This window comes from Anomaloglossus baeobatrachus, chromosome 3 (genome assembly GCF_048569485.1).
Source record: "Anomaloglossus baeobatrachus isolate aAnoBae1 chromosome 3, aAnoBae1.hap1, whole genome shotgun sequence".
Taxonomy (NCBI): domain Eukaryota; kingdom Metazoa; phylum Chordata; class Amphibia; order Anura; family Aromobatidae; genus Anomaloglossus; species Anomaloglossus baeobatrachus.
Genome location: NC_134355.1, coordinates 171896809 through 172422814, shown reverse-complemented (window position 1 = coordinate 172422814; position 526006 = coordinate 171896809). Strand labels below are relative to the sequence as shown.

Here is a 526006-nt window from a genome sequence, read left to right as displayed (position 1 = left end):
CTATCTACCGCCGGACCTCACAGCCAATCAGAAGAAAGCCGGGCTGCCGAGATAAGAGGCGCGCGTTCCTATTGGTGTAGAGCAGGGAGGGGCGCGGCCGGATACAAGACGGGGTGGTGCTCTGTTGGGATAGAACCTTGGTTGTTTTACACGTGACATGAGTATTCATCATCACGGCGACTATGTACAGTGTGACGGGTGCGCCTGTGACACTGACATGTGTATTATGTAGATTATATGTACAATATGTATATTGTGTACACAGTATCTGTGTACAGTATGCAAATTATACATGTACAGTACCATCTATATTGTGTACAGTATGTATAATATATATGTTCAGTATTTATTTTATATATGTTCACTATGTATGTGTACAGTATGTATATTGTGTACAGTATGTGTATTACATATGTACAGTATCTGTGTACAGTATGTATATTGTGTGTACAGTATGTATTTGTGTCCAATATGTATATCCAGTATGTATCAGTGTACAGTATGTATATTATGTATGTACAGTATGTGTGTACAGTATGTATATTGTGTGTACAGTATGTATATTGTGTCCAATATGTGTGTCCAGTATTATCAGTGTATAGTATGTATATTAGTGCACCGTATGTATATTATACATGTACAGTATGTATGTGTACAGTAAGTGTACAATATGTATCAGTGTACAGTACGTATATTATGTGAACAGCATGTATATTGTGTACAATATGTATGTGTATAGTTTATATCAGTGTACAGTATGTATAGCAGTGTTTAGTATGTGTATGTGTACAGTATGTATATATGCACAGTATGAATTTTATATGTATATTGTTCACAGTATGTATGGTATATTGTATACAATATGTATATTTATATGTATATATTGTAAACAGTATGTATATTTATATGTATATATTGTGTACAGTTTGTATAGTGTGTCCAGTCTATAGATGTGTATATGTACAGTATGTATATTTTATGTATATAGTTTCTAAATTATGTATATTATATATCTCTACAGCATGTATATTTGATGCTTGTGTATTGTTTGTACATTATGTATATTACATGTATATATACATATATATATATATATATATATATATATATATATGTGTGTGTGTGTGTGTGTGCGCATGTGTGTGTGTGTACAGTATGTATACATTATGAATATATATTAATGAATATATATGTTATGTTTATTATGGGTATGAATTTATGTATATCACCTGTATATTATAGGTCTATTATGTGTATATATAAAGTCTTCATCCTACTTTATCATAGTTTAGGTGACATGAAAGTCTCATATTATGTATATTATATTGTGAATGTCATATTATATGTATATTATTTAATAAATGTACACCATGTACAGCATGTGTATTTATTATGTATCTTAAACTATATACATATGTATATACATTATGAATAGTCTGACATTAAATCATACATTGTGATGGGCTTTTCACATAATATTCACATAATGTATAGTATGTACTTATGTACATTGTATGTGCATTATGGATAGTATATGTGTATTATATATTTATTACATGTATAATGTATATCATATCTGTGTTGTGTATTATATGTTTATTATGTGCATTATATGGATAGTTCATGTATATTATTTGTGAATTCTATGTATATGTGTATTAGATATACTATATGTATATTGTTTGTGTTCTATATGTTTATATTATCTATATTGTAAGTGTATTAGCTGTACTATGTATATGTGTATTATATGTATATTATGCATAGTATATGTGTATTGTGTGTGTATTATATGTTTATATATGTATAAATGTGTGTGTGTGTGTGTGTGTGTATATATATATATCATGTGTACTATGTGTATGATGCACGTTTTATGTGTATTATATATATGTATATATGGATGTGTGTGTGTCATGTGTACTATGTGTATGATGTATGTTTTATGTTTATTATATGGGTACTACATGGATATCATGTGTATTATATGTATTCTTTATGCATATTAGATGGGTATTATATGTGTATCATATGTACTTACTGCATGTATTATATATATATATATCTATATATATATATATATATATATATATAAAATGTGTGTGCGTGTATTTGTGTACTGTGTGTATCATGTATGCTTTGTGTGTATTATATGGGTATCATGTGTATTATGTGTATATTTTATGTATATTATATGCGCATTATATATATATAATATATATCTATGTGTGTGTGTGTGTGTGTGTTTCATGTGTACTATGTGTATGATGTATCTTTTGTGTAATATTTATGTATTATATGGGTATCATGTGTATTACATGTATATCTTATATATGTTAAATGTGTATCACGTGTTCTATGTATATTCTATGTGTATCTCGCGTGTTATATGTGCATTTTGCGGCTATATCCCGTGCAGCCTTTCTCCCAGGACATTGGCTGTCAGTAATGAGGGGCAGGGTGCACACTGGGTGAGCAGTGAGTACAGCGGTGCCGCACACAGAGGAGCCGCAGTAGTTTTGCCCTCTGGTGACCCCCATTGCCAGCAGTGCTGAGCGGCGGGCACCAGTCTGCCATGCTTTCTGCCGCTGGGTGATTCACGCTGATAGTGGAGAACTACATGTTGCCTCACGAGAGGTGACCTTGATCCCCAGACAGCACTAACCCTCAGACGGCCGCCATTATCCGGGACGTCCCGCTGCAGTCCTATAAAGGAGACAGAGGATGCGCCATGTGTCATGTGCGACTGTTCTTCCCGGAGAGTCAGAGACCCGAGAAGATTGGACTTTCCTGATTAGTAATAATTATACGGGATGGTTCCCGGGTCTGGCTCCTCTCGAGCTCCTGTTCTCCCCGGTACACGGTCTGCCTGGGATCGTCTTATTGTATAGCCGACATTCTGGAGACATTCTTCACAATGAGTAACCGTGCTGATTCACCCCTGTAACAGCAGACGCTATCCTAAGCAAGGACTATGCTAAGAACGCCTTTTCCTTTTTGTGCTATTAGCAGCCATGTCCCTGATATTACCGCCTCAGATTGCTCAGGTCCGGGGAGGAAGACACTTCCATTCCTTATTAGTGGCCTGTGCGAGGGTCGTGACATTGGGAGTATATATCTCACTGATAAGGAAATGTTCAGGGGATCGGTAAGTCTGCCCCATAATGGAGGACAGGGACAGAAGGCATTATATGGTCAGTATATTATTATATTATCATTATATGGTCATTATATTAGTAGTATTATTATCATTAATTATTATATGCTTATTATATTAGTAGTATTTTTATTATTATTATTATTATTTGGTCATTATATTGTATGGTCATTATATTACATTATTCTATGGTCATTATATCAGTAGTATTATCATTATTATTATATTTTCATTATATTAGTAGTATTTATTATTATTATATGCTCATTATATTGTATGGTCATTATATTACATTATATGGTCATTATATTAGTAGTATTATTATCATTATTATTATTATATGGTCATTATATTATATTATTATTTGGTAATTATATTGTATGGTCATTATGTTACATTATTATATGGTCATTATATTATTATTATTATTATTATTATATGCTCATATTAGCAGTAATTATTGTTATTATTATTATATGCTCATTATATTGTATGGTCATTATATTACATTATTATATGGTCATTATATTAGTATTATTATTATCATTATTATTATATGGTCATTATATTACATTATTATATGGTCATTATATTAGTATTATTATTATCATTATTGTTATATGGTCATTATATTACATTATTCTATGGTCATTATATTATTATTATTATTATTATTATTATTTGCTCATTATATTAGTAGTAATTATTATTATTATTATATGCTCATTATATTGTATGGTCATTATATTACATTATTATATGGTCATTATATTAGTATTATATTATTATTATTATTATTATTATTAGATAATCACTAATATTACATTAGAATGATATGATCATTATATTATTTTTATTTTTATATGATCATTGTATTAGTATTACATTATGTTATTATCTTATATGCTTACTTATATGATTATATTATCATTAATTATTATTATTATTATTATTATTATTATTATTATTATATTCTCCCTTAGAGCCCCTTCTTATACTGTTTTTGTAATGTTTTTTCAACTTTATTGAAGATAATTCCTCACATTTTAAGCATGTTTATAAACACTTTTTCTTTTCAAATTTTGTATCATTTCTTTCTGTAGTTTTTTAACTTCTATAGAGAAGCCTATATTAAAAAAAAATCCACACTCCGAGAAAGCAACTTAAAAAAAACCCACATAAGGCTATGTTCACACTGGGTGTTTTTGAAGCATTTTTTTAGCTGCAGATTTTCCTTAGTTTTATACAAATCCATGCTAATAAAACGCTGCTTTTTACAGTCCCAGCAAAGCCTATGAGATTTCTGAAATCTCATGCACACACAAAACACTTGTGGATTTTTCCTGATTGTTTTGCCAAAATTCCTTTTTTTGCAGCATTTTTAAAAGAATGAGCATGTCAATTTTTGACGTTTTTGCAATGATTTTGCATGGAGACTACCCACTTTGTTGAAAAAACGCAAACAAAAAAAGCGCACCAAAACCACAGATGATTCCCAGGAGACATCCTGCCACAAGATCAGGTTTTGGTCAGGAAAAAAACGCTGTAAACATAGCCTAAATAAATAAAAACTCCACCAGCCTCAAAAGCCACAAAAATGCCCCAGATAACAATGTTCGGTGCGCAGACTTCACAGGTATTTCCTATAGACATCGGAAAGGACATCAATGTTTTTGACCTCATAGAAATACAATAAAAACACTAGAAATCAGTGTGGGAATTCACTTTAAGGGCATGTGCGCACGTTGTGTTCTGTACCTTGCAGAAATAAACGCATCCTCTGGCAGAATTTGACAATGTCAAATTTGGTTTTGACCACAAAAACACTTGAAAAACGCATGCATTTTGAGTAAGTTTTCATTGCGTTTTGGGTGCGTTTTGATTGCTTTTCACGTGCGTTTTTCTTGCTTTTTGGTACTTGCGTTTCCAAAACATTGTCATGATAGAATAAAGCTTCCAGAAATGAATAAATAAATAAATAGACATCTACTGATGTCATTTCATGCTACCAAACATTCATTACATTCTGTTGAATAGGTAGAATCTCTTAGAAAATGTCTTTGCAAAATGGAACTGTAGGTTAGTTGAGGATGTGATGTAATTGGAGAAGCCCTTGAGCTCACTACCAGCCAAAAACAGATGCGTTTTTATTGACAAATATACATGCAGATCGCATTAAAAATGCAAGTAAAACGCAATAATTTGAATTTAGGATGCGTTTTGATAATTCTCATTGACTTCAATGTTAGCAAAACGCTGCCAAAACGCTCAAAAGAATTGACATGTTGCTTTTTCAAACGCAGGGATTTTGACAAAATTTAGTCACAAAAAACTCAGCTTTTTTTAACGCATAATGCGCACAAAATATGCCTATTTCCCATAGACTTTGCTTGGAAAACAAAACGCATGCATTTTGGCATTAAAACGCTGCAGTTCAAAACGCTACGGAAATGCATGAAAAAACGCAATGTGCGCACACGGCCTTAAGGTTTTGTTCACACAACAGATCAGCTGCAGAAGTTTCCACATACATCTATAGTAAATGAGATAAGAATGCAGGAACATCTTCTAGAATCCTGCAAGAATAGCGCAAGTAGACGAATGGAGAAAATTGCCAGTCACCAAAATGACAATGAGTCAATGACAATGTCAATGAGTCACAATTAGGCTTTTATCATTATTATTCTTATTATTATTACTATTCTTACTAATGTTATTGTTGCTATTATTATTATTATTATTACTATTGTTATTGTTGTTATTATGATTGTTATTATTATTGTTATTATTATAATAGTATTTTATTTATTATATCTTCACTTGTTTTGTCACATTGTCCCCAAAAAAAATAAAAATCTTCTTTATAATTAATTAATTCATTTTACACCACATATTTTCCCTATATTGAGGACAAAGGATCCATTAATATTGTGATTTTCCAGTGTTTTTGATCTTGTGATCTCTGGCACTGATAGAGGAGTTACTTTTTTTTATATACACAGCGATCAATGAAATACTCACAGAGATCAAGAAAAACAGGAAAGGAAAATGACATCCGGGCACCTTAGATTTCACCACCTTCCTTTCAGACATTGTGTCCTTATATTGCGGCAGAATGAAGCTCCTTAAGGTCGGCTGCAGACGAGCATAGGAAAAATCATCCTAATTGTATCCAAAAAAAATTCAAACGATTTTCATGCAATTTTCATCCATGAGTCCGTTTTTATGTCTGTGTGATCCGTTTTCATACACCTAACATTAAAAATGTACATGATCAAATACAGTTTCCTAGGTTAATAACAGAAATGTATCCATAGTAATCGGATGCCACATGGATGTTCTGTACAGGATCTGATGTTTTACGCTTCCATAGACTTGATAGGGCGAGTCTCATCCTAGATTCATAAGACAATACTGAATGCTGTGATGTTTATCTCATAGATGGTTGGACCGAAATAAAAATCGTTCATCTGAACAGAACTGTAAAATAACATGGGTCAGCGGCACGTGCGCAGATAAAAGTTTGAGAGTTCCATCTGTGCACACATCGACTCCGGTGCCATTATTTGAAGCTGGTCCACGCTGGTCCAGTCAAAAATCAGATGGCACCTGGCCGATTTCTACACTTGTCCGTATGAGCCCTAAGGCTGAACTTCCATAGTCAGTAAGTGGAGCGTTTTATCTGCCATGTATTCTGTGTGCAAAATATTCAGGGTAGTGCAGTTTCAGATAGTGGATGGGATTGATAGAAATCTGATGCTCTCTATACTTTTCTTTACCTCTGCAGAAAGGGACCTGTGGTGCGTCTTCCAAGTTTGCGACATTAATTTCTCTTGCTGTAAATATGCAGCTTTTTTTGTGCAGTTTTTGCCCATAAACTTGAATGAGATGAAGAAAATCTGCAGATGAAAAACACAAAGGTGTTTTTACTGCATTTTTTCATAGGAAGTGCATGGAATATGTACATGATTTTATCAATAAAGCTTCATCTAAATTAAATAATAGAAAGTTTCCAAAACAATGACATTTTAATTTAAATCATGATATAAGGCAAAAACTGTAGCCAAGAAAAAAAACTGCAATAAAAGCTCGTTTAAAAAAAAAAGCCAAACACATCTGATTGGTGCAGAAAATCTTCAGCATCAAAACCTCACCAAATACTCCTCATAGGAACATAGCCCAAAGGTCTTCTCCCCTCAACTTTCTGTACTATATAGTTGAGCCCATGTTAAGAGTAAAGCCTGCTTTACACGGGACGACCGATCGTGCGATTTCACGATTGATCGTACCCGCCCCCGTCGTTTGTGAGTCACGGATAAATCACTGCTTGTGTCGCACAAAGTCGTGAAACCCCCGTCACATGTACTTACCTTCTGAGCGACCTCGCTGTGGGTGGCGAACGTCCACTTCCTGAATTGGTAGGGACATTCGGCTTTTGTTGTTTGTATATTATGCTCAGGTATGTGGAAAAATAAAAAAAAAAGAATAATACTGTCTGTTGGGACTCAACAGCACAAGAGAGCTGCAGAGCCCAGCGATTGACTGCAGCGCTGTGGACTTGGTGTTTCTACTTCAATCCAAAGCAGATACCTACTCTCGTATAAAGCTCCACCTGCTTCTAAGAAAAAAATATGTCTGTTTAGTAGAAAAAAAGTGCCTGTATTTAAAGCTAATAAATCATATATATTATAATACAGACTTACAGGATTCTGTATTCTGTATACAGGGCTCTTACATAGGACTCTATGCAGGATTCACATTTAATGTTTGCATTTTAATGTTTGATTATTTTTTCAAAATCATAAAAAAAATCATAAATAAAATAATCATCACAAAGACTTAAGCTTTTTAGAAGTGTTGGTCCCTTTGAAAAGAAATTGAATGAAATGTCAGCCACATTTTCCCTAGTGTGAACCCAACTACTAAGCAGCAGAGCTGCCATCTATTGTCACCGTCTCGCTCTGTGACATTACAGCCAGCAGCTCTAATAACACTTGTTAGTTTTCCTGGAAAGTGCAGAGTATTTAGTCCTAGTGCATATGCACCATCCTCTTCTGGTTATCTGCAAAATGCTTTCAAAGTTAGCCTTAAAAAGGTGAAATTTACCACTACTGGTGGAAAGTCTGCTAGCTGTGGACTAGGGTTTACACCAAGATGCGTTGGAAAGCACTGCTTGTAAAAAGGAATGGGAGGGCATTAGTGATGAGCGAGCACTCTCATGGTTAGTACTCATAACGAGCCATTAATTCTCGGTTGGACGCAACTCAAGTACCCGAATATAATAAAAGTCAAAGGGGGACTCGAGCATTTTTCTGACCATGGTAGTGCTTTTTCATCACTAGCACCCGAGTATGGTAGTGCTCATTCATCACTAGTACCAAGTATGGTAGTGCTCGCTCATCACTACTACCGAGCACCCGAGCATGGCAGTGCTCATTCATCACTAGTACCAAGTATGGTAGTGCTCGCTCATCACTACTACCGAGCACCAGAGTCTGTTGACTTCTCTGCAGCTAAGAGGAGGATGAATATGGGCTCTGAAAAGCTTATGAATTTTACATGGAGAGTAATTAACATGTGTCAGAAAATCTGATACCCCTGGACACAGAACACGTATTCCTCTCACAGATCTGACCCTCCCCTTTTCATGGGCTGACACCTATACAGCCAAATGCACCCTTTCATTACCCCTCCCAGGGACTACATACTGTAGCCTATAGTTAAATTCTCAAAAAAAACGAAAAAACAATGTAATCAAAGGAAATATAAGTATATAAGTATTGAAAACCAAATAAAAAATCCCCTTAAAAATACACTTACTTAAATACGTATTAAAACAGTATTCCCTTGTACCATCGATATAGTCCTACCAGACTGTGGTCAAGTGAAGGGGGTGTAAGGCACACAAACTTAGGCGCAGGTAAAGGGGTAGTGGTAACAGGGTGACAATAAACCACCAATAAAATCAAAACCAAGGGTTATAAAGGGCTATTGGTCTAGCAATTAGCCCTCACTCTCACCTGCCTACCAGCGGAGTTGCACCATAATTTTTTGGGTACCCCCACTCCTTGTCAACTCTCCCCTACCTTGCCCTAGATAGATAATTGCCAAAAAATGGCCCCCATCACTATTAATACATGTTCAAAATAAACTCTGCACAATAGTCAGATATGAGGTAATAAGTTAGTCCTCCTTAGTTGTTAAAGAACTTAAATCTAACTGCCTAAGTCTGCAAAACCAGACTAATACTCGTAAGGCACAAAAAACAGAATTATGAGGCCTAAAGAGAATATATTGAAAATTCCCAGCAGGGACTTATCTGCCATGATCTCCAAAGAACTTAGCCCCCAACGCGTTTCCCCCCGAATTTCTTGGGGTTCATCAGGGGACCTTCACAGGACAATAGACCATGAACGAAAAGGCCATTCTAATAATATACATTCCAGGAGCAGACCATACAGATGCCTGGATAAAGTCCCAAGATTGAGATTATTTAGTGTCTAAAGTAAGGTGATAGGGCGCTCCAGTGGTCAGATACAGCATATATAATTAAATTCTCATCATATGTATTTGGTTAGTTTTTGATGCTGCAAATTTTCAGAGTGCAAAAAAACAGTGAGTATTCCAGTTCCAGCAAAGTGAGTAGAATTGATAGAAATCCCTTATCCATGGGATATTTTAACACAGAGTAAACTGCCTTGCAGTGTGTCTTTTCCTTTATACTTGAATGAGATGAGGAAAATTTATATATAAAAAATGCATGTGTTTTTAGTGCATTTCTGCAGCGGAAATACTCCAATAGTGCATGTAATCTGCACATGACTTCAATGAAGCTGAGTAATGGGAAGTGTCCAAAAGAAAGCCGTTTTATTTAAAATATGACTTCCTGTATCAAAAGGAGACAAAAACTACAGCAGACAATAATACAATAAAAACGCAATAAAAAAATACAATGAAATAACACAAGTAACTTAATTTAGCTAATAGCTGCAGAGCACGTTGCTCAGTTGTTGGGTGATCGGCTGCCAGGTGAAATGTGTGGTACCTCATCTTGTCCTCTTTTTCCTACATTCACTGCTTAGAAACCTGACAAACATGATAATCTAAAAAAAATTACAAAAAAAGGAACTGCTCACCGTTGTAGGGTTTGCCCGGATAAACCTCCTTGTGAATATCCAGGATCCAATCAGGGACTATGGCAGCCAAACACACAATGTCCGAAGGAGAAAAGAGATGGAGTCCAACTAGAGGTCCTTTGGATATGTATAAAAAATAACTTTTATTTAAGCCACTAAAAGGTCAAAAGTACATAGGCAATTATATACTGGCTGTATAGGTGGCAAGTCACAAAGACCACGCGTTTCGGCGCACTGTCGCCTTCCTCAGGTCTACATAACCGTGGTTACAAAAGAATATAAAAACACATGAAAATTGACATTCCCCAGGTAGCCAATCAAGCAATCAAATATTTAAAATGGGGAGTGAAGAAAAATCCAATATTAAAAAGTCTCAACTAAGAGAAACAAAAATTAACCCGTTAATTACAAATGACTGATGACAACAGGAATAACAATCTACATAGAGCTTGTTGTGTGTCTCATTTTGAGGTAGCTTTATGCACTGGATTGAAAGTGCAATAACACAATGCCATAATAGGTGCAGAAATGCTGCAACATCAAAAACCAAAAGCCCATGGTGGGAACATAGCCTTAAGTGGAATGGCGTTCAGTTGAGCTCCTGCAATGAATATTTGGTGAGTTTTCGATGCTGCAGCATTTCTGTACCTATTTGGTAAATAAGGTTACTTTTATTTTTTTACTTGTGCTTTTTTTGCGTTTTTGAATTTGTTGTTTTCTCTTTTTGTTATGTCACATTTTAAGTAAAGCTGATTTGTTTTTAATACTTCCTAGTATTTGGCTTTGACAAAACTTTATTGAAATAGTCATTTGCAGATTACATGCATTTTAGTGGATTTTGACAGCATGAAAAACGTCGTTTTTACCTGTGAATTTTATGCAGTCTATGGGGAAAATCCGCACATAACACTCAGCGAACTCATAAGGGAAATTGAATTGTTGCGGATCTGAAATATGCAGCGCAGGTCAGTTTACGCTGGGCATTTTGCCTCTCTTTGGTGTGTTATTCTTTAAATAAAGCTGTGTTATTTTTAATACTTTCTGGTATTAGGCATTGACAAAATTATACTGATACAGTCATGTGCAGATTACATGCGTTTTTGGGGCATTTCCACTGTGAAAAAACACTAAAGTTTCTCCCCTGTGGATTTTCTGCATCTAATGATTGTCCACAAAAGAAACAATAACACAGACGTCCTATTTGGATCCGTGTTGTCAGTCAACCTAACATATACAAGTCGATGGTTCAGGGGAAAGATCCCTAACACAGAGATGTCATGTTCATTTACTATTTTATTGGTAGGAGACGCTAAGAAATATTTTTTTCTATTCGAGAAAAATGGATGAAATAGATTGTAAAAATTGACACAGACCAAATATGCATCCAGTAATCTGGAAAAAAAAAAAACTTTTATGTGAGAAAACAAATTCTACAAAGCTTTGAATGCTTCTTATTTTTTACTGTTTCCCAGAAACTACCTTCCTTTTATTCCTGACACTTAGATATCACGTTTGCAATTATTGGTCTGTTATTTATTTTCTCTGTTTTACATATTAAATAACTGTTAGTTTTTTTGGGCACCTAAAATATATTTAGTGTTTATCTCACTTTTTAAACAGTATATTTTTTGTTGTCATTGTCACGTTATTCACATAATATCACATTTAATATATATTCAGAAAACATTAGTTTTTTAATATTGATTATCTTTTCTACTTATAATATTTTTTTTCCTTTTGCCTAATGTATTAAATCACATTTTCAACCATTGATGTTTGTCTCTAACATAAGGCAATTGTCTAGTGACAAAAAATGACATTTTATTTATTATAAAATGTAAAATCTTATTCATTCATTTATTGATAATGTCTGCAGTGATGTCCCCCCTTTACTTTAACTCTCTCGGTCCCATTCCCTGCACTTTTGTGAGGCTGTCAGTGATCTGATGGCATAGGGGGCTGCCGGGCTGGCTCGCTTCGGTGGCCAATCTGCTACCTTTTCTATCCCTGCATTAACCAGTTTGACAAGAGGGTTAACTTAATTTTGGAATTGAGCTAGAGAGCAACCCCGCCTGTGTTTGTACAAATGAGAAGTAAAAAGACTGGCAGCAAAACGAAGACATTGTTACTAATTTGAAGAATAAAGTAAATAAAAAAATCAATGATTTTAGATTTCATAAATTAACAAAAGAAAAATGTATTATACAAGTTCCTTATAAATTAATATTGCAGTTTTGATACTGGCTTCAAGAGCAGGAACAATAGCTTTCCCCTGCTGTTCAGATGATGGGCGACGAGAGCTCTTTTAGGCTGAGTTCCCATGTCCTGTAATCATCTATCAGCACAGATCCAGCAGCAATCCATTACAAAAATTTGTGCAGATACAACCTTTTAGTCCATTTTGAGAAACTTTATTTTTGCAGGATCTGTTTTTTTTAATATTGGAGTCTATAGAAAATGGATCTGTTAATTGATTGCCATTTAGCCATCCGTCTTTAATTTGTAACGGATCAGATTTTTGCTTACTGGATCAATTTCAAACGGGAGCGAAATAGCAATCCGTTAACGGGTCCGTTTCCCATACACACTCATGTTAAAAAAAAGATCCTGCAAAAATCTATATGTTCAAAACGGTCAAAAAAGTTGTGTCTGCACAACTATTCTGCCAGCAGATTGCTGCTGGATCAGCTCTACCAGATGATTACTGCACATGTGAACTTAACCCTATACTGTTGGGACCTTAGGGGGAATTGGTTACACTATGCACACAGATAAGGTTGTGTATGCAGATCTCTTGCCACTCTGTAGTTTATAAACTGTGGTAATCTAGAACATTTTTCTATACCTTTCATTAATTGCATCTTCCATTAACTCTTTAACACTATATAACGTATATCTGTCTTCGCTGTGTGCTGCCGCAGGAACGACAAACAACCTGCGTCCTGCTACAGCAACGATATTTGGGAACTGGACAGCGTGTCAACGAGCAACGATAAGGTGAGTATTTTTGCTCGTTAGCGGTCGCTCGTACGTTTCACATGCAACGACGTCGCTAACGAGGCCGGATGTGCGTCACGAATTCCGTGACCCTAACGACATCACGTTAGCCTTTAGTGCTCTATGCCGGGTATGTACATCATGGTGCACGTATCGGCACTGGCTCTGTACCTGTGTGGTCATCTGCAGGAGCTCGGCTGATATATATTGCTTTGCAGTGTAGTATCTAAGCAATCTAAGTATGACATTTTATGTATCTTTGTGAGACTGAACAATATTGTGAAAAAAAAAATATGAAAATATTTTTATGTGTTTAAAATGTAAAAAAACCAGACAACACCTAAAAAGAAAACAATTTGATATAGTCACATCGTAATGACTCATACAACTAAGCCATCTCCATATTTATCTTGAACGGTGAATGCCATAAAATATAAAGAACTAGAGTTGCTGTTTTTGTTCCGTAAAGCTGCTGCATTTCAGAGAAAACATACTTATATTAATTAGCCAGCCAGGAATTATACATCTCTAGGAATACTCCAAGGTATGTCCCTGGTGACTTCTCCCTGCCCTACTCACCTAGTCTTTTACAGGTCTTTCTCTGTACAAACACACAGGTAGAGACTAATGATGAGCGAACGCTACCATGCTCAGGTGCTCGATACTTGTAATAAGCAGTCGGACGCTCAGACGGACTCAAGCATGGTAGAGCTCTCTGATCACTACTAGAGGCCGGTTAGTCATGGAGACAAGGGTGCCCAGAAGTCATCAGGGACATCTTCAGCCTAGTAATCTAAGATACATAGGTCCGGGCCAACTTCATAGTATATTTCTCTGAAATGATGCAGTCTTTTAGAGTAAAACTTGAATGTCTGTAATAGGCAGCTGGACTATGAGTCATGCTGCTTGTATTTAAAACAGTTGATAGATTCTCTTTAATAAGTTTAATAAGTTATATATACTTAACACTGATGTCACTGACAAATAAAACTAATCCTGCAAAAAAACAAGCAGTCGTGGCTATGTCAAGGAGAAAAACAAAAAGATGGCTCCTGGAATACAATTATGAAACAAAAAAGTTTGATCATTGGTCTTTTGAGTTAAATTAGTGCCTCATCCTTAATGGTGTGTTCTGAAATACAAAGTAATTTTTCTTCTAAATGTCTATTTAAAGTCATAACTTAAACTATTTTCTAATACACTTTAATTAAAAATTACTTCATTTCCCTTACTAATTCTAAATGCTTTTCTTCTTATTTCCTACTTCCTTTTTGATGAGATTTTGTTTGAGTATCCCAAAAATGAAGCGCCATCAGGGATCACTGCTGCAGTTTCTGTCACCTCCCTGAAACTAAGCGTCCCCAGTGACCTTCCTTTCAGGGGCTGGGCTAGTCCATGCGTGATGTGCAAAAAGACAGCACGCTGTCTCAATGTTGGTTTAGATCAGTGGTAATGACTCCAGCAGCAGAGCACACTGTCAGAATGTGGCACCCCAGTGGTCATGGGAGCCACAGTGGCATTGTTCTCTTCACCTGGAGGACAGTGCTATGCCTGGAAACAGCGGGGAAGGTCTCAATGTCAGGTAACATTGCACATAACACTTCCTGACTCAGACTAGAAGGGGGAGCTCAAGTCATGGTTGGGACGAGCCTCCCCTGTGCATTCTGGGATGGGATGGGGTTAGTCAGAGGAACCTCAGAAACCTGGAGGAGAGGAAGGAGACCAGTCGCTGTAAGAGAGTTGTCTACAAGCTTTCCAGGACCGAGCGCATTGTACAGGACAGCAAAGTCCTACATTACTGGGTACTAAAGGCTCAGTAGTAAAACCCGGAGGGCAGGAGATTCCATGTTTCCTGGCCCACCAACAAAGCCCTAAGGCGAAGTAGCAAAATAGAGCCCGGGCCGCAGAGGAACATGCGGGCCCCATATCTGGCTTGTGCTGCCAGTCAGTGAGGGACATAGCACTAAGCAACTAAGAACCGGGGTCCCCAAGTAGCTTCAAGCCACAGGGATCTGACATCCAAAGCGCATAAAGGAAATCAACCAACGTACCTGGCATAGAAACATTCCTCCCTGCTGCCAGGCTGACCGGACCATGATATCCTCGAGACTACAACCTGTTACCAGTAAAGGAAAAAGGAAACTACCAATCTGTGTCGTCTGGTTACTATCGGCGCCCTCAGCCCTGCACCACAACGCACCACTACTATCTCCATCATCTCCCTGGGGCCCGCTCCACCTGTGGGGAGCAGAAACATCCCGGCTGCTACTATCATCTGCCCATGAGGACAGCAGCGGCGGCTATTCCCTGGCCACATACCGCAGGTGGCGTCACGAAATCAAACCTGCATTACTACCCCCTCATTTATTGTACACCTCGATGCTACGAAACCGGGCGAAAGGGCAAACCCGTGACATCCCCAGACCCGACATCACCAGGCCCGGAGAGGAGAAATTTAACCCCTGCCCTTGTGGGTGCAACAAGTACACCTTGTAAGCAGATTACCTGGCGTGCAGAGGCCAGCCTGCTCCCATAACTGATGGAAATAGAGGCAATACACAAAGGAAGTGTTTGCCCCAATATGGCAAACCTAGGGAAGTTATCAAAGGAAAAAAAATTGTTACAGCTTTAAAATAAGTAAAACTATATTTCTCTTCTACGGTATACTAACATCCAACTATGGAAATTAAAATGACACAAGACATTTCCTCTAAGCCTTTGTTTCATCATAGGGTTAAAATGGATGTACTAAAGAAGGATACACTGGTTTGACAAATGGTTATTTGCATGTTTATATTTTGCTGTAAGATAGATAACTTTTGTATCACTAATTTATATCTTATTTGTGTTGCAGGTGAGAATTGACAAGTTATATCTGGCAAAAAGGCTTATGAAATATTCTGTAATTCCATGGATTATAGAACACAATATTTTAGAGATTCCTTCAGATGCTGCCTATTATGCTCCAACTGCTACACACAACGGACACTCATCCACCATCATGGCAGGTGATACAAGTAGGTCCAAACTCAGGTGTGGACGGCCTCTCATCCGCTTGATAACAAGGCCTTCTTCAATAGAAGGTGATTGCAGACCAGCATTGTTCCTTATATTTCCAATAAATGAAATACAGAAGTCTCATCCTCCCTCCAAATACATTGTATGTACCTTAGAGGCTATAGAAAGAATCGTGTCATAATGTGTAGTGTATAGAAGTAATAATGGAAGTTGGAATTGTTTTGCCAGCTTTTAAGTGATATTTTTATGAATTTAATAAAGATGTAGATGCAGACATGATGCTTTTGTGTTTTGCACTTTTAATGATGGGAATTTCCATTTTTTCACACTGTCCTCCTTCATTTCCAAATGAGTGTGTCACTGTGTTTGAGAAGTAATGTCTGCCAAGATGGAGGTTAGTGGCCTAAATAAAGTACACATACGGTACAAAATCTTTTCACAGGTAATAGCATTTGTATACAAACATTCAATTTATAACTATTGAAGGTCTATTACAGTGCATTGCAGTATTTCTGTTATGATTCAGGGACCGAGGAGGATCGAAAAATGCGGAAGGCCAAAAAGTAACCAAAGTGGCTGGAACCTTAACGGACTGCAGGCCTAATCCTAGCACACAACTAGAAGTAGCCATGGGACGAGCCTACGATGACCTAGTTGTCTCGACACAGCCAGAGAACTAAATATTCTTACAGATAGAAATATAAGAAAAGCTAATCTGCCTCGGAGCAATCCCCAAAGATATAGATAGCCCCCCACATGTAAAGACTACGGTGATATAGGAAAACACAATACAAAGCTAGAAAACAGATTCAGAAAAGATGAGGCCCAAACTATCTTTATAGGAAAGGATAGGAAGGAGCACTGTCTGCAGCCGTAAAAACCCTAAAAAATCTCAGCACGCCTGACATGGAAAAACCCTGAGACCACACAGCCTCTCCCCCACTATATCAGTACTCTGATGTTACTGGGATCCAAAAACACTAATATAGATGAGGGACTGAATTTAATACCAAGCATGACAAAATACATTGCAGAATCAAGGAGCTAAATATACAGACACTCCCAGCATGGAATGATCCAATTCCACCAGGAACTCCACACAGGCAAAATAGGAATCAAGCAATAGTATCAAAACAGAAAAAACAACAAGAAAGTGGAAATAATAAGCAGAGGTACAAAGACCAATTTATCTTGAGAGGAGTTCTGGTAGTGAGCAGGGCTGGTTTCAGAATGTCCTAAACACACAGGAAATCAATTGAGCACTGGCAAGTAACAGGAGAAAACTACTCAGTTATATAGTCCCAATCTGAAAGGTCTGATTGCCAGTCCTCTACAGGTGTGTGGCTATCATTCCACAAGTCAACTGCACCACCAGCACTGACCACAAGAGGGAGCGCCACAAATTTGAAAATGAGGGCAGGAGAGTGCGAGGATGCTGGTATGGGCGTGACATTGGTTCTGTGGCTTCTAGTATGCCCTACATTGCTTGTTTGTCTGCTGTCCCACATGGCCAGTTGTCCAAGTCCTCATTATTTTCAATGCCTCAGAGCTTGCTGTGTGAATGCCCTGGGTCCTTGTGTCCATATTGTTCTGCGGCTTTGTGAATCCACCACTCTAGGTGGACCTAACAATACATGCATATGTTATCTATAGGCATATGTTTTTTTTTCCACTGGACAAGAGCTTTGAGAGAGGATATTCTTTATTATTATAGAATTCATAATTGGGAATTTATGTCATAATAGGGTAAAAACAAAACCTCTAGGAATGTTTTTTTCTGTACATAATACTCTGTATGTAATGTCCATTTAAACAAAGTCTGAAAGACATAGTTGACTAGACATATTTGGTAATATTAGTTAGTAAGCAATATTGACATCTTAAAAAGAAAATCTGTCTTCTGACAGAAACTGTGACTAAATAGGAACTAGAAAACGGGTGGTTTCAAGGCGCTATGTGGTAATCACCAGGACTAATTTATTTAAATGGTTGTTCAAATGTATTCAAATTAGTCTACACAACAGATGACACTAACAGTACGTCAGACTCAATGGGTAATATAGTAACATACACAACATGATCATGGGGTTTATAAGGATATTTGTAGAGAAAGAATCTTCTGGGGAAAAAAATCAACTTCCCAGAAAACGATACCATAGCTGTTTTGGGGCAGCGCACATTACTGTTGTATTACAAGTAGCAGAAATAGGGTCTTACAATTCCTGTGGGACACTACAGAAAAAAACTGAAGAGGTGGCCATAAACAGAATGGAGAGAGCTGCATGCATGGTCTGAATCAGGGGCGCACTAAGGTGTTTGGGGCCCACACAGGGAATTAACTCTAGGGGTGCATGCTACAGCTATATGCAAATACCTGTTAGCCATTATCTCTGTTAGGCCTCCTTCACACGTCCATGTGAGGTCCGTATTAACACATACAGGAGACACTGACACATGTAGACCCATTAAAATCAATGGGTCTGCACACACCTGCGTGTTTTCACACGGACCGTGCGTCCGTGTGCTCCACATGTAGACATGTCAGTTTTTCTCTGGCAGCACGGATGTCACACGGACCGCACACTGATGTGATCTGTGTGACATGTACCGGACAAAACCACATGTCTGTGAAATAAAATGCTTTTCTATACTCGCTTGTCTCCCGCATTGCTGTCTTCGGTGCTGCTGTCACTTGCTTCCAACCCCCGCTCACTATGCTCATTGCATATGCACTGCACCAAGGACTGGAAGCAGCAGCAGCGTCAGAGACAGCAGCACCATGGACAGGTGAGTATAGAAGTACATGCTGTCCGTGTGCTATGCAGATGTCACACAGAAAGCACACTGACAGCACATGCTGAACACACACATGGAGACACACTAAAGGTCCAGTCACACTAAGCAACTTACCAGCGATCCCAACAACGATAGGGATCGCTGGTAAGTTGCTAGGAGGTTGCTGGTGAGATGTCACACTGCGACGCTCCAGCGATCCCACCAGCAACCTGACCTGGCAGGGATCGCTGGAGCGTGGCTACACGAGTTGCTGGTGAGCTCCACCAGCAACCAGTGTCCCAGCCCCCAGCCAGCAGCGCCGTGTGGAAGATGCTGCGCTGTGGAAGATGCTGCGCTGTGGAAGATGCTGCGCTGTGGAAGATGCTGCGCTTGGTAATTACTAAGGTAAATATCGGGTAACCAACCCGATATTTACCTTGGTTACCAGCGCACGGAGCTACACGTGCAGAGAACAGGGAGCAGTGCACACTGAGCGCTGGCTCCCTGCTCTCCTAGTTACAGCACACATCGGGTTAATTACCCGATGTGTGCTGCAGCTAAATGTGCACAGAGCAGGGAGCAGCGCACAATGCTTAGCGCTGGCTCCCTGCTCTCCTAGCTACAGCACACATCGGGTTAATTAACCCGATGTGTCCTGCAGCTACATGTGCACAGAGCAGGAGCCGGCACTGACAGTGAGAGCGGCGGAGGCTGGTAACAAAGGTAAATATCGGGTAACCAAGGACAGGGCTTCTTGGTTACCCAATGTTTACTGTGGTTACCAGCGTCCGCAGAAGCCGGCTCCTGCTGCCTGCACATTTAGTTGTTGCTGTCTCGCTGTCACACACAGCGATCTGTGCTTCACAGCGGGACAGCAACAACTAAAAAATGGCCCAGGACATTCAGCAACAACCAACGACCTCACAGCAGGGGCCAGGTTGTTGCTGGATGTCACACACAGCAACATCGCTAGCAACGTCACAAAAGTTGTTCGTTAGCAGCGATGTTGCTAGCGATGTTGCTTAGTGTGACGGGGCCTATACACAGACGCACCTACAGCACAGTCCATGCAAAACGTGTGTGTTTTCCATGGATGTGTGAAAGATGCCTTAAAGGGATTCTTTGGTAAAACAAGTTATCACCAAATCATGAGATTCAAAGGATCGGTGATTGCTTACCAATTGGTGGAATCTGACCATTGTAAACCGCACTGTTTAGAAGAATGTGGAACTTTTATCCCTAACAAGACACTTTTAATCCCATTTTAAAATGCAGTAGCAGGTCAGATGTGTGACCTCAGCTGCATTCATCCTTTCTAGGTTGCCAGATAAAGACAAGTGCTGCACACAACAGTCACTGAGGGAATGAATGGATTAGTGGTTGAGTTGGACACGAGCTCCAGTCTAAGGGGTACTTTGCACGCTGCGACATCGCAAGCCGATGCTGCAATGCCGAGCGCGATAGTCCCCTCCCCCGTCGCAGCTGCGATATCATTGTGATAGCTGCCATAGCGAATATTATCGCTACGGCAGCTTCACATGCACTCACCTGCTGTGCGACGTCGCTCTGGGCGGCGAACCGCCTCCTTATTAAGGGGGCGGGTCGTGTGGCGTCACTGACGTCACACGGCAGGTGGCCCATAGGAGCGGAGGGGCGGAGATGAGCGGGATGTAAACATCCCGCCCACCTCCTTCCTTCCGCATAGCCGACGGGAGCTGCGGTGACGCAGGTAGGAGATGTTCCTCGCTCCTGCGACTTCACACACAACGATGTGTGCTGCCGCAGGAACGAGGAACAACATTGGACCGTCAGCGTAATTATGGAATTCGCCGACGCTACACCGTTGATACGATTACGACGCTTTTGCGCTCGTTAATCGTATCATCTAGGATTTACACACTACGATGTCGAGAGCCACGCAGGAAGTGCATCACTTTCGACATGACCCTACCGACATCGCACCTGCGATGTCGTAGTGTGCAAAGTACCGCTAAGGCTAGAGTCACACTTGCGATTAACTCCCACGAGTGCAATGCGAGAAAATCTCGCATTGCACTCGGACCAATGTTAAGCAATGATGCAGCTCCGATTTGCTATTTTTTTCTCAGTCCAAATAGGATTGAGAAAAAAATCGCAGCATGCTGCGTTTTGTAGAGTTTCTCGTGCGAGTCACTCCAATGCAAGTCTATGGGTGCGTGAAAAAAAATGGATGTCACACGGACGGCACACACACCATCCTAGTGACATGCGTTTTTCTAAATACATTTATCGCATGTTTCAGAAAACACTGGAAATGAGTGAGGTCTGTCGATGTCGGTCAATCTCTATCTCTGTCAGTCGGTCTCTCTCTCTCTGTCTGTCTATCCCTCTCCCTCCCCTCTCATACTCACTGATCACCGATCACCAGCGCAGAGCTGCACAGCTGTCACAAAGCTCCGGCACCTTTTCCTGTTTTGAAAAAGCCGGCCGCTCATTATTCCATCTAGTATTCACTGCTTTACCCGCCCACCGGCGCCTATGATTGGTTGCAGTCAGACACACCCCCACGTTGAGTGCCAGCTGTCTCACTGCAACCAATCACAGCTGCCGGTGGGCGGGTCTATATCGTGCAGTAAATTAAATAAATTAAAAAAAACAGCATGCGGTCCCCCCAATTTTCATACCAGCCAGGGTAAAGCCATACGGCTGGAGGTAATATTGTCAGGATGGTGAGCGCCATGTTATGGGGAGCCCCCCACCCTAAAAATATCAGCCAGCAGCTGCCCGGAATTGCTGCATCCATTAGATGAGACAGTCCCGGGACTGTACCCGGCTCATTTCGAATTGCCCTGGTGGGGTGGCAATCGAGGTAATAAGGAGTTAAAGGCAGCAGCCCATAGCTGCCACTAAGTCCTAGGTTAATCATGGCAGGCGACTCACTGAGATACCTTCCATGATTAACCTGTAAGTTAAAGAAAATAAAGACAAACACCCAAAAATCCTTTATTTGAGATAAATGACAAAAAAAACGCCCTCTTTCATCACTTTATTCAAGTCCCCAAATACCCCTCCAGGTCCAACGTAATCCACAGAGGTCCCACGTCGCGCTATCAGTGATGACGTCACTCAGGTTACCTGCGGCCACAGATCTCAGCTGGAGGACTTCAGCTGTGGCCGCGGGTAACCTCAGTGACGGCACAGCTAATGGCGCAGATCACTTAAGTCACTCAGGGGATTTGCGGTCACCGGTGAGACCTTCACCGGTGACCGAAAATCAGGCCATGACACACAGACAGAGCCGCGGGATGACAATGAAGTCGGGTGACGTTCATCCGACTTCAATCTGATCGTGCAGCTCTGTCTGTGTCTGCTGTCAGCGGCCATATAGCAGAGCTGAATGACAGATGACATAGCTGCTGAGAATAAAAACGAATCCCATACGGATCACACACGGATTGCACATGGACTACAATCATGAGAAAATTCATAGAAACGCATTGCAGTTGCATTGCACACGGATCAACATTCAGAACGAGCTCATGCTACTTTCTAGCATGAGAATCGGCCCGATTTTCCAATCGCAAGTGTGACTCCAGCCTAATGGGGATAAGTTCCCCATGCTGACAATCAGTGTGGCAGCCAACAGTCAGACTCCCATCATTCAATAAGTTATCATTTATCCTGTGGAGAGGTCATTACTTGTTTTCACTGGAGAACCTTTACAAGTGCCTCTCTGCTGCTGTGTAATAGTCACAGGACAGGGAGGGGTAAACTTCCAAATATTTATTCTATAATGGAAATAATCTTCTAATTAATATCAAAGCGAACAAATTACCTCCATACAACACAATCCACTATACCAACTTCAATAATACCACATACAAGGGCCAAATACCGCCACACCATGACCAGACGACATATTACTAACACAGTGACTGAATAGTACTACATACAATAGAGAAATACCACCAAACCATGACAAGACCATATATTACCATCACATAGTGGCCGAAAAACACCACATAAAAGGGACAATTACCCCCACACCATGACCAGATCACAAATTATCACAACATGGTGACTGATTAATATCACATAGAAGGGACAATACCAACACACCTGACCAGAGCACATCATATCACCACATAGTGACCGAATAATACAATACTGACCATGAATGAAAACCACCATAATAATAACATCGTCCTTGTCCCTGTACTCTATGTCCCCTGTCCATCAGCATAGTAATCCTCATACTGCACAGTCCTCTGCTCACCTGCATGTCTGCCCTTATGTTGAAAGGTCCTCTGCACTCCGGCATGTCGATCCTCATGCTGTGTGGTCGTCTCCTCACCCACATGGCCACCCACATATCACGTGGTCCTCTGCGTTGCCGCCCACGTGAAGTGCTATGACTCCCGCGGATGCCCACGTGTGTTGGTTGACAGCTCCCACCTCGACCCCATACTCTAAGCATGGCATGCGGGGTTTTCTGATCTCCATCCTAGGACATGCGCATGCTTACCCCTTTAAGCAGAAATGTGCACACCTTGCAATGGTGTCCCCAGCCTATTGCTGAGAGGCACCAGGTAATAAAGGCTCCCCACCCTGATGGAAGGGGCCAAAGCAAGTCAATATGATTTGATCTGGCCACCTGTCTGTTGGTTTAGCCTGTCTGCTCTGGTCTGGCAATACCCAGCACCACACTTGCATGTAACCAGCTCTGAGTCTGTTGTGTCTTCCCTGTCTGTGTCCATGGACCAGTCATCTCTGTGTCTCTGTGCCCTGGTACCAGCCGGTATCCTGCACCTGTGTCAGTACCCACCTGCACCTGTCTTCTTGTCTGCCTCAGCCATTCCGGCTGCATCTGTGTCCGATGTCCTGTACCCTGATGTCCAATGTCCTGTCCCTGGTTATCCGTGCTTGATGATCTGTGTCCGATGTCCGTACCCGAATTCCGAAACTGATGTATGAAGTTCTTAACCCATTCTCTGATAACTGAAGTTCCTCCTGATGGCCTGTGCCTGTGTCGGATTCCCTGTGTCTGATGACCTCTGCTTGATGTCTTGTACCTGTGCTCCTGGTTCTGCACTATTTGCCTGGCCAGTGCCTGTCCTGCTTGTCCTGTCTGTTACCTGATCCCGGTCCTGCTGTCACCCAGCTTTGCTCAGCTGCCACAGTCCTGGACACTGCCCTGGGAGTGGCACTTGACGTCTGTTTCAGTAGGCACTTTGTCAAGCCCCTCCCACATCAGGATAAGCCCAGGTCCCACCTGTGGTCCAGTGGGGACAAGTACGATTGACAAAATCACATACAGTGGGGAAAAAAGTATTTAGTCAACCACCAATTGTGCAAGTTCTCACACTTAAAAAGATGAGAGGCGCCTGTAATTGACATCATAGGTAGACAACTATGAGAGACAAAATGAGAAAACAAATTTCGAAAATCACCTTGTCTGATTTGGCAAGATTTTTTTTTACAAATTATGGTGGAAAATAAGTATTTGGTCAATAACAAAAGTTCATCTCAATATTTTGTTATATATCCTTTGTTGGTAAAGACAGAGGTCAAACGTTTTCTGTAAGGCTTAAGGTTGGCACACACTGTTGGTGGTATGTTGGGCCATTCCTCCATGCAGATCTCCTCTAGATCAGTAATGTTTTGGGCCTGTCGCTGGGCAACACGGACTTTAAACTCCCTCCAAAGGTTTTCAAGGTGGTTGAGATCTGGAGACTGGCTAGACCACTCAAGGACCTTCAAAAGCTTCTTACGAAGCCACTCCTTCGTTGCCCTGGTGGTGTGCTTGGGTTCATTATCATGCTGAAAGATCCAGCTACATTTCATCTTCAATGCCCTTGCTGATGGAAGGTGATTTGCACCCAAATCTCATGATACATGGCCCCATTCATTCTTTCATGTACACGGATCACTCGTCCTGGTCCTTTTGCAGAGAAACAGCCCCAAAGCATGATGATGCCACCCCCATGCTTCACAGTACGTATGGTGTCCTTTGGATGCAACTCAGAATTCTGTTTCCTGGAGACACGACGGATTGAGTTTCTACCAAACAGTTCTACTTTGGTTTCATCAGACCATATAACATTCTCCCTATGCTCCTCTGGATAAGATCTCAGACCACAAAGAGAGATATATACTCTTTTTCCAGTGGTATATAAACTGTAATACCGACAAAAAAAAGCCCCTATTATTATAAATATATAAATTTAATCAATACACCACATCAAAAAAGTGCAAAATTGAGATTAAAATGCATTAATGCATATATTATAGTTGGTGGGGGGTTATCGGGCTTTTCCCTGTACTCCCCCTTCCTACCCGTGGGGGTCGGCACCCTATGACGTCACGCTAAGGTGCCCCCACTCTGCGTCGACTGGCCCTGTCGAGACCCTGTACTTCACACTAATTTGTGCTGCTATTCTGAATGAGGGGCTCTTTCAGGTTGAAGTGATTCCCATTCATGCCTCAATAATGAGATATTGTTGATCTATCTCTGGTCAACAATAGCTCTAGTTCGTAAATTCCAGTGTTCACAACAATTCTGGAAACAATTCGTTTTTAAACCAGGGTCTGGGACACAGTCCAGGGTTCATGCATCAATTCCACAATATTATCAACAAAATGGATGGATCGACAAAAATAGCCCGTCCTTATCATTGCCCGACGCGTTTCCCCTCCAGGACTTGAAATCAAAGGAGGTTCTTCAGGGGCTTGTCCAGATTGGAATCACACAGATGGTAAACTGTAACAACAATTTGTCTTAAATTAATCAAAAAATCAAAAAACCTATTCATAGTTCCACCAGCCCTATACATGAATAAAACTCCCTAATCAGTCTCTACTTACTAAGTATCCCACTTGTCAAGAAATACATCGATCCTTAAATGAGGAATCCTCTTATTGCTGAAAAAAATATATATAGATATATGTAGACATTTCATTCCAAAGTCCCCTCTAGTTCCAACATTTTTCACCCACAGTAGTACTCACTTGCAGACAGGGTTGCATAGATGAAATAAGATATCTGTCTATGAGCCACCACTGGATAGGCGCTTGTTTGCGCTAATCACCCACAGGGTATATTTTCCCCTCCAATATGGAGTTGTTAGTAACTGCAATATATATATAGGAAAGAGTATTAGTCTTTCCAAAATGACAAAGATGGAATAATTTCCCATATAAAGATATTACTTACTGTTGGGTGAAGCGGCAACAAATATGCTGGATGTTTAGCTGGGAGTGCCAGTAGTGCATGCCTGCTGGATATGGCCACCCATGGGGTTTAAATATCCCTGTCAACAACCTTAAACCAATAATCTGGGGGGTCTTAGAACCAATATACCACAAGAAAAAACCCCACCATAAAATTCAATACTTTATTTCACAAATCAACAAGTACAAACTTAAAAACAGAGTTGGTTTGATACCTTAAAGTCACCAGTTAAAGGGAGGGGCATAGTGGGCCAATTTCCCTATTATGACCCTTCCTAACAGCAGGGGTCGGCACCCTAATTATATAGCCGTTATGGCGCCCCTGCTCCAGCGTGGACTGACCCTTCTCACCCTATCCTAACACTATTATTTGTGCTGCTGATCTCAATGAGAGCTTCCATATGGTATTTGGTGAAGTTCTCATGCATTCACCCAAGCATTCAATTGATGGGAATTTCCAATATGTGTCTATAAATTCCCAGATACAATAGACATCTCAGCAGTGGTTAGTATAGTAGAAGGTACTGTCCATCTTGTATCAAACTTATTATGTCACCAGTCAATAGTGTAGCCCAATCGCCACCGCTTCGCCAATTGGCATAGCTCACTGCCCATCACACATTGTTGTAGCAAATTCGCCTACTATTTCGCCATAAGGTATAGCTCCTTGCCCGACGCGTTTCTCCTCCTCAATCAACAATCGAGCGGAGGTTCATCAGGGGCTATTCAGGGCTCAGTTGCATGGATGTCAGTCTGCAATTATCAATATACCTATATTAGATGATTGATTACCACATTCGGAGTCCACACACTATATCTCTATATGGGGCCATTACTCACATTGCATCAATGCCAAAACAAGTAATGATTCAATCCTTCAATAAGGCAATGTCGTTCCCACTGAAAGCATATACATATATAGGTAAGTCTAAACGACATTCCCATTAAATTGCAAAGACCAGCGGGCCATTTTATAAAGCCCAGTACTCACTCATAATCAGATACTGTCTGGGACTGCCCGTTCCTATTTATGCCACAGATATTCATGTCCTCAGTGAGATATCAGCTGTGAAACAACATAAATCCACTCAACATCCCCTTAACTCCTTCATATTCTCTAAGTCAAATCGACATCATCAGAAGGGTACTTACTCAGGTATCTCATTATCTGGGTTTTGAGGCTGGCCCCACTTCAATGGTGGATGGATATTGGCGCCTAGCGTACTGCCAGGCTCTGACAAGTTTAAATCCCCCTCCATGTCAGCGTCATATTGCCTCATTTCCGGATCGTAATTCAAAACCGGTCATCCAGGGGGGGGGAGGGAGGGAAAGGAGGAGGGATGTGATTCGCGTAGCCACACGTCCATCAGTACTGTCCACCGGCTGACGTACGATGGCACACTCCCCCAGCCCTCATACATTTGGCCTTATCGGCACTGCTATGTATGTGATCATTATAGGGAAAGACAGGAGGGGCGTGGTTTGTGCGGTCTGACATCCGTCAATACCGCCCACACCATGACGCTCCAAGACACTCCTCCCAGCCATCACATGATCGGCAATCACAGCACTCGTCATCCATTGCCGGTCATCTTAGGAGGAACGGGGCGCGGTTTATGCGGTCTGACGTCCGTCAGTACCGCCCATAGCATGACGCACATGAACCACCTCCCGGCCGTCACGAAATCCGCAGTCCAGGCGCTCCCATGTATATACAGCTATGTCGTCATGTAGTGGGAGGGGCGGCGTTACCTCCCACCTCCACTCCCGACCTTAGCCTTCAGTGAGAAATCATCTGGTTACCTCACTTCCTGCACTGGCAAAGATTCCACATACTAGAATCAGGATGCCCTGCTTCCGGCCTTGTAACTATGCACGATATTAGAAACCTTTATTACTATTATGCGGAATCTCGCATATCTAGTATGTTTAAGGTCTATAAGGGCTCAATTACTGTAAAACGTCCCTATTTATCATTATGTTTTCTATATCTCTCTATTCCCTCCTCCTTTCCCTCCCTCCCCCCCCCTGGATGACCGGTTTTGAATTACGATCCGGAAATGAGGCAATATGACGCTGACATGGAGGGGGATTTAAACTTGTCAGAGCCTGGCAGTACGCTAGGCGCCAATATCCATCCACCATTGAAGTGGGGCCAGCCTCAAAACCCAGATAATGAGATACCTGAGTAAGTACCCTTCTGATGATGTCGATTTGACTTAGAGAATATGAAGGAGTTAAGGGGATGTTGAGTGGATTTATGTTGTTTCACAGCTGATATCTCACTGAGGACATGAATATCTGTGGCATAAATAGGAACGGGCAGTCCCAGACAGTATCTGATTATGAGTGAGTACTGGGCTTTATAAAATGGCCCGCTGGTCTTTGCAATTTAATGGGAATGTCGTTTAGACTTACCTATATATGTATATGCTTTCAGTGGGAACGACATTGCCTTATTGAAGGATTGAATCATTACTTGTTTTGGCATTGATGCAATGTGAGTAATGGCCCCATATAGAGATATAGTGTGTGGACTCCGAATGTGGTAATCAATCATCTAATATAGGTATATTGATAATTGCAGACTGACATCCATGCAACTGAGCCCTGAATAGCCCCTGATGAACCTCCGCTCGATTGTTGATTGAGGAGGAGAAACGCGTCGGGCAAGGAGCTATACCTTATGGCGAAATAGTAGGCGAATTTGCTACAACAATGTGTGATGGGCAGTGAGCTATGCCAATTGGCGAAGCGGTGGCGATTGGGCTACACTATTGACTGGTGACATAATAAGTTTGATACAAGATGGACAGTACCTTCTACTATACTAACCACTGCTGAGATGTCTATTGTATCTGGGAATTTATAGACACATATTGGAAATTCCCATCAATTGAATGCTTGGGTGAATGCATGAGAACTTCACCAAATACCATATGGAAGCTCTCATTGAGATCAGCAGCACAAATAATAGTGTTAGGATAGGGTGAGAAGGGTCAGTCCACGCTGGAGCAGGGGCGCCATAACGGCTATATAATTAGGGTGCCGACCCCTGCTGTTAGGAAGGGTCATAATAGGGAAATTGGCCCACTATGCCCCTCCCTTTAACTGGTGACTTTAAGGTATCAAACCAACTCTGTTTTTAAGTTTGTACTTGTTGATTTGTGAAATAAAGTATTGAATTTTATGGTGGGGTTTTTTCTTGTGGTATATTGTTTAAATATCCCTCCAACAACCCATAATTTCCGGTTCCTCTTGTGGGAGTATTGATTGTCACTCCTCCCAGCCTATCGGGTTGTACGATTACCATGCGGTCACATCCGGTTACCATATCCGGTTCTCCGGATTAGATGCGACACGTCACTTCCGTTTTAAACTTTCCATATTGTTTTATATGAAACGGAGTGTAATATTTCTAAGTAACCTATTCTAGCAATTATTCGGGATGTGTAGTACAAGTGACTGTCCGTATTGCTAGTCTCCTCTATATTAGTATATGACGCCGGATAGCGATACGTCACTTCCGGTCCTGATCGTTTCTAATAAAGTTTTTATACACTCATGCGTCGCTTCCTGTTTCTATGGTAACCGCCGTTTTGTGTATGGGGCGGCGTTTTTAGATGATTCCAATGAGCCAAATCAAGCAGGGTCTAATTGTTCTACATAGCATATTCCACCAGTTATTCAGGATGTCGCACATATATGGTTACATATATCGATTATCACCTATACAATTGTATGTGATATCAGGTAGCAATACGTCACTTCCGGTACTAGTGGCTTCTAGTGGAGTTTATACATTAATGTCTCGCTTCCTGTTTATATGGTAACTGCTGTTTATCCATATGTTCTATATGGGGCAGCATATCTATATGGCTGCACAAAGTTACAACAATCAACACTTGATATGTAAAGGTTATTTTAACTGGCAGAAATACCTTTCTATAACTCCCCTCATATAGCAACCGAGTAGAACCCAATTTTGGGACCCGGAACCCAATTCATATATAAATAAGATAAAGGTGATTTGATGTTATTTAGTCAAGAAAACTCAGTAATGGAGTATATGTTAAGATGGGCTTTGGTGGACTCAAAAATGGTTATATGTATAATTTCTAAATTTCACTCCTATTTTATTATTATGGTTTTCTATCTTTAATCCAAATGTACAACTGCTATATAGTCTTTTAGCAGTCCCTATTTTCCGACACTCTCCTTCTCTTGGAAGGTACCTTATGTGTCAGCTAGATTATTGTAGCATTTTGACCTATATAAAGCTCACAAAACTGAGTTGCTCATTCAGCCCCTTTGGATGGGTGGACTGTAGCCAAAAAATCCATCGTGTCTCCCTCTGTAAGATTATCTTATCCCAATCTCCCCTCCTAATCGATTTGGGCACTGTTTCGATAATTCTAAAGGACAGAGATCCTACATCACCCCCATGACAACTGTTAACATGGCGGGCAATGGGGGTATCTCTCTTGTTCCTGACGTCTCCCAAATGCTCACTGATTCTAGTTCTTAGTTGTCTTTTTGTCTTTCCCACATAGTTAAGTGGGCAGGAGCATGTACATAAATAAACTAGCCCTTCAGTTTTACAGTTACCAAAATCTCTATTTTTATAAATTCTACCCGTACTCACACTGACAAACTCCTTTGATGGAACAACAAATTTGCAAAAGGAGCATTTCCCACACCTATACGTCCCAATTCTTCTCTGGTCTAACCAGGTCCCCTTTTTTGGGGGGGTATATAGACTTTGTACCACATGGTCCCCTATCGTGCGTCCCCTCCTATATGTTACTGATGGTGTCTCCATGATGGCATCACTGATATCCGGATCACTCCGGAGTATTCCCCAGTATTTTTTCAAAATCCCCAATACCCTGTTATTCTGGTAATCAAAGGTCCCCATCAACCTTGTTTTTACATCCTTCTCATCCCTCTGTCTAGGGACCAGAAGCTCAGTCCTCTGACTTCTCCATGCGTGTTCTTGGGCCTTTCTTATTGTTTCCCCAGGATATCCTCTCTGGAGAAATCTATTGGTCAGTGATCTCGATTGTTTATCAAAATCACCCACCAAGGAACAGTTCCTGCGTAATCTCAGGAACTGTCCCTTGGGTATACCTCTTTTTAGGGGGGGAGGATGGTAACTTTTCCAATGTAATAAGTTGTTAGTACAATTCGGTTTTCTATATACATCAGTTTTCAATCTCCCATCATCATCTTTTTGTATGAAGATGTCAAGAAACGGGATTTTATCCCCACCTATCTCATATGTTAGTTTTAGGCCCAGGTCATTGATGTTTAGATGCTCTACAAATGAGATGAAGGATTCATTGGACCCATTCCACAGGATGATGACATCGTCAATGTATCTCCCCCAGAACATAATCTGGGGGCTCCATTCAGTCTCTTCCTCACCAAAAACTACAGTATCCTCCCACCAGCCCAGGAACAAGGTTGCGTATGTGGGGGCACAGGGGCTCCCCATCGCTGTGCCCCTGAGCTGGTGGAAAAATTGAGAATTAAAAATAAAGTAGTTTCTGGTGAGGATTATGCATTTTAATCTCAATTTTGCACTTTTTTGATGTGGTGTATTGATTAAATTTATATATTTATAATAATAGGGGCTTCCTCTGGATAAGCCAAATGCTCTCTAGCAAACTTCAGACGGGCCCGGACATGTACTGGCTTACGCAGGCGAACACGTCTAGCACTGCAGGATCTGAGTCCCAGGCAGCATAGCATAGTGTGTTACTGATGCTACCCTTTGTTACGGTGGTCCCAGCTCTATGCAGGTCATTCACTAGGTCCCCCCATGTGGTTATTGGATTTTTGCTCACCCTTCTTGTGATCATTTTGACCCCACAGGGTGAGATCTTGCATGGAGCCCCAGATCGAGGGAGATTATCAGTGGTCTTGTATGTCTTCCATTTTCTTATTATTGCTCCCACAATTGATTTCATCACACCAAGCTGCTTACCTATTGCAGACTCAGTCATCCCAGCCTGGTGCAGGGCTACAATTTTGTTTTTGGTGTCCTTCAACAGCTCTTTGGTCTTCAGCATATTGGAGTCTGGAGTGTGACTGTTTGAAGTTGTGGACAGGTATCTATTATACTGATAACAAGTTCAAAGAGGTGCCATTACTACAGCTAATGAGTTTAGGACAGAGGAGCCTCTTAAAAAAGAATTTACAAGTCTGTGAGAGCCAGAAACCTTGCATGTTTTTAGATGACTGAATACTTACTTTTCACCTTAATTTGCCAAATCAGACAAGGTGATTTTCCAGATTTGTTTTCACATTTTGTCTCTCATAGTTGTGGTCTACCTATGATGTCAGTTACAGGCCTCTCTCATTTTTTTCAAGTGGGAGAACTTGCACAATTGGTAGCTGACTAAATACTTCCCGCACTGTATTACCACCAGATGGTGGACAAATAATATCACAAACAAGGGACAAATGCCATGACACCATGACCAGACCACATCATATCACCACATAGTGACCCAATAATACAATAGATGACCCATGAATACTAACCATGAATAGAAACTACAATAAAAATAAAAACACTAATATTACCACCATTACACACAGGAGCTCTATATAAAGTAAATAGCGAAAAGTAATGATGATGAGAGAGCACGAAAATGCTCAACTACTCAAATTGAGCCAGTCGGACGCTTTGGCAAGCTTGATTCGAGTAACTAGTACAATGGAAGTTAATGGAAAACTTAAGCATTTTTCCTGAAGACCCCTTCCTAGGAGGGTTGGGGGGGGCAGGAAAGTCACTGAAATTGATGGAAACAGTGCTCAAATTGCATGAGAAAAGCATGGGAAGGAGGCCTGGACGCATCTCCCAGGTCGCTGCTGGGAGCAATGTTGACAGAGTATTAGGCTGTGTGCACACGTTGCGTTTTTAGATGCACTTTGGAGTACAAATTTGTCACAAAACATGAAGAGAATCCTGATGCCAGGAAAGTCAATGCTGAATGCGCATGTTGTTTATTTGTGACCTGCAAATTTGGTGCAGAAAATACTCCACTTTTACGTATTGACAATAAAACATGCAAAACAAAGATAAACTGGATTTTACAGGAAAAAAATGTTCGGAAACATTTTTTCTGTATAATGACTTGTATATAAGGCAAAATTTAAAAGAGAAAAAAAAAACAAAACAAAAATGCCCCCTCCATCCCTTAATAGCCAGGCCATCTCTAATCCTATTTCCCTATCACCTATAACTGCAGTAGATGACATAGTAGAGGGGGGAAATAATACTACACCCACCGGTAGTCATCAGTAAATGTAATTTTAACATTTTAATCTGGGCATGTAGTGTGTCTGACATGATTGGACACATCCTGTTTAATTTATGAGGAAGGGACTCTGAAAGTCATAAAGCCTATGTGGACAATATAATTATATATATATATATACAGTTAGGTCCAGAAATATTTGGACAGTGACACAATTTTCGCGAGTTGGGCTCTGCATGCCACCACATTGGATTTAAAATGAAACCTCTACAACAGAATTCAAGTGCAGATTGTAACATTTAATTTGAAGGTTTGAACAAAAATATCTGATAGAAATTGTAGGAATTGTACACATTTCTTTACAAACACTCCACATTTTAGGAGGTCAAAAGTAATTGGACAAATAAACCAAACCCAAACAAAATATTTTTATTTTCAATATTTTGTTGCGAATCCTTTGGAGGCAATCACTGCCTTAAGTCTGGAACCCATGGACATCACCAAACGCTGGGTTTCCTCCTTCTTAATGCTTTGCCAGGCCTTTACAGCCGCAGCCTTCAGGTCTTGCTTGTTTGTGGGTCTTTCCGTCTTAAGTCTGGATTTGAGCAAGTGAAATGCATGCTCAATTGGGTTAAGATCTGGTGATTGACTTGGCCATTGCAGAATGTTCCACTTTTTAGCACTCATGAACTCCTGGGTAGCTTTGGCTGTATGCTTGGGGTCATTGTCCATCTGTACTATGAAGCACCATCCGATCAACTTTGCGGCATTTGGCTGAATCTGGGCTGAAAGTATATCCCGGTACACTTCAGAATTCATCCGGCTACTCTTGTCTGCTGTTATGTCATCAATAAACACAAGTGACCCAGTGCCATTGAAAGCCATGCATGCCCATGCCATCACGTTGCCTCCACCATGTTTTACAGAGGATGTGGTGTGCCTTGGATCATGTGCCGTTCCCTTTCTTCTCCAAACTTTTTTCTTCCCATCATTCTGGTACAGGTTGATCTTTGTCTCATCTGTCAATAGAATACTTTTCCAGAACTGAGCTGGCTTCATGGGGTGTTTTTCAGCAAATTTAACTCTGGCCTGTCTATTTTTGAAATTGATGAATGGTTTGCATCTAGATGTGAACCCTTTGTATTTACTTTCATGGAGTCTTCTCTTTACAGTTGACTTAGAGACAGATACACCTACTTCACTGAGAGTGTTCTGGACTTCAGTTGATGTTGTGAACGGGTTCTTCTTCACCAAAGAAAGTATGCGGCGATCATCCACCACTGTTGTCATCCGTGGACGCCCAGGCCTTTTTGAGTTCCCAAGCTCACCAGTCAATTCCTTTTTTCTCAGAATGTACCCGACTGTTGATTTTGCTACTCCAAGCATGTCTGCTATCTCTCTGATGGATTTTTTCTTTTTTTTCAGCCTCAGGATGTTCTGCTTCACCTCAATTGAGAGTTCCTTAGACCGCATGTTGTCTGGTCACAGCAACAGCTTCCAAATGCAAAACCACACACCTGTAATCAACCCCAGACCTTTTAACTACATTGATTACAGGTTAATGAGGGAGACGCCTTCAGAGTTAATTGCAGCCCTTAGAGTCCATTGTCCAATTACTTTTGGTCCCTTGAAAAAGAGGAGGCTATGCATTACAGAGCTATGATTCCTAAACCCTTTCTCCGATTTGGATGTGAAAACTCTCATATTGCAGCTGGGAGTGTGCACTTTCAGCCCATATTATATATATAATTGTATTTCTGAACATGTTTTTGTAAACAGCTAAAATAACAAAACTTGTGTCACTGTCCAAATATTTGTGGATCTAACTGTATATATATATATATATAAAGCTGAGTGTATGTATGTATGTATGTATGTCCGCTAAAGGAATCCTCACCGTCGCATTTACAATCACGAAATTTTGCAAAGGCACTCCATGTGACTCAGGGAACGTCATAGACTATGATTGGGTGGGACAATTTAACCCCGCACTTTACAGTTACTCTCCAAAAATCCTGCCTCCATTAAACTTAAGAGGTGGGAGCTACAGGCTATTAATAGCAACTGTCAGTGGTTGCTATAGGAACAAAATAAACTGTTAGTATAAGAAGCTTATGTGTGAGGTAATATGATGTCAGTTCGGTGGGGAGACGGATAGAGACAGACAGACAAAGACAGATGGGGAAAGAGACTGATGGGCAAACAGACAGCCGGTGAAAGAGACAGCCCTGGAAAGAGACAGGCCTGGAAAGAGACAGCCCTGGAAAGAGACAGCCCTGGAAAGAGACAGACGGGGAAAGAGACTGATGGGCAAACAGACAGCCCTGGAAAGAGACCGCCCTGGAAAGAGACAGACGGGCAAAGAGACAGACGGGCAAAGAGAGAGGCAGAAAGACACACACAGAGATAGAGAGAGACAGACAGATACATAGATGGAGACAGATAGACTGATACAAATACAGACAGAGACATACACACAGACAGACAGCGACACACAGACAGAGACTGGGAGAGAGAGACAGTTACTACTACAGCTAACATATATATATATGAACTTCCAAAAATTAGAAGGAAGAGGGACTCTTAAAAGGCTAGCGTGCTCTAACCTATTGCTGAGAGGCACTAGATGCTTAAGCCATTATCCCCTTATAGAGGTGCCTGGGCAATGTGGTCTATTGCTAGAGACATGTTACTAGCTGTCAGGTCCCATTCCCGTATCCTGTGTCTATACTTGTATTTGTGCTTGCTAACCCATACCTATATCTAGAACCTGCCATACATACTGCACCCATCTGTACCTGTCATATCATCAGTACATGCTGCACCCGTCAGTGCCTGCATCTGTGACTGTACTTGCATTCCCTATCCCTGGGGTCAGCAGTCAAAGTACCAGTGTCTCCCACAGTAGCATCTGATGGCTACCTTCCAGCACAAGCCTAGCCTCACGATCAGAGGCTATAGTGAAGAAGAGGTAGTCACTTACTTATGCCCCTCAGGTCAAGCCGATGCTGCGGCCCAGCGGGTCCACTCCAGCTCATACCCGTGAGCATAATACAAGAGTTGCCAAAACATAGACGAATAGACTACAATTCAAACTGGATGACTCATAGAGGAGTGCCACAGAAAACTTTTTTTTCTTATTTTTAAGGAGTGGGATGCCTAGACTGGGAAACTGCACTAAGTAGAAGGGCGGCCAAAAATTAGGTGCAGGGACTGCAATACACCCTGGAAGACATGTAGAGGAGGTATTTAGAAAACTTTTTTCCTACTTTGATAGAGTAGGACTCCTAAAATGGGAAATCCTAGACTACCCTGCACATCAGGGCCTGGGTGCTGGGAGGGTCTAATGAAACTGTCCAAAACCTTTGATAGTGTTCCCCTGCCCCTATTAGCCTTGTGTGTGTCTCCCTCATGTCTCCTCCTTTGTTACCCAAGAAACTATAACCTCTGCCACCAGCGATGTCAGATGGGAATTTTTGTTTAACTGGGCCCTTCTGGTATAGCACCATTTTAATAGCCCAGTCTGCCACAGAAGGACAGACGGAAAGTACTCGTAGTATGGATAGAGAAGGGTGAACAACCAGTAATCAGTGTTGCCCAAAATGCGTATAACGCGAGGGCAGAGTCTGATTTTAGTACTCCCCACTGCAATGCAGCCGTCCAATAGAAGCGGAGGGGCGGAGATGAGCGGGACGTAACATCCCGCCCACCTACTTCCTTCCGCATTGCCGGTGGAGGCAGGTAAGGAGATGTTTGTCGCTTCTGCGGTGTCACACACAGCGATATGTGCTGCCGTAGGAAAGACAAACAACCTCGTTACTCACCTGACAATGATATTTGGTGTTTGGACAACCTCTCCAACACCAACGATTTCTACCACTTTTGCGATCGTTGTAGGTTGCTTGTACGTGTTACACGCTGCGATGTCGCGAACGACGCCGGATGTGCGTCACAAACACCGTGACCCCAACGAAATATTGTTAGCGATATTACAGCGTGTAAAGCCCCCTTAACAGTCAGTTTTAACCATGATAATAATAAAAAGGTCTTCCAATAATATTTCATTTATTTGTTTAATCATTTATTAGCGTTAATTGTATTGTCAAATAATCTGGTAGACACTGATATGAGGTCTAAATGGGTCACCTTAATCATCTATACACTAAAGTCCAGCAAAACACCTACGAAAGCTGTTGGCTGAGCTATAATTTGGTCGATCATTTCATTCAGTCTTCTGATAACTCTCCCATACACAGTACTGCTCGCTCTGCCAAGTGCTCCTGTAGCACCCACGAGGCAAGGGGGTTAAATTACCTGTCACCTGGCCTGGTGAGTCGGGTCTGGGGATGTCACAGGGTGGCCCTTTCACCCGGTTTCGTGGCCCCGAGGTATACAATAAAGGAGGGGGTGGTCATGGATGATGGTGGAGGTTGATTTTGTGACGTCACCAGCGGTACGCGGCCAGGGAATTAGCCGCTGCTGCTGTCCTCCGGGGCGGATGGTAGTAGTAGCTGAGGTGTTTCTGCTCCCCACAGGTGGAGCGAGCCCTTGGGAGGATGATGAGGGGAGTAGTAATGGCGGGCAAAGTCTCTGCGGGTTCCAGGTGTTTTACTCAGTTATACCGCTTGCCCAGGAAGTACCTGCTGTGATGGACCCCGTCTAACCCGGATCCTTTAGAGGTCAGGCTGGTGCGATAGTCGATGGGCCCTTCCTCTTTGTGCCATGTAAGATGGATCCCCCGTGGCTTAAAACTACTTGGGGACCCCAGTCCATGTTGAGTGAAAACTCCCTTCCCGTTTGCAGGTGCCGCTGTTCCAATCAAGGCCCCGGATCCTATCCAGCACTGTGCTCAGGGCACTGTGTTGGCCAGAGGGACGTACAATCCCCCTGTCCCTGGCAGATTCTGGAAAACCAACTTGAAGTGTGATCTCCCCTAGGGTTATGCACCCTGTGCTGCACTGATCCCAAGGAAGCAATCAAGTTCACACCTCAGCGACTGTATGAACTCCTGCGTCCCACCAGAGCCACAAGTCAAACCGTCTGCTCCTTTCCTCTTCTGCTGGAGAACTCTCTCTGTCGTGTAGGCTCCTAACTCCCCCTGGTGGCTGCTCCTCCCCAGTCCCTGTCACTAGTGGGTGGCTGCCCCCATGTTTGGTGACTGCCTAAAAACCTGACCGTAGCCCGGTCCCTAGTGGGGAGGACAACCAGGTTGTGTGTACGAGTTGTGTAAGTGTAACCGGTACCGATCTCCTCTGGATCCGAGTTAAGCACTGCACCTTAAGTCAGGTGCAGTACCATGTGGCGACTGAAGCATCAGCGGCTTCACATATACATGTTTGGTATCTATGAACTCATACTTATGTAAGGGATCATACTGACATGTTAGTTTTACCATATAGTGAACTTAGTAAATAAAAGACCTCAATGACATCCTTTTGCAAAATGTTTTTAGGCAATTTCCCCACACTTGGAAGTTTTTTCTCTTTTCTCGTTTTCCAGTACATTATATGGTAAAACTAATAATTTCATTCAAAAGTACAACTCATGCAGCGAAAAATAAGGCTTCACATGGCAAGATTGATGGAAAAATAAAGTTATAGCTCTTGGAAGAAGGGGAGGAAAAATGAAGATGAAAAAGCAAAATCCCTCTGGGGTGAAGGGATTAAATGTCTAGAAACATAGCATGCATAATTATAGGACTAAGGACCAATATCCAGCCAACTGCACAATATTCTGTGCCATATACAGTACCAATACGCCGGTGATCAGTCCAATTACATGGCAGTAATACACAGCAAAGGAAAAATCTGTGGAGTATATGTGCAAGATTCTATATGTTTGAATAATTTATGATGTATCTTTTGAAGTTATATTCATAATAGATGATACCCACATCATTGATTTTTCATTACTAATAGTTTATTATTAAAAGAATCTACTTTTAAATTACAAAAGTCCAGCAGTTATAGTGGTCCAGCTTAAATGTCTGTTCCTCAATATTAACAATTAAAAGAGGATTGTGTCTTTATTATAAAGGTAATTGGATCATTTCCTGCATTTGAGAACAAGGAAACAAAACATTTTCTGAAAGTCATTTCATTTGTTTCTCCTTCACTTGGCTGTTTGTGTCGACATCCGGCAGGATCAGATCATAGTTTGGCACTGACTTTCCTTGGCACATTTTGGTCATCTTCTTTTGGCTGAGGGTAATAAGCCCACTGTGCCTTTGGGTTAGGAATGCCAGCAATAGGGGCTTGGATTGTGTCACGTGGTATGTTAAAAGCGGAAACAACCTTCAGGGCATCATCTTTCACCAACCTGCACAGCTCCAGTAACTGTAAAACAAAATACAATTATAAGCGAGACGTGATAAACTGGTATGGAGTCACAATGAGTCACACAGCTAGAGAAGCTGCTTGTATTCTGAGTAAACACTACAGAAGACAAAGCCTTAAAGTGAGCCAACCACCAGGATTTTACTATATGAAGTAAAGGCAGTGCCATACTTGCACTAGGATGCTCAATCCAGGTGTGCCTTTTGTTGAAAGATCGGATGCTTGATGGCTGAAATATCTTCAATCAAAGTAGGAGAAATGCACTGCACTTTGATTACGTGTGCAATGGGGGGGGCCTTTGTGTGTCGGGTCCTCGGCCAATATATTCTACCTTTTCTATATTTAAATATCGCGTTGCGCCTCCATTGCTGTTGGCAACACGTGCACATTGCCACAGTAATAATGTCTTCATTAAAATGGCGCCGAGTCCGTGCATGCACATACTGGCATCATTTTATTGAAGACAACATGGAGAAGACTATGAACAGCATCAGTGCATGTGCAGATTTTTTTTATTTTTTTTCTACTTCTGCGTATGCATCCCTGCTGCTCATAGTTTTCACCACAGTGTCTTCAATAAAATGACACCGAAGATCGCAGTACGTGCATTCACGGACTCCAGCGCCATTTTAATGAAGAAATAATTACTGTGGCAATGCGTACGCGCCATCAACAGCAGCAATGGCAGCGTGGCTTGATATTTTAATAAAGAAAAGATGGCATGCAATACAAGACGCAGGAGGAGGAATATACGCTGAGGACACAACCTATAAAGGCCCACGACCAATGCACACGTCAAAGTGCAGTGCATTTCAGCAACTTTGATTAATGATATTTCAGCAACCAAGTATCGGATCTTTCAACAAAAGGTATGCTGGGATTCAGCATCCCAATGCCAGTATGACACTGCCTTTACATCATATACCAAAATCCTGGTTTGTTGGTTCCATTTAAAGGGAGCCTGTCACTAGCTTTTTTGGTTTTAATCCCTACCCATCACCTTTAATATCATGTGAATGGGGTTCCTGCAACCTCTTTATATCCTCAGACGTACCCTGCATACCTCAGAAAAAGTTTTATACTTGTCTCGCGCTGTATGTAAATTAAATGGTCCAGTTCGATGGACGTTTCCTAATTGCGATCCCTACTCCCTGCTAACGCTGCCTCTTCCGCCTCTACGTCATTCACACATTGCCCGAAGACTCACGCCTGCGCAGTGGAAGCAAAGAACGGTGCTGGTGTTCAGGAGGGCCATTGGACCAAATACTTAAGTAACCTTGAGACGTAGAGGGTTGTGGGAAATCACTGATGAAACATATTATTTCACCTTACATAATCAGTTCAGATATATCATCATGTAACACACAGTTAAGATGGCTGCCATTTCCTGTTTTCCACACTCTGCTTTGGTATGCAAGGAATGTCCAGATGTAAGAAGAATCACCATATAAGGGAAAAGACCCACAACCTAGAGGGCCACCCCACTGATTACCTCATTGAACAACCCCATTGATGACCTCACAGACCAGCTCACGATGACGCCCACCAATCAGCCCATGGACGAACTCATTGTTCAACCCACCGGCCAATGGGCACATCCGAACATGTCTACTACAGAGATAACCATGTCCTATACCCTAGTTTATATAGGTTGCAGCTTTTAGAAATAAAGCTCACTTTGGGCCAACCTCTGATTGAGGAAAGATTCACATCCGACTGTGTGTGTCTAGTGTTATTCTTTCGTGAATGCACTTGATCTACACTAATAAAGTCAGGAGCAGGCAACTAGTGGACATTTCTAAGTGTTCAACCTAACACAGGCATACCTCACTGTGCCCTATTAAACAGCCAGTGATTCCAATGTGTAGTCGCAAGACGCCGGGCACTGTGTGGCTGATATAAAGACCGAAGTCTCGCAATTGTGCAGTGTAATCAGAGACCTGCGCAGGCACACCTTACTTTGCTGAATTGAACAGCCAGCGATTATACTGCACAGGTGAAACACTTCGGGCACTCTGCTGATGAAAGACTGAAGTCTCACACCGGCACATTGTAATCGGAGACCTGCCCAGACGCACCTCATTGTGCCCTATTGAACAGCCAGTGATTACACTGTGCAGGGGCAAGACTTCAGGCACTGTGTGGATGATGTGGAGACGTCACCAACTTACTTACAATAAGAAGAGGTGGTGTTAGAAGGGAGCAAGGTGGTGCTGATTGCAATTTCGAAACATCTATTGGACTGGACCGCAGAATTTACATACAGTGCGGAACAAGTATAAAACTTTTTCTGAGGTAGGCATGGCACGTCTGAGGATATAAAGAGGTTGCAGGAAACCCATTCAGATGATGGTAAAGATGATGGGCAATTTAATTATTATGGTTACACAAGATTGTTTTGTGCGACCTGATATGCAAGTTACAAGACTAATCATTGAGTTAGGATTCAAGTCATTAACCTCACGGAGTCAGCCTCTCATCAGTGGTGTTACATTCAGTAAATAGAAATACATTAGATTTTATTTTTCATTTTCAGAGAAAAGTTAACTACTTATAGTACGGTAATATCATCTGTTGCATTGTTCCTTAAGTAGTTACAGTGCTGGCCAAAAGTATTGGCACCCCTGCAATTCTGTCAGATAATACTCAGTTTCTTCTTGAAAATGATTGCAATCACAAATTCTTTGGTATTATTATCTTCATTTATTTTGCTTGCAATGAAAAAACACAAAAGAGAATGAAACAAAAATCAAATCATTGATCATTTCCCACAAAACTCCAAAAATGGGCCAGACAAAAGTATTGGCACTTTTAGCCTAATACTTGGTTGCACAACCTTTAGCCAAGATAACTGCGAACAACCGCTTGCGGTAACCATCAATGAGTTTCTTACAATGCTCTCCTGGAATTTTAGACCATTCTTCTTTGGCAAACTGCTCCAGGTCCCTGAGATTTGAAGGGTGCCTTCTCCAAACTGCCATTTTGAGATCTCTCCACAGGTGTTCTATGGGATTCAGGTCTGGACTCATTGCTGGCCACTTTAGTAGTCTCCAGTGCTTTGTAGCAAACCATTTTCTAGTGCTTTTTTAAGTGTGTTTTGGGTCATTGTCCTGCTGGAAGACCCATGACCTCTGAGGGAGACCCAGCTTTCTCACACTGGGCCCTACATTATGCTGCAAAATTTGTTGGTAGTCTTCAGACTTCATAATGCCATGCACACGGTCAAGCAGTCCAGTGCCAGAGGCAGCAAAGCAACCCCAAAACATCAGGGAACCTCATCTATGTTTGACTGTAGGGACCGTGTTCCTTTCTTTGAATGCCTCTTTTTTTTTTCCTGTAAACTCTATGTTGATGGCTTTTCCCAAAAAGCTCTACTTTTGTCTCATCTGACCAGAGAACATTCGTCCAAAACGTATTTGGCTTTCTCAGGTAAGTTTTGGCAAACTACAGCCTGGCTTTTTTATGTCTCGGGGTAAGAAGTGGGGTCTTCTTGGGTATCCTACCAAACAGTCCCTTTTCATTCAGACGCCGACGGATAGTACAGGTTGACACTGTTGTACCCTCGGACTGCAGGGCAGCTTGAACTTGTTTGGATGTTAGTCGAGGTTCTTTATCCACCATCCGCACAAATCTTGCATTGAAATCTCTCGTCAATTTTTCTTTTCCTTCCACATCTAGGGAGGTTAGCCACAGTGCCATGGGCTTTTAACTTCTTGATGACACTGCGCACCCAAGACACAAGAACTTTCAGGTCTTTTGAGATGGACTTGTAGCCTTGAGATTGCTCATGTTTCCTCCCAATTTGGATTCTCAAGTCCTCAGACAGTTCTTTGGTCTTCTTTCTTTTCTCCATGTTCAATGTGGTACACACAAGGACACAGGACAGAGGTTGAGTCAACTTTAATCCATGACAACTGGCTGCAAGTGTGATTTAGTTATTGCCAATACCTGTTAGGTGCCACAGGTAAGTTACAGGTGCTGTTAATTACACAAATTAGAGAAGCATCACATGATTTTTCAAACAGTGCCAATACTTTTGTCCACCCCCTTTTTATGTTTGGTGAGGAATTATATCCAATTTGGCTTTATGACAAATACTTATTTTTTTTTCATTGAAGACAAATTAAATTAAGATAATAATAGCAAAGAATTTGTGATTGCAATCATTTTCAAGAAGAAACTGAGTATTATCTGACAGAATTGCAGGGGTGCCAATACTTTTGGCCAGCACTGTAGGAGCTGTTCGCATTGCCACATTTTAATTTGTATTTAATAAATTAGTAGTACACATGAAAATAAACAACTTTGTAATATATCTTATCAGACAATCTGCTTCTTTCTCTGCCAGAATTGATCAGTCATTATCAAAATTCTCAATTCTCAGGTAAAATCTGTATTCAGTGAAGACTTTCCCATTACGGAGATAGGAGATGGCAGTTGGTGCTGATGAGATTTATGAAATAAAAATTAAAACGATGGTTACACTTTAAGATGTAAAGAATGTGACATACCCATGTACTGCCGGTATATTATTTCTCAGGCAGCTCACTGATTCAGAATTACAATGATCCATTGAGACATCAGTTTTAAAAATTGGTTCTTATCTTTAGTCCTTGAGATTCAGATCACATCCTATTCTCATGTGTGCAACGGTGAAACTAGTGAGACAAACATTGTTCTTCGGACTTCCATCTGAGTTCTATTTTAACTTAGACATAGTTCATAGTTGATGGATAAAAATAAAAGTACAGTCTACCTATACTGAAAAATGAGAGGAGAAAAAACGATGCAACTAGGATGACATCTGAGAATAAACATGGGTTGGCTGTGAATTGCCTCCAGACCAATCTTTCATAACTCCAGGCCTCAAGAGTGCATGTTTTCAGGATTTTCTTGATATTGGCCATGATAATTCCACCTCCTGTGCAATACTAGGGGTATCCAGAAAAATGGTTGGTGGTTCCTGAGGACTAGAGTTGGAGGAGACACTGCTTTAGACAAAGCATGAGATTCACAGGCTGCACAGCTCTTCTTATACCACGGTCTGAGGCTCAGGGACCATCCCCTAGGAGTGCTTCTAGAGGATGTATTTACACATTCAGCTATATGAGCAATTTCTTTGCGATTGTGTATAAGGCAATTTAATTTGCTTAAAATCTGTCTCATTTGCTAGAAAATTCATCTAATTTGCTTATAAAGTGGTTGACGTGTGTCAACAGCATCTGTAAAACACTTGAAAGACAAATTCAATATAGGAAATAGAAAGCTGTTATTTTAGGACAGATAAAAAATACGAGGGTATCTGTTAGTGTGCATGGCTAACCGAAGCTTATTAATCTGTAAGATTGTCTGAAAAGTTAGAAATCTGTGAGAGTAAATCCATCTTTAGTTTTGGTGAAGTTGAATGAAGTCACAGTAAAATTTCAGATTGTTTCATGAACATGTGTAGTGATAAATATCCATTTTAAAAACCTTGCTTAACAGAAGTAGCTTACTGTTAAAAATAGACACATAGACCATATCTCTCATCTGTAGCCCTCATAGGGCAGAAAACATTTTAAAAGGTTGGCCACTACTTTTATATTGATGACCTATTCTTCGGAAAAGTCATCAATGTCTGATTGGCTGGAGTACAACACATGGCCACCCCGCCGATAAGCAGTTCTCTATGCTGCCAGAATGTCACGGGTGTGTTATAGTTGAAAGAGAACCCTGTAGTGTTCGGCTGCACAAACTGCTCCTTGATAGTCCATCCTTTTCTCTATGATGGTGTGCATGGAGTTTTGTGTGTCTTCTTTGTAAGGGTTTACTCTTTCCCCTTTAGGATCCGGCGGAGATCTTTTCCTTTTAGCTACTAATCATTATCATTCACCCTCTGTTTTTTTTTTTTTATATACCTGCAATTCCCTTTGGTATGCTGCTAGTGATAGAGTTAAGTTTCTGTATGGGCCTGATTGCAAGCAATCAGCTTGTAATCATCTGGAGAAACGTTGTTGTATGTTGCTGTTCCTCTATCTATCTTGGAGATAAGTTGTTTATTTGCTTTCCACTGAGGTTTTTTTTAGGACTTAGTGGGGTTGACTAGTGCTCATCCTGACCATTCATAATCTAGGGTGCAATTCAGGGTCAGCTAGGGCCATGTATCCTGCTCGGCACATAGGCGCAGACCCTATCTAGTGAAGTCAAAGGAGCAAGGGGCTAGCGGAAGGTTTTATCAGGGGTCACCATCTCCATCTCCCCTAGTCACAGAGTTTTTCCCCACACCTAGAGTGACACAGAAATGCTCAGGTCTAGAGCTGCAACATCAACGGATAGCGGGCATGGTCAGGTACTGCACATCGGCCTTCCATTCAAATCAATAACTAGGCGGATGTGCAGTACCTGGCTGCTATCAGAAGACGAGGCAGCTCCGGAACTGAGCATTTCTGGGAACCTGCTGCCGGCGCCAAGTCCGGCTGATCAGCATTGGTGCGGGGTGTTCAGACCCTAGCCAATTAGACATTGATCACCTATCCTAAAAATAGGTCATCAATCTAAAAGAAGTGGATAACCGCTTTAATTAGTTTTGTGGTCTATTTTACAACCTATATATAAAGTGCCAGAAAGTGTAACACTTTATGAAACTAATATTTCTTTAGTTTAGAGATGAATGTATTCTCTCACCACAGATCTAAGTGCAAACAAATGTAAATCACCAGTGACTAACTGCCAGCTCATAAAAATCACTCCGAGGGATAGACATAACTTCTCCTGCTCTAAATATTGCAGAGTTTCCTATTGATCATTTATATATGACGCGAAAGTGTAAATCCCTTACAAAACAAAAGCCAGGGAACATATGCCGGTGTACAGTACTGGCGGCACAGTTCATGTCCTTATACACACAAGACCTTTACGGCTAAACATATTTAAAGCCGAGTGTACGTGTGTATGTCCGCTAAAGGAATCTGCACCGTCGCATTTACAATAACTAAATTTTGCAAAGCCACCTCATTTGACTCAGCTAACGTCATAGTCATTTGAGAGAAAATTTTAATCCTGCGCTTTATGGTTATTCACCACACAAAAAAACAACCGCGTACTACCTGTTTGGATGTGTGAGGTAATATATTGGCTGTTTTGACAGTTAGGCTGGACATTTCTCAAGTGGCCTATTGCAACCAATCACAGCTCTGCTTCTATATTGCTACATGTCATTAATAGGAGCTCTGATTGGCTGCTATAGGCAACAAAGGACAATCTTAATATAAGACAGCTTATATGTCAGTTAAAATGAGTTTTCTGGTGAGTGGGAGAAAGGGAAAGATATAGAGAGGGAGAATGGGGAGAGTGGGAGACATACAGAGAGACAGAGAGGGAGAGAGGAAGGGTGGGAGACATACAGAGAGACAGAGAGGGAGAGAGGAAGAGTGGGAGACATACAGAGAGACAGAGAGGGAGTGAGGAAGAGTGGGAGACATACAGAGAGACAGAGAGGGAGACAGGAAGAGTGGGAGAGAGGAAGTGTGAGAAAGAGGAAGAGTGGGAGAGAGGAAGAGTGGGATACTTTGTTACGGTCTCGGACAACCCTGTTTGCTACAGCTAGTGTAGCACCCAGAGAAGGGGGTACTCGGTCCCGGGCAATAAGAAATGGGAATGTCACTCTGGTGGCCGTTGCCCGGTCCCATGCCCTGGGCCCCTTTTGTTAATGGGGGTTTTTACAGGGGAGATAAGAGTTTTTGTCATGTGATGCCACCTGCGGGTTGCAGTTAAGGATGGAGAACCACCGCTGCTGAATGTGGGTACTCCCAGGGCTGATGGTAGTGGCAGCTGTGATTGTAGGCCCTCCGCAGGTAGGGCTTTGCCTGGGAGATGTAACAGGGGCAATAACGGAGACCACACCAGGTTGTCTTTAACAGTCTCTACTTACTGTGGACCCAGGGGTTGCTGGTTCAGGTCCCTTGGAGGACCAGTGCCAATGTAGTGACCCAGTTTGCTCTGTCCCCGGCACTCTTAGTTGATTGGGTCCCCATAACGTGGAGCATTTGGGGGCCCCGACTGTCCCTTTTGGGGTACAGTATCCTTCTCTGCAGTGCGGACCCTGTGGGGAGGTAAGTGTCCGAACCCCGATCCTAGTTTACTGCTGATGCCCCCGGATTATTTGGTTCGGTGAAGTCCATGAAGGTGTCCTCACCGGGCAGGTATTTGCCAAACAGTCTAAAACTTGCGCTTGATCTAGGGCCCTGTGCCCCGTGCGTGCTCCCGTCCCAGCGGTATCTCCATTACCCATCCTGGCGACCTCTCTCCTGTGCCCCTGTGGTCACCGTTACACGGACCCAGCTCATGCATGTCCGCACACCTGTCCTGTGTGCTACTCGACTCTCCCCTCACTACTGATTGACTGACCCCTACCACCAGGCTGGCTATACCCATGGACTCGTTCCCATGGTGACCATCTCCTTACATGGTTAACCCTCTATGCCCAGTGTGGAGTGGTGAACTTGGATTTTGGTCGTGTTTGGATGGAATCGGCACTGGTACTCCAGGTCCCAGGGGGTAGGCCCTGCATCCCCAAGAGGATGCAGTTCCCTGTAGTGCCCTGAGGGTCTCAGGGGCGCTACACTAGTAACTAATAAAAGGAGGTTGAGACAAGAATGAGAACTAGAGGAAAGAGGCATAATGTACAAGTACATAATATCAGGAATAGGTAAGTCATTATTTCATGGTCAGTGTTCTTGGTTTTGGCCAGTTTTTAATTAAAAATATGTTATTACATACTACTAAGCTAGACAGCCTTTATTGAAGGCAGTTCAAGATATTTAGCCAGGTTATTGTTAAAATCAGTTTTCTTCATAAAAAGCGATGACATATTGATAAGATATCTCATCATTTTCTGATCTGTTGAGGACTGACTGCTTGATAAACCCATTAGCTTACTGGTTATTTATTAAAGCTTATATTTTAGCAAATCCTATTTGTGCTCAAATTATAATATTTCCTTTATCGATCTTGTGAGTTATCTTAACTTTTCAGTTGACTGTTTAGCTAATTAGGGTAAAATAGAAAACAGAATAATATCTCTGTTTAAGAATAAATATGATAAAATAAGTAAGTATAAATATAGTAAAATATAATAAAAAGTGATTCATTTTCTCTTTTTTTATACAAATACATTTTTTTGTATTTTCTCTGGGAATGTTCAACTGTCAGAGAGGAATTGATTTTTACAGTGTGACCTTTGTGGATATATTCAGGGCCGCCACTAGGAATCTGAGGGCCCCATACAGTCAAAAGTTTGGAGCCCCCATTAGATTCCACCCCAGCCCTGCCTCCAGCCCTCATACCTTCCACACTCACCGCCATTCTTGGAAAAGGTGTGGGTGTAAATAATATATATATATATATATATATATATATATATATATATATATATATATATATATATATATATATATATATATATATATATATACATACATACACACATGATTCAACACTGCCTGAATCATTCTGAGCATGCTCTCGATCAGATTCAAGCATGTCTCGACCGAAATCTGATCCCAGGTCTCTTCTACACGGTACCAATGTTGGTGCATATTGGTCAACTCACTTAGGTATGTATACAGCTTTTTCTTCAACTCTACCCACAAGTGTTCAATTGGGTTGAGGTCAGGGGACTGTTGGGGCCAATTCAGCACATCTACTTCATTGACATTGAACCATTTATTGGCCCATTTTGACATATGCTTCAGATCATTGTCCTGCTCGTCCTTTTTATACCCATAGTACTTGAGTGTAAAAAGTAAATTATATAGTAAAATACTCACATATAACTCAGCATTGAGACCACCATCAATACTGGTCAAGTATCCAATGCCATTGGCAGTGAAACATCCCGATATCATCAGACTTCCTCTACTGAATTCCTTTCATTTCTCAATCCATTGGCCCATTTTTCCATTGTTTCTTTCAGACCCATTTAAATCCATCAGAGCCTAGTCAACTACAGTGGTACCTGGCTTAACGAGTAACCCACTTAACGAGAATTTTGCTTAACAAGCAAAGCTTTCTGTAAATTTGTAACCCGCTTTACGAGAAAGCTTTGCTGGACGAGCGAAATCCTCACCTCAGACACTTCCGGTTCCATACATCCACTGCGCTCTGACCCGCACTTGCAGTCCACACAAACACAAACACACACAAACACACACGCACACACATACAGTATTATGTTCACCTTACCTTCCGTTTGTTACGGGGGGCTGTCTGATAATAAAACCTAAAGGAATGTCAGACAGTCATGGTCCACCGTGCAAAGTCTCTGCTGAAGACTATGGCAGACGATAAGGGGTATATAAGTGTGCCACTGTAAAAAATAATAGCACAAGTGCAGAGTGCAATACCTCTGTTAAACTCACAGAGGAATATAATTAGAAAATAAAGCAGTTCCTCCCTTACTTGGAGGGTGTGTGGAATGGTCTCTGTTAAAGATCACAGAGACAAAAGCAGTGAGTGTGAAATGGCACCTACCTAGGTCCGTTCCTCTAGTGGTGCCAGGAGACGGACAGCAGCGTAAGCCGCACAAAGCTCCTACCTGCGTTCACTCCACTAGTGTGCGAGGACACGAACCACTAGATATGGCACCTGCCTAGGTCCGCTCTTCTAGTGGTGCAAAAGAGACGGACAGCAGCGTAAGCCGCACAAAGCTCCTACCTGCGTTCGCTCCACTAGTGTGCGAGGACACGAACCACTAGATATGGCACCTGCCTAGGTCCGCTCTCCTAGTGGTGCAAAAGAAACGGACAGCAGCATAAGCGGCACAAAGCTCCTACCTCTGTTCGCTCCCCTAGTGTGCGAGGATACGAACAACTGCCAGACGCAGTATAAGGAACGTTACCCTAGCGGCAACGTCCACCTACGAGTAGAATCACAAGGCCCAGCCGGACCATGAGCCAATCCGCTGCCAGAATGACAGCAATGACGTCACGCTGGCCTATCACCGAGCAAAGCGTCACAAGAACATGACCAGCGACCAATCGGCATAGAAGGTGTCAGAGACATGTGACCACGTGTCACAAGCACATGACCAGTGGCCAATCAGCATAGAAGGTGTCAGAGACATGTGACCTCGTGTCAACGATGATGTCACCCGCACATGTGCAATGGCTCCAAGATAGGACTTAGTCTCCAGCGCTTGCACATGTGCAGTAGCAAGAAATCCGGACATAGTCTCCAGAGCCACAGCAAACGTAACAGTACCTCCCCCTCAAGGGCCCCCCTCCCGGCGACGCAGGTAATCGGCAACTAAGTCGGGAGCATGGACAGACTCCTCAAACTCCCAAGAGCGATGTTCCGGGCCGTAGCCCTCCCAGTCTATCAAGAAGAACCTGCGCCCTCTAACCATCTTAGAACCAACTATGGCTCGTACCTCATAGCTAGAGCGAGAGGAATCAGAGGCAGGAGAGTGCACTTCACGAGCGTGAGGTAAAATAGCCGGCTTTAGCAGTGAAACATGGAATTTGTCATGGATCCTATGATGGACGGGTAAGTTCAATTGGTAGACTACAGGATTTACCTGTCGAAGAACCTCATAAGGACCCAGGAAGCGAGGAGCAAATTTGACAGAGCTCACTCTAAGTTTCACGTGTTTTGCAGAGAGCCACACAAAATCCCCTGGAGAAAAGACAGGAGCCGGGCAACGAAACCGATCGGACACAGTCTTCATACGGTCCTTAGCTGCTTGGATCGACTCTTGAGTCCGATCCCAAACCTCTCTGGCATTAGTTGCCCAGCCGGCTACAAGAGGAGAAGGTGCAGCAGCGGGAAACGGTACCGGTACCCTAGGGTGTTGCCCATTATTGAGTACGAATGGTGTCTGCCCAGTAGCCTCAGCCAGCGAATTGTTAAGTATATATATAGAAAGAAGGGAAAACGGGTTTTAGCCGCGCTAAAAAACCACTGGTGCAGGATTAATAAAGAAGTTTCTTTTTTATTTTAGCATTTCCAACGCGTTTCAGAGACAAGGACCGTCTCCTTCCTCAGGGAAAAAAACAAAAAAAAAACAAAAAGAAATCCTTTATTTTAGCATTTCCAACGCGTTTCAGAGACAAGGACCGTCTCCTTCCTCAGGGAAAAAAGAAACTTCTTTATTAATCCTGCACCAGTGGTTTTTTAGCGCGGCTAAAACCCGTTTTCCCTTCTTTCTATATATATATTTGCCACTCACGGGGCCGCTGCTTTAAACCACGCTGACACTCACATGCGATCTAAGGAGTTGTGACTGGCACAACCATATCAGGTGAGTGTACTTTTTCCTTTTCATCATTCCAAGTTGTATCGGGTAAGACCCTATTTGCGCCTTTTGTCTCCCCACCTCTAGCACCTATAGCGAATTGTTAAGGGCAAATTCTGCCCAGGGTAGGAGGGAGGACCAGTTATCGTGGTTCTCAGCAACAAAGTGTCGAAGGTATATAATCATGGATTGATTGGTACGCTCAACCAAACCATTGGTCTCCGGATGGTATGCCGGAGAGATGCAACTCAATTTGCAGAAGGCTACAAAGATCTCGCCAGAAACGGGAAGCAAATTGCGGGCCTCTATCACAAATGATACGATCTGGCATCCCGTGAAACCTAAAGACATGCTTGAGGAATAGTTTGGCTAGTACCCTGGAAGACGAGATTCTCGATAATGGTACGAGATGAACCATCCGGGAGAAATGGTCCGTAATGACCCACACAAATCTATGTCCCTGTGAACACGGAAGATCACCCACAAAGTCCATGCCTACCACCTCCCATGGTCTATCTGGCACTGGTAAAGGATGCAAGAGCCCAGCCGGTCTCTGCCGTAATGGACGGTTGCGAGCACACGAGTAGCAGGAACCGACATATCTCTTGACGTGGCTGGCTAAGTGTGGCCACCAATACCACCTCTCCAGTAACTCTCGTGTCCGCCTAATACCAAAATGCCCACCCACCTTTGAGGTGTGGGCCCACGACAGTATATCATTCTGTCGATCAGGCGGCACAAAGGTCTTGCCCGGTGGGATTTGGTCTAACGTCACAGGGGAGAGCGTATGAAAAACCCTGGAGGGAAGGATAAGACGAGGTTCGTCAATCTCTTCCTGGGTAGAAACCATAGAGCGAGACAGAGCGTCTGCCTTGTTATTCTTACTCCCAGACAGATAGTTGATGGAGAAGAAGTGAAAGCGGGAGAAAAACAAGGACCAGCGGGCTTGGCGAGGATTTAGACGCTGAGCGGTTTGTAAGTACGTCAGATTCTTATGGTCTTTATAGACCTGGAAAGGATGTTTCGCTCCTTCCAGCAAGTGACGCCACTCCTCCAAGGCTAATCTCAGGGCGAGCAGTTCCCTATCCCCAATGGTATAGTTTCTCTCTGCCGGTGAAAAGGTTTTAGCAAAGAAGAAACACGGCCTTTTTCTACCTGCACCGTTCTTTTGATACAAGACCGCACCAGCACCCACTGAAGAGGCATCAACCTCCAAGAGGAAGGGCTTATTCTCATCGGGTCTTTGAAGAACGGGAGCAGTTGAATAGTGTCTTTTTACTGCCTCAAAAGCCTGGGATGTCTCAGTAGACCAGACTTTTGGATTAGCACCTTTCTTAGTCAAGGCCACCAAAGGGGCCACCAAAGTAGAGAAATGGGGTATGAACTGCCTGTAATAATTTATAAATCCTAAGAAGCGTTGCACCGCCTTCAAGGAATGAGGTTCGGACCATTCCAGGACAGCAGAGAGCTTCGCAGGATCCATAGCCAGACCCTCTTGTGAGATAATGTAGCCCAAAAAAGGCAAGGATGACTGCTCGAATACACATTTTTCGAGTTTAGCAAAGAAAGAGTGCTCCCTTAAAAGGGAAAGGACACGAACGACATCCTGACGATGAGTCTCCAGATCAGGATAAAAAAATCAGGATGTCGTCCAGATACACCACGACGGAGGATAACAGTAAATCCCTGAACACATCGTTTACGAAGTCCTGAAATACTGCGGGTGCATTACATAAACCAAAAGGCATGACAAGGTATTCATAGTGACCGTCACGGGTGTTAAAAGCGGTCTTCCATTCGTCACCCTCTCGAATTCGTACAAAGTTATACGCACCCCGCAGATCCAACTTCGTAAAAACTTGAGCTCCCCTCAGTCTGTCAAAGAGCTCCGAAATTAAAGGTAACGGGTATTTGTTCTTTATTGTGATTGCGTTGAGACCCCTGTAATCTATGCAGGGACGCAAATCACCCTCTTTCTTCCGAACAAAGAAAAACCCAGCTCCCGCGGGAGAGACAGACTTACGAATGAACCCCTTCTCTAAACTCTCTCTTATATAGGTCGACATGGCCTCCGACTCAGGTATCGACAGGGGGTAAACCCTGCCCTTAGGTGGAACCGAACCTGGGATAAGGTCTATGGCACAGTCATACGGCCTATGGGGTGGAAGAACCTCAGCACCCTGTTGGAGAACACGTCAGCGAAATCCAAATAGGGTGTAGGTATGGGAGAGAGATCAGTTGATGCAACTGCAACGACCTTAGGTGGTAAGGGAAGACATCGGGACTGACATTTCGAACCCCAACTAATAATGCTGTCGGACTCCCAGTCAATGTGAGGAGCATGAGTCCGAAGCCATGGGAGACCCAGAAGGACGTCATCTATATCCTCAGGCAAAACAAGAAAAGAAATCTCCTCTATGTGGCCCTGAGGCAGGGAAAGGCGCAAGGGAACTGTCCTCAATGTAATGGAGTCAGACAACATAGTCCCATTAACAACACGGACAGGAATAGGTGCCTCTAACATGATAGAGGGAATATTGTGTCCCTTTACAAATCCTGAGGACACAAAAGTCCCGTCAGCTCCGGAATCCACAAAAGCCATAATAGGCCATGTATTCTCAGAGAATGAGAGCTGACCTGGGATACTACACTTAGGGCGGCTTTGCACGTTGCGATATTGCCCGTGCGATGTCGGTGGGGGTCAAATCGAAAGTGACGCACATCTGGCGTCGCAGTCGATATCGCAACGTGTAAATCCTTTTTGATACGATGAACGAGCGCAAAAGCGTCGTTATCGTATCATCGCTGCAGCCTCCGACATTTCCATAATGCCGGTGCAGCGACAGGTGCGATGTTGTTCGTCGTTCCTGCGGCAGCGCACATCGCTGTGTGTGAAGCCGCAGGAGCGAGGAACATCTTCTTACCTGCCGCCGGCTGCAATGAGAAGGACGGAGGTGGGCGAGATGTTTACATCCTGCTCATCTCCGCCCCTCCACTTCAATTGGCCGCCTGCCGTGTGACGTCACTGTGACGCCGCACGACCCGCCCCCTAAGGAAGGAGGTGGGTCGCCGGCCAGAGGCACGTCGCACGGCAGGTATGTGCGTGTGAAGCTGCCGTAGCGATAATAATCGCTACGGCAGCTTTCACTAGATATTGAACGTGCGACGGGGGCGGGACTATCGCTGCAGCATCGGTAACACATTGTTACCGATGTTGCAACGTGCAAAGCCCGCCTTAGAGGGTGCAGAAGACGTCTCTAGTAACCCCCCTCTAATGGTTACTAGGCCTGGGAGTTTCCCTGATGACTAGAACACTTGTTGGCATAGTGCCCAGCCTGACGACATACGTAACATATAGGAGGACCAGACTTGCGTAGTCTGGAGGACGTATGACCTAACTCCATAGGAGTGGGAGATGTTTCAGATGCTGAGGAAGATGGTTGTGGACCCTCAACAACTGGAATAGCCCGATGCTTAGGGTGTGAGGAAGAGACCTCGAGTCTACGTTCCCTATGGCGTACGTCAATCCTCGTTGCTACTGTGATCAAGTCCTCCAGAGAAGCAGGGACCTCACGAGTAGCAAGGGCATCCTTGACATAGCCTTCCAACCCTCTCCAGAAGATAGGAATCAACACCTTCTCTGGCCAATCTAGTTCTGCCACCAGAGTTCTAAAAGCAATGGCATAAGAACTAGTGGATAACGAACCCTGAGATAGAGCTAAGAGTCTCAGGGCCGCATCATGGGTAACCTGCGGACCCATGAATACCGCTTTAAGAGCATCAAGAAAGTCTTGATGTCTCAGAGTAACCACATCAGAGCGCTCCCATAAGGGAGTCGCCCATTCTAAGGCTTTGTCCTGAAGTAAGGAGATGATAAAGCCTACTCTGGACCTCTTCGTAGAAAAGCAAGAAGATACACCTCTAGGTGTATCTGACACAGACTAATGAAACCACGACATGATCTGGCATCGCCAGAATATCTGTTTGGCAGAGCAAGTTGAGGATCATGTGCAGATGTCATCATGGTCTGAGGTTTATCCTCTATACTCTTGAGCCGCCACTCAAGTACTTGTATGTAACGGTGTAACTGCTGATATTCTGCCATAACTGCCAGACCCTTGGCTCAGTCCTAATGTTACGGGGGGCTGTCTGATAATAAAACCTAAAGGAATGTCAGACAGTCAGGGTCCACCGTGCAAAGACTCTGCTGCAGACTATGGCAGAGGATAAGGGGTATATAAGTGTGCCACTGTAAAAAATAATAGCACAAGTGCAGAGTGCAATACCTCTGTTAAACTCACAGAGGAATATAATTAGAAAATAAAGCAATTCCTCACTTACTTGGAGGGTGTGTGGAATGGTCTCTGTTAAAGATCACAGAGACAAAAGCAGTGAGTGTGAAATGGCACCTACCTAGATCCGTTCCTCTAGTGGTGCCAGGAGACGGACAGCAGCGTAAGCCGCACAAAGCTCCTACCTGCGTTCGCTCCACTAGTGTGCGAGGACACGAACCACTAGATATGGCACCTGCCTAGGTCCGCTCTTCTAGTGGTGCAAAAGAGACGGACAGCAGCATAAGCCGCACAAAACTCCTACCTCTGTTCGCTCCCCTAGTGTGCGAGGATACGAACAACTGCCAGACGCAGTATAAGGAACGTTACCCTAGCGGCAACGTCCACCTACGAGTAGAATCACAAGGCCCAGCCGGACCATGTGCCTCAGGCACCTGCCTATGTCCGCTCCACTAAGAGGTAAAAATACAGACTGCAGCTGAAGCTGTAAGGTATAAGAATGCTACCCTGCCGGTAGCGCTCACCTAACATAGATAGAGAGATGCCTAGAGGGACGTGCACAGGGCGTCTACCCTCATGCATGAACCAAGAGGACTGAGCGCCGGGCGGCGTGCGTCAGGGTCTTATATAGACTCTGTGCCTCATCCAAGATGGAGGACACCAGAGCCAATCCGCTGCCAGAATGACAGCAATGACGTCACGCTGGCCTATCACCGAGCAAAGCGTCACAAGCACATGACCAGCGACCAATCGGCATAGAAGGTGTCAGAGACATGTGACCACGTGTCACAAGCACATGACCAGTGGCCAATCGGCATAGAAGGTGTCAGAGACATGTGACCTCGTGTCAGCGATGATGTCACCCGCACATGTGCAATGGCTCAAAGATAGGACTTAGTCTCCAGCGCTTGCACATGTGCAGTAGCAAGAAATCCGGACATAGTCTCCAGAGCCACAGCAACCGTAACACCGTTCCACCGCCGGTCTCATGGTTCTTGTAGTTCCCGGGTACTTCGCGACGTCCTCGCGGCGAACTACAAGACCCAGGAGGCCGGCGATGGAACGGAAGGTAAGGTGAGCATATAATATAACATAATATAGTGTACCTTCCGTTTCATCGCTGGCCTCCTGGGTGCTGTAGTTCGCCGCTGCGCTCCAGTCCACGCTGTGTATCGGCATCCATAGCGACGAGGGAGGAACTTCCTGTCGCCGCTACTGAAAGGCAGCGCGCTGGCTAATCAGAGGCAAGCGGCTCTGCCTTTGACATCAGCGCTCTGGCCAGGAAGTTCCTCCCTCGTCGTTATGGTAACGCGATACACAGGCCGGCCCCGTACCAGAGAACAGCAAGTCCCAGGATACCGGCGATGGAACGGAAGGTAAGGTGAGCATATAATATGTGCGTGTGCGTGCGTGCATGTGTGTTTGTGTGTGTTTGTTTGAGTTTGTGCGAGTTTGTATGTGTTTTTGCATGTGTGGAATGACAGAATAGGGGACCAGGATGGGAAATTTAACACGTTGTGCAACGAATTGTCTGCATTGCAATGATTTCCTTTGGGAAATCTTGCTTTGCCTAACGAGTAACTTGGTTAACAAGCACAGTCCCAGAACGGATTGTTCTCGTTAAGCAAGGTTCCACTGTAATTGTAGTCTCATCGCTCCAAATCACCTGTTTCCAATCTTCTACTGTCCACTTTTCATACTTTTTTCAAAAATGAGCTGTCACTTTTTACGACAATATTGAAGTCAAGGCTTCTTCACTTTTTTCGGGCCACTATTTCAAACTTGTGTAACGTGCATTGAATGGGGCTTGCATGGATGTCTGATCTCACTACTAAAAAGTATGCAAGCCACCTCCACTGTCGTGTTGGTCACACCAGGACTGGTAGACCTTGTGATGAGCCGAATTGTTGACTCCAATATTTTGCCTAGATGTTGACCTCTTTGCTTTTGAATGGATGGACTTGATTTAATACTTTTATAGCTGTCATAGCACTCACATGATACAGTTTAAAAATTTTCTTGGCTGAGAGACAGCTACCGATGAGCTGGATGATGCAGTTTCTCTTTTTTGGGAAAAGCCTCCTTCATGGCTGCTCCTCGAATTGAACCAGTGACCTTTCGCTTGTGAACCAACCTAATAACACACTGAACTACTAGAGAATGTTAGAACAGGTTGTAATTTGTAGTATAGAGCAGGGGTCTCAAACACGCGGCACGCGGGCCTCATGCGGCCCCTTAGGCTGCTTCGTGCAGCCCCCAGGCCCGTGCCCCGGTTCACTATCGCGGCAGGTGCAGAGGCTGCAGCCACTGTTTGCGCTTTAGGTCAGATGAATATTTTGCCGGCGTGTGCTATCGCGCCGGTAATACAATCATCTGACATAAATCACTGACAGTGGTTACTGCCCCTGCCGCAATAGTGAACAGGGGCACGGGCCTGGGGGCTGCACTAAGCAGAGATGAGGCAGCCGAGGAAACGCAGGACAGGTGAGAAGAATGGTGGGTTTTGTGTGTGTGTGTGTGTATGTGAAGGATGGCACATTAACCCCTTAGCAATCTATGACGTACTGGGTACGTCATGGCTCCCTGGTACTTAAGGACCCATGACATACCCAGTACGTCATGGCGAAATCGCCACCCCGGTGGCTGCGATCGCTTTGCAAATACCTTAGATTCGGGGAGGAGGGGACCTCAGGAGGGGTGGTGTCTCCTCCTCGGACCTACGGAGTCTGTGATTGGCTAACGAACACCGCTCAGCCAATCACAGCCACTGTAATGTTTTAGCCATTGAAAATGGTTAAAACATTGAAATCCAGCCATGGTCAATGCAGCTGTAGCCCTGATCATTGGCTGGAGCTGGGTGACCTCTGTTTCACCCGCCCCCAGCTCTGATTGGAGAGACCGGCCTTGTGATTGATCTGTCCAATCACTGTGGATCTGGGGCCGGAGACCGCTCCCCTCACCTTCACTCCGGAGTCTGTGGAAGGTGAGGGGAGCGATCGGTAAGTTATAGCCACTGCCCCCCCATTACTACAGGATGGAGACAAAGTGCGCACATTACTATGAGATGGGAATAAGGCTGGGGACATTACTATAGGATTGGGACACTACTAGGATGGGCACAATACTATTGGATGGGGACATTATTACTATAGAATGGGGACAAGGCTGGGGACATTACTATAAGATAGAGACAAGGCTGGGGACATTACTATAGGATGAGGACTAGGATGGGCACAGTACTACAGGATAGGGACATTACTACAAGGGGACAAGGATGGGAAACATTACTATAGGATAGGGATAAGGCTGGGCACATTACTATAGGATGGGCATATTACTAAAGAATGGGGACATTACTATAGGATGGGGACAGTACTATAGGATGGGGACATTGCTACAAGGGGAGAAGGATGGGGAACATTACTATAAGATGGGGACAAGGATGGACACATTACTATAGATTGGGGACATTACTATAGGATGGGGACAAGGATGAACACATTAGTACAAGATGGGCACATTACGATAAGATGGGGACAAGGCTGGGGACATTACTATAGGATGGGGATAAGGATGGACACATTACTGTAGGATGGGGAGTAGGATGGGGCACATTACTACAAGGGGACAAGGATGGGGAACATTACTTTAGGATGGGGACAAGGATGAGCACATTACTGTGGGATGGGAACTAGGATGGGGCACAATACCACAAGGGGACAAGGATGGGCACATTACAACAAGATGGGGAACATTACTAAAAGATGTTGGTCAAAATTTCTATATAGTGCTAATTGTAAGACTATATTAGTCACAAGAAAGGAATAAAATGTAAAAAAAAAATATATATATTTTATTTTTTTTTTAAAACAAAGAATGTGCACGTTTGCTATAATAAACAAGTGAAAATGTTCAAAATCAGTGATCCAAAGGTGTGTAAAAAAATAAATTATATTATATATGGTACCAATAAAAATGTCACTTTGTCCTGCAAAGAATGCGGCCCCCCAAATTATTTTTTTTCCCTCTGTGCGGCCCATACACCCAGCCGAGTTTGAGGTCCCTGGTATAGAGGAAGAAAAAGATTTTTCCACCACCAGGAGCAAAACAGTAACAATGCAATTACATGACAAGAATCTGCATAACTAATCATATGATGAATAGTTGTAAGTCAAATTTATGTATGAGATGGCCATTATAATTGTCTATAAATGATGGTAGTCTCACATTTGAAGCTGTAGTGGATTGTGAGATATGGAGTCTGAAAATCAAAAGTTCAAAACATTGTTACTTTCTTGCTTGTCAGTATATCCATCTCCCTATATTTACTGTATCTCTGTCATCTCATATCTGAATTTATCTATAACAATAGATTTTTTTTATTGCTTTCTATCTAATATCTGTAACTAAATATTTCTTATCTGCATTTATCAATCTATTTATCTCATATCTGTTTGTACCTATTTATCAGAAAGCCATGGACCCCATAGGGGGGAGGGGCGACATGACCAGAGGGAAGGGAGGGAGTGAGGGGGTTAATAAAGTAAAATAAGGGGATTATGGGACACTGTAGGGGATTGGTGGAAAAGGGTCCCTATTGGGAGGGGGGGGAGAGTATATAAGCTATAGGGGAGGGGTCTTACCTTCCCTTGTGATTCCGGATGGCGAAGGATTCCCGCCCACCCTCCCTTTGTGTTTTGTGAGTGTTCCGGGCGGCTATGTCGTTTAAAAAAAAAAAAAAAGAATAAATTAAATAAATAAACTGGTATGAAGAAAGTTAAAAAAAAAAAAAAGAAAGCAAAGTTGATGGGGTCATATGTTCTGTCGCAGCAGCGGGGGTAGGTCTGGTCCAGAGGCGGTTGTAAGGGATTGGTGGCTGGACCGAGAGGCACTGTCTTGGTATGGTGTCTCCGGGTTCCGGTAAATTGCAGGCATGGGGTTCTGCAAAGTTTGGGGGGTATTAATCCGTGGGGTGATTAATACCTCATCTCTGGGTTGGAGTGTTGCGGCCAGGGATATTAGTGTAGGAAAAGGTTTCTGGACCGGGCCTACATAGGGTTACTTGTACAGTGTATTATTTATGTGTTACCTATTATTATTTGTTTGGGGTCGCCCGTTGGACGGCGCCCCTTTGTGTTAGAATGTTAATAATAGGTAATAAAGGCTGCTGTGGCCAATTTGTTTAACCAAGTCGCATGCAGTCGGTGTTTTATTTATTAGGTTTAAGTTTGGGGGGGTATAGTAAACCATCACGACCGGAAAATCCTTCCTCGGTGGTCATGTTTCTTATCTATATCTCCATCCATCACTTAATTTTTTTCATTTCTGCTTCTATCCCATGTGCTTGATAAAGTAGAACTAGATGGGGACATCTATTAATGTCCTTCTCTGAATCAATGCAGCGTTTTAGGGTCACACACACCTGGCTGAGATCGTACCGCCACTGCCTGGTACAGGCTGCCCATGGCTTTTGGGTGTCATTTGTCAGGTTCACACATACCTGGCTGAGATCGTACCGCCACTGCCTGGTAAAGGCTGCCCACGGCTCATGGGTATCAGCTGTCAGGATCCCACATACCTGGCTGAGATCGTACTGCCACTGCCTAGTACAGGCTGCCGACGGCTCATGGGTATCAGCTGTCAGGATCCCACATACCTGGCTGAGATCGTACCGCCACTGCCTAGTACAGGCTGCCCACGGCTCATGGGTATCATCTGTCAGGATCCCACATACCTGGCTGAGATTGTATCGCCACTGCCTGGTACAGGCTGCCCACGGCTCATGGGTATCAGCTGTCAGGATCCCACATACCTGGCTGAGATCGTACTGCCACTGCCTAGTACAGGCTGCCCACAGCTCATGGGTATCAGCTGTCAGGATCCCACATACCTGGCTGAGATCGTACCGCCACTGCCTAGTACAGGCTGCCGACGGCTCATGGGTATCAGCTGTCAGGATCCCACATACCTGGCTGAGATCGTACCGCCACTGCCTAGTACAGGCTGCCCACGGCTCATGGGTATCATCTGTCAGGATCCCACATACCTGGCTGAGATTGTACCGCCACTGCCTGGTACAGGCTGCCCACGGCTCATGGGTATCAGCTGTCAGGATCCCTTTAAAGGAGTTGTTTGAAATACATACACTGTAAAGAAAGTGTCTGGCAAAAGGATCTAATAGGGGTTACATTTAGTAAAACTAACAAAATAATTATTAACCCCTGCTGTCACCTCCTGGATCCAGCGCTGCCATCCTGTGGTCTGTGCAGCATTAATTATGTCACCGTTCTGCCAGACACAGGACCGATGTTTGTGATCGGCTGCAGCGGTCAAGTGACGAGCTGTATGCATCACAAGCTGCAGCGGTCCTGTCTCCCATAGACCGGTGACATGATTAATGCTGGCACAGAGCACAGGACAGCCTGCGCTGGATCCAGGAGGGTGACAGCAGGGGTAAATACAATTTATCTTGTTATTTTTACAGAATCTGGCCTTCAGGTAACGACCTTTGTCTGGACAATCCCTTTAATAAACTATAATCCTTATCTTTCTTCCACCTGACAGCTCTAGTGTTCCATTCCCTCATGCTTCTGTTTACAATTGCTGCAGATATCACAGCCCAGGTGCCCCATGTGACCACTGCAGACAATCACTAGTTTGAGACTTGAGCTGTATTCCACTGACAAGCTGCAACACACAGGGTGTCCAGGTTGTGCCATTTCCAGCCAATGTAGCTAGAAGTATTGGAGACAGCACTGAGCTGCAGCAGATAGAAGGGCGGTAGGACTGTTCTGTGTTATATTCAGTTGGTAAATATGGAACTTATTTATTGTTTAGATTTGGTACTTGTGTCCTAAACTAGGAATAAACTGTGCAATCTATATGTTTACATCATTTTGTGATGGTATGAAGGGTGAGGCCCAAAAATATTTCTTGAACAGGGACCCCTTGCAGTCTGTGTCCGCCCCTATATCCTTCAGTTGCTTTGTTTAACATGTGAGGGTTATGTAGGGTCAGCTAGTGAGGGAAAGCCACCGAGGAGTGGGAGCGCTGTTGCGCAGGTTATAGAGTGCCAACACCCATAGATTGGTAGAATACAATCATAGATGTTTTTGATCAGGGTACTCTCTCCATTTTTCATTTCTCTACCATGACTGACTTTTGAATATTTTTTTAGAGATCTTTTCTGCTCGATGTTCCCCCTGATGCTCTCTATTATACCATAATATTAACGTCATTATATCTCTTTCTATCTGAAGAAGATTTTTGCAGGCATCACCAACTGTCATGGCGGCATCAGGATCGGTGGAAACTACAGATTCTGGCACTCTGCTTGCTAACTTTTCTGAAGAATGCGATCAGCACAGGGAGACACAGGTGTCAGCTCACAGGATTCGGAAGGTTAGCAAGAGGTAATCTCTGCTGAGCTACTTGTTAATATCTTTGATCACATGCTGTGGGAGAGCAGGTCCCGTTTGCTCCCCTCCTATATATGCTGGCTAGCCTATTTCATTAACGCCAGCTATTGTGTACCTATACTGGTCTGGTGAGGTGTTGTTATCTAAACTTACTTACTGGTGGTTGTTGTGCATTATTGCTGTGAGCGGTTTTGTTGTCTTTTTGTTGCTACCTTCCTGCTCTTGCTTTTCTCCATAGTCTCTTACTGTTTGTTCCTGTGAGTTTGCATTGGGTCTGAGTTTTGTTTTCCCCTTTCTGTTTTAATCTGTGTTCCCATCACACTCCTGTCCCTTCCTTACCTGGAGGTAACAGTCTGCAGTCACACGGTGACACTTTCATTAACCAAAATTCTTTAAGTTTATCAATTTAGATTTATCTTGGGACTACTCCATACCTTTTTTGCTATTTATTCTATCCCACATGCTGTTTCACATCTCTTGTAATTTCAGTCAATCATATGATTTAAATATAAATAAAATGTTAAGAATATCATGTCTATATTAGTAGCGTCAAGATAGGGGCATTAAAAAAATCTGAAAAATAAATTAAAATGTTTAATTCTCTGTGGTTTTATAAACTGTATACTAAGAAATATACAATGTAATAAAACTTCAGTAGACAATCCAGAGTGACACCTAGGTGACCTTATTTTCTGGCTAGATACGTGTCATCTAAGTCCATGTTTATTTGTTGTATTGAGCCTTAGGCCTTGCTGTGTTCCTTGGGATTTAATGATTAACTACATGTGTCTTGCACTAAAATATCACGAAGCGTACACTATGTTCACACCAATGTTTAGACATTCCATTTGTCTCTTCTACACGTAACTCATGAATATCAAATCAGATGTACCTCATGATAGATAGATAGATAGATAGATAGATAGATAGATAGATAGATAGATAGATACATGGATAGATATATAGATAGATACATGGATAGATAGATAGATAGATAGATAGATAGGCAGGTGCAAGAGCATAATCATAATGAAAAATTTAGCCTAAAACTGATCACTCTTATCCTTAAGATCTTTGACCATATCAAAGGAGAGCTTGGTAATAAATCATCTTAGAATTTTTTTTCACAAAATAAACATTAAGGCTATAAACACTGTTATGAAAATTGTACTATTCTACTACAGGTGATCAATGTCACATCTTCATTTAAACATAAATACTATACTTAATGGTTCCATGGTGTCAACCCTGACTCTTAAGGGTGCTTTACACGCTGTGACATCGCTAACGATATATCGTCGGGGGTCACGGTGTTTGTGACACACTTCCGGCGTAGTTAGCAACATCGCAGCGTGTGACAGCTAGGAGCGACAATCAATGATCGCAAAAACGACAAAAATTGTTGCTTGTTGACACGTCGCTCCTTTTCATAATATCGTTGGTGGTGCATGCCGCTGGTTGTTCGTCGTTCCTGCGGCATCACACATCGTTATGTGTGACACCGCAGGAACGATGAACATCTCCTTACCTGCGTCCACCAGCAATGAGGAAGGAAGGAGGTGGGCGGGATATTCCGCCCACTCATCTCCGCCCCTTCTCTTCTATTGGACGACTGCCGTGTGACGTCGCTGTGACGCCGCACGAACCACCCCCTTAGAAAGGAGGCGGTTCGCCGGCCACAGCAACGTCGCAGGGAAGGTAAGTCCGTGTGACGGGTGTAAGCGATATTGTGCGCCACGGGAAGCGATTTGCCCGTGACGCACAACCGACGGGGGCGGGTACGCTCGCTAGCGATATCGATATCGCAGCGTGTTAAGTGCCCTTTAGGCAGGAGTCAGACGGCCGTAGTATAACTAGGATGAGGATCGCATCCCAATCCTCGGAATGACCACGGCTCTCCTGACTCAAGTGTGACAGCTTCATGTACTTCTATGCAGCTCTCACGCTTGGGTCAGGAGAGCCGCTGGCCAGTCCGGGCAATTTTATGCAATTGTTGCCCATGTTGTACGGCCGGTATCTCTATTGCTGACAGATTGGTTACAATTTTGAACTTTTATCTTTCTAATCGGGATAGGATGAATGCTATAAAAAAAAAAATCAAAAACTCTGCTAGAATTGCTGTTTCTGTCTGTTTATATTGCCTCGCAAATTTTTTATAAAAGATGATAAAAAAAATCATATGTATTGCAAAATGGTACCAATAAGAAATATATATGTTTTATAATATATATATATATATATATATATATATTAAATAAATAAAAAAAAACACACACATATATATATATATACGTATATATATATATATATATATATATATATATATATATATATATATATATATATACATACACACACACACACACACACACACACACACGTACGTTTTGTGTATATATATATATATATATATATATATATATATATACACACACATATATATATATATATATATATATATATATATACAGTACGGACCAAAAGTTTGGACACACCTTCTCATTCAAAGAGATTTCTTTATTTTCAGGACTCTGAAAATTGTAGATTCACATTGAAGGCATCAACACTATGAATTAAAACATCTGGAATGAAATACTTAAAAAAAAGTGTGAAACAACTGAAAATATGTCTTATATTCTAGGTTCTTCAAAGTCGCCACCTTTTGCTTTCATTACCACTTTGCACACTCTTGGTATTCTCTTGATGAGCTTCAAGAGGTAGTCACTGGAAATGGTTTTCCAACAGTCTTGAAGGAGTTCCCAGAGATGCTTAGCACTTGTTGGCCCTTTTGCCTTCACTCTGCAGTCCAGCTCACCCCAAACCATCTCGATTGGGTTCAGGTCTGGTGACTGTGGAGACCAGGTCATCTGGCGTAGCACCCCATCACTCTCCTTCTTAGTCAAATAGCCCTTACACAGCCTGGAGGTGTGTTTAGGGTCATTGTCCTGTTGAAAAATAAATGATGGTCCAACTAAACGCAAACCGGATGGAATAGCATGCCGCTGCAAGGTGCTGTGGTAGCCATGCTGGTTTTGTATGACTTCAAGTTTCAATAAATCCCCGAGAGTGTCACCAGCAAAGCACCCCCACACCATCACACCTCCTCCTTGCTTCACGGTGGGCACCAGCCATGTAGAGTCCATCCGTTCACCTTTTCTACTAAGACACAGTGGTTGAATCCAAAGATCTGAAATTTGGACTCATCAGACCAAAGCACAGATTTCCACTGGTCTAATGTCCATTCCTTGTGTTCTTTAGCCCAAACAAGTATTTTCTGCTTGTTGCCTGTCCTTAGCAGTGGTTTCCTAGCAGCTATTTTACCATGAAGGCCTGCTGCACAGTCTCCTCTTAACAGTTGTTCTAGAGATGAGAAGGTGTGTCCAAACTTTTGGTCTGTACTAATTATATATATATATATATCTATATATATATATCTATATCTATATATATAAATTGGGTATCACCATAATCATATTGATAAGCAAAATTAAGTTAACATGTTAATTATATTGCACAGTGGACTCCATAAAAAAAATACAATTAAAAAAACAATTTCAGATTCATTGTGGGTTTTTTTCATGCCTCATAGCAAAAATAAATAATATTAATTAAAAAGTGATCAAAAAGTCCTTTGCAAACAAAAATGGTTCCAGTAAAAACTACCATGTTTTTCATTTTATAAGACACACCAGATTATAAGACTCATCCCAAATTTGAAGGTGGAAAATAGGAAAAAAATAATTTTTACTGTTAAAATGAGGGTTCGAAGCGGCGGTGGTGGAGCAGCTCAGGAAGGTCACAGAAGGTAGGGTCAGCAATGCTGTGGGCTCGGAGGAAGGGGCGTTGAGGCTCAAGAGAGTCAGTGTGCGGAGGGTTGGTGATACTGCGGGCTCGTGGGGTGTCACGGTGGCGGGCACCATTGATCTGCTAGTGGACTCAGAGGAGGGTGTGTTCTGGCTCAAGAGGGTCAGTGTGTGACAGTGGAGGGTCGGCGATACTGTGGGCTTGTGGGGTGTCGCAGCAGCGAGTGCCATTGATCTCCCGGCGGACTGCAGGCTCCATTGAATCGCAGGCCATTGACGTGATGGGTTTCAAGAAGATGGCCGCGGAGGCGGCGAGTGGGCAGATTGGCCTCCGCGGCCATATTCTTGAAGTCCATGGCATCAACCGCTGGCGATTCAAAGCAGCCCACAGATCAATGGCACCCGCCGCCCTGACACCCCATGAGCCTGCATTACCGCCGACCCTACGCTGCCACACACTGACCCTTCTGAGCTGCAACACCCCCTCCTCCGAGCCCACCGGCATAATAATGGCACCCGCTGCTATGACACCCAACGAGCCCGCAGTATCGCCGAACCTCCGCTGCCGCACACTGACCCTCCTGAGCTGCTCCAGTGCAGTGACACCACCTCCAAATCACCGACCCTGCACCAACACTGCCGCCCCAATAAGCCATAAGTAGTTTGTAAGACACACCCCATTTTCCCCCCAGTATAGAGGGGAAAAAGGGAGTCTTACAAACCGGAAAATACGGTACATATTTTCGGTAAAAAATCAGCTCAAATACCACTGCATCTAAAGTAAAGGTTATGGGTATCAGAATATGGTGAAAAAAATTTTTAAATAATTTTTTTTTTTTTGTTAAAATGTGGCAAAACATAAACCTATATAAATTTACTATTAGTGTGATCGTACTGACTTGTAGAATAAATATAACATAACAATTATACTGAACGGTGAACAGCACACGAAAAGCACAAATTAAAAATGGCATGCACCAAAATATGGCACCAAGAAAAGCTACATTTTACCATGCAAAAAATAATCCCACATACAGCTCCACTGATGGAAAATTGGTCTCTCAGAATATGACAGAACAAAAACAAATCATTTTTTTATAGTATGTATTAATAATACAAAATATGAAAACAAATGAAACTATAGAAATTCGGAATCATTATACTCGTACTAACCTACAGAATGAAGCCAACACTTTATTTGTGCAGCTCAGGGAACAGTGTCAAATTTAAAAAGCGTTACAGAATGGTTTTGTTTACATACTTTCTCATAAATATTTCGTAAAAGTTTATTAATAATTTGTGTACCCTAAAATTATGCCACGGACAAATACAACTCATCACCCAATCATCAACCCCATATATCACAATTGCTAAAAATATTAAAAAAAAAGTTATGGCTCCTGGAACACGACCATAGAAAGCTTAAAAAAGTTCCGGTTTCTCTATATTTTTCAAACTGTACCAATCTATTTCCTAAACTTTATTTTAAGAGTGTCCAAAAGGCAATGACCAAATTTGTTCATGGAAATCTCAAATGACAGATCTGCTATAATGTCCTAACTAGCTCTGGAATCAATGGTGGTGCCACAGTGCCCGGCCTTGAATGCCATTACCAAGGGGTTCTTCTTTCAATGATTAAAGACTGGAAATATAATGAATCTAATAAACAATCGTTTAAGGTTGGTTGGCTTTCATCTTTCACGCTCCTTAGCTCATTGCCCTGGGTTCCTCCCAATTTTAGAATATCAATTTCTTTGACTTTTACCCATTTGAAGTGGATTCTGTCTTATAGACATGGGCTTATAACAAACCTTATTAATAATATGGTCTTTCCTGTCACCATGTAGAGGGAATCCTTCCTGTGATAGTGCTCATCAGACTGAGACAGGTGCTGGCTGACTTTTCTAACTTCCTTCTTGTGCTACTCTGTAGGAGGCCTTCCAGGAGTTGTTTCTATCATGGCTTGAATATATTCAGCAACATATGCTCCTCTGAACAATTCTCCCTCAAGGATCACCTTCCTAAGCCCCAACTACCTTTGAGTCCTTTTTACTGCAAACATCTGCACCTTCTATTTCTAAACTTTTTTAACTTTCTGCCTCATGCCATTTCAGATAGTGTGCCTGGGTACCTCAACCCATGGAAACATGAATTAAAGATCACACTGGCAGAGGTGGACCAACTTAAATCTTTGCTTTGACTCAAAAGATGTCAATAACATGTTTTCCTTAAGAAAAGAACTTTGAAATCTTAACTGGTTGGTACAGATGCCCTGAGTTCCTGGATAGAATTTATCCAATAACTTTCAATCTGTGCTGGAGCAGTGGAGTTGGTGTTGTTGCACCATATCTTGTGGTCTTGCTCTTTCCTGCAACCATTCTGGCATGCAATATTTGACATTTATCATCAATTGACTGGAACCGTTCTTGTCCCATCTCCTTAGATGGCTCTACTTTCACTCCTCCGTAGGTCCATCTCTTAAGCTAAAAGGTTTACTAAGTTTTTTTTCCTCACTGCCAACCAAGCTGTAATCCCTAGACACTGCAAATCGTCCATAGTACCCTAGATAATAAATTATTAAAGTAAGTCATATGGAATGCATGAGATCTTTCATGGTGGAAGATCAGGACAGCTGGGATCAGCATTCTGGAGTCTGGTTCTGGTGGTTATCCTTTAAGAAAGGACCTTTGTTCTCATCTTGGCTTTAAAGGGAACCTGTCAGCAGAAATTTCGCCCAAAACCTAAAAGATTCCCCCTCTGCAGCTCCTGGGCTGCATTCTAGAAAGGTCCCTGTTATTATTGTGCCCCATGTGAGACCAAAATAAAGACTTTATAAAGTGGTACCTTTTTGTATTCAGATACTGTAAATGTGACACGGGGGCGGGCTCTCTGCCGTCCGTTATTCTGCCTCCTGGTCCTGTATGCTGCCCCCATCGCTCCTTTCCATAGCTGATGCACCGCCCACTAATCCAGCCATCCCCGCGCATGCCCAGTGCCAGTCTCACGGGACTGAGCAGTGTGACCGCTGGTGACGTGTGCGCAGGCAAGTGATTATCGTCGGGGCTGTGATTGTTATCAGCAAGTACCCGCCCATAATCTCGTGAGCACGCAAACCTCACCAGCGGTCACACTGTGCTCAGGGTAGTGCTAGACTGTATGGGCTGCTTCCAGGGATGACGTCCCTTTTGTCACGTGATAGGGGCGTGTTCAAAATTAAAAAAAAAATTGTGTATCTTGCACTCAGAAAACGAATGCTACCATTTAATGCCATTTAGCAGTGTATGTGATTCTAACACAATAAAAGACACCTCATAAATGACTGTATGATGCTTATAAGGATCAACCGAAGCATTAAGGTAATGGACTGTGTACTGAAAAGGCAGTGTTGAAGACAAAAGGTGCACATCAATGGATCTGCACACCTGCCACTCAAATTCCTAATGAAGAAGTAGACTGAATATAGTTGGGCTCCTGCTTAGTTAAAAACACTGAATAGCCATTGTTCCAAAGACAGTTTCCCATTAAGGATGATCAATTACATAAATGAGATTAAGCTTCTGCAGCTTTTTCTAATAAAATGCCACAAACATTTCTTTACAGTTAGAATATTAGATCTTTGTTAAAAATGTATTGATGTTCAGTATAAAGCTTTCACTTTCTTTTATAAACATCCAGAGCTGCCATCCTTTGATCTGACCATATCCTCAATTTGATTGCGTAAGAAGATAAAAAGGGACATGTTCCAAATCATAAGAAATGTGAAATTCTTTTATGGTGTATGAAAAAAAATCACTACAAAGAATTGACAATGCCATTGCTTTAAAAGGAAGAAAAAAAACAAAACAACATCCAAAATGAAGTTATAATTTTTCAAGCAAATTTCTGTAACTTCTCAATCCCAATGGCTGTGTGCTGAGTTATTTAGACTAGAGGACACACCAAATTTACACTGTTATATAAGATATATAATGACTACTGTACATTGTATCACAGTGTCATATCTTCAGTGTTGTATCATGAAAAGCTATAATAAAATATTTACAAAAATTGCGAGGGGTGTACTCACTTTATTGACATATTGTATAAACCTGGTTTTATATGCTATTATTTATTGGACACCTTGACATTGACCTCACATAGTTATTATCCCGGGCAACACCAGTTACAACAGCTAGTTGAATATACAGTACAAACCAAAACTTTAGACACACTGTCTCATCTCTAGAACAACTGTTAAGAGGAGACTTTGTGCAGCAGGCCTTCATGGTAAAATAGCTGCTAGGAAACCACTGCTAAGGACAGGCAACAAGCAGAAGAGACTTATTTGGGCTAAAGAACACAAGGAATGGACATTAGACCAGTGGAAATCTGTGCTTTGGTCTGATGAGTCCAAATTTGAGATTTTTGGATCCAACCACTGTGTCTTAGTAGAAAAGGTGAACGGATGGACTCTACATGGCTGGTTCCCACTGTGAAGCATGGAGGAGGAGGTGTGATGGTGTGGGGGTGCTTTGCTGGTGACACTGTTGGAGATTTATTCAAAATTGAAGGCATACAGAACCAGCATTCCTACCACAGCCTCTTTGCAGCGGCATGCTATTCCATCCGGTTTGCGTTTAGTTGGACCATCATTTATTTTTCAACAGGACAATGACCCCAAACACACCTCCAGGCTGTGAAAGGGCTATTTGACTAAGAAGGAGAGTGATGGGGTGCTACGCCAGATGACCTGGTCTCCACAGTCACCAGAGCTGAACCCAATCGAGATGGTTTGGGGTGAGCTGGACCGCAGAGTGAAGGCAAAAGGGCCAACAAGTGCGAAGCATCTCTGGGAACTCCTTCAAGACTGATGGTAAATCGTTTCCGGTGACTACCTCTTGAAGCTCATCAAGAGAATGCCAAGAGTGTGCAAAGCAGTAATCAAAGCAAAAGGTGGCTACTTTGAAGAACCTAGAATATAAGACATATTTTCAGTAGTTTCACACTTTAAGTATTTCATTACACATTATTTAATTCATAGTTTTGATGCCTTCAATGTGAATCTACAAGTCATGAAAATAAAGAAAAGTCTTTGAATGAGGTGTGTCCAAACTTTTGGTCTGTACTGTATGTACTGTTTACTGTATACAGTATACCATTGTACAGTACCGTATATACTATATAGCATGTCTATTGATTTCATTTGTGGATACAGTATTGTACTCTTTCGGCTAACCAGTACAGGACATTGCTTGTACTGTACCTTTCGCACACCAACATTTCTATTGTAAGCTAACGTACAGTTTAATTTGTTTTATATGCTTTTACTGTACTGCAGTGTTTTGTATTAGTGTACTGTAATAATGGTATATGAATACAGGACATTATTTTGTATTACTGTAATAAGTTTGTATAAATACTGTAAATATTTGTGGGTTGTGGAACGAATTGTCTGCATTTCAATTATTTCCTATGGGAAAATTTGCTTTGATATAAGAGTAACTTGGTTAAGAGCACACTCCCGGAACGAATTATGCTCGTAATCCAAGGTTCCACTGTATAGTACTCCAATTTATGGTCACACACAGGTTTATTTATTGTAGGACTTTATTAACTGACTATAAAGGGGGGCTCTGCAGTGATTTTGACAACATGCTTCTGGACAAATTATATTGTTTATGTCTAGTGAATATTGTTATATTTGTATAAATGTTGTTTTTTTTTTATTCAAGAATAAATGTGGATTGTTGTTCATTGGAAAAAAAATAGCCATTCCCTGAAAATAAGCCCTAGCTTATCTTTTGTATGAAAAATAAATATATAAGACCCAGTCTTATTTTCAGAGAAACACAGTACCTTAATAAGCTATTTAATAAAGGGATACAAAGTGTACAAAGCTAATAGGACTCTTTTAAAAAGCATCCTAAATAGATCCGGTGCACATTATATACCTAAGGCTGGACTCACACGAGCGTATGGCATCCGATGCGAGAGCATCGGATGCGATATGCTATTGCCCCCTGGCTCAGGCTCTGCTGCGAGCCTGAGCCGAGTGTCATGCGACTGTAACCCGATTTTGCGATCGGGTCACAGCTGTGAAGCTGTGTGCGGGCGCTGCGGAGGAGAGGTAGGGGTTAATCCCCCCCATCTCCTCCACTGTCAGCCTGTGCGTATATCGCACTGCACTGGGATAACATCCGAGTGCAGTCCGATGTATCTCTCGCATCCATTCACTTGAATGGGTGCGAGAGATATGGCGGTAGCAGCAAAACGCAGCATGCTGCCGCTTTTCTCGCATCCAGAATCTGGATGCGAGAAAAGCTGACCAACAGCTCAACCTCATTGCCTAACATTGGTCAGAGTGCAATGCGAGAATTTCTCGCATTGCACTCGTCCGATTTTCACGCTCGTGTGAGCGTACCCTAATGATGATAAACATGTTAGAAATAAGAGAAAAGAAAACACAGCAGCTAAATAGTGATAAAAGGGGTTTAATAAATGACAAAAAGAAAGTGTTTAGAGACCTAAAGCAAGTGGGTAGTGACAAGGCATTAAAGAAATGTTAGAGAAAAATTGATTCTGTAAATAAATATAGCAAGACAAACAGAGAAAAATTAATTTCTAAAGAAATTAAGAAAAACCCCAAATTAAAAAAATTATAGTGTTGGCCCCCTCAAAAATAATTCTGATGTCATAGAGGAAAAGGAAGAGAGTAAGACCAATCTACTGAACACCTTCTTCTCTACTACGTACACACAAAAATCTCATGACAGATTACATGCTCAGTACCATAAATTCTCCATTGAATGTCACCTACCTCACCCGGAAGGAAATACAGGGATAAATTCTCTGTAGCCTCAAAAATAGAGATGAGCGAACTTGTTTCTCGGTGTTCGTACTCAACACAGACTTTACAAAAAAACAAACAAAAAAACCCCCAAAAAACAGAGTTCGAGTTTCGAGATCGGGTGTATACGTACGCAAACCACTCACTCGAACATCGCTGTAGGTACTCTCAGTTCTCAGCCCTGTGTGAGTCGCTTGCAGTGTTTGATCGGCTCACACTAGGGGTAACAACAGCGTGATCAGCTAGATAATCAAAAAGTCCAGAAGGTATACACCCACAAGGGATGAAAATAATTTTTGTAAATGGATTTCAATACATATTTTGAACAGTTTGGCTTCTTCGTTTTTTCCCCCCTGCACATACAACTTTAATGTAGTTAGAGGTCATTAATCAGTAGAGAGGAGCGTGGAAAAAGACAGAAAATGTTACAAGCGCCCCGTCAGACCATGAAAGCTCTCTAGCTGATAGATTCTCAGGTAAACCGGTTGACCACGTTTTCTTGCTAGTGTAGCTCTGCTTACAAATTGACCAGCACTCATCTCCATGCAATGGCTGCTGGTGGAGGAGAACGTAACCGCATCGGTCATTCAGCCTGATTCCAACATAAACAATAGAAGTTAGGTGGTACAGCACTAAACTGCTAGTTTTTAAATGGTGTGTAAGTGTAACGGTGCGCCAATAACAAGATAACCAACAGTCCTCAATGAATTCCAGAAAATAAGAAGTGGTGGCAACACAAGTCAAAGTTTTTTTTTATTATCTTCAAATTTCCACATTTTTTTTTACCACTAAAATATTAAAAAAAAAAAATATAGGAGAGTTTGGTTTCTCCATAATTGTACTAACCCCAAGCCCCAAAACACGTCAGAATTTATTTATTTATTTTTTTAGCAATTTCACTGCACTTGCCATTTTTTCACATCTTCCATTACATTGCGTGGTACAGAGGATGGCATCATTCAAAATTATAAGTACATCTCAATCTGCAGAAAAAACAAACTTTTGTCTATGTGGATGAAAAATTAATAAAGTCATGTTTTTTGGAAGGGGCGGACAATATAGAAATTACAATTGGCAGAGCTGGGAAGGGATTAAACATCCAAAATTCATTAAAGAAGTTGTACGTTTTAGACAACATTAGGTAGAGTTTGTGTTATAGCGATGGGCTTTGGATTGTGTGTGCTCCATTCAGTGTGCACTCTGTAGCCCTTCAAAGCTAGCAGCCAGGCTGGACACAATTCTGAGCTGTCGCTTCTAGAAAAGGCCCACCCAGAGTCTCTATGTACTAAAATTAAATGAGGAACAATACAATTTATACACAGTACTCGTTTGTAAGTAGCGAACATGAAGCACATCTGATAACTGAAGGGTATTGCCCTTTTAATAATCCTATCATGCCAAGAACTGAAGGAAAGAAGATTTTTGTCTTGGTCTTGTAAAGTCTATAGAAGTTGCTGTTTTTTTATCCCTGTAACCCTAACAAACTTCAGCGGAGAGGACGACATAAATCTGCAGTCACTTATGTTGAACAAAAAGATTTGCAGGACCTTGGTCCAATGGACACATTAATATTCCGTGACCACCAGACCACATTTGCTGTTAGCTTCCTACAAACAGCCAGCATCCCAAACGCAACTTCTGATTAGGTGAAATATCATGCATGCATCATCTCCTAAGAATCAAATCGTGCCAGCCCTACTAATGAGAAATTGTGCCGGGAATAATAGCAGGAAGGTGCAGGGCTCTGGTCTGTGTTTCGGGTCAACAGGAGACGTGGATCCTCCAAGCCCAAAGTCCGGGTGGGAACACAGGCCACAGACGTCCATGCAGCAGGCAGTTAAACAATGTAGGAAACTGGTAGTAGAAGCACTGGAGAAAGCACACAGACAGGAGACCAGGAAGCAGGTAGAAGCATTGGAGGCAGGCAGGCAGGACACAGGAACACTCATAGTCTTAATACCAAGACACATGTACATGTCTTGGTGAGTCTTATACAAACCCAGGCAGATGACCACATAGGAGCACGCCGGGCCACCTGCAAAGCCCAACGTGCAGCACAACAGAATTCAGCAGACCGGGGTGAGGGTAACAAAGGGGACGTGTGTAAAAGTCTGGTGGCCAAAGACTACTGATATGGCTGCTGGACCACAGTCTTTCAAATGTTTTTTGTTCAATTCTATCTCCCACCCATAAAATATGTTTCTTGTATAGAGGGTCACATTGTGACTAGGCCCCAGAGGTGGGATTGAGCTAGTAAGTAACAAACTTATTTTGACCCTATATAGTTTACGGACATTGAATGTTTTAAGAGCTGTCTACTATATAGTGGTCGAGTGGTTTAATTGTCTTAGCCTAGATGGTTGCTCTTACAACGAAGGAGTTCATGATGTCCTGCAGAATATATCAGCATGCTCATATTAAGGTGTAAGGATTATAGGTACACTCAAACTGAGATATAAATGTTTCAACTACACTCATACTGATGTGTCAAGATTTACAATCTTGATTAAGATGAGGAAGAGTTTAACCTATAGACAAGTTAGGGCAAGGTACCGTATTTTGTACTGTACTATATCTGCCAAATGTATTATTACGTACTTAATGTCATCACCTTGTGTGTAAGTCTGAATCCTTACAGAGCTCTAGGAAATGCTGACACTATTGAAATCAACATTAATACATGAGGTGAAGGATTTTCTGTGCTCTTGTTTTTGTAACCAAACAGATCCAAATTATATTAGAATTTACAAGAACATTTTTTAATTTAAATGTAAGTGCTTGTTCACACAGTTAAAACTACAGCATAAAAATACAAGTCTGCCATACTGCTCTGGTTGTGGGTATATTTGTAGTTTTATATGTTTAGTTCTAGGAAACATACCTAGGGGTAGTTGAGAAGAAGGCATGTGTAAGGTGCACACTTATTTTTAATTGTGCATTTTTTCCATTAAAGTCACACCCAATAAAAGCACCATAGACATACAATACATGGTATATTAATAACTAAAAAGCTTCTACATTTTCCTTGTTAAAAGAGGTACATCAGAAAAAGTCAATTCTCAAATCTGTATTTCTTCTGATTCCACTGTGTTGTCATTTGTACTTTTCAGCCCTTGAATACCAAGAATCAATGAAGGCACCAGAAATGTCCTTAACTCTGTGAATTTTATTGTTGTCTGCTTATGATGTAAGGTATTGACAATCAATTATCTCAGTAATAAGAAAAAAAGTCTTTACACTGCCTGCAGAAAGAATGCATCAGTACACAGAATAGTCTCCATATTCTGTGATTTCTCCGGCACCTGACGGGGCTTTTCCACTACTATCTTTACGATCAACCTAAGATTGTTGGGGCCATTTGTCAGACCTCTGTGATCTTGGTGTTTGGACCCTTTAACATTTCAGGATTTTCCATATTTCTACATAAATTTGACTTCTAACTAAATCAGATTGTCACACAAGTCCAAAAATTAGAGAAAGAAAAAAATCAAATAAATGAGTCAAAAATATTATACTGTCATTTGTTAAATGAGGAAAGTTAACCAATATCACATGACTGTGAGTAGCAAAAGTATGTGAACCTTTGCAATATCTGGGGTGACAGTCAGAAATCACAGCCTACCCTAAATGTTCTGGGAATTGTTGCTTAGTCCTGTGCATCCACTTGGACGAATCTTAGCTCATTCCTCCCTACAAAACAGTTTCAACTCTGTTATACCTGTTTTATCTCAAACTGCTCACTTCAGGTCCTTCCACAACATTTCGATACATTTAAAGTCAGGACATGATTTGGACCTTCCAAAAATGTAAAATGTATTCTTCTGTAACCATCATGGACAGATATCCTGACATTTTTCTTTATAATTTGCAGATAAAATGCAGAATTCATTGTGCCATCAAAAGTGGTAAACTGTTATGGCCCAGATCCTACAAAACAGGCCTAAATCTCAATACAACCACCATTGTGTTTCACAGATGATATGAGGATTTTTTTAAATCCTATAATGTATTTGTTTTCATTCTGTAAAACAAAATGAACACATTTAACTCTTTTACGACTAATGGCGTGCTATGTACAGTATGTCATAAGAGTTACATAGTTACATAGTTACTTAGGTTGAAAAAAGACCTAGGTCCATCTAGTTCAACCTTCCTCCACCAGTTCTACATTTAGTCACTAAGTCATTTATAACCAACAATGTTTTGTGTACTGAGGAAATCATCCAGGCCTTTTTTAAAAGCTGTTATAGTAACTGCCTTTACTACCTCTTGTGGTAGTGTATTCCACAGTCTGACCGCTCTAACTGTAAAGAACCCTTTCCTATTTAGGTTTCGGAATCGCTTTTCTTCCACTCGCAGTGAGTGCCCCCTGGTCCTTAGTACTGTCTTTGGAAGGAATAAGTCATGTGCCAGTCCTTTATATTGACCACACATGTATTTATAGATATAAATGAGATCTCCTCTGAGACGTCTTTTTTCTAAGCTAAACATATCTAACTTTTTCAACCTGTCATCATATGGGAGGCCTTCCATTCCTTGTAATAGTCTAGTTGCCCGCCTTTGAACTGACTCTAACTTCTGAATGTCCTTTTTAAAATGTGGAGCCCAAAACTGGATCCCGTATTCCAGATGTGGCCTTACAAGTGATTTATAGAGGGGTAACAATACGTTGGGATCACGGGATCTAATCTCTCTTTTTATACACCCTAAAATCTTGTTTGCTTTAGCAGCTGCTGCTTGACATTGAGTGCTGCTGCTCAGCTTATTTGTAATGAGAATACCCAAGTCCTTCTCCTGTTCTGTAGTCCCGAGTTTACTTCCATTTAATGTATACGCAGCTATAGGATTACTCCGTCCTAGGTGCATTACTTTACATTTATCAACATTAAATCTCATTTGCCAAGTATCTGCCCATTCTGACATCTTATCCAGATCTTTTTGTAATATTGTACTATCCAGGTCAGTTTTTAATATCCTACATAGTTTGGTGTCATCGGCAAAGACTGACACTGTACTATCAATCCCATCCACAAGGTCATTAATAAAGAGAGTAAAAAGAATCTGTCCAAGCACAGATCCCTGCGGCACCCCACTGCTGACTATAGCCCATTTAGAGAATGTACCATTTATGACTACTCTTTGTTTCCTATCTTTTAGCCAATTCCTTACCCAGTTGCATATTGTGTCCCCTAGTCCTTGCTTTTGGAGCTTTAGTATAAGGCTATTATGTGGTACAGTATCAAATGCCTTTGCAAAGTCCAAATAAATCACATCAGCTGCATTACCAATATCCAGGTTTGAACTTACCCCCTCATAGAACCCCAACAGGTTGGTTAGACACGACTTATCTTTCATGAATCCATGCTGTTTGTCAGTTATCATATTATTTTCTGCAATATATTTTTGCATGTCATCCCTTAAAATGCCCTCAAAAACTTTGCATACTACTGATGTCAGGCTTACTGGACGGTAGTTGCCTGGATCTACCCTCTTACCTTTCTTAAATATCGGTACCACATCAGCAATCCTCCAATCCTGAGGCACCAACCCTGTTACAAGTGAGTCTAAAAATATGAGATACAGTGGTCTGTCGATTACGGAGCTCAATTCCCTCAATATTCGTGGATGAATGCCATCTGGCCCTGGGGATTTGTCAATGTTTAATTTACTCAGACGTAGGCGTACTTCATCTTGTGTTAAATTAATTATATTGGGTGGTGGACTTTGATTTTTCACTTGTTGAATGATCCCTGGTACAGTCAGTTCCTTGGTGAATACAGATGAGAAATGCCTATTTAATATCTCAGTCTTTTGTTTGTCCTCTATAACTAACTTGTTATTATATTTTAAGGGGCCGATACTATCCTTTGTTTTCCTTTTGGCATTAATGTATTTATAAAAGATTTTGGGATTTATTTTAATGTCATTGGCGATTTTTGTTTCAGTAGCTAATTTTGCTTGTTTGATTTCTTTTTTACATTTCCTATTGATATCTTTATACTCCTGCAATGCTATTTCTGTATTCTCAGCCTTTAAGATTTTAAATGCCCTTTGTTTTATTATACTTTGTACAGTCTTATTTATCCATAGTGGTTTCTTTTTATTCCTGGACATTTTATTACCAGAGGGTATATGTTTTTTACAGGACTCTAGCAGTATATCCTTAAACTTACCCCATTTATGTTCGGTATCCCCAGTTACCATGACTTTGTCCCAATCTACACATTTAAGCTCTTCCCTTAATTTGTTGAAATCAGCTTTCCTAAAATTCCAGGTTTTAGCATTCCCCCTTTGAAATGTTCTATTGAATATTATGTTGAAGCTTACCATATTATGATCGCTGGTGCCCAAGTGCTCCCGGACCTGTAGATCTGAAATTGTATCCGGTCTATTTGACAGGACCAGATCTAGCAAATTATCTCCCCTGGTCGGTTCACCTACCATCTGAGAGAGGAAATGGTCTTGAATGGTAGATAAGAACTTACAGCTTTTAGCAGAACCAGAAGATTCTATGTCCCACTGAATGTCTGGATAGTTGAAATCCCCCATAATAAGAACCCGATTCTTCCTGCTTTTGATGCGGGCTCGAATGCTGAGCCTGCATCTTTCCCTGTTAAGAAAGACTGAATTATTCAGCCTTCATCTCCCTCTAACAGCCAGGAGTGGAGCAGCGCTCTGACCGTGGCTGTTAACCTGTTAAATGCTGCTCTTAATCTCTGACAGTGGCATTTTCCACATGCTGATAGGGAGCGCGCTCTTCCAAGCCCTCATTGGCACTCTCACAACGTGATCATGAGATGCCAATATATTGTTCTGACAGTTAGGGGTCTGCTGAAGACAGCACTCCTGAAAACACCAGCCTTTGAACGACATTCATAGGAGACTGATCTCTTCCATATACAGCAATGCAGTGGCATTTCTGTATATAGAAAAAATAATCAAAGTATTGCAGGTTCAAATACAGTACAAAGTAGAAAAAAAAGGTTAAAAAATTGAACATTTTTTTATTCATGTATATATATAAATATAATTATTTTTTTTTCAAATCACCCCATTGTTACCACATTAAAAAATAAATATAAAAACAGCAACAAAAAGAGGAATACATATCCTCCAAAAAGATAGAGTACTAGTTTTTGGCCTGGGCGTTGTACAACTGCAGCCCTTCTTTGCTGTAAGTAACACATTAAAAAAATAAATAAAAAATAAATAAAGAATACACATATTTGGTAACGCTGCATTGGTAGAACTACAATCAAAATATAACATAAACTAATCTGATTGGTAAACAGAGTAACGACAAAAGAACAAAAACACCAGAATTGCAGTTTTTTGCCTGCCGCAGAAAAAGAATAAAATGTAATAACAGGCAATTAAGACTCAAAAGAATGTCGGAGCGGGGTGCAAAAACAAAAGCCCTTATACAGCTCCTTATCCCAAAATTTAAAACATTAAAGCTCTTGGAAAGTTGCAACACAAGCAAGATGTTTATTTTTTTTCAGAATTTCTGAATTTTCTACCATTTAAATAAAACAAAAACTATACATATTTGGTATCTACGGAAACTGCCAGGCCATTTTTATGGTAAAACGAACTCTGCAAATAAAAACAAAAAAACACAAATTCAAAATTTCACTTTCCTGCTATTTCACTTACCATTACATCATATGATAAAATGGATGGTGACATTCAAAAGTACAACTCATACTGAAAACATGAAGCCCACACAAGGCTATATTGAACACAGCCTAAATTTGGTGTGCCCTCTAAATAACTCAACACACAGCCATTAATGTCAAAACTGCTGTCAACAAAAGTCAGTACATCCCTAAGTGAAAATGACCAAACTGCTTAAAATGTCAATATTTTCTGTGGCCACCATAACTTTCATGCACTGCATTAACACTATTAAGGCTCCGTCACACACAGAGATAAATCTTTGGCAGATCTTTGGTTGCAGTGAAATCATGGACATATTGTTCCACTTGTACACAGCCACAAACCTGGCACTGATTGTCCACAATTTCATTGCAATCACAGATCTGCTGCAGATTTATCTCTGTGTGTGACAGGGCCTTTAAGCATGGAGTTCACTAGAACTTCACAGGAGCCACTGGGATCCTCTTCCACTCCTCTATGAAGATGTAGGTTTGGTGCAGAAATTTCTGCAACAATTTTTTGCAGCAAATCTGCATCTCCTAGCAGAAAAATGCACCAAAAAACTTTTTTCTGCCAGGAGATGCAGATTTGGTGCAGGAACTTGTTGCTGAAATTTTCTGCAGAAATCCGCACAAAATCTGCATCTCTTGGCAGAAAAATGCAGATTTGGTGCAGAAATCATGTTTTATAGTGCGTTTTTCTGCCAGGAGATGCAAAGACATGACATTCCATGACGATCGCGGCTCTGCCACATCTGAGGTTGCAGTGCACAGTCACAACAGAAAATGTAACCAATCACTGCGGCATCAGGGACACACTGATGGAACCAAAGCTGACAAAGCAGTGATGTCAGTAAGTTCACCTGAGGTAACTACTGGAGGCACCCACGGTACCCCAGCTGTGACCTCAGGTGAACTCAGTGAACTCAATGAACTCATGTCAGATGAACTCTATGAAGTAATTTGAGGTGAACTCAATGAACTCAGGCTTTGTGTGCACGCACAGACCCGACCTCAGAGGAGCTAAATGCTGAGGGGAACAAAGCTGTGCAGGCGGCTTTGTATAGCACTGGCAAAGTTGATACTTTTGTACAGCATGTTATCACACCCACAGGGGTGTGATAACATACCTAGTGGGCCAACTAGTCGGGGGAATCAACGTCCCTGTCACTAGTCAAAGCCTAATTAGCATAGGAAAAATAAACCTTATAAATTATTTTTTTAAACATTGTTTTTTGACAATAGCAGTAGACAATGATGGTTAGGAAGGGAATTGTGGCCCAAATGTGCCTGTCGCTAGGCTACTGTGCATAAGGGACCTGACACGTGCCCTTAAGCTGTTATTGCCAAGCAAAGATGTCTGCACTACATATTTGCTGTGCAACAAAAATGTTGTAATATACATGCTAATCCATAAACTAAGCTCCGGCAGGAGGAGCTTGATATGATGTCAATATGGCCCTGGGTGGAATGCTTGGCTATGGATCAAACGTCATAACTATGGATGCTTTCATTACAATGGGGACACTGCTATGAAAAAAGAGGAATACAGACAGTTTGCAATAGTAACTTCCGCTGTGCCACCTGTTCCTGATCCAGGTGCCATATTAAATCCCCTCACATTAGTAATTCCCATACTGAGGCTGTTTGGCTTCTTCTGTTACTTCTATTCTACAGTTTTTTTTTCATATCACAATCTTTATTTAAAATAAAAAAATAGTAATCTGCAATTTTCACACTAGCCACTGGGATTTTTAAGATTAATATTTCCAATCTTTTAGGAAGAGTTTACGAAAGTTTTCTTATCAGTAGAGGCAGAATTACATTGCCAGGCAGCTCTATACACAGCTGATAACACAAGATGACCATTCACACTAGGGAATGCATACCTGGTCTGCTCCCGCTTCCTTCACAATGAAGGTTCATTAGACACGTAAATAAAAAAGACAGGGTCAGGGTCTGACCATAACGGCTATTGTGGTAGATCCAGTCACTCAGCTGCAGTTTGAGGTAATCACAGGAATGCTTTCCAAATAAATTTCAGCAGGTTTATTAACTTCATAAACCAGCCAGCACAAAACAAAAACAAAACAGCCTTACCGGCATAAAAGAAAGCAAAAGTATATAAACACAGTCCATACACTGCGGGTTCCACTCGTTAAGGTTTGGGGTTCCACTCTGTACACACAGAGCAACTAAGAGGAAAAACTGCTCCATCCAAAACACAGAACAATGTGTGTCCAGAGGCCTGGCTTTTACCTCTTAGACCACACCCCGAGGTGGAGATATGGTGAACAGCCGTCCCACCCATCTCTTTAGCGGTTCACAAAAACCCGGCCCAGTTAAAAGCAATTTAACCCCCTCAGCACCTAGTATGCTGGAGCATTACATCCGGGTTCACATCACTGATTTTAGTAGTCTCAGCAACACATACCTCCCCTCTTGCACTTTACCAGTGACCATATCACACTATATACATGTGTTGTTTCCAGAAATAACAAAGTACTGTATAAGTCTAATGCCTGCTTTACACGAGTCGACCGATCGTGCGATTTCACGATCGATCATACCCGCCCCCGTCGTTGGTGCGTCACGGGCAAATTGCTGCCCGTGTCGCACAAAGTCGTGAAACCCCCGTCACACGTACTTACCTGCTGAGCGACCTCGCTGTGGGTGGCGAACATCCTCTTCCTAAAGGGGTAGCGATGTTCGGCGTCACAGCGACGTCAAACAGCCGCCGGCCAATAGAAGCGCAGGGGCAGAAATGAGCGGGACGTAAACATCCCGCCCACCTCCTTCCTTCCGCATAGCCGCTGGGAGCTGCGGGACGCAGGTAAGCTGTGTTCATCGTTCCCGGGTTGTCACACGGAGCGATGTGTGCTACCTTGGGTACGATGAACAACCAGCGCCATTTTAATTAAACAAATTTTTAAAACTGAGCAACGAGTACACGACTCATGATTTGTGAGCGATACTACGTCGCTCGGAGGTGTCACACGAGACGACGTCGTGAACGATGCCGGATGTGCGTCACGAAAACCGTGACCCCGACGATGCATTGCACGATAGCCTAAAGGGTGCTTTACACAAGACGAGCTATGTGCCCACTGGATCTCCCATCTGCTGATATATCCGCAGGTTTCCCGCAGCAGCTCCTAGGAATCCGCGGCTATCCATAGCTGCGGGATTCCAGTGAAATATCTGCGGAAAACATGCGGACATTCGTACAACTTACCTGCAGAAGTCCCGGCCTCTACCTCCATAGTGGAGAGGTGGAAGTTCCGTAGGTATTTCAGCAGGAATAATTGACATGCAGTTACATGCAGCTGCGGGACATCCACAGCATGTTCCGCACATACCACAGCATGGACACAGCACTCCTCATGTCCCATAGGAGAACATGGGGAATGTCTATACTTGCTAAAACCTGCGGATTTATCCAGATAAATCCGAAGGTTTTCCGAGGCAAAATGTGCGGGTACATAGTCCCGTGGGCACATAGCCTAAAAAAGTCCAGAAGGTAAGTGTGAAAATTGCAAGATTTCTAAATTTTTATTTTTAAAGGTAATCTGTCACCAGTTTTTGATACCTCATCTGAATGCAGCAAAATGTAGGGAAAGAGACCCTAATTCCAGAGACATATCAATTTGTCTACTGGGTGCAGCAGTGAGATAGGTATAGGTCGTTTTGCGACCGGCGCTACAAAAACGACCTATGTGCGATCTCGACAAATCGTATCTGCGATCTGGCGTGTCACATCACGTGTCACATCGCTAGCAATATCGTTGTGTGTAAAGCAGCTTTTAGAGTATTTATAGGTAGCCTGTAGTAAAGCTCAGAAAGCTAAGCACACGCACAATATAGCTTTCTATGTACATTGTCTACTGACAGTGAGTTGCTAATCAGTACTAGGGGCATGGTTGGTCCAGGTTTCACACAGCATCTAGTCTTCTAGTGATAATTAGTGATGAGTACACACTACCATGCTTGGTACTCGAAACAAGCAGTTCGGACACTAAAATGAGCTCAACTCCAGTACTGAGTACAATGCAGTCAATGGGAAACTTGATAATTTTTCCAGAAGATCTTCCTGAAAAGTACTTGCTTTCCCATTGACTTCCATTATGCTTGGTACACGAGTCGAGCCCCTCCGAGCACCTGCCCTGTTCTTTTCGAGTACCGAGCACCCGAGCATGGTAGTACTCGCTCATCACGAGTGATAATTTCTCATTGTATTGAAACAACAACGCACAGTCTAATAAGTGACACATCACTGAAATCAGTGTCTCGGCTGCTACCTCATGCTGTCCTCAGATTACATAGCAAAAATCTGCTGACAGATTTCCTTAATTACAGATTGTGATATGAAAAAATAATATTTAAGACAAAAACCTGATTTAATCAACAGGCGATTTTCAACAGATAGAGTCACTTTACTGATCCTGCTAACACAGGCAGCTGTAAGATCTGCAACCACCATCACAAATCTATTTCCTAGACATCGGTAATTGAGACTTTTGAGAAAGGAGAATGTGATGAACTTTACTCAAATCTATATGCCAGGTATGACTGGAGCTTTGTTTTTGTATGAAATCCTCTAACCTAAGAATGATCAGCACATCATAATATAATATCATATCTCAGTCACAGAAATGAATCATTTTAGTATAGGGCATCATTCAAGTAACGACTGATGATGTACTATACGATGTGGTTGGATATCAAAGCCATTAAAGCTGGCTGCAAAAGATACATTTAGTGATTGTTGTGGAGTCTCAACTTTGAAATAAGTCACAGCAGGTTATTACTACCATATGTTTGGAGGCCAAGCTTTCACGTCTCCTTTTGAAAACCAGCACTGTAAACACTATAGCTTTTACTGTGACTCATGCTCACTTTTTCGTTCCCATACACTAGGAGCCAGCTCTGGCAGGGATATTGACAAATGAAATGAGGGATTTGGGGGAAACAATAGAGAGGGGCCTATGATCAAACTTTAGTTCTAGTGAGAGAATTCACACATAGATGCTTATGCTGCAAGCCGCTTTGTTCTTCTTACTCTCCCAAAAGGTCGGCTCTATTATTAGATGGGCCTTGTAGCTCCCATCTGCACTGGCTTTGCTTATTTGGGCAGACACACCAACACCTCAAGGGACAGGTTAATGAAATCCAATAATCACAATTCAGATCTAAAACATTTATACATCCCAGATGCAATTATACTGCTGCATGCTAAGAGAATAGAAGAACACTTAAATCCCTGAACGAATGGAAGAGGATAAAAGTACGTAATAATCGACGATTTAAACAATGAACAATAGAATTAACTTTGATATTTGGGAAGATGGAAAGAAAGGAAACCAAGCAGCAATTAAAAATCAGTGGTGCTCTAAGCCTTTAGGCTAAGGACACACGGCGAATACAATGGAGCAAGTGGATTGCGATAAAAAAAAAAAAATCGCATTCCACTTGAACCAATGTTACTCTATGGGGTCGCTCCCATGTGTGATTTTTTTTTTCTCAGCCCTAATCGGACCGAGAAAACAATTGCAGCATGCTGCGGTTGGAATCCGATTAGTTTTCACTCGCACAAGCCTATATAGATACAAGTCTATAGGTGCGAGAGAAACATTGCATTGCACTCACATTAAAGAGGAGTGCAGTGCGATATACGCATCAGGTGACAATGGAGGAGATCGGGAGATTAGTCCCTCCCTCCCTCTCCTCCGTAGCTGTGCTCTGATCAAAGGATCGCATCGCAGTGGCATGACACTCCGCTTACACTCACAGCAGAGCAGGAGCCGAGTGTCATACGATGCACGTGCAGTAATGCTCATATCACCTAACTCGTGATATCCACAGACAGAAATTGGGGTCTTGATACTCCAGGTCCCAGAAGTTAGGTGTTGCATATTATAATTGATACTCTAAGTAACATCTTGTACTCATCTAGACTGGTGAAGAGTAATCAGTGCAGTGACCACTAATGAAGAAAAATTGTAATTAACATTAACATTTTTTTAAAAATAAAAATCACAAAAAAGAGGCATAGTGTAGCTCCGTTACTGGCATCACCGCACTATCCTGCCGCCTTCCCATGGCAGGGATGCAGGTACTCTCCCTGCAGCCACCCAGCAGTAGCTTCTGTGTCCCCATTCCCTGTCTCCGGCTCCCAGGGCCTGCCATGCCACGCACGTCTCCTGGGAGTGCTCTCTAGTCTTAAAGGGCCAGCATGCCCTAACCCAGAAGTGTCTCTCAGATTATGGCTTAGAGGCACTAGGTATTTAAGGCATCCTCCTCTTATGGGAGATACCTGGACAACATGGTCTATTCCTAGAGAAGTGTTGCTAGTTGTCAAGTCCCCTCCCATTTACTGAGCCTTACACTGTGTGTGCGAAAACATATCTGTATTTTAGTAGCCGCTGTGCACGCTGTACCTGCTGCACCCACTGTACCTTCTGTGCTTTATGTACCAGTCATGCCTGCTGAACCCACTGTACCCTGCTACCTGTTGTACCAGCTGTACCTGCCGTATCAGCTGAATCATTCATACTTGCCGATCACAGCCATCCACATCTGTATCAGCCGTCCCGGCTGCACTCAACCACATCAGAGACTGTCAGTGTCCCACCCCGACCACTGGGGCCAACTGTTGCAGTACCGGGACACCCTGTAGTAGCATCTGGTGACTACCGGCAGCCAAGCCCAACCTCCCCATCAGAGGCTCTGGTGAATACCTGGTAGTCGTTTAGTTACGCCCCTCAACTACAGGCTCGATTATGTACTAAGCGGCAGCCTTGTTCTCAGACTTATAAGGTGGTTACATTCCCAGCGCACGTGTCACATTGGGAAATTACTGAATGAATGATTGGAGAAAAAGTTCCAGCTAAATGAACATAATATTTTTAGTTTTATTTAAGAAGTTATAAATATATCAGTATATGTAAAAATTGTTCATAAGCGTAAACACCAACGTGTTTCTGGTGCTTCCGGCAACTTAACTTTACCATTAGTAAAGGTGAAGTGAGAAACACAAACAAGTTGGAATTTACACTTATGGACAGTTTTTTGATACACTGATGTATTTATTACTTCTCAAACTAAACTGAAGATTTTATATCCATGGATCTAGATTTTGTTCTCTGAATATGATGGCTAATCTTGTTCCTGTCAGTGATAGTGTTCCACGCTCCGTAGAGTAATATAAATACGGTAAATATGGTGAGCTGGCTTCCGACATTTCTATTATGCAAAATTACTGAATACAGAGAAGAAGTCAGAATCTGTATACATACCAGGAGCATTGACAGACAACTACTTTACAGACCTTTTAATTTGCCACTAAGAATAACGTTAAAAAGTTGTGTTGTCATGTATACAGCGCTAGTTTTTCAGACAAAAGAATAGAGACCATATAGGACCCCAATGGACTCCAGTATAATCCAAAGAGGCCCATTTGCCATCGGTGTCCATAATTTCACAGATCACCTATGCATTGTGGTTTCTGTTTATGATGGAAAACCTACATGGTGGGGACTTCTCTCTATTAGGTTGCAGATTCATAATTTTTCTGGTCTTAAAATGGACATACACTGACATCACTGACCTGCGGCTGGTGAGAAGTCACCAGTTCCCAGACCCCCACTATGCCATGAAAACCCTCAAGAGTAATATCAAGTGCTTGTAAAAGCTGCAAATACAGGTTTCAGGCTGGCAATTCTTTCTATGGATATTTTTAAACAGTCATGTATGCTTTTCATGTTTGTTGAACCCCTTCGCGACATGCCCAATTTTGTTTTTGCGTTTTTATTTTTCCTCCCCTTCTCTAAAGGTGAATAGCTTTTTGTTTTTCTGTCCACATAGACATATGAGGGCTTGTTCTTTGCAAGACGAGATGTGCTTTTGATTGACACCATTCCTTTTACCACATAGCGTACTGTAAAAAGGGAAAAAAAAATCCAAATGTGGAAAAATTGTGAAAAACACAATTTTTGCGTTGTTGAATTATTTTGTCATTCAGAAAAGAAGGAAAAACCAGGCGCAGCTTCCAGCTGGCAATTAGTGCATATTTTCACCTCTCTCGAAAGACGAGACCCGTTCGCTAGTATGGAACTGCCACAAGGGGTGCACCTCACAGAGAAAGCTGAGAAGCAATATAGCAAAAAAGAGGAACAGAGGGCACTCACCGATTGAAAATTAAATACAAGATTTCTGCTTTCAATCGGTGAGTGCCCTCTGTTCCTCATTTTTGCTATGTTGAATTATTTTGTGTTTACTGATCATGTTAATCATTTTTATGTTCTGAAAGACTAGACTAGAAAGTGGTAATATTTTTATTTTTTTTTAAATGCATTTGTATTTATAATGAGTCAAAAGAGGGGTGATTTGAACTTATTTAAAAAAAAAATTGTAAAAATTTTAAAACTTTTTTTTCTCTATAGACTATAGCCTGTGATCGTCTGATGGCTTATGCTATACACATAAATGCCTCAGCACTGCTATATATAGCAGAAATCACTGTCTCTTTTAGGCCTCTTTTACAGTAGAGTGAAAAACTTACATTTTTCACTGATGAGATAAAGGTGCGTATGTCCCTCTATGTGCCATGATTTTGGCACACGTGTGATCTCCGTGTGCTATCCATGATAATAAGACTGGGTTTAAAAAGCTTTTAACTTTAGATGTACGTGATTTCACTACTGTGTGGTCCATGGGACATCGGTGATGCCAGAAAAAAACAGACTTAGGTGAGAAATCATCGATGTATGCGTAGACCCATTGATTTTAATGAATCTGCGCATGTCAGTGATTCTGGAATGTGTAAAAACTGCAACATAAGTACCAGAATCACTGATGTGCAAAGGGGGCCTTGCTCTGACAAAATAAGCGGTGCTTGGATGGGAAGGGGATGGAATAGGGCCCCTCAATTAATCAGGTGTATCTGACTGAAGCACACTCTTTCATGAAGACCGGTGAGAAAAATGCCGGTATTGATTAATTAGACCCAAGGTGTACATTTTTATTTTCTTTATAATAGGCAACATCTGGCAAAAAATGAAGCATTAAAAAAAAAAAAAAAAAAAAGCTGTAAATTTGTACTAGGTTTTAATTCTGTTTGTTGAGCCTAGTGTTCTCAAAGCTGAATTGGCCAGAACAATCACACTGTGATTGTCTACCGTGAGATACTACCCTGAGATACTACCGTAGGGGACTAAAGGCCCCTTTACACACTGCAACATTGCTAGCGACATCGCTGTAACGTCACCGGTTTTGTGACGTAATAGCGACCTCCCCAGCGACATTGCAGTGTGTGAAATGCATCAGCGACCTGGCCCCCACTGAGGTCGCTGATCGCTACAAATCTTTCAGGACCATTTTTTGGTCCTTTGTTTCCCGCTGCACAGCATGTATCGTTGTGTTTGACACCGTTACAACGACTTCGTTAGCGACTTCCCTTTCAAATAACTGCTTTGACACGTCCCCAATGACCAGCTAGGTTGTTTTGCAGGTCCGTAACACTGCTGCATCGTTGGCCAGGTTTGCCTGTTTGACAGCTCACCAGAGACTTTCCAGTAATCCCGTCCAGGTCAGGATCGCTGGTGGGATCGCTAGAAAGTCTCAGTATGTAAAGGGGGCTTAAATGAGCACTGATCAGCTTATTGTTTGTTATCAGTGGTCGATTATTAGCCTGTTTACACATGCTGACCTAACTTTAGATGCGCACTGAATAATCTACAATAAACAGTTTCCCAAAAATAAGACCGGGTCATATTAAATGTATGACTTTAAAAGATATCCGAGAGCTTATTTTCATGGGATGTCTTATTGTTTGTACTGGCGTCAGTGAATTGGTCACCTGTTAATGAAAAATTAATATTCAATCCCTTCCCCTGCCCACCCCTGTGCACCGGCGTCAATGATTGGAAAGTGTGTTAATGGAAATTAATATTCACCCTCTTCACCCACCCACCATTCTGCACCAATGTCAGTGATTGGAAGCCCCTTTCCTTGTCCACATTACCGCCCACCCCTCTGTGAGGGTATCAATGATTTAGACAGACTGCCGTATTACTGCCCGATGATTGCATTGCAATGCTTGGACTGGCCAGTGGCTAATAAAAACAAGTGCTGAAAATAGCTGAAGAAACGATGAAAAAGTGCTCAGAAAACGACCAAAAAACACTAATGTTTCACAAAACTACAGGGAAAAGGAGCAATTCTTGAAGTGGCTTCAGCTTAAAAAAAAATATTTTTGACATCTGGAAAATACACAGTGTACATATCCTTGAACCTTAGATTCCTCAAAGCACCCCTCTTTTACTCTTATGACAGGTTTACACCCCCTCGGCATATTCTCTAGCACCTTCATCAGTTAGGCCGCTCTCACATCAGCGGTATTCTGCCGCAATGCCGGATCCTGCAAAAACGCGTTTCACTTCAATGCATTTCCTATGGACTCGCGGCAAGTTCCGGTCACATGCAGTTGTGTGCGTCATACACAACCGCATGTGAAAGGAACTTGCCGCGAGTCCATAGGAAATGCATTGAAGTGAAACGCATTTATGCCGGATCCGGCAGAATATCGCTGATGTGAAGCCCGCCTTAGTTATCTGGAATGGCTTTCCAACAATTTTGAAGGAGTTCCCAGAGGTGCTTAAGACCTATTGACTGTTTTGTCTTCACTCTGCAGCCCAACTCATTCCACACAAGCTCAATTTGGTGGCGGTCAAGTGATTGTGGTGGCTATGTCATCTGACACAGCACTCCATCCTCTCCCTCTTGGTCACATAGCCCTTGCAGTGCTTGAAGATGTGTTTTGAGCCATTGTTCTGATGCAACAAAAATGACTAAGCACATGGGATGGCATGTCATTGGAGAATTTTTTGGTATCCATGCTGACTAAATGTGCCTTGAGTTTGGAATAAATCGCCAACAGTAAAGCACCCCACAGCATCACACTTCCCCCTCCATTGCTTCACTATGGGCACCGCATATGTAGAAACCATGAGATAACCTTTTCTGAGCCTCACAAAGACACTGAGTTTGGTACCAAAATAAATCAAATTTAGACAGTACAGTTTTCCACAAATCTAATGTCCTGTCATGGTATTGATTGGTCTAAACAAGTTTCCTTGTTTGCAATCTTCAGTAGTGGATTCTTTGCAACAATTTGACCATAAAGGACTGCTTTGAGTAGTCTCCTCTGGACAGTTAACGCTAAGATGTATCTGCTACTTAATGTCTCCATAAATTATGAGGACTGTTATATGACCTGCTTTCAATTTGTGGTTTCTGAGGCCAGTGATTCTGCAAATGAACTCTTGATGAGGCATACCAGACATTCCAGGTAACCACCTGAGGAAGCTGCTTGAGAGAATGTCAAGGGTGTGTAAAGCAGTCAGTAGAATAAAAGTGGGAATTTAAGAGTTAACACATATTCTGTTTCTTTGCTTTCACGTTTTTCTTTACTTTACCGCAACATGCACATTCCAAAAAGAACAAGGAAATCCATTGCATGAACAGGTGTGGCCAAACTTTTGACTGGTCCTGCACATTTTTTAAACCTAAGAAACCCAAATCCACTAAATTAAAAGTATGACTATAAAGAGGTGCAGTAGTTATGGTCACGCCTGAGGTAAGAAATTAGGAGACACAAAAGGGTTTCTGTACTGTAAATGAGAACTGTACTATAAACTACTCATGGCAGGGAAGAGTCCCTGTTATAAATTTTGCAGACGGGCACTAATGCTTTAAGAAATGCAGCGTTTGAATAATTTGAAACACAATGTGCTTTGATAATGAGTAATCTTCAATCCTAGACACATCAACGTGTTCACTAGAGACAATGCACCATTAATGAAACCAGTTTAAGAAATATGGTAAAGTTTAGCAGCTAAAATTACAATTCATGGCTTAAGCTAAAATTCAGGCATGAATCACAGCAAAATCATAGTTTCAATGGGATATCAATTATTCCATGAAAAGGTGATTTAGGATAAAGATATATTTTTATATTGGAATTATTTTTTAATATATCTTTTTTATTTAGTCCCTTTATGGAACACTAACTTTCAGCTGATCCCCGATATAATCCACTGCAGTGCTTGATCACTGCAGTGGATTTTAGGTCACTGCTGCACTTCACATCACACACTATGCATCTGGCATGGTGTGTGAGGCTTTTCGCAGCTCGGTAACCCAGGGTCGTCATGATGATGACCCCGGTTTATTATGGCAGCGATGGGTCCATGTGTTCGCATTACAGGGACCTGATCGCCTGGGAGAGTTAAGCGATCCCTCTCCCTGCCTTCTGAATGCCCCAATCGCATTAATTGCAGTATTTATTGGGTTAATCTGCCGGCAGGCACCACTGCTGGCAGTAAGAGCCAGGTACGGGCTGCAATATCAGCCAGAGACCTGGCGGCAATTGCGGTGGTACAGCGCAGGAACCCCTGCGATTGCCATGATGTAACTGTATGTCATTGGTCGGGAATGGACCTACTTCTATGACGTACAGTTACATCATGGCAATCGCAGGGGTTCCTGCTCTGTACCCCCGGTGCCAATATAAGTCTATGGGGACCAAAATCCGGAGATTAAAAATGTTTGTGGAGGGGATAGGGGCCTAGGACCGCGCGGGGTGTACTCACCCGAGGCTGTGTCATGGCAGCAAACTACTTCCGGGTCACGCATTTTCCTTCTGGAGCCTACAATTCAATGTTCATTGTTTTGCCCGTCCACCGGCGCGTGTAATTGGATGCAGTTAAACGCGCCCCCACCCGACTGTCAGCGTGTCAGCTGACTGCAACCAATTACAGGCGGCAGGACGGCCGGTGGGTGGGGAAAGCAGTGCAAGTGTCTGTGGGTCAGTATGGTGAATGTGCATGTGTTTCAGAAACACATGCACGTTCCTGTCAGAAGAGTGCGTGGCTGTGGCGGTGATACAGCTTTTTTTTTTTTTATTTAAATAAATAATTTAAAAAAAAAAACGACGTGCGGTCCCCCCTAAGTTTGATACCCAGCCAAGATAAAGCCGGTTGGGGGCTGGTATTCTCAGGCTATTAGATGTGACAATCCCGGTGCTTTACCGGCTCTTCCCGTTGGCCTGGAGTGGTGCCAATTGGGGTAATAAGGGGTTAATCGCAGCACACAGCTGCTTCTAAACCCTAGGTTAGTGACAGCATAGACGTCTATGAGATACCTGCATCACACTAACCTGTAAATGAAAGTAAATAAACACAGACACAGAGAAAAATCCTTTATTTGGAATAAAGTACAAAACACACACCCTCCAGTCCTTACCTTCTTTATTAACCCCCAACACCTTGCAGGTCCAGCGTAATCCACACGAGGTCCCACGACACTTCAGCTCTGTTACATAACACAGCCAGCGGCCATAGAGCACGACCGCTGGCTGTGCAAACAATGACTGACCCGCGATGACTGCATGGCAGGCAAATACTGTCACAGGCTGGAGGTGCGTCTGCCTGCAACCAATCACAGACAAGAGGACGGCCGGTGGATGGGGAAAACACAGAAAGCTGTGTATATTCGATGCACAGTGCAGGAAGTGAATGCGCGACCTGGAAGCAGAGTGCGCCATGACACTAAGTCTTAGTAAGTATGAAACGCTGTTTTATTTCCGTTTTTCTTTATTTTTCAATTTTCCCCAGTGCCGGATCTGGGTCGTGCACCCAGAATCCCAGATCCGGGTCCGGCACCTGTGCATCTTTGAAACCTTTTACAGTCCGGATCCGCTCAGCCCTACTAATGGACAGACTGAGAGGATGAACCAAGAGATAGAGCAATATTTGAGGTGTTTTGTTTAATCTAATCAGGAACACTGGGTGGAGTTTTTGCCCCTTGCTGAACTAGCTTTCAATAATTGTACTTCCATGGCTACCGGATCCTCTCCTTTTTTTTGTTATGGGGGTTTTCATCCAGTGTTTAAAGACATTTTCAGGGTTGCAGTGTTCCGTGCCAGAGAAGGAGAAATTTTCTTCCCATATGATAAAAGTCTGGAAGGAGATTGAAAGTGGTCTTTTGGTTGCTAGTGATTGGGTCAAAAAAGGAGCAAACTGCAGACACAGAATGGCTCCTGTCTATAGGGTGGGGGAGTTTGTGTGGTTGTCCTCTAAAAATATAAGGCTAAAAGTGGCCTCTAGGACATTTACTCTAAAATTTGTAGATCCTTAGCGGAATACTGAAGTTTTGAATTTAATAATGGTTAAGCTGCAACTCCACTTAGCTTGGAAAGTTAACAACTAGCTCCAGTCTTCTTTTCTGAAAAGATTTTTGGGGAAGCCTGGTCCTTGCGACATTGTTGAGGAGGATCTGGAGGAGGCCTGGCAGTATAAAATAGAGTTCTGGGTTCCAGGCAGGTTAGATGCCATTTGCTGTATCTGGTTAAGTGGAAAGGTTATGGTACATAAGATAATTCCTGGGTAATTTGGAGGACCTTCATGCTGATCGCCTGATAAGAGATTTCCATCAGCGTTGTTGTAGATTGGGGATTTCTGAGAGTCTTGTAGAGGAAGGGGTACTGTCATTGCTCCACTCCGGGATTCGACTCTCTGGGTTGGACAACAGCCTGTTTTGTGTTGGTCCAAATACTGAAGGATCTCTTCTCTTTCTTTCTTATTCTCTGCCTTTGTATTTCACTTCTATTCAGGTGCATGCACTTTCTCATTTGGTTTGCCCAATCATATATTGGGTGGGGCTATTTATAATCACTACTCACATGCCAAAGTGCTGGCTATATTTCTGAATGGATGGTTGTCTAGAGTCCCAGATGCTCAGTTAAGGTTTTCTTACTGAGACATTGTAATTGCTATTCCCTGCAGTTTGTTTATGGGAATACCTTCCCAGTTATCTCCTACTTTGTCTCATTTAGGTTTGGGAGGGTTTCCACATATTCTGTTATTTTTTTCTGTTTCTTTTATTCCATCATTCCTGTATGACTGTGTTTGCATGTTTCTAGCACTGCGTTTCACCCTCTGCTTGTGGGCACTTTTATATGTTTATATTTTTGTGTTACACTTGATTTATAGCTTAGGGTGCAGTTAAGGACACTCAAGGTCTGCCATCTATGAGTGGGGGTGCCACTACATAATCTTAGGGTGCCAACCTCCGCTGTCAAGCAGGTACACCTTAGGGTCAGGTCTAGGTGCAAGTACAAGCCTGTTTTGGGACCTGACCTGTGGATTTCTAGTTTAACATCTCCACTGGTTTTCCATCCCCATTTTAGTGCTTGGGTTCAGTCGTAACATCCTTGTTTCCATTAAATACATTAATCCCATTAGACAAATTAAGTTATTATGCTGACTAGTACATGAATTAAATAGTATCCTATTTGTTTACTATAAAACAATTACATATATCTCGCAATAGTGAATCATGAGATCAAGCATGTACACTGTGTGCAGAATTAAGAGGCAAATGAGTATTTTGATCACATGATAATTTTTATGCATGTTGTCCTACTCCAAGCTGTATAGGCTTGAGAGCCAACTAGCAATTAAGAAAATCAGGTGATGTGCATCTCTGTAATGAGGAGGGGTGTGGTGTAATGACATCAACACCCTATATAATGTGTGCTTAATTATTAGGCAACTTCCTTTCCTTTGGCAAAATGGGTCAGAAGAGAGATTTGACGGGCTCTGAAAAGTCTAAAATTGTATGATGTCTTGCAGAGGGATGCAGCAGTCTTGAAATTGCCAAACTTTTGAAGCGTGATCACCGAACAATCAAGTGTTTCATGGCAAATAGCCAACAGGGTCACAAGAAATGTGTTGGACAAAAAAAGCGCAAAATAACTGCCCATGAATTGAGGAAAATCAAGCGTGAAGCTGCTAAGATGCCATTTGCCACCAGTTTCGCCATATTTCAGAGCTGCAACGTTACTGGAGTATCAAAAAGCACAAGGTGTGCCATACTCAGGGACATGGCCAAGGTAAGGAAGGCTGAAAAACAACCATCTTTGAACAAGAAACATAAGATAAAATGTCAAGAATGGGCCAAGAAATATCTTAAGACTGATTTCTCAAAGATTTGATGGACTGATGTGAAATGAGAGTGACTCTTAATGGGCCAGATGGATGGGCCAGAGGCTGGATCAGTAAAGTGCAGAGAGCTCCACTCTGACTCAGACGCCAGCAATGTGGAGGTGAGGTACTGGTATGGGCTGGTATCAAAGATGAACTTGTGGGACTTTTCGGGTTGAGGATGGAGTGAAGCTCAATTCCCAGACCTACTGCCAGTTTCTGGAAGACAACGTCTTGAAGCAGTGGTACATGTAGAAGTCAGTATCGTTCAAGAAAAACATGATTTTCATGCAGGACAATGCTCCATCACATGCATCCAACTACTCCACAGCGTGGCTGGCTAGTAAAGGTCTAAAAGATGAAAAAATAATGACATGGCCCTCTTGTTCACCTGATCTGAACCCCATAGAGAACCTGTGGTCCCTCATAAAATGTGAGATCTGCAGGGAGGGTAAACAGTACACCTCTCAGAACAGTGTCTGGGAGGCTGTGGTGGCTGCTGCACGCAATGTGATCGTAAACAGATCAAGCAACTGACAGAATCTATAGATGGTAGGCTGTTGAGTGTCATCATAAAGAAAGGTGGCTATATTGGTCACTAGTTTATTTGGGCTTTGTTTTTGCATGTCAGAAATGTTTATTTCTAAATTTTGTGCAATTATATTGGTTTACTCGGGAAAATAAGCAAGTGAGATGGAAATATATTTGTTTTTTATTAAGTTGCCTAATAATTCTGCACAGTAATAGTTACCTGCACAAACAGATATCCTCCTAAGATAGCCAAATCTAAAAAAACCCACTACAACTTCCAAAAATATTAAGCTTTGATATTTGAGTCTTTTGGGTTGATTGAGGACACAGTTGTTGATCAATAAAAAAAATCCTCTAAAATACAACTTGCCTAATAATTCTGCACACGGTGTATATACTGCAGCTTTAGTCAAGTCATTCAAGGGTTAATTTGACAAGAATAGTAAGCTCAGTATGCAATAATCACACCCTTTCTATTATGTATCCATTAATTCCTTGTTGTCTTTTTTCTCCCATACGCTGATCTTTGCGGTTAGTCCAGGAATCTGAATGTTATTAGCACTCTTCTTCCTCACAATGTCTCCATACACATATAATGCATGTGTTCTATGGAAGAAGTAGAGTTCAATGCTGACATAAACCCCTGACAGCGGCTTTTCTCCCCAAGAATGAAAAAATTGAGCAATTGAATCTATCTGTCCAATCCTTTTCATCCTCAGCTGCCATCAGAGAGAATCAGGACCTCCCATACACATTAGATCTGCTCAGCTTACATATATTTAATGTGTATGGTTAGCCTTTAGACCACCAGGGATGATCACAATAGCCATTTATCTGCCTTGGCCACAAAGATCATTCTGATTACATTAATCTCCTACTGTTAAGACCACAAGGGACCAGTGTCTAGAGAACATTAACTGTTCCCTAGACCACCAAATAGGTTGGCCCCTCCACAACATAGACCACCAAGGAAGCTGGTATGAATCCCTTAACTGCCTTAGACCACTAGGGCTGTTGGTATTAACCCTTTTACTACCATTGACCACTTTAGTAATTAGGTGAATTCTGGAGACAATTGATAACTCATGGATTTTATTTAGGGGAATCAGACTACAGGGGGCTGAATAGAAATACACATCACAATTGTTAGATTTATATTTTAAAAATATTTAGAAAATTGTGTATAATTTCCTGTAAACTTCATAAATATGAACTACTTGGTGTTGGTATATCACATAAAATCACAATAAAATACATGTGCAAAGTGATTATCCTCTATAGGGAACACTTTACAACTATGATATAAGGCAACCAATGGAGCATGCCCTGCATATTATGCTACAGTCAGGCCTTGTGCATTACCATCACATGCAAAATGGGGTCATAAAAATAAGTTTATATTACACAGAGAGAAAGTATTTCAGAAATATAGTTTGTGATTTTTGTTCTGTTACTAGCTCACATTATGAAGCAGATTTCCCAAAAAAAGAGAAACACATCATCTAGCTCTTCGATAGCAGTTTCTTGGACAAGAAAAGTGCCAAACTGCATCATGTGAGTGCCATGACAGTTGTACAAATACGAAATGAAGTCTGACCATCCATTCAAAGGCCAAGAGGTGGACGTCCAAGCAAAATATTGGAGTTAACAAGTTGGCTCATCATAAGGTCCGTTTAGTTCTGGCGCGATAAAACACGGCAGTGGAGGTGGCTCGTATGCCTCGTAATAGTGAGATCACAGAGATCCATGCAAACACCATGCAACAGATGTTACACAAGTCTGGAATGGTGGCCTGAAAAAGGTGAAGAAGCCTCAACATCAATATCATCAAAAGAAGCATCAGCTGGTGTTTGCAAAAAGTAAGAAAAGTGGATAGTAAAAGATTGGAAATGGGAGTAATGAGATAAATAACAATAGACTAGGCTCTGATAGGTTCTAATCGGTTCAGAAGAAACAAGGGAAAAAAGGGGCTAACGGATCGAGAAATTGAAGGAACTGTCAAGTTTGGTGGAGGAAGCCTGATGATATCGGGATGTTTCACAGCCAAGGGCATTGTATACTTGACCAGGATCGATGGTGGTCTCAATGCAGAGCTATATGTCCGTATACTACAAGACAAATAACTTCCTACAATGGAGTACTATGGGTATTAAAAGGATGACATAGTGTTCCAGCAGGATAATGACCCATAGATAGAAAAGGAAGGAGGGGGTAGAGCTCTGTCTCTAACGCCTCCCTTTGCCTCTAGCTCCTCACTTTGCCTCTAACTCCTCCTGTCATCATAGAATCTCATCAGTAACAGCTCTCCTCTCCTATCTCAGTAATGGGAAAGTCTTCACTGAATACAGATTTTACCTCAGAATTGAGAATTTTGATAATGACTGATCAATTCTGGCCGAGAAAGTAGCAGATGGTCTGATAAGAAATATTACAAAGTTACTTATTTTCATGTGCACTATTGATTTATGAAATAAAAATGAAAACAACGATATGCTTCAAAGTAAGCACTGGAGGTAGATTATCATGTAGTTTTCAGCCCATAGATCTTAACAGCTCATGTTCATACAGTATATCACAAACCTGAGTACACCCTAACATTTTTGTAAATAGCTTTTTTTATATTTTCACGTGACTACACTGAAGATATGACACTTTGATACAATGTAGTAAGTGTACGGCCTGTATAACAGTAAATTTCTAAATTTGGTGTGCTCTAAATAACTCAACACACAGCCATTAATGTTTAAATCGCTGTCAAGAAAAGTGAGTACACCTCTAAGTGCTGGGGCTGCATGAGTGCTGCTGACTGTGTGAAGCTACAGTTCACTGAGAGAACCATGAATACTAACATGTACTGTGACATGTGACATACTGAAGAATAGCATGATCCCCTGCCTTTCGAAATCTGGGCAGCAAGACAGTATTCCAACAGTATACTGACTCCAAACACCTCCAAAATAATCACTGCCTTACTAAAGAAACTGAGGGTAAAGATGCTGGACTGGCCAAGTATGTCTCCAGACCTCAAGCCTACTGAGCATCTGTGTGGTATCCTTACATGGAAGGTGGACAAGCGCTAGGACTCTAACATCTACGAGCTCCGTGATGTCATCTTGGAGGAGAGGAAGAGGATTCCACTGGCTCCTGTGAAGCTGCCATAACTCCCAGCCCAAGAGAGTTATGGCAGTGCTTGAAAATAACGGTGGCCACACAAATATTGACACTTTGGGCACTATTTGGTCATAGTCACTTAAGGGTGTACTCACTTTTGTTGCCAGAAGTTTAGACATTAATGACTGTCGAAGTATTTAGAGGGCACACCAAATTTACACTGTTATACAAGATGTACACTGACTACTTTATATTATATCAAAGTGTCATATCTTCAGTGTTGTCCCATGAATAGATATAACAAAACATTTACAGAAATGTGAGGGGTGTACTCACTTTTCTTTGGAATAAGACAAGCGATTGCAGACATCAAGGTGTAATTTTATTCACGTCTTTTACCTACATGCCCATGTAGACTGCTTAGGAGGATTGATCCTACTGAAAGATTCTCTTTAATAGATAATTATAGCATATTCTGTGGTCATTCAGAGGATAGGCCATAAATACCGGAGATGAAAATACCACTTTAATTATTCTTCTTGTTATTATTTACACATTACCATTTCTGCATTTCATAAAGCAATAATACACATGAAAACAAGCGGCTTTGTAATATATCTTATCAGACACATTTGCTTCTTTCTTGGCCAGAATTGATCAGTGATTATCAAAATTGTCAATTTTGAGGTTAAATCTGTATTCAGTGAGGTCTTTCCCATTACTGAGATAGGATATGGCAGCTGTCACTGATCTTTGGTGTCAGATATCATGTTTTGTTCATGCTTCAATAGTTCATCATAGAGATGAACAGATCAGGAAAACTTTGAATTCGCTGTTTGCATGGATTTTTCCAGGGAGATTTGATTCACAGAGAAGTTATTCTCAGCAAATTTTGTGTTCCTTAGTATGCTGTGCGATGTTCAGATCCCAGAGTACAGTAAATAAAATATACAGAAAATAGCAAAACCAATTTTATTCACTGCTCATCTCTGAGTATAAGCAGTACTGTTCTGGGCCTCACCAGTGTTGGAAGCCATGGCTCAGTGTCCGAGACTGAGGAAATTCAGCGCGCATGGTGGGAATCAAAAGATGTGATGAAGTCCGGAAAGGTGATGGTGAGGAGCGAAGGTGAGAGTAAGGTGACTAGAAGGATTTTTTTTACCTTTTGATGACCCTTTATGTTTTAGAAAAATGGCGGCCAAAGGACACTCACATTTTGGCAAATGCGGATTTTTGTAAAATTTGAGTAGAATTGAATTGCACTCCGGTTCAGAGCTGTTTTTCTGGTGAAAGGTGGACATGATAGGCAGGTAATACTATAGGCGACCCTTACCTGGTCTCTAATCTGGTTACTGGTTGCTGCGGTCAGGTATTTATGTTCTAAATACCAGGCTCTTTCATTGTATATCAGCTTTGTTCCATACAGCAGGCAAAACTGAAACACAAAAATAAGTGGGTTAACGTATACATCAGTAAGCGGGGATCACATTCATTCAGTATACTAACATATCATATAACGACAAGAAAATGAAATAGGGTTTTAACTGTGTACAAATGGGAAAATGAGTGAGCGGGATGTGCTCACCACATAGAGATGTGAGAGGCACGACTCCTGAGGAAGCATAAAATTAGCTGCTCCCCAGTATGCAGAGACCAAAAGATAGGAGACAATGGATGTAGTCCGTGCCGCCAGTGATTCAATGGGGTTCAGACCAGGGAGGGAAGAATATGCAGTTTATTGAAGTCCATTACTGATTGTCCTGATGAGGAAACCAGTGGGTTTCGAAACATGTAGATTTCAATAAGCCACATGTTCTTCACTTCCTGGTCTGAACTCCATTGAATCACTGACAACAGAGCCTACATCTATTGTCTCCTATACCTTGATCTCTTCATATAATATTATCGACATCTTATTACAAAAGCTCCATAATGATTTTAACTATCAACTTACAGCTGTGGCCTAAAGGAATTAATTGAGTTGTATGCAATTTTGTGGACTGCGGTAACTGTACAAGTGTCTGCAGCCCAGCCTTAACCCTCATTCACACAAACGTATGAAGTCTCTGGTCAGTGAAATCTACAAATTGTGACCATGACGGTGTCTGTGGGCAGTGCTCGTCTGCATCTAGGAGAGATACATGACTTGTGAGTTAGTGAAAACTAGCACTGTCTCTGCAACAAAGCTGATGAGACCAACCTACATGTTATACACAATAGCCTATTTTGTGTGAAAAAGTGCTCTGTGTGTGCTAGTGCACTGACTAACAATGGTCTGTGTAATGAAGTTGCGTAGTCTATTGAACATAAGGACACAATGACCAAAATATGTTTAGCCTGACACCAAGACAAAATAATCTATCAAAATAAATACACTGTGATATTTATAGTGCACACAAGTGGATATATAGCTATATATTTACAGAATTGTCATATACACATTTTGGGCACTCACAAGAACAGATGGGAAAAAAACAATTTAAAATTTAATAAATATAATTAAATGTAATTAAATGGGTTATGCTCAAAAGGATCACAGGATCAGACAGTGCTTTCTTACTTATCTATATAATAATAATAATAATAATAATAATAATAATAATAATAATAATAATAATAATAATAATAATACAATTTCTAGATGTTTATTTTGTTTTCATTTTTTGGTCACTTTTCTTTTTTTTTCTTATAGATGTCTTTTGGGAATGTTCAGGGCAGCCCAATAGTACATGGTGTTACATAAAAACACCAAAATTTGGACTCACTGCTGGCAAAAATCAGTGGAAGTTACCAATTTAGAGCTATCCCCCAGTACATTTATTTTCACTAGAAGTTATACCGCATTACCATTCCCCTTGTCTTTCAAAGATCAATGCGAACAACAGAAATACTTCACTGTCTTTTATCTGTAAAGTATGCAATATCACGCCATCACACGATGCAGGATTAGAGGAGTGAATCACTTCCTTTTCTTTGTTCCCAGCCTGGCAACAACTAAAAAAGTATCATATTTACACAAAGAAATGGCACTTTACAGGATACCATTTGGATTTGTGTATTTGGGAGAAGGGTTAAGTCAAAGCAGATGTTTAGATATGATTGCTAATATCCTCTGATAACTAATGAATATACTACATATAATCCTAAATAATCCTAAATAATCTATTGAACAAGCAGTCATATATTTTTTTAAGTTGAGAAATACTCTATAAATATATTGTCAAATTAAAGGCCACATCTCACTAAGCGACATCACTAGCAACATCGCTGCTGAGTCACGGTTTTTGTGACGTAGCAGCGATGTTGCTAGCGATGTTGTTGTGTGTGGCATCCAGCAACAACCTGGCCCCTGCTGTGAGGTCGCCGGTTGTTGCTGAATGTCCTGGACCATTTTTTAGTTGTTGTTCTCCCGCTGTGAAGCACACATCGCTGTGTGTGACAGCGAGAGAGCAACGAACTGAATGTACAGGTAAGCAGGGAGGCAGCTTCTGACAGCCTGCGGTAAGCTGTAACCAAGGTAAATATCGAGTAACCAAGCGAAGCGCTTTGCTTGGTTACCCGATATTTACCTTGGTTACTAGCGTCCGCCGCTCTCAGGCTGTCAGTGCCGGCTCCCTGCTCCCTGCACTCGTAGTCAGAGTACACATCGTGTAAATAAGCAAAGCGGTTTGCTTATTAACCCGTTGTGTACTCTGGCTACGAGTGCAGGGAGCCAGCGCTAAGCGGTGTGCGCTGGTAACCAAGGTAAATATCGGGTAACCAAGCGCTTGATTACCCAATATTTACCTTAGTTACCAAGCGCAGCATTGCTTCCACGCGTTGCTGGTGGCTGGTCACTGGTGAGATCTGCCTGTTTGACAGCTCTTCAGCGACCATGTAGAGAGGCTCCAGCGATCCCTGCCAGGTCAGATCGCTGGTGGGATCGCTGGAACTTCGCTTAGTGTGACGGTACCTTAAGTAAACATTTGCTGTTACAGTTGAGCTGTAGCCATATAACTAAGGGTGGACACACCCATAACGCGTAGGTTCTACTGATGATCACAAATCTATGTGTTTTTAATCATGACTGAATAAAGGACTGAACTTTTAACACTAGGTGCTGGAATTTTATTTACTTTTAAGATTTACCACCATTCATTCTTGGCCCAAGAGCTTCTGTGCAGCAGACAGTAAAGGCCCAGTCACACTAAACAACTTACCAGCGATCCCAACAATGATACAACCTGATAGGGATCGCTGGTAAGTTGCTAGGAGGTCGCTGGTGAGATGTCACACTAAGCGACGCTCCAGCGATCCCACCAGCAACCTGACCTGGCAGGGATCGCGGGAGCATCGCTACACGTGGAAGCATGCTGCGCTTGGTAACTAAGGTAAATATCGGGTAACCAACCCAATATTTACCTTGGTTACCAGCGCACACCGCTTAGCGCTGGCTCCCTGCACACCTAGCCACAGTACACATCGGGTTAATTACCCGATGTGTAGTCTCGCTATGTGTGCAGGGAGCAGGGAGCCGGCACTGACAGCGTGAGAGCGGCGGACGCTGGTAACGAAGGTAAATATCGGGTAACCAAGGGAAGGGCTTCTTGGTTACCCGATGTTTACATTGGTTACCAGCGTCCGCAGAAGCCGTCTCCCTGCTCACTGCACATTCAGTTGTTTCTCTCTCGCTGTCACACACAGCGATGTGTGCTTCACAGCGGGAGAGCAACAACTAAAAAATGGTCCAGGACATTCAGCAACAACCAGCGACTTCACAGCAGGAGCCAGGTTGTTGCTGGATGTCACACACAGCAACATCACTAGCAAGTTGTGCCTCAGCAGCGATGTTGCTAGCGATGTTGCTTAGTGTGACGGTACCTTAAGATTATTATTCCAGAACTTCCAACATACAAACTGACACCGGCAAGATGTTCCCCTCTTTTCTTTTATTAAAGGAGTAGTCCTATCTCCAAGATCCTATCCTAATATATAGTAGAAATAATAATAATAATAATAATAATAAAAGCAAATACCTTCAATTTGAAATATAGTATAGTTCTCCTGATATAGCCATGTCTCTGACCTCATGTGCAGGGCATTATAGTAGCTTAGGTATCCATGGTCACGACCCACTCATGTAGTGACAGTTAGGGTATGTGCGCACGTTGCTTTTTACCTGCTTTTTACCTGCTTTTTTGCGGCTTTTTCTTCTGCGCTGTTTAATGCCAAAATGGATGTGTTGTTCTATTCAAGCAAAGTCTATGGGAATTTGGGTTTCTTGTTCACACTATGTTGTTCAAAATGCTGCCTTTTTGTGGCAGAAGTTTGGTCAAAAACTCAGCTTTGCAGTGCAAAACCCAAATGGCAAAAACAATTGACATGTTGCTTCTTTGAAAAGCTGAGTTTTTGACCAAAGTTCTGCCACAAAAAGGCAGCATTTTGAACAACATAGTGTGAACAAGAAACCCAAATTCCCATAGACTTTGCTTGAATAGAAGAACACATCCATTTTGGCATTAAACAGCGCAGAAGAAAAAGCAGCAAAAAAGCAGGTAAAAAGCAGGTAAAAAGCAGGTAAAAAGCAACGTGCGCACATACCCTCAGTCCCTAATTGCTCATGAGGTAAGAGATAAGGCTATTTTTTCCAAACATACCAAGTAGTGCCCTCCATTACTCTGTGAGCGCAATTAGGGTATGTGCGCACGTTGCTTTTTACCTGCTTTTTACCTGCTTTTTTGCTGCTTTTTCTTCTGCGCTGTTTAATGCCAAAATGGATGTGTTCTTCTATTCAAGCAAAGTCTATGGGAATTTGGGTTTCTTGTTCACACTATGTTGTTCAAAATGCTGCCTTTTTGTGGCAGAACTTTGGTCAAAAACTCAGCTTTTCAAAGAAGCAACATGTCAATTGTTTTTGCCATTTGGGTTTTGCACTGCAAAGCTGAGTTTTTGACCAAAGTTCTGCCACAAAAAGGCAGCATTTTGAACAACATAGTGTGAACAAGAAACCCAAATTCCCATAGACTTTGCTTGAATAGAAGAACACATCCATTTTGGCATTAAACAGCGCAGAAGAAAAAGCAGCAAAAAAGCAGGTAAAAAGCAGGTAAAAAGCAACGTGCGCACATACCCTTACTAAGCAATTTGTATCTTTGATGACTAATTTTATTATTGGACAACTACAGTGGTTAATCGAAAAGGTTAATAAACTTAAAAACTGAGTATTTAAGAAAGTAAATGTGAGGTTTTGTCTTTCTTAGGAGAATGAGTGCAGAATTAGTATGGAACTAAATGAAAAATTAAAACTTTCCCATCTTAATTTGTTTATTTCCACCTGTTATTGAGAGCTTTAGACTGCATGCACACAATGCAGATTTGTCATTTTTTATGCCTTTTTCATTGCAGATTTGTCACACAACCTGAATGGTTTCCTGAAGAAAGCAAAGTGAATGAGAGTCCTGAAGTCTCATGCACACATGGAGTATTGTCCCCTTGCAGATTTGGTGCAGATTTAAGTCTGAAGCATGACAATTCAGCAAGTTTGCTGCAGATTTCATTCACACCAATGTATGGAAAAATCTGCATCAAAAACAAGGAAGAATTGCAAGTTTTTTCTGCTGTGTTTTTCCTGCCAAAATATGCAGAATAGTGCAGAAATTTCTGCACCAAATACTTTACATGTGAACATAGCCTTACTGGTTAGCCAGTGGTGACTTCCATGAATGTGATGGAGCATTGCCCTGGAAAAAAAAATCATGAATTTCTGGAAAGATGCAGACGTTTTCCTGTACCAGGATAATGGGTTTCTGGTCACTTCATGCTTGATTCTTCTGAAATCTTTGCCAGTTAATTGGTGTCTTTTTGCAAATATGTTGCCTATGTCCAACAAAACATTTGATAGCTCTGTGATCACATCCCATATCTTAGCAATTTGAAGAGTGCTGCATTCCTCTGTAAAACGTTTCACCAATTTTTACTATTCAGAGTCAGTTAAATCTCTCTTTTAGCCCATTTTACCTGAGAAAAACAAGCTGCCTAGTAAGTCTGCACACATTGATAAAGAATGGCGTATTCTTAGGTCGCACCCTCCATCATTACACAAATACACATCACCTGATATGCTTCATCCAATAAGCTTTCACGGTTATAATGGTCCAGTATTCAATTGGGTAATTATTGTGTACACAGCCACAGTGTAAATAAAAACAAGTAAAAACAAAAAAAAAGACCCCCTGAAAAAACCCTAAAACTATATTATGTAAATGAAAAGTGATACTCCAATATCATAGCCAATATAAAGCTGAAATATGGTATGTGCAGTCTATGTACCGCCCCGTCAAGGGTGTAGTTATACAGGGTGTAAGTAATCTGTTATGTTTTGTGCATTACACACACCTCCCAGCTTTTGAAGTAGAGAAAGAGGGAGACATTATGTGTCGCACTGCGGCAAATTGTCACCACAGCTCTAGATGCACCCCAAGCCACAGCCATTTTGCAGTGAGGGACATTCAGCAGATGTTCACACACTGCTTTTTTTTCCTTGCAGATTTTGTTGCTAAAAACAGAAGCAGCGTGTCAATTGTTTCCACATCTATTTCCTGCGTTTCTTTAGTCCCCTGCAATGCTTTATCACTACAGGGGATTATAGTGTTGCACTTTGCTTCCCACATCATGAATACTCTCCATAGCTCAGTAACCCGGAGTCGTCATGGTGACAACCCAGGGTTACTATGGCAGCGATTGGGTTCCTGCGATCACATTACAGGGACCTGGTCACCAGGGAGAGGTATGCGATTCCTCTCTCTGCCTCCTGAATGCTGTTATTCTACTGATCGCAGGATTTATGGGGTTAAACTGCGCACAGGCACTGTTCCGGGCAGTTAGGCTATGTGCGCACTTTGCAGTTCAATTCTGCAGCGAAAAAGTCACTGCCTGTGCGTCTCAGAATGCAGCTGCGTTCTGAGACGCATTCTGCAGAACGCAAAGTGCGGACATTCCTGGTGAGAATTCATGCGCTCTCGATGCTTTCTCTGCCATAGACAGAGTGGGAAAAGCATCCAGAACGCACATTTTTCACAGTACGCACCCACTCGGCTCTGCAGCATCCCCATAGACTTTCAGCAGAGCCAAGTGGGACCGCACTGTCACGGCTGGCTGCGGGACAGTGCCGTGCAATCAGAATGAACTCGGATGAACTTCACCCGACTTCATTGTGATCGCGCGGCTGTGTGCGTGCGCCGCGGCTTGATTTGCGGTCACACGTGAAGGACTCACCTGTGATCGCAAATCCCCTGAGTGACTGCAGTGAGCCACACGATCAGCTGTGCATTCACTCAGGTTACTCGCTGTCACAGCTGCAGTCCTCCACGTGAGAGCGGTGGCCGCGAGTAATCTCAGTCACAGCTCAAGCTGATCGCGCAACTCTCTTCAGTTGCTGCATGGAGCTCACAAGAGCGGCGGTGTTCTAGTGCCGCTCCTGTCAGCTTCAGATGTGTAGCGCCTGGTCCCACCAGACCCCGTGGGGGGCGCACTCCCTCAAATTTGCTCAGTCCCAGCATGGCTCCCACGTGCACTCCCAGTCCAAGCCCCAGGCAGGGACGGCCTTCCTCTTACCGGTCCCATGGCTCTGCAGGCGCTGCCCCTGGTCCGGGTCCTGCTGTACGTCCTGCTGCAGCCTCTTCCTGTCTCCCGCCCTCACACAGAATCGCAGTAAGTGACTCTAGGCTGCGCGCGAGGCCACGCCCCCTTTCTTAAAGCGGTATGCCGTGTTTTCTGGAAGTGACCTCAGAGGTCACCTGTTACCTAATGGGTATTTAGGTTCACCTCCCCCGGCAGCAGGCGCCCAAGCAACGCTTCCATTAGAGCTTTGCCAGTGTCCAGAGCCTTTTGTGCTGTTACCTGTGCATTTGATACCTGGTTCTAATCCCTTGTCTCACCGTAGTGCCATCCGTACCATTCTGTGGACGTCACCGCTCATACCTACAGTGGACGTCACCATGCCCTACCTGCCGTGGACATTATCTGTGCCGTACCTAATGTGGACGCCACCTGCTGTGAACATCTCCGGTGCCATTCCCGTGTTCTGCCGGCTGCGGACGTCACAACCTTGCTACACCTGGCCTTACAGAGACTCCTACTACCGGTTCCTGGCTGCCGTGCATTTAGGCCTTCTGGGGAGGCGCCGCACAGTCCCTTTATAGGGGTTCGCTGCTGGTCGCCTTCTCAGGGGAGTCCGGTGCACGGACCAGTGGGTCCACCTCCGGACGCTCGCCGCTCCTCGGTGAGCGTAACAAGATGTAGCAGAGCTGGTTGCGTCGTGGGACCTTGCGTGGATTACGTCAGACATGGAGGTATTTTTGAGGGATTAATAAAGTGGTGAAAGAGGGTGTTTTTTTGTCTTTCATTCCAAATAAAGAATTTTTTGGATGTGTGTGTTTATTTACCTTAACTTACAGGTTCATCATGGAAGGTATCTCGGGGAGACACCTGCCATGATTAACCTAGGACTTAGTGGCAGCAATGGGCTGCTGCCATTAACTCCTTATTACCCCGTTTGCCACCGGACCAGGGCAAGTCGGGATAAGCCAGTAAAGTCCCGGAACTTTCGCATCTAATAGATGCGGGAATTCCGGGCGGTTGCTGGCTGATATTGTTAGGCTGGGGAGCTCCCCATAACGTGGAGCTTCCCATCCTGAAAATACCAGCCTCCAGCCGTATGGCTTTACGCTGGCTGGTATCCAAATGGGGGGGGACCACAAGTCGTTTTTTTTTCATTTATTTTTTTAACTGCTCGATATAGCGGCGGATGTGATTGGTTGCAGTGAGACAGCTGTCACTCAGCGTGGGGGCGTGTCTGACTGCAACCAATCATAGGGGAGAGCAGGGAATACGTGATGGATTAATGAGCGGCCGGCTTTTTCAAAAGAGAAGCCGCTACAGTGTGAACGCTGTGCAGCGCCGCGCCGGTGATCGTGGATCGGTGAGTATGAGATAGGAGGGGGGGAGGGAGAGACTGACATGGACAGAGAGAGAGATAGAGACATAGAGAGAGAGACCGACCGACAGACCAACCGACAGAGAGAGAAAGACGAAATACCTGCCTTTATGTTAAAAAAAATGTGGATCGCAATAATAATGCAATGCAAGCGCACTGCTTCACATTTTGGCAGCGATTTTCTACAACTCATTGATTTCAATGGGTGTAGAATGCAGCCAAAATGTCAAAAACAATTGACATGCTGCTTCTTTGAACGCATGGTTTTTGCCATGAAATATGCAAATTAAACTCTGCGTTTGGAAACGCAAAGTGTGGAAAAGAAATCCACATTTTCCATAGACTTTGCTTGAAAATCAAAACGCTGCAGTTCAAAACAGACCTAAAAAGCAGCTGAAAAGCAGGTGGAAACGGAAAGTGCGCACATAGCCTTAGAGCTGGGTCTCGGCTATAACAGACTGGGCTGCGATCACAGAGGTACAGTGCCTCAACCCGCAAGATCATTATGACTAAAAATAGCACAAAGAAACAGGAGAAAGCACATATGAAAAAAAACACACAAACGCAAAAGAAAAATCACATTTTTTCTGCTGCTTTTTTCCTGCCAAAACATGCTTTATGTGCAAAAAAGAAGCATACAAAAAAGCAAAGTGGGCACATAGCCTTATGTAGCTTCACTATATCACATGTTGCTTTTTGTGTCTGTAAGGCCATGTTCACACATCGAACTACACAAAAACACTCTTCACTATTGAACTTCTGCTGCATATTTTATGCCTTTTCCAACTTGCTTGATGTGTTTTTGGTGCAGCTTTGAAGCCACGTTTTTAAGTAGTTTTTACAATACAGAAAAAAAACTTTGATTCTGCACTTAAAGGGTAACTGCGGTTTTTTTTACATGCATTTTCTTTAGGCTCCACATGAATTAAAAAATAAAACAAAAAAAACTTTTTTCTTTTATTATCTCATAGTAGTTTAAGGCCTCGCCTCCAGTTGTGTGTGTGTGTGTGTGTGTGTTTTTTCTTGCCTAGCATATGTATGACATCTGTATGACATGCGTTTTTTTTCCAGCAGCTATTATTCCACAGTCATTTACAAAACTATTTACAGTGTTCTATGCTGCAGAATTGTGGTGTATCAGTAAAAAACGGGCGGCATATGGGTGGTCTGTTTGTCGTCTGTTTTTTTTTTTCTCGCATCCATTGCCTTGTATTGGCGAGTTTCGTCTGCTATACGTAGCCATACCCAGCATGCTACAACTTTTTCCTCAGCCAGATAACAGCTAAGGAAAAACTCGCAGATAAACACTGCCTCACTGAATAACATTCTTGCAAGTACAATGCGAATTTTCATCGGATTGCACTGGTCCCCATTAAACACAAGTGGGAGCAAGGCGTTATAGGAACAAAAAAAAAATCTGTCTTTTTCTTCACCTTTAGAATACAGGGACATGGAGATATATCTGTACATAGCTGTGTTTCTCTATGAACCTGTATTATCGGTTTCCGGGTTCTCAAACTGCACTGAAGGTCAAGATTACCAAATCCTCCTATGTATCACAGTCTGAGCAGTCTGAGGAGTGGCACAATGGTAGTGCAGCTGTCTACGGACAATTTTGAGTCCTGTGGAGACCAAACGAGAGGAGAATTCTTGATTTAATTTATGTACTACAGAGAGCAGCAAGGGAGAAGTGAAAGCAAGTCTGGACAAAAGCCGGGACAGCCGGGACAGCCGGGACAGTGAGACTGAGCAATCATATTGGGACAGTCCTGCTAAATCCAGGATAGTTGTGAGCTACGATTTACAATATTACAACTCTGTATGAAGCCAGTCTACGGTTTCATTCACATGTCCGCATGGCAGGTATGTGTTGAATTCATGTTTTTTTCATGCATACCACAAGTGCCCATTATAATCTATGGCGCTATTCATATGGCCACGTGTCTTTGTAAAAAAAACCGGATACATGTCTATGGATGAAAAGGGCCAATACAAGTCTGTGAAAAACATATACAGCACACGAATGATATTTGCATGCTGTCAGTATTACCATTGAAAAGTAGCATATAAGCTTTGTAATTTACTTAAAGGACCCATCCATAAAAAACACGAATGACACACTAATGGTAAAAACAGGCACACAGAAGATACACTGATGCAAAACGCTAATTGACACCAGCACCATTTTTTCACATGGGGCTTAAGGCTGTATTCACACATTGGGCATTAACCGTTGAACAAGCATTCATAAGTTGCAGATAATTAGGTCATGTAAACATGCTGCTCATCAGCCAAAAAAATCATTGTAACTGGCAGCACATCTGCCCTTGTAACAGGCTATGTTCTGATGACAGATGCATTCTATATAGAGAGAGAAGTATATTAACAATTGTTCTGCTCTTGTCTAGTGTGTATTCGCTTGTGTGAATGGCCCTTTAATTAATCGCCAGACGATTTGTATGTAGCCGATCTATGCTAGTGATGGGTAAAAATCTGTCAATGTAAATGCACGTTAACCAATATAACTAAAACCAAAATAAACCTATGTGATCACAGCATTTTTACTGAAGTAAAAATTTGCTCTTTGCAGTAATAATATTGCACCAAAGCCAGTTTTTTAGCGTTTTAATCATTTTTTTTGCAATGTTTTTGGGTGAGGGTTACACATATAGTACATGTTTAGTAAAGTTAATTTTGATCACCAAGAACGTTTCTAAAACGCTAAGATAACGCTGTGTAATTTCATTTTTACATTGCTTTTAAAAAGTGAAAAAAAAACTACAAAAACATTGAAAAATGGACATGGTGAAAGATTAAAAAAAAAGCTGCCATTCTCAAATAAGTCAAAAAAATAAAATAAGTGTGTGCATGAGATTTCTGAAATCTTAACTTTTTCTGGTACTGTGAAAAGCAGTTTTTAAGTTGCTTACAAAAACTAAAAAATCAAAACCCCGCTACATGCAAACATTAGAGAAAAATCATGGAACAGTACAATTGATTATGGATTATGAGTGAAAACTGGATGAACAACTACCAGTCCCAGTGAAATATTCACAGTGCAGGAGTACTAGCCTAGATGATCAACTGGGTATAGGACAAGATGTCTCCGCAAGGTATAAGAAGGGCAATGCAAGGGCGTAATTTGAGTGCCAAGGTCGCACAAGCTGGAACTAAAACTACAAGTGGTATTCAGGGGACAAAACACAAATGGAGCAGAAAGAATATCTACAGTCCCTGACAGAAGTTCTGTCGCTTATCCATGTTATGTAAATAAAAGCTTAAAGGGAACCTGTCATCAGAAATTTGGCTTTCAACCTAAAAGTTTCCCCCTCTGCAGCTCGTGGGCTGCATTCTAGTAAGGTTTCTATACTTTTTGTGTCCCCTTTTAAACCAAAATAAATACTTTATAAACTTGTACCTTTTGGTTTGAAAATCTTGTAAATCGTCCATGGGGGCGGGCCGTGTGGCGTCCGTTGCTGTCCCTTACGCCGTCCCCCATGTTCCAAATCATCCCTCATAACGCCGCCCACTGCGCCCGAGGTCCCGTGCACGCCGGGACACCTAGTGACATGGTCGCAGGCATGAGAGTATGGGCGGCACTGTGATTGCATCGCAAGTGTGCGCCCATACTCTCGTGCCCGCCCTTTCCCCACTGCCTCCAGTGTTCTGTGCCGGCCCGACGTCACCTCCTTCCCATCGTACCCTGCAGCAGGAAATAGATGGGAGGAGCGGAGCAGGCCACTACAGGAGAAGCGGAGAGGATCTGAGCGACGTACAGAGGGGAGAGCGCGCCCACGAGAGTATGGGCGCGCACTTGCGATGCAATCACAGTGCCGCCCATACTCTCGTGCGTGCGACCACGTCACCAGGTGTCCCGGCATGCACGGGACCTCGGGCGCAGTGGGCGGCGTTATGAGGGATGATTTGGAGCATGGGGGACGGCGTAAGATACAGCAACGGACGCCACACGGCCCGCCCCCATGGACGATTTACAAGATTTTCAAACCGAAAGGTACAAGTTTATAAAGTATTTATTTTGGTTTAAAAGGGGGCACAAAAAGTATAGAAACCTTACTAGAATGCAGCCCAGGAGCTGCAGAGGGGAAACTTTTAGGTTGAAAGCCAAATTTCTGATGACAGGTTCCCTTTAATACCTGACTTTAAATTCATTCATTGGTTTCATAAATTACACTTTTGAAAGCGGAAATCCTCCCAAATTTGGTTTAGGTTATGAAAATAAAGTTTCTGCAGAGCTGAAATATTGATCATTTAATGAACACAGAAAGGTCAGATTTTGGCAACACAAAAGTTTTGTCGCCCACAGAAAGTAATGTGAAGTTTAAACAAATAATTAACTTCTAATACAAAGATATGTTGCATAACATTGGTGAATGAAGTTGTGGTGCTATTAGAGCCATATTTAATATTTTGTGTGACTTCCATGAGCTTGAAGGACTGCATCCATGCGGTTCAACAATGATTCTTACAATTTATTGATTAAGTCATCAGGAATAGCAAATAATGCAGTCTTAAGGTCCAGTCACACTAAGCAACTTACCAGCGATCCCAACAACGATAGGGATCGCTGGTAAGTTGCTAGGAGGTTGCTGGTGAGCTGTCACACTGCGACGCTCCAGCGATCCCACCAGCAACCTGACCTGTTAGGGATCGCTGGAGCGTGGCTACACGAGTTGCTGGTGAGCTCACCAGCAACCAGTGACCAGCCCCCAGTCTCCTAGTTACAGCACACATCAGGTTAATTAACCCGATGTGTGCTGCAGCTAAATGTGCACAGAGCAGGGAGCAGCGCACACTGAGCGCTGGCTCCCTGCTCTCCTAGCTACAGCACACATCGGGTTAATTACCCGATGTGTCCTGCAGCTAAATGTGCACAGAGCAGGGAGCAGCGCACAATGCTTAGCGCTGGCTCCCTGCTCTCCTAGTTACAGCACACATCGGGTTAATTACCTGATGTGTCCTGCAGCTACATGTGCACAGAGCAGGAGCCGGCACTGACAGTGAGAGCGAAGGAGGCTGGTATCAAAGGTAAATATCGGGTAACCAAGGACAGGGCTTCTTGGTTACCCGATGTTTACATTAGTTACCAGCCTCCGCAGAAGCCGGCTCCTGCTGCCTGCACATTTAGTTGTTGCTGTCTCGCTGTCACACACAGCGATCTGTGCTTCACAGCAGGACAGCAACAACTAAAAAATGGCCCAGGACATTCAGCAACAACCAACGACCTCACAGCAGGGGCCAGGTTGTTGCTGGATGTCACACACAGCAACATCGCTAGCAACGTCACAAAAGTTGTTCGTTACCAGCGATGTTGCTAGCGATGTTGCTTAGTGTGACGGGGCCTTTACATGCCTCCCAGAGTTCATCTAGATTCTTTGGTTTTGTCTTCCAAGCTTCCTCTTTCATCCTACCCCAAACATGCTGAATGATGTTCATGTCTGGTGACTGGGCTGGTCCTTGAGCACGTTTTTATTTCTTATTGACTGGGTTGGTGATATCAGGCATCTGATAGACGCGTGACATCACTAACCCCAGGGCTTGATGCCAGGTGACATTACACATCTGGTATCAACCCTATTTATTACCCCGTTTGCCACCGGACAAGGGCAACGGGATGAGTTGGGGCAAAGCGCCAGGATTGGCACGTCTAATGCATGCGCCACTTCTGGGGCGGCTGTGGCCTATTTTTAGGCAGGGGAGTGTCCAATAACGGTGGACCTCCCTAGTCTGAGAATACCAGACCACAGCTGTCCCATTACCTTGACTGGTGATCCAATTTGGGGGGACCCCACGCTTTTTGTTTTAAATTATTTATTTAATGTAAAATAACAGCGTGGGGTGCCCTCTGTTTTGCATTACCAGCCAAGGAAAAGTTGCCAGCTGTGGTCTGAAGGCTGCAGCCGTTTGCTTTACCCTAAGCTGGCTACAAAAGATATGGGGGACCCCACATCGTTTTTTTTTTTACTTTTTTTAATTTATCTATCCATCTTTCTATCTATCCATTATCCATCTATCTGTCTATCCATCTATCTATTTATCTATCTATCAATTATCTATATTGTTTATTGCTGTTAAAGCATTAAAAAACGCAGGGACCAACCTGCAAAAAAACGCACCAAAAATGCGATAAAAACGCATGCGTTTTTCGGTGCGTTATTGGTGCGTTTTTTTAATGCAGGTGCACAAATCCTTCACTATCAAGAAATTTCTTAAGAAATTTCTTAAGAAAAATCCTTTTTCTAGTGCGCACAGAGGCTAATTGTGTTTATTAATTAAAGGAGATGCAAGTGCACCACTGCCCCTTCACTTAGTTTTACCTCTCACTGGGAGTCAGAACCGTTTTATCAACTTGAGATTATCCCTAGAGGACTAGTAAACCTGCTGCCATGTAGTCCTACATATTCATGACTGTTGTATTCACACACCCAATCACTGATTGGCAGCTTTCTGGCTGTGCATAGTGTACACAGAAAACTGTCAGTGGTGTGGGCGAGACTATACAAAGTTTCAGCATTCAGAGAACTGGTAGATCTGCAGCTGAAAAATTAGCGAATTTATCAGAACTGCAAAAAAAAAAAGAGCCCAGTAAGTGATACATCGCTGGCATCAGGTTCTCTGCTCCTACATCTTGCTGTTTTCAAATGGAAAAACCTGGTGACAGATTGCCTTTAACTAAATGCGCAGCTAAAACATTGGTGACCACAGTGGATATAGCAATTCTTTACAAGATGACCCCAATCAGAAACCTAGAAAATGAAGCCAAATAAAATAAAAAGTTTATATTACAAAGTGACTTCTATTTTATTTAATTAGTAAATCACTTAATTTTTAATGAATACAAACCGTTTATAAGCGATAATGGGGTTTTTTTTTTGCAAAAAAAGGTGACTTCCACTTTCACCTGCACTTTCAATATTTATCAAAACAAAAAATAAAAGAACTTCAACGAAGTTCTGTTTTGTATCCTCAGACTGTGCAAACCCATGGTCGAATCATATGTATAAATAGAAACATATGGAAATTCCCCAGTTTCATAATTACACTACTGCATGCTGGAAATCTATATTTTGTCCCAGAAATAATCCTTTTCTAATTCATTATTCAACACTTTTTTTCCTATTTTTTTATTTTCTACCTGCTCCATTGTTGTTGGTAGATCTCTTAAAATCTGTGCACTCTGTCAACAAAGAGCTGTTGCTGGATCTTAGCAGCTTCTCTCTCTAAATTGAAAGAAACATATGTGCAGCAGATTGTGTATCTTTATGGCAAGTCAGCTAATTATGCACATAACTTGCCCTCAGCTACCTTTTACTTGTCCCAATTTTACCCTAAGGCCCAGTGCCCACGCTGCGTATTTTGACGCAGATTTTCAGAAATTTGCAGCAAAATCTGCATGTCCATTGTGAAGCTAGCAAAGTCTATGAAAATTCCGAAGTGCTGTGCCCACGATGAGTATTTTTCCCTTGCGTAGTTGGCGCAGATTTCTTTTTTTTTCTGCACCAAATCTGCACCAAATACGCAAGGGAAAAATACTCAACGTGGACACAGCACTTCTGAATTCTCATAGACTTTCCTGGCTTCACAATGGACATACAGATTTTGCTGCAGATTTCGAAAAATACGCGTCAAAACTACACAGCGTGGGCACTGGGCCTAAACTTCCTACCCTTGTTGATGTGCTGCTCTGTACACTGACCTTAAGGCTATGTGCGCACGTAGCGTTTGTCCCTGCAGAAATTTCTGCAGCGATTTGAACCGCACACGTGCGCTTGAAATCGCTGCAGAAAGAGTCCGTAATGAAAAAAAAAAAGCCGATTTCATGCGGTCTGAGTGCAGCCCCTCCCATAGACAGAGCGGGCGCTGCATGCAGAGCGCACGAAAGAAGTGACATGTCACTTCTTAGAACGCGCGCTTCAGGCAGCAGCCGAAGCGCTGCGCTCTAATACGCCACGTGCGCACGTCTCCTGCATAATCTTCATAGATTGTGCTGGGGACGCAGGACGCATGCAGTTATGCTGCGGTGCAGATCGCAGCGTAACTGCATGCAAATACGCAACGTGCGCACATAGCCTTAGGCCTAAGATAGACGGCATGAAAATCGGAGCAAGTGGAAAGCGATAAAACATCGCATTCCACTCGGACCAATATTAGCCTATGTGCCAGCACCGATGAGCAATTATTTTCTGAGACCTAATCAAAGCGAGAAAATAGTCGCAGCATGCTGCGGGTGCAATGCGAGTCTTGTTTCCCTCGCACCCATTCAAGTCTATGGGGTGAGAGAAAAATCGCACTGCACTCACAGTACACCGGTGTAATGCGAGTGCAGAGTTAGAATGGCAATAGCTGGCAACAGAGGAGAGAGAGAGATAAATCCCTCCCCTCCGCAGCGCTGGCTCTTTCCTCCTCAGCGCCGGCCCGCCCCCCGCAGCTGTGGTCTGATCGCATGATCAGACCTCAGTCGCAATGACACTCGCATGACACTCGGTTCCCGCTGTGCTGCCAGCGAGTGTCATGCGAGGATTGCAGTAGTCCCTGTGTGGCCCCGGCCTAATCCTGGTAATCTTTGGCTCTTCCCTCCTGGTATAATTGTTCCAGTTGATTCATATCCTTTGGTGTGACATTGTCCAAGGTGATTTTTTTTTATACTGGCTGCTAGGCTTCCTTTGTTTGTAATCTTCTACCAAGTTGCTTTAACACCATATTTATTGCTATTATAATTACCGAATCATCGTCATTGTCATTATTATTGTACTGAGACTTAGCATTTATTTTTATGTTTGTCCTTATGGCTGGTGTCAGAAACTTTCCTTGTTGGCTGCACGGTATCTCAAATGGTCTTTTGTATCTATTCTTCTAGCTGGTCTGATGATAGGTAAGCGTGCTTGCCACTGCTTGATATACAATCAAGTATCCCTGGTGATCTGACGCCATTCTGGAGTCCCAGACCTGCATGTTTTAAGGCCCAGTGCCCACGCTGCGTATTTTGACGCAGATTTTCAGAAATTTGCAGCAAAATCTGCATGTCCATTGTAAAGCTAGCAAAGTCTATGAAAATTCTGAAGTGCTGTGCCCACGATGAGTATTTTTCCCTTGCGTAGTTGGCGCAGATTTCTTTTTTTTCTGCACCAAATCTGCACCAAATACGCAAGGGAAAAATACTCAACGTGGACACAGCACTTCTGAATTCTCATAGACTTTCCTGGCTTCACAATGGACATACAGATTTTGCTGCAGATTTCTAAAAATACGCGTCAAAACTACACAGCGTGGGCACTGGGCCTAAGGCTTTTTCTTCAACCACTAAAATGGATTGCCTGCCAAACACAGTAATGCTGTAGCCATGCTCCCTACTGGTCTTACTGTGGTTGGCAGGCCGCAATGCATCACCAGGTCTATGTAAGGCCCGTTTCACACGTCAGTGAAAAACACTGACGTTCTTCACTGACGTGTAAAACACGCCCATGTCCCTCCGTGTGCCGTGATTCACGGCACACGTGGGTTGTCTAAGTGCAATCCGGGCTCCGTTCTCCGTGGCCCATGATTGCATTTAGAAATCAACTAACCTGTGCCCGCTCCTGCTCTCCATGGTGCTAAACGCTCCCGCGGTGCAGCATCAGGCCGGCGCTGACCCCCGCAGCAGCTGCTTCCGGGTCGGCTGTGTCATGCATCATGAATATGCGTGACAGTAATGAGCCGTCTCAGAAGCAGCATGGAGAACAGAGCGTCGCTGGAGCCGGGTGAGTTAAAATGCTTTTTATTTTAGAAGCACGTTTTTTTCTTACCTTAAAAGGTACCGTCACACTAAACAACTTACCAGCGATCCCAACAACAATACAACCTGATAGGGATCGCTGGTAAGTTGCTAGGAGGTTGCTGGTGAGAGGTCACACAGTCAGACGCTTCAGCGATCCCACCAGCAACCTGACCTGGCAGGGATCGCTGGAGCATCGCTACACGGGTTGCTGGTGAGCTGTCACCAGCAACCAGTGACCAGCCCCCAGCCAGCAGCGACGCACTGAAGCGATGCTGCGCTTGGTAACTAAGGTAAATATCGGGTAACCAACCCGATATTTACCTTGGTTATCAGCGCACGCAGCTACACGTGCAGGGAGCAGGGAGCAACACACACTGCTTAGCGCTGGCTCCCTGCTCTCCTAGCTACAGTACACATCGGGTTAATTACCCGATGTGTGCTGTAGCTACACGTGCAGAGAGCAGGGAGCAGCGCACACTGCTTAGCGCTGGCTCCCTGCTCTCCTAGTTACAGCACACATGGGGTTAATTACCCGATGTGTACTCTGCTACACGTGCAAGGAGCAGGAGCCGGCACTGACAGTGAGAGCGGCGGAGGCTGGTAACGAAGGTAAATATCGGGTAACCAAGGACAGGGCTTCTTGGTTACCCGATGTTTACCGTGGTTACCAGTGTCCGCAGAAGCCGACTTCTGCTGCCTGCACATTTAAGTCCCCTTTACACACTGAGACTTTCTAGCGATCATGCTGCACAGCGGGAAACAAAGGACCAAAGAATGGTCCTGAACGATTTGTAGCGATCAGCAACTTCACAGCAGGGGCCAGGTCGCTGATGTGTTTCACACACTGCAATGTCGCTGGGGAGGTCGCTATTACGTCACAAAACCGGTGACGTTACAGCGATGTCGTTTGAAATGTTGCAGTGTGTAAAGCCACCTTTACAGTCTTTGCTGTAGCAACCTAAACCCAAAAGTCCCTTGTTAGGGCCACATGTGTTCTATTCCCTGTTCATACCTCTGCTTGCTGTATTCAGAGAAATGATAGGTGCTGCAGGAGGGATAGGTTAGGATTACAGCTATATAGGCAGCGATTATAGCTTTAGGGCTCATGTGCACGTTGCGTTTTTTTTAGTTTCTGCAGTATTTTAAGCTGCAGCGTCACATTGTCAAAATGCATGCGTTCGGCTTCCCCAGCAAAGTCTATGAGAATCATGCAAAATCCGTGCTCACGATGCTTTTTTAAACACAGCGTTTTGATTGTCAAAAATTTTACAAAATCTCTGCGTTTAAAAAAGCAGCATGTCAATTCTTTTGTTAGTTTTGGCAGCGTTCTACACTCATTGAAATCAATGAGTTGTAGAAAAACGCTACCAAAATGCTAAGCAGTGCATTTTTGTTGCAATCCGCATGTTTTTTTTAACATAACAAACGCAGTTCTTTCGGTCTCTCTCTCCCACCCTCTCTCATACTCACCGGTCCACGATCACCGGCGCGGCGCTGCACGGCGATCACACTGTAGCGGCTTCTCCTCTTTTGAAAATGCTGGCCGCTCATTAATCCACCTCGTATTCACTGCTTCCCCCACCCACTGGCACCTATGATTGGTTGCAGTCAGACACGCCCCCACGCTGAGTGACAGCTGTCTCACTGCAACCAATCACAGCCGCCGGTGGGTGTGTCTATATCGAGCAGTAAAAAAAAATAAATAATTAAAAAAAAAACGACATGCGGTCCCCCCCAATTTGGATACCAGCCAGGGTAAATCCACACGGCTGAAGGCTGGTATTCTCAGGATGGGGAGCTCCACATTATGGGGAGCGCCCCAGCCTAACAATATCAGTCAGCAGCTGCCCGGAGTTGCTGCATCCATTAGATTCGACAGACCCGGGACTCTACCCGGCTCATCCCGAATTGCCCTGGTGCGGTGGCAAATGGGGTAATAAGGAGTTAATTGCAGCAGCCCATAGCAGCCACTAAGTCCTAGGTTAATCATTGCAGGCGCCTCCCCGAGATACCCTCCATGATTAACCTGTAAGTTAAAGAAAATAAATACACACATCCTAAAAATCCTTTATTTGTAATGAAAGCCAAAAAAACCCTCTTTCACCACTTTATTAACCCCTCAAAAACATCTCCAGGTCTGACGTAATCCACGCAAGGATCCACAAAGCTTTCAGCTCTGCTACATCGGAAATTCACAGGAGCGGCAGTAGAACACCGCTGCTCCTGTGAGCTCCATGCAGCAACTGAAGTGAGTCGCGCGATGAGCTGTGCTGTCACTGAGGTTACTTGCGGCCACCACTCTCAGGTGGAGGACTGCAGCTGTGGCCACGAGTAACTTGAGTGAAAGCACAGCTGATTGCGCGGCTCACTGCAGTCACTCAGGGGATTTGCGATCACAGGTGTGTCCTTCACGTGTGACCACAAATCAGGCTGTGACACAGAGAGAGAGAGACCCGCGCGATGTCAGTAAACTCGGGTGAAGCTCTCACGTCACTGCTGCAGACTCCTGTGTCCTGGCACTGACCTCGGAGGTTCATCTGAGTTCATGGCAGCACACAGAGACAAAGCCACGGGATGACAATGAAGTCGGGTGAAGTTCATCCGAGTTCATTCTCATCGCCCGGCTCTGTCTGTGTCTGCTGTCAGCGGGCATGTAGCAGAGCTGAATTGCCGGGGGACCGCACTGACAAAAATGCATCCAAAACGCATGTAAATTGAATGCAAAATGCATCCAAAATATATGCGTTTTGGAAGCATTCTTTTTGTCAACACACAGCGTCAAGTCTGCCAGAGGGTGCATTTATTTCTGCACTGGCCACCACGCAACATGCGCATGCGCCCTTACAGTCCTTGATGCTGCAATTTAAAAAAAAAATAAAAAAAATCCTTTGTCAGGACTATTCTATTCCCTATAAATATCAAAAAGTTTGCAAGCATTTATCAACACCTTTTTAATAAGTGCTAGGCATGTGTTATGGGACAGAGCAGTGGATATGCTGCTGATGGTGCACGCAGAGGCTGAAGCCGTGGGCTAGTTGAAACTGCACCTTCTACAGGAGAACAAGAAAGTCGCTCATCCACGAGACCTATCTTCCACGGATTTTTCATTCACATTTTTGGCAGCCCTTGCACATAGTGCATAGGCTTTACTAGTTGAAGAGTCCCATTCTTTAAATATGTGTTCTTTTTGCAGTCTTTTTTTATTAATTTTATGCAAGTTAAAAGCTGATTTTTATAGCACCAGAAAAAGCTAGGAGATTTCATAAATCTAATGCACTCAACAGTTTTTTTTCTATTAGTGAAATACAGTAGAAAACTGTTGCATTTTTTAGAGAAGCAGCATGTGTTGCAGGAGGGGGTACAGACCATGGCAGGGGGGCTGTACGAGACGCTCGGATCCGGGCGGTTGCTGTGGCTTGAGTGGCAGGCGGACCCGGGCTCGTGCAGCAGTCCACCGCCCACAACTGAATAGAGGGGGTTATTTATAGGGGAGAGTTTGTCAGTGACGCCAACCGGGGTTTTCTCTGATAGTTGGTGACACCGCCGCTGCCTTGGTATGGGGAGCCCGGGGCTGATGGAGCGGGGCAGCAGGATGGTATCCCCTCCACGCAGTCCGCAGGGCTGGACCAGATGCTACCGGTGTACTCACTATTTGAATGAAGTCACACAGAGTCCAGATAGTAAACCAGGTGCCGGATACCGTTAGCCTCCGGAGGGGTGTGCTCGGGTCTCGCACACTGCTAGACAGGATCCTTCCTCCTGCACTCTAGTTTGGTGTCTCGTGAGTTGACTAGTCCGCATGGAACGGGAAAAGTCCACTCCCAGTGTCTTTGCTGTGGGAGCTGTCGCCCGCAAGATCTGACCATTGGGATTTTTGCAGGCAGTAGCAGACGCCCTATCCCCAGCGTTGGGCTTCCGTCTCACTCTACCTGGGCTGCTAGTGGGACAAGACGTGGAATCTTGTCCCCTGCTGGCTAATTGACAAGGGACTTGAAGCTGTCCTCGCCCTAGGGGCCAGGCACCCAGACTGTGCACGGCCTCCGGACCGGACTCCCGCTGTCGGCACCGGCGGGCTATAACCCTGCCCTGGTCCACTTAAGGTCTCCGGCGACCGAATTTCCGTCGTCTGTGGCCCTGCTCTGCTGTCTGCCACCTAGTCAGCTTAGGTAGTCCGGTAGCTACAACCCCGACTACCACTTCACTCCTCCCACTTCCACTGTCCAAGCTTATCTCTGTCTGACTCAGACTGACTTGTTTCCTCCCCAAACACCTCAGAACCCTTAGGTGGGCGTCACCATCTGCCTGGCCCCGCCTACAGGTGTGTCCCTATTGTCCTGGGGGGGTGACTGGGCTTTTGTGGCTGGTGTATGTACCTGTGTGGGGTTGTGTTGGAAGGCCAAGGAGGAGGGAATCCTGCATCTGGAAGATGGATGCAGTCCTCTGTGACAACCTGATTTTGTCAGGGCATCACACATGTCAACTCTTTTAGCGTTTTTGCAGCTTTTTACACAGCATTTTTTCAACATTAAAAGCAACAAGAATGTTCAAGAACGCCGCAAAAACGTTACATGTGAACATAGCCAAAGGGGCGGACGGAGAAGGTGTTTTTTTCCCCCGCTTTTTTATTTTGCCTTATATACAAATCATTATATAGGAAAGAAAGCTTCTTACATTAATTCCTATAACCATTTTATCTTCGGTTTTGTATGTTTTATTGTCAATTGATAAAAGTGGTATAATACTTGTGACAACGATGTTCCCAGCATTGAGATCGTTTGAGTGTCCAACCTGCTCGACTGGAGAATCGAATACTTGAGCATTTTAGTGCTTGCTCATGACCACTGCTAAAATTTTATGTGCTCCTCTGTGTCTATCCTTTGCTGATCTGACAATGTTAGAGGTGATACTCTGTATCTGTCCTTGTTGTTGTATGTGATTTGGGGTATCTATCTTCATGGTAGGGCAATGTTTAAGGTGATCTTCTGTATCAGTTATTCCCTGACTTTGGTTCTCTTTGCATCAATTTTCTCTGATACTCAGACATAAAATCCTATATCTCTTAATGCATGTGTATATGCTTGCAGCGCCAATTCTGTCAGATATTCTCTTGTTTTCCACCTAAGTTTGCATAGATTATTGCTTGTGTATTCATATTATATGCAGGTCTCTCCATGAAACGGAATTAGGTGAAATCTGCAGTTTTGCTTATGAGCAAGTGAATGAGATTTTAACATAGCATTCCTATATTTTATATTATATCTGCCACAATGTGAACCTGGCTCAACCCTTGTACATTCTGACATATTTGCATTTGCAGTTCTTCACTCTGCTTTCTCTTCACTGTTCCTTTGCTCCTTACTTCCTACTAACATTACTTACTTCCTCGGTAGTTTTGTCCTGACATGCCCAGGCATGTCACATACACATAATTAACACTTATGAAGAATTAAATAATACAAATAACAATGAGGTATAATAGACATTGGCGCTACATTATTCCCTGATCTTTTCAGTCACATGTTGCATTTTTATTTTTTGCAGCATTCTTTTATGAAAAATAATAAGCTGCTTCTTAGGCTATTTCACACCGTGCATTTTATCGTGGTGGTTTTTATGCATTTTTGAGTGCATATTTGTAACAAAACTGCAAGCAAGTCCTGCTGCCAGCAAAGTCAATGAGTCCTGACGTTTTATGCCCATGTTGAGTATTTGCTCATTGCAGATTTCGTGCAAATAATAATGTGCGACATTTCAATTCTTTCTGCGTTTTTGGCTGCGCTTTTTCAACCATTGACTTCATCTTGAAAAATGGATGCAAAAAGGCATAAAAACAAAGCAAAAAAACACACTTTTTTTGCTTTGCGTTTTTCCTGCAAAGAGATGAAGAAATGGTGCAGACATTTCTTACAGTACCGGCAAATGCTTTGAGATTTCAGAAATCTTACGAGCACTATTGTTATTTGTTTGCAGACTGAATTGGAAAACTGCTGTTTTTTGTTTTTTTTTTTAAATCTGCTGTATGTCAATTCTTTGAGTGTATTTTCCCCATAGTAAACAATAAGCAAGTGCAAAAATGGGTTTCTGCTTTTTTTTTTTTTAATAAAACAAATTTTATTATTAAATATGTACTGTAGAGAAATGACACACTATTGCCTCATGGGACAACACTAAAGATCTGACACTTTGATACAATGTAAAGTGGTCAGTGTTCATATTGTATAAGGGTATGGACACGCTTGTATATTTTTGGTTTGACTACAAAACTGCACCCAAATTGTTAACTATTTTGTAGCAACGTGCCTAAACTGTGACATGAAACTGCATCTAAATCATGACATCTGACCTTACCCTCAGGGCTCGCACACACGACCGTTTAAATTGGATCAATATTATTCTATAGGACTGTGCACAAGTCCAATTTTTTCTTCTTACAAACGGTCCAACAAAAACAATCGGTGACGTACGAATTTGATCAAAATTCAAAGTGTCAGATCAAAATGGGCAGTACAAGTCATTAGGTCCATGGAAAACATCCTGACTGCACTCGGATAACATCAGAATGAGTGCATGGAGAAACTTTTTTTTTTTTCTCCACCTCCGAGAAAAACGGATCCTACTCTGAGCAAAGTCTGATCAGCATAACCAGCCCATTTTTTCTTGGATGTGGAGAAAACGTTCATGTTTACACACCCTTGCAGGAGTTACCCTTTCTTAAGGGTGCTTTACACGCTGCGACATCGCTAACGATATATCGTCGGGGTCACAGTGTTTGTGACGCACATCCGGCGTCGTTAGCGACATCGCAGCGTGTGACACCAAGGAGAGACGATCAACGAGCGCAAAAACGTGAAAAATCGTTGCTCATTGACACGTCGTTCATTTCCTTAATATCGTTGCTGCTGCAGGTACTATGTTGTTCGTCGTTCCTGCGGCAGCACACATCACTGTGTGTGACACCGCAGGAACAACGAACATCTCCTTACCTGCGTCCACCAGCAATGAGGAAGGAAGGAGGTGGGTGGCATGTTTTGGCCGCTCATCTCCGCCCCGCCTCTGCTATTGGATAGCTGCCGTGTGACGTCGCAGTTTAGGTAAGTCCGTGTGACGGCTGTTAGCGATGTGCGACCCGGGCAGCAATTTGCCCGTGACGCACAACCGACGGGGGCGGGTACGCTCACTAGCTATATCGGTACAGATACCGCAGCGTGTAAAGCACCCTTTAGGGTAATGCACGCTGTGTTCTTGATTTGCCAAAAAAAAATGCACCCTCTAGCAGACTTGACAACTGTAAACACTGCGTTTGACAAAAGAAAACGCATGCGTGTTCGATTTTCAATGCATTTTTTATGCGTTTTTAATAGTGTGTTTTTTAAAGGAGAAATAAAATATGATAGGATAACTGATAGCTAGAATAGATGGATAGAGAGAAAAAAACATAAAGAAAGAATAGATAGAAAGAACATATAGAATAGATAATAAGAAAGAACAGGTAGAAAAGATAGAAATAACAACAAATAATAAATAACAATAAATAACAGAACAGCTTGATAGAGCGATAGCTAGCTTTGACAGCTGGTTTTTTTTTATTTTTTTTAGGTAAAAAAAATTACGTGGGGTCCCCTCCAATTTTCATATCTAGCACAAGAATAGCAGCAGCTGCAGGCTACAATGCTCAGCTGTCTGCTGTACCTTAGCTTGTTATGAAAAATAGAGGGGATCCGACATTATTTATTTTTTTAAATTATTTGATTTATTTTTTTTAACAAAAAATGACGTGGGGTCCCCCCCCCATTTTTCTAAAACCAGCCAAGGTGCAGCAGACAACTGGGGGCTAATATTATTAGGCTGGGAAATCCCATCATTATTTGGCCCTTTCCAGTCTAAGGCGGGCTTTGCACACTACGACATCGCAGGTGCGATGTCGGTGGGGTCAAATTGAAACTGACGCACATCCGGCATCGCATGCGACATCGTAGTGTGTAAAGGCTCGATGATACGATTAACGAGCGCAAAATCGTCGTAATCATATCATCGGTGCAGCGTCGACGTAATCCATAATTACGCTGACGCGACGGTCCGATGTTGTTCCTCGCTCCTGCGGCAGCACACATCGCTGTGTGTCAAGTCGCAGGAGCGAGGAACATCTCCTACCGGCGTCACCGCGGCTTCCGTAGGATATGCGGAAGGAAGGAGGTGGGCGGGATTGTTTACATCCTGCACATCTCCGCCCCTCCGCCGCTATTGTCCGCCTGCCGTGTGACGTCGCTATGACGCTGCATGACCCGCCCCCTTAGGAAGGAGGTGGGTCGCCGGCCAGAGCGACGGTCGCAGGGCAGGTGAGTGCATGTGAAGCTGGCGTAGCGATAATGTTCGCTACGCCAGCTATCACACGATATCGTACCTGCGACGGGGGCGGGGACTATCGCATGCGACATCGCAGCATCGGCTTGCGATGTCGCAACGTGCAAAGCCGCCCTAACAATAGCAGCCCACAGCCACCCCAGAAGTGGTGCATCCATATGATGCGTCAATTCTGGCGCTGGACCTGGCTCTTCCCGTTGGTCTGTTGTGGTGGCAGGGTAATAAAGAGTTAATGGCAGCCCACAGCAGCCACTATGTCCTAGATTAGTGATGGCGGTCGTCTATGAGACCTTGCCCCCATCACTAATCTGTAAGTGAAAGTAAGCAAACACATACACCCCCAAAATCCTTTATTTGGAATAAAATGCAAAAAACATCCTATTTCACCATAGGACATGACTGCCCGCTGACAGCAGACAGACCCACACAATGAGAATGAACTCAGACAGTAGTGTGGGGCCCGCAGTTGTGACATCAGAGGTTCACCCAAATTAATTTTCAGCACGTGGCTCTGTCTCTGTATCGCGGCCTGTTTTGTGCCCACAAAAACGCAGCATGTCAATTATTCCTGTGTTTTTCAGTGCGTTTTTCACCCATTGAGTTTAATGAGATGTTCAAAAACACAATGAAAAACGCAAATTGAAAATATAGCTGCATTTCTAGGATTAAAATGCATCTATAAAAGCAAGGGGTGGGTTGTACAGTCACGTGTACAGGAAGAGGATTGTACTCACCCAGCATTCCTTGCGTTGGAAAACACAGAAGAGTGAATCCTCACGATACCGCCACCCCTGCTTCCACCTCCAGTACGGCGCAATGTCTGCTCACAGTACCACCACCCCCGCTCCGGCTGTCTGCAAACTCCCGGGACACGTCCGATCGCTCCAGTACCTGTCGGTGATCAGCTGATGCGGTCACCTGACTGCATCAGCTGATCATATAAGTCCAGAAGTGAGGCCGGCTTTTTACCGCCCAGCCGGTTTAAACGATCAGCTGATGCTGTCAGTTGACTGTATCAGCTGAATACCGGCGGGTCCTGGAGCGATCAGACAGGAGTCTGCACAGAGGAGTATAGTTTTTTTTTTTTTTCTACTGATGCATCAGCTGATTGTATAAAAGCTGTGTATACAATCAGCGGATGTGTCATGTGATTCAGGTACTTGAACCTGACACATCATCTGATTGCTTTGCCTTTCAGCAAACCGATCAGATGATATTGGATCCAGATTGGACATCGCGGGACCCTCAACCCAGGACTACGGCAGGGGGGGGGGGTTCTTTAGTTCAATAAAGATGGAGTCACTAATTGTGTTGTTTTATTTCTAATAATATTTTTCTGTGTTGTATTTTTTTTTATCTTTACTAGAAATTCATGGTGGCCATGTCTAATATTAGCGTGACACCATGAATTTCGGGCTTAGGGCCAGTTGACAATACACAGCTAGTCCTAACCCCATTATTACCCAGCAAGCCATGTGGGACCAGGGCAACTGTAGGAGCTGGATACAGCACCAGAAGATGGCGCTTCTATGAAAGCACCATTTTCTGGGGCAGCTGCGGACTGCAAATCGCAGCGGAGGTGCCCAGAAAGCTTCGGCACCCTACGTTGTGGATTCCAATCCCCAGCTGCCTAGTTTTACCTGGCTGGACACAAAAATTGGGCGAAGCCCAAATCTTTTTTTCTTTTTTTTAATTATTTCATGAAATGTATTAAATAATTAAAAAAAGGGCTTCCCTATATTTTTTAGTTCCCAGCTAGCCAGCCGGGGGGTGGGGGCAGCCGTACCTGCCAGCTGTACTTGACTAGCATACAAAAATATGGTGAAGTCCATGTCGTGTTTTTTTTTTTTACGTTTTTGGCCAAAAAACTCCTGCATACAGTCCTGGATGGAGGATGCTGAGCCTTGTAGTTCTGCAGCTGCTGTCTGCTCTCCTGCATACACTAGTGGATGGAGTATGCTGAGCCTTGTAGTTCTCCTCCCCCTGCCTCTCCATCCAGCATACAGTCCTAGATAGATCATGCTGACCCTTGTAGTTTTGCAGCTGTCTGCTTTCCTGCATACAATAGTGGAGAATGAAGGAGAACATATTGAAGAAGGAAATTACATCAGATCTTATTTTTCTTCTGCACCAATGTTTAATAGCACTGTTCACTAATAAAAAAATGCATAAAAACGCAGTGAACAAAAACGCAGCAAAACGCAGCCAAAAACGCATCAAATCGTGGTAAAAATATATGCTTTTTTTATGCGTTATGCGTTTTTGTGCGTTTTTAGAGGCCAGAAACGCAGAGTTTTTGATGCCACACACCCTAACTCCTTACTACCACGATTGCCACCGCACTAGGGCAATCAGGATGAGCTGGGTAAAGTCCTGGGACTGTCGCATCAAATGCATGCGGCAATTCCGGGTGGCTGCTGGCTGATATTTTTAGGCTAGGGGGCTCCCAATAACGTGGGTCTCCCCAGCCTGAGAATACCAACCCCCAGCTGTGAGGCTTTATTTTGGCTGGGTATCAAAATTGAGTGGACCGCACACAGTTTTTTTTTTAATTATTTCACTGTACAATATACACCCGCCCACCGGTGGCTGTGATTGGTTGCAGTCAGACAGCTGTCACTCAGCGTGGGGGCGTGTCTGACTGCAATGAATCATAGGCGCCGGTGGGCGGGGGAAACAGTGAATATGAAATGAGCCTAATGAGCAAGTGCAGGGAATATAAAAAGAGCCTAATGAGCGGCCGGCACTTTCAGAACCAGGAGAGGCTGCAGGAGCAGTGTGACAGCCACACCGCACCATGCCGGTGATCGGTGAGTATGAAGCGGAGAAAGACAGAGAGCGAGACAGAGAATGGAGAAAAGTTGGTGACCTGCGTTTTTGTTGACAAAAATGCAAGCAAAACGCAACCAAAACGCAGTGCAAACGCATAGCTAAACATTTTGGTTGCGATTTGAAACACTTAATTAATTTCAATGGGTGACAAAACGTGACCAGAACGCAAAAGGAATAAACATGCAGCTTTTTTTAGGCAACGATTTTGACAAATATTTGTCAAACAAAACGCTGCTTAAAAAAAAAAAAAAAAAAAGCAACGTGCGGATGGAAATATTGACTTCTCAGACTTTGCTGGGGAAGCAAAAGCATGCAGTTGGTCAATGACACAGTGCATTTTAAAACACAAGAAAAAATACATCGTGCGCACATGGCCTTAGGCTAGTTTCACACTTGCGTTGAACGGCATCCGTTGCATTGCGTTGTGTCTCGGATGCAACGGATGCGTTGCATATAGTGGCACAACGGATGCAACGGATGCTGCAAAACAACGCAATTCCTTTTTTTTTTTTTTTTCACAGTTTTACCATCGGCAGACTATTGTGAACGATCAGCTGATCACTCCCAGTAGCCGGCCGCCGGGTGATCAGCCGATCACTCCCAGTAGCCGGCCGCCAGGTGATCAGCCGATCACTCACAGTAGCTGGCCGCCGGGTGATCGGGTGATCAGCTGATCACTCACAGTAGCCGGCCACCGGGTGATCAGCTGATCACTACCAGTAGCCGGCCGCTGGGTGATCAGCCGATCACTCACAGTAGCCGGCCGCCGGGTGATCAGCCGATCACTCACAGTAGCCGGCCGCCAGGTGATCGGGTGATCACTCACAGTAGCCGGCCGCCGGGTGATCGGGTGATCAGCTGATCACTCACAGTAGCCGGCCGCCGGGTGATCAGCTGATCACTACCAGTAGTCGGCCGCCGGGTGATCAGCTGATCACTCACAGTAGCCGGCCGCCGGGTGATCAGCTGATCACTCACAGTAGCCGGCCGCCGGGTGATCAGCTGATCACTACCAGTAGCCGGCCGCCGGGTGATCAGCCGATCGTTCGGTCGCCGACAATGTGTGCGGGGGTCGGGAGCAGGGGGCGGAGTGCGAAGTAGGTGGAGCCGACGAGAAGGGCCATGGCTGAGGACGTCAGTGCCGCGGGGACTGCATCGCTGGGGGATAGGTGAGTGTGTGTGTGTGTGTGTATGTGCGATTGTGTGTGCGATTGTGTGTGCGCGATTGTGTGTGTGTGTATATACATACGGAGTGCGGGAGGGGGCGGAGCCGAGAGGCGAAGTGTCGGGCTCCCGACACACGTAACCAGGGTTCCTTGCTTACCCGATGTGTACCCTGGTTACGGGTGGAGGGAGCCAGAGAGAGCATGCGCAGTGGAATCCAGAGGATTCCGCTGCTCAAAAAAACGTTACATGCTGCGTTCCTTCCGTCCGACGCAGCGCCAAAATAACGACGCTGCGTCGTCCAGCGGATGCAACGCAGACACTTGCGTTACAGTGCGTTGTCCATACAAGTCTATGGAGAATAGCGCAGTGCGTTAACGGACTGCGCTATTCTCCATAGTGACGGACTCCGCTGAACGCAAGTGAGAAATTAGCCTTACAGTGCGTTGTCCATACAAGTCTATGGAGCATAGCGCAGTGCGTTAACGGACTGCGCTATTCTCCATAGTGACGGACTCCGCTGAACGCAAGTGAGAAATTAGCCTTACAGTGCGTTGTCCATACAAGTCTATGGAGCATAGCGCAGTGCGTTAACGGACTGCGCTATTCTCCATAGTGACGGACTCCGCTGAACGCAAGTGTGAAACTAGCCTTACTCTTTTTGTACTGAAAATCTACACACATTTCTAATATGCTTTGTGTTTCAGTACCTCACCATTATCATCTCTAATTTATTCCTATTTGCTTGAAACACTTGTTTCTATCCACAGAATGAAAAGTTATTTACCGAAGAAAAGAATGAAATGACATTAGACAGGATGTAAAAAGATGGATGAAAGAGCATAATTTTCTCTACGTACAGAAGTGATAGGGTTAAATACATAATCCCAAACAAATGCAGCAGTAATGGGACTTCATCTATACCTCCATTAGTAAACTCTGGTCCTGTGGAACAGGACAATTCTCCACAGCCAATGCAAACTGCTCCAAGGTTACTAGAAAACACAAAACAATGTTGGATGAATATATAAGAAATGTTTTTAAAATGTATATGTAAATCGTATATACATACTCCATACTCCAACTTTTTAACCCCTTAAGGGCCAAGCTTTTTTTTTATTTTTTAGCTTTTATTATTTCCTCAAGACCGCAACTTTTTTTTTATTGTTCTGCCAACATAGCTGTATGAGGGCTTGTTTTTTTTAAAGCCTAGTTGCTCTTTTAAATAACTTTAAATTACTATTACTGTGAACAGTTAAGCAAGTTTAAGATTACATGATCTCTAAAAGGCATAAAGTTAAAGATGACACATTTCCTTTGTATTTTAGGCAAAAAAAAATAATCATCTTTTACATTTGTAAAATTACAAAAAGGAAACTAAGCCAATGCAAAAGCTTGGATTTAAAGCAGCTTAAAGATTTGTGTGCTCAGATAAGCTTGAGCAAGGATTCATACCTTAATTAGCTTGTTAGGGATATGGCTTGTTCATTATCATCATTAGGAAAGACCATGTGATGCAAATTTCACAGCTTGATAACAACCTGGCCTCCTCTAACCTTATGCCAAAAAAAAGCAGTCATGGGTTCTTCTAAGCAGCTGCCTAGCACTCTGAAAATGAGAATGGTGGCGGCCCACACAGCAGGAGAAAGCTATAAGAAGATAGCAAACCGTTTTAAAGTTGTCCTTTCCTCAACTGAAAATGTAGTCAAGAAATGGTAGTTAACATGAATAGTGGAGGTCAAGATAGCAAAATTTCTAGGAGAGCTGCTCATAGGAATGCAACAGAATCAAATCAGGACCCCTACTTGACAGAAAAAGACCTCAGTAAGATTTAGCAAACTCTGGAGTTGTGGTACATTGTTCTACTGTTCAGAGACACCTGCACAAATGTGTCCTCCATGGAAGAGTCATGAGAAAAAAAACTTTTCCTTCATCCTCCCCATAATAGTCAGGATCAAAAATGCGTAAAGTAACATCTAAGCAAGCCAGATGCATTGTAAAAACAAGTCCTGTGGACTGATGAAATTAAAATAAAACTCTTTGGCCACAATGATCAAAGGTATGTGTAGAGAAAAAAGGACACAGAATTTCAGGAAAAGAATATATTGCCAAGCATTAAGCATGGGGTTGGATCAATCATGCTTTGGGGTTTTGTTGCAGCCAATGGCACGGGGAACATTTCACTAGTAAAAGGAAGAATGGATTCAATGAAATTTCAACAAATTCTTGATGCAAACATAACACCATCTGTAAAAATGCTGAAGTTGAAAAGAGGATGGCGTTTAGAAATGGATAATTATCCTAAACACACGTCAAAATCCATAATAGACCACCTTAAGAGGCGCAAGCTGGAGGCTTTACAATGGCCGTTACAGTCCCCTGATCTGAACACAATTGAAAATCTAGACCTCAAAAGAGCAGTGCATGTAAGGCTAGTTTCACACGTGCGTTGTTTTCCTTCAGTCGCAATCCGCTGTTTTGGAAAACAGCGGAATCAGTTAACGGATTCCGCTGCTTCCCATAGACTTGTATGGATGACGGATTGTGACAGAAGTACCTGCGTTGCTTCCGCTGGCCGATGCTGCGTTGCGTCCGCCGGGCGGAAGGAACGCAGCATGTAACGTTTTTTGTACAGCGGAATCCTTTGGATTTCGCTGCGCATGCTCTCTCTGGCTCCCTGCACACGTAACCAGGGTACACATTGGGTTACTAAGCAAAGCGCTTTGCTTAGAAACCAGATATTCAACCTGGCTACGTGTGCAAGGAGCCAGCGCAAAGGGGTGTATACTGGTAATCAAGGTAAATATCGGGTAACCAAGCAAAGTGCTTTGCTTAGTTACCCGATATTTACCCTGGCTACGTGTGCAGGGAGCCCGACACTTCTCCGCTCAGATCCGCCCCCTCCCGCACTCCGCATGTACACACACACACTCACACTCACCTGTCACCAGCCTTGCATCCCTTGCTGCACTGACGTCCTCAGCGCCATGGCCCCGCTCGGCTCCACCAACCCCGCACTCCACCCCCCCGCACACATTCACGGCGGCCAAATGATCAGTTGATCACCCGACGACCGGCTGCTGTGAGCGATCAGCTGATCACCCGGCGGCAGACTGCTGTGAGCGATCAGCTGATCACCCGGCGGCAGACTATTGTGAATGATCAGCTGATCACCCGGCAGCCGGGTGATCAGCTGATCGTTCACAATAGTCTGCCGCCGGTAAAACTGTAATGAGGAAAAAAAAAAAAAAAAAAAAACAGATTCCGTTGTTTTGTACAATCCGTTGCATCCGTTGTGCCATTATATGCAACACATCCATTGCATCCGTCACACAACGCAATGCAGGGATGCCGTTCAACGCAAGTGTGAAACTAGCCTAAGACCACCCAGAAATCTCACAGAACTGAAAGACTGGATGAAAATCCCTCAAACAAGAATTGAAAGACCCTTGCATCGCTACAAAAGCATTTACAAGCTGTGATGCTTGCTAAAGGGGGTACTACAAAATACTAATCATGCAGGGTGCCTAAACAATTGCATTTTCCCTTTTTGTTAATTTAAAAATGTAAAAGATACGAATAATAATTTTTTATTTGATTAAAATACAAAGGAAATCTTTAACTTTATGCATTTTAGACGTAACTGGATCTTCAACTAGCTTAACTGTTCACAATAAAAGTAATTTTGACAAGGGAAGCTCAAAACGTTTACATGCCACTGTATAGGGGGTTGTGGGGACATTAAATTGTATATAGTGAGCTGTGGTGACCATTATACTATAAATAGGAAGCTGTGGGAATATACTATATAGAGAGGGGCTGTGGGGCCATCCTAATATATAGGAGCCTATCATACTGTATATAGAGATCTGTGGAGACTTCATACTATAAACAGGGGGATGTGGGGACATCATACAACACTGTGTGAAGAACTACCGTGTTTCCCCGAAAATAAGACGCCCCCCGAAAATAAGGCATAGCAGGAGTTTCCAGGGATGCTTTAATATAAGACATCCCCTGAAAATAAGACATAGCTGCGGTCAATAATGAAGTGTCATGCAGCGGTGAAAGAGTTAAAGACACTGCAGGACACTTCATTATAGGCAGCGGGCACCCCCAGAAGAGAGAAGACAGAAGAAAGAAGACCCCCGATCATACTTACCAGAAGCCGACTGGGAGCAGGTGAGCGCATCAAGGTCCTGCAGCGGCGGAACACACACACACACACACACATCAGATCACACTCACTCTCACACACACATCAGATCACACTCACTCACTCACTCTCACACACACACACACACACACACATCAGATCACACTCACTCACTCACTCTCACACACACACACACACACATCAGATCACACTCACTCTCACACACACCTCACACACACATCAGATCGCATAAACACACTCACAACATCCAGTGATATCGCTTGCTTCTCGGCGGCGATACTGTGCGGTGTAGTGCCCTTCGAGGACCTGCCGGAGGATCACATGACCGGAAGCAAGTGGTATCTCCGGATGTTGGGAGCGCCTATGTGCGATATCGTCAGTGTGTGTGTGAGTGTATGCGATCGGATGTGTGAGTGTGTTCTGATGTGTGTTCTGATGTGTATGTGTGTGTGTGTGTGAGTGTATGCGATCGGATCTGAGTGTCGGCAGAGGAGCATGGCTGCAGCACAGCTGCTGGGACCGCCCACCGGAGGGCACAGGGAGAAGTGGGGTGTGTGTGTATGCGATCAGATGTGTGCGTGTATACTGTCTGATGTGTGAGTGTGTGTGAGTGTATGCGATTGGATCTGTGAGGGTCGGCAGGAGGCAGAGGAGCACGGCAGCTGCTGGGATCGTGGGGTGGGAAGAAGTGAGATGGGTGTGTGTTTGTGTGTGAGTGAGTGAGTGTGATCTGATTTGTGTGTGTGTGAGATCTGATGTCAGCCAGACGCAGGGGAGCACAGCTGCAGGGAGAAGTGTGTGTGTGTGTGTGTGTGTGAGAGAGAGATTTGATGTCAGCCAGATGCAGGGGAGGCGTGCAGCGTACCTGATGGGAGATCACAGAAGGATCTGGGAGCCATACAGACGCCTGGGGCTGGTAAGTATGCCGATCCTGGGATGGGGGGGTCTGCTTTTTGTGGGGGATAAAATTACCCCCAACCATGTCTCCTCGAGAATAAGACACCCCCTAAAAATAAGACATAGTGCTTTTTTCAGGGCAAAAAAAATATAAGACGGTGTCTTATTTTCGTGGAAACAGGGTATTAGGCAAGTTGTATTTTAGAGGATTTTTTTTTATTATTGATCAACAAATATTGTTCTCAATCCACCCAAAAGACTCATAAATATCAAAGCTTAATATATTTGGAAGATAGAGTGTTTTTTTTTTTTAGATTTGGCTATCTTAGGAGGATATCTGTTTTTGCAGGTAACTATTACTGTGCAGAATTATTAGGCAACTTAATAAAAAACAAATATATTCCCATCTCACTTGTTTATTTTCACCAGGTAAACCAATATAACTGCACAGAATTTAGAAATAAACATTTCTGACATGCAAAAACAAAACCCCAAAAAAATTGTGACCAATATAGCCACCTTTCTTTATGATGACATCCAACAGCCTACCATCCATAGATTCTGTCAGTCGCTTGATCTGTTTACAATCTACATTGGGTGCAGCAGCCACCACAGCCTCCCAGACACTGTTCTGAGAGGTGGACTGTTTTCCCTTCCTGTAGATTTTACATTTTATGAGGGACCACAGGTTCTCTATGGGCTTCAGATAAGGTGAACAAGGGGGCCATGTCATGATTTTTTCATCTTTTAGACCTTTACTGGCCAGCCACGCTGTGGAGTAGTTGGATGCATGTGATGGAGCATTATCCTGCATGAAAATCATGTTTTTCTTGAACGATACCAACTTCTTACTGTACCACTGCTTGAAGAAGTTGTCTTCCAGAAACTGGCAGTAGGTCTGGGAGTTGAGCTTCACTCCATCCTCAACACGAAAAGGTCCCACAAGTTCATCTTTGATGATACCAGCCCATACCAGTAACCCACCTCCACATTGCTGGTGTCTGAGTCGGAGTGGAGCTCTCTGCCCGTTACTGATCCAGCCTCTGGCCCATCCATCTGGCCCATCAAGAGTCACTCTCATTTCATCAGTCCATAAAACCTTTGAAAAATCAGTCTTAAGATATTTCTTAGCCCAGTCTTGACGCTTTATCTTATGCTTCTTGTTCAAAGGTGGTTGTTTTTCAGCCTTCCTTACCTTGACCATGTCCCTGAGTATGGCACATCTTGTGCTTTTTGATACTCCAGTAACGTTGCAGCTCTGAAATATGGCCAAACTGGTGGCAAATGGCAGCTTCACGCTTGATTTTCCTCAATTCATGGGCAGTTATTTTGCGCCTTTTTTGCCCAACACGCTTCTTGCGACCCTGTTGGTTATTTGCCATGAAACGCTTGATTGTTCGGTGATCACGCTTCAAAAGTTTGGCAATTTCAAGACTGCTGCATTCCTCTGCAAGACATCTCACAATTTTGGACTTTTCAGAGCCCGTCAAATCTCTCTTCTGACCCACTTTGCCAAAGGAAAGGAAAGTTGCCTAATAATTTAGCACACCTTATATAGGGTGTTTATGTCATTACACCACAACCCTCCTCATTACAGAGATGCACATCACCTGATTTACTTAATTGGTAGCTGGCTCTCAAGCCTATACAGCTTGGAGTAGGACAACATGTCTAAAAATTATCATGTGATCAAAATACTCATTTGCCTAATAATTCTGCACAGTGATTATGTAGAGGAGCTGCAGGGACATCATACTGTACATAAGAGGCTATAGGGGGTTATCATACGATAAATAGGGAGCTGAGAAGACCATTATATTTTACATAGGGAGCTGCAGGGGCATCATACTATATATAGGAGAGAGGGGGAGCCAGCACTGCCTGAGAATGGCATGCAAAAACCCCCCACATTTTTTTAGTGTAAATTCACAATTATTCCAACTGTACTATAATGTATATAGTATAATTTATAGGAGCTGTGTGGACCATCATTGTATATGGGGACCTTATCATGTAGAAAAGTAAAAAGTCAAATGTGTCTATCTTATAAACCTTGCAAAAGAGTCAAGGCTAAAAGAGGCCATCAAGACGGTTTAGACCAAATGGAAAAGACGAACCCAATCAGAAAGAACATCAGCTGTAAGTAACTATATTGTATATACCTAAATCGTAATAACTTATATGTTATCCAGGACTGGTATCTACTGACTTTAGGATAGCAAGGAACCCGGTCTCCTAATCTTTTCCTCAAGCTAGGGGACCCTGTGCTATCTCTACCTCAGGGATACCCCTAATAGTATAGAAGCCGGAGTCTCATCCTGTTCCTGCTCCTGACCTGTTCTGATCTAATCCCACTCTACCTCCCCCTGGGGAGGAATGGGACAGGGGTGTGTTGAAACCACAGATAAAGATGGACAATCGAAAAATACAAAACTCTTGTCATAGAGCACGCACACAGACAGGATAAGACAAGAAGAGATTCAGGAGGAAACAAGAGCAGAAAGGAAATACAGAACAACAGGGGCACATTCCACAACCTGACCAAGCAAAAAGCACAACCAAGCACGACTTTCACTAGAGAGAGTCTGGGACACCACACCTCACAGACCAACATAGAATAAACTATAGCTGGCATGGGTAGAAGGATTCCAACAGTATAAACAGGAGAGGAGCAGATGTGATAAGTCTCCACACAACAGATGCTTAATGGAGCAAGCAGACTAGCAGAGATTAACTCTGCCTATGAATTAGCACACAGCAGGTCGACGCCTGTGTCTGCTTGTGTTGATCCCAGGAACCAGAGAAACCATCAGAGTCCAATACCACCATGACAGTCGGCAAAGTTTGTGCAAAACTCTGTGTGACAGTACCACTATAGGGGTCCTCTTTTAAGTTTTGGTGGGAGGGGGAGCATTGGTTGCACCGGAATACATCTACACTGGATCTCGGACATGTGTTCTTTTAGGAGTCTTACAATGGCCTCGATTGTGGAACAAGATTTACTATAATCTATGTTTTATTGTGTGAAATCATTGCTGATCCTGGGCTAGGAAGTAAATTGGATGGTCTCACTTTATCGCGGACAATGCTCTCTGTATGGACATGAATACAGAGCCACTACATAAGACCACCTACTGAACGCCAAGTCAGATTGAGCAGAGATTTAAATGAATAAATGTTAGACTACAATACTATTCCTCAAGACCAGTGTTTTTCATGCTGGTAAGGAGCAGTCCTAGAGTCAGAAGCTCCAGATTCATTATGAGGCATACACCTCTCATCCATCAATCCGGCATGTCTAAAAAGTGGCATGTGCCTCACTATGAATTTGACAAATTCTAGAGTAAAAGCTTTGATGAATTGGGCCCTTTATAGCAATTTGCTCAGCTCCTACTCCACTATAACATGATGCTAACAGATCATATTGCTTATTAAAATGTGACAGGCTTACTTATAAAGGGCTTGCCACCCTAAAGAGTCTCCAAGATAAAATAAAATAAAAACATATGCTCACTTTTTAGATCATCGCCAATCAAGTAATGTTGGCACTGAGTTATTGATGTCACATGAGTACTGCCACCTATTGACAACCACTTATAGACTGCAGTCCTCAGAATTCTGTCTCATGGAACTGTGAAGGCTGCAGCTGATCAGTGGCCACTGATTGGCTGCAGTGGTCTTGTGAAATAATGTCAGGTGATCCCCAGGAGCACAGATATCCTTGGGACAATATAGGAGGTGAGAAAATGCTTTTTAACTTTTATCTGGGGGGCTTTAGCATTTATGAAAGGGTTGTAGTGTTGTTCCTATTCATATATTAATATGTAACAGTGCTGAGTTCTTCATTACTGTAGTGTACATTTCTTATATAAATGTATTTGCAAACATACATATAAGTCAATACTTGAGCTATTTACACTGTAGGCCTATGGAGTTTTGCTGCTATAAATACTCGTTACCAATACTCTACAAACCACTTTGCTAGGTTCTGATATATACAGTATATTCCATATGATCTTAAAGTTACAGCTAAATTGTGCAGTAGGCATAAGACAATGTGATATTTCACAACATTACATGCATCCCAATGCGTTATGACTGCACAGAGCATAGATCTCATGAAAGGCTGTTTATAGCTGTCACTTTCTTTTCACTAACCTGTCACTTTACAAGACTCGCTGCTTTGTAAACACATAGTGGTGCCATCATGGTCCGTCCATGTTTTCATAACATACAGTAAGGGCCCCGTCACACACAGAGATAAATCTTTGGCAGATCTGTGGTTGCAGAGAAATCATGGATATATTGTTCCATTTGTACACAGCCACAAACCTGGCACTGATTGTCCACAATTTCACTGCAACCACAGATCTGCCGCAGATTTATCTCTTTGTGTGACAGGGCCTTAAGTCATCTTGGTATCAATCCATTTTATTTTACTACTACAATGCAATGGCGTCTAAAAGAGCCTGTCACCAAGATAATGGTGCACATTTATCAATAGTGACACTTTATAGTCAACATGAATGCAGAGTGCAACAAACGCATCCAGATAGCACAACTGGCGTAATCTGACAGAACCAGTTGCACATTATTCCACCTCATGATGAACACAATTATATAAATCTATATTTTTTAATTTATTTTTTTTTAAAGTGAGCCTGTCATGAAGATTTTACACCTCAAACTTTTGGCATCCATGGCCATGGACAAGGCTTTCATGCTGTCTGGTGGCCAGCGTTTAATAGAATTATTATGGGGGATTTCAACTATCCAGACATTCATTGGGACACAGAAACTTCAGGTTGTGCTACAAGCTGCAAGTTCTTATCTACAAATCAAGACAATTACATCTCTCAGGTGGTAGATGAACTAACTAGGGGAGATAATTTGCTGGATTTGATACTGTCAAATAGACCAGATATAATTTCAGATATACAAGGTGGCACAAAATAACCTAAAGGTGTTTGGAGCCGTGTGCAGACTGACCCAGTGAATAAATTTGGCTGAAAATTGGTATGTATGCTATTCAATGCATGGGGAAACAAAAGGCATTGTTAAAATTTTTTATACCAAAACGCCCCACCAGGAGAAAAAGTGTCGCTGTACAGTGAGTGAGCAGCCCAAAAACCGTGTGCCAATAATTGGAGATGTCACAATTGTTCCACAGACTAGCATAACTGTTCAATATTGCCGCAATCATGCATGGTGATCATGTTCATCCTATGCAGAACATGCTCGACGTTTGCATGTAACATGTCTGATGGGATGCAGTGCATTTCCAAAATGATGTGGTCTTTGAGGTCAGCCACAATGTCAACATTTCCCCGATAAACACGCTCTTTCAAGTGATCTCACAACCAGAAATCACAAGGACTGAGATCGGGCGAATGCGGTGGCCATGCGTTAGTGAAGGACCAGCTCAAAATCCTGTCATCGGGAAAATGTGTACACAGAACGTTCTTCACATGATTTGCGATGTGAGGAAGTGCTCCATCATGCATAAAGATGGTCGGCTGAATACACTGCCTCTGTTGGAGTTGCAGAACGACCACTGTTTCCAGCATTGTCTGGTATCTCGCTGCTGTCACGGTAACAACCCCAGTTGGCGTCATGTCTTAAAAGAACGGTCTGAGGATGAAGGAGGTGAAGCCACACCAAACGGTTACCTTTGGCGAATGCAGCGGAACCCCCTCGATCGCATGCGGATTTTTGGTAGCCATTATGCGATAGTTTTGTGTGTTCACTGTATCATTCAGGTAAAAATACGCTTTGTTGCACCACAGAACATTCCAAGCCCAATTCTACTTTTGCCAGAAACAGTAATACAAATGTCATGCGGGTATCATTGTCATAAGCAAGAAGTTGTAGATAATGGCTAATTTTGTATGGGTATGCCCGCAAGACCTTTCCGAGAACTTTCTACACTGTGCTGTACGGGAGCCCCAATTGCCTGGAAACAATACGTGCACTGCTGCACCCGGCTGGGTTGTTTGTGCCTTGTTCCACAACGGCAGTGGCAATGTCCTCCACAACCTCTCTGCTTACCGGTCGTCAGCCGTGCCTTGGCTGAACACTCAATAACTCCGTTGCCTCAAAATGTGTCATATGTCTCAGCGAATTGACAGCCATTCGACTGCTACGTGTGTGAAGGTCTTTCAAATGACGAAAGGCTCTCAGTGCAGCTGTAGCATTCCAGGCATTCTCATAAAACAATCGCACTAACAGCGCATCATCCAGCAAAGAGGCATCTTGCAGACTGAGTTGCAAGGCGCGCTTACTGTACAGCGCCACTTTTTCCCCTGGTGGGTAGTTTTGGTATAAAAAAATTTTTAAGATGCTTTCCGTTTCCTCATGCCTTTAGTAGCATACAGTTAGGTCCAGAAATATTTGGACAGTGACAATTTTCGCGAGTTGGGCTCTGCATGCCACCACATTGGATTTGAAATGAAACCTCTACAACAGAATTCAAGTGCAGATTGTAACGTTTAATTTGAAGGTTTGAACAAAAATATCTGATAGAAATTGTAGGAATTGTACACATTTCTTTACAAACACTCCACATTTTAGGAGGTCAAAAGTAATTGGACAAATAAACCAAACCCAAACAAAATATTTTTATTTTCAATATTTTGTTGCGAATCCTTTGGAGGCAATCACTGCCTTAAGTCTGGTACCCATGGACATCACCAAACGCTGGGTTTCCTCCTTCTTAATGCTTTGCCAGGCCTTTACAGCCGCAGCCTTCAGGTCTTGCTTGTTTGTGGGTCTTTCCGTCTTAAGTCTGGATTTGAGCAAGTGAAATGCATGCTCAATTGGGTTAAGATCTGGTGATTGACTTGACCATTGCAGAATGTTCCACTTTTTTGCACTCATGAACTCCTGGGTAGCTTTGGCTGTATGCTTGGGGTCATTGTCCATCTGTACTATGAAGCGCCGTCCGATCAACTTTGCGGCATTTGGCTGAATCTGGGCTGAAAGTATATCCCTGTACACTTCAGAATTCATCCGGCTACTCTTGTCTGCTGTTATGTCATCAATAAACACAAGTGACCCAGTGCCATTGAAAGCCATGCATGCCCATGCCATCACGTTGCCTCCACCATGTTTTACAGAGGATGTGGTGTGCCTTGGATCATGTGCCGTTCCCTTTCTTCTCCAAACTTTTTTCTTCCCATCATTCTGGCACAGGTTGATCTTGGTCTCATCTGTCCATAGAATACTTTTCCAGAACTGAGCTGGCTTCATGAGGTGTTTTTCAGCAAATTTAACTCTGGCCTGTCTATTTTTGGAATTGATGAATGGTTTGCATCTAGATGTGAACCCTTTGTATTTACTTTCATGGAGTCTTCTCTTTACTGTTGACTTAGAGACAGATACACCTACTTCACTGAGAGTGTTCTGGACTTCAGTTGATGTTGTGAACGGGTTCTTCTTCACCAAAGAAAGTATGCGGCGATCATCCACCACTGTTGTCATCCGTGGACGCCCAGGCCTTTTTGAGTTCCCAAGCTCACCAGTCAATTCCTTTTTTCTCAGAATGTACCCGACTGTTGATTTTGCTACTTCAAGCATGTCTGCTATCTCTCTGATGGATTTTTTCTTTTTTTTTCAGCCTCAGGATGTTCTGCTTCACCTCAATTGAGAGTTCCTTAGACTGCATGTTGTCTGGTCACAGCAACAGCTTCTAAATGCAAAACCACACACCTGTAATCAACCCCAGACCTTTTAACTACTTCATTGATTACAGGTTAACGAGGGAGATGTCTTCAGAGTTAATTGCAGCCCTTAGAGTCCCTTGTCCAATTACTTTTGGTCCCTTGAAAAACAGGAGGCTATGCATTACAGAGCTATGATTCCTAAACTCTTTCTCCGATTTGGATGTGAAAACTCTCATATTGCAGCTGGGAGTGTGCACTTTCAGCCCATATTATATATATAATTGTATTTCTGAACATGTTTTTGTAAACAGCTAAAATAACAAAACTTGTGTCACTGTCCAAATATTTCTGGACCTAACTGTACATACCAATTTTCAGCCAATTCTGTCCGCCGGGTAAGTCTGCACACCGCTCCAAACGCCTTAGGTTATTTTATGGCCAGCTTGTACAAGTCTGGGAGCACTTGGGCAACAGTGACCATAATTTGGTAAGGTTCAAAGGAATATTCAATAGAACATTTTAAAAAGAAAATCCTAAAACCTGGAATTTTAGGAAAGCGGATTTCAACAAATAAGGGAAGAGCTTAATCGTGCAGATTGGGACAATGTCATGGTAACTGGGGATACTGAACATAAATGTGGAAGATTAAGGATATACTACTACAGTCCTGTAAAAAACTTATACTCTCTGGTAATAAAACGTCCAGGAATAAAAAGAAACCACTATGGATAAATAAAACAGTACAAAGTATAATAAAACAAAAACAAAGGCATTCAAAATCTTCAAGGCTGAAAATACAGAAATATCATTTCAGGAGTATAAAATTCTCAATAGGAAATGCAAAAAAAGAAATCAAGGTAGCAAAATTAGCTACTGAAACAAAAATCACCAAAGACATTAAAATAAACCCCACTTTTTTTATAACTACATCAATGCCAAAAGGAAAAAAGGATGGTATCGGTCTCATAAAAGATTATAACAAGATCTTTATGGAGGACAAATAAAAGGCTGAGATATTGAACAGGCACTTTTCATCGTGTTCACCAAGGAAATGACTATCCCAGGGATTATTCAACAAAGCAAAAATCAAATTCCACCCCCCCCCTCGATAAAACTAATTTAATTTAAGAACAAGTACGCCTGCGTCTGAGTAAATTAGCCACTGAAAAATCCCATGGACTAGATGGCATTCATCCACGGATATTGAGGGAATTGAGCTCAGTAATTGACAGACTGCTGTATCTTATGGAGAATGGCTAACGTGGTGCGCATATTAAAGAAAGGTAAAGGTGGATCCCGGCAACTACCGTTCAGTAAGTCTGACATCAGTGGTGTGCAAGGTTTTTGAAAGCATTTTAAGAGATGACATGCAATGATATATTACAGAGAATAATATAACTGATAACCAGCATGGACACATGAAAGATAAGTTGTGTCTAACCAACATTTTGGGTTTCTACAAGAAGACAAGTGTAAATCTGAATAATGGTATTGCAGCAGATAATGTGATTTATTTAGACTTTGCAAAGGCATTTGATACTGTGCCACATAAAAGTCTTGTACAGAAGCAAAGAATAGGGGAAACTATAAGCAGATGGGTAAGAAATTGTCTAAAAGATAGAAAACAAAGAGTAGTCATAAAGGTATCTGTGCTAGGATCGATTCTTTATCTCTTTATTAATGACCTTGTGGATGGGACTGATAGTAAAGTCTCAGTCTTTGCTGACAACACAAAACTATGTAGGATATTAAAAACTGACCTGGATAGTACAATATTACAAAACGATCTGAATAAAATGTCTGAATGGCCAAACACTTAGCAAATGAGATGTAATGTTGATTAACGTAAAGTAATGCACTCAGGACGGAGTAATCCTGTTGCTGCAGTAAATGGCAGTAGACTCCAGACTACAGAACAGGTATTCTGGTTACAAGTAATCTGAGCAGCAGCACTCAATGTCAAGCTGCAGCTGCAAAGCAAACAAAATTTTGGGGTGTATAAAAAAAAAGATTAGATCCTGTAATCCCAATGTATTGTTACCCCAGTATAAATAACTTGTAAGGCCACATCAGGAATATATGATCCAGTTTTGGGCTCTACATTTTAAAAATGATATTAAGAAGTTAGTTAGTTAGTTAGTTAGTGAGTTCAAAGGCGGGCAACTAGCAAGGAATGGAAGGCAGCCCATATAATGAGAGGCTGAAAAAGTTGAATTTGGTTAACTTATAAAAAAAGACGTCTCAGAGGAGATCTCTAAATAAATATATATATATATATATATATATATATATATATATATATATATATATATATATATATATATATGTATTTACTTATGTTTATCAGAGATCTCCTCTGAGACGTCTTTTTTTTTTATAAGTTAAACAAATCCAACTTTTTCAGAGACAGTTACTATCCCGGGCAACGCCCGGGTACTACAGCTAGTTATATATTACACATATTATATATACACAGTATATATATTAACCAGCTGTAGTACACGGGCGTTGCCCAGGATAGTAACTGTCTCTTCCCCATCTGTCTCGTTCCCCGTCTGTCTCTTTCTTTGTCTCTTTATTGGTCTCTTTCTCTTTCCCTGTTTCTTTACTTGTCTGTCTTTATTTGGCTCTGTCTCTTTCCCTGTCTACCGTGTTTTTCCAAAGATAAAGCACTGTCTTCTATTTTTTTTGCCCCCCCCCCTCACCCCAAAAAAAAAGCACTAGAGTTTATTTTTGGAGGAGGTCTTATTCTTGGAGAAACACGGTTGAGGGGTAAGTTTACCTCCCAAAAAAGGAGACCCCCACTGCCCAGGAGACTCATACTTACCAGACCCGGACGTCTGCATGGCTCCCAGGTACTCCTGTGGTCTCAGGTGGGTGCTGCACATCGTCGTCCCCTGCTGCTGGCTGACACAGTGACACACACACACACACATCACATCCAGCGCTTCCGGCCACAGGGAATGATGGGAGGAAGTCACGTGTGTCCGCAGGTCCTGTTGCTGCAGGTCCTTGTGCTCCACCGCATAGCCTCTTAGGATTCTGCCAGCGAGAAGAGATTGGTGTCGCTGGATGTGGTATGTGTGCGATCCGATGTGTGTCTGATGCATTGTTTGTGTGTGTGATTTGATGGTTATGTGTGTGATACGATGATTGTGTGTGTGATCTGATTGTGTGTGCGATACGATGTTTGTGTGTGTGTGTGTGTGTGAGATCTGATGGATGCGATCACTGCAGGTCAGTGTCGAGTGAGTGTGATTACGGGGTGCCCGCTGTGTATAATGAAGTGTCCTGCAGAATCTGTAACTTTTTTAGCTGCATGGACACTTCATTATTGATCCGCGACTAGGGCATATTTTCGGGGGAGGGCTTATATTTAAGACTTGCTCCAAAAATGCTGAAAATCCATGTTAGGGCTTATTTTCGGGGGAGGGCTTATTTTTGGAAAAACACGGTAGTTACTTGTCTCTGTCTCTTTCCTTGTCCCTTTCGTTGTCTCTGTCTCTTTCCTTGTCTCTTTCCCTGTCTGGCAGTCTCTTTCCCTGTTTGTCGGTGTCTGTCTGCCTTTTTGACTGTCTGTCTCTCTCTCTCTCTCTCTGTCTCCCCACTGACATCTTATTACCTCACGCATAAGCTTCTTATACTAACAATGTATTTTGTTCCTATAGCAACCAATTACAGATCCTATTAATAACCTAAAAGCTCACAGCTCCATTAACTTTAATAGAGGCAGGTTTTTTGGAGTGTAACTGTAAAGCGCGGGGTTACATTTTCCCATCCAAACATAGTCTATGATGTTCCCTGAGTTACATGGGGTGCCTGTGCAAAATTTCGTGATTGTAAATGCGACGGTGCAGATTCCTTTAGCAGACATATACACACACACACACACACACACACTCTCAGCTTTATATATTAGATGTTTGGTCAATACAAAGGACTGGCACATGACTTATTCCTTTCAAAGACAATAGTAAAGACTAGAAATAAGCAAACCTAGGTTCAATGTTCGGAGTTCGGGTGCAGAAACCGACTTCCAAAAAAACAAAGTTTTGGTTCGAAGTTCGAGTGAGTTACGAGTGCAAACCACTCAAGTAAGCAGCGCTGTGCTAGGGTATGATTGACTCAGCCCTGTGTGAACCACTTGCAGTGTTTGAACGGCTCACACTTGGAATAAAATCGGCGTGATCAGATGCAGTGTGCACACACACAAAAAATAAATTGATAAATGCCGCCCACCCTCACCTGGAAGTGTTCGGTTTATGGCTGGCAGCAAATGGGTGGAGACACAAAATGTCCATTTACAGACTTTCATTGAGGTTCGGATCAAGTTGGGATCATAAACCAAACTTTTTTAGGGTTCGACTGTACCTGTCGAACCGAACTGCCAAAGGTTTGCTCATCTCTCTACTAAGGACCAAGGGGCACTCACTGCAAGTGCAAAAAAGGTGATTTCGGCAGCTAAACAGTAAAGGGTTCTTTACAGTTAGAGCACTCAGACTGTGGAATGCACTACCTCAAAAGGTAGTAATGGTTGACATTATAACAACTTTTGAAAAGGGGCTGGATGATTTCCTCAGTACACACAACATTGTCTGTTATAGATGATTTAGTGATAGCAATGTATAATTGGTAGAAGAAGGTTGAACTAGATGAACCTAGGTCTTTACTCAACCTATGTGACTATGTAACATGTAAAATGCAAGGATAGAGAAATCTTGAACCAGAGCTGAGTCATAGCACTATCTATATATAATTATCACATCACTCGACTTATAGAGCCAAGCCTACAACTAATAACATATCATAAACAAGAACATTTTAAGTCATTTACCTCTAAAGAAGATCAAACAATGTCCACTTTAAACATCATCTCCTTTTAATAGAATAACAGTTTAGAGTGTTTCATAAGTTTACTGACCTTATATAACCTGCTACCTGAGCTAACCTGATTATTGCGTAGGTTGTTTCTGCTTATCCATGAATCTGTCTCTGTTCAAATGATTGTTTCTCTGTATTGTATAGATGTCATCCCCTTACTAAGCTTACTATGAGACATATGTTTTCATCTAAATGCTTCAATATACTCGTGGTAATTATATCTCATACATTAGAACTACTTAATGGGGTTTTGTAAACTCACAAGACCCCAAATAATGACATTTCTTAAAGAATTTATAAAAAAAAAAAAAAAAAAAAATGACCCCTTCATGTACTTGTGCTTTTCCATTTTGTTTTTGATATGCATTTGCTTTTCCTACTGTTCATCCAAGAGCCATATCTTTTGCCATATGAGGGCTTGTTTTTTGTGGGATGGGTTGTAATTTTGAATGACATTCACTTTATCATATAAAGCACTGTAAACCAGGGGAGGGGGGGATCCAAGTGCGTTAAAATTACAAAAAAATGCAATTCCACAATGTTTTTTTATTTTGTTTTTATTTACCATGTTCACTATATGTGAAACTGAATGGGCAATATGACTTTCCAAGTCAGAACATGTACTCAAGGTACCAAACATGCATACCCCTTAAGGACCAGGTATTTTTTTATTCCTAGAGACATAACTGTTTTATTTTACCGTCGATATAGCCGTGTGGGGGCTTGCTTTTTGTGGGACAAGTTTTACTTTTTAAAGACACCATTTATTTTACCATATTATATAATGGTAAGCATGGAAAAATTAGTAGTGTGCTAAAGCAAAATAAAATGCAATTCTGCTATTGTTTTTTTTAGTTTATATCTATCCATCCATCTATATACTGTATATATATATATATATATATATATATACACACATATATATATATATATATATACACACATACATACATACAGTATATATATATATATATATATATATATATATACACATACATACATACATACATAAATATATACATATATACACACACAGTGCCTTGCGAAAGTATTCGACTCCCTTGAATTTTTCAACCTTTTCTCACATTTCAGGCTTCAAACATAAGTGGGACACAATTGTGAAGTTGAACGAAATTTATTGCTCATTTTAAACTTGTGTAAAAAAAAATAAACTGAAAATTGGGGCGTGCAATATTATTAGTTTCCTTTACTTTCAGTGCAGCAAACTCACTCCAGAAGTTAATCGAGTATCTCTGAATGATCCAATGTTGTCCTAAATGACTGATGATGATAAATATAATCAACCTGTGTGTAATCAAGTCTCCGTATAAATGCACCTGCTCTGTGATAGTCTCAGTGCTCTGTTTAAAGCACAGAGAGAATGAAGACCAAGGAACCCAACAGGCAGGTCCATGATACTGTTGCAGAGAAGTGAAAAGCCGGATTTGGTTACAAAAAGATTTCCACAACTTTAAACATCCCAAGAAGCACTGTGCAAGTGATCATATTGATATGGAAGAAGTATCATACCACTGCAAATCTACCAAGACCCGGCAGTCCCTCAAAACTTTCATCTCAAACAGGGAGAAGACTGATCAGAGATGAAGCCAAGAGGCCCATGATCACTCTGGATGAACTGCAGAGACCTGAATCCAATCGAGAATCTGTGGAAAGAGCTGAAAACTGCTGTTCACAAACGCTCTTCATCCCACCTCACTCAGCTCCAGCTGTTTGCAAAGGAAGAATGGGCAAGAATTTCAACCTCTCAATGTGCAAAACTGATAGAGACATACCCCAAGCAACTTGCAGCTGTAATCACAGCAAAAGGTAGCACTACAAAGTATTAACTAAGGGTCGTTTCACACATCCGGCATTTCGCCGGATTGCCGGATCCATCACACTCCAGTACAGTGTAATACTGTACAATGGCATCGTGACAAGCTCTGGTCACATGCTCCAGTCACATGACAGCATGTGACCGGAGGTTGCCGCGATGCCATTGTACAGTATTACACTGTACTGAACTGTGCCGGATCTGGCAATCTGCCGAAATGCCATAATATTATAATAATAATATTGCACGCCCCAATTTTCAGTTTATTATTTTTCATAAAAGTTTAAAACAAGCAATAAATTTCATTCAAGTTCACAATTGTGTCCCACTTGTTATGGTGAAGAATCAACAACATTAAAAATGTTTATCTTTATGCTTGAAGCCTGAAATGTTGGAAAAGGTTGAAAAATTCAAAGGGGCCGAATACTTTCGCAAGGCACTGTATATATATATATATATATATATATATATATATATATACACACATACACCTGGCAGTATGATTTTCCAGGTCAATGCAATTATGTGAATACCAAACATGTATAGTTTTTGTTTTATTTATTTAAGTGGGGAAAAAAATTCAGAAATTTTGAAAAAAACAAATCTTGCTTGTGCAACAACTTTTCAAGAGCCATAGCATTTTCAATTTTCAATTTTTCGGAACTGGGACTGTGTGGACTTTTTTTGCGGGATGAGTTGTACTGTTGAATTACATCATCCATTTTATCATATAATGTAATGGTAAGGAGGAAAAAAAATCAAAGTATGGCAAGATAGCAAAAAAGTGAAATTCTGCAATTGTGTTTTGGGGTTTTATTTTACAGTTTTCATTTTTCCATAAACCTGTCCTGGTGGTATGATTCTCCAGGTCAGTATGATTATGTATCATAGTAATTTTAGTTTTTGTTTTCATTAAGTGGTGAAAAATATTCAGACATTTTGTAAAGAAGAAATAATCTTGTTTGTGCCACAACTTTCCGAGAGCTGTAACATTTTCAGTTTTTGGATATGGCGCTTTGTGAGGGTTTGTTTTATATTTGTGTCCTGAGCTGATGTTTTTATTGATATTATTTTGCCGTATATACAAGTGCATCTCAATAAATTAGAATACCATCAAAAATTTTATTTATTTCAGTAATTCAATACAAAAAGGGAAACACATATATTATATAGAGTTATTACACACAGCGTGATCTATTTCAAGTGTTTATTTCTGTTAATGTTGATGATTATGGCTTAAAGCCAATTAAAACCCAGAAATCATTATCTCAGAAAATTAGATTATTATATAAGACCAACTGAAAAAATGATTTTAAACTCAGGAGTGTTAGAATACTAAAAAAAGTCTGTACAGTAAATGCACTCAATACTTGGTCGGGGCTCTTTTTGCATGAATTACTGCATCACTGTGGCGTGGCATGGAGGCGATCAGCCTGTGGCACTGCTGCGGTATTATAGAAGCCAAGGTTGCTTTGATAGCAGCCTCCAGCTCATCTGCATTGTTGGGTCTGGTGTCTTTCATCTTCCTCTTGACTATACCCCATAGATTCTCTAGGGGGTTTAGGTCAGGCGAGTTTGCTGGCCAATCAAGCACAGTGATACTGTGGTTATTAAACCAGATATTGGTACTTTTGGCAGTGTGGACAGGTGCCAAGTCCTGCTGGAAAATGAAATTTCCATCTCCAAAAGGTTGTCAGCAGAGGGAAGTATGAAGTCAACCTACATAAGCAGATGACATGGCTCTCCAAACCATCACTGATTGTGGAAACTTCACACTGAACCTCAAGCAACTTGGATTGTGGCCTCTCCACTCTTCCTCCAGACTCTGGGACCGCGATTTCCAAATTAAATGCAAAATTTACTTTCATCTGAAAATAACACATTGGACCACTGAGTAACAGTCCAGTTCTTTTTCTCCTTGGCCCAGGTAAGACGCTTTTTGCATTATCTATTGGTCATGAGTGGCTTGACACAAGGAATGCGACAGTTGTAGCCCATGTCCTGGATACGTCTGTGTGAGGTGGCTCTTGAAGCACTGACTCCAGCAGAAGTCCACTCCTTGTGAATGTCCCCTAAATTTTTGAATGGCCTTTTCTTAACAATCCTATCCAAGGCTGCAGTTCTCCCGGTTGCTTTTGCACCTTTTCCAACCACACTTATTCCATCCACTCAACTTTCCATTAATATGCTTGGATACAGCACTCTGTGAACAGCCGGTGTCTTTAGCAATGGCCTTTTGTGGCTTACCCTCCTTGTGGAGTGTGTCACTGACTGCCTTCTGGACATCTGTCAAGTTAACAGACTAAGGGGCCATTTTAAATGCTTGAAGAAGCCTTTGCAGATGTTTTGTGGTAATTATTCTAATTTTCTGAGATAATGACTTTTGGGTTGTCATTGGCTGTAAGCCATAATCCACATTAACAGAAATAAACACTTGAAATAGATCACTCTGTGTGTAATGACTCTATATAATATATATTTCCCTTTTTGTATTGAATTACTGAAATAAATTAACTTTTTGATGATATTCTAATTTATTGCGATACACTTGTAAAATGTCTTGATTGCCTGTTATTACATTTTATTCTGTTGTTAGAGCGATCGAAAAACTGCAATTCTGACATTTTGATATTTTTTTTTCTCATTACGCGGTTTACCAACAGGATTAATTTATTTTATATTCTCTATGAGAGAGCCATCACCAATAGAAAGACAATATGATCAGCAATCTGAAATCTGACATTTCATATCAACATTTCCTCAATCATATTAGATTGTTGTCCGACATTAGTCTAATGCATATGGGGCGGGTTAAAGGGTATTTCCAATGAACAAAGTTAATTTTAACGTTGATTTTAATCAATAGATCTTGGAATTATTAATAGTTAAAAATGATCCTGTGCTAAGATAATCTTACATATGTGCCCCTGCTATGTACTTTGTAATGGCCATGTCTGAACGTACAGGGACATGGTCTGATCATACCACAGATCCTGTGCCGGGGAAGAATCAAAAGAGTATAAAGACATTACAGCATGGTATCATAGTGTAGCTCAGTCTTTTTTTTTTTTGAGGTGAAGCATTTCTCTGCCTGTTTTTGAAAAATGTTTTACCTCAAAGAAAGAATAATTTGTAATCCTGTGCTGTAATGTCTATACCTTTTTGCGTCCTCACTTACCCAGAAGATGTAGCATGATCAGACCATGCCCCTGCACAGTCAGACACAGCCATTACACAAGACTGTGAGAGAATACAATCTATTTTGTTCTTATAGAAACCATCTTGTTTTATAACTGAATGATGTCATAAGGCTCAGCTAACACTGATGGGCAGGGAAAATTCACGTTTCTACACACACCCCTGCGACTCTTATTGGTGCATAGTTATTTCTTTGTTTTGGATACTATATAAACTGGTCGCATGATGTATATAGTCTGCAGTACACCATATTACCGTGTGTGCTGTATTAATTTCCCCAAGCGCTTGTAAAACAAATTTTATTAATTTGCCGTTCCAATGGCATACAAGAAGTGTATTTTGCTTGCAGTACATAGCAGGGGCATATATATCAGATTATCTCAGCGCAGGAAAATAAAACGTAAACACATCCAATTGTGGAAATTATTATCATAAGAGCTATTGATTAAAATGAACTTTGTTAGTGGGGGAAACTCCTTTAAGTGTTATGGATTCCATTTTTAGATCATTCGGACACATATAATAGACTTATAATGAGGCTTGATCCATTTCTGTTTATTGTGAGAGCAAGAATAGAACTGCAGGCTGTTTCATTCCTTCCTCAAAAAGAAAGGGAGACCTAAAGGTAAGTGACTTTTCTAGACCAGGACCTTACAACTTAGCCAGTGGTTTTGGGAACATCTAAGATGTTCCGAATTAAGCAAGTGTATCAAAATCAGAAATCTACGGCACATATGAGCTGAAATTGATTTCTGCTCTAATTTACACCACTTTCTGAAATACTTTATAGCCAGGAGAATAAATCTACCTTATATATTAGGTAGCACTGAAATATAACAAAATCCTACAAAAGAAAGGGAGTCACTATCACATTTATTGAACACCTAGATGGGAAATGTATTTACTCACCTCTGTGGATATGCGCCAAAGCCAGAGTGACAACATGATGCAAACAAGAATTCCACGCAGAGAAAAACTCCTCCTTATTGGTCATTACCTGAATGTAAAATACAGTATAGGATTAAACGGCTAAACTATGAGAGTTTTGATATTAATCTAAAAATTTCCCCAAAAATATATTACACAATAATGATTATTACAATGTGAAAGAACAAACTATACACTTTATAGGTAGAAGATGGTTATTAAATAATTAGTATTAAAACTAAATAAGAAAAAAAAATGCAAGAAGATTGTTGAGTTTTGTTTGATTTTTTTTTAACAACATTATTGTCATTTGATTAACTGATTGAAAAAAACAACAGGTTTTATATCATGAAGACATGCAATACACTGAAAATAAATTGTAGACACATTCAACATTGGGCTGTTTTCCAAATACCCACAGACTGGTTTCTGCCAAATGCTTTATGGACAGGTCAAATTATCTGTCTGTCAGTGACCACCTTTAAATAAAACTGCAGACTACAAGGGAAACGCAGGGTCTCTTTACACACACCGACCCACGTATGCTGATCAGTAAACATGTAACAATGGTGGTCATTTAACCCCTTTTCCCCTTAGCCTGGTTTTCACCTTCCTGACAACGCCATTTTTTTCCCAATTCTGCCCACTGTTACTTTATGAGGTTATAACTCTGGAACGCTTCAACGGATCCTAGTAATTCTGAGAATGTTATTTCTTGACATATCGTACTTCATATTAATGATAAATTTAGGACATTTTTTGTATTTATTTGTGTAACTATCAGACATTTGGGAAAAAAAATGTAAAAATTAAACTATTTTCAAACTTCATTTTTATGGCCTTAAACAAGAGAGTTACCTTATTTTTCGGACTACAAGACGCACTTTTTTCCCCCAAATGTTGGGGGAAAGTAGGAGGTGCATCTTATAATCTGAATGTAGAGCTGCGGGGAATGAGGGTGCTGCAGTGACCACATGGGCCCAATCATTTCACATGCATGCCCATCCTCCCGCCTATCATCTCTCAGCGCTGAAGCCGGCGCTGACAGGTGGGCGGGATGATGGGCGGGGGATGCGCACATAATTAGCAGCTGGCCAGCGTGATCACCCCTGGCAACTACAGCCTGGAGTGATCATGTGCGGCTGTATTCACTGCCCCCTGCGTATCGCGTTCAGCGCGGGGGGGGGCAGTGAATAAGTACGGTATACTCACCGTTCCCTGCAGCATCGCGATGTCCTCCCGTCTGCCGGCCCGCTGATCTGTGTGAGCGGTGAGCACAGGGATGACGTCATCCCTGTGCACACAGCTCCACACACATCAGCGGGCAGGCAGACAGGAGGATATCGGGATGCTGCAGGGAACAGTGAACGGCTCCACACAGGTCAGCGGCGCTGCTGCTGACACAGACAAAAGGACGAGCGATGCTGCTGTAGTGAATGGAGTATAAACGTTTATTTTTTTCTGTGCCACAGGATGCAGGACATATACCAGGATGGGGGTATATAGCAGGATGCAGGCCATATAGCAGGATGAGGGCATATACGAGGATGGCAGTATATACCAGGATGGGGGTATATAGCAGGATATGGGCATATACCAGGATGGCGCTATGTAGCAGGATGGTGGTATATACCAGGATGGCGGTATATAGCAGGATGAGGGCATATACCAGGATGGCAGTATATAGCAGGATGGGGGTATATAGCAGGATGAGGGCATATACAGTGGTACCTCGCTTAACGAAGCAGGAACTTCCTGGTCACCGCTTGTGAAAGGCAGAGCGCTGGCCAATCAGAGGCAAGCGGCTCTGCCTTTGACGTCAGCGCTCTGGCAGGAAGTTCCACCCTCGTCGTTATGGTTACCTGATACACGGCCCACACCGCAGAACAGCAAGTCCCAGGAGACCGGCGATGGAACGGAAGGTAAGGTGAGCATAATATGTGCGTGTGTGTGCGTGCTTGTGTGTGTTTGTGTGTGTTTGTGTGTGTTTGTGTGAGTTTGTGTTAGTTTGTGTGAGTTTGTACATGTTTGTGTGCGTTTGTGCATGTGTGGAATGATAGAATACCAGGGACCAGGATGGGACATTTAACACATTGTGGAACGAATTGTCAGCATTGCAATGATTTCCTATGGGAAATCTTGCTCTGCTGAACGAGTAACTTGATTAACAAGCACAGTCCCAAAACGGATTGTTCTCGTTAAGCAAGGTACCACTGTACCAGGATGGCGCTATGTAGCAGTATGGTGATATACACCAGGATGGCGGTATATAGCATGATGAGGGCATATACCAGTATGACAGTATATAGCAGGATGGGGGTATATAGCAGGATGAGGGCATATACCAGGATGGTGCTATGTAGCAGGATGGGGGCTATACCAGTTTGAGGGACATATATATACCAGTATGGGGATCATATACAAGGCAGGAGGATCATTACCAAGATGGGGTACCTTAGTAAAGAATTTGGGGACATTACCCCCCTAATAGTGTCAGCAGCAGATCCTCACCCCATAACAGTGTGTGATGACGACATTTTTTGCTTAAAATTTTGTTTTCCTATCTTCATCCTCTAAAACCAGGGTGCGTCTTATGGTCCGGTGCGTTTTATAGTCCGAAAAATACGGTATGTCACACAAAATAGTTAATAAATTACATTTCCAACACGTCCACTTTATATTAGCACTATTTTTTAAACTTATTTTTGTTAATCTTTTAACCTTTTTAACTTATTATCAGCAATTTCTGATTTTTCCCCATAACTATACAAAACATTTTTTTTAGGAACCACATCACATTTGAAGCAACATTGCAAGGCCTATGTAAAAGAAAATACCCAAAAGTGACACCAGTCTAAAAATGTAACCCCTAAAACTGCTGAAAACGACATCCAAGAAGTTTATTAACCTTTCAGGTGCTTCACAGGAACTAAAGCAATGTGGAAAGAAGAAATGAAAATGTTACTTTTTCCCATTAAAATGTTACTTTAACCCCAAATTTTGCATTTTCACAAGGGTAACAGGACAAAATGCAATTTATTATGTAACTTCTCTTAAAGTATACTGAAAATCTGTGTATGGAGGAAAACTACTGTTTGTGTGCACAACAGGACTTGGAAGGGAAGGAGCGCCATTTGTCTTTTGTCTGGAATCTATAGCAGACGACATGTTGCATTTGGAGAGCCCCTGATGTGCCTAATCAGAGGAATCCCCCAACATGTGACCAACCTTATTTTAAAAACTAGACTGCCTCAAGGAATTTATCTAGATGTGTGATGAGCACCTTAAACCCCCACAAGTGACCCAATCTTACAAACTAAACTGCTCAATAAGCTCATCTAGGGGTTCAGTGAGCATATTGTCATATTGACAGTATAAGTATCCCACAGACATTTATAACATTGGGTGATGAAGAAAGAATAATTTCAATTTTTTCACTAAAATGTTGCTTTAGACTAAAGTTTTTAATTTTTAGAACAGCTAATAAAAACAAAATGGACCATAGAGTGTGTTGTGTCCTTTTTCCTGAGTATGCCAATACCCTCTCCATGTAATCAGTAACTACTTTTGAGGTACAGTGCAAAGCTGAGAAGGGAAGCAGTGCCATATCGCAGTTCAGATTTTGTTGGAATGGTTTGCTGGTGCCATGTTATATTGGCAGATCCCCTGAGCTGCCAGAACTGCAGAAATCCACCACAAGTACCTCCATTTTACAAACTGCACCCCTGAATGAATGAATTCATCTAGTGGTGCAGTGAGTATATTGACCTACTGTATATATAAGTGTGTCACAAAATGTTATACTACTGGGCGGTGAAGAAAAAATAATTACATTTTTACCGCTAAACTGTTGCTTTAACCCCAGATTTCCATTTTCACAGGGGGAATAACTAAACAAGGGCCCCATAATGCATTATACAATTTCTCCTGCAATACCCCACTTGTGACTATACAGTACTGTTTAGCCATACAAGAGGGATTGGGCGTGAAGTAGCATCATTTGATTTTTGACGCACAGATTTTCCTAAAATAGTTGTCAGGCTCCATTTGCAATGTCTCTAAGTGCTAGAACAGCAGAAACCCTCTTAAGTGTGTCCCGATCTCACCGCCAGCGGATCCAGGAAGGCGGCGAGCGTCCGGTAGTAGAGTGGACCCACTGGACCACAGGGGGAAACTCAACCCAGTCCTTTAGCATAGGGAGGGGCTTGACTAAACATCTGCCGTGAGGCAGGATGCCAGGTGCCACTCCCAGGGCAGGTGACCGGGACTGTGGCAGCAGAGCATGCCAGCACGACAGCAGAACTGGGGGTACAGAAACTCAGAGCAAAGTCCTGAAGAGGAACAGGCAAAGTACGCACCAGCAGACATCAGGCACAAGATGCCAGCAGTAGGAACTCAGGCATGGGTCCTCAGGCACAGGTCATGGACATCGGGTCAGGCTTCAGACATTTGGCAGAGGTCATCAGACCCTGAACATCGGGTAAGACTCAAGACATCAAGCAGAGATCATCAGACACCAGACATCTGGTACAGCAGGCAAAGACGACAGCGGGGAGGTGTCAGCACAGCAGATACTTCCAGAGTTCAGGTAACTTATAAACACTACTTTATTCACGGGATACAGCAGGAATAAGGGTACATCACACAGCAGGATTTCAGGTAACACAGCAGGACTTCAAGTACATCACAAGACAGGATAACAGGGTACATCACACGGCAGGATGTCAGGGAACATCACATGGCAGCAACACAAATATATACGACACAGCACCAGGCTGGAGTCCAGGGGGATTGACAGTAACTGGATACGCTGGTCCCTGAATACACAGGTACCTGAGCATGATGAAACAATGGTTAACCGGACTACTTGCAGGATACCAGACTCAGACAGGTGACCGGACTCAGGGAGTATACTGGACTCAGGAATAAAAGACACCAATCCTTCAGGAGAAACACATACAAAGACACAAAATGCTCTGCTCCTCCTATCAGGGGGAGAAGCCTTAAAGGGGTTATTTGGCTTATTTTGACTATTTTGCCATTTCACTATTGGGCAGGAAACTAAATAGCAATTACCTACCTGCCCTGCTGTCAGCCCCACTCCCCTGGCTCAGAGCAGTCATGTGACCACTCCTAACGGGATTTTGTTGCTTCCTGTGATGTCCCGTCGATAGGGTCAGGACTTTGTTGATGGGCAACACAGCAGACTTTATGTTACTGGCCTGCTGGGTGGTTACAGTGCATGGAGTCCCCACCCCCCTTCCCCACACCCTCCCACATATCCCGTAGTGCAGTGGTCTCAAAGACTCTGCCCGTAGGCCGCATGCAGCCCCTGATGCTGCTTGCGGCGCACAAGCCCTCAGACCCCTTGCTAATCACTACCTGTGCTGGGGCCGTGCAGTCAGCACTTTATATCAAAGGACAGATTCCCGGGCGCTGCACGGATGCGAGCTTTGTATACGGCTACTGCAATGATCAGCCGCTAGCCAATCAGTGGTCAGCAGCTGATCACTGGAGAAGCTGTATACAGAGCTCGTCCCTGCGCAGCGCCCGGGAATCTGTCCTCTGATATAAAGCATGGTCAGCAGCAGCCCCTACACCAGCTGCATTCAAGAAGCAGGAAACAGGCCACCAAGCGAACGAGGATAGGTGAGAAGAATTTGTCTTCATTGTTTTTTTTGCGTGTGTTAAGAATGGCACAATAGGGGACACTACTACAAGATGGAGCATTGCTACAAGACGAGTACGAGGAAAGGGGACATTACTATAAGAAGAGAACCAGGAAAGGGGACATTACTACAAGATGAGCAGAAGGATGGGACACATTACTATATTATGGGGACAAGGATGGGGCACATAACTACGTTATATGTGCGGTGGATGTGATGTGATTGTGCTGTCACAGACGAGAAGTAGTATCACTGCTCTGTATTTCCAATGCTGGAGTGATCAGTGCTGAGCAGAATACTGATAGCCAATGAGTGTGTAGAGGGTGGGGTTGGACAGTGAGGCCGGGCAGTGCCAGCTCTGACTGTGAGGTTTGGCAACCAAGGAAAGGAAAAATTAAGTTTGCTTGAGCTGCAGGTAAACAAAGTGTCTGCAGAGAATAAAATAATAATTCAAGAGGAACAAAAGTTAGAAAACAAAAAAAAAATAATGTAGGGGTGTTTAAATGACAATACAGCACAGATTAGCTTAAAAACAATTTGGGGCTTATATTGGACAACATATTTAAATAGCTGGTGCCTCCCAGCAATAGGCTGGGGAAATCTTAGCAAGGTGCGCACATCTCCCTACAAGATTAGGAAGTGTGCACCCCTGGAGAGCAGGAAACCCTACACAACATGTGTAGAGCCTGCAGCCTAGGTGGGAGCAGAGCCGAGCATCACATGGGCATTCTCTGGGAACAACAGCCGAGACTGCACTTATACGCAGATGGCAGAGAAGAGAGAAGCAGGTACACTGCACAAGGTGCAGAGGAATGCCGGCATTCCTAGTATGCTAGCGTGACATTTGACCACGTTTTGGAAATTATACCCCCTGAGAGTTCATCTATGGGTGTAGGGATGATTTTATTTTTGGAAAATGCCCATGAAGTTAAATACAGTGAATGTTGCAGAATTAAAAGTTGCAACTAAGCTCTTGTCATATCCAGTATATTGTAGTGCCTGTATATTGTGCCCAGCCCGTGCTACTAGAGACACACACTCTGTGAATTAAGCGGGCTCTCCTCCCTAAAACAATGCTAAACATATACATGTTAACTGTGGTTTAGGCACATTGTGGTGCTCAGAAAGGAGGGGAGCATTTGGATTTGTGAGTGATGACTTTACTGGTTTTCTTTTTGGGGTAGCCATAGCACTTGTCCAGAGAGTTTATGCTGCTAGTAATGTGAAAGCCCCCTATAGTTCTGTTAACAGATGCTATTGGTGGAATTTTGGGGAACAGAACATTTTGGATACTGCCATGCCACAGGTGAGACAGGAGTTCAAAGTGACTCCATCTGCCTTGTTACAGTGAATTTCCTGTTGCGAATTTTTTCTGAATCACATTTTTTCAGCGATTTACAGATAATCTCACATGCAAGCACTCAGCATGTAGCGCAGCAGAAATGTGAGCCACGCCATACTGTGATCTTTGGGAGGCAGAATGAACAAATCAACAGCAGTTTACAAATTGACTTTCTTACTATTTATTATGCCGTCCCCTTGCGGTATAAATGATTAGGCATATTTATTCCTCTGGTCAGTACGATTACAAATTGATATAGTGCAGCACCCTGGGATATGCTACCCCAGTAATCTGCAGGATCCTAAGGCTTTCTGGAACACCCTATGCTGACAACCCACACCTCACACACAGGTAGGGGCACATTCCATGAGACCTGGGCGCAGCATGTAGAGGGTTAACAGTGGTCAGGTGTGAGAACCAATCCCTTAGCTGTTAGCCTGGGAAAGGGGTGTGGCTTGTGGGAAGCAACAGGTGTTGCTAGGCAGAGTTGGCAAAGAGGAAAAACGACAGTTGAAGGAGTGACAGTTGAAAGGAGCCAGTGAGTGAGAGGGGTGTGAGGATTGTGAGGAGACCCCCAAAAGGCGACTAGGAGGTAGTAGCCTGAGGGTAGATAGATCCCAGGCACTACGCACGAGGGGGTACTGGACCCCAGAGTAGACAACAGCTCCAAGCGGTCTGCTGATCCAGCCGTGTGTGGTGACTTCCAGGGTACCACACCACCCATAGGCTCAGAGACACAGCTTCATATATAGGACCCGGGAGAGGGCACAGAGAAGTAGCCTACCCCACAAGGGATCGCGAGGCCTGTCATACTGGGCCCGGAAAGACAAAGGAGCGGAGCGCCGCAGCTCACCGACAGCTTCAGGCAAGGGGACCATCAGCTCTGCATGTGCACGGAGGGCTCAACTGGGACTCACGTCAGCACTGGGACAAAGGAAAGTCAGTTGACCAGCCGTGCCAAACTGCACGTGCAACATCTAATGAGTAAATTACCAGTTAATCTGCAAGAACTGTGTCGTGTTTATTACTGGCGCACCACAAGGCGCAGCACACCTACATGGGACTTAAGCCCCTACTGGCGGAGGGTGCGAACACACTTGCTGCTATACCATCTGTCCCTAAAACCACAGCAGCGGCAGGACATCTTATTACCGCAACCCGCCAGTGGCGTCACAAGTGACATACAAAATAACCCTGTTAACGAGCGCCCCCCCCCCCAGGTAACGGAACCGGGCACGGCCACCTGTGACGGCGATCCCCATTATCCACCACCTGGAACCGAGTATCCCAAGGGCCTGGGGTGTGGCAGCGCTCTACAAATTGGCGTCACGAACAGGATGCAAACTAGGCCCAGCAACCCTGGATGCAGTGTGCCTAAAACTGTTTAAAATTGTATATAGACTTTTGTCGCCATTTTGCCTCAGTAAAAACTACTGCGCCATCCCTCTGGCTGTAAAAGAGCGCAAAGTTTGAAAAAGTGCGCAGGAAAACCTGTCTCCGCCCCCCCACAGAGAATCTGCAGAGAAGCCAAGCACCGAGCAGTAGCCTGACTTCAGGAGCTCCTGAGCCGCTCAGGATCCCCATAGAGAAGGTTGCTGAAATTAACCAAGGTGGCACCGATCATGCCGCTCATGCTACCCTAACCTCCCAGGCGCGACCTGGATGTCCCAGTACAATGGCAAATCGGATACATTAGCCGGGTTTAAAAAGAAAATAACTACTTCAATGGACATGTATCCCTTAACCGGCAAGCAAAGGGCATCCATTATACTGGGTCAGCTTAAAGGGGCAGCAGAGCTAGAAGCAGAAACTTGGTCAGACGCTGAACGCGAGTCAGTAACCACCATCTTTGACAAATTGAAACTTGCATTTGAGACCCGCACTGAGGCGGAACTGCGGATGGAGTTCTACAACTGCAGGCAGAAACCGCAGGATAACATAGGGACTATGCCCTGAGACTCCAAGCAGCAATAAGGACATTAAAACATGTGGATCCTCTCAGTGCCAGGGAGGAAAACCGGATGCTAACGGAGCAGTTCATACAGGGCCTGTTGTCATCAGGGGACCGCAAGCAATTGCGCCTGTGGTCCCTTGAACATGCTGATGCGGACTTTGCAACACTATCAAGGCGTTGCAGCCCCTGGCAACCTCGGACTCTACCCTGACGGTGCTACCTGCCAGAGTCCCTTCCTTGGAAGTGGAACCTGCCTCCTCTACTCCAGCAAAGACCAATGGGCAGGTTGCGACCCCTAGTGCACCAGAGGACCTGCGTTCCCAAGTGCAGCGACTCAGCGAGGACGTAGCAAAGATCCTCAAAGTCATGCAGCTTGGTCTAGAGCCCAAGCCACCAGACAGAATCCTGCTTGCTGACTGCCCTGAGGACGTCCCGTGGATGAGGAACCGGAGGAGTCCCCCACTGCGAGGAAGACCCACCGATCGCTATTGTTCTTCAGGACAACCCATCTTCCGGCATTGCGGTAAAACAGGCCATCTTGCAAGAAGGTGTCCTTTAAATATGCAACCCCTGGGCACAAGGGCCAATCCCCAGGTGTAAGTCGACAAGGCCCAATGGAATGGCGTGACCGGTATGTGGGAGCATGTCCGATTCTGTCCATTACCTTGGATGGGATCCCCACTTCTGCATTGTTGGACACCGGTTCACAGATAACCACCATTCCCTATGAGCTGTACTGCCGATTCTGGTGTGATGAAGAACTCACCCGACCTGATCCAAGCCTCACCATATATGCTGTAAACGGGTTACCGGTAGAGCAGATAGGATATAAAGAAGTAACCATAAAGGGGTCAGGGATTGATTGTTGTTAAAACTGATGCACATGATAGAAATCCCCATGTGATCCTAGGTACCAATGTCATCGAAAATTGTTTGGGAGAAGTATTGTTCTTGCTCCAACAGATCGCCAAGACTGCCGATGCCAGGCAGCAGAGGGTCCTGCAGAAGGAGATTAAACTCCTCTTGCTAAAACAACAGGTAAACCAGTCTGGTGGAGAACTGGGTAGTGTGCGGGTAATGGATTCTAACCCCATTGTATTACCTCCAAGAAGTGAAATGATGGTGTGGTGTCGGGCATCCATAGGTCCTAGAGGGCGAGATTACCAAGCAGTGGTAGAGCCCGTGTACTCACGGGACTGGGGGGGTAGTCAATGAACACAAAGGGAGAGTTACTGTACGTATATTAAATTGTGGGGACGAGGAAGCCAAATTGCCCAGATACGCTACCATTGGTAAATTGTTTACCGTCACTGAAAATGCCATTCAAGCAGCAGAACCACTTGCCCCAACAGACCTGGCAGATGAGCAATTAGCAAATTGGTGCCAGGAACTCCATGTTGGTACCGACGCCACGCCTTCTTACCAGAAACAAGGCGTATACCGGGTTGTGCAGGAATATGAACCAGTCTTCAGTAAGCATCCATTGGATTTCGGGAGAATTAAAGGGGTACAACACCATATCCCCACTGGGAACCATCCTCCCATCAGAGAGCGATACAGACCTGTACCGCCAAAACACTATCAGAGGGCCAAAGAAATGCTACATGACATGAAGGAGGCTGGGGGTTATCTGAGATAGTTGTAGCCCTTGGGCAGCTCCACTAGTCTTAGTGAGAAGAAAAGATGGCACCATGTGGATGTGTGTAGATTACAGGCAGATAAATCGCATTACACATAAGGATGCTTACCCATTACCCCGCATAGAAGAGTCACTAGCTGCACTCAAGACTGCTAACTACTTTTCCACCTTAGATCTTACTAGTGGGTAGTGGCAGGTCTCTGTAGCAGAGGAAGACCGGGAGAAGACTGCGTTTGCCACCCCGATGGGCCTGTGCGAGTTCAACAGTATGCCGTTTGGACTCTGTAACGCACCTGGAACCTTCCAGCGCCTAATGGACTGTTGTCTGGGGCATCTGAACTTTGAAACTGTACTACTTTATTTAGATGACGTCATTGTGTTCTCCAAGTCCTACGAAGACCATCTGGAACATCTGGCAGCGGTGTTTGAAGCACTATCCAAGTACGGCATGAAGCTGAAACCATCCAAGTGCCATCTACTTAAACCCAAAGTTCAGTATCTGGGACACGTAGTCAGTGCTGAGGGAGTCGCGCCAGATCCAGACAAGATAACAGTCATCAAGAGCTGGCCAAGACCAACTACTATCAAAGAGGCACGTCAGTTCCTAGGCCTGGTAGGATACTAGCGAAGATTTATCAAAGGTTACACCAAGATGGCTGCCCCCTTGCAAGACCTCCTGGTTGGTCAACCCAAGAAAGGCAAGAAGTCTGATCCTCCATTCGAATGGGGCGAAAAAGAAGAAAAGTTCCTTTAAACAAATGAAGTGGGCTCTGACGGGGGAAGAAATTCTTGCTTACCCAGACTACAACTTACCCTTTGTGCTGTACACAGACGCCAGCAACGTGGGATTAGGAGCAGTGTTGTCACAGGTCCAGAATGGGAGAGAGCGAGTAATTTCCTATGCTAGCAGGAAACTTCGGCCTACTGAGAGAAATCCGGAAAATTACAGCTCCTTCAAGTTGGAGTTGCTGGCTATGGTCTGGGCTATCACTGAGAGGTTCAAGCACTATCTAGCAGCCACTACGTTTACAGTCTTCACTGACAATAATCCTCTTACCCATCTAGACACAGTAAAGTTGGGCGCATTAGAACAACGCTGGGCAGCTCGATTATCCAACTATGACTTTACCGTCAAGTACAGAGCTGGACGTAAGAACGCAAAAGCAGATGCTCTGTCAAGAATGCCCCATTTGCAAGAAGAGGGGGAAGACATAGATGAGCTAGAAGAGATAGAGTTACCTGCCTTCCATCGCAAGAGAACATGCCAATGTCTACAAACTGGTTCTAGGGCACAAGAGGCAACCTTGAAACCTTTATCACATTTTAGTTGGAAAGAGACACAGGACAGTGATCCCGCTGTCAGCTTAATCAAGAGACTGGTAAGCCAAACTGATTCTCGTCTTGCACCAGAGGCTCCACAAGAAGCCCAACATCTGTGGAAGAATAGGAATAAGTTGTTTATCCACCGGGGAACACTCTGTAGACGATTCATCAATCCAAAAATTCACGAGATGAGGTGGCAAGTGATAATACCAAAAAGAGACGTCCCAATAGTGTTAGAAGCATACCACAATGACGCCGGACACTTCGGTTGGAAAAAACTTGAGATATTACTCCGTGAAAGATTCTACTTGGTTGGATGAGATCTTCTATTGAAAACTGGTGTAGAAATTGTGGTCCATGTGCTTTAAGAAGAAAAGACAGAGATAGTCAAAGTGCACCACTGCAACCTATTGTTACCAAACAACCTCTAGAACTAGTCGCTTTAGACCATGTGAAGTTAACACCGAGTACCAAAGGTTATACTTATGCCCTTACCATTGTAGACCACTATTCAAGATTCCTCTTAGTAGTACCAGTCAAGGACCTAACAGCAGAAACAGCAGCAAAAGCGTTTCAAGCCTACTTTTGCAGACCTCATGGTTATCCAGAGCAAGTAATTGCAGATCAAGGACCAGCGTTTGAAGCAGAAGTTTTTCAAGAGTTCTGTAATATGTATGGTTGTAAAAAGATTCGTACAACATCCTATCGCCCTCAAGGAAATGGAATGTGTGAGAAAATGAATCAGATCGCCATTGATATGCTAAAGACGCTACCACTGGAAGATAGGAGCAAATGGCCAGAAAAATTGCCTGACCTAGTGGATATGTATAACAACATCTCCGTAGGGTCTACAAACTTCGCCCCAGCTTATCTTATGCGAGCAAGACTAGGAAGATTACCCTACGACTTAGACATGGGAGTCCTAAACCCTGAAGACCATCCACAAAGTGATTGGAATACAGCTCGTCAAGCTCAATACAAGAAGGTTCAAGAATGTGTTGAAAGGAATTTAGACCAAAGTAGGGAAAAACAAGAAAGAGATAACAAAAACGCAAAAGCTGTACCATTGACACCTGGAGAAAGGGTACTAAAAAGAAAAAGAAGACTTCACAAACTTGATGATCAATGGGAAGAAGAACCTTACATTGTCCAAACATCTAACTTTGACAACAAAAAAGTCTGTATTATTAGCAAAGATGAAGGAAAAACATCAACAGCTGTTTCTAGAGACCATTTAAAGAAATGCCCAGAACAGTTAGCACCAAAAGAAAATACAGAAAGAATTGTAAATCTACCTCAACCTGAGCCAAAGAAGAAAATAATCCATGCTGTATTAGGAGATTTCCCAGAAGATTGGACGCAATACAATGGAGCCATAGTCATACCTTGTATCACCTTTCCACAAGTACCAGAAGAACCTGTACCAAGACAAGAAGAACGTCTACCAGTACAAGAACCAGAAGAAATCTCAGGGGAAGTTGAACCAGAACGTTCTGCAAACATTGACCTTGTCAATCCTACAGTAAGGGTAAGAACACGTAGATACTTACGAAGTCAACCTACCATACCAAGTGTAGTATAAAACACAGACAACATTGACACACCAGAGTTGCGTAGGTCAAACAGAAGCAACATTGGTCATCCCCCATCCAGACTAGGAGAGTGGGAATACTACTAAAGATGGTCATTAAATACATATTAACTGTATGTAAAATGTAAATAATGTATATTAAGCATGTTGACCCTACAGAGACTGACCTGTATGGACTTTTGGGTCACTAACAACTATTCGTAATATTTAAGAACTGTGCCTCCTTTTGGGAAGAATCCAGGTTTTTCCCCATCCTTTGTTTTTATGGACCTAAGCCACAGGACTGGCGTGGCATAAAAATATTTGTATATAGTTGTACTAACCTGTTACAAATGTATATTTGTTATTTATTGCGGTTTTAAAAATAATATATATTTTGCAGATTTTCTTGTTTTGCAGCCCGCGGACGTGCTGGTCTTAATCAAGGGGGAATGCAGCACCCTGGGATATGCTACCCCAGTGATCTGCAGGATCCTAAGGCTTTCTGGAACACCCTATGCTGACAACCCACACCTCACACACAGGTAGGGGCACATTCCCTGAGACCTGGGCGCAGCATGTAGAGGGTTAACAGTGGTCAGGTGTGAGAACCAATCCCTTAGCTGTTAGCCTGGGAAAGGGGTGTGGCTTGTGGGAAGCAACAGGTGTTGCTAGGCAGAGATGAAAAACGACAGTTGAAGGAGTGATAGTTGAAAGGAGCCAGTGAGTGAGAAGGGTGTGAGGATTGTGAGGAGACCCCCAAAAGGTGACTAGGAGGTAGTAGCCTGAGGGTAGATAGATCCCAGGCACTACGCACGAGGGGGTACTGGACCCCAGAGTAGACAACAGCTCCAAGCGGTCTGCTGATCCAGCCGTGTGTGGTGACTTCCAGGGTACCACACCACCCACAGGCTCAGAGACACAGCTTCATATATAGGACCCGGGAGAGGGCACAGAGAAGTAGCCTACCCCACAAGGGACCACGAGGCCTGTCATACTGGGCCCGGAAAGACAAAGGCGCGGAGCGCCACAGGTCACCGACAGCTTCAGGCAAGGGGACCATCAGCTCTGCATGTGCACGGAGGGCTCAACTGGGACTCACGTCAGCACTGGGACAAAGGAAAGTCAGTTGACCAGCCGTACCAAACTGCACTTGCAACATCTAGTGAGTAAATTACCAGTTAATCTGCAAGAACTGTGTTGTGTCTATTCCTGGTGCACCACAAGGCGCAGCACACCTACATGGGACTTAAGCCCCTACTGGCGGAGGGTGCGAACACACTTGCTGCTATACCATCTGTCCCTAAAACCACAGCAGCGGCGGGACATATTACCGCAACCCGCCAGTGGCGTCACAAGTGACATACAAAATAACCCTGTTAACGAGCGTCCCCCCAGGTAACGGAACCGGGCACGACCACCTGTGACGGCGATCCCCATTATCCATCACCCGGAACAGAGTATCCCAAGGGCCTGGGGTGTGGCAGCGCTCTACAATAGTATTTTTAATTTTTAATTATCACACTAAAAATGCCTTTTTTTTTTTTTTACAAAATAAGGGTTTTTGCATCACTGAATTTTTAAGGCTATAGTTTTTTTTTATATTTCTGCCGATAGTTATATAAGGACTTGTTTTTTGCGGAATGAGTTGGAGTCTTTATTGGTACCATTTTGGCCACAATGTTTTTTGATTGCTTTCTATTCCACTTTTTGTGAAACAGAATTAAAAAGAAACAGCAATTCTGGAAAAAAAATTCTACACCATTCACCATGTTGGAAAATTGATAAGACTGCTTTATTCTTTAGGTATGTTTGATTACAGCGATACCACATTTATATTGGGGTTTTTTTTACGGTTTGCTGCTTTTACACCATAACAACAATTAAGAAAAAAATATTGGGTTTTGCATTGCTGTATTCTGAGAGCTTTAGCTTTTTTATTTCTTCTCTGATGAAGCTGTATGGTAGCTTGGTTTTTGCAGGTCAAGATGATGTTTTAAGATATACCATTTTTATTGACATGTGACTTTTTGATTGAGTTTTATTAAACTTTTTTGGCGATATAATGAAAAAGCATCTTTTTTCGTTATTTTTTATGGGGTTAACTTAAGGGATTAAATAGTGTTATAGATTTTATAGATTGGGTTGTTCTGGATGTGGCAATACCAAATACATAAATAAATGTATTTACATAAATACATAAATATTGTATTTATTGGTATCATATATTTTCACTTTTTCTGGTCTTTATTTTGTGAGGTTTTAAAAATATTTTTACAAATTTATTTTTACTTTTTTACAGTTTTTCCATTCCTTCCATACATTTTACTTGTATGGGGAACAGTTACAATTAGATTTATATTGTGCCACGCCCAATAAAGTGGAGTCTTAGGTGAATGAATACAAAGTAAGTCACCTAAGGATATATTCAGACATTGCTGCTGCAGGGTGATACTTGTCTCAAGGCCATAAATTGGGGAGCAAAAAGCATGTGTACATTTCTTGAACACATCTGCTGTTTTTGAAGACACCTTTATACATCACATAAAGAGATCTCATATCTAGGAGATATTTCCCTGAGTTGGTACAAAGACAAATATCATACTTTGTATATTATTTATCAAAACACAAAGAATGTCTCTCTTTTTTAATTTGATCTGCCTTGTTTAAAACTAGAGATAAAAATAAGATGGTGTTACGGGATCCGGTGCACAAGACTAGTTAATAACAAGCAAGCCAATCATTCTTTTTTTGCTTTGATTGTTATTCCAGTAGCATTTCTTTATGAATCAGTTTTGGAACCTACCAGTCAACAAAGCTTACATACACACAGTGATTCATAAGTTGTTTGCATTAGAACATTTAATTTTGTGTGTTGCAAGTCACTGTATAAAATATTACGTTTTCATGTTGAGAAGTGAAAAAGGTGAAATGGAAATTACTATACACTGTGTGCAGAATTATTAGGCAAATGAGTATTTTGATCACATGATCATTTTTATACATGTTGTCCTACTCCAAGCTGTATAGGCTTGAGAGCCAACTACCAATTAAGTAAATCAGGTGATGTGCATCTCTGTAATGAGGAGGGGTGTAGTATAATGACATCAACACCCTATATAAGGTGTGCTTAATTATTAGGCAACTTCCTTTCCTTTGGCAAAATGGGTCAGAAGAGAGATTTGACGGGCTCTGAAAAGTCCAAAATTGTGAGATGTCCCACAGAGGAATGCAGCAGTCTTGAAATTGCCAAACGTTTGAAGCGTGATCACCGAACAATCAAGCGTTTCATGGAAAATAGCCAAGAGGGTCTCAAGAAGCGTGTTGGGCAAAAAAGGCGCAAAATAACTGCCCATGAATTGAGGAAAATCAAGCGTGAAGCTGCCAAGATGCCATTTGCCACCAGTTTGGCCATATTTCAGAGCTGCAACGTTACTGGAGTATCAAAAAGCACAAGGTGTGCCATACTCAGGGACATGGCCAAGGTAAAGAAGGCTGAAAAACGACCACCTTTGAACAAGAAACATAAGATAAATCGTCAAGACTGGGCCAAGAAATATCTTAAGAATGATTTTTCAAAGATTTTATGGAATGATGAAATGAGAGTGACTCTTGATGGGCCAAATGGATGGGCCAGAGGCTGTATCAGTAAAGGGCAGAGAGCTCCAATCCGACTCAGATGCCAGCAAGGTGGAGGTGGGGTACTGGTATGGGCTGGTATCATCAAAGATGAACTTGTGGGACCTTTTCGGGTTGAGGATGGAGAGAAGCTCAACTCCTAGACCTACTGCCAGTTTCTGGAAGACAACTTCTTCAGGAAGAAGTCGGTATCGTTCAAGAAAAACATAATTTTCATGCAGGACAATGCTCCCTCACATGCATCCAACTGCTCCACAGTGTGGCTGGCCAGTAAAGGTCTAAAAGATGAAAAAATAATGATATGGCCCCCTTGTTCACCTGATCTGAACCCCATAGAGATCCTGTAGCCCCTCATAAAATATAAGATCTACAGGGAGGGAAAACAGTACACCTCTTGGAACAGTGTCTGGGAGGCTGTGGTTGGCTGCTGCACGCAATGTTGATCGTAAACAGATAAAGGAACTGACAGAATCTATGGATGGTAGGCTGTTGAGTGTCAACATAAAGAAAGTGACTATATTGGTCACTAATTTTTGGGGGGTTTGTTTTTGCATGTCAGAAATGTTTAATTCTAAATTTTGTGCAGTTATATTGGTTTACCTAGTGAAAATAAACAAGTGAGATGGGAATATATTTGGTTTTTATTAAGTTGCCTAATAATTCTGCACAGTAATGGTTACCTGCACAAACAGATATCCTCCTAAGATAGCCAAATCTAAAAAGAACCCCACTCAAACTTCCAAAAATATTAAGCTTTGATATTTATGAGTCTTTCGGGTTGATTGAGAACATAGTTGTTGATCAATAATAAAAAAAATCCTCTAAAATACAACTTGCCTAATAATTATGCACACAGTGTATATTGTCCTGTCAATATTGTATATTATTTTGTCAAATTGTGGATCTTTTATAATATGGCATGGAGAGAGAGGTTAGGGTTAACTTATGTGTGATTTCCATCACAAAAGTTGTTTTCTGTAATGTAAATAGGTTAAATACTTGAAACATTATTGCATCAATGTTACCCCAATTAAACTATACACCCCCTGAGACAACAAGTTTGCGACTGAGGTTGAACCATCACAACTCCTTTAAACGGTTCCCTGATATACTATACACCTCAATTCTTGATACGATTATCTCTGATCCTACACCCACCTCTATCACAACAGACCTCAAATCCACACACAGAAGCTGGTGTGTTACTAAACTCAGAGGATTTTAAGCAATTTCTAATGCATGAGTAGGCAAACTACTGGAGTGCCAATTTGAAACATCAAAGGATAACAACAGTTTCTTTTTTAAGAAAAATCTAGAACTATGTGTACAAAAATTCATTGATCTCACATAAAAGATCTCAATATGAAATTCAAGTTATCCAATTTGTGGTAGATCGGCTCACTTAGCTCCTTTATGAGATAGACAGAGGAATTCTTCCATTTAAATCTTCAACTGGTTAATTAGCTCTTCATGAATCAAACCAGAATAAAACAAGAAGCATCGGCCATGTGAGGAGGTATTGGAACTGCAACATTCCATATTGAGGAAACTAACCTTGTCCAAAGTATATGCTGAGATTACATACAAATATGTGTATGGACTTGTGAAGGTTAATCTTAACCCTCTTGGAACTGAAATATAGTCTTAAAAAGTTTTCTTGATGTGGAATTTGCACATTGACTAAACATCAGTCAGAACCTTTATTAAAATCTGAAGAATCTCTATTTTGAATATCATGCCTTATAAAGATTTGGATCCTATGTCTAGAAAGCGGCTGATACAAAAAACTCTTCAGAGATGAGGTCCTTCATGTAATAATTGGGGTACTCATACATTTATATGTTCATTGCCATTTTCTCCTCACATGTTAACTGTGATTTTTTTCAACTATTGGTACTATGACATATTATAAACAGGAGAAATGCGTCGGGTGAAAATTACTAATCCGGTGTCTGTTGTATATCTTAATAATCAATGTCATGTAAATATTATTATAACTTCAGAGACATTTGGTCTGGATGTGTACGTTCTGTGTACTCTTAATTTTGCCATTTTGGATTTATGGAAAGCTTTAAAATATAGACACACCTGGACCAAATCCACTCCAATCACACTGTATATCCCTTTATATTGAAAGTTGATTGGCGTAGTGATATATTTACCCCATATTTTGGGGCATATCACTGGTCTCTCTACTGTATTACCAGCTGGAGTCTTTCATATTGGTTGTATGTCATTGTCTATCTGTATATCCTTAAGTGTCTATATGTATTTTTTTTTTTTTTTTTAAATTGTACAATAAAGACTTAATATTTTAGAAGTGACTTTTTCTGTGAAATATTAACCAGAATAAAACAAACAGCTTTTCTGGCATAAAGAAAACAAATAGCGCTCAACAGTCCATATAACTACGGGGTCCACCCACTCAGGAACAGGATCCAGCTCTTTACAGTGTGAGCACGGCTCTGGAGGTCTGCTCACCTCCAGATACACAGAACACTGAGTGAGTCCAGAGACCTTCATTTTACCTGCTGGATGACACCCTAGGGTGGAGATGTGAACAGCCATACCACCCATCTCTCATTAAGGAATAACGTTTGGAACTCCATTCTATGTCTGAACTGGGTGCAAAAAACCTAAAAAACATCACTATGGGGAGATAAGGTATGCACACCAGTGACTATGGAAGGGGAATACATGGAATAGCAGAAACTGCTGTGTGAATACTGACATGAAAAATTCAATAGCTATTTGTAAGAATGAAATGTGAAAAATGGAACCTGCATTACTGCCATGAATATATGAATAAAGAGAAATTTAGCTACTGAATTGATCAATGCAGAAGAGCCCCAACACTACGCCAAAGTATTTCTCTACGTTGGGGTCCCTAGCTTGTGTGTGTCCTCTCATGCAGTTAAAAAACTTACCGTGTATGGGACGCTGAGACCCAGGCTATATATGCGTATAATGTGGATTGGCAATAGGTGTGTATGGGGAGGGTTCACAAACGAAAAACTACTAACATTAAGGAATAACGTTTGGAACTCCATTCTATGTCTGAACTGGGTGCAAAAAACCTAAAAAACATCACTATGGGGAGATAAGGTATGCACACCAGTGACTATGGAAGGGGAATACATGGAATAGCAGAAACTGCTGTGTGAATACTGACATGAAAAATTCAATAGCTATTTGTAAGAATGAAATGTGAAAAATGGAACCTGCATTACTGCCATGAATATATGAATAAAGAGAAATTTAGCTACTGAATTGATCAATGCAGAAGAGCCCCAACACTACGCCAAAGTATTTCTCTACGTTGGGGTCCCTAGCTTGTGTGTGTCCTCTCATGCAGTTAAAAAACTTACCGTGTATGGGACGCTGAGACCCAGGCTATATATGCGTATAATGTGGATTGGCAATAGGTGTGTATGGGGAGGGTTCACAAACGAAAAACTACTAACATTAAGGAATAACGTTTGGAACTCCATTCTATGTCTGAACTGGGTGCAAAAAACCTAAAAAACATCACTATGGGGAGATAAGGTATGCACACCAGTGACTATGGAAGGGGAATACATGGAATAGCAGAAACTGCTGTGTGAATACTGACATGAAAAATTCAATAGCTATTTGTAAGAATGAAATGTGAAAAATGGAACCTGCATTACTGCCATGAATATATGAATAAAGAGAAATTTAGCTACTGAATTGATCAATGCAGAAGAGCCCCAACACTACGCCAAAGTATTTCTCTACGTTGGGGTCCCTAGCTTGTGTGTGTCCTCTCATGCAGTTAAAAAACTTACCGTGTATGGGACGCTGAGACCCAGGCTATATATGCGTATAATGTGGATTGGCAATAGGTGTGTATGGGGAGGGTTCACAAACGAAAAACTACTAACATTAAGGAATAACGTTTGGAACTCCATTCTATGTCTGAACTGGGTGCAAAAAACCTAAAAAACATCACTATGGGGAGATAAGGTATGCACACCAGTGACTATGGAAGGGGAATACATGGAATAGCAGAAACTGCTGTGTGAATACTGACATGAAAAATTCAATAGCTATTTGTAAGAATGAAATGTGAAAAATGGAACCTGCATTACTGCCATGAATATATGAATAAAGAGAAATTTAGCTACTGAATTGATCAATGCAGAAGAGCCCCAACACTACGCCAAAGTATTTCTCTACGTTGGGGTCCCTAGCTTGTGTGTGTCCTCTCATGCAGTTAAAAAACTTACCGTGTATGGGACGCTGAGACCCAGGCTATATATGCGTATAATGTGGATTGGCAATAGGTGTGTATGGGGAGGGTTCACAAACGAAAAACTACTAACATTAAGGAATAACGTTTGGAACTCCATTCTATGTCTGAACTGGGTGCAAAAAACCTAAAAAACATCACTATGGGGAGATAAGGTATGCACACCAGTGACTATGGAAGGGGAATACATGGAATAGCAGAAACTGCTGTGTGAATACTGACATGAAAAATTCAATAGCTATTTGTAAGAATGAAATGTGAAAAATGGAACCTGCATTACTGCCATGAATATATGAATAAAGAGAAATTTAGCTACTGAATTGATCAATGCAGAAGAGCCCCAACACTACGCCAAAGTATTTCTCTACGTTGGGGTCCCTAGCTTGTGTGTGTCCTCTCATGCAGTTAAAAAACTTACCGTGTATGGGACGCTGAGACCCAGGCTATATATGCGTATAATGTGGATTGGCAATAGGTGTGTATGGGGAGGGTTCACAAACGAAAAACTACTAACATTAAGGAATAACGTTTGGAACTCCATTCTATGTCTGAACTGGGTGCAAAAAACCTAAAAAACATCACTATGGGGAGATAAGGTATGCACACCAGTGACTATGGAAGGGGAATACATGGAATAGCAGAAACTGCTGTGTGAATACTGACATGAAAAATTCAATAGCTATTTGTAAGAATGAAATGTGAAAAATGGAACCTGCATTACTGCCATGAATATATGAATAAAGAGAAATTTAGCTACTGAATTGATCAATGCAGAAGAGCCCCAACACTACGCCAAAGTATTTCTCTACGTTGGGGTCCCTAGCTTGTGTGTGTCCTCTCATGCAGTTAAAAAACTTACCGTGTATGGGACGCTGAGACCCAGGCTATATATGCGTATAATGTGGATTGGCAATAGGTGTGTATGGGGAGGGTTCACAAACGAAAAACTACTAACATTAAGGAATAACGTTTGGAACTCCATTCTATGTCTGAACTGGGTGCAAAAAACCTAAAAAACATCACTATGGGGAGATAAGGTATGCACACCAGTGACTATGGAAGGGGAATACATGGAATAGCAGAAACTGCTGTGTGAATACTGACATGAAAAATTCAATAGCTATTTGTAAGAATGAAATGTGAAAAATGGAACCTGCATTACTGCCATGAATATATGAATAAAGAGAAATTTAGCTACTGAATTGATCAATGCAGAAGAGCCCCAACACTACGCCAAAGTATTTCTCTACGTTGGGGTCCCTAGCTTGTGTGTGTCCTCTCATGCAGTTAAAAAACTTACCGTGTATGGGACGCTGAGACCCAGGCTATATATGCGTATAATGTGGATTGGCAATAGGTGTGTATGGGGAGGGTTCACAAACGAAAAACTACTAACATTAAGGAATAACGTTTGGAACTCCATTCTATGTCTGAACTGGGTGCAAAAAACCTAAAAAACATCACTATGGGGAGATAAGGTATGCACACCAGTGACTATGGAAGGGGAATACATGGAATAGCAGAAACTGCTGTGTGAATACTGACATGAAAAATTCAATAGCTATTTGTAAGAATGAAATGTGAAAAATGGAACCTGCATTACTGCCATGAATATATGAATAAAGAGAAATTTAGCTACTGAATTGATCAATGCAGAAGAGCCCCAACACTACGCCAAAGTATTTCTCTACGTTGGGGTCCCTAGCTTGTGTGTGTCCTCTCATGCAGTTAAAAAACTTACCGTGTATGGGACGCTGAGACCCAGGCTATATATGCGTATAATGTGGATTGGCAATAGGTGTGTATGGGGAGGGTTCACAAACGAAAAACTACTAACATTAAGGAATAACGTTTGGAACTCCATTCTATGTCTGAACTGGGTGCAAAAAACCTAAAAAACATCACTATGGGGAGATAAGGTATGCACACCAGTGACTATGGAAGGGGAATACATGGAATAGCAGAAACTGCTGTGTGAATACTGACATGAAAAATTCAATAGCTATTTGTAAGAATGAAATGTGAAAAATGGAACCTGCATTACTGCCATGAATATATGAATAAAGAGAAATTTAGCTACTGAATTGATCAATGCAGAAGAGCCCCAACACTACGCCAAAGTATTTCTCTACGTTGGGGTCCCTAGCTTGTGTGTGTCCTCTCATGCAGTTAAAAAACTTACCGTGTATGGGACGCTGAGACCCAGGCTATATATGCGTATAATGTGGATTGGCAATAGGTGTGTATGGGGAGGGTTCACAAACGAAAAACTACTAACATTAAGGAATAACGTTTGGAACTCCATTCTATGTCTGAACTGGGTGCAAAAAACCTAAAAAACATCACTATGGGGAGATAAGGTATGCACACCAGTGACTATGGAAGGGGAATACATGGAATAGCAGAAACTGCTGTGTGAATACTGACATGAAAAATTCAATAGCTATTTGTAAGAATGAAATGTGAAAAATGGAACCTGCATTACTGCCATGAATATATGAATAAAGAGAAATTTAGCTACTGAATTGATCAATGCAGAAGAGCCCCAACACTACGCCAAAGTATTTCTCTACGTTGGGGTCCCTAGCTTGTGTGTGTCCTCTCATGCAGTTAAAAAACTTACCGTGTATGGGACGCTGAGACCCAGGCTATATATGCGTATAATGTGGATTGGCAATAGGTGTGTATGGGGAGGGTTCACAAACGAAAAACTACTAACATTAAGGAATAACGTTTGGAACTCCATTCTATGTCTGAACTGGGTGCAAAAAACCTAAAAAACATCACTATGGGGAGATAAGGTATGCACACCAGTGACTATGGAAGGGGAATACATGGAATAGCAGAAACTGCTGTGTGAATACTGACATGAAAAATTCAATAGCTATTTGTAAGAATGAAATGTGAAAAATGGAACCTGCATTACTGCCATGAATATATGAATAAAGAGAAATTTAGCTACTGAATTGATCAATGCAGAAGAGCCCCAACACTACGCCAAAGTATTTCTCTACGTTGGGGTCCCTAGCTTGTGTGTGTCCTCTCATGCAGTTAAAAAACTTACCGTGTATGGGACGCTGAGACCCAGGCTATATATGCGTATAATGTGGATTGGCAATAGGTGTGTATGGGGAGGGTTCACAAACGAAAAACTACTAACATTAAGGAATAACGTTTGGAACTCCATTCTATGTCTGAACTGGGTGCAAAAAACCTAAAACACCACTATGGGGAGATAAGGTATGCACACCAGTGACTATGGAAGGGGAATACATGGAATAGCAGAAACTGCTGTGTGAATACTGACATGAAAAATTCAATAGCTATGGCATTGCAGGTTCCATTTTTCACATTTCATTCTTACAAATAGCTATTGAATTTTTCATGTCAGTATTCACACAGCAGTTTCTGCTATTCCATGTATTCCCCTTCCATAGTCACTGGTGTGCATACCTTATCTCCCCATAGTGATGTTTTTTAGGTTTTTTGCACCCAGTTCAGACATAGAATGGAGTTCCAAACGTTATTCCTTAATGTTAGTAGTTTTTCGTTTGTGAACCCTCCCCATACACACCTATTGCCAATCCACATTATACGCATATATAGCCTGGGTCTCAGCGTCCCATACACGGTAAGTTTTTTAACTGCATGAGAGGACACACACAAGCTAGGGACCCCAACGTAGAGAAATACTTTGGCGTAGTGTTGGGGCTCTTCTGCATTGATCAATTCAGTAGCTAAATTTCTCTTTATTCATATATTCATGGTAGTAATGCAGGTTCCATTTTTCACATTTCATTCTTACAAATAGCTATTGAATTTTTCATGTCAGTATTCACACAGCAGTTTCTGCTATTCCATGTATTCCCCTTCCATAGTCACTGGTGTGCATACCTTATCTCCCCATAGTGATGTTTTTTAGGTTTTTTGCACCCAGTTCAGACATAGAATGGAGTTCCAAACGTTATTCCTTAATGTTAGTAGTTTTTCGTTTGTGAACCCTCCCCATACACACCTATTGCCAATCCACATTATACGCATATATAGCCTGGGTCTCAGCGTCCCATACACGGTAAGTTTTTTAACTGCATGAGAGGACACACACAAGCTAGGGACCCCAACGTAGAGAAATACTTTGGCGTAGTGTTGGGGCTCTTCTGCATTGATCAATTCAGTAGCTAAATTTCTCTTTATTCATATATTCATGGCAGTAATGCAGGTTCCATTTTTCACATTTCATTCTTACAAATAGCTATTGAATTTTTCATGTCAGTATTCACACAGCAGTTTCTGCTATTCCATGTATTCCCCTTCCATAGTCACTGGTGTGCATACCTTATCTCCCCATAGTGATGTTTTTTAGGTTTTTTGCACCCAGTTCAGACATAGAATGGAGTTCCAAACGTTATTCCTTAATGTTAGTAGTTTTTCGTTTGTGAACCCTCCCCATACACACCTATTGCCAATCCACATTATACGCATATATAGCCTGGGTCTCAGCGTCCCATACACGGTAAGTTTTTTAACTGCATGAGAGGACACACACAAGCTAGGGACCCCAACGTAGAGAAATACTTTGGCGTAGTGTTGGGGCTCTTCTGCATTGATCAATTCAGTAGCTAAATTTCTCTTTATTCATATATTCATGGCAGTAATGCAGGTTCCATTTTTCACATTTCATTCTTACAAATAGCTATTGAATTTTTCATGTCAGTATTCACACAGCAGTTTCTGCTATTCCATGTATTCCCCTTCCATAGTCACTGGTGTGCATACCTTATCTCCCCATAGTGATGTTTTTTAGGTTTTTTGCACCCAGTTCAGACATAGAATGGAGTTCCAAACGTTATTCCTTAATGTTAGTAGTTTTTCGTTTGTGAACCCTCCCCATACACACCTATTGCCAATCCACATTATACGCATATATAGCCTGGGTCTCAGCGTCCCATACACGGTAAGTTTTTTAACTGCATGAGAGGACACACACAAGCTAGGGACCCCAACGTAGAGAAATACTTTGGCGTAGTGTTGGGGCTCTTCTGCATTGATCAATTCAGTAGCTAAATTTCTCTTTATTCATATATTCATGGCAGTAATGCAGGTTCCATTTTTCACATTTCATTCTTACAAATAGCTATTGAATTTTTCATGTCAGTATTCACACAGCAGTTTCTGCTATTCCATGTATTCCCCTTCCATAGTCACTGGTGTGCATACCTTATCTCCCCATAGTGATGTTTTTTAGGTTTTTTGCACCCAGTTCAGACATAGAATGGAGTTCCAAACGTTATTCCTTAATGTTAGTAGTTTTTCGTTTGTGAACCCTCCCCATACACACCTATTGCCAATCCACATTATACGCATATATAGCCTGGGTCTCAGCGTCCCATACACGGTAAGTTTTTTAACTGCATGAGAGGACACACACAAGCTAGGGACCCCAACGTAGAGAAATACTTTGGCGTAGTGTTGGGGCTCTTCTGCATTGATCAATTCAGTAGCTAAATTTCTCTTTATTCATATATTCATGGCAGTAATGCAGGTTCCATTTTTCACATTTCATTCTTACAAATAGCTATTGAATTTTTCATGTCAGTATTCACACAGCAGTTTCTGCTATTCCATGTATTCCCCTTCCATAGTCACTGGTGTGCATACCTTATCTCCCCATAGTGATGTTTTTTAGGTTTTTTGCACCCAGTTCAGACATAGAATGGAGTTCCAAACGTTATTCCTTAATGTTAGTAGTTTTTCGTTTGTGAACCCTCCCCATACACACCTATTGCCAATCCACATTATACGCATATATAGCCTGGGTCTCAGCGTCCCATACACGGTAAGTTTTTTAACTGCATGAGAGGACACACACAAGCTAGGGACCCCAACGTAGAGAAATACTTTGGCGTAGTGTTGGGGCTCTTCTGCATTGATCAATTCAGTAGCTAAATTTCTCTTTATTCATATATTCATGGCAGTAATGCAGGTTCCATTTTTCACATTTCATTCTTACAAATAGCTATTGAATTTTTCATGTCAGTATTCACACAGCAGTTTCTGCTATTCCATGTATTCCCCTTCCATAGTCACTGGTGTGCATACCTTATCTCCCCATAGTGATGTTTTTTAGGTTTTTTGCACCCAGTTCAGACATAGAATGGAGTTCCAAACGTTATTCCTTAATGTTAGTAGTTTTTCGTTTGTGAACCCTCCCCATACACACCTATTGCCAATCCACATTATACGCATATATAGCCTGGGTCTCAGCGTCCCATACACGGTAAGTTTTTTAACTGCATGAGAGGACACACACAAGCTAGGGACCCCAACGTAGAGAAATACTTTGGCGTAGTGTTGGGGCTCTTCTGCATTGATCAATTCAGTAGCTAAATTTCTCTTTATTCATATATTCATGGCAGTAATGCAGGTTCCATTTTTCACATTTCATTCTTACAAATAGCTATTGAATTTTTCATGTCAGTATTCACACAGCAGTTTCTGCTATTCCATGTATTCCCCTTCCATAGTCACTGGTGTGCATACCTTATCTCCCCATAGTGATGTTTTTTAGGTTTTTTGCACCCAGTTCAGACATAGAATGGAGTTCCAAACGTTATTCCTTAATGTTAGTAGTTTTTCGTTTGTGAACCCTCCCCATACACACCTATTGCCAATCCACATTATACGCATATATAGCCTGGGTCTCAGCGTCCCATACACGGTAAGTTTTTTAACTGCATGAGAGGACACACACAAGCTAGGGACCCCAACGTAGAGAAATACTTTGGCGTAGTGTTGGGGCTCTTCTGCATTGATCAATTCAGTAGCTAAATTTCTCTTTATTCATATATTCATGGCAGTAATGCAGGTTCCATTTTTCACATTTCATTCTTACAAATAGCTATTGAATTTTTCATGTCAGTATTCACACAGCAGTTTCTGCTATTCCATGTATTCCCCTTCCATAGTCACTGGTGTGCATACCTTATCTCCCCATAGTGATGTTTTTTAGGTTTTTTGCACCCAGTTCAGACATAGAATGGAGTTCCAAACGTTATTCCTTAATGTTAGTAGTTTTTCGTTTGTGAACCCTCCCCATACACACCTATTGCCAATCCACATTATACGCATATATAGCCTGGGTCTCAGCGTCCCATACACGGTAAGTTTTTTAACTGCATGAGAGGACACACACAAGCTAGGGACCCCAACGTAGAGAAATACTTTGGCGTAGTGTTGGGGCTCTTCTGCATTGATCAATTCAGTAGCTAAATTTCTCTTTATTCATATATTCATGGCAGTAATGCAGGTTCCATTTTTCACATTTCATTCTTACAAATAGCTATTGAATTTTTCATGTCAGTATTCACACAGCAGTTTCTGCTATTCCATGTATTCCCCTTCCATAGTCACTGGTGTGCATACCTTATCTCCCCATAGTGATGTTTTTTAGGTTTTTTGCACCCAGTTCAGACATAGAATGGAGTTCCAAACGTTATTCCTTAATGTTAGTAGTTTTTCGTTTGTGAACCCTCCCCATACACACCTATTGCCAATCCACATTATACGCATATATAGCCTGGGTCTCAGCGTCCCATACACGGTAAGTTTTTTAACTGCATGAGAGGACACACACAAGCTAGGGACCCCAACGTAGAGAAATACTTTGGCGTAGTGTTGGGGCTCTTCTGCATTGATCAATTCAGTAGCTAAATTTCTCTTTATTCATATATTCATGGCAGTAATGCAGGTTCCATTTTTCACATTTCATTCTTACAAATAGCTATTGAATTTTTCATGTCAGTATTCACACAGCAGTTTCTGCTATTCCATGTATTCCCCTTCCATAGTCACTGGTGTGCATACCTTATCTCCCCATAGTGATGTTTTTTAGGTTTTTTGCACCCAGTTCAGACATAGAATGGAGTTCCAAACGTTATTCCTTAATGTTAGTAGTTTTTCGTTTGTGAACCCTCCCCATACACACCTATTGCCAATCCACATTATACGCATATATAGCCTGGGTCTCAGCGTCCCATACACGGTAAGTTTTTTAACTGCATGAGAGGACACACACAAGCTAGGGACCCCAACGTAGAGAAATACTTTGGCGTAGTGTTGGGGCTCTTCTGCATTGATCAATTCAGTAGCTAAATTTCTCTTTATTCATATATTCATGGCAGTAATGCAGGTTCCATTTTTCACATTTCATTCTTACAAATAGCTATTGAATTTTTCATGTCAGTATTCACACAGCAGTTTCTGCTATTCCATGTATTCCCCTTCCATAGTCACTGGTGTGCATACCTTATCTCCCCATAGTGATGTTTTTTAGGTTTTTTGCACCCAGTTCAGACATAGAATGGAGTTCCAAACGTTATTCCTTAATGTTAGTAGTTTTTCGTTTGTGAACCCTCCCCATACACACCTATTGCCAATCCACATTATACGCATATATAGCCTGGGTCTCAGCGTCCCATACACGGTAAGTTTTTTAACTGCATGAGAGGACACACACAAGCTAGGGACCCCAACGTAGAGAAATACTTTGGCGTAGTGTTGGGGCTCTTCTGCATTGATCAATTCAGTAGCTAAATTTCTCTTTATTCATATATTCATGGCAGTAATGCAGGTTCCATTTTTCACATTTCATTCTTACAAATAGCTATTGAATTTTTCATGTCAGTATTCACACAGCAGTTTCTGCTATTCCATGTATTCCCCTTCCATAGTCACTGGTGTGCATACCTTATCTCCCCATAGTGATGTTTTTTAGGTTTTTTGCACCCAGTTCAGACATAGAATGGAGTTCCAAACGTTATTCCTTAATGTTAGTAGTTTTTCGTTTGTGAACCCTCCCCATACACACCTATTGCCAATCCACATTATACGCATATATAGCCTGGGTCTCAGCGTCCCATACACGGTAAGTTTTTTAACTGCATGAGAGGACACACACAAGCTAGGGACCCCAACGTAGAGAAATACTTTGGCGTAGTGTTGGGGCTCTTCTGCATTGATCAATTCAGTAGCTAAATTTCTCTTTATTCATATATTCATGGCAGTAATGCAGGTTCCATTTTTCACATTTCATTCTTACAAATAGCTATTGAATTTTTCATGTCAGTATTCACACAGCAGTTTCTGCTATTCCATGTATTCCCCTTCCATAGTCACTGGTGTGCATACCTTATCTCCCCATAGTGATGTTTTTTAGGTTTTTTGCACCCAGTTCAGACATAGAATGGAGTTCCAAACGTTATTCCTTAATGTTAGTAGTTTTTCGTTTGTGAACCCTCCCCATACACACCTATTGCCAATCCACATTATACGCATATATAGCCTGGGTCTCAGCGTCCCATACACGGTAAGTTTTTTAACTGCATGAGAGGACACACACAAGCTAGGGACCCCAACGTAGAGAAATACTTTGGCGTAGTGTTGGGGCTCTTCTGCATTGATCAATTCAGTAGCTAAATTTCTCTTTATTCATATATTCATGGCAGTAATGCAGGTTCCATTTTTCACATTTCATTCTTACAAATAGCTATTGAATTTTTCATGTCAGTATTCACACAGCAGTTTCTGCTATTCCATGTATTCCCCTTCCATAGTCACTGGTGTGCATACCTTATCTCCCCATACCACCCATCTCTGACTGTTTACAAAAAACAGCACTTAATACTCTCCGCACATAAAATGCTGGAGCCTGCATCCAGGATTCACATCACTGAAACTATCAACCTTGGTGAAACATATCTCCCCTCCAGGATTTTACCAGTGACCATTTTACACCTTATAGAAGAACACACCTAACAAATTTAAATTCTTGACATAGATACAAATCAATGTTATCTTGAAATATGACAACTGATTGACATGTAACTCTTATGTAATACACAATTCTGTTAACAATATAGTATTCCTACAGAAAAATAAAAAGCAAAACTGTTGTCTAACCTCAGTAGATGTTTCATATTTCCTTCTTATGTCAGCGCCCAACATGAGGAATGAGAACTTACAGTGTTGAAAAAGTATTCATAGCCTGTGAACTTTTCCATATTTTTTCCCATTACATCCACAAACTTAAAAAAAAAAACACTGACAAGCAAAAGGGTAACAATTTTTTTAACTTTTGAATTTCATGCTCCATATCTCACCATCGCCTACAGCATTAAAGTGATGGTAGTATCGCATTCAAACACAATCATCTTGGCTATCTCATACATACATTTGACTTGCAACTATTTAGCATATGATTAGTTATGCAGATTCTTGTGAGGTCACTGTATTGTCACTGCTTCTAAAACTCTAAATTTTAATTTTTATAATTTGGTTACTATTTTGTAAATCCACCTTTGGTTTTCAACCCTGCCTGAATCCTTTTGGGCATGCTCTCGATCAAACTCAAGCATGTATCAACCAAAATCTGATCCCAGGTCTTTTCTAAACGTTCACAATGTTGGTGCATATTGATCATTTCCAGCTCACTTTTTTGTTTTTATGTAGTCTATTTTATTTAGTACAAATAGGGTGTGGCCTTCCCTCTCAGTGAGCTGGGCATTTTTATTCTGTGCATCCCATGGCTGTGTGTCCTGTTGGAACCCAGTCGCTCTCAGCCCTTATTCACATTGAGGCCTATTTTAGACCCATGATGAGGTTTTAATATTAGAGAGTGTAGGTACTGTTCCGACTGGGTACACTGTGATGTGGTGGGATGGCTTTATGCTTTTTTTTTTATCAAAACCAGTGTTTACTAAGTACCCTATGTTTATATACACTATGCTTTTATTTAGTTACAGCAGGGTATATGTTCATAATTTTTCCCTTGGTTTTTCTTTCCACAAGTGTTCAATTGGCATAAAGTGAACCTGTCAGATGCAATATACACCCAGAACCACAAGCAGTTCTGGGTGCATATTGCCAATTGCTGCCTAGCAGTCTCAGCCTATAGTAGCATAGATAAAGGGATCTTTAGAAAAAGTACTAGTCGTGAGGGCGTTACTTCCCATTACTAGTCGCCCCCCTTAACATGGTAGCATGCCTCTGTGGGTGAGCTACCATGCAAATGAATGCGCAGCGTCAGAGGCCTGGTTCTCGGCTAAGTGTGCATGGTGCACTACATGGGTTTGAAGCCATGACTCGTACACCCAGCGGTTATGCGCCCTATTAACCTGGTTGTACGAGTCCTGGCTTCAAACCCATGTAGTGCACATGCCCGACAGTCCGGGATCATGTGGACTGATAGGAATTCAGGACTCGGACGTGATTACAGCAGAGAGGTGAACACAACCATACTCTGATGCTGCACATTCATTAGCATGTTAGTACACCCACAAGGGCGTGCTAACATGCTATGGGGGTCGACTAGCCAGGGGAAGTAACATTAGCATATCATATAGGATCTTTAGAAATACTAAAGATCCCTTTATCTATGCTACTATAGGCTGAGACTGCTAGTCAGGGATTAGCAATATGCACCCAGAACTGCTTCTTGTTTTAGATGCATATTGCACCTAACAGATTCCCTCTAAGGTTTGGGGACTGCGGGGGACAATCCGGCATCTCTGCTTCATTGTCACTGAACCATTTCTTCGCCAATCTTGATGCTTCGGGTTGTTTTCCAGCTGCTCTGCCTTTTCATACCCATAGTACTTGAAAGTATATGAAGTAACTCATCTTGAAGGATACTCACATACAGCGCATCACTGACACAACCATTGCCCCGGTCAAGCATTCAATGCCTTTGGCTATGAAATAACCCCATATCATCCGGCTTCCTCCACCAAACGTGACAGTTGCTTCTATTTCTTGATACAATAGTGCCTTTTTCCCTTGCTTCCTACAGACCCATTAGCACTTATCAGAGCCTAGTCTATTGACTTTCATCTCAAAACTGCAAATTATCTATTTGCAATCTTCTACTGTCCACTTTTCGTATATTTTTGCAAACTCAAGAAGACACTTGTTATGACGATATTAAAGTAAAGGCTTGTTCACTTTTTTTCGGGCGACCATTCCAGACTTGTGCGTCAAACAATGCTTGCATGAACGTCTGTCATCTCACTACCATGTTTCCTCGAAAATAAGCCCTACCCCAAAAATAAGCCCTAGCAAGATTTTCGGCCTTTTCGGAGTAAAGGGGGCTTTACAAGCTACGATATCGTTAATGTTTTGTCGTCGGGGTCAAGTTGTTAGTGACGCACATCCGGCGTCATTAACGATATCGCAGCGTGTGACACTGACCAGCGACCTAAAGCGACCTCAAAAATGGTGAAAAGCGTTCACCATGGAGAGGTCGTCCCAAACTCAAAAATCGGTAAGGGTTGTTTATGCAGGTGGTTCGTCGCTCCTGCGGCAGTACACATCGCTATGTGTGACACCGCAGGAGCGAGGAACGTCCCCTTACTTGCCGCCGGCCACAATGCGGAAGGAAGGAGGTGGGCAGGATGTTACGTCCTGCTCATCTCCGCCCCTCCGCTTTGATTGGCCGGCCGCTTAGTGACGTTGCGGTGACGTCGCTGTGATGCCGAACGTCCCTCCCCCTTGAAGGAGGGATTGTTCGGCAGTCACAGCGACGACGACGACCAGGTAAGTACGTGTGACGCTGCCGTAGCGATAATGTTCGCTACGGCAGCGATCACAAACAATCGCATGCGCGACGGGGGCGGGTACTTACACGCTCGCTATCGCTACAAATTGCTAGCGATATCGCTACCATGTAAAGCCCCCTTTAGGCTTAAACATAAGTCCTACCCCCAAAATAAGCCCAAGTTGCAGTTCAATAATGAAGTGCCCATGCAGCTAAAAAGTTAAAGAATGCTGAAAGACATTTCATTATAGAAAGCAGACACCCCCAAAAGAGAGAAGAAAGAAAACAGAAGACCCCGCAATCATACTCACCAGACACTGAACGGGAGGACCTGCTGTGGAACTATCGAGGACCTTCGGTGGAACGCACACACATACACATCGGTGATACCTTACTGCTCTGGGGACCTGGGATTCAGAGGAATGCAAGGACTTGCGGTGGAATGCATCGAGGACTTGCGGTGGAACGTAGTGATGCATTCCACCACAGGTCTTCGTGCTCTACTGCACTACGTCCCAAGTCCTCCTGACGACCAGAAGCAAGACGGTATTATTGGATGTTGTGTGTGTGTGTGTGTGTGTGTGTGCGATGTGATGTGTGTGTGCCAGTCAGAAGCAGGGAAGGACCAGTGTGGAGCAAACCTGCTGTTAGCACCCGCTGTAAATCGCAGGAGGACCTGGGAGCGACTCAGATGTCCAGGATCTGGTAAGTAGGATTCTCCAAAAACGGGGGTGGAGGGGTGGGAGGAGGGTCTGCCCTTTCTGGGGGGCAAACTTAACCCAACTCGTGTTTCCCGGAAATAAGGGCTACCCTAAAAATAAGCCCTAGCACATTTTTCGGGGAAAAAAATAATAGAAGACAATGTCTTATTTTCAGGGAAACATGGTATTACGAAGCATAGAAGTCACCTCCACTGCAGTGTTTGTCACACCAGAAAGGATAGACCATGTCATGAGCCGACTTGTGGATGCCAATATTTTGCCTGGGCGTCCACCTCTTGGCTTTTGAATGAATGGATGGACTTCATTTCGTATTCTTACAATTGTCATGGCACGCACATTATGCAATTTGACAGTTCTGTCGTCTGGCCAGATGAGACCAAAGTAGAACTTTTCGGGCCAAATGCGAATGCTATGTGTGGTGAAAAACTAACACTGCACATCACCCTAAAAACACCATAGGTGCGACATTAGAAACGTTAAAACTCAGAGCAAGTTGTAGACTGTAAAACAGTTCTGGAAATACAGTAAGGAATTGAAACTGCAATTCAAGCTCACCACTAGCAAACTTAAAATCATAATATCCATGTGAAAGGTATCCATAAACACTAATGTCTTGCATATTGTTTTCCCATTGGGAAAATATAAAGATAACTATTTGGTACACCAGATAAAGGCTTTAGTAATTTCTTACTGTTACATAGCGATGGATTTGTTCATAAAGCCAACTTATATACTGGCATGAATCCGGTTACTAATAAAATGTCCATAACAAGTAACATAATCAAACATGACATGTGAATATGAATCACATTTGCTTCTAATGTTTGCAATAAAGAGTTAATTTAAGGCATTACCTTGTTGTAAAGCCTGGCAGCCAGCCCACGCTGTAGTACCCTCTCCCGAAAATTGACGGCTTTTAAAAAGAATATCAAGTTGCTGATTTTATCTGAACTGATTGCCAAGATACTGGAGGAGAAAAAAACACCATGGTTAGCTACAATATGAAACTAAATATGAAGGCTAGATAAAAAAAATAATATGTATATAATTAGAAATTTACTACCCCCAGCTGCAGTTCAACACACATTGAATGAAACCATAAGTACAAGTTAACTATTATATTTCTCAATATATAGTTTTCAATTTATGAATATAGTATAATTACACGGAGAACACAACGCACAATTTTTGAGTACTAATCATTAAAGAAGTTGTCCAGTTACCAAAACTGATTTTTTTTTTCTGATAAATCTTGCTAATATGTGCCCCTCAACACATCTATTATGTTTTTTCAGCAAAATTAGGTTTTATTGTGCACTAGCAGCACATGCTCATTGCTGGCTCCAGCTCTGATGGGGTTAATCTCTCCTCTGACTTCCTGTGTTCAGTTCCTACAAGTTCCAGAATTCTTTGTGGCTCTAGGGCGGTGTCTAGCTTATCTAATACACCCCCCTCAGATCTCCACCCAAAGCCTCCTCCCTGCCTCTTCCCTGGGTGGATGAGAGAAATCACAGAGACATCCGAAGCTGCCAGCTCTGCACACAACCAGGGGAAGAAAGTGTGTGTGAGTGTGTGTGTGTTTTTGTGAGTGTTTGTGCGTGAGTGTGAGTGAGTGAGTGAGTGTGTGTGTGTATACACAGAAATTATGATTATTCGCCGGCGCAACATGTGAAAAAAATAATTGTGGAAAAAAAAGTGATGGGGTGATGAGATTGCTTTTTTCCCTCTTGCCTAGTCTGTGTGTCGTCCATATCATCCGCAAACCGCATATGACCGGATCCTGTGGATTAAATGTGCAGCGCATGCAACCGTTATTTTACCGGATCTTTCTGCAGCGGGACACAGAATTTATCGGCCGGCGCTGGAGTCAGCTGACTCCTGATCTCACAGCCCGCACACGCTGCAATGGCTCCAGGTGGGCTCATTCACATGACCGTTCCGTTTGTCCTGGTCAGTTCCTGTTTTTTTGCGGCCCCACAGACAGGACCATCTTTTCAATGTCTTTTGTGTAGGATCGGATGGCACGCGGTAGCACTTCCATGTGCATCCGATCCTACAAAAAAAAAAAACACATCGGATGCCGTATGTCCGCTCCGTTATTATGGAACATGTCCTATTCTGTTCCGTAATAACGAACCGTGACTCAATACAAGTCAATGGGTCCGCAAAATTCCCGGAAGCAACACGGAAGCACTTCCATGTGACTTCCGTTGGGTGCCCGTGCAGTCAGTGTCCCGCTCCAGCCCCAGCCCCGCGGCTGCCCGCTCAGCAGTGTCAGCAGCGGCCCGCACTGCAGTGTCAGCAGCCGCGGGGATGACAAGCACTACCGTCAGGAGGTTAGTAAGTTCATTACATACGGTGATGAAGTCCTGCCCTCCTGACGTCAGCGGTCGTCACTGCCTTCTATGCCCGCCGCTTGTCACATCACCTCTCGCTGTCGACCCGAGACTGTGACTAGTGGTGACGTCACGGGCCGCTCGCGATACTTGGTTTGTGAAGGCGGTGGTCATTGAACTCGGTGACAGCGCTGCTGTCAGGAGTTCAGCGATCATCGCAGGTAATATACCTCGCTAACCTCCTGATAGCAGCACTCGTCATGCCCTGAAGTGACCTGGGCTGACCTATTGATGTTAGCTCAGGTCACTGCACGTCTCTCCCAGCAAATAGGGAACATTCTGTTCTTCATTGACTGGGACATTGACTATGGTATGGATCATCGTGGGACCCCCTTGTATTACACCAGACCTGGATTTGTTTTTCTTTCTAATAAATTGGTGAAAGAGGGAATGTGTTGGGGACTGTTTTTTCAAATAAAAATGTGTTTGTTGTTTATTTTTTTTTTTTTTTATTACTGCCTGGGTTGGTGATGTCGGGTATCTGATACACGCCTGACATCACTAACTCCAGGGCTTGATGCCAAGTGACATTACACATCTGGTATTAACCCCATATATTACCCCGTTTGCCACCGCACCAGGGCAACGGGATGAGCTGGCGCGAAGCACCAGGACTGGCACATCTAATGGATGCGCTACTTCTGGGGCGGCTGCAGCCTGCTATTTTTAGGCTGGGGAGTGTCCAATAACGGAGAACCTCCCTAGTCTGAGAATACCAGACCACAGCTGTCCGCTTTACCTTGGCTGGTGATCCAATTTCGGGGGACCCCGTGTTTTTTGTTTTAAATTATTTAGTTAATTTAAAATAACAGTGTGGGGGGGCCTCTGTTTTGGATTACCAGCCAAGGTGAAGCTGCCAGCTGTGGTTTGCAGGCTGCAGCCGTTTGCTTTACCCTAGCTGGCTACAAAAGATAGGGGGACCGCATGTCATTTTTTTTTTATTTAATTATTTTTTGGCTAAATACAAGACTAAGCACCTTAGTGCCACATGACAGTCACAAAAGGGTGCTAGCTTAGAATATGCAGGGGGGTAGGACATTATATATGTCTTTCTTATCTATCTATCTATCCAGCCCTCTATTCATTCATTCATTCATTCATTCATCCATCCCTCTATACCTCTGTCTCTATATCTATCTATCCATCTCTATATCTACTCATCTATTTATCTTTCTTGCTGCTTCCGTTTTTTTGCGGTCCGCAAAAAAACCCGGAAGGCACGCAGATGTCACACGGATGCCACTAGGATGCATCCGTGAAACAAAAGGACCGTTTTTTGTGGCCCGCAAAAACGTAACGGTCATGTGAATGTAGCCTTAACAGCAGTCGCTGCCTGCTGCCGATCACATGTGACCATGTGCAGGCTGTGTGTGCGGGCTGTGTGTACAGGAGTTCAGCTGAGTTCAGATCAGCTGACTCAAGTGTCGGCCGATCAGGCTGGGGCAACACGGGGATTACTGCGATCCCCTCGCATTACACTCGGCTCACGCTCAGTACAGCAGAGCTGAGTGTCATGCGTGTGTCCCTGCGACTGAGGTCCGACTGTGCGAGCAGACCTCAGCTGCGGGGGGCGGTCCGCCACTCGAGGGGTGGGCCAGCACTGAGGAGGGGTGGGAGGGATTTCTCTCCCTCTCTCCTCCGTAGTCCACCGATGTACCGCAAGTGCAGTGTGATTTTTCTCTCACCACATACACTTGAATGGGTAAAAGAGAGAGTCTTGCATTACAGTTGCAGCATGCTGCGATTGTTTTCTCGGTCCAATTAGGGCGGAGAAAATAATCACTCATGTGCGCTAACACACAGGCTAATATTGGTCCGAGTGGAATGCGATGTTTTATCGCACTCCACTCGCACTGTGTTTCTCGCCGTGTGGCTTAGACCTTACTTGTTCTATGTCCCCCTGCATCCATCGCAGCGTGTGCAGGCTGGAGTTCAGCTGCGTTCAGATCAGCTGACTCCAGTGCTGGAGTGAACTCCACTGACCTCACAGCCCGTACACGCTGCAATGGATGCAGGGGGACACAGAACAAGTAATCGGCCGACACTGGAGTCATCTGATTACTTGGGATGAATTGAGCAGTAAAATGCTTTGGTGCTCGATGGGCAAAGCCCATGTCAATTTTTTTTTAAAAAATTCACTTAAAAAAAACCAAACAAACAAAAAATCACATTGTTTGTGGGCTCCCGCTGCATTTTCTATTGTTAAGGGTAACCCAAGCAGCTACTGGCTGCTAACCCCCGCTGCTTGGTGTTACTTTCACTGGCAATAGAAATCCAGGGAAGCATTTTTTTTTTTATAAAAGGTTTTTGCCTGAAAACTATTTTAAAAAAATGATGTGGGCTTCGCCATATTTTTGTAGGTACAGCAGGCAGCTACGGGCTGCCCCCAACCCCCAGCTGCCTATTTGTACTCGGCTGGAAACCAAAAGTATAGAGAAGCCCTTTATTTTTTTATTTCATGAATTTCATGAAATAATTAAAAAAAAAAAATGACATGGGCTTCGTCGAATTTTTGAGTCCAGCCAGGTACAACTAGGCAGCTGGGGATTGGAATCCGCAGTGAAGGGTGCCCAAACTTTCTGGGCTCCCCTGCTGCGAATTGCAGTCCACAGCCGCCCCAGAAAATGGCGCTTTCATAGAAGCGCCATCTTCTGGCGCTGTATCCAACTCTTCCAGTGGCCCTGGTGGCAGGTGGCACGCTGGGTAATAAGGGGTTAATACCAGCTATGTTTTACCAGCTGGTATAAAGCCCGAGATTCTTAATGTCAGGCCAAGTTTGACCTGGCCATTAAGAATCTCCAATAAAGGGTTTAAAAAAAAAAAAAAAAGACCACACAGAGAAAAATACTTTATTAGAAATAAATACACAGACACAGTAGGGACTCCATGTTTATTACTCCCTCTCACCCCTCCACGATGGAGAGATTTCTGTACTGACCATGCCAGGAGAGAGCGAGGGAAAAGAGAGAGAGTGAGGGGGGGAGGAAAAGAAAGCGAGGGGGGAGGAAAAGAGAGCGGGGGGAGGAAAAGAGAGCGAGGGGGGGAGGAAAAGAGAGCGAGGGGGGGAGGAAAAGAGAGCGAGGGGGGAGGAAAAGAGAGCGAGGGGGGGAGGAAAAGAGCGAGGGGGGAGGAAAAGAGAGCGCGGGGGGAAGGAAAAGAGCGCGGGGGGAAGGGGGGAAGGAAAAGAGAGCAAGGGGGGGGAAGAGAGCGAGGGGGGGAGGAAAAGAGAGCGAGGGGGGGAGGAAAAGAGAGCGAGGGGGGGAGGAAAAGAAAGCGCGGGGGGAGGAAAAGAGAGCGCGGGGGGGAAGGAAAAGAGAGTGCGGGGGGAAAGGAAAAGAGAGCGCGGGGGGAAAGGAAAAGAGAGCGAGTGGGGGAGGAAAAGAGCGAGTGGGGGAGGAAAAGAGAGCGAGGGGCGGAGGAAAAGAGCGAGGGGGGAGGAAAAGAGTGCGGGGGGGAGGAAAAGAGAGCACAGGGGGGAGGAAAAGAGCGAGGGGGGGGAGAGAGCGAGGGGGGGGAAGAGAGCGAGGGAAAAGAGAGGGGAGAGGAGAGAGGGATAAGAGGGGGGCAGAGAAGAGGGGGAAGAGGGGAGGGGGAGAAGAGTGGGGAGAGAGAAGAGAGTGGGGAAAGAACGGGAGGGGCAGAGGTGCTCTGTTACCAACTGTCTCCACTCTGTGACTTGTGGTGCAGGTGACAGAGTGCAGACAGTTGGTCCCATGCAGCAGGACAGATGGCAGAGCACAGCGGTGACATGCCTGTCAGTGTCTTGCTGCGTCCTGCAGTGCTGCTGGGAGGAGCACGTGATCACACTGCCCGACACCGGCCGCTCTCCTGACATCGCAGCAGAGCGGGCGGGTGGACAGTGTGATCACATACTTACGTGCAGGGGGGATTCAGCTGAAGAACCCCCCCCTGTACTGCACACTGGCGCCCCGTGCCTCACCATCTGCAGGACGCCGGCTCCACAGTGACGTCCTCCGGCTCCTCCCCTCGATGCTGGGCTGTGATGTGCGGTAGTTACCGCCCACAGCCCTGTCACTCAATCTGAGTGGTGCCAGCCTCCTCTGACGTACCCGTCCAGTTTGAGAGCCCGGAAATGCCGGGATGTCAGAGGATGCTGGCGGCCACAGCTCCAGGGGGTCATGTGACCGGCACTGAGCGTGCAGGATAGTGCCGCTCAGTGCCAGAACTGGAAACAGAAGCCAAAGGAGAAAACGCCTAGAAAGGTAAGTAGAACTCATACAGAAAATAAAAAAAATGGGTGAACCACCCCTTTAATACAGTATCTAACAAAGGACACATGAAAGCCACAGTCACTGGTTTTAACTCACAAATACTGATAATTCAAAAAAATTATTACAATAGTCATATGTAATTGAGACCTTAAAGGGGTTTGTAGGTTTTTCCAGAAAGTCTGCAGTCACTATGTGACTGTAGACTTGAGAATCCTCATCACGCACAGTGAGGGTTCTCCGATGTCGGCAGAGGGATAGTGGTCACATGACTATAAGCATGCCATATGCATACTTCCGGCCACATTCAGACTAGACGTGTACAGACTTGCTAAATACAAGTTAAAGGGAACCTGTCATCAGAAATTTTGCTTTAAACCTAAAAGTTTCCCCCTCTGCAGCTCCTGGGCTGCATTCTAGCAAGGTTCCTGTACTTTTTGTGGCCCCTTTTAAACCAAATTAAATACTTTATAAACTTGTACCTTTTGCTATGTAAATTTTGTAAATCGTCCATGGGGGCGGGCTCTCTGCTGACCGTTGCAGTTCCTCCAGCAGATTTACGCCGCCCCCCAATGCTGAATTTCATATCTCAGGACGCCGCCCCTGGGCGCCCGTGGTCCCGTGCATGCGCTGTGCGACTGTAGCGGGACTATGCACTGTGTGCACGTGTGACCGCTGGTGACGTTTTGCGAAGGCACGAGGTTATGAGCGGCGTTGTGAGTGTCATCAGCAAGTGCCGTCCATAACCTCGTGACCGCACTTTCCCCTCTTCCTCCAGCGTTCTGCGCAAGCGCTTGCTTGCCAGATGACCGGACGTCACCTCTTTCCCATCTTGCCCTGCTGCAGGGTAAGATGGGAAGAAGATGACGTCGGGGCATTTGGCCGGCGAGCGCTTGCGCAGAACGCTGGAGGCATTGGGGGAAAGCGCGTCCACGAGATTATGGGCGGGCATTTGCGATGCAATCACAGCGCCGCCCATAATCTCGTGCTTGTGACACACGTCACCAGCGATCCTGGCGTGGGCAGCACCTCGGGCGCAGTGGGCGGCGTCCTGATGGATGAAATGGAGCGTGGGGGGACGGCGTCAATGTGCAGGAGGGACAGCAACGGTCAGCAGAGAGCCCGCCCCCATGGACGATTTACAAAATTTACATAGCAAAAGGTACAAGTTTATAAAGAATTTAATTGGGTTTAAAAGGGGCCACAAAAAGTACAGGAACCTCTCCAGAATGCAGCCCAGGAGCTGCAGAGGGGGAAACTTTTAGGTTTCAAGCTAAATTTCTGATGACAGGTTCCCTGATAACACCTCTAATCACAGCTTAGAAAAAAGGATCCGCAAAACACCATAGGTAATATCACAGACGACCCTGCTTCCTTTCCCTTTACAAAGACATTTGCACATGTTCATTAGATTCTTAAATGAAAAAGAAAGATGAGGTCAAAATGTTTTCCTTGCATCCTGCGTACATGTGAATTTACTAAAACAAAAGAAAATTAGAGTCTAAAGAAATGCCGTGGTCAGTATGAAAATTGTAAGATTTCTAATTTTTATTTCAAAGATTGTAATATGGAAAAAAGAACATTGGCAAAAAAAACCTGTTAAATACAAAATTTATTTAAATAACTAGTAATATTTTGATGACATTCCCCATACCAAAAATAAATAAAAATAAAATAAGAAATGTCTACTAATAAACTTGTACATCATTCCATTCAGTAATTTGTTAGTGATTAAAGGGGTTATCTGTCTTATTTTGCCTTTCTTTTGTCATTTCACAATTGGGCTACATTGGGGCAGGTAAGTAGATAGCAACTACCTACCTGCCCTGCATTCAGCCCCTCTCCCCAGCATACAGCGGTCATGTGACTGCTCCCACCGTGATTTTGCTGCTTCCTATGACGTCATGTCAACAGGAAGGTACTGAAGAAAGAATTGTATTGCCGCGCTACCACCAATGCAAAAAAGTGTTGATTAATATTAGTAATTTATTTTACAGGTCGACGCGTTTCTGGGATAAAGTCCCCTTCCTCAGGACCATGGAAATCAACAACAGTCATGTCAACAGGGGCAGGAGCTTGTTTATGGGCATCACAGTCGACAACATGATGCTGCCCTGCTGGGTGGATACCGTGCGTGGATTCCCCGCCCCCCTTTCCCACACCCTACCACACATTCCGTAGTGCAGTGGTGTCAAAGACGCTGCCGGTAAGCTGCGTGTGGCGCCTGAAGCTGCTTGTGGCGCGCAGGCCAACAGACCCCTTGTTGATCGCTGCCTGTGCTGAGGCTGCGTAGTCAGTGCTTTATATCAGAGGACAGATTCCCAAGCACTGCGCAGGACCGAGCTCTGTATACAGCTACTGCAATGATCAGCCGCCAGCCAATCAGATGTCAGCAACTGATCACTGGAGAATCTACATAGAGAGCTCAGCCCTGTTCAGCGCCCGGGAATCTATCCTCTGATATAAAGCGCTGTCAGCTGTGGCCCCTGATGCTGCTTGCAGCGCATAGGCCCATGGCCCCTTTGCTGATCACTGCCTGTGCTGGGGCCACTCAGTCAGTGCTTTATATCAGAAGGCAGATTCCCTGACGCTGCTCAGACGCGAGCTCTGTATACAGCTACTGCAATGATCAGTCGCCAACCAATCAGAGGCCAGCAGCGGATCACTGTAGAATCTGCATAGAGAGCGCGTCCCTGTGCAGCGCCCGGGAATCTGTCCTCTGATATAAAGCGCTGTCAGCTACTGCATTGGCAGTGGTCATCAAAGGGGCTGCAGCCGCAAGAAGCAAACAGGCCACCGAGGGAACGAGGAAAGGTGAGAAGGATTTGTCTTTGTTTTTTTTTTGCGTGTGTGAAGAATGGCACAATATGGGATACTACTACAAGAAGGCCCCATGGGGACATTACTATAGGATGAGCAGAAGGATGGGGCACAATACTATAGGATGGGTGCAATACTATAGGATAGGCACGTTTATTACAAGATGGACGCAAGGATGGGGCACATTATTACATTATATGTGCCCATGTTGTCCTCTCCTAGAGGTCTGTGCTGGGCAGACTACTGACAGCCAATGAGTGTGCAGAGGGCGGGGCTGGACAGTGAGGCTGGGCAGTGCCAGCCCTGACTGTAAAGTTTGGCATAGGAAGATTTTATGTTTGGCTGAGCTGCAGGTAAATAAAGTGTATGCAGAGAATAAGGCCCTGTGCGCACTAGAAAATGGAATTTTCTTAAGAAAATTTCCCACCCTCTGAAAGATTGCCGCACCTGCGGCAAAAAAACGTAGCAAACTGCACCTGAAAACCGCATGCAGTTTTATCGCGGCTTTTTTACCTGTGTTTTTATGCCTTCAATGCAATAAAGCACGTTGAAAAAAAAAAAGTGTTGTCATTTCCTTCTTTTTAGATAGATAGATAGATAAATAGATAAATAATGGATAGATAGATAGATAAACGATAGGTAGATAACACCGGTCTGCGACTAAAAAGCTGTTTGATTATTTTCATCTAATTTCCATGTATTTTGGTGTGCTGAAAATGAAAAAAATATTGAAAAAAATCCTGGACATCAGGATTTGCCACAAAATGCAAAATGCTCTTCAAATTTAGTAATTTTTTTTTCTTTTTTTTTTAGGGTTTTGAAAGTCAAAATTACTATTAATTAATTCACATCAATGCATTGAAGATATATAATGCCAAAAAATATAACTTTCAAAGAAAATAACTTTCAGAGTGAGCTAATGAAACCAGCATCAACATTTTGCAAGCTGAATGAGCGGGCTCTGACATGCCTGGGCTTGTTTCAATTGTTTTATCTTTGTTCTCGCCTGTTCACACTTTTTAATCTCAGTTCATGTTAGCTTTTCATATTCAACCGTGGTTCCCAAAATTAGCATTATGGCTCAGCGGAAGTGTATTAATTCACCTGACAGTTTGTTCCATTTGTGGTGAATATACAGTGTTGAAGCAACAGCTGAATATTACAGACTTTGTGAAAAAAGTATACTTCGCATATTTCGGACTAAAGCTTGGAGATCAAGATAAAGCTTGGGCGCCTCATAAAGAAATTGGTTCAAGGGTAAGAAAAAAACTTTCCGTTATGGGATTACTAATGGGGATTCACTACTAACATTTAAGCAGAGCCTGGACGCCTTTCTTGAAAAATGTAATATTACCAATTATGTATATTAGATTTTATGACAGGGTATTGATCCAGGGAACTAGTCTGATTGCCGGATGTGGAGTCAGGAAGGAAATTTTTTCCCCATTGGAACTTGTTCGCCACATTGGGGTTTTTTTGCCTTCCTCTGGATCAACATGTTAGGCTACAGGTTGAACTAGATGGACTTAGGCGGGCTTTGCACGCTGCGACATCGGTAACAATGTGTTACCGATGCTGCAGCGATAGTCCCCGCCCCCGTCGCATGTGCAATATCTAGTGAAAGCTGCCGTAGCGATTATTATCACTACGGCAGTTTCACACGCACATACCTGCCGTGCAACGTCCCTCTGGCCGGCGACCCGCCTCCTTCCTAAGGGGGTGGGTCGTGCGGCGTCACAGCGACGTCACACGGCCAATTGAAGTGGAGGGGCGGAGATGAGCAGGATGTAAACATCCCGCCCACCTCCGTCCTTCTCATTGCAGCCGGCGGCAGGTAAGGAGATGTTCCTCGCTCCTGCGGCTTCACACACAACGATGTGTGCTGCCACAGGAGCGAGGAACAACATCGCACCTGTCGCTGCACCGGCATTATGGAAATGTCGGAGGCTGCAGCAATGATACGATAACGACGCTTTTGCGCTCGTTCATCGTATCAAAAAGGATTTGCACGCTGCGATATCGACTGCGACGCCGGATGTGCGTCACTTTCGATTTGACCCCATCGACATCGCACGTGCAATGTCGCAACGTGCAAAGCCGCCCTTAGAGTCTCCCTTCAACCTTAAAAACTATCATACTATGATTCCTATGGTATGGCGAGAGCAAAAGAACCATAGTGACGATTGTTACTTTTGTTCATGCGATGTGAAAGGGTATAATTCAAAATGGAAGCATTCCATTTCATACCTCAATATTCACTCAGCAATTCGTCCCATCCCCCATGGCACAGATATACCAGTACCCAAGGCCCCTGCTACCTTGGAAGAGATAACTATGTCCGATGAAGGTGGAGTCATACCTGAACCAGATGAATCAAGTTCTGACTTTGAAGATGATACAAGACCAAAATTGTTTTCCCAGGAGGAGATGAATGATTTGGTAAGAGACTTAAATCTTCCCAAAGATACCGCTGAGTTACTCGGCTCAAGGCTCAAGAGTAAGAATTTATTGTTGCCAGGAGTGTCTTTTTCATGGTTCAGACATCGTGAAGACAAGTTTGTTACTTACTTTGCCCAGGAAGATAAGTTGGTTTATTGCATCGATGTCGAAGGTGTGATGGGTCAATTCAAAATCCAATATGATTCAGCGCAATGGCGTCTATTTATAGATTCATCAAACAGAAGTCTCAAAGCAGTTTTACTCCACAACGGCGGTTTTTATGCTTCCCTCCCTGTAGGTCATTCCGTACACCTCAAGGAAACCTACGAGAACTTGGAATTGGTTCTTCGTAAACTTAAATATGAAGACCACGATTGGCAAGTGTGCGGGGATTTGAAAGTCTTGTGAATGCTGCTCGGGCAACAAGCTGGGTATACCAAATACCTTTGTTTTCTGTGTCTATAGGACAGTCGAGACTGACAAAATCACTGGACCAAGAAGATTTGGCAGCCGAGGGTGCTCACAGTTGTGGAAAAAATGTCCTCCGAGAAACTTTGGTTCCTCCCCATAAAGTTCTTCTAACACACTTCCAACAGATGGAGAATACTTCAAATACTTGGTCGCCAAGTTTCCAGGTCTCACGAAGGCAAAATTGAAGGAAGGTGTGTTCGTCGGACCAGACATTAGAAGGCTTATAGCTGATGAAGAGTTTATCAATACCATGACGCATCCTCAAAAAGAAAGGTGGATCGCATTTAAAGAGGTTGTAGAGAAATTTTTAGGCAATAACAAAGACCCTGACTACAAACAAATCGTTGGACGAATGCTGAAAGCATTTCAAGCTTTAGGTTGCCTGATGAGTTTGAAAGTGTATTTCCTCCATTCCCACCTTGAGAACTTTCCTGAAAATTTGGGAGCTGTGAGTGAAGAGCAAGGTGAACGATTCCACCAGGACATTAAAGAGATGGAAAGAAGATACCAGGGAAGATGGAGCATTACAATGATGGCAGACTACTGTTGGACGCTTCAGAGAGACATTACAGATGCTATTCACAAGCGTAAATGTACCAAGAGAAGCCTCACAGGGAAGAAGAATCAATCAAAATCAAAACGCGAAATACCACGGGAATAATGCAATGAAACGCACATAATTTGCTACCTGCGTTGTTCCCTGCGGTATTTCATAATTACATTACAGTCAATGGGGTAAAATACCGCAGGTACCTGCGGAAAAAAAGTGACAAGCTCATTCTTTTTACTGCAAAAACTCCGCAGCAAAACCTGTTGGTGAAAAAAACGCAGTGTGGGCACAGCATTTTTTGGTTACTATAGGTTTTGCTGGGAAAGGACTGCAGCAAGGTTATGAAGATTTTCTGCAGCAAAACCGTAGAAAAACCGTGGAAAAAAAGCACAGCGTGCGCACAGGGCCGAAAGGGATAATTGAAGAAGAACAAAAGTCAGAAAAATAAAAAATAATGTAGGGGTGTTTTATATGGCAATATAGCACAGATTAGCTTACATTTTTTTTTTTTTTAGAGTTTATGTCGGACAACTCCTTTAAATAGTGACAGAAAACAGATAGAGTAGACAGAGAGTGAGACAGTAAGGGTCAAGGCAGGTTTGGCGGGGGGCAGGAGGAAAGTAGGGAGGGGAGGAGTAAGAAATGTGTTATTACTATTAAATGTCTGCTTGCAAATGCAAAGAAGTCTTGTAAACAAAATTAATAAGTTGAATACTGTTATGTCAACCATGGATTACGATGTGGTGGGTATTACGGAAACCTGGCTGGATGAGAGTCATGACTGGATGATAAATGTAGAGGGTTACACCACATTCAGAAAGGACAGGAAAGACAAAAAAGGTAGAGGGGTGTGTATACTTATCAAATCTAATCTAAGATCTGTGCTCAATGACAACATTGGGGGATCTGCAGCAACGTAGGGTCAGCATGGGTAAACGTACACGGGGAGGGCATTAATGGAAAGCTGCTAATTGGAATTTGCTATAAGCCTCCTAACATAATTGAACAGGTAGAGGATGAAATGATGCAACAAATTGAAAAGGCAGCTAATAATAATAATAATAATAATAATAATAATAATAATAATATTATTCGGGTCCTTATTATGGGGGATTTCAACTATCCAGATATTCAATGGGACATAAAATCATTGGGTTGTGCTAAAAGCTGCAACTTCTTATCTACAATTCAAGATAATTACAACTTTCAGGTGGTAGGTGAACCAACAAGGGGAGATAATTTGCTGGATTTGGTCCTGTCAAATAAACTAGATACGAGGGGCTGCTGATAAGTCTTTGGCTTTACCCAGAAAGAAACAAGATAGGATGATGAAACTTTACATTTATTCCCCATACTCTGCACTGTTGTCAACACACTTCTTACAACTTGGTATTTCAAGTTCTGCAAGTCTAGCAAAATGAAGGATTTCGGTTGTGCCTCAAACCAGGCATCTGTAGCAGACATGGCATCAGAAATAGTGTGAAATTTGGTACCCTTGAGATGTTTCTTCAGGATTGGAAACAGATGATAGTCAGAGGAAGCTAGATCTGGTGAATAAAGTGGGTGGTCAACCAGCTGGAAGCCATGGTCACTTGTGCAGCATGAGTGGAGGCGTGGTCTTGCAGGAACAAGATTACTTTGGATAGCATGCCTTTTGGCCTTTAGAGCTTCCTTCAATTGGTCCAAAAGTTCATACTAATACTTTGCATTGATGCTGGAACCCTTTTGAAGGTAGTCCACTAGCAGCATGCCCGCCTTATCCCAGAACACAAACGCCATCACCTTTGTGACTGATTTTTGCACCCTGAGCTTCTTTGGATGAGGAGAACCACTGTGCCTCCACTCTTTTGGCTGCTTCTTGTTTTCAGGGTCATACAAATAAATCCAGGTCTCAGCCATAGTGTCCAGTCGATCCAAGAAGTTCTTTTCAGTCTGGAAACGCTGACAAATGGACCGGGAAGTTTGCACTCGTATGCTTTTCTGATCTGTTGTCAAACATTTGGGAACCCACTTTGTAGATAGCTTCCTCATGTCTAAATGTTCATGGATAATGACACAAACATGTTCGCAGGAAATCCACATGATGTCTGCTATTGCTTTAGCTGAAATTCTTCGATTCTCCAGTATGAGGTTGTGCACAGCATTGATGATCTCCGGAACAACAACCACTCTTGGTCGTCCAGGACGTTCATCATCATTGGTGCTGAAGTTACACATTTTACATTTGGCAACCCAGTTCTTAACTGTGGAATATGAAGGGCAGTGATCCCCCCCATGTGTGCGACATATCACCATGAATATCCTTCAGAGACTTTCCTTGCAGAAACAAGAATTTTATCACTCCTCTGCTCTCAGTTGCTGTAAATATCGCATTAGACTCTGCCATTTTGTTTTCCTATGTGCGTAGGACACTGTTGCCATAAGCAACAAACACAAAATTTTGAAAACATATATTAGATACATAAGGCTTTCACATGATGTAACATTCTTTACCATAGAAACAAAATAAGATCACAAAGCCAAAGAGTTATCAGCAGCTCCTCATATAATTTCAGATATACAGGTTCAGGAGCACTTGGACAGCAGCGACAATAATATGGTGAGTTTCAATGTAATATTGACTAGAACATTTGAAAGGGCTAATGCTAAAACCTGGAGTTTTAAGAAAGCTGATTTCAACAAATTAAGGGAAGAGCTCAATCGTATAGACTGGGACCATTCCCTGGTAACGGGGATACTGAACATAAATGGGGAATTTTAACGATCTACTACTAGAATTCTGTAAAAAAAAACTTATACCCTCTGGTAATAAAATGTCCATGAATAAAAAGAAACCACTATGGATAAATAAGACAGTATAAAGTATAATAAAACAAAGGGCATTCAAAATCTTGAAGGCTGAGAATAAAGAAATAGCATTTAAGGAGTATAAAATTCTCAATAAGAAATGTAAACAAGAAATCAAGCAAGCAAAATTAGGTACTGAAACAAAAATCGCCAAAGACATTAAAATAAACCCCAAATTTTTTTATAAATACATCAATGCCAAGAAGAAAAAAAAAGGAATGTATTGGCCCCATAAAAGATTATAAAAGGATAATTATAGAGGATATAGAAAAGGCTTTTCATCAAGTAACTGACTGTTCCAGGGGTCATTCAACAAGGCAAAAATCAAAGTCTCCTCCCCCGATACAACTAATTTAATACAAAAAGAAGTACGCCTGCGTCTGAGTAAATTAAACATTGACAAATCCCCCGGGGTAGATGTCATTCATCCACGTATATAGAGGGAAGTGAGCTTAGTAACGGACAGACCGCTGTATCTTATCTATACACTCTCTTTCCTCTCCAGAGGAGTAGCCAACACTAGAGAGGAAAGAGAGTTTATTCAAAATGATCTAGACACACTTGAACAATGGGCCGAAGCAATGGTGTTTAACAGGGACAAATGCAAAGTCCTACATCTGGGTAAAAGAAATGTAAAAAGCATACAGTGGGTACGGAAAGTATTCAGACTCCTTTACATTTTTCACTCTTTGTTTCACTGCAGCTATTTGGTAAATTCAAAAAAGTTCATTTTTTCTAATTAATGTACACTCTGTATCCCATCTTATCAGAAAAAAACAGAAATGTAGAAATGTTTGCAAATTTATTAAACAAGAAAAACTGAAATATTACATGGTAATAAGTATTCGGGCTCTTTGCTCAGAGACTAATATTTAAGTCACATGCTGTCCATTTCCCTGTGATTCTCCTTGAGATGGTTCTACTCTTTTTTACTGGAGTCTAGCTGTGTTTAATTAAACTGATAGGACTTTATTTGGAAAGGCACACACCTCTCTATATAAGACCCCACAGCTCACAGTGCATCTCAGACCAAATGAAAATCATGAGGTCAAAGGAACTGCCCAGGAAGAGAGACAGAATTGTGGCAAGGAACAGATCTGGCCAAGGTTACAAAACAATTTCTGCAGCAAGGTTCCTAAGAGCACAGTGGCCTCCATAATCCTTAAATGGAAGAAATTTGGGACCACCAGAACTCTTCCTACACCTGGCCATCCAGCCAAACTAAGCAATCATGGGAGAAGAGCCTTGGTGAGAGAGGTAAAGAAGAACCCAAAGGTCTGTGGCAGAGATCCAGAGATGCAATAGGGGAATGGGGACAAAGTTCTACAAAGTAAACTATCACTGTAGCCCTCCACCAGTAGGCCTTTTATGGCAGAGTAGCCCGATGGATCCTCTCCTCAGTGCAAGACATAAGAATGCCTGCATAGAGTTTGCAAAAAAACACATGAAGGACCCCCAGACTATGACAAATAAGATTCTCTGGTCTGATGAGATGAAGATAGAACTTTTTGGTGATGATTCTAAGCGGTATGTGTGGAGAAAACCAGGCACTGCTCATCACCTGCCCAATACAATCCCAACAGTGAAACATGGTGGTGGCAGCATCATGCTATGGGGGTATTTTTCAGCTGCACGGACAGGACGACTGGTTGCAATTGAAGGAAAGATGAATGTGGCCAAGTACAAAGATTTCCTAGAAGAAAAACCTCTTCCAGAGTGCTCTGGACCTCAAACTTGGCCGAAGGTTCACCTTCTAACAAGACAATGACCCTAAACACACAGCTAAAATAACAAAGGAGTGGATTCAGAACAACTCTGTGACCATTCTTGACTGGCCCAGCCAGAGCCCTGACCTAAACCCAATTGAACATCTCTGGAGAGACCTGAAAATGGCTGTCCACCAATGTTCACCATCCAACCTGATGGAACTGGAGAGAATCTGCAAGGAAGAATGGCAGCGGATGCCCAAATCCAGGTGTGAAAAAGTTGTTGTATCATTCACAAGAAGACTCACGGTTGTACTAGCTCAAAAGGGTGCTTCTACTCAATACTGAGCAAAGGGTCTGTATACTTATGACCATGTGATATTTCAGTTTTTCTTGTTTAATAAATTAGCAAAAATGTCCACATTTCTTTTTTTATGTCAAGATGGGGTGCAGAGTGTACATTAATGAGGAAAAAATGAACTTTTTTGATTTTACCAAATGGCTGCAATGAAACAAAGTGAAAAATTTAAAAAAGTCTGAATACTTTCCATTCCGACTGTATATAGTATGGGAGGAATAGAACTAGGTGATAGCATTGGGGAAAAGGACTTGGGCATAATAATAGATCCCAGATTCAATATGAGCCAACAGTGTGGTGCTGCAACTAAAAAGGCCAACTAAATTCTGGGATGTATCAAGACAAGCATTAAATCTAGATCAAGCGAGGTAATTATTCCCCTATACTTTGCCCTGGTCAGACCCAACCTGGAATACTGTGTACAGTTCTGGGTGCCCCAATTCAAGAAAAGCATCGATATATTGGAGCAAGCCCACAGAAGAGCAACCAAGATGGTAGAAGGTCTGCAAACCATGTTATATGAAGACCGGCTAAAAGAACTAGGATTATTTAGTTTGTAAAAGAGAAGGCTGAAAGAAAACTTATAGCGGTCTACATATATCTGTCACGCTCCCCGGGTCCTCGGTTCCGCTCCCCGGGTCCTCACCCCCGCTCCCCGGCTCACCTGCCACGCTCCCCGCTCTCCAGCCTCCGGTGCCCGTCCTTCCCAGGCCCCCTGGTCCCCGATCCCGGCGCCCGACGGCTTCCCAGGCCCTGGCCGGCTCCCCTGCGTCCTCCTCGCAGCCTCCTTCCCTGGCTTCTGGCACCCGGGCGGCGCGCATGCGCATTAGGGCGCGCGCGCGGTCACTGACCCTTTCTTAAAGGGCCAGCGTCCATTAACAGGAAATGAGGCTAAACAGGTACAGGGTATAAAGGGGGTTATTGTCCAAGGGGGCGGGGCCTGATCTTCGTGTTTCCTAAGCTAGGAGTCAGGTCTCCTGGTGTTTCTGTGCATGTACTTACCTATCTCTCTCGTAGAGCCGTGCCTGCCTCGCCATCCTGTCCTGCCGTATCCCGAACCCCGAACGCTGTCCATCTGCCATCCTGACAGTCCGCACCATCCCGGATCCCTGCGGTGACTCATCACCTCGCTCCAAAGGTTCCGGACCCCGCCTGACATCATCTCGGCTTCCGAACCAGAGCTGCGTCACCCGGACTACCACCCGTGACTCCGTGGTCCCAGGGACTTCTCCGCTATACTCGTGTGCACGGACTGTTCTGCTGTTTATAGTGCTCCAGCTACCGGACTCTTTACTACCATCTAGGAGTTCGGCCCAGTGGATCCACCTCCTGGGTCTGCCCGTCCACCTGGCCGTGACAGTAAGATCAGGCCATGGATCCCGCTGCAGCACTAGCAGCCGTACAGGAGGAACTCCAACGCCAGCGTGAGACTCAGACCCGCATGCTGCAATTCATGTCTTCTGTGGACGCCCGCCTGAACACGCTACAAGCGGCAGTTACGACTTCAACATCCCGGGCTTCCACTAGTCAAGCCACGGCTCCAGCTCCTGTGGCGACTTCTTCAGATACCACCAGACTTCGGTTGGCTTCACCACCCCGGTACGCCGGAGACCCCAAGACCTGCAGGGGATTCTTAAACCAATGCTCCCTCCATTTCACGCAGCTGCCGCATTTGTTTGCCTCCGACCAAGCCAAGGTCGCCTTCATCATGTCCCATCTAGAGGGTGAGGCACTGGCGTGGATGAACCCCTTGTGGGAGAAGGGGGATCCTGTGACCACGAACATCCAGGACTTCCTGCAGGCATTCCGTGGCACCTTCGATGAGCCCGGACGCGCCTCCGCGTCTGCTTCGTCTCTTCTCCGCTTACGTCAGGGGACTCTGATGGTGGGTCAATACGCGATCCGGTTTCGCACCCTGGCCTCAGAACTAGGGTGGAACAACGAGGCCCTAACCGCCGCCTTCTGGGAAGGACTCTCAGGGCGAATTAAAGACGAGCTGGCGGGTCGTGACGTACCGACCACCCTAGATGCCCTGATTGCCCTAGCGACTCGAGTGGACATTCGCTTTCAGGAGCGATCCAAGGAAGCGTCCCGTGAGAGACGTCCGGTACGGCATTCCCCTCCTCCGCAGAAACCCTCCGTACTTCAGTCATCGACAGCTGGGGCTCCCGTCCACGAGCCCATGCAGATCGACCGAGTGCGTCAGTCTGAACAACGTCGAGCAGAGCGGCTCGCCAAGGGTCTCTGCTTTTACTGCGGTGAGGGCACACACCTGCTACGCTCCTGTCCAGAGAGGCCGGGAAACTCCAAAGCCTAGGGTTGGTAGGAGAGGCCACCCTAGGTGCTGGGACTCTCTCTGACCCGGTTACATGGACAGTGCAAGTGACAACAGGAGAGACGCGGTTCACGGCTGATGCCTACCTCGATTCCGGGGCAGCAGGCAATTTCATCCAGCAGACCACGGTGGACAAGTACCGGGTGCCTGTTATTCCACTCGACAAGCCCCTAGTGATTGCCTCGGTGGATGGGAGACCCCTCTCTGACACCATCTCCTGGATCACCAGGCCGGTCGAACTGCGTATCGGTGCCCTTCACACCGAGAACATCGCTTTCTACGTCCTCCCACACATGTCCCACCAGATCCTGCTGGGACTTCCATGGTTGCGGACACACGAACCATCAGTCAGTTGGGGCACTGGCGAAATCACCCGATGGGGCTCTTCGTGTCATGAGAGGTGCCTAAAGTCCATACAACCCATCCGACGACCTCCGGTTCCAGAGAACCTACCGGGGCTGCCCTCGGCCTATTGGTCCTTTGCAGATGTTTTTGATAAAAAGGAATCCGAGGTACTGCCGCCACATCGTCCATACGATTGTGCCATCGACCTGCTCCCAGGAACAACACCACCACGAGGACGGATATATCCTTTATCTCCAGCCGAAACAAGGACCATGTCTGCTTACATCTCAGAGAGCCTGGCAAGGGGGTTCATTCGGAGATCCTCCTCTCCTGCTGGAGCAGGTTTCTTCTTTGTCAAGAAGAAAGAGGGCGACTTACGCCCATGCATAGACTACCGGGGTTTGAATCAAATCACCGTAAAAAACAAGTACCCACTGCCGCTCATTCCCGAATTGTTTGACCGGCTTAGAGGAGCTCGTGTGTTCACCAAGCTGGATCTTCGGGGTGCTTACAATCTGGTCCGCATCCGCTCTGGTGACGAATGGAAAACCGCGTTCAATACGCGCGATGGACATTATGAATACTGCGTGATGCCCTTCGGCCTGTGTAACGCTCCTGCTGTCTTTCAAGAACTGGTGAACGACGTGTTCCGGGACCTTCTCTACATCTGTGTGGTAGTGTATCTAGATGACATCCTTGTCTTCTCTCCGGACCTCCAAACCCACAGAGAAAACGTACAGCTGGTTCTACAAAGACTGAGAGAGAATCGTCTGTACGCAAAGTATGAGAAGTGTGTCTTTGAGCAGTCTTCTCTCCCCTTCCTGGGGTACATCATCTCTGATACCGGACTGCAGATGGATCCCAAGAAGGTCTCCGCCATTCTCAACTGGCCTCCTCCTTCTGGACTGAAGGCAATCCAACGCTTCCTGGGATTCGCCAACTACTACCGCCAGTTTATACCTCACTTCTCTGCCTTGACTGCTCCTCTCTCCGCCCTGACTAAGAAGGAGGCTAATCCAAAGGACTGGTCACCTGCGGCTGACGCCGCGTTTAGCTCTCTGAAGCGGGCATTTGCCTCCTCTCCTGTACTTCACCGTCCGGAGTTAAACCGCCAGTTCACCTTGGAGGTGGATGCCTCCTCCTCAGGAGCCGGAGCAGTGCTCATGCAAAAGTCCTCCTCCGGGAAGATGGTGACTTGCGGATTCTTCTCCAAGGGCTTCTCAGCGCCTGAACGCAACTACACCATCGGTGACCGAGAGCTCTTGGCAGTCAAACTGGCTTTGGAGGAATGGCGCTACCTCCTGGAAGGGGCAGTGTACCCCGTGATTATTTACACGGACCACAAGAACTTGGAATACCTGCGGTCCGCTCAGCGACTGAACCCACGGCAAGCCAGGTGGTCCCTATTCTTTGCCAGGTTTGATTTCCAGCTTCACTTCCGACCCGCGGACAAGAATGTACGTGCTGATGCCTTGTCCAGGTCTTTCATGCCCATGGAGCAGGAGGAAGAGACTACCCAACCCATCATTTGTCCTAGTAAAATCATTCCGGTGGCCCCTGTCACCCTGGCCCAGATACCGCCTGGGAAGACCTATGTCTCCGAGGTAGACAGGGAAAAAGTGTTACACTGGGGACATGCCTCGAAAACAGCCGGTCATGCTGGTCAGAAAAAGACATGGGGTGCGATTGTACGTCATTACTGGTGGCCATCCCTTCGCACGGACGTCGCTGCTTTTGTATCCGCCTGTACCTCTTGTGCCAGGAACAAGACGCCCAAACACCTCCCATATGGCCGTCTTCTGCCTCTGCCGATACCGTCAGTTCCATGGCAACACATAGCAATGGACTTTATTACGGACTTGCCATTGTCCTCCGGACACACAGTCATATGGGTCGTGGTGGATCGGTTCTCTAAAATGGCCCATTTCGTCCCTATGGCTGGACTGCCCTCTGCTCAGGAACTCGCGGACGCCTATATACAACACATCTTCCGCTTGCATGGCTTTCCATTACACATCGTATCCGACAGAGGAACTCAGTTCACCTCCCGCTTCTGGAGGGCTCTCTGTAAACATCTGGGAGTGACTCTGGACTTTTCATCTGCATACCATCCTCAGTCTAATGGCCAGGTAGAGAGGGTCAATCAAATCTTGACCTCTTTCTTACGTCACTATGTTAACGCCCATCACGACGACTGGTCCGCTCTTCTTCCCTGGGCTGAATTCTCCCACAACCACCACGTCAGTGAGTCCTCCTCCAGCTCTCCCTTCCATGTCGTTTACGGACTTCAGCCTTCCATCCCATTGCCTGTATCTCCTTCTTCGGATGTCCCTGCTGCAGATACAGTAGCCCGTGACTTTGCAACCATTTGGGACTCTGTCAAAGCGTCCCTTGGGCGTGCTTCCCTGCGGATGAAAAGACACGCTGACAAGAAACGTCTGGACCCTCCGTGTTTCTCTCCTGGAGATCTCGTCTGGCTTGCTTCCCAGTACGTCCGCCTGAAGATACCATCATACAAGCTGGGTCCTCGCTACATTGGGCCGTTTAAAGTCCTCAACAAGATCAATGAGGTCTCCTACAAGCTACAGCTCCCGGCCACGATGAGGATACCCAACTCATTCCACGTCTCCCTGCTCAAGCCGGTTGTCCTTGGTCCCTTCTCCGCTGCTGCCAGTCCGGCTCCTCCACCTATTGCCGATGACGACATCTATGCGGTAAGGGATATCGTGGCCATGAAGACCGTACGAGGTCGACAGTTCTTCCTGGTGGACTGGGAAGGGTATGGTCCTGAGGATAGGTCCTGGGAGCCCAGGGAGAACGTGGGCACTCCTCTGATCCGTGCCTTCATGTCCCGGTTGCGGGGAGGGGGGCGTGGGGGGGGGGGTACTGTCACGCTCCCCGGGTCCTCGGTTCCGCTCCCCGGGTCCTCACCCCCGCTCCCCGGCTCACCTGCCACGCTCCCCGCTCTCCAGCCTCCGGTGCCCGTCCTTCCCAGGCCCCCTGGTCCCCGATCCCGGCGCCCGACGGCTTCCCAGGCCCTGGCCGGCTCCCCTGCGTCCTCCTCGCAGCCTCCTTCCCTGGCTTCTGGCACCCGGGCGGCGCGCATGCGCATTAGGGCGCGCGCGCGGTCACTGACCCTTTCTTAAAGGGCCAGCGTCCATTAACAGGAAATGAGGCTAAACAGGTACAGGGTATAAAGGGGGTTATTGTCCAAGGGGGCGGGGCCTGATCTTCGTGTTTCCTAAGCTAGGAGTCAGGTCTCCTGGTGTTTCTGTGCATGTACTTACCTATCTCTCTCGTAGAGCCGTGCCTGCCTCGCCATCCAGTCCTGCCGTATCCCGAACGCTGTCCATCTGCCATCCTGACAGTCCGCACCATCCCGGATCCCTGCGGTGACTCATCACCTCGCTCCAAAGGTTCCGGACCCCGCCTGACATCATCTCGGCTTCCGAACCAGAGCTGCGTCACCCGGACTACCACCCGTGACTCCGTGGTCCCAGGGACTTCTCCGCTATACTCGTGTGCACGGACTGTTCTGCTGTTTATAGTGCTCCAGCTACCGGACTCTTTACTACCATCTAGGAGTTCGGCCCAGTGGATCCACCTCCTGGGTCTGCCCGTCCACCTGGCCGTGACAATATCTGAAAGGAAATCACAGTGCAGAAGGAACTACCCTATTTTCATTAGCAAAATGAAATACATGAAGCAATGGGATGAAACTAAAAGGAAGGAGATTCAGATTAGACATTAGGAAAAACTTTCTGATAGTGAGGGCAACCAGAGAGTAGAACAGGCTACCACGGGAGGTAGTGACCTCTCCATCAATGGAAATCTTCAAGTGGAACCTGGATAAACATATAGCTGGGATAATTTCGGAAAACCTACACTCACAGGGGGTTGGACCCGTGAGGTCCCTTCCAACTCTACCATTCTATGATTCTTGTTTCTATGAGGAGGTAAGTGCAGAAACAGGGACTGAGGGAAACTATAAGCAGATGGGACAGGAAACTGCTAAAAGATAGGAAACAAAGAGTAGTTAATAGTGGTACATCTTCTAATTGGGCTATAGTAAGCAGTGGGGTACCGCAGGTATCTGTGCTAGGAGCTATTCTTTTTAATCTCTATTAATGACCTTGTGGATTGGATTGAGAGTAAAGTGTCAGTCTTTGCTGAAAACATCAAACTATGTAGGATATTAAAAAACGGATCTTGATAGTACAATATTACAAAATGATCTGAATAAGATGCCGGAATATGCAGACATTTGGCAGATGAGATTTAATGTTGATAAATGTAAAGTAATGTACCAAGGACAGAGTAATCCTATCGCTGCAGATAGATTAAATACATTTTTCAACCTTTTCCCACATTTCAGGCTTCAAACATAAAGATAAAAAATTTAAATTTTATGGAGAAGAATCAACAACAAGTGGGACACAATTGTGAAGTTGAACATAATTTATTGCTTATTTTAAACTTTTATAAAAAATAATAAACTGAAAATTGGGGCGTGCAATATTATTCGGCCCCTTTAAGTTAATACTTTGTAGCACCACCTTTTGCTGCGATTACAGCTGGAAGTCGCTTGGTGTATGTCTATATCAGTTTTGCACATCGAGAGCCCATTCTTCCTTTGCAAACAGCTCAAGCTGAGTGAGGTTGGATGGAGAGCATTTGTGAACAGCAGTTTTCAGCTCTTTCCACAGATTCTCGATTGGATTAAGTCTGATTTGACTTGGCCATTCTAACATTTAGATACATTTATTTGTGAACCATTCCATTGTAGATTTTGCTTAATGTTTGGGATTATTGTCTTGTAGGAAGACAAATTTCTGTCCCAGTCTCTGGTCTTTTGCAGACTCCAACAGGTTTTCTTCAAGAATGGTCCTGTATTTGGCTCCATCTATCTTCCCATATATTTTAACCATCTTCCCTGTTCCTGCTGAAGAAAAGCAGGTCAAAACCACGATACTGGCACCACCACGTTTGACAGTGGGGATGGTGTGTTCAGGGTGATGAGCTGTGTTGCTTTTACGCCAAACAGATCGTTTGGCATTGTGCCCAAAAAGTTTGATTTTGGTTTCATCTGACTACAGCACCTTCTTCCACTTTCTTCTTGCTACTCTTCCATAAAGACCAGATTTTTACAGTGTACGACTGACTGTTGTCCTATGGACAGACTCTTCCACCTCATCTGTAGATCTCTGCAGTTCATCCAGAGTGATCATTGGCCTCTTGGCTGCATCTCTGATCAGTCTTCTCCTTGTTTGAGATGAAATGTGTGAGGGACAGCCGGGTCTTGGTAGATTTGCAGTGGTATGATACTCCTTCCATTTCAATATGATAACTTGCATAGTGCTTCTTGGATGTTTAAAGTTGTGGAAATCTTTTTGTAACAAAATCCGGCTTTAAACTTCTCCACAACAGTATCATGGACCTGGCTGTTGTGTTTCTTGGTTTTCATGATGCTCTCTGTGTATTAAACAGAACACTGACACTATTACAGAGCAGGTGCATTTATACAGAGTCTTGATTACACACAGGTGACCTATATTTATCATCAGTCACATCAAGAGGAGGAGGGGAGGAGAGAAGATTCAGCACCGACGTAATAAAAAAAAAAAATTATTTATTCAAAATTCATAAAACAGGTAATTCCAACCAAGTGCAGAATATATTTACGCTTGACGCGTTTTGTTGCTTATGAATAAGGAGTCTACTTTCTCCGAAATGCGTCAAGCGTAAATATATTCTGCACTTGGTTGGAATTACCTTTTTTATGAATTTTGAATAAAGAATTTTTTTATTACGTCGGTGCTGGATCTTCTCTCCTCCCCTCTGATTATTCAGCTGTGGAAGCCAAAATACTTGTTCCGTGCACCGGACCAGAAGTTGGAGATACCTGCTTTGTAGTGGTGAGCTGAACTAAATTCCTTATTTGTGTTTTTTATATTTATCATCATCAGTCATTTAGGAGAACATTGGATCCTTCAGAGATACTCAATGAACTTCTGGAGTAAATTTGCTGCACTGAAAGTAAAGGGGCCGAATAATACTGCACACCCCACTTTTCAGTTTATTCTTTTTTACAAAAGTTTAAAATAAGCAATAAATTTCGTTCAACTTCACATTTGTGTCCCACTTGTTGATTCTTCACCAGAACAGTAAAACTTTTATCTTTATGTTTGAAGCCTGAAATGTGGGAAAAAGTTCAAAAACTAAAGGGGGTCGAATACTTTTGCAAGGCACTGTAAATTCGGGACAACAGAAGAGGATAAAGACTTGGATATTCTGGATACAAGTAAGCTGGGCAGCAGTACTCAATGTCAAGCAGTAGCTGCAAAAGCAAACAAGATTTTACAGTGTATAAAAAGAGATCCTGTGATCCCAACGTATTGTTACCCCTCTATAAATCACTTGTAAAGCCACATCTGGAATATGAGATCCAGTTTTGGGCTCCACATTTAAAAAGGACATTCAGAAGTTAGACTCAGTTCAAAGGTGGGCAACGAGAATATTGAAAGGAATGGAAGGCCTCCCATATGATGACAGGTTGAAAAAGTTGGATTTATTTAGCTTAGAAAAAAGATATCTCAGAAGAGATCTCATTTATATGTATAAATACATGTGTGGTCAATATAAAGGACTGGCACATGACTTATTCCTTTCAAAGACTATCAGGGGGCATTCACAGCGGGTGGAAGAACAGTAGTTCCGGCAGCTAAATAGGAGAGGGTTCTTTACAGTTAGAGCAGGTAATAATGGAAAATACTATGACAACTTTTAAAAAAGGGCTGGATGATTTCCTCAGTACACACAACATTGTTGGTTATAAATGATTTAGTGACAAAATATATAATTGGTGGAGGAAGGCTGAACTAGATGGACCTAGGTCTTTATTCAACCTATGTAACTATGTAATAAAGGTGGTTTTACATGCTACGATATTGCTAAAGCGATCTCGTTGGGGTCACGGAATTTGTGACGCACATCCGGCCACTTTAGCGATGTCGTTGTGTGTGACACCTATGAGCGATTTTGAATCATCGCAAAAACATTCAAAATCGCTCATCGGTGACATGCCCCTCTATTCTCCATTATCATTGCTGGTGCAGTAACGATGTTGTTTGTCGTTCCTGCGGCAGCACACATCGCTATGTGTGACACCGTAGGAACGACAAACATCTCCTTACCTGCGTCCACCGGAAAAGGAGGAAGGAAGGAGGTGGGCGGGATGTTCCGGCCGGTCATCTCCTCCCCTCCTTTTCTATTGGGCGGCGGTTCAGTGACGCTTCTGTGACGTCGCTGTGACGCTGAACGAACCACCCCCTTAGAAAGGAGGCGGTTTGCCGGTCACAGCGACGTCGCAGAGCAGGTATGTGCGTGTGACGCTGCAGTAGCGATAATGTTCGCTACGGCAGCGATCAACACATATCGGCCGTACGACGGGGGCGGGTGCTATCGATGCTCGACATCGCTAGCAAATGCTAGCGATGTCGCAGTGTGTAAAGTACCCCTAACCCTAGAGGCATAGTCGATTTTTTTAATTACCTATTATTATTATTATTATTATTATTTATTATTATAGCGCCATTTATTCCATGGCGCTTTACAAGTGAAAGAGGGTATACGTACAACAATCATTAACAGTACAAGACAGACTGGTATAGGAGGAGAGAGGACCCTGCCCGCGAGGGCTCACAGTCTACAGGGAATGGGTGATGGTACAATAGGTGAGGACAGAGCTGGTTGCGCAGTGGTCTACTGGGCTGAGGGCTATTGTAGGTTGTAGGCTTGTTGGAAGAGGTGGGTCTTGAGGTTCCTCTTGAAGCTTTCCACGGTCGTGGAGAGTCTGATGTGCTGAGGTAGAGCGTTCCAGAGTATGGGGGATGCACGGGAGAAATCTTGTACACGATTGTGGGAAGAGGAGATAAGAGAGGAGCAGAGAAGGAGATCTTGTGAGGATCTAAGGTTGCGTGCAGGTAGGTACTGGGAGACTAGGTCACAGATGTAGGGAGGAGACAGGTTGTGCATGGCTTTGTATGTCATGGTTAATGTTTTGAACTGGAGTCGTTGGGCGAATAAACAACAGAAAGACATTGGTCAAGATAGCATAAAACCTTCTACAAGTATACAGTTCATATGAGGACATGACTGATGATAAATCAGTGCTAGGAAAAAAATAAAAATGTAGATACTGGCCACACACCCACATTCAACTTCCCCTCTTAAAGAGAATCACTTTCTTTCCTCAGGTAGAACTAATGAGGAACATTTCAAACTTTGTTGGAGCATGGCCAATACAAGTGTAGTATTACAATACAACAAATGTCATGCACTTAACACCTCTAATCATTCAGCCAACTGAGCAACAGCTATGCAAGGAGAATCTGAACTCAATTGGGAAATTCATGTATTTCCACGTTCCATATACACAGCAAAAATTCACTGCATTCAGTCAAGTAAACAGTAGCTATGTTTGTCAGATATCACTTCAATTTTGAAATTTGTGTGTATCCACCTATATTTCCAATCATAAGTCCTTACTTAATTATTTTGAGAGTTCATTCTTCCAAATTTTTAAAGGAGTTATCTGCGACTTAATGTTTTATTTCCTGTGGGGCTAAGCACTTAAAAGCAGTAGTTGCTAATTAGCCGTGTGCTCTGCTATGTGACAATTTCTGCTGGATAAGAGCTGTCACAGACCAATCTTGGAGTCGATTCTCCTATTTCTGAAGAAATCTCTTCAACAAACTAGTTCCTTCACTTCCGCTCTGATCTGTTGATGGGGTGTTTATGCCAACGTCATTTTGATTAACAGAAGGCTCTCTGTTGCATAAGACAGAGATGGCTTTCAATTAACATGATGTCGACAGTGAAGCCCCATCAACCGAGCAGACTGGAAGAAAAGGAACTACTCTGTCAACGTATCACCACAGGAAGGAGTATCACCAACAGGAGCAGACTGTGGCTGCTCTGAAACAGGAGATAGTTGCAGAGCAGAAAAGTTAGGTGGTTATCAGCTACTGATGGTGAAATAAGTATTGAACACGTCACCAATTCTCTAAGCAGTTATATTTCTAAAGGCGTTATTGACATAAAATTCTCACCAGATGTCAGTAACAAGCCATTCAATACATACAGACAAAGAAATCAAAACATATTTTTTCCATAAAAAAAATTCTGCATAATCATGAGAAATGACACGGATTGAAGCATTGAACACATGAAGAAAGAGGTGCAAAAAGCCTTAGAAAGTCAAGACACCAGCTAAAATCTATCAGAAATTAGAAAGCAATAATGCCACTAAGGGGAAAATAGTATCAGCTGGTTCTAAACTACCAAAGATCCAATGTGCACTGTTGGGGGCATAATCCAAAGTGGAAAGAACATAATTTCATCACAAACCAGCCACGACCAGGCGCTCCCCGCAAGATTTCAGATGGTGGAGTGAAAATTTTCAGAACCAGCAGGGAAAATTGTTTCAAATTAAACAATAGCAATGCACTCAATAGCTATAGCCAGTATATACGCTCGCCACGCAAAACTCCATTTAACACAAAGCATGTTCAAGCATATCTAAAGTTTGCTCAACATCATTTAGACAAGCATGTGAAATACTGGAAGAATATAATCTGATCAGATGAGACCAAATTTGATTTCTTTGGATGCCACAATACAGAACATGTTTGAAGGCCAATAGGCACTGTCATATCACTGTAAAACACAACACATAACTGTGAAGTTTGGAGGTGAGAACATCATGGTTTGGGGCTGTTTTCACCATACGGCATATGCAAACTTCATATACTTGAAGGATGAATGGATAAATATACTGATACGTCCTTGATAAAAATCTGCTGTCACCTACCAGGATGATGAAAATGAAACGAGGGTGGATATTTCAGCAAGTCAACGATCCGAAACACACAGTGAAGGAAATTCTCAATTGGTTTCAGAGAAAGAAAATAAAGTTACTAGAATGGCTCTGTCAATTACCTGACCTTACTCCTCCATACAGATCTTCTACAGATATTTCAGGTTTCAGGGCTGTCGCTGGGGAACATTGACTTTAAGCTCCCTACAAAGATTTTCTATTGGGTTCAGCTCTGGAGACTGGCTAGGCCATCCCAGGACCTTGAAATGCTTCTTAAAGTGGTGATCCATTACTCAGCATTAGTGGCCACATTGATGCAAAGCTCATAGAGAAGGCTTTTCTCAAATACCTTGTGTAGTAAATTCTGACTCTGAGCATCGCTACTGCAGTCCAATCATCCCCATCCGTGACGCCTCGGCTCCCTAACCTCTGAGATCTGGTGATGCCACATCAACTATCAGTTGACCCGACATCACTGAGGCGAGCCCCAGTCTCCTTGAGTGACTGGGCTGTGGGCAGAGTTTCACCACTTGTCACAGCCCAGCATCTTGCGCGCACTCTCTTCTTCGCTCAGAGTGCCGCAAAAAAGGAGCAATGCTGGGCTGTGACAAGCAGTGAAACTCCGCCAACAGTCCAGTCACTCACCGAAACTCGGGCCCACCCCAGTGATGTCGGGTCAACTGGAAGATGATGTGACATCACCGAATCTCAGAGGTCATGGAGCATGGGGGTCACGTGATGGGGTTGAGCGGACATAGAAGCGCCGTTTACAGTCAGAATTTACTATACAAGGTATTTGAGAAAAGCCTTCTCTATGAGCTTTACATCGATGTGGCCACTAACGCTGAGTAGTGGACCACCACTTTAAGGATCTACTCCTTAGTTGCCCTTATTGTGTGTTTTGTGTCATTGTCATGCTGGAAGACCCAGCCACAACCAATCTTTAATGCTCATACTGAAGGAAGGAGACAGTTGGCCAAAATCTTGCAATACATGACCCAATCCATCTTCCCTTCAATACAATGCAGTCATACTGTCCCCTTTTCACAAAAGCTTCCCAAGAGTATGATGTTTCCACCCCCATGTTTCATGGTTGGAACATTGTTCTTGAGGTTGTACTCATCCTTCTTGCATGACCTTGCATTCCGCGCAGGATTTTAATCAATGACTGCGTAGTGTGTTACAAAAGGTAATCTTTGAGACTGTGGTCCCAGCTCCCTTCAGTTCATTGACCAGATGCTCCCATGTAGTTATGGACTGATTCCTGACCTTTCTCAGAATCATCCTTACCCCACAAGGCAAAATCTTGGATGGAGCCCCAGACAAAGTAAGATTAACAGTCATCTTATGTTTCTTCCATTTACTAATAATCGCGACAACAGTTTTTGCCTTTAGAGATGAGCGAATCTGAGGTTTGCTGTTTGTACCAAACACAGACTTTTCCCATAAAACAGAGTTCAGGTTCGGAGTGGGGTGCTTTTTGTATACAACCACTTGCACAAGTATCGCTGTGCTCTGATATACTAGAGTACCCCGCCCAAGAGCCACCAGAAGTGATCTGTTTATGGCTGGCTGCATGTGGGTGGAAACCTGCAACGCTCTATTAGTGACTTTCATTGGGGTTCAGGTCAAGTTCATGTCCCAAACCAAACTGTCTAAAATCCGGCTACATCCGCCAAAGCGAACTTACACGGGTTTGCTCATCTCTAGTTGCCTTCTCACCAAGCTGCTTACCTATTGTCCTGTAGCCTATCACAACCTTGTGCAGGTCTACAATTGTGTCCCTGGTGTTCATAGATAGCTCTATAGTCTTGGCTATGGTGGAGAGGATGGAGTGTGATTAATTCTGTGGCAGGGGTCTGTTATGCATGGCGAGCATGTTCAGACCAACCAAGATCTGACACAACAAATAACACACCTAAAAAACACCACAGACAAGGGGAGGAACATTGGGGACACAATAACAATGGTGGGCCCTGGCACTAGTTAGAGGGCAGATGGACAACTCCTAACCTCACCTGAGGCAAGTCCATATACAGTCTCTGCAACTGTCGCCAAGTAGCACCCTGGGTCCCTGCAAAAACACTGTAAATGCCCTAATTAGTGAGAGGCAAGTTAGATTAACTAAACCCACCACTGCACTATAGAGACAAGAGGGTAGGAAAGATACAGGGAATAAAGAACCAAAAATGGAGAGGATACGACTTCAGGAATATCCGTAGCAGCTTCCTTCCACCCAAGGCGGCTTTAATACAAATAGTTTGTATAGTCAGCAAAGCTTGCTTGGAGACCTGGCAATTTAAAACCAAGGGGGTGTGCCTACAAAGCAGGTGCAGCTGACCTTAACTGCATCAGAGCTACTGGCAGGAAAACTGACATTAAAAGGCTCCAGTCCTCAAGCTGCTACTAGTTTCCAAAAACAGGGAGATGACCGTGACAGAGTCTTTTATACAGGTAATGAGTTCAAAAAAGTGCAATTAAAACTGGTAATGAGTGGAGAGTAGGAGCTTCTTAAAGTGACCGTCAGGTCCAATATGCACCCAGAACCACAAGCAGTTCTGGGTGCATATTTCTAATCCCTGCCTAACTGTCCCAGCATATACTAGCATACATAAAATAACTTTACAAAAAAAAAAATTTTAAAGATGCTTTATGATATGCTAATGAGTGCAGGGGCTAGTCGGAAGGGTGTTACTTCCCCCGACTAGTCCGCTATCTTAGCATGTTCGCACGCCCACAGCGCATTGTGGAACCTCATGTGGATTACGTTGAACCTGGGTGTTTGGGGTTAATAAAAGAGTGAAAGAGGGTGTTTTTTAAGTACTTTATTTCAAATAAAGGATTTTTTTCAGTGTTTGTGCTTATTTCTTTTCACTCACAGATTAGTAATGGGGTCTCATAGATGCCTACTGTTATTAATATATTGCTTAGTGGCAGCTGTGCTAAATCCCTTATTGCCCGGATTGCTCTGCACCAGGGGAATCAGAATGAACCGGGTAAATTTACAGGATTGTCACATCTAATGGATGCAACAATTCGGAGCAGCTGCAGGCTGGTGTGGGGCCCTATAACCATGGGTCTCCCAAGTCTGAGTGTCACGTCCCCACTGGAGTCCGCTCCTGCGACCTCTGCTTCGGTCACCAGGTGCCACCATATTTTCGCTGCGGAGAGTGCTTGTGACAGGAGAGGAGTTTCTGGCAGTGGTCCTGGTGGGCGTAGGCTCCACCCATCTACTAAGCTGGGTTTCCCTGGGACCTGTAGTACCACTGGCTGACTGTGGTGGCATGTGTCTTCCAGCTGAAGTTTCCACCTTTCAGCTACAGACAACGGGTAGACAGCACACCTTTCTAATTTCTTCTCTTGTCTCCTGGTCATTGCCTGATACATTGCCTTGCGAAAGTATTTGGCCCCCTTGAATTTTTCAATCTTTTCCCACATTTCAGGCTTCAAACATAAAGATAAAAATTTTAATGTTATGGTGAAGAATCAACAACAAGTGGGACACAGTTGTGAAGTTGAACGAAATTTATTGCTTATTTTAAACTTTTGTAAAAAAGAATAAACTGAAAATTGGGGCGTGCAATATTATTCATCCCCTTTACTTGCAGTGCCAAAAACTCACTCCAGAAGTTCATTGAGGATCTCTGAATGTTCCAATGTTGTCCTAAATGACTGATGATGATAAATATAAGCCACCTGTGTGTAATTAAGTCTCCGTATAAATGCACCTGCTCTGTGATAGTCTCATTGTTCTGTTTAAAGCACAGAGAGCATCATGAAGACCAAGAAACACAACAGGCAGGACCGTGATACTGTTGTGGAGAAGTTTAAAGCCGGATATGGTTATAAAAAAAATTCCATAACTTTAAACATCACAAGAAGCACTGTGCAAGCAATCATATTGAAATGGAAAGAGTATCATACCATTGCAAATCTACCAAGACCTAGCCGTCCCTCAAATATTTCATATCAAACAAGAAAAAGACTGATCAGAGATGCAGCCAAGAGGCCCATGATCACTCTGGATGAACTACAGAGATCTACAGCTGAGGTAGGAGAGCCTGTCCATAGGACAACAATCAGTCGTACACTGCACAAATCTGCCTTTATGGAAGAGTGGCAAGAAGAAAGCCATTTCTCAAAAATATCCATAAAAAGTGTTGTTTAAAGTTTGCCACAAGCCACCTAGGAGACAAACCAAAGATGTGGAAGAAGGTGCTCTGGTCAGATGAAACCAAAATTGAACTTTTTGGGCACAATGCCAAACGATATGTTTAGCGTAAAAGCAACATAGCTCATCACCCTGAACACACCATCCTCACTGTCAAACATGGTGGTGGCAGCATCATGGTTTGTACCTGCTTTTCTTCAGCAGGGACAGGGAAAATGGTTAAAATTGATGGGAAGATGGATGGAGCCAAATACAGGACAATTATTGAAGAAAACCTGTTCGAGTCTGCAAAAGACCTGAGACTGGGACGGAGATTTGTCTTTCAAAAAGACAATGATCCCAAACATAAAGCAAAATCTACAATGGAATGGTTCACAAATAAACATATCCAGGTGTTAGAATGGCCAAGTCAAAGTCCAGACCTAAATCCAATCGAGAATCTGTGGAAAGAGCTCTAAACTGCTGTTCACAAATGCTCTCCATCCAACCTCACTCAGCTCGAGCTATTTGCAAAGGAAGAATGGGCAAGAATTTAAGTTTCTCGATGTGCAAAACTGATAGAGACATACCCCAAGCGACTTGCGGCTGTAATCGCAGCAAAAGGTGGCGCTATAAAGTATTAACTTAAAGGGGCCGAATAATATTGTACGCCCCAATTTTCAGTTTATTATTTTTTACAAAAGTTTAAAATAAGCAATAAGTTTTGTTCAACTTCACAATTGTTTCCCACTTGTTGCTGATTCTTCACCATAACATTAAACTTTTTTATCTTTATGCTTGAAGCCTGAAATGTGGACAAAGGTTGAAAAATTCAAGGGAGCCGAATACTTTCGCAAGGCACTGTATAGTTTTGTATTGCTGCTTGTTCCTAGTTCTTGCTCTGTTCTGAATATTGATCCTTGTGTTTTGACCCCTGCCTGCTCTCTGACTACTCTCCTGCCTGAAGTTTTTGTATCTCGCTGCTATCTCCAGTCTTGACCTCAGTCTGATTTCCTGACTATTTGTCTGCCGATTTTGTCCCTTTTCAGTATTACCTGGTTTGACCCTGTCTGACGACTACTCTCCTCTGGTTTCAGCCTTCCACAGGTCGCAATCTCTGGGGCCCTGTAGAAATTCCAAATCCTGTACAGGGGTTATAGGGTTTCGGGGTTCTCGGGATGCTGCTTAGTGGGCGGCATTCCTCTAGCCTGTCCATGACTGCCATTCTGAGACTGTGGTTCCAGGCAGACGTTACATTCAGAATACCAGCCCCCAGCTGTCCGCTCGATCACTGCTGGGTTTCCAAATGAAGGGGGGGTTGGTAATCGCAGGCCGTTTTATTTTTTTAAATTATTTATTTAAATAATTATATAAAAAGACGCATGGGAGCCCTCTTATTTTGATACACACCCAAGATAAACACACGGCTGGTGGCTGTAGTCTGTAGCCGTATGCTTTATGTGCGCTGGGTATCATAATATGGGGGGACCCTACTCCAATTTTTTTATTTAATTTTACACCACGATAGGGACACACAAAGCATCTGTGATTCGTTAATAAAACCGAAACCAACTAAAACCGAAGCAATTATTTCCATAGGAATCGATGTAAATCTAATGAATTCATTTTAAACACTCTAAAATACATAAAAAAAACAAAAAAACAAATTTTATAGGGAATAAAGATAGTGTCTAATACTAAAAACAATAAGAAATGAATATAAAATGAGTATAAAAAATATTGAATGAATATAAAACACTAATGTAAAGAGTAAATACATTTTATCTTACATTTCTTACATATATTTTGAAACTGACAAGCGGGGCTGACACTCACATAATGCCACACAGAGCAGGAGAATGCATGGATCACCCTTTGTTGTGGCAAAAATAGCAGCGTAGTCACGTGGGCATGCAGACAAAAACAGATGAAAACTGAGGCAAATTTTTAGTGGAAAAAATCAACGAAAACCAAAACCAACGATAACCAAGATCAACAAAAACCGAGGTACTATCTTATATAGTGACCTTTTATGTATGCATTTCACAATTTGTTAACACTGTTGCTGTTTCGTGACAAATGTGTGTTGTTATTAAATTGGTTTTATATGAGATTATTTCTATTAAGTTTGGAAATACAAAAGAATTTAGCACGTTCACTACAAGATGAATTAGTAATGAATACGTTTTAATGAATTATAGTTATATATGCCCTTGCCAGGTAAAAGTGATAGTGTGCTGGAGTAAAAAGCAAAGTGTAGCAGGCAGGAGCCAGGTAGTTAATAGTGTTTTTATAGTGCAAATTTCAGACAGGATTTATAAGTGTCCTATGCTTTTCAAGCTACAATGCCTTGTGAAAGTATTTGGCTCCCTTGAATTTTTCAACCTTTTCCCACATTTCAGGCTTCAAACATAAAGATACAAATTTTAAATTTTATGGTGAAGAATAAACAACAAGTGGGACACAATTGTGAAGGTGAACGATATTTATTGATTATTATAAATTTTTGTAAAAAATAAACTGAAAATTGGGGCGTGCAATAATATTCGGCCCCTTTAAGTTAATACTTTGTAGCGCCACCTTTTGCTGCGATTACAGCTGCAAGTCGCTTGGGGTATGTCTCTATCAGTTTTGCAAATCGAGAAACTGAAATTCTTGCCCATTCTTCCTTTGCAAATAGCTCGAGCTGAGTGAGGTGGGATGGAGAGCGTTTGTGAACAGCAGTTTTTCAGCTCTTTCCACAGATTCTCGATTGGATTCAGGTCTGAACTTTGACTTGGCCATTCTAACACCTGGATATGTTTATTTGTGAACCATTCTATTGTAGATTTTGCTTTATGTTTGGGATCATTGTCTTGTTGAAAGACAAATCTCCGTCCCAGTCTCAGGTCTTTTGCAGACTCCAACAGGTTTTCTTCAAGAATGGTCCTGTATTTGGCTCCATCTATCTTCCCATATATTTTAACCATTTTCCCTGTCCCTGCTGAAGCAAAGCAGGCCCAAACCATGATGCTGCCACCACCATGTTTGACAGTGGGGATGGTGTGTTCAGGATGATGAGCTGTGATGCATTTACGCCAAACATATCGTTTGGCATTGTGCCCAAAAAGTTCGATTTTGGTTTCATCTGACCAGAGCACCTTCTGCCACATGTTTGGTGTGTCTCCCAGGTGGCTCGTGGCAAAACTTTAAACAACACTTATTATGGATATCTTTAAGAAATGGCTTTCTTCTTGCCACTCTTCCATAAAGGCAGATTTGTGCAGTGTACGACTGATTGTTGTCCTATGGACAGACTCTCCCACCTCAGCTGTAGATCTCTGCAGTTCATCCAGAGTGATCATGGGCCTCTTGGCTGCATCTCTGATCAGCCTTCTCCTTGTTTGAGATGAAAGTTTAGAGGGACGGCCGGGTCTTGGTATATTTGCAGTGGTATGATACTCCTTCCATTTCAATATGATCGCTTGCACAGTGCTTCGTGGGATGTTTAAAGTTTTGGAAATCTTTTTGTAACCAAATACGGCTTTAAACTTCTCCATAACAGTATCACAGACCTGCCTGTTGTGTTCCTTGGTCTTCATGATGATCTCTGTGCTTTAAACAGAACACTGAGACTATCACAGAGCAGGTATATTTATACAGAGACTAGATTGCACACAGGTGGATTATATTTATCATCATCAGTCATTTAGGACAACATTGGATCATTCAGAGATCCTCAAACTTCTGGAGTGAGTTTGCTGCACTGAAAGAAAAGGGGCCAAATAATATTGCACACCCCACTTTTCTATTTTTTACAAAAATTTAAAATAAGCAATAAATCTCATTCACCTTCACAATTGTGTCCCACTTGTTGATTCTTCACCATAACATTAAAATTTTTATCTTTATGTTTGAAGCCTGAAACGTGGGAAAAGGTTGAAAAATTCAAAGGGGCCGAATACTTTCGCAAAGGAACTGTAGCTTAAATGGAATTACCTCTGTGTAGTGTTGGTAAAAGGCATCATCTTGGTTGGGGGGTTCCCAATAAATTAACTTCTCCTAATCCTAAGACATTCTGATCTTGTAAACAGCAATTATTTGGTTTAGATTCTAAACGTATACAGTAGTAGTCTGAGAATAATACAGAAATTCAATTGATATGGATAGACAGTGGGGTGAGTAGGCAGTACCACAGCAGTGATTGATTACACAGTGAAAGTCTAGCAGTTTTTCATTCACCACCAGCTGATGCCAATGATTATTTTGGCTGTAGCAAAGTGTTCTATACTGTTCTCCTGCTGCCAGTTCCAATGTCCCAATAAAGCTGGGTATCTCCTGCATAAACATCATATTATATCTGTACTGTGCTGCTGCTGCCACTACAGCAAGACATCTCCTTAGCTGTAGCATCATATTCTATAATGTGCGGTTTCTACTACTGCCACTGCTGATAGATATCCACATATGTCTTATCTGTCCACTGTGTTCCATAATTCCACCCTACTTGTGTTGGGGCTGCACTGGTGGTCCTATACAGCCAGACATCATCTTGCCCGTCCCATCAAATTCTATACTGTGTGGTTGATTGTGCTGCCACAGACAACATAATGGCTACACTTCTCCTGCTTGTCCTTTGTGTTTTATAGCTATATTGTACTTCTTGTTGGGTGACTACCCTGGACAGGGTAAATATATCTGAAACGGCTCCCAAAATAAAGGGATAGGTTTGCACAGCTTTTATGCGGTTTTCAGGTCCAGGCTCACTAGGTGTCATGGCGGCGTCAGGCTCTGTTCATACTGCAGAGCCTGACAGGCAACCTGATGTCTCCTAGTTGTTCAGCCAGAGCTGGGTGTCGGCTGTTTAATGTGCTCTGTTCCTCAGTCCTGCAGGAGTTGATTATTGCTGACCTGGGGGACTCTGCTAGGTGCTCAGGTTGCAAATTGCCAAAGTCATCTACTTCCTATATAAGATCCTGGATCTCACTACTCAGTGCCAATTATAGCTTCAGCTTTTGTCTTATTGGTGAACTTGTTGATGGTGATCTTTGTTGTGCATTACTTCATTCCCTTTTTCTTTGCTCCCCTGTACACATATTGTCTCTCCTGGGTGTTTTGAGTGCAGTGTGTACATGTTTCCGTTCTCCCTTATCTGTGACATTTCGTGGGGTTTCGTTATTGGGTTTTACGGCCTATCCCGAGGGTGGGGGAGAGGGGGAGTAAGATCAGCACAGGCCCTCGAGTCTAGAGGGGGCTTTACACGCAACTACATCGCTAACGAGATGTCGTTGAAGTCACGAAATTTGTGACGCACATCCGGGCTCGTTAGCGATGTCGTTGTGTGTGAAATGCAGGAACAATCATTAACGTTCAAAAATACTCACCATATCCTTGATCGTTGACACGTCGTTCTAATCTCACATATCGTTGCTGCTGCAGGCACGATGTTGTTTGTCGTTCCTGTGGCAGCACACATCGCTATGTGTGACACCGCAGGAACGAGGAACAACATCGTACCTGCGGCCACCGACAATGAAGAAGGAAGGAGGTGGGCGGGATGTTACGGCCGCTCATCTCCGCCCCTCTGCTTCTATTGGGTGGCCGCTTAGTGACGCCGCACAAACCGCCCCCTTAGAAAGGAGGCGGTTCGCCGGCCACAGCGACGTCGCTAGGCAGGTATGTGTGACGGGGACTAAGGATGTTGTGCGCCATGGGCAGCGATTTGCCCGTGACGCACAAACGATAGGGGCAGGTGCTTTCACCAGCGAAATCACTAGCGATATCGCTGTGTGTAAAGCAGCCTTTAGGGCCAGCCTATCGGCCTCTGACATGTCAGTACATACTTGGTAATAATAGCTTTTCAAATAGCAAACCTCTTATTGCTTCATAAAAAAAAAAGGTTTTTTTTTTCAATGGCTTGTTAAAAATGTATTTATTCTTCACTTTCAAACAACAAATCTATAGTTACTGCCAACAAAAAGATCATTTTTTGCTCTGCTTATTAAAAAGATGCTGTTTGTTCATTTTAAAACAAAAAAAGGTCTTGAAAATGGTTGAATTCAGTCTTAGGAGACCAATGAGTGTTAGACATATCCTTTCAGGGCAATTGGAAACTTTTCAGCACTTGCGATCCACAGTGAATCAATTGGCTATGAACAGAATTTGGGGAAAATATTGGCAAAGCTAGAAAATTACAATTTCAAAAGCTTCAATTATTTAATTTAATCAAAGCTAAACATCTGTTACTTTCTTTGGTAGAATGAGAATTTGATCAGTTTACTGTAAAATAAAATCTTTAATCATACAAACTTCTATCATGACTTAGAGATTAAGCCCCAAAAGCTTCCATAGCACCATACTCTCTGGGTGAGTGTGATGATGTGATATCGTGGGTTATGTATCATTTTGTGTAGGTTCGTATTTTAGACATGTTGCTCTGTCCATTCTATGTATTATTTGTCCTGTCTCCAGGTTAATAACCCCCTGCAGTGCTTCTGTCCCTAGGTCTAGTGGAGGGGGGCCTGGAATCCACCCAAACTCTGTTTACCTGAGAGATTATTCAGTCTGGCTGGGAAGGATAAAAGATAAGCAGGAAGATTGATCCTCTGGTGGAGAAGCTGCGGCTACAGGCAGCACCTCAGAGAGCCGTTGAGAAACCCCTATTTCCCTGGGAAAGGACTGCTGGATGATTGTGAATCAACCCCTGGACATTTATCCCATTACTGGATTACTTTACCCTCTGTGTGCTGGATTATTTTATGGACCTTTTAACTTGCTTGGAATTAATGTTTTTTGGATTGTTCAATCATCTCTCGCTCTGTTGATTGTGGGATACCGGAGAAGGACCCCATGACAGTGAGATATCAATACTATTTTTTTTTTTTTTTTTTTTTTAACAGGGCCGCCATAAGGAATAAGACTGCAATGCATGATCTACAGAAGAAAAAGCAAAAGCTTATAGAGGAAAAAATGCCCAAGGAAAAAAAACAGTGTATTGGGGGAGCAGCAATGCTCCCTTCATTGTAGCAAAGGCTGAAAATCTCTTTTGTAAATCTTGTACAATTATATCAGGATATGAAATACCATTCAACATAGATGAACTGGTATAGAGTCTGCAAAGTTTATTCTACAATTTTTATTAACTAATTGAGCGAAATACATCTGTATGACTTAATGTCATCTATTAGCCTTTTTTGCGGTTTCAGTTACAGCTGAATGATTTCATTTCTTTTTCTCTTTGCACTGTGATTGCTTGTTTGCTTACATTCAGTCGTATGACTATGAATCATAATGATAGTTTCAGGTATTTTATGCTGGTAATTTCCTCTTTTGAATACAGATGAACAATGTCTATATCTTGATACTATATCTGGATAATGTGCTATATCCGGCAAAGTAGCACACATTTTATTAAGTATATTTTTAAAAAACTGTTACAGTGGATTCATTATTGTATATACCATAGCATCAATAAAAATAATACAAATACATGTCCTGTAAATAGTGCAATCAGTATTACAGGAAATAGGTGGCTGTATGCAAATTTTTGAGAATTGACCAACAATGTTTCCTGGGCATTGGTGAGAAACATTTCATACTGTTTAAAACAATAAAAAAAATCAAATGCTTACAGGGATTGTCCAGGTTTGGCACAAAAGTCTACAGTCACTCTATGTGACTGTTGACTTATGAATCTTCACATGGCACACAGCTCATGTTGTCAGGGTTCTCCGATGCGGCTCCGGACATGGTCAGTTGTGTGACAGCAAATATGAGATATTTATATCACATTACACCACATTACGACTAGAAGTGTGCAGCTTCGCTCAAAACAAGTGAATTGAACAAGGCCGCACACATCTAGTTAAAATGTGGCCGGGAGCATGCATATTGCATACTTGCAGTCACATGACTGCTGGCAACGGAGAATCCTGAGGGGTCTACATGACATAAAATACCCAAAGTGACACAATTTTAAAAACTTCACCCCTGAAAAACTCAAAACCACATTCAAGTTTATTAACCCTTTAAGTGCTTCACATGAATTAAAGCAATGTGGCGGTTAAACATTATCTTTTTCCCACAAAAATCTTACTTTAGCCCCCTATTTTCTTTATTTATTTTCACAAGGCTAACAAAAGAAAATGCACAATAAAATTTGTTGTGCAATTTCTCTTAAATATATGAATAGCCCATATAGGGTGAAAAACTACTGTTAGGGCACATGGCAAGGCTTGGAGAGGAAGGAGCGCTATTTGACTTTTGGGATGCAAAAGTGTCTGAAATAGCTAGCGGATGCCATCATGCATTTGACGATCCCCTGATGTGCCTAAACAGTGGAACCCCCCCGCCCCCCATAAGAGATCCCATTTTGAAAACTAGACCGTCAATGAATTTATTTAGAAGTGTGGTGAGCACCTTGAACCCCCAGGTGCTTCACAAAATTTTATAACATTGAACTGTAAAATTAAACATTCACATTTTTTCTACAAAAACATTGCTTTAACCACAATTTTTTTTAGTTCACAAGGGTAACATGAAAAAAATGCAGAATATAATTTGTTCCGCAAACTCTATTTAGTATGGCGATATGCTATATGTGGAGGAAAACTACTGTTTGGGTGCACATCAGGGTTCAGAAAGAAGTAGCACTATTTTGACTGAAATATATTGCAAATGCAATGTCAGATTTAAAGAGCCCCAAAACATGCCAAAACAGCAGAAATCCCCACAAGTGACCACATTTAGGAAACAACACCTCTCAAGGTGTTCTCGTGAGAATTTTTAACCCTCATGTGATTCACAGAGTTCTATAACATTGGGATGAGTAAATGAAAATTATTTTTTTCCACCAAAATATTGCTTTGCCTCATATTTCTAATCTTCAAAAGGGGTAATGGGAAAAAAAATTTGTTACAAATTGTTGTGCAATTTATCCTTAGTACATCAATCCTCCATATGTGGTCGAAAACGAATTTTAAGGCACCCTACAAAAGTTAATAAAAAAGGAAAACCATGATAGACTTCAGATTTTGTTGGAATGGTTTGACGGTGCCATGTCACATTAGCAGAGCCCCTGAGGTACCATAATCACCCCATAAGTGACCCCATCTTACAAACTACACCCCTCAATGAATTATCTAGGGGTACAGTTATCCTGCAAAAAAAATAATTATATTTTTACCACAAAAATGTTAGGGGGATTGAGTTGAAGCATTCATTGGGCACTTTACATAAAAATGTGAGACCAAATTTGTCCCATAAAAAAGAAAATCAGGATCTGGCTCTAAAATATACAAGGTTTCCTTTATTCTTGTTGAAATACAATGCATTAAAGAGCAAACAAAGCATCTTAGTCATGACTAAATGTGTTAAACGCATTTGAAACTCATTGATCGCACCAGTCATGTGCTTTGTTTGCTGTTTAATGCATTTCAACAAGAATAAAGGAAACCTTGTATTTTTAAGAGCCAGATCCTGATTATTTTTTGGATTGTTTGGAGCCATGGCGAGGCTGGATCCTGGACTCCATAACGAGGAGGGAAGGATGATGTGGTGAACTGGACTTCACTTCATTCATATTTATCCCGTGCTCTACGCTGAGCACTTACATTGGGGTCTCCATGTCGGGATTCAGATGACACCCTCAAGGGATCCATTCCCTATACTGAGGCAGCAGCGTTATCTGGACTCCATCTGGCTTTTGTTCACTGCTGTCCTTTTCAGAAGTGGAATAAAACTGTGGCTGACAGCACTTTTATGCACCACTGAAAAGTCAGACACCGCCGGATTATAGGACAGACTGAGTCCAAGGTGACTATCTGCCTTATTATAGGAAACCTTCCGTCAGGAGTTCCATCTGAATTGCATATTTCAGAGATCAATACATAAACCATGGTGGAAGCGCTCAGTGTAGATTACAGGAAAAATTTGAGCCGAGCCTTAAAGCAATCTTTAGAAAGAAGAATAAATAGATCAACTGCAGATAAAGAATTAATTTTAATTTATCTTTTACGCTTTATTCTTTCTGGTAGGTGCGATTACATAGATACTAAATTTATAATTTTTTTCTTTGTTTGACTACTATCCAACATTGAAAAAAAACCTTTTTTCTTAAAAAAAAAAAAAAGGTTTTGCTCAAAGTCATTTGAAGGCTTTTTTGCGTGATGAGTAGGGCTGATCGAATACGCCAAAGTCCAGGACCGGCGGATTGAACAAAAAATCCGTATCCGCTACGGATTCCGGTGCCCATATAAGTCTGTAGACCAGAATCCGGAGATTAAAAATGTTTCTGGAGGTGATACGGGGATATGAGCGCATGCGGTGTACTCACCTGAGGCTGTGTCATGGCCACAAACTCCTTCCGGGTCACACTTTTGCATTCCGGAGCCGACAATTCAATATTCATTGATTTTCCCACCCACAAGTGGATGTAATTGGTTGCAGCTAGACGCGCCCCCACCTTGAGTGTCAGCGTGTCAGCTGACTGCAACCAATCATAGACGGCAGTACAGCCGGTGGGCGGGGAAAGCAGTGCAAGTGTCTGTATGGTGAACGTGCATGTCTTTCAGAAACACATGCAGACTCCTGTCAGAAGTGTACAGCTGTGCCAGTGATGCGCTGTCAGACTTGTACAAGTGACATCAGACATCAGCCGGCACAGCCTGCGCTCTCTGAGCATGAGCGTGCATGTACACAGAAACACATGCAGGCTCCTGTCAGAAGTGTGCGCAGCTGTTCTGGTGATGCAGCTATTTTTTTTAATTATTATTTTTACTTAAATAAAAAATTAAAAAAAAAAACAAAAAAACGAGCTAAGTGGGAGCTTATTTTTTAAAGGACAGGATGATTTTTTCAGTGATACCATTTTTATTTACATGAAAAAAAAAATTTTATTCCACTTTTATTTCGGCGATACGATGTAAAACCATTGTTTTTTTCACTTTTTTTACAGTGTTCATTGAACGGGGTAAACTTAACAAGTGTGACAGTTTTATACAGCAGGTTGTCCTGAACATTGCAATACTAAATATGTGAACTTTTTTGTTTTTGCATAAATATGTTGTATTTATTGGTATATATTTTTTCATCTTTTTTGTTCTTTATTTTGTGACTAAGATTTTTAAAAATTTTTAAAACTTTTTTGTACTTTTTTTTTAAATTGTCTTAGGATGGGACATCAACCTCCCTGCCCTGATCTCTGATCTAATGCCCTGCAAAGCTTTAGATCAGTGACAGCCACACAGGCAGGTGGTGTGTAAGGTTCTACCCATTTTTCAGCCCGAGGTCACCTTGGAGACCATTGGAACAACGTGATAATATTGTGTTGTGCAATCGGAACAGAAAGGGAGCTCAGTATTGACAGCGGCATCATTGAATTTAAATACCCGCGATCGGTGCTAGCACCAATTGTGTTCAATACAGCAGGGTGTCAGCTATGATAGACAGCTGACACCCACTAATGATCTTTCCAGAAATTTGAACAGCGGTTTGCGGGAATGCACTTCCCGCGGCGCTGTACATTTACGGCAGATATCATGAAAGGTTAAAGAGTTATCCTATAAGCTAAGCACATTTTAATTAATAGATCTTGGAATAAGACTAAAGTTCCAGAATTTGATGTGTTAAAAATGTTCCTGTGCTGAGATAATCTTATTTATGTGCCTCTGCTATGTACTGTGTAATGGCCGTGTCTGACCATACAGGACCATGGTCTGATCATACCATAGCTCCTGGGCCGGGAAGGAAGCAAAAGAGCATACAGACATTGCAGCTGATTCTATCTGAGATGTAATAATTTCCTTGTCTGTATTTTAACAGGCAGGGAAATGTTTTACCTCATAGAAAGCATCATCTATGATCCCATGCTATAATGTCTGTATACTCACCTTCGTTTTCTCCCCCTGCCCAGGAGATGAGGTATGATCAGACCATGTCCCTGTACGGGCATTATGCAGTACAATTCAGACACAGCCATTACACAGTACATAGCAGGGACACATACTATATATAAGATTATCTTAACGCAGGATCATTTTTTCCAGCACATCAAATTGTGGAACTTATTATTCCAAGATCTATTGATTAAAATGAACTTGTTCATGGGACAATCTTTTTAATGACCTCAACCTGTGCTGCATATTATAATATTTGGCTTGAGAACAACTAACAACTAACAAGTCCTGAAAGCTTTAACCTTGTCCATCAACTTTTATTCCTTCCTTTGACAGCATATAAAACTATTGTGCTCTTCCATGATTATAAGATTCTCTGCAGGTTCTATTCTCTAGAAAAGTCAAAGCAGATAGGGTTTTATGGTGTTTGTTTTTGGAGAAAAATAATCCCCAGGGTTAAAATAACAAAATACCGTAGTCTCTTGCCCCTACTCTTAGTAGTAGCAGTCTTACAGGGTGGCAGCGGTTATGTGCTGGAGATGGGCATCACTACTGCAGCCTTGTAAGTAAAGCGGCGTCTGAATGACAAAAGTGTCAACAGGTAAAAGTTGCGTATTTTAAAGCATACCCTACCTGTATTTTTTTTTTTAATAAACACCCCCTTTGAATGGCTTATAAAGCATGTTTTTAAGTGCTCTGTGGCGTTTCATGTGAAATCATAAAACAAAATGCCAAATAAAGCTTTACTGTGACCACAGCCATAGAGAAAACAACATATTGCCCACATTGCCCATCTGATTAAATGGGAACTCTAAGGTTGTGTATCTTACAATGTGGCCACATTGCATTTTTGTTCCGCAATCAACACAAAAATAAATCGCTTTGCAAAGTAAAAAGCCATATTGTGTGAACGCAAAACTACAAAAAGCCAAGTTTGCCATAGCTATTACCCATTACATGAATATCTCTTTTTCTACTACTTTAGTGAAACAAAATAAAAGTATATACATTTTTGTTAAGAGAAAAGGTAGACAAAAAATCTTAACACTTCTGAAATCCCGAAACAAGGCGTTTGTTCACAGGTCTACCAATACCCTTAACATTATGTTATCGATAATACAAAAATATTTTTACATATGTATTACTTTAGGGAACATTTAGGCTATGTGCGCACGTTGCCGAATTTCATGCATTTACGCTGCGTATTGCACCGCAGCGTAAACGCATGCGTCCCCAGCACAATCTATGTAGATTGTGCATAAGACGTGCGCACGTTACGTTTGAGAGCGCAGCGGTTTGGATGCCAAAATTTTGTTCCAAATCGCTGCGCTCTAAAAAGCAACATGTCAATTATTCCGTGAGCTTTGGATGCAGCTCCTGCTTTGTCTATGGGAGAGGCAGCATCCAGAGCGCATGAAATCGGCTTTTTTTCTGCAGAAACACTGCATCCATTATGCAGTGTTTCTGCAGCGATTTGAAGCGCACATCAGCTGTCAAATCCCTGCAGAGACACGATGGAACGAGCGCACATAGCCTAACTCAGTAAGATGCAATGATAAAGATATTTAAAGCCATCATATTTCTCTGTGCACTAAATTGTGTACTCAGATACATAGTAATGCATATAAATAATATGCATTCACTATGGAGGAATCCATATTCTTGATAATTGAGGCGTTAAATGTAGGATTTAGGCACCGCACACAAACGAAAAATACACATAAAATAAACATAAAAACTCAGTAGTATGCTGATCCCAAAGATGCCTTACACCATGTATCGGGAGCGGTGTTTTACTTCCCTGGTCTTAAGTGGTCCCTGCTGGAGTGAGGTGGCATTGCAGTTTCACTTTACATAATCACTTCACGTGTAAATAACATATGACAAATACTGAACTAACATTTGTTGATTTGTACTAAACGATAAATTGTGTTTTTATTGCCGATTCTGGCTTTTCTGCACATACTATAATTAGCTCGTTCTAGTGGGGAAATTACATTCACCATAAATAAATGACTTTTATGCACCTTTATTACTGCACTGTTTGGCCACCTTATGAATTACCAAATTTGTATTTCTCTCATCAATGACATTATCACCAAATCGGTCATCAAAGCTATATTCCTAAACTACAGTAACAAACAGAACCTGAATTAGTACGAAGTGGATCTGACAGTCTGCAAACTGCTCATCTGCGTCTGATACCCTTAGCACCAGCATAATCCATATTATTCAAACGGGGTTAAATAATGCTGTATTGTAAAATATAACGCTCATTGTCATTGATAAGCATTTAAAAATAGAGCTGAAAAAAATGCATGGGTCATAAATGATGGCTTCTAAGCCCCACAACTAAATCTCATTGAGAATTTACAATTTCCATTGAAGGACATGTCATTTCGGTGCAAATTTTGCAAAATATTATTCTTGTGTTCTATTTGTTAATTGCATCACCTTCTTATTGCGTTAAAATTTTAAAAGGGAACCTGTCACCACTTTTTTGGCCTATAAGCTGCGGTCACCACCAGGCTGTTATATACAGCATTCTAACATGCAGTATATAAGAGCCCAGGCCAGGGGTGTAACAAACACTTTATAATACTTGCCTAACGGTCGCTGTGGTGGGCCTTATGGGCGTTGACCGGTACCGCCTCTTTCGGCCATCTTCGCCCTCTTTTTGAAACCTGGGTGCATGATGTGGCTACGTCATACACACTCGCTGGTCCTGCACAGGCGCACTACAATACTTTGATCTGCCCTGCTCAGGGAAGATTAACGTGCACTGCTCAGGACCTGAATGCTGGCCAGTATGTATGACATCGGACCTGTCATGCACTGCAGCTAGAGAAGAAGGAGCACAAAGATGGCCAAAAGAGGCGGCACTGGCACCGGAGAACGGAGACACCCATATAGCCAACCGCGCGACCGTTAGGTAAATATTATAAAGTGTTTTTTATGTTATACCCCCGTCCTGGGCTCTTATATACAGCATGTTAGAATGCTGTATATAAGGGCGCGGTGGTGGTGGCCGCTGCTTATAGGCCAAAGAAGTGGTGACAGGTTCCCTTTAAGAAAGTTTCAATATTACTATATTTAAAGAAATGAATAAATTAAACGTCTAGCTTCTTCATACAATCTTCATGACTCCTGGACGAAGCATTATAGACGTAAAATGCGCTTCAGGTGCGCGGTGATGCTGCAGCTCATCCCTTCTCAGTGAACTTCTGTTATAGGTAATAATTGACTGTATCCATCTTTCTTTGGATTTTCATATGTGCCTTTTGGTTTGACAGATTTATATACATTTCAGTATGTACAGTATTTTTAGCCACACATGTCCTTTGTGAACTGTAATCCTCAGACACAGTTGTGCACCCCTACAGTGGCCACTGGCATTATTTGTTATTATTTAATATTTATATGCCCTGGTCATTCACAAAGATTTGTTATATATTTTTTTCTGCACATTTTGATTGGTTGGATCTATTGTCTTCAGTCCATTATTGTTACTTTTTGCCTTATTTACATAGGGTGTTTGTTATGTGTTCCCAATTTCTACCATCCGCCCCTTGGGCTGCTCCATTTGTGATGCCATTTTATATGTGTTTTTATAGGAATGTGATTTTATTAAAATAAAGGTTCATTTCATATGCGTTTGCATATCCTTTTTGTTTATTTTGTTTCTGCTGTTTTGAGCCCCCCACTTTTTGATTCTGGTATTGTGTTCGTGATATTATTATTAAAGTCATGTACCAAATGAGTGCCAATCAACAATAGAGAAAGTCGATCAGCACTCGTTTCACTCCATTCACATGAATCATGTATGTGATCATATGATGGTAGTGCATCTTATTTCTTATTTATGCTTTATTATTATCAGCAGCACTGCCCTTTTATACAGGGTGACTCTCTGAGAGATGCAATAAAGCTACAAAGAAGCATCTGCTTATCTGTGACTAGCAGACATGTTTACATGGACCAGTAGTCCGGAAAATATGGTCATACAAATGTTTGTTTGTCAGATCATCTGCTCATGTACACAGGCCTAAAAGTATAATAAGACCTTTCGCTTTGATCTAACTGTGCAATACAAATGGAAAGAAGATACAGTGGAACCTTGGATTACGAGCAAAATTCGTTCTAGGAGTATGCTCGTAATCCAAGTTAAGGGTGCTTTACACGCTGCGGCATCACTAGCGATTGCTAGTGATGTCGCGAGCGATAGCACCTGCCCCCGTCGTTGGTGCGATATGTGGTGCTCGCTGCTGTAGCGAACACTATCGCTACGGCAGCGTCACACACACATACCTGTTCTGCGATGTCGCTGTGGACGCCGAACAATCCCTCATTCAAAGGGGAGGTGCATTCGGCGTCACAGCGATGTTACAAAACGGCCGTCCCATAGAAGAGGAGGGGCGGAGATGAGCGGCCGGAACATGCCGCCCACCTCCTTCCTTCCTCATTGCCGGTGGACGGAGGTAAGGAGATGTTCGTCGCTCCTGTGGTGTCACACATAGCGATGTGTGATGCCGCAGGAACGACAAACAACCAGCGGCATGCACCATCACCGATATTATGAAAAGGAGCGACGTGTCAACGACCAACGATTTTTGTCGTTTTTGCGATCGTTGATCGTCACTCATAGGTGTCACACACTGCGATGTCGCTAACGGCGCCGGATGTGCGTCACTAATGACGTGACCCCGACAATATATCGTTAGTGATGTCGCAGCGTGTAAAGCACCCTTTACTCGTATAGCAAGGCAACCTTTCCCATAGGAAACAATTGAAACTCAGACAATTTGTTCCACAACTTCCCTATTGTGCCATCACACACACACACACACACACACACACACTATTCTCACCTATCCTCCGTTCCCTCGGCGGCCTCTTCCCTGGTTCTTGCAGTCTGCAGGCATGTGGATCCAGTAACTATTGCGGCCGATGCAGGAGCTTCCGCTGTCAGTGCTTCAGCAGCAGACGTAATACGCATAAGCCACTTGCCTCTGATTGATCAGCGTGCTGCCTTTGGGAGATGTGCAGAGAGAGCTCAGCGCCAGCAGACATGAAGCACAGACAGCAGCAGTCCCTGCACCGGCTGACACTGTTACCGGATCAATGTGCCTGTGGAACACAAGAAAGAGCCAGAGCGGGTCAGAGCGCGGTGAAAGTACGGAACCGGCAGTGTGTGCGGTGAGTATTTGCATGTACAGCAAAGCATTGCAGAGTTACAAATTTGCAGCAAGTTTTGCTCATATAGCGAAATGCTCACACACCGGGTTACTCGTAATCCGAGGTTGCACTGTATTATTACTCACACAGGTGTCAATACCAATATCAATATGTAAATGGAAAAAATGGAGACTATTACATCTAGGAGGGCTGAGCTGTGGGAATGAAGGGCCTTGAGATTCCAAAATGGTTTTTATTAACCCCTTCACCACCCAGCCTGTTTTCACCTTTCTGACCAGGCCCATTTTTTTCAATTCTGACCAGTGTCAATTTTGAGGTAATAACTCTGGAATGCTTTAACGGTTTCCAGTGATTTGGAGACTGTTTTATCATGACATATTGTACTTCATATTAGTGGTAAAGTTAGGAAGATATTTTTTGCATTTATTTGTGAAAAAATATCGGAAATTTGGTGGAAAATTTTGCAATTTTCACATTTTGAATTTTTATGACCTTAAACCAGAGAGTTATGTCACACAAAATAGTTACTAAATAACATTTCCCACATGTCTACTTTACATCAGTGCAATTTCTGAAATATATATATTTTTTTATAAGTTAGAAGGGTTCAAAATGTATCAGCAATTTCACATATTACCAAAAAAATTTACAAAATTGTTTTTTGAGGGACCACATCACATTTGAAGTGACTGTAAGGGGCCTATATAACACAAAAGTGAGCACTCCTCAACGTGTTCAAATCCACATCCAAAAATGTATTAACCCTTCAGGTGCTTCACAGGAACTAAATGTCATGGTGGTTCTGGAGAAAGTTGGGGACAGGGGTTACTAGACTAGCCCTCTGGCTAGGCGGGCCATAGAAACTCCAGAGAAACCATAGGGTGGAGTGTCAGAATCTGTAGCCAAGCTCTCTATAATATACTCTTTAAGAGCTAGTCTCTCAGGGCCTGACACGTTATACAGTCTGCACTTGAGCAACTTTGCCCCTGGCTTCAACCTAATGGTGCAGTCATAGAGTCTATGTGGCAGCAGCTCTTGACGTCCCATCTCAGAGAAGACAGACCCAAAATCTGAGAGAGGTGCTCCTATGCAGAGTTCCAACCCCTGTACACATTCCACAAAACTACTTAGAGAGAGGTGATGAGTCAATGGCAGAAATCCACCCCGGACTAGATAACTCACCTCTAACCCTGCTGTGCGAGTAAGCCACTCAATAATGTTAGCCCCAGAACCACTATTTAGAAAAAACCCTCAAGTGATTCACGGTATTGTATATTATTGGGCTGCAAAAAGGACTTTTGAGGCACAGTGCAAAGCTCAGAAGGGAAGGAGCACCATATTGGGAGTGCAGATTTAGTTGGAATGGTTTGGGGGTGCCATGTCACATTGGCAGAGCCCCTGACATGTCAGGAAAGCAGAATACCCTAAAAGTGAATTCATTTTATAAACAGCACCCCTCAATAATTGCATTTTTAACACTTAAATACTGTTTTAGCCCCAAATTTAACATTTTCAGATTAAGAATGGGTAAAAAAGGCCCCACAAGTGACTGTGCAGTACAGTTTGGCCACACAGCAGCGCTTGATAGGAAAGAAGCGCAATTTAACGTTTAGAGCTCAGATTTTCGTAAAGTAGCTTGCGGACTCCATTTGCAGAGCCAATAAGTGCCAGAAAAGGAGAAAACTTAACTGACCACATTTTGGAAATTACACCCCACGGTAATTCAGCTACGGGTGTAATGACATTTTGGTCTCTGGAAAACACCAATGGAGTCTAATCCAGTGAATGCTGCAAAATTAAAAATTGCAAATAAGATCTTGTAGTGCCCAGTACATTGTAGTGCCTATACATTGTGCCCAGCTCTTGCTTCTGAAGACACAGCCCTTATATTACGCAGGCCTTCCTAACTACAATAATGTGAATCATGTGGATGTTAATTGTGGTTTAGCCACATTGTGGAGCTCAGAAAGAAAGGAGGCATTTGGGTTTAGGAATGCATGTTTTGCTAGATTTCTTTTTGGGTATGCTTTAGCATTTTTCCAGATCCTTTGTGGCGCTGGTAGTGAGAAAACCCCCTATATATTTCTGTCAACAGATAAGAACTATGAATAAAAAGTGCTCACCTCGTAGGGTTGTGTGACACACAACCAGTATTTAGACACATAATCCAGCTGCTGCAGAGTCCACATGCTCAAAAGCCAGGGATAATGAGGAACCAAAATAAATGTGGAACTTTTCTGTGCTGGTGTAAGAATGACAAAAATCCCAAAGTATTGCAACTCTTAGTATTGCAATACATTATAGCTGTCAGAGCTGCACTGACACAGGCCTCTCAGATCTTGTTCCTGCCATAATCTAAGCCATAGCTGGTGACCCGAAGGTCGTCATGACTTCGGCATAACAACCTCTGGTTGCGCGCTCCCACTTGCAGCTGCTAAATGCTTTGATCACTTTTGATCATAGCATTTAAGGGGCTAAACAGACCGGGGCTATGTAGGCACTGCTCTTGGCTGTGGAAGCTGGTGCTCGGCTGTCATGTAAGACGAGCTCCGGCGGAAATCGCGTGCCCCTTTCCAACCATGATGTACAGATATGTCATAGGTTGTGAATGGGGTAATACCAACACGTTTCTGCTCTTAAGGTATAAAATCCAAGTCAGTTGGTATTTACCGTATTTTTCGGACTATAAGACGCACTGGTCCATAAGACGCACCCAGGTTTTAGAGGAGGAAAATAGGAAAATAATTTTTTTAAGCAAAAAAATGTGGTCATGACACTTATGGGACAAGGATCTGATGCTGACACAGTACGGGGGCAATTTAAAAAAAAAAAAAAAAACCCACAACGTACGATTCCTTCAAATTTTAATAACCAGCCAAGATAAAGTCGCACAGCTGGGGGCTGGTATTCTCAGGCTGGGGAGACTCAGGTTATTGGGAGCCCCCTAAGCCTAAAAATATCAGCCAGCAGCCGCCCAGAATTACCGCATCCATTAGATGCGAAAGTTCTGGGACTTTCTGAGCTCATCCTGATTGCCCTGATGCGGTGGCAATCGAGGTAATAAAGAGTTAATGGCAGCAGCCCATAGCTGACACTAAGTCCTAGCTTAATGATGGCAGGCGTCTATGAGAAACCCCCTCATCAATAAACTGTAGTGAAAGTAAATAAACACAAACACATAAAAATCCTTTATTTGAAATAAAAGACAAAAAAACACCCTCTTTCACCACTTTATTAACCCCTAAAACACCCAGGTCCGACGTAATCCACACAACGTCCCACAACGCATCCAGCTCTGCTACATCTGACAATCACAGAGAGCGGCCATAGAACACGACCGCTCTCAGGCCGCAAGTGAAGTGAGCCGCCGGGATCAGCGGTGACTCCAGCTGTCACCGCACATCACCTGACTGAAGTCACCGCGGATCTAGCGGTCACTTCAGCCGCGGCCTGATATACGGTCACAAGTGTTGGACTCCCGCTGTATACTCATCTTTCCTCACTCCACGCAGCATCGCTCGTCTTCCTGTCTGTGCCAGCAGCGCCGCTGACCTGTGTGGAGCCGTGTGTACAGCAATAACGTCATCGCTATGCTCATTGTTCTACACACACAGCGAGTCGGCACACAGGAGGACACCGCGATGCTGCAGGGAACAGTGACCAGTGAGTATACCGTACTTATTCACTGCCCCCTGCGCTGATGATGATGCGTGGGGGGCAGTGAATATAGTTGCACATGATCACTCCAGGCTGTAGTTACCAGGGGTGATCACGTGGGCCAGCTCTTTAGTATGCGCGCATCCCCCGACCATCACCCCGCCCACCTGTCAGCACCGGCTTCACGGATGAGAGATGCTGGGCGGGATGTTGGGCGTGCATATGAAGTGAGTGGGCCCACGAGGTCAGGGTGCGCTGCTACAGCCTGCTCCTGCCTCTGATGACCCGCTCCACCACCACCGCACCCACCTTCACCCGCTCCACATCAACCGCAGCACAGCCATCAGACTATAAGACGCCCCCCCTTTTTAGGGAAAAAAAGTGCGTCTTATAGTCCGAAAAATATGGTATATTTTGAGAAATATGCCAGTACGGCGTAAAAATGCATTGGTACTAATAAAAAATTTTTTTGAAATTCCAAAGCTCTTCATTCTCGCAGCGCAGCCAGACTAGACATGACAGTCTCCATTTTTACCATTTACATCTGAAAGAACTATTCCCGCCAGCCACAGTGGTGACTTTCTATGCTTTTGTAGGTCTCCCTTTATTTCTATTTCTCCTTTACCGGAAGGTATTGCTGTATTGTGCGTGCACTTTTATCCTTCTCCAGAGCTTCTCAATATGAATTTATAATAACCTATTATATTAATTAAAATAAACCTGCATATACAAACCTGGTTCTAAGCCGATCACCAGTGGAGCTGATCCAGTTTCTGAGAAGACCAAATACAGGGCTTTCCTCATATTGCCTTGTGTACTGTGCAAGGAGTTCTCGAACTACTACCTGGAAAAGAAAGTCTTTCAATAAAGTACTTTGTTTACAAAAAGTTGAGAAAAACAGAAATTCAATTATTGTGCATATTTTAACATTTTTAAGATATAAATATACTAATTATGGTGTCCTTTGATTCCATTTTGCACAGGTTACGGCATACAGTTAGGTCCAGAAATATTTGGACAGTGACACAAGTTTTGTTATTTTAGCTGTTCACAAAAACATGTTCAGAAATACAATTATATATATAATATGGGCTGAAATTGCACACTCCCAGCTACAATATGAGAGTTTTCACATCCAAATCGGAGAAAGGGTTTAGGAATTGTAGCTCTGTAATGCATAGCCTCCTCTTTTTCAAGGGACCAAAAGTAATTGGACAAGGGACTCTAAGGGCTGCAATTAACTCTGAAGGCGTCTCCCTCGTTAACCTGTAATCAATGAAGTAGTTAAAAGGTCTGGGGTTGATTACAGGTGTGTGGTTTTGCATTTGGAAGCTGTTGCTGTGACCAGACAACATGCGGTCTAAGGAACTCTCAATTGAGGTGAAGCAGAACATCCTGAGGCTGAAAAAAAAGAAAAAATCCATCAGAGAGATAGCAGACATGCTTGGAGTAGCAAAATCAACAGTCGGGTACATTCTGAGAAAAAAGGAATTGACTGGTGAGCTTGGGAACTCAAAAAGGCCTGGACGTCCACGGATGACAACAGTGGTGGATGATCGCCGCATACTTTCTTTGGTGAAGAAGAACCCGTTCACAACATCAACTGAAGTCCAGAACACTCTCAGTGAAGTAGGTGTATCTGTCTCTAGGTCAACAGTAAAGAGAAGACTCCATGAAAGTAAATACAAAGGGTTCACATCTAGATGCAAACCATTCATCAATTCCAAAAATAGACAGGCCAGAGTTAAATTTGCTGAAAAACACCTCATGAAGCCAGCTCAGTTCTGGAAAAGTATTCTATGGACAGATGAGACAAAGATCAACCTGTACCAGAATGATGGGAAGAAAAAAGTTTGGAGAAGAAAGGGAACGGCACATGATCCAAGGCACACCACATCCTCTGTAAAACATGGTGGAGGCAACGTGATGGCATGGGCATGCATGGCTTTCAATGGCACTGGGTCACTTGTGTTTATTGATGACATAACAGCAGACAAGAGTAGCCGGATGAATTCTGAAGTGTACCGGGATATACTTTCAGCCCAGATTCAGCCAAATGCCGCAAAGTTGATCGGACGGCGCTTCATAGTACAGATGGACAATGACCCCAAGCATACAGCCAAAGCTACCCAGGAGTTCATGAGTGCAAAAAAGTGGAACATTCTGCAATGGCCAAGTCCATCACCAGATCTTAACCCAATTGAGCATGCATTTCACTTGCTCAAATCCAGACTTAAGACGGAAAGACCCACAAACAAGCAAGACCTGAAGGCTGCGGCTGTAAAGGCCTGGCAAAGCATTAAGAAGGAGGAAACCCAGCGTTTGGTGATGTCCATGGGTTCCAGACTTAAGGCAGTGATTGCCTCCAAATGATTCGCAACAAAATATTGAAAATAAAAATATTTTGTTTGGGTTTGGTTTATTTGTCCAATAACTTTTGACCTCCTAAAATGTGGAGTGTTTGTAAAGAAATGTGTACAATTTCTATCAGATATTTTTGTTCAAACCTTCAAATTAAACGTTACAATCTGCACTTGAATTCTGTTGTAGAGATTTCATTTCAAATCCAATGTGGTGGCATGCAGAGCCCAACTCGCGAAAATTGTGCCACTGTCCAAATATTTCTGGACCTAACTGTATATCGTTATAGGCTGATTTGGTGACAGAAATGTATAAAGTTGCATTGTACACTGCCTTGTGAAAGAATTTTCCCCTTGGCATTTTACCTATTTTGTTACATTACAACCTGCATTTAAATATTTTTATGATCCAATTTGTGTGTGACGCATCAGCACTAAATTTGTCTAAGTTGGGGAAGGGAAGTGAGAAAAATAGATAAAAAATACAGTTTTGGGACAAAATAAATAAAAATTGCCATGTGCATACATATACCCTCCTTTTGCTATGAAACCCCTAAAAATTTCTGCTGCAAGCAATTACCTCCATAAGTGACATGCTTAGTGAAAGGAAGTCCACCTGTGTGCAATTTACGTGTCCCATGGTCAGTCAGTATACACACACCTTTAAGAAAGGCCTCAAAGGCTGCAACACCATTAAGCAAGAGGCACCACTAACCAAACAACGCCATGAAGAGCAAGCTCTTCAAACAAGTCAGAGACAAAGTTGTTGAGAAGTACAAGTCAGGGTTGTGATCTAAAAAATATCCTCCTCTCTGATGATCCCCATAGAGCATCATCAAATCCATTACAAATGGAAGGAACATGGTACCACAACAAACCTGCCAAGAGAGGGCTGCCCACCAAAACACTCAGCCCTGGCAAAGAGGACATAAATCAGAGATATAGCACAGAGACCAAAGGTAGTCCTGAAGGAGCTGCAGAGTTTTCAAGCAAAGACTGAGGTATCTTTCCATACGACCACAATAAGCCTCTAACACTCTATAAAGCTGGCCTTTATGGAAGAGTGACAAGAAAAAGGCATTTACTTACAACCAAAAATTGGAAAGCTCATTTTGATTTTTGCCAAAAGACATGTGGGAGACTCCACAAATGTATGGAAGAAAGGTGATTTCCTTACATGAGGCTAACATTTAACATTTAAGCTATCAAGGAAAATGCCATGTCTGGTACCAAACCAACATAGCTCCTCACCCCAAGAACACCATCCTCACAGTGAAATATGGTGGTGGTAGCATCATGCTGTGGGGATGTTTATCGCCAGCAGGGAAAGGGAACAGGATCCTAGTCAACCTGAAGATGGATGGTGTGAAATATAGGGATATTCTTACCCAAAATCTGTTTCAGTCTGTCAGTGATTTGAGACTGGGATGGAGGTTCACCATCCAACAAAGTGGTACCAGCTACCTTGTGCATAAAAATGTAGTCTTTATTTTCAAGCTTTAAAATCCAAATGTCCAGGACATGGATCCATAGGGTAAAAGCAAATCTGAAATGCAACGTGTTTCAGACGAGGTGTCCTTTGTCGGAGCATATCATATCAGAGGCTATGCTCTGACAAAGGACTCCTCGTTTGAAAAGCTTGAAAATAAAGACTAAATTTTTATGCACATGGAAGCGGATACCCCTTTTTCTCTCTAGTTTTAGCACCAACAACGTTGCTGTCCGTGCTTCCAAGTGGAGAGACGTTCATATACAGGTGAGCTGGTTATCCTTTTCAATCCCAAATTACCTTCCAACAAGACAGTGACTCAAAGCATACTGCTAAAGTGATACTCAAGTGGTTGAAGGAAAAAAACTGTAAATGTATTGGAGTGGACTTGTCAAAGCTCAGACAAGTGTGAGAAATTTTGGGTCTGCCATTGACTGGCAGTGACCTATGGAGCCTTGTTCTCAGAACTTTCTTAGAACAAAGCTACATAGGAATCAATAGGCATCATACCTGTGCTGGTCATCAAAAATAGGGGAATCCCAAAGTAATTAAAAAATAAATAAATAAATAATTATTATTTTGTTTGCAGCAGCAGACAGGCATCTTCCCTATGCCAAAAAGATTGTTGATGGGTTGTATTGCAGCCTTTCAACAAACTTTATTAGCACACAAATAGTACCTTAACTCCAAACTCGGACAAGGACTTTTGTGAACAGTCCGTTTTTGAGTTTGAGTCCCGGACACTAGGTGTCCAGTATGAACTCTGAACTTTACAGTTTGGGTTTGCTTTAATTACAACTGAAGTTTACCTAACTTCTGAAAATAATAGTTACATAGGATGAAAAAAGACCTAGGTTCATCTAGTTAAACCTTCCTCCACCAATTATACTGTAAACAACCCTTTCCTATTTAGCTGCCGGAATTGCCTTTCTTCAGAAAATGCATATAAAATGATAAATTATTTACAGTCATGAGAAAAACTAAGTCCAGCCTGGTAATGACTATGATTTTATACACCAGAACATAATAAAAAATAAATTATCTGGTCCCAAATTCTCTTAAAATTAAAGTAATTTCAAAATTACCACTGCTAAAGTTGGTGCTGCAAGCTATTGATGCATGGGGTGTACTTAATTTTTCAAACACCTCATCTGCAGTTTAGCCTAGTTTTTGTTATATATAAAATGATATGTTATAATTTGTCATGTGTTGTTGTTCATCTGAGATCATATTTATCTAATTTTCAGATCTTCTAAGAAATAGATTTTTTTCTATTATTGTTACGTCACCACCGGAGTCCGCTGCCGCGACTTCTACTCCGATCGCCAGGCGATGCAGTGTTCCTGCCGTGGATAGAGCTGGTGATGGCTGAGGAGTCGATGCCAGCGGCGCCGGAGGGCGCAGGCTCCACTCACCCACTGGGCTGGGTTTCCTTGGGATCTGCAGTACCACTGGCTGACTATAGGTGGCATGTGTCTTCCAGCTGAAGTTACCATCATTCAGCTACAACCAATGGGAAGACACCATACCCTTCTTAATTCCCCTCCTCTCTGCTGATCACTGCCAGAGATAGTTCTGATATTCTGGTTCCTGTTCCGCCCTGTTCTGTTTAGTGATTCTGGTGTTCTGATTTCTGCTTGTTTCCTGACTACCCTTCTGCCTGCTGTTTATGTACCACGCTGCCCGATCCGAATTTGACCTCTGCTACGTTTTCTGATTACGTCCTTGCCTGCTGATTCTGTCCCTGTTCTGCAATTCCTGGTTTGACCCTGCCTGACGACTACTCTACAGACTGCAGCCTTTCACAGGTAGTGATCTCCAGGGCCCTGTGTAATTCCAAATCCCTGTATAGGGGCTAAAGGGTTTCAGGGTTCTGGGGGTCCTGCTTGGTGAGTGGCTTCCCTCTAGCCTGTCCATTACAGCCCATATGAGTTTGTGGATCCAGGCAGGCGTTAAAATTATGTCCTGATTAGCGGATGCGCGGACCTGTGGAAGTTTGGTACCGTGGGTTCTGCCAGACTACAGATAAAGTTCGGTTTGAGATCCGGACTTCACCTGAACCACAATGGAAGTCACTAATTGGGCAGTTCGGGTCTCTGTCCTCATGGAGCCAGGCATAAACAGAGCACTTCCAGGGGCAGGTAAGCTGGGTTTTTCCATTTTATCTTTTCATGGGACAACATAGAAGATTTGATACTTTAATACAATGTAAAGTTGTCAGTGTATAGCTTGTATAACAGTGTAAATTTGATGTGTCCTCTAAATAACTAACTCAACACTTAGTCATTAATGTCTAAACTGCTGGCAACAAAAGTGAGTACACCCCTAAGTGAAAAATGGTTAAAAGGTGCCAAAAGTGTCAATTGTTTTGTGTGGCCACCATTATTTTCAAGCACTGCCTTAACTCTCTTGGGCATGGAGTTAACTAGACCATCCCAGTAGCCACTGCAACCCTCTTCCAATCCTCCATGATGACATCACGGAGCTGTTGGATGTTAGAGACCTTGAGCTCCTCCACCTTCTGTTTGAGGATGCCCCTCAGTTGCTAGATAGGGTTTAGGTCTGGAGACATGCTTGCCTAGTCCAGCACCCTTACCCTCAGCTTATTTAGCAAGGCAGTGGTTGTGGATGTCTTGGAGGTGTGTTTGGGGTTGTTATGTTGGAATACTGTCCTGAGGCTGAGTTTCTGGGGAGGGGGATCACGCTCTGCTTCAGTATGTAACAGTACATGTTAGCATTCATAGTTACCTCAATGAACTGTAACTCCCCACATCCAGCAGCATTCATACAGCCCCAAACCATGACACTCCCACCATCATGATTGACTGTAGGCAAGACACACTTGTCTTTGTACTCCTCAGCTGCTTGCCACCACACACGCTTGACACCATCTGAACTGATTAAGTAATCTTATCATACCCCCGGACATGCTCCCAAAAATCCATGTCCTTAGTCAGCTTGTCTTCATCAAACTGTTTGTGGGGGTTTTTGTGCATCATCTTTAGAAGAGGCTTCCTTCTGGGACAACAGCAGACCAATTTGATGCAGTGTGGCATATGGTCTGAGCACAGACATGCAGACCCCCCCCCCCTTTAACCTTTGTAGCAATGGTAGCAGCACTCATGCATCTATTTTAAAAAGACAACCTCTGGCTATAACGCTGGGCACATGGACTCAACTTCTTTGGTTGACCATGGCAAGGCCTATTCTGAATGGAACCTGTCTTGTTAAATCGCTATATGGTCTTGGTCACAGTGCTGCAGCTCAGTTTCAGGGTGTTGGCAATCTTCTTATAGCCTAGGCCATCTTTATGTACAGCAACAGTTAATTTTTTTCAGATTCCCAGATAATTCTTTGCTCTGATGTGCCATGTTGAACTTCCAGTGACCAGTATGGGAAAGTGTGTAAGCGATAACACAAATGAGTGACAACATACTAGGGAGTAAAAATGGTTAACTGGGCACAATTTGGCCAATTTCACTTAGTGCATAAAGCTGGGTTCACACATAGTGACAACGACGTCGCTGTTACGTCACCATTTTCTTTGTTTCTTTGTTATGATCGCTGCTTAGCTGTCAAACACAGCAGAAGCAGCAGCGATCATAATGACACGCGTCGCTGTGCTACATGTGCAGAGAGCAGGGAGCCGCGCACACTGCTTAGCGCTGGCTCCCTGCACTCCTAGCTACAGTACACATCGGGTTAATTACCCGATGTATACTGCAGCTACATATGCAGAGAGCAGGGAGCCAGAACTGGCAGCAAGGGCGGATGCTTGTAACGAAGGTAAATATCGGGTAACCAGGGAAAGGTCTTCCCTTGGTTACCCGATGTTTACCCTGGTTACAGCTTACCGCAGCTGCCATACGCCGGCTCCTGCTCCCTGCTCGCTTCATTTCGTCACTCTCTCGCTGTCACACACAGCGATGTGTGCGTCTCAGCGGGAGAGCGACGTCCAAAAAATGAAACTGGACATTCAGCAACAACCAGCGACCTCACAGCAGGGGCAAGGTCGTTGCTGGATGTCACACACAGCGACAGCGATGGGACATCGCTGCAACGTCAAAGAAAATGGTGACGTAGCAGCGACTTTGTTGTCGTCGTCGCTGTGTGTGACACCACCCTTAGTCACTTTTATTAACAACGGTTTAGACATTAATGGCTGAGTGTTGAGTTATTTAGGGCACGCCAAATTTACACTGTTATACAAGCTGTACACTGACTACTTTACATTGTATCCAAGTGTCATATCTTCAGTGTTGTCCCATGAAAAAATATAAAATATTAAAAAAAAAAATGTGAGGGGTGTACGTTTGTGATATAATGTATCTTTGGACTCATTAACATAGTTGAACACTTTTGCTGATCAAATTTGACTGATCCAGAGGAAATCAAGAGAAATCCTTGAATACAAGAAGACTGAAAAGATTCCTTCTCGACACACTCTTGTATCAGAATTTGAACATTAATACTATTAAAGAGGTTGTCCACTACTTGGACAACCTCTACTCATTCCACTTGTTCGCCCCTGTAAAAATAAATAAGCCTATACTCAACTCCAGTGCGGCAGTGGTCCAGTGATGTCTAAAGCCACGTTCCCAGGGCCCAAGTGACACTGATATGACACCTGGGCCTCATGACTAGAGATGAGCGAAACGATTTGAAAAATGCTCACCAATCTCAAATTTGGCACAAGCCTTGTCAATTTGGATTCAGAAGCCAGAGCACTTTTCTAAAAAAATCGTCAATGTTTGGCATTATTCGGTAACTGTTCGCGGATGCACTAATGTTTTTATTCTACGGTACTATGACTTTGGCTAGGATAGCGGTGCTGTATGATGAGCAGGGGAGATGTTTGATGAGGGGAGAGGGTGGGGAAAGGTCAAAGGAGCGGCAGACCATTTGGCTTTTGTTTTTTCTTAACTTAATGTGAAGATGTTCCGGTAGCCAATTAGGGTGCAAAAACCATCCACAATGATTAGACACAAAGGCTTGTGTCTTTGGCTACTTAAGCCACATGTCCCTCTGCATATAAGAAGCAGACATGCGGTGTTGGTTCCATTTTGAGACTGCTACAGATTGGAGACGGTACTGCTGCTGAATATAAATGCAGACAAATACAAATTCATAATAATGCTGTGCTCCTGGCTCCAATCGACATTTAAGCATCTAAATCCTGATTGCTAATACAGTGGTCCTGCCAGTGATTTTATTTCAGCATCTAAATTCTGCTAGCTAAATCTCTGGCCCAGCCACAAATTTCGATTTTGTCATCTAAATAGTGTTTGCTACTTCTGTGGTCCAGCCACAAATTTCCATTTTATCATCTAAATAGGGATTTCTACTATTGTGGTCCAGTCACAAATTGCCATTTCATCATCTACATTGTGATTTCTACTTTTGTTGTCCAGCCCAAAATTGCCATTTCATCATTTAAACAGTTATTTCTAATTCTGTGGTACAACACAAAAAAATGCAGTTTCATCATCTAAATAGTGATTGCTAAATCTTTGATCCAGCCACAAATTGCCATTTCATCATCTAAACAGTGATTCCTACTTCTGTGGTCCAGACACAAATTGCCATTTTATCACCTAAATAGTGATTTCTACTTCTGTGGTCCAGCCCAAAAAAAAAAATGCAATTTCATCATCTAAATAGTGATTTCTACATATGTGGCCTTGCCAAAAATTGCAATTTCATCATCTAAATAGTGATTTCTACTTCTCTGGTCCAGCTAAAAAATGCCATCTCAGCAAATAAATATTGATTGTTAATTTAGTGACAGGTGACTGACAGGTGTGGGCCTAGGGTAGTACAGTCCTCACAGGTAGCACCCCAATTACTCGTTTTTCTCAGAGTCACAACTCACCAACCGCGCAACTGACTGTGGGGAATCACAGATGGGTGATTCTACAGAGGTTTCATAAATTCTATTCCATGGGCATCAGTGGTCTGTGCCAAAGATTCCCAGAGTCAAGAGCAAGAATATATCTTGACAGATTGCTAAAATCTATGTCAGTTGGTTCTGGGGTAGGACGAGGTAGGGTCCGAGCAGACTTACAAACCCTCGTCACAGGACGTTAACCTTAAGGGGTGGAGTTTATGATGAGACTCCAATACTTGAGGCGTACCCATACTGTACTGTGTTGTCATGGCAAGAAGAGGAGGAGGGCTGCTGTCAAGTAGAAGAGTGGGACAACAGAGAGGATGACAATGAAGTTCTAGATCCCACTTGGTGTGAACCCAGAGGCATGCAGCTGAGTAGCTCAGAAGAGGAGGAAGATGAGGAGGTTACGTTGCTGCTTCCTGCACAACCACGGAGTGATGCAACCATGCACTGAACAAAAGAGATCTATATTATATTAAATTAATATTAGGTGTAATCAGTTTGCCTTCAAAATAGCTTCAATGTAATTCTTGTAGGTATACTTGCACACAGTTTTAAAAAAAAGCATTGTCAGGAAGGATATTCTAAACATCTTGGATTACTAACCACAGATCATCTGTGGATGTACATGTGTGAACATACATTCAGAGCAGTGTGGGGAGAAGTTTGTTGGGGGAAGCAGCAAACTAGTCTTATCTCTAGATATGAATCCGGGCTGGATCTTCAAACTTTATTTTCTCAGAAACGCCAGAGTGTAAGGCTACTTTCACACATCCGTTTTTTGCCGTCAGGCACAATCCACTTTACGGATCCGTCGAGATTGTGTAAAAACTGATGCGACATATCCAGCAAAAAAACGGATCCAGTTTTTGTGTTTTTTTCATGAGAGAGAGAGAGACCCCATCATCACCGCACACATGCAGGCACTACCGCCCCCATCATCACCGCACACACGCAGGCACTACCACCCCCATCATCACCTCACACACGCAGGTACTACCACCCCCATCATCACCTTACACACGCAGGTACTACCACCCCCATCATCACCGCACACACGCAGGCACTACCACCCCCATCATCACCGCACACACAGAACCATTGTTCTCTCTCAAGACCTTTGCAACTTTATTGTTGCAAAATATACTGATGGTATTGGTTACAGAATACTTTCTAAACTACTGAAAGTTCCAGTGAGCACTGCTGGTGCTATAATCTGGAATGGGAAAGAATATAATTTCACAATAAACTGGCCACGACTAAGTGCTCCCACAAAATTTTACACAGAGGAGTGAAAAGAATTATCAGAAGAATTGACCAAGAGGCAAGAACCACTTATGGAAAGCTACAGAAAGACCTGGAATCGGCAGGTACAATTGTTTCCAAGAAAACAATAAGTTCTGCACTCAACCAACATAGCCTGAATGCACGATCACCACACAAGACTCAATTGCTGAACAAAAAGCAGGTTCAAGCGCATTTAAATTTTGCTCGACAACATTTAGACAAGGCTGTGAAACACTGGGAGAATAAAGATGAGACCAAAAATGTAACTCTTTAGATGACATAATCCACACTATATTTAACGGCAAAAAGGCACTGCCCATCACTTCAAAAACACCATACTAGCAGTGAAGTTTGGAGGTAGGAACTGTCAGCATACGGCACTAGCAAATTTCATTTAATTGAAGGAAGGATGAATGGACAAATGTACTGAGACATTCTTGATAGAAATCTGCTGCCATCTACCAGGATGATGAAGATAAAATGAGGGTGGACATTACAGCAAGACAATGATCCCAAACACACAGCCAGGGAAACTCTCAATTGGTTTTAGAGAAAGAAAGTAAAGCTGCTAGCATGGCCCAGCCAATCACCTAACCTGAATCCAATAGAAAATGTATGAAAGGAACTAAACCTCACAATCCATAGAAGAAGCCCTTGAAACCTTCAGGATTTGTAGAGTTGTTCGTGTGGAAGAATAGGCCAAATCCCACCTGAGAAATAGATGTGACTAGTTTCTCCAGACAATAAGCTTCTTGAAGCTGTCATCATCAACAAAGGCTTTCATACAAAGTATTAAATACATTTTTTTTTTCAGTAAATATTTTTTTTATTGAATTTAAAGGCATAGTAAACAAGATATTGCATATAACTCATGTAAGAGAGTAATAATAATGATGTTGAAACTTATCTAAATATTCGGTTCATTCAGAAAATGCTGTATCAAAAGAATACTTTCACAAGAATGTGACATAGTCTGCTAAGAAAATAAAGCAGACAAGACATACCAACTTAAAGTAGACCTTACTATGGAATGTAATCTTATAGAAACATTATGGATATGAATATTAAATGTAAAGACTAATTGTGAATCAGAAAAAAGAAATAATGAAGGAAAAGATAGAAAATAGTAAGAGAGAGGGGTATGAGAAGAGGAAAGGGTAGATGGGGTGCCCAAAGAGCTCCCTCGCAGAGATAGATGTACTTATTCGCATGTTGCGAACATTAGCTACATATCAGAACCTGTAGTAGGAAAGACCCAGGCAAAACCCCTTATCTGAGCCAAGATGTACAACTCAAGGTCTCTCGGTATTAAATACATTTTAATAAGCTTCTTAAGTACTTTTTCCCTGTGTCGTTTCTCAGTGCTACACATCACATACTGTATTTACTTTGAATATTAGTGATATATTTAAAACTTATTTCACTCGCTATATATGAATCTATGTGTATGTATCTATTACCAGTTATTTTGTATTTGTGCGTGTGTGTATTGCCAGTTATTTTGTATTTGTGTGCATATTACCAGTTATTTTGTGTTTATGTATGTGTGTGTTTGGGTGTGTGTATGTGTGTTACCAGCTATTTTACAAGCACTTTTTCTATGTTGCCAACTTTAGGTTTCATGTTTCTTTAAATTCTATATTTTTTCAGTTCCTTTAGGAACATCCTTTCTTCCAGGTATCAGCTTTCACTTCAGAAACAAACACCTCTGTTCAATTGAGTGCTGTCTAGACAACTGTCTGAATGAGTCACTATGAATCACCCAGCTAATAGTATGGATGCTCACGGTTCTACAGATATAGAATATTTTTGTATAGCTTTATAATACTTATCTTGATAAGTTCAGTGTTGCAACATTGTACCAGTTCACATCTTTACTCATGTTATCCATTTTGCTCACTATAATGCTTAGAAACTGCAATTTTGTGCACTTTTGCTTTGATTGCTGTAGATGCCACACTTACAAGTGAATGTTACATATAAAGTTATTCCTGATTTAAGCTATTTCTTAGGGAAACCAGTTTACAACTATAGCCATTCTGTCACATAATTATGCTGTAAATTTATAGCCCTGATCCTTGAGTGCACACATTGCCCAAAGAGAAGGGCAAACATTTAAGGGCTGATTTGACTTGGTGCTGTGGAATTGTATTACCGATTAACAGCACCATGGTATCATTCTTAGATTGATGACCTTTCTTATAAATAGGCTATTAATAACAAAATCCCAGAAATATCCTTCAAATCTTTTGGGTCAAAAACTGCATGTTTATAACTGTGATCAGATGGGTATAAGGGGTGGTATTTGTGAGAAGTTTGTTCAAATAAAATGGTTTGTTTTGTTTTTTATATTTCTACTGGATTAGCAATGTGTGTGTCTGCTAGCTGCCCACACATTACTAATACCAGGGCTTGATGCCAGCTGGCAATTCACAGCCAGCATCAACCCCATATGTTATTCTGTTTGCCACCACACCAGGGCAATGGGAAGAGCCAAGTACAGCACCAGATTTGGCTCACCTAATAGATGCGCCACTTCTGGGTCAACTCTGGGCTGCTATTCTTAGGCTGGGAAGGGCCAAATAACCATGGCCCTTACCACCCTAAAATTATCAGCCTCCAGTTGTCTGCTGTCCCTTTGCTGGTTTTGAAAAAAATGGGGGGGGACCCTACGCCATTTTTTAAAATGATTTTTTCAAATAATTTTAAAAAATCACCGTGGGATCCCCTCTATTTTTCCATATCAGTAAAGATACAGCTGATTGCTAAGAGTTGGAGCCCGCAGTTGCTGCTATACCTGTGCTGGTTATGGCTATTAGGGGGGAACCGTAAATTATTAACTCAGATAACTTGTACAGCTATTTAGCAATCTACTGTATCTATCATCTCTCTCTTTCTACTGTATCTATCATCTATCTAAATATCATTTATCTATCATTTTTCCGGATTTGCACATGTTTTACACATAAAAAAAATTCATGTCAGTATCATGCGGGTTTTTTTCGGTACCAGTCACATGGATGTCACATGGATGTATCACACGGACATGCGGCTAGTACACGGGTGTCACACGGATGACAATCGAATGACAAACACGGACGGTCATACGGATGTCCAAAATGGACTGTGCAACAAGGGCTTTTTTTAATGGATGTGTGAAAAAGGCCTAACGACATATGTAACGGTAATATGAAAAATTTTCGTGGCAAAAGATAAATTGTATTTTACCATTTTATTAATTTTAATCTCAGCTCTATCTTAGGAGACTAGTGGTTAATATTACTTCAAGACTAAGATATCCTTGAATACATAGTCATAGAGAAGTACAAGCAGCAGACAAGAACATGCAACAGAAGGACAAACTAATCAAGGATACTAGATGCCGTAAAGAGGACCCAAAACAGGGTAATCAGAAGGAAGCTAAAAAAAGGGGAGCAAAACTTCTTTCCTGCATGCTGACCAATGCAAGAAGCCTGACCAATAAGATGGAGGAACTGGAGCTGGTAATGTATGAGGAGAAATACGACATAGTAGGAATAACTGAGACATGGTTAGATGATAGTTATGACTGGGCGGCTAACCTGCAAGGATATGAATTGTTTAGGAGGGATCGTAAAAAAAGGAAAGGGGGTGGAGTCTGTCTATATATAAAGTCCAGTTTAAAGCCCAGACTAAGAGAAGATATTCAAGAGGGAAATGAAGAGGTGGAGTCTCTATGGGTGGAGATACAAGGAGGGAAAACTAATAAAATCCTCATAGGGGTTTGTTATAAGCCACCAAATATAACAGAAACCACTGAAAATGTATTATTGAAACAAATAGACAAAGCAGCAAATCACAATGAGGTTATTATTATGGGGGACTTCAATTACCCCGATATAGACTGGGAAACTGAAACCTGCGTATCTCAGAAAGGAAACCGGTTTCTGTCAGTAACTAAGGATAATTATCTGTCCCAACTTGTGCCGGGCCCAACTAGAGGGACAGCCCTTCTGGACTTAATTTTAAGCAACAGGCCAGATAGAATAACAGACGTACGAGTGGATGGGCACCTAGGGAATAGTGACCACAATATAATACAATTCCACTTGTCCTTCAGTAAGGTGCCTTGGAGGGGGGTTACAAAAACGCTGAATTTCAGGAAAGCAAAGTTTGATCAGCTTAGAGAAGACCTTCGCCAAATTGATTGGGACAATGTCCTCAAAAATGGGAGCACAGAAAATAAGTGGGAAATTTTTAAATCGGTATTAAACACCCACTGCGAGCGAGCCATACCATACGGAAATAAAAGGGCTAGGAACAGGAGAAAACCAATGTGGCTAAATAAGGATGTAAAAGGGGCAATGAATAATAAGAAAAAGGCATTTAAAAAGCTAAAACAAGAAGGCAGCGAGGAAGCATTAAAAATATATAGAGAAAAAAATAAAATGTGTAAAAAACAAATATATTTAGCAAAAGTAGAAACTGAGAGACTCATTGCTAAGGAAAGCAAAGCAAATCCCAAACTATTCTTTAATTATATAAACAGAAAAAAGATTAAAATTGATGGTGTTGGCCCTTTAAAGAATAATGAGGGTAAAATCATAGAAAGCGATATGGGAAAAGCAAATGTTTTAAATACTTTTTTCTCAACTGTGTTCACACAGGAAAAGCATATGCCAGGGGAAATGCAGAGTGATCATGTAAATGCCCCATTAAGTATGACCTGCCTAACCCAGGAAGAAGTGCAGAACTGACTTAGTAACATTAAAATTGACAAATCACCAGGCCCTGATGGCATTCACCCTCGGGTATTAAGGGAGTTAAGTAATGTGATAGACAGGCCTCTATTCCTTTTATTTAAAGACTCTATAGAAACTGGGTCTGTTCCACTGGATTGGCGGCTAGCAAATGTGGTACCAATATTCAAAAAAGGGTGCAAAAGGGAACCTGGAAACTATAGGCCGGTAAGCTTAACATCTGTTGTGGGTAAAATGTTTGAAGGGTTTTTAAGGGATACTATTATGGAATGTCTCAATGTTAATAACTGTTTAACTCCATATCAACATGGATTTATGAAGGATCGCTCCTGTCAAACTAACCTGATCAGCTTCTATGAGGATGTAAGCTCTCACATGGACCGAGGAGAATCATTGGATGTCATTTATCTCGACTTCGGTAAAGCATTTGACACTGTCCCACATAAAAGACTGCTAAGTAAAATGAGAAAGCTTGGGCTCGGGGAAAATGTGTGTAGATGGGTAGGTAGCTGGCTTAGTGGTAGAAAACAAAGAGTGGTTATTAATGGTGCATACTCAGATTGGGCCAGGGTTACTAGTGGGGTGCCACAGGGGTCTGTATTGGGCCCCCTACTATTTAATATATTTATTAATGATCTGGTGGATGGTTTACAGAGTAAAATATCAGTATTTGCAGATGATACAAAACTATGTAAGGTAGTTAACACAAAGGAGGACAGTTTGCAACTACAGATGGATTTGAGTAAATTGGAGAATTGGGCTGAAAAATGGCAAATGAGGTTTAACACAGATAAGTGTAAGGTTATGCACATGGGAAGGAGAAACAGATGCTACGATTACTTACTAAATGGGAAACTGATGGGGAAATCAGACATGGAAAAAGACTTAGGCATCTTAGTGAATAAGAATCTAAATTGGAGTGCCCAGTGTCAGGCAGCAGCCACCAAAGCAAATAGGGTGATGGGATGCATTAGAAGAGGTCTGGGGGCATGAGATGAAAACATCATTCTCCCTCTGTACAAATCACTAGTCAGACCACACTTGGAGTATTGTGTGCAATTTTGGGCGCCGGTGCTGAAGAAAGACATTACTGAACTTGAAAGGGTTCAGAGGCGGGCTACTAAAATAATAAATGGAATGGGTGCATTACAATACACGGAAAGGTTATCAAAATTAGGTCTATTTACTCTAGAAAAGAGAAGACTTAGGGGAGACCTAATAAATATGTACAAATATATCAGAGGGCCATATAGAGATCTCTCCCATGATCTGTTTGTACCAAGGACTATGACAAGAACAAGGGGGCATTCTTTTCGATTGGAGGAAAGAAAATTCCTACATCAGCATAGAAGAGGGTTCTTCACGGTAAGAGCAGTGAGGCTCTGGAACTCTCTTCCTGAGGAAGTGGTGATGGCCAACTCACTGAATGAATTTAAGAGAGGAATGGATGCATTTCTTGTTAGCAAAAGTATAGAAGGTTATAAATAGCATAATCTTACAGGTAGATAGAAGAGCGACCTAGATTATTAGAGGAATGGGGGGGGCTGCAATACCAAGACAGGTTATTAAACTTGGGGTTAGTTAGTTAGGAAAAATAAAAGGCTTAGGGGGATCTAATCACAATGTATAAATATATGAGGGGACAGTACAGAGACCTTTCCAAAGATCTCTTTACACCTAGGCCTGCGACTGGAACACGGGGGCATCCGCTACGTCTTGAGGAAAGAATGTTTAATCATAATCACAGATGAGGATTCTTTACTGTACGAGCAGTGAGACTATGGAGCTCTCTGCCGTATGATGTTGTAATGAGGGATTCACTAGTAAAATTTAAGCAGAGCCTGAACGCATTTCTTGAAAAATATAATATTACCAGTTATGTATATTAGATTTTATGACAGGGTGTTGATCCAGGGAACTAGTCTGATTGCCGTATGTGGAGTCAGGAAGGAATTTTTTTCCCCATTGGCGCTTATTTGACACATTGGGGTATTTTTGCCTTCCTCTGGATCAACATGTTAGGCTACGGGTTGAACTAGATAGACTTAGAGTCTCCCTTCAACCTTAAAAACTATGAAACTATGAAACTATGAAACTACAATGAATTTCTGAATAGGACCACCCACTGGACTCGAAACACAAAAAGAGCAAGGATTTTAATTCATGAAATACAATTTTTCCCTTAGTATTTTCCTAATAAGCCAGACATTTATCAAATTAACTTGTCCTCCTCTATAAGAAACTGAAGATCGGAGAGCACTTTTAACAACACACGTTCCCTTTAAAAACTAAATGGCAAGATGATTATTTCCAAGAAGCTGCTTACCCATTTAGCATCTGCATAAAATAACAAGTATGCAAGAAAGGTATTACATATCTGCATATCCTTTGAGAAGTATAAAGCTAGCCATACATTAAATATTTTATTAGGCCACCTTCACACATCTATGTCCCTGGAACGTCAGACTTCAGTCTTTACACGTACTGGAGACACGGAGACACGGACACACCAAAAAGTCATTAAAATGAAAGGGTCTGCGCAGACGTCCGTGTTTTCATTGACATTTTATTTTATCTTCTTTTTTTTTTTTTTTTTTAAGGGGCGGGAGGGTATACCTACCACTATTGCAGGTTTTTGTTTCAATAAAATGATTGATATAAGGAAATCACCATTGCATGTTTCTACTTAAATGCCCTACTTTCATGATAGTCAAATATTCCGATCTTTTTGTGAGTAGTGTATGAAACATTCCAGTTTTGAGCAGATGGCTGGAAGCCAAGATGCCGGTGCATAAAACGGAGCATCTAATGGAGGCTCGGGCAGTTGGCTTAATACAATTAAATTGGTATATTCCATAAGTTACCATTACTGATAATTTAAAAACATTTTTTCCCATAAAATCCTTTAGTTTTGTTTCTTTTTGCATTTAGATCAATGTATAAATGTCTACTACATTACAGAAAATGAGTTCAGTGAAAACTGTCTCTTCCAAAAAGTGCAATAAATGCTGTATGAAATCTGATCCAATTTTCCTTTCTGCTTTGTCAGGCATTGTTCATTATAATAGGTGTAAATAAACATGAAAAAACATACCTGTAGCATAACAACATTGTCGCCTTCAAATGTGACAAATACATCTGAGTCACATTTCAAGCCAGGAATTCGGTTCTCCATCATAAAACCCTGCAAAGAAAACAATACAACATTATGTTTTTTGTTTTCTTTTAAAAAAAAAAAGCAGCGTTAAACACAATTAGTGCTTTAAAGTGAACCTGACACGAAAGTCATGTTACCTGAACCACAGGCAGTATAAATCAGATATGTCTGCGTTACTGAAGCCATGTATGTTTTACTCAAAAACGCTACAGTTTAAGAAAACATACGCTGAAAAGCCATCCGTGGTTCATGCGCCTTAAGTGATTAGTCCAAGATGCCAGTCTCTCGAGGCTCTCTCCGCCCTGCTCAACTAGACTTACAGATTATTCCCTCTGCACACACATTAAAGGTGCCTGGCAGACAGGGGGAGCTGCATTGGAAAAAGCTGCTGGGAATCGGACTACTTAACTAAGCAACCTTATAGACGGTGTAATAATTTGAGAGATCTGCTGGTGAAAAACAGGGTGACCTGTCAGTCCACATGGCTCGAGAAATGTTCGCCCGTTGGGAATTTTCGCTGCGGTCACTGCAAGTTTTGCGCCTTACATCTCACTGGTACATCTCTTCAAATTGGTTCCTTTTCTCACCAGGTCAGGCAGTTTATTTCCTGCAAGACGAAGTATGTGGTTTATGTGATTGTATGCCCCTGTGGAAGATTCTATATAGGGAAGACAATAAGGTGCATGTACATACGCTTTAGGGAGCACTATAAATCGATCTCCACAGGTAAAGGTTCTCCTAGGCTAATAGAACACATTCGTACAGCACATGAAGGTAATCCCAACATCTTGCGCTTTGCAGGACTAGTCCAGGTTTCCCTGCCTCCACAAGGGGGCGATCTCCATAAGTTATTGCTACGTAAAGAAGCAAGTATGATAATAAAATTTGGAGCGCAGGGAAACCTGGGTTTGAATGACCGTAACGACCTAGCTGTATTCTTATAATACCGGCTTGCATAAAACTGATTTTTTGCAAATTATTTTCGAGTGATGGATTCATTTTGGATCTTTTGATAAATGAGTGGTTATGTCATTAAAAAGAATAATATGAACATAATGAGTTATGTATTGATATGACATTGATAAATGCCTCTGTACCTTTCAGGTGAATTTTTTTCCTGAATTTTTTCCTTTTTTTTTTTCCCTGTTTTCATGTTTGTTTTTGAAATGTGTGTCACATTGATTGTATGACCATGTTTTAAATGGGATGTGTTGTCTGCACTTATGTTAATCACTATCATGTGTGCATTCCTCTGTTTTTAATGTGCGGTGATGTGGCCTGGATGCACTCCCCTTTATAAGGTGCGTGCGGCCATTCCCCGACGTGGACCCGTAGAAGTCTGGCTCACAGACGAAACGGCCGTCGTCCTTTGGAGGGACTCGCATCCTAGTCACCTCCCGCATTTTTATCTGCACCGATGAAAAGAACGCTTGAATAAAAAAGAAATTGTTTGGCATAGCAGCTGTTTGCGGTCGATTTTTCATCTTCCTGTTGTTGGATCTCCTAGCTGCTCAATACCGACCAGCACGCTGCGCCTGCAAACCAGCGCTACATGGCAGTCATCAGCACGTGAGCCACTGAACTTGGAGGTAATCTGAGGGCAGGCGGTGCAGGACTTGTTCACTTGTTGCTACAGTATATTTGGATTATTTTCTGGAGTCTTTTTTGCACGCTGTTGCCGGGCTCAGTACCAAAGTTCGCAAGAGACTGTGTGTTTTATCACATTTGCGGTGGCCACTATGGAACTGATGGACAATGAAAGCGCAAGTTCTGTGGACGTTCCAGGTGTACAGGCGGGGAGGATCGATGCGGCTTCCTTTTTCGAGGAATGCAATCTAAAAAAGGACACTGAGGTACTTGGCATTAAAACACTCGAAAATAAGATATATTCCCTCTCTGACAGAGAGGTGCGTCTATTTTGGACTATAAAGTCGTTACAGTCTTATGTTGATTGCGGCAGGGTCCCTAGGGGCCTCCGAGTGATAAAAACATTGTCCCATTTTCAAGATGATAAAAACTTTACTAAAGAATGGGAGAGCATTCAGCATGATTGTTCCATGAGGCTGCTACAGCTGGTCTTGAAGAAAAATGAGGAGGAATATTCAGCTCTGAACATACAGCTGGACGTTTTGAAAAAAGACACTCGTTCACGTGTCACTGAGGGTGTATGGTTAACATTCATACAGAATTTGGACAAAAAATTGATTGACACTCAGACAGAGATTAAAATTAAAAAAAGAGAAAAGTTCATGAGAGATAAAAAAGATTACGAAATGGGACAAATTTTCTGTTGGACAAAAGATCGCACTAAAAATTATAAAAGAAAACCTTATATAAAAAACAAAAAATTGGGTAACCAGGAAAGAGGGTACTGGACCACTGAATCGGAGTCCAGTGGCTCTGAGGATGTGGTTCCAGGCCCCTCTAGAACGGTGACCCCTCAAGTTGGGCCAAATCCTGCCCCTTTAGGAAACGCATCCGTAGGGGGGGGCAGGAAGAGGCACAAGGGGAAGAGGTCACAAGAGAAAGTTTGTCTCATGGAAGAATTAGAATATTTGTCACCCTCTCTCTCTCCTTCTGCCAATAATGTTGTTAACCTGTCTGAACATGTGTTGACCGATGATATGGTAGCCGTCCTATCTAGAGGTTTAAATTTTTGCGTGCCAGAAGAGTTTGATTTTTCTGAATTCAGAATTGATTTATATAAAGCCACAAGGAAAATGCACTTGCAAAAGTTTTTTCACCAGACGTCGACCACTTCGACTATAGTCCCTGAGGGTCACCAACCTTGCACAACTGAGGGGTGCGATTGGGATATTACGGGGGCTTTTGACTCCACTGTAACCCAGGCCGCTGGTTTGCTGTTGAGTCTGAATGACCCCGAGGGCGAAAAGCCTTTTGACCCAGGTGGTGACACTAATGAATGTGGTAGATTCACTAAGGGGGTGAAATCTAATTTTTTCCCCCCGGTGGCCCATGGGAATTTAATTGATGTGTTTCAGGAAGCAGTTGTCAAGGATGTGGAGGCATTGCTATATCCCAAAATGGATAACAATCTTAATGAGGGGGAAGCGGCAGCGGTAAAAATAATGCGCACGTGGAATGACACAGTATTCCGCCAAGCGGATAAAGGCGGTAATATTGTGTTGTTAACGCGCACCGCTTATATTAAAGAATGCTTAAGGCATCTGCAGGATCGTGATACATACACTCCCTTACAATCTAACCCCATTACTGAGTATAAAAAGCAATTAACACGCTTATTGGGGAGATATGTAACACTCGGTTTTCTCACTAGCACTCAGGTGGAAAAATTAATTCCAGAATTTCCCACAAAACCCCATTGGTATGCTATACCTAAGATACACAAAGATAGTGTCAACCCCCCTGGCCGCCCGATAGTGGCTGGCATCGGTTCGTTAACTGAGCCGTTGTCCCACTATCTTGATTGGTTATTGAGGCCTCTGATGGAAAGAATCCCTTCCTATGTGAAGGATAGTAACGATTTTATATCTTTGTTGAGAGGTTTTGATTGGCAGGAGGGGTTTAATCTTGTGTCCATCGATGTGGAAAGCCTGTATACACGGATACCCCAGAACCTAGGTGTACAGGCAGTGAGGGAGACAGTGGCTCGCAGTGGGAAAACGCAGTTGTATTGCGATTTTGTAGGTGAAGCTTTGAATTTTGTGCTTTCAAAAAACGCATTCATGTTCCTGGATAAATGGTACGTCCAGTGCGGGGGTACTGCAATGGGTACCCCCGTATCGTGCGCTATGGCTAATATTTTTTTGGGTTTTTTTGAGAGCGTATACGTTTTCGTTAGCACAAACCCATTTCTCAAGCACGTGAAGTTGTTCCTCAGATATGTGGACGACATATTCATGGTGTGGGATGGTACAGAGGAGGAGTTTACAGGTTTTGTCACCTACCTTAATAGTACAAACACCATGAATATGTCGTTTACATCATGTTTTGGAGGCAACGTTATAACATTTTTGGATATAGAGGTAGAAGTGAAAGAAGGGTTAATATTGACAAGGATGTATAGGAAACCAACTGCCTCTAACTCGTTACTGCACTTTCAGAGTGCCCACCCCACTCATACTAAAGTAGCTTTACCCTACTCTCAGTTTTTGAGACTAAGAAGGATCAATAATGTAAAAGAGATTTTTGAAGAACAAGCTGGGGATTTAAGATCAAGGTTATTGGCACGGGGTTACCCTAGTACACTAATTGATTCTGCGTATGAGAAGGCGTGTTCTGAGAGTTCTGAAAATCTATGGGTCAGCCAATCTTCTGGTATTGGAAAATTGTCACATAGTCAGGCAAAGGCAAAAAAGGTGAGAAAAACGAACAATGCCGTAAATAGGTTTATGTTCAGTTTTAGGTTCGGCCCCTTAGATGGAGTAATAAAAAAAGCCATAAAAAAGAATTGGCATATCCTTGCCAACGACCCGGATCTAAAGAGTATGACAGATGCAGGACCCCTAGTCTCTTATAGACGGTGTAATAATTTGAGAGATCTGCTGGTGAAAAACAGGGTGACCTGTCAGTCCACATGGCTCGAGAAATGTTCGCCCGTTGGGAATTTTCGCTGCGGTCACTGCAAGTTTTGCGCCTTACATCTCACTGGTACATCTCTTCAAATTGGTTCCTTTTCTCACCAGGTCAGGCAGTTTATTTCCTGCAAGACGAAGTATGTGGTTTATGTGATTGTATGCCCCTGTGGAAGATTCTATATAGGGAAGACAATAAGGTGCATGTACATACGCTTTAGGGAGCACTATAAATCGATCTCCACAGGTAAAGGTTCTCCTAGGCTAATAGAACACATTCGTACAGCACATGAAGGTAATCCCAACATCTTGCGCTTTGCAGGACTAGTCCAGGTTTCCCTGCCTCCACAAGGGGGCGATCTCCATAAGTTATTGCTACGTAAAGAAGCAAGTATGATAATAAAATTTGGAGCGCAGGGAAACCTGGGTTTGAATGACCGTAACGACCTAGCTGTATTCTTATAATACCGGCTTGCATAAAACTGATTTTTTGCAAATTATTTTCGAGTGATGGATTCATTTTGGATCTTTTGATAAATGAGTGGTTATGTCATTAAAAAGAATAATATGAACATAATGAGTTATGTATTGATATGACATTGATAAATGCCTCTGTACCTTTCAGGTGAATTTTTTTCCTGAATTTTTTCCTTTTTTTTTTCCCTGTTTTCATGTTTGTTTTTGAAATGTGTGTCACATTGATTGTATGACCATGTTTTAAATGGGATGTGTTGTCTGCACTTATGTTAATCACTATCATGTGTGCATTCCTCTGTTTTTAATGTGCGGTGATGTGGCCTGGATGCACTCCCCTTTATAAGGTGCGTGCGGCCATTCCCCGACGTGGACCCGTAGAAGTCTGGCTCACAGACGAAACGGCCGTCGTCCTTTGGAGGGACTCGCATCCTAGTCACCTCCCGCATTTTTATCTGCACCGATGAAAAGAACGCTTGAATAAAAAAGAAATTGTTTGGCATAGCAGCTGTTTGCGGTCGATTTTTCATCTTCCTGTTGTTGGATCTCCTAGACACATGGTCCCCAGCCAACTCTTTAAAGAATGCCTTGTCTGAGATGATGCAGAGGAAAACATCTATAGTTATAATAACCCAGCCAGTGTCGGATTCATGCTGCTCAGATTTTAGGCAGCATAAATCTCATGATAGGTTTTCCTTTATATCACTAGATGCGATTGTTAAGGTCTAATGATTTTACTTGTTTGGTTCTTGGTTCTTTATGCAAGCAAGATTTAAAAAGTAAGCTGCTATGCAGTGTTCCACACAAATATGTCTGTAGTCATGATATTAATTGCACCTATTAAAAAAGACATTTGACTAATCACTTCGCTTCGATACAATAAAAAACAGCACACACAGCAAAATGCACACAAGTAAATCATGTTTTTTGCTTAGATATACTGTATAGAAACAATGTTTTGAACTTTTGACTATCTCACCATCCACTACAGTTCTGAGGGTGAGGCTACTTTCATTTTATAGACAATCATCTTGGCTATCTCATGCACCTTGCAGACTGTGAGTCCTCGCGGGCAGGCTCTTCTCTCGGTGGTGCAACTATTTAGCATTATAAATTATGGAGCTTCTTGTCATGTTACGGTTTTCCTCCGGGTGTTTGAAAATTTTTTTTCTCCTGTACACACTACAAATTACAACCAGTTCTCACATATTAGGTTGATTCTCAAACGAAAGTTCACTGTTTTGAATCAAGGAGCAGCCATGAAGAAGATTTACAAAGAAAATAGAAATTGCATCATCCAGCTGATTGATAGCGGTCTCTCGGACAAGAAAAGTGCCAAACTGCATCATGTGAGTGAATATGAAGAGAAGTCTGTTCATCCATTCAAAACCAAGCTGTTGATGTTCAGGCAAAATATCTTAGTCAACAAGTTGGCTCATAACAAGGTCTATCAGTTCTGACGCGACAAACACGGCAGTGGATGTGGCTCGTATGCTTTGTAATAGTGAGATCACACACGTCCATGCAAGCACCATGTGATCCATGTTACATAAGTCTCAAATGGTAGCGCGAAAAAAAAAAAGGTGAAGAAACCTCAACTTCAATATCATCATAAGAAGAGTAGGCTCCAGTTTGCATAGAAGTAAGAAAAGTGGACAGTAGAACATTGGAAATGTGTGATGTGGAGCGATGAGACGAAAGTCAATAGACTAGGGTCTGATGGGTGGAAATAGGTCTGGAAGAAATAAGGGAAAATGTGCTTAACGATCAAGAAATGGCAGAAACTGTCAAATTGAGTGAAGGAAGCCCAATGATCTGAAGTTCTTTCATAGCCAAAGGCGTTGGATACTTGACCAGGAATCGAAGATGGTGTCAATGCTGCGCTAAATGTGAATATCATACAAGATGAGTTACTTTGTACACTCGAGAACTATGGGTTTCAAAATGACGACAGTGTTTCAACAGGACAAGGACCCAAAGCATACGTCAGGATTGGCGAATAAATGGTTCAATGACAATGAAGTAGAGGTGCTGGATTGGCCCTCAGAGTCCCCAGATCTCAAACCAATAGAACGCTTGTGCACAGATTTGAAGAAAAAGCTGTATACATACCCAAGTGAGTCGACCAACATTGGTGAAGTGTTGAAGATTTTGCTTGAAACATGCTTCAATCTGATCGAGAGCATGCTCAAAAGGATTCAAGTAGTGTTCAAAGCCAAAAGGTTGATTTAAAAATAACAAAAGAATACAAATTTAGATTTTTAGGAGCAAAACTGTAACAATGTAATGACAACATCAGAATCTGCATAAGTAATCATACGCTCTATTGTTGAAAGTCAAATTTATTTTTTTTATTATTATTATAGTGCCATTTATTCCATGGAATTTTACATGTGAAAAGGGGTATACATCGCATGGACAAGTGCAATAAGTATAAACAAAACAAAGCACAGACGAGTACAGGAGGAGAAAGGGCCCTGCCCGTGAGGGCTCACAGTATTATAGCACCTTATTCAATTTACATGTCAAAAGGGGTATACATAATAAAAACAAGTACAATAATTATAAACAACACTAGGTACAGACTAGTACAGGAGGAGAGAGGACCCTGCCTGCGAAAGCTCACAGACTACAGGATGTATGAGATAGTCAAGATGATTACATACTGTATAAAATGAAGGTAGTCCCACGCTCCAAGCTGTAGAGGATGGTAAGATGATATGGAGCCTGAAAGTCAAAGGTTTATCATATTTTTACCCTTTTACTTGTCACTGTATATTAAACTCTGGAAAGTAAAAATGAATTGCGTTATTATGGACCTTAAAGGGGTATTGCCAAAATTAGAAATATAGCTCATTGTCCCCTTATATGAAAAATAAAAAAATATTCAAAATAGAATACATTTTCCATAATGGACAGTTTATCTGCCATACCCTATTCCCCCTTTCCCCCTCCAAAATGTTCCATACTTTTCAACTATTTTTTTTTACCTGGTCTCTGCTGAAGAGGTTCTCCAGCAGTTCCAGCTATAAGTAGTTGAGCATAAACAGCTGACACTGCACTATGTTGAGGGCTATCAAGTTTCCCACAAGCTAACAGTGGCCACATGTGCCAGTCAGTGGGAATCGCTTCTTAAACTGACCGGACAACCCCAAGAAGGAAAACATAAAAGATAAACAGCTAGACATATTGTGACTGTTTCTATATGATTTTTAAAGTTGAACGAGTATAATTTTTTTTGTTCGTACTGTCCACTGAATGCTCAATAAGCAGACACTTCTTGTTATATTGAGATCACATCACTTAATCATTATTATCACAAGCAGGATTATAATAATAGGAAATTCCTCTATTATAAAGCTGAAGGTATCCACCACAAACAATTGGTGATGTGAAAGATCATCTCCTTCCCTTCTGTGTGCCACATCACAGAACCCAAATTCTAAAAAGTCCTCTTGAACTGTTGCTTATACTGGCAAGTAAAAGGGTAACAATGTTTTGAATTTTTGACTTTCAAGCTCCATATTTCACCATCCACTACAGCTTTGATTGTGAGACTACCTTCACTTGTACCTATTTGGTATATGATTAGTTATGCAGATTCTTGTCATGCCACTGCATTGTTACGGTTTTGCTCCTAAAATCTAAATTTAAATTTGTATTAACATTTTTTAAATCCACATTTGGCTTTTCAACACTGCTTAAATCCTTCTGGGCACTCTTGATCAAATTCAAGCAAGTCTCAGCCAAAATCTGATCCCAGATCTCTTCTACACAATCCCAAAGTTGGTGCATACTGGTGGATTTGTGAAGCCCACCTGCAGTAGTCGCCCCACCTTCATGGACGCCACAGGGTCTTCTTTTGGGTATATATGGCAACAGGTATGTCCGTTTTGTATATATATGATTCCTGACGCCACCCACGGTTTGCGGTCAGGGGTATGGGTGACCGCCACTGCAGGTTTAATGAGCGTCTGTGGCTGATGGAGTCTGCAGTCGGATGGTGTGGCCTCCCATGAGTGAGGCTGGCCCCAGGGGCTAGGATGTGTAGAACAACAGGTTCCAGAATAACTCAGGCTCAGTCCGGAAAGTCTTTCAACTTGTTTTTACTCACTTTTGCTGTTATCATGAGGTAACCCGGGTGATGCTGAGACGAACCAGGTGGAACCAGGAACTTCTTCAGGCCAATCTAAGGGTAACCATTAACTCGCCTTCCTAGCACTTCTTTGTTCGGATAACCCCTGACTTGAAGTACTGTGGGGTCTATTCAGGGAGTCGCTACTGCCTTTTCTCCCTTTCTGGCCCGTTTGCCGGCAGCGTGGACCAGGTGAGATGGCTTCAAGCTCTGTCTCCTTATGGGTCCCTGCGTTGCTGCTGAGGCTCGGACTCTGTATGGTTGGTGAGGTACCTTTAGTCCCCTCACCGGCAGGTTTAGCAGATCAATAAATGGACGTCTACTCTAGGGACCTGTTCCCCGTGCATGCCTAGTCACCAGCAGTCCCCGTACTCGACTGCCTCTCTTCAGGTGTCTTTATGACTGACTAACTGGTAATCGCTAACTGCTACTTCACGTGCAGGGTCTGACTAGCGTGTGTGCGTGTCTGCGTCTCCTAGCAACAACGCTCACTGCTATCAGACTGGCTCGCTCCACCTCTTTCCTGGCAGCCTCTGCAGCTTAGCTTCCAGCCTCTCCACTACACCCCTTGACAAGAATTGAAGGCTAGTCTCCTCTAGAGGCTACCCAAGGGTCCCATCTAATGGTGTGGGAGACCTGGTTGCTATGTGTCTGTGCGTACACACCTCATTCTGGCCTTTGGAATTACCTGGAAGCACTGTCCCATCATGGGTGCAGTACTCAGTGGTGCCTGACTAGGTCAGGGGCGCCACAGATTCACTGACACTGGGCTCTGAATTGAGACCGAAATTCCTTTGGTAATATTCAGATCTGCTTTGCACACAGTCAAGGCACCCAGTGCCAGAGACAGCAAAACAAAACAACCCAAAAACATCTTTGAAGCTTCACCATATTTGTCTGTAGGTACTGTGATCTTTTTTTTGTAGGCTTCATTTTAATTTCGGTAAATAGTAAAATTAATGTTTTACCAAAAAGCTCTACCTTGGTCTCATCTGTTGACAAGACGCTTTCCCAGAAGAATTTTGGCTTACTCACATACATTTTGGAAAACTGCAGCTTTTTTGTGTTTCTATGTAAGCAGTGAAGGTTTCCTAGGACTCCTGCCATAGCATTTCATTTTATTCATATGTCAACAGATTATGAGAGCTTCAATGTCAGCGCGAACAGCCTGCAAGACAGCTTGAATTTCTTTGGATATTGATTGGGGCTGGTTATCCACCACCCGTACTATCCTGCGTTGGAAACTTTCAGCACTTTTTCTCTCCCCTCTACTTCCAGGGAGATTAACTACAATGCCATGGGTTGTAAACTTCTTATGTTGCGCACCATTGACAAAGCAACACCAAGATCTCTGGAGATGGACTTGTAACCTTGAGATTGTTGATATTTTTCAACAACTTTGGTACTCATGTCCTTGGGCAATTCTCTTCTCCTCTTTCTTAGTGTGGGACACACAGCCACAATGCAAAGATTGAGTTAATTTCTCCCCTTTTTATATGATTTCAGGTGTGATTTTAATATTGCCTACACCGGTTACTTGCCAAAGGTGAGTTTGAATGAGCATCACATGTTTGAAACAAAGTTGTTTACTCAAAATTCTAGAAAGTTGCCAACAATTTTGTCCAGCCAATTCTTGGGTTTTGTGTGAAATTATGTCCAATTTGCCTTTTTTCTTTGTTTTTTTTGTGTAGTTTCAATACACACAAAGAAAATAAACATTTGTATAATGAAACATGTGTAAGGGCTCTTTTCCACGTGCTATTTTCATGTGGAAGTGCAATCCGATAAAAAATTGGATTGCACTCACACCAGTGTTAATCAATGAGGCAGTTTCCTCTTTTCTTTTATTTCTCGACACAAATCGTGCTCTCGGTGCCATCGCCGCACGCTGCGTTTTGCAGCGAGTCTCGGCTCACGCACCCCTATTGAAGCCTATGGGAGTGTGTGAAACATTGCACTGCACTTGAATGTTATGCGACTGCAGTGCGATATACCCAGAGACAGACAGCGGAGGGGATGAAAGAATGTGCTCCCTCCCTCGTCTTCGAGGCTGTGATACTATCACAAGATTGCATCACAGTCACATGACCCTCGGCTGACGCACGCAGCAGACGGTCATTAGCATATTGCTTCAGATGCTCTAGCATCGGAAGCGGTATGCAAGTGGAAAAGAACACGAATTGCAATAATTTTCTGGTAGGAAAACTTACATTTTTTGGAAAGATTTCAAGGGTGCTAACACTTTGGGGTCATGACTGTATAATAAATATATTAACAAAAATTGTGAGCGGCGCCACATGAGCCAAAGATTAAATTCACCTGAAGGTCGTCAGTCGTCCCCATAGGTCCCTGTGGGTCCTTGTTGGCCCCACGTCCTCCCCTTATTCCTAGTACTTTCCCCTATTCTAGACTTTTCTTTCCTCCCCTCTTTCTCCTTTCCATATCTTCTTATTATTTACAGATCACAGAGCATGCCAGGAATGATTTCCTATGCAAGTCAATAAGTTAGACCACAGATTCTCTTGGATAGTGATAAGGATCCAGATGTGATTACATGAAGCTTAGACAAGATTGCTGTCCATCTAACTGTATACAAAGAATTTTTTTAATATATTATAATATACATATATATATATATATATATATATATATATATATATATATATATATATATTGTGAGGCAGTGACAGGGGTAATATTTGAAGACCGCTATGTGTCCCCCAGAATGTGCCTGGAAACCCTCTGAGTTTGCTATAGCTATTACTGGGAGTATAGCACAAAGGGTAACAGGGAGACAGATCCCTCCTCCCAGTCCAGGTTTTGTAGCAATCCTCATGTCCGGCATTTTCATTTAAACTCATGCAGAGCACAGCAGGGTGTGTCTCAGTTGAGAGCCAGGCTTGGTGAAGCTAACACATGCGGTGTGAGCTGGGCTGGCTCTGTGTGGAGTGAACACAGGCCAAGAGTGTCAGCCTAGGAGAACCTTATACAGATCCCTGCGGTTATCGGGGTCCTAAGGTAACAAGACTTTTTGATGCAAAGAATTTGTCTATATGCACCGGCTGTGATGCGGAAGACACTTTGACTGTGGGAAATTGGATCTATTTATGCTGTAACAATAAATAGACTGTTGGTATGAACATGCTGCTGCCTCACTGCCTCACGTTTTTTGCCCAAACAACGCTGCTACCTCACTATATAATATATATATATATATATATATATATATATATATATATATATATATATATACATATATACACACACACACACACACACACACACACACACACACACACACACAATCAGGAAAAAAAACCATAGTTGATAGATTATTTAACATTAGCACATTGCATCACCTGATATCAAATACTCGGTTGATTTTCATGTGCCACAAAGAATTGTGGATACTTCATACATTACCAGGCACTTTCAGAAAATTCACCAACAAAAAGATATTTTCCAGACGTAACGCAGTTTTTTTTTTTTTATTAAAAGATCATAAACACACAGCAGAAAATAATTTCAGAGCTTTAGCCCAACACAGATGTTTTGAAAGAATTTTTTATTAGTTAAAATAAACCACAAAAACAGAAAATGAACACGAAGTGCAGGGAGAGGTGAGGTGTAAGCAGCTGTGTGCGATGTGACGTGCAGTGGAAAATCTGAGGATAAGCAGCGACGTCACGTGACTGTTGCAGATTTTGGCATTTCAAACAAACAATAAAATACAATATGTAAACAGACAGGGACAGGATAAAAGTGAAGCAATTTGCACTGTGTCAATTCCAGGAAACTTCATAATTGGAAAACCATCTTTGAATCGGCAAGATGCTGTGGGTGAATTTCAGTCAATTATGCAGTTTGAAAACTGACTCACTGAAAACAATACAGCAACCTATCGTGCTTTGAAACAGTATTAAATACCCTGTTAACTTTTCCACATTTTTTCATGTTACACCTACAAAATTAAATGTATTTTATTGGGATTTTATTAGATATTTATTAGATATACCAATACAAAAGCAGCAATTATTCGTGAGATGTGCATGGGTTTCTAAATAGTTTAAAAATATAAATGTTGAAATTATGACGTGCATTTGTATGCATCCCACTGGAGTCTGATATCCCTAAAATAAAAAATTCTAAGTAACCAATTGCCTCCAGAAGTCACCTAATGAGTAAATTGACTCCACCTGTGTGCTAGTTAATCTCCGTAAAACTACAGCTGTTTTGTGAAGGCCGCAGAGGTTTGTTTGAGAATATTGGGGTTCAAACAGCATTAGGTCTAGGTTATTTAAAAAAAAAATAGGTCAATCACTGAACATCTCATGGAGCACTATTCAATTCATCATCCAAAAATGGAAGGAGTTTAGTACAACTGCAAACCTACCAAAACATGGTTGTCCAACTAATTTGGCATTTCAAGTAAGGAGAACACTAATGTCATGTCCCCACCGTAGTCTGCTCCTGCGACTTCTGCTCCGATCACCAGGCGACGCAGTGTTCCTGCCATAGATAGTGCTGGTGATGGGAGAGGATTTGGTGCCCGTGGCTCTGCTGAGCGCAGGCTCCGCTCATCCACTAGGCTGGGTTTCCCTAGAACCTGCAGTACCACTGGCTGACTGTAGGTGGCGTGTATCTTCCAGCTCAAGTTGCCATCATTCACCTGCAGCCAATGGGAAGACACCACACCCTTCTTATTCCCTCTCCTGTCATCTGACAACTGCCAGAGATAGTTCTATTCCTTGTTCCTGTGTTATTTGTATAGTGATTCCTGTGTGCTGATCTCTGCTTGTTTCCAGACTACCTCTCCTGCCTGCTGTTTATGTACCTCGCTGCCCGATCCGGATTTGACCACTGCTTGTTCTCTGATTACGTCCTTGCCTGCTGATTCTGTCCCTGTTCTGCAATTCCTGTTTAGACCCTGACTGACGACTACTCTCTCGGACTGCAGCCTTTCACAGGTAGTGATCTCCAGGGCCCTGTGTAATTGTAAATCCCTGTATAGTGGTTAAAGGGTTTCAGGGTTCGGGGGGTCCTGCTTGGTGAGTGGCTTCCCTCTAGCCTGTCCATTACAGCCCGTCTGAGTCTGTGGATCCAGGCAAGCGTTACATTATCTCTGGCAGTGGTCAGATGACAGGAGGGGGAATAAGAAGGGTGCGGTGTCTTCCCATTGGCTGCAGGTGAATAATGACAACTTCAGCTTGAAGACACACGCCACCTACAGTCAGCCAGTGGTACTGCAGGTTTCAGGGAAACCCAGCCTAGTGGATGAGCGGAGCCTGCGCTCAGTAGCGCCACGGCCACAGACTCCTCTCAAGAGCCTGGTGATTGGAGCAGAAGTCACAGGAGCGGACTCCGGTGGGGACATGACAACTAGCATTCAAGAATTCAAGAAGCCCATGGTTACTTTGAAGGCACTGTAGAGATCCACAGTTCAGCTGGGATAATCTATCCACAAGGCAACTATAATGCTAGGGTGACAATGGCGTATACCATGCAATACGAGAGAATTGGATGCTATATGCGAATGACCGCTCTAACTTTGCTGCACGCATGAGCAGAGTGTCATTTTACTGTGATCCAATTCTCTCGCATGCGAGAATTGGATTATAGATGCGGAGAAGATGTTGAACTTAAGTTCTCCATCTTCTCCCTTGTGTGTCTTGGCAGACTTGAATGGGTGCACGTGGATCTCAGAGGCAGTGATTTTTTTTCCTCATGCCAAATAAGTATGAGAAAAAATGCTGATCAGCACTGCGCCAGCATTGGAGTGTGTGCTATCCCATAAAACATCAGATAAACTCATCCATGCTATACGGTGGTGTGAGCGTGCCTTTCTCGTATACTCCCAAAATCTGGCCTTTATAGAAGAGTGGCAAGAAGAAAGCCCTTTTTTAAAGTAAGCCATAAGATGTCCTGTTTGCAGTTTGAAAAAGCTATGTCTGGGATACAGCTTGCATGTGGAAGAAGGTGCTCTGGTCAGGTGAGACCAAAGTAAAACTTTTTGGGCTAAATGCAAAACACTAACTGCACATCACACTGAAAACACTGTCCCCACTGTCAAACATGGTGGTGGCAGCATCATGCTGTGGTGAAGCTTTTCTTCAGCAGGGACAGAGAAGCTGGTTAGAGTTGATGGGAAAATAGATATTGCTAAATAAAGGGCAATCCTGGAGGAAAACCTGTTAGAATTATCTAACATAGAATGGTTTGGATCGAAGCATATTCATGTGAGTGTACGGCTCAATCACCAAAATCACAATGAGAATCTGTGGCAAGACATGAAAGTTGCTGTTCGCAGACGCCTCCATCCGATCACTGAGCTAGAGTCATTTTGAAAAGAAGAATGGGCAAATTTTTCCCCCACTGGATGTGCAAAGCTCGTAATTGCAGTGATAGGTGGTCCTACAAAGTACTGACTCCACGGGGCTGAATACAAATGCACGTCACAATTTTCAGATTTATATTTTTTCAATATTCAAAGAACCACGTACATTTCCTTTCCACTTCACAAATACTGGCTACTAAGTGTTGGTTTGTCACATAAAATCCCAATAAACTAAATATATGTTAGTGTGTGTAACATGAAAAATGTGGAAAAGTGCACGGGACAAATACTTTTTCAAGATACTGTACATTTCCAATTTATTTATTAACATTTTGGACAAAATAAAGCTCTAGTTCTGATAAATTGCAGCTGAACTTAAACATTACTATAGCACTACTTTCAGACAAACATGCTAATTCATGGGCCAAGCTACTAGCTATGTAGCATGTGATCCGAAAGTATTGAGCGCCACCTGGTCCACAAAATAGGCAGAATGAGTGAATGCTGAACTACCACACTGACTTACAATGGTCAAATTACTTTCCATAAACAGTCCATTGTGCACACAGACCAAATTTACGCGTGTAGTCTAAAAAGATGTAAGTAAAAGCCCCCATGACAATACTTCATGTCCCTGACAAATCAATGGATAATCACACTGAGCCTTGTAAAAATGACTTAAATTCAATGTCTGAAAAACATTACATCAGACGTTTGTGTGTAAGGGGTGACGTCTCTCCTTTTGGAGAGTGACATGCATGACATCCTAGTGTAAGAAGACTGATAGCCTTTCAATGCCCATCTGGAAACTTAAATGTGCAAATTACCACTTCAGAGAGGAAGAGGACTTCAACCCTAGTGACACCTACTTGAAGTAATCAATCTTAACTCCTTTAGAACCAAGGACGTAACTGTACGACCTTGGTCGCCTCCCTCCAGTTACTGCGGGCTCCAGTGGCGAGCCTGCGGTATTCCCCGCACATCTCTGCTGATCTGATCAGCAAGGATGTGTGGTTAACAGGTGCAGGTGGATCGGTGAACTACAGACGCTTGTTAACCCCTTAGATCGAACTATCAAATACTGACAGCACAATTTAAATAGCTGCGGTGGGTTTGAATGGATCCATGCAATAGATCCATTTAGTCTCTTTTTGGCTCACAAAGACTTATCACACTTTCAATATACCAAAAGAATGTTAAATAAACATTTTTAATCAATTCTATTTGACTATACTGGGATAATTACTGGGATCATGTAACGCAATATTTTTAGGATTTATTTAATACACTTTTTTTCCAATTGTAAAAAAGTTGCAAGTGATGTTACCTTGTTTCTACATTTACTGTACATTGTTTTGTCATAGTTGCAATGTCACTTCCAAATCTTTACCTCGTGATAAGTGTATTCAGTCTGAAATTGCGCTTTTTTTTGTGTTGCCCTAATCTCAATAGGTACCTTTATTTTGTCCTAATAGGACATAGGACTGGGGTTGTATTTTTAGAGCAGTCCCTTTAAAGAACTGCTAGTTGCCAATATAATATATACATTTAGATATTTTTTCCTTTAGCAACTGGTTTAAACCATATTCTGCAAACAGTTTGATTTCTTCCAGAGGCTAAGGAGGATTAAAAATGACAGAGGCCTGCACTATTCTGTAACTTGAGCACCGTCTCACTGCGTTTCTGGAGCTGTTTGTGTTGGCTGGGTCTTTCACCCAACATCTGTTTATAGCGTGTCCTACTTTTCAAAAAACCCGAACATAATCATATCATCATGTGCAGTACAATATTAACCGTTATCCAATGGACATATATTCTGCTGCTCGCTGATTTAGTAACACCGCTGTATGCCTACTCATTATCATTAAATATGCTTTTGAAGAGCTTGGTAAATAAAAAAGTTGATACGGAATTGTCACTGCTGTCAAAAAATGTTGTCAGTAAATCTAAAAAACAAACAAAAAAACAAAACTACCATATTTTTGGGTTAAGACGCACTGTATTATAAGACGCACCCCGAATTCAGAGCAAAAAAAGGTGGCAAAAAAATGGGGTTCATTTTATAATCCAGTGATGTCTTACTGGAGGGGGCAGCAGTGGTGGTGGAGCGGAGTCACAGGAGGCAGGGGCAGTGTGTGTTCCAGAAACTGTAGGCTGTGCTAGGGCTGCGGAAGAGGCAGGTGCTCGGGCAGCCGTGCTGGTGCTGAGGCAGCAGTGCTGGTGCTGAGGCAGCTCTTCTGGGGCTCAGGCTGCGGCAGCAATGGCTACGGGTGGTGAGGGCTTCAAAGTCAGCACAGATTGAGCTCCTGGCTCAGTGGCAAGCTGAGATCTCATCTGCGCAATTGCCACCTCCTGGCTCCATTTTCCTCAAGTCCGCTGCTGGGAAATCAATGGGCTGGAAACAACATGTGCGCAGATGAGAGCTTCAGCTGAGTGCTCAGTCTGTACACGCGCCGACTCTGGGCGGCATTATTTGAAGTCCTCACCACCTGCCCACCAGCACCAGCCGCCAGAGACCCCGCACAGCTGCCCCAGCCGCCGCAGGGTTTAGCAAAATACCCACAAACCCCCAGTTGGTGTGACTACACACTGGGTGCACAGGGGTCATGATACAAAGAATGCCCCTGGCACTAGGAAGAGGGGAGCGGGGTCACCAACTGCACTCACTTGCGACTGACCCCTGCTCTCCCCAAAGTCTCTATATGGGTTCTTTCAACCCATCGCCGACCACGTTCCTAAGCCCTCACTTGCCCAAAACTCACCCTGGCTAGTGAGCAGGCCGACAAGATTGCTAGTCTTGCCACTACAATACAGATACACAAGGGTAGGAAAACAGAAAGGGGAAATAGACATGAAAAAAAGAGAAAACAATCCAAGGGGTTCAGTGCAGCAAACTCCTTTGCTGCACACATAACAAACTTCTTCCAGAGGAGGATCTTTCCAATGGCATACTTCTATCACAGGCATCAGCTGCTCAGGCACATACTCTTAACTAGTGAAGGGAACTGAAAGAGCTGCACCTGCGATTTAAAACTACAGGCAGCAGTTAGGCCGGAAAGGGTGCTTAACCCTTACAGCCCCAAGAGCAAAAAGATGTTATTCAAGTAACAGCAGTGGATCTGCCAGCAGCGAGGTGTGACCTTCTGATACCGGATTCACCTGAGGTCTCTCCTGGGTGGGACACACTCATGACATTGGGTACACAAATCATCAAGATCTGCTGTTAACAGATCTTTTGACAATTGCCTACCAAGGACATAATAGTTTTGAGGCTGACACAAATTTTGGTTTCCCCAAACTTTGCTACTTCAGTGTTTTTAGACCTTTTAGTCAGATGTTTCTAAGGATACCCAAGTAAAAACCATACTCTAACAGGTATTCTGTTAGTGTAACACTGACAATATAATATATTGCAATACATTTTACCAGTGATTAAAATAATAAAAGGTAAAAAAAATTAAAAAAGTAAAAAAAAAAAATCAGAAAATAAAGAACAAAAAAATGAAAAATATGTTATATGTAAAAAAAAGGCAATAAACTAAAGCACAATATTTGGTATCGCTATGTCCAAAACAACCCGATCTACAAAACTGTCACACTAGTTAACCCTTTCAGTGAATACCGTAAAGAAAAATGAAAAACAAAAAACATACCAAAAATTGTCTTTTCATCATACAGCTACCATGAAAGTGGAAGAAAACGCGATCAAAGTTATAAGTAAATAAAAATGGTATCGCTAAAAACATTACCTTGTACTCCAAAAAGCAAGTCGCCATACAGCTCAGTCAGCAAAACAATAAAAAAAGCTATGGCTCTCTGAACACAGCAATGCAAAAACTATTTTTTTTCAATAAAATTGTATTTATTGTGTAAAAGTGGCAAAACAAAGAAAACAATATAAATGTGGTATCACTGTATTAGTACTGACCCAAATTATTGTTTCTTCTTGTTTCTGCCTCACAAAGAGTGGAAAAGAAGTATGTGCCTTAAATGGAATCAATAAAAATTACAGCTCATTCTGCAAAAAAAAAAAAAAACAAAACAAAAAAAACCAAGCACTCACATGACTGTTGGTAGAAAAACAACAACAACAAAAAACCTGTAGCCTTCAAAATTCGGTGATGCAGCAAACATTTAATTCATAAAAAAAAATATTTTTTAGTGTGATAGTAGCCAAACCTAAAAAAGTAACTAAATGAATCTGGTATCATTGTAATGATACTGACCTGAGTAATATAGCCACCTAATCACGTATCGCACGCAGTGAATGGCATAAAATATAAATAAAAAAATAAAGCCATTTTTTCAACTGCTGTTGATTTGTTTACTCTGCCACCCAAAGATCACAGTAAGGGCGGCTTTGCACACTACGACATCGCAGGTGCGATGTCGGTGGGGTCAAATTGAAAGTGACGCACATCCGGCATCGCATGCGACATCGTAGTGTGTAAAGCCTAGATGATACGATTAACGAGCGCAAAATCGTCGTAATCGTATCATTGGTGCAGCATCGGCGTAATCCATAATTACGCTGACGCGACGGTCCGATGTTGTTCCTCGCTCCTGCGGCAGCACACATCGCTGTGTTTGAAGTCGCAGGAGTGAGGAACATCTCCTACCGGCGTCACCGCGGCTTCCGTAGGATATACGGAAGGAAGGAGGTGGGCGGGATGTTTACATCCCGCTCATCTCCGCCCCTCCGCTCCTATTGGCCGCCTGCCGTGTGACGTCGCAGTGACGCCGCACGACCCGCCCCCTTAATAAGGAGGCGGGTCGCCGGCCAGAGCGACGGTCGCAGGACAGGTGAGTGCATGTGAAGCTGCCGTAGCGATAATGTTCGCTACGGCAGCTATCACAAGGATATCGCTGCTGCGACGGGGGCGGGGACTATCGCGTGCGACATCGCAGCATCGACTTGCGATGTCGCAACGTGCAAAGCCCGCCTAAGGCTAGGATCACATTTATCCTGAGCTCTACGCTGAGTACGTACATTGGGGTTTATGTGTAAATCTCTGAAAAATGTGATTCAGACAAAATTACCAATGGAAAATTCACTGCAATGAGGCAGATGGAGCCACTTTTAACTCCTGTCTGTCCTATGATACAGCAGTATCCATCTCTTTACTTGTCATTTTAGGTCTGCACAAAAGTACGGTCAACAATAGTTTTATGCACCTTTAAAAAGGACGACACCACTGAACAGAGGCCAAATGGAGTCCAGAGTAACACTGCTGCCTTATAATAGTGAATGGCTCCATTGTGATTTTCACTTGAATCACGTATTTCAGGGATATATATAGCACCTACTTTAGTTTTTCAAAGTATAGAGCACAGGATAAATGTGAACAGATCCAAAATGTTCTGCACCCTAAATTGCCATTAATCTCAACCCACAATTCAGGTCTGTCATCTGTTAATGGATTATAGGGGCTTCCATGTGACTGGTACGGTAGTACAAAGGCTATGGAAAAGCGATATGGTCCCCAACAAAAAGAAATCCAGAAAAATTTGCACTCCCAAATCAAAAATGCTGCCTCTCCCTTCTGAGCACCACAATGTGCCTAAACCAGTTAATGTTTTGCATTATTGTAGTGAGGAGAGGCCGCTTAATATACAGGGTGCATGTCTCCAGAAGCACAAGCTGGGCACAATGTACAGGCACTACAATGTACTGCTCACTACAGAGGCTTAGTTTCAGTTTTTAATTCTGCAGCATTCACTGCATTTGACTCCATAGGTGTTTTCCAGAGACAAAATTGTCATTAGGGTATGTGCGCACGTTGCTTTTTACCTACTTTTTACCTGCTTTTTTGCTGCTTTTTCTTCTGCGCTGTTTAATGCCAAAATGGATGTGTTCTTCTATTCAAGCAAAGTCTATGGGAATTTGGGTTTCTTGTTCACACTATGTTGTTCAAAATGCTGCCTTTTTGTGGCAGAACTTTGGTCAAAAACTCAGCTTTGCAGTGCAAAACCCAAATGGCAAAAACAATTGACATGTTGCTTCTTTGAAAAGCTGAGTTTTTGACCAAAGTTCTGCCACAAAAAGGCAGCATTTTGAACAACATAGTGTGAACAAGAAACCCAAATTCCCATAGACTTTGCTTGAATAGAAGAACACATCCATTTTGGCATTAAACAGCGCAGAAGAAAAAGCAGCAAAAAAGCAGGTAAAAAGCAACGTGCGCACATACACCCATCAATGAATTCCCAGAGGGGTGTAATTTCCAAACTGCGGTCACTTGTGGGCTTTTCTGCTTTTCTGGCATTTAAGAGCTCTGCAATTGGAGTTCACAAACTACTGTAGGAAAATCTGTGCTCCAAAAGTCAAAAAGTTATCTTTCCCTCCCGAGTTTGCTCCGGGACAATAGACTCTACATATCATCTTATTGGGTCTGGGAGGAAAATACGATCTGATGGTGTTGAGAGGACTGTAATCTTTTCGGGATAGCCCTCACTGACATATATGTGCCTGCTAAATGAACTGATTATTTGTGCCCATAAGAGGCTATTATTGGTTTTGAATCCTTTAGAGTTTTACAAAAGCAATACAAATTACATGTTTGTACCAAACCGCATCGTGAGCAATACTTAACCCCTTTACCCCCAGGCGATTTTCCGTTTTTCCCTACCCTTCTTCCAAGAGCCGTAACTTTTTATTTTTCCATCAATATAGCAATATGAGGGCTTGTCTTTTGCGGAACGAGTTGTACTTTTGAACAACACCATTCATTCTACCTCATATTGTACTGGAAAATGGGAAAAAAAACAACAAGTGCAATAAAATTGCAAACAAAGTGCAATTGCACGATTGCTTTGTTTGTTTGTTTTTTAACCGTGTTCACCATTTTAAAAACTGACCAGGCCTTATGATTCCCCAGGTCAGTAAGAGTTTTTAAATACCAAACGTGTATAGTTTTACTTTTACCTAAGTGGTGAAAAAAATTCAGAAGTTTGTCAAAAAAAAGAAAAGTGCTTTTGTCACCGTTTTCCGAGACCCGTAGTGTTCTCATTTTTCGTGATTTGGTGCTTAGAGATGGCTTATTTTTTGCATCTTGAGCTGGTATTTTTAATTATACTATTTTTGGGTAGATGAGATGTTTTGATAGTCTGTTATTGCATTTTAATGTAATGTTGCGGCAACCAAATAAACTTAATTTTGGCATTTGTAATTTTTTTCTCACTATGCCATGTACCGATCAAATTAATTGATTTTAAAATTTGATAGATCGGGCATTTCTGAATGCTTCAATATCAAATATGTGGGGGGGGGTGTTTCAATGGGGCAAAAAGGGGGGGAGTTTAACATTTAGATTTTTTTTCAGGTTTTTTAAAACTTTTTTTTTTTTACATTTTTTATTCATTGTATTAGTTCTCCTAGGGGACTTTATTACCACAGTCCAATCGCTCTGATCAGGAGAAATGCTGTGCTACGGGGACTGCTGGTGTTGTGCTAGCATTTACAGGAAACATGTCATAGCAGTGACAGGGGGCATCATCGGACCCCACGCTGCCATGACAACCCACTTGCGCCCAGTGATCGCCGATGGCCAAAGTCATGGCCAAGGACGTACCAGTACGTTCTTGGTCGTGAAGGGGTTATTGCCTACCAGAGAGCATAAATTCCTACAATTGGTGTTTAAATGCAGGCCAGAAGTCCCAAAGAACACAGGTGATTACAGTTTAAAGATTGAATGTCCTGGGTTAGGAGAAGCATGTTAAGCAACTGATCCAGGCCAATCAGCAGCTTCTGCAGCAGGAGCAGCAGGCCCAGCAAAGTCAACAAGCTTCTGATCTAATAGTTACAACAGCAGCATATGGCTTTCTAGGCAGAAACTGTCCGGATCAGCACCTCCTCCCAGCCTAAGTGAGGGTACATAAGTAAGGCGAACAGTAAGGTAGACCTTCAAGATACCAAGGAGTACGACAAGCTGAAAGCGGAGATTATGGCATGGTTGGGTATGTGCTCTCCAGCACAGATGGTGGAGAGAATGATAGTGGACCAATTTATAGAGAACCGTGCAAAACCCAAGAAGAACTGCAGAATGCAGGGGACCTAGTAAGCTTCGTGAAAAGATACATGGATGTGGGACAAATCCATTAGCAATTAAAGGAGCCTGTGGCCACCTTTCTGGGATACGCAAAAGAAGGAACCAAAGACTAGAGATCAGCGAGGTTCGTTTCGCAGGGCACATTCAACCCTTCAATGAGATTCGGTTTGTGACCGTGACTTGAACCGAACCTCATGAAGTCAGTAATTGGGCAGCTTGTGTCTCCGCACACATGCAACCAGCCGTAAGCAAAACACTACTAAGGGTGTGTGGGCAGGGTTTTTCAATTATCTTTTTTTTTGTGTGTGTGCACATTACATCTGATCATGCTTGATTTTAACCCCAATGCGAGATGATCAAAAACTGCACGCGGCTTGCACAGGACTCAGCATCAATCATACCCAAGCACAGCACTGCACGCTTGAGTGGTTTGCACTTGTAACTCACTAGAACTTCGAACCCAAATTTTGGTTTTTTGGAAGTCTGTTTCCGAACCCGAATCTCGAACCTCAGGTTCACTCTCTACCCAGTAGAATGTCTGAGGTCAGAGGGTTCAGAGCTTGGTTTGAAGCACACATCTCACACCGTTGTCTGTTGGAGGTGTCGTGCTCCTGGTCATATAACAGCTCAGTGTCATTTAACTTCTGAGTCAATGAACTGCTCCATAGGCCAACGCTTCTATTTTGCACATCCTGCATGCATTGCCGTACCTCACCCTGGTGAGGGTCGTCAGCTGTGCCAGGTGACTGACTGCACTCCTAGACTCAGGTAGTTTGGTGACCCTGGTAAGGGCCACACTTATGCATATGCTAGTCCCTGGGAAGGGGATGGAGGTAAGGTGTATTCATGGAGACACCAAGAACTACCCCAGGTTCCAGGTCAACATATGCACAGACTATGGCTCAGTCTCCCACAACATGGGAGTGGTCAAAGACTTGTTGCATGCTACTGTTATCTGTCAAGATTTCCCTTTGTTCTGGCACATATCGGCTAAAGCTGTAGTACTTAATAATCCAATGTATCGCCAGGGTCGGCTATTGTAACAAGGTCACGTGATGTACATGAGGAATTATATTTCTTAATGTTTATATTCATATTTTTTTCCATCACAACCTACAATATTAAATTAATACACAGGTGTACGTACTGTATACTACATATACTGTTTCTGCAAAACACAAGATAATATACAAACACTATACAACTGTACTCTGCAATTTATGAATACATGACCTCCACTAGTGCTACACATGTATATAAAACATGAGGTACTTAATATACAGTTTTGATCAAAATTGCATAAGTGCCCTACCAATGACAACGTGACCTCATCTCAGATGGGACCCTGATGTTACAGACTCACTGCTCTCTCTCCCTATAAGCCTCACACGTTTCTAATTAACAAAAAAGTATAACTGGATCATGTTCCAGGTGGGTGGTCTTATGCAAGTTTAGAACAAAACAGTAAACTAAGGCTACTTTCACACATCCGGCTTGAGCCCTGCGGCTCAATCCGGCTGTGCAAGCTATGCAACAGATGCGGTGAGAACACCGCATCCTTTGCATAAGTTTTTCCCATGCGGCCCGCCCGGTTTTTGCCGCTTGCGGCATGCTACTGAGCATGCGCAGTGGCAAAAACCGCGGCGGCGGTATTTGCCGCATCGCGCCGCATCCGGCCGCCATAGGCATGCATTGAGAGATGCGCCGCATCGGCCGAATGCGGCGCGATGCGGGTTTTTTTGCCGCACGAAAAAACGTGCCAGGCAACGTTCCATCCGGCCGCCGCATTGGCTAAATCTGCCGCATGCGGCAAAAACCGGATGGAACGCAAGGCCATGCGGCACAATGCGGCACTAATTAAAGTCTATGCAGGAAAATCGCAACCGGCAGCAAAAAAAACCGGTTGCGATTTTCCTGCAAAGTGCCGGATTGTGCCGCAGAAGAAAAACCGGAGGTGTGAAAGTACCCTAAGCTCTTCAAGTTTTTGTTTTCTGTGTATAACTATAGGGAAAATCATGAATTTATTAATTGCGCACACACACACACACACACACACACACACACACACACACACACACACATACATACATATACATACACACCCTACTTTTACAAAAATAAGCTCTAGCAGGAATTTTCAGCATTTTCTGCATATAGGCCCCACCCTGAAAATAATCCCTAGTTGCAGTTCAATAATGACCATGCAGCTAAAAAAGTTAAAGAATACTGCATGACACGTTATTATAGAACAGAGACACCCACAAAAGAGATATGGAGGACAGAGGATCCCGCAATCATTCTCACCAGATGCCGACTGGGAGGACCTGCAGTGGAACGCACACCCACACATCAGATTGTACTCCCGCACACATCAGATCGCGCATATATCAGATCACACACACACTCACACTCACCACATCCGGCCATACCGATTGCTTCTGGCCGGATGTGGTCATTAATGTTTAAATAGTGGACAGCCTCTTTAAAGGGATTATGTAATATGCTCAGGAATAAAGCTGGGTTTACACACTGCAACATCGCAAAGGACATCGCTGTAACGTCACCGGTTTTGTGACGTAACAGCGACCTCCCTAAGTCTCTGCTGAGTCGCTGGTGAGCTGTCAAACAGGCAAACCTGGCCAACAACGCAACAGCGATCCGGACCTGCAGAGTGACCTAGCTGGTTGTTGGGGACGTTGATAAGCAGCTTTTTGAAAGGGAAGTTGCTAACAAAGTCGCTGCAAAGTCTTTCACACACTGAAACTTGCTAGCGATGCATGCTGCACAGCGGGAAACAAAGGACCTAGGAATGGTCCTGAACGATTTGTAGCGATCAGCAACTTCACAGCAGGGGCCAGGTCGCTGATGTGTTTCACACACTGCAACATCGCAAACGACATCGCTATTGCGTCACAAAACCGGTGACGTTACAGCGATGTCCTTTGTGATGTTGCAGTGTGTAAACCCAGCTTTAGAGACAAACAAGTGAAGAACCTCAATCAGCAGGAATCATGATATAGCTGCAGCCTTTTTCAAATGGTCAACTGAGCCCTAAATCATCTTCAAAAGGTTAGTTGCTATTAACTGGTAATGGACTTGGTAAAGGAAAGATCCATTACTTGATCAGAATCCTCAGGAGACAAAATCCATGGAAAGAGTGGAAAAAGCATCAAGTTTTATCAAACTGTGGATGTGAAGAAGGAGGTCTACTTGCAATTTGAAAAGAATATACACTAAATATTTTTGGGTTGTGGAACAAATTGTCTGCGTTTCAATTATTTCCTATGGAAAAATTCTCTTTGATATAAGAGTAACTTGGTTTAAGAGCACACTCTGGAAGGAATCATGCTTGTAATCCAAAATTTAACTGTATAAAGAAAAATGATATTGTGCATAGAAATGTTAAAAATCCTTCAAATCGTAGGCTGCAGTACGCAAGGAAAATTTATCAGTATCAGTCAAGATTTGCTTGAAAAAATCTTGGTGCTCAGCTACTGATGTTTAAATTGTAACTAATAATTGAAAAGATACAGTGAAGGAAATAATTATTTTATCCCTTGCTGATTTTGTATGTTTGCCCACTGACAAAGACATGAACAGTCTGTAATTTTACGGGTAGGATAATTTTAAAAGTGAGAGATAGAATATCCAATATAAAATCCAGAAAATTATACTGTATAAATTATGTAAATGCATTTGCATTTTGCAGAGCGAAATAAATATTTGATCCCTCGGGCAAACAAGACTTAATCCTTGGTGGCAAAACACTTGTTGACAAGCACAGCAGTCAGACGGTTTTTGTAGTTGATGATGAGGTTTGTGCATATGTCAGGAGGAATTTTGGTCCACTTATCTTTACAGATCATCTCTAAATCAGTAAAAGTTTGAGGCTGTCACTTGGCAACTCTGAGCTTCAGCTGCCTCCATAGGTTTTCTATGAGATTAAGGTCTGGAGACTGGCTAGGCCACTCCCTGACCTTAATAAGCTTATGTTTGAGCCACTCCTTTGTTGCCATGGCTGTATGTTTTGGGTCATTGTCGTGCTGGAATACCAAGCCACAACCCATTTTTAATGTCCTGGCGGAGGGAAGGAGGTTGTCAGTTAGGATTTTACGGTACATGGCTCCATCCATTGGCCCATTGATACGGTGAAGCAGTCCTATACCCTTAGCAGAGAAACACCGCCAAAACATAATGGTTCCACCTCCATGCTTGACAGTGGAGATGGTGTTCTTTGGGTCATATGCAGCATTTCTTTTCCTCCAAACACAGCAAGTTGAGTAAAGGCCAAAGAGCTCAATTTTTGTCTCAACTGACCACAGCACTATCTCCTAATCAGAATCTTCCTGATGTTCATTGGCAAACTGCAGATGGGCCTGTACATGTGTGTTCTTGAACAGTGGGACTTTTTGGGCGCTGCAGGATTATAAGCCATTTCGGCATAATGTGTTATCAATGGTTTTCTTGGTGACAGTGGTTCCAGCTGCCTTGAGATCATTAACAAGTTCCCCACCCCCCATGTAGTTTTAGGCTGCTCTCTTACCTTCCTCATGATCCTGGATACCCCCACAAGGTGAGATTTTGCATGGTGTCTCAGATCAATGTCGATTGGAGCGCATTTTGTATTTCTTCCATTTTATTACTCTTGCACCAACAGTTGTCTCCTTCTAGCCCGTTCCAGCCTTGTGCAGATCTATGATCTTGTCCCTGACATCCGTAGAAAGTTCTTTGGTCTTGCCCATGTTGTACAGGTTAGAGTCTGACTGATAAATTGTCCTGTCCACAGACTCAATTAAAGACAGCTGTCTATAATGCAGGTAACAAGTTGATTAGATGCGTCTAAGTGGTCTGTAGGAGCCAGAACTCTTAGGCTATGTGTCCACGGTAGAATGTACCTGCGGATTTTTCTGCCTGAAAATCCGCGACTTTCGCGGCAAATCCGCACCCGCGGATTTGCCGCGGATTTTGATGCGGATTTTTTTTTTTTTTTTTTCCCCATTCAAAACCAAAAATCCGCACCAAATCTGCACCAAACAATTGACATGCTGCAGATTTTTCCGGATCAAAATCCGCGGCAAATCCGCAGCGGAAAAATCCGCAGCATGGACACAGCATTTCCAAAATGCCATTGAAATGGCTTGGAAGTGCCGCTGCTGCAGATTTTCGGGAAATCCGCGGCAAATCCGCGGCAAAATCCGCGCAAAATCCGCAGCGTGGGCACATAGCCTGAATGGTTGGTCGGAGATCAAATACTTATATCTCTCATAAAAATGTAAATAAATTTATATATTTATACTATGTTATTTTCTGGATTTTATTTTGTATATTCTATTTCTCACTGTTAAAATTAACCTACCCTTAAAATTATAGACTGTTCATGACTTCGTCAGAGGGCAAACTTACAAAATCAGCAAAGAATCAAATAGTTATTTCCTTCACTGTATATATAATATAATTCCTGTCTACGAATGCTTGTACTTGCTATGCCTCCAGCTCTGTGACCAGGTCTCTGACATTGGAGCCCATTACAGCGGTGTTACTTGCTCTAGCATGCCAATTCCACAACTGTAGGTGGTACCTGGCACCTCCATTTTATTGTAGCCCCGTGCTTTGCACTACACTACAATTTTCTTCTGTCACCTGTAATTGCTTTGTCATTGCAGTGCTCAGATCACAGAATCACTGATGAAGTCCTGACACCGGGCACCTGTGCTGTGGTGGTGACTTCCTCTAGTGACGTGTATCGCCTTATTCCTCTATGTTTTAGGCTATGTGCACACGTTGTGTTCTATTACGCAGCGTAAAATAGTCACTGCATGTGCGTCTCAGAACGCAGCCGAAAAGCTGCGTTCTGAGATGCATTCGGCAGAACGCAATGTGCGCACATTCCTGCAGAATTCATGCGTTCTGGATGCTTGCTCTACCATGGGAAAAGCATCCAGAGCGCACATTTTTGACAGTGTGGTCCCACTCGGCTCTGCAGCATCCCCATAGACTTTCAGCGGAGCCGACTCGGACCGGAATGTCAAAAAGAGCACATGGCTGGCTGCGGGAGACAGCCGTGCGATCAGAATGAACTCGGGTGAACTTCACCCGACTTCATTGTGATCGCTGCTCTGTCCGTGTGCCGCAGCTTGATTTGCGGTCACAGGTGAAGGACTCACCTGTGACCGCAAATCTGAGTGACTGCAGTGAGCCACGCGATCACCGGTGCCGTAACCTGAGAGACGTCCATGCACACATCCCGACAACCCCGCACACATCCCAACATTTCCGCCTACATCCCCGCACACATCCTGACATTACCGCCGACATCCCCGCACACATCCTGACATTACCGCCGACATCTCCGCACAGCCTTCAGCCGTGTGACTTTACCCTGGCTGGTATCAGAATTGGGGGGACTACACGTCGTTTTTTTTTTTATTATTTATTTATTTTACTGCATTACATAGACCCACCCACCGGCAGCTGTGATTGGTTGCAGTGAGATAGCTGTCACTCAGCATGGGGGCGTGTCTGACTGCAACCAATCATAGGCGCCGGTGGGCGGGGGAAGCAGGGAATACGAGATTGAATAATGGGCGGCCGGCATTTTCAAAAGCAGGAGAAGCCGCCGGAGCAGTGTGAACGCCGTGCAGCTGATCGGTGAGTATGAGAGAGGGGGGAGAGGGATAGACCGACAGAGAGAGACCGACCGACAGACAGACAAGAGAGAGAGACCGACATTACAACCAATACTCACAAAAGAAGTGACATGTCACTTCTTAGAACGCGCGCTTCGGGCAGCAGCCGAAGCGCTGCGCTCTAATATGCCACGTGTGCACGTCTCCTGCATAATCTTCATAGGTTATGCTGGGGACGCAGGATGCATGCAGTTATGCTGCAGTGCAGATCGCAGCGTAACTGCATGTAAGTACGCAATGTGCGCACATAGCCTTAATGGATACTTTTTTCTTTTTTTTTTAAACATCTTTTTAAAACATAACAAAAAAAATTAAACAGTCAATTGCATGGTCAAATAGTAAACCAGTAAATCAGCATACATGAGACTGATTTGTTTGCAAGGTTTACAGTTGCATTGACAAAGAAAGAAAAAATAAAAAGGTAGTATCACAAACAAAGAATAAGAATGAGTGTGAACCCTTCCACAATTATGTTCTTGCTATGGTGTCGACTACCATCTCCATATGGTAAGCACTGTCTAATGACGGTCCCCCAAGACCCCCCAATGTCCCTTCCAGGTCTTCCAGACAATACCATTTTGTATGGTGGAAAGGGCTAATTATTTTCAGGATTTCCTGAGGGCTATAATGAAAACCAATTAACTTTTTCCACAGCGGAAAAACTTTTCCTGCTGATTTTTCTTTCCTCCTTTCTGCTTCTATCAGTTCTAGTCCCGATAGTTTCATTTGAGATATTATCACTCCCATTGATGGAGTGTTTGATTTAAGCCACTCGCTAAACAAAGGCCGAAGAGCCACCACTAAAAATGTGTGGATGTTTCTAGGAATCTTTACTTTGTGTACCATACTATGAGATTCAGATTCGGGGGAGGGCGTAATTGGTGGAAGAGCAGAGCCTGTGGTGTTTGTGGAAGTTTCGTTAAACAACATGCTTGAACTTGGTCCCTTACTCGCTTCCAATATGTTGTTACTTCTGTGCACTCCCACACCCCATACCACAGATTCGTAAAGGGCACCCCACACTTAGGACATGCTGTAATCCGGCCAGGGCAGCTATGGGAAGGGAAGGTGGGATGTTAAAGCCATACAGCGCTGTGTGCATGAACTTGAAATAAGTCTCGCTCCATCTCTCACACAAGATGGATTTATTTTCTCACCCATTCCCACACTTCTAAAATTTTCTCCGCTATCTCCTCATCTCCTGTCCACATCTCTCATGTTCTGAACATTTTGCTCTGTTTTAATTTAAAAAATGTGTGCCTTATGGTGCTGTGCAATGAGGTGATACTCATCATTTGGGAGCATGGGCCTATATCTAAGGCATGAGAGACAGATTCCTTCTCCAACTGTCTGAGTCTGGACTGACAAAAAGAACAAAGAAGCTGCAGGACCTGTATGAAATTCTTGCCATGTATCTTGAATATGTCCATAATTTCTTGTGGAGACATGCACAGTTTTTCCTCCCGGCACATAATGAACCCTGCTATCTGCAACTGATCACTATTCCGATCAATGACCCTCTTAATTTCAGCTCCCTGGGAGAATTCGGGGTGACCAAATATTGGCATAGAGTGCTGGCCAAAAGTATTGGCACCCCTGCAATTCTGTCAGATAATACTCAGTGTCTTCTTGAAAATGATTGCAATCACAAATTCTTTGGTATTATTATCTTCATTTAATTTGTCTTCAATGAAAAAAAAAATTAAATAGTCAAAGCCAAATTGGATATAATTCCACACCAAACATAAAAAGGGGGTGGACAAAAGTATTGGCACTGTTTGAAAAATCATGTGATGCTTCTTTAATTTGTGTAATTAACAGCACCTGTAACTTACCTGTGGCACCTAACAGGTGTTGGCAATAACTAAATCACACTTGCAGCCAGTTGACATGGATTAAAGTTGACTCAACCTCTGTCCTGTGTCCTTCTGTGTACCACATTGAGCATGGAGAAAAGAAAGAAGACCAAAGAACTGTCTGAGGACTTGAGAGGAAATTGTGAGGAAACATGAGCAATCTCAAGGCTACAAGTCCATCTCCAAAAACCTGAAAGTTCCTGTGTCTACGGTGCACAGTGTCATCAAGAAGTTTAAAGCCCATGGCACTGTGGCCAACCTCCACAACACTGTCAACCCGTACTATTCGTCGGCGTCTGAATGAAAAGGGACTGTATGGTAGGATACCCAGGAAGACCCCACTTCTTACCCCGAGACATAAAAAAGCCAGGCTGAAGTTTGCCAAAATTTACCTGAGAAAGCCTAAAACGTTTTGGAAGAAAGTTCTCTGGTCAGATGAGACAAAAGTAGAGCTTTTTGGGAAAAGCCATCAACATAGAGTTTACAGGGAAAAAAAAGGCATTCAAAGAAAAGAACACGGTCCCTACAGTCAAACATGGCGGAGGTTCCCTGATGTTTTGGAGTTGCTTTGCTGCCTCTGGCACTGGACTGCTTGACCGTGTGCACGGCATTATGAAGTCTGAAGACTACCAACAAATTTTGCAGCATAATGTAGGGCCCAGTGTGAGAAAGCTGGGTCTCCCTCAGAGGTCATGGGTCTTCCAGCAGGATAATGACCCAAAACACACTTTAAAAAGCACTAGAATATGGTTTTAGAGAAAGCACTGGAGACTACTAAAGTGGCCAGCAATGAGTCCAGACCTGAATCCCATAGAACACCTGTGGAGAGATCTCAAAATGGCAGTTTGGAGAAGGCACCCTTCAAATCTTAGGGACCTGGAGTAGTTTACCAAAGAAGAATGGTCTAAAATTCCAGCAGAGCATTGTAAGAAACTCATTGATGGTTACCGCAAGCGGTTGTTCGCAGTTATCTTGGCTAAAGGTTGTGCAACCAAGTATTAGGCTAAGGGTGCCGATACTTTTGTCTGGCCCATTTTTGGAGTTTTGTGTGAAATGATCAATGATTTGATTTTTGTTTCATTCTCTTTTGTGGTTTTTCATTGCAAGCAAAATAAATGAAGATAATATTACCAAAGAATTTGTGATTGCAATCATTTTCAAGAAAAAACTGAGTATTATCTGACAGAATTGTAGGGGTGCCAATACTTATGGCCAGCACTTGACCAAATATTGGCATATGTTTGGAAACCAGAAAGGGAAGCTGAAAGGCCTTCCTCACTACCTTCCAACATATTATATGGATACTTTTAATCATAGCCATTAACTGAATATAATATCACAGTTAAAATATGAAACCCTTATGGCACATTCTTTTGGGGAAAAAAAAAAACAAACAAGAAAAAAAAAACAAATAGCGTGGGATGGAATGGCAATGGGATAGCACAGACAAGGCCAATAATGGTGCCACAAATAGTACGGCATGACCATCTCCCCTTTCGCTAGACACAGGGTTTCCCCTTCCCTTTCGCTTGGTACTTCCCTGTACCTAGCGTGACAGGTACCAAACACATCAGCAGTGTTTAACCTGTTCACCCCACTCCTCCTCCCCTAATCCTCCTAATTAGGCATAAAGATTCTGAAGTTAGAACATTATATTTCTCCTAATTATTTAGAATCCAATCTAGGTTATATCCTGTAAACTCCCAACATAAGGATTCGATTCCATTAATGCCCACACCTCATTCTTATCTATGAATAATTCTGATTCCACTTCTTTTTATGGCCCTGTGGAATCAGCTCCCTTCTTTTCCTCTGCCCCCTCAAACTCTTTTTTTGCTATTAATTTATTTTATATTGAATGACACAGACTTGGAATCTATTATTATTGTCTACATCTGTTCTATTATTAAACATCTACTTCAGTTATCACCTTTTCATCTTCTATTGCAAATGGCTATACGGTTTTCATTGTATTGCAAGTTGTACTTTTCCCATACCATGTCATATACAGTATGTACTACCTTCTAAAATGTATTAAAAAAAAAAGTTACAGTTCAGTGTTTGCCTTTTTTAAAAAAAAAAAAAATTAACGGCTTCTTTTCTTTTTTACATGCTGCGTTTTTGCACGTGATTTTTGCACGTGATTTTTGCAGAGGAAAAAAATGCAGCTTTTTACAGAACCAGCAAAGGTTTTTTTTTTGTTTTCTTTTTTTAAATCTGTAGGATGTGAATTCTTTCAGTGTTTTAACAGTGTTTTTCACTTTATTAAATATATGAGAAAAAATGTATTAAAAAAAGCATCTAAAACACAGGCAAAACGAGGGAAAAATATGCAAATTTTAAGCAACATGTCTTAAAAAAGCTCTGTTTATGGCCGCAGTTAGAATACTTAATGTGTGCACATTTCCTAACGGTTAATTAATTGCATGATTTTGAAACAAATGATTGTCAGCAGCGGTGCAGTTATGTGAAAACCGGAGTTTTCCTGCAATTAAACAACCATTTTAAAAACAGTAAAATTGCATTTCAGCTCTTGTCTTGCCCAAAGAAGCACCACTTCATGAACCCTTATCCTTTGCCATCTCCACAAATATCCTGACGCTTACCATTCCTCCGGTACACTCCCGGCAGTCTTGTAGACATGACAGATTCTCCCACGTGCTGTAAGCTTTTAGACCGGCTACAAGTGCTTGTAAAGGACGATTATTTACCAGGTCTCTATTATGGTAAACATCCTCATCCAGAATTTCCCCAGCATATCTACAAAGAAATTAAAGGATTAATAAATCTCCTGGTATTTTTGCAGGAAGAACAGATATTTTGTCCAAAACATGTTCCTTTTTTATGATTTACATAACATGTTCATGAGTTGAAGATGATCATTTCAGCTTTCTGAGAACTGATCAAGAATGAGGGTTGGGATATCCCTTGATATGGAGAAAAATAAAAAGTGAAAGGTGGGTGAGAAAAGTTTCCACTACTACACAGACTAATTTTCCACGTCTGATGATACAATAATGCCTTGTTACTAATTCCACTAAACAGTGGATAGTGATGAAGAAAAATGCAACTATGCTTCTCATGTAACCCGTAATTCCACAACCAGTGGTCTACATCAGTAAAGTGGAATAGTAAACAGAACTATTATCTCCGGCTCCGATCAGAAGTGATGAGCTGACAACACAGCGCAGTGTCATTGCACATTGCAAGTAAAAAGTGAGCAAAGTCTAGTGCAGCCCCCGCGCTGGCGCTGGTTTCTTACAGCATGCAATGACTGAGTTCTATTCCCAGCTCGTCAATTCTGATCAGAGCAGTGGAGAGATCGTACTGTCAGTGTGCACTGAGAAGAACAGTCCATAGTGACAAGATCTTACTATTTATCTGTCGGAATCAACAACTGATGCATGCTCAGTAAAAGGAGGAACTAGCCCAGCTCCTAAAACGGAGGTCACTGACAGCTCTTAGTTTTAGGGAGGAGGGAGAAGTTGCGGCAGTGACTGCAGCAAATACCCCATGGTAACAATTAATGTGAGTATCCCAGACTGCACAACGACCGCTCCTGCAGTCTCAACGAGAGCTGAGGATGCAAGGGTACGTGCTGATTCCGACGCATCTTAGTGAAGAGTTTGCTTCAATAGTGATAAATTCTAATGAGCAGGTGCTGGAATTAAAGTCTATGATGGCAGCAGGGGGAGGAAGGCCAGACAGGCAGATAGGGGTGGGAATAGATAGAATACCTGACCCCTATATTTCCACCCCTGTTGCACCTGTCAATCAAATAACAGTGCATTTCTGTAACTTTGCTTGCAAATTTTACTGTAATAAAACATACAATATCAAAACTGAAGGTAAGCCTGGATTCAACATCCTAGCGCCAGTATAGCACTGGCGTTACTTTGGACATGAAAATCCTGCTGGTTGTTTCTCTTTAAACATCTTCTGCTAATGGGATATATGTGGAGTCCATCAGTATATTAGCAGATCCCCTAGAGCACTCAGTCTCCATCCTTTATGTAATAAATCTCCTGTTCACAAGATGGTCAAACAGATCTGCCATGCCATCTTTTGACAAGGTTTCAAGGACTGTGGAGAGAAAGGCGCATAGGGTCTTACCAGATAAAAACCAGATAATGATAAATAAGGTACACTCACCTTTAGGGGCTGTTAAACGTCACAACACCCAAATTCGCATAATCACGGATGGAAATATCTGCTGCCCCGCAGGAATTTGAGACAAGTTTTTCAAGGGAAAAACAGGGGTAACCGCTGAGCTCATCACCAATGCAAGTAGGAATTATTAATCCAAGTCGTTTATTGCAGGCACATATACAAATCAACGCATTTCAGGGGTCTCTGCCCCCTTCTTCAGGATTGGTACAATATCCTTGTCACTACTATACTGTCCTGAAGAAGGGGGCAGAGACCACTGAAACGCGTTGATTTCTATATGTGCCTGCAATAAACGACTTGGATTAATAATCCTACTTGCATTGGTGATAAGCGCGGCGGTTACCCCCGTTTTTCCCATGAATAACATGGCATCTTTTGGGCATACAAAGTATTTTTAAAAGCTACATATATTGCCTACAACCTGCCGTAACCCTCAGTCTGATACAGCACCACACGACCAGCTCTACCCTAACCTACTGTATCCTCACCCATCCCTTGTAGACTGTGAGCCCTCGTGGGCAGGGTCCTCTATCCTATTGTACCAGTCTGTGCCTTGTATTGTTTATGATTATTGTACTTGTCCCTATTTTGTATACCCCTTTCACATGTAAAGCGCCATGGAATAAATGGCGCTATAATAAATAATAATAATAACAACAATAATATTGTAAGTATTTGTGCCTTTTTTCACTTTGAGGGTAACATGAGAGCCAGTAAAATTAGTGTTGATTTTTTTTGCCATATACCAGAGTGGTTTTCATATAAGCATGAATAGCTACATTACCTAGAAAAAATAAAAGCAACTATTAACTGCAGTAACACCACGGGTGTATCACCTATCTGCAGTGTCCGGCTTTGTGCTCCTGCAACTACTATAATGTTTCTTAGTGACATTCTTTGGCGCCAGTCAATGTAACCCCATGGTTTATGCTGTGCAGTAACGTTAGGACTTTCATTCGACATATTTTAACTTTAATGCTTCTTTGATGCTAAAAACCGACAACTTTGCAGTACCTGCTTGTAAATGTTATGGCCAGCGCCGTGGCTAGATGTGGCATAAGTCGTAGATGTTGTGTTTGGTGATCAATAATTTTTACTTCATCTTGGTCTTTGGGACCAAACTGTTTTCGGCTGAAAAACAAAAATAAACAAAAAACCAGTAATTAAGCTTTTATGTTTAACATGTAGTACAATATCAGCATTATTTAGTAAGACAAACTGACATTAGTTATGTTGTTTTATAAAACTAATGATAATTTTTACATTATATAGTCACAAAAGCTGGGGAGCACAAACATAATTCATATTTAGCATCTTCAGACATAAGCAATGCAAATATACAAACAGCTAGGAAAGACAAGTGACTGCCATGATTAAGGCTAGTTTCACACTTGCGTTGAACGGTATCCGTTGCATTGCGTTGTGTAACAGATGCAACGGATGTGTTGCATATAGTGGCACAACGGATGCAACGGATGCTGCAAAACAACGCAATTCATTTTGATTTTTTTTTTTATTTTTTTTATTTTTTTTTATAGTTTTACCAGCGGCAGACTATTGTGAACGATCAGCTGATCGCTCCCTGCAGCCGGCCGCCGGATGATCAGCTGATCGCTCCCAGTAGCCGGCCGCCGGATGATCAGCTGATCGCTCCCAGTAGCCGGCCGATCAGCTGATCGCTCCCTGCAGCCGACCGCCGGTGATCAGCTGAGCGCTGTCACTTGCCGGCCGCCGGGTGATCAGCTGATCGCTCCCTGCAGCCGACCGCCGGGTGATCAGCTGAGCGCTGTCACTTGCCGGCGGCCGGGCATGCCAGCGGGCGGGCGCTCAGCTGAGCGCTATGACTTGCCGGCGGCCGGGCATGCCGGCGGGCGGGCGCTCAGCTGAGCGCTGTGACTTTAAAAAAAAAAAAAAAAGAGCATGCGCAGAGAAATCCAGAGGATTCCGCTGCTCAAAACAACGTTACATGCTGCGTTCCTCCCGCTGGGCGGAAGCAACGGAGCGTCGCCCAGCAGAAGCAACGCAGGTCCTTTTGGTACAATCCGTCACCCATACAAGTCTATGGGAAACAGCGGAATCCGTTAACGGATTCCGCTGTTTTCCAAAAGGGCGGATTGTAACGGAAGGAAATAAACGCAAGTGTGAAAGTACCCTATGAGGAACCACAATGTGACTGATAAAAACCAGCACAGGCACTCAGTGCATCCTAAGCACGGCGGAGCAGTTCAGTGCACCCTTCTACCTACTTGTTTTCCCTCTATTTCTGACCTCCTCTACCTTGATTGACAGCTTTGCCTTTACTTTAGCCAGGAAGGGTGGAGATAGATAAAAAAAACAAAGATGGTGAGTAGATGCAGTGAACTACTCAGTCACACTAAGTGTTCACTGAGCGCCTGTGCTCGGTTTGAACTGTCATTTTGTGTGGAAATGCTACCTTTAAGAAACCAATGCCATGCTCCAACACAAATCATCTGTACATGAATACAGAATGCTTTAAGGCAACTAATAGGCATTTTGTTTTCCAATAGTTTTGCCATATAGCAGAAACACTGTAGTATGGCAAGTGTAATGGTTGTTAGCCAGTTACCAACAAATGCTATGTAAACCATGATTAAGAGCTAGACTGTGACATACAATGGAAAACCCCAGAATTGTAGAGACCATTCCTGCAGGTGGTGCTGGGGGACGGAGGAGAGAATTGAAAGTCTTGAATAGCTGTTTAGGGTTGTGAGATAGAGAGGATATGAGGGATGAGAAGTAGGTTTGCTTTGCAGCAGTGAGTGCAGACTTGAAAGTGGAGAGGGACTCTTTGTATGCAACTGCGTTCAGCAATTCTGGAAGCCTGTCTCAGTTCTTTAGTCTGGCTCGTGTGCCAAGGTTGCCAATTCAAGAGCTGCAGAGATTGTAGTGTTATATAAAGCGGCTGCAGCATCTGCGTCATGTCATGTAAGGAAGCAATGTCTGCGAGAGGGAGAAGGGACTGAGAAAGGGAGTGTAAATCAAGGTGATTGAGATTTCTGCGAGGGTGCAAAAGTTTTTGAAGGGGGAGTTGTGTATTTGGAGAAGAGAGGAAAGAGAATGTGAGTAGGTTGTGGTCAGACAAAGGAAGAGGTGAGTTAGAGAGGTTAGATAAGAAACAAAGATGAGTCAAGATCAGGTCCAGCGTGTGGCCATCTTTGTGAGCAGCTGAAGAAGGCCATTGAGTGAGGCCGAAGGATGAAGGGAGTGTTAAAAGTTTAGCGACAGATGAGTGAGAAGTGTCAGTGGGGATGTTGAAATCACCCATGATGAGAGTGAAGATGTCGGTGGAAAGGAAATGTAGTAGCCAAATGGTGAAATGGTTAAAAAAGGCGGTGGCTGGCCCTGGAGGGCGGTAAATGACAGCCAGTTGGAGGTGGAGTAGATGCAGATGGAGTGCACCTCAAAAGAGGGGAGAGTAACAGAGGGTGGCAGTGGAATTGGTGTATAGGAGCAATGGTCGGCCAGAAGCAAACCGACTCCTCCACCATGCTGGTTACTGGGGCGAGGGGTGTGAGACAGATGGAAACCACCATAAGAAAGTGCAACAGGAGAGGCTGTGTCAGAGGGGGTAAGCCAGGTTTCAGTGAGGCCGAGGAAAGAAAGTTTATTAGTAATGAAAAGATCATGGATGTAGGAAAATTTGTTGCAGACGGAGTGAGCATTTCATATGGCTCATGTTAGTGGGACTGGGGGAGCGGGGGCTGGGTGAATTGGTATAAGGTTAGAAAGGTTGCAAAAATGTGTCATAGATCGTGGATGAGGGTTCGAAGTGACAATGTAGATGTGGTGAGGAGGACCAGGATTGGGGGAGATATCTCCAGCAGTGAGGAGAAGCAGAGAGAGTGTTAGTAGTTGGGAGCAGGAGAGGGAGTGATGTGGTCGTATGTGTCTGGAGACACAGGGTGTAATGTGGAGGAACAGATCTGAGGAGGGGGTGAGATGGGTGGGGAGGATGGAGGGAGAGATCACCAGGTCATTACTGGGTTTAAGGATGGGGAAGTAAGTAGAAAGTGAAGTGTTATAGGGGTGAAAGTGAAGAGAAACACAAGCATTGTTTAAAGTGACTATGTATCCAGTTACCTTTCGATCCCTTCCGACCCTAATTCGGCCTAATTCAATGCATCATACTTATATGGTGCAGACATGAAGTCTTGTGCAGACTTCAGAGGCCCCAATATATCCACACACAAACATTCTGGTTTCTGGTTTAATAACTTTTTGGATTGACGGACAGCATTGTAGTTGTTTAATAATAACATTAATCAAAAGTCCAAATTGCCTATTAATTGTGCACAGTATATGGTTCTAGACCAATTTTCACCTTTTCTTACTTACAAATGACATATTTATAAGTTATATGCCAGCTTCCTGACTTTGATACAAGCTTAGGTGGTGGTGGTGAGGCCACATCTTTGCTGGCAGAGTATGGTTGTGATTTTCACCCATCATGTGTCACTAACAGCTGTACATCAAGTGCCCCTCCGCCCGCGGTTGTTAACCTGTTAAATGCTGCTGTCAATATCTGACAGCAGCATTTAGAGCATGCCAGCAGGGGTTAAGCCATGCTATGCACACATCTGTGACCAAATTTCAGGATTCCGATGGATTGTCATAACAGCAGGAGGTCTGTGCTGAAGAACTTAGGCTTGTCATGATGGAACTCCAGAGAATGACAGCTTCTGATTCGAGTCCCTAGGAGACCAAGATTTTTGTTATATGCAACAGTACTGTTATATTGCTGTATATAGTACAAGCGATTGGATAACTAAGAAATACAGTGGAAAAAAAAGTTTGTAAATTAAGAAAAAACTGTTACAAATATAAAGTTTAAATCACCCCTCTTTTCCCCCATTAAAACTAAATAAAATAAATACTCATATGTGGTATCACTACGTCAAATATTAAATTAATTACCCCAATTGGTAAACAGTGTAATGATAGAGAAAAATCCAAACACCAGAATTACAGTTTTGTTTGCAGTGCTGACTCCACATTGATAGCACAGCAGCCAATTTACTCCGGCAGAGCGCTGAGCTAAGTTGTTGGCTGTGCGCTGTCATCATGACATCAGCACTGCATCCAGTAACAGACACTTGCAGCAGACTCCATGCTGGACCCTGGAAACGCGGTGGTGAAAGCAGCACATTTTCTTTTTATAGTTAATAAAAAAAATGGGGTTCTCTGGAAGCAGAAAACACATTTTTAAGGTGACCACTTCAGATGGGATACAGCAGCGGCAAACTGGTGCATGGAGCGCCACTTCGTGCTGCTCGGTGCTTAGTTTGGCAGTTCACGACATACAGTCCCTTGCGTAAATATTCGGCCCCCTTTTATTTTTCAACCTTTTCACACATTTCAGGCTTCAAACAAAGTTAAAAATGTTAATGTTATGGTGAAGAATCAACAAGTTGGACACAATTGTAAAGTTGAACAAAATTGATTGCTTATTTAAAATTTTTGTAAAAAATAAATAACTGCAAAGTGGGGCGTGCAATATTATTCGGCCCCTTTAAGTTAATACTTTGTAGTGCCACCTTTTGCTGCGATCACAGCTGCAAGTCGCTTGGGGTATGTCTCTATCAGTTTTGCACATCGACTGAACTGAAATTCTTGCCCATTCTTCCTTTGCAAACAGCTGGAGCTGAGTGAGGTTGGATGGAGAGCGTTTGTGAACAGCAGTTTCAGCTCTTTCCACAGATTCTCGATTGGATTCCGGTCTGGACTGTGACTTGGCTATTCTAACACCTGGATACGTTTATTTGTGAACCATTCCATTGTAGACTTTGCTTTATGTTTGGGATCATTGTCTTGTTGAAAGACAAATCTCCGTCCCAGTCTCAGGTCTTTTGCAGACTCCAACAGGTTTTCTTCAAAAATGGTCATGTATTTGGCTCCATCCATCTTCCCATCAATTTTAACCATCTTCCCTGTACATGCTGAAGAAAAGCAGGCCCAAACCATGAAGCTGCCACCACTATGTTTGACGGTGGGGATGGTGTGGTCAGGGTGATGAGCTGTGTTGCTTTTACGCCAAACATATTGTTTGGCATTGTGCCCAAAAACCTCGATTTTGGTTTCATGTGACCAGAGCACCTTCTTCCACATGTTTGGTGTGTCTCCCAGGTGGCTTGTGGCAAACTTTAAATAATACTTTTTATGGATATCTTTGAGAAATGGCTTTCTTCTTGCCACTCTTCCATAAAGGCCAGATTTGTGCAGTTTATGACAGATTGTCGTCCTATGGACAGATTCTCCCACCTCAGCTGTAGATCTCTGCATCTCTAATCAGTCTTTTCCTTGTTTGAGATAAAAGTTTTGAGGGACGGCCGGCTCTTGGTAGATTTGCAGTGGTATGATACTCCTTCCATTTCAATATGATCGTTTGCACAGTGTTCCTTGGGATGTTTAAAGTTTTGGAAATCTTTTTGTTACCAAATCCGGCTTTAAACTTCTCCACAACGGTATCCCGGACCTGCCTGTTGTCTTGGTCTTCATAATGCTCGCTGCGCTTTAAACATAACACTGAAACTATCACAGAGCAGATGCATTTATACGGAGACTTTATTACACACAGGTGGATTATATTTATCATCATCAGTCATTTAGGACAACATTGGATCATGCAGAGATCCTCAATGAACTTCTGGAGTGAGTTTGCTGCACTGAAAGCAAAGAGGCCGAATAATATTGCACGTCCTAATTTTCAGTTTTTTATTTTTTTACAAAAATTTAGAATAAGCAATAAATAGCGTTCACATTCACAATTGTGTCCCACTTGTTGTTGATTCTTCACCATAAAATTTACATTTTTTATCTTTATGTTTGAAGCTTGAAATGTGGGAAAATGTTGAAAAATTCAAGAGGGCCAAATACTTTTGCAAGGCACTGTATAAAGATAGTGAGTGTCGCTTTTAGTTTCTTCGGGTTTTTTTTTTTTTTACTGAACTGTCTTTTTTCATGCTGAACCAAGAGAGTGATATTTAAAATCACAAACTCCAGTTGTTAAAATATATGCATTCAGTTAGTGGCTAGATGTTATTGGTCAGGTCACTGGTGGTCGGTGAAATCGTTGCTTCGAGGCCAGTGGAGATCATCAGAACAGCTGCGCCAAAGTAGAAAACGGAGCCTAGAGATGAGTATATCTTCGTTTATTGTTTTAACACCATGTCTCCCTGATGGCAAACTTACCAAATGAGCAAAGAGAGATATTTTAACATAGTAACTTAGATGGTTATTTTCCGATATCAAATTCCCCTTCAGTAATGGTGCTAGGCAGATCTCGAGTTAGAGTCCCGTTACACGTAGCGACGTTCCAGCGATTCCGACAACGATACAACCTGGTCAGGACTGCTGGTATGTCGCTACATGGTCCCTGGTGAGCTGGCAAACAAGCAGATCTAATTAATGACACAGCAACGATACGGCGATCCGTATAACGACCTCGGCGGACGTTGGGACCCTGTCACACAGCAGCTATTCTGAAGACTCAGTCCTCGGTAGAGGCATAGTGTTTCCACTCAGGCGTGCCTTTGCGTTGCCTTTTCCACACCCCTCTGCTCCGATTGGTGGCCACTACTGCTGCGCTGTCATTCTCTGATTGGGCGATCTTGCCATTAGAAGGCAACGCAGTTGCGCTTCCTTCCTGTGCTGCACAATGAGCACAATGCAGAATATGGTTATGATTGCATATAATTGATAGCTGACCTGCACGCGCTCAGGAACAAAGGATGGACGCGCTTCTACGTTGCCTTTATGGCAAGGTCGCCCAATCATAACGCAGTCACAAAAGAGGTCGCTCGTCGTTGTTATGGCATCAAACACCACGATGCATGCTGCCCAGCGGGACACCAACGATCAAAAAAAATGAACAAGGATGTTCAGGTACGATCGGCGATATCGCAACGGGGGCCGGTCTCTGCTATGTGTCACACGTAGCGAGATCGCTAGCGAGGTCGCTGTTGCATCACAAAACCTATGACGTTTCAGTGATCTCGCTAACGACATCGCTATGTGTAATGGGACCTTTACGTTGCTTGACAGTTAAATGCATTCCCTCTTAGGAGAGTAGATTTTATAAACAAAAAATACACTCCTGTAATGAGTGAGGGGTATGTTTTAATGTCAAAAGAGGTTTAGATATTATATTGCAGCTCATCAATGGACCCACATTATGGCCAACTCCTTAAATGAACTTAGTTGTCAGGAATATGGGGAAGATTTTGATTATTTATTGACTGCCTTCTAGATCTGTTCTGTACATAAAATCTCAGCTACATAAATGGTAATTAACAGAATAGTTCACTGTTAAACCTTTGTGCGCTTAGAATTGTTAGTGGAGATTAGAAGACCTGGGGCTATATTTAGAAGGCAGTCTTACAGGATACAGACTGCAGTTTTACACATCTTCCCAATGTATCCTTATTTTCTTATTAATCTTGTTATAATGGCACTACTGAAGAAAAGTTAACTAGTATCTTGACACATACAGTAAACTGTAAGTAGCTGAATAAAAATGTACAAATGACAAGAAATTAGTGAAATTAAAGTGTAAAGCGGGCTTTACAAGCTACGATATAGCTAACGAGATGTCGGCGGGGTCACGTCGTAAGTGATGCAATCCGGCATCGTTCGTGATATCATAGCGTGTGACAGCTACGTGCGACGGTGATTGAGCTGAAATACTCACCTTCAAGTTCATCGTTGACACGTCGCTCATTTTCTAAAAATCGAACGTCTGGTTGTTCATTGTTCCCTAGGCAGCACACATCGCTCCGTGTGACACCCCGGGAACGATGAACACAGCTTACCTGCGTCCCGCCAGCAATGAAGAAGGAAGGAGGTGGGCGGGATGTTTACGTCCCGCTCATCTCTGCCCCCCGCTTCTATTGGGCGGCCGCTGTGTGACGTCGCTGTGACGCCGAACGTCCCTCCCCCTTCAGGAAGTGGATGTTCGCCGCCCACAGCGAGGTCGTTTGGAAGGTAAGTACATGTGATGGGGGTTACAGCATTGTGCGACACGGGCAACAAATTGCCCGTGCCGCACAAACGATGGGGGCGGGTGCGATCGCACGAGAAATTGTAACATGTAAAGCAGCTTTAAGTGTCCTTTTTCATTTCTCTTAGATATTGTATAATCACTACAATAACCCCTCTTCGTACCAGTGGTAGGAATTGGGCAAATAAAAATCTACATGAAATTCAGTGTAGCCGACCAATTACCCTGATCTATTTGTTTCAGCAAATACTTCTACTCATCACCAAACCACACTGGAGGACCTTTTTTTAGAATTCCAAATTGGGCAAAGCCTCCAGTATGGTTACTTTATGGTTATATATAATACAAGTATTTCTTTCACCACTAAAGGGTGCTTTACATGCTGCGACATCGCTAACGATATATCGTCGGGGTCACGTCGTTAGTGACGCACATCCGGCGCCGTTAGCGACAACGCAGTATGTGACACCAAGGAGGGACGATCAACGAGCGCAAAAACGTGAAAAATCGTTGCTCATTGACACGTTGCTCCTTTTCCAAATATCGTTGCTGATACAGGTACGATATTGTTCGTCGTTCCTGCGGCAGCACACGTCGCTATGTGTGACACCGCAGGAACGACGAACATCTCCTTACCTGCGTCCACCGGCAATGAGGAAGGAAGGAGGTGGGCGGCATGTTCCGGCCGCTCATCTCCGCCCCTTCTCTGCTATTGGATGGCTGCCGTGTGATGTCACTGTGACGCCGCACGAACCGCCCCCTTAGAAAGGAGGAGGATCGCCGGCCAGAGCGACGTCGCAGGGAAGGTAAGTCCGTGTGACGGGTGTTAGCAATGTTGTGCACCACGGGCAGCGATTTGCCCGTGACGCACAACCGACGGCTGCCGACGGCAGTGGCTGGACCCAGATAGTTACCCAGAGTTCCCTAAGAACTCCGGGCCCGGGGTCGGTGCTTGGGTTCTTTTGAACCGGCGCATCACTAGAAAAGAAGAAAAATCAGATCAAATGGGACATTGTACTAACTAAATTCTATAATACAGTCTTTCACTGTAGAATGGACTTGTGTGCTCATTATGTAACACAAAATACATTAATGCTATAGTCACATGATGCGTTTTGCTGCATTTGTTCTACAGCCAAAACCTGCTCTCTTGGCAGTAAGGAGCTGATTCCAAAAAGCAGGTTTTGGTGCCTTTTAGATGTGTCACTTCTCTACAGTACATGTTTAATTAACCATAAAAGCAGTACATAGCAGAAAAAATGCATAGGTTGAATCTCATTGCCTTCAATGGTGAAAAAAAGCTGCAAAAATACTAAAACAATTGAAATTGCTTTAAAAAAAAACCAAAAAAAACAACATTTTCCATTTAAGCCAGGAAAAAAGCAATCATGTCCATGAGATTTCTGATATCTCATAGCTTTTGCTGGTACTGTAAAAAACAGCATTCAATTTGCTTTATACTCCTGAAAAAATGCTGCAAAAACTGTAGTAAAAACATGCAGTGTGAACATAGTCTAATAAGATATATTCAGTTTTAATCTGCCTAACATGTAGTAGGGGTCAATTAATAATATAATTTATAACTGATATTTTATAATAAGCAAACAGCAAATTAAAAAAATCAAATAACCAAAAATAATTACAAGGACAGGGGGACAATTAATCAATAAACAATTGTGTCAACAGATCACTGGCCAGGGATCTTGTGTTTTCCTAGTGACCAGTAAACAGTAACAGGTCTTTAGTAGATGACATCACCTTATTCAACCATCACCTTGAGGCCCATTACCTCTGAAGAGCGACACAGTTTGTTTATTGACTGTGTATCATGGTGACAAATGCAAAGGAAAAAAACAAGTCTCAGAAACAAGGAGCCAAAGAAGATTTAGCCTGATCGGTGAGGAAATTTACCGTGTACGAGATACTTTGTATTCCAAATCACCTATTTCAAGTTTATGCATAATGACCTATTCAGAAGTAACAATGGGGTGAAAACTAGTGTTGTAAATACACGCGCCGCTTTAAAAATAACTACAATGGTACTCAACGACACATTTATGAAGTCAGCCAACACTTGCAAAAAGCAGCCATTAATTGTGTTAGTAAAAGGGGGCCGGGCTTCTAAAGCTGCATCGGGCGTCTCCATTTTGTGAAAGATTTGGGCTAATTTTAAGTTTTTAAAAAGGGCAACCATAAAATCTCATGTAATATCTGTTGTTGTTCAGTAACCTACGCCATATTGCTTGATACGCCACATTGCTTGATACGCCACATTGCTTGATGTGCATAGTCCCCTTTTGTTATGGCCTTAGACAAGAATGCCTTGGAGCAATACAAAAGACTTGTTCTCCATGGTACTATACTGTAAAATCTCAGAACAGACCCCAAATAGATAGCTGCATTTATTAACCCCTTAACGACTGCAAGCAGTAAAATTACGTCCTAGCGGCATTGTGTTGCAGGCAGCCGGGGGGGTGAATACGCGCACATGTCAGCTGATTTTTACAGTTGACATGGGTGCCTAGCCGGCACAGGCAGTGTGAGAGCGGCGGAGGCTGGTAACGAAGGTAAAATATCGGGTAACCAAGGTAAGGGCTTCTTGGTTACCCGATGTTTACCGTGGTTACCAGCGTCCGCAGAAGCCGGCTCCTGCTCTCTGCACACGTAGCAGAGTACACATCGGGTAATTAACCCGATGTGTACTGTGGCTAGGTGTGCAGGGAGCCAGCGCTAAGCGGTGTGCGCTGGTAACAAAGGTAAATATCGGGTTGGTTACCCGATATTTACCTTAGTTACCAAGTGCAGCATCGCTTCCACGTGGCGCTGGGGGCTGGTCACTGGTTGCTGGTGAGATCTGCCTGTGTGACAGCTCACCAGCAACCCGTGTAGCGACGCTCCAGCGATCCCTGCCAGGTCAGGTCGCTGGTGAGATGTCACACTAAGCGACGCTCCAGCGATCCCTATCAGGTTGTATCGTTGTTGGGATCGCTGGTAAGTTGTTTAGTGTTACTGGGCCTATAGTGTATAGGGCTGCAAGATTCTAATTTTACTACTGCGATAAGATCATATGGGGAGAGAGATAGACAAGTAGGACAAAACATAAAATTAAACTCTAAAGCTTCTCTAGAGAGGGATGTCACAGCTTCTACTGAAAAGAATTCTACAGCTTCAACTGGAACAACTTAACAACAGTGGTCAGCATAGAAAATCTATAACCGGCATAGGAGGAAAGCTAAGAGTGAGTTTAAATAGAGGAAGGGAGTGGTCAAAGTGCAGCAGCTGAGATTTAAATCAACAAGGATTTTCAGCAGGAAGAGAGACTCTTAACCCCTTCACCACTGAAAGGAAATAATTCCGCTCTACTCATGATAATCACCGAGAAGGCTCTAAAGAGGACTTGTGATCAGCCAAACGCCATGACCTTCTGAGCCCAAAAATTCCAGAGGGCACAGCAGAGTGTGACATACTCGTCACAGTGCCTTTATAGTCCTGGCCTAAATCTAAAATATCTTAAAGTGACCCTCTAAATATAGAAAGCTATTTTCTGTACGGCTGTCACTCCTTAGGACCTGCATAGAAAGTCACATTGAAGAAGTGTCATTGATCCCAAGAACTTTGGGGGTGACAGTCTAACCTGTGTGAAAAAGCTTCACAGACATCAGAAGTTGTGCATAGGCATTTGAAAAAGTACATGGAACGGAAAATCTAAGCAAAAGAAGCAAAAAGAAAAATATAACAGTTTAATATATTACAGATTTTATTTTTCTAGAAAAAGTTCAGTCACACAAATGAAACAAGCTTTTGGCAATGCAAAAAGCAAAAAAACAAACTGGAATATACTCACCTCATCAATAATGATATATAATAGAATAATCATAAAATGAATTGCAGCACAATTGAGGTGGCCACACACTGTCTGCTTTGGCAAGATTTAGCCCACTTTTTATACAACAGTTATGAAATAAGGTGATTTTTACAGCATGATATAAATATATGTCAAGAGAAAGATTTCCCGATGCATGGTATTTTTGTTACACTAGTGGAATATTTTGCACAATACTTTTCAAAAAAAAAAAAAACTTCAAGAACTACGATCTCAGATCTGTGTTTTTCCATATAAGCAGGTGTCCTAGAACTGCTTCTACATTACAATATGTGCTGCCAATCATTTTGAAATCACACCAGAACCGCATGCAGTACAATTAGCAAGTGTGAACTCAAACCAAATTTATCAAAAGAAACACAATCCGTATAATGCACTAAGGCCTAAGACACACATGAAAATCGGAGCGAGTGGAATACGATATCGCAGTCCACTCGGACCAATATTAACCTATGTGCCAGCACCTATGAGCCCTAATCGGACCGAAAAAACAGACGCAGCATGCTGCGGGTGCAATGCGATCCTTGTTTCTCTCGCATCCATTCAAGTCTAAGGGCCGATAGAAAAATTGCACTACACTCGCGGTACACCGGTGTACCGCGAGTGCAGGGCGAGAATGGCAATAGTTAATTTAATGTTAATTTAATGTTGATAAATGTAAAGTAATGCACCTAGGATGGAGTAATCCTATAGCTGCGTATACATTAAATGGAAGTAAACTCGGGACTACAGAACAGGAGAAGGACTTGGGTATTCTCATTACAAATAAGCTGAGCAGCAGCACTCAATGTCAAGCAGCAGCTGCTAAAGCAAACAAGATTTTAGGGTGTATAAAAAGAGAGATTAGATCCCGTGATCCCAACATATTGTTACCCCTCTATAAATCACTTGTAAGGCCACATCTGGAATACGGGATCCAGTTTTGGGCTCCACATTTTAAAAAGGACATTCAGAAGTTAGAGTCAGTTCAAAGGCGGGCAACTAGACTATTACAAGGAATGGAAGGCCTCCCATATGATGACAGGTTGAAAAAGTTAGATATGTTTAGCTTAGAAAAAAGACGTCTCAGAGGAGATCTCATTTATATGTATAAATACATGTGTGGTCAATATAAAGGACTGGCACATGACTTATTTCTTCCAAAGACAGTACTAAGGACCAGGGGGCACTCACTGCGATTGGAAGAAAAGAGATTCGACACCTAAAAAGGAAAGGGTTCTTTACAGTTAGAGCGGTCAGACTGTGGAATACACTACCACAAGAGGTAGTAATGGCAGATACTATAACAGCTTTTAAAAAAGGGCTGGATGATTTCCTCAGTACACAAAACATTGTTGGTTATAAATGACTTAGTGACTAAATGTAGAACTGGTGGAGGAAGGTTGAACTAGATGGACCTAGGCCTTTTTTCAACCTAAGTAACTATGTAACTATGTAATAGCTGGCAACGGAGGCGAGAGAGAGATAAATCCCTCCCTCCCCTCCTCAGAGCCGGCCCGCCCCCCGTAGCTGTGGTCCAATCACAAGATTGGACCTCAGTCGCAGTTACATTTGCATGACACTCTGCTCCCGCTGTGCTGCCAGTGTGAGCAGAGTGTCACGCGAGGATCGCAGTAGTCCCCCGTGTGGCCCCGGCCTAAGTCAAGGTGTAGCAGCCTGATGAAAGATGCATTGACAAGGTGTGAAGATAGTGTGTGTGCATAGAAGACATGGCAGCAAGTTTTCGCAGATGTATTCCCAATGGGTTTTTACTACAATCCATATTATATTACTACTACTTTATAGGAGTGCCCAATCAATTTCCCATCTAAGTTATCATTATCAGCAGTGTGTCGATGGTCATTTCAGGGGTTGCTTGTAATACAACGTGGTGTTCAATAATAACTTGCTACTAGACCCTAAGGCTACGTTCTGTAGCGCCCATCCTCGCCAGACCCCGGGGGGGAGGGCGCCCCTTCTCTCACCTGCCCGGTTCCACCATGGCTCCCACACGTGCTCCCACTCCCAGCCTCCGGTGGTGGCATTCTTCCTCTCACCTGCTCCACAGCTCCTCAGCCTCCTCTCCTCACACTCCTGGGTCGTGTGCTCTGCTTCTGTCTCGGAGTCTGCTGCAACCACCTCTGCTTCCAGGCTACAAGCAGGACTTCAGTAAGGGCTCATAGAGTGCGCATTCGGCCACGAACCCTTTCTTAAAGGGCTAGTGTCCCATTACCTGGAAGTGATCTCAGAGGTCACCTGTTACCTAAAGGGTATTTAAGTCCGCCTCCTTTGACAGGAGGTGCCTGAGCAATATTGCCTATAGTGCATTGCTAGTTCACAGGTCCCGTTTTGTTATTGTGTCTAGTCCCAGTATTAGTCTCTTGTTACTAACCACTGTTTTGTCCTAGAGCCTGCTCACCTCCATTGCCTGTGTGCCGTCACGTCAGAGCCTTTACCGCAGTGCCGTCCGTCTGAGCCATCACCTGACTGTCACTTCATCTGAGCCTTCTCCTCAGTGCAGTCACATTTCAGCCTCCACCTTGGTGCCGCTATATCTTGGATTCCTATACTGGACAGTGTGACTGTATCCGTTCGTAAGGCTATGTGCGCACTTTGCGTTTTTTCATGCGGTTCCGCAGCGTTTTGAACTGCAGCGTTTTAATGCTAAAATGCATGCGTTTTGATTCTCAAGCAAAGTCTATGGGAAATAGGATTTCTTGTGCCCACAATGCAGTTAAAAACGCAGCGTTTTAGTTGCAGAAAATTTGGCAAAAACTCAGCGTTTAAAGAAGCAACATGTCAATTGTTTTTGCGATTTTGGCAGTGTTTTGCTAATATTGAAGTCAACGAGAAGTTGCAAAACGCAATCTACTTAAAAAAAATCTAGCGTTTAACATGCTTTTTTGATGCAGAAAACATGCTTTTTGGACCAATTAAATGCATGCATTTTTGACAAAATATTAATGGCATCATATGTCCCTTTACACACACACACATAGTCCGACAAATAAATTTAAATCAATAAATAAATGTAATTTGATGCATAAATATTACCAGTTATCATTTCAATAAAATAAGCCATTTTATGTATGATTTTTATCTTGATATTTGTTATTTTTTTTTTAAGTATTTGTATATTTAAACTTTATTTAGCATTGTATTTATAGTCAAAACGCATCTAATTTTAAGCAGTGAAAAATCATGTAAAACGCGGTAAAAAAGCAAGCGTATTTATAGCGTTTTTGTGGTGAAAACAAAATTTGACAATGACAATTTCTGCCAGAGGATGCAGTTAGAACTGCAACTACCTCGACGCAAAGTGCGCACATAGCCTAAGAGACTGGTCCCTGGCTGCCATGCATTTAGGCCTTCTGTTGGAAGTGCCGCACAGTCCCTGTATAGGGGATCGCTGCTGCTCACTTCCTCAGGGGAGTCCGGTGCACAGTCCAGTGGGTCCACCCCCGGACGCTTGCCGCCCCTCGGTGAGCGTAACACATTCCCTTAATCAGCTTTTGGTGAGTTTTTGAGGGTGCGTATTTTTGATGCACCAATAACGCAGCATTGTACAGTTCCAGCAAAAAGGATGGGATTTATACAAATCTCATTCCCTCTGATCCTTTTGTACTCAGTGTAAACTGACCTGCGGTATGTGTTTCAATCCCACAGAAAGTCAAATTCTCTTGCGGTACATTGAGTTTTCTCTGCAGATTTTCCCCAAAGGCTTTAATTAGATGTGGGAAATCTGCAGGAAAACACAAGGTTGAAACACATCAAAAGCGCATGTATTCCACACCTAAGTATAATAAAGTTTTGTCAGAGCCAAATACAAGGAGGTATCAAAACAAAGCAGTTTTATTTAAAGCATGATATAACAAAGTGACAAAAACCGCAGTGTCAAAAACATAATAAAAAGGCACGTTAAAAAAACCACACAAAAACATAAGCCAATTTAAATAATACCATAGGTGCAGAAATCTGCAACATCATAAATCACCAAAAGCCCTTTGCGGGAACGTAGCTAATATCCCAGGCCACTTTCACCTAAAACCAGACTTACATCAAGCAGACAATAAGCATCAAAAAGTCATCATTTGTATTCCCATTTTTGCCTTTATATAGGTACATTTAAGATAATAGAAGATAAATGGCTGAAATATCTGCGACCTTATAAGCAAAGTCATGTAAAATTGCATACCCTGTAATCTGGTATAGTTAATTCTGTAACTAGCAGTTCAGTCTCTTACAGGTAAAGGTCAAAAGATGGAATGGATTTGTATGTGTTTAACCAGGCAAAACCTGAAGCGCTGAGAAGGCCCCAAAAACACTGCAGAATCCCTCCAGCAGACGAGACAAGAATAGAGATAAATCTCCTGACAAAACCTTCATTTCCTCTGCAGAAGGTTTACTACACCACAATTTTACTCTTCTAAGCTTAATCTTCAATCTTAACATTCCCCTCGAGCCAGCATAGTGCCGCACAGCTGTGCTGACATCAATAGGGTAACCTTTATAAGGTGTCATAACTAACAAGGCTGGGTTGCATTTCAAAAAGTCAAGTGCCAACGCACATAACATTTGCAAACAGTAACTGCTCACTAAAAAGGTACAGTGTGCGCTTTCCACATTGCTTGAGTGACTTCTTTGCTCGCTTGGCAGTTATCTGTTGAAGCATATTATGTGCAAGAGGTAATTTGAAACATATTTAGGAAAAAAATACATAATTTCTTACGATGACATTTAAAAAAAAAATCAAATTACCAAATGATTAAAGAGGTTGGCCACTACTTTTACATTGATGGCCTATCCTTAGGAGAGGTCATTAATGTCTGATCGGTCGTGGTACGACACCCTGCACCTCGCTGAGTAACTGCTCTTGATGCTGGCAGCAGTCAGTCTGAAATGCTCACTTCCGAAGCTGCTTCTTCTGATAGCGGCTGCAGCCAGGTACTGCACATACACCTCTTATTGATTTGAATGGAAGGCAGATGTGCAGTACCCAGCCCCAGCCGTTATCAGTTTATGAGGCAGACCTACAACTGAGCAATTCCGGCTGACTGCTGCCAGCTTCAGCACCAGCTGACTGGTAGAGGACCGGTCAGACCTCGGTCGATCAGAGATTGATGACCTATCTTAAGGATAGGCCATCATTGTAAAAGTAGTGGAAATTTAAGGCTTTCATCACATGTGCTTTGAGGCTTCATTTTAGAACAATAGTTGCCAGATCTACCATATGGCAGACACTAGCAGAGCTCAAGGGGCCTTATTGATGTCACATTCTGTCAAGGTGTCCACTGTTTTAACTAAAAAGAAATAGAGCAGTATGTATATATAATCTGCAATAAATCTAAGAAAAAAAAGCATCAGACACAGCTGTAAACACCTTACTATAATCTAATTCTAATATTTTAAAAATCTATGACTTATTGGTATTAGTTGCAGTGGAAGATCATACTACAAGAGTCACAAAACTGCAGTAACCAAATGTTTCAAATTTTATTAGCAGTTATAGTCTCCATTTTCTTCTCCATGTATGCCCATACACAAAAAAAGCCCCTGAAACTATTTTTTTTTTTTATTATTATTTTAACTAGATAATTAAAAGTTCTAGAATGTATTTATTACTTCAGTGTATTTATAGCTAAAAGGGATCGGCACGAAGAGTCTTGATTAAAAGGAACCTGTCACCAGATTTGTCCCCTATAAGCTGTAGCCATCATGCGTAAGCTCATTATATATATATATATATATATATACACATACATACATACATATACAGTTAGGTCCAGAAATATTTGGACAGTGACACAAGTTTTGTTATTTTAGCGGTTTACAAAAACATGTTCAGAAATACAATTATATATATATATATAATATGGGCTGAAAGTGCACACTCCCAGCTGCAATATGAGAGTTTTCACATCCAAATCGGAGAAAGGGTTTAGGAATCATAGCTCTGTAATGCATAGCCTCCTCTTTTTAAAGGGACCAAAAGTAATTGGACAAGGGACTCTAAGGGCTGCAATTAACTCTGAAGGCGTCTCCCTCGTTAACCTGTAATCAATGAAGTAGTTAAAAAGGTCTGGGGTTGATTACAGGTGTGTGGTTTTGCATTTGGAAGCTGTTGCTGTGACCAGACAACATGCAGTCTAAGGAACTCTCAATTGAGGTGAAGCAGAACATCCTGAGGCTGAAAAAAAAGAAAAAATCCATCAGAGAGATAGCAGACATGCTTGGAGTAGCAAAATCAACAGTCGGGTACATTCTGAGAAAAAAGAAATTGACTGGTGAGCTTGGGAACTCAAAAAGGCCTGGGCGTCCACAGATGACAACAGTGGTGGATGATCGCCGCATACTTTCTTTGGTGAAGAAGAACCCGTTCACAACATCAACTGAAGTCCAGAACACTCTCAGTGAAGTAGGTGTATCTGTCTCTAAGTCAACAGTAAAGAGAAGACTCCATGAAAGTAAATACAAAGGGTTCACATCTAGATGCAAACCATTCATCAATTCCAAAAATAGACAGGCCAGAGTTAAATTTGCTGAAAAACACCTCATGAAGCCAGCTCAGTTCTGTAAAAGTATTCTATGGACAGATGAGACCAAGATCAACCTGTACCAGAATGATGGGAAGAAAAAAGTTTGGCGAAGAAAGGGAACAGCACATGATCCGAGGCACACCACATCCTCTGTAAAACATGGTGGAGGCAACGTGATGGCATGGGCATGTATGGCTTTCAATGGCACTGGGTCACTTGTGTTTATTGATGACATAACAGCAGACAAGAGTAGCCGGATGAATTCTGAAGTGTACCGGGATATACTTTCAGCCCAGATTCAGCCAAATGCCGCAAAGTTGATCGGACGGCGCTTCATAGTACAGATGGACAATGACCCCAAGCATACAGCCAAAGCTACCCAGTAGTTCAAGAGTGCAAAAAAGTGGAACATTCTGCAATGGCCAAGTCAATCACCAGATCTTAACCCAATTGAGCATGCATTTCACTTGCTCAAATCCAGACTTAAGACGGAAAGATCCACAAACAAGCAAGACCTGAAGGCTGCGGCTGTAAAGGCCTAGCAAAGCATTAAGAAGGAGGAAACCCAGCGTTTGGTGATGTCCATGGGTTCCAGACTTAAGGCAGTGATTGCCTCCAAAGGATTCGCAACAAAATATTGAAAGTAAAAAAATTTTTTTGGGTTTGGTTTATTTGTCCAATTACTTTTGACCTCCTAAAATGTGGAGTGTTTGTAAAGAAATGTGTACAATTCCTACAATTTCTATCAGATATTTTTGTTCAAACCTTCAAATTAAACGTTACAATCTGCACTTGAATTCTGTTGTAGAGGTTTCATTTCAAATCCAATGTGGTGGCATGCAGAGCCCAACTCGCGAAAATTGTGTCACTGTCCAAATATTTCTGGACCTAACTGTATATATATATATTAGTGTTATGCCCTGGCCGGGCCAGGTGGTCACAGATAGGGCCCCGCATTACACCTGTCCCTCATAGGTAACATACAGCCAAACATTTAAACCCTAGTCACCCCCCTCAGGGCTTGATGGACACACCAGGGGGCGGAACCAGGTGGTTGGAAGACGCCCACCGAGGAGTTCAGAGAGCCTGGGGCGGGAAAGTAAAGAGAACAAGTCTAGAGTTCAAGTTGGAGAGGTATATGGGTTGGAGCCGTGTGCAGCTCCAGCAGAGGAGAGAAAACCCAATTTGAACAGGTGCCAGGGTAGGAGCCCTGGTACCTTTGGCTAGGAGGCAGACGGAGGCCTCTGTCTGCAGGAGCCGGGAAGACGGCTCGGTGGAACCGAGGTGGACAGAGACAGGGTTGTAGCCCGCCGGTACCGACCCGGGGAACCGACTCGGAAACCGGAGCACAAAGGAGGGTACTCAGACCCTGAAGCTAGGTCCAGAAGCTACAGGGGGCTAGTTAATTAACTGATTGCGGCCAGGACTAGAGGTCCTGTCCCACCCAAAGTCCCGACTGAAGGCAACAGCTCAACGAGGTGGATAGAAAGCCACCGCCACAGCACAGAGATCCCCCGGGCCAGCGTCTACGGGCAAAGGGCTCCTCAGGCAACCAAAAGCCGGGAGCGGACTCCTGAAGTTGCAAGTGCAGGTAGTCCACTATCACCAACAGGTGCGGGAGAAAGACAGAGACCACCAGCCGAGTGGGGGGACCAGACTAAAGCCGGCTGTGGGCACCGACCACCATCACCTTGGATTACCAGAGACTCGTGTGTTTACTAATAGTGAGTACATCAGTGCCCTCCGGCCGCCCATCTCCCTGCACCGCCAAACACCTCCCCCAACGGGTCCCAGGGCCACCATCCCTGCCCACGGAGGGGTTAACAACTTGCTGTGCAACATCTCCCCCGGGTGCCCCGTAACTACAGCGGTGGGGTCTACCTTCACCACATCCCGTGGGTGGCGTCACGAACTTAACGCGGCTCCGGCCGTACAACTACGTCCCCAAACCACAAACCCCCTTTTGATTGGAGTGACCGCAGGACCCCCGGGTCCGGAGACCCTCGAGCCACCCACTGAAGGTCCGGATCCGAGTGGCTCGGCTGACGAGCACGGGGCGGTACAATAGCTTTCTATGGTTCCTTACCCCAGCATGCTACAGACAAGGGTTGAGTGTAGTAGCTTTCCCTCGTTGAATTGGTACTTCTCAGCCGCAGGCTAGCTCCTTATCATCTGATGCACACTGTGCAGTACTGCGTTCAAAGTCATTAAAGGGAACCTGTCAGGTGCTATATGCAGCCAGACCACGAGCAGTTCTGGGTGCATATATATAGTCCCTGCCTAAAATTGTCCCAGCATCTAGTAGCATACATAAAGAGATCTTTAGAATAAGTATTTCTAAAGAGCCTTTATAATGTTTATGAGTGCAGGAACTAGTGGCAAGGGTGTTAGTTCTCCCAACTAGCCTGCCCTCTTAGCATATTAGCACGCCCCTGTGGGAAGCTTACATGCTATTCAATGCCCAGCATTATCGGCATAGTCCGTTGTCACCGCCTAAAGTGGCCGGGTTTAAAGTCATTACGCATGATCAGAATTCCCGGTACTTCTGGTCATGCGCACTAGACCTCTCTGATGCCGGGACGCATACACCTGGATTCAGAGTGTGCATGACTAGAAGTGTGGTGACTTCTGATCATGACACTGATCCTAAACCCAGCATCTAAGGTGGTGACAACGGACACAGGTATGCGCGTCACCGCTGATGACATCGTACAATGGGCATTGAATAGCATGTTAGCACACAAACACAGGGGCGTGCAAACATTTTAAGAGAGTGGACTAGTCAAAGTAGCGGCCTGCAACTAGTCCCTACACTAATTAGCATATCAGAAAGCATTTTTAGAAATACTTTTTCTAAAGATCTCATTATGTATGCTAACAGAGGGACAGTTAGGTAGAGATTAGAAATATGCACCCAGAACTTCTTGTGACTCTGGATATATATTGGACCTGACAGGTTCCCTTTAAAGGGAACCTGTCAGGTAATTAATGTGTTCTAACCTAGTAGCAGTGTGATGTGTTTGCTAGTAACCTCTTCCTACCCATCCCTGTGTTGTAATATTGTGTAATGTGAATGTATAAAAATATGTTTTATTACTTATGTGTACCCTATGTAAATGAGCAGGGGCTCTAGTCCCATGGGCGTTTGCATGTTTTCCGTGGTATCACGCCCCTGTCGTCGTGATACCATGATTTACATCAGCGATGGGACCATCGCTACTTCAGATTCTGCACATGCGCACTTACCATTCCCGCAGCCTTGTTATCCGGGTGCTTGCTTCTCGTCTTCAGATGCGCTCTGCACATGACCAGAACCGCAGGAGTCTTCTGAGCATGCGCAGAGCGTGTCTGAAGACGAGAAGCAAACAAGGCTGCAGGAATGATAAGTGCATATGCGCAGGATCTGAAGTAGCGATGGTCACGTCGCTGATGTAAACCAATGGTATCACGCCCACAGGGGCGCGATACCATGGAAAACATGCAAACGTCCACAAGGCGATGCAACGCCCATGGGGCTAGAGCCTCTGCTCATTTATATAGGGTACACATATGTAATAAAATACATTTTTATACATGCACATTACAAATTATTACAACACAGGGATGGGTAGGAAGGGGTTACTAGCACACACATCACACTGCTACTATGTTAGAACACAAATTACCTGACACGTTCCCTTTAAGGAAGAGTCCGCAATGATCAAAATCTTCAGCGTCTGAAACGCGTCAATCATAGGAAATTTTTTCCTCACCATGTTTTTTAACTATTGGGAATTAAAGATGATTTTTAATCTCTAACAATTTTGTCTGCATGGACGTTTTGTGCCGGAGCACCTCCTCACTTTGATTGCTCTACAGCCTCCCTTGTTCTACTGAGCACCGTCCAGGAGCTTTCATCCAGCTGAATTTTCAACAAACTGGTGAGCTGAAAACCCTTTTTTTTTTCGTCACTCTAAAGGCCCCATCACACGCAGAGATAAATCTTTGGCAGATCTGTGGTTGCAGTGAAATCATGGACATATTGTTCCATTTGTACACAGCCACAAACCTGGCACTGATTGTCCACAATTTCACTGCAACCACAGATCTGCCGCAGATTTATCTCTGTGTGTGACAGGGACTTTAGGGTCTATTCCCCTGTGCCAGTGACCTTCAGCTGGGCAGCCTCTTTTTCACTCTCTAAAAAGGGTCTGTGTAATAAACTGCTCTGCTACTGTCCACCTTTTCACAAGACCTACTTAGTAGGGAGTCTCCACTATTCCCTCAGTACATCTTCATAGAGCTTAGTCTAGTAACCAATTCCGGTCACCTCTGCTTCCTCCTGCACGTGACTTCTTGCTTAGGCTATTTTCATACATCTGTTTTTTGCAGTCAGGCACAATCCAGTGTGTGCCTGATGCAACGGATCCGGCGCAGAGTGTGTAAAACTGATGTGACGGATCCGGTAAAAAATCGGATCCATTGTAGCAGTTTGTACCGAGAATCCAGCTGTGGCCGCGGGTAACCTGAGTGACGTCATCGCTGACAGCGCAACTCACTTCAGTTGCTCTGTGGAGCTCACAGTGAGCGGCGGTGCTCTACGGACGCTCCTGTCAGCTTCCGATGTAGCAGAGCTGAAAGCGTCGTTGGTGTTTTTTTGTCTTTTATTTCAAATAAAGGATTTTTCAGTGTTTGTGTTTATTTACTTTTACTACAGATTAATCATGGAAGGTGTCTCAGACGCCTGCCATGAGTAACCTAGGACTTAGTGACAGCTATGGGCTGCCATTAACTCCTTATTACCCAGATTGCCACCGCACCAGGGCAATTCGGGATGAGCCGGGTAGAGTCCCGGGACTGTCGCATCTAATGGATGCGGCAATTCCGGGCGGCTGCTGGCTGATATTTTTAGGCTGGGGGGCTCCCCATAACGTGGGGCTCCCCATCCTGAGAATACCAGCCCTCAGCCATGTGGCTTTACCTTGGCTAGTATCAAAATTGGGGGGGGGGGGACCGCATGCCGGTTTTTTAAATTTATTTTACTGCAAGATTTAGACCCGCCCACCGGCAGCTGTGGTTGGTTGCAGTGACACAGCTGTCACTCAGCGTGGGGGCTCGTCTGACTGCAACCAATCATAGGCACCGGTGGAAGCAGTAAATACGAGATGGAATAATGAGCGGCTGGAATTTTCAAAGCAGGAGAAGCTGCGGGAGCTTTGTGACAGCTGTGCATCGCTGCACCGGTGATCGGTGTGTAAGAGAGGGGGTGAGAGGGGGAGACCGACCGGCCGACAGAGAGAAAGAGAGAGAGACAGACATCGACAGACACAGACCGAACGACAGACAGCGAGAGACTGACACCGACAGAGAGACAGACCGAGAGAGAGAGAGATTTTCTAACTAGAAAGGAATTTACAAATCTGAGCATGCTCAGTTAAAAAAAAAAAGTCGATGGAATGCCGCAATATGACGGATCCAGCCCCCATAGGCTTTCATTTTACAACACGCCGTACGGCACTGGATCTGACACGGTGAGGTTTTTTGCCGGTGACAAAAAACGTTCCCTTGTGAGTCCTTTCCGGCAGCCGGACCCATGAAATTTCACCGGATCCGGCGCATGCCGGATGAAACGCAAGGTCATCAGGCCCAATCCGGCGCTAATACAATTCAATGAGGATAAAAATGCATCCGGCGCTGGATCCGTTTTATCCGGTATTTGCCAGATTATGCCTGACGGCAAAAGCCAGATGTGTGAAACCAGCCTTAGCTTCCACTACACTACACACTGCTAAAATTAGGAAATAACCCTTCACTATATTCCCCTTACTCCACCCCACTGTGGGTCGGCTTTCAGTTAACCCTGCCAACACTGTCTCTGTTCCTAAAACCCAATCTTTCCCATACAAAAAGCAAACCGTTGACATCTAGTGGTGGCTGGTAGCACTGCACCCATACACAGGGAATTATCAAGGTTACCACAATTATACGTGTAAATACATATTACACATTACTCATAAAAGAAATGATATCTTCAGGGGGTACGAGACTGTAGGACCGTAGGTCACCCTCCTACAAGCACATAGTAAATAGGGGAGAACTGTAACAGACAATATCAGAGAAACAATGCAAAATCAGATAAAGAAAACACCAAACTTGTGTTGGAGTATGTATTTTATTTAACTATGCACTAATCTGACCTCACACTTTAATGCAGCCCTCACTTCACTTATCTTACAATATTATTTGACCAAAATAAAAATGCAAAGCTCAGGGTGACTTCAAGTAAGTCCATCACATGATTTGGGGCAACTCTTGCCTTACTAATGAATTCTTGTTTCTTATACTGGGGATTGGAGGTTTCTATTACTTATTTGTTTGAAATGAGGCCTTTTCTATGTAGAGTACATGGCCGATACAATAAAGATAAATAATACAGTGGATTTTGTTAGCAATCTTTGGTGCTGACCAAGTGACTGCAATTTAGCAATGTGGGGTGATTTGTGCCCAGTAAAGTAATATAAAAAAAATAATAAAAAAAATCTGTGTTTAATTATTGTGTTTAGCATTTATTTTGTAGGTGGTTTTAATATTGTAGCAGATGAGTATGTGAATATATTATATAATAACATTGTAGTGATTTATAATGATGTTTAACTAGGGCTAGAACTACAAAAAATGCATAATGCTTGAAAAGTGTTTGAAAGGGATATACTTTAGTGTAAAATTTGAAGGTGATATTATTTTAAGTTTTCTCAGTATTGTCTCAAATATAGCTGTTCCCAGTATATAGCATGACGCAAATGTGGCCATTTTCTGCTTCCTGACAGGAAGATATAAATGAGTCAGGGGAAGGATTACATATACAGGTAGCATGGTTCTCAAACCACCATTCTGTACTTCAAATAGGAAGGTTGGTTTTTTTTAGATCGATAAGACATTTCTTTGAGAAATGTTCTGGTTTAGTTAACCCATTATCAATTATAACTATACTAAGCATCTCATACCCTGAAGGATATTAACACGGACTGTCCATGTGTCATGGCAGGGAAATTGAAAGCATACTACTAAAGCTCTTAGTGATCAGCCTTTTCGTCAATTGACACATTTATAAACACACTAGAAGGTGGCCCGATTCTACGCATCGGGTATTCTAGAATTTACGTATTGTGTAGTTAATGTATGATTTTTGTATATATATATATATATATATATATATATATATATATATATATATATATATATATATATATATATATATATATATATATATATATATATATATATATATATATATATATATGTTGTTGTGTGTAGTTACCAAGTGTTTGTGTAGGGCTCTGTACATGTTCTGGGTGTTGTCTGGGTGTGGCGGGGGGTGAGAGCAGTGTTTGTGTGTTGCGTTGTGTGTGTTGCGTTGTTTGTGGAGCGCTGTGTGTCTGTAGCGTTGTGTGTGTGTGTTGCGCAGTTTGTGTGGCTGTGGGGTGCGTGTATGTGTTTTGGGGGAGGTATGTTTTGTGCAATGTGTGTTGTGCAGTATGTGCGTATATTTGTGTGTGCCGCGCTGTTTGTGTGTTGGGTGTTGTGTGTGTGCGGCGTTGTCTGTGTGTGTGGGTGTCTGTGTAGGGCGGTGTTTGTGGTTGCCAGTGTGTGTGTGGTGTGTTGTGCAGTGCGTGTGTGGTTGTGTGTGTGTGTTTTGGGGGGAGGTGTGCACCCCCATCGTGCTCCATCCCCCATGCTGCGCAACCCCCATCGTGCTCCATCCCCCATGCTGCGCACCCCCCATCGTGCTCCATCGCCCATGCTGCGCAATCCCCATCGTGCTCCATCCCCCATGCTGCGCACCCCCTATCGTGCTCCACCCCCCATGCTGCGCAATCCCCATCGTGCTCCATTCCCCATGCTGCGCATTCCCCATTGTGCTCCATCCACCATGCTGCGCACTCCCAAACGTGCTCCATCCCCCATGCTGCGCACTCCCAAACGTGCTCCATCCCCCATGCTGCGCACTCCCAAACTTGCTCCATCACCCATGCTGCGCACTCCCCATCGTGCTACATCCCCCATGCTGCGCACCCCCCATCGTGCTCCATACCCCATGCTGCACACTCCCCATCGTGCGCCATTCCCCATGCTGCGCACCCCCAATCGTGCTCCATCCCCCATGCTGCGCACTCCCAAACGTGCTCCATCCCCCATGCTGCGCACTCCCCATCGTGCTAAATCCCCCATGCTGCGCACTCCCAAACGTGCTCCATCACCCATGCTGCGCACTCCCCATCGTGCTCCATCCTCCATGCTGCGCACTCCCCATCGTGCTCCATCCCCCATGCTGCGCACTCCCAAACTTGCTCCATCACCCATGCTGCGCACTCCCCATCGTGCTACATCCCCCATGCTGCGCACCCCCCATCGTGCTCCATACCCCATGCTGCACACTCCCCATCGTGCGCCATCCCCCATGCTGCGCACCCCCAATCGTGCTCCATCCCCCATGCTGCGCACTCCCAAACGTGCTCCATCCCCCATGCTGCGCACTCCCAAACTTGCTCCATCACCCATGCTGCGCACTCCCCATCGTGCTACATCCCCCATGCTGCGCACCCCCCATCGTGCTCCATACCCCATGCTGCACACTCCCCATCGTGCGCCATCCCCCATGCTGCGCACCCCCAATCGTGCTCCATCCCCCATGCTGCGCACTCCCCATCGTGCTAAATCCCCCATGCTGCGCACTCCCAAACGTGCTCCATCACCCATGCTGCGCACTCCCCATCGTGCTACATCCCCCATGCTGCGCACCCCCCATCGTGCTCCATACCCCATGCTGCACACTCCCCATCGTGCGCCATCCCCCATGCTGCGCACCCCCAATCGTGCTCCATCCCCCATGCTGCGCACTCCCAAACGTGCTCCATCCCCCATGCTGCGCACTCCCAAACTTGCTCCATCACCCATGCTGCGCACTCCCCATCGTGCTACATCCCCCATGCTGCGCACCCCCCATCGTGCTCCATACCCCATGCTGCACACTCCCCATCGTGCGCCATCCCCCATGCTGCGCACCCCCAATCGTGCTCCATCCCCCATGCTGCGCACTCCCAAACGTGCTCCATCCCCCATGCTGCGCACTCCCCATCGTGCTAAATCCCCCATGCTGCGCACTCCCAAACGTGCTCCATCACCCATGCTGCGCACTCCCCATCGTGCTCCATCCTCCATGCTGCGCACTCCCCATCGTGCTCCATCCCCCATGCTGCGCATTCCCCATCGTGCTCCATCCCCCATGCTGTGCACTCCCCATCGTGCTCCATCCCCCATGCTGTGCACCCCCATCGTGCTCCACAGTCACACATCAGACAGTATACACGCACACATCTGATCGCATACACTCACACACACACCCCACTTCTCCCTGTGCCCACCGGTGGGCGGTCCCAGCAGCTGTGCTGCACGCCGTGCTCCTCTGCCGACACTCACAGATCCGATCGCATACACTCACACACACACACTCACACATCAGAACACACTCACACACATCCAATCGCATACACTCACACACACACACTGACGATATCACACATACGCACATACGCGCTCACACAATCACAACATCCGGAGATACCACATGCTTCTGGCCATGTGATCCTCCGGCAGGTCCTGGAAGGTCACTGCACGCACAGTATCGCCGCCGAGAAGCAAGCGATATCACGGGATGTTGTGAGTGTGTGGATGCGATCTGATGTGTGTGTGAGGTGTGTGTGAGAGTGAGTGTGATCTGATGTGTGTGTGTGTGTGTCTGTTCTTATGTGTGTGCGTGTGTGTGTGTTCCGCCGCTGCAGGACCTTGATGCGCTCACCTCGGGGCGAGAGGCCATTCCGTGTGGGGGGCGGAGCCTGGGAGAGCGGCCAATCCGTGAGGCCGAGCGGCCAATCCGTGCGGAGGGGCGGGGCCATGGCGAGTCAAGCGGCAAATCCGCTGTTTGTCACCGTAAGGACATGGCCAATCCGTGCGAAGGGGGGCGGAGCCGAGGTGAGGCGAACGGCCAATCCGTGCGGGGGGGGGAGGAGGCGAGGTGAGCGGCCAATCCATGCGGGGGGGCGGGGCCATTGCGAGCCCAGCGGCCAATCCGCTGTTTGTCACCGTAAGGACACAATTTTGGAGCAAGACAGACAGACAGACAGACAGAATAAGGCAATTATATATATAGATTACAATCTATAGAGCTGTTTACGTAACCGTGTATTCTGTGGACAATGTGTCATGAAATCACCGAGACATATCTGTTTTTGATCTGAGTCATGGATCAAAATTACTAATACAAGTTTATAGATCTGTGAAAATCACGGCGAGCACATGGATGGCATTTGTTTGTACTCCGTGAACTGTCTTTGATTAACACTATAATTAGTGATGGGCAAACCCGAACTGTAAAGTTTGGGGTCCGTACAAAACACCTAGTATCCATGCACGGACCGCGAACACGGACAGAGAAGTCAGTGTTACTGTTTGGGTTCGAACACCCAGATAAAAATAAATAAAAAAGGAAAAAGGAAGCAAAATCGGGATTAAATCAGAACAATTATACTTATTGAGTTTCCGCACTGCTTCCGGGTCTGCTCATTAAAGGGAGCCTGTCACCAGATTTGGTGACTATAAGCTGCGGCCACCACCAGTGGGCTCTTATATACAGCATTCTAACATGCTGCATATAAGAGCCCGGGCCGCTGTGTAGAACATAAAAATCACTTTATAATACTTACCTAACGGTCGGTGCGGTGCAGACTGGTCAGATGGGTGTCTCTGTTCTCCGGTACAGATGCCTCCTCTTTTCCTCCTTCTAAAGCCTGGGTGCATGATGCGTCCTATGTCATCCACACTCGCCAGCATTGAGGTCCTGCGCAGGCGCACTTTGATCTGCTCTAAGCAGGGCAGATCAAAGTATTGTAGTGCCCTTGCGCGTCTTAAGACCTCAATGTGGATTAGCACATCTAATTGATGCCCCAATTCTGGGGAAGGTGTGGGCTGCTATTTTTAAGCTACGAATAGCACAAAAACCATGAGCCTTCAAAGCCTGAAAATATCAGCCCCCAGCTATCATCTTTATCTTAAGCAAGAAGGCCTGCGGAGACACTATCACATGTTTCTCAACGCTGGCAGGAAACTAGTCAGGTCTTTCACCGGGAAGGAACAACCACGGGAAGGGCAGTCTCCAGTCAAGGAGACCACCTATGCCAAACATGGTATCCATCCACAGACAGCCATTTCGGGATACCCCGAAACGGCTGTCTGTGGATGGATACCATGTTTGGCATAGGTGGTCTCCTTGACTGGAGACTGCCCTTCCCGTGGTTGTTCCTTCCCGGTGAAAGACCTGACTAGTTTTCTGCCAGCGTTGAGAAACATGTGATGGTGTCTCCGCAGGCCTTCTTGCTTTGAATATTTCCCAGGGGGCATTGCTCTAGAATCACTGCGTTGAGAAACACGTGGTGGTGTCTCCACAGTGGTGGATGTTGATCTCCCTAAGGTCAACCATCCTTGCTCACATCATCTTTATCTTGGCTGGATATCAAAATTGGGGGGACCCCATGCTGTTTCTTTAAATTATCAATTTAAAAAATTTTAAAAAAAATTCATGGGGTCCCTACCAATTTTGATACACAGCCAAGAGAAAGCACACAGCCTCTATTGTGTATACACCCTGCATCTCTATCCCTATGGTGTATACCAGCGTCGGTCGGGCGTGTCGGGGTAGCGAGGAAACCCCCGGTAGGCCCCGACCTTGTTTTCATACTAAGTTGCCCCAGTCAGCCTGCAGGCCCCCGCCCGGTGTATTAAAATGACCTACGGCCGCGGCTCCTTACACTGTCGGGACGCAGCCGCAGGTCTGTATGTGGCAGTCAGATTAGGATAGCTCCAGCAGCGTAGCTACAGGGGGGAGGGGTGGTCCTGACCTGCATGGGGCGCCCGGAGCTTATGAGCTGCAGCGCGGCAGGGGCAGAGCATGAGAAAGAGTTACATATCAGAGACATAGCTAGGAGTTCAGCTTAGGTGTGGGGCGATAGTTCAAAACATTGGAGTGGGTCACCTAAACAGATAACCATGATTACAACTACAGTCACACATCCTACTCATAAGTATAGAGAAACATCAGTACATGACCATTCTGTAGCTGAAAATAAATCTCTATATACAGATCAACACTGATAATACCACCATGTGGTGACCATACAGTGGTAGATACCAGTCCTGCAGAACATGGATATTACAATACACTTATAGATGGTGTTCTTTTTTAAGTAGTCGTTCACTTTTCCAGTCTTTCCCATCAGACCGTCATGACAACTTCTACCAACCACAACTCATTTGTAGTGTTTGTAACAAAGACACATTTGACTAATAACATGGTAGTTGAGATTGATCTTAGCTGTGTTACCATCGATCCACAGAGCAGCATGACCCAGAGTGACTCAGCAACTCTTATGTCACCAGTCTTCAGTGGCGTCGGGTCACACGCAGCATGGCATGACCCAATGACACCAAAATACAGTAATGTTACTGATGTCACCGCTCTTCAGAGGTGCCGGCTCTCACGCAGCATGACCCCGAATTGCTTGTAAGCAACGTCTATTCAGTGTTAAAACATTGCTCCATAGACTTTGTCGAAATCCTTCCTGGACAACGTCAGAGCAGCTATGATTTTTTTCTTTTGAATTAAGTGGCGAATGAGGGTAAATGCCTTGTTTTGTTTCTCTGTGTTTGGGTTTTTTTTGTTTGTTTTTTTTAGATATCTTTTTTGGACTACGATAGAACGGTAGACTACGGCAGATTCCCTGGATTACAGAGGAGCGCAACGTTTTTATTTTGGGTTTTTTTTTTAAATAAAATTGTAAACAAGGGAAAGTTTTGGGGAGTGTTTATTAAAAAAAAATATATATTTTTTTTCTTAGTGTGTGAGTACCTTTTTTGGGGGAATTACTATGTTAGTATTAGGTGTGTCTGATAGACACCTCTTCATTACTATTCGCCTGGAGCCAAAGCTTAAATCCGTGCGCAAAGGGGAGAATCCGCAGCATAGGATGACTAACAGAAAAGTAATTCAGCTTGCCCCTTCTTATTTTTTCATATCACTATCACCACCAGGGCTTGATGCCATCTGTCAATACACAGATGATATAAACCCCATAAACCATTGCTCCGATAACCCACCGCTCAAGGGGAATTGGGAAGAGCCAAGACGAAGCGCTAGAATTGGCAAATCTAATTTGATGCACCACTTCTGGGGCAGCTGTGGTATGGTATTTTTAGGCTGGAAAGGTCCCAACAACCATGGACCTTCCCAGCCTGATAATACCAGCCCACAGAGGTCTGCTTTACCTTTGCTGGTTATCAAAAGTGGGTGGGACTCTACGTTGTTTTTGTCAATTATTTTTTTATTTATTTAGCTAATAGCTGTAAAATCTGTGTCAAAACAATTATAACACATAAAAAAAACACAGTAATTTTAGTGTCATGCATTCTTTTTCTGGTACGTGTCACAAGAATGGTACATACGTACAGCACATGGATGACACATACATGCAAACGCATGGTCAATACAGAACATGCCACACATGCGTTTTTTTTAAGCGGATGTTATAAGGGGGGCTTAGAATAATATCTATGTGGACACAATTATTGGGCAACTATTAGTGTGCTATATTATTATGCAAGTAAACGAAATACTTACATTTTTCAATTTCAATTGTTTATTTTCATTTGTTAAAGTGAGAATAACAACCAGACAAATCAAAATGTGCAAAATACACTTATGAAGTTTTAAAAAAAAGTATATTAACTCACCAATATAGCAACCTCTCTTTTCAAAAACAGCTACAAGCCTTTCATCAGTTGAGTTTGTCAGTTTTTAATCTCTTAAGCCCGCTTTACACGCTTCAATATATCTCACAATCCGTCGTCAAGTTGTAAGTGACGCACATCCGGCATCGTTAGTGAGGTATCTGCGTGTGACACCTAAGTGCGATCAGGATTGAACGCAAAACAGTTGATCGCAAACACATCGTATCTTTGTCTAGAATTGAACGTTTTGTTGCACGAATCTAGTCAATTGTAACATGTGACATACCTCATACGATTTTGATGTCTGAGGCTATGTGCGCAGGTGTGCGCTCTGCACCGCAGCTTAAAAAAGGTCCGCTTCAGAGCGCAGCTGAAAAGCTGCGTTCTGAAGCGCCTCACAATGTCTGTCATTCACTAATCTCTGTCAGTCGGTCACTATCTCTGTCCCTCTCTCTCTGTCCATGTCAGTCTATCCCTCTTAAAAAATCCTTTATTAGAAATAAAAAACACAAACATATACCCTGGTTCACCACTTTAATAAGCCCGAAAAAGCCCTCCATGTCCGGCGTAATCCAGGATGGTCCAGCGTCGCATCCAGCTCTGCTGCATAGAGGTGACAGGACCTGCAGAAGACACCGCCGCTCCTGTCAGCTCCACGCAGCAACTGAGGTGAGTAGCGCAATCAGCTGAGCTGTCATTGAAGTTACCCGCGGCCACCGCTGTATCCAGTGACAGCGGGGAACCTCAGTGACAGCTCAGCTGATTGTGCTATTCCCTTCGTTAGCTGCGTGGAGGTGGCAGGAGCGGCGGTGTATTCTGCAGCTCCGGTCACATTCATGCAGCAGAGCTGGAAGCGACGCTGGACCATCCTGGATTACGCCGGACATGGAGGGCTTTTTCGGGCTTATTAAAATGGTGAACCAGGGTATATGTTTGTGTTTTTTATTTCTAATAAAGGATTTTTTTGGGTGTGTGTGTTTATTTACTGTCACTTACAGATTAATCATGGAAGGTATCTCGTGGAGACGCCTGAAATGATTAATCTAGGATTTATTGGCAGCTATGGGCTGCAAATGACCAACCTACGTGCAATCTCATAAGATCCCGTATGCAACCTGGGCGTGTCACATCGCAAATGCGATTGTACAACTAATTGCAACGTGTAAAGCTGGCTTTAGTCAACTTTTTGGGCAGTTCAGAGTAGTGGACTGCTTCCAGTCATTATAAAGCCCGCTTTACACGCTGCAATATATCTTACAATGTGTCGGCGGGGTCATGTCGTAAGTGACGCACATCCGGCATTGTAAGTTACATTGTAGTGTGTGACAGGTACGTGCGATTGAACGGTAAAATGTTCATCGCACGCACGTCGTTCATTCCTCATGGATTGAACGTTAGGTTGTTCATCGTACCCGGGGTAGCGCGCATCGCAGTGTGTGCCACCCCGGGAACGATGAACAGCTCTTACCAGTGTCCTGCGGCTCCCGGCCCACAATGCGGAAGGAAGGAGGTGGGCGAGATGTTTACGTCCCGCTCAGCTCCACCCCTCCGCTTCTATTGGCCGGCTGCCGCGTGACGTCGATGTGACGCCGAATGTCCCTCCCACTCCAGGAAGTGGACGTTCGCCGCCCACATCGAGGTCGTATGGACGGGTAAGTACGTGTGATGGGGGTTAATCAACAAATTAAACGTGCCACACATACGATGGGGGCGTTGCAAATCTCATACGATATCGTATGCGAAATTGCAACGTGTAAAGCAGGCTTAAGTCTCTCAATTAAGAAAGGTCCATAAGTTCTTAATCGGGTTTAGATCAGGTGATGAAGGAGACATGTCATTCTTGTTTAATATTTAAGGACTTAACTGGCAGCCAAACAGTGAAGACTTCGATGAATGCAATGGTGAATTGTCCTGCATAATATCATGGTTTTCTTGAAAAATGCAGACTTTTTCCTGTACCACTGCTTGAAGAAAGTGTCTTTTAAAAACTAGCAGTAGGTTGAATTTTGAGTCCATCTTCAAACTGAAAAGGTCCAACTAGTAGTAGTGATGGGTGAACTTGCAGATAATGGAGATCAGCGTGTCTAAACGGTTAAAAAAAAACGGTTCCGGCCTGTAACTTGATCCCAGATATCTGGGCTAACACTGGTCCCCACATAAGTCTATGGTGGATAGAATCCGGGATTAAAAATTGTGGTACAAGGAATAGGGAGATTAGGGCTTGCATTTTATACTTACCAGTCTTTGGCTCGGCTGTAACTGTTTCCAGCCACTCATTCTACTTCCGGGGGTGCACATTATCGCTCATCCATATGCAGTGCTTCCCCGCCCACTGGGAGTCCCAGTGTCTATGACTGGTTGCAGTCAGATGCCCCCCCTGTGTGAAACCGTGTCTGACTGCTTGCAATCACAGACCCTGTCTGTGCATATATAGCATGGTATAAAAGTAAATACATAAAAAGAATTGTCGTAGGGTCCCCCCATATTATAATACCCAGGACAGATAAAGCATATGGCTACAGGTTATAGCTTTTGGGTGACGTTTATGGAAAACAGTTCACTTGACAGTGGTATTCTATCATTGTACATTTAGGTAGAAACATGCAATGGTGATCTCCTAATCTCAAACAATTTATTGAAAAAAAAATGTGATGACTATACGCCCCCAAAAAGTCAATATGTCAATAACTTGTCATGTGGCCTTGAGCATTAATTACAGCTTGACAACGACATCTCATACTTTTCAAAAGTCAAAGTATTGTCTGCTGAGACATGGCATCCCATTCTGAGGTACAGAGTTACGAGCCTCTACACGGTGACAGCTGATCCCATAGGTTTTATATTGGATTCAGGTCTGGAGAAAGTGCAGGCTACTCTTTTTGAAGTACCTAAGTCTCCAGCAGCCGTTCCCTAATGATGTGACCTCGATGAGCTGGAGCAATGATGTCCATAAAGATGAAATTAGGCCTGTGTTATTCATGCAGAGGCACAATGACTGGATTAATTATGTTATTGAAGTAGTAGGGACTTCTCACTGTACCAGTCACAAAGTGTAGGGCAGTCCTGTATTGACACTAACACTATCATCACCAAAGGCTTGGTGAGAACAGTTCCTGATGCATAGCACTGTCCAAGATGTCTCTAACATGGTTGGAAATCATCATTTCGGCTCATCATTAATCAATTTTCATCAGTGAACAGCACTGAGGCCCACTGGTCCCTCATCCAGTGTAGATGCTCCCCGGCCCATGCAAGAGGATGACGCCTGTGCCTGTTGGTATGGTCAGTTACCCTTACAGGTCATCTGACATGCAGACCACACTGATGTAAAAAATTTTGAATGGTCTGACGTGACACTTGGGTGCCACTAACCTCCCAAAAATATGCCTGGAGCTGTGTGGCATTCATCATCTGGTTCCGAACGCCATTGCTCACAATTAAGTGGTCATCATTGTGGGATGTGGCCAATGGATGTCCACTTCTATGCCTTTCTTGTAAATAGAGAGCAAAAGCGCTTGCTCAGAAAGGCACTCACTCCAAGAATAAAAATATAGTCACCAGGTTCTAGTCTACCATTTATCAGATAAGGAATTGCCAGCAAGCTCATTACTCCATGTATAGAAAATTTCTGTTATGGCAATTCCTTATCTGATAAATGGTAGAGGAGAACCTGGTGACACCCATCGCCCCTGATGAAGCTGTAGCAGCGACACACGTCGGGCCAGGTTCCCCTCTTCCAGTTATCAGATAAGGAATTGCCCTAACAGGAATTTCTATACATGGAGTAATGAGCTTGCTGTTTTGACCACTTGGTCACCAGGTTGGCTAGGAATAGAATGATTGTTCCAGCCTGAGTTTTTACAAATAGTTATACATTTTCTTGGTTTCTTTATATCAATTGTTGAAATCCTGTGGCTATTTATGGTAACTTCAATATAACAATTGCCATCTTTAGGAAGAGTCTGACTTGGATTGGGTCTCATATATTGGGGTTTTTTTTGTGTTTTTTAATATGTATGTACTTTATTGTACTCTGTATGTGATTTTTAAATTTTTGATACACGAATAAAATTTAAAACTATATATTTTATATTTTTATACTTGGAGTGAGTGCCTTTCTGGTCAAGCGCTTTTACTCTCTATTTACATGGTTGGTTTTGCTTGACATGTGCACCCCCCCCTTTAAAATTTGATATATAAATCCTGGCTGTGCATTCTAAGCTGTTTCTTACTTCTATGCCTTTCTGTGACTTTTCCAGTCTCTCTGTATCTCTGTTGCAACCTGCTGATGACACTCTGTTAACACTAGAACTACTGAGGTAGTCATTTTGAGTACTTTGCACCATGTATTTCTATATAGGTGTCACGAGTCCAGTAGTTCTAATGTTAAACTCTAATCTCAGTGGCCACTGCCGTCTGAGAACATCCTACTGGCGAGGCACTGTTGATCAATTGTTTTGTGTGGTCTTCGTTCATGATGTCAAAATGTAAAAAGGATGATGAGAAGGACTGATTAAATACCAATTCTAATTGAACTCAAAATTTATTGGAATATACATGGATCAAACACCTGTTGTGAATTTTACCATTTATCTCCTTATTAAAGAACAGCAAGTTGTACAAAAAGTACTGAAACATTGAACAGTTGGACATGTGCATTTAAGAGTTTAGAGAAGGTCACATTACATTCAGAGAAAAGGTTACAGTGCATTTTAGGATAATGTTCAAATTTTACATGAAAGCAAAATATTCCTACCTCTTTGTGGGTAGTGAGTAAGCGTATATGCGTAATAAGTTAAGCAGCATGAACGTTTCCACATTTTTTCCACTTTACACCCACAAACTTAAATGAATTTTATTAGGATGTTATACAATATACCAAAACCAAGTATCAAGTATTTGTGAAATGTAGAGGAAATGATACATGGTTTTAAATATATTTTAAAGATTTAAATCTGAAAATGTGTCCCCTACATGGCATGTGGAAGAAGGTGCTCTGGTTAGATGAGTCCAAACCAGAACTTGTGTCTAAATGCAAAACGCAACACTGCACATCGAACCTGAAGACAGCATCCCAACCGTCAAACATAGTGGTGGCAGAATTATGCTGTGGGGATGGTTTTCTTCAGCGGGGACAAGGAAGCCTGTCAGAGTTGATGGCAAGATGGATGGAGCTAAATACAGGGTAATCCAGGAGGAAAACATGTTAGAGGCTGCAATAGGCTTGAGACTGGTGTGTAGGTTAACCTTCCAGCTGGACAATGACCCTAGATATACTGCCAGAGCTAGGATGGAACAGTTTAGATCAAAGCATATTCCTGTGTTTAAATGGCCCAGTTAAAGACCAAATCTAAATCCCACTAAAAATCTGTGCAAGACTTCAAAATTGCTGTTCTCAGACACTCTCCATTCAATCGAACTGAGCTAGAGCTAGTTTGCAAAGAAAAATGGACAAAAACGTCAGCCTCTAGAAAAGCTGGTAGACAGATCGTAAAAGACTTGCAGCAATAATTTCAATAAAAGGTGATCCTACAAAGTATTCACTAAAGGGGCTGAATACAAATGCATATCACAATTTTCACATTCATGTTTCTAAAACAGTTAGAAACCCATGTATCCTATCTCTACACTTCACAAATGCTACTTAGTGTTGATATATAACATAAAATACACTTAAGTTTGTGGGTACAAGGTAAACAAAATGTGGAAAAGTTCAGGGGGTATGAATACTTCAATTACTGTATATACATATATATTATATATTTTACTAGGTAAATCTTGGTATATTGCTCTCTAAAATGACACCTCATCATTTTATACTCTGGTTACAAACATCCTCAATACGTGGTATTTACCTAGAAAAAAAAAAAAAATCTACCAAGAAAAAAAATTCAATTGCAGACCCTCTTACCACAAGTCTGAAACACCTGCACCTAATGAGTAGCTTTCACAAATATCTGATAAACCACAGCAAAAACTACAGGCAGCTCTTTCATTCAAGATATAGTATTTCAATGTGCATTTCATAGTGTCTTCAGAAACGCTTTTTGACATTAAAAGGCATATGTCCATGCTTGGATCTCGCATACAGAAAAGGAACATATTCAATGTTAGATTCAGGAACTTTATGTCTAAGGCCTTGTGCTCACTAGAAAAAGGATTTTTCTCAAGAAATTTCTTGAGAGTCTGAAAGATTAGCACTTGCGTTCAAAAAAACACACCGAAAACCGCATGCATTTTTACCACGTTTTTGTTAGTTTGTTATGCTTTTTTTGATGCGTTATTTCCAGGTTGGTCCCTGCGTTTTCTTACCATTATCTATGGCAAAAATCACAGGTACCTGCAGAAAAGAAGTGACATGCACATTCTTTTTCTCAAGAAAATCTGCAGAAAGAATGTTCTTGAGAAAAAGTTGTAGTGTGCGCACAGCTAATTTTTTCCCCAATAGGTTTTGCTGGGAAATGTCTGTAGAAAGATTACAACCATTTTCTCAAAAAATTTCTAGAGCAAAAACGCAAAAAAGAAGTGGGTAAAAACGCAGCGTGCGCACAGGGTCTTACATGTGCAGGGGCCCAGCTCACATCTATAAATATGTAAATGTGTCCTTCCTTGCCTTTGCTGAGATAAAAGTGCATCTCAATAAAATAGAATATCATCAAAAAGTTTATTTAGCTCACTAAGTCAATACAAAAAGTTTAAAAGAAAAAAAGTTTTGGTACAGTATTAGCCAGTTGAAAAATGATTGATTGCTCTCAGTGAGAAAAACAAAATTATAATTTTGTAGTTGTGATACCTTTTAATGGCTATTTAAAATAAAACAAAAAGGTGAGACCTGAGAAGTCTCGAAAGCTTGCTTTGTAACATCTTTTTGTTTTATTTTAGTTAGCCATTGTGATGGGGTATGCGAAAAAGCAGTAAGGCTATGTGCGCACTAGTGCGTTTTGCCCGCGGATTTACCCGCGGATTTGCCGCGGAAATTTCTTGAGAAATGTCTGCAATCTTTGTGCAGACATTTCCCATGAAATTCTATGAGAAAAAAAAATTGCTGTGCGCACTGTGCGGATTTTTCTCAAGAAAATTTCTTGAGAAAATTTTCTCGAGAAACTTTCTTGAGAAAATGTGCATGTCCATTAATTTCCGCAGGTACCGGGGGTATTCCGGGGGTATTCCGCACGTAGCAATGATGTGCGGTATACCCCCGGAATAGCCGCGAATTACCTGCGGGAATGCTCATCGCTGCCTGCGGTTTTGCAGGAAGCGATGTCATTATGCCAGGAAGAGGAAGCGGAGCAGACGTCACACTCCCTGGACGCCGCACAGAAGCACTTCCGTGCGACCTCCAGGTGCCCGTGAGTCTGTGTCCCGCTCCAGCCTCGCGGCTGCCTGCACTGCAGGGTGTCAGTGTCTGCCTGTGTCAGTGTCTGCCTGCGCTGCCGGGTGACAAGCTGTCGATACTGCGGGCAGACACTGACACCCTGCAGTGCTGGGAGCCGCGGGGATGACGATCGCTGCTGTCAGGAGGTGAGATCATTACCTGCTGTGACGATCTCCTGCCTCCTGACGTCACCGCGGTCAGCGCTGTTTATGGCCGTCTCGCGGGCGGCCCGAGACTGTCACTATCGGTGACGTCACGGGCTCTCGCGATACTTCTGACAACGTGAGAGTCAGTGACAGCGGTGACGTCAGCAGTACAGGAGATGATCACAGAAGGTAATGATCTCATCTATGCTCCTGATGGCAGCGCTCGTCATCCCCTGCAGTGACCTGAGCTGACCTATTGATGTTAGCTCAGGTCACTGCATTGCTCTCCCAGCCAATGGGGAACATTCTGTTCTTCATTGACTGGGACAGTGACTATGGTATGGATCGCCGTGGGACCCCCCCCCCTTATTGGATTACGCCGGACGTGGATTGATAGTTCTTTTCAATAAATTGGTTAAAGAGGCTATGTGGGGAGTGTTTTTTCAAATAAAACTTTTTTTGTTGTCTATTTTTTATTTCTTACTGACTGGGTTGGTGGTGTCGGGTATCTGATAGACGCCTGACCTCACCAACCCTAGGGCTTGATGCCAGGTGACATTACACATCTGGCATCAACCCCATATATTACCCCGTTTGCCAACGCACCAGGGCGCGGGATGAGCTGGGGCGAAGCACCAGGATTGGCACGTCTAATGGATGCGCCACTTCTGGGGCGGCTGCGGCCTGCTATTCTTAGGCTGGGGAGTGTCCAATAACAGTGGACCTCCCTAGTCTGAGAATATCAGACCCCAGCTGTCCGCTTTACCTTGGCTGGTGATTCAATTTGGGGGGGACCCCACGTTTTTTGTTTTAAATTATTTATATAATTTAAAATAACAGCGTGGGGTGCCCTCTGTTTTGGATTACCAGCCAAGGTAAAGCTGCCAGCGGTGGTCTGCAGGCTGCAGCCGTCTGCTTTACCCTAGCTGGCTACAAAAAATGGGGGGACCCCACGTCGTTTTTTTTAAATTATTTATTTATTTTATGGCTAAATACAAGGCTAAGCACCCTTTAGTGCCACATGAAAGTCACTAAAGGGTGCCAGCTTAGAAAATGCAGGGAGGTGGAATATTATATAGGTTTTTCTCATATATCTATCTATCTATCCCTCTATCTATCTATCTATCTATCTATCTATCTATCCCTCTATCCATCTATCCCTCTATCTATCCATCTAACCCTCTATCTATCTATCCATCTCTCCCTCTATCTATCCATCTATCCCTCTATCCCTCTATCTATCTATCTATCTATCCCTCCATCCCTCTATCTATCCATCTATCCCTCTATCCCTCTATTTATCTATTCATCTATCTATCTATCCCTCTATCTATCTATCTATCTATTCATCTATTCATCTATCCATCTTTCCCTCTATCCATTATCTGTCTATCGATTATCTTTATTATTTATTGCAGGGACAAACCCGCGGTAAATCCGCGGTAAATCCGCGGTAAATCCGCGGCAAATCCGCGGCAAATCCGCATGCGTTTTTGCCGCGGATTTTTCCGCAGGTGCGGAAATCTTTCACTCCCAGAAGTTTCTCAAGAAATTTTCTTGAGAAACTTCACATTTCTAGTGCGCACAGAGCCTAAGGGTGTCACACTGTACTCTAAGATTTACAATAGCAGTACAGCGCAGTAATGTGGGACTGAGAGGATTCCTGAAACTATCTGAGAAGGTAGTTAGCTGGTAAACCACTAGGGGGCGTAAAAGTGGAGGAAACGTATGAGCAGGGAATTCCCTAGCAGAGGTAATACTAGTCAAGCCCACCAGATGGCAGTAGAATCGTCAGAAAGCCGTGTCACAACATGAGGTCTTGTAAGTACACAAGGGCAAAGTCTAAACGTAGTCAGAGGGAAGCAAATAGTCAGTAGCCGGGAAATCAGAGCCTAGAAGCGAGGGGGAGTGGGAAGACAAGACAGAATAAAAGGTAAACAGATAAAGAACAAACAGGGAGACAGCGGGAGAGACACTGATGGAAACAGACAACAGAGGAGGTTAACAGGTCAGGTGAACACGGAGGTCAGGAGGGGGCAGGGAAGACAACAAGTCACTCAAGAGCAGAACACAGCAGAGCCAGATGTATAACTGGCGAAGTCCAAGAGAAACAGTGCCCTAATAAAGCAGCCTGACCTCCAGAATGAGGCAGAAAGGATTAACCCCTAACATAACTTGCATCAGAAGTGAAACTAAAAAAAAGGCTCAGCTCCAGCTGAGCCAGCAGTCAATCATGACAAAAGGGACACCAGGCCGAGGAACAATCCAAAGGGCTTTATTGGTACCACAAAGAAAGCACCAAACATGAATATAATTCCTTAACCCCTTCAGCCCCAAGCCTATTTTGACCCTAAAGACCAGGCCATTTTTTGCAATTTTGACAAGTGTCACTTTATGAGGTTATAACTCTGGAACGTTTCAGCGGATGCCGGTGATTCTGAGATTGTTTTTTCGTGACATATTGGGCTTCATGTTAGTGGTAAATTTAGGCCGATATTTTTTGCATTTCTTTGTGAAAAAAAAGGAAATTTCGCGAAAATTTTGAAAAGTTTGCAATTTTCAAACTTTGAATTTTTATGCTCTAAAACCAACGAGACATATGACACAAAATAATTAATAAATAACATTTCCCACATGTCTACTTTACATCAGAACAATTTTGGGGGAAAAAAAAAAAATTTAAGGAAGTTATAGGGGTTCAAAGTTTATGAGCAATTTCTCATTTTTACAACAAAATTTACATAGCCACTTTTTTTAGGGACCACATCACATTTGAAGCAATTTTGAAATGTCTACATGACACAGAACACCCAAAAGTGACACCATTCCAAAAACGGCACCCCTCAGGCTACTCAAAACCACATTCAAGAAGGGTATTAACCCTTCAGGTGCTTCACAGTAACTAAAGCAATGTGGAAGGAAAAAATGAACATTTTACTTTTTGCAACAAAAATGTTAATTTAGCCTCAAATATTGCATATTCACAAGGGTAGCAGGATTAAATGAACCCCCAAAATTTGTTGGGCAATTTCTACTGAACACGCAGATACCTCATATGTGGCGAAAAACCACTGTTTGGGCGCACGGCAGGACTCGGAAGGGAAGGAGCGTCATTTGACGTTTCAAACGCAAAATTGTCTGGGATAATTAGCTTATTCCATGTTGTGTTTGGAGACCCCCTGAGGTGCCGAAACAGTGGAGCTCCCCCACATGTGACCCCATTTTGGAAACTAGACCCCCCATGGCATAGAAAAAAAAAACAGCGGAAGATGGGGGGGGGGGCGGCAGATGGGGCGGCAGCAGATGGGGGGGCAGCGGCATATAAAGGGAGCATCTGTGATTGTGAGACGGCGGCTGGGATAGGGTGGGGACGGATGGGAGAGGGTGCAGTGGATGCAGGAGCGGCAGAGGATGGGGGGAGAGGGCGGGTGGGGGGGATGGGTGGGAAGGGGAGTGGGAGGTGAGATTGGGGATAGTTACCCTACAGGATGGATCTAGGCAGCTGGATCACAGGAGATGAAGGAGGCAGCAGATCGGGGAGGGTGAGAGGTGGGGGAGGGAGCGCAGCGCAGATCACGGAGGAGACAGGTGAGCAGAGCACAGATCACGGAGGAGACAGGTGAGCAGAGCACAGATCACGGGGGTGAGAGGTGAGGGAGAGCGGACAGCAGATCACGGGGGTGACAGGTGAGGGAGCACAGATCACGGGGTGACAGGTGAGGGAGCACAGATCACGGGGTGACAGGTGAGGGAGCACAGATCACGGGGGTGAGAGGTGAGAGAGCGCAGATCACGGGGAGACAGGTGAGCAGAGCGAAGATCACGGGGGTGAGAGGTGGAGGGAGAGTGGACAGCAGATCACGGGGGTGACAGGGGAGGGAGCACAGATCACGGGGGGTGACAGGGGATGGAGCGCACATCACGGCGGTGACAGGGGAGGGAGCGCACATCACGGCGGTGACAGGGGAGGGAGCGCACATCACGGCGGTGACAGGGGAGGGAGCGCACATCACGGCGGTGACAGGGGAGGGGGCGCACATCACGGCGGTGACCGGGGAGGGGGCGCACATCACGGCGGTGACAGGGGAGGGGGCGCACATCACGGCGGTGACAGGGGAGGGAGCGCACATCACGGCGGTGACAGGGGAGGGAGCGCACATCACGGCGGTGACAGTGGAGGGGGCGGGTAGCGGACCACGGGGGTGAGAGGTGGGGGGAGCGTGCAGCACATCACGTAGGGGAGGGGGCGAGCAGCACATCACGGAGGGGAGGGGGCGAGCAGCACATCACGGAGGGGAGGGGGCGAACAGCACATCACGGAGGGGAGGGGCGAGCAGCACATCACGGAGGGGAGGGGGCGGGCACCGATCACGAGGGGGAGGGGCCGGGCAGCAGATCGGAGGGAGCGGTGGCACTATGACAGATGGAGGAGGACAGGGTGCACGATCCCTGTCCTCCTCCATCTGTCATAGTGCCACCGCTCCCTCCGATCTGCTGCACGGAGGTGAGGGGCCGGGCAACGATCACGAGGGGTGAGGGACGGGCAGCAGATTGGGGGGAGCGGTGGCACTGTGGCAGATGGAGGGCGGCGGCGGCAGCGATCGGGAGGTGTGGGGGTGAGGGTGCGGGCAGGAGATCGGGGAGACAGGTGGCAGATCGCGGAGGGCAGCGGCGGATCGGGACGCTTTTCGTACAGTGCAATGGCAGCGCGGCAACTTCCAGGTCCCATGCTCCGGTCTCAACAGCATGGGACCGGAGCTTGTCGCCCTGCCATTGCACTGTGTACACTCACTGTGCTCAGTGTGCTGGCGTGCTGCAGGGACAAGTGAAGCTGATGGGGGCGGTCACCGGCAACAGGTCCACTGTGATTGGAGAAATCGGTCACAAGGCCGATCTCTCCAATCAGAGCATTGGAGCTGGGGGAGGGTGATCCAGTGAGGTCACCCAGCTCCAGCCAATGGCCAGTGCTACAGCTGCACTGGCCAGGGCTAGATTTCAATGTTTCAGTCATTTTAAATGGCTGGAACATTACAGTGGCTGTGATTGGTTGAGCGGCGTTCGTCAGCCAATCACAGCCTCCGTAGGTCCGGGGAGGAGGCACCACCCCTCCTAAGGTCAGGAACAGGTCCCCTCCTCCCCGAATCTGCGGTTTTTGTTAACATATTGCAGTCACCGGAGGCTCCGGTGCCGCGATTCCGCCATGACGGAAAGATCCGTCCTTGGTCGTTAAGGCCCAGGGCACAAGGACGGATCTTTCCGTCCATGGTCATGAAGGGGTTAAAGTCTGCAAGGACTCCACAACAAAACAACAGATCCGGGGGCGCCTCCCGGTATTCCGAAGCCAGGGAAAATTTGGCAATGGTTCTTATATGAGTTCCTTGAATCCAACAGGGTGAACAACAAAACACAATCCCACATGGCCACTGATCTCCAATCTGTAACAGTCCATACACAGGCACTAGGATCTAGCCTCAGCTATAGATCCTAGTCCTTCTCCAGCTGAGATCCATTAACTGACTAACATGGGTCTCATTGTTCTCTTCTCCTGAGATCAGCCCCTTAGGTGGGCAGAAGGGCCCACCTCCCCCTGGACATTTGATACCTGAAAGGATTTTAGACGTCCTGGCTCTATTCTGTCTACCAAGTTGTGGATTGGATGAGTCCCATGCTCAGAAGAACAAATCTCCCACCAGAAGTAGTACATACAGGACAGAAGGTGTTGAGGATAAGAATTGAGTAACCAAAAATATTTAATTCAGCCATTTCATAGACTTAGGTATGTAGTTTAGTTAATGTAATCTAACAAACACATTTATGAATTCTTTTGTTTCTTACTAACACATTATATATATATATATATATATATATATGTATATATATATATGAAAGAGGTAAGAGTCCCGGTGCACCACCTAATCCGCGTGTTACTACACGTTCAGCTACTTGAGCCCTGCTGAGCCATGGAGGGGATCATGGTGCAGACTTGCGGTGAAGACCAAGATAAATCCAAAGGAGAAAGAAAGTCGCACTCCAGATGATCACCATATCACTCCATCTTTATTGCAGGGGAAACATGAGGGTACAAGCGGTGAGGAGGGTGAGACAAGCCATACAACGCCGGACGATGGCGTACCGTTTCGCTAGAACTTAGCTTCCACGGGTCCAGTGCAAACTGCCATGCAGCACCACCCTTTTAACACAAATGGTGCGGGTACTGCATTAGCAGAGTGATTTAAAATGCAAATGCAAGTATACAATTAGTAGCTGCAAAAAGCAGGTGAAGACTTCAAGGGTATTAACATTTCACAGTCTAATACACATATCTCTCAAAATACAATAATATACAAAAGGCGGACAAAATCACAATCCCTACAAGAACAGAACAAAATTCTGATGTACAGTACAGCGAGCACAAAAACAGTAGAAATTATTTTAAATTAGTGAAAAAAAAATTTTCAGAGACAATATATGCAATTATGTTAAAATGCAAAACAGTAGCTATTAATCAACGCCATGATCAGATAGTGCTAGCAAAACAAGGGTGTCAGTCAGGATGTCATATAGTCGACATGTCAAAAAAAAAAAAAAAGTTTCTTTAAAGAAAAACTGACAAGTCGTTTCTGTCATTCAAACCTAGCGGTCCCATTGCGTTTAGATCCAGAATCAATCTGGATTCTTTTTGTAACAGCGTGCGGTGCGTGTCGCCGCCTCTGCTGCTAGGATTGACTTTAAACAGACCAGCAAAAGAAAGTAGATTGGAATTACTAGTATGGCATTCCTGCATGTGTTTAATAAGTCTTGCTGAACCTATCCCTGATATTAAGGATTTGCAATGTTCCCTAAAACGGACGTAAAGGGGCCGGATAGGTTTTTCCAATGTAATAAAAATTGCAGGGGCAAAATAATGCATACACTATATAAGTGGACTTGCACGATATGAAATCATTAACCCTGAGGTACTCACACCCCACTTTTATTACATCCCCCGTTTTATGGGCCGAACAGAAAGGACAATTCCCACATCTAAAATTACCCTTAATTTTTTTCTTGTCTAACCATGTCTTTTCCTTTGTGGGCACGAATCTATTTTTTACCAAAAGGTCGCCTAAATTATGGCCTCTTCTGTAAGATACCAAGGGACCCTCTTTAACCAGGTCTCTAAGGTCTTTATCGTTTTTCAACAAATGCCAGTGTCTCTATGCTGGATCTCACAATGTCAAACATAGAATTGTATTTGAAATTGAAGGTGCATCTATCCCCGGCGGCATTATGCGGCATTTTTCCCAAAAAATTTTTGCTAGGTCTATCATGATCATTCGTCGCCATCGCAGTCCTGTCTAAAGCAGCTTCTATGATCCTAGAGGGATAACCTCGTTCAAGTAAGCGTGCCTTTAAATCAGAGGCTTGCTCTTCAAATTTGCGAGGATCATTATTAATACGTTTTAAACGCAAGAACTGACTATATGGGAGAGAGGTTCTGGTATGGGAAGGATGAGCGCTATTAAAATGCAGCAAATTATTAACGGCTGTAGGTTTTCTGTGGACCTCCCTAAGGATGGTCCCGTCATTCACTGTCAGTTTAATGTCCAGGAAAACAAGTTCCTGGCCACCAAACTGACTAGTGAATAGCATATTAAAAGCATTAGTGGTATTCAGATAAGTGACAAACCGCTCAAACTCTGATTCTGTACCATCCCATACCAGAAATACATCATCCACATATCTTGCGTACATCTTTATATGTCTAAAGCTGGTGTCACACATAACGACGACGACAACGACGTCGCTGCTACGTCACCATTTTCTGTGACGTTGCAGCGACGTCCCGTCGCTGTCGCTGTGTGTGACATCCAGCAACGACCTGTTCCCTGCTGTGAGGTCGCCGGTCGTTGCTGAATGTCCAGCTTCATTTTTTGGTCGTCACTCTCCCGCTGTGACACACACATCGCTGTGTGTGACAGCGAGAGAGCGACGAAATGAAGCGATCAGGAGCCGGCACTGGCAGCTGCGGTAAGCTGTAACCAGCGTAAACATCGGGTAACCAAGGGAAGACCTTTCCCTGGTTACCCGATGTTTACGCTGGTTACCAGCCTCCGCTCTTGCTGCCAGTGCCGGCTCCTGCACTGTGACATGTGGCTGCAGTACGCATAGGGTAATTAACCCGATGTATACTGTAGCAAGGAGAGCAAGGAGCCAGCGCTAAGCAGTGCGCGCGGCTCCCTGCTCTCTGCACTGTGACATGTAGCTGCAGCACACATCGGGTTAATTAACCCGATGTGTGCTGCAGGAGAGCAAGGAGCCAGCGCTAAGCGCGGCTCCCTGCTCTCTGAACTGTGACATGTAGCTGCAGCACACATCGGGTTAATTAACCCGATGTGTGCTGCAGGAGAGCAAGGAGCCAGCGCTAAGCGCGGCTCCCTGCTCTCTGAACATGTAGCACAGCGACCTTATGATCGCTGCTTCTGCTGTGTTTGACAGCTAAGCAGCGATCATAACAGCGACTTACAAGGTCGCTGTTACGTCACCGAAAATGGTGACGTAACAGCGACGTCGTTGTCGCTGTCGTTTAGTGTGACACCAGCTTAAGGAATGGATTACCAAGACTATATATTAGTTTATCCTCTAAAGCTGCAAGGTAAAGGTTTGCAAAAATGCAAGCTGCGGGGGTACCCATTGCGGTACCCCCGCACTGCAAATACCATTGTTCTCCAAAGGTAAAAGCATTATGACTCAATACGAAGTCAAATGCTTCTGCCACAAATGCCACCAGGGAAGGATCCTGCCCAAATTTTATCAGGACTTCTTTGACAGTCTGCACACCCAAACGTCCGTTTTAGGGAACATTGCAAATCCTTAATATCAGGGATAGGTTCAGCAAGACTTATTAAACACATGCAGGAATGCCATAATAGTAATTCCAATCTACTTTCTTTTGCTGGTCTGTTTAAAGTCAATCCTAGCAGCAGAGGTGGCGACACGCACCGCACGCTGTTACAAGAAGAATCCAGATTGATTCTGGATCTAAACGCAATGGGACCGCTAGGTTTGAATGACAGAAACGACTTGTCAGTTTTTCTTTAAAGAAACTTTTTTTTTTTTTGACATGTCGAGTATATGACATCCTGACTGACACCCTTGTTTTGCTAGCACTATCTGATCATGGCGTTGATTAATAGCTACTGTTTTGCATTTTAACATTATTGCATACATTGTCTCTGAAAATTTTTTTTTCACTAATTTAAAATAATTTCTACTGTTTTTGTGCTCGCTGTACTGTACATCAGAATTTTGTTCTGTTCTTGTAGGGATTGTGATTTTGTCCGCCTTTTGTATATTATTGTATTTTGAGAGATATGTGTATTAGACTGTGATATGTTAATACCCTTGAAGTCTTCACCTGCTTTTCGCAGCTACTAATTGTATACTTGCATTTGCATTTTAAATCACTCTGCTAATGCAGTACCCGCACCATTTGTGTTAAAAGGGTGGTGCTGCATGGCAGTTTGCACTGGACCCGTGGAAACTAAGTTCTAGCGAAACGGCACGCCGTCGTCCGGCGTTGTATGGCTTATCTCACCCTCCCCACCGCTTGTACCCTCATGTTTCCCCTGCAATAAAGATGGAGTGATATGGTGATCATCTGGAGTGCGACTTTCTTTCTTTGGAGATTATATATATATATATATATATATATATATATATATATATATATATATATATATATATATATATATATATATATATACACACACACACACACACACACACACACACACACACACACACACACACACACACACACACACTGCATATTCAGTGATTTTCCTTAATACAATATACCAGCACATGTGTAACTTGAAGATGTCTGCTGCATCCTGTCCAACGCCCAACTAATGAATACCTATGGAAGACAGACGAAGTTTGGACTGACCAATCCAGCGGAGACTATGCAAATTCCTATACGTCCTGAGCCCGACCTGCGATACTTGATTGGACTATACTTTTGTCTACACCCTGACTATAAAGGCTTTGTCTGGAAATAAAGAAGTAGAGCTGTTGGCGCCAGTCATGAGAGAGAGAGTCATAATTGGTCTATTCAATCAACCTCGCGTGCACACACGACATTCTACATAATTTGGACACGGCAGTCAGACCTTAAGAGACCCATTGTAGTCTAATCTCAGCAGAGGAACAGACTATTACACCATGAGCACAGGCGGGGGAGGGACACGCTGTTACAGCCATTAAAAGGTATCACAAGCAACTACAAAATTATAATTTTGTTTCTCTCACTGAGAGCAATCAATACAAAAAGGGAAATGCATATATTATATAGAATCATTACAAATAGAGTGATCTATTTCAAGTATTTCTTTATTTCTGTTAATGTTGATTATGGCTTACAGCCAATGAAAACCCAAAAGTCATTATCTCAGAAAATTAGAATTATTACCACAAAACACCTGCAAAGGCTTCCTAAGCATTTAAAATGGTCCATCAGGCCTCTTTCACGTCAGTATTTTGCATCAGTGTTTCGTCAGTGTTTCATCAGTGTTTGTATGCCAAAACCAGGAGTGGAATTTAGAGAAAAGAACTATAATTGAAAGACTGACACCTGTTCTGTGTTTTGGAGAAACTCCTGGTTTTGGCATCCAAATACTCATGACACACTGATGAAACAATGATGCAAACTTCTGATGTGTGAAAGAGGCCTCAGTCTGGTTCAGTAGGCTACACAATAATGGGGAAGACTGCTGACTTGACAAATGTCCAGAAGGAAATTATTGACACACTCCACAAGGAGGGTAAGCCACAAAAGGTCATTGCTAAAGAATCTGGCTGTTCACAGAGCACGGTTTCCAAGCATATTAATAGAAAGCTGAGTGGAAGAAAAAAATAGTGTGGTAGAAAAAGGTGCACAAGCAACTGGGATAACCACAGCCTTGATAGGATTGTTAAGAAAAGACCATTCAAAAATTTGGGAGAGATTCACAAAGAGTGGACTGCTGCTGGAGTCAATGCTTCAAGAGCCACCACACACAGACGTATCCAGGACATGGGCAACAATTGTAGTATTCCTTATGTCAAGCCACTCATGACTAATATATAATGCCAGAAGCATCTTACCTGGGCCAAGGAGAAAAAGATCTGGACTGTTGCTCAGTGGTCCAAGGTGTTGTTTTCAGATTAAAGTAAATCTTGCATTTCATTTGGAAATCAAGGTCTCAGAGTCTGGAGGAAGAGTGGAGAGGCCACAATCCAAGCTGCTTGAGGACTAGTGTGACGTTTCCACAATCAGTGATGGTTTGGGGAGCCATGTCATCTGCTGGTGTAGCTCCACTGTGTTTTATCAAGACCAAAGTCAGCACAACAGACTACCAGGAAATTTTAGAATAGCTCAAGCTTCCTTCTGCCGACAAGTTTTTTGGAGATGGAAATTTCATTTTCCAGCAGGACTTTGAGTTGGCACCTGTCCACACTGCCAAAACTACCAATACCTCAGTATCACTGTGCTTGATTGGCCAACAAACACGCCTGATCTAAACCCCATAGAGAATCTATGGGGTATTTTCAAGAGGAAGATGAGAGTCACCAGACCCAACAATGCAGATGAGCTGAAGGCTTCCATAACACCTCAGCAGTAACACAGGCTGATCGCCTCCATGAAAAGCAGCATTGATGCATTAATTCATGCAACAAAAAAGAAGAAAAAGAAGCCCCAAACAAGTATTCAGTGCATTAACTGTACAGACTTTTCAGTAGGCGCCAACAACATAAGTTTAAAATCATTTTTTCAGTTAGTCTTACATAATATTCTAATTTTCTGAGATGACTTTTCGGTTTTCATTGGCTGTAAGCCATAATCATCAACATTAACAGAAATAAACACTTGAAATAGATAACTGTGTGTAATAACTCTGTATAATATATGCGTTTTCCATTTTGTAGTGAATTACTGAAATAAATTAACTTTTTGAGGATATTCTAAATTATTGAGATGCACTTGTAATAGCAAGATGAGCACCACTTCTGTATTTTACACCCCCCCAATGGGCCAGACTGAATCTCATTTCATTCATTCAAAAAACCTTTGTACTCTGCTTTGTGCTGCGCTGATTGCCCCTTGAAGGGACATGACCCCCTACCTTCACGGTTTATTAAGTTGCCAACCGGACTTCTTTTCACAAAAAAGCCCATCCTCTTCCCCCTGGTTAATATCGAAAGCACCTTTAGAAACACTAAGTCCTGTCCAAGATCTTAACCTACAAGTCTGGACAAGAAAAAGTGCCACTTCGATTAACGATATCATGAATTGGAATATTATGCTGACTTTCAAACAAATACAGCAAAAAAATATGAACTCCTGCCTATGGAATTTTACAATTATCTCCAAGTCAGAGGCACAATTCGCTCTGCTTTTGAGGCTCCTATTAAAAAGGGAACTTGTCAGTTGCAATATCCCAGAACTGCTTGTGGATCTGGGTGCATATTGGACCTGACAGGTTCACTTTAAATAAATCACAAATTAATTCAAATTCTGTCTAGTTTCAACCCATGCAAAGAGCATCACGGGAAGTCAATAACTGGACATTTAGTCTCTCCATTCACATACAGCCAGCTTTTCATAGAGCATCTCCGGCTGGAGGGAGGGTGTTTTGTTTTGTTTTTTTTTATATATATATTTTCTTAACACTACGTTCGAGGATGATACTAATGAGCAGAATGGAGCACACTCGGTCATCACTAGTTGTAACTAACCGGCACTCTCTTGACACGTGCCCTTTCAGGTAGTTAGCCATTTCTGGAGCTAAGCTAGGGTTAGGCCGGGTACACATATCCGGCTTTTCGCCGGTTTGACCGATGCAGCGCACGCCAGTACAGTGTATACAGTACACTGGCAGAGCAACAAGCACCAGTCACATGCTGTCATGTGACCGGAGCATGTGACCCGGAAGTTGCGGCGCTGCCACTGTACTGTATCATACTGTACTGGCGTGCACCGCATCCGTCAAACCGGCGAAAAGCCGGATATGTGTACCCGGCCTAACATGACATGTGTCAAGTGGAATTTCAGCAATACACTGGATGTAATTGTTTCCCACAGCATTGCATTGTGACTTGTCATATAATGCAGCTGCGACACTGAGTCACAAATGTTTCCAAATGTGTTGCATTTTGTGTTGCTGGCCACAAGCTGCATGCAACACACACGTCATAGACTTCAAAGCAAGTTGCAAGCGACAGGCAACTTGGAAGTCACTTGTCTGCAACTTACCTTTTATAATTTCAGAAAAATCAGAGTTCTCAAATACAGTAGTTGTGGGACAGCAGGTCACAGACAAATTGCTTGACGTTTTTGAATTTTGCTGTTAATTATCAAAAATCCATGTAGAACACATAGATATATGGAGCATCACAGAATGCAGTAGATTACCATATTTTTCCCATTATAATACACACTTTTCCCAAAAATTTGGGAGGAAAATGATTGGTGCATCTTATAATCTGAATGTAGGTTACCTGGGGTGGTGGAGGCAGGGGCAATGTTGCGGGTCACGGGTGCTGTGCTGTGTGCAGTGAGGCAGGGGCCGCAATTCTAAAAATGTTGGCGGTGCTGGCTTTAAATAATGGCACCCGGAGTCGGCACATATGCAGATGGTGCTCTTGGCTCAAGATCCCATCTGCACACACATCGCCTCCAGCCCATTGATCTCCCTGCAGTGGCGCATGCGCAGATGAAATCTTGACTTGTTATTGAGCCAAGCGCTCCATCTGCACACACGCGGACTCCGGGTGCCAATTATTTGAAGCTTGCACTGCCGACAGTTTGTGGATCCTCCTCCTGCCACACAGTGCCCGCAGCAAGCTTCTGGGACACCTGCTGCACCGCCCGCAGCCTTTCCATACCCCAGCACTGCCCCTGCGTCCTGTGACCCCGCTCCAGCATCGCTGACACCCCCTCCGGTAAGACTCCACCGCATTATAAGACGGACGCCATATTTTTTCCCCCTTTTTTTACTCTAATTTTGGGGTGCATCTTATAATCCGGTGTGTCTTATAAAACGAAAAGTACGGTAATCTGTATACAGTTGGTTTATAGGAATACCGATGTTTTACACAATGCCGATGAATGGGAAGCAGGTAAGTTAAAAGTTATTTAAAACAGAACTAAAAAAAAAAGAGCAGAATAAAAAACTAAAAAAAAGCTGCCTATGATAAGTATTATACTAAGGAGGTCAAAGAGGACAAAGTGAACATTCCCTAAAAATAACAACACAATAATGAAACAAAAATTCTTAATAACAGTGATCTTCCTCTTTTTATTCTGTTTCATTATGATTCCCATAACATGTACAAGCTGACAAAGAATTTACGGTTTGTCCCGAACAGTAATTGCCAATGATATTTCACAACAGTTTTTCACATACACAGTCTGTGGTGCAAGCTTTCTCTACACTGAATATCTTAAAACATAGTTATTAGAACATAAAATCATAAAATTGCATTTATTGTATTACATAGGATTATGTCACCTAACAGAGAATAGGACAGGACAAAGCCATGGTCTGCTTCAATAATACTACGGGGCTGAAGGAACTGCGCTTGGCTTTTTCTGGCCGCCCCATAGAGAATGAATGGAGGGGTGATCAGGTGTCTGAGCTCCCACTCCATTTTGTGATGGGGATAAAAGCTCCCTCTCAGGAATAATATTTATCTAATCTGATGATCGGTCATAGCGGTGGGATAACCACTGAGAAAGATACCAGCAGATAGGTAATATCTTGTTTTCACTCGACAACCCCTTTAATGATACTTTTTTTTATATAGAAATATGCCCAATTGATCTGTTCTGCCAATCATATACCTCTTCGTATGTTTGCTCTCAGCATAAAGATTGCACTCATGGAGTAAATCTGGGAACAACCAATGACAAAGAAATCGGAAAATACTGTACATGCACCACACATGCAAAAGTGACAATTGGCCAGAGAGGGGCACAATTGACACCCAAGTTTCTATTTGGTTTTCTCAAATTAAAAGATTTTTAACTTTTTATAACAAAGACAATCAATATTTGCCTTACAATCAGGATTAATAGATATACAATAACCATTAAAAAAAAACAGGAGACACAACAATACAATGGAGGGAAAGGGAGGGAATAAGGAAAGGGGGCACAGAGCTATAGTATCCACTACAGTGAACTGAAATCTCAAAGAGAATCTTTCACCACTTTGACCTTTTTTAACTGTTAATATGGGCATACAGGTTATAGAGTGCTGAAAAATCCATTTCTTTATGTTTCATATCTGATGCCTTGTTGTGGATAGATCATCTTTTATTACTATATGTAAATGAGCTCTTCCAGGCTATGGGGGCATGCTGCCTGGAGGATAACTCCACCTCCAGAGATTCTTTTAAATAAAAGTGGCGTTACCAGTGAGAGACAAGTAACTGACAGAACAGGAGGAAACACATTTTTGCAGCTCCCTGAGATCTGCTTTATTGCAACAATATTGCAACCTCATCTGCCTGTGAGATGGAAAAAGAAGCTGAGACGCACCTGCAGATGTCAGTCATCACACACAGCTCTGCAGTGAGAGCATCACATATCACACTGGTAATGCCTATTTAAATAAAATAATATCTCTAGGTGGAGTTATCTTCCAGGCAGCCTCCACCCCATAGCCTGGAAGAGCTCAATTACATAAAGTGATAAAAGATGATTTATTCACAGCAAGGCATCTAATATGAGACATAGAGATATGGCATTTTTCAACATTCTAAAACCTGTATGGCCATATTAAAAGGTTACATAGGTTAAGTGTGGTGACAGATTCCCTTTAATGCTACAGCACACTTAGACATTTTGGACAACTGTATGTGTTCATTCTTGTGGAAACAGATTGAGGAGGCTATTTTCTGTTCCAGAAATTTTCTGTTCTGTGCCCTACTGTGCCCCAGTGTATAAAGCAAGGTTTATAAACACATGGTTGGGGGAGTTTCTTTTGTTAGACAGAGCCCTGAACCCCAATCCAACACCTGTTGAACTAGACCTGAGAATGCAAACCAGGCCGTCCAAACCACTATCTGTGTCTGACAGCAAAAACGCTTTTCTGGAGGAATTGGGCACAAATTTCCATTAACAAAAGCTTGTACAAAATCTTTCCAGGAGAGTACAAGTTGTTTTAGTTTAAAGAGGGAACCAAGTCCATATTAATGCTTATTGATTTAGAATGGGGTGATACAATAGGTTCTGTAAGTGTAATGTGCAGGTGTTCCAATATTATTTATATAGTATTATAGTATAATATAAAGTATTAATACTATTATAGAGCTGCTACTATAAACCAAGACATGTAGCTAAGGATGCAAAGTTCCTATAGGGACACTTTTTTGTTCATCAAGCCTTGGATTCTAGGGAGTGTTTTTTAAACTCTGATTGGCTAAAAAACACTATACTGGTTTGATAATAGAAATTTTGTCTTAGGTAACATATCCAAGAGTTTCAGGCTGATGTACTCTTAGGCTATGTGCCCACGCTGCGGAAAATGCGCGGAATTTGCCGCGGATTTTTCAAACATCTGCAGCATGGCTACTCCCCAGCCATTTCTATGGCATTTGGGAACTGCTGTGCCCATGCTGCGGAAATAATGTGGATTTCCCTGCGGAAAAATCAGCAGCATGTCAATTATTCCTGCGGATTTCTCCGCAGGGTCCCATATACTTACCTGCCTTGATAGCAGACACCCGAGTCACTTTCTCCATCCAATGTACAGCAGCGCAGTGGATCCAGGTACAGGAAGGAAGAGGTGGGCGGGGCCTGCACGAGCCCCGGTCATGTGACAGCCGGAGCTAGTTCAGGCCCGCCCACCTTCACCTGCAGAGTGCAGCAGACGATGACAGAGTGACACGGCCGCCGGAAAGCGAGGTGCTGCGTGATGGAGGTGAGTATGAACACCCGATCCCTGCAGCACTTGTTTTGCATTGAGGATGCAGTGCCGAAGCCATGGTACTGTATCCTCAATGCAGAATACCGCAGTATATCCGCAGGACATTCCGCAGCATGGATACAGACAAAAGTTGTGGTGCGGTTTCCTGGGAGCTCCTGCGGATATAACCGCAGGACACTGTCCCCGTGGGAACATAGCCTTATTAGCTTTTATTTTTAGGGCAAGTAAGAAAGGTTAGGGGACTCTCATAGTATTATTATAACATTTTTAGCAACTCAAAGAAGTACAGAGGATAATGTACAGATGTAGAGAGAATTAAGCAAAGTGAAAATAATCCTGAAACTATATTGTGTTTCATCACTGCTCAGTCTTATTTCCTGGAAACACTCAGTATTTGATATTTGATATTATTCAGAACTTTCTGAGAAGCTGATTACTTCTTATTATTGCATTTCTGTAAACATTCACCCCAAATCTTTAGTCTGTGTACTGCAGTCCCAGGTAGTCGTAAATGTTGCAATTGACTGGATACATTATGTGACAATGTTTTGATGACAAACACCAAAGTAATTGATTTGCTTGAAACTTTTTTTTTTCCTGGTAATTTTACAAGATTACTCATGTACTCATTGACACCCATGTGATGCAATCATTGGGTGCCGGTGGGCTGCCACGGCAGCCTCTGAACTGATGAAGGCCATCTTGCCTGCCATGAAGCTGCTTCTGTAAAGACCACCCTGCAGCTTGTCTTCATAGGGCACTATGATTTATAGTATATACTACAATACTATGGTATTGTAGTACATAGTTTATGCAATCACATGATAATGAAATAAAAACAATTAAAAAAATAAATAGGTGTGGTATTTCTCTTTTCGTAAAAGTTCAAACTATCAAAATATAAAATTAATCCTATCAATAATCTTGAAAAGATAAAAAAAAAAATCAAAGTGACAATTACTTTTTTTTGCAACAATGAAAAAAAAACCTACAATAATGAATAGAAATGTCATATTTTTAATCCACTATATATTGGTAAAAATTGTCAGCTTGCAAAGTAAAAAACAAGCCCTTAGTGGCTCCTTTGTTGTAAAAATAAAATTGATGACACAAGCAAAGAATTTTCCAAAAAATGTCCACATTTTTTTCAGCACCATAAATTGAACTGAACCAGATTTTCAAGTTACCACATCACTTTGACAGCACAATAAACTACACAACAAAATAAAATAAAAATAAACAATTGTGGAATTGCAGGGTTTTTTCCAAATTCACCACACTTGGATTTTTTTTTACATTTTCCAGTACACTGAATTTTAAAATAAATGGTGTATTTAATAACTACAACTCTTCCCCCCTCCGAAAAAGCTTTCTTACAGTTATGTCAACAGAAACATAAAAACTTATGTCTTTTAGAAGAAGTGGAGGAAAGTACTAAATATTATATACCTGATATTGCTGTAAATCACACTTACCGAGAGTATCATTCTACCTGATCAATTTTATAATACAAACCAATGGCAAAATTGTGCAACTTTTTTCGCCATTTTACCCCACTGGGAATTTTATTCTTGCTCTTCTATAGATTATATGGTAAAAGGAATGAAGTCATTGAAAACTATGACTTGTCCTTCAAAAAAAACAAGCCTTAGGGTATGTGCGCACGTTGCTTTTTACCTGCTTTTTTGCTGCTTTTTCTTCTGCGCTGTTTAATGCCAAAATGGATGTGTTCTTCTATTCAAGCAAAGTCTATGGGAATTTGGGTTTCTTGTTCACACTATGTTGTTCAAAATGCTGCCTTTTTGTGGCAGAACTTTGGTCAAAAACTCAGCTTTGCAGTGCAAAACCCAAATGGCAAAAACAATTGACATGTTGCTTCTTTGAAAAGCTGAGTTTTTGACCAAAGTTCTGCCACAAAAAGGCAGCATTTTGAACAACATAGTGTGAACAAGAAACCCAAATTCCCATAGACTTTGCTTGAATAGAAGAACACATCCATTTTGGCATTAAACAGCGCAGAAGAAAAAGCAGCAAAAAAGCAGGTAAAAAGCAGGTAAAAAGCAACGTGCGCACATACCCTTAAACAGCTATGTCAATTGAGGGCTATAAAAAGGTATGACTCTTCGAAGAGAACAAAAAAAATGGATGGGGAAAAAGGAGGAATTGTCCGGTTATTCTTGGAAAAATATGAAGATGTGCCGCCCTAGCAGCGGATCAAACCGCTCGGATCCGTGGGCAGTGTCCATTCGTGGCTCGAGGGTCTCCGGATCCGGGGGCTTAGGGGCCACATTCTAACGTAAAAGGGGATATTTACAGGGGGATTATAGTTTGTGACGCCACTCTGGGTGTGCGGTAATTGGGAATACTGCCGCTGCCGTTGGGATTACCCGGGGGTGATGGAATGGGGTAGCTAGGTGTCGTTACCCTCCACAGGTAGGGGTATGCCCCGGGGCTCTGGAAGATGATACTGGGTACCGTGACGGGGAGATCACTCATGTACTCACTCAGCCAGTAAGCAGACGCTGACAACCGGGTAAACCAAGTCTCTAGGTGCCGCTGCCTCTCAATGGGAGTTCGTCCAGGTCCCGTCCCCTGCAGTGCTGCCTAATTATCCGTGACCTGCCTTCTGGCATAAAGTTTAGATTCACTGTAGTGGCCCAGTAATCTGGAACTTGCCGGGCCCCGCTCCCCACTGTGGCTAAGTGTGGGAGCCTGCTCTCAGGACTCACGCTTGGGATTTTAGTGGGCTGCTTAAATGGAAGGCCCAATCTCCCTCGTTGCGCTTGTGCCCAGGGTGGGGGGGGGGCAGTCCATAAAGGCTCCGCTCTCCGCAGGTTAATTACTGGGTTGCCTAAAGCTTCTCCCCGACCTAGGGTCCGCGTATCTCGCCATGCCTTCGGTCCCGGATTGGTGATAGCACCAGGCTGCCGACCGTCCATTTTAACAGGTCCAGGTACCTTGCCTCAATCCCCTGCGACCGGGGTCCGACTCCTCTAGGTCAGGACCACCGCCTGCAACCTAGACAGCTACTCTTGTGAACCACTGCTCCCTGCTTCCTCCACTTCACTCCACTCCTTCACTCTCCTTTTCTTCACTGACACTCTACTGACCTTCCCTTCCTGACCCCTAGGTGGGCGACCCTATTCCGCTTAAGCTGCCCACTGGTGTGTCTGGTGGGTGTGGTGCAGGGTGTTCCTAGGATTTGATTTGCTGTTGGAGGCAGCACTGTAAGATGGGGACCCAGAACCATGAGGGATTTGAATATTGCACTAAAGGAAAAGAGCGTGCAGTACCCTGTGACGACCTGATAATCCAGGGGCGTCACAAAGACATTAAGATGCTAAAGGACTATTCACATCTTGTTCTTCCATGTTATTGTGCCCTTGTAAAACACACCTGATTCTCGCAAACACTTTCTGAAGGCAGGTGATTTCCAAATACACTCATAACAAGAATACGGTACATGTTCATCCTGCTTAACAGAGAGTGTAAGTCTAAGTGTAAATCTGTCATAAGAGTAAGGGGAAGACAGTTTGAGAAATCTAAGGATCTGCACAGATTCTCCTTAGTTTCCACACGTGTCACCTTTTATTTTACTGCCTTCAGTCTGCATCTACAGTGTGCACATTCCAATAAGAACAAGAAAAATCATTGCATGAACAGGTATTTCCACACTTTTGAACAGTGCTGTATAGAGCAAAAATAATGAACTCTTTAAAAGAATTATGTAAACAGAACTGTAAATGCTTAATGAAACTTAAAAAAACAAAAGGTTCCCAAAGCATGCACTCAAAAGAGGAACAGGCTCACATTGCTCAGACCAATTGTGAAATCTAGGTTAAGCTTCAAGCTTTTGTTAAATTAAACTGAAAGTTATTAAAGTTCCATCCGGCACATGGACAAGCCAGATTAGTTCAGAGCTTCCCACACAGTAAATGGGACATATAGTACACTGCAAAACTTTTAAGAAGAAAAATGCAAATAAAGATTTTTGTGTTAATAGTTTATGTTTATACCTTTTAACAAAATTCAAAGTGAACAAACAAAATAGAACTCAATATCAAATTAATGAAGAGACAGAAGGATTTATTCAAGCATACATCCACAGAAGATCAGTGGTTAGTTCCCCAAGATGGGTTGATTCCTTTAAAAACAGTGTGCAAGTGTGCCTAGTAGAATTTATGCCAATGCTGTTTTGAAGGAAAAGGCAGATTGCACTAAAATATTGATTTTCTTGTTTGTTCATTTACTTTTATAAATACATTTTTCAAAGCATTCCTACTTTGCAGCAGTTTTCCCACACCTGCCTAAAACGTCTGCTTAGTACTGTATATATCAATCCAAAATAGAGGAACAGTCTGTCGTAAAGAAGAAGCAACGGGTAGGAACAGTCAAAGTCGCAGCACAGACTTAAGCCTCTCATGCAATAAAGAAAAATTGGATTTGGTCATATGTAGTGTTATATAGCCACGCATCAGCTATGCTGAACATCCAGGGTTATGGAGAACGATTATAATCAAAGGAAACGGTAGCAGTGGTGGTCTGGTAAGCAAGTAGACCCGTATGCAATGACTAGCAGGAATTGCATTATACACTTCACCAAGACTATTAACTACAATATCGGTCATGCTAGGTATGGGGAAGTACCTCGCGTACAGCGACAGGGAAAGGAAGAGGAAACCCTGTGCCTAGGGAAGGGGGAGATGATTAACCCTGACCAAAACTTCCTCTGGACCCTGGCTCCCATAGGTTCCGCACCTATGCGCAGTGCAGGATACCTGGCCCTGGCTGAAACTGTGATGGGCCCTAGGTAGGGAATGGATGGGATGAGACCTAAGTCAACCCCACTAAGTTCTAAAGGACACACAGGGAGCACACACAGGGAAAGTATAGGAACAACTTATCTCCAGGATGACAGCAACAAACAAGCGTGTAACTTCACAGTTATAAAAGCTGACTGCTTGCATCCAAAGCTAGTGTAGCAATAAAGCTATCACCAGTAAACAGCAGAGGGTAAAATGAGTGTTTGTTACTTCCTCTGGTGTACTTAATGACTACCAGCTGAAGGGTGAGGATATCCGCAGGGTCCTAAAAGGAAAGGGATTATCCCTAAGCAGAGAAGATACATAGGATACCATTACACCACAGCAGGAAGAGCAAAATGTCAGGGAGCAGTTTGTGTAGCCAAATGCAGAGACCTTCTACAACCAGACACCACAGGCCTGTCTGTCAACCTTGACACACCCATGACAATATCTAAGTGAGAGGAGACAGATTTATGTGGCAGACCAAGCATCTCTTCAAACTTTATTCTTCAACAGTAATTAAGCAGAGAGCCAGCAATAGAGTAGACCCAACAATGAAGACAATACAGGGATAAAAAAAATTCCACTGAAGAAGCAGACCAAGTGATGAAATAAGTTCAAATATTAAATAGAATAAGTGATTAAATAAACAGAGATGAAAAAACCCAACAGTTGGGTGGTCAAATACATTGGTGGATTGGAGAACTGCAGATCACAAAGAGCAGAGCATTGAGCTGGTATTGGTAGACTTTTCAACTTTCATATTAATATATGTTAAGTAGCCATTTCTAAACAAAGAAGCAAATATGATATGAGATGCAAATCTCACACATTCAGGTGCATTGATATTACAAAAGGATCCTGGCCACTTTCATGAGGCTGCCTTGAATTATTTATGTGAGAGCAGAGACAAATGTACAGACACATTTCAGACTGCCACTTGTACATAATATAAAAATGACATATGTTACTAGAAGAGATTCTATTTGCTATACCACATACATTGCACCTGCTACACATCTGCTCTAGATGATACATTGAGATTCAGTTTACTCTGTAAACTTCAAGGTCATACTGAGTTCAGCCTGTAAATGTGGTTTTATAGTATAAAAACCAGCCCAATACCTGGTACTTTAAGACTTGGGTGGGCTACCACACCAATAGATGAGGACCTGGAATGGAGATCCAAAATACACTGCCCAATCTCTTTAGATGCACGCTTCATTCGATTGAACACCTCTATGTTTCACATTAGACCTGTGATTAATAAGTGACATGTAAGGATTAGAGAGAACCTGAACAGTAAAGTTTGATATTCGTACAGAACACGGACTTTACAATAAAAAAAAATAAATAAATAAATCACTGTTCGAGTTCAGAGTTCAGGTGCTTGACGTATGCTGACCACTTGCTTGCTGCGCTCGGGTATGCTCAGTGCTGGTCCCGTGCGAGGCGCTCGCAATCGCTGAATGGCTCTCATTGGAGGTAAAAACAGTGTTATTGGATGTAGAGTGCACAAAAAAAAAAAAAAAGGAAAAAAATCCGCCCTTCCTTCTGGAAGTGATCTGTTGAATGTGGCCAGAGAGCCAAACTGCCCAATTAGTGACTGTCAATGGGGTCAATTCAATTGAGGTCAAGTCCGGATCCCAAACATAACTTCACCTAACGTCCGGCTGAACCAGCAGAACCCGAAATTCCACGGATCCGGTTATCTCTAATAAGGATTCCTATCTCTATCCCCAATAACACTGGATAGGTAAGAAAGAATATATACTGCATAGTAAAAATTAACAATAGAGATTCTTTAACAACAGAACCACTTGGGTAAGAAACTTTGAGAAGCAATGCTTTAGTATCTCAAATTATGTTTATATTGCCTTTTTCTGGATGTTACTATTGTGCTTTGTAGTCTTGGTTTGGTTCCTAAAAAGCTGCAAAAAATGTGAAAAACAAAACAACACAGCATATGTTATGAACATTTACACCGACCCTCCACCCTGGAACTTAAAACTAACTATACATTTCAAACATAAAGTCACTCTATAATTTTATGACACATTTTAGGATATTACCCTCTTTAAATAAGCAATGCCCCTTTCCATTATGTCTGCACCATTTTTAAGCAGGCTAAAAGAAAAAGTGTGGAAAAAAAGTGTCTAAGGCCATGTGCGCACTTGCCGTTTTTTTGCCGCAGATTTCCTGCGGTTTTGCTGCATGTTTCGCTGCATGTTATGTTAATAACATCTCTGCAGTGATTCACCAGCAAAACCTATGGGAAAAAAAAAATGCTGTGCGCACTATGCGGAATTTGACAGCTGCATGTTTTGCTGCGGGTTTCCCGCAGCAAAAAGAATTGCAGGTCACTTCTTTTCCACACGTCGCTGCGGGATTTCACTCCATTGACTGCCATGTAAATGTGAAATCCCGCAGGGAATAACGCAGGCAGCAAATTCAGTGCGGTTTATTGCGTTTTCCTGCGTTATTCCCTGCGGTATTTCGCGGTTTACCTGCAGTAATGTTCATCGTTGCCCTGCGGTTTACAGGGAAGTGATGTCATTATGACAGGAAGAGGAAGCGGAGCAGAGAGTAAATCATACATCACAGACACAGACATAGAACACACACACATCACACTCACACACAGACATATAGAATACACATAGAAAGCAAACGGACATATGGAAAAAAAAAAAAAAAACACGTGGGCTCCGCCGTATTTTTACCGTCCAGCCGAGGTAAGCACAGAGCGGCGGCCCGGTATTCTCAGGCTGGGGAGGGCGAGGGCCAGGGTTAATGCCCCCCCTCCACGCAGCCGAGACTATCAGCCTGCAGCTGCCCCGGGACTGTCGCATCCATAATGCGGCAGTCCCGGAGTGTCCCAAGCTCTTCCTGTTGCCGTGATGCGGTGGAAATCAGGGTAATATAAGGAGTTAATGGCGGCGGATCGTCGCCACTAAGTCCAGGCTTGATCATGGCAGCGTCTATGAGACAGCTGACATGATCAACCCGTAAGTAAAGTGAAAAAACACAAACACCGAAAAATCCTTTATTTTAAATAAAACACAAAAAATCCCCTGGTTCACCCCTTTATTAACCCCCCAAAACACACAGCTCCGGCGTAATCCACGTCCTCCGATGCTTGCATCCAGCCGCGACTTACACACAGCGCTGAATGCAGCCTCGCAACGAGACAGCAGAGGTAACCACAGGGCATTTCCCACGGCCGGTAATGTGAACACAGATTATGCTCGGGAAAAATGCAGCCTGTGCTCACAGGGACTATCTATCTATCCTTCTATCTGTCTTCTATTATTCTATCTATTTATCTGTCTGCTATCTATCTCAGAAGGAAATTATTATTATTTTTTTCAATGTGCTTTATTGCATTGAATGCATTAAAGCACATGTACCAACCCATATGCGGCGAACAATACCGCGGTAAAACGGCAGCAAACCGCATGCGGTTTTCGGGTGCGGTTTGCTGCGTTTTTTTGCCGCGGGTGCGGTAATCTTTCAGACCCTGCAGAATTTTCTTAAGAAAATTCCATTGTCCAGTGCGCACAGGGCCTCAAACATATAATAAATGTGGTCCAAGGCATGTAAGTTTTCATCAATTAAAATTTGCAGGAATTCTGGAGCACTGTTACGTTTAGTAAATTTGCCCCATAGAGTGTTTACACTTTCTCATATAGCGTAACAATCTTAAAATGTTGGACTGGGTTTCTTCCTTACAGTTCGACAGTTTGTTCATACAGACAAGGCTCACGGATGTGAACATGCACCCTATTTGAAAAAATGGTTGGCACAGCCAGTCTCAGTAAAAAATGTTAATACAGTGTTTATTACAGAGTTATACACAGAATAATACATCAAAAAAAAGAGAAAACCGCTAAAGTGGTCGCCTCATGAAGAAAACAACGTCCTCTAAACATTATAACATGTGAGCCCAACTACCAATCAGCGCCGTCTTTGGACATTTGAACAGGATGTGAGCGCTACGCTGACCTCCTCCTCAAATGTCCGAAGCCGGTGTGAAGGGAGCTGGGTGCTGATTGGTCATAATGTCCCGTGAGCCCCAAAAACACGACTTTAGACATCGCTGGAATGATGCCGGAGGCGAGTGTAGGCTTATTTATCTTTCTGGGGCAAACAAGGGGAATGAGAAAAGGTTGTCCAAGTAGTTATTTAACTTTTGGATGCTGCAGACAATAGTGGCCATGGCATTCACGTTATTAAAACAAAAGGAGACACTCTAAGTCTATAAAATATGTTCGCACCTTATATGGTCTCAAATTACACAGTTTCAAGTCACACTTCATTGGCTGTGTAAGAAATTTTTTTTCTAAATGGGGAAAATGCTACCATAACAAAAGGAAATTGAGAATGTAATAATTGCACAACAATGAATATATACTCTATATGGCATTTGGGATTGATAGATGTTGACATTGTTTATGGAAAGTAGAATGTGTGAAAAGAGAAGTAAAATACTACCCTAAAGATGACAAATTATTAACTTATATCACCGAGTCATATTTATTACTTTATATGTCCAGCCACTAGTTGATATTTCTTTATACCGTAAACATATGTAGAAAGAACTGGTGACTGGCAGTTCAGTCTATTTTTTTGTATGTGTGTTAGACAAGAAGTATGCAAATAGCTTTTTCAAAAGGGGAAGAAGACTTGAACTCTAGTGCCATCTATTGGAAGTAGCAATACTAAAAATCAATATCGACCATTTAAAAGGGCCTTGCCACATAACTTAGAGTAAGAAGCCAAATGAGAAAATCCATTTGCAGACACGTGTTTCAGGGTGTTGGTACCTCATCAGTACAAAGCAGGAGAACTCACTTGGCTGGGTGAGAGGTCTCTGAAAAGGGGTAAAAGGGATAAAGTTTCTCGCTTTAAAGAGTGCTAAGTTGGCCTAAGGAGAAAGTAAGCCAATAAATGGCATCTCTGAAGCATATGAAGGGACACTTGGGTTGTCTTAAAAGTATATAGATGTAAAAATTCTAAGGTATTAAGGCCAGCTATCAGGGAGTGATTTTCTAAATAATATACATAGTGATTCAGTCGCTAGCGGCATCCACATTGCCGGAACAATGGTGTCCACATTGCTGGAACAGCACCACTGTTGAAGAGGTTGCATAACCTTGAAATGCGTAGATAATAAACAGCAAAGACCCTATACTCGTGTGTCTTGTCCCTTCTTGTTGGAAGCTCAACGACAGTGCAAAAAACCCACAGGCTTTTCCAATTTAGCTTGTTTCTGGTTATATCACCCGTGGGTCTGCAGCAGCTGATATCCTCTAGGAATCTTAAAATTATTGTTACTCTATTAGGTGAGGAAGCACCCCCCCACCCCCCATGTTCATATATCTATTCTTACCAGGTAAAACCCAATTGTGCCGTCTTTTGCTCTCCAACTCGTTGCCAAAAAAGACGATCTATCGTACTGAAATTTGGACAGTATATACTGTGGTTCATGAGAAACTGATGTTTTAAAGCAGGTGTTGAAAATGTCCAGTGTTCGCATCCAAGCATAACTGCACACATATTGTTGAATGTATTCTGCAGAACGTCTCGGGTCATAGCCTGAATTTCTTACTGTATGTTCTCTTGGAGTGATAAGAGAAGAATACGTTTTCACAATGATAATATGTTCCTCCAAACTGTAACTGTACATTTTTAACAAATGAAGAAGGCATGAAATGCAAGCAACACGCAAAATACCGACACGCAGAAAGGGGTGCAGCAAGTCTATCTTGTATTGGAGACGACTGGCGGGGCGACAAGTTGTCGTGACCACTTGGCTTAAGGATGTTTTTTATTATTTTTTTCACTGGAGAATTCATTGTTGCACCCTTACTTCTCATGAATCAATGTATGTACAGTCCAAATTTCATTACGGTCGAACATCTCTTCTAGAAGTTACAACAACCTTTCAGGGTAGAGAGTGAATCACCCTGTACTATAGGCACTAACAGGCTTATAGGGCACAGTAACTCAACATATTGAATGAAGTCAAACATTTTTGTCCTTTTTTTAGCTTAATTACGGTACTGGGAAATTAATTATGAAACAAGCAACACTGAAGTATTTTTGGTATTTAAGCCTATAATACTAATGAATCTTTATGCATAGTGGCAGACCACCAAAGTTTTTGACCACTTTAAGCTACACATCAAGGACGCTGAGTGCAAAGGCTAAAGCGGGATTTACACGCTGCGATCTCGCTAGCGAGATCACAAGCGATTGTACCCGCCCCCGTCGGTTCTGTGACACTGGCAAATCACTGCCCGTCGCGCACAACCTTGCTTACCCCCGTCACACGGACTTACCTGCTCTGCGACGTTGCTGTTGCTGGCGAACTGACTCCTTTTTAAGGGGGCGGGTCGTGCGGCGTCACATCGACGTTACACGGCAGGCATCCAATAGAAGCGGAGGGGCGGAGATGAGCGGGATGTAAACATCCCGCCCACCTCCTTCCTTCCGCATAGCCGGTGGGGCAGGTAAGGAGATGCTCCTCGCTCCTGCGGTGTCACACATAGCGATGTGTGCTGCCGCAGAAACGACGAACAACATCGCTAATTAAAAGAAAATGATTTTTTGTTTTAGGACAACCTTTCTGCGGCAAACGATTTTTCCCGCTTTTGCGATCGTTTTAAGTCGCACATGACTGTTACACGCTACGATATCGTTGATGATGCCGGATGTGCGTCACAAACAACGTGACCCCGACGATAATTCATTAACGATATCGTAGCGTGTAAAGCCCGCTTAAGAGTTCACCAAAGTTGCCAAAGCTCTGCTGACTTAGTAACTGTTCCAAGCCACTCTGCCATTAACATCATGATTTATGGTATGGGTTGTGTAAAGCAGCGGCATTTAACATCCTCGAATCACCAAGTACAATGCCAAGCGACAGCTGAAGTAGTGTTAATCACACCATCACTAAACTCTAAAGCAGTGGCAATGTGAAGCATACTTCAATACCAGGAGAACGTTACATGCCTCACTGTGCCAACTATACAGAGGGGCAGGATAATGCTGTGCAGTTGGTTATCAGGTGTCGGCCTTCGTGAAGGTAAATCTTAATACTTCACCAAACCAAGACATTTTGTCAAAATGTATGCTTTCAACTTTCGGGAAGGCCCTTTAAATAAATAAATAAGTCATGCCTGGGTGAGGTTGATGGGTAAGAACTTGACTGGCCTGCACAGAACTGTTGCCTCAATCTCATCTTACACCTTTGAGTTGAACTACTCTGTTTCCCTGAAAATAAGACCTATCTCAAAACTAAGGCTATGTGCGCACTTACCGGATTTTGCCGCGGATTTTCCGCGGATTTGCTGCATGTTTCGCTGCAGAAAATGTTCATAACATCTCTGCAGTGAATCACCAGCAAATCCTATGGAGAAAAAAAATCCTGTGCACACTGGGCGGAATTTGACAGCTGCATGTTTTGCTGCGGGAATCCCGCAGCAAAAACAAGTGCATGTCACTTCTTTTCCGCACATCGCTGCGGGATTTCACTCCATTGACTCCAATGTTAATCATGAAATCCCGCAGGGAATGACGCAGGAAGCAAATTCTGTGCGGTTCACTGCGTTTTCCTGCGTTATTCCCTGCGGTATTTCGCGGTTTACCTCCGGTAATGTACATCGCCTGTCTGCGGTTTTGCAGGGAAGTGATGTCATTACAGGAAGAGGAAGCCGTGCAGAGAGTAAACACACACATCACAGACACAGAACACATCACAGACATAGAACACAGACACATAGAACACACATAGAAAGAAAACGGAAATATTGAAAAAAAAGAACGTGGGCTCCGCTGCATATTTACCTTCCAGCCGAGGTAAGCACACAGCGGCGGCCCGGTATTCTCAGGCTGGGGAGGGAGAGGGGCAGGGATAATGTCCCCCGCCTCACTCCCCCTCCCGCAGCCGAGAATATCAGCCGCGGCTGCCCCGGGACTGTCGCATGCATTATGCGGCACTACCGGAGTGTCCTCGGCTCTTCTTTTTTTTTTTTTTTTTTAACTATATTTTTATTCAAATTTTTCAATAACATAACACTGGCATAAGCGAATTCAGCATTGTAAATTCAACATTACATTGTCATATTTGATCATCCCAAATTCCATACCAATTTTTAAAATCAATAACCGTAACATGGCAAGATAAAGCAAAGGAAAGCAGCGACCCCTTAACCCATCATTCTTATCATTCCCCCCATTGAACCCTTGTGAACATGGTAATGACATATAATAAAGAAGTCCCACTCAAATCGGTTATTTCCCCCTCTCCTTTTAGTCAGCTTTCGGCCTTTCCTCCCCCACCTCCAAGCCATCCAATGTATCCTTCAATTTTTCAGTATGATACCAGACTGTGTCTTTGAAAGGTGACATAATCCTGACTATCTCCTCCCGAGTACAATAGGCCAGTATGAATTTCTTCCATTTGTTAAAGTGCTGTCGTATTCTATCCGCCCTCCTTTCTGCATCCAATCCTTCTATTTCAAGAAGATGCATGAGCTGACCCAAGATCTCTTCAATCGCGGGGACCCTAGACTCCAACCAATTTTTTAGTATCGCTCTCTTGGCTGCCAGAAGTATCACATGTATAAGTCTGGGTGGGTTAGTCATCTTCCCTTTGGTATCGTTCCCCTCCTCCCAATGGTGAAAAATAGCGAACCCAGGTGAGAGCCGAACTTCAAGACCCCACACCTTTTGTATACAACTTTTGATCTGTGACCATAATGGACTCAAATGGGGGCAGGACCACAACCCGTGAAGGAGATCAGTTCCACTACTCTTACACTTAGGGCAATACGTAATCCTGTCTGGCTTTGTTGCTGATGGAGGGAGATTAAAACCATAAATTGCCTTGTGCATAATTCTAAATTGGGTTTCTCGCCAATTCTCATTTAAAATTGATTTACGAAGAGCATTCCACCCTCCCCTAATTTTTACCCCCATAGACGGGTCCTCAAATTGTTTCTCCCAAGATTTAAATAAACCTTCCGGGTGCTGTCCTATTAATAGATCACGCATGGCTCCATAAAGAAAAGAGATAGATGATGAAGTTATTGAGTTCTTTACCAGACAATCAAAAGAGTTAAATACTACCTCCTGGGTCACATCATGCAACTGAGTCATAATACTATATCTCACTTGGTCATATTGGATTACTTGGTTAGGCCCCAGGCCATACTGCGCTATAATTTCATCTCTACTCAACCATCTAGGTTCTGAGGTGTGCAAGAGATGAGCAACAGTCCTTATACCCCTCACCTTCCACTCTTCAAACAGCTTATTGCTTGTCCCCTGCACAAACTCTGGATTCCCCCATATAGGCAAGTATTTGGATATTTTATGGGGAAGTTTGTAGTTTTTCCTCAACGCCTTCCACGCTGCAATCGTGTCTTTAAATAAGGAAGAGTGCTTGATTTTCACTGGGAGATTAGCCTGCCTAGTATGAAGCAATGCCACCAGATCCCAAGGTTGTGCATAGTCTCTCTCAAGCTCCAACGCTGAATAATGCCTAGAGCCTTTAATCCAATCCAGTATATATCTAGTCAAACAGGCTATATTGTAACCCCGAATGTTCGGCAAACTCAGACCTCCATGAACCTTAGATGCCATCAACTTCTTAAGCCCTATACGAGGGCGTTTCCCCCTCCAAATGAAGTGTGAAAAAGCTCTATTTAGCTGGACAATATCTTTATGCTTGAGAAGCAGGGGAAGTGTTTGAAGATGATACATTAATTTTGATATCGACATCATCTTAATTAGGTGGACTCTACCAATTATGTTCAATGGAAGGTCGTGCCATCTTTTAAGATCTTGCTCTATTTGGCTCAGAAGGGGTGGATAGTTTAGACTATAAAGGGTTGCCGGAACCTTACCTATTTTAACTCCCAGGTATGTGATATATGACTTAGCCACTGTAATTCCTTCAAAAGGGTTCTGCTCCCGTGTTTGAACATTTGTCCCTCCCAGGTATAGGAGCTCGCACTTTGACGCATTAATCTTGAAGCCTGAATACGCTCCAAACTCTCGCAAAATTTGTAAAATCTCGGGGACCTGCTGAGCTGGATTCGAAAGGAAAAGCAAAATCTCATCTGCAAAAAAAGCTGACTGAATTTGTCTATTATTTACAGAAATACCCTGGAAGGTGCTATGTGTAGATAACAATCGTACCAATGGTTCCAGAGCCAGATTAAAAAGTAATGGGGAAAGGGGGCAACCCTGTCTGGTTCCTTTCAGTAACGGAAAAGGGGCTGACAGATATCCTGGAATGTAAACTTGAGCCTTCGGATTTGTGTAAATTTCTCTAATGTAGGTATAAAATGACCCCGAAAAACGCATTTCATCTAGAACTCTATAAAGCCATGACCACTCAATATTGTCAAAGGCTTTCTCGGCATCTATTGTAAGCAAAGCGGGAGATTCTCCTTTCAGAGGCCGAAGGTTAACCCTATCCAGGACAAGAAGAACTTTTCTAATATTTAGTGTCCCTGATCTTTTCTGAATGAAACCGGCCTGTGCTGGGGAAATCAGTTGGGGAAGAATTATAGCTAGACGATTCGCCATAATCTTTGACATTATCTTCATATCTAGGTTGATAAGTGATATGGGCCTATACGAACCCGGATCCTTCGGGTCCTTCCCCTGTTTAGGGATCAATTTTATATATGCCCGGTTATTATTTTGGAAAGACGCATTACCGTCTAGTATGCTATTATACAGTTCTAGTAATGTAGGTAAGATCTCTTCCTTTACTGTTTTATAGAATTCTCCCGTAAATCCGTCAGGGCCAGGGGCTTTATAATTATGCATGGAGTTGATTGTCCCCAATACTTCTTCCCCCGTAATTTTAGCATTCAGAAAAGTGCGATGCTCTTCTGTGAGTCGAGGTAGTGTCACTTTAGATAAAAGATTATTATCAGGAAATTTGTCTCCCTTTTCCGACGAATAAAGGTTTCTATAATACGTGCCTAAAGTCTCAATTATTGTCTTAGGGTTTTTGTGTATCTCCCCCTTTTGATTTTTTATTTGCATGGGTCCCTGAGTTATAGTCCTATTTTTCGCTAAGTTGGCCAGTATTTTCCCTGCTTTATTTCCAAAGCGATGTAATGTAGCTTCTTGCATTGACCTAGCCATTTGTTCCCGTTTTTCCGCCCACTCATTAAAAGCTCTTTGGGCTATTACCCATCTATCTCTATGGTCCCTATCAGGATGCTTTTGAAAAGAAGTATATGCTTCCCTCAATTTATGGGAGGTTTCAGTAAATTTAAGATGAGCCTTTTTCTTCAAATAGGAAACATGTGCTATCGTTCTGCCCCGTAATACTGCCTTCGCCGTATCCCATAATAACATAGGTGTGTCTTTATGTTGATCATTATGTACCATAAATTCCGTCCACCATCCCTTTAATTTCAAGGAAAAATCTTCGTTATCTTTAAGGAAGGAAGGATATCGCCACAGATAGTCCGTTCCTCTGGGATAGATGTTTGCTAGGTCTAGCACCACCGGGGCATGGTCAGAAATCACCAAATCCTGGATAGTAGCTGAGTGGAGCGCACGTACCAGGTTCCCTGAAATAAGGAAGTAGTCAATGCGAGACCAGGAGCTATTAGCATGTGAATAGTGTGTAAATTCCCTATCCTGAGGGTGCAGTAGTCTCCACGCATCCCATAAGGCCGTGGCATTTAACAGAGGACGCATAACTTTATCATGGCCGCGCGGTACATTTGGGGGGCCTTTAGCATTTTTCCTGTCCTCTAGCACAGATACCACCGAGTTGAAATCCCCCCCAATTATTAGATTAAAATGGGCATGTTCTAAAATTTTGGCCTCAAGTCGTTGAAAGAATGATTTGTTGTTTTCGTTCGGGGCATAAATATTAAAGATTTTATAAATTCCTCCAGGTATCTCCACTGAGACCATCTGAACCCTACCTTCCGTGTCCGCATATGTTTCCAGGACTTGATGTTGTAATCTCCTACTTACTAATGTAATAACCCCTGCTTTCCTTTTAACTGAAGATGACCCATAGACTCCTCCAACCCACAATTTCCCCATCCTCTGCATGTCTGAACCTTCCAGATGAGTTTCCTGAAGGAGCGCAATGTCCGGTTTGAGGCGATTAAGGTGGCGTAATATCTTAATTCTTTTTTGGGGGGAACGTAACCCCTTAACATTCCAGGTGACTATTCTCATAAAGTGCATGTAATAAATGGAAATCCTGCCTTTCGTTTACCATGTTTTTGCTGCCCTCCTTTGCCAAAAAAAAATTCAACCAATTAGACAATTGAACATAGTGCTCACTTGCAATAACGAGAGTAGTAGTAATAATAATAACTCTGTGTAAAATCTCTGCTACTTCACTTGAATCCAAAATCCCCAAACATTTCAAACATCTCCCTCCCCTCCTCCCCCCAACTATACCATAATACTCAGACTTCACTTTTTTCTGATCATCTTCCAAGCTCAGTCAACCTTATACTTGTATAGCATTTCACCAATATAAAGGAGTGTCCCACCTACAAAGAAAGAGAGAAGGAAGAAAAAAAAAAAAAAAAAAAAAAGGTTCTCTTTCCTTTCCTCCGCCTCAGATTTCTTGAACTTTTTCCACTGCGGCTTCTCCAGCCTAAATCAAAAACAGGTGTCCCACCTTGAACTTCATACATCCGACATTTGTCTATTTGTCTCAGGTTCCCTTAAGTTCCTTGTTTTGTTGTCTCTGGTCCTTCGGGGAAGCTGTAGCGAGCTTCACAGAGCTCCCTTTGGTCACTCTCTGGTTCGGTGAGTCGTTGCGCCCTTGTCCTGGAGAATTCCTGAGGTCACGAGGACTGTTGATCCGCTCAATAAAGGCCTCTGCCTCCTTTGGACTTGAGAAAGAATTGTAGGATCCATCCTGATGTCTGATAATCAACGTTGCCGGGTACTTTAACTGGAAGCGTATATTTCTCTTAAATAAGGCAGAGCATATGTATGAGAATGCCCTCCGCTGCCGTGTGACCTCCGCAGAAAAATCCTCGAAGAGCAAGATGCGCGAGCCTTTCACCTCCAAGGGATGTTTCAATTTCTTGTATGCCTGTAATATTTCCTGTTTATCGGAGAAGTCCAAGTATTTCATTATGACTTGTCTTGGGCGTCTGTTATTTTCACTCTCATCACCTCTCCTTGGCGGACCAATGCGGTGCACCCTTTCCACTTTTCTCCTTCCTGCTACTCCCAGGGTTGTAGGAATAGTGGATTCACACAATGTACGTAGCTCACCAACCGGGTATGTTTCAGGCAGGCCGACAATGCGCAAATTGCTTCTTCTGGAGCGGTTCTCCAGATCGTCCACACGGTCCCTCAGGATCAGATTCTCCTTGGCCAGACGCATGACTGTAGTGTGGTCAGAGCTGAAGTCCTCCTCTAACGTCGACATTTTGGTTTCCATAGCCGCAACCTGTTCCACCGTCTCATCAAGTTGGTTCTGTATGGCACTGAGAGCTTTTGCTATTGATGCTTTAATTGTAGCGGAGATGTCAGGTAGCAAACGATTGGCGACTTCATCAGCCAGACGCTTATAATCCATACCCTCCACTGTTTTGAATACATCCGGGGTCCCCGTGGAATCCTCCATCTCCATCTGATGAGTATTCTCAGGTGACCGAGGGACACTTAATTCTGTATGGGCAGTCACAATCTTTTTTTCACACTGTACGCTGGATGTATGAGGATTTTGTGTTTTGGAGCTGCTACGCAGCAGGTATCTTTCCATCAAATAGTGAATGAAGGGACGCAAGTTTTGACACTGATTTAGTGTGGGTTGTCAGACAAATCTTGATTCTGCTCCCCCTTTTGTTTATTCTTACTTTCACCCCTTTCTCCCCCCTGCCAGAGTTATATGAATTCTCACTGTCCTGAAACTTTGCAGGGATGTATGTTTAAACTTCCCTCCTTCAGCTTCTTTCACTTTCTCCAGAGCTTTGCACTGATTCTGTATGCCTAGAGATTCAGCACCTGCTTGTTAAGCACAGGTCTGGACAAGATGGGGGAAGGGCCCAGGGATTCCCGGTGTTTTAACTCTGCTCTTTGCAGAACTTGTGAGTAGCGTTGTTTGCAGCTGATATCTTATCAGGACTCCAGGAGATTTATTATTCTGCTGCCGGTTAACTGTTTAGTGCTGGGGGAGTGAGTGCAAGGTAAGCTGTGTCCTGCTCTCTGTGTACAGATCTGATGTTAGTGCAGGGCAGGCTCCGGCGCCATCTTTATCACGCTGCCAGATCTTGAGAGGGAGGGGGAGAGCGAAGTTCACCGCGCTGTTTCAAGTGATTATCTCCACGGCTCCCCATGAACATCCCTGCATTCAGCAACTTCACTCACCGGTGGTATGGAGCGGGGGAGGCTGGTGGGATGTCCGGTATATATGTCAGAGCTGCAGGGAATGACAGAGCTCAGGCGTCCTGTGTCCTACATGATCAGCGCAGGAGCCGGAAGTCCCTCGGCTCTTCTTGCCACCGTGTAGCATTGGTGGCAAGGTAATACAAGGGGTTAATGGTGGTGGATCACCGCCATTAACTCCAGGCTTGATCATGGCAGCGTCTATGAGACAGCTGACATGATCAACCCGTAAGTAAAGTGAATAAAACACAGACACCGAAAAATCCTTTATTTTAAATAAAACCAACAAGCCTCGTTCACCATTTTATTAACCCCCCCGAAACAAAGCTCCGGCGTAATCCACAGGTCCGACGTCCTGCGCTGCTTCCATCCAGCCGCGACTGTCACAGACACAGCGCTGAATGAATGCAGCAGACAGCAGAGGTAATTACCGGTCATTTCCCACGGCCGGTAATGTGAACTCACTGCTGACCGTGGGAAATGCAGCGATCTGTCCTCTATCTATCCCTCTGTCTGTCTTTCTGTCTGTCTATCTATCCCTCTATCTATTCTTCTGTCTATCTACTATCAGAATTAAATGTATTTTTTTTTTTTTTTCTTCAATGTGCTTTATTGCATTGAATGCAATAAAGCACATCCCAACCCGCACGCGGCAAAACCGCGAATAATACCGCGGTAAAACCGCAGCAAACCGCGGCAAACCGCATGCGGTTTTTGGGTGCGGTTTCCCGCGTTTTTTTACCGCGGGTGCGGTAATCTTTGAGAGGATGCGCACATAGCCTAAGCCCTAGGATGATTTTTCAGGATTTGTATCATATGCTTGAAATAAAGCCCCACTACAAAAATAAGCCCTAGTTATAGTTCTGAAAAAAGTGCACAAGCAGCTACTGCTATACATGTAATTAGAAGACATCAGGACTTTTTTTTTTTTTTTTTTTTACATGTTTCCTTCTAGCTGTCTGGGCATTTTTTGATTTTTGTTCATGAATACTGGTTAATGTAGATTGCTGTACATGGAAACAGGAAATAGGATCTCAAGAAATTCATGGCTGAATCAGGTTTTGGACATTTATGATAAAGTCCGTTGCTTCCCATGCATAGACCACTTATGATTAAGGACTAGTTTTTTTGCTTTTAAATTTATGAAGTCCGAAACGCGTTAAGTTCTATGTTCTATATATTTTTCATCATGGTCTTCAAATAAAATTTTAATCATGTATTAATAAAAGACAACTTATTTTTAATATATTTTTGGAATTGGTGCTGGGTCCAACCTCTTCCTTTTCACTGTTTTCATGTAAGTGTCTGATGCAAGAAATGCTTTTCTGGATGAATGGGGAAAAATTCACACAGACACGCTCCAAAGTCTTGTAGAAAGTCTTCCTAGACAAGTGGAAGCTGTTTTAGCTGCAAAGTGGGGACCATTACCGTATCATTACCTATGGATTTAGAATGGGATGTCCCAAAATCTCCTCGTTCACATATTGTAGTAACACGCAAATAAGCAGAACTATGCTGCAGTTTGCTCCATAGTCCATAGCCTGGAGTGCAGTTGTGCAAAAATAAAAAAAAAATAAAATAAAAAAAAATAGGTCCTCAGCTTTTGATAGCTTGTAAGCTATAATCATAGGTAACTATAATTACACATATCAAATAGGATTATGCCACATTAGGTATAAAAAGTACTGCAGTTATATTGTGTTTTCTAGCTTGACAGTGCTTGTCATCTTGCCAATAGTCTGACCCAAGTATTACCCGTGTGATCTGCCAGAACAGAGGTTTAGTGACGCTGTCACATCAATAGGGTCTAGAATAATATCGACAGCTGGCAACAATCTCGGAACTAAAAAGTGGGGGGTCTGGGGAACACATAATGAGATCTGAAGCTGAAGCGTAGAGTTAATCCTCTACACAACACACAAATAATGCATGTGAGCACTGACAACACCAACTAAATAAGATATAAGACACTGATAGCCTCCTGGTAAACTACCTGGCATGCTGGGCTATGTTGTTCAGTGAGACTCAAGAAGAAAACAGGCGCATGTAGAACACTTACCGTAGATGCATAATGCTATTGATATCTAAGCTTCTACATATCATATTACATAAAAATATGAAAATGGAGTAAGAGAAAAAATTACAGTAACCTTATAACAGACCATATGATATATAGTCAGACGCCTGTTTAATCGTTTCTTAAACTCAAAAACCTATTTTATCATTTCCAAATAAAACATTCTCTTGCAAGCAATTATATCTTTAAAGGGGTATTCCCATCTCCAAGAACCTATCCCAATATATGGTAATAATAATAATAATAATTGTCACAAACCACCGGGGGGGTCACTCAGAAATCCCCCGCGCTGGCTGCCAGTACGTCACAATCGGGGGGTAACAAGTGGGGGTCACCCCTCCTTTATACCTCCCGACCGACAGACAGAGCACGTGACGCGCTCTCTAGCGCCCCTCTTATAGTCAGGCCAATTATGGAATTGCCCGACAATAAGCAAGGAGGCCGCTATACTACTTATGCCGATTATTGAAGGGTCCCCGGTGAGAGTAGGGTATATATTCCCCCGACCTCCGCGGGCGGAATATATAAAACCTCCCCGAATCTCACTGGCCTCCCCACAATAATCCTTGGCACAACTCGCTGCCACCAACCGCTTCACGGTAACTATTAGCCGAACACACAGACGTGGGATTCAAGATCGAGATAACAGAACAGCCCAAGATTAATTATATAATTTAATCAGCCTAAAGCCACACTAGAAACTACAATATATACAATAGGGAATCTACAGAATATACATATGTCAGAGTACAGTTACAGATAAAGCATGGTTTACAAACAGGCATACACAGTTCCCGCAGTTACCTTGTTGCGTCTGGCCACAGGGGGGCGCTGTAGGCCAGGTTTCCAGGAACTCCCACAGATGTTTCCTACACGTGACCCCCAGCGAAAGAACCCTGGAAAATGGCCGAAGTAGGGTTATCAACCTGGGCAAATCCAGGTCCCCTCCTACCTTAGTGACCTCAGAGGGAGCACTGCTCCACCCCTGGCTGGAGTTATGGACAAAATCCACAACATGGAATATGGCCATAACTTGGCCTGGGAGCGTCGTAGGCGGACGCCGACGCTCTCATTGTGACAGCTATGAATTTAGCTACAGAACGAGAGGACTCATGACTCGTCTACTAGTTCCACATTGGCTGATATCACGCCTGGGGTATTTCCCAAGCTCCCGCTCCCATAAAAAGGGTGTGCCAGCATCGTCCGCATGCGGAGACACCATTTTTATGGTTGCCATATTTATCGGAAATATGGCTTGCGAGATATGAACCATTTTTTACTGGAGTCGTTCTGTCTGGATACTTCCAAGCTTGCTAATTAGATAGCAGCTCCTACCACAGGGTCACGGCAGGGAGTCCTCCTGTGTCCATTGTTCCCACATCATCTCATCTCCATATCACAGGAGATGGCCATGGAGGTGTAAGGGGTGCTTCACACACAGCGAGCTCGCTGCCGAGATCGCTGCTGAGTCACGGTTTTTGTGACGCAGCAGTGACCTCATTAGCGATCTCGCTGTGTGTGACACTGAGCAGCGATCTGGCCCCTGCTGCGAGATCGCTGCTCGTTACACACAGCCCTGGTTCGTTTTCTTCAAAGCCGCTCTCCTGCTGTGACACACAGATCGCTGTGTGTGACAGCAAGAGAGCGACAAATGAAGCGAGCAGGGAGCAGGAGCCGGCATCTGACAGCTGAGGTAAGCTGTATCCAAGATAAACATCGGGTAACCAAGGTGGTTACCCGATATTTACCTTAGTTACCAGCATCTGCAGCTCTCACGCTGCCTGTGCTGCCGGCTCCGGCTCTCTGCACATGTAGCTGCTGTACACATCGGGTTAATTAACCCGATGTGTACAGCAGCTAGGAGAGCAAGGAGCCAGCGCTAAGCAGTGTGCGCGGCTCCCTGCTCTCTGCACATGTAGCTGCATTACACATCGGGTTAATTAACCCGATGTGTACTGTAGCTATGGTAGGAGAGCAAGGAGCCAGCGCTCAGTGTGCGCGGCTCCCTGCTCCCTGCACACACAGCTGTGCGCTGGTAACTAATGTAAACATCGGGTAACCATACCCGATGTTTACCTTAGTTACCAGTCTCCGCAGCTTCCAGACGGCAGCTCCGTGCAAGCGCAGCGTCGCTTGCACGTCGCTGCTGGCTGGGGGCTGTTCACTGGTCGCTGGTGAGATCTGCCTGTTTGACAGCTCACCAGCGACCATGTAGCGATGCAGCAGCGATCCTGACCAGGTCAGATCGCTGGTCGGATCGCTGCTGCATCGCTAAGTGTGAAGGTACCCTAACACCTTCACAGATGCTGGACATTGAGAACAAGAAGGGAGGGGGGCACTGCCAGGGAGTGATGAGCGATTATGACTGGAAGTCATAATTCATCTTCATATCCCGGGATTTGCCTCACACCTCCCCCCTTTTGAGGGCGCTAGGGGGCAGCACACTCCGGTGTTCCCCCGTGCGCCCGTCCGCGACCTCTCCTTGTCGGGACAGCCCGTCTGCGTTACCGTGGTCACGGCCCCTTTTGTGGCGAATGGTGAAGTTGTATTGCTGGAGCGCAAGGCTCCATCGCAACAATCGCCCATTCGTCCCAGAGACGGTGTGCAACCAGCTGAGGGGATTGTGGTCCGTCTCCACGATGAAGTGGCGCCCGTATAGATAGGGTTGCAGACGCTGCAGGGCCCACACTATGGCCAGGCACTCCTTCTCCATCGTGGAATAGGCCACTTCCCTTGGTAACAGCTTCCTGCTCAGGTACAAGACTGGGTGCTCTTGGCTCGCAGAGTCCACCTGGCTGAGCACCGCACCGAGGCCGAAGTCACTGGCGTCGGTCTGTACTACAAACGGCCGCGTGAAGTCGGCTGCCTGTAGCACGGGCGGGCTGGACAGGGCGTCCTTTAGGGCCTGGAAGGCTGTCTCGCAGTCCATTGTCCAATCGACTGCAGAGGGCAGCTTCTTCTTGGTGAGGTCCGTCAAGGGCTTTGCCAGGCTACTATAGCGTGGAACAAACCTCCTATAGTACCCGGCGGTCCCCAAGAAGGACATCACCTGCTTCTTGGTCCTGGGGGTGGGCCAGGATGCGATGGCCTCCACTTTCTCAGGCTCGGGCTTCAGTGTTCTCCCACCTACCCGGTGACCGAGGTACTGGACCTCGCTCATGGCCAGCTGACACTTTCCCGGCTTGATGGTCAAACCTGCCTGGTGGATCCGCCTGAGCACCTGTGCTAGATGCTCTAGGTGATCTTCCCAGGTGGGACTGAAGACGGCAATGTCATCCAGGTACGCGGCCGCGTACCCTTCAAGTCCCTTGAGCAGGGTGTTGACCATCCGCTGGAAAGTGGCAGGGGCATTCCTCATCCCGAATGGCATCACCGTGGACTCGTACAGTCCAAATGGGGTAATAAAGGCAGAGCGTTCCCTGGCCTTGCGAGTCAGGGGGATCTGCCAATATCCCCGGCTCAGATCCATGATGGTCAGGTACTGAGCCCCGGCCAACTGATCGAGCAGGTCATCGATGCGTGGCATTGGGTACGCATCGGCGACCGTGACAGCATTGAGCCCCCTGTAGTCCACGCAGAACCGAGTGGTTCGGTCCTTCTTAGGGACGAGGACTACAGGCGAGGCCCAAGCGCTGTTGGATGCCTGGATCACCCCCAGCTTCAGCATCTCGTCAATCTCCTGGCGCATGTGTTGCTGCACCTCCAGGGAGACCCGATATGCTGAACGCCGGATCGGGGGATGATCCCCAGTGTCCACGTGATGGACAGCCAAGTTAGTCCTTCCGGGCTGGTTGGTAAACAACCCCCGGAAGGGGTGTAGGGTGGCCCACAGCTGGGACCGTTGGTCCTCCAAGAGCTGGTGGCCAACCTCCACATCCTCAATGGATCCGCCTGCCCTAACCTGGGCTAGCATATCCAAGAGGGTTTCCGCTTCTCCCTCCTCGGGCAGGTTGCACACGGGGAGCGCACATGCCTCCCGCTCATGATGTGCCTTCATCATGTTCACATGGAAGGGCTTCCGCCTTCCAAGGGCAGGGTCCAGGGTGACCAGGTACGTCACAGGGTTGAGCTGCTGGTACACGAGGTATGGGCCTTCCCAGGCTGCCTGAAGCTTGTCCTGTGGTACGGGGACCAGTACCCACACCTTTTGACCCACTTGGTAGGTCCTCTCACAAGCGTTCTGGTCGTACCAACGCTTCTGATCGGCCTGGGCTTGAGCCATATTGTCGTGTACCAGTTGCGTCAAGGCCTGCATTTTGTCCCGGAAGCGCATGACATACTCGATAACCGACACTCCAGGGGTGGCCAAATCCCCTTCCCAAGCCTCTTTCACCAGAGCCAGGGGGCCCCGCACACGTCGCCCGTACAGGAGCTCAAACGGTGAGAATCCTGTTGAGGCCTGTGGAACCTCCCGGTAAGCAAATAACAGGTGTGGGAGATACCGCTCCCAGTCACGCCCATGGGAGTCGACCAACATCTTAAGCATCTGCTTTAAGGTGCCATTGAACCGCTCGCACAGGCCATTAGTCTGTGGATGGTACGGGCTGGCCACCAGATGTCACACCTGGACTTGCTTACAGAGGGCCTCCATCAGCTGGGACATGAATTGGGTCCCCCGGTCAGTGAGCATTTCCTGGGGAAAACCCACTCGGGAGAAAATCTCCAGCAATGCGGTGGCCACCTTGTCAGCCCGAATGGACGACAAGGCCACTGCTTCTGGGTACCGGGTGGCATAGTCCACTACCGTCAGTATGAAGCGTTTCCCGGAGCTGCTGGGGATGGCCAGCGGGCCGACCAGATCCACAGCCACCCTCCTGAAAGGCTCATCGATGATGGGCAGAGATACCAGTGGGGCTTTGGGGCGTGGCCCCGCCTTCCCCACTCTCTGACAGGTTTCACACGAACGGCAGTAGGCAGCCACATCGGCCCCCATTTTTGGCCAGTAGAAATGCTGGTTTAACCTGGCCTTGGTCTTAGCGATCCCTAGGTGTCCGGCCATCGGAATCTCATGTGCGATCCGCAACAACTCCGTCCGGAACGGATAGGGTACCACCAACTGTCGGTCCCTGGGCCACGCCTCCGGTGAACCCTGCTGGACCGTGGCCCGGTACAGCCGTCCTTGGTCCCAGACCACTCGCTCCGGGTCCGAGTCCGAGGGAGGCTGTGCCGCCTGCTCCTTAAGAGCTTTCAGGCTGTCGTCAGCTTCTAACGCTGCCTGAAACCCCTGACTAGATGTGGCCAGAATCGACGAGACTGTCACATCTTCGGTCAGTACCCCGGGACCTGTGTCCTGGCCTCCACCTGACTCGGCTGCCCCTTGGTCAGAAGGGGAAGAGCTATCGGACCTCCGGGAGGCCCCTTGGCTTCCAGCACTCCCACTGCGGGTGACAGCGGCCACAGCCGCTGCGACCGTGGGTCGTGCCTGCTCCTCCTCCGTTCCTGACCAAGTCGCCGGTTCAGGCAGACCGACCTGGCTTCCTGACACCCCGGTTGTGGGGGAACCATGCACCGAGATCTTACCTGGGAGCACTTCCGCTCCTGGACCGGCCCCAATCTCACCTGCCTGTTCCCCTCCTGCAGCAACAGAACCCCGCTGTGAAATCTCTGGGGACCCCACATTTGCTGTGGTAGCCCCCACCCCACACACTGGTCCTCCCCCTGCAGCACCCTGCTCTCTGCTTATCCCTGCAGAGGGCAGCAGATCCCAGCTCACAAGCTGATTACTTGTAGAGGCATTGTCACACCTTTCTCTGACCCCCTCCCCTGTCACATCTGTCCCAAGTAGCACGTTTGCGGGGATCCGATCAGTTACCCCCACCTCCCTCACCCCTCGCCCTGCGCCCCAGTCCACATAAATGTCAGCAACAGGCAGCGCCGGGTCAATGCCTCCAATCCCGGAGACAGCGAGGGTTTTTCCAGGGATCAAGTCTTGGGGGGACACCATCTCAGGCCGCACCAGAGTCACCTCCGAGGCGCTGTCTCGCAGTCCTATGGTCACAGACCGGCCGACGGTGACAGGTTGGAAGCTGTCCAGGGACCTACCACCACCCCCACCCACACAATACACCTTGGGCGGCCCTTGGGACGGGGACGGAGCCGGGGCCTTGGGACGCTGAGGGCACATGGCCTTGAAGTGTCCAGGTAGGTTGCACTGGTGGCACCGTCTTGGCTCTGCCACGGGCCTGGAGAGGGGAGTTGAGGGGGACACCCCCTGCAGTCTAGGGGCAGGTGGGGCAGTCGCAGAGTTCATCTTACCCCCTCTCCAGGTGCTGCTGGTGGCTGCTCTCCTGGCCTCAGGAGCCCGATTGTTGGTGTAGTCATCGGCCAGGGCAGCAGTAGCCGTGGACCCCTTTGGCTTCTGGTCTCGGATGAACTGGCGGAGATCCTCAGGGCAGTTCCACAAGAGTTGCTCCGTGATGAACAAGTCCAGGATCTCCGGTCCGGTGGAAAGCTGCAGGCCTTGGGTCCAGTGGTCGGCAGCTCGGGCAAGTGCCCGCCGGTGGTCAGCCCAGGAGTCCTTTGGTCCCTTTTGCAGGGTCCGGAACTTCTTGCGGTAGGACTCTGGAGTGAGGTTGTACTGTTGGATCAGGGCCCGCTTGATGGTGTCGTAGCCCTGATCTGCCTCAGCAGGTAAGTCCCCAAGGATATCCAGGGCCTTACCCCTTAGACGGGGGGTCAGGTATTTGGCCCACTGATCCTTGTCCAGATGGTGCTGCAAGCAAGTCCGTTCAAAAGCAGTCAGGAAAGAGTCCAAGTCTCCATCCTTCTCCAGCACTGGGAAGTCCTCAACACGGACCTTTGGAAGTTTGGTGTTTTGAAGGTCACATGTGGCTGAGGGCCGGAGCTGAGCTAGCTGCAGCTGGTAGTCACGGTCTGCCTGTCGCTCTCGCTCTTCACGCGCTGCCTGCCGCTCCGCAGCCTCACGCGCTGCTTGCCGTTCCGCAGCCTCAGCGTCACGCGCTGCTTGCCGCTCCGCAGCCTCAGCGTCACGCGCTGCCTGTCGCCCACGCTCGGCCATGAGTATCTCGTAGGTATCCCGGTCTCCAGCCATAAGCCTGGCCAAGGCAGCTTGAAGGAGGGCCTCTGCACCTCTCAGGCCGGAGGGATTGGCAAGTGGTGATCTGCGGCACGCTGCAGAGCCAGGTGATTCACTGTCCATTGCAGAGCGGAGGGCTGGCATCTGGCTCGTTGAGGACCCTTGGGCGAGCTCCTCCTCATTTTGTCCAGCAGTGCCAGGTTGTGCGATGTCCTCTGCAGAGCGGTTTTCTGGCGTCGAGCTCCTGGAGGACTCGTGGGCAACCTCCTCATTACTGTCCACAGCACCGTCCTCCCTCTCTTCGGCTCCTGCTTTAGCATTGGCCAGTTGCCTAGCTCTGCTCCTGGTGCCATCAGCCATTCTTGCAGACTTTTGGTCACTGACACAGAACTGACACCTGATGCCTCCACACACCTTACAGTATCTGCACTCTGACACTCTAGTGTTGAGCTAGTCTGAAGACCCCAGCAGCCACAGCTGCTGCAGGCAGTCTTTAGTGTCTGGGAGTATGGGTCTCACACTCACACACACTATTATCTCGATCCCACCGCTGCCACCAATATGTCACAAACCACCGGGGGGGTCACTCAGAAATCCCCCGCGCTGGCTGCCAGTACGTCACAATCGGGGGGTAACAAGTGGGGGTCACCCCTCCTTTATACCTCCCGACCGACAGACAGAGCACGTGACGCGCTCTCTAGCGCCCCTCTTATAGTCAGGCCAATTATGGAATTGCCCGACAATAAGCAAGGAGGCCGCTATACTACTTATGCCGATTATTGAAGGGTCCCCGGTGAGAGTAGGGTATATATTCCCCCGACCTCCGCGGGCGGAATATATAAAACCTCCCCGAATCTCACTGGCCTCCCCACAATAATCCTTGGCACAACTCGCTGCCACCAACCGCTTCACGGTAACTATTAGCCGAACACACAGACGTGGGATTCAAGATCGAGATAACAGAACAGCCCAAGATTAATTATATAATTTAATCAGCCTAAAGCCACACTAGAAACTACAATATATACAATAGGGAATCTACAGAATATACATATGTCAGAGTACAGTTACAGATAAAGCATGGTTTACAAACAGGCATACACAGTTCCCGCAGTTACCTTGTGCGTCTGGCCACAGGGGGGCGCTGTAGGCCAGGTTTCCAGGAACTCCCACAGATGTTTCCTACACGTGACCCCCAGCGAAAGAACCCTGGAAAATGGCCGAAGTAGGGTTATCAACCTGGGCAAATCCAGGTCCCCTCCTACCTTAGTGACCTCAGAGGGAGCACTGCTCCACCCCTGGCTGGAGTTATGGACAAAATCCACAACATGGAATATGGCCATAACTTGGCCTGGGAGCGTCGTAGGCGGACGCCGACGCTCTCATTGTGACAGCTATGAATTTAGCTACAGAACGAGAGGACTCATGACTCGTCTACTAGTTCCACATTGGCTGATATCACGCCTGGGGTATTTCCCAAGCTCCCGCTCCCATAAAAAGGGTGTGCCAGCATCGTCCGCATGCGGAGACACCATTTTTATGGTTGCCATATTTATCGGAAATATGGCTTGCGAGATATGAACCATTTTTTACTGGAGTCGTTCTGTCTGGATACTTCCAAGCTTGCTAATTAGATAGCAGCTCCTACCACAGGGTCACGGCAGGGAGTCCTCCTGTGTCCATTGTTCCCACATCATCTCATCTCCATATCACAGGAGATGGCCATGGAGGTGTAACACCTTCACAGATGCTGGACATTGAGAACAAGAAGGGAGGGGGGCACTGCCAGGGAGTGATGAGCGATTATGACTGGAAGTCATAATTCATCTTCATATCCCGGGATTTGCCTCACAATAATAATAATAATAAATAATAGCAAATACCTCTCCTGATATAGCTATATCTCTTACCTCATGTGCAGGGCATTGCAGCTTAGGTATCTATGATTACGACCACTCATATGGTGACAGTTGCTTTTGGTCATAACCTTGGATACCTAAGCTGCAATGCCCTGCACATATATCAGGAGAACTATACTACATTCTTAATTGGATGCATTTGCTTACATTATTAGTAATATTACATGTACTACATATTGGGATAGGATCTTGGAGATGGGAATACCCCTTTAACTTGGATGCACCGATGTGGGAATTAGAGCAGACGCACAATATAAAGCGGCATGTATGCTGACAATCTTCTTTGTTAGCACTCGCAGTTTGTGTCATTTACCAAAAATTGCTATTTTTTACCTATGTGAAAGTTTTATTTTCCTTTCTTTTGAAGTAATGATGACACAACCCTGAGCAATATGTGCTTATTACTGTCATACAGCGAAACCCAAGCATGACAATCGGCACTAGTGTCAGGCCCCAATACAGGTATGAGCATCCTACTACGACAATATTCACATCTTGTAAGCTTGCATGCAAATGACTGATTTTTCTTAGATAATTGTTTTTTGTTCCATTTCTTATTTGTCGGCTTTCATCTGAGAAAACCACCTTGGTAGTCACTTGGTATCCCCAGAATCACCTTTCTTGATAAGATCTCATGTAGGCCCCCGCCACCCACATACTGGGGATAGACTTCCTGATACGTGGGTGTTTCGAAAAAAAAAAAAAAGTACATTTGGTAAACATGTATCATAGCTAAATTGTTATCGAGCTGCCTACGTCTCACTTACAGAAAGAGAAGAAAATAAAGTGGCTCTTCTCTACTCTTAATGTGGAACAATTTCCTGGCAATTTACAGCTTTGCTTTCATTGCATTTATCAGGCTTAACTCAGAACCTTAAAGTCCGCTTCTTCTTTTTCTACCAATGGAAAATAGTAGTTTGTATACATCTATTTCATTGCATATCTTTCCAGTGAAATAACCAACAAGATAAGAGCCAATGTCAGCCATCAGTGGCTGCACAAAGACGATATCTGCTTCTCATTTCTCATAACTAACAACCATTGTTGCAGAAGTGTATTGAGATTGTACAAACAGGAGTACAAGAAATAAAACCTTGAGGATCTCTTTCAGATAAAACACCACCCCATTGTATAAATGTATATATAGCTATAAGTTTACGGTGGTCAACTCGGAATAAATATTATGGGAGTCCACACAAAATCCACGGAGATATTCTATGGCACCCGCAAAAAAAGGACGCCCTCATTTACCACCAACAAAGCTTGGTTACTGGTTGCTAAGATACTGAGGAATGAGGAAGCGTACTTACGGAATTCACTTAAGAGGGTTATTAGGGACTGTTATTATATTTGTCTATGGCTCTCAGAACTAACTATCTTTCCTGTTGGCTCAGAGCTCCAGTCAGCGATTCCGCTAACATCATGTCAATAGAGCAGCGCCTTCTTTTCTGTGTTGAAGGAGTTTCCCTGATGATGTCATGATGATTGACAGCTGGTTCCTAGCTAACTAACTGCAGGTAGTAGGCTGCCAATCAGGCTAGGGCCACAAAAGCGAGAGCATCAGATGTGATATGCTAATGCAGCCGAGCGGGAACCGAGGCTCAAGTGTGAGCCAAGTGTCCTTATACAGTGATCCAATCCTGCAAGGAGAGGGACGGATTAAACTCTCCATCTCCTCCATTGTCAGCTGAAGTGTATATCGTACTGCACTCGGATGTCATCTGAGTGAAGCCCTATGTTTCACTTGCACCCATAGACTTGTATCTAATCGCAGATCGGAACGGCCCCATAGAGTAACATTGGTCCGAGTGGAATGCGATTTATTTTATCGCATTACTCTCGTCCAATTTTAAATTTTATTCGCAGTGTGTCCTAGGCCTCATAGTGACATCTACAGTGATGCTCCGTTGACAGAGTAGACCAGAAGAGAAAGTGCTGCCCTGTTGACAAAAGGTGAAATGAAGCAGGTTAGTTGCCAGCTGAGGTTGCAGAGTTGTGTGTGTATTAATATAGCAGAGCTGGATGTGGGTTGATGTAGCAGTGGTGTGGGTAGGCATCATACTGTGCAAGGCTATGGACACACTGTTTTTGCTGCAGATGTTCTGCAGCAAAACCTGACATCTTGGCAGTAAAAAAAGCTGCATTTTTTGCGGTCTTCTTTTTCTGCGTCATTTGTCTACAGTACATGTGTAAATGAAGTTAGTTTCATTCACCATAAAAGCAGCAAAAAAAAGGCAGCTATGTTTTCTTCACTCTCATTGCTTTCAAGGTGAATAAAGCAGTAAAAACGCTGAAAGAACTGACATGCTGCTTCTTTAAAAAACATAACAGTTTTCCATTTCAATAAGGAAAAAAAAAGTGTCTATGTGTGAGCAGGAGATTTCTGGGATTTCAGACATTTTGCTGGTATTGTGAAAAGCAGCTTTTTGTTTGCATTCATTTGCATAAAATCAATGGAAAAAAAAACATGCAAGAAAACACTCTGTGTGAACATAGCCTAAGGGGCTTTGTGGTTAGGTTTGGGGAGGGCCGTCATACTGTGTGTGGTAGGCATTGTGGGGGATTCTGATACTGTGTATAGGGGAAGGTACTGTGGGGGAATTATATTGTGTGTGGGGGGCACTGTAGGGGACCACTAATGGGCTTCCCTCAGAGCAATATTTCTGTGTGGGCATGTATAAGTACTGGGCAAGGGAAGGGCTCAGATTTAGTGTAAAATAAGGATTTTAAAAACTGCTGCACTGTGTTCCTCTTTCCATTAATTACATCAGGAGGTAAGGCTACAGATGATGTATAAACAAACAAGGTTGTAGTAGGATTCAGTCCCTTTTTTACACAACAGAAATTGACAAAAATGTAAGTCGTACTTGTGAGAAAATATATCACTTGTTACCAGAAGAAAGGTTAATAAAAATACATATTAGGTTGTTAGTCAGGCAGGCTTTTGCCCTTATCCATATATTGTAATAATGTCACGGTGATTGAGGGAGCGCAGGGGCCAGGACTCCTAGACTGGCCCTCAAACTAGGGAGACCTTGGCTATCCCTTATCTCAGGGTTACCTCTGATGGTGAGGATGTCTGAGCCGCCAGTCTGACCCTGCTCACGACCAGCCATGATCTAATAACCCCCCCCTATCCAGGATATCAGAAATTAACTCCTGCAAGTCCAATCACTAATGAGCAAACCGCTGGTCAACGCCCGAGTCTAACTCAGAAGCACCAGAGAAAGCATTGTGAGGAGTGACAGAGTCTGTAGTCTGAACAGCGTCTGATGTTACGATGACACTCCGCGAGTTTAGAGACAAACACTGTGTGACAAATATCCTGCAAAATACTGTGGGATAAGAAGCAGAAATCACACTAAGTACCTGGGTCAGATTATCTGTTATGAGATGCCCTTTTACACATCTGTTCTTCAAGTTATATAATAACCCTATTCTCAGCTACAAAATTCATAAGCCATTGTGTTCGTCTCTTTTTAGCCCTGACTCTATTTCCCAAACTTTAAAATGTAAACGTTTTTTATCTTATTATAGTAGAATTGCAAATTTACAAATCTATGTAATTAATATACTTGATTACTTTATTTTCCTCCCTTCTCTCCCAAACACTACTCTGCAGTGTTACTTCAATGTCTGGTTTATGCTCCTTTAGAATCTCCTTTCAACTGCTGCTATACAATCAGAGTACAGGAATTGCTCATTCTGCGTATGGGGATGGGGAGCAGAGAGGCTTGTGAAGAGCAAATCCCATTCATAGACGGTTTGAATATAGTCTAGGGATCTGTGGAGCAATTAAAAAGAGCTTCAAAATAAAAATGAACTGGACATTGTAACTGCTGCATAGTGTTTGGGGGAGAAGAAAGTAAAAGAAAGTAATACAGTATATTCCAAAAATTCATAACCGTGCAATGCTTAAAGTAATTGTATTCATCCAACTTAGTGCTATCATTGTAACATTTACTTATTATGCATTACACTAAATATAGCTGCCGACATTATTAATTTACCGCAATGGCAATATCTGTGAAAATAAGTGGTGAGCATAAAATGTACAACTAGCTATATACTATACATAGATTGCTAAATATATTGCCAAACTAACAAAAACTAGTAAAATAAAGTATTTTAACAGAACAGTTTATTAAAAAGTTAAGTACAAACCACACCACTTGAGATGAAACCAAAGAAGATGTTTAAGCCAATCTAGCCCAGTGACCACCATATTATTTACTTTCTGTACTGTTGATCAAGATCGCTGGACTTCAGCATGCTTTAGGCCTAAGTCGCACGGCATGAAAATCAGTGCGAGTGGAGTGCGATAAAAAAAAAAAAATTGCATTCCACTCGGACCAATTCTGGCCTGTGTGTCAGCGCACATGAGCGATTATTTTCTCAGCCCTAATCGGACCGAGAAAACAATCGCAGCATGCTACGAGTGTAATGCGAGACTCTCTCTCTCTCTCACCCATTCAAGTGTATGGTGCGAGAGAAAAATCGCACCACTGCACTCGCAGTGCACCAGTGTACCGCGAGTGCAGTGCAAGAATGGCAATAGCTGGCAACGGAGGAGAGAGGGAGAGAAATCCCTCCCTCCCCTCCTCAGTTTCCTCAGTGCCGGCCCTCCCCTTCTCAGTTCCGGCCCGCTCTTCACAGATGAGGTCCGCTCGCACGGTCAGACCTCAGTCACAGGGACACTCGCATGACACTCGGCTCTGCTGTACTGCCAGTGTGAGCCGAGTGTCATGCGAGGGGATCGCAGTAATCCCCGTGTGGCCCCGACCTTACTATGTTTGTCTACAGTGGTTCATGACACTATGAGCACCTGAACTGGAACTGCTTTGGTGAACAGAGCTGTTCAGTCATCTGCACAAATTGATACATTCTAGGTATTACTATCAAAGGGATTATTTATTTATACAGCTGTAATCACTCCTTCTGCATCTTAACTGACTGCCTACATATACTGTATGCTGCGCAGGGGAGTGATCACAGCGTGCTCATTGTGTAGCGAGCAGTGACTGTAACATTTCCATGCACCACCCGATGACAAGAAGTGAACGGGTGCAGGGAGAATATAATTTCTTTTTCTCTCTGTAGCTGATGTTCCAGTTATAATTTCAATCATGATTGGCAGTGTATTTACATCTCAGAGAACACAAGGCTAAACGAGCGCTGCTGTATATCGGAGATTCGGCAGAGATGGCAGACATTGTTGGCTCGACAGCCATCTAATGGGTATGGTGGGCTTTAGCCATTGCACGGCAACATTAGCAATTGATTGAAAACGCTAACAAAGATGGATATATCATTCTATTTAAAGAAAGAAACACTATAAATTGTATATACAAGACTATCTTAGATTAGCAAGAAGTAATCATTTCTTACCTGTGACTGTATCGAACGGCTATAGTCAGTCCAAGCTGTAAAGATTAATAAACCAATGTTACTTTTCAAACAAAACAGGAGATTTTAAGAGATCCTAAAGTTATTACTTACTTTATAGAAAATTATTTCATGGTATTAAATGCTTTTACCCATTATAGTCAATAACATTGGTTATAGGGTATGGAATTATAGTGCTCGAATACTGGCTTAGTTAACATAAGTGATTTGTGCATATTAAAGGGGTCTGGCAGGGACTAAGGGGTACTTTGCACACTACGATTTCGCAGGTGCGATGTCGGTGGGGTCAAATCGAAAATGACGCACATCCGGCGTCGCAGTCGATATTGTAGTGTGTAAATCCTTTAAGATACGATTAACAAGCGCAAAAGCGTCATTATCGTATCATCGGTGTAGTGTCCGACATTTCTATAATTTAGCTGCAGCAACGGTACGACGTTGTTCCACGTTCCTGTGTGAGAAGCCGCAGGAGCGAGGAACGTCTCCTACCTGCGTCACCGCGGCTCACGCCGGCTATGCGGAAGGAAAAAGGTGGGCGGGATGTTTACGTCCCGCTCATCTCCGCCCCTCCGCTTCTATTGGCCGACTGCCGTGTGACGTCGCTGTAACGCCGCACGACCCGTCCCCTTAGGAAGGAGGCGGGTCACCAGCCCTAGCGACATCGCAGGGCAGGTGAGTGCATGTGAAGCTGCCGTAGTGATAATGTTCGCTACGGCAGCGATCACAAGATATTGCTGCTGCGACGGGGACGGGGACTATCACGCTCGGCATCACAAGCATCGGCTTGCGATGTCGTAGTGTGCAAAGTACCCCTTAAGCGGGCTTTAAACGCTACGAGATCGCTACACCGATCTCGTTGGGGTCACGGATTTTGTGACGCACATCCGGCCGCTGTAGCGATCTCGTTGTGTTTGACTCCTAGGAGCAATTTTGGATTGTTGCAAAAACGTCAATCGCTCCTCGTTGACATGGGGGTCCATTCCCAATTATCGCTGCTGTCGCTTGGGCGAAGTTGATTCTCGTCCCTGCGGCAGCACACATCGCTACGTGTGACGCCTCAGGAACGAGGAACCTCTCCTTACCTGCCACACGCCAGCAATGATTAATGAAGAAGGTGGGCGGGATGTTCGTCCCGCTCATCTCCTCCCCTCCGCTTTGATTGGTCGGCCGCTTAGTTACGTAAATGTTACGCCGAATGAACCGCCCCCTTAGAAAGGAGGCGGTTCGTTGGTCACAGCGACGTCGCCAAGCAGGTAGGTACGTGTGATGGTGCCGTAGCGATAATGTTTGCTACGGCAGCAATCTTCACATATCGGCATAACGATAGGGGCGGGTGCTTTCACGCTCGCCATCGCTAGCATCGGCTAGTGATGTCGCAGCGTGTAAAGCCACCCTTACTCTCTATTCCTATTTGAGTACAGATACACACTTGGCCAAGTGTATGAGTAAAGAGGTTGTTAGGAGGAATTGCTACTAGCCAAAACAAATATTCAATTGACAGTAATCTACAGAGCATCATGGTCTATTATGAATTTATCTGTCAATATGCTCCAAGGGAATCTTTTAATATGTTTTTTTCTACTGTGAGATCAGCATGATGTAGGGGCAGAGATCCTGATTCGAACAATGTATCACTTACTTTGCTGATTGCTGTCATTTTGATAAAATCAAGGCTTCATCTGCTTCAGAGCTAGCAGTTCTCTGAATATTGAGCTTTGATAACCGCACCCCATATCACTGATTGGCAGCTTTCTGTGTACACTGAGAATAGGCAGAAAGCTGCTAATTAGTTGTGGAGGTATTATACAGAGCTCATGAATATGGAAGACTACATGGCAGCAGGTTCACTATTGATAATCTCCTGCAGACAAAACCGGAATTTCATTGAAACTACAGCAAGCAGCCGAGTGAAATACACAGAGCTAGAATCAGGGTCTCTGTCTCTACATTATGCTGCTCTCAGATTAGGTGGCAAAAACCTGGTGACAGATTCCCTTTAATTGGCTGGGGAGCTGACAACCACTGTTGTAAGGTAGGCATACAATTGGATTGATTATGTAGCCCTTTGTTTTATGCTAATGGGTCCTTATTCTGAGAGTAAACCTATCAACAACATCTGCAATTTCTTTGATGCACTTTGGCACATACACTGTGCAGAATTATTAAGCAAATGAGGATTTTAACCTCATTATGTTTTATATGTATCTTTTCTAACTCCAAGCTATAGGATTTGAAGTACCCCAGGGGATGTGTATATGTGCAATGTGATGACATCATCACGCCGGGCCTCTGATGTCCTGTGAGTGACCTGGCATGATGACATCACTATGATGGTCTGCCCGCGTCTTGTCGCCCTCTGTGGACTCCCCAAGATCCATGGCTAGGAGAGTATATGATATTTTTATTTTAATAGAACATGTGGGGGGACAGTGTGGGTACTTCTGTACGGGCATCATACAGTGTGGGGGATACTGAGGGGGCTGAAAACTGTGTGGGTATTACTGCTTCCTCGGTGCATAGAAACTATTATTTATCTCGAAAGACTTCTTTCTAGATGTTATAGTATGTGGACTACATTGTGTGCACAATTATTAGGCAAGTGAGTATTTTGACCATATCATTTTTATCTAGATTTTCCAACTCCAAGCTGTATATACATGAATCCTTATTGGATGAAGCATATCAGTTAATGTGTATTTGAGTAATGAGCACTTGTGTGACCTAAGGATACACCCCCATCCTTTATCAATGTGTACAGAATTCTAAGGCCTTGTGCGCACTCTGCATTTTTTACCGCATTTGTGCACGTTTTTTGGGTGCAGTTTTGCTACCTAAACTGCATGCATTTCCTTCCCCAGCAAATTCTATGAGATTTCAGTTTTTCTGTCCACATTGCAGCTTTTGTTGGTTGCATCTTTGTGGTGACCATAAAGATGCAGCATGTCAATTCTTTCTGCGTTTTTGAGCCCTTCCAGTCAATAGATTTGACTTAAAAAACACACTGGGCAAAAACACGATAAAAAACGCAGTAAAACGTGGTAAAAAATGGATGCCGAGGGTGCATTTTGTTGAGACGAAAACGTGCATCTTTGTGGTCACATGCAGCGTGCGCACATAGCCTTAAGGGGGCTTTACACGCTATAGCCTTAAGGGGGCTTTACACGCTACGACATCGCTAATGCGAACTCGTTGGGGTCACGGAATTGGTGACGCACATCCGGCCGCATTAGCGATGCCGTTGCGTATGACACCTATGAGCGATTTTGCATTGTTGCAAAAACGTGCAAAATCGCTCATCGGTGACATGGGGGTCCATTCTCAAAAATCGTTACTGCAGCAGTAACGAGGTTGTTCCTCGTTCCTGCGGCAGCACACATCGCTCTGTGTGACACCGCAGGAACGAGGAAGCTCTCCTTACCTGCCTCCCGGCCGCTATGCGGAGGGAAGGAGGTGGGCGGGATGTTCGTCCCGCTCATCTCCGCTTCTATTGGGCGGCCGCTCAGTGACGTCGCTGTGACGCCGAACGGACCGCCCCCTTAGAAAGGAGGCGGTTCGCCGGTCATAGCGATGTCGCCGGGCAGGTAAGTATGTGTGACGGGTCTGGGCGATGTTGTGCGGCACGGGCAGCGATTTGCCCGTGTCGCACAACAGATGGGGGCGGGTACCCACACTAGCGATATCGGGACCGATATCGCAGTGTATAAAGCCCGCTTAAGTCAGCTTCTCAAAACTGGGCAAAAAAAAGAGATTTTATGGATTCTGAAAAGTCAAACGTTGCTAAGTCTTATAGGAATCCAACAGTCTTGAAATTATAGAGATATTGGGGTGTGATCACAAAAAAATCAAACATTTTGTTGTAAATAGTCAACAAGGTCGAAAAAAACCTGTTAAGAAAAATTGGGCCTGCACACTTGTAGTACTAAATTAATTTGCAGGTGTCCAAATATGCTTTGTGGTGGATACACAGACATACAACATACATGATATGCATCAGCACACTGTGATTAATGAATACATGCAGTCCAATATTGCTGTAACTGTTAGGCCGGCTTCTCACTTGCAATTTTCTCGCAGTAGTGCAATGCAAGAAATTCTCGCATTGCACTCGGACACATGTTAAACAATGAGGCAGCTCCCATATGCTATTTTTTTCTCAGTCCAAATCGGACTGAGAAAAATCGCAGCAGGCTGCGTTTTGGAGAGTTTCTCGCGCGAGTCTCTCCAATGCAACTCTATGGGAGCGTGAAAAAAAAAAAAGCATGTCACACGGACCGGCACTCACACCATCCTAGTGACATTCGTTTTTCTAAATACATTAATCGCATGTTTCTCAAAACACTGGAAATGAGTGAGGTCTCACAATGTCGGTCAATTATAGAGATGGACCGACATTGTGAGACCTCACTCATTTCCAGTGTTTTGAGAAACATGCGATTAATGTCAGTCGGTCTCTCCCTCTCGGTTTCTATTCTCTCTCTCAGTCTGTCTCTCTCTCTCTGTCCATGTCGGTCTATCCCTCTTCCCCCTCTCCGATACTGACTGATCCCTGATCACCGGTGCGGCGCTGCACGACGTTCATACTGCTCCGGCGGCTTCTCCTCTTTTGAAAAATCTGGCCGCTCATTATTCAATCTCGTATTCCCTGCTTTCCCAACCCACCGGCGCCTATGATTGGATGCAGCCAGACACGCCCCCACCGCTGAGTGACAGCTGTCTAACTGCAACCAATCACAGCTGCCGGTGGGCGGGTCTATATAATGCAGTAAAAAAAAAAAATAATAATTTATAAAAAAAAACTGCGTGCGGTTCCCCCCAATTTTAATACCAGCCATGGTAAAGCCACAGGGCTGCAGGCTGGTATTCTCAGGATAGGGAGCCCCACGTTATGGGGAGCCCCCCACCCTAACAATATCTGATCAATATTCTTATCTGGCATCTATCCTGAATCATATTGCAAAGAATTGTTAAAAATCCACTTGTGACTTTTAGGATCGCTACTTCCAATAGGTGGCGCTGCGCTAGAGTTTGTCTCCTTTACTGGAGAGACAATTTGAATATTTCCCAGAGGGGCGTGGGATCTATAAGTCCCCTTACTGGCAGCCAGACTGGCTTGCAAAGTCTCCTTAAGGAGAATAGTGTTCCCCTGTGGTCCCCACATAGCTTTCTCATGAGCCAGAAAATGAAGACATACACCCAAAAATCCTTTATTTGAAATAAATAACAAAAAAAACAACCTCTTTCACCACTTTATTCACGACCCCAAATACCCTTCCATGTCCGACGTAATCCACAGAGGTCCCTTGACGCTGTCAGCTCTGCTACATCGGAAGCTGACAGAGAGCAGTAACAGACCACGACCGCTCTCTGTGAGCTCCCCATAGCGACTGAAGTGAGTCGCGTTATCAGCGATGACACCACTCAGGTTACCCGCGGCCACAGATCTCAGCGGGAGGACTTCAGCTGTGGCCGTGGGTAACCTCAGTGACGGCACCGCTGATAGCGCGGCTCACTGCAGTCACTCAGGGGATTTGCGGTCACCGGTGAGACCTTCACCGGTGACCGAAAATCAGGCCATGCCACACAGACAGAGCCGCGGGATGACAATGAAGTCGGGTGACGTTCATCCGACTTCATTCTGATCGTGCGGCTCTGTCTGTGTCTGCTGTCAGTGGCTATTCAGCTCTGCAACATGGCTCTGTCTGTGGCTGCTGTCAGCGGCCATGTAGCAGAGCTGCATGGCAGATGACAGCTGCTGAGAAAAAAAAGGATCACACACGGATCAGACACACGCATTACACATGATCTGCTAGCCTGGAAACAATTAAAATAAGCATCGCACTTGCATTGCACACTGACCTAACGTGAACTAAAATCGGCCGAGTTTGTTTCATGCAACTCGGACCGATTTTACACGCATAAATGTGTTTCCAGCCTTAAACATGTAAGGTACTTAGAGGGTTTTTTTTTTATTCATCAAAGAGCACAGAAGGCATCACACCAGGTCAAGGTGTACCTAAATTTGGGTGGTCCTGAAACATTAATATCCTACTTCTCCAAGTACCAAAATGAGCCTCATCTGAATGGGGAGTGGAAAGGAAGTCAGGCATAGCTCATATTATTGGAGGTCATGTATTCATTGATGGCAGGGTGCGGACATCTTGTATGTATACATAAGGTGAAATGTCAAGACTGGATTAAGAAATAGCTGAAGACCAATATTTCAAAGGTTTTGTGGACTGATGAGATGAGAGTAAAGGCCCCGTCACACACAGAGATAAATCTTTGGCAGATCTGTGGTTGCAGTGAAATCATGGACATATTGTTCCATTTGTACACAGCCGCAAACCTGGCACTGATTGTCCACAATTTCACTGCAACCACAGATCTACCACAGATCTACCACAGATCTACCACAGATCTACCACAGATCTACCACAGATCTACCACAGATCTACCACAGATCTACCACAGATCTACCACAGATTTATCTCTGTGTGTGACAGGGCCTTTACTGTTGACAGACCACCTGCATGGGCCAGTGGTTGGATCAGTTATGGCACAGACCTTCACTTGGACTGGCTCAGGCATCAGCAAGGTGAAAGTAGGTACTGTACTACTATGGACTGGTATTTTTTTAAAGAAAACCTGTCACCAGTTTTTTGCCCTATAAGCTGCCTCCACCACCATTGGGCTCTTATATACAGCTAACATGCTGTATATAAGAGCCTAGGCCGCTGTGTAGAACATAAAAAACACTTTAGAATACTCACCTAAATCGGTCGCTGCAGTGGATGTGGCTCACATGGGCGTCTTTGTCCTCTGGTGCCGGCGCCTCCTCTTTTGGCCATCTTCGTCCTCCTTCTAAAGCCTGTGTGCATGACACATCTACATCATACACACTCACTGGTCCCGCGCATGCACACAACAATACTTTGATCTGCCCTGCTCAGGGCAGATCAAAGTACGCCTGCTCAGGACCTGAATGCCGGCGAGTGTGTATGACGTCGGACGCGTCATGCACCCCAGCTTCAGAAGAAGGACAACAAAGATGGCCGAAAGAGGAGGCGCCGGCACTGGGGGACGAAGACGCCCATTTTACCCACATCCACCGCAGTGACCGGTTTAGGTGAGTACTAAAAAGTGTTTTTTATGTTCTACACAGCAGTCTAGGCTCTTATATACAGCATACCACCACTGGTGGTGGCTGCAGCTTATAGGGCAAAAGACTGGTGACAGGTTCCTTTTAAAGATGAGCTAAAGGGACATTTTTACGTTGAGAATGGACTCAAATTCAACTCCAAAACCCACTGCCAGTTTTTAGAAGACACGTTTTTCAAGCAGTTCTACAGGAAAAAGTCTGAATATCGATTGATTCATGATTTTTTTGAAAGACATTGCTCCATTCACATGTATCGAAGTCTCCAACACTTGGCTGCCCATAAAGGCTTTAAAAGATCAAAGAATTAAGGGTGCTTTACACGCTGCGACATCGCTAGCGATCTAGTTAGCGATGTGACACGCCAGATCACAGATGCGATCTGCCGAGATCGCACATAGGTCGCTTTTATAGCGCTGGTCACATGTGCGATCTTGGCAGATCGCTAAAGAGATTGCTAGCGATGTCACTGCGTGTAAAGCACCCTTAAGACATGACCCCCTTCATTAACTGACCTAAACCCTACTGAGAACTTGTGGGTCCTTCTTAAAGCAGAGATTTATGGAGAAGGAAAACAGTCAGCCCTCTGATCAGTGTATGTGAGGTTGTGGTTGGTGTTGCTGAAAAACTTGATGGTCAACAGATTACAAAACTGACAGACTTCATGGATAGAATGCTTATGCCTGTTATTGAACAAAAAGGCGTCTATATTTCTTTGAAATGTAAAGGGTGCTTTACACGCTGCGACATCACCAGCGATCTCGTTAGAGATGTAACACGCAAGATCGCATCTGCACCCTTAAGAAATCAATTTAGTAGATTTGAGTTTTTATTGGTTATTATTTTCACTTTAACAAATGAAAATAAAAACATTTGAGATGGAAAAGTTACTCATTTAAATGCATAATATAATTCTACACATTAACAGTTAATAGTTGCCTAATAATTCTGCACACAGATATTCTCTGAAGAAAGACAAAACCTCACGTTTACTTCCTTAAATTTTCAGGTTTCAGGTTTATTAACCTTTTGGATTGACCAACAGCGCTGTAATTGTTCAATAATAAAATGATTCATCAAAAACAACAAATGGTCTATTAATTTGCATAAGGAGAAAACTTGGAGTCTACAGAGATAAGAATAACATTCTATTTTATTTTAAGTACATTTAAAGACATGATTAACAGTGGCACTTTATTTTTACAATTACCTTCATATATACAGTATGTATTCACACACATATGTACACACAGTACTCAGTACTGATTTTAGCCCATGCCTATGGTTTCTTTATGGCCATCCAAAACCACCAATATTACATGTGATCATCTAATGAACTATAATCATGCTTATAATGTATTCCAAATATAAAATGTTATTTGTATATAGCTCTGTGAACTCAAAGTTTATTTCTCATTTGATATGTTAATCGGAATTGTTATGTTACAATGTAATTGTATTATTTAAAAGGGAACCCGTCACCAGGTTTTTCCCTTATAAGCTGCGGCCACCACCAGTGAGCTCTTATATACAGTATTCTGGAATGCTGTGTATAAGTGCCCAGGCCACTCTATGGAACATAAAAAACACCTTTATTATACTCACCTAGAGGGCGGTCCAGTCCGATGGGTGTTGCTGATCTCGGTCCAGTACCTCCTCTCTTCTTGCGAACGCCGTCCTCCTGCCCAGCTCCGTGTGCATGATGCATCCTGCGTCATTCACACAGAGGCCGTCATTGTGATCCTGTGCATGCACACTTTGAGTTGCCCCTCTGAGGGCAGAGCAAAGTACTGTAATGCACAGGCACAAGGAAAGACCCGCGCATGTGCACTACAGTACATTAATCTGCCTAGCTGTGGGCAGATCAAAGTGTGCATGCACAGGATCTCTGTGAATGACGCAGGACACGTCATGCACATGGTGCTGGGCAGGAGGACAGCAATCGCACAAGAGGAGAAGGCACAGGACCAAGACCAGCGACACCCATCGGACCGGACCACCCTCTAGGTGAGTATTATAAAGGTCTTTTTTACATTATATAGCGAGGCCTAGGCTCTTATATACAGTATTCTGGAATGCTGTATATAACAGCTCACTGGTGGTGGCCGCAGTTCATAAGGGAAAAACCTGGTGACAGGTTCCCTTTAATCAATATGCAGATCTGGAATTATATATGAAATACTCTACAATATGTTTTTGTGAACATATACCTTCATAGCTCCTAGAGCCTGAAATGTTAATGCTAATCTTGTTGGTGTGAGAGCAGCAAGCATTGCATTAAACCGGGCACTCTTGTTCTCAATTGGTGAGCTGTATTTGCCATTAGCCGAAACTGAGCCAAATCTAAGGAGAAAATGAAACAAATTTTGCTGAAACAAAATTCACAGTGTCATATTATACTGGCCTATACAAGATATACTTATGGCAAGTTGTGGGTACTATTTGGCCTATTTATCAGTCTCTGGATGTATGCAAAAATGTTAATCACTGTCATGTAGTTAAAATAGTGAGTGAGGAATTTAAACCCAGAGTGATATAAAGTTAAAGAACTGTTCATTATCTAGTGCAGGGGTGGTGAACCTTTTTGCTGTCAGGGGCAATCTGAAATTTTTTACCATCATTTGGGGGCTGCACAACTTGAAAATTACCCTACTATATTTGATCAAATAATGAACTCACTGTGGTGGCTGGAGCTGCTTCTCTTTGGTGCGGTTGTGATATTAGGTGATATTGATCTTTTGCTTCTCACAACTGCTTTACCAGGTTTGTGTCGGCTGGGACTGCTGAGGGCATATACATCACAGGAAACACTGGGGGCACATACATCACAGGAAACACTGGGGGCATATACATCACAGGAGACAATGGGGGAAATATACATCACAAGGGACACTGGGGGCATATACATCACAGAAGATGCTGGGGGCATATACATCACAGAAGATGCTGGGGGCATATACATCACAGGAGACACTGGGGGCATATATGTCACAGGAGACACTGGGGGCATATACGTCACAGGAGACACTGGGGGCATATACGTCACAGGAGACACTGGGGGCATATACGTCACAGGAGACACTGGGGGCATATACGTCACAGAAGATGCTGGGAGCATATACATCACAGGAGAGGGCTAAGAGGAATATACATCACTGGGGAGGCTGGGGTTCGTAGACATCACAGTAGACATTGAAGGCATATACATCACTGGGGAGGGCTGAGAGGAATATACATCACCAGAGAAGCTGGGGGGCATAAACATCACTGGGGGTATATACATCACTAGAGGGCTCCCCAGGCCTGTGTGTGTGCCCTTCTAGCCTCTCCAGGGCTGTGTGTGCCCCTCCTGCCTCCCCCAGGGATGTGTGTGCCCCCCAGCCTCCCCCAGGGCTGTGTGTGCCCCCCCCCAGTGCTGTATATACCACAAGCAATGTTTGTGCCCCCCAACTACTGTATGTCTGTACATAGTTGGGGGCACAAACATTGCTGGTATTACATACAGCACTGTGGGGGGACACACACAGCCCCGGAGGAGGCTGAAGGGGCACACAGCCCTGGAGAGGTTGGAGGGGCACACACAGAGGCCTGGAGGGGCACACACACAGAGGCCTGGGGAGGCTGGAGGGGCACATACAAAGGACTGGGGAGGCTGGAGTGGAACACAGAGGCCAGGGGAGGCAGAAGGGACACGCACAGAGGCCTGAGGAGGCTGCAGGGGCACACACAGAGGCCTGGGGGCACAAACAAACCTTAAGGACGCTGTGGAAGCTGCTCCTTTTCTGTGGGATGAGAGGGAATTGCAGGCTTACCCCGCCTACAAAGTTATCCTCCAGTGTATGCATGGTTGAGCCTAGAATGTATGGGCTCCTGCCAGGTTGGTGGGTGTGCATTGTGCAGAGGGTTTAAAGGGCCAGCAGCCAGCAAGATGCGGCTGCCGCCCGAGCATTGTGGTCCTTGAGAATCTGCCAGGGGGGCGCAAAAAAGGTTATCGTGAACCACATATGGCCCGCAGGCTGGAGGTTCATCACCCCTGATCTGGTGGTTAAAGGGGTTCTCTGAGAAATGTACTAAAATAAATAAATATTACACATTTAAATATTAAACATTTTTCTAAATACCTTTACATACCAAAAAGCTATGCTTTATCTACTAAACTCTGTTAGGATTCCAAGAAGGCAACTGCCAACAATCACACCCAGGACAGAGTTCAAAGGACATGTAGTAGGACAAGCTGCATGAAATATGAAATAGAGGTCAAGTTAGAGCTGCATCCTGTCAGGCATTGTGGATTCACTTTTCCTCTGTTCACTCAACTTGACAGGACAATAATTGTAGTGAAGCAAAGGAGAAGAGAAACAGGTTTCTTTAGCTAACTTAGAATGAACATCCATTGTAGTCAGCCTGACAGTTTTGGTGCATCTGTGTCGTGCTTCACACAGTGCCTCCTACTGTATGTCCTGGCAGCTGCCCATGTTTAAAATCCTTACAGAGTGCAGTAGATAAAGCATACCTTTTTGCTAAATAAAGGTGTGAAGAATATGGCATATTCATACATGCCAATGATCAATATGTCCACACATGCCTGACCTGCATCAACAGGTCACAATATTCAGGATAAAAATGCAATACCAAGATCCCGGAACAAATGGTCAGAGAAAGAAAAAAGTACCTGAGCAGGGCAGACCCTCTGGTGACAAAAGTAATTCAGTTAGGGAAGTTAGTAGGTGATTGTTAGTTTCAGAGAAGCTTCAAAAGAGGACCTCAGACAGCCTGCATCCAGGTAAAAATTACATAAGTGCGATGTGCGTAGCTCGCACAAATATGGCAGGCATATTTCTGTCCTCAGTACCGCTAGACGCACGTAACACATATTTTGCCTTAATTGTGGGATGTGAGTAGCAGCCCATAATTAATAACTAGCTGAGGGAAGACAATAGACAAATCATGTCTCCTAGCTATGTATAGATAAAATTATAAAACATGATGGTAATCTCTTCCACATGGGCCGCTCAAAGGCGGAGATATGAATAAAGCTAACATTTTATAATTTTCTGGAGCCTGAAGACACATCCCATTTAATCCTTGGTTGTTCTTTTATCTTGATCCACGAATCCCATGTCCGTGTGCTCAGTTTTATTAATATATTGGGCCAGAAATCAGCCCACATACCAGATAATTCTGGTATGTGGGCTGATTTCTGGCCCAGAAAATCCAGCTAATGGACTGGGCTTATAGCTAATGAGAAAGTGGTAGCAGACTACCTGGCTGACACAGCCCTGTTTCACTGGGGCTAGTGAAAAGGGTCTGTTGGCCTGTTAGGGTTGTGAGTGAGTGTGGTGTTGCGCAAGAGGTCACTTGGCCCACTCTGTCTCCCTCCCCTTGCCCGCATGGATAGGTGGTGTCAGTGTAACACTGTGCCAAGTTGACTTTTCATACCCCTTGGGATGTGGAATGTCATGTATTGGCGGATGTGACGAGGCCGTATCGCGTGGCCCTGACGTATTAAAGACGTCAGGGTGGGGCTGCAAGATGTAGTGTTGTCACAGCTTGATGAACAGGGGTGGGATCATGGAATGTCTGCGTGACCCACCCCCCCCCCCCCGTTTGTGACAAAAGTAATTTAGAAAAATGTTTAATATTATTATTTATTATAGTGCCATTTAATATTTAAATGTGTATTATTTATTTTATTACATTTCTTTTAGAGCCCCTTTAAGCATAACTTAGATTAAACAATCCATATAAGTAAATAAATATTCTAATGTTTTCTATATTCAAAAATGGTTTCAAATTAAGCTTCTTTCTTCTCACAGAAAAAAAACAAAATAAAAATGAGCATATGAAAATCATAGCAGGTTAATATTTACATAGTTTTAAAGGTTAAGAAAAATATGTTAAATGATGATGAAACAAATGTTTTGAATATTTTTAGCATAAATATGCTCAATTTCTTTTCTTGTTTCATTTTACAGCAAAGTCAAACACTTTATGCTAAGTTTAAAGATTTGTCAGGTACTGTCGGGTCATGCAGATCAGCTCCTATTCTTTTCAATAAGAACTAATGCATTCGGCCACTAAACCATGTATGGATCTACAATATTCCGCTCTATTTAGATGCAGCCACGTCCGGAGATAAAAACACTTGAACGAAGGAGGAGGGTTGCCTGTTGTCGGACCCATAGTGATCGGATGTTGGTGATCCTATCTATGGACGATCAGTAGAAGTGTACTGAAACACATTTGTAAGCACACTGAAAGGTCAAATCTTAAGGCCCCGTCACACTAAGCAACATCGCTAGCAACATCGCTGGTAACGAACAACTTTTGTGACGTTGCTAGCGATGTTGCTGTGTGTGACATCCAGCAACAACCTGGCCCCTGCTGTGAGGTCGTTGGTTGTTGCTGAATGTCCTGGGCCATTTTTTAGTTGTTGCTGTCCTGCTGTGAAGCACAGATCGCTGTGTGTGACAGCGAGACAGCAACAACTAATGTGCAGTGAGCAGGGAGCCAGCTTCTGCAGAGGCTGGTAACTAATGTAAACATCGGGTAACCAAGAAGCCCTGTCCTTGGTTACCCGATATTTACCTTTGATACCAGCCTCCTCCGCTCTCACTGCCTGTGCTGCCGGCTCCTGCTCTGTGCACAGATAGCTGCAGCACACATCAGGCAATTAACCCGATGTGTGCTGTAACTAGGAGAGCAAGGAGCCAGCGCTCAGTGTGCGCTGCTCCCTGCTCTGTGCACATTTAGCTGCAGCACACATCGGGTTAATTAACCTGATGTGTGCTGTAACTAGGAGACTGGGGGCTGGTCACTGGTTGCTGGTGAGCTCACCAGCAACTCGTGTAGCCACGCTCCAGCGATCCCTGCCAGGTCAGGTTGCTGGTGGGATCGCTGGAGCGTCGCAGTGTGACAGCTCACCAGCAACCTCCTAGCAACTTACCAGCGATCCCTATCGTTGTTGAGATCGCTGGTAAGTTGCTTAGTGTGACTGGACCTTTACTCCTTAGATTAATCTCTTTTTCATATCTATAGCAGCAGTAAAAAGCATTTACAAAAATAACTAATAAATCTCAACAACCTATGAGAAATTCACAATTTTTTATTTTACCAATTGTTTAATGAATTATATGTGTATATACTAATTTAATACTTCACTTATTTTGATAGCAAAGTTTCCAGAAGTATAGGCTATTAATATGGAATCCACTATTTGTGGATTAGAAGTAGGTGATCTATTGAAGGCATGTAATTTGGATTGTGGGGCATGTACCCTGGGGCAGAAAGTATTGATATAATTGGGGACACATACAGGTGGCATAGACAACTGCCTCTGCTCAGCTCCCATTTCCCTATATCTAGCTGCTCTCCTGCCCAATGCAGCAGTGTAGTGCCCCACTCTTTTTGGCTCCCTTCTACCCTACTTCACGTCATGGTGCAGTCTCATCTATTTGTGACGACAGCCCGGAGGACCACTGAGGACATATATTCTGGTCACAAACAAGTAAGTCACCAACATTATAGTAACCATCATTTCTTTGTCACTTCGTTGGCGGACAAAGGAACCGAATGGGGAGGAGTCAGTTTTATTCTAAGATGTATCCTGAATGTCAGCCTCTAGGTGGCAGCATATTAACCCATGGTACCTGTGGCCCCCAATGAAGGCTATAAGAAAGATACCAAATAAAAAATGCTAATTAAAGTAGCAATCTCAACATGTTTCACTGCAACATTTGGCTTCATATATTATGCATTATGTGGATAAATTCCTTTAGTGTTTCAAGCATAAAGACAAAGTGTAGCATAATTAGTACAATGTTGGCAGTCTAGTAATTCTAAATTCTAAGCATTACACATACAGTTCCCTGAAATTACTTTTTTTTTTTTTTTAAATATTGTGAACCCCCATTCATAAATTCATATTAGTTTGTTCAGACCACCATGATATGCAATTTACAGCCAAATCTGATTTTTGGATTTTTCTCTAGTGGGAATATTTCTGAGAGTCACACATACTGGATGTGCGGTCTATGTGTATTCAGGGTGCTTAGATCATTAGCTCATATATAAGCATCTTCTGTTCTGCACTTATTTCCTCTTTATGAACTATCCAGCTTTTTTACAGCTGTTTTTTTCAACCCTCCTTGAGAATGTAGCTGCCGTCTCCTCTTTTGTGTTCTGTGCACAATATCCTCCCTGCTAGTAGTGCAATACTTGGACATTAGAATGGGGACTAACATTGAGAAGGGAGAGCAGAGACAGCTTTCAGAACCAGAGGCAGGAACTCTGATGGACTTGTATCAGTTTTGCAATAGTACTCACATTCGGCAGCAGCAAAATGGAAGGAAATTTTAAATAAAAAAACATTTCAAAAGACACTTAATTTTTGCTTTTAGGAAATAAATCAATAATAAAAAATGTGTGGAAGAGTGCACAGCATTTAAATAGGTTTTCCCACAAATAATATTCATTTTACAGTTGATTTTATTCAATAGATCTTATAATAATTTATACAATTGGATATATTTAAAAAAAAAAATGTTCTTGTGCTAAGACAATCTTACATATGTGTCCCTGCTATGTGCTGAGTGATTGCTGTTTCTAACTGCACGGAACATGGTCTGATCATACTCTTGGGTCGGGGAGGAAGTAATAAAGTATACAGACATTACAGCTTGGGATCAGAAATTATTCTATGACATAATTTTTTTTTTTTTTTTTTTTAAATACAGGCAGGGAAATGCTTCACCTCAAAAAGAAAAAAAAAAATCAGATATGATCCCATTGTGTGCTATTTTTATACTTTATTCTGCTTTCTTCCCGGCCCAGGAGTTGTCGTATGATCAGACCATGTCCTTGTCAGGTCAGACACGGCCATTACACAGCACACAGCAGGGGCACATATACAAGATTATCTCAGCACAGGGACATTTTTCTTAAAAAAAAAAAAAAAAAAATCCTATTGTATAAATTATTATTATTATAAGATCTATTGATTAAAATCAACTTTGAAATTAACTTTGTTCGTGGGAAAACCCCTTTAAAGCAACAATACAATATTATTGTTAAAAAAAACAAAAACAGTTATAGTAGTACATGACCATGAAGGAGATAAGAATTTTGAATTACATCAATATCGTTGTAGATTAGTTATCTATAAAAACAGAAGCAAAGAAAAGAAAAGTTGGTCATAGAAACCAATCAGATTGCTTCTTTAAATTTCAGTATGTCTCCTACAACTTAAGACCTGAAGTTGAAATGATTGGCCGAGAACTGGAAAGAGCGCACTTGTTGACTGTACATGCTCAAGTCACTCATAGTGCATAGATGCTCTTATGAGCTCATTGTTGCCAGTTTCATAAAAGGACAAATAGACTACTACATCAGAATCAATTATAACAACAGTTTTAAAATTATATTACTTAGCCAGTAAAATATCAAAACAAAGAGACCAACACCGCTTCCTCCTGGTTCATATTAACTCCGAGTCATTTTGACATGTAAGGGAACTTTTCCTAACCACATGTAACTTGTGCCAAATTGAAATCACTGTTGATGTACTAACTTGTCCAGCAGGTTTTCTCTTGGGATCCGAACTTGATTGAATGTCAGAATACCATTGTCTACCCCATGAAGACCTTTCATCAGAACAAAAGATAAAAAGGTCACTAAGTAAAATACAAAAGCTGTTCACATTGGAAAGGACATGACAAAGTTCAGAAATAACTAAAATTTACCATCATTTAGGAGTTTTTGATGTACATTAGTAACATATTCTGGCTTTAAAAAGTTTTAAACATGGAAAATAAGAAGTTACTAATATAAAGGGATTCTGCACACCCCTTCCTGAACAGAATACATAGATACATAACCACGTAGATAAACAGTACATGGATTGTAAGCTTACCACGCTTGATGATCATATCCCAATTATACAAGGAAGATCATATCCCAATTATACAAGGAAGACCTGCTTACCATTCACATCTGAGACCTTATAACACTAATGAATCACATGACAACGGTGAGGTAAAAGGGCTAATTGGGCACAATTTGGCCATTTTCACTTAGGGGTGTACTCATTTTTGTTGCCAGCGATTTAAACATTTAAGGGGTTTTCCCACAAACAAAGCTACTTTTAAAGTACATTTTATTCAATATATCTTGAAATATTAATAAGATCCACAATTTGATGCGTTTAAAAAAAATAATGTTCCTGTGCTGAGATAATCTTATACATGTGCCCCTGCTATTTACTGAGTAATGTCTGACCATACAGGGATATGGCCTGATCATTCCATGTCTGCTGTTCTGGTGAGGACGCAAAAGAGAGTATACAGACAGTATAGGATGGGATGACAGCTGATTCTTTTTGTGAGGTAAAACATTTCCCTGCCTGATTTTAAATAATGTGTTACCTCAAAGAAAGAATCAGCTGTGATTTCATGCTGTAATGTCTGTGTATTGTTTTACTTCCTACCCTGCCCTGAAGTGGTGGTATGATCACATCATGTCCGTTTACGATCAGACAAGGCCATCACACAGCAGGGACACATGTATAAGATTATCTCTGGACTGTTTTTTTTTTTTTAATTATACCCAATTGTGGAACTTATATTTTAAGATCTTGTTGATTAAAATATATATTAAAATTAACTTTGTTAGAAAAACCCTTTAATCGCTGTGTGTTGAGTTGTTTAGAGGGCACACCAAATTTACAGTTATAATAATATTTATTCATTTATATAGCGCTGTTAATTCCACAGCACTTTACATACATTGGCAACATTATAAAAGCTGACTACTTTACATTGTATCATGTCATATCTTCAGTGCTTCCCCGTGAAAAGAATAAAATATTTACAAAAATTTGAGAGGTGAACTCACTTTTGTGATATACTGTATATATACATATACACATACAATTTATGTTTCCCTTCATTCTAGTGCCATGAAATTATACACTCTCATGGATACTTACCCTAGTGGCACTAATTTAAAGGGAACCTGAAAGGACCAATAACGCTACTATAACTGCAGATATACGGCTAATCTGGAGGTTAATAGCAGTATGAAGGTGCCTGGTCACTCCAGTGTACTGAAAGTGCAGCACCCTGGTAGCCAGCGGCTTTAAGTCATGCAGGTGTGCTCACAGCAATCAGTGTCACCGCTCACAGCGCTGAGAGCAGCAACTGTAAGAACGCCCTGGCACTGACTGACAGCCAGCTGTGCAGTACATCAGTACATCTTCATAACATTATTAACTTGCAGATTAATCCTGTACCTGCAGGTTGATAGCATTATCGGACATGACCGGTTCCTTGTAACTAACTATCTCTATCCCACACATCCATTGTCCAACTGCTTGCATGAAAATGTAAATGACTTTGTTAATCAGAAAACAAATTTTACAACGTCATAATATTCTGAGTCGGCTGAGTAATCCTTTAGTAAGTAAAAGACAGTAATGCAATTTTCCAGATAAGTGGGGGCTCCATGTAGCCTAAGAGTAGCACAAACTACGAACAGGAGATGCAGGTCTCATTGAACTCAATGAGTTCACCTGAGGTGAGGTCACTGAGTTCAATAAGTTTACCTGAGGGGAGTTTACCTGTGGTCACAGGTGGGTTACCATGGGAACCTCTAGCTGTGACTGCAGCTAAACTTAGTGATGTCACTGCCCACAGCTGCAGTTCAGTCAGTGACTGCTTGAAGCCGCAGCGGGTGGTCATGTTATCTAATGTGCCTGTGCGCTGCTACTTCAGGATGTAGCAGAACCAAATTCATCGTTGGACCTTATGTGTATTACATCAGACCTGGGCGTTTGAGGGTTTTAATATATTGGAGTAAGGAGGGCGTTTTTTTGTATTTTATTTCAAATAAAGGATTTTTTCGGTGTTTGTTTTTATTTATTTTTATTTACAGGATTAGAAATGGGGTGGTGGTCTCAGACGCCTACCCATTACTAATCTAGAGTTTAATGGCAGCTGTGAGCTGTCATTTAACCCTGATATTACCCCAATTGCTAACGCACCAGGGCAATTGGGATGAGCCAGGTAACGGGCTGGAATTGTCGCATCTAATGGATGCGACCATTTTGGGCTGACTGTGGCCTGATTTTTCAGCCCAATAACCATGGGCTTCCCCAGCTGGACAATACCAAACCCCAGTTGTCAGCTTTATTATGGCTGGGTATCATAATTGAGGGTGGGCGCACACCGTTTTTTAAAATTACTTATTTAAAAAATTAAAACAAAAGCTGCATATGCTGCCTCTTATTTTGATACAGAGCCAAGATAAGCACAGGGCTGGGGTCTGCGGCCTGTAGCCGTCTGCTTTATCTGCGGTGGGTGTTACAATATGGGGGATTCTACACAATTTTTTTTTTTAAATTTATTAATTTTTACACCACTATAAGGACGCAGACAGCATATGTGATTCCAACCAATCACAAATGCTGTCACACAGGGTGGGGGCATGGTTTACAACCAATCACAGACGCTGGGACTGACAGTGGGCATGGGAAGCAGTGAATATGTATGAGAGTTAATGAGCGGACCCGGAAGCAATGTGACAGCCAACTGGGAGACTCAGTAAGTAAAACTGTCCTGCTTTGCAGCCTCCTTAGCCTTTTCTACCACTATTTTACAGCACAATGTTCGGGTCCCCATATACATTATATGAGGTTCGGCGTCTGGGCAGGTGTTAGGGTTCAAGTCTGGTCCTGAACCAGACTTTTTTTTTTAGTCCTGCCAGACTCGCCGAACCCAAACATTTGCGGGTTTGCCCATCTCTACCCAAGAGTTCTAGGACTACAACAGGGAATGATCAGCTACACTGTCAAAGAGTAGCGAAAATCCACCAGTGCATGTCTTACCATTCCAATCAAGTTATTTTGTTATCCTACTGATAACATATAATGGAGATTTTCTAAGCAAAATTTCACCAAAATTCTGGGTTAATTTAAGCCCCCCAAAAATTTCTCACAGGTCTTTGACCACTTATTCTAATTTGTTTGATTAGAGAATGTCACCTTGTGAAGGGGGAAAAGTGAGAATATGTGGTCAAAAATGCATCGCCATGAACCACATTTGCCAAAATATTATGGTCACAAAGTCAGCCAACTAAGGGTACTTTCACACTTGCGTTGTGCGGTATCCGTTGCAATCCGCCGCCTTGAGAAATTACGGTAACCGTTGCAGGAAGTAGTTTATTCCTCATAGGCTTTAATTAAGGGTGGATTGCAACGGATGGTCTTGCGTTGCATCTGCCAGCGGCGCATCAGTTGTTTTGTCGGTGACCGTCAGGCGGAAGGAACGCTGAATGTAGCGTTTTTTGTTGCCGTAAAAAAAAAGCACTCCGCAGGATTCTGTCGGGATCCGTTAAGAGGCATAATGAATGTCTATGGTGCTGGATTCCGTCGCCATGCATTTGGCGATTGATTCCAGTGCAGGATTCAGTCACGTTCTACGGAGCAGCAGAATGTTCTAAATATTTTAAAATCACTCTTGGTCTCTCCCTCTCTGTCTGTCGGTCGGTCTCTCTCTCTCGGACGGTCGGTTGGTCTGTTGGTCGGTCTCTATCTCGATCTGTCGGTCTCTCCCTCTCACCCCCTCTCTCATACTCACCGATCACCGGCGTGGCGCTGCACGGCTGTCACACTGCTCTGGTGGCTTTTCCTCTTTTGAAAATGCCGTCCACTATTATTCCATCTCATATTCACTGCTTTCCACGCCCACCAGTGGCTATGATTGGTTGCAATCAGACACGCCCCAACGCTGTGTGACAGCTGTCTCACTGCAACCAATCACAGCCGCCGGTGGGCAGGTCTATATCGTGCAGTAAAATAAATATTTAACAAAAAACGACTTGCGGTCCCTCCAATTTTGATACCAGCCAAGGTAAAGCCACACGGCTGAAGGCTGGTATTCTCAGGATGGGGAGCTCCAATTTATGGGGAGCCCCCCAGCCTAACAATATCAGCCAACAGCCGCCCGGAATTGCCTTATTCATTAGATGCGACAGTCCCGGGACTCTACCCGGCTCATCCCGAATTACTCTGGTGCAGTGGCAATTGGGGTAATAAGGAGTTAATGGCAGCCCATAGCTGCCACTAAGTCCTAGGTTAATCGTGGCAGGAGTCCATGAGACACCCCCAATGATTAACCTGTAAGTGAAAGTAAATAAACACATACATCCGAAAAAATACATTATTTGTAATAAAAAAAACACCCTCTTTCACCACTTTATTAATCCCCAAATACTCCTCTAGGTCCGACGTAATCCACACGAGGTCCCACGACGCTTTCAGCTCTGCTACATGAAGCTGACAGGAGCGGCCGTAGAACACCGCCACTCTCTGTCAGCTCCACGCTGCAACTGAAGTGAATCGCGCTGTTAGCAGGGACATCACAGAGGTAGTGCCGATGTGTACGGTGATGATGGGTACGGTAGTGCCGGGGTGTGTGCGGTTATGCTGGGGGCGGTAGTGCCTGCGTGTGTTCGGTGATGATGGGGGCGGTAGTGCCTGCGTGTGTGCGGTGATGATGGGGGCGGTAGTACCGGGGTGTGTGCGGTGATGATGGGTGCGGTAGTACCGGGGTGTGTGTGGTGGTGGTGGTGATGGGGGCGGTAGTGCCTGCGTATGTACAGTGATGGAGGCGGTAGTGCCGGGGTGTGTGCAGTGATGATGGGTGCGGTAGTGCCGATGTGTGCAGTGATGATGGGGGCTCTCTCTCTCGGGTAAAGAAAACTAACGCAACGTGTTATTTCACAGGAATCCGTTGCCTTTATTATCACACTATTTACAACGCATCCATCACATGCGTCACACAAGGCATTGTGACGGATGCCAAACGACACAAGTGTGAAAGTACCCCAAGAGGTATGAACTGAGACTGAAGATACACAAAAGTATCAATCAGCTGGAGACACTGATAATTGTGTGCCATTTTAAGGCCGTCAGGTCTAAAATTCCACAGTCTGAAATTAGGCAGGACTAATAAGTCTTCGACAACAAGTATCATTTATCAAATATCTCTATCAAATAATCAATCACAACTTATCTTTCATTTTTCCAAAGTAGTCTGAGAAATAGAAGCTATATTGTGATTGGATGTATGGGGTAACAAAACACAATATCTAGACAGTTTTGACAAATGAGAACCATTAACATTTTCAAAGTAAACCTGTTTTATCCTCCATTCTTGACAAGTGAAAATCAATAAAAAAAATAAACTATTACAGTGAGTAAATTCACATCTTATCAACTTTGCCAGTGATTTGGGTGGAAAAGCCCTAACGACCAATGGATCCTAGACAACAGATGGTAGTTAGTTGACGTGTCTGGGAGAAAATATCTGTCATGGCAACGTCTCATGAAAATCATGCACGTATGATCAACACAAGTGCCTAATTCATGTGCAAATTGTCTTTGGGACCTAAAGTGATGTAGTCATAAGAGTTGTTAGTATTATTAACACCATCTGGTGGTCCTTGATAGCAAACCTCTTTAGGTCTGGTAAATATTTAAAATACACACAAGCAGCCAGTCTTGACTTATAACTATGCATTCACTATAAAATAATTATATTAGGAAGATTAAAATTAAAAAAAAATAAAAATAACTAAAATAAACTACCCTCCTTTTACTTATTCTATCTGAAATTACTAACCAAAGGGTTCCTGACACGGGGGTGGGTTTCTAAGCTGGCCCTAAGACTGGGGCCCCTACGCTCACACTCTTCCTTGAAGGTACGGAGGCCCAGGTCCCCGACCTGGCCCTGTGTCCTGTTCGAGCCCTGATCTTACTCCTCCCCAACCCTGAGAGCTGGCCAGAAACCCAGTACAAAACCCCACAGGAAAGACATGGACAAGGGAGAACAAAACCTCGTACACACTGCACTTACACACTAAAGAGAAACAATATGTGTACTGGAAAATAAAGAAAAGGGTAGGGAAAAACTCATAACAGGGGAATGTTCACACCATGCAACAAAGCAACTGTTCACAACGAAGTGAAAACCAATGAGACAGAGACTGCTGATGCTATCTTCGGCAGCCTTTTACTCCACTCCCCAGCCTTAAATAGAAAGAGACCAGCTGGAGATGATAATTAGCATCCTGGAAGAGTTGCACACTGCTCCAAAAAGCATTAACTCCTTGCATAGCTGGGAGAAGTGAAACAACTCAGCCGACGCCCAGCTGAGCTAAGTGCTTAAGAGAGACCAGGTTGCATGTCAGACTCTGCAATGTCAAAGAAGAGAAAAAGTTGGTGTGTGAGTAATTTGGGATCACTGATAAATTGTCATCAAACAAGAAACAAGTTTATTAATGATAAATAAAAACAGAAAAACATCACTAGAGCACACATTAAAACATTTAAAAATCACACTCCATAAGGTGAACAATGTCCGGGGCTGCATATAATAAAGCATAAACCCCTTCTTCCCATTCTTCAAAAAGACAAATATGTGCTATATACGGGCAGTCTATGAAAAACAGTCCATAAATGAAGACAAAAACACTGCATAAAGCACAGGGGGATTGAAAAAAGTAATGAATACCAACCCTGTTTATGAAACTGTGTGATCGCAGGGTGAGACAAAGCCCAAAAGGAACAATCATGTGAGGGAAGGAAAGGAGAGATACCACCCCCAGACGTATCGCCATGCACTATGGTGGCTTCCTCAGATGATGGGAACCCTGCAAGGGTCCTCATGTCTTGCAGCTCCCTATACTAAAAAAAGGAATTCAATTTTCAACAAAATAATTACAGAAAATTCACAGCAACAAAAGGGCAACAGAGTTTACCTTCCCAGGCCACAGAATCAAATGCCCTAACAGGCTGCATCCTGTTAGAGCATTTGATTCTGTGGCCTGGGCAGGTAAACTCTGTTAGCCTTTTGTTGCTGTGAATTTTTCTGTAATTTTTTGGGGAAAATTTAATTCCTCTTTTTGTAGTTTAGCTTTTGAATTAAAATATTAGTATGGGGACCTGCAAGACATGATGAGGACCCTTGACGTTGGGTTGCAGGCATCCGTATTCTGGCCAAAATATCATTATATACTAATATATATATATTATATAATTATATACACACATATACACATACCTATATATATACATACATACAGTACAAACCAAAAGCTTGGACACACCTCATTTAAAGAGTTTTCTTTATTTTCAGGACTCTGAAAATTGTAGATTCACATTGAAGGCATCAAAGCTATGAAGTAATCCATGTGGAATGAAATACTTACAAAAAGTGTGAAACAACTGAAAATATGTCTTATATTCTATGTTCTTCAAAGTAGCCACCTTTTGCTTTGATTACTGCTTTGCACACTCTTGGCATTCTCTTGATGAGCTTCAAGAGGTAGTCACCGGAAATGGTTTTCCAACAGTCTTGAAGGAGTTCCCAGAGATGCTTTGCACTTGTTGGCCCTTTTGCCTTCACTCTGCAGTCCAGCTCACCCCAAACCATCTCGATTGGGTTCAAATCTGGTGACTGTGGAGACCAGGTCATTTGGTGTAGCACCCCATCACTCTCCTTTTTAGTCAAATAGCCCCTTACACAGCCTGGAGGTGTGTTTGGGGTCATTGTCCTGTTGAAAAATAAATGGTCCAACTAAAAACGCAAACTGGATGGAATAGCATGCCGCTGCAAGATGCTGTGGTAAGCATGCTGATTCTGTATGCCTTCAATTTTGAATAAATCCCCAACAGTGTCACCAGCAAAGCACCCCCCACACCATCACACCTCCTCCTCCATGCTTCACAGTGGGAATCAGGCATGTAGAGTCAATTCGTTCACCCTTTCTACAAAGACACGGTGGTTGGATCCAAAGATCTCAAATTTGGACTCATCATACCAAAGCACAGATTTCCACTGGTCTAATGTCCATTCCTTGTGTTCTTTAGCCCAAAAAAGTCTCTTCTACTTGTTGCCTGTCCTTAGCAGTGGTTTCCTAGCAGCTATTTTACCATGAAGGCCTGCTGCACAAAGTCTCCGCTTAACAGTTGTACTAGAGATGAGAAGGTGTGTCCAAACTTTTGGTCTGTATGGTATATATATTTTTTTTGCACTTCTTATATATCTTTAAACAGGATACAGCCAGGCCCATTAATGTAGGCCTTGTAAACTAGGGTTTCCATTCCTGTGTGGTGCACTTGTGTAGTGCTGGGCAGCCCGCCTAATCGAATAGTATGGAAGTCATCAATAGGCCATAAGCCAGACACTGTGCACCTACATGTGTGAACCACGCCCTATAAAAGCCATTTGTGTGCAATTTTAATACTAAGCAATCACCATATCCATAGATTGGCAGTGTGTGAGTGGTTGCTCCATCAGTGTTTGGCACCTGTTTCCATCTTTATTAAGGGGTTTTGCTGCATCCTAGTCGTGCATTTGATTTTGCAGTTCTTGGAAATAAATTTAACAGAAAGCCTACAAAATGGGCAGTACAAAATGATTGGCACCTTTATGAATTATGAGTAAACTACTTTGTTTTAAGCATGTGGTGATCGTTCAAACTCACCTGTGGCAGTAACAGGTATCTGCAATATGAAAATCCCACCTGAAACCATATAAAAATTGGAGAAGTTGACTCACTCTTTGCATTCCGTGTCTGTGGGTGGAGAACGGAAAAAAGAACTGTCTGAGGACTTGAGAAACAAGTTTGTTGAAAAATATGAGCAATCCCAAGGTTACAAGTTCATCTCCAGAGATCTTCATGTTCCTTTGTTCATGGTACACAACATAATCAAGATGTTTACAAGCCATGGCACTGTAGCTACTCTACCCGGATGTAGAGAGCAGAGAAAAACTGATGAAAGTTTGCTACGCAGAATAGTCCGGATGGTGGATGAGCAGCTCCAATCAAATTCAAAAGAAATTCATGCTATTCTGCAGGCTCAAGGTGTATCAGTGTCAGTGCGAAATATCCATCGATATGTGAATGAAATCAAATGCTATGGTAAGAGACGCAGGAGGATCCCATTGCTGACAAAAACACATAAAAAAGCTAGACTGTAGCTTGTCAAAATGTACGTGAGTAAGCTAAAATCTTTCAGGAAAAGAGTCTTTTGGAAAAATTAGACCAAGATAGTGCTTTTTAGTAAAGCACATCCTTCTACTGTTTACAGACAACAGAATGAGGCCTATAAAAGAAAAAAACACCACACCTACAGTCACATATAGTGGAGGTTCAAAGATGTTTTGGGGTTGCTTTGCTGCCTCTGAGCAATGGGTGCCTTGACTGTGTGCAAAGTATCATCAGTTCTGAAGATTACCAAATTATTTTGCGTCACAATTTAGCGCCCAGTGTCAGAAAGTTGGGTTTGTGTTCTAAGGTCATGGGTCTTCCAGCAGGACAATGACCTCAAACACTTTGAGAAGCACTCAGATATAGAAGGAAACAAAGCACTGGAAAGTTCTTAAGTGGCAGCAATGAGTCCAGATCTAAATCCCATTGAACATCAGTAGAGAGATCTTAAAATTGTTGTTGAGAGAAGGCGCCCTTCAAACAAAAGAGACCTGGAGCAGTTTGCAACAGAAGAGTGGTCCTAAATTACAACTGAAAGGTTTAAGAAGCGCTTGTTGATGGGTACAGGGAGCAGTTATCTGTTGATTAGTTATATATTCCAAAGCGTGCGCACCCCAATATTAAGTTGAGGGTGCCAATAACTTTGTCTGGCCCATTTTTGGAGGTTTGTGTGAAATTATGTCCAGTTTGTCTTTTCTATTCTCAGTTTTTTTTATGTTGTTCCAGTACAAGCAAAGGAAAAAAAATCATGTGTCTAATAGAACATGTGTATTTGCAATAATTTTCTGGGAGAAATACTTAATTTTCTTGAACAATTTCAAGGGTGCCAACACATTTGGCCATGACTGTATACCAACCTATTATTTTATGCCATTCTATATACAATGCTCAGCATAAATGAGCATACCCCAACAGTTTTCTCAGAAAACTTTTAGTTTCCTTTCAGTATCAACATTTACTATTACAACAAAATACTCGGATTGCAGACAAGATTTGTTATTTTGCACAAATAAAAAAAAATAAAAAAAAAAAAAGAGTAATTTTCATTAATTCATTCAAGCATGTGTTGAAAAATGAATATACCCAATTGAAAGTCTTAAGAGGAAAGCTAAATTTTAGATTACAAGATTCTAATTAACAAAAATGTAACCACAGCTAAGCCTATATTCATTAAATAGGTGTCTAAAGCTGGTGTCACACACAGCGACAACGACGTCGCTGCTACGTCACCATTTTCTGTGATGTTGCAGCGACGTCCCGTCGCTGTCGCTGTGTGTGACATCCAGCAACGACCTGGCCCCTGCTGGGAGGTCGCCGGTCGTTGCTGAATGTCCAGCTTCATTTTTTGGTCGTCACTCTCCCGCTGTGACACACACATCGCTGTGTGTGACAGCGAGAGAGCGACGAAATGAAGCGAGCAGGGAGCAGGAGCCGGCGTCTGGCAGCTGCGGTAAGCTGTAACCACTGTAAACATCGGGTAACCAAGGGAAGACCTTTCCCTGGTTACCCGATATTTACCTTCGTTACCAGCCTCCGCCCTTGCTGCCAGCGCCGGCTCCTGCTCTGTGCACATGTGGCTGCAGTACACAGCGGGTAATTAACCCGATGTATACTGTAGCAAGGAGAGCAAGGAGCCAGCACTAAGCAGTGTGCGCGGCTCCCTGCTCTCTGCACTGTGACATGTAGCTGCAGTACACATCGGGTTAATTAACCCGATGTGTACTGTACCTAGGAGAGCAAGGAGCCAGCGCTAAGCGCGGCTCCCTGCTCTCTGCACATGTAGCACAGCGACGTTATGATCGCTGCTGCGTCGCTGTGTTTGACAGCTAAGCAGCGATCATAACAGCGACTTACATGGTCGCTGTTACGTCACAGAAAATGGTGACGTAACAGCGACGTCGTTGTCGCTGTCGCTTAAGGTACCGTCACACTAAGCAACTTACCAGCGATCCCAACAACGATAGGGATCGCTGGTAAGTTGCTAGGAGGTTGCTGGTGAGATGTCACACTGCGACGCTCCAGCGATCCCACCAGCAACCTGACCTGGCAGGGATCGCTGGAGCGTCGCTACACAAGTTGCTGGTGAGCTCACAGCAACCAGTGACCAGCCCCCAGCGCCGCGTGGAAGATGCTGCGCTTGGTAACTAAGGTAAATATCGGGTAACCAACCCGATATTTACCTTGGTTACCACCGCACGGAGCTACACGTGCAGAGAGCAGGGAGCAGCGCACACTGAGCGCTGGCTCCTTGCTCTCCTAGTTACAGCACACATCGGGTTAATTAACCCGATATGTGCTGCAGCTAAATGTGCACAGAGCAGGGAGCAGCGCACAATACTTAGCGCTGGCTCCTTGCTCTCCTAGTTACAGCACACATCGGGTTAATTAACCTGATGTGTGCTGCAGCTAAATGTGCACAGAGCAGGGAGCAGCGCACAATGCTTAGCGCTGGCTCCCTGCTCTCCTAGTTACAGCACACATCGGGTTAATTAACCTGATGTGTGCTGCAGCTAAATGTGCACAGAGCAGGGAGCAGCGCACAATGCTTAGCGCTGGCTCCTTGCTCTCCTAGTTACAGCACACATCGGGTTAATTAACCCGATGTGTGCTGCAGCTACATGTGCACAGAGCAGGAGCCGGCACTGACAGTGAGAGTGGAGGAGGCTGGTATCGAAGGTAAATATCGGGTAACCAAGGACAGGGCTTCTTGGTTACCCGATGTTTACATTGGTTACCAGCCTCCGCAGAAGCCGGCTCCTGCTGCCTGCACATTTAGTTGTTGCTGTCTCGCTGTCACACACAGCGATCTGTGCTTCACAGCGGGAGAGCAACAACTAAAAAATGGCCCAGGACATTCAGCAACAACCAACGACCTCACAGCAGGGGCCAGGTTGTTGCTGGATGTCACACACAGCAACATCGCTAGCAACGTCACAAAAGTTGTTCGTTAGCAGCGATGTTGCTAGCGATGTTGCTTAGTGTGACGGGGCCTTTAGTGTGAACCCAGCTTTACAGACAGTTGACTATTAAAAAGGATTACTTGACTTCCAGGTTCTGCGCTCCCATGGAAGGCAGCATGTGAGAAGAGCTCCTGCTTCTTTATCAAGACCCCTGCAGTCCCAAGCACACAAACCAGCTGATAAGAGGTGGGAAAGAGGAGATAAGACAGTGTGCATGCCCCTAAAGGCCCCGTCACACTAAGCAACATCGCTAGCAACATCGCTGGTAACGAACAACTTTTGTGACGTTGCTAGCGATGTTGCTGTGTGTGACATCCAGCAACAACCTGGCCCCTGCTGTGAGGTCGTTGGTTGTTGCTGAATGTCCTGGGCCATTTTTTAGTTGTTGCTGTCCTGCTGTGAAGCACAGATCGCTGTGTGTGACAGCGAGACAGCAACAACTAATGTGCAGTGAGCAGGGAGCCAGCTTCTGCTGAGGCTGGTAACTAATGTAAACATCGGGTAACCAAGAAGCCCTGTCCTTGGTTACCCGATATTTACCTTTGATACCAGCCTCCTCCGCTCTCACTGTCAGTGCCGGCTCCTGCTCTGTGCACATGTAGCTGCAGCACACATCAGGTAATTAACCCCATGTGTGCTGTAACTAGGAGAGCAAGGAGCCAGCACTAAGCAGTGTGCGCTGCTCCCTGCTCTGTGCACATTTAGCTGCAGCACACATCAGGCAATTAACCCGATGTGTGCTGTAACTAGGAGAGCAGGGAGCCAGCGCTCAGTGTGCGCTGCTCCCTGCTCTGTGCACATTTAGCTGCAGCACACATCGGGTTAAGTAACCTGATGTGTGCTGTAACTAGGAGACTGGGGGCTGGTCACTGGTTGCTGGTGAGCTCACCAGCAACTCGTGTAGCCACGCTCCAGCGATCCCTGCCAGGTCAGGTTGCTGGTGGGATCGCTGGAGCGTCGCAGTGTGACATCTCACCAGCAACCTCCTAGCAACTTACCAGCGATCCCTATCGTTGTTGGGATCGCTGGTAAGTTGCTTAGTGTGACTGGACCTTTAGGGGTGCTTCACACACAGCGAGCTCGCTGCCGAGATCGCTGCTGAGTCACGCTTTTTGTGACGCAGCAGTGACCTCATTAGCGATCTCGCTGTGTGTGACACTGAGCAGCGATCTGGCCCCTGCTGCGAGATCGCTGCTCGTTACACACAGCCCTGGTTCGTTTTCTTCAAAGCCGCTCTCCTGCTGTGACACACAGATCGCTGTGTGTGACAGCAAGAGAGCGACAAATGAAGCGAGCAGGGAGCAGGAGCCGGCGTCTGACAGCTGAGGTAAGCTGTATCCAAGATAAACATCGGGTAACCAAGGTGGTTACCTGATATTTACCTTAGTTACCAGCATCTGCAGCTCTCACGCTGCCTGTGCTGCCGGCTCCGGCTCTCTGCACATGTAGCTGCTGTACACATCGGGTTAATTAACCCGATGTGTACAGCAGCTAGGAGAGCAAGGAGCCAGCGCTAAGCAGTGTGCGCGGCTCCCTGCTCTCTGCACATGTAGCTGCATTACACATCGGGTTAATTAACCCGATGTGTACTGTAGCTATGGTAGGAGAGCAAGGAGCCAGCGCTCAGTGTGCGCGGCTCCCTGCTCCCTGCACACACAGCTGTGCGCTGGTAACTAATGTAAACATCGGGTAACCATACCCGATGTTTACCTTAGTTACCAGTCTCCGCAGCTTCCAGACGGCAGCTCCGTGCAAGCGCAGCGTCGCTTGCACGTCGCTGCTGGCTGGGGGCTGTTCACTGGTCGCTGGTGAGATCTGCCTGTTTGACAGCTCACCAGCGACCATGTAGCGATGCAGCAGCGATCCTGACCAGGTCAGATCGCTGGTCGGATCGCTGCTGCATCGCTAAGTGTGAAGGTACCCTTAGACATAATGGAGAGGTATGTACACAAGAACGGGACTGTAGGACAGGGATCTTCCCCAGCCCAAAGGAGCAGCTGGGCTAATGCTAAGGCTATGTGTGCACAGTGCGTTTTTCGCGGCGTTTTTGCGCGTTTTTCGGGTGCGTTTTTGGCCTCAAAACTGCAGGACTTTGCTTCCCCAGCAAAGTCTATGAGTTTTCATTTTTGCTGTCCGCACACATCTGTTTTTTTTACCTGCGTTTTTGAGTTAAAAAAAAAAATGGACATGTCAGTTCTTTCCTGCGTTTTCCGCCCATGCAATGCATTTGAAAAACGCAGCAAAACGCAGAGATCAAAAACGCAGCAAAACGCAGCCAAAAACGCACCAAATCGCGGTAAAAACGCATGCGTTTTTTCGACGCAGGTGCGTTTTTGTGCGTTTTTAGCGGCCAAAAACGCAGCGTCAAAAAGACGCAGTGTGCGCACATAGCCTAAAATGGCTCTGGAGGTGACCAAGCCCAGGAAAAGCAATAAACCTGGTAATCACCTTACCCAGCAGGACAGAGGGGGTGAGCAGGAGATAAGCACTGCAGGTCTTGCATTTCTTACAAGTCCCTAGCAGATGAGGTGGTAAAAATGTTAACCCCCAAGCTTCAGGAAATGCTGGAGCAGACAGTGTCTGATGCCCTGAAGCAAATGCAGGAAGCCATCTCACAGCAATTAGAAAGACTGGCTACAGTGGAGAATAGACTCAGCACTGCAGAGGATGAGCTGGGAGAGGTGCAGGCCGAGCTGCAAAAAGTCACCAGGCTGAACCAGCAACTTGCAGATAAAATTGATGATCTCGAGAATCGCTCCAGACGAAACGACTTAAGAATCATCGGGCTCCCAGAAACTATCACCCCTCACCAGCTAATGGGGATATGCATGGAGGACATACCTCACGCTCTGGGGATTGCTGATACACTCAAGGCTGAAAGGGCACACAGAGTGGACCCCCAGCCCAGCACACAGGTGCAAACACACCTCCAAGACCCAGGCCAGTGATTGTCAGATATTTGAACTTTGTGGATAAAACTAACATCTTACAAGCATTTCGGAAGAAGACATCCCCCACGGTGGTAAGAGGACATAAGATTCTGATATTCAGTGACTATTCGGCGGAGGTCACAAAGAAAAGAAGAGCCTTCAATGATGTCTGCACAGAGCTTTTCAAAAAGAAGATAAAATTTGCTTTGCAATTCCCGGCCATCCTTAAAATCTTTGCTCCAGGAGGAGGTACAGAGACATTCACGGCCCCTGATCAGGCAAGAAGCTATGTGGACAAGACTTTTGCAAAAGCGTCGCCTCTGGCGAAGAGTGGGGATGCTACTCCCCAGAGGGGGTGAGGACATAAAATAGCCCATACAGGGGCAAAATTGCTGATGATTAATGTGGAGTATTGATGCTGTTTGTAAAGGAGCGATGGGGGAGGGGGATTTGTATGCGGGTCTGGAGTTCATGATGTGGGCCTGAAAGCGTTAACTCTACCATAACCCAGACACCCACAGTCCCTCTCCATACCCCCGCTTTTCCCTTTCTTTTTCCTCTTCTTTTTCTTTCTTCCTCTGTCCTTCTTTCCCTGTCTTGCCCAACCCCGTTATTATCCCATCAATCAAACGCACCCCCCTCCAACACATAACTGCCTCCCTCTACCCCCATACCCACACTCCCCTCCCACTCCCTCCAACTACACTCCCCCACCCACAAACTACTTTCCACCCCCTACCGCTTACACCCACTTTGCCACCCACAAACAAACCCTCTCCTGCCCCTCCCCCCCCGACTACACACTTTCTCCCACCCACAAACTACCTCCCACCCCACCCGTCCCAATCAACTCCCCCATCCCATCCACACCTCTCCCCATTTACGACCCTTCTCCTTCCCATAACCATCCTCTGGACCCCTCTTCCATTCTTCCCTCCTTTCTTCCTTTTGTTTCCTTTTTCTTTCTTTTCTTTTCCTTCATCTCTCCTGGGAATGAGCCTCTATATACTGGGTCGAGGTTCAACCTACTTTCAGTCCTCAGGGCTTGGGGATACTTGTATATATTTCTGAAGCTATGTTTAGCATGCCTTTAAGTGAAGTGTGTAAGCTCAAAAAAGCGAACATATTTTGAGGAGCGAAAGAGGGATCAGTAGGAGTCCCTACATACATGCGGGAAAAAAGTGAAGTCCGCAACTGTGTTTTCCTACAAAGGATATAGGATAGCGGTGTTATTTTCTTGGTTTAATTGACTTTTTTATTTTTTTTAAATTTTTTTTGCACCACCAGAGAGAGACGCGGTGGACAGGTTTTAAGAAGGTTTTAGTTAAGATAGGATAAGAAGTAAGATTTCAAGTAATATATAAGGATGCGAATTGTGTCATGGAACGTTAAAGGCCTGCAGTCGCCACACAAAAGACGAATGATATTGAGGCACTTAAAGAAGCTTAAAGTAGACATTGCCCTACTTCAGGAGACCCATTTGAAAAATCAGGATTTCACCAGAATGTGCAAAATGTGGGTGGGAGAAGTGATGGGATCCTCAGCCCAAAATAATAAAGCAGGTGTGTTAATACTACTCCATAAGCAGGCAAATTGTAAGGTAATAACACAGGAAAATGATGGAGATGGGAGAATACAAAAAGCTTTGCTTGATACCCCATGTGGACGACTCAAAATCTATAATGTATATGCACCAAATGAGAGTAATAAGATTTTCTTCCAGGAGTTGGAGAGGCAGGTTTTGGAGGACCCTGAGAGGAACATAATAATAGGAGGGGATCTTAATACGGTAATGAACGTCAGAGAAGATAGGTCGGGCACAGGACACAAACTCATGGTAGCCAGGACACATGACAGGGTGCTGAATCTATTCACAGAACATACTAGCGTAATAGATGCTTGGCGAAACTCACACCCGGCAGACCGAGAGTACACTCATTTCTCCCACGTCCATAACACATGGTCTAGAATAGACTATTTTCTACTAACACAGGGTCTACTCAACAAAATGAGGAGGATCGACATACAAGATCTGGTGATATCAGATCACGCCCCATTACTCCTAGACTTAGAAGAAACCTACCCCAAGGGAACAGACATACTGTGGAGATTCCCTTCACACTTAGCCCAAGACGAGAACTTCCAAAAACTGGTGAAAATGTGGTGGCAGGAATATACATGGGATAATAAGGTGCATGAGGAGAACTCCCATTTATACTGGGATGCAGCTAAGGCAGTACTAAGGGGAAGAATAATGGGATATGTGAAAGCATTGCGAAACAAAACAACTAAAGCATACACTGAAGCCAGCAGAAGGACCAGAGAAGCATACACAAACTACATTAATAATCCATCTATTGATTGGTAATAGGAACAAGTGGATAAAAGAGAAAGCAGAATTTGACTTGTGGGTGGACAGGGCAGAGAGGATGAGGGGCCAGAGAATTGCATCACATTATTTTAGATTCGGGAACAAGGCAGGTTCGCTTCTGGCACGAATGGCAAAGGGAATAACTCCTTTAACATCCATAACTCATTTGAGGGACCCATCTGGGGCTAGTCACAATGACCCAAAGAAAGTCAATGAAATATTTGGAGAATTCTACAAAAAACTATATGAACAAGGGCCAGCAAATGACACAGAAGGAGGCATCTTCCTAAACAATCTGTCATTACCCACAATTACGGAATCAGACAGGGAAATGTTAAATGCCCCAATAAACGAGGAGGAAGTGAGAACAGTTGTGAAAAACCTTAAAAATAACAAGGCCCCAGGCCCCGATGGAATGACGGGGGAATTTTATAAAATACTACAGGAAGATGTTATGCCCACTTTAGTAAAAGTTTTCAATTACACTCTCGAAATAAAATTCTACTACAGTCTGGCCATATGGCGTATATAAAAGGTAATACACAAACAAGGAAAAGACCCCTCGGACCCTTCATCATACAGGCCCATATCGCTGATAAATCAAGACATTAAAATAATCTCTAAAATCCTGGCAGACCGGCTAGCATTAATTCTCCCATCGATAGTAGGACCACATCAAGTGGGGTTCATTAAAAATAGGTCAGCAGTATTCAACATTCGCATAGTGTTGGCGGTACTAGATGGAACAAAAAGACCGGGCCTGATAAAGGGGAACCCTGCGTTATTGACCTTAGACGCGGAAAAGGCCTTTGACAATGTAAATTGGCATTGGTTAGGGCTAGTATTAGATAAATTTGGCATAATGGGTACTTTTCGGAACTATATAGAGGCACTTTACGCTACGCCTGAAGCTACAATTTCCACAATGGGCTTTCTGTCAAAATCTTTTCAGCTACAGAAGGGGACTAGGCAGGGGTGCCCCCTGTCCCCTCTTCTGTTTGACTTGGCCCTTGAACCACTAGCCCAATACTTAATAAAATCAGAAGATTTCTCAGGAATCAAGGTGGGGAATAGTGAGATAAAACTAACCTGCTTTGCAGACGATATGCTTTTATTTATGTCAGACCCAGACAACCATCTGAAGAAGGTAATAGACAAACTGGCGTACTTTGGCTCCTTTTCAGACTACAGGATAAATATCAGTAAAAGTCAGATTCTATATTTGACACCCCTGGGAAATAGGCAAGGTGAGGGAATAGAAGTAGCCATAGCCCCCCACTACATCACTTATTTAGGAATTAAAATAGGCAGAGACTCAATGCCATTATATAGACTTAACTATCCACACCTAATTGAAAAAATAACTAAAGAGCTAGACAGGTGAAAAAATCTTTCCCTGTCCCTGTTTGGCAGAGCACATCTGATAAAGATGATCAGCTTCTCCCGCTTGCTCTATCCTCTACAAACTATTCCCTTACTGCTGAAACACACCAATATCAACAAGTTGCAAAAAGCGTTTGTAAAATTTTTATGGCAGGGAAAGAGACCAAGAGTATCCTACTTAAAGCTGTGTCTACAGAAACAAGACGGAGGGGTACAAATGCCCATGATTAGATTGTACAACTTAGCGGCGCTTGCCAGACATATAAAAGACTGGATCAATGGGACAACCTTCTTTTCTAACGTTCAGCTGGAGAGGGAGCTAACAAGCCCTTTTAACTTGGTAGCGGTATTACATATGAAGCTAGATAAAATACCAACGTACGTGAAACAGAGCTGTTTAATAAAGGACACGGTGGGGGCCTGGAGAGCACTGAGAAAACTGTATAGACTCCCTGATTGTCTTTCAAAATTTACCCCATTGTGGGAGAATCCAAATTTTACTCAAGGGTCTCAAAACAAATTATTTCAAGGATGGAAGCAGAGGGGAATACCGAGGTTGGGTGACTTACTGAAAACAGAGGAGGGGAGAGTTATGAGCTGGACGGAGGTATCAGAAAAATTTAACATGGAAAATCACCATTACCTACAATATTTACAAATAACACATTACACATCAGTGGTAAAAGAGGTCGGGAAGGCTGAGAAGAAGGGGAGTTTTGATGTATTGATTGGTCAGGGAGCGGAACATGAATCCCTTTCGATCATATACCAACGATTGAGAGATCAAGTACAGGGCCCCTGGAAAGAGCAAATATTTAAAACCTGGGAGACGGCTCTGGGCGATCCGGTCATCTATGATAAAATTCTAAGGGGGTTGGAATCTGTTAAGAAAGTAATGATAAATGAACAATGGAGGGAGATGCAATTTAAGCTAGTACACAACGCAACATACGCCTTTAACCCCTTAACGACCGCGGGCAGTAAAATTACGTCCTAAATGACATAATGTTACTGCCCGCGGTCCTCCGGCGGCAGCATGCCGTGATCGGCACACATCTCAGCTGATTTTCACAGCTGAGATGTGTGCCTGCTAGGCATGCGCAGAATCGTTATCTGCTCGTGCCGATTAACCCCTTATATGGCGCTGTCAATATGTGACAGCGCCATTATAAGCGCGATCGTGGTAAAGTTATACTTATCGCCCGATACCGGAAGTCACGTGTCGCGATCACGTGACTTCCGATAGTTGTCATGGTAGCACAGGGTCATGTGATGACTCCTGTACTACACCTGACTTGCTTTCACTTTCGCTGTGCCCGGGGCACAGCAAAAGAGAAAGAGAGCGTATCTGCTGTTTACAGCCTTGTAGCTGTGATCAGCAGATACTGCAGAGCGATCGGAATGCTGATCGCAATAGCCCCCTAGGGGGACTAGTAAAATAAAAAAAAAAAAAAGTTAAAAAAAAAGTTTTAAAAAATTAAAAACAAAAGAAACCTAAAAGTTCAAATCACCCCCCATTCGCCCCATTGAAAATTAAAGGGTTAAAAAAATAAAAAATATACACACATTTGGTATCGCCGCGTTCAGAAACGCCCAATCAAAATATAAAATCAATTAATCTGATCAGTATACGGCGTAGCGGCAAAAAAATTCCAAACGCCAAAACGACCTTTTTTTGTCGCCACAACTTTTGCGCAAAATGCAATAAGAGGCGATCAAAACGTAGCATCTGCGCAAAAATGGTACCGTTAAAAACGTCAGCTCAAGACGCAAAAAATAAGCCGTCACTGAGCCATAGATCCCAAAAAATGAGAACGCTACGGGTCACGGAATATGGCGTAAAACGTGCGCCAATTTTTTCGGACAAACTTCCAATTTTTTTTTAACCCCTTATATAAAAGTAAACCTATACATGTTTGGTGTCTACGAACTCGCACTGACCTGAGGCATCACACCCACACATCAGTTTTACCATATAGTGAACACAGTGAATAAAATCTCAAAAACCATAGTGCTATTGCACTTTTTTTGCAATTTTTCTGCATTTGGATTTTTTTTGCCGTTTTCCAGTACACTATATGGTAAAACTGATGGTTTCATTTAAAAGTACAGCTCATTCCGCAAAACATGAGCCCTCACATGACCATATTGACTGAAAAATAAAAAAGTTACGTCTCTCAGAAAAAGGATGGCGAAAAAAAAAAACCGGAAAGCGAAAAATCGGCCGGTCGTGAAGGGGTTAATATACCACATAGCAGCTCACCAGTGCATTTCTTGGACCATTGCCCTAAATGTGGACTCCATAAAGCAAAACTGTTTCACTGCATATGGGAATGCCCACAGGTGAGGGGGGTATGGGAGGAAGCGGCGGCGTACATATTGAGGATTTGGAAAGTAGTTATACCCGTCACCCCTCAGGCCTGTTTGTTTCACTGTATAGAAGCCCCTATGGAAACTGACAGAGCAAGTGCTCACATTCCAGGTGTAATACACATAGTATTGCTTGTAGTCAAGAAATGCCTACTTGGGAATTGGCTGATAACACAGACTCCGAGAAATACAGAAATAGTTGATACCCTAAAAACAATAATGATGTACGACAAACTGGATTCGGAGAAACATAAGGAGAAGTCCACTAAAAGATTCTTCAAAAAGTGGAGAACATTTATTGAGCAAAGCTTCACACAGACGGAAATCACCCAGTTAATTAAAGCATTTGAACACACGTCTTGGTATTGTGTGGAAGACACTGCAGGGACACTAGGGACACTGAAGATGGGGAGCATCCAAAGGACCAACTGAAGGGAACAAATAGGTTAGGTTGTTAAGTTAGAGTAAATTATTGTTAAGATAATTCTATGGAGATGAAATTGTTGTGACAATGAAAAAGAAAATGATGTAACAGAAGCATTGTACGATCCGGAGACATTTTATGGAATGTAACAACATGTTCTCTTGTTGATGATATGTGCTTGCTGACATCAAATAAAATATGTTTAAAAAAAAAAAAAAAGGATTACTTAAAGAAAACCCCTTCCCACTTCATGCAGTCAGCAATGGCACAACATAGAAGAGAAATGTCACGAAACCTGAGAAAGAAAATTTCTTTACATACCAAAGGTGAAGGCTACAAGATCAGAAAAGCTTTACTTATTCAAAATTCTGTGACAAAAGTGGTACAAAACTTTTACAAGGATGAAACTGCAACTATCCCACAGAGACGTGCGGGCCGACCACAGATTTAAACACCTAAACAAGAGTGTCGTCTTATGAGAAGGGTTGAGGAAAATCGACATGCACGTTCACTGTAGTTAGCTATAGAAACAGAATGCCAAACCAGGGTGAGTGCTTCCCTTGACACAATACAGCATATAGTGAACAGGAATGCATGAGTGTCATCCACAAAGGAAGCCTCTCCTAAAGCTCATATTCAAAAAAGGCCACCTCCAATTTGCCAGGGCCAATGCTGAAAAATATTAAGAATACTGAGACTCTATATTCCAGTGATGAGACAAAGATAAATATTTCTAGAGCTGATGGCTTTGAAACTGTATGATGTCGCAAACAGAGAGTAAAATTCAAAATCACGGTGTCTACAGTGGGGCAGTATGAATGCTCCTGTGGTCGGCGAGCTACGTTTCATTGATGGTATAATGAATTCACAAATGTACTGCTCTATATTGAAAGAAAAGATGCTAAATCACTTTGTGCACTTGGTAGATGTGCACTTTCCAACAGGACAATGAGCCAAAACACATCTGTTGCATTTATGAAGAAGATCAGGGTGAGTATACACTTTTATTTTACCTGGGTGAAACATGTGAAATCAAATAGGGTAGTATTTGTAGTGGACATCCCTTTTAATCTCTTAATTTTCAAAGGTGGCGTACTCATTTATGCTAAGTACTGAGTGTGTGTGTGTGTGTGTGTGTGTGTGTGTGTGTGTGTGTGTGTGCATATTTATGTATTGTCATGCACATTTATTGGTTCTAGCAAATCAAAGATACAGACAAGGAAATAAAGCAATCTGTCCTAGCCAGTGATGGCAGCAATAATAATATTTATTTCTATAGCTCCAACATATTCCACAGCGATTTACAATTCAGAGCTTCATATACAAGTAATAGTTCTAAAAAAATACAATACTTAAAGCAACGAAGACAACCCTGCTCGTGAGAGTTTACAATCTACAATGAGGTGGGGGGGATGACAGGGAACAGGTGCTTATTTACAATGACAATCCAGCCATCTCAAAGAAAAACATAGGGGGTAGATAAAGGCTGCCTGAACTAGTCAGCCAATCTTTGAGTTGCTTTTGGGTGCGGTGGAGCTTGACAGAGAGTTATGTTGTGAGAAGTCTTGGAGAGGGGCTATTTAGACTTAGATTAGGAAGTGTGAAAGGCCACCCTAAAAAGATGTGTTTTTAGGGAGCGTCTGAAGCGGAGTATGTTGTGGTTTATCCTGCTTTCTTGGGGCAGAGCATTCCAGAGAATTGGTGCAGCTTGGGAGAAGTCTTTGATCTGGGAGTGGGAAGTTCAGATTAGTGTGGATTTTAGTCAAAAGTCGTTTACAGAGTGTAAAGAACGGGAAGGGTGATAGACAGAGATGAGGGTGGAAATGTAGGGGGGTGCCGCACTGTGGAGAGCTTTGTGGGTGAGAACAACTGAATTGAATCCTGTGATGTATGGGCAGCCAGTGCAATGACTGGCACAGAGCAGAAGCATCTGAATAACGGTTAGCCAGGTAGGTGATCCTGGCTGCTACATTAAGGATGGACTGTAGAAGAGAGAGTCTAATTAGGCGGAGACCAATTAATAGAGAATTGCAGTAGTCAAGACGGGAGTGGATCAGGGCCACGGTGAGGGTTTTTGTAGTTTCCATGGTGAGAAAGGTGCGGGTTCTAGAGATGTTCTTGAGGTGAAGGCGACAGGCGTGGGCAACAGATTGTATGTGGGAGGTGAAAGAGAGATCAATGTCAAGTATAACACCCAAACAGCGAGCCTGCTGCCTAGGAGTTATCATGGTGCCGCACACAGAGAGGGAGATGTCAGGTTTAGGCTATGTGCGCACTGGGAAATGAAATTTCCTTGCGTAAATTCCGCATGCTCTCAAAGATTACCGCACCCGCGGTAAAAAACCGCGGGAAACCGCACCCGAAAACCGCATGCGGTTTGCTGCGGTTTTACCGCGGTATTGTTCGCGGTATTGCCGCGGTTTTGCCGCGTGCGGGTTGGGATGTGCTTTATTGCATTCAATGCAATAAAGCACATTGAAGAAAAAAAAAAAATACATTTAATTCTGATAGTAGATAGACAGAAGAATAGATAGAGGGATAGATAGATAGACAGACAGATAGATAGAGGGATAGATAGAGGACAGATCGCTGCATTTCCCACGGTCGGCAGTGAGTTCACATTACCGGCCGTGGGAAATGACCGGTAATTACCTCTGTTGTCTGCTGCATTCATTCAGCGCTGTGTCTGACAGTCGCGGCTGGATGTGAGCAGCGCAGGACGTCGGACCTGTGGATTACGCCGGATCTTTGTTTGGGGGGGGGGTTAATAAAATGGTGAACGAGGCTTGTTGGTTTTATTTAAAATAAAGGATTTTTCGGTGTCTGTGTTTTTTTCACTTTACTTACGGGTTGATCATGTCAGCTGTCACATAGACGCTGCCATGATCAAGCCTGGAGTTAATGGCGGTGGTCCCCCACCATCATTAACCCCTTGTATTACCTTGCCACCACTGCTACACGGTGGCAAGAAGAGCCGAGGACACACCGGTACTGCCGCATAATGTATGCGACAGTGGCGGGGCAGCTGCGGCTGATAGTCTCGGCTGCCGGAGGGGGAGTGAGGCGGGGGACATTACCCCTGCCCCTCTCCCTCCCCAGCCTGAGAATACCGGGCCGCCGCTGTGTGCTTACCTCGGCTGGACGGTAAATATACAGCGGAGCCCACGTTCTTTTTTTTCTATATTTCCGTTTTCTTTCTATGTGTGTTCTATGTGTCTGTGATGTCTGTGTGTGTGTGATCTATGTGTTTACTCTCTGCTCTGCTTCCTCTTCCTGTAATGACATCACTTCCCTGCAAAACCGCAGACAGGCGATGTACATTACCGGAGGTAAACCGCGAAATACCGCAGGGAATAACGCAGGAAAACGCAGTGAACCGCACAGAATTTGCTTCCTGCGTTATTCCCTGCGGGATTTCATGATTAACATTGGAGTCAATGGAGTGAAATCCCGCAGCGATGTGCGGAAAAGAAGTGACATGCACTTGTTTTTGCTGCGGGATTCCCGCAGCAAAACATGCAGCTGTCAAATTCCGCCCAGTGCGCACAGGATTTTTTTTCTCCATAGGATTTGCTGGTGATTCACTGCAGAGATGTTATGAACATTTTCTGCAGCGAAACATGCAGCAAATCCGCGGAAAATCCGCGGCAAAATCCGGTAAGTGCGCACATAGCCTTAGAGAGGTTAGAAGAGGGAGGCAATAGAAGAAGTTCAGTTTTAGAAAGGTTAAGTCTCAGATAGAGAGCAGACATGATGTTCGAAATTGCAGCCAAACAGTCAAGTAGTACATCAGGGGTGAGGTCAGGGGATGAGGTGTATAGTTGTGTGTCTTCAGCATAAAGATGGTGCTTTAAGCCAAATTTACTGATTGTCTGTCCAATTGGGGCAGTGTAGAGGGAGAAAAGAAGAGGGCAAAGGACTGAACCTTGAGAAGCCCCAACAGTGAGAGGAAGAGGAGCAGATGTAGAGCCAGCAAATGATACACTCAACGAGCGGCCAGACAGATAGGAAGAAAACCAAGAGAGAGCGCTCCTTAAGGCCGATTGACTGGAGCGTAGAGAGAAGGAGATGGTGGTCAACAGTGTCGTAGGATGCAGAGAGGTCAGGAAGAATAAGCAGAGAGTTGTCACCATTACGTTTTGCTGTCAAAAGGTCATTGGTCACGTTCACAAGGGCAGTTTCTGTTTAGTGAAGGGGGTGGAAGCCAGATTGTAAAGGATCTAGAAGAGACTGAGTTGAGAGGTAGCGGATGAGGCAGGAATAGACCAGGCGCTCCAAGAGTTTGAAGATGAAGGGGAGATTGGAGACTGGTCTGTAGTTGCTTGTGCAGGATGGGTTGAGAGAGGGTTTTTTAAATAATGGAATAATGATAGAGTGTTTGAGGGAGGAGGGGGAAGAATACAATAAAAAATAAAGCAACAATAAACTCTCTGGAATAGTCAAGACAAATAACCATGAGAGCAGAGATATATTAAACCTAACTTTTAGTTCAATCTATATTTATTGAGTTTATGAAAATAATCAGAAACATATAATGTATAGTAGAAAATCAGTATAGAAAACAAAGGTCTTACCGACCTATTACAAATAGTAAAGGTTGAGTGCAAAACCATTATACAACTACTCAGGAAATGCAAACATACCCAAGGCAGTAAACTGTGTGCCTGGCAAATAATTAGGGATTTATTAAGTGAGTGAGTATGCAAGTAATTAACTAAGTGGACTATACACCCCAATAGAATCCCAGTATCCATTTATGATTAAATGAAAGCCTATATGAAAAGATCCGGAGAATAGTAGAAATAAAATGTATAAGTGGGAAAAGACCAGAAAAGAGGAAGAGGAAAGGGGAGGTAGACAAAAGGAAGAGCAGACGAAGAAGGGTGGGGAAGGGGAGCAACGGGATAGGGGGGATCCCCCTGTGTCCGACAGTAGTACGTCACTTTATTCCACCCAGCATCCTTTTGTCTATGTTCCACTGCTCCAACCCGGGTCCAAACAGGCCAAATCAGTGCCTTACTGAAACATGAATCGCGAAACAAAATCCATTCGCTCCAGGTCCTGCAATATCTGTCATTAGAGCTAGAAATGTCAGCGGAGAGCTCCTCCATGCTACAAATGTCCACCATTTCCAAATACCATTCGGAGATAGGAGGGTCGTCCACTGACGTCCAATACCTATGGATAACGGTTGCTGCTGTTAGGCAAAAATGTAGGATATCCCGTTTATGATATGCAATTGAGTGGGGTAGTATAGAAAGGAGTGTGATCTTAGGACACTTCTCCACTGTTTTCCTTGTAATAAGACAGTAGTTTGCGAGAACCTTTTCCCAAAATAGCTTTACTCCATTACATTCCCACCAAATGTGTGTCATTGTACCAATGTCTCGGTTGCATCTCCGGTTCCATAGCTCTGGTTCCATAGCTCTCAGTTACATAGCTCTGAATCCAAGGAAAATATGGTGTGTAATTTAGACAGAAACTGGTGCCATTTCGACAAAATTTTAAAATTCTTTTCTTGTGCAGAGCAATAGGTTATGAGTAAACAAGAAACATTTCTCCCATTCAGCAGGCGAGATAGGTGGCTCCAGGTCTGTTTCCCAAGTGAGTTGGTAGCCTCGTTTACCTGAGACCCCCACTCTGATTAAGATACTGTACAGAAGGGAGATTTCATGTTCAGGTGGGATAGCTCTCTGGAACGGATCCTCAATGGTTCCACAAGAGCTCCGGACCCGGCCAACAGATTCTCGAGCTGAGATAAATGACTGAAATTGGAAGAACTCCAACCACTGTATATCCCTAGACGGAAACTGTGTCTGAAGGGAATGAAATGTGGGTAACTTATGGTCAATTAGAATTTGCCCCAGGCGATTATCTTCCTCTGCCCTCCAGCTGTAAAAGGATCTCTGCATATATCCCAGCCAGAACGACGGAGTGGAGAATTAAACCTAACTTTTAACATTAGCCAGTAAAAGACCTATGATAGAAATAGACTCATAAGTTAATGAAATGGGACCGTATGAATCAATGAGATGCCCATTTATGCCATTTAAGAAAAATAAAGGTTAGATTTCTCCCATATGTTGAGCTGGAGATGGACCAAGCAGTCGGCAGAGTTGGAGGCTAGTGCACATGCAGAGTACCTGATATTCCCTGTTGTGGCCTGTGTAATAAGTTGCGCTCTAAAAAGGGTATGAAACCTATACACAATCAAGAAATATCCCCAAAAGATTCCCTCCCAACATGTTTCAGTCTCAATAGAAAGGCATCATCAGGGGAGTGTTACTTGTAAGGGGGTTGGAAATAAATAGTTATAATAGTCCGGGCCCTGCAGTGGCAGTATAGCCCAATAAATGCATGCAGACTGCTGCTGCGCACAGTGTCTGTTATCATCTACATTTCAAGAGGCTATGCAGCAGAGATTCCTCACCGGACCCAGGGAGTATGAGTAAAACACAACTGGAGGGGGGGAGGGGCAGGGGTTTTCCAAAATCCCTTTTATATAAGTAAATGTATGTACTGCATTCTTGCTTTTTAGGTTGTGTCTGAATTGATGCTGCTTACCTAAATGGACTGAACACTATAGGTTCTGTATAGTGAGAAAGGCTTAAATAGTATTATTAAGGCCTTGTGCGCACACTGCGTTTTTACCCGCGTTTTTTTTTTTTGTTTTTTTTTTTTACATTTTTGCTGCAGAAATTTCTTGAGAAAATGCTTGTAACCTTTCTGCAGACATTCCCCAGCAAAACCTATGGGAAACAAAATAGCTGTGCGCACACTGCAGTTTTTTTCTCAAGAACATTCTTTCTGCAGAATTTCTTGAGAAAAAGATTCTGCATGTCACTTCTTTTCTGCAGGTACCTGCGTTTTTTTGCCATAGATATTGGTAACAAAATGCAGGGACCAACCTGCGGAAAAAACGCGGTAAAAACGCATGCGTTTTTCAGTGCGTTATTGGTGCGTTTTTTGAACGCAAGTGCATTAATTCTTCAGACTCTCGAAATTTCTTGAGAAAAATCATTTTTCTAGTGCGCACAGGGCCTAAGGCTGCTTTCACACTACGTTTTGTTATTTTACAGGATCCTTTCACTTGCAGTTTATGGGTGGGCAGTGGAGTCATGTGATCGGGAGTCTGGCTTCTGGCTATGCTCAATAGAGCAAACAGGATCCTTTCCATCAGCACACCACCGTTCTCATACGGTTGCGTGCGGTACTGTCAGGATCCAGTGACATGCAGTATTTGGATGCAGGTAAAAAAACGCTACAAGTAGCGTTTTTGAAGAAAGTTAAATTACTGCAAGTCGCTGGATCCTGACTGAAACGCACGCAAACACATATGGACGCGAGTCCATTGCAAATGCATTGAAATTAAAATGCATTTGTACTGGATCCGTTGTTGCGTTAAAAAAAACGTTCAGGACGCATGTTAAAAAAACGTAGTGTGTAAGCAGCCTAACACAACAACATGCCAGCTCAAAGTAGTGTTTGGCACGCCTGCCAGTTCCCCCTTTCATATTCCACAGGATTATAAACCAAATGTTTTCCCTTTTTAGGGTATGTTCACACAGTGCATTTTTCGCAGCGTTTTTGGGGTGCGTTTTTGCTCAGAAAACTGCATGAATTTGCTTTCCCAGTAAAGTCTATGAGTTTTCATTTTTGCTGTCTGCACACAGCTTTTTTTTTTAGCTGCGTTTTTGTGGGCACCACAAAAACACAGCATGTCAATTGTTTTTGTGTTTTTCACTGCGTTTTCCACCCATTGAGTTCAATGAGATGTTCAAAAACGCAATGAAAACCGCAAATTGCAAATATAGCTGCGTTTTTATGACTAAAAATGCAGCTATAAACGCAAGGGGTGGGTACTAAAGTGACATGTATAGGAAGAGGATTCCTTCTGTCAGTCAACACAGAAGCGTGAATCCTCCCGGTACCGCCACCACTGCTTCCATTTCCCGCCCGGTGCGATGTCCGCTCCCGCGCGTGAGGTGGAAGCGGCTGCTAAATCAAAAGTGAACAGTAGAAAAATGTCATACTCACCTGTCTGCAGACTCCCTGTGCCATGCTCCCAGCTCCTCTCCCGGTACCGCCACCCCCGCTCCGGCTGTGTGCCGGCTCCCAGGCTTGTACAATAGCTGCAGGACCTGGCGGTGATCACCTGATGCGGTCACCTGACGAATCAGCTGATCGTAAGTCTCGCGGTGACGCCGGATTTTACCGCCCGGCTATCAGCTGATGCCGTCAGGAGGCTTCATCAGCTGATTACCGGCAGCTCCTGCAGCGATGGGACAGGAGTCAGGACAGACGTGTGTAGTTGTTTTTTTTTGTTTTTTTGCACTGATGCATCAGCCTAGAGTGTAGAGCGAGCGAGCGCCGAGTGACTGATTCCCCGGTGCTTGCAGTCAGTTCATGACAGCTGCAGACAGTACGGGGTGATCTCCGGAGTTCAGGTGAGAGCACCGACGATCACCCCGGCCTGTCTGCAGCTGTCATGAACTGAACCGCAAGTGCCGGGGAATCAATCACTCGGCACTCGCTGTAAAGTTCAGGCTGCACGCTGGAAATCAGGTGAGAACTCCAAAGTGTAGTGCAGATACCTGAATCCAGACCTGGCATTACAAGAGATTCCTCCGGTAGCCAGTCCGACGCTGCACAGACGTGTGTAGTTTGTTTGTTGTTTGGTTTTTTTTGCACTGATTCATCAGCTGATTGTATAAAAGCCGTTTATACAATCAGCTGTTGTGTCATGTGATTCAGGCCTTGAACCTGACACATCATCTGATCGCTTTGCCTTCCAGCAAACCGATCAGATGATATTGGATCCAGATTGGACGGCGCGGAACCTTTGACCCAGGATTACTGCGGAGGGGGATTCTTTATTTCAATAAAGATGGAGTCACTAATTGTGTTGTGTTTTATTTCTAATAAAAATATTTTTCTGTGTGTTGTGTTTTTTTTTTATCTTTACTAGAAATTCATGGTGGCCATGTCTAATATTGGTGTGACACCATGAATTTCGGGCTTAGGGCCAGCTGATAATACACAGCTATCCCTAACCCCATTATTACCCAGCGAGCCACCCGGCATCAGGGCAGCTGGAAGAGTTGGATACAGCGCCAGAAGATGGCGCTTCTATGAAAGCGCCATTTTCTGGCATGGCTGTGGACTGCAGTTCGCAGCGGGGGTGCCCAGAAAGCTTGGGCAACCTGAGCTGCGGATTCCAATCCCTAGCTGCCTAGTTGTACCTAGCTGGACACAAAAACTGGGCGAAGCCCACGTCATTTTTTTTTAATTTCATGAAATTCATGAAATAATTAAAAAAAAAGGGCTTACCTATATTTTTGGTTCCCAGCCGGGTACAAATAGGCAGCTGGGCCTTGGGGGCAGCCCGTACCTGCCTGCTGTACCCTGCTAGCATACAAAAATATGGCAAAGCCCACGTCATTTTTTTGGGGGGGCAAAGAAATCCTGCATACAGTCCTGGAAGGAGGATGCTGAGCCTTGTAGTTCTGCAGCTGCTAGCTGCTGTCTGCTCTCCTGCATCCACTAGTGGATGGAGTATGCTGGGCCTTGTAGGTCTGCTCCCCCTGACTCTCCCTCCAGCATACAGTCCTGGATGGAGCATGCTGAGCCTTGTAGTTCTGCAGCTGTCTGCTCTCCTGCATACACTAGTGGAGAATGAAGAACATATTGAAGAAGGAAATGACATCAGACCTTTTTTCATTTTTTTTTTCCAACAATCTTTAATGGCAATGTTCACTGATAAAAAACGCAATAAAAAGCAGTGAGCAAAAACGCAGCAAAATGCAGCCAAAAACGCACTAAACACTGTTAAAACGCATGCATTTTTGCAGGGTTTTTTTTGCCGCGGGTGCATTTTTGTGCGTTTTTGCGGCAAAAAACGCACAAAAACGCAGCGTCAAAAAGACGCAGTGTGTGAACTTAGCCTTAGAGAAGACGTTTCAAATGTTGCAAGCACTGCTATAGTGGGGTTTATTGTGGCTAAAAGAGTCACAAAAGGGGGCTGTAAAGATGTCATATCAACATTGCTAGTAAGAGCTTGTCCAATTATTTAAAGGCAATCTGTCACCAAGTTTTTCCTCCCCCATCTGAGAGCAGCATAATGTACAGAGAGAGACCCTGATTTCTGCGATGTGTCACTTACTGAGCTGTTTGCTGTCATTTTCATAAAATCAATGTTTTCTCTGCTGCAGATCTAGCAGTTCTACAGCGCTCATGAAGAAAGTGGACTCCATGGCAGCAGGACAAGTAGTCCTCGAATGATAAAATCACTGATTAATCAGCAGTAGATTATCAAAACTACACTAAGCAGCCCAGTAAGTGACACATCGCTGGAATCAGGATCACTGCCCCTATGTTATGTTACTGTCAGATTAGGTGTCAAAAACCTGGTGACAGATTCCATTTAAGGGATATTTGCACGCCACAAACACCAACAATGCCTTCCAAATAACCAGTAACATATTTCCAGCTTGTGAGACAATTTTGGACACTATCAATAATAATGCTTTAATTGACAATTGGAAATAATATATATTTATTTGTGACCATTGGCACTTTTTTGTACTTTGTATTTGCTCCCATAATGTGGCGGTGTATGTGACACCATTATAGAAACATTGTGACACACAGCATGGACCTGTACAGCTGTATCCACAGACAGATCAAATATGCTTGTACTTGTTTATATGTAAATTGTGAGCCGCAGCATTCTTCTGCATTTTGCTACCACATCCCCAACTTGCTCGATTAGTTTCTATGACTCACATGACACAATTTATCTAATCACTAAATTTTTCCACTCTTAAGTAGATGTTTATGTATCGGTTAACAAAAACTTTTTTTTTCTCTTTTTCTTTTGTTTCTTTACTGTAAATGGCACTTACAAAACTCATTGTCAATGTATAGAAACACGTCTTGTGAGCAATACAGGCACTAATGATGGATGAACAATGTCTTGGTGTATCCACTTTCCAAATCTAAAAATATTGACTGGCAGGTCTATCCATATGTGTCTGTATAGGCAGAGATCTGCCAGTCTACATGATGGGGAATGAAGAGAAGCTGCCGGGGAATCTACCTTGGACTAGTCATCAGAGACACATAGGCTCCAATTCAGTAAGGCTGCTGTCCTAAAGGGGGGGCGGGGGGTAATCCATCAGATTTGATCACCTGTGAGAGTTGTGTATGACACAATAAAGAGAGTATATGATGTATCTGTATATCTATTAAATGTTCTTCCACCATTACTAGGCAAATTTGAAACAAAGCTCGTGGTGCACATTCTTACAGCTGCTAAATGTCTAATATCAGTGTTTTGGAAGAAAATAGCTCCTCGTCTATCTCGGACTTGTATGCTCAGGTAAAGGACGGCAGAATTATGGAACGATTGAAAGCTCAGCTCCATGATACAATGGATAGGTTTTGCCTCGATGTGGACCCTCTGGGATACTCTCATGGACCCCTACCAGATCTGATGGATTGATCACATCGGTCTCTCCTGGACCTACTGGGTCGAGATTGGGTTCAGGGATGAGAAAACATATTACTAAAATATATAATTGCAGTATTTATTTTTATTTCTTCTTTTGGGAAATTTGCATAGTCTATGTCAGCATGGTCTTCGAGTCCTTTAGTATGATTCTAATCCAATGTATTTCTATGCATACCTGGGGAGTGTTCCCCCTATTTCTGTGATTGTTATATGGTTGTAAAATTTAAAACAAAAAACAACATTTCAAAAATAAAAAGTTGATAAGAGGATGTCCAATACTTTTACATTGATGGCCTATCCTTAGGATAGATCATCAATGTCTGATCGGCCGGGGTCTGACATCCTGCACTCCCGCCGATCAGCTGTTTCCGGTGCCGAAAGCGGTAGCAGGCTGCTGGAAATGCTCCGTTCCAGGGCTGCCCTGTCTTCTGATAGCGGCTGCGCACTATACATCTGGAGGTGGATGTGCAGTACCCTGCCACAGCTGCTATCAGTTGACGTGACAGTTCTGCAACTGAGTATTTCTGGCAACCTGCTCCCACCAGCGGCATCGGGAGTGGGGGTACGTGGTGTCGGACCCCGGCCGATGAGACATTGATGACATATTCTAAAGATAGGCCATCAATGTAAAAGTAGTAGATAACCTGTTTAATCATTTATACACTTTTTGTGGAAACTGCACTTTAATAATGAAATGGTTAATAATGTCATAATCAGATTTATCACAGTAAATACCTTCTTTGTACAGCATGTCTACTGTACCTACACCTGGATAGGTCTTCCCGTTTTGGTCCCGAATTGGTACAATAAAACAGTGTGGCCCTAGAGAAACAAAAGGGTACATTCAGCTGCACCTCCATATGAACTTATTACCTATTAGACTTTACAAATCAATGTGGTGTAATTTATGTGACAGATCAGGACAAGCACTCACATGTTTAGTCTGCATTGGCATACATATAACCTGGCAATGTCTTGGAAGATAGAAAGATCTGTAATGCAAACAGCCTGAGCTCTAATTAACGTGCTGTCGCCTCGACTGAACTGTCTAGTCATAGCATTGAGCAATAGCCGGCATCTTACAGACGCATGAGGCAGAGCCATCCTCCCAACCTAACATGTCTGAAGAACAACAAGAGGAACAAACCTTGAGATTTTCCATTTATAATTAGCTGTGCAAACACAGCAGCATAATTCCCTTTCATTGTATTTCCAATATACATTTTCGCTGCATTCTCACAAGGGGTATGGATAATGAACTCCTGAAGAAACAAAAAAAAAACCAGATAGATATAAATATCATATGGAAGGAGAGGAATAATAAGCTTCCTTTACTATTATTGACTTTCCTTTGCAGCCAAACCCATATTTCTAACTCCATACTGGGTCTTGACATTTTCTCAATGGACATTTGTATTGAAGTTTTATGTACACAAGATTGTTGCAAGCTCTTTATATTAACAGGTATTGGAGAAAAAGAGCAGAAAGTCATATGGTCATTACATGACTCAGGAGAGTATACAGTCGACAATAAACTTAGCAAAAAATTACCTATTGCCTAAATCTAGTTTTAAATATTAGACATGTTTTATAAGAATTTGTGGGTTTTTTTTATATCACTACCTATACTTTGAGCTTTGCCAATGACTTTGGATAAGAAGTTACACCAGACACTCCATTTGCACACAAGTGTTTCGGAGTATTTGCCCCTCATCAGTGCAAAGCAGGAGATCTCATTTGGCAGGTGAGAGGCGGTGTCTATAGTGGAATGTTTCGTTTTGTAGAGACTGCCAGGCCACCAAAATGAAATCTATAAGCCATGCAAAGAGCCGCAGAAAGGAAGAGAACTTGAACTTTATCATCACCTATTGGGTAGAACTATCCTAAAAATAAATATCGACCCTTTAACAAGCCTTTATATGTGATTTAGGTTAAAAAGGCAAACCAGACACTCAATTTGCACAGACGAATTTCAGGGTGTCTTGCACGATCATCCTTTCAAAGCAAAAAATCAGTTTTGGGTAGATGAATGGCCACTAAAAGGGGCAAAATATACAAGGATGGGGACATATACATCAAGATAGGGAACATATACACCAGGATGGGGCCTAGGATGGAACGCATTCGATGGGAACATATTTATCAGGATGGGGAATATATATACCAGGATGGGTCCTAGGACTGAAGACATATATACCAGGATGGGGACATATTTACCAGGATGGAGCCTAGGATGGGTGACAAATATAACAGGAGAGGAGACTTCTATACCAGGATGAGGGGCATGTATACCAGGATGGGGAACATATTTACTAGGATGGGGGATATATTTAGAAAAAAGGGGCCCAGGATGGGGGACATTAAAATAGGGTGGGGACATTACTACATAATGAAGGGGAAAGGAGGGCAACGCATATGTCTTTATAGTATGTAGAACACTTTAAGGGCCCATACATCTGACCAACATGCAAGGGGGGGTGGACAGGCCCAAACTTTGCCCTGGGGCCCATCGGACTCTATATTTAGTGTATAATATATATTGTACCCTAATACTAATACCTATCGCAAAACTCAAGATTTGTGGGTCGCAGATAATTAGAATGTAGTAAAAAAATGTCTAACTTTACATGTAAAAAAAAATTCCAGCACAGAGAGGACCGAACTAACAAGACTTATCATATAAAACTTCTCTTTTATTTTTCCATTAAAATCATTAACGAATGTAGTAAAAACATGCTTAACTTTACATATAGTGACATTCTGGTACACTATGCCATGCTTTTCAATCAGTTTGCAAAGTGAACAAATGCAGACTGTAAACAGTCAAGCATAACATTGCAATTATTTTTTTCCCTTTAAGTGGTTTTAAATAAAAGCTATGTTATGGGAAATACATACGCGTACTTGCAATGTGCTGACTAATACTGACTTCTACATGCCAGAATGCGGATTAACATTGAAACAGCACTTCCTCTTTTCATTTATTAGGAGTAAGAAAACAGAAGTGCTGTGAAGGCAAAACTATTAGAAATTTCAAAATATTCTCTTGTTTGAAGACATTACAGAAATCTGAAAATGATTCCAACTCACCTGCTTCACTGGATCAAACACCGCCTCGGTGGTAATTCCTCTTACATTACTGCCGTGACCTCGTTCAGTCATTGCAAACATCCCTGTAAACTCCTGATTCTGTTAAGAAAAATAAAATATCTTATGAATAAAAAAATGTGTGTCTTGCATATATGTTCTATATGCAATCAACTAGTGATACTCAACTTTTCATTACTTCATGAAAATAAATCACATTGCTATACATATGTACATATTAATGGATCCATTTCTTTTAGTCTCTCCTTCTGCTACCTGAATACCATCAGCAAGAAGGACAGCTGGTTATTACAGACCCTTACATTCTCGTTATACCATGATGACTTCTATACTTTCAAGACATCTCCATCGTTGCTGTAGCATCTTCCTTCACAACAAGCATGACCTAGCGGACGGGGAGAACGGTGTACAGAAATACAGTGTTCTTGTGATCTGTAGGGGGTCCAAGCAGTCGGACCCTCACTGATCTAACAATTATAATCTAGTCAGTGGAAAAGTGACAATTTATCAAAACTGGAATTCTCCTTTAGTTAAAAGAGGAGTGTTCCTGTTGTTATCATTTAGGTCTTTTATGCTTTTCTTTTATTTAAAAGGTAACCAACCATCATGATTTTCATATATAAAGTAAAGCCAGTGTTATACTGGCTCTAGGAGGCTCAATGTAACCATACCTTATGTTCTGAGAGTGGAGACTTTATTTCAGAAATATGTTCAAATTCCAGCAATGCACTGCTATTTGATTGACAGGAGCAACAGGGACCTGTCAATCAACAGGGGTGGGAATAGATAGCAAGACCTGACCCACATATTCCCTTCCTGTTGCAGCTGTCATATCAAGCAGCAGAGCATTGCTGGAACTTTACTTGCACATATCTCTGAAATAAAACATCCAATCTCAGAACAAAAGTTATGGTTACATTCAGCATCCTAGTGCCAGTATAGCACTGGCTTTACTTTATATATGAAAATCCTGCTGGTTGGTTCCCTTTAGAAATAATTAGCACATGGAGATAAGAAAGTTTGTGTCACATATTTTTGATAAGTGACACCCTACATAGTAGCTTAGTAAGAGACTTTCAATTTCTTCTCAAAATTGGAGAAGATACAAGTAGTTGAAGGTGGAGAAGAAATAGCTGAGTATAATTCAAATGTATAGGTATTACAATCAGCAGTACCCCAGTTGCAGGTAGTTGCAGACGGTAATGGTATAAGGTAATATATCATGTAGTTGGGGGAAGGCCCCCTTAGAATCTGTGGAAGCAGTGGCATACCGCCCATAGCAGCAGACCATGCAATGACTAAACAAGAAAAACTGAAATATCACATGGTCTTAAGTATTCAGACCCTTTGCTCAGTTTTGAGTAATAGCACTGTTTTGAAGTAGTACAGCCATGAGTCTTCTTGGGAATGATACAAGTTTTTCACACCATGATTTGGGGATCCTCTGCCATTCTTCCTTGCAGATCCTCTCCAGTTCTGTCAGGTTGGATGGTGAACGTTGGTGGACAGCCATTTTCAGGTCTTTCCAGACATGCTCAATTGGGTTTAGATCAGGGCTCTGGCTGGGCCAGTCAAGAATGGTCACAGAGTTGTTCTGAAGCCACTCATTTGTTATTTTAGCTGTGTGCTTAGGATCATGGTCTTGTTGGAAGGTGAACCTTCGGTCAAGTCTGAGGTCCAGAGTACTCTGGAAGAGGTTTTCTTCAAGGATATCTCTGTAATTGGGACGCCCTCATCTTTACTTTAATTGCAACCAGCCATCCTGTCTCTCCAGCTGAATAACACCCCCCATAGAATGATGCTGCCATTACCATATTTCACTTTTGGGATTGTATTGAGCAGGTGATGAGCAGTGCCTGGTTTTCTCCACAAATACCGCTTAGAATTATCACCAAAAAGTTCTATCTTCGTCTCATCAGACCAGAGAATTGTATTATTCGGGCTTTCATATGTCTTGCACTGAGGAGAGGCTTCCGTCAGGCCACTCTGCCATAAAGGCCCAACTGGTGGAGGGCTGTTGAGATAGTTGACTTTGTGGAACTTTCTCCCATCTCTGGAGCTCAGCCACAGTGACCTTTGGGTTTTTCTTTACCTCTCTCATCAAGGCTCTTCTCCCATGATTTTTCAGTTTGGCTGGATGGCCAGGTCTACGAAAAGTTCTGGTGGTCCCACACTTCTTCCATTTACGGATTATGAAGGCCACAGTGCTCTTAGGAACCTTGAGTACCGCAGAAATTCTTTTGTAACCTTGGCCAGATCTGTGCCTTCCACAATTCTGTCTCTGAGCTCCATGGGCAGTTCCTTTGACCTCGTGATTCTTATTTGGTCTGACATGCACTGTGAGGTCTTATATAGACAGGTGTGTGCCTTTCTAACTCAAGTCCTATCAGTTTATTTAAATACAGCTGGACTCCAATGAAGGAATAGAACCATCTCAAGGAGGATCACAAGGAAATGGACAGCATGTGACTTAGGCCGGTTTCACACCTGCGTTAAGCGCAATCCGCTGCTATAGAGAATCACGCAGTCCGTTAACGCACTGCGCTATTCTCCATAGACTTGTATGGATGACGCACATTAACGCAAGTGTCTGCGTTGCATCCGCTACACGACGCAGCGCCGTTATTTTGACGCTCCGTCGGGCGGAAGGAATGCTGCATATAGCGTTTTTTGTGTCGTTAAAATATCGCACCTTGACGGATTCCGTTAGTATCCGCCAAGGTGTGTAATGATTGTCTATGGCGGCGGATTCCGCCGCAATGCGCTAAACGGCGGAATCCGCTCACAGTTCCCGTCACGTTCTACTGAGCATGCTCAGCATATCCAGCAGAACGATCTAAATAATTTAAAATCACTCCTGGTCTCTCTCCCCCACTCTCTCATACTCACAGATCACGGGCGCAGCGCTGCACGGCTGTCACAAAGCTCCGGCGGCTTTTCCTCTTTTGAAAATGCCGGCTGCTCATTAATCTCTCTCTTATTCACTGCTTTCCCCGCCCACCGGCGCCCATGTTTGGTTGCAGTCAGACCCACCCCCACGCTGATTGACAGCTGTCTCACTGTAACCAATCACAGCCGCCGGTGGGCGGGTCTATATCGTGCAGTAAAATAAATAAATTGAAAAAAAAAAAAAACACGTGCGGTCCCCCCCAATTTTGATACCAGCCAAGATAAAGCCACACGGCTGAAGGCTGGTATTCTCAGGATAGGGAGCCCCACGTTATGGGGAGCCCCCCAGCCTAACAATATCAGCCAGCAGCTGCCCGAAATTGCCAAAACCATTAGATGCGGCAGTCCCGGCACTCTACCCGGCTCATCCCGAATTGCCCTGGTGCGGTGGCAATTGGGGTAATAAGGAGTTAAATGGCAGCTTATAGCTGCCACTAAGTCCTAGGTTAATCATGGCAGGCGTCTATGAAACACCCCCAATGATTAACCTGTAAGTGAAAGTAAATAAACACAAACATCCGAAAAAATCCTTTATTTGGAATAAAAGACAAAAAAACACCCTCTTTCACCACTTTATTAAAATCCCTAAATACCCCTCCAGGTCCGAAGTAATCCACACGAGGGCCCGCGACGCTTTCAGCTCTGCTACATGAAGCTGACAGGAGCGGCAGTAGAACACGACCGCTCTATATCAGCTCCAAGCAGCAACTGAAGTGAGCCACGCGATCAGCTGTGCCCTCATTCAGGTGACCCGCGGACACAGCTCTCGGGTGGAGGACTGCAGCTGTGTGACGGCAAAGCTGATCACGCGGCTCACTGCAGTCACTCAGGATATTTACGGTTACACCTCTCTCTTCTCCCGACCGCAAATCTCCTTTCCCGGCGAAACATTAAAAAAAACAAAAAACAAACAAAAAAAAAAACGTTCTTTTAAAGGAATCCGTTGACTTTATTAGCTCACTATTTTCAACGCATCTGTCACATGCGTCACACAACGCACTGTGACGGATGCCTCACAACGCAAATGTGAAACCGGCCTTAAGTATGAGTGTCTGCGCAAAGGGTCTGAATACTTATGACCATGTGAGATTTCAGCTTTGATTGTTTAATACATTTGCTAAAATTTCCACATTTATGTTTTTTTTCTGTCAAGATGGGGTGCAGAGTGTACATTACTGAGAAAAAAAAAAACCAAAACTTTTTTAAATTTACCAAATGGCTAAATGAAGCAAAGAGTGAAAAATTTAAAAGTTTCTGAATACTTTCCGTACCCACTGTATTTCAGTGATGTTCCTGGGCTGATGTAAAAATGTAACATTAAATGACTTGGTGACCAGGTGTAGAACTGGTGGAGGAAGGTTGAACTAGATGGACCTAGGTCTTTTTTCAACCTTAGTAACTATGTAACATTGAGTACAATGTGAGCGAGTGGAGACACTTTACTGATTCAACCAAAAAAAAAAAAAAAGTCAAAACTGTGCTACTGCACAATGGCAGCAAGTATGCTTCAGTGCCTGTAGGGTATTCTGTGCACTTGAAGGAAAGCTATGAGAAGTTAGACTTTATTCTCAAGAAAACTATGAGAATCATCAATATGCGGTGATCTGAAAGTTCGCTATTTGCTCCTTGGGCAGCAAGGAGGATATATGAAGTACCCATTCTTTTTGTAAAAATGGAAAAGATGGGATAGGAATCATTATTGGAGCCAAAAAAGTTGGCCAACTAGAACATCTTTGCAACCTAGAGTCAAGAACATAGTTATGTAAAGTTTAGTCAATCCCACTAAAGTTGTCCTGCCATCACTCCACATTAAGCATGGCCTAATGAAGGAGTTTGTGAAAGATCTACCGAAAGGAGAAACTTTTAAGTACCTGTGTAAAAAAAAAAACACACCAGAAAAAAAGCTACCAGCCAACACCGGTCAAAATGGCAAATACACTCGCAGGATGCAGCCGCCCCCTATGATAAAGGTGGGGGTAACACAGGTGCAGAATATCGATGAGACAGCCACTCTCAACCTATCAACTTATGGAAGGGGTGGTTGCTGATATTAAAGATGCACACTAATGAGGTTTACAGTCACACAGGTACGTGTGATGTGCAGTGTCTGGCTTACAGCCGATTAATGACGCCCTTCTATTAGATCAGGCAGCCCAGCACTATAAAAGTGCATTGACACACAGGACAAAACACCCCAAAGGGGCCCGGCTGCATTTTTTTTGAAAATTGTGCAATAAAAAAAAATGATATACAGTAAAACGATAAGTTCTTCCACTTAAAAAGATGAGAGGCCTGTAATTGACATGATAGGTAGACCACAACTATGAGAGGCAATATGAGAAAACAAATCCAGAAAATCCCTTGTCTGACTTGGCAAGGTTTTTTTTTGCAAATTATGGTGGAAAATAAGAATTTGGTTAATAACAAAAGTTCATCTCAATATTTTGTTATATATCCTTTGTTGGCAAAGACAGCGGTCAAACGTTTTCTATAAGTCGTCACAAGGTTGGCACACACTGTTGGTGGTATGTTGGCCTGTCGCTGGGCAACACGGACTTTCAACTCCCTCCAAAAGGTTTTTAATGGGGTTGAAATCTAGAGACTGGCTTTTCCGACTAAGGTATGCCACTTCAGTGGCAGAACTTATAATGAATTTTACCACACCTTATCCCACCCATATGGTCATAGCTGGTTGGAACTGACGTGTAAAGGACAAAAATATTAAGTTGTTTATGCCAGATTTCGGCTGTATGCACCTTGATGAATCTTCCTCTCAAATTTAAAAAAATTAAATTTACCCAGATGGAAGGCTGAACTTTAGAACATTGATTGAGTTATTGTCTGATAGTGATACTGACACATCGACAAATTGAAGCACTTTAGACCAATACTGATTAATTAGACTGTATTCCAATAGGTAACAAAAATAGACAAAACTATAAACCCAAACAATTAATAAAGTCTGCTAACGTCATGCACACTGTGCCTAATGAAGCCAGGAAGTATACACGCTGCTTCATAGGTGCACTAACAAGGCCAAAATGAGCTGCACAAATGCGCGAGATTTCCAGGAGCTGGCTAGGACGTCAAGTTGTGGAAATCATGTTATCACTAGATATAGGCGAATAGCGAAATATTATGGTTTGGATTATGCTATCTGAATACCGTATTTGCCACAAATTCCAAATCTAATGCACGTCAAGGAGTAACCCGACCATTTTTCTTGAAGAGTTCCCAGAAAAATCCTTGGGTTCCCCGTTCACTTGCATTAGATTTGTTATTTGTGATGAATACTGGAATAGTACTCGGTATTTGATAGCATAATTCGGACACTGACACAAATATTTCACTATTCGTTCATCTCTAGTTATTATGCTTACAGGGGCATGATAACATGGAAAGAGGGCCAAGCAGTCTGGGGAAAGACGCTCCTTTGACTAGTAACAGACCTAATTAACTTAAGGACAGCAAAGTCATTTTTTTCATCATTCATATTAGTGAATAGCGTTATACAGGACTGGTTAGGGAAGGAATTTGGGCATACAGGGATCAATGCTGCTGGGTTGGAGGACATAGGGAACCTGACAGGTTCCCGTTAAAGAGGTTGTTCAGTCTTATGCTACAAGTCTGCATTCAACTCTATGTAATTACAGACTTGTGCGTCCCCACATCATGCACACTGTGAGGATTCTCTGGTGCTGGCACTGGGAGCAGGGGTTCTTGTGGCCGCAAGATTGCGATTTGCATACATCCAGCCACATTGCGACTAGACAGTATCTAGCTTCGCTCAATGCATTTGCATTAGTTGAGGCTGGATATGGTCTGTATGTGGCAAATTACATACTTGCAGTCGCGAGCCCAGCGTTTCTGGCGTCAGCACCGGAGAATCCTCACAGAATGTAATGTGAGCGATGTGAGGATTCAGAAGCCTGCAGTCACAAAGAGTAACTGTAGACTTGTAGCTTAACACCGGACAACCCCTTTAACACTGATCTATACATTTACTACTGCACAGACTTGAATCCTAGGTACGCGTAATGAAGGAACACATACATACACACAACTTTTTCAAGTTAACAAATACACCACAAAGTCCTTATAACAAAAGGGAGACATATGATGGTTAGCACCCTATTCAATTTTGTAGAAAAGAGAACTAAATGACGGTTTAAATGAATTTCACCCAATGAAAGTTACCTATTATTTCAGCCCCTATTCCCTCACATATTGTGTAAGTCCTTACTGCTCTTACTGATATTCTAAATTAGTTCATTACTCTATAAATTTTGTTTGCACATGTATCTTATGAATTATAAAGTGCAGACGGATAATGATCATGACGATTAGTAAATACTGTTCTTTATGAATACACAGAGCGCTCCATGTGTATGTCTGCCCCTGCCTCACCGTTAAAGGAGCTTGGTGCATCATTACATATCACATCCACTGCATAGGTCCTAAAAATGAATATTTATTGTTTAAAAAAAAAAGAAAAAAAAAAAAAAAAGACAGAAGGGCTTTGACTTTTTCTTGTATATTATGGCGCCACCTGGTGTTCAATCCACTTAAGGAGCTGAATGCTGTTGGTGTCGGTGACGCATGAAGTGTCTCACTCCACTTATCTGGATTGTGATCCTCCGTTCATTGAAGAGCAACCAAAAGAAACAACATTCTGCCATGAAACATGTTTTACTGGCTGCTTTACATTTCCAATGAATCGTTATGCACAGAACTGACTGAGGATAGTGAGGATAGTGTACACAAATACTGTTTATTGGATGTTCCTACACTTTTAACTTCATGTTAATTGCAATAATTATTATTAATACGAGTACACTCTGAATTTTAATTTGTTTAATGCAATTTTTTTCCACTTTCCTTTGTTTAATGCGTAACCATCATTTTAATTATTTCATAAATCAATGATATACATGAAAATAAGCGACTCTTTAATATATCTTATCAGTCAAATCTGCTTCTTTCTCTGCCAGAATTGATCAGTCATTAACATTCTCAATTCTGAGGTAAAATCTCTATTCAGTGAAGACTTTCCCATTACTGAGGTAGGAGATGGCAGATGTCACTGATGAGATTCTATGATGGGAGGAGGGCGGAGCTAGACACAGAGGGAGGAGCTAGAGTCAGAGGGAGGAGCTATATGAAGACCTCCTTCCCCTTCTCCCACTTCTATCTACATGGAATCTCATCAGTAACAACTATCTCAGCAACGGAAAGTCTTCACTGAATACAGATTTTACCTCAGAATTGAGAATTTTGATAATGACTGATCAATTCTGGCCGAGAAAGAAGCAGATTTGTCTGATAAGATATATTACAAAGTTGCTTTTTTCATGTGCACTATTGATTAATTTAATAAAAATTAGAACGATGGTTATGCCTTAAGGAAAGGAAAGGCAGTATGTGGTGTGCAGATGCAGAGAATCTTGTCCTCAACAAGTGCAAGGCAAGAAGAGCTTCTCCTCCAGCGCCTGAATGCATGCGCATTCACATGATATCACATCCATTCACACAGATGGAGGAAAAGGATGTCAAAAATTAAACAAACAAAACAAAAACAAAGAATGTTCAGATCAGGACAAAAGGCCACCATGAGACAGTTTGTATATTACAAGAGATTTGCTTCTACAGTATACCTTTGAATTTATGAATGACATGCAAATCGCATTTTAAAAGCGAACCTGTCCCCAGATTTGCTCCATATAATCTGAGGCCATCACCAGTAAGTCCTTATATACAGCATTCTAGAATACTCTATGTAAGAGCCCAGTTCGATCTGGATAACATGATAAAGATCTTTTACTATACTCATCTGCAGGGCGTTCAGATGGGCGTTGATGATTTTGACCCGGCGCCTCCTCTCCGCTTGCTGTACTCTTTCACTGCTTCGTGTGGATGACACACCTACATCATCCACATAGAGGCCTCCATTGCGCTTCTGTGCAGTAGCACGGCTCTCTGCCGTCTGCTGAGGGCAGCTCAAAGTATTGTAATACACATGTGCAGGTGGTTTTTTTTTTACTCTTACCCACACCTGCGCATTACAGTTCTTTGCTCTGACGACAGAAGGGCAGAGAGAAGTGCGCAGGAGCACGATGGAGGACACTATATGGATAATGTAGGACGTGTCATCAACATGAAGCAGGGAAGGAGGACGGCAATAGTTTCATAGTTTCAAAGTGTTTAAGGTAGACTTTAGTCCATCGAGTTAAACCCATGACCTAACCTAACATGTTGATCCAGAAGAAGGCAAACAAAACAAACAATGGGGCTAAAAGCAAGTGCCACATTAGGGGAACAAATTCCTTCCTGACTCCACATACGTCAATCAGACTAGTTCCCTGGATCAATGCCCCATCATAGAATCTAGTGAACATAACCCAGTAATATTATAATTTTCAAGAAAGGCATCCAGGCCTCTCTTAAAGCCACAACGAGGTTCTCATAGACTTGTATTGAGTTTTGACCTTTAGCGTACTACATGAATCACTGGAGCTACCGGCAGCTCATAACTCACCGGAGATCGACCGAAGTGGCAGTGATAGAAGGTAAAGCTACTGGAGGGTGGGTATGAGAAAGGAGGCAGGGGACTAGATTTAAAGCACCATTCTAGCGGTAAAATAAAAATATACAACAAATGCTGGAGTGGCGTTTTAACAAAAATTTTGTGAAGCATTTTCCACAAAATTTAGGGCAACATTTGTTGCTTATAGCATGGAGAAACTACAATTTCCTCTAGTAAAGTGTGAAAAAACAACCTAGAGATTCTGCACAGCTCCTGTCAGATTTCAGAAGGGGTCTGAATTGCATTACAAGTCAACACAGACATCTATGGACTAACAGATTCTCAAACAAGTTCTTGTTCCATGAGTTTTCTGGTTACAAAAAAGCAATACTTTGTGCACTGTAAATTGTTTCAAAATGCAGAATTATTTCAAAGAAAAACTGTTTAGTTGGTCTGTAGTGTATCATATAGGCCACCATTAGTCAGAACAATACTCCAGAGCAGACACCAGAGCTGGAAAGGCACTTCCTCACAACAATTGCAAAAGGTTTCCACCTTTGCTTCTTTTACTTTGACTTTAAGTCATCATCCCAAAGAAGGAATACATACTGAGTAACCGATTTATTGTTGAACTCTATACCCCTAATATCTAACAGACAGGTGGTATTCCTGTTCTAGAAAAAGATACATTGCCTTAATTAAATATTTGGTACCGAGTCATGGGAAAAATCCAAAACTGGTGCAAGGGAAAATTGGAGCAGTTGTCTGCCACAACCAATGACATTCCCTTTGAAGAGCGGAACATTAAAGCGATGATATGATTGGTTTCTATTGAGAACGTTTCCTTTTTTTCACCAGTAGTTTTACTAATACAACACCTTATGACATCATTGCAGGTTATTACTAATTTTTTTTTTTATAAGTAGGGTACCCATCCTATAAATTGGAGGCATATCATTAGGCTGTGCCACTAGTTTCTGTAGAGTGGGAGGCCAACCTAAGTGACGCCCACTGACTGAGTGTTGCCATCCCTTCATCCCAGCTTTCTGCTTTGTACAGATTTGTATCACTGAACCTGATACAGTTCCTACTTATTACTATGTTGCTTGATGTGACACTATACATCTGTAAATTTTGCCGAGTCTACAAATAAAAATGTTACACAGCAGCAACAGGAGCTAGCTCTAGTTCTTTCTGTTGCCAGCAAGTGCTGGCTGTTTAACACAGCTGTCACCTATCCGTTTTAGAGAAGGCTTATGTCCTGATCCCACATTGGACATTCCAATACATTTATGTTGAGAAGGGGTTAAAGGTGGGCATTTACTTCATGAAATTGTATCCAAATCTTATCTTAACTAGTATTTGGGAATTGTAATTAGGATAATTGTCAACTAATGAGTGATCATCATTAAATAGGACCTGTCCCAGGGGGTCAAAAGCTAATCAGTTTTTCATTTTAATTTTACTTCTCCTGATCTTGGGTGGTGTTTTTTTGTTTTGTTTCTTTTTAAATCTGTCACTCGGATATCCGACTTTGTGCACATTTGTAAGGTCTTTGCCAAGGGGGCGTGACTGACAGCACTCTCTGGGGTGTGTCTTTAGGCGGCTCTGCATTATTAGTAATGCCCCATTAGTAAAGGCCAGAAAGTTTAGCACTGAATAAAAAGATCAATATCTCTGGAACCATTTGCTGGATTTTTAATACAAACAAAAAAAAAAACACAAAAACATCCTATTTAGGGGAGCAGCAGGAATAAAAAAAAAAAAGAAAAAAGTAAAAAACAATGACGCAGACATATGATTCAAGTACAGTGCAGGGTGTTGCTATTTTTTTCTGATTTATGAATGACCAATATACGTGTACAAGGACGGACATTCGTGTTAATATCTGACTCTCACCTTATAAAAGAAAAGAATGGAGGTAAATTTATTATTTTCAAGACTTGTTTACTTTTGTTATTGAGATCACTAATCCACAAATGCTACAATCTTACTACTTGATACATTTACCAAGAAAGTTATACAATAGAGGATAAAAGGGTTCATGAATAAATCATTATAACCCTGTCTCTGCTTATTTCAGTCTTCGGAGCCGAACCAATGATTGATGGTCTTTACTGTATGAGTAAGCTTACAGACATACTTGTCACTTAAAGGGAATCTGTCACCAGATTTTTGCCCTCTAATCTGAGAACAGCATAATGTAGGGTCAGAAATCCTAATTCCAGTGATGTGTCACTTACTGGGCTGCTTAATGTAGTTTTGATAAAATCACTGTTTAATCAGCAGTAGATTATCATTAAAGGACTACTTGGCGTGCAGCAGGTAGTCCAGCATATTTATGAGCGCTTGATAACTGCTATATCTGCAGCAGAGAAAACAATGATTTTAACAAAATGACAGCAAACAGCTCAGTAAGGGGCACATCGCTGAAATCAGGGTACCTGTCTCTACATCATGCTGCTCTCAGATGGGGGAGCAAAAACCTGGTAACAGAGTCCCTTTAATGATTATGACTAACTACGGGACTCCTAAAGCCAGAGTGTGGTTATTTTTGCCAGTCTTCCAAGAGTAATAACTTTTTTTTCTTCTTTTTTTTTTTTTAATACATATTTTATTTGATGTCAACAGGCCCAAAGAGAAAAAAAAGAGAACATATTGTTAGGCTATGTGCCCACGCTGCGGAAAATGCGCAGAATTTGCCGCGGATTTTTTGCGGAAATTCAGCGGATTTTTCAAAAATCTGTAGCACAGCTACTCCCCAGCCATTTCTATGGCATTTGGGAACTGCTGTGCCCACGCTGCGTTTTTTTCCGCAGCGGAAATAATGCGGATTTCCCTGCGGAAAAATCAGCAGCATGTCAATTATTTCTGCGGACTTCTCCGCAGGGTCCCATATTATTACCTGCCTTGATAGAAGACAACGATTTCACTTTCTCCGTCCGGTGCACAGGAGCGCGGTCAATCCAGGTACAGGAAGGCAGAGGTGGGCGGGGCCTGCACGAGCTCCGGTCATGTGACAGCCGGAGCTCGTGCAGGCCCGCCCACCTTCTCCAGCACAGTGCACCAGACGCTGACAGAGTGACCCGGCCGCCGGAAAGCGAGGTGCTGCATGATGGAGGTAAGTAATATGAACGCCCCGATCACTGCAGCACTTGTTCTGCATTGAGGATGCAGTGCCGAAGCCATGGTACTGTATCCTCAATGCAGAATGCCCGCACCATATCCGCAGGACATTCTGCAATACCTCCGCAGCATGGAAACAGACAGAAGTTTTGCTGCAGTTTTCTGGGAGCACAAAAAACCTGAGCTGAAACAATGTTCAGTAAACATGCAACATTAAGCATGTGAATTGCAGCCTTAAGACTAGAAAAAAAACAAAGAGAAAATTGCATGAAAAATACCCTGACTATAAATAAATAAATTGCAAGTGCTTAATAACAGGGTACTTAGTGTATACATTTTTGCAAAAAGGTAAAAAGCTGTCTCACCTCGTCAAGGTGTACCCATCTGAGACAGTCCCTAACCTACTGAAGTTAAAAACATTATCAATACCTGACTTGTGTCATGTCAAACTCCAATATGAATGGTGGCAAGTGGTCAGCTGTGTCCCAGACTAAATACACAGTGAAGTGAGACGCAATTAGTTGTTCAGTCTCAGTATTAGGAGGGCTGCGCCCCCAACTTGCAAAAAAGCAAGATAACATACAAGAAACACAAAAAACCTGAGCTGAAACAATGTTCAGTAAACATGCAACATTAAGCATGTGAATTGCAGCCTTAAGACTAGAAAAAAAAACAAAGAAAATTGCATGAAAAATACCCTAAATAAATAAATTGCAAGTGCTTAATAACAGGGTACTTAGTGTATACATTTTTGCAAAAGGTAAGAAGCTGTCTCACCTCGTCACGGTGTACCCATCTGAGACAGTCCCTAGCCTACTGAAGTTAAAAACATGTTGCACGTTTACTGAACATTGTTTCAGCTCAGGTTTTTTTGTGTTTTTTGTCTGTTATCTTGCTTTTTTGCAAGTTGGGGGCGCAGCCCTCCTAATACTGAGACTGAACAACTAATTGCGTCTCACTTCACTGTGTATTTAATCTGGGACACAGCTGACCACTTGCCACCATTCATATTGGAGTTTGACATGACACAAGTCAGGTATTGATAATGTTTTTAACTTCAGTAGGTTAGGGACTGTCTCAGATGGGTACACCTTGACGAGGTGAGACAGCTTTTTACCTTTTTGCAAAAATGTATATACTAAGTACCCTGTTATTAAGCACTTGCAATTTATTTATTTATAGTCAGGGTATTTTTCATGCAATTTTCTCTTTGTTTTTTTTCTAGTTTTCTGGGAGCACCTGCGGAATGTCCTGCGGATACAACCGCAGGACACTGTCCCCGTGGGCACATAGCCTTACAATGCCATAAATTTCTCTGGATCTTACAATGCGTCTGCTACATCATTTTCTTTTTTCATTGTCACAACAATTTCAACTCCATCTTAACAATAATATCCTTTAACTTAACGAACTAACATATTTGTTCATTTCAGTTGGTCCTTTGGATGCTCCCTATCTTCAGTGTCCCTAGTGTCCCTGCAATGTCTTCCAAACAACACCAAGCCGTGTGTTCAAATGCTTTAATTAATAGGTGATTTCCGTTTGTGTGAAGCTATGCTCAATACATTTTCTCCACTTTTTGAAAAATCTTTTAGTGGACTTCTCCTTATGTTTCTCTGAATCCAGTTTGTCATACATCATTATTGCTTTTAGGGTATCGACTATTTCTGTATTTCTCGTAGTCTGTCTCACCAGCCAATTCCTAAGTAGGCATTTCTTAACTACAAGCAGAACTATGTGTATTATATCAGGAATGTGAGCACTTGCTCTGTCAGTTTCCATAGGGGCTTCTATACAGTGAATCAAACAGGCCTGAGGGGTGACAGGTATAACTACTTTCCAAATTCTCAGTATATATAACCACCGCTTCCTCCCATACCTCCCTCACCCGTGGGCATTCCCATATGCAGTGAAACAGTTTTGCTCTATGGAATCAGCACTTAGGACAATGGTCCAAGAAATGGATCTTCCTACCTGATGAAGCAAAAAATCTAGCGAAACGTACGTTAGGGGTCTCTGGGTCCTTTTGGGATCACTGTGACGGCTGGAACCCCTTCTGTACATTACCCTGCACCGGGCACTTTAGGTAAACTGACTTGTCACATGGGAGAGAAATCAGAGGAGGAGGATGTTTGCGGTGGGTCCACAACTCATGCGCCTGCCATTTTAAGAGCTTAGGAGGAGGGGGCCGGGGGGTGGCTTTGATCATACTGTGGGACTGGGGGGATCAGGGGAGAATATTTCTCTCCTATCAGACATGTTTGATCATGTCAGATGGGAGAGAAATCAATTTTTACCAGTGCTTTATTTTACTTTTCCATGACCGGGGACTGGAAAAAACTTTCGGCATCGGGATCTCCAAGGTCTCGCAATGGAGCTGTTCCACCAATGTTGGAACCCAGTGTCTCAAGGATTGCATTATATCAATGCCTCATGAACGCTGCGCAAACCAGCGTCCGCTAATAAGCTGCATTTTTTAGGATTCTTTCAGACATCTGAGGTTTGTCCAAAGGAAAAATGACAAAACACCCATTAGTAACCGCTGAATAGCTGCAGTATGCATACGGCATAACAATGCCAAAACGAGCCACAAAGACATGGCGCCAACATCCCTGGAATGGCACTGATGCACAAGGGGAGTACGTATCTGTTATTTTTAATGGAATAGTGGACAACCCCTTTAAGGGTTATGTACATGTTTGCTATACTAGATGCCAGTATCAGCTGGATGTTTACCCCTTTCCTAAATCATACAAATTTCCTTCTATGGTTTCTACTTTTACAGTCCCGCAGTAATAAGCTAGAGGACAACTTGGGAGTATCTACAGTGGGCAATCACTGATGGTTAGGATTTGAAGTCCAGATTGATTTGGATTTTAATTGCACAACAATGACAACACCGGTCTTTCGCAGCGAGAGAGGAAGTGTTTGTCATATTTTTTTGCTCAAGGTAAATTTTTTCTCAATATATTCATATACATACAAACCATTCTACCGCAATTCAAGAAGAACCCTTTAAGGACAAAATAAGCTCATGAGCTCCATGTAATTTGGACTTTAACTGGTAGACGTATTCACTGGCATTGGACCAAAACGTCTGATTATAAACTCCAGGCAGGACACATTTTCTTGGTCTATGACACCAAAGGTCAGGAGGCTGAGTATAATGCCTTTGCTGAGTCTTTGTATTTGAATACTTAGAATTATAACTAATACACAAAATGATCATAAAAAATGCTGGCCCCAATTCAAATACAGTTACTAAATAGCACAATACAAAAAGCCTCCGAGATACAGATCTTACTTTCAGTGCCGCCTTGTGGCCAATCATTGCGATTATAAGGACTGAAAACAATAGCCATTATAAGGCTCGATATTTGGCGTAGAAATTTTCTGCCAACAATCTGCATGTTCTGGCAGATAAACAGCAAAAACAAGGTGCGTTTTTGCCATGCATTTTTCATTATGAAGTCAATGGGTGAAAGGGCTGAAAAATACAAGAAAAAAACACACCAATAATTTATCAGCAAGGAGAAAAATAAGCATGTGTGCCTAGCACTTCAGAATTCTCATTGACCTTGCTGGCATAAGTGTGACGCCCTGACAAAATCAGGGTGTCACAGAAGACTGCACCCTTCTTCTAGGTGCAGGATTCTCTCCTCTTTGGTCCTCCAACACAATCCCCATACTGGTACACATCACCAGCCATCAAAACCCTAGTCACCCTCCCATGACAATAGGGACACACCAGACAAGCGGATGGTGACGCCCACCTAGGGGTACTGTGGTGTTATGGGAAGGGACAGTGACAGCTGTGTTGAGAGTGGAGGAAGACGGTTGAGAGGAGAGTGAGAGACAGTGAACAGAGTAGTCAGGAGTTGGAGCTCCTGGGCTACCGGACGACTTGACAACTGACTAGGTGGCAATCGGTAGACAGGGCCACGGGCGACGGAGATCCGGTCGCAGGAAACCTTAAGTGGACCGGGGCAGGGTCGTAGCTCACCGGTACCGACAGCGGGAATCCAGTCCGGAGCCATGCACAGACAGGGTACCTGGACCCTAGGGCGAGGAGCAGCTTTAAGCCCCTTACCAATTGACCAGCCGGGGACAAGATTTCAGGTCTCATCTCAAAGGAGGCCCAGATAGAGCGAGACGGAAGCACAATGAGGAGGAGGATAGGGCTCCGCAATTGCCTGCTAAGATACCATGGGTCAGTTCTCGTGGGCCACAACTCACAAAAGACAGTAAACACCTGGAGCAGACTTCCCTGTTTCACACGGAGTAGTTAATACAAAGGACTCAAACATAAAGTGCAGGTGGAAGGGCCCCTGTTCTACTGTACCAGGGTGCAGGATCCGAACACACCCTCCAGAGGCTACTGGTAATTTGGTTTACCATCTGGACTCTGTGTCAAGTTATTTCAGAACTGTGAGTAGACCGGCACCATCCGGTCCAACCCTGCAAACTGCACTCCGTCACACCATCCCACCTGTACCGGGGTCCCGGGACAACACCTCCCCTACCCCTGGAGGGGATAACATCCAGCTGCCCCACTCCATCAGTCCCGAGCACCACCTCCAGCGGCAGCAGCGGTGCCACCAAAACCACTGCATGCCACGGATGGCGTCACTGACAAACCTCCCCTATAAATAAAATTTAATTATATATATATATATATATATATATATATATATATATATATATATATATATATATATATATATATATATATATATATATATATAATTATATATTTCCCTTTTTCACTTGCGGGCGACAGACGGGTGCTCGGGCCCGGGTCCGGCTTCCCCTCGAGCCACCGCAACGACCCCGGATCCAAGCGTCTTGAGCAGCCCCCCTGCCACGGTCTATTCCCCTGCCCGCAATAATAAGGATAGACACCCAGATTTGTGACAATACTGCACACAAAAAAGCATAAAAAATACAGTGTGCACACAGTGGTGTACGGATGCATAGATTTTGTATTGAGAATATGCATCGCTTTACAACAACTCATATATGCATGAGCAGAGTACTCCAGCCCAGTGAGCCATCCGTGGGGGCTATGGACTTGAAACCCACAAATCAACAATGTTTCAGAGGAGTTACAAGATAGCAAAAAAATTATTATTTTTTTAAGTTTAGTCATCCAACTAGCTACAAATATGAAAACAAATTAAACCCTATCCACCTATTTCTATTCCAGTGTTGCGCTCCCTGTCTTTGTTTAGATGCAGCTGGCAAGTGACTGCTGCAGCCAAATAATGGTACATGACTGCTGCAGTCACTGACTGGCTGAAGCGGTCATGTGCTGGCTAAAGGTAAATAGACTGGGACTGACCTTGAGGATCAGCGCTGGATTGTTGGGAAAAAATATTGTGAATGGTTTCAAATGTTTTCGGAGTTAAGGTTTTACTGTAATTTTTTACTGTACATGTTGTATGCAGTGACAGAGAAGAACACAATATCAAAGGAATACACCTGGCACAAACTAGAAAGGACGCTGCCTGAAACCCTTTTAAATCCCAAAATAATTTAGAAAATTGGGGATTTAAAATTTTTGTAAATTTAAAGGCATCCGAGGCTCATACCTTTAAGGGAACAAACCATTTCTGGATGTGTTCTGGGCTGCCAAGGTTCATTACTGCTCCTCCGAATAACCAGCATATGACTCCACACTGTAATACACAGTAAAAATAGGAAACACTGTAAATGTGAAATGTTTAAATCGTATTTACACTGTAAATTGAGAGGATGTACAGTTAAGTCCAGAAATATTTGGACAGTGACAGAATCTTTGTGATTTCGGCTGTGAATTCCACTATTATTTAAAATAAAACTACAGAGATGCAACTGAAGTGTAAAATTTCAGGTTTAATTAAAGGGGTTGAACAAAAATATCCTGTGAAATGTTTAGGAATTTCAACTAGTAATGAGCGAGCGTGCATGCCACAGCTCGTTACTCCACTGAGGCTCGAGCATCCGAGTATGAAAATGCTCGAGGTTCCAATTGACTTACATTATACACGGCACTCGAGTTGCATCGGAGCAACCAATGCTTGATCAAGTATCACGCAGTGGAGAGCACGCTCATCCATCACTAATTGCAACCAATTTCTTACAAAGCCTCCTCATTTCAGGGGCTCAAAAGTAATTGGACAAATTCACTTTTATCATAGATAAAATGATCATTTTCAATACTTAGTAGAGAATACTTTACAGGCAATGACTGCCTGGAGTTTAGAGCCTGGACATCTTCACACGCTGTGTTTCCTCATTTGAGATGCATTGCTAAGCCATTACTGCAGCTGACTTGTTAGTAGGTCATTCTACCTTAAAGAGGTTGTCCACTACTTTATATATTTTGCACATCAACTGTGATCAATAAATTAAGTGTATCATCAAATACCTTTTGTTATCAATTTTTGCTGAGCAGCGCTATCTATGTAGCTCAGTGCCAGTCACGTGACCCCCAGCGGCCATGGCCACTGGTGACATCACTTCAAATTTCGGCCTCTAAAAATTGACGTGACATCACCGTATCGTGCAGCTACTCATCCTGATTGACTGTGCTGTGGGCGGTATTTCACCACATGGCACAACCTAAGAATGGAGCACACGGCACAGAGGTCCGCCGACCCCAGCGCCTGCTTCAGGTGGATGTGCATCCAAGGGTACGCATTCAGTTGAAATGCATTGCCGAACAGAGACTTGTCAGGGACTTGTGTTGCAAATTATGATGGTGCGGGGGTCACAGGAACCATGAGTCGGCCTGCGGAGAACAAGTGTGCCCACTGTTAAAGGAGATGAATATGCCCTGAACTCCACAACAACCATAATCCCACACACCTTTCTACACTGATGCCAACGCCAAGAGGTGAGTGGGATTATGGGCGTGGTGAACAGTGAATATTAATTTCCTTAATCAGGGGGTACACGTGAATACCCAGCCACCAGCTTACAGCAGCTGCTGGGTGATCACATGAACCGCTGTATAAGGAGATTAATATTCACTGCTCAGCAAGCCCATAATCCTGCCCTCCTCTTGGCGCCGGCTTCAGTGCAGAGGGATTATAAGTGTGGAGAGCAGTGCATCTGCTGAGTGATCCTGTGTGCCCACTGTTTAAAGAAATCAATATTCACTGCTCCCCACACACATAATCACAGGCATGGGGAGCAGTGAATATGCCAGCAGCTGACCTTGGTGTAAGTGGGCGCGCATGGCAGTGCTTGCACAGTCACAAGATGCAGGAGGTTAAAGATAGGGGAAGGAGTAGTTTGAGTGGAGTTTTGGGTGGTGCATGACAGAACTTATAGTAATAGAACACAGGAAGTCAGGAAGGAGAAAGTTGTAGATTAACCCCATCAGAGCTGTATCCAGCAATGAGGATGTGTTGCTGTAGCATGATAAAAGGTAATATTGCTAAAATAACATAATGGATGCTTTGAGAGGCCCATAATAGCAATATTTATTAAACAAATCAGTTATGGTGCTGTACACCCTCTGTCATCATTTTTGTCTTAAGCATGTGAAATGCATGCCAATAGGGTTGAGATCTGGTGATTGACTCAGCCATTGCAGAATATTTCACTTCTTTGCCTTAAAAACCTGCTGAGATGCTTACACAGTATGTTTTGGGTTATTGTCCATCTGTACTGTGAAGCTTTGTCCAATCAATCTTGCTGTATTTAATTGAATCTGAGCAGAAAGTATAGCCCTGTAGTCTTCAGTCTTCATTCAGCTGCTTCTGTCTTCAGTGACATTATCAGTATACAATAGTGACCAAGTGCCATTGGAACCATGCATGCCCATTCCATCAGACTGCCTCCACCAGGTAATATAGAGGATGTGGTGTGCTTTGGATCATGAGCCATTTGAGGCTTTATCCATAGTTTCTTCCTCCCTTCATTCTGGTACAGGTTGATATTAAGCCTGCTTTACACGCTGCAATTAATCGTGCGATCACACCCGCCCCCATTGCTTGTGCGGCACGGGCAATTTCTTGCCCGTGTCGCACAATGTTGTAACCCCTGTCACACGTACTTACCTTCCAAACGACCTCACCCCTATGACATATCGCCCGTTATATCGTAGCGTGTAAAGCCCGCTTTAGTTTCATCTATCCAAAGCATGCTTTTCCAGAATCGGGTTGGCTCCTTAAGACTTTGAAAAAAAAAAAGTCTAATCTGTTTTTTCTATTTTTCAGGCTGACTAATGTTTTTCACCTTGTTGTCAACCCTCTGCATTTGCTCTCATTAAGTCTTCTCTTTGTGGTAGACTCCAATACTGTAAAACCTACAGTACTTCCTGGAGAGTGTTCTTCCCTTAGGTGGATGTTGTGGATTGATTTTTCTTCACCATGGAAAGGATTCCTCGATCATCCAGGTCTTCTGTGGTGGTTCAGGCCTCTTTGAGTTCCCAAGCTCATGAGTTTGCTCTTTTTTTTTTTCATTTTCTTTGCAGAATATACCAAACTGTTAATTTGGACTTTCCTAACATTTCTGCTCTCTCTCTGATGAATTTCTTTTTTTTGTTCAGCCCAATAATTGTTTGTTTCTCTTTCATTGAGATCTCCTTTGATCGCATATTATGGATTAACAGCAACAGCTTCCAAATGCAAATGACACATCTGGAATCAGCTCCAGACCTTTTACCTGCTTAAATGATGATGGATTAATAAGGGAATAGCCCATGTAGCCCAGTAAAGAGCCTTTAAGATACCTGTCCAATTACTTTTGGTCCCTTGAAAGAGAGGGAGCTCCATATTAAAGAGCTGTAATTCCTAAACCTTTACTCCAATTAGAATGTGCATACTCTCAAATTAACCCCTTAATGACCGTGGGCAGTAAAATTACGTCCTAGCGGTCATAACGTTACTACCCGCGGTCTGCCGGCAGCAGCATGCCGCGATCGGCGCACATCTCAGCTGATTTTCACAGCTGAGATGTGTGCCTGCTAGGCACAAGCAGAATCGTTATCTGCTCGTGCCGTTTAACCCCTGAAATGGCACTGTCAATATGTGACAGCGCTAATATAAACGCAATTGCGGTAAAATTTTACTTACCGCCAGATACCGGAAGTCACGTGACATGATCACGGGACTTCCTGTGGTTGTCATGGTAGCACAGGGTCATGTGATGACTCCTGTGCTAGACATGAACCACTTTCACTTTCTACGGAGGTCAGGGAAGCAGGAAGTGCACGTATCTGCTGTTTACAGCTGTGTAGCTGTGATCAGCAGATAGTGCAGAGCGATCAGATTGCTGATCGCAATAGCCCCCTAGGGGGACTAGTAAAAGAAAAAAAAAAAAGTTTTAAAAAATTAAAAAAAAAACAAAAAAAACTAAAAAGTTCAAATCACCCCTCTTTCGCCCCATTGAAAATTAAAGGGTTAAAAAAATAAAAATATACACAAGTTTGGTATCTCTGCGTTCAGAAACGCCCGATCTATCAAAATATAAAATCAATTAATCTGATTAGTAAACGGCGTAGCGGCAAAAAAATTCCAAACGCCAAAATGACATTTTTTTGTCGCCACAACTTTTGCGCAAAATGCAACAGGCGATCAAAACATAGAATCTGCGCAAAAATAGTACCGTTAAAAACGTCAGCTCGAGTCGCAAAAAATAAGCCGTCACTGAGCCATAGATCCTGAAAAATGAGAACGCTACGGGTCACGGAATATGGCGTAAAATGTGCACCACTTTTCTCAGACAAACTTCCGAATTTTTTTTAACCCCTTATATAAAAGTAAACCTATACATGTTTGGTGTCTACGAACTCGCACTGACCTGAGGCATCATACCCACACATTAGTTTTACCATACAGTGAACACAGTGAATAAAATATCTCAAAAACAATAGTGCTATCGCACTTTTTTGTAATTTTTCTGCATTTGGAATTTTTTTGCCGTGTTCCAGTACACTATATGGTAAAAAACCAAGGAGAAAAATTGTAGGAAAAATACCCTGTCTATAAATAAATAAATTGCAAGTGCTTAATAACAGGGTACTTAGTATATACATTTTTGCAAAAAGGTAAGAAGCTGTCTCACCTTGTCACGGTGTACCCATCTGAGACAGTCCCTAACCTACTAAAGTTAAAAACATATTCTGTACCTGACTTGTGTCATGTCAAAACTTCAATATGAATGGTAAAGTGGTCAGCTGGGTCCCAGATTAAATACACAGCAAAAAGTGAGAAGCAGGTAATTGTTCAGCCTCAGTATCAGGAGGGCTGCACCCCCAACTTGCATTAAAGCAAGATAACAGACAAAAAACACCAAAAAACTGAGCTGAAACAACTTTAGTAGGTTAGGGACTGTCTCAGATGGGTACACCGTGACGAGGTGAGACAGCTTCTTACCTTTTTGCAAAAATGTATATACTAAGTACCCTGTTATTAAGCACTTGCAATTTATTTATTTATAGACAGGGTATTTTTCCTACAATTTTTCTCCTTGGTTTTTTTTCTAGTCTTGAGGCTGCAATTCACATGCTTGTAATGTTGCATGTTTATTGAACATTTGTTTCAGCTCAGTTTTTTGGTGTTTTTTACACTATATGGTAAAACCTATGGTTTCATTTAAAAGTACAGCTTGTTCCGCAAAAAATGAGCCCTCACATGACCATATTGACTAAAAAATAAAAAAAGTTACGTCTCTCAGAAAAAGAATGGCGGGAAAAAAAAACGGAAAGCGAAAAATCGGCCGGTTGTGAAGGGGTTAAAGCTGAGAGTCACTTTTAGCCCATATTGATTATATAACTGGATCTTGAAAACGTTTTGGACGCCAAATCCTGTGTCACTGTCCAATTATTTCTGGACCTAACTCTACAGTTTGCCATTTATTTTAGCAGGTATGAAGGAAAATGCTTAGCTAAAAGAAAAACGAAGAGTGGACTGTGTACAGAATATAACTTTAATGAAAAATACCTCTAAAAACACCTAAAAACACAATCAGAAAAATCCTGCAGCCTTCACACTGGTTTTGAAAGCTCGCAATTCCCAATTGACTAACACTTTCAACTTTGTACTGATAACTTTTTAGGCAGATCACTATAATTTTCCGGTTTATAAGACGCACTTTTTCCCCCAAAAAAACTATTGGTAAAATGGGGGTGCGTCATACAATCCGAATATGGCTTACTGGATCAGTGGTGGTGGAACGGAGTCAAAGGATTCAGGGTCGGCGATATTGAGGGCTCGAAGCAGGGGGTGTCATTGCAGTGGAGCGGCTCAGGAGAGTCACAGGATGGAGGGTCACAGGACGGAAGGTCACAGGACGGAAGGTCACAGGACGGAAGGTCACAGGACGGAGGGTTGTCGATGCAGTGGGCACCATTGATCTGACAGTGAGGCTGCAGGTTCCATTGAATTGCCCGCGGGTGACGTGATGGACTTCAAGAAAATGGCCATAGAGGCGGCGCATGTGCAGATTGACGCAATGGACTTCAAGAAAATGCCCGCGGAGTCCTATCTGTGCACGTACTGCTTCTGCGGCAATTTTCTTGAAGTCAATCTCGTCAACCGCGGGAGATTCAATGGAGCCCGCAGTCCGCCGCCAGATCAATAGCGCCTGCCGTTGTGAAACCCCTGAGCCCGAAGTATCAGCAACTCTCTGTCCATCGACCCTCCTGAACCCCGACACCCCCTCTTCCGAGCCCGCAGCATTGCTGACCCTGCCTGCTGTGACCTTCCTGAGACTTGCCCCCCTGGTGAGATATTATGAGACTCACTAGGACACTAGGATTATAAGACGGACCCTCATTTTAAGATTAAAAATTATTTTTTCCTATTTTCCTCCTCTAAATTTGGGGTGCGTCTTATAATCCAGTGCGTCTTATAAAACGAAAAATACGGTGTGTATAAATAAGGTATATGTAAGAATAAAGTGATGTTTATAGGCGAAGAAAGTTTTATGATTAAAACGCATCATAAGCAATAATAACCCACTTATGTAGTACAAAGTCTAAATTACAAGGCCCAACGTGCTGTACCATTGCACCATACCAGTTCAATTTCAACATCAACAGATAAAGCATTTTCAGGCTATTGAGGCTGATTTTCTGCCCTTTTACCTTTACTCCAGTTGCCATATCAGCTGTACAAAGGACTTCTCCCATTATCAGACTTTTGTTGACAAAGTTCTTCTTTTTATCTATCTAAGAAAAGTAAGCAAAGCTAATTAAAAATGAGACCTATTTACTGTTATGGCTATAAAGAATAAAAGATTTTTTCTTTTTTTTTTTTAATTACACCAGATTTACAATGCTGGTGAAATGGTATGAAACCGCGCCAGGTTGAGTCATATATGAACTGACAGATTCTCCCACTCATATGGCCCCCCCATACATCTATAATAGAGAGCTCAGTGTATGTATGTATGTATGTATGTATGTATGTATGTATGTATGTATGTATGTATGTATGTATGAATGAATGAATGAATGAATGAATGAATGTGTGTGTGTGTGTGTCCGCTAAAGGAATCCGCACCGCCGTATTTACAATCATGACATTTTGCACAGACGCCCCATGTGACCCAGGGAACGTCAGACTGTTTTGATGGGAAAACTTAACCCCGCGCTTTACAGTTACTCTAAAAAATCCTGCCTCCATTAATCTGAATGGAGCTGGGAGATACGGAAAAGAGACAGCCGGGGAAAGAGACAGCTGGGGAAAGAGACAGCTGGGGAAAGAGACAGACACATAGAGAGAGACAGACAGACACAGGCAGACACAGAGAAAGAGAGAGACACAGAGATAGAGACAGAGATAGAGATAGAGAGAGACACAGAGACTGATACAGAGACAGACAGAAAAACTGATAGGGACAGACACACAGAGACAGACAGAAACTTGAAGAGAGATAGTTACTATCCAGGGCAACGCCCGGGTACTACAGCTAGTAGTAGATATAAAGCACGCCTAATTGATATCTCTATGTCTGTAATGAGCCCACTGATAAAAATCACAGTAATTAATCTGTATGGTAAATGCAGTAAAAAATGGCTCTCATAAAATGTAATCTAAAGTATTAAGAATATCAACTGTAAACTAATTTTATACCTAAAAACCTCTCACACAGAGATTTTTACAATGTTCGACGACTGTCATGGCGTTGTCGGGATGTGTTCGGCTACTGATTCTGACACTCCGCCCGTTAACTTCTCTGATGTCTGATCAACGCAGGGAGACTTGGGCATTGACCTGCAGGGTAGTAGTTCATAGGCAGGCTGGCAAGAGTTAAGGCCCTGTCACACACAGATAAATCTGCGGCAGATCTGTGGTTGCAGTGAAATTGTGGACAATCAGTGCCAGGTTTGCGGCTGTGAACAAATGGAACAATATGTCCATGTTTTCACTGCAACCACAGATCTGCCAAAGATTTATCTGTGTGTCAGGGCCTTTAATCTCTGCTGGTCTCCTTGTTAGTCTCCATTGATCATATGTTGTGGGGGAGCCAATTACTTCTATTCCTCTCCCATACATGCTGGCTAGATCCTTCCTTCTATGCCAGCTATAGTTTATCTTAGCTGATCTTGTGAAGTGTTGTGATTCAGACCATCTGGTGATTGTGGTACGTGTTGCTGAGTGCGGTTGTAGAGTTAACCCTTGTTGAATTGTGTTGCTACCTTCCTGCTCTTGCTTTTCTCTTGAGTCTCTCATTGTATATTCCTGTGTGTGTGCAGTGTGTCAGAGTTTTGGTCTTCCCTTGTCTGTCTTTACTGTGTTTCCATCTCACTTCTGCCCCTTACTTCCCTGGTGGAAGGGGAGAATCAGATTAGCTCTGGTGAGGAGGATTACCAGGCAAAGGCATCTCCACCATCAGGCGTAACCCTGAGAGTAGGTATAGCCTAGAAACCACTAGCGTGAGGGACAGCATAGGAGCCCCTGTCCCTTGCTATCCCACAGTCATATTGTGACAAAACCCCTCTTGACTCTTACCATTTCATTAAACGCACGCTGAACCTGTGGTAAGTTCATGGCAAACTTCACTCTGTCCATGGTCAGATCTCTAATCTCATCCAGACTGAGGTCATATCTGTGAAGCCCACACAATAGACAGTTTCTCAGTACATTTTATGGCATTTGTATGCTTATTTTATGCAGAATTACAGAATTTGAAATCAGGATATTTTTAGTAGCCAATACAATTGTCCATTAAAGACAAGAAAACAACTGTGCTTCATCTGCTTCCACTTACTTGGCATTTCGTCAAAACCAAAAATAAGTGAACTTTTACCCTTTATATTAGATGCTCCAAAAATACATTTTAAAAATAATGGACTCCAGATGATTATGTGCAAAAGAGTAACAAAAATAAGTTACGCTTCAACATAACAGTACGTGACTCTATAAATCGACTCCTGCTAAGGCCAGCATGATTCATTTGTACATTAAGGGAATTTGTCACCAGGTTTTTGCTAACCCATCATAAGACAGTATAGTGTAGGGGCAGAGAGGCTGATTACAGTGATGTGTCACTTACTGGGTTGATTGCTGCAGTTTTGATTAAATCTGCTTTATTTGTTGCAGATCTAACAGTTCTCTGAATGCTGAGCTCTGTATAACACTGACTATACCCGGAATGACCGCTTTATGCATACACTGTGCATAGGCAGAAAGCTGCCAATCAGTGCTGGAGTCGAGGTTATACTGAGCACATGAATAATGATAATAATAGTGATAATCTCATGCTGATAAAACTGTGATTTAATTAAAAATATAGCAAGCAGCCCGCTAAGTGACACCTCACTGTAATCAGGGTATCATTATGCAGTTCTTAGATTAGGTGACAAAAATCTTCTGACAGATTTCCCTTTAAAATGATTTATCAGGATAAAAGGTTTCCCTTTAGTCTTTTGTGACCTCGGCCCTTTTAAATCTACTAAATTATCTCTAAAGCTCCTGATGTGACCCCCAGACTGCACTGTAGATCATATGCTATACATCTGTCATTTATGCTGGCTTTATCCATCTCCCAATCTATATGCCACCATGATGACGCATATACAGTGTATCCACCCATATCCTGTCCACCACCATTAACCTGAGAATGGCGGCAGCTATATACATAGAAGTGGTGTCTAGGTATTGTAAAGTAGTCATGCGTTATGCAATGAAACCACCTATAGCGCCACCTGGTGGAAAACAACAGAATTAGCATTTTTATCTCGAAAACAGAACAAAATAGAGAAAAAAAAGTGAATTACAAAGTTGTAGGGCATCATCAATTCAACACGAATCGACACCTTGCATACAGAAATACAATGATTAGAATGTGTAAAATTCACAAGGCTGCGGACGTGAAGCGATACCTCATGGAGACCTTCCTACATGACATTGGGTATGGTGGCTGCATGGAGTGGCCTCCACGCTCACCTGACCTGACCCCATTGGACTTCTTTCTGTGAGGTTACATCAAACAGCAGTTGTATGCGACCCCTCCACCAACATTGCAGGACCTACAACGATGTATCACAGATGCTTGTGCAAACGTGTCACCTACCATATTGCACAACGTGCAGCAAGATACAGTATGCTGTCCAGAGTCCAGATGTGCATTGCAGCTGACTGTGGCCACTTTGAGCATCAAAGTTAAATGAGCGCCATATACATGACCAGCATTCAATGTTTTGGGCAGGGGGGGTTCATGGGTTTCATATCATAGCATTTCTGTATGCAAGGTGTTTATTCGTATTGAATTGTTGATGCCCTTCAATTTTTAAATTCACTTTTTTTCCTCTATCTCGTTCCGTTTTCGAGATAAAAATGCTAACTCTGTTGTTTTCCACCAGGTGGCGCTATAGGTGGTTTCATTGCGTAGCGCATGGCTACTTTACTATACCTAGACACCACTTCTATGCCTATAGCTGCCGCCGTTTTCAACTTAATGGCGGTGAACAGAATATGGGTGGACACACTGTATAAGCAGACCTCTAGCGCACTGTACGAATGTACAACAAATATTGTGCGTGTGCAGTGAATACCCAGGGTGACTAAGCACGAGTTAGGAAGTAACACAACACAAAAGGATGGTGAGTGACCTACTGTATCAGTAAATCACCTTAAGGATGTACCAAGAAGGCAAGGCAGGTGCACACAGTGCTAAATACACAGCCATGGAGAGCAGACACAGAAACTGGGGAGAAATGCAGCTGTGCAGGGAGTGTATAAATTGATGATAGAAACAACAAATTTGTGGGTTAAACCATTTTCAAAATGTAATAAAATATATATATTTGTAACAGAAAAATTGATTTAAGGAAAAAGTCATATGATTCCCTTTAAATAAAGTGATAGCTGTGGGTGAATAAGCTCTCTCTAGACTGGGGCACTACTTTTAACATGTTGGGTTCCTAAAGCATGGAGAATGGTGCAGCCTTCTCTATACCTGGTGTGTGCAGGCTGTGCTATACAGCCGGTGGCTGCCTGTCAAGGATGACACTTAACCCCTTAAAATGTTATAGCATTTAAGTTGTTTAGTCAGTGGGGTTAAGCCCTCTGATACAACCAAAGCCCCAAGCATGATCACAAGGAAAGGCTTCATAGGAGGTCAGAAAATGTATAATAGATTGCAATACAAGAGTTTTGCAGTATATTGCATAAGTGATCAATCGATTGTAGTATATTGTATAAGTGGTATATTGATTGCAGTATATTGTACACTGGAGATCAAAATTAGAGAACAACACACAATTTCTTAAATGTTAAGGTCATTGTGCAGTCCTATTTGATTATATCCTAACATGAGTAAACTAGCCGTATTTTAAGCTTATTTCATAGATTTAATTTATTGTAAAGCACATATAAAAATGTAAATACGGTAAGATAAATGTAAAAGAACACTGATCAAACTTAGAGAACACTTTCAGATACCTGCAAGTTATTGGAGTTAATCTGGCACCTGGTGCCAATTTCCTTATTTATCTGACAAACCCTATGTAATTGGCAGCCTAACTTTCCAGATTACACTGACTTTGCAAAAATGGGGTGCCGTTCCAAAGTGACTGAAACTCTCCAGCAGCAGGTTCTCGAGATGAAGGCCAAAGGGGTGACCGCATTAGCCATAGAAAGAGAAGTTGATTGTTCCAAGTCTGTGATTTCAAGAATAATGTATCTTTACAACATCACAAGCTCTTTCAAGTCCCCCAAGAAGGCTGGTTGCCTTCAAAAGAAAAATGCAAGAGAGAACAGAATCATGCGGAGACTCACCATGGGTAATTGTTTCAACACTGCAGCTGGAATTGATCACCAGGTCAGCACAGAACAGGGTAAGGATCTGTCTCGTCATACAGTGTCACAACGTTTAGGAGCATTTGGACTGAAAGCCCGCTCTGCAATGACCAAACCTCTCATTAGCAGAAAGAATCAAAAGGCTAGACTCACCTTTGGTGAGGAGCATGTCGTGTGGACAGAGAAGTGGTCCACAGTTTATTTTAGTGATAAAAGAAAGTTTAATTTATTTGGGTCTGATGGGAAACATTATGTTCATCGACAAACTGGGGAAAGACTGAACCCAAAGTGTGTTAAGAAGTCAGTAAAAGGTGGTGAAGGAAGTGTCATGGTTTGGAGAATGTTTTCTGCAGCTGGAGTTGGACCTCTCATACAGCTACATGGCAGAGTGAGTGCAAATGTGTATCAGAACCTTCTTCAACAACACGTGGTTCCCTAGATGCATTCATCACTCAATCAGCCAGCAATTTTCATGCAGGACAATGCTCCCCGACACACAGCAAAGTGGGTAAAGCAGTTACTTGAAACAGAAAACATTGAAACAATGAAATGGCCAGCCCAGAGTCCTGATCTAAACCCAATAGAAAGCCTAAGGAAAACACTGGGTGACAAAGTTATGGTTGCGGGGCAGACATTCTATTTGGGTGCTGCCCTTGTCAGGGCGGAAGTTCATTCACGGGGCATGACAGGGTTTGTAGTATACCTGTCCACCTGATCCTTCCGGCCTGTGACCTCTCACCTTGGGACCGATGTGCAGTCCAGCCCATGGATGAAGCTTGGGTGAGATCAAGCCTATGCGCTGCCATGTGGCATTTTGTTGTTGTTTGCACACTTTATGCACAAGCACCTTATTATTATTATTATTATTATTACTGATTTTATCTATTTACTAGTAAAAGTTAAGTTTTAGTCCCTGCTGCATTTCTGTTACTTTTTGGACTATTGGGCATTACATTTTCTGCTTAACAGACCTGCTGTTATACTAACTGAAAAGATGGTAATAATTGCGAGCTTTCGAGACTACTCAGGTCTCTTCATCAGGCATGGTAAGGAGCCTGATGAAGAGACCTGAGTAGTCTCGAAAGCTCGCAATTATTACCATCTTTTCAGTTAGCCATTAAAAGGTATCAACCACTGAGGACTCTCAGTTCTTTTAAACAATTTGTTTATCTCTACTGGCTAACATGGTACAAAGATATATTTTACTTGTATAAAAACATAGATTAAATTACTAAACTTCACCACTAGATGGTGACATACAACAATATATAATTTACTAGTGACGAGTGAGCATTCTCGGCACTGCTCGTTACTCAGTTGAGTATCGCAGGTGCTCTAATGTGTCATCCCGGAAACGACCACATCGCACAGGCTCGCTTCACTTAATGGTGTGTGCAGGCGCCCCAGGGAGAGCCAGTCGCAGTCTCTAAATGGCCATCACTGGGGGTAAAGCAACGTTTTTAGATGTGGCGGGCTTTGCACGTTGCGACATCGCAAGCCGATGCTGCGATGTCGCACGCGATAGTCCCCGCCCCCGTCGCAGGTACAATATCTTGTGATAGCTGGCGTAGCGAAAATTTTCGCTACGCCAGCTTCACATGCACTCACCTGCCCTGCGACTGTCGCTCAGGCCAGCGACCCGCCCCCTTCCTAAGGGGGCGGGTCGTGCGGCGTCATAGCGACGTCACACGGCAGGCGGCCAATAGCGGCGGAGGGGCGGAGATGAGCAGGATGTAAACATCCCGCCCACCTCCTTCCTTCCGCATAGCCGGCGGCGGCAGGTAAGCTGATGTTTCTCGCTCCTGCGGCGTTACACACAGCGATGTGTGCTGCAACAGGAGCGAGGAACTACATCGTACCTGTCGCTGCAGCATAATTATGAAAAAGTCAGAGCCTGCAACGATGATACGATAACGACGCTTTTGCGCTTGTTAATCGTATCATCTAGCATTTACACACTACGATCTCGAAAGTGACGCCGGATGTGCGTCACTTTCGATTTGACCCCACCGACATCGCACGTGCGATGTCGCAACGTACAAAGCCGCCCGTAGTGTGTCAAAAGAAAAAAAAACAAAAAACAACCCGTCAGAGCATCTGACCTGCTCCACTTGAGGACTGAGCACCTGAGCATTTTTAGTGCTCGCCTAATTCTAATTATTACTAGTGATAGTGCTTGGGTGCTCTGTACTCCTAACTAGAGATGAGCGAACCGGTCCCGGTTCGGCTCGAGTTCGGTTCGCCGAACAGAGGTCTCGTTCGAGTTCGGTTCGTCGAACCGAAGTCGGACCGCATAGGAAACAATGGCAGGCAATCACAAACACACAAAAACACCTAGAAAACACCCTCAAAGGTGTCCAAAAGGTGACAAACAACTCACAACACAACACAAACACATGGGAAAGTGACAAGGACATATACTCATGCGAAAACAAAAGAGCTGGACAAGGAAAAAGAGGAGGAGACACAGATATAGGCATGGCACGCCCTTCTAAAATCATGTAAAACACCACAAGGTGACTCAAAGCGGAGTTCTCCCTTTTTTCCAAAAATTGGGCCACACACACACACACCCACCCCTTCAGTGGCAGCACTTGTGCCCCAGTTGTACACTTCACAGCTAGATTTGCATCAAGCACATTCAAAAATACGCCATCCTTTTCCGTCCTCTGGATTGCATTGGGGTAGGTAGCAAAGTCTTTCCTGATCCCAGCTCTGTTCATCTTGGATCATTTTTAAAAACACAGCAAGCAAGGGTTACTCCAAGCGGAGTCTCCCTTTTTTTCCAAAAATTGTGCCCCACACACACACCCACCCATTCAGTGGCAGCACTTGTGCCCTAGTTGCAAACAGGATGTTTTGATTTGCATCAAGCACATTCCAAATCCACAAGCATTTACTCTCCCCAGGATGACACAGGGGTAGTAAATTCCTTGTGGATCCATGACTTGTTCATTTTGATGAACGTCAGTCTGTCCACATTGTCACTGGACAGACGCGTGCGCTTATCTGTCAGCACACACCCAGCAGCACTGAAGACACGCTCAGAGACAACGCTGGCAGCTGGACACGACAAAATCTCCAAGGCGTAAGTGGAGAGCTCTGGCCATTTTTCAAGATTTGAAGCCCAAAATGAGCAAGGCTCCATTTGCAAAGTCATGGCATCGATGTTCATTTGGTGATACTCCTGTATCATCCTCTCCAGCCGTTGACTATGTGTCAGACTTGTTGTCTCTGGTGGCCTTGCAAAGGACGGTCTAAAAAAATTATGAAAAGATTCCAAAAAATTGCTGTTACCAGCACCAGATACGGTGCTACTGGTACGGATAGACTGTTGAAGATGACGAGACCGTCCCATGTTTGTCAAGTTACAACTGGGAGATTCACTTCCTGCACCTGCACGGTTGTTTGGTAGAAAAGCCGAGCTAAGATCGAGTAACAGCTTCTGCTGATACTCCTGCATACGTGCGTCCCTTTCTATGGCTGGAATTATGTCACAAAATTTGGACTTGTACCGGGGATCTAATAGTGTGGCAAGCCAGTAGTCATCATCACTTCTAATTTTGACAATACGAGGGTCATGTTGGATGTAGTGCAGCAAGAAGGCGCTCATGTGTCTTGCGCAGCCATGCGGACCAAGTCCACGCTGTGTTTGTGGTATAGAGGTGCTAACCGTTCTTTCTTCCTCTGACATCTCCCCCCCAACCTCTTTCAACTGAAATTTGACCAAGGTCTCCCTCATCCGCTGAGTCTTCCATGTCCATGGACAGTTCGTCCTCCATTCATGTTCTCCTGCACCTTCCTCAACATTTCGCCTGCTACCATGCGCCCATGTTGATCCCTGTCCCCCATGGTCCCATGCCTGCTGCGTTGGTGATGATGAACGTCTGGACCTTGGTGATGTTGTGTCTTGCGCATATGAATCCTCCTGTAGTTCCTCCCCTTCCTGTTGTCCCACCCCCTGACTCCGAATAGTGTTTAGCGTGTGCTCCAGCATGTAAATGACTGGAATTGTCATGCTGATAATGGCATTGTCAGCGCTAAACATATTCGTCGCCATGTCGAAACTGTGCAGAAGGGTGCATAGGTCCTTGATCTGAGACCACTCCATCAGGGTGATCTGCCCCACCTCTGCATCTCGTTGGCCCAGGCTATACGTCATGATGTATTGCACCAGGGCTCGGCGGTGCTGCCACAGTCGCTGTAACATGTGGAGAGTCGAATTCCAGCGTGTCGCCACATTGCATTTCAGGCGATGAACCGGCAGGCCGAAAGACTTCTGGAGCGATGCAAGTCGCTCAGCTGCGGCGGTTGAACGGCGGAAGTGAGCAGACAGTTTTCGTGCCCTGGTCAGAAGGCCATCTAGGCCGGGATAGTGTGTTAAGAATTGCTGGACAACAAGGTTCAACACGTGAGCCATACAAGGCACGTGTGTCACCTTGCCCAGGCGAAGGGCTGCACCCAGGTTTGCAGCATTGTCGCACACGGCCTTACCAGGCTGCAGGTTGAGTGGAGACAACCATTTATTAAACTCGGATCGCAGAGCTGACCACAACTCCTCAGCTGTGTGACTCCTATTCCCAAGACATGTCAAGCTAAAGACCGCCTGATGCCATTGCGCTCTGCTGCCAGCATAGTAATGAGGGGTGCGTGCTTCCTTCTGCGCAGTGAGAACGCTGGTGGCCTGACCAGGCAGGCTTGGGGCGGAGGTGGAGGACACAGATGAGGTGGAGGAGGCAGAAGCAGTGGCGGAACATGGACAGACAGAGGATTGACACACAAGTTGTGGGGACGGCAAGACTTGTGCAGCAGACCCTTCACCATCTATCACCAAAGTTACCCAGTGCCCAGTCAGCGACATGTAACGTCCCTGTCCATGCTTACTGGTCCAAGTATCGGTGGTGAAATGCACCCGTTCACACACAGAGTTTCTCAAGGAAGCGGTGATGTTGTGTGCGACATGCTGGTGTAGTGCGGGCACACCTTTCTTAGAGAAGTAGTGGCGACTGGGCATCTGGCACTGGGGCACAGCGACAGACATAAGGTCTCTAAAATCCTGTGTGTCCACCAGGCGGAAAGGCAGCATTTCGGTAGCCAAGAGCTTACAGAGGGATAAAGTCAACCTCTTAGCTTTGTCATGGGTCGCAGGAAATGGCCTTTTATTTGTCCACATGTGAGGGACAGAGATCTGGCTGCTGTGTGTAGACGGTGTTGAGTAGGGTGTCCCTGGAAAAATGCAGGTTTGTGAGGAAAGTGCAGGCGTAGACATGATGTTGCCTTCATCCAACGTTGGTGCTATCGATGTCTGAGAGAGCTGTACACACGCACTTGTTTCCCCTTCCAAACCAACTGACGACCTACCAAGAAAACTGCCTGTTGCGGTTACAGTGGTGGAAGTTGTGCGTGGAAAACCAGGTGTGACAGCTGTCCCCACAGTCCTAGAAGATGAAGAGCGCGCGGATGCACTGGAAGGGGCAGGCGGTGGATGGTTCGCTCCGCTAGGCCGCATTGCAGCACGGTGAGCTTCCCACTGGGACATATGATATTTATTTATGTGACGATTCATGGAAGAAGTTGTCAAACTGCTGAGGTTTTGCCCTCTAACAGAATCACGACAAATTTTACAGATCACATAATTTGGGCGATCTTTTGCTATGTCAAAAAAGGACCAGGCTAGGCAAGGCTTAGAGGGCATGCGACCTGTTGAGCCCCCCCGACTAGTGCTCAGAGGCAGAGTGGTGGCTGAGGATGCAGTTGTAGACGTGCTACCAGTGCTCCGACTCTATCCAGGAAGGCGCAAGGTAACTTCGTCGTCGGTTGCATCTTCTTCCACCGCCTCCGTTGACCTCCTCGAGTGCCTGACTGGGTTGACAGTAGGTGGGATCTAGAACTTCCTCATCAATTGTTGTGTTTGCACTCCCCTCACCCTCAGACCGAGCCTCTTCTTGCCCTGACCGAATATTTAAGTTGTCATCCCAATCTGGTATCTGCGTCTCATCGTCATCAGTATGTTCCTCATTGTCTATAACAACAGGTGTTACAGTTGGTGAAAAAGGGTCAACATTATGCTCAGAAACTTGGTCCTCACGGCCTGAATCAGAGTCACAAAGGTTCTGGGCATCACTGCAGACCATTTCCTGGTCTGTACTCACTGTAGCTTGGGAGCAGACCTCTGATTCCCAGGCTATAGTATGACTGAACAGCTCTGCAGACTCAGCCATCTCAGTTCCACCATACTGTGCAGGGCGGATGGAGACTTCAGAGCTGGGAGAAAGCAAGTTTGATTGGGATGACAACTCAGAGGACTGGTGTTTTTTGGATGCGGTAGTTGAGGTGGCTGAGAGGGCACTTGTTGGACCACTTGAGATCCATTCAAGCATTTTCCTTTTTTGGCCATCATCTACCTTTGTTCCAGTTGTTCGTGTCCGTAAAAAAGGGAGCACATCGGATTGTCCACGGTAAGTAGTAGACATCTTACTTTTGCTGGTAGATGGTCTATCTTCAGCAGATGTTAATGGAGCTTTGCCACCTTCCCCACGGACAAACCCTTTTTTTCCTTTTCCAACACACCTCTTCCCCTTTCCACCAGCATCTGTCATTTTGCCACTCATGTTGATTGCGACAAGATTGTGCACTTAAAATGTGGTAGTAAAAATTGAGAGGTGGTGTAGATTGCAGCGGTGGTCTAGCTTTATTAACAGCAGAATAAACAACAATAATTATCCCTGACAATGCAACTACGGCCCTTAAACTGGCAGCATAAATTGCTAGTATAATAGCTTAGTAACAATGAGCTTGAGTGTGCAATGCAGGCAGACGTGCTGCAAATATCTTTGCACTAGTGGGACAATACAGAAGTCCAACAGCCACGTTTAGGATGCCACTAAGTTCACTCAGTGTGTGCTAGTATAATGGCTTAACACACCAAAGACCACAATAACCATATAAGGCCTCTATTGCATGAAATCAATATAAACACCAAGGAAGAATATGCAAGCCATATTGTATAATGCAAAAACACTTCATCTTTATTAACAATTAATATTTAAAACACATAACAATAATGGATCAGCCCAGAAGGGACGAATGGCATAATGGGGAACACCGGGCACTTGTTGTTCTATCATAAATGGATAACCATATATGGGTAGTATGAAATGTTACTCTGTATCAGAAATCCTTCAAACCCGCAAACCTTTTCCCAATAGTAAACATTAAGTAATGTATAAATTATAACAAGGATACAGTTTGCAGTATCTATATATTACTCCATGTAACATGCAACATAGCATTACCAAAAGTCCAAAAGCGTAAGACTACCACGGCCTCCCACAGACACACTGACAACAAAAAGTGCCCGGTGTTCCCCATTATTCCATCCGTCCCTCCTGGGCTGGTCCATTATTGTTATGTGTTTTAAATATTTAATTGTTAATAAAGATGAAGTGTTTTTGCATTATACAATATGGCTTGCATATTCTTCCTTAGTATAATGGCTTAGTAACAATGAGTTTGAGTGTGCAATGCAGGCAGACGTGCTGCAAATATCTTTGCACTAGTGGGACAATACAGAAGTCCAACGTTTAGGATGCCACTAAGTTCACTCAGTGTTTGCTAGTATAATGGCTTAGTAACAATGAGTTTGAGTGTGCAAAGGGCAGGAGGGTACAGTGGCAGGGTTGTGGGTCTGGGTAGAGGAATGGAAGCCTGCCTTTCTATCCCTCCTAATGGGGAAATGCAGCGAGGAAATCCCTGACCTTAGCTACACAGACGCTGTCATCTTGTGTAGCTGTTAAACTCTGTTTTCACGGACCTGTCACCTATGGCTCTGACCCTGCCGGTATTAGCCCTTACAAGGACTAATAGAAACTTCTATCCCTATTCTGTATAGCGCTGGGTATAGAGCGTACACAGCAGTATCGGAGACAGGAGCTACGCCAGCGGTGACTGACACCAAGACGCAGAAGGCAGATAATGGCGTGCTGGAGGAAAATGTCCGTTTTTATAATGCATGGACATGTGACATGGACATCCTATCACACATGCTGTTGCTTCTCTGGCTAAAAGTCCACTTAGCTGTGTGTGTCTGGGATTGGCTGACATGCTAGCCCGCCCCACTACACGCGCGCGCTTAGGGAAGGAAGACAAGGAAAAAAAAATAAAAAAAATGGCCATTATCTAAACAGCTGTGATCTGAATGCGCTGTTCCCGCACACTATACACTGAAATTTCATAATAGTGTGAGTCACAGAGTGACTTACACTATTACAGCGGAAAGCCAGCTAGTAATTAGCTGGTCTTTTTGCTGCTAGAACCGTTCTTGAACGTATCTAGAACTATCGAGCTTTAGCAAAAAGCTCGAGTTCTAGTTCGATCTAGAACAGCCCCCAAAATCACTCGAGCCGCGAACTGGAGAGCCGCGAACCGCACTCAACTCTACTCGTAACGAGCTTTCAGACACTTGGATGAGCTTGACTTTTGTACCAAGTATAATCTTATTTTTTTTATGTGAAGAATGGCACAATATAGCACATTACTACAAGAGAGGGCACATTGCTACAAGAGGACCAGGATAGGATGAGGACATTACTACAAGAAGGGAACCAGAATAGGGACACCACTACAAGATAGGGACCAGTATGGGGGACATTACTACCAAGATGGGGAGACAGGATGGTTCACACTACTACAAGGCATTGGCCAAAATTATCATATGATAAAATGTAAAAAAAAAAAATAAAAAAAATAATAAAAGCATGAAAACATTTTTTTTTACCACTAAAAATGCTGTTTTATATATAAGCTAAAATAAACATAGAGCATGTTTGTTATTCCCACATCCATAACGACCAAGGCTATGAAACTGTACACTAACGCATATGATGAATGCCATTTTAAAAAAATTATAATAAACAAGAGAAAAATGTTCTAAAAAGTGATCAAAAGGTGTATAGAAAAAAAAATATGGTATAACTAAAAATGTTACTTTGTCCAGCAAAAAAATGCCTCCCAAATTCAATTTTTTTTATGTGCGACCCATATACCCAGCCGGAGTTCAAGACCCTTGTCATAAGGCATTATACTGTGTGTGGTGGAGTGTGGATGCCTCATATATACCGTACATATAAATGATTGAGCGAGATTAAGCTACCAGCTTAATTTAAAATAAATATTGTGGCAGAGTGCTATGCTTGTCGAAGTATGTGTATCTATTTTATCTTACAAAGTTGGGGGGTTTGGCTCAATTCTTAAAAAAAAAAAACCAAAAAAACAAGAACTTGTTGATCGTTGTTGGGGCCCCAACCACTGGTAATCTCAGCGATCCCAAGATTGAGTTTCTGCAATCCTGAGAATGGGGCTTTGCAGTCTCTGGCCCGCAACACACATCCGTTGAAAACGTGCGTGTTTGGTCCTTTTCCGTACATACCGGAGATACGACCAAACGTGCACATATGGGTTTTTTTATGTTTAAAGGCACACGTGCGTGTTATTTGATCTTCCGTGTGTTCGTGTGCGTCCCACGTTTTTTGCTCCGTTTGGCACGGAAGCATGTTCGTTTTTGGGAAGGACCACACACACACGAACATAATGTTAGCCTATGGGAGTCCAAATAAAACGTTCCTTGCACGGATGTGTGGTTATGTTGTCCGTGAGAAATGTCCGTGTGTGATGCAAACTGTCGTTACTACATGTCGGAAGACAGAGTAGCGCGATGAGAATGAACTCGGGTGAACTTCACCCGACTTCATTGTCATGCCGCGGCTCTGTCTGTGTGCAGTGTACTGATTAGCGGTCACCTGTGAAGGATTCACCGGTGACCGCTAATCCCCCGAGTGACTGAAGTTTCCCCTCCTCTCTCATACTCACCGATCCCCGGCGCGGCGCTGCACGGCGTTCACACAGCTCCAGCGGCTTTTCCTCTTTTGAAAAAGCCGGCCACTCATTAAACAATCTCGTATTCCCTGCTTTCCCCACCCACCGGCGCCTATGATTGGTTGCAGTGAGACACGCCCCCACGCTGAGTGACAGGTGTCTCACTGCACCCAATCACAGCAGCCAGTGGGCGTGTCACTATGGAGTATAGAAATAAATAAATAATTTAAAAAAAAAACGGCGTGCGGTCCCCCCAATTTTAATACCAGCCAGATAAAGCCATACGGCTGAAGGCCGGTATTCTCAGGATGGGGAGCTCCACGTTATGGGGAGCCCCCCAGCCTAACAATATCAGTCAGCAGCCGCCCAGAATGGCCGCATACATTAGATGTGACTGTTCTGGGACAGTACCCGGCTCTTCCCGCTTTGCCCTGGTGCGTTGGCAAATCGGGGTAATAAGGAGTTAATGGCAGCCCATAGCTGACACTAAATCCTAGATTAATCATGTCAGGCGTCTCCCCGAGAAACCTTCCATGATTAATCTGTAAGTTACAGTAAATAAACACACACACACCTGAAAAATCCTTTATTAGAAATAAAAAACACAAACACATATCCTGGTTCACCAATTTAATCAGCCCGACAAAGCCCTCCATGTCCGGCGTAATCCAGGATGGTCCAGCGTCACTTCCAGCTCTACTGCATGAAGGTGACCGGAGCAGCAGAAGACACATCCGCTCCTGTCAGCTCCATGCAGCAACTGAAGACAGCCGCGTGATCAGCTGAGCTGTCACTGAGGTTACCCGCTGTCACTGGATCCAGCGGTGGCCGCGAGTATCCTCAGTGACAGCACAGCTGATCGCGCTACTCACCTCAGTTGCTGCGTGGAGCTGACAGGAGCGGATGTGTCTTCTGCTGCTCCGGTCACTTTCATGCAGCAGAGCTGGTAGCGACGCTGGACCATCCTGGATTACGCCGGACATGGAGGGCTTTTTTGGGCTGATTAAATTGGTGAACCAGGAAATGTGTTTGTGTTTTTTATTTCTAATAAAGGATTTTTCAGGTGTGTGTGTGTTTATTTACTGTAACTTACAGATTAATCATGGAAGGTATCTCGGGGAGACGCCTGACATGATTAATCTAGGATTTAGTGGCAGCTATGGGCTGCCATTAACGCCTTATTACCCCGACTTGCTAACGCACCACGGCAAATCGGGAAGAGCCGAGTACAGTTCCAGAACTGTCGCATCTAATGTATGCGGCAATTCTGGGCGGCTGCTGACTGATATTGTTAGGCTGGGGGGCTCCCCATAACATGGGGCTCCCCATCATGAGAATACCAGCCTTCAGCCGTATGGCTTTATCTGGCTGGTATTAAAATAGGGGAGGACCGCACGCCGTTTTTTTTTAATTATTTATTTATTTTACTGCACAGTATAGACACGCCCACCGGCTGCTGTGATTGGGTGCAGTGACACAGCTGTCACTCAACGTGTGGGCGTGTCTCACTGCAACCAATCATATTTGCCGGTGGGCGGGGAAAGCAGGGAATACGAGATTGATTAATGAGCGGCCGGCTTTTTCAAAATAGAGGAAAAGCTGCCGGAGTTTAGAGAACAGCCGTGCAGCGCCACTCGAGTTCATTCTCAGCGCGCGACTCTGTCTGCTGTCAGCCGACATGTATCAACGACATTTAATATCACACACGGACAACACACACACACACGTCAGTTCAGTTTCACACGCACACACGGCCATTCCACACGCACACGTGGTTACCATACGCCGGACACACAGCCACCACACGTGCGTTATTTCCGGACCAAAAAACGGATTACGGACATGAAAAACGGCCCGTATTATAAGTGCTTGGTTAGCAAGGACGTGTGTTTTAGGCCTCTAATGGAGTCCAGGTCCGCATACTCTGTCTCCACTCCACTCATTGTCAATGAAACCGACAGAAATTCCTGCTTTTTTTTTTGGGAGGGGGGGTGGTAGCCCTCTAAAGGGTTATCCCTAAAATTGCAATGTTCTCTTAAAATATATTGTAAACATATATGCGTATTTATTCAGTGGTGTTAAAAGAAAAATCAAATCTGCTCATTCTTTGAACATCTCGACCAACCCACATCTGCTGCGGAGGATGTCAATCCAGAATGTGTTTACCCTTTAGTTTCTATTGGATCCATCCTACTGTAGTTGTTCTACTCCTTGGTACAGGCAGAGCAACAAAGTGCAGGGCAGGACAGTTGAGCTCTGCTGTAAACTACCCAACAAAGCAATGATGTGAAAACACATAGGTAGCTATACTGTCTACATGCAGGAGATTTAGGCCTTACAGGACATAAAAGAATAAATAAGGTTAATCAATAAATGTTGCTGTAAACCGTGCTATTCTGTTAAGGTGAAAAAATACTTTTTTTTTTTTTCTTAAAATCACTTGTTAGAAGTAAATGAATGTTGAAAGACTTTTCATTTGTATAACTCCCACAAAAGGAATATATGTATTACAGCGGTCACATCTCCAATTTACTATTGTGGTTTATTTTATAGTTTAGTTTGGTCCTGAACAATAGAAGAGTAATACAATTACATTTTAAAAATCTCATCTACACATCTGCAAATTATTTTACTGTACAGACTGACATGCGGGTCAAATTTTAGAATCCACATCATGTCAATTATTTCAGGGGGTTTTCATTGTGGATTGACAGGGTAAAATCTGCAATAAAATACACATTCAGATTTTGCAGTAGAAACACTGGATAAGCTGCAAAAAATTTACGTTAAATTTTCTACTTTTTGCAAGAACCCTAATGCATTCCAACTTGATATATGGCAAAAATATGCCAAAATCCTGGTGTACAAGACATATGGCTATGTTAGGTGTATGCACCTGGAGCTTTCATAACAAAGTTGTAGTTCGCAAAAGTGAAGTCAGCACAGATTTACATGGATGTATTTATGTTACCGATTAACCAGTTTTCCAAGAAAGAAAAGCTAAAATTTACAATGATGTGCAAATGTTCTTCAGTTTCTTCTAAAGCACTTCAATAATGAAAATCTCATTTTTAGTCATCAACACTTGAATTTATAATCTGGATTTATACAGGAAGATCTCCCAATAATAATAATATCCCTCCCTGGAACTGGTTTATCTGGTATGTGCTAAGTGACAAGACACAGTGATAAGCCATGTAAGTCTGAAACTCCCACACCAGCCTTTATTACGGCAGTATGGCAAGATTGCTAACTCTCTCAACTTATTTTTTTGAGAATAAAAATGAATAAATAAACAAAATCAAACATAGACGGACACAAATTTTTAAGGTCAAAATCCATGCCCTGTTTAAATAAAATCCCATACTTCCATGTCATGTCCTCAACATAATGTAAAGAAAAAAATCCAGAATTAAAAAGGGAACCTGTTGGATTTCCAGAGTTCCACCAACAGCTATGTGTACCAATCTAAATTCCCTGCATACCAGTCCCTTTAGTACATTGCACATGCGACGCCCTGGCCAGCCAGGTAGTCACAGATAGGGATCGGTGTAATGCGGGGCCCTAACAAGGTGACAGCAGCCAAACATATAAAATCCTAGTCACCCCCCTCAGTGCTTCCAGGCAGTTAGAAGACGCCCACCAAGAAGTCTCAGACAGCCTGGGGCGGGAAAGTTTAGTCTAGTCGTAAAGTTCAAGTCTAGAGGTCAAGAGGAGAGGTGTGTGGGCAGGAGCTGTGCGCAGCTCCAGCAAAAGAGAGACCTAAACTGAACCGGTGCCAGGGTAGGAGCCCTGGTACTGCTGGCTAGGAGGCAGACAGAGGTCTCTGTCTGCAGGAGCCGGGAAGACGGCTCGGTGGAACCGAGCCCGAGGTGGACCGGGACAGGGTAGTGGCCCGCCGGTACCGACCCGGGGAACTGACTCAGAAACCGGAGCACAAAGGGGGGTACTCAGAACCCTGAAGCTAGGTCCAGAAGCTGCTGGGGGCTAGCTAATTAACTGATTGCAGCCAGGACTAGACGTCCTGTCCCACTCAAAGTCCCGACTGAAGACAACAGCCCAACGAGGGGGATAGAAAGCCACCGCCACGGCACAGAGATCCCACGGGCCAGCGTCTGCGGGCAAAGGGCTCCTCAGGCAACCAAAAGCCGGGAGCAGACTCCTGAAGTTGCAAGCGCAGGTAGTCCACCATCACAAACAGATGCAGGAGAAAGGTAGAGACCACCAACTGGGTGGGGGACCAGACTGCAGAGGGCTGCGGGCACCGACCACCATCACCTTGGTTTACCAGAGACTCGTGTGTTTACTAATCGTGATTGCATCAGTGCTCTCCGGCCGGCCATCTCCCTGCACTGCCAAACACCCCCAACAAGTCCCGGGGCCACCATCCCTGCCCACGGAGGGGTTAACAACTTGCTGCCAAACATCTCCCACGGGTGCCCCATAACTGCAGCGGTGGTGTCTATGTACCGCCCCGCGCTCGACTACAGCTGAGCCGCTCTGACCCGGGCTCATTGGTGGGTGGCTCGAGCGCCTCTGGACCCGGCGTCACTTCGCTCTGAAAGGAGATGCTGGTGCTTTGGTGGGGTTTAGGTAGGCGCACAGCTGGAGCCGCACTTGAGTTCGTGATGCCACCCACGGGATGTGGTGAAGGTAGACACCACCGCTGCAGTTACGGGGCACCCGGGGAAGATGTTTATGCAGCAAGTTGTTAACCCCTCCGTGGGCAGGGATGGTGGCCCCGGGACCCGTTGGGGGTAGCAGGACGGTGCAGGGCGGTGCGCGGCCGGATGGCACTGTTGTACTCAATGTTATTGACACACACAAGTCTCTGGTAAACCAAGTTGATGGTGGTCGGTGCCCGCAGCCGGCTGCGTCTGGTCCCCCACCCGGTTCGGTGGTCTTAGCATTTCTCCTGCACAGTGTTGTGTATTTGGGCTGCCTGCGCTTCAGCGACGGGAGTCCGCTCCCCGGCTTTGTGGATGCCTGGAGAGCCCTTTGCCCGCAGACGCTGGCCCGTGGGATCTCTCTGCCTGTGCGGTGGCTTTCTATCCCCCTCGGTGGGTTGTTGTCTTCAGTCGGGACTTGGGTGGGAAAGGACCTATAGTCCAGACCGCAATCAGTTAATTAACTCATTCCAGTGGATTCTGGACCTCGTTTCAGGGTCTGAGTACCCCACTGTGTGCTCCGGTTTCCGAGTCAGTTCCCCAGGTCGGTACCGGCGGGCCACTACCCTGTCCCGGTCCACCACGGTTCCACCGAGCCGTCTTCCCGGCTCCTGCAGGCTAAGGCCACCATTATTATTATTATTATTATTATTATTTATTATTACATCAATTCCATGGCGCTTTACATGTGAAAGGGGTGTACATAATAGGCTCCAACCCCGGCACCTGTCAGTCTGTCACAGGCCTGTCCTACAGGCCTGACCTCCTCCACTCCTCAACACTCAAACTGATCTGACTGTTTCCTGTCTCAGGCCCTCTGAACTCCTCGGTGGGCGTGGCCAACTGCCTGACTCCGCCCACTGGTGTGTTCATCAAGCACTGAGGTAGGTGACTAGGTTTTAATGGTTGGCTGATGACACCTTTTTGGGGGACAGGTGTAGTGTGGGGGGTCTATCTGTGACTACCTGGTTAGTCCAGGGCGTCACATCTACCTTCACCACATCCCATGGGTGGCGTCACGAACTTAAACACGGCTCCGGCCGTACACATACGTCCCCAAACCGCAAACCCCTTTTTAAATCGACATGACCGCAGGACCCCTGGGTCCGGACACCCTCGAGCCACCTACTGAAGGTCCGGATCCGAGCGGTTCGGCTGCCGAGCACGGGCCAGTACACACACAAACAGGTCTTTAGAAAAAGTATTTCTAAAGTCAGTTTATAATATGCAAATTAACTGACAAGTCAATGGGGCTTTAGTTCCCCAGACTAGTCAGCCCACCTCACATGTTATCGTGTCCCTGTGGGACTGATAACATGACTTACAAGAGCTTTGTTACCTCACTTCATTGAGATTCTGAGGTCGGGTGTATGCAACCTGGCATCAGAGAGGCGCACTGCGCATGACCGGAAGTCCTCTGAAGACTAGCGCCCCATCGACTAATCAAAGGGGTCACTTAGATATCATAAAAGGACTTTTAAAATACTTTTTCTAAAGACCTGTTTACGTGTGCAGTGTAATAAATGGACTGTTAGGTAGGGAGGGAATTTAGATAGGTACACACAGCTGCTGGTGATCTTGGGGGCACGGGGGACCTGTTGGGTTCCCTTTAAATCCATATACAGATTAGATAGAGTATATATAGTGTTAGGACAATAAATTCACAGTAAGGTATACTGTGAATGTGTTTAGCAACTGTGTTACTGCAGCTCTAGATGTAAATGGAGTATAGAACATGATATACCAGCAGAATCGTAGATGTGAGAGGAGTATAAGACATGGTGGAACTGCAGAATTTTGATTGCAGCTCTGGATGTGACTGGAGTATAATACATGAGGTAGCAGCAGAAGAGTAACTGCAGCTCTGGACTACCTCCACATAGTACTGCTGCCCTGTTCTGTGCCTCAACTTTGTTACAATAACCATATAGTAATAATGCTACTTCTGAGGCACAACACTGTAGGCATGATCAACTGCACCTCCATACAGTAATATTCCCAATAGGCTTCCACATAGTAAGGCCTTGTGCGCACGCTGTATTTTTTTATGCATTTTTTGCCGTGTTTTTTTGTGCAGTCTGTTGTCCAAAAATGCATGCCTCCCCTTATCCCAGCAAAGTCAATGAAAATTCTGAAGTACTGTGTGCACGTTGCTTCTTTTTTCATTGCAGTTTTGGGTGCAGAAAAAAAGAAGTAGCATGTCAATTGTTGGTGCGTTTGTTTTCCCATTGTTTTGTATCCCTGCTCTAGGCTTAATGGAATCCGAGACCTCATCTTCGCAAGCGCCACCTCCGCGCACCATTTTCCTCAAGTTCGCTGGAGGAAGATCAATGGGCCGGAGGCGGCACCTGCACAGATGAGAGCTTGAGCCGAAAGCTCCAACTGCGTACGCGCAGACACCAGGTGCATTATTTGTAGTCCTCACCGCCCGATCCGCAGAGCTAGTAAAGCTGCCGAAGACCCCGCACAGCAGCCCCAGTATCAGACGCCGGAGACCATGCGTAGACGCTGCACAGTCGCTACAGCAACCAGAGACCCCGCACAGCAGCTGCTGATACTGAAAAGTCGCCCCAGCACCAGCCTCCGCAGACCCAGCACCAGCAGACCCCGCAGAGCCGCCGCAGCATTCCCCCGGCCCCTTGCGACCCCCTCTACCACCCCGGTAAGCTACATTCAGATTATAAGACTCACTCCTCACTTTCCTCCCAAATTTTTGGAAGGAATAGTGCGTCTTATAATCCGAAAAAGACGGTAATTTTGGTAATCTTAATTAACCTAAAATGGGAAAGGTTTATTCTGATTTCATGTCGGATAGTGAAAAAAACATGAAGCGGTGTCTTTTAGATAGTGCATGTAAACTTCTGGTTTCAATCTGTCAGCTCTCGTGTGGTGCAGTATATATAGGATCTGTCCTGTGTGGTTATGTGGTTAGCAACAACCTGCAAGTTAAATTCATAAGCTCTTTGGAGAGAGAAAAAAAAAAATAATAATTTTTAGATAACCCCCATTAAATAATATTTTTATTTATTGATAGGTATTGTTTAAAGGGTTACTTTTATCTTGCAAATCAATTGCATATTTTCAGAATAATCCATAAATGTATAATAAAACTAGGACCCAGAAGTTGGACCTGCAGCTCTTTCACTGTCAGTGAATTAATGCTAAGAATTTCTATTCATTCATATAAGAATTCCATCCACTTCTCCACTGACCATAGCTTGTGATGCGGCCCTCATTTGGAAATACTGTATATTCATGTCTAATTTTTCTGACCTGTGCCTAGTATACATTTATAGAATCTCTTGTAGATATGCCATTAATCCATGCGATGGGAGTTTGCCTTTATACTTTAGGAGTATGTACCTTGAAAGTATTTATTCTTGTGCCCTGGACAATTCTTCACAGGCCCTGAATGAGGCACATCAAATAGCCCGAGTTTGTCTGTAGTTTCTTTGGTTTATTTATTCTTTAAGTTAAATTGGGTCCTTATTCGTTAATAAATATTGGGGAAAATTTATCAAAACGGTCTTAAAAAGGAAAAAAAAAAATCTGTGTTACCCATAACAGAGCAGCTTTCATATTACTACAACTGTTTGAAAGCAGAAAGCTGAGCGCTTATTGGTTCTTATGGGCTGAACAAAGACAGTTTCTCTTTTAGACACTTGATAAATTGGACCTATTAGGCTTTTCACATAATTCTGGTGTTAAAGCTTTGAAAAGTTGTAAAATTTAGCTGCAAGTTGAAGGCGGGATTTGCACACTACAATATCGCAGGTGCGATGTCGGTGGGGTCAAATCGAAAGTGACGCACATCCGGCATCGCAGTCGATATCGTGGTGTGCAAATCGTTTTTGATACTATTAACGAGCGCAAAAGCGTCATTATCGTATCATCGGTGTAGGGTTCGACATTTCTATAATGCCGGTGCAGCGACAGGTACGATGTAGTTCCTCGTTCCTGCGGCAGCACACATCGCTGTGTGTGAAGCCGCAGGAGCGAGGAACATCTCCTACCTGCGTCCCGGCTGCAATGCGGAAGGAAGGAGGTGGGCGGGATGTTTACGTCCCGCTCATCTCCGCCCCTCCGCTGCTATTGGCCGCCTACCGTGTGACATCGCTGTGACGCCACAAGACCCGCCCCCTTAGGAAGGAGGCGGATCGCCGGCCAGAGCGACGTCGCAGGGCAGGTGAGTGCATGTGAAGCTGGCGTAGCAACAATGTTCACTACGCGAGCAATCACACGATATCACTCCTGCGACGGGAGCGGGGACTATCGCGCTCGACATCGCAGCATCGGCTTGCGATGTCGCAGCGTGCAAAGTACCCCGAAGTTGTGCCTAAGTTTTGCAACTTCTGATGTCTTCACGCCAGTTTCTCCCAGTTCCAACAACATGGAAGAAACTTTGGGTGACATGATGTATAACTCATGAGGAGCTGTGGTGTTCAACTTACCAGAAATCTCACTCCAATCCCTGACTGGAGTGAGATTTCAGACATATCACAAGAATGTGCACACTCCCGATTCATGAAAAGACGTTCCACTTCTTTATAAATCAGGAACATCTGACTCCAGCACACCCCTCATCAAGATCAATGTGAACATCACTGGTCTTGATTAATCGGGCCATATTCTTTGTTAAGGAAAGATATTAGCACATTTTACTATACAATTGATGGTCTTGTATTAATTCTATATTGCTGATATAACATTATTGTGGGCCCCAAGAATAATTGTCTTTGGTGGGCCCAAGGTACTCCAGTGCGACGCTTGTTTGGACTATGGACACTTGTGCTTCTGGGCAGAACTATGCACTCCACAATCCTTCAGCAGCATCAGAGAGGCCTGGGGACATAAACTGTAGGATCAAGTGTGCCAGCAATCTGACCAGCTATAGAGGAGTGCTGAAGGTGCACTACGTGCTAGCCGGTAAATTAAACTATACATTTAAAAATTCCTCCATTCTTGTTAACATTGATTTTTTTTTTTAAAGGGAATTTGATATGTTCCTAAACACTAGTAATCTGCAGATATGGGAATAATAGCGTTACCATACTCCTAGGATGCCTTACTGAAAGCATGATTACCAAGAGAAAATAAATGTTACTCCCCCCAGGATCTGCCTGCTTTCAGTCAGAGGCATGCATGGAGCGGCTACAGTAACCTGGACAGGTAAGCTCCACAACAACACAAAGCACAAAGTAACTTTTTCCAGAAAGTCTGGGACACCACAACACACAGTCCAACACAGAATAAACTATAGTTGGCATGGGTAGAAGATTTCCTCCAACATAAATATGAGAGGAGCAGATGTGATTGGCTTCCTTACTACATGTGATCAAAAGAAGCCTAACAAGCAGGCTAGCAGTGGTTACATTTTGCTAGCCTGTCTATGAGCAGACAGCAGGTCGATGCCCGAGTCTGCCTGTGTTGATTAGAGACACTGTGGTGATAAAAGAAAGTTGCTTGTTTCTACAACTCTCTAATTTTAACCATTGCTGATGTTAATGCAACTCATTAAACATACTTATGAGTGCAATTGTACTTGATTGTAAAATATAAGGAAATGGATTACTGATTTCATGATGTACCATTTAGACATCAGGTTTTGGACAATGTTTTTTGTACACTTCATATATTTCCTTTATTTTTATGCTAAAACTATTATTTAATAGAGGTTGTCCAGTCCCAGCAGCAGTCAGCAATCGCTATGCGACTACATACTGCTGATACAGGGGAATCATGACAGTGTTCGTATTTCCCATGTGGGTGATCCCATGTCCACATCTATATGATTTACATACCTGTGGTCACATACAGAATAGTCTCATCTGGTTTTTCTCAATTCTCTATTGAGAGAAGCTGGGTGAGACTACTGACCACGAATAAGTAAGTCACATAGATACAGTCATGAGACCACCCACATGGGGAATACATGGGAATCCCGACAGTGTGCACATTACACACTTTTACAATTTACCATTCTTCAAGCACATACCGTGACTTTTTCTGAGACTGGACAATCCCTTTAATCCAAAAACAAATCTTAATTATTACCAAACGGACAATACAATTTGAAAACCACGATAAATGAACCCAACTTAAACAAAGCCGAATACTAAAAAGAAAATGTAACTGTTACAATCCAGATTTCAAAGCATCACAAATGTTGAAACTGTTGAACGCAAAAATAATAAAGATGGTTTCCAAACATGTTCATTCGTAAATTCTCAAAAGAAGAAAATATCACCGGTAGTAGATTATCGAAACGATATCTAAAAATACTTTATTATTAACAACAAACAGTAAAAATAGATCAAAGGTTGAGCATAGTACCATTCACGCTCATCTCATGATCTGACCTAATGAAATCTGTAGCAGGTAATTTCCTGCTGATCAGGCACCTCCAAGGTCATAGATACGTGACTCTGCAAGATCATTATCTGCACAGATTAGAGTTACAGCAGACACAGTCCCGCTCACTGCCAAGGCTGTACATTGTAACAAATCCACTTCAAGTCAACCTACTTCATAATGACCGCTGTAATCTATGGCAGTATTCTATGTGCATCAAGTTAGAGACTATAAAGCCAAACTGTTCAACAGAAAATGTCATCATTATTAAAACTATCAGGTGTATAAAAAGATATTTATAGGGCTATAAAATGTACATTTTTTTCCCCAAACTCACATGGAGAAAAGCCAAAGTGACTTCTGTGCTTCGCCTAGAACAGCAACCATACTGATTATTAAGAGTCTCTAATAATACCCTATCAATGTACATAACTATAAAAGTATTCTTGTCTACATTTTTCTAATAATATTTTTTATTGTTCCTGTGAATCCAAAATCTTAGTTAAAAATCTTTGTTTTATGCTCTGTCCCTCTAAACTAAAAGATAAAGTCCATCTTTTGGTATAGTTTCCATACATCACAAAATTAAAAGTAATACAACTATTCACCTGGGTCATTCCGTGTCAAGTGGACCAGTGGTCCCCGCTCGACGTTCTCCGATTTTGCTGAAAATCTATAAGGATGTACATGTATGTTTGAAAAGAGGTTCTGTAAATTTTTAGGGCCAGATCTCAAATATATTGGGCACTGTTGACCTTTCACTGGAGGCCCCCCCCCAAGCCTGCGGCTTCAGCTAAGAGGATTTTGCAAACTTGGGCACATAGCCATTAGAGTTCTATACTGGCTATGATGCTGAAATTTGGCATAGTAGCTCAACTTTTGCTGCTAAATGCGATAAAATTATTACCGGCTATGACAAAACAATATTTCGGCCGCAATTTTGTGTCAAAGTAGCTTGCAAAACGCCTCGCATAAAATTTATGCCAAACTTTGCCCATATATAACTCAAGACCAAAAACCAATAGTAACTGCTCCTTTACCCTGTACAACAAACATCTTCATGACTTTGCATTGCTGCAATATCACGGTCAAAGCATATGTATTTGTGGAAATATTCACACCCACATATGATGAAAAACTTAAAAAAAAACGAATTTTACCTATTTTTAGGTCAAATTTCCCAAAAAGGTACCCCTAAAATATATTAATTCTGTTATCATTTGAAAGAGCACATTTTTCTCTACAAGGATCATTGGGGGGTTTTTGGAGTCTCTCCATTTAAGAAAAGAAAAATGCCACTGAACATGGTGTTATTTATTAATACGCAATGAATGCTAACTGCACTATTCAAACCCTTGCGCTGGTCCATGGTGGTTATACCACAACCAATTCCCTAAGAATTGGTATTATAATCCTATTAAGAATTGTAATAATGCTGTCTTTCGAGAATTGGCAGCCCCATCGCCTAGGAGCCATGGCCGATAGCCGTGCAAGGCAAGTCGCGGGTGGTCTCTTTATCGCAGGTTCCAAAGCCTGAGGGTGGGTGTCTTTGCCTAGGATCTCAAGCCTAATATTGGGTATCTTTTGTTGGTTCCAAAGCCATAATGTTCAGTCTAAGTAAGTGGTCTGGAATTGTTGCTGAATTTGCACCATAATGGGTTCAGAGAAGCTGTATTGTCGGCCCATTGCTGTTGCAGCTGGTGCTGGAATTATTGCAATGATCGACTGCTCGGGAATCCAGCATGTATCATTTCTCACAGGCCAGTTAAAGAAGCTAGCTGGTCCATGAGGATGCATAAAATGTATTAATGCATCATGGTCGTCGACTGAAATTTCAGAAATATTTCCAATCCACCAGTTCCTATCGTAAATGCAGGCAATGTATTGCCCTGGCTGGAGGTTTGCAATTGGCACAAAAGGCATTTCTGATCTGACAGATCCATCTACATGGGCAATGAAAGATGAAGGGTCATTTGACACCCTTGAAATGTGAATCTTTTTGTCATCAATTTCATTCTCCATCACTAAAAAATAAATAATATATGCATTAAAATGTAACAATAGTCAATAGGTTTATAGGTTTTTGATTATAATAGACATTGCTATCAACAATACAACTCTGTAACGTGATAAGAATCTGAAAATCAAACACAAAATCAATGCATTACGTGCATACATAACACCATGTTCAGTGGCATTTTTCTTTTCTTAAATGGAGAGACTCCAAAAAAAACCCCAATGATCCTTGTAGAGAAAAATGTGCTCTTTCAAATGGTAACAGAATTAATATATTTTAGGGGTACCCTTTTTGGGAAATTTGACCTAAAAATAGGTAAAATTCGGTTTTATTAAGTTTGTCATCATATGTGGGTGTGAATATTTCAACAAATACATATGCTTTGACCGTGATATTGCAGCAATGCAAAGTCATGAAGATGTTTGTTGTACAGGGTAAAGCACCAGTTACTATTGGTTTTTGGTCTTGAGTTATATATGGGCAAAGTTTGGCATAAATTTTATGCGAGGCGTTTTGCAAGCTACTTTGACACAAAATTGCGGCCGAAATATAGTTTTGTCATAGCCGGTAATAATTTTATATCGCATTTAGCAGCAAAAGTTGAGCTAGTATGCCAAATTTCAGCATCATAGCCAGTATAGAACTCTAGTCCAGCGTCGGACGTGATGGCAGTGGAGTGGTGAGTGAGATCATCCAGTGACGCTGCACATTCATTAGCAAGATAGCACACCCACAGGGGCATTCTAACATGCTAATGGGGCTAACTAGCAAGAGGAACTAACGTCCAAATGACTAGTCCCCTCGCTCATTAGCATATGGTAAAAATCTTTAGAAATACTTTTTCTAAAGATCTCTTTATCTATGCTAGTGTATACAGGGAGGCTACATGCGCACGCTGCTTCTTTTTCGTGTTCACAAACTGCAGCCAAAACTGCAGCCAAAACTGCACCTTGTCAGAGAGAGCCTGGAAATGTCACAAAAAATGTAGGTGCTTTTTTGGTGCATTTTTGCTGCTTTTTTGGTGCGTTTTTGGCTGCCGTTTTGTCAACAATTGTTTCATGTATTTTTCAGTTCAAACAAGCCCATAAAGCTTGTTGAATTGAAAAAAAAAAAATTTAGAAATAAATAATTTAAAAAAAATGGCGTGCGGTCCCCCCCAATTTTAATGCCAGCCAGATAAAGCCATACGGCTGAAGGCTGGTATTCTCAGGATGGGGAGCCCCACGTTATGGGGAGCCCCCCCAGCCTAACAATATCAGTCAGCAGCCGCCCAGAATTGCCGCATACATTAGATGCGACAGTTCTGGGACTGTACCCGGCTCTTCCCGATTTGCCCTGGTGCGTTGGCAAATCGGGGTAATAAGGAGTTATTGGCAGCCCATAGCTGCCAATAAGTCCTAGATTAATCATGTCAGGCATCTATGAGACACCCTCCATGATTAATCTGTAAATTACAGTAAATAAACACACACGCCCGAAAAATCCTTTAATAGAAATAAAAAACACACACACATTCCCTCATTACCAATTTATTAACCCCGACAAAGCCCTCCATGTCCGGCGTAATCCAGCATGCTCCAGCGTCGCATCCAGCTCTGCTGCATGGAGGTGGCCGGAGAAGCAGCAGACACCGCCGCTCCGGTCACCTCCATGCAGCTAATGAAGCCAGCCGCGCGATCAGCTGAGCTGTCACCGAGGTTACCCGCGGCCACCGCTGAATCCAGTGGTGGCCGCGAGTAACCTCAGTGACAGCTCAGCTGATCGCGCTACTGCGTGGAGCTGACGACAGGAGCGTGGAGCTGACGACAGGAGCGTGGAGGACGGGACTTTCAGCGGCGGTGGCAGTGAGAGGGGTCCATCATCTCCCCTGTGCGTGCACGCTGGGGACAGTGGTACTTCGGGGAACACGTGGAGGACGGGACTATCAGCGGCGGCAGCAGCGAGAGGGAAAAATCAATGTTTTCAGCTGACAATGTCCATCCCTCTCTCTGCCGCCGCTGCGGATAGTCCCGTCCTCCACATCATCTCCCCTGGGGACAGTGGTACTTCGGGGAACACATGGAGGACAGGACGGGACCACTTGCCTGACCTCACTTCCTGACAAATCACCTGCGTTTTTGGTACCAAAAACGCAGGTAAAAGGCAGGTAAAATGCACCACTTTTGATTAGCATGCATTTTTCCTGCGTTTTTGATGCCCTCATTGTTTTCAATGGGTGACAAATGTTGACAAAAACGCAGGAAGAATGAACATGCTGCATTTTTTTTGTCACAAACTTTTGACAAAAAAAACGCTGACAAATAAACTGCAATGTGCGCATAGAAAATCTGACTTCTCATAGACTTTGCTGGGAAGTCAGATGTCAGAAAGTTCAGCTGACAAAACTGCAGCAAAAAAAGCAGCAAAAAAGCAGCAAAAAAACCAGCGTGCGCATGTAGCCTTAGGCAGGGATTACTAATATACACCCAAAACTGCTTGTGGGTCTGGGTGCATATTGGACCTGACAGGTTCCCTTTGAAAGACAGAAATTAATGCAGTCGCAATAAAAAAAAAAAAAAAAATAACTAGAATAATTAAAAAGGGAGAACAATCAAGGAGTCTTCAGAAATAACTGAAGTAGTCAATAAAGTGCTTTTGTTTTCTTTTTAAAAGTTGTAGGAAGTGTTTTATTTCTTCAAGGAAATACACATTTTGATACAGTTCTGTTGGTAATTCATGTAAACTCTGTAGCAATTGAGGTTTCATATAGATTTTGACTGCTTCATGAATCTTAACCCCTTAACAACCATGATGTGCTATGTATGTCACGGGTCGTCTCCCTGCCTTTGATGCGGTCTCGCACACCGAGCTTGCATCTTTCCCCGCACATGACGGCTGATCTGATCTGTGCCTCTAACAGTCGTCGGTTAATCAGAGATCCACCAGCGTCTTTTAACCAGTTAAATCTGCTGTCAATCTTTGACAGGGATTTAACATGGCCAGGAGGTAGGTGCGTCATTCTCTGCTCCCACTGGCGTGCCTGTGACGTGATCACGAGGCTCCAATGAGTTATGATGATAGCCGGGGGTCAGCTGATGACCCGTGTTTGTCATGCCGATCTTCCTGTGTTCATAGAAGATCAGGGCAGGGCAGATTAAAGTATTAGGCTATGTGCGCACTTACCGGATTTTTCGTGGATTTTGCCGCGGATTTGCTGCATGTTTCGCTGCAGAAAATGTTCATAACATCTCTGCAGTGAATCACCAGCAAATCCTATGGAGAAAAAAAATCCTGTGCGCACTGGGCGGAATTTGACAGCTGCATGTTTTGCTGCGGGAATCCCGCAGCAAAAACAAGTGCATGTCACTTCTTTTCCGCACAGCGCTGCGGGATTTTACTCCATTGACTCAATGTTAATCAAGAAATCCCGCAGGGAATAACGCAGGCAGCAAATTCTGTGTGGTTCACTGCGTTTTCCTGCGTTATTCCCTGCGGTATTTTGCGGTTTACCTCCGGTAATGTGCATCACTTGCTTGCGGTTTTGCAGGGAAGTGATGTCATTACAGGAAGAGGAAGCAAAGCAGAGAGTAAACACACACACACATCACAGACACACACACATCACAGACATAGAACACATAGACACAGACACATAGAACACACATAGAAAGAAAACGGAAATATAGGAAAAAAAGAACGTGGGCTCCGCTGCATATTCACCGTCCAGCCGAGGTAAGCACACAGCGGCGGCCCGGTATTCTCAGGCTGGGGAGGGAGAGGGGCAGGGGTAATGTCCCCCGCCTCACTCCCCCTCCGGCAGCCGAGAATATCAGCCGCAGCTGCCCCGGGACTGTCGCATACAATATGCGGCAGCACCGGGAGTGTCCTCGGCTCTTCTTGCCACCGTGCAGCAGTGGTGGCAAGGTAATACAAGGGGTTAATGGTGATGGGGGACCACCGCCATTAACCCCAGGCTTGATCATGGCAGCGTCTATGTGACAGCTGACATGATCAACCCGTAAGTAAAGTGAAAAAACACAGACACCGAAAAATCCTTTATTTTAAATAAAACAAACAAGCCTCGTTCACAATTTTATTAACCCCTCCCGCACCAAAGCTCCGGCGTAATCCAGGTCCGACGTCCAGCGCTGCTTCCATCCAGCCGCGACTGTCACAGACACAGGCTGAATGAAAGCAGCAGAGGTAATTACCGGTCATTTCCCACGGCCGGTAATGTGAACTCACTGCCGACCGTGGGAAATGCAGCGATCTGTCATCTATCTCTCTATCTATCTATCCCTCTATCTATCTATCCCTCTATCTATCTATCCCTCTATCTATCTATCTATCCCTCTATCTATTCTTCTGTCTATCTACTCTCAGAATTAAATGACTTTTTTTTTTTTTTTTTTCTTCAATGTGCTTTATTGCATTGAATGCAATAAAGCACATCCCAACCCGCACGCGGCAAAACCGCGGCAATACCGCGAATAATACCGCGGTAAAACCGCAGCAAACCGCGGCAAACCGCATGCGGTTTTCGGGTGCGGTTTCCCGCGGTTTTTTACCGCGGGTGCGGTAATCTTTGAGGGCATGCGGAATTTTCTCAAGAAAATTCCACTTCCCAGTGCGCACAGAGCCTTAAAGTGTGCCTGCACGGGACCTCAATGCCGGCTAGTGTCAATGACGTAGGGCGCGTCATGCACCCAGGCTTCAGAAGAAGAAGGACAAAGATGGCTGAAAGAGGAGGTGCCAGACCCGGAGAACAGACACCCATCCGACCAGTCTGCACCGCACCAACCATTTAGGAATTATAAAGTGATTTTTACGTTCTACACAGCGGCCTGGGTTCTAATATACAGCAATGTTAGAATGCTGTATATAAGAGCCCACTGGTGGTGGCCGCAGCTTATAGTCACCAAATCTGGTGATAGGTTCCTTTTAAAAAGTAAAATTCATCCCGTAAAAAACAAGCCCTCACAAAAATTATGGCTCTTGGATTAAGGGAAGGAAAAAATGAAAGCGTAAAAATGAAAAATCGCCTGTTCCATAAGGGTACATGCCCACGATCAGGGTTATGTGGCGATCTGTACAAAGCGTATTTTCGCTGAGTCAGCTGCGCCGGAGACTCAAACTTCTCCGCAGCGAGAAATTGACATGCTGCGGATAGGAAACACAACACATGTCAACTTATGCAGTGTTAAAAATAAGCACAGTGGGCATGGGATTTCTATTAATTACATCCACTGTGCTTGAACTGTACTAGGCAGCATTTTGGACCCTAAGGGGTTACTGCAAAAAATCTGCAACCAATCATGCCCAACCAGCTGCAAGTGAACCAAAATCCACATCAGAAAGTCAACTTCAAAGTTACAATCTCATACATTTTGAGGAACAGCCACAAAAATAAACAGTCTGAAGGCATCTAAGAAAAGTTCTCCTGGGAAGTACAGGGATTGCATTGCAGAGGACTGGGGTAGAGTTATATTCTTTGAAGACTGGGATATCTAGAAGAGCGATTGTCCAGGGAAGAAAAGTTGAGCAATAACACAAATCCAGTGTCAGGCCAGCAGTAAAGCATCCTGTGACCAGTCATGTGCTTTTCATCCAAGGGAATGGACTGACACAGCTGCCTAAGAACAACGCTAGAAATACATGTGGTGTCCGTTCTCACAAGTACTGAAGGTACATTCACGCGCATACTCATTAAAATCTGTGTTGATTTTCTCACCTCCGTGTTTTCACAATGACTGTGTCCCTGTGAAACAAACGTGCAACTATGTGATAACTTCTTTAACGTCAGCACAGATGACAAGTTCCAATACAAGTCTATGGGTCTTTGAAAAAGGCTAAGTTCACATTTCCGCTAAAATCTATCAGTCACAATCCGCTGCTCTTGTAAACAGCGGAATCCGTTTAGCGGATTCCGCTGCTCCCATAGACTTGTATGAGCAGCGGATTGTGACTGATGATGCTGCGTTGCACCCTCCGCCCGACTGATCAGTCGTGGAACGACTGACCGCCGGGCGGGAGGAACGCAGCATGTAACGTTTTTTGAGCAGCGAGATCCGTCGGATTTCGCTGCGCATGCTCTCTGGCTCCCTGCACACGTCACCAGCTTTGGTTGGTTACCCGATATTTACCCTGGTTACGGTGCAAGGAGCCAGCGCTAAGCGGTGTAGGCCCGTAACCAAGGTAAATATCGGGTAACCAAGGTAAACATCGGGTGCTTTGCTGTTACCCGATATTTAGGCTGGTTACGTGTGCAGGGAGGCCGACACTTCCCCGCTCGGCCCCGCCCCCTCCCGCACTCCGCACATGTATGTACACACACACACACACACCTGTCCCCAGCCATGCAGACAAGCACTGCCACTGACACCCTCGTCTGGCCCCGCCCCCCGCTCGGCTCCGCCCCCTCCCGCACTTTGCATGTGCACACACATACATACATACATACATACATACATGCACATACACACACTCACTCACTCACAGATACACTCACCTGTCCCCAGCCATGCAGACCGCAGCACTTCCACTGACATCCTCAGCGCCTGGCCCCGCCCCCCGCTCGGCTCTGCCCCACGAACTCTGCCCCCCGCACACAACGGAATCCGACAAAGAATTCTGTTCTTTGTCATCCGTTGTACAGCGTTGAACAGCGCATCAGTCACATGCGTCAAGCGACGCATGTGACTGATACAAATCAACGGAAATGTGAACTTAGCCAAACACGTACAGCACATGGATGACATCCGAGTGCCATCAGTGTGACACGGACCAGAAATAAATGCACTAAAGAAATTAAAGATTTTTAATGTGTTAAAGATGTGCATAGATTATAGTGAGAGATAAATGATAGATTTTACAGCTATTCGCCAAATAAATATAGAACTGGAAAAAAAATAAAAAAGAGGACGTAGGGCCCCCCATTTTTGATAATTAGCAAAAGGTAAAGCAGACAGCTGTAGGCTGATATTACCAGGTTGTGAAGGTCCATGATTGGGGCCCTTCCGAGCCTAAAAATAACAGCATGCTGCTGCCCTAGAAGTGGCGCATCACATTAGAAGCGCCAATTCTGGCACTTCATCTTGGCTCTTCCTGACTGCCTTGGTGCGGTGGCAATCAGGGTAACGGTTTATGGGGTTAATGTCAGCTGTGTAGTGTCAGCTGGCATCAAGCCCTGGTGTTACTAATGGATAGGCATATATCAGACACCCCCATTACCAACCCAGTAATAAAGAAAATAAAAAACCCACAAGAAAAAATTATTTAGTTCAATTAACATTCTCTAAAACTTTCCCTCATCTTCCATTTAGAAAACAATTAACAACAACAACCACTGCAGCTCCACCTTAGTCCACCGAATCCATAGTAAAAAAAAAAAAAAAAAGGATATAAAAAAAAATAAAAATATATACATATGCAGAGAAATAAAATAAGCCACTTACCCTCCTTCACCACTTTATTCAAAAGAAAAAACTAAATTTCCAGTGGTCAGACACAGTCCAGGGTTTCGACGAACAAATACTGTGGAGGATCATTCTGACACTCCATAGACTTTGCTTACAGGCAATTCCAGATCACGCTGCAGTAGGCTCAGCAGCTCTGAAGAAGGTGACATCATTAACGCTACTGTTGTTCAAAGTCGCTGGGTTACCAGGTCACACAGCGCGAGACCCGGGGACTCAGAGTAGCAGTGACATCAGTAATGTTACCGCTGCTCTGGGTGGCCTGGCCACGTTGTGCGTGACTCGGCGAGTCTGATGAGTAGTAACGATAGTAATGATTTTATCAATCTTCAAAGGAACCAGATATCACACAGCACAGTGTGACCCGGAGTGACCTGGAAGCCCTGAACAGCAGTATCGTTACTAATGTCACCACTATTCAGAGGCACCGGGTCTACCGCAGTGCAGTGTGAACCGAAATTACCTGTAAGCAAAATCTCTGGAGTATCGGAACAATGCTCCATAGGCTTGATTAATAGGAATCCCTGGAATACGTCGGACCAGCTGGGGATTTTTTTTCTTTAGAATAAAGTGATGAAGGAGGGGTAAGTGTCTTATTTTATTTCTCTGCATTTGTATGTAAGTGAGGGGTTTTTTAGAGATCCTTTTTTGGACTACGACGAATTTGATGGACTATGCCGAAGCTGCATGTTTGTTATTAAATAAAATTGTAAACAAAGGACAGTTTCAGGGAGTGTTTGCCACTGGTGTGTTGGCAATAGGGAGAAGCAGAGGCACAGTGCCAGAATTGGCACATCAAACATGATGCACCCCTTCTGGGGTGGCTAGGGGCTGGTATTTTTTGGCTGGGAAGGGTTTTATAAGAATGTACCTTCTTAACCTGATAATACCGGCGCCCAGCTGGTTATTAAAATGGGGGGGACCCCACGTCGTTTTTTTCAATAATTTATTGCATATTGCATCAATCATTTATTTGGTCAATAGCTGTAAAATATATCTATCTATCTATGCATATCTTTAAAACATAAAAACGTATCCATTTCGGTGTCACGCGCATGCGTTTTTTCCAGAACATGTTGCACACGACACATACGGATAAAAACTGCCACACATGCACTTTTTTAAATAGATGTGTAAAAGGGGCCTAAGATCAACTTCTCTCAACAATGCAGGAGGAATTTGGTGATGAACAATTATTTGTCCATCATTATGGAGACCATGTCCCAAGACAAAAGTGGCCTGGTAAACAAAACATTTAATTTGAGTCCATGGCTAGGAAACTTCCCATATCTCAATGCCACTGAGAACCTGTGACCAATCCACAAAGAGAGGTAAGAGGATGGGCAAACTAAACAACAAAAGTTGTATTAAGCAGTGATTCGACAAGAATGGATTTTCATCAGTCAGAATTTGGACCAGAAGCGGATATTCACCATGTCAAGGCAAATCACAGAAGTCTTGAAAAATCTGGGTGAACGCTGTAAATATCGAGTTTTTACATAAACTTCATGTATTAGTGAAAAGATGAAACCTTCTAAAATGCTTATAATTGTACTTCGGCGACCACAGAAACATCTGACTACAAGTGCTATATACACTGAGGCCTCATTCAGAGGTCCGTGGTACATGTACGTGTTCTACCTGTCATTTTCATAGGCAGATAACAAACCTTTTTGGGAGGGTATGTAAAAAACAGTGATGTCTGAATAAGGTCTGAAGCAGCAAAAACTTTACGAAAATTTATGCCTGTCTCAATAACTTTTAGCCAAAACTGTTCATTGTTTTAACTCTTTCCTTTCAGATTGCTTAGCTAAAGCCTGCTTTACACCTTTCGATGTGACATGTCCCCATCGTATGTGCGGCACATTCAATTTGTTGACCGTTTCGCACAATCGATTCAAAGCTGTCACACGTACTTACCCTTCCATACGACCTCGCTGTGGGCGGCGAACATCCACTTCCTGGAGTGGGAGGGACGTTCGGCGTCACAGCGACGTCACGTGGCAGCCGGCCAATAGAAGCGGAGGGGCGGAGATGAGCGGGACTTAAACATCCCGCCCACCTCCTTCCTTCTGCATTGCAGGCAGGACGCAGGTAAGATCTGTTCATCGTTCCCGGGGTGTCACACACTGCGATGTGTGCTGCCTTGGGAACATTGAACAACCCGACGTGCAATTTTTAGGAAATGAGCGCTGTGTTTGCGATGAACAGTTTTACGTTCAATCGCAGTCGCACGTAGCTGTCACACGCTACAACACCACTAACAATGCCGGATGTGCGTCACTTACGACGTGACCCCGCCGACACATCGTTAGATGATATGTTGTAGGGTGTAAAGCCGGCTTTACAGTCAAGGTTGCTGAGATCGGAGAGCAATTTGGTAACAGGAGTATATTCTGCACTCACATACAAATACAAAGTTCTGCTGTACTCTACATGGATTTCTTCTCTGCCAATATTTAGCTGCTAATTAATGAACATGGGGATTGCCTAAATCTGAGATTGCTACCAGGTTACAAAATATTTTTTTAAAAGTACTATATATTTGTAGTAAAGCACAATGAACAAATACAGAAATCACAGTTAAGTATTTAATCTCTTTTATTCATTTTTGTTAGTGAAGGGTAATAACTATAATGGCTACAACAGAGGCCGTCAAGCTAATCGTTCTGCTGCGTTTCAGTCACCTTCCTATATGAAGTTTAAGTGCTAAATCCAGTTATTGATCTGTAAAGTGAATGTATCTAAGAACTACAACTCTAACATATGAGAGAATCAAAAAGAGGAAGAAATTGTGGTGTCACATGGCTAATCCTCAACCACGCTGTGTGCTTTATCTGTGCCACAGTTCATGACCCACAAGTGAAATGAGAAATCAGAAATGTAGCAGTACCATATTTTTCAGACTATATAAGGGTACGTGCATGCTATGTGCACACTGGAAAATGGAATTTTCTCAAGAAAATTTCGCAGGCACTGAAAGATTACCGCACCCGCGGTAAAAAAAAACCGCGGCAAACCGCACCCGAAAACCGCATGCGGTTTGCCGCGGTATTGTTCGCAGTATTGCCGCGTGCGGGTTGGCAAATGTGCTTTATTGCATTCAATGCAATAAAGCACATTGAAAAAAAATAAATAAATAAAAAAAAAAAATAATTTCCTTCTTTTAGATAGATAAAGAGACAGAAGAATAGATAGAGGGATAGATAGAGGACAGATCGCTGCATTTTCCCCGGTCGGCAGTGAGTTCACATTACCGGCCGTGGGAAATGACCGGTAATTACCTGTGCTGTCTCGCTGCGAGACAGCAGAGGTAATTCAGCGCTGTGTGTCAGTCGCGGCTGGATGTAAGCAGCGCAGGAGCTGTGGATTACGCCGGAGCTTTGTTTGTTTAATAAAATGGTGAACGAGGCTTGTTTGTTTTATTTAAAATAAAGGATTTTTCTGTGTGTTTTATTCACTTTACTTATGGGTTGATCATGTCAGCTGTCACATAGACGCTGCCATGATCAAGCCTGGAGTTAATGGCGGTGATCCGCCACCATTAACTCCTTGTATTACCCTGACTGCCACTGCTACACGGCAGCAAGAAGAGCTGGGGACACTCCAGTACTGCCGCATAATGTATGCGACAGTGCCGGGGAAGCTGCGGCTGATATTCTCGGCTGCGGGAGGGGGAGTGAAGCGGGGGACATTAACCCTGCCCCTCTCCCTCCCCAGCCTGAGAATACCGGGCCGCCGCTGTGTGCTTACCTCAACTGGACGGTAAATATGCAGCGGAGCCCACGTGTTTTTTTTTTCTATATGTTCGTTTGCTTTCTATGTGTGTTCTATGTGTCTGTGTTCTATGTCTGTGATGTCTGTGTGTGTGTGAGTGTGATCTGTGTGTGTTTACTCTCTGCTCCGCTTCCTCTTCCTGTAATGACATCACTTCCCTGAAAAACTGCAGGCAAGCGATGTACATTACCGGCGGTAAACCGCAAAATACCGCAGGGAATAACGCAGGAAAACGCAGTGAACCGCATAGAATTTGCTGCCTGCGTTATTCCCTGCTGGATTTCACGATTACATTGGAGTCAATGGAGTGAAATCCCGCAGCAACGTGCGGAAAGAATTGACATGCAATTGTTTTTGCTGCGGGAATCCCGTAGCAAAACATGCAGCTGTCAAATTCCGCCCAGTGCGCACAGGATTTTTTTTTCCCATAGGTTTTGCTGGTGAATCACTGCAGAGATGTTATGAACATTTTTTGCAGCGAAACATGCAGCAAAACCGCAAAAAATCAGCGGCAAAATCCGGTAAATGCGCACATAGCCAGTGTTTTGGACTCAGCGTATTTTTGCAATGAAATCTCCTGCCCACTGTGCTTCTTTCTAACCCATCATAAACTGACCTGAGGCATGGGTTTCCGAGCCACAGCATGTCAATTTATTCTTGCTGAGACGCTAGTGCTCTGAATGGGAAAACACAGCGTAAATCTGTGCTGTGCCCAGAATCCTGATCGCAGGCACGGACGCTGTGTTCTCCCGCACAGAACACTAGTGTCTCTGGAAGAGAAATTACGATGTATCCAGAACACGAGGAAGCCTGACCGGCGGCATATACCATAAGAGGCACAGGACTATAAGATGCACCTAGATTTAAGAGGAGGAAAATAGGAAAACAAATTTGAAGCAAATAAATGTGGTCACGAAGCACTGTAAAGGCCGCTTTACACGCTACGACATCGCTCAAGCGGTCTCGTTGGGGGTCACGGAATTTGTGACGCACATCCGGCCGCGTTAGCGATGTTGTTGCGTGTGACACCTATGAGCGATTTTGAATAGTCGCAAAAACGTGCAAAATCGCTTATCGGTGACATTCCACCTATTCCCAATTATCGTTGATGCTGCAGGTACGATGTTGTTAGTCGTTCCTGTGGCAGTGCACATCGCTATGTGTGACACCGCAGGAACAAGGAACCTCACCTTACCTGCGGCCGCCGGCAATGAGGAAGGAAGGAGGTGGGCGGGATGTTCGTCCCGCTCATCTCCCCCCCTCCGCTTCTATTGGGTGCCTGCTCAGTGACGTTGCTGTGACGCCGAAAGAAATCGCCTCCTTAGAAAGGAAGCGGTTCGCCGGTCACAGCGACGTCGCTAGGCAGGTAAGTAGTGTGAGGGGTCAGAGCGATGTTGTGCGCCACGGGCAGTGATTTGCCAGTGTCGCACAACCGATGGGGGTGGGTGTGCACGCTAGCGATATCGGTAACGATATCGCAGCGTGTAAAGTGGCCTTTATAGGGGAAAGAGGGGAGTTCTGCTACTGACACTTATGGGTTGGATCCTGGGCCCCTTGTTGGGATATTTGGCCCCTCATCTTGGTATATATACCGATGAGCGATAGGGTAACAATGCTCTAAACTTTTGACTTTCAGGCTCCGTATCTCACCATCAGCTACATCTTTGAGCATCAGACTACCTTCTTTTTATAGACAATCATCGTGGCTATCTCATAAATAAATTTCACTTGCAAATATTTAGCATATAATTAGTTATGCAGATTCTTGTCATGTTGCTGCATTGTTACAACTGGTTCTCACATTCCATAAAAGCTCAGTGTGTTATTAGGTCGATTGCCAAACAAGAGGTCACTGGTTCAAATAGAGGAGCAGCCATGAACATTTTTCAAAAAAATAAGAGAAACTGCATCATTCAGATCATGGGTAGCGATCTAAGGCCAAGAAAATTGCCAAACTGCAACATGTGAGTGCCATGATAGTTGGAGGAATTCGAAATTAAGTCCATCCATTCAAAAGCTAAAACGCCCAGAGAAAATATTGGCATCAACAAGTCTGCTCATCACAAGGTCTATCAGTTCTGGTGTGACAACACGGCAGTGGATGTGACTCATATGCTTAATAGTGAGATCACAGACGTCCATGCAAGCATCGTGCGACGCACATTATCCAAGTCTGGAATTGTGGCCCGAAAGGAAAAATATTGCCATAAGAAATGTTGGATCGAGTTTACAAAAAAAGAACAAAAAGTGGACAGTAGAAGATTGGAAACAGGCGATTTAGAGAGATAATAATAATAATAATAATAATAATAATAATAATAATATTCACTTCTACAACGCCATTAATTCAATAGCACTTTACACACATGAGCCACACTGTCCTCATTGGGGCTCAATCTAAATTCCCAATCAGTATGTCTTGTAAGTGTGGGAGGAAACCGAAGAACATCCACATAAACATGGGGGGGGGGGACATACAAACCCTTTGCAGATGTTGCCCTTGGTGGGATTTGAACCCAGGACCCCAGCGTTGCAAAACTACAGTGCTAACCACTGAGCCACTGTGCCACCCTAATGAGATGAAAGTCAATAGACTAGGCTTTGATGGATGCTAATGGATTTGAAAGAAACAAGGGGAAAAAAAGGGCTAACAGATTGAGAAACTGAAGGAACTGTCACGTTCGGTGGAGGAGGAAGCCTGATAAAATGGACTTGTTTCACAGCAAAAAGCATTAGATACTTGATCAGGATCAATGGTGGTCTCAATGTAGAGCTATATGAGGAGTATCGCACAAGACAAGTTACTTTATACACTCTAGTACTATGGGTATGAAAAGGACTACATAGTGTAACCGTAAAATAATGACTCAAAGCATACGTCTAGATTGGCGAAGAAATGGTTCAATAAAAATAAAGAAGAGGTGATGGATTTGCCCCCACAGTCCCCAGACTTCAACCCAATCAAACACTTGTGGGAAGAGTTGAAGCAAAAGCTGTATACATACCCAAGTGAGTTGACCAGTATGCACCAACATTGGGACCATGTAGAAGAGACCTGGGATCATCACTGGTTTAACCATAAGGGGTTAATCGGCCCTGCCTTATGGGGACTTCATTCATTCCTGGTGGGTGGTGTGGTGCGTATCGTTAACCCTAGCTTTTTGAACGGACTTTACTACTGAAACTATTGTGACTCATTTTGGCATTTTGTAGTGAATACATCTACCATATTATTGTTACTTTTGTGAGCTTGGTTATTTAACCCCTTATGGTCAAATCAGTGATTTGTGGATAGTTTGGTACCAGCAGGCTCTGATTTATGGATTCCTATAGGGCTTCCAAGGGTGAATCTACGGGGAGCAGGCGCGCGATTGGCACTTTCTTAGGGTGCCAACCTCCACGACAAGGTGGGGTCAGCACTTAGGGGCATTTTTAGGGCCCTTTAGATTTTCTATATCTTACATACCTACCATTTTACCTACTCCCCATATCAATTCTTTGCTGTCTGGTTACCTTTTTCTGACTTTTTTTTTTTCACCAAATTTATTCACTTATTGTGTTTTTTTAACGTATACCTAATAAAATCTGTATGTTTTAGGAATTTTTGTTTGTTAACCTACCTTTTGGATTCCTCCTATATTGTCAATTGTTAGCTAGTCCTGCATATGGGTGGAGACCCGAATAAGTGCCCAATTAGTGACTTCTATTGGGGTTCAGGTCGAGTCCAGGTCCTAAAGCAAAATTTATCTAAAGTCCAACAAACCAAACCTCCATGGGTTCGCTCATCTCTATTAGTAAATTATGGGAGATTGGAGGACAATAGACCTCTCAGGTAAGGTTCTTGTAAGGGAAGAGGTAGCACAGCTAAGTTTAGCTGTGCTACAGTTATATTATTTCTCCTACTCTCCTAGCACTGTCAACTCTGCTGTACTGCCACTTACCCCAAAATGCTTGTCTAGAGATATGTCAGTAATTATACTGATGTCTATGTGACTCCTCTTCAGACAGACAGTCTGGGGGACGAGCAGTGCAGCTGAGCTGACAGTGTTAGAAGAGGAGGAGAGCTGATACAAGGATTTGTAATGTGACAAGTAACCTCAGCTGTGCTGCCGCTCCCCACAAACTGACTCATGCAGGAGATTAGACCAGGTCGGTATCATTACATCTCACACACTGACAAACTGAAGCTATTGTGTGAGTGTGGTCTTTTTCGTTGCTGCCTGTATATTATTGGCAAATGACTACAGAGGGAAGAATATGTGCCCAATGAAGAATCTCTGTTAACTCATTAGGTGCCAAATACTTTGTTTTTTATTTTCGTTTGGAGATATTAGCAAACAAAAACTTTTTGCTCTGCATTCACTATTACATCATGTGTCCAGTTACCCATGAAAAATGTAGTAAAAGCTCCTCTCTAAATTTTGACCCTACCATCTGAATGGGGCAGCTAAAATCAATGTCCAGCCAACAAGGTGATATTATTCCAATCTTCAGCTGTCCAAATCTGCTGAGCCTGTACCCACTGTAGTTCAGCTAATTCAGATTGGAAAGCGGTTGTCACGCCTTTGGTTCTCGACTCGATCTTGTGCTGTGTGGTCAGTTTCCTTCCCTGCTGAGCCACAGCCTGGTCAGTCCCTGTCCAAATGCTGATGGTCTTTTACCTTTGCTTCTCTCCTTATGGTTTGCGGGTATTAGGTGTTCTCACTATCACATTTGCTCCGTCTTCTCATCCCGGGTGGACTATTTATACCCTTCTGACACTAGCCTTCTTTGCTTGCTATATTCTTATGTGTATTCTGCAGAGGAGCTCCAGACCTGCTGTTAGGGACTTTTGCCTGTTTGACAGAGACCAGGGTGGTATTTGCTCTGTGCTTTATCATTTATCTCACCTACTCCTGTCTCTCGTTTGTGGTTAGGTCTACAGGAGGCTACCTTAGCTTGCTTTTGCACGATTTCCACTAATGCACGTATTTTAGGTTTCCTCACCTTGGGTCCCTGCCTATCTCTGCACACTTTTCCTATCTTGCTTAATAGTGCGTAGCAACCTGCCCTCTGTTTGCTCAGGAGGCACGAGGAACAACTCGACGGCGTTGCAGACAGATAGCTCCAAGTTGTGGGTCTGTAGTGTTGCGGCAAGGGATATCTCAGCCTGTGCAGCTAAGGATACTAGTCTGTACAGGAATCAGTAGGGTGCTGGTGCGACTGCACTGAGATAAAGCCTATCTCCCCTTTTATCCATGTTGGAATACTTATGTCCATATCAGCGGTATGGTCTTCTGCTTCTAGCTCTTTCACATAGAGGTGCCAAGCACCTTATTCTCTATACATCTTTTAAGTAGAGCTATTTTAAAACTTTTGTTATTTTTCCTTGACAACTTTCCTTATCCAGATGTTGTAGATATACTCATAAAATTATACTTTTACCAAAATGTCGAATTCCTTTGGCGCATCTCACTCCAATCCTTCACAAGCATTAATGTGTAAGGAGGTGTTTTTAATTCGATGCATTTTTGTAACTTTAAGGATATGCAGCTTTGGATGCTAAAAAAAAAATTTGCAAAAACTGCGTTAAGAAAAAAGAGCAGGTTTGATTTTGCATCAAAATCATGAAATCATGAACAGCATGCACAATGCTGAAGAGTTGTGTAAAAACGTCGAGTAGTACAATACAAAAAAGCAGGGCATCTTCATTCAGTGATACTTTTTAGTATATCACTGCTATAATGAATGGGTATTTAAGTTAGACCTCATGCACATATTTGTATTAAGGCTCCCTATAACCTGAGAGTTGTAGAGCACTGTATTTTCTGCACACAAAAAAGTGCCGCAAAAAAGGTAGCATTTATGTTGGGGTTTTAGAAATGAACACTGATTTCTGTTTTGGAAAAATAAAAATAGGAGCAAATGAAGAGATTTGTCATTTGTAATCTGCTCTATTTCTAACTGCTTAAAGTGGATCACTCACCAGGTGTTTGCTACCTCATCTGAGAGCAGCATAATGTAGGGAAAGAGATACAGAATCCAACTATAAATCACTTAGTTTAGTGGGTGCAGCAATTGTGACACAATCAGAGTTTTCAGATGTAGCATGTGGTAGAGCGCAGTAGTCTAAATTCACTAACAACACAGCTTTCTGTGTACATAGTCTACTGACAGTGAGCTGCTTATCAGAGGAGGGTTCTAGGTTGCACCAAGGCTCAAATGAGCTGTAGTCCTGGCTGTGATAATCTCCTTCTAATGAAACACTCATTGTATTGAAACAACACACAGGTTAATAAGTAACACATTTCTGAAATTAGCGTTTCAGCCCCTACCTCATGCTATCTTCAGATTGCATAGCAAAAACATGCAGACAGAATCCCTTTAAAGGATTAAAGTTTTTCCCACCTAAACTGAGAGAAGTATACACATAACACTATATACATGACATAGGATAAACTGAGGCTGCTGTATAGATCACAGAGGATACACTGAGGCTGCTGTATATATCACAGAGGATACACTGAGGCTGCTGTATAGATCACAGAGGATACACTGAGGCTGCTGTATAGATCACAGAGGATACACTGAGGCTGCTGTAAATACTTCACAGAAGACCCAGACTGCTATATATGCATCACAAATGAGACACTCAGACTGCTGTATACATCACATTGGATATACTGAGACTGCTATATATATATATATTATATACACATATACACATACACACACACACATATACATATAACATAGCATACACCGAGGCTGCTATAGATACACATCATATAGGAGACATTGAGACTGCTGGCAGCCCACTATGCACTTAAGCCCTGCAGCCCAATGGAAATCTGTATTGGGCTGCATTATTAGCCATTACAAGCCACAGGTAGCCAGTAATTGGGCTCCTCTGACCTATAACAAACCCAAAACTATAAAAAAATTAATACCTGAAAAAAACCCTTTTAGGGTACATGCATATGACATCTTTTTCAGGTGGGTCCGTTCCGAGACTCACCTGAAAAGCACTCAGAAAATGCTGAAAAAAAATGACCATATGCAAGCAGCCAATTCACTAAATGAAGGGACCTCACCATTCTTCAGGCGTCTTTTGCTTGGAAGACACCATATACTTTACAATACAATTCAGTAGAGAAAATGAGTGAAAAACGTGTTGGAGGTTCAAAATGAAGCAGGCGCTCAGAAAATGACCACAAATTATGCAAAAAATTAAAACTTGTCCCGATTCATCTTTATCTTGGAAAACTTGGCAGGTTCAGCCAAGTTTAAAAGACATAGTGTGCACATTGATAGAAAATCTACAGTCTCGGAGAACAGCGGTCAGCTGAGTGCTTCTGCTCTTACATTTTAGCATTTGGTGGGTTTTCAGGGCGGGTTCACCCACAAATCAATACTTCTAACACGTCTGACATTTCAAAAGGTTTTCTAAATAAGCAGTTGAATTTTTAAAGGGTTTTGCACAATTAAACAGGACAATGTAAGGCCTTGTGCGTACAGTGCTGTTTTGATGTGTTTTTAGGTGCAGTTTGTGGCCCAAATCTGCATGTCTATCCTTACGCCAGCAAAGTCAATGACAATTCTGAAGTGCTGTGCTCATGTTGCTTATTTTTCCTTGCAGTTTGGGATACAGAAAAAATAAGCCTCATGTCAATTCTTGGTGTGTTTTTTCCTGTGTTTTTTTAGCTCTTTCAGCCATTGATTTCACTAGAAAAACTCACAAGAAAAAAGCATGCAGTTTTTTTGGTGCGTTTTTATGTCACAAAGTACAAATTTTGGCCCAAAAAGTCAGCATGCGCACATACCCTCCCAGCAAAACAGGCTGCGTAATTGCACACATAGATTTTATGCTGAAATGCTGCCACTTTCCAGAGGAAACAGTATGAAAACCCTATTCTGGGCCGAGGTGATTAGGATGACTATTCACAGAGGTGTGACTGCGTACAGCAAGACCAGGCGGTCCCTCCCTGTACATAGAAAGAAACCTGTCAATCTAGGAAGCCGGCGGGGATGTACCTCTGTGACTAATCACCTCATTCCCGGACACTGCTCTACACCATGAAATATCGTATGGTATTAATGGAAAATGTTTCGGTCTGTCATTGATGCTGCCATGGTCTGGACAGCACGGATCAGCTGCCAGGCTGACTTTATAATACTAGGTACAGCTGCCTATATGAAAAAGCCAATGTGCCAGTGCAAACCCCCCCAAAACTTCACCCCTTCATTTTACTGGGGTCTGTGACGAGATTGGGGAGAAGGAAACCTGGGACCAGACGCAGACACTACTGACAGGAGAACATAAGCACCTGTTCCCATGTCCAGTAATCATCCGTCAGAACGGATCCAACAGAAATCTATTGGCAAAAATTGTGCAAACAACTTTTTTACCCATTTTGAAAAAAATTATTTTTGCAGGATCCGTTTTTTTAATATCGGAATCTATGGAAAACAGATCTGTTAACCGATTGCTGTTTAGCACCTGTTTTTCTTTCATTTGTAACGGATCTGTAAAAATCATTTTTTTCATAATGGACAACTTTTTTGGCCAACCGACTGCTGCGGGATCCAGTCTAATGGATTATCACTGGACATATGAACATAGCCTTACAGGGAGGACGGTCCTGTATTCTGCACTGGTGGAGCTAATCACATCTCTTTCCAGCAGCAGAGCACTATGGATGGCATGGCCCATGGGCAATCCTAACAGACTCTGCATCGTGCCCATCAACTTCACAGGTGGCATTTATCAATGAGAGGAGAATGGCAGCGCTTACCCCGACCTCACCTGCCCTGGGTCTGCATCTCCTGGACGCTACTACCTGTCAGACAGCTGTGCAGTAACAGGACCGGCTCCCCAGGGTGACAGCTGTGCAGTAACTGTAGGTGCAGGCACAGGACCAGCTCCTCAGGGTGACAGCTGTGCAGTAGGTGTGGGTGCAGGCACAGGACCAGCTCCTCAGGGTGACAGCTGTGCAGTAGGTGTGGGTGCAGGCACAGGACCAGCTCCTCAGGGTGACAGCTGTGCAGTAGGTGTGGGTGCAGGCACAGGACCAGCTCCTCAGGGTGACAGCTGTGCAGTAGGTGTGGGTGCAGGCACAGGACCAGCTCCCCAGGGTGACAGCTGTGCAGTAACTGTAGGTGCAGGCACAGGACCAGCTCCCCAGGGTGACAGCTGTGCAGTAGGTGTGGGTGCAGGCACAGGACCAGCTCCTCAGGGTGACAGCTGTGCAGTAGGTGTGGGTGCAGGCACAGGACCAGCTCCCCAGGGTGACAGCTGTGCAGTAGGTGTGGGTGCAGGCACAGGACCAGCTCCTCAGGGTGACAGCTGTGCAGTAGGTGTGGGTGCAGGCACAGGACCAGCTCCCCAGGGTGACAGCTGTGCAGTAGGTGTGGGTGCAGGCACAGGACCAGCTCCCCAGGGTGACAGCTGTGCAGTAGGTGTGGGTGCAGGCACAGGACCAGCTCCTCAGGGTGACAGGCGCCAGCACAGCTGCGCTTCCGAGCACACACCTGGGATCGGCAATGTTCAGTGTGACAGGCCCACTGTGGGCATCACACAGCTGAGCCCTGACCCACAGAGCCCACGCTGCCAGCCCATTACCTCTGCTGGAAGAGTGGGCTCCCCGCGATCTGTCTCCGCAGCTCGTCTTTCATCTCCCAGAACTCTCCGTCCATGAATCTGGTCAGGGACCCCGCGGCCGCCTCATCTCTCTCCATATTGTGTCAGGACTGTGGTCGGGGCTGCTCCAGTCACTCCTCCGGCCCCGCTCTCAGGGCTGTGTGCTGTGCGCGCCCCCGAGCGGATCTGGGTACGGTGTGCGCGCCCCCGGCCCCGCTCATTCACATGCAGGCAGCGCTCCGTGCTCGGACTCCTCAGAGCTTTTCTCTCAGGTTTATGTTGTACACAATGGTGGATTACATTAGGGTCAGAAATACAAAAGGTCACCAGTTAGAGTTACCTACATGACAGTGCTGAGTGCTGGCACCTGTGGCTGTCAGAGCATGCTGGTATATGTAGTTAGCCAACATCTGGAGAGCTGCACCACGACAGAGTGCTGTGCAGGAAGCTCCCGATACCAGCTGTGTAATGCCAGTGTGGGACCAAGAGCCCACCACAAGCAATATGGACTCTGGCAGCCCCTGAGATGGGGTGTAATAAGGCTGCACTATATGCGACCGTTGTGGGATGCACACCCAGCTGAAAAGTATTGCACCACTGCTGCACAACACCTACACACACCGCCTACCGCACAACACCTACACACACACACACCGCCTGCCACACAACACCTACACACACACCGCCTGCCGCACAACACCTACACACACACACACCGCCTACCGCACAACACCTACACACACCGCCTACCGCACAACACCTACACACACACACACCGCCTGCCACACAACACCTACACACACACCGCCTGCCGCACAACACCTACACACACCGCCTGCCGCACAACACCTACACACACACCGCCTGCCGCACAACACCTACACACACCGCCTGCCGCACAACACCTACACACACCGCCTGCCGCACAACACCTACACACACCGCCTGCCGCACAACACCTACACACACCGCCTGCCGCACAACACCTACACACACACACACACCGCCTGCCACACAACACCTAGCCTGCCGCACAACACCTACACACACACACACCGCACAACACCTACACACACACACACACACACCACACACCGCACAACACCTACACACACACACACCGCCTGCCGCACAACACCTACACACACCGCCTGCTGCACTATACCTACACACACACCGCCTGCCGCACAACACCTACACACACCGCCTGCCGCACAACACCTACACACACCGCCTGCCGCACAACACCTACACACACACACACACCGCCTGCCGCACAACACCTACACACACCGCCTGCCGCACAACACCTACACACACACACACCGCCTGCCGCACAACACCTACACACACACCGCCTGCCGCACAACACCTACACACACACCGCCTGCCGCGCAACACCTACACACACCGTTTGCCGCACAACACCTACACACACCGTTTGCCGCACAATACCTACACACACCGCCTATTATGCAATACCTACACACACCTAACCTAAATTAAATAATAGGTGCAGAAATTTCCAACCATTTTGCTGGACCTGTAAGACGTTGCATTTTTTGCGCAGTGAAAATATGCAGCTCCAAAAATTCATTGTGGAAACTTAAAGGGGTTGTTCACTACTCAGATAACCCCTCCTGCATATCTATGATTCCCCTTGTCAAATAATAACATTTATAATCACCTCTGGTGCTGGCGCCATCAACACTGGTTCTCCTGGGGCTTGTGTGACATTATTAGGTCACACGATCCCTGCAGCCAATAAGTAGCAACTTCATTCTCCCCGCCTTTGAGCATATCACATACATCTGGAGGAATTCTGCAGCTTTCACTTCCTTTGAATATATGTGGATTGTTCAAGGGAGGTGAGAGTGAAGCTGCTGTTGATTGGCTATAGGGATCACATGGCATAACGATGTCACACGACCACCGATAGAGCCATTGCTGACACCGCTGGAATGGAGGTGAATATAAATATTATTTTACAAAAGGGAAATTGAGGGATTGAGAAGGTTTTGTTCAAGCAGTGGATAACCCCTTTAACAAAAAGGAGGCACAAAGTAATTTTACTATTGTACGAGGCCCACAAAAGGGGACATATGTAAGCAAGTTCTTAGGCCCCTTTCTCACATCAGTTTTTTCATCCATTTCTTCAGTTTTCGACGGATCCGTTTTTTAAAAATGATAGAGGGATAAATAGAGAGATAAAGGGATGAATGAATGAATACAGGGATAGATAGATGATAGATGAGAAAGGCATATATAATGTCCCACTCCCCAGCATTTTGTAATCTTGCAACCTTTAGTGCCTTTCACGTGGCACTAAAGGGTGCTTAGCCTTGTATTTAGCCAAAAAATAAATGATTAAAATAAAACTACGTGGGGTCCCCCCCTATCTTTTGTAGGCAGCTTGGGTAAAGCAGATGGCTGCAGCCTGCAGACCACAGCTGGCAGCTTCACCTTGGCTGGTAATCCAAAATAGAGCGCACCCCATGCTGTTATTCTAAATTAAATAATTTAAAACAAAAAAAAAAAAAACGTGGGGTCCCCCCCCCAAATTGGATCACCAACCAAGGTAACAGTATAAGCGGACAGCTGTGGTCTGGTAGTCTCAAACTAGGGAGGTCCGCAGTTCTTGGACCTTCCCCAGCCTAAAAATAGCAGGCCGCAATCGCTTTAGATGTGGCACTTCCTGGTGTTTTTCCTAAGCTCATCCCGATGCCCTGGTGCGTTGGCAAATGGGGTAATATATGGGGTTGATACCAGATGTGTAATGTCAACTAGCATCAAGCCCTGGGGTTGGTGATACCACGGCGTCTATCAGATACCCAACATCACTAACCCAGTCAGCAAAAAAATATATAAATAGACCACTAACAAATTTTTATTTGAAAAAGAAAAAAAAATTACTCCAACACGTTCCCTCTTTCACCATTTTTTTTGGAAAGAAAAATCAAATCCAGGTCTGGTGTAATCCAATAAGGGGGTCCCACGACGATCCACTCTCACTGTCCAAGTCAACAAAGAACAGAATGTTCCCCAATGACTGGGAGAGCAGTGCAGTGTCCTGAGCTAACATCAATAGGTCAGGCCAGATCACCGCAGGGCATG

At 43.4% G+C, this 526006-nt stretch overlaps 1 protein-coding gene across 3 annotated transcripts; it reads right to left on the bottom strand.

Moving 5' to 3' along the window:
• Positions 1-39461: 39461 nt before the first annotated feature.
• ACOXL (acyl-CoA oxidase like) lies at positions 39462-523071 on the bottom strand. 3 transcript variants are annotated; one of them, XM_075338173.1, is made up of 19 exons: positions 522875-523071; positions 475844-475940; positions 473974-474057; positions 467486-467572; positions 449279-449377; positions 447336-447450; positions 446924-447010; positions 412757-412829; positions 405399-405531; positions 396015-396049; positions 303690-303806; positions 301112-301265; positions 266354-266443; positions 248229-248338; positions 193100-193211; positions 157508-157595; positions 134875-134945; positions 103182-103283; positions 39462-39895 (listed from the first exon to the last, which is right to left on the bottom strand). In XM_075338173.1, exons 1-19 carry the CDS (start codon positions 522988-522990, stop codon positions 39710-39712), a joined length of 1956 nt encoding a protein of 651 aa, XP_075194288.1. In that variant the 5' UTR covers positions 522991-523071; the 3' UTR covers positions 39462-39709. The 3 variants fall into 3 exon arrangements, with proteins under 3 accessions (XP_075194288.1, XP_075194289.1, XP_075194290.1); XM_075338174.1 differs by lacking the exon at positions 522875-523071 and adding an exon at positions 522059-522851; XM_075338175.1 differs by lacking the exon at positions 522875-523071 and adding an exon at positions 522048-522850.
• Positions 523072-526006: the final 2935 nt, after the last annotated feature.

What these genes read in the sequence shown, in the direction of transcription:
- ACOXL (XM_075338173.1), bottom strand. Translation starts at nt 522,990, where the DNA reads ATGGAGAGAGATGAGGCGGCCGCGGGGTCCCTGACCAGATTCATGGAC. An exon ending in AATGGTTTGTTCCCTTAAAG is followed by an intron (nt 449,378 to 467,485) that starts GTATGAGCCTCG and finishes TTTTCTTAACAG; the next exon opens with AATCAGGAGTTTACAGGGAT. An exon ending in AGGCTCTAGGAGCTATGAAG is followed by an intron (nt 396,050 to 405,398) that starts GTATATGTTCAC and finishes TAATCTTTACAG; the next exon opens with CTTGGACTGACTATAGCCGT.